Source organism: Mauremys mutica, chromosome 1 (genome assembly GCF_020497125.1).
Source record: "Mauremys mutica isolate MM-2020 ecotype Southern chromosome 1, ASM2049712v1, whole genome shotgun sequence".
NCBI classification, from domain to species: Eukaryota; Metazoa; Chordata; order Testudines; family Geoemydidae; genus Mauremys; species Mauremys mutica.
This window is the reverse complement of record NC_059072.1, coordinates 161933072-162507380: the sequence shown is the minus strand read 5'-3', so window position 1 is coordinate 162507380 and position 574309 is coordinate 161933072. Positions and strand designations below refer to the sequence as shown.

At 45.6% G+C, this 574309-nt stretch overlaps 14 protein-coding genes and 3 long non-coding RNA genes across 37 annotated transcripts in view; 11 read left to right on the top strand and 6 right to left on the bottom strand.

The window, feature by feature from the left end:
* Positions 1-84085, top strand: part of BOC (BOC cell adhesion associated, oncogene regulated) — a 93772-nt gene extending 9687 nt beyond the window's left edge. For 4 of the 7 annotated variants that reach the window (XM_045001597.1, XM_045001571.1, XM_045001589.1 and 1 more), the window contains 18 exons: positions 47214-47370; positions 48641-48919; positions 63068-63214; positions 63927-64070; positions 64569-64862; positions 65690-65962; positions 66576-66865; positions 71779-71947; positions 73072-73182; positions 74524-74730; positions 75217-75398; positions 76629-76734; positions 77081-77203; positions 78739-78960; positions 79348-79556; positions 80128-80201; positions 81456-81649; positions 83346-84084. In XM_045001597.1, coding sequence (XP_044857532.1) covers positions 47286-47370; positions 48641-48919; positions 63068-63214; positions 63927-64070; positions 64569-64862; positions 65690-65962; positions 66576-66865; positions 71779-71947; positions 73072-73182; positions 74524-74730; positions 75217-75398; positions 76629-76734; positions 77081-77203; positions 78739-78960; positions 79348-79556; positions 80128-80201; positions 81456-81649; positions 83346-83527 — 3291 coding nt within the window. In that variant the 5' untranslated portion in view covers positions 47214-47285 and the 3' untranslated portion in view covers positions 83528-84084. Of the gene's footprint in view, positions 1-47213; positions 47371-48640; positions 48920-63067; positions 63215-63926; positions 64071-64568; positions 64863-65689; positions 65963-66575; positions 66866-71778; positions 71948-73071; positions 73183-74523; positions 74731-75216; positions 75399-76628; positions 76735-77080; positions 77204-78738; positions 78961-79347; positions 79557-80127; positions 80202-81455; positions 81650-83345 lie in introns of all 7 variants that reach the window. The other 3 variants (XM_045001606.1, XM_045001622.1, XM_045001613.1) reach the window with 3 other exon arrangements.
* Positions 84086-86385: 2300 nt separating this feature from the next.
* CFAP44 (cilia and flagella associated protein 44) lies at positions 86386-158054 on the bottom strand. Of its 2 annotated transcripts, none has more exons than XM_045001560.1 (38): positions 157986-158054; positions 156320-156433; positions 153870-154022; positions 150644-150799; positions 149160-149273; positions 147691-147816; positions 146511-146685; positions 145020-145182; positions 141205-141307; positions 140719-140935; positions 138720-138834; positions 138213-138377; positions 136601-136756; positions 136166-136213; positions 135510-135609; positions 134133-134227; positions 125388-125597; positions 124794-124904; positions 119978-120130; positions 116761-116982; positions 116033-116178; positions 114607-114877; positions 112186-112241; positions 111256-111418; positions 110444-110574; positions 109046-109239; positions 108385-108565; positions 106905-107055; positions 103858-104361; positions 102958-103161; positions 101472-101667; positions 98239-98349; positions 94640-94770; positions 91022-91138; positions 90110-90311; positions 89152-89312; positions 87909-88043; positions 86386-87424 (listed from the first exon to the last, which is right to left on the bottom strand). In XM_045001560.1, exons 1-38 carry the CDS (start codon positions 158017-158019, stop codon positions 87242-87244), a joined length of 5967 nt encoding a protein of 1988 aa, XP_044857495.1. In that variant the 5' UTR covers positions 158020-158054; the 3' UTR covers positions 86386-87241. The 2 variants fall into 2 exon arrangements, with proteins under 2 accessions (XP_044857495.1, XP_044857486.1); XM_045001551.1 differs by having other exon boundaries at positions 86387-87424; positions 106878-107055.
* Positions 158055-160667: 2613 nt separating this feature from the next.
* Positions 160668-180341, top strand: ILDR1 (immunoglobulin like domain containing receptor 1). 2 transcript variants are annotated; one of them, XM_045001511.1, is made up of 8 exons: positions 160668-160698; positions 167301-167471; positions 168909-169058; positions 169978-170097; positions 170236-170382; positions 174216-174347; positions 177522-178351; positions 179370-180341. In XM_045001511.1, the coding sequence occupies exons 1-8, from the start codon at positions 160683-160685 to the stop codon at positions 179409-179411; spliced, it is 1608 nt and encodes a 535-aa protein (XP_044857446.1). In that variant the 5' UTR covers positions 160668-160682; the 3' UTR covers positions 179412-180341. The 2 variants fall into 2 exon arrangements, with proteins under 2 accessions (XP_044857446.1, XP_044857437.1); XM_045001502.1 differs by lacking the exon at positions 160668-160698 and adding an exon at positions 162750-162834.
* Positions 180342-185599: 5258 nt separating this feature from the next.
* LOC123361548 (apovitellenin-1-like) lies at positions 185600-191200 on the top strand. Of its 3 annotated transcripts, none has more exons than XM_045001538.1 (4): positions 185600-185738; positions 187499-187627; positions 188806-188965; positions 190775-191200. In XM_045001538.1, the coding sequence occupies exons 2-4, from the start codon at positions 187567-187569 to the stop codon at positions 190881-190883; spliced, it is 330 nt and encodes a 109-aa protein (XP_044857473.1). In that variant the 5' UTR covers positions 185600-185738; positions 187499-187566; the 3' UTR covers positions 190884-191200. The 3 variants fall into 3 exon arrangements, with proteins under 3 accessions (XP_044857473.1, XP_044857459.1, XP_044857466.1); XM_045001524.1 differs by having other exon boundaries at positions 185603-185738; positions 188803-188965; XM_045001531.1 differs by lacking the exon at positions 185600-185738 and adding an exon at positions 185772-185885 and having other exon boundaries at positions 188803-188965.
* A 25422-nt stretch (positions 191201-216622) lies between these two features.
* GPR15 (G protein-coupled receptor 15) lies at positions 216623-217720 on the bottom strand. Its single transcript, XM_044991865.1, has one exon. It carries the CDS (start codon positions 217718-217720, stop codon positions 216623-216625), a length of 1098 nt encoding a protein of 365 aa, XP_044847800.1.
* A 6032-nt stretch (positions 217721-223752) lies between these two features.
* CLDND1 (claudin domain containing 1) lies at positions 223753-233584 on the top strand. Its single transcript, XM_045001430.1, has 5 exons — positions 223753-223899; positions 228583-228875; positions 230753-230860; positions 231317-231454; positions 231571-233584. The coding sequence occupies exons 2-5, from the start codon at positions 228593-228595 to the stop codon at positions 231789-231791; spliced, it is 750 nt and encodes a 249-aa protein (XP_044857365.1). The 5' UTR covers positions 223753-223899; positions 228583-228592; the 3' UTR covers positions 231792-233584.
* Positions 233585-251050: 17466 nt separating this feature from the next.
* On the top strand, positions 251051-279955 carry LOC123361464 (phospholipase A2-like). Its single transcript, XM_045001433.1, has 4 exons — positions 251051-251466; positions 255129-255294; positions 276216-276322; positions 279723-279955. Exons 1-4 carry the CDS (start codon positions 251427-251429, stop codon positions 279869-279871), a joined length of 462 nt encoding a protein of 153 aa, XP_044857368.1. The 5' UTR covers positions 251051-251426; the 3' UTR covers positions 279872-279955.
* Positions 251773-273973, bottom strand: LOC123361475. Of its 2 annotated transcripts, XR_006576168.1 has the most exons (4): positions 273740-273973; positions 265906-265979; positions 259198-259342; positions 251773-252044 (listed from the first exon to the last, which is right to left on the bottom strand). It is a non-coding gene; the product is annotated as an uncharacterized LOC123361475 (long non-coding RNA). The 2 variants fall into 2 exon arrangements; XR_006576167.1 differs by lacking the exon at positions 259198-259342.
* A 1742-nt stretch (positions 279956-281697) lies between the features above and the next one.
* On the top strand, positions 281698-297339 carry LOC123347192. Of its 2 annotated transcripts, XR_006573072.1 has the most exons (6): positions 281698-281763; positions 282518-282620; positions 284265-284356; positions 285045-285124; positions 291359-291442; positions 291540-291671. It is a non-coding gene; the product is annotated as an uncharacterized LOC123347192 (long non-coding RNA). The 2 variants fall into 2 exon arrangements; XR_006573073.1 differs by lacking the exons at positions 291359-291442; positions 291540-291671 and adding an exon at positions 297173-297339.
* On the bottom strand, positions 282488-294738 carry LOC123347187. The gene is made up of 4 exons (XM_044984565.1): positions 294629-294738; positions 286844-287308; positions 284450-284590; positions 282488-282596 (listed from the first exon to the last, which is right to left on the bottom strand). Exons 1-4 carry the CDS (start codon positions 294693-294695, stop codon positions 282592-282594), a joined length of 678 nt encoding a protein of 225 aa, XP_044840500.1. The 5' UTR covers positions 294696-294738; the 3' UTR covers positions 282488-282591.
* A 5628-nt stretch (positions 297340-302967) lies between the features above and the next one.
* On the top strand, positions 302968-388732 carry GRAMD1C (GRAM domain containing 1C). 2 transcript variants are annotated; one of them, XM_045003975.1, is made up of 18 exons: positions 302968-303074; positions 306949-307077; positions 342934-343018; positions 348562-348665; positions 350695-350790; positions 352462-352542; positions 362512-362630; positions 363878-364001; positions 367649-367823; positions 373151-373294; positions 375210-375328; positions 376008-376150; positions 378090-378193; positions 378823-379002; positions 380739-380796; positions 381757-381867; positions 382944-383049; positions 388508-388732. In XM_045003975.1, the coding sequence occupies exons 1-18, from the start codon at positions 303072-303074 to the stop codon at positions 388583-388585; spliced, it is 1959 nt and encodes a 652-aa protein (XP_044859910.1). In that variant the 5' UTR covers positions 302968-303071; the 3' UTR covers positions 388586-388732. The 2 variants fall into 2 exon arrangements, with proteins under 2 accessions (XP_044859910.1, XP_044859920.1); XM_045003985.1 differs by lacking the exon at positions 306949-307077 and having other exon boundaries at positions 303017-303074.
* Positions 388733-399488: 10756 nt separating this feature from the next.
* On the top strand, positions 399489-410074 carry ZDHHC23 (zinc finger DHHC-type palmitoyltransferase 23). Its single transcript, XM_045001396.1, is given in 5 exon segments — positions 399489-399742; positions 399744-399865; positions 400791-401501; positions 402300-402467; positions 405124-410074. Coding segments are annotated over 5 exon segments (1344 nt in total). The 5' UTR covers positions 399489-399667; the 3' UTR covers positions 405392-410074.
* A 4050-nt stretch (positions 410075-414124) lies between these two features.
* On the bottom strand, positions 414125-450343 carry CCDC191 (coiled-coil domain containing 191). Of its 3 annotated transcripts, XM_045001373.1 has the most exons (17): positions 450227-450343; positions 449756-449794; positions 447809-447950; positions 445182-445328; positions 444484-444662; positions 438750-438973; positions 437819-437969; positions 435265-435455; positions 434042-434291; positions 432046-432521; positions 431323-431417; positions 421402-421484; positions 419283-419384; positions 418042-418185; positions 417048-417200; positions 416421-416575; positions 414125-414832 (listed from the first exon to the last, which is right to left on the bottom strand). In XM_045001373.1, exons 1-17 carry the CDS (start codon positions 450293-450295, stop codon positions 414700-414702), a joined length of 2733 nt encoding a protein of 910 aa, XP_044857308.1. In that variant the 5' UTR covers positions 450296-450343; the 3' UTR covers positions 414125-414699. The 3 variants fall into 3 exon arrangements, with proteins under 3 accessions (XP_044857308.1, XP_044857320.1, XP_044857313.1); XM_045001385.1 differs by lacking the exons at positions 435265-435455; positions 437819-437969; XM_045001378.1 differs by lacking the exons at positions 447809-447950; positions 450227-450343 and having other exon boundaries at positions 449756-449956.
* LOC123361437 lies at positions 426532-447943 on the top strand. Its single transcript, XR_006576166.1, has 3 exons — positions 426532-426854; positions 445204-445333; positions 447708-447943. It is a non-coding gene; the product is annotated as an uncharacterized LOC123361437 (long non-coding RNA).
* Positions 450344-450373: 30 nt separating the features above from the next.
* On the top strand, positions 450374-472496 carry QTRT2 (queuine tRNA-ribosyltransferase accessory subunit 2). 6 transcript variants are annotated; one of them, XM_045001408.1, is made up of 9 exons: positions 450374-450599; positions 454028-454257; positions 455182-455237; positions 457683-457759; positions 461546-461755; positions 462853-463052; positions 466180-466331; positions 469483-469600; positions 471006-472495. In XM_045001408.1, the coding sequence occupies exons 2-9, from the start codon at positions 454058-454060 to the stop codon at positions 471235-471237; spliced, it is 1245 nt and encodes a 414-aa protein (XP_044857343.1). In that variant the 5' UTR covers positions 450374-450599; positions 454028-454057; the 3' UTR covers positions 471238-472495. The 6 variants fall into 6 exon arrangements, with proteins under 6 accessions (XP_044857343.1, XP_044857349.1, XP_044857356.1 ...); XM_045001414.1 differs by lacking the exon at positions 450374-450599 and adding an exon at positions 450631-450817 and having other exon boundaries at positions 471006-472496; XM_045001427.1 differs by lacking the exons at positions 450374-450599; positions 454028-454257 and adding exons at positions 454311-454427; positions 457255-457331 and having other exon boundaries at positions 471006-472488.
* Positions 472497-483536: 11040 nt separating this feature from the next.
* Positions 483537-560930, top strand: TIGIT (T cell immunoreceptor with Ig and ITIM domains). The gene is made up of 5 exons (XM_044991744.1): positions 483537-483650; positions 554019-554342; positions 558208-558317; positions 559609-559827; positions 560856-560930. Exons 2-5 carry the CDS (start codon positions 554153-554155, stop codon positions 560928-560930), a joined length of 594 nt encoding a protein of 197 aa, XP_044847679.1. The 5' UTR covers positions 483537-483650; positions 554019-554152.
* On the bottom strand, positions 491176-509891 carry DRD3 (dopamine receptor D3). Its single transcript, XM_044981481.1, has 7 exons — positions 509582-509891; positions 505192-505491; positions 496467-496579; positions 495056-495198; positions 494018-494208; positions 492648-492987; positions 491176-491372 (listed from the first exon to the last, which is right to left on the bottom strand). Exons 1-7 carry the CDS (start codon positions 509783-509785, stop codon positions 491176-491178), a joined length of 1488 nt encoding a protein of 495 aa, XP_044837416.1. The 5' UTR covers positions 509786-509891.
* Positions 560931-574309: the final 13379 nt, after the last annotated feature.

Sequence of the window (574309 nt, the reverse complement as noted above, 5' to 3'; positions counted from 1 at the left end):
GTGGAGCTACACGAATGCTGCACCCCATTATTAGGCAGAGTGCCAGTGCCAAGAAGGAGACAGACTTGGACCCTGCCCTCTCCTCAACTGGTTCAGAGCAGCTTTCACCTGGTAGGATGTGGGGGGAGATCAATCCCTGAGCTCCTCTCAGATGTGAGGATTGTGATTGTGCCTGGTCGTTGTGTAGCGACCATAGGCTTCTTGGGCTTAATCCAAACCTCACAGAAGTCAGGCACTAGGAGGATACAGCGGAGTCAAGGCAATATGGGCTGCAGTGGGTATACGCAGACTGTTGTAAAAGTTCAGTCAGGGATTGAAAGTAAATCACTTTCATCCCACTTGGTCTGTCTTCCCTCCAGGAGTTCAGCTATTTGCCGATAACAACCAGTAAGTCTGTCAACCAAACCTCACTGGTGGGAATTCCATTTTGGCAACCAAAGGTCCCATCCAGCAAAGGGATCAGTAGAGTCAGGGTCTTGGTGTGTGTGGATCCCTTTGCCGGGCACTGAAATACATTTATTGGATTCAGTGCCAAGGATTCTAACTGATTTTAGGCATGGGCCTGCATGTCAGACAGTCCTCTGTCGCTATAATGATACAAATGTGGGGCAGTGAGAGGGTTATCCCTTTAAGAACTCTAGCATTAACTTTCTAACATCAGACCAGAAGCCTTTAGGTTATTTTTATTTTCTCCAAACCACTTCAAATTGCCTGAAATTAGAGGCTTTCCGCAATGGAGGGTTGGTGCCATCTGAAAGCTGGCAGGCCGAGCTGGCTGGTTAGATAGAGCCCTCTGAGCCATTGCATAATGGTAAACAAGGCCCCGTCTACATTAAGGAAATTTACACAGGTGTAACTCCAGCAATGCGGTCACACTGGTATGACCCCCTGACCTAGATGCATTGCACTGGCCCAAAGCAGCGCTTACCCTGGTACAGCTTAATCTAGTGAGGCACAAAAATAAACTGCACCAGCATAGCCCCTGCTTTTCGCTGCTGCAGTGTGTCTAATTATGGGTCCACACTGATGTAGCTACCTTGATGCTTATTTCCTTAATGGAGACAGGGTCTAAAGCTGTTTCAAAACAATGCAGATACTGCCCACCTGCCCTGCGCTGAGGAGTGCTGAGATGAAGGATGGCTCAGGGGAGACCCACGTTCAATCCCCTGTTCTACCAGACATCTGGTGTGCCTTGGGCATGTCAGTTAGCCCTCTGTGCCTCAGTTCCCCATCTGTAAGAACGCACTTGCCTACCTCACAGGGGCATGGTGAGGATAAATTCAGTAAAGATTGTGAGGTGCTGTGATTCTGGAGGCCATAGATAGGAACTGCGATTGGTTTAGGATGGAAATGTAGCATGCCTCTTCAAGCATGGCAGTGTGGTGAAAGGCTTGTACTGGATGGATGGGAAGCTTTCTGGGGGCTCTGTGCAGTGCTTTGAGATTCAGAGAACAAGCTGGTGACCTGCTATAGAAGACCTGTTAGCTGAGTGTGACCATCAGGGAGTCTAGTGTTGGTAGCAGAATTGAAAATTTGGCCTTATCTTCAAAGAAGCCCTTTGATGCCACACTTTGAAAGTTGAGAAAGAGGAGGCAAGAGAGAGATCATCACATCCAGTAGGAGCCCAGTTGCCAGAGAAAATGTCTGAGAACAGTCTGAGCTGTTCCTGTTTAAAATCCAAAGCCTAGATTAAGTCCATGCAGAGGCCTTCTCCCCAGAGAGCACATTGGCAATACTCCATGCAGCAAGGGTTTTCTCTCGCAAACAAGTGGACAGTTATTTGGAAGCCAGTAGTATTTTGAATTATGACTAATATTTTTACGTTCATCTGGGGCCTTTCATCCCGGAAAGCTCCAAACTATAGATAATGCATTGAGGGTTCTCTTCACTCCACCCCTTCCAATCAAAGGCACTCAGCTCTGGGGTGAGAGGATGGCACTCAATCAGTGCATAGCATGGCTGTGGGTGGTATGGGCACATTTTGGCCAGCTGCTCTCTGAGCCTGCCATCGCCAGCAAGCACTTCCTTTGGGTCCCAGGACCCCAGACAACTGGCACAGGAGTTAAAGGAAAGCTGTTAGGTCAACAAGTCTGAGCTGTGTCAGGCTGAGAGGGTGGGACTGAGATCCAAAGCTGAAGCATTCTCTTGGAACTCGCTCTGGGTGGGATTTTCCAAAGCACCGAAGTGATGCAACGCAAGACACATTGAAAGTCAGTGGGCCATGTGCTCCTAAGTCACTAAGGTGCTTTTCAAAATCCAAATGATTCTCCTTCCTTTTAAAATCAGGGCCTTGTTTTCTAGAGTGCCCTCACTGATCCTCTGTTGTGGTGTCACCCAGGGAGCAGGGAGCTGGGTTTCCACCCTGTTAAGGTTCAAACAGTCTAGCTCCAAACCACCACCTTAAGCCCTACCTGGAAACTACTTGGAAACGGACTATGAAGCATCAATGTGATGTGATCTCTGTGCGAGGCCCGGGTTACAAAGTAGGGTGTGCCAATTCACGTGATCCCACGGTGTCGTTCCAAGTAGAGAGTGTCGCATTAGTTTAATCTCGAGAGGGAAAAGGCCTGGATTTCTGTGGTAAAGACGACCTCTGAGAAGAAAGGTTGCACCCTTCTCAACAAGCACAGATGAAAGAAAGCAATCTTGGCCATCTGTGTGTACTTATGTGGCCCACATCACCTTAATAACTAAGTTCCTCACAAACATTGAGCTATGATGTCTTGCATTTCTAAGGATCTCTCCATCTAAGGATCATACTGTGCTTGACTAACTAATTAATTTAGCCTCACAACTTCCCTTTCTACCTTATCTTGTAGGGACTGGGGACTACTCATGTGCATGCCAAACTGAGGCCAGAAGTCCTCTATAGACAGTAAATTGCACTTACACAACATACTACAGATTGTGTTGGCTCTGGCTTCCACTTAACTGGGAGTTTTGACATCAATTTATTTCATTAGGAGCAAGTACAAGCCTTAAGTATACAACAGCGAGTAGTAATGAAAATGCGCTGGTCTCACCTAAATTGGCAGTTGAGCTGCATTTAAGGAAGGCTATGCTGCTTGCTGGAGGGGTGGGGGATGGCTGGAGAGGAAATAGGATGGCATTTATACACATACCATGTTTGAGATTGCAGAACCAAGTGGTAAGTCCTATTTATTATGCACCTCTGGTCACCTCACCTGCACTCTGCCCATCAATCCATTTCGGCTGGGACTGCTTTCGATATCCCAAACTCCAGAGCTATTTCAAAGAGCCACTGTTTAAAAAATACTAACCAAACAAGCGCACACACATTTTACCAGACCAAAAAAATGTGAGCATAACCCGTTTCATAGTAGAAGAGTTAAGCTAAGAGGAGGTTTGTTAATATGACTCTTCAGGTGAGAGCCTGAGAAGAGCTTCTTGCTCCCCTTTTACTCTACATTTTAAATTATTATTTGTATTACTGTAGCACCTAGAGGAATCAGCCACGTTCTGGGCCCCATTGTGCTAGGTGCTGTACATACACATAGTGAGAGAGTCCCTGCTTCAAAGAGCTTGCTTTCTAAATGGAGAAGACAGGCAAAGGATGGGAGGGAAAACCAAGCGAAGTGACTGGCCCAAAGTCACCCAGCAGATCAGTATCAAAACGCAGAGTGGAACCCACATCTCCTGACTCCCAGCCCAGTGCTCTATCCATTGGCCCACACTAACTTTCTGAGGAGGATATCACAGCTGAACATTTTGCTTTTATTTTAGCTACAGAGGTAAAGAGGAAAAAGGGGTGTTGTGAGGCTAAATTCAGAAGGTGCCGGCATACCTACACTAGCTTGGATTGAGCAACTCGCTAAAAATGGCAGTGTAGCCATGGTGGGATGGACTAACTACCGCATGTGTACCTTTGGACCCAGACGGGATTCTACTTAGGCAGCCCACAGCTACACTGCTATTTTTAGCCAGCTAGTTTGATCGAAGCTAGCTTGGGTACGTCTACATGAGCTGCACTTGCACTGCCCGATTTGCTATGTAGATTCAGTTATCTATGGTGCCTACCACTGCAGTGTCGAAGCGCCTGTCAGCCTGAAGAAAGTTGAAGGGAGCTCCGCTGTGATCCTGGGGAAAGGGCAGGTGAAAGGAAAAGTGCAAGGCCGGCCTAGGGGAAGGGAAAGAACCAGTTCCATATAAGGGAACCAACTAACAGGAGAGAATTAGCTGAGGTATGGTGACTTGCAAGCTGGAGAGTAGTTGCCAGAGAGTAAGGGAACTAGTGTGACTAATTTGTGTGCTGCGGACAAGGCACAGTTACTATATAAATCTCACTCCCATTCTCTCTTGGGGTAAGGAGGCTGGGACTAGGCTTCTGATCCTTCTGCTCCAAAACCACAAGCCTCTACTACATGAGCCAAAGGCAAACGGTTATAGCTGCTGCCAGTCGGGGGCCCCTTCGCTGTGCTGTGGACTCAGTCAGTAGAGGGCAGCATCACTTGCATGTATCCATATAGTCAGTACAGGAATATTCTGTGTTGCAGGGAAGTGAGGGAGAGGTCAGGAAGGTGGTGGTTTGAGGTGCATCATGGGAGGAGTGGAGTGATAAAGGGCTACTCCTCATTCTAAGTGCTCTGAGGGATAATTAGACTTGTGGTGGGAGGGGAAAAGAGTTATGAAGGGACCTCACAAAACTGGGGGAGTGAACAACAAAATGGCAGATGAAATTCAATGCTGATAAATGCAAAGTAATGCACACTGGAAAACATAGTCCCAATTGCATATAAAATGATGGGGTCTAATTTAGCTGTTACTGCTCAAGCAAAGGATCTTGGAGTCATTGTGGATAGTTCTCTGAAAACATCTGCTCAATGCAGAGTGGCAGTCAAAAAGGTGAACAGACTGTTAGGAAGCATTAAGAAAGGGATAGATAATAAGGCAGAAAATATTATAAAGCTGCCATATAAATCCATGATAAGCCTATACCTTGAATACTGCATGCAGTTCTGGTTCCTCTATTGCAAAAAAGATATATTAGAATTGGAAAAAGTACAGAGAAGGGCAACAAAAACGATGAGGGTTATGGAACAGCTTCCATATGAGGAGAGATTTTAAAAAGACTGCAACTGATCAGCTTAGAAAAGAGACAACTAGGGGGGGATATGATAGACATCAATAAAATCATGAATGGTGAGGAGAAAGTGAATAGGAAGGTGTTCTTTACCTCTTCGCATAACACAAGAACCAGGGGGCATCCTATAAAATTAATAGGCAGTAGATTTAAAACAAGCATAAGGAAATAAGTACTTCTTCACCCAAAGCAGTTAGCTTATGGACTTGTTGCCAGGGGACATTGTGAAGGCCAAAAATATAACTGGGATAAAAAAAGAAGTAGATACGTTCATGGAGGATAGGCCCATCAATGGCTATTAGCGAGGAGGGCCAGGGATGCAACCTCATGATCTGGTTGTCCCTAGTCCTCTGACTGCCAGAAACTGGGACTGGATGATGGGATGGATCACTTGGTGATTGCCTGTTCTGTTTATGCCCTCTGAAGCATCTGGCAACAGCCATTGTCAGAGACAGGATACTGGGGTAGATGGGCCATTGGTCTGACCCGATATGGCCATTCTTACTTACCGTAGCGCCATCCCGTATGCCATTCTACTTTTCCACTTTCCAAACCCAGGTTGCATTCAGTCTACCAAACAGATTGCTGAAACACCAACCTAGCTGGACCAAAACAAAGTGGAAATGTTGACTCAGTTGCTGGGGTGGGATGTAAGGAGAGGTCCTATAAGGAGATGTTTGGAAAATTGGGTCCCCCTTATGAATCGAGAAAATAACTTACCTCTCTCCCAACACAGGTGTGTGTGCATGCGCACACACGGACACCCCTACCACTCTCAATTTACCAGTAAAACTTGTCTCAGGATCTGTGATGAAAAAGATTGTGGAGGGTGGAGAACTGGATTAGAGACAGATCACAGTTAAGATATTATACTCAGGGAGTGTGTGTGTGCTTTCTCTCTGAGGGGATTGTGATCAGAACCCGTTGGGTTTTGTCCCTGCCCAATGTTTTTATCTGAACTCCCCACGTTAGGGCCCCCATGCCCTAGTTACTGTTACCAGAGCTGAGAGGGACTCGTTGTGGCTCATTCCTTGTGCTCCTGTTAACAGAGCTCCTGAATAGTCTGAGGGAGTCAGTCAAGAACAACCCAAGGTGTTTCCTCCCAGGTCTAAACATGCTCCCTCAACAGTGCCCCCAGCCATGCTTGACCTGGGGACAAGAGACCAATCCCGACGTGCAAAGGCTGGTTCCGTTGTACAGTAGGTGATGGGGGATTGCCTTTATTCCCTGGAATTGAAAGCAGAGAGTAATTCTGGTGAATGGTTATTCTTAGGAGATTTTGGCCCCATCCAGACATGAAGATAAGCCCCTTCCAGATTTGATTCGAAGGTGTGTGGAGGGGGTGAGGAGGTGTCAATTTGAATCTTGGGATTTGAATCCAAGCCTTTGGTTATGGTTTTTGACCCATCTCTAAACAGAGAAATGACTCGCCAGGAGGCAAATTCACATGTGGCATAAGCAAATACAGCTCTGCTGAAGTCAGCGTGTGCACATGGTCTGGGTTTGGCCCAAATTTATCTGTCAGTCTAATCAGTTGGCTGCTACATGTCAATGCTGCCATTGCTTTATTGAAGAAGTTGGTGTAATAGCACCGGAAGGGGCGAGAGGATCCCAGGTAACATGACAAGGACTGTATCGGTCCAAGAAGGGACTAGGGACTGTGTCCACAGCATGGTAAATCTACTGAAACTCTTGGATCAGCCCTATAGCTTTTGGAGGCTCCCATGAAAAATAAGTGATAGTGAGAAGCGGGGAAGGGAAGATGACGGAGTATGTGTGGAAACCTTATGCTCTGGACGCTATAGAAAAAAGAGACAGACCGTGCCTGGGCAGGAGGAGGGGAGGGAGGGAAATTATTATGGTTTCATTATTGGATTTGTTGCAGAAATGTTGTAATCTGTGTTTTGCACCTCTGTCATGCCTTATATTTGTATAGCTTGTCTTTTTCATTATTGGGCACTAAAGCACTTTAAAAATCATGATTTATAGGAAGAGTTCACTGCAGCTGTTTAACTACCCAGAGCAACACCGGAATGCCATTTCCTCCCATTTTAATATTGCATTTACTTACCTTGTAAGCTCTTTTGGGCAGGGACTGTCATTTTGTTCTGTGTTGGTCCAGTGCCTGGCATAATGGGGTCTTGGTCCATGACTGGGCTACTAGGTGCTATGGTAATACAAATAATGCATAATAATTTTGTTGCAAAGATCTATAGCACTTTACAAACTATTAGATAGGCGAGAGTGAGTGAGTGAGACTGGATTTGCTTCCCTCCCTGCTTAAAATCCTCAAAACGTGCCTTTCCTTTCTGCTTCAAATTTTGCAGGGATGGTCTGTGACAAGTGGACACTGTTTGGTGTAGATTGGAGGTGATGTGATTCTAAGTCTTGGGTTGAAACCTGACTGGAAGAGGGTCTGAGATAGTGGCAGTCACTAAGTAGGTGGAGTGGGGGCAAGTTTGGGGTTAGCTGGCATAGAAATAAGAGGGTAGAACTGGATGGGAGTTTGCATAGATTGTTTGCATACACTGATAGTTTCTTCTTCTAATGGTAATTGAGTCTACTGAATATGTGGCAGATGTCCCTCCTCCAAAGAAGTTATTGACATCCTCTGTAAGTATTTAAATTGTAAGCTCCTTGGAGCAGGGACTCTGTTATTGTATGTTGGTACAGTACCTAACACTATCAGGCCTTGGCCCTTGTTGGGGTCTCTGTACTACTCTAGTAGTAATATAAGAGGAGTACCAGGTGCTCTTGACTCTCCTTCATTAGCCAGACAGAGTAAGAAGAGCTCTGTGTAAGCTTGAAAGCTTATCTCTTTTACTGACAGAAGTTGGTACAATAAAAGATATTACCTTACTCACCTTGTACCTCAGAGAGCATAAGGATCAGTCGGATAGGTGGAGGTTTCCTGTAGTATTCCTCGTATGCGAGTGAGATAATATCTGAGAGGGATCCTATTTTCTCAGGCGTCTGCTTGGCAAGTGGTTCTAGAGATGCCATCCTGGATGGGGACCAGGGCCGGCTCCAGACCCCAGCGCGCCAAGCGCGCGCTTGGGGCGGCATTTTGCCGGGACGGTGGCAGGCGGCTCCGGCGGACCTCCCACAGGCATGCCTGCGGGAGGTCCGCGGGACCAGCGGACCCTCCGCAGGCACGTCTGCAAGAGGTCCCCCGGAGCCGCGGGACCGGTGACCGCCAGAGCGCCCCGCACGGCGCGCCGCCCTGCTTGGGGTGGCGGAATTCCTAGAGCCGCCCCTGATGGGGACGCACTTATCCATCAAGTAGGCCTGATGGTGTCATGCAGTATGAGGTGCTCTGTGGCATCATAGGAAAGCATTTTATGTTGAGAAAAGAATGCATGATCCTAAAGGGTTCACACTCCTTCTATGATGTAGGAGAAGTAGAACCTCTGTGCATATTCTATGGCCAGGGCATAGGCTTGTAAGAATTTCTTGTGTCAGAGAATATGTCTTTTTTCCTGGCTAGACACTGGTATTTTATTCTTTCCTGCTTCACTGTTGCAGGTCATCCAAGAACCAGTGATCAATGATTGATAGTATGCCACTGAGGGCTTGTCTTCACATACAGCGTTGCAGGTTAAATGAAGATGCTACTACACCAATAGGTGAGCTTCTCCTGTCGGCATAGATAATCCACCTCCCCAAGAGGCGGTAGCTATGTCGAGGGGAGAAGCTCTCCCACTGACATAGCGTTATCTACATGTGAGGATAAGTCAATATAAATACGTCACTCAGGGGATGTGGATTTTTCACACCCCTGAGTAACATAGTTATACCGATATAGGTCTGTAGTAAAGACCTGGTCTGAGTCTTCTGTTCCTTGGCCTCTTGGTTGGGGACAGTTTTCTTTAAGGATTTCTTACTATTTAATTGCTTAGTAACTTTCCACCCAGGCACTAGAGCTGGACACCTTTTGTATTTGCATTTGTCCAAAGTGGCAAAACAATCACCTCCCAGTATCCTGAAAACGAATTCCTATGAATGAATTTACAAGACAAGAGAGGCATGCTTCCTGAGAATTGGGGTCCAGCTGATGAATTTGGGGATAGGTGAGATTACTTTTATCTGAAGTAACTTGGTCATGAGTTTTGTTCCCTATTTGGTTGATTTGTGGAGGATGGGTGAGCATGAGGGAGAGGGAAGCCCAAAGTTATTAGTGATGGCCTCTAAGGTGTGGGTGAGGTAAAAAGAGAAGGCCTTATGGAAGCAGGCACTGACTGTTGCTCTATGGTTTTGCAGTGGGGCCCTGTTCTCAACAGACCCTGAGGCACTACTGTAATATAAATTATAAAAAAGCTAGGTAGCAACACCTTGCTGAATGGATTTCCTTCTTATCCGCCACTGGGCAAAGAGCAGGCCAGATGAGCTGTGGGACCACCTTCCATATTAGACTCTGACATGAGGCAGATGCTGTCCTTGCAGCATTGACATCTGAAATATTACATTTTAAAAAGTGGAGGGTTGGTGGGAGGCACTGAGTTGTAAACCCTTTCCTGCTGCCCTGGAAACTAGTCATTAAAATCTATAGGGGACCTTGTGGTGGGTGAGGGGCTGCCTGTGAGGAGAGGGGGAAGATCATGGGATTAGGAAGGGGAGAGGTGTTTTGGAGATGGGATTGATTTTGGGGTAGGGAAGGAAGGCCTGGGTCAGCTTTGGATCATGGAGGAAGGTATAGTCTGTATTGGAGAGGGAGAAGGGAAGGTCGTTGGGTGGAGACCAGGATGGCTCTGGAACTGTTGTAAGGGTCTCGGGAGAGGCGGAGCTGTTGACCATGTCTGAGGCTGCCCAAGCAACACTGGCACTAGATTCTCTTCCTTGCTCAGCTGGTCCCATTCTTCTGGAAGAGAGAGAATTAGGTGCCTATATACTGGAGAGATGTGATGGGTGCCTTTAAAAATACCTCAGATAGAGAGAGTGACAGAATGTGGGATGGTCTTCCCTCTGTCCAAGTACACCAGAGTGAGGGGAATGCTGGTGTATGAGGAGAAAAATCAAGTTCCTGTGATGGAGGGAACAAAAGAACACCATTCCTGCACCCCTGCTCAGATTTCTCTGGATTCAGCATTGACAGGCATTCTTAATTAGACTGTTTTTGTTCTTTGAGAGTTTTCTGTGTCTCCTCTGGAAGATGGAAGAGCCAGTCTGTATACTGACTGGCACATGCAGCTTCTCCACAGGCTGTGTATATTCCTCCTGTCTCAGGGTGTATCTGCACCGGGACTCTTTGCACCATTGCTCTAGCACTGATGCAGTTCCTCTATTGGTAGCAATGGCAGAAGCACTAGTGTAGGCAGGGCACTTGTGTTTTTATCAGTATGTCATCCAAGCCTGTGTAGACAAGGACTTGGAGAGCAGCCATTAGTTTGGTGCCACAGCAGTGAGAGGGACTGTAGTATCCCAGGATATTGAGGTTGTGGCATCCTAGGACACTGGGATTAAATGAGTGGATCTGGTATAAGGGCTAAACCAAGGGGGGGGGTGTCCATCATTAGGACGCACACAGATGGGGGCTGCACACCTCCATATCACAGATTCCTAAAGCCTTGCAAGACGATGACACAGACTCTGAATTGAGTGTGATAGAAAGGAATCTGGAAAATGGTTGCTCCAGCTGGCTGGCCAAGAGTTAGCCATGCCTGTGAACTGCATGCTTTGCCAGTGCATCACTGCAATGCCACAAATTGTTTTTGCTAGTGGTAGTGGAAAAGGCCAGGGGAGGGAAGCACGGGGAGAGTTGGCTTCTTCTGAATACTCCTGACTCGTGCTTGGTCTGTATGGAAACTAAACCATCTTATTTTCAGCCTCAGGAATGATAAGCAGAGACAGTGGTCTGTGTTCCTAGGAATGGGGGTTGGGGGGAGTCAGCACAAAGCGGGGGTGCTGATGTGGTCATCCTCCTGCACTATAGAATCTAGAAATGTCATGTAAACAGAGAAAGAGGTGGAACTCAAATTAATAAGATGTTGCTGCTGTTGGTGGGGTGACCCAGCACGGACCTGGGAGTGAAAGCAGCTGGGTTCTGGCTGTGGGAAGAGGAGGATCGTGTGGATAATGTACAGTCTCTTGTGGCCCATTTGATCCAGGCTTCAAGATAACATGAGATACTCAGAAAATCTCCTCTCCCCACCATTTCCTCCCATAGCTAGTGGATAATCAAGACACAGTTTTAATACCCATCTTCTCCCCCTGCCCCACACATACATGTATTGTCTTGGCAGGAGTTAAAAAACACAAGAGGAGTTTGGACCAAGATGAAACCAGTGGAGGAATACATTGGGCAGCAAGAGGCTTTGCTCTGAGCCCTGAAAAGAATGGGGGAGGGTGGATGTCACTTCCCCGATGGGGACCTTGCCAAAGTTGTTCTTGCTTGGAAAGGCAATGTATAGTTTTGAGGTTGTCTCGGAGTTAACACTTGGTCGTCCAAAGTAAGAGTCACTTCCTTTGGGACTGGGAGACTCAAAGCATGGCCCTCAGAGTCCTAAATGTGGCTGCCTTGTGTTTCATGCTATATTGGTACAGAAATGTGGCCTATTGGTATTGGTACAGGTCAGAGGCAAAGCTGGCTATTCCCCTTGGATAACAACTGTGCAATGTTTTAGAGTCTTCCTTAACCAACAAACAGTCTAGGTTTGCCTGTCAATGAAGATACAAGTATGATGGTTGCCATTAAAAGGTCAACATTTACCTAGTGGGAGTCAGGACTTCTGGGTTCCATTCCCAACTCTGCCACAAACATCAAGTCACTTCGCCTCTATTTTCCTCAGCTTCTCCATCTCTACAAATGGCAATAATGCTACCTCCCTACAGTTTTATAAAATGCCTGTAAAAAAAAACCCTTCTATATCCCCTGTAATCCAAGCATCTGAAATAATCAGGGCCACCCAGAGGATTCAGGGGGCCTGGGGTCTTTGGCAGCAGGGGGTCCCCGCTTCGGCGGTAATTCGGTGGCAGGGAGTCCTTCCATTCCGGGACCCACCGCCGAAGTGCCCCGAAGACCCGCAGCGGGGGTTCCCGCCGCTGAATTGCTGCCGAAGACCTGGCACTTCGGCGGCGGGTCCCGGAGCGGAAGGACCCCCCAACGCCAAATTGCCGACGAAGACCCGGAGCGGAAGAAGTTCCAGGGGCCCAGTCCCCGCGAGAGTTTTCCGAGGCCCCCGGAGCGAGTGAAGGACCCCGCTCCAGGGGCCCCGAAAAACTCTCGTGGGGGTCCCTGTGGGGCCCGGGGCCTGGGGCAAATTGCTCCACTTGCCTCCCCTCCCCCCCCCCTCCCGGACAGCCCTGGAAATAATAATATTTAGAATAACTAGACAGAGACATGGCGCAGTCCCCAGCTGATTAGGACAGCAGTTCCCATACTGTGGTCAGCAGAGTGCTTCCTGGTAGCCTGGGGAGAGCTGGCTGGTCACATGGTGCTGACGACTCCTCCCTATTTTCAGCTGCTGCTATGAGCACCCAGGATCTTCATTGCAACACACTGTCAAAACAAAGGCAAAACGCTTAGGGAAGTTTGGCTATATTGTTAACTGTCTCGAGTCAGATGTACCACCTGGCACATAAGTCACTGCTGTAGCTGCCACAGGGATGTTGCACGACCATGGGCTTTAGGGGGGAGTTGTCCATGAGGCGCTCTCTCTATTAAGATGTGTTCCATGCCATGAAGAGTTGGAGTATCCTCCCTGTGTTAGGAAGTCATAGCAGCTCATGCACTTCCTAATTAAAAAAAGTTGGTGTTGGGCTATTTGTTTATATGGGGAACCCCCTCCTTGATCTGGCTGGGATTCTTCCTAGGAAAACCACCCCGTCTCCCTTAGAACTCAGATATTTGAGGGACCCATGTTTCATACATAAAATGCGTTAAAGTCCTTTTGTGTTAACTCAGGCAGAGTCTCCATTCACTGTGACAAACCTGGAAAGCCCCCCTTACAGAGACCAGCAGCTTCTCAGACTGCAGAGCCTGCCAGCTCTCAAAACTCCCACAATCCCTTTGTTCCCTTACAGGGAAAACAGCTTCCTTAATCCCCCTTATGTACATCCAGAACATAAACACAACCCCCAGCCCCAAAGAAGGTGTCACTGACCTCAAGCTGGAGACTGTAAAACTCCTTCCCCTCCCCTCTGATTTCTACTGCAGCGTGTGAAATTTAACCTCTTGTGCTGAAGGAAACCTGCCACACACAAGTCAAGGCAATGACCTGTGGCTGCTGCAGCGTGATGGACATATGGATTGGCCAGTGACTAATATAGGAATGTCTCCTTGAACACGGGTATTGACATGCACGTTGTGTTTTGAATGCATCTTTCTAATCAGCTGGAGGTAGGATGTACTAAACTTGGCTCCAGGTGGATTAAAAATGCAGCGCTCCAAAACTCATTCTTTGGGGAAGGTAGAGGCATGGTCCAGTGGGCAAGGCACTGAACTGGGAGTCAGATCTGGGCTTCTTGTCCTGCCTCTGCCACTCGCCTGCTGTGTGACCTTGGGCAAATCACTTCATCTGTTAGTATCTGATTCCTCTCCTGTCCTTTGCTGCTTACTTAGATTGAAAGCTTATTGGAGCAGGGACTGTCTCTCACTGTGTTTGTATAATGCTAGTACAATGGGGCCCTGATCTCATTTGGGACCTTTGGGCACTACTGGACTGCAACTAATTAACAGCTAACACCCACAGTTAAAGATGGTGTGTTGCAAAAGCTATTTATTGTGGAGGAGTCTCAGCGGAGCATTTCAAGCATGAAGCCTAGATCGGATTATTCATTCCACCTCCTTAGGGCAGTAGTTTTAGAGCACACTGGCTGTGGGGAAATTCCCACCGCACCCACAGGTGGACAGACACCCCCTTTCCTGTCTGAGCTGTTTATATGTTTGATTGTAGAGATTCTGTACTTGCTGAAAAGACCTTGCAGGCACGGGTCGCCACCTGGGCAGCTAGTTATGGTTGCGTGACCCATTCCTTAGTGTATAAGCACAGATGTGATACGACTGGATGGGGGGAGCTGATCACATGACATTTGCGAGTGGTACTATGTTGCCGTTTACAGCTCCACTGTTTGCTTCACTCTTGGCAGCTGGAAGTCTCTCTGTTTGTTTGACAAACACTTTGTGCAGAGTCTGTGATTATCAGTGGTTTAGTCTGACAAACCCTTGTTAAATTGTCGTCTCCTTTGTTGTCTATAATTCTCCCCCCCCTTCTGTCCCCATTAACCAAAATATTTTGTGTGCTCTGAAAAATGATTTCTCTCCACTGTAATCAGCCTGCCCCTCCTCGCTTGATTCATTCAGTGAGGCTGCAACCCCAGAATGCTGACAGTTGGGATTCTTCAGATTTGCTAATCCAGAAATCCTGAGGCTTCAGGGAAGCAGTAAATACAATAAGGCTGAGAATCTCAAAGCGCTTGACTGACGTTCAGCCTCGCAGAACCAATTAGGTTGTTCTGTATTATTGTCCCCATTTTACAGAAGTGGAAACTGAGGCAGAGGAAGGAAAAGTAACTTGTATAAAATCACACAAGAAAACTGAGAGAACCAGGAATAAAAATCTAGCCATCCTGACTCCCAGTCTCCTGCTCTGACCACTAGGAAACTTTCCCTCCTTGTCTTGAGAGCGAAATAAAATACCTTAGAAAGAAGGGGTGCCAGATGCAGTTTTTAAAATGCCACCTCATTAGTCATTTTAATGGCATTTTGGCAATACTGTAAACTCAGTACTGAAAACTAGGGTTGTGGCATTACTCCAAGGTCACTGCATTCCCCAGTCATGATCCAGTGTTCATAACATGATTCGCAGGAAAGATGATAGTTAAGTGACCTCTTGTTTTCAGCCCCGCAGTATTTTGCTGCAGTGCTGCAGGAGAAGAGCCCGAGAGGAAAAAGCACATGGCACATGTCATGGGTATTAACTAGCAAGGAACAAAATTCTCTCCTGGGGTCCGGATCTGCTCACCCTTTACGAGGGTGGTGGGAACATTTTGTACCAAGACCAAATAGAACATCTCTGGCTTTGCTACCATTCCCAAACACAGCTGAGAACTTTTTGAGGTATCTTGGGGCCGAGTTATGGTTTGGGGTGGAAACCACATGGAATTTAGCCATTTCACCTGGTTTCTACTCCAAACTAGGCAAACTACAAGGGGTTCAGTTCAGTTTCACTGCAAGATTATTTGCGGGGAGAGGTGGAGATATAGAAGGGAGACCATGCAAATCCTTTGTGGAGCCAAAGCTGATGCAAAGTGACTTGAAACTGCCACAGCTCTGCTCTCTATACATACTCACAGTTCCTTAACACAGATGGGCACATGTAGGGACGCCAGAATATCAGAGCTAAAATCCACAGTGGGCTTAGGTTGCTACTATCTACAGTTTAGGATACAAGGAGCGAGAGGTCCTGCAGCTGTTACAAGCGGGACAGTATAAAAGTGGGGGCTGGGTGGGGACATGTCCCCCAGTATCTCCCTCCACCGGTGGTTCTCTCTACAACAGCGGGGGTCTGCGAGAGGGGAATTTTGTCTTACAGCTGGGGCATGAACCACAAAGTTGAGGATTACTCTGAACTGGGAGTGCGGAGGTGAGCATAGGCTAGAGCAGGGGTTCTCAGATTTCCTTGCATCTTGACCCCCTTCTGACAACAAAAATTACTACACGACTGCAGGAGAGGGGACCGAAGCCTAAGCCCGCCTGAGCCCCGCCACCCGGGGGTGGGAAGGGCAAAGCCAAAGCCTGAGCTCCACCACCCCAGGCAGGGGGAGGAGGTGGGGACAAAGCCAAAGCCCAAGGGCTTCGGCCCCAGGCGGGGGGGGAGGCTGTGACCTGAGTCCCGCCACCCAGGCCTGAAGCCATCAGGCTTTGACCCCGGGTGGTCGAGCTTGGGCTTTGGCCCTGGACCCCAGCAAGGCATGGGGACCCACAGTTTGAGAACTGCTGGGCTAGGATTACCACCTTCGAAATGCAAAAAAAACGGCAGCCAACCCCCAACCACAAAGCAACCCAGTAACCCACTCCCCCTTTAACAGCCACTAGAGAGAGAACACATCTAGATAACGTTGATAACATCCCCTATCTCCTCACTCTGCGTGACTCAAACCCTCTCTCACACAGGTGCGTGGCGCACTTGTGTGTTGGTGGGCAGACAGCTGCTGCATTTTCAACAGTTTTGATCTGCTATTATTTAAACTGCAGAAGTGGGAACACTGCAGCATCTTTAGCTGGACACAGAAACTTTTAACATTAGATGTTCACGTGATACTGCAAATCTTTAGACCCATGTAAAAAAAAACCCTGGCAAATTAAATAATTTTTCTGGCAACTGGCAAATCCAGACTGGAACGCCCGGTCGAAAAGGGACCCTGGTGGCTCCGGTCAGCACTGCTGACCAGGCTGTTAAAAGTCCGATCAGTGGCGCAGCAGGGCTCAGGCTAGGTTCAGACTAGGTGGCACCTAGATTCAGGTGCGATCAGGGACACTCTGTGCGCTGGCTCCGCAGCTCCCATTGGCCGGGAACCCTGGCCAATGGGAGCTGCAGGGCTGGCGCCTGCGGGCTCAGGCAGCATGCACCACGGAGAGCCACCTGGCCGCCCCTGTGCCTAGGAGGCGGAATGCTGGCTGCTTCCAGGAGCCACGTGGAGCCAGGGTAGGCAGGGAGCTTGCCTTAGCCCCGCTGTGTTGCTGACTGGGAGCTGCCTGAGGTAAGCACTGCCCGTCTGGAGCATGAATCCCCACCCCGGCCCCAGGTCGGAACCCCTTTCTGCACCCTAACTCCCTTCCAGAGCCCGCACCCCAACTCCCTGCCCCAGCCCCGAGCCCCCTTCCACACCCAAACTCTCTCCTGGGGCCTGTACCCTAACCCCGTACCCCATCCCTGAGTCCGCTCCCACACTCCAAACCCCTCATCCCCAGCCCAGAACCCGCACCCCCAGATACAGCCTGTCCCCGCTCCTGCACCCCAGCCCCTGCCCCAGCCCAGAGCCCCTTCCCACACCCTGAACCCCTCATTTCTGGCCCCACGCCAGAGCCTGGACTCCCAGCTGGAGCCTTCCCCCCCTCCCACACCCCAACCTCCCAGCCCAGTGAAAATGCGTGAGGGTGGGGAAAAGCGAGCCAGGGAGGGAGGGAGGATGGAGTGAGTGGGGGCTGGGCCTCGGGGAACGGGCGGGGCTAGTGTGTTTGGTTTTGTGTAATTAGAAAGTTGGCAGCCCCTAGTCAAATATTAGCCAAGTTGTAACCCTAGCATAGGCCCATCTCTGCTGGAGGCATAGATCTAGCAATTTGTGTCCATATGTACATGTCCCTGCGTGCGCTGGGGATCTAGAATGCAGTAAAATCCTTCCAAGCCCCCCCTTCCTCTTCTCCTCTCCCACTTGCTTCATTCCTTTTGTAAATAGCTCTGCCAAACCACGTGTTTGTTTTCTGTGCACGTGCTGCTCTTGCCAGCTCCATTGCACTGGGGAGGGGGTTAAAGCAGGGGCTGGTGGAGAGAGAAATTGAGAGCAGGCTGCTGCTTTCCAAACTCTTATTTGTTTAAAGCTTAAGATTGTTTGAGAGAGCTTTTGGAGTGAGGGGGAAGTGGCAGGGGCGGCAGGGAATGAAGAAAGTAAACTGGCTGTCAAGGAAAGCAAACTTTCCAGCTGGAACTGTTGCCTGATGCTTATTGTGTGAAGAGCAGGGGGGAAAGCAGCGCATTTACAGTCTCGCTCCTTGGGTCTGTCGAGACAGCACACAAGTGTAAAGAGAGAGGAGGGGGAAAGCAAGGAGCCAGGGACTGAGTCATGTGGGACATCCTGTTACTGTCATTCTCTGTAAGCTGTCTGAGGCAGGAACTCTCTCTCTCTCTCTCTCTCTCTCTCTCTCTCTCTCTCTCTCTCTCTCTCTCGGTGGGTGGGGCTGGCCGGCCCTTGGCATCCTGTTGCTGGTCAGAAACCCTGGGTGCTACAGTAATGGTGAATATTAAAGAATAGTGTCGTCCAGAGGTGCTTTTTATGACCAATAATGTTTAGTAGCTGTGATTGCTAAGGCAAGGGCAAATCTCACGTTCTCCTAGTCAGTCTGTTGACCCGCCCTTCCAGTGTGACCATCACTAAGATTCTCACCCTGCCCTTGTTTCAGCTGCTATCCCGAGTGGGTGATTGTCTTCAGGGGAGCCTGAGCTGAGCTATGAATGGCTCTGCGAGTAAGGAAAAGGCTGCCCGCATTTGTGTCCTGAAAGAATCAAGAGTCAGTCTCCACCTGATCGTTGGTGAGAGGGAAATCTATCACCCTCTTGTGAGAACTCCCTGTCACCTCCAGCCCCTGGAGCTTCACCTCGGGACCATCTCTCACAGTGCTCTTGAGGAGCAGGATGCCATGGCAGGTCATGAAGTCATCGATTTTTAAGGCCAGAAGTGTCTATTATACCACCAGGACTGACCTCCTGCATAAGACAGGCTATAGACCTTTCTCCAGTTACTCCCGTATTAAGCCTCGTAGTCTATGGGTTAGCTTGGTCTGAGCCCATTCAGGGGTTAGAGCACAGGGATAGCACCCTGTAGGTAAGCCAGAATTGGATCAGGAGCCAGTGAAGAGGCCAAAGCACTGTCTTCAGGCAATAATTTTTCTCTTCTCGGTTTCTCTCTGGCACTGACAGAGCTACATCCCATAGGGCTCTTTCCTTTAAATGTTACTGGCGTACCATTTCAGTGGGAAACTGACCATAGAGAGTCAGACGAGCTCAGTTTCAGCCCACAATTTTTTCAGATTTTCTCAGTTTAAAAAAAAAGCTGTGATTTAATGCTGGACAAAAGCATTTGCCTGACAGCCTTTGGAGACCGAAATCCTCTATTTATTCCCAAACAAAAACCGTCACTAAAAGTGATCTGCAAAGGAAAACAAATTTCTGGGTTATGCTCTTTTTTGCTTCTTTATGATATATACAGAAGGGTTTATTTTTCTCCCCACAAAAAGTTGTGCTTCATATTCAAAATTCTTGCCTTACCTTAGTTTTTCCCTGGAAGACTCAGTACACAATGATTAGGTTTATGACTAGAGCTGTGTGAATAACCAATTTTTTTTCAGTTTGGTGGTTAAACCAAAAAAATAAAATTTCACTTTGGCTCAGCCGAAAATGAAAAATGTTCATTTTTTGGTGGGGGGCAAAATGAGATGGTGAAAATTTTTCATTTCATTTTCAAGGGTTTTTTTAAAATGTTTTTAAATAAAATTAGTCAAATTCCAAAACAAAAAAAAAGTTCTAAAACAAAAAGTCAAAATGTTTAGATATTTCCAAATGTTTTTCTAACAGAAACAGTTTGCCAAAATTGACCTGAATTTGCAAGTTGCCGATTTTGTGTAGACCAAAACATTTTTTTGGTGAAAAAGGTTTTGCACAGGTCTATTTATGACATCACAAATACTAAGAAAATGAAAGCTAAGCAACTAAACAGGGAGGGATTTCTAGTCAGAATGTTCATATTTTGACAATATCTATTTAACTCAAATGCCTGATAAACCGCTGTGAGGAAAGATTTCATTGTTAAAGATTCAATATTGCTGCACCTTCCAGTAAGGGCAGAGAAAGTTCCTAGTCCACATCTCTGGTCCCCCAGGAGAAAACAGGGAAGACTAGAAATATCAGGAATGTCAGATCTCATGTTTTTAAAAAACAAAACAAACAAAGAAAAACCCATCACCCAAACCAAACCCCATGCGTGTCTCTGTGAGAGCATGTGCATGCATGCTTGCATTCACACACATAGTTTATTTGGAACAAAGCTTCCAGGTTTCCTCTGATACATCATAAAGAAGCAAAAAAGACACTTTTTTTCCCTTTGCCTTTCACCTTTAAAACTCAACAGCAGACCACTTTTGGGACTGACCTCGCTCTGCACTAGTTGAATAAAATAGCATCCGAGCTACATGTCAGTAATGAAGAGAGTGCAAACCCACTGGCAGTTTTCCCTGTACAGTGTGTGATGGGGGATGCCTCCAAAGTCAGTCAGCTGGAAATTAAACTTTGTATTGATTGTACTAGCAAGTCCTTTGTCCTGTCTGCACTGTACACCATTTTGGATTTGATGTTAACTGGGTTAAACTAGCCTCAGGATATGTCTACACTACGAAATTAGGTTGAATTTATAGAAGTTGTTTTTTTAGAAATTGTTTTTATACAGTCGATTGTGTGTGTCCCCACACAAAATGTCCTAAGTGCATTAAGTCGGCGGACTGTGTCCACAGTACTGAGGCTAGCGTCGACTTCTGGAGCGTTGCACTGTGGGTAGTTGTGGGTAGCTATCCCACAGTTTCCCCCAGTCTCCGCTGCCCACTGGAATTCTGGGTTGAGATCCCAATGCCTGATGGGGCAAAAACAGTGTCACAGGTGGCTCTGGGTACATGTCGTCAGGCCCCCCTCTCCCTCCCTCCGTGAAAGCAACGGCAGACAACCGTTTCATGCCTTTTTTCCTGGGTTACCTGTGCATACGACATACCACAGCAAGCATGGAGCCCGCACAGCTGACCGTCACCGTATGTCTCCTGGGTGCTGGCAAACGTGGGATTGCATTGCTACGCAGCAGCAGCTCATTGTCCTTTGGCAGCAGATGGTGCATTAGGACTGAAAGCTATTGTCATCATCCAGAGATGGGAGTGACTCAGCCAGGTCATTTCCCATCTTCGGCCGAGCACCCAGGAGATGATGATGGCTAGCAGTCTAATGCAGTATCTTCTGCCAAGCACCCAGGAGATGATGATGGCCAGCAGTCGTACTGCACCGTCTGCTGCCAGCCTAAGATGTAAAAGATAGATGGAGTGCATCAAAACAAGAAATAGACCAGATTTGTTTTGTATTCATGTGCTCTCCCCCTCCCTCCAAGAAATCAACAGCCTGCTAAACCCAGGCTTTTGAGTTCAGTCCTTGAGGAGGCCATTCTGTGTGACAGTTGTTTGTGTTTCTCCTTGTTGCAAAGCCTCCGCCTTTGTGGATTTTAATTCCCTGTAAGCCATGTCGTCAATCCTTCATCAGAGCAACGTCAGACAATTGTTTCGCACCTTTTTTCAGTACAGATGCCATACCATGGCAAGCATGGAGCCCGCTCAGCTCAACACAGCAGTCATGAACATTGTAAACACCTCGCGCATTATCATGCAGTTTATGCTGAACCAGAACCTGGAAAACCAGGCGAGGACGAGGCGACGGCAGCACGGCGACGAGAGTGATGAGGACATGGACACAGAATTCTCTCAAAGCACGGGCCCTCGCACTTTGGAGATCATGGTGTTAAGGGGGCAGGTTCATGCCGTGGAACGCCGATTCTGGGCCCGGGAAACAAGCACAGACTGGTGGGACCGCATAGTGCTGCAGGTGTGGACGATTCCAGTGGCTGCGAAACTTTTGCATGCATAAGGGCACTTTCATGGAACTTTGTGACTTGGTTTCCCCTGCCCTGAAGTGCCAGAATACCAAGATGAGAGCAGCCCTCACAGTTGAGAAGCGAGTGGTGATAGCCCTGTGGAAGCTTGCAATGCCAGACAGCTACCGGTCAGTCGGGAATCAATTTGGAGTGGGCAAATCTACTGTGGGGGCTGCTGTGATCCAAGTAGCCAAAGCATCACTGAGCTGCTGCTACCAAAGGTAGTGACTCTGGGAAATGTGCAGGTCATAGTAGATGGCTTTGCTGCAATGGGATTCCCTAACTGTGGTGGGGTGATAGACGGAACCCATATCCCTGTCTTGGCACCGGACCACCAGGGCAGCCAGTACATAAACCACAAGTGGTACTTTTCAATGCTGCTGCAAGCACTGGTGGATCACAAGGGACATTTCACCAACATCAACGTGGGATGGCTGGAAAGGGCTCATGAAGCTCGCGTCTTAAGGAACATTAGTCTGTTTAAATGGCTGCAGCAAGGGATTTACTTCCCAGACCAGAAAATAACCGTTGGGGATGTTGATATGCCTATAGTTATCCTTGGGGACCCAGCCTACCCCTTGATGCCATGGCTCATGAAGCCATACGCAGGCAGCCTGGACAGTAGTCAGGAGCTTTTCAACTATAGGCTGAGCAAGTGCAGAATGGTGGTAAAATGTGTATTTGGACGTTTAAAGGGACGCTGGCGCACTTTACTTACTCGCTCAGACCTCAGCCAAACCAGTATTCCCATTGTTATTGCTGCTTGCTGTGTGCTCCACAATATCTGTGAGAGTAAGGGCGAGACATTTATGGCGGGGTGGGAGGTTGAGGCAAATCGCCTGGCTACTGATTACGCACAGCCAGACACCAGGGCGATTGGAAGAGCACACCAGGAAGCGCTGCGCATCAGAGAAGCTTTGAAAACCAGTTTCATGACTGGCCAGGCTACGGTGTGACAGTTCTGTTTGTTTCTCCTTGATGAAAACCCACCCCCTTGATTGACTCATTCCCTGTAAGCCACCCACCCTCCCCTCTTCGATCACAGCTTGCTTGCAAAGGAAATAAAGTCATTATAATTTAAAAAACATGTATTCTTTATTAATTGATTATAAAAAATAAGGAGAGAACTAACAAGGTAGCCTGGGTGGAGTGTGGGAGGAGGGGAGGAGGGAAGGAAAAAGCCACTTCAAAACTTGTTGAATGACAGCCTTCTGTTGCTTGGGCTGTCCACTGGGGTGGAGTGGCAGGGTGCGCGGAGCCTCCCCCCAACCACATTCTTGGGTGTCTGGGTGATGAGGCTATGGAACTTGGGGAGGCAGGAGGGCGGTTAAACAGGGGCTGCAGCGGCACTCTGTGATCCTGCTGCCGTTCCTGAAGCTCCACCAGACGCCGGAGCATGTCCGTTTGATCCCGCAGTAGCCCCAGCGTTGCATCCTGCCGCCTCTGATCTTCCTGCCGCCACCTCTCATCTCGATCGTCCCTCCTGTCCTCACGTTTATCCCTCCTCTCCTCATGTTCATTGGCCACTTTCCTGTACTGTGATACTGTGTCCTTCCACTCATTCAGATGAGCTCTTTCATTGCAGGTTGACTGCATGATCTCAGAGAACATTTCGTTGCACGTGCGTTTTTTTTCGCCGCCTTATCTGAGATAGCCTTCGGGACGGAGGAGGGAGGCTTGAAAAATTTGCAGCTGCAGGAGGGAAAAACGGGAGAGAAGTATTTAAAAAGATGCATTTTACAGAACAATGGGTATACTATTTCACGGTGAACAACACTATTCACATTACATAGCACATGTGATTTGAGTAGAAGGTCGCATTTTGCATCTTAATATTGAGTGACTGCAGCTTTGGTGTTAGAGATCACAGACGCAGAGCCGGGCAACAGAATTCAGCTTGCATGTGGCCATGGTAAGCCGTAGTCTTTCGGCTTCTACAACCTTCATAAAAGCAGCGCTCTCCTTTCCCATACCAAGCAAAGCCTGTTGAGTGCTGCGGTTTTTATGTTAACGTGCAGCAGCAGAAACCAATCTAATCCCTCCCCCCATCCAATTCTCTGGGATGATAGCTTTACCCCTCCTCCCACCGCGTGGCTGGTATCAGGGAAGATCCCTGTTAGCCAAACGCGAACAACTCAGTGCAAATTCCCTCCCCCCCGCCCCCCCCCCCCCGCTTGGCTAACTGCGGGGAGGATTTCTTTTCAGCCACAGGCAAACAGCCCAGTAGGAACGGCCACCTCTGAATGTCTCCTTAATTAAATTCCCGTATTTCAACCAGGTTACCATGAACGATATCACTCTCCTGAGGATAACACAGTGAGATAAAGAACGGATGTTGCTTGAATGCCAGCAAACACTGGGACCCATACGCTGCCAGGCTTTGTCATGCCATGGTATCAGATTACTTGCTACTAGCATGGCGTGGTCAAGTGTCCTACCATGGAGGACGGAATAAGGCTGCACTGCCCAGAACCTTCTGCAAAGGCTTTTGGAGTACCTCCAGGAGAGCTTCATGGAGATGTCCCTGGAGGATTTCCACTCCATCCCCAGACACGTTAACAGACTTTTCCAGTAGCTGTACTGGCCGCGAATGCATCCCAAGTCGTCAGGGCAAATTAATCATTAAAAAACACTTGCTTTTAAACCATGTTTTATATTTACAAAGGTACACTCACCAGATGTCCCGCTCCGGCTTCATGGTCTGGGGTACCGCCTTGAGAGGGTTGGGAGGCTATTTCAGTCAGGGTGAGAAAAAGATCCTGGCTGTTGGGGAGAACGGTGTGCTGTGTGCTCTCCTTAAGCTCGTCGTCCTCCTCCTCATCATCATCTTCCCTGTCCGCAAAATCCTCAGGCATGGCTGAGAGTACCCCCTCCTCAGAATCCACGGTCAGGAGTGGGGTAGTGGTGGCGCCCCCCTCCCCCGCCCCCGAATTGCATGCAGCTCAGCATAGAAACGGCATGTCTGCGGCTCTGCCCCGGAGCGTCCGTTTGCTTCTTTGGTTTTCTGGTACTCTTGTCTGAGCTCCTTAACTTTCACGCGGCACTGTATTGAGTCCCTATTGTGGCCTCTCTCCATTGTGCCCTTGGAGATTTTTTTCAAATGTTTTGGCATTTCGTCTTTTGGAACATAGTTCTCCTAGCACGGAATCCTCTCCCCATACAACGATCAGATCCAGTACCTTCCGTACGGTCCACGCTGGAGCTCTTTTTCGATTCTTGTACTGCATGGTCACCTGTGCTGATCAGCTCTCCACGCTGGGCAAACAGGAAATGAAATTCAAAAGTTCATGGGGCTTTTCCTGTCTACCTGGCCAGTGCATCCGAGTTTAGATTGCTGTCCAGGGCGGTCACAATGGTGCACTGTGAGATAGCTCCCGGAGGCCAATACCGTCGAATTGCGTCCACACTAACTCTAATTCAAACCAGCAATGTCTATTTCAGCGCTACTCCCCTCATCAGGGAGGAGTACAGAAATCGATTTTAAGAGCCCTTTACTTCAAAGTAAATGGCTTCGTTGTGTAGACGGGTGCAGGGTTAATTTGATTTCACGCTGCTAAATTCGACCTAAACTCGTAGTGTAGACCAGGCCTATAAAGCAGTCAGCGGCCCATTCCATGACTATTTAATCCAGACCAGGTTTTAGGGAAGCCTGGTGCGGTAACACTAGGTATCTGTCAGTCTGGGACAGCGTCAAAAAAGAATCACCTTTTCAGTCAGCACAATGAGGTCCTGCCTCTTTATTGCCTCCCACCCTAGTGACTGGTGTGAGGCTTTGCTGGGCAGGAGGGTTTTCTTGGGGCTCTTTTGGGGATATGCATCAGTTGGGGAAGGCAATGATTAAACAGGACTGTCTGATTATTGCTGATTGAATCTCTCTAGCAGTCAGGGCAAAACACGGCATAGTGGGACCTACCAAACACCAGCTCCAACATTCAGCCATCTCCCTTTCCCTCCTCAAACCCTTCTTCTCTCTTTTTCTCCCTTTCTGCCTCCCCTGCTCCCACCACCTCTGACACCCTTGGTCTTTTGCCCAACATTGTTTCCTTTGCGTCTGCCTAGCCTGTCTCCTTTCAGACCTTCCTCCTGCCCAACAGGCAATTACAGCCCCGGCCCCAGACTTCAAGTGTTTTTTTGTTGGGAAAGGATGAGAATGAAAAACAAACTTAGCGCCCGGAGTAACGTATCCAAGCCACAGGCACATCTGTGTCTCAGGGACAGCGACTCCCGGCAGAGGATATCGGCTCTCCCTCTGCTCCTCTCTCTGGCTGATACTCTGGCCCTTGGTTTGGCTCAGTAAGGAAACCCTGGGGTTCAGGGCTGGGTTAAACTTAATTGGGGCTTAGACTCAAACAAGCCAAAGCTCCTTCCACCCCCTCCTCCCGACCAATCGTGGCACTGTTGGCTCCTAGCTTGCCAATGCTAGAGACTTCCCCAGTCCTCCTGATGAATTCCAGCATGCTGCCAGTACCCTTCTGTGCAGTGTATCTTTTGGTTCAAATTGTGTGGATCCATAGGTCCCCCTTCCAGGCCAGGGCCCAGATCCTGCCATATTCCACGCTGCTTGTCTGGGGTACAATTCTTTTTGACGCATTCTCTTTTAAACCAGTTGAGGGTTGTTGCTTTTTTGCGTATGGTTTGGTTACTTCTTGGTTGGATTTTTTTTTTTGTTTAGTTCTTCCTACTACAGTAGAAGGCTGTGATTGTGTGCTACTGCTCCAGGAGGTGCCGTACACCCAGCCACAGCCCAAAGGGATACGGGACAAAGGTGGCTTTAAAATTACCTTTGCCCTCTTCTGATTCTGGGCTGGTTGGGGACCAAAATGGCCACTGGCATAACTTTGATAGCCCAGGAAGCTTCTCTGAATTACAACAGCCCTACTTAAGTTGTTTGTGAGTAGCTGAGCCACCCAGAATCTCCATTGTGCTACACGTTCTGGGCCTGCCCCGCTGTGCCCCCTCCCCCAGCATGCTTGAGGCTGGTGAGCAGCTTGTGCAGGCCGGCCTTGGACTGACCATGCGGTACCTACACTGAGGAAGTCCTCCTTTAGCTGGCTAGGAGGCCAGAGCAGGAGGAAAAATCCCCCCTGAAATTGTTTACCACTATTGCAGTCTGTCACTCTCCTTTGCATCCCCTCTCTCCAAGTGTGTCTGCCTCACCTGCCCACGCTCCCCGTCTCATCCCTCACTCTCCCTCCCGCCCCGCTTTGACTGCCACATCCCCCTGTGGAGGCAGAGCAGGAGAGCTGAATAGTGGAGAGAGAATGAGAGACATGGAATGTAGTGAATTGAGCGTGTTTAAGTTAAATAAAAACACAGACACATCACTGATTAGTTGTGGCCTGTCATCTAGAAGTAGGGTGCCACTTGTTTGCCTGCAGGTCAGAATACTGCAGCTGGATTTGAAAGGAGGAGGTGGATGGGTAACTTCATGAGTCCAATAATGTATCGCATCCTAAAGTGAGAATAATCCCTGTAAATTACACTATAAACACTTTGGAGGCAGGATTGTCTTTTACTATGTGTTTGTACAGCACCTAGCACAACCGGACCCTGACCCTGACTGTGGCCTCTGAGTAATACTATAATGCAAATAGCAGATAAGCTAGTATTCTGGGGTGGCAGAAGGTAGGATGCTGGACTAGATTAATAGATTCTAGGACTGGAAGGGACCTCGAGAGGTCATCGAGTCCAGTCCCCTGCCCTCATGGCAGGACCAAATACTGTCTAGACCATCCCTGATAGACATTTATCTAACCTACTCTTAAATATCTCCAGAGATGGAGATTCCACAACCTCCCCAGGCGATTTATTCCAGTGTTTAACCACCCTGACAGTTAGGAACTTTTTCCTAATGTGCAACCTAAACCTCCCTTGCTTCAGTTTAAGCCCATTGCTGCTTCTTCTATCCTTAGAGGCTAAGATGAACATGTTTTCTCCCTTCTCCTTATGACACCCTTTTAGATACCTGAAAACTGCTATCATGTCCCCTCTCAGTCTTCTCTTTTCCAAACTAAACAAACTCAGTTATTTCAGCCTTCCTTCATAGGTCATGTTCTCTAGACCTTTAATCATTCTTGTTGCTCTTCTCTGGACCCTCTCCAATTTCTCCATATCTTTCTTGAAATGTGGTGCCCAGAACTGGACACAATATTCCAGTTGAAGCCTAACCAGCGCAGAGTAGAGCGGAAGAATGACTTCTCGTGTCTTGCTCACAACACACCTGTTAATGCATCCCAGAATCATGTTTGCTTTTTTTGCAACAGTATCACACTTTTGACTCATATTTAGTTTGTGGTCCACTATAAGCCCTAGATCCCTTTCTGCCATACTCCTTCCTAGACAGTCTCTTCCCATTCTGTATGTGTGAAACTGATTGTTCCTTCTTAAGTGGAGCACTTTGCATTTGTCTTTGTTAAACTTCATCCTGTTTACCTCAGACCATTTCTCCAATTTGTCCAGATCATTTTGAATTATGACCCTATCCTCCAAAGCAGTTGCAATCCCTCCCAGTTTGGTATCATCTGCAAATTTAATAAGCATGCTTTCTATTCCAATATCTAAGTTGTTGATGAAGATATTGAACAGAGCCGGTCCCAAAACAGACCCCTGCGGAACCCCACTTGTTATACCTTTCCAGCAGGATTGGGAACCATTAATAACTGCTCTCTGAGTATGGTTATCCAGCCAGTTATGCACCCACCTTATAGTGGCCCCATCTAAGTTGTATTTGCCTAGTTTATCGATAAGAATATCATGCGAGACCATATCAAATGCCTGACTAAAATCTAAGTATACCACATCCACCCAGGGCCGTCTCCAGACCCCAGCGCGCCAAGCGCGTGCTTGGGGCGGCATGCCGTGGGGGGCGCTCTGCCTGTCGTCGGGAGGGCGGCAGGCGGCTCTGGCGGACCTCCCGCAGGCGTGCCTGCGGAGGGTCCGCTGGTCCCGCGGCTCCGGCGGACCTCCCGCAGGCGTGCCTGCGGAGGGTCCGCTGGTCCCGCGGCTCCGGCGGACCTCCCACAGGCGTGCCTGCGGAGGGTCCGCCAGCGGACCCTCCGCAGGCACGTCTGCAGGAGGTTCACCGGAGCCGCGGGACCGGCGACCGCCAGAGCGCCCCCCGCGGCGTGCCGCCGTGCTTGGGGCAGCAAAATTCCTAGAGCCGCCCCTGCATCCACCGCTTCTCTCTTATCCACAAGACTCGTTATCCTATCAAAGAAAGCTATCAAATTGGTTTAACATGATTTGTTCTTTACAAATCCATGCTGGCTATTCCCTATCACCTTACCACCTTCCAAGTGTTTGCAGATGATTTCCTTAATTACTTGCTCCATTATCTTCCCTGGCACAGAAGTTAAACTAATTGGTCTGTAGTTTCCTGGGTTGTTTTTATTTCCCTTTTTATAGATGTGCACTATATTTGCCCTTTTCCAGTCTTCTGGAATCTCTCCTGTCTCCCATGATTTTCCAAAGATAATAGCTAGAGGCTCAGATACCTCTTCTATTAGCTCCTTGAGTATTCTAGGATGCATTTCATCAGGCCCTGATGACTTGCAGGCATCTAACTTTTCTGAGTGATTTTTAACTTGTTCTTTTTTTATTTTATCTTCTAAACCTATCCCCTTCCCATTAGCATTCACTATGTTAGGCATTCCTTCAGACTTCTCGGTGAAGACTGAAAGAAAGAAGTCATTAAGCATCTCTGCCATTTCCAAGTTTCCTGTTACTGTTTCTCCCTCCTCACTGAGCAGTGGGCCTACACTGTCCTTGGTCTTCCTCTTGCTTCTAATGTATTGATAAAAAGTCGTCTTGTTTCCCTTTATTCCTGTAGCTAGTTTGAGCTCATTTTGTGCCTTTGCCTTTCTAATCTTGCCCCCGCATTCCTGTGTTCTTTGCCTATATTCATCCTTTGTAATTTGTCCTAGTTTCCATTTTTTATATGACTCCTAGATGGGCAAATGGTCTGATCCAATACAGTAAATCCCTTGCTTCTAAAATCAATGTGGTATTAACCCATTTGGACACTGTTTTTTTTTCATCTCCACATCACACTGTTGTCTATGTGAGACCCTGTCCCCTGCATTTCTCACATCTCAATACTCTGTGCAGATGCAACGTTTTGTTGCAGAGCCCAAAATAAGTTGAATCATGTAACTGTTCAGTGAGCTGAGTTTGCATGGGACAAACTCACAAAAAAGAAGTTGGGGGGGAAGAGGATATCCGGTGGTCTGTCACATAGGTAGCAAACCTCCATGAGGAGAGCAGTGACATTGCTGTTGGTTTTACAGGCTGATCCTTCCCTGTTCTCCAAAAGCTTGTTTGGGGTGCAGGGCAGGTTGAGTTGCAAAGCTGTGGACTGCTACTTGGAATCTCACAGGATGATACTATTAAGAGGTGTGAAAGGTTCATTGGCTCATTGAGACTTTCCCTTATGCAACTGCTGGAGATGTCCTGTCTCTCTGGGGACTGTCAGGTATTAAAGTGACACTAGAGTGGCTGTTAGCCAAAAGGCTGGAATTTCTGCAGCTAGATCAAGGAGGAAAGGGGTAGAGAAGATGGTAAGAGAAGTAATCTAAAGCCTGTTGGCCGCTTTCCCTGGTGGGAGTTGAATTTAGGGGGGTTGTTTGGTTAGGTGTATCCACCCCTGCCTATGTGGCTCAGAGAAGGAGCAGGAAGAGGGCAGCAGCTCTGAGCTTGACCACGGCACAGCTTCCGCTTTCTTGGGGCATTTTATTTCTGAAGAGGTTTCATAGCACAGTCTGCCTGGGCCTTTTCAGCAATCAAGGCTGCGCTCAACAGACAAGGGCTGAGTCACTTGGGGAAAGATGGCTCCACCAGAAGGACCCCAAAGCCACCTCCACGTCAACTTGGGCTGGGCGTTTGCCTGAAGAGCAGGCTTGGGAACAACTTGACAGCTGGCCCACTGCATGCTTATTCGTTGCTTCCTTCTTCGTCTTCAACCATCTCTTTTCTCCCCCGCCCCAACCCAAAATTCCAGCCCTTCTCCGAGCCCCCAGCCTCTCCAGATTAGAGCTCTCCAGGGACTTCGGCCTTTTGAAAGGAAGAAAGAAAGGAAAAAAGGGAGGGGGGGAAGGAAGAAAGAGGGGGAACAGAAGAATGAAAACCGACCCAAGGGGCAATAGTCCCTCGAGCCATCTCACTGCATTACAATGAATGTGGACTCTATTAAGCTCCGTTCTGCCTGTTAGTGTTTCCCAGGGCAACACAGCTCCCATATGGCAAGCATGCAGCAGATTAGGGTAGGCCTCTAGGCCTCATTGAAGGCCTGAGGCTTGACTGGCAGTTGAACCCCCTCCCTGCTTCTCCTCACACTTGACACTGCCTGTGTTTATCTAAAGCAAAAGGGGTGGCGGGGGTGGTGGGGGGGAAGGGGCATTTGGAAGGTTATTGTCCTGGGCAATGAGAGATAGGAGAGGAGAAGAGCTGAGGCAGACAGGGATGGAGAAAGAGATGAGGGGGGGGAAGGAGATGAGGTGTAGTAGAAACGGGTTAGGAAAGCGAGAAGGTGGGTGGGGGGAGAAGGAAGGCCTCATAAATATTCAGGAGGGATGTTGAATGGGGAGAGGAGAAATAAAGCAGATGGAATTCGTGTTAAAGAACAGCCACAGTCGCCCTCCAAAAACAAGAAAAGAAAAGCGCACGGCCTTAAAGGAGCGTAGGGAGCGGCGTTTATCCAATTAGCAGGGTTGTCAAATTGAATTTATACAGAATGGAAGGGGGAGTTGGGGGGAAAATTAAGTGTGTGGGATGCGGGGAGAGGGGTGAGATATCGAAGAAAAGATGTGTTTTCTCTTTTTTCTTTACACTTTTTGGCAAGGAGGTTTTATCCTTTAAAGGGCTGAAGCCATTGTCAGGGTGGGTAGAGGGTAGAGAAACTCTGATGATTACTGTTTCATGCAAGACTCCTTTTTGGGGAAGGGCGATAGAATAAGGAAGGTTACAGAACGAGGCACAAGTCTGGGATGTTACAGGAAAATGCAGACATCCCTTTTGCTTGCCTTGTATATTTGTAATGAATTTAGGACTGGTTAAAGGTGTTGGGTTTTGGCAGCACAGGGAACCAAAGTCCTCTATGCACAGGACAGGTACACCACAGGGCAAGCTTCCCTCACATAGTGCCCCCTATCCATCCATCCCAACTCAGAAGGACCACTTCTCAGTTGAGAGGGGAGTCCAGATTCCATAGCCAATTCAGCCCTTGCTCTGCTGCTGAAACTGCCTAGGAGGGGGCTTACTGGCATTGCTGACAGCTGCTCACTAGAAAACGATACTCATAGGCCACCAAAGAGCTGTCAGATACGACTGATATTCTCTCACTAGTGACCTGAGCCAAACTAGTATTTGGTTTGGTTCTGTTTGTGTGAACAGTTCTGCTCCAAGTGTGTGGGTTATTTTCCATTGTGGGCCTACTTAATTATTTCTGGTGGGTACTTCTGCCTCTATACTCAAAGCCACTTTAAGCAAATTTCTGATCCGTCTCTGCAAAGTCCTGTGATACACCCCCTCCCAAGTATGATCTACCATTTACAAGGCAGACTTGCTGCTTTGCAAAACAGTGATGCTGTGCTCACCCCAAATTATGTTCAGGATGCTTTAACCATCTCAACACCAAGGATGAGTTTAGTCTGATATTTCTGACAGGTTTCAGAGTAGTGGCCGTGTTAGTCTGTATCTGCAAAAAGAACAGGAGTACTTGTGGCACCTTAGAGACTAACAAATTTATTCGAGCATAAGCTTTCGTGGGCTACAGCCCACTTCATCAGATGCATAGAATGGAATGTATAGTAAGAAATATATATACAGACAGAGAACATGAAAAGGTGGGAGTTGCCATACCAACTGTAAGAAGCTAATTAATTAAGATGAGGTATTATCAGCAGGAGAAAAAAAACTTTGTATTGATAATCAAGATGACCCATTTTAGACAGTTGACAAGAAGGTGTGAGGATACTTAACATGGGGAAATAGATTCAGTATGTGTAATGACACAGCCACTCCCAGTCTCTATTCAAACCCAAGTTAATGGTATCTAGTTTGCATATTAATTCAAGCTCAGCAGTTTCTCGTTGGAGTCTGTTTTTGAAGCTTTTCTGTTGCAAAATTGCCACCTTTAAGTCTGTTACTGAGTGACCAGAGAGGCTGAAGTGTTCCCCCACTGGTTTATGAACGTTATGATTCCTGATGTCAGATTTGTGTCTATTTATTCTTTTGCATAGAGACTGTCCGGTTTGGCCAATGTACATGGCAGAGGGGCATTGCTGCTGGGCCAGATTCTGATCTCAGGAACAGCTAGCAAGAGACATAAAGTTTTAGAGACTGAGTGTCCCTCTTTTCATTTTTTCCTTCCTGCCCTCCCTCCAAAAAAATCATTTAAAAATTTTTAGGAGAAAGAAAAAACAAAACAAAACTTCGATATTCAGTACAAAAAATGGCATTAATTGAAGGTCACGGAGTTAAGCATTCCAAAGTCAGAGAATGTGCTTTCTTCTTAACTTTGGCAATCTTAATTATTTCTCTATATGCATATACATTGTGATGCAGTATTTGAGAATTAGTAAGGACTGTAATACAGATATCACAAATATTTGTCTACAACTTTAGATACACCAGTCAGTTTTCCCTCCTGACCCAGGTTCTCTCTAAATAGTCCACTGAGTGTGCAGCTACTGTTAAATCTTTTCTCACCACTACAGCTATCCCACGCTTGAAACTTCTCCAGGAGAGTGAGTATAATGAACATTGTGACTTTCCCAACAATGTCAAGCTCTAAAATTAAACCTGTTTAGACTCTCTGCTGTGGGGGCGAGTGGTAACTTGCCTTCTAATGCCACTTAATATTTCAGTTTCAAACTAGCATGGCCTAGTATAGAGTGGTTTGAGATCTACAGAAGAAAAGTACTATGTAAGTGCTACATGTTTGTTTATTACATGTGTAATAGTAGTGACTAGTGGGGTCCCAACTGTGTTAGGCACTATACAACGTAAGAGACAATCCCTGCCCAATAGAGCTTACATTTTAAATAGACAAAAGATGAGAGAAAATATTATCCCTATTTTATAGATGGGGAACAGAGGCAGAGAGAGATTCAGTGACTTGCCCAAGGCCCAGAAGGTTTCTGTGGGAATGCCTGTAATTGAACCAGATCTCTGGAGGTGCCTAGTTCAGTGCCTTAGCCACAAAACAATCCTTCTCTTCCAGATATACTTATTTTTCCCCTCCCCTGCATCCAAGCAGGAACCCCCCATCTAGCAGACTGGAACAACCGAAAATGTAGTCCTTAGCATAGCAGCTGTGCCGCTGTCGCATTTTAAGTGTAGACAAGCCCTAAGTTTGTATCTGGATCTAGAGCCAAATGTCCCCGCTGTTTGAAGCCTGGGTATTCAGTAGGGATGGTCTCTCAGAAATCCAGTGCGCACAGACTGGTGCGTCTGACCTGATGCTGACAATGCAAACTGGCCTCCTGCCTCAGCTTCCTTATAAATGTCACCAAATAACAGAAGAGATGGATGGTTTACTCTCTCGGACTGTGAGTGTTGTTAACTCCTCTGGCTTTTCTCAGTCAGTGGTGGCCCTTACTATCTGGGACAAGAGCACATGGCTAATTTATGGGTGCGTCCCTGCTAAAGTGTGGTCTGTGGCACAGCTGTTCTGAGGTGGCGGATATGAGGATACTGGGGCAGGAGTCCTGGTTTTCATATTCAGCTTCAGCTCTGATGTGCTGGGCAGTCAGTGCAGCTAGGATTTTTAAAGGCAGCTCGGCTCAGCAGCTTGTCACCAAGGGGAGACAATTGGGATCTTACACACACACACGCACACACTTTTTTTTTTAAAGATGCTTCAATCTGGCTACCAATCACAGTGGGACATCCATGTTTTCTTATTTGACAGCTGCCCTGAGATCCAGATTGTCCTTAGAGAAGGCCCCTTAATACTCTTTCCTTGGCCTGCCCGTACCTCCCTCAGTTTTAGTATATCTGGTGCTCATACCACTGTAGGCCAATGGGAGATGGCTTAGCATTGTGCTAGTCCTGTTCTCAGCTCAGGTTGTGCTGAGGGATATAGGGAGAGCAGGAAATAATTTAAAAAACAACAGTAATACTTGGCACTGCTGTTGTTGTTCTTCTCCTCAGAACTAAAAGCACTTTAAGAAGGTGGTGGTATCCCTATTTTACAGATGTGGAAACTGAGGGACAGACAGGCACAGTCCCTTGACTAAGGTCACTGAATGAGGCAATGGCAGGGGAACAGAACCAAAGCATCTTCACTCCCAGTCCTATGCTCTAGTCACTGAATCAAAAGGCCAGCCCATGCTAATCCAGTCCATAGCCCAAGAGATGTGGGGGAAAGAGGGTTGTCCAGAGACAGGGTACGCTCTCCTGGGCTTCAGCATTCTTCCTCCCGGTCTGTTCTGGCTTTTCATTTTTCCTTCCTCACAGGCCATTCCCACTCCCCTGGGGCTGTAAAGGGCATGTTGATGCCCAAGGGTAGAAAGGGGCTGTTTTCCATTTGGGACCCTCATAAATTACAGGCAGTGTGGTAGTAACAGGAATTGTTTGGCTGGCCCTCGTTAAGCAGGAGGGGGCCTAGGTCTGTGGGCAGCATTTCCTCAGTAAAACCTTCAGCTTCTAATCAGCAAACACTTCTGTTGCTGCCTGCGTTTAATGCAAAGCGTCCTTGCTCTCGCTCCATCTCCTCCTCACATCTCTCTTCTGTCTCCTACTCTCTTCCCTCCCCTCTCGACCTCATTCTCTCTTGCCCCCCTGCCTCCATCCACTCCACCCCCTAGTGCAGTGTGTGTGGCAGGGAACTAGGCTGACAGCTTTTTCACCCCACACATCTGATGCAGCCCTTGTTAATCTCACTATGCTAATGGCCCAGTTCTTTGATTTACTGTCTGAAAGGGACTTGGTACCTTCACTGCACTGACAGGAAATGGTTATTTTAACCTGACAGGAAATAATTAAAAAAGAAAGAAAGAAAATAGTCTTTTTTTTTTTTTGCTGTCAAAGGCCCCCCCCCATGACTTTAACCCTTTCTGTCCCAGAACAGTTGGCGGGTGTGAGGTTTTGATGGTGTAGGGCCCACTTCTTGATGCAAGGAAAAGGGGTGCTTCTCGGTGTAGCTGCCTTCAGGGGAGAAGAAGAGGAAGTTAGGGACGTTTTGAGTAAGGTCCCACTGCACATTTGGGTAGAAGGATGGAAATTGTTCTCATGGGACTGCAGTCCTACCAGCGCCTAATGCCGGGGGAAGCATGTACTGGGCATGCAACCGAAATCTGGCTGGGAGACATGGACATTTCACAAATCGGGGATTGAGCCAGGTTGGTTACAGGAATGCTATTGAGACAGAAATCAGTCTACTTACTTAAAATTCTTGCCTGCGTTACTGCCACCACCTTAGGACCAGAATTTTCATTTGATATGTTGGGAGCTGAGCGCTTTCGACAATCTGGCTCTGACTGTGGGTGCGACTGAACATATGAAAATCTGGCACTGGATATCAGCTATTCTTTCCATTTTAATTATTTCTTTCATTTTCCCCCATTTATGCTGGCTGTTTACTTTCTGCACTTGGCTCCCAGCTATGAAAGGAAAGGTCATTATGTAGTGCCAGGACTCTGACTGGGGGCTTGGGGAAGTACCACACCCTTACTGTGTTAAATGTCCTGCTCTTCTCATTCCACCTACAGCACCGTTTAATTGATCAAGTACCAAATGAATGGACCAGTCTCCATTTTCTGCCATCTGTTGCCCTTCACCTTTCTGCCAATGTTGGCAATCAGTTTTGTAATTGTGTGCACATGGATGGTCCTAGCTGGGAAAGGTGCATTGCACATCTCTGCTTGTTGCCTCAGTGCAAAGCCTCTGGCAAGGGGTTTATGGAGGCCTGCAGGGAGGTCCTTCCCCCCCAGCACATACTCCAAGAAGCACCCCTGTTTTCCTTCCAGTATTCGTTCCTCTCTCTGCCAAAGCCATCCACATGGACAGTGAAACTGAGCTAGTCCGTTTCACTCGCTGTAGGCTTCCAGCACTGCGGGGGAAAATGTAAATCTGACCCCCCCCAAAATTGTATTGATTGTTTTGCTTTAATTTCCTGAAAACATTTCTGTTCTTGTTAGAGTTTATAAAACAACAACCTGCGTTTTAGGCCTAAGCTACCTGATAGATCTTGTCTACACTAGTATAATTAGTACCTGTACTTTAGCAACTGCCAGCAATAGCACAGCTGCATCATTGGTGACAGAGGCATAAGCACTTGCCTAGAAGGAGCTCAGGCATCTTTATTGCTGTGCTCTGAGCAGGTTTGGAGATAGCACCCCCTTAGTCCTGGCTACACTAGGGGTTTGGTGTCAGTACAGCAGCAATGTTGTTTGCATTTATTGACATAAGGATATTAATTTTGCTAGTGTAGACACACCTTAAGGCAATAATTAAAGGTTTACAGTGCAACAGTTGCGTGGGTGAGTAGGTGATCCACTGGGCGAGTTGTTACTCCTTGGCTGTGGGGGCATGGGAGGATAAGGAGGATGGGAAATAAAGTCAGTATCATTTTATAACCAGTATCCTATGGAGCTTCCCATATGTAATGGTATTAGGTCTTCTATCCTCTGAATGATGCAGTCACTAAAGAGTGACTTTACCTCATCTCTCTGTGGTATCTGCAAAGCACCTATCACTGTGGTATCATATTGTACATATCAATTTATTATGCAGGTCTTAATTAGATCCTTTTGGTGTCTCTCCCCAATCTGAGGCTGGCTTTTGCTTTTTCCCTACCTTCTCTCATTCCTCTTCCCATTTTCATCTGCCTCAATGACTTATTCTGTGTAGGTTCTTATATGGCCCTCACTGCTGTAGTAGCTGAACATCTCAGTCTGTATTGCGTTTATCTTCACAACACCCCTCTGAGGTAGGGAGTGCCATTACTTCCATTGTACAGATGGTGAAATGGGGCTGAGAGAAACTAAAAGTGACTTGCCCAAGGTCATTCAGGAAATCTGTGACAGAACAGGGAACTGAACCTGTGGGCTACTAGCTACTGGATGCCCTTGCTACTGTATCATCCTTCCTTTCTCAGCTTCATTGTATGCTGACCATGGTATAGAAATGGGATTTACATCTCGGTGTAAATATGTTCCGGCTTGTCTCTGTCTGCACTCCTCTGGGAAGGGGCTGCACAGCTGGCATGGAGAATCCATAGCCCATGGAGAATTCCCATACTGCTAGGGACTGAACCTGGCCTCTTTTCCTGCATTGTCCCGTGGAGTGCAGCTGTCTTGGAGAGTCACAGCTATAGTGAGGTAGTCCCTGAGGCAGGCCCTAGCTCATGTATGGCTTTGTAGATTAGGACCAAGGCTTTCAGTTCAACCTGGAAGTGCCAGCAGAGCGAGTGGAACACTGAAGTGAAGTGCTCATAATGACCGTGCTAAATGGGTGGTAGCTTCTGCGTGACGCTCATGCTCACACCCGGGTAAAGAAAGATGTAGTTGTCTTTCCTGGAGGTAACAAAGGCCTGGATCACAGCGGTATGGTCCTTGTTGGACAGAGAAGGGCACAATCTCCTGACCGGCCTGGCATATCCTCCCCACCACTGCAATCTGCGGGTGATCACACAAGTTCAATAGATCTCAGAACTGTAGCTGGCATATTCCTGAGGTTTCAGATAATGAAGCCCTTTGATAAAATAAAAGCGAGTGGGGAATTTTGTGTAATAGTTGAAGGGCTTAAATCTGCCATGAGCAACTTGAGGGCAATGTGAACACACCCACTTGGGCTGGGCTGGCAGTGTGTCCTGGGTACAGCAGTGCTTCTCAACCTTTTTGATACCAGGGACTGGTTTGCTGCCTTCCTAAAGTGTGTCAGGGAGATCTGAGGAACTGGTGCTGGACCACAGACAGGTCGTTGAGAAACACTGCTGTAGAGGACATTGTGGGACAGACAAAGTGAGCATGTTATTATATAGATACTGATAAGTAAGGGGGCTGATTCTAATTTATGCTACGCCTTCTTCACACAAATCTGGTAGTGTAAACAAACCTGAAAGTGGGTGTAAATTATTTTCAATAGAAATGTATAATATTTACATCTATTTTGAGGACTCTTTATATTGCGGGAGTGACAAAAAGGAACCGTAGCGAAAATGAGAATCTGGCCTGATATATTTATACACCAAATTAACTCAGAGTGATCCCATAACACTATCACTACACCCACTTCGGAAAAGCGGCAACTCTTGAGGTGGATTGTGGCAGCTGTTTAACAACACACCTCAACACTGCACAATAGTTTAAGATAGGAATTGAAAAAGAATGTCATCTACCCATGGAACTCATCCAGTTGGAAGGCATCCATATATTCCATTTGCTGTGTATTTATTTATGATGTGTGAACTGGAAGGAGGAAGCCTGGATTGGCTTGTAGAGGTTGAATTCATCAATGGCAAGATCTGCAGAAAAGCTCTTTCTTTTGAATTCCCTGAAGGATACCTTCTACCTCAGCCCTTACCCACTTCTCAACCCCCTCCCACCAAAGCATGGCATACACAAATACATAACCAGCATTTCTTGGTCTGTAACCACCCTGGAGTTTGAAATCCCTGGTCCTAGCTCAGGAACCTCCTCAGTTAGAGATCTGATGTTGTCAGGCCTCAAGCATTCGTGGTATAATTTTCTTTTCTTTTCCCTTTAATTGAATGGACATGGATAGGGACTATGCCGCATGTGTATGCTAAGCTCAGCATAGGCTGCAGGAATGATGACTGTGGTGTAAAAGCCTAGGGAGGTAGCACAGCTTTGCAGAATCCAGACCCCAGGAGAATGCCAGTAGCAATTCGCCAGCTGATAATGCGGCTCTTCCGATGGTAAAAAACTGTGGATTTCTTTGGTAGTAATCGTCTCCCTTGTTTGTCTCCATGTTCTTGTCCGTCTTTGGCTTCTCCTCTGACACTACAAACAAGGGGACCAACCAGCCCGCTAGTGCCAGTAATTAATGCTTCTAAGCGGCGCAGTCCAGCTGGCAATTTCCTGTGCTAAGAAGTGCTACAATTAGTACTCAAACCCCTTGCACATATTCCCCACATAATATAGGAGGAATGTCTCCTTTCCTTAAATCCTTTGCCTTTGGTTGCAGGTGATCCTGATTTGACATGCAAGGTTTCCCTGAGCAGAGCTGGGTGAAATGCTGTTGGCAACAAAACCCTGGAGCCACCCTACACTGCTTGTTTATTGGGGGCTCATTCCAAATTCGGATTAGGTTGATCACAAGAGTGTCTGAAATTTGTGACGTTCTGAATCCAAATCGCGTGAAGTTTGCTGGGATGCAAACCTAGTTGGCACGCCGAGCTGTTTGGCCCAACTTTTCTCCTTTTCAGCGTTGGATTCCTTCAAACCTGAAATGTGCATCAAGTGGGGAAATCTCTATGAATTGGAGCTGGAGACACAGATCCAGGGATGACATAACCATTTCTCCACGTAGCCTGTGATAAATGCCTTTTCCAAGGAGCGTGTGTGGGCCCCTTCGCTGATTTTCCCAGCATTTAAACCAAAATGCCGTCTTATAACCACAGCCACGGAGGGAGGCAACAGCATTTGGCAAACAAACTTTTTAAGCGGCACTTAGCTGGCAATGTTTGCTTTGCTCCTGAAAGAGGTAGCTTGTCCACTGATAACACTGTGCTAGGCTCAGTGAGTATAATTTGACCTGGGGTGTATGTAGTGTGTAGACTTATACAGGGAGCTGAGGATGTGTCCTCCTTTGAGAGATTGTGTATATACCTGAGACTTGATGCAATGACTGACCAGCTGTGTGACTTTGGACCGGTCACTTAGGGTCAGGCTTATGGAAGTGCTGAACATGCAGTATTGCAGCTGAAGTCAATGGGAGCTGCTGATTAGTATACCCCTGAAAATTATACCCTTAACCTCCCTGTGCCGGAGTGTGTGTGTGTGTGTCTGTCTGTCTGTCTCTCTCTCTCTCTCTAGGAAACGAGGGTGATAATACCCAGGGCTTTTGTGAAGCTTCATTAACGTTTGTATAGTGCTTTGAGTGACTCCTCTGGTGGAAAGTGCTAGAGAAATATGGTTGTTCATCTGCCCCTTATGCCACTACTGCTCCCGTAAGGATGTTAGCCAAAAGGGCTCGTTTCCCCCTGGAGCTTACCTAATTACACCAAGGAGGCACGGAGACAGGAAGACAAGTACCACACCCTTTATTGATCGGTCAGCTGAGCGGGTGCTCTGATCGGCTAGTGCCAGAAGAGAGACACACCTTCCATGGCCAGATGGGCTTACCTTTATACCCCGAAACAAACAACTTAGCCTACGTTTGTCTACGTCATTTGGTTGACCTGTAGAACCTGTACATGCATCTGTTAGGGGATAATTGGATATGCAGGATACATATATCATTTTGTGGGGGCTACAAGATACATCTGTTGAGGATACATTTGTCATTCTGAAGGGGACACAAGATACATCCGTTGACCCTTTGTACTAGATACTTTGGATGCATACATGTGAACACAGCTGCATACACTTGGGGAGCCAACATATACTTGGGGAGCCAAACAAAACTGATAAGCGAAATAGCTGACTTAGGTAGATACACGGCCTTCAGTCTAATGAGTTCTGTAAGCTTTCCAACACAGTTTGGACAAGCATAACATAACTTTGGTTTACTCAGGCCTAATACGGAAAGGCTTCATTAGCACTATGATTTTTCCAACAACTCCCCCCTTTGAGAATACTCACCAAACCTTTTGGCTGAGTTTTCTCACACCTTGAGGCCAAAAAGCAATGAAGCCCTGCAGAAATATTTACAACTGCTCTTTTAAGCTTAGTCACCCCCAACCCAGGAATGAATGCATGGACAAAAGAGTGGAACCTTGTTCATTTAACAACTAAGGGATCGGGGCACTGACTATAACTCAGGTAGGTATACCCAGTGGTTTAATTTCCCAGATGTCTCGGTGAATAATTTAATCCCATATGCATCCTCCCCATGGACCCGGCAGGATTCGGTATGTGGGAGCCACACCCACCCCAACCGGTCCATATGCTTGGAAGGAGCACTGTAAATGTACACACTTCCACCCAGAAAGTGTCCAAGTATGTCTTCATGACCACAGATCAGATGGTACTCCTGATATGTCTGTAAGGGCAGTGGGTCAAGTCTGGTGCTCAAGATCACTTCAAATGGCCATCAGCTGGTCATCGAGGAAATCCTGAAATTTTAAACATACTAGATCCCACTGCAATGCCTTCCCAGCCTCAGTGATATTCAATACCATCTCTGTCAGTAACTTCTGGGTTATAGAACTAAGGGTGGAAATGACATGTAACTTACCAACTCCAGCCTATACTTAAGATAGCTGAGCTTCAAAAATAAGGCTAGTGGCCTTTTCTAGTTGGCCCAATTTCTTAGCATATTCTTGGCTTTGAAAAATAATTCAGATGACTGCAACACTATTGGCCCCAGCCCACAGGGATCTGGTCAATTCCCCTTTCTCCAGAGGAAATAACCCAGGCTCTTTGTTGTGCTAAGCTAATGGCAGCCCCTTGTGAGCAATCTGGGTATGTAAAAGTGATCTGAAAACTGGATAAAGACAATGTCATTTAAAATCCAATTAGGAAGGGCAATACATACTAAAGGATTTATCCAAAACACAGGGCGCAGCCTGTAGAATAAACCCCAAAATCCAATTAATTCCACATTCCCAAACATGGGTCCCACAAGTTTTTTTCTGCCAGTGTATAATTCCTCGGGTTTCTTCACCAGGGTCAGTTCTCAATGTCCTTTTTAGTCAGGAATTCCTGGACTTTGGCAGTGTCAGTGAAGTGAGTGTTTCTTCTAGAAAAGTTCAAAGGCACAGTTGGTCTGTCAGTGGACAAGGGAGAGGTTAGCTAACACGTCACCTTGTCCTTTTTCCCTGCTGTCCAGAAGCACAGTTGAACTAGAAGAAAGAATAGGCTAATCATATAGGAGAGTTCTCCTGATGTGGACGGGTCTTTTTGCAGTGAGAATCATGGGTCCAAGCAATCAGTCTTTGGCACATCACAGCGGTGTTGGTAATCAGCAGGACTCAATAAGGGCCTTTCCAGTGTGGAGCCAAAGCAGTCTTCGTTGGTGGACCTGTACATTGATCCGGTCTCCAGGTTCCATGGAGTGGCAGGGCTGCTAGGGTCTTCGGGTAGTGCGTCTTTACCTGTGTAAAAAGGAAACCTAACACATTGCATTAGTGTCTTTGCAGATTGTACAGCCCCCCTTTTCTGGTTGTTAGCCAAGTGTCCTTGAACGAAGTCAGTGTATCTCATTTTTTTTTTTTTTTTTTTTTTTTTTTTTTTTTTGACTGAGCTTGCTAGTTAAAGTTTTTCTCATTTAACTCGTTCTTTTTCCTTTTCCCCTTTTTGGCTTCCTTTTTTTTAACCTACAAAGGAAACTTTTACGTTTTACTTATACACCTTTTGACTTTTACTTTTTACTTATACACCTTTTGTTAACAATGAACACATACACATTGCTGTTATACAGTACATTAGTCTTATTATTTAATATATGCCACATATACCCTTCTACTAAAATAACATTATTACAGAGCTTTGGAACAACAAGCCAGGACAAGCACACCCACTTTGATGAGTTCATTTAATACAAGCTCTAGTTCAATAGCTTCCCACCATCCCCAGCCCTCTGGCTAGAAATTTGAGGTAGCCAGAAGGATGCCATGCACAATATGGGGAGTGGGTTAACTTTTCATGTCCTCGCTTCCAAAGACTGTTAGTATGCAAATTTTAACAACAATTTTCAATTAAAAGATTTGGCCAATGTAGTTTCTTTCTCTTACTTAAGAAAATATATTAGACTTTAATAGATCACATTTTTCTGATGTATCCAAACACTTTGTATTTTAAGTTGAACAAAACAAATATCTGCATTTCAATTCAAGCCTTCTGCTTTATTTCAAACCAGACCATCCCATGAAAATATTTTTATCTGCCAGTAAATCACGATACGTTGAATGCTGTTCAGCTGGCATTAGTTTTCTTTGATTATCTGAAAGACCAAAACAGAGGTCTACCCCTTCTGGGCAGTCAATTATTGCTTAAAATATACAAATACCCTTGTTGATTTCAGGCAAAACAAGGGAATTACCCCATATTGTCTTATATGTGTTTCATAGACAGCCCAGATTTCAGTGGCCTCTACCTTATCAGTTAGATAATTTGCATTAATACAGATGCTTTCTGGCTTGCTTTTTACTTTTAACTCCTGCTTTTAAACACTGAAAGAAAACATCACCACTTATAGTGCCTTAGAGCCTAATAAATTTTCATTTACATAGCACTGTATACATTCTTCAGCTAATTCAACAAAATTGTTCATAGCCAAATGATTGCAATCTAATAATTTCTTTGCCTGAATTTATTTACAAACATTTAAAAAAAAAAAAAAACACCAAGAACTTTTCTCTTTAGCATTTTTACAAAGTTCAACTACTATTCCCTCCAGCAACTACAGAGTTAACTTTTCACTCTCCTTCAGATCACTTGCTCTTTCCTTATATCACTTGCTTGGCTCCCAACAGCCACTTACCAATTCAAATCGCCATTCCAAATATCCTTCTGAGTATTTGAAATCCCCATGCTTATACTCACTTACTTCTTCCTTCCACGAGACCCTCAAAAGTTTCCAACCTGTTCTCCAAGCTCTCTGTCTGTTGCCTGCCTGCCTGGGCCCGATCCTTTTTTTTTTTTTTTTTGCTGAACCGTTTCTTTCATGGGCTTCTGCCCCCACCCTTCTGGTCTTTTGCCTAAAACATTTTATTCACAAGACTACCCGAGTCCTCCCGTGTGAGGCTCGCCACCTGGGCAAAATGCATGGCCCACTGGCGTTTAACTATTTAATTGCCTCTTGTAGCAAACACACTGCTGTTACGGCGTATGCTGAGCACAAATGAGTAAATTTTAACAAGTCCCTAAAGGACTGGTACTTGCTTAGCCAGGGCTTCCTTTTCTAACTGGAAGTCCTGTCTCAAGGCCTGCAACTTACCCTGGGCGCAGGTTTGAGTTGCTGCCTGGTTCATGATCTATGCTCTTAATTGCTCAATTCTAGTTATCAAATACACACATTTTTTTTTCTCCAACTACTCTATTGCCCAGTCCTGCTACGACTGGGGGTAGATCCTTTCACCTGCCACCCTTCCTGGTCAACCAGGGTGGAGAGAGGAATGCTAAACCCTTCTCCAGTTCTCAGACTTACTGCAGCTGAGAGTGGGCACACCTTTAATTATGCAATCCTCAACATATAACACCAACAGAACCAAATAAAACAAACATAAAACAACAAGGGTAAAACAAATAGATGGTGTAAATTCTACAGGGTTCCCCCATTCTCTATTGCTCACCAAACTGTGACAAATTTCTGTTACCAATTTATGCCTCATGTCAGGTGATCAGGCTGACATTGCAGGACATTGCAGGAGGATAGAGAAAATACACCATATAACCAAATTTTAAAGCTTCATTAAAATGATAAAACAACAATGGAGAGTGTTGGGAACGCTTCCACATCACTCATAAAAAATATGAATGCCCCATACTTACACATATCCAGACTGGCCACGTCTGTATATAACATTCAAAAAAGGGGAATAGGTGGACGGGAGATTATCCTGTATACAGCTTGTTCAGAATTTCCAACATGCTTCTGCTCTTGGGAAGGCTGTTCTTTTACACCCTGGAATCTCCTGCGGTGTCTCTTTCAGAGATTCTAGTCCAGGTCAGCTACCTCTGGCTTCTCCAGTGTCACCAAGCCACACCAGCACCGGCATCCGTCACAAAGTCAGACTGTTGGATCTCACCAAACAGTTAAGCTTTGCAAATGTAATCTCAGTTCTGTAACTTGTACTGCCTTTGGTTTGCTTGACCTTGAGCATAAAACAACTTTCTCTTTTTATCTCTGGGCGAAGCTGAGTTTTAAATTAACCCGTTTCTAGACAAATTGCTCACACTGTGTCAGAGGCTTTTCTTTGGTGATTAAAAGCTCCTCTGAGATATATGATCTTATCTAGATTAAAGATCCCTTTTAATGGGCATTGTTTAGATGGATCTTCACGCGTATAAAGATTCCAATTCTCTAAATACCTGCAGGTTTTAGAACCATAATGTACGTACATATAATATGCTGGGGTACCCTTAGGGGGTGAGGTGGAATGTTTAGACTGTCCCTTACCCACACGGAAAAGAAGGGGGGGAGAGAAGATGGGTTCACACGCTCCTAGACCCGGTTACAGTTTTGGCTTCCAGCATACCAATAGAACAAGAAACAAAAGTACCCCTACCAAAAAGAAAAGCCAGCCCTGGGGCTGCTCTAAGTCCCAGTAATTGTTCAGCACGGCCCACGGACTCGTGGAGTTAATGGAATTATTCATTAGCCGTGTCTGAACCTAGGTACCTTAACCAGAAAGCTTTTACCCACACACACCTTCCTATTTGTGGGTTTCTTTACCATTAGGGGCCCAATGTCCCAACCCTCACTCTTCGGGGGCGTTAATCCTCAAACCCAGGAGGTAACGCACTTACCACGCCCGGAGTGGCCACGTCTGGCAGGTGGACTCCCCTCTTCTGGTACTGTCTTGCCTCCGTGTCAGCTGGAGTTCTCTGTGGAGGGGGCGTAGCCGTCCCGGCCGATTGCGGCGACCCGGAGCTTGAGCAAACCAATAGCTCAAGGTGGCCACTCTCCTGAGCCGTCCTCGGCCGCCGGTCAGCGCCCCCAACAGGGAGAGAAGTCCCGGCGTGGAGTCGCCATTTTGTTAGCCAAAAGGGCTCGTTTCCCCCTGGAGCTTACCTAATTACACCAAGGAGGCACGGAGACAGGAAGACAAGTACCACACCCTTTATTGATCGGTCAGCTGAGCGGGTGCTCTGATCGGCTAGTGCCAGAAGAGAGACACACCTTCCATGGCCAGATGGGCTTACCTTTATACCCCGAAACAAACAACTTAGCCTACGTTTGTCTACGTCATTTGGTTGACCTGTAGAACCTGTACATGCATCTGTTAGGGGATAATTGGATATGCAGGATACATATATCATTTTGTGGGGGCTACAAGATACATCTGTTGAGGATACATTTGTCATTCTGAAGGGGACACAAGATACATCCGTTGACCCTTTGTACTAGATACTTTGGATGCATACATGTGAACACAGCTGCATACACTTGGGGAGCCAACATATACTTGGGGAGCCAAACAAAACTGATAAGCGAAATAGCTGACTTAGGTAGATACACGGCCTTCAGTCTAATGAGTTCTGTAAGCTTTCCAACACAGTTTGGACAAGCATAACATAACTTTGGTTTACTCAGGCCTAATACGGAAAGGCTTCATTAGCACTATGATTTTTCCAACAAGGAGGTTAGGTGGTACTGGAGCAGCGCAGGGCATTGGCTTGCACCCTTCATCCTGTAAAGAGTCCCTGTAGGGAGGCAGTGAAACCAGAGGTGCCTACAGTATCCTCCACTTCCCAGGGTGGCGAGTTGGAGAAGGAGGCACCACACATATACCTACCTCTGTCCACCCTCTCGGGCCTTCAGTCTCAGCCATCACTGGGGCTTGTGGGCGCCTCTCTTTAGAGACTGGGGAGGGCTGGTTGAGGAAAAAGCATCTGAGAATCGTGTTTGATCATCTCCCTCCTGTCATCCCCAGGAAGCCACAGGCCCTGAGGCGGCTTATGGGAGCCCCGCCTAGGTCCTTCTGCCCCAGGCTGCGCTGCATGGGATGACAATGACCCCGGGAAGGAAGAGACCGGTGGCTGCTGTCGTCTGCCTGATCCTAGCAGCTGCTGGCTGCTTTGCTAATTTGGGTGAGTTTTACTCCTTACCCATTTTTATACTCTGCCTTGAAATAACCGCAGGCCCTTAAGGTCTCCAAGGAATGGACCCTGCTTCCATCTCAAAGGGATCAGCCCCACCCTGTCCTAATGGGACATTCTCCCCCCCACCCCCCCCACCCCACACACGGGCTGCAAGAGGCGTTATTGACCCCACTGCTTCATTAACCCGAAGGACAATGCCCACCCCTGAAGGGGATCCCCCTTCTGATCACCTGGTCCAACAATCCATCCCCCTTTCGGGGTGATTATAGTATCCACAATCTAGAGAGCCACTCCCACACAACTTGCTCCTTCTTGCCATTTCTTGACCGTCATTGGCAGTGGAGAAGCATGTCACAGGGGCTGGGGAGGGTCTCCAGCACTCAAGAAGTTTGTGTGACAAGTGAGAGCTCCAGGCTGCCTTTCCTTCTGGAAACCTGCCCCAGTGCAGGGGAGGGTTCAGAAAGGACCCTTGAGATCAGAGGCCTCCAGTTCAGCACTTGCTGAATGCGCAGTGCACAGCAGATTCCTGCTGCCTGACCACTTACTGCCAGCATAGGATCCAGCAAAAAGGAGGTTAAACCATGCGGTTCAGTGTACTGCCCACAGCTCAAGCCACATCAAAATGAGCCCAGGAGAGGAATCAGGAGTTGCATGTCTGTAGCTGAGCCAGGGTGAGTGGCTGTCCACAGGGGACAGCATGTTTTGTGAGCAGGCAAAATTTTGGTGTCTCTGGCCCCAGTGTAGTCTTTAATCTACCTTTGCTCCAATGCCTGGACAAGCCTAGGCTGCCTCCTGCACGCTTTGAACACCCAGTTCCTCTGTGTCCTTCTCCTGGAAGCTAAGCAGCTCTCTAGGAGCTCAGGTTTTTCAGGTGGTCTGTTATCCCTAAGCAGAAGAGCTTCTCCGTCTCATTCTTAGCCACTGCAGCAGCCTCAGTAGTGACTAGAGACAGGGGGTCTGAACCAGAACTCTGAATAACCCAGAGGCTTTGAGAGCAGAATTATGGCCCCAGCTTTATGATGGACCAAACCAAACCCAACCCCTGGATCCAAACACACACTTAAGCTTTGGGGTGTTCAAAATCCAGAGCTGGACTTTCCAGCTTGGACCTCTCTCTACTTGAGACCTAGTCAGCGCAGAGTTCCAAGACTTGCTCTGCGTGAGGAGAGTGGCACAGGGTGTGTAGTGTGACAGTGGAGGAGATCTCCCTCTGCGCTGATGCTCATGTGGATATCTTGTCCTCGCCCCCACCATGCAGGTGAATCTCTTCAGGTCACCGTCCAACCTGCTTCCACCGTCCAAAAGTATGGTGGCGTGGTGAGCCTGGGGTGTGTGGTAGAGCCCCCGAAAGTCAACGTTACCTGGAGGCTGAATGGGAAGGAGCTGGTGGGGTCGGATGAGGCGCTGGGAATCCGCATTGAGCTGGGGAAGCTTATCATCATGGCTCTCAACAACCACACCGTGGGCCGGTACCAGTGCATCGCCCGCATGCCGGAGGGAGTTGTTGCCAGCGTCCCAGCCACAGTGACTTTAGCCAGTGAGTAGCTTTTGTCTTCTCCCGTCCCTTACTCTGCATTTGATCCCTCTCATTAGTTGGGCCTCCATTTGGGGGACTGGCTGCCTCTGAGACACAGTGGGGCAGGCTGATCCCATGGTGCCACCAGGCACCCCTGCTCATGCTGGAATCCCCAGTCTGATCCCAAGCTTCTGGAGTAGTCCCTTGGCCTGGCCTGTTTTGTAGCATCTTTGGCACACAGGCCTGCCGTGTTCTACCTTAGCAATAGGCAAAGCAATCCTTGTACGTGATAGACTGCAAGCTCGTATCATACCACCTTCTAAGGGTAACTACATAAACCAATGAATAACGTAATATTTACCTGTACCTATGTCTGCATTTGAGATAGATCAAGTGATTTATATTTCTCCATCTGCCTGGTTCTCTTCCTGTGTCTCACGGTATCACTCTTAGGCTTTTCTAAGGCACCTAGGTATCATCCTGACATCTGACTTCAACAAAAAAACTCCTGGAATCTCTCTCCACCCTGCAGTCGCAGGGTGAGTTTAGCTATGGGATGTATTATAGGACACTGCAAGCCACATCACCTCCTGGACTCTGTAACTTACTGGTCAGTATGTGTTACCTGTCCCCACCTGTACCTGATCCACAGAGGAGGAGTCTGTTAAAGTTCTCACCTAAGGAGCTGTGCTCTTTCGCTCAAGCTGCGGTAGCCCTGCTTTTCCAACAGGAGGTTCCCGGTTCAATTCCTAGCGTATTCCCAGCTGCACCACAGATCAGTGCTTTGGCTGGTCACATAGGAGGGCTTAAGAGAAACCTTCCATTATGAAGCTCTGAAAAGTTGTCCCTTCTGGTGTCCTATGGAAGAGTTAAGATCACCCACAGAAGGAAGGGTAAAGGAGGAGAGCAAGGAAGGGGTGAGGTAAATAACCAATACAACCCCAACAAATGCTCAGGAGAACTGAAGAGAGGCCTTGGGATTGCCTCCTTCAGATTAAAAGGAAGCTCTGCTATTCCAGGCAGGGGAGAGGAAGGTCTCAGAGGGTTGCTATTGTATTGTTTAAGAGAGGTGATGCTTGCATACAGCCAGCAGGGGTGCGGGTCTGGGCTCTTCTTTGAGCTCCACTCATGTTGTGGGGGAAGTAGATTCATTTATTGGGTGTGTGTGGGGGCCAGGGGGGACATGATCATACTCGGATGCATTTTGCATCAAGGCTTGCCTCTCTAAGGGAGGCTTCGAGGTGCCCTTGTTCACACCAGAGTGTCTAATATTATGTTGGGGTGTGCTTTCCTTTCCAGGGGGCATTTCTGACTCACATTGCTGCGTTATTTGTATGGAGGGTCGGGTCTTGTATCAGGGATGCTTGGGTTGGGGAGACCTGAGATCAAGGAGCCACGTTAATTTTGGTCCATGTGTCACGCTGTGGGGCTGCGCTAGTACCTCAGGGTATGTCTCCTCTCCGGGGGCTACCGTCATATTTGAGTGTGCCTTGTAGGAAGAAGATTCATAGACTCCAAGGCCAGAAAGACCATTGTGATCATTTAGTTCAACCTCCTGCATAACACAGGTTAGAGAACTTCCCCTACATAATTCCCACAGCGGATCTTTGAAGCTTGATTTAAAAATTGGTCAGTAATGGAAATTCCCCAAAACGAACCCTGGTAAATGTGATGGCGGACACATCTCCGACGGGCGTTCTTGTTTCAGGCTGGGATCCACGCTCAGGTCAGACAGTGTGTTGAGTTAGGGGTGCGTCTCAACTGGGGCAGCACACTCAGTTTGGGGTACATCCTTGGCAGGGGAGGCACTCATATTGAAGCCATATCTTGAAGCCACCCCTACCCCCGAGTGCACCTTGTATTGAGGCTAGGGGTGCCAGGTGTCCGGTTTACGACTGGAACGCCCAGTTGAAAAGTGACCCTGGCGCTTCTGGTCAGCACCGCCGACTGGGCTGTTAAAAGTCCAGTTGGTGGCGCTGCAGGGCTAAAGCAGGCTAGTTCCTACCTGTCCTGGCACTGCAATGTGCCCTGGAAGCGGCCAGCAGATCCGGCTTCTAGGCGGGGGGGCCATGTGGCTCAGCGTGGCTCGCAGAGCCTCCTCCCCCCCTCCCCTCCCAGCCTAGGAGCCGGACCTGCTGACCGTTTCCGGGGCACAGTGTGGTGCCAGGACAGGTAGCAAGCCTGTCTTAGCCCCCCCCCCCCCCCCGTGTCACTGACTGGCAGCTACCCAAGGTAAGCCTGCGCCCCAAACCCGGAGCCCCCTCCTGCATCTTAAACCCCTCATCCCTGGCCCCAGCCCAGAGCCCGTATCCCCTCCTGAACCCCAACCACCTGCCTCAACCTGCAGCCCCGTCCTGCATGCCGAATCCCTCGTCCCCAGCCCGGAGCCTCCTACTGCATCCCAAACGCCTGAACCCCCAGCCCAGAGCCCGTACCCCCTCCTGAACCCCAACCCTGTGCCTCAACCCGTAGCCCCCTCCCACACTCCAAATCCCTCGGCCCCACGCCCCAGCCTGGAGCCCTTTCCTGCACCCCAACCCCCTCATCCCTGGCCCCACTTCAGAGCCCTCACCCGCTCCCACACCTCAACCCCCTGCCTCAACCTGCAGCCCCCTCCTGCTCTCCAAATCCCTCAACCCCACCCCCTACCCTGGAGCCCCCTCCCGCACCCCAGTTCCCTGCCCCAGCCCAGTGAAAGTGAGTGAGGGAAGGGGAGAGCAAGCCACTGACGAAGGGGTAATGTAGTGAGCGAGGTGTGGGGCTAGGGTGTTTGGTTTTGTGCGATTAGAAAGTTGGCAACCCTAACTGAGGTGGGGTCATGGTGGTCTTGAGATGCTGATGCTGGAGGGAGGGGCGTTCAGAGTTAACACTTGTGACAGGGCATGTCTATCCGTAATACCCAATGGACAGAGATCCTTCGTAAACTCCCTCAGTTGGTCCTGGGAGGAGGCAGGGAGGTTGCTGGGGAAGGGGGTATGTCTAAGAAATTGAAGGAGAGAAGATGTTTGTGCAAAACGGGGGCCGGCTTTGTGTTAAAGCCAAGAACTATTGGCTTGTCATCAAGACATTAATCAGAAGTGAAATGTTTAGGCCGGGCTGGGTAGGAGGAGAAGGCGCGGGAGAGTGGAGTGGAACAGCAGCTCTTGCTCTTGGAGGCTGGGTGGGAGGGGGCTGTCATTGGGTTGAAGCCATCGGGGGATTTGGTCTGGGCTTTGCACTTAGATTAAGTTTCGGAGAGTGCATTCCAGAGCAGAATGGGGGCTGTGTTTTGCTGGTGGACTGGCCCAGGAGGGGAGCGGAGAAGTGGATGGGATTACCAAGGGCATGGTTTGCATTTAGGAAGGATAAGGAGACCAGTGCACGCACGCTCCTTAGTACGGTTGTTTGCTTTCAGGCCTCTCTTAAATGTCGTTGCTTGGACAAGGCCGTGGTTGTTCCGTTTACCTGGGTGCTACCTTCGCCCTCTGGCTCTGGTGACTGAGGGGAGACAGGCATCCTTTGCAGAGGCTGTGATCAAGCTGCTAGTGTGCAGGAAGTCCCCCACCATCCTCCCTGAGACAGACTCCAGCTATAATCACGTCCAGTGCTGTAGTGAGGCCCCAGAAGTTGGTCTGGTGTTGATTCAGGCCCGCCCTCACCCCCACCAAGCCAGAGAGAACTGAATTTTAACAACAGCATTTACAAGGCCTGACACAAGGTGTAGAGATCAGGTAGATAAGTGGCCCTTGGCCTGAGCCATTGAGCTGGAATCAGGGAAGGGGGAAGATGAGTGAGACCTCCTCATCGCCACAAGTGTATTGCCACTGAGAGGAGCTAGGAGGATCAGATGGGTTGCAGAAGGAGAGTGAGGGCTTAATGGGCTTTGTTCCCACCAATAGGGGGATGGTTATTAATGCCATTGAATAGGTCTTGTGAACGGATGGAGAAGGTGGGTTAAATAAGTGAGAGACAGTAACCCATTGTGGAGCCATCTGTGCTACATGGCTTGTCCCCTGAGAACTTGTGTCTTCTTCCTACACCATCGAGTTTCAGCGCCGTGCAGGGAAGCTGCTGGGTCTCACTGGATCATTCTCTGGGGCACCTGGCATTGGCCACTGTCGGAAGGCAGGATACTGGGCTATGTGGACCTTTGGTCTGGCCCAGTACGGCCGTTCTTATGTTCCTATCATCTTGGCACATGGCTAAGTGGGCCGCTCCCACCATGATCCCTGCTGTCTTTGGGCAGAGGGAGCCATGAGAGTGGACAGAGTGAATCCCACTGGGGAGTAGAGAGAAGTGGGGAGCCCTGGAACAGATCCCACCTTGTGAAGAGCCCGGATGGAAGGGGGAGAAGATGGAACTGAGGGTGGGACATGAGAGAGACAAGCAAGGAGCAGAACTTTTTGGGGTATGTGGCTGATTGGCATGTCTGAGCCAATCTCTGATCATGCTAACTCAGAAGACTGATTGAGACTAGCAGTTAATTCCGGCAGTAGAGGTAAACCTGGCTATAGTTTTATAGCCCCCGGGAAGGGAGAGATTTGTGAAGGGGATGGAGGTGGAGTTCTTAAAGCAACAGAACAAGGATCACTTTGCCAGTGTTCAGTTCAAGTCTTCAGACATGGTACAGATGCTTTCTGGGTGTATGTGACTGGGGTACTAGAAGGTAACTTATTGGAACTGGAGTGACCCCCCCCCTTCTCTCTCTCTCCCCCCCTTGCAAACACCAGCCCAGTGCATAGAACAGATGGTAATGACATTGATCACTACCAGCCTAAGCTGCATTGGAACAGGACATCTAGAGAGGCTTCATATCTGATTCCCAGTCGCTTGGGATGTTCCAGGTCCTAGCCCTTACGTTGAGAGTGATTGGAATCCAGGGTAGCCTAAATGGGGCAGTGCATGGTCACAGGTCCTGAAGGATGGAATGAGACTCTGTAAGGCTGCCTGACTTTAAAATATATAGCCCAGCGCTGGGCATAGGAATATAGTCTGTTGCTTCCCTCTGCCATCGCACCCAGCCCCCCTTCCAAGCCCCTTTTTCTTGCAGTCTCCTAAGAGTGAAGTGCGCTTTGCACTAAGTGGGTGTGACTCCCCTGGAACGCTTTGGGAGGGACGACAACAGTGGTAAAAGTCACATGTTGCTGAAGATTAGTCATCAGGGCCCCTATCCAGCAAAAGACTGTAAGCACAGGTTGAACTTTAAGCATGCAAGTAGCCCTGTGGAAGCCAATGGGATTGCTTGCACGCTTTAACTGAAACGTGCTTTGCTGGATGAGAGTGAGTGGATGGAAGTGGCAAAGTAATGGACCGTGCACTAGTCACACAAAATGAGCGCAGCTTACACAAAAAGACTGATGAGAGGGATGTAGCAGGAAAAGCCACTAACACAAAGATCAAAGACAGTACTGGTGTAAGCTGGAGCAGCTCGTGGAGACTTCAGCTGGAGTTGCACCTATTCATGCCAGGGCTGAATTTGATCCCACTGAATACCAAATGGAGACAAGTGGCAATTACATGCCTGTTGAATGCCCACTTAGTGCATGCTGAGCTACTTTGCTACTTACATCCCTTTTCTTACATCTTAGGATCTCCCGCCGCCCCACCCCGGGACAAGCCCTTGTGGGAAGTGAGGAATATACTAAACTGGGTTTTCTCCTTGTCAAATTCTTGGTTGCAATGGAAGAGGAGATAAAGGAGTGCTTTTGGGGGGGGGGGGGGGAGAAAATGGGGGGGATGGGCATGCATATTGGAAACACTCTAGGGCCAGAGAGGGTCATTCCTTCATGCCCTTTTAGCTTCTAGAAACAAAAGTAGCAGAGCAGCCCTCAGCGTTGGCTAAGCACATGGGAGCAAGCCTGGTGTTGTTGCAAAGTGCCAGTGGGCAGTGACCCCTGCTCTGGGGCATGTTTGGGGTCCCTTAGGAATTTGCAGCTGTCTTCTAAAGGAAAACCCATTCATTTTCCTTCTGCCTGGGCCTCTCCGCTGATGACTCCCCTGACGCAATGGAGGGGGAACTTCATCTCCATCTTGAAAAAGCATTTGCTTACTTGACTCGCCTCCACCAAAGGCCTCTGGCTACAAGGCCTGGGGTGGCGTGAGGGGTGGGGAGGAAATGAAAACACAGGTGGCGCTTCCTGAGTCAGTTACCAGAGGGGAGGGATGTCTGCTGCGGAGACATGGCACGTTGGTCGTGATGTGGCATGGAACCAAGCTTGGGATGTGGTGTGGGGGCTGGGGGGGGGGGGGATGTGGGGATGTGATGGGATGCTAGCATATGAGGGGTGCGCGCATGAGGAGCTGTTTGAAGGGGATCTGACCACTGCTGCTGGGGGGCAGGGGGTGACTCTGAGAGGACAGAAATGCATGAAGGAGGTGGGAGAATGGGATTGTGCGCGTCTTGCCGTGGCACTCAGAGAGGGCTGCGTCCGTTACTCCTCATGGGGAGGAGGCCGACAACTGAGACATTGCTTAGGCAAGAGGAGAGCTCTAACCCCATGGGGCTCTGGCAGCCAAAATGGGGATTAGTAAGGAATAACTCTCCCCCCCCACCCCACCCCCCGCTTTGTGCTGGAGGAGCCTCAGTCCTTGCCATTTCCTGTTCTCAGAGGCCCTTCTCCACTCCTATAGGGAAGGCTCAAGCCCTTGGAGCCTGTACTTTTTAGTTCCACATGGTCTCCCACTTGTGTCTGATCCGATCTTATCTGTCTAGTCCATTACTTACCTGGCCCCCTAGCTGTAGTACCCGAGGGCCTTAGTTCCTCCAAACCAGGGCTTTCCTACTAGTCCTAGGATGATTCTTCACCCTGCCCATCGCCGTGCCGGCAGGGGCATGAGCACACACGCACAGACAGAGGCTGGCTTTCTCTCTCTGTCCACAGCCCATCCTAAAGAGAACAAGAGCTGCCCCCATTTTTCTTAAAACAGTGGCTTCAGCACAGCTGGAGCTCAGCCATCCCCAGTGCCCTCCATCCGATGGTCTCAAAGCACTTCACGGACAGTGATGAATTGGGCTATCACAGCTCCCCAGTGATTTTTAATGGGCAACGACAGTGAGTAGGGGAATAGAGCAGTGGTAGGGTCTAGCATGGGATTTGGGGATAGGAAAGCTGGCAAGGCAGGTAGGAGCTGGCCGGATGTGGGGAGCAGAGCCAAATACAGTCAGTGAGTGTTGAGGAGAAGCTGTCACCCGCAGCTTCTGCTGGTTTCAAAATTCCCCATCTCACCTACCTGCAGAAAGGAGTCCGTGGGGTCCCTCTGGCTCACGTGACACCCCCACTGGGCCAGGCCGGGTACGTGCAGTATTACTGGCACTATCTTTGCAGCAGCACCTCAGCCCAGATGTGACCACACTGCCCCTCTGTTTGCCAGACCTGTTTGTATGTAGGTTGTGAGTGCGCACGGGCAAACACACGCCCCAGGGGAGGCAGAGGCCTGGGTAGAAGCCATTTACAAATACAACTAAACATTATTTGTGGGGGATGGACATTTACGGGAACAATCTGGCATTAAACTTGTGAATAACCGATGGTGAAAATAATCTGTTCTGTGTCCTGTGCTTTAAGTTCCTTATCTTTCCCTTCTCGTCCTCTCTTGGTGCCTCTCTCCTTTCTCTGCTTGCCATGGCTCCCCACAGCCTCCTCTATCGCTGCTCTTGGCTCTCTCCACTCCCACCAATTTCCTCCCCCTGAGCTCCCCTGGAGACCAGGCTGGTGGGCTGAGAGATGCCGGGAGGAAGGGGTGGTGTTCCTCCTCTTCCCTGGACTGGCAGACTAGCTGCTGTGATATCAAAGGGTGGTACTCCTGGAGGTCTGGGGGTGGAAGGCCCCACTGACATTTGCCCGTCTCACCGGCTTTTGGCTCTGCACCCTCCCGTGCGGCAGGGAGATATTCTCCCCGCTTTACAGATGAGGGCAAATGAAGCACAGAAAAGCAAAGTGACTCATTGAAGGCCGCACGCCGAGAGAGTAACACAAGTAACCATAAACCCCAGGAGCCCCATGAGATCTGTGTGTTAACCTCAAGACCATCCTGTGACGGGTTCCCCCCTGGGGTGCCACCTGGAACTGGGGTACCACTGAGCCCTCTGACCCACCAGCCTGGGCTCCCTCTCTCACTGTGCTGCTGTAACAAGCTGCAGACCCACTCCCGGTCCTACACTTCCACAGCATTCACCAGGTAGGGACACACCCAGCTGCAGTTACATGCAGGCTCTCTAACCAGCCACTGCATGAATCAATAATAGAAGGGCTACAGCCAAGGTAACTCTCAGCTCCCCAGGCATGCACCTCCCCTGGAGTATAAACCCAGAATTATACTGTCTGGCACTGCACAGGGATTTGTACAGTGTACGCTCATAGAGTTTGTGCCCTCCCCCACCCCGTGTGGACAGGAAAATGCAACAGCCTTTGCCCCTTGAGCTACGATTTCCCATGCATTTCACTCAAACTCACTGGTTTAGATAAAGCAAAAGCAAGTTTATTAACTACAAAAGATAGATTTTAAGTGATAGCAAACAGATCAAAGCAAATAAACAAAAATGCAAACTAAGCTTAACATACTAGATAGACTACATATGAATTAGCAGTTACTCACTATGAGAGATGTTACCAGGTCTTTCATACACAGGCTAGAAAATCCCTTTAGCCTGGATCCAGCACTTCCACCAGTCCAGTCTTTGTTTCTCAGGTGTTTTCAGGAGTCCTCTTTTGTGGGGAGTGCAGAACCACAGATGATGTCACTCCCTGCCTTATATAGCTTTAGCATACGGCGGGAACCTTTTTGTCCCAAAATCAGTTTGTGGAAAAACACTGACATCCCAAGATGGAGTCCAGAGACATGTGGCCTGATCACATGCCCTTGCATACCTTGCTGTGTCATAGCAGCCATTACTTACAGGCTGTGTGGAGTGTTCTCAGGAAGGTTAAGTTCTTCCAGGGTGCATTGTCTTTGCTGATGGGCCATCAGCACTGTCTGGCTTCTTCATTGTTGTACTAGAAAGGCTAGTTGTGGGTGTCACCCAGAGTAAGCACATTTGAAATACAGATACATAGTCAATATTCCTAACTTTAGATACAAAAATGATACATGCATACAAATTGGATAATCATATTCAGCAACTCATAACTTTTCCAATGATACCTCACATGAGATATTATCCCCGCTTTAAAGATGAGGGAAAATGAAGCACAGAAAAGCAAAGCGATTCATTGAAGGCCGCACACCGAGTGGGTGGCACAAGCAACCATAAACCCCAGGAGCCCTGACTCCGAGATCTATGTGTTAACCTAAGGACGATCCTTCCCCTCTATACACCCAGTGTCTGAAACTGTCTCTAATTGCAGAAATCTCGTCGTTATTTTCCATGTCCTAAAGAACTACGTTCACTGGTGAGCTGCTCTGCATTTGAGGTGTTGGTCTGTTCTTTCTCCAAGCTCACTGGCTCCTAGGCCTCTCTCCTCTTCTGGGTCCCTCTGTGTTCATATAAACCCCTGCCAGCACTGCTGGAGCCTGGGCCTTGGCTCTGAGATCATAATTTGGCTGTGATTAATTCAGACCACCAGGGTGCACATTAATTTTCTTGATGCTCGTTTATATTTTGATGATCAGAGAAGTATGTGTGATATGGGCAGGCAGACTTCTGCTTCTCTCCTTTTCTCCGCCCCCTTCTGTTTGTGTCTCTTCCTGTTTAATCCCTTGATCAAATGTCAGAGGAGAAAACACCCAGCACCCTTCCCCTCCCCAAGGGTAACAGAATGTGTTGCATGTTAAGAGTTAACCTTCATCTGGCTTTAATACTCAGTGGAAACATGGCTCCCCTTCTCTGCTTGTCTTAAAGGATTAATCACATTTCTGAAGTTCACTCTTATTCCTGCTTTTTTTTATTATTATTTTTAATTGAATGAAGACAGGAAATTCTTGAAGTCTTGAACACGTTCGCTGCAAATCATTTTTATGACATTGCTAAACCTCTCCTTCTCTTTTCAACCGTCTCCCTCCTTTCTCCCTCCCCACCCCCTGCTTCTCGAATCAGGGCACTAGAACCATCTCCAAACAATGTGCCTGACAACTAATACGTTTTACATTTGGAGAGGTTTTTCAGCACATTGCCAAGGGAGCTGGTTTTTATTTAAAATTAAAAAGAATCTTGCTTTAATCAGAAAGTCTGTTTTGAGACATTTCATGTCACTTTTCCAGGACTGTGGGTGGGAGAACCTTGGAACCAGAGTTGTCTTTGCTGTTGGAGAGCTGGTATAAATCCCAGAGAATGAAAACACATTTTTCCACTCTCCCGGTCTGCCAAGGGAAGGTCATGTGTAGTCTGCGATCCACGAGCTCTTCTGATCCCTGCTCTCTGAGCTGCCTGAGGCTGTGCAGGCCTTGGATTTGTATTGGTTCCAAGGAACAAAATAGTTGTGTTTGTGATAATGGCACACTCCTGCGCAAAGTCGTGGTGGTGTAGGTCATACTGCGTTGCTGTTGCATTATGCTTTGAAGAGGCAATATGGTCTCGTTTCAATGCAGGGTCATGCCACCCTGAAGAAGTGTGTCAATGCTAGGTCATGCTATGAAAGATGCAACTTTAAGTATTGTTGCAATGTCATAGCATATTGCTGCAAGGTGCTGAAGATGCAGGGTCCTCAAAACATAGCACCATTACCTGCTTGACCTAGTGTGCCAATGCAAAGACATAGCATCACCCCATAGCAGGTGCTGCAACCAAATTCCTGAAATAAATGTTCATCTCTTTAACATTCCTGTGAGCTGGGCTTGCAGGACTCAGGAAACACTTGCAAACATTTGCTAGAAGAGCCACGTTCTAGTTTACTTGCAGTTGGTCGGAGCATGCTTTCTAAACATGGGTTGACTTCATCCACACTGGCTGGTCAAACTGTTACCAGGAACCAGGCTAGCTAGAACTTTGTTTAAAGCACTTTCAAACAGGTTGGTTTCCGAACTTGGTTTAAGGGCTATAGTAGATGCATCTCCCTGTCCTATAAATGAGTTGAGATGAACCGGCTCCCAATGCTACTATGTTATAGTGCACATATAGGCTACAGGAGCATCTTCACCAGGAATGGGTTTGGAAATAGGTCTCCTGGGTTTATTTTGGTTTATCTTCTTGTCTTTGATGATGTGGGTTTGGCAATCCTGCCACTACCAGTCTGGGACTGGAATGGTCTTAAACTCAGCAGCATTTCTACTCTCAGCTTCTGAGTGGCTGGCATAGACCCGAAGCGCTACCTGACTCAGGCCATTTCACCTTGGTATCTGCTCCAAGTCTTCTGAGTAGTATTAAAAAATAGAGAGAGATACTTTGCTTCCATTAGGGGTGGGGATGGAGAGCAAGAAAGTGTAGGGGGTTCATACTGAGTTCATCTGAGTCCTAAAGTCTCATTACAGAGACATTTCCATGGTGAGGCAATGACCCAGCTGGTGTGTCTCTGAGGTCACTGAACTTTTGCAGGAAGGGTCAGCTGTGCAGGGTGGTGGAGGAGCAGGTTCTGATGAGAAGGGGTCAGTCAGCTCATAAAGACTAGCAGAGAGTCCTTGCAATGTTTCCATTATGGCCTCTAACTCTTTGCCTCATGTGGAGTTGGTTGAGAAGTGCAGCTGGAAGAATGTAGACAGCAGGGGAGAAGGAAGGTGGAGGACTGGGCTGGCGGGTGGGGGTGGGGGTGGGGGTGGGGGCGGTGAACAGCTCTGTCAAAACATTCTCTCCTAATGGATTTCTCAAATGTACCAGCAGGCAGGTGTCACGTCAAATGCCTTCCCTTATGAAACCTGATCTGTTCCTCTTTGTCTGGTACTCTCATTCTCTCTCAAAGGCACCCTCTGTTGGGTTTTTTTTAGCCCCCAGGAACATGGTGTGTGTTCAGGGCATGGTGTGGGTAACTGGGTCAGTGGACAAAGGAACTTGGCCAAAGTTTGGTTCGTAGCCAGTCATTAGAGCCTTTCTCCCTCTCTGGTATCTTTCAAACTCATTTTAATTTTTATGTGCATAGTTGCATGTAGAGACCAATAATTCCCTTCTGTTTTTTCTGTGACCCCCCCCCCATTCCCTCCAACATCTCCCCAAACAAACTAGGGGTGGGGGAACCTTAGGACACAATAACAATCTAGTGGTAAACCAGCCTGTGGCTGTCGAGTGTTTGACTCGAGCAAGAATTCCCTGTACGGAGATGCTTAGAATTCAGGCAATGGAAGAGTTTGAAGTGGTGGTTGTGGTCACAAAAGTGGACTCTGAAAATGACTTTTTACTTCCTGTTCCATATTTATTAATTCTCCATTTGCTTCCAGATCAAATCTTTCAAGTCTGCGAGTTGAAGTGTGATCTTTTTTTTTTTCCTCTATGCCCAAAGTTTGCCTTCTAAATCTCTTGAATCTATCTACTCCTCTGCTCTCATCTGTCTAAACCAGTGGTTCTCAATCAGGTCTTTCAGGGGGTACATCAACTCATCCAGATATTTGCCTAGTTTTATGATAAGCTACATAAAAAGCTCTAGCAAAGTCAGTATAAACTAAAATTTCATACAGACAATGATTTGTTTATACTGTTCTATATACTAGACACTGAAATGTGAGTACAGTATTTATATTCCAATTGATTTATAACTATATGGTAAAAGTGAGAACATAAGCAATTTCTCAGTAACAGTGCGCTGTGATGCTTTTGTATTTTTATGTCTGATTTTGTAAGCAAGTAGTTTTTAAGTGAGGTGAAGCTTGGGGGTACGCAAGTCAAATCAGACTCCTGAAAGGGACACAGTAATCTGGAAAAGTTGAGAGCCGCTGGTCTAATCTATCTGTTTGGGATGTATAGCATGGGAGGATGCATAGCATTCATCACCATATTATCCAGGGGCTGAACAGTTAGTTTAGATCCAGAAAGCATTGTCCATAGTAGCCTTCACACTTGATCCTGCTCTTTGTCTTTCCCTGGTATCAGCTAAGCAAGCTCTGCCCCACTCGTACACCAGCTGTCCGGAGATGGCACTGAGGACATGTGAAGTGAGAGAGAACCCAGAACCCAGTTTGAGTCTTTCACAGTTGTACAATTCTTCCTTCAGATGCACTCCAGCAAGTTCCTAGTGAAGTCAGTAGGAGCAGTGAATGCATAATTAGGGGTAGAACTGAATCCACAGGAGGAAGATCTGGGCAGCAAATATTTTTATCCATTTCCTGCACCTTCCATCCAAGGATCTCAGAACACCTCACAGACATTAATGAATGGGGATTGGTCCTGCTTCAAGCAGGGGGTTGGACTAGATAATCTCCTGAGGTCCCTTCCAACCCTGATATTCTATGATTCTATGAATTAATCCTCACTGCCCCCACATTTTCTAGTTCAAGACCATCCTCCCCACTTATCAGAAGGGGATGTCATTTTGTAACCATATTTCGGGTGTTCAGGTGAAGTCAAAGGATCATGATTTAATCCTCTCTTCTGTATTACCCAGCCTTTGAACCCTCTCCACACAGGCTCAGTTCATGTTTGTGGTAGCTTCTGGGCAGCCCGGCTACAGTTATGTTTGAAATGGCACTTACCTTTAGAATCTCAATTTTCAGTTGCTCAGTAAGTTACCTTTTAGGGCTGGGATTTCTCATGTTCATACACATCCCAGGAGCAGTTTATTCGCACAGTTTCTTGATGAGCCCTTTTTGGAGCTATTAGGTGATAGAAAGGAGCAGCGTTCTGGCACCAGCCCAGTCCCACTCATCGCTGAGGGCACCCCTTCAGTACCATCCGTTGCCAAGAGGCACTAAACTGGGCCCTGACTCCAAACCTGAGGTGGTAAAGGTCAGACAACAGGAAGAGGATACTCTTTGCACCAAAACCAAGACCCAGAGTGTGACTAGCTTTATGCACTGAGCCAGCCTAATTTGTATGGACACGGAAGACCTGCTCCAGGGGGTGTCAGGAAGCCAAATCAATATTTGTAAAGCTCTTTGAAGTCCTAGGATAGAAGGGCCCAGTGTTAACTATATGCATTGTCTTGTTCCCCATTGTGTGCTTTAGTCCAGCTTTGGAATCTAGCTGAATTACAAGTTTACGTTAGGAATATACCTCAGGTTGTTGGGGTGGTTTTTTTGTTTTTTTGTTTTGTTTTTTGTTTTTTTACTCCTTTCCATTAACTCCTGAATTTCCCACCCCAGTGCTAAGACTTACTGTTACTGTCCTCTTAACAGAGATCAAAGACTTCAAATTTGATGGCCAGCATGTGATTGAAGTGGATGAAGGGAACACAGCTGTGATTGCATGTGACCTGCCCGAAAGCCACCCCAAAGCCCAGGTGCGCTACAGTGTGAAACAGGAGTGGCTGGAGGCCTCCAGAGGTGAGCTGCGTTCAGGGAGGGGAGGGTCCCTCTACTCTCTTTGCTACTCCGTGCTTCTGTCCCAGCGAGCTCTGTCACGTCTCCATATCCGCTGGCTCTGCCTTTCCCTTTCCCTCTAGCTCTCTAGTCTTGCAGAGAATAAGCCCTCTCTGCCCACTGCCTGATGTACGTCTCCCCCACAGCTGCTCCTTTCTGAGCCGCTGCCTGGCCTCTGTGTTGTCCCCAGGCAGCCGTGCCTGAGGGGGCCATGCTCAACAACAATTTGCAAACAGAAAAAAGAGGGGGCCTGAGTTGAATAAATCCTAAGTTTAATTTTGTTAAAATGAATTATTCACCCACGTGACCAGAGATGGGTCAGAACCAAAGCCCCAGCTCTGAACCCCTATGAACCCTTGGGAAGTTTTAAAATCCAGATCTGAATGTTGCCACTTGTGTCACAAGTACAGATGGGCTCTTCAACTTCACCAGAAGGTTCGTTCATCTCCCTCCTCCCCAAATCAGTTCTCTCCTTATCCCGATTCTGAGACTGAATCAGCTTATTTCCAGGAGAACCGTTCTTGTGATGTTGATTTATCCAGTTCTCTTTCCCTCCTCTTTTCCCACCTTCTCCCTTCCCTTTGCCCAGGCATGTTTGGAACCTACTGCTGAGATGTTATCTGGCTGGTAGAATAGCTCCTCACAGAGAAAGGTCCTCTCTTCTTTTCCCTTACAGACAACTACCTGATCATGCCGTCTGGGAACCTTCAGATAGTCAATGCCAGCCAGGAGGATGAAGGAACGTACAAATGTGCTGCCTACAACCCCGTGACCCAGGAAGTGAAAACCTCCGTCTCCAGTGACAGACTTCGCGTGCGACGTAAGATGCCTCCCTTTAAACATTTTGGGTTCCTGGCCTCCAACCCATCCCTCTTTGCGTGTGCGACATTATCTTTGGCATCTCTTGACTGTTGAGTGTTTACTTGGGCAGCCTCCGTGTTCTATTATTGTAGCTTTATGTATGGACTTCATGTATTTGCTCCTGGAAAACTTCCTTTGCAGCAGATGGTGGAGGGCTGTAGTTTTCACAGTAGAAGGTCGAGAGGTCTGTTCTCTGTGCTGCATGCGCATGCGGCTACCCCGCGGAATTGTTATACCCTCTGAGGAGCATTTAGACCTGGGAGCAAGGGTCTGAACTCCACTGCTTGACTGGGTCCTCTGCACATTGGTCGCATAAGAACTACCAAGTTTCTCAGCCTGCATGGTGCATCCGTCTGTCCTATTGTCCAGAGGAAGCAAGCGTTCTTGGGGTGCCGCTGCCCCAGCCTATTTGTAGGAGCTGCAGTGTCTTATTCTTTTTCTTCTCCCACCTCACCAGGCTCCACAGCAGAGGCGGCGCGGATAATCTATCCCCCGGAGGCTCAGACCATCATCGTCATCAAAGGTCAAAGCCTCATCCTGGAATGTGTGGCTAGCGGGATCCCGCCTCCCCGGGTCACCTGGGCCAAGAACGGCTCCAGTATTTCTGGCTACAACAAGACCCGCTTCCTGCTCAGCAACCTGCTGATCGACGCCACCAGCGAGGAAGACTCCGGCACATACAGCTGCATGGCTGACAATGGGGTGGGCGAGGCTGGAGCTGTGTTCATATTCTATAACGTTCAGGTGTTTGGTGAGTAGTACTGCAGCTTTCCTCCCGTCTCCCCAGACAGAGCCCGGGCTTTCTCCTAGCACCTGTTTCAGGGACAAATATCCACCCCACCTCCATTATAATGTGAAGTGAACCTACCCTCCTTGCTGGCATCTTTAGCGCCAGTTTTAGTATGAGGTGATGGAATTGCCCCTGCGGACCCCATCACCTGCCCCTTTCACCCACAGGTTCCACTGTGAGTCTAAGATGGGGGACTCCCCTTGGGGAATCCCATCTCCCATTATTTATATTTCTGCTTTGGGTACTCTATAGCACCCATTAGCGTAGTATCTAGCGCTTTCCAGGTACATTGAAATCTGCATGGGAAGGGACCATAGCGGACTTCAGAGTCTGAGCCTCCTTTTTCCAGAATTTGAGGCAAGAATGTTTAGGAAGATAAGTCCCAGATAATTCTGCAGAGCATTTCCCCCTTCCGACAGGCATTAGCTGGGACTTGAATGGATTTGGTTTGAGCCAGCTGTATTTCATCCAGGCGCTGGTCTCCTGTAGGCATCGGGACACCTTTGTAGTGGCACTGGGGAAAAATGGGATACACAGCTGTGTGTCATTGACATACTGTGGACACTGGACGTGTGGCATCTCACCACCTTGCTGAGTGGTCTCCTGTGGAGACAGGAGGGGCGACAGGGTGGATCCCTGGGTGACCCCATCAAGGAGGAGGACTTTTCTTGGTTGAGGCTCAGTTTTCCAACCCCTCTCTCCGCTAGAAGCGAATGACCAATCATGGTAGTGCTGTGCACTTTGCTAGAGCTAAAGCAAGTTGTTGTTTCATGGCTTTTGCCCTACAGAACCTCCCGAGGTCACCATGGAGCTGTCCCAGCAGATCATTCCCTGGGGTCAGAGTGCAAAGTTCACCTGCAAGGTGCGAGGGAACCCCCAGCCCTCGGTCATGTGGCTGCGCAATGCCGTGCCTCTCTCCTCCAACCCCCGGTTTCGGCTGTCTCGTAAGGCTCTGCGGGTGATGAGTGTGGGGCCTGAGGATGACGGGATCTATCAGTGCGTGGCAGAGAATGAAGTTGGCAGTGCACAAGCCATGGTGCACCTTAGGACCGCCCAGCCTGGTGAGTCTTCAGTAGAGTTCACAAGTTACCTTCCTGCAGTGCTTTAATTCAAGGGGCTAATGTACAAATAAGTCACTGGAGTACGAAAGGGCTGATACCTCCTTTCTGTCCTGCTTGTGTTTCAGCTGTCCTGCTCTTCTAGCAGCTTAACTCCAAATTGCTAGGGCACCCCCAGCTGGCTCCTCACACTAGGATCTCCATGTCTCCTGGTAGGAGCTGGCTATGTTACAACAAGTGCCACTTGTCTCCTTCGAGTTTTATCATGACAGGAAGGGGTGTGGCCCCACTGGGCCTGTCTGTGGTAAGAGGTGCTACAGAGCGATTGGAAGCTGCCCTCTCTGCAGTCAGCCCCAGTGTCCATGTGCCCCATAGTTATTGTGGGAGAGATGGAGGGGTGTGTTATAGTTATATGTGATGGAGAATGTCGTTCAGACAGAGTGAAATGGATGCAGCAGCCTCTTGAGAAGCTTGGCTATGGTTCCTCTAAGGTTCATGGCACCAGGGCTAGCAGGAGAATTGAGGTTGCTTCCTACTATCTCTGCATTTATTAGTGATTTAAAATGGCATTTGTTCTGTCTGCCCCCTCTCCCTTCACCCCCAACTTGTATTTCAGGAACAACTATGAAGCCATGGCGAGACTCCAGGTCGGGCTCAGCTCAGTCCCCCACGCCACTGTTCAGCGACAAGGCTCTGAAGGAAAAAGCCATGTTGCAAAGGCCTAAGCCTACTGTGCTGGAAGCATCTCTCCAGTGCATGACTAACAGAGGGCAGGTGTCTCCGGCCGAGGCGCCCATCATCCTCAGTTCTCCCAGGACGTCCAAGACGGACTACTACGAGCTGGTGTGGAGACCGCGACACGATGGCAGGGCCCCCATCCTTTACTACACTGTGAAGCATCGCAAGGTACCACCATGCTGCTTCCATGTTTCCATCACTGATGCTCTGTAGGTGAATTTGTGACTGGGCTAAGCAGTTATCTAACAGTGCATTCCAAGTGCAGCCACTCACCTCATGGGGGCAGTCACTCACCCTTGCAATCAGATGCGCCTTACCTGTGACATTTGGTTTCCTCCTGCGTTTGTTGCTGGGATGTCCTAAATTTCTGAAACTAAGTCTCTAGGGAAGAGCGCACATTGACTCGCTCTGTAACATTCTGTGTCTGAGCCAAATCACCCAATGACAACACCCAAAGCCAGAGAACACTCCTCTGCAGCTCCTTGGTGCTACCGTAATATAAACATTAAATAATAATTTAAAGGTACAGAATGCAGGCAACAAAATTACAGTTCCTTTTCATTTGGAAAACCCAACAATGTGAAATGCATCCACCCCACTAACTAAATGGTGCTGTCCAACAAATAGCAAGGCTAGGACATGATGTGCAGGATTGCTATGCTGACAGGTACGGTAGCTGTCCTAATAATCCTAAATCTTCAGGGAATGTCCCAAACTACCTGTTTTTCTAGGCTTTCTCCTGGAAGCCAATACGTGACAAGATGGTGAGCACACAACCTACCTGGTGGTGTGGAGTGAACTGTTATTGCTCTGGTAACTATCCTTGCCTTGTTTCAGGGATTAACCCCTTGTAACATCATAAAATGTCTTTGACCAACCTAATCACTCATGATGCTGCTCCTCCTGGTGTGAATCATTGCTGGGACTTTCAGACTGATAGGCCAGATTAAAATTTCCACCACTTGCACCCTGGAATGTTATTTTAACACACCAGGTTATAAGTGTTAATTAACATTCAGAATGATGAACCTCAAATTTTCATCCTGAAACACAACTCCTGGTCGAAATGCAAATATACACGTTCCTTATGTTTGTGCAAGTTCAACTCTGGGCCATACATTTTTGATAGGGGCCGCTGGGCTAAGGTGCTTCATTTTGGGGTGGAGGTGTCAAAAACTACAGTGCCCAAAATCCGGCCGCCACTTGAAAATGTTGAGACACTGTCAAGATAAAAATTCTATTTTTTTTTTTAATTAAAAAATTCCGTCCTAGTTTTAATAAGTTAATGTTGGAGGTATTGTTGGAGGTTAACGTTGGAGGTAATGTTGGAGGTATTTTTTTGTAATTTACTGCTGCTGTTCATTTACTTGTTGCATTTCCTTCATCACGGACAGAAAACCGATATAGATTTCCAGTTCTCACACACTCCAATTCTGTTGTATTTGGAGGATTTCAAATTTCAATTACATATATATGAAAAATGTGCCGATTTTCTCAGAAATGATTAAGTTCATGAAACCATTTCTAGTTTAAGGCTTTATAACCCTTGAGAACATCCTTGGTTTTTTTTTTCCCTCAATAAAACTGAAATCTGGGGCATAAACTAACCATGTCTCTTTAAACAGCCATTTACAATAAAGATGTGAGATGTCAACACAAGATCTAACAGAGAAAGGGGATAAAACCATTGGCTCATTGAGTCTTTCCATCTGTAAGGACAAGATGCAGCCCCCGAATAGCATTGGAATGAAACCAATTCTGCGGGTGATCTTAGCTTATGGGCTGCAGTTTGTTCTTGTTTTGTTTGTTTTTTCAGTGTTTCACCTGGAAGGTCCTTAGGGCAGAGAAGGTTGCCAAGGGTCACTGCTGTCTGCACTAACACATTTTCAGTGTAGTCCAAATTCTCAGTTGGAGACTCTTCCTTGTGCCTCTTAGGTCCCTACATATGGGGTTTAGCCCCATTAACCCTTAATTTGCTGTCCTTTCTGTGACTGCCAACCCAAGGGATGTTTAGAATTAGGTTTTATAAAGATCCAGATTTAATGAAAACTAATATGAATAGAAATATTTGTGTGTATGTGGTGGGGGGAGAGGAGTTATTTCAATTTTAAAAATGTATGTGTAAGAGAGAGAGAGCGCTCACACAAGATCTGCTCTGTTGGAAATCCATATATGTCAGAGCAGTGCTAACCTAGGATCTGATTCTCAGCCATGCTGAATACCTGCGGTTCCTATTGACTTCAGCTGGCATTGTGTGTGCTGAATGCCTTTGAAATCAGGCCCCTTAGAGTATGAGAGTGAAACTGACCAGTCAGCGGAAGGAAGTGCAAAAAAGTAAATAAACAGCACAAATAGTGAAAAGCAAATAAGATTGTAAAGATTCTTTCTGTTGTGCTAACTTCAGCGGCTATTAATGATTTAGAGACTTTTACAAATTTATATCCACCCACATTTACCCACTCTATAGACACGGGAGCAACTACTCTAATGTTCTACAGCCTAAGGGAAGTCGGTTCCTACCCAGCCATTCTCTGTTTTTAATATTCTTCTTTACACACACCCCAGCTCCTGCTTTCTTGAATGTAACAGTCCTGAGGGACCTCTCCCTGGCCTCGCAATCCCACAGACTCTGTAATAAACATAAAACAGGGTAGACGTTAATCCGTCAGTGTCAAACACTCAGAGAAGATAAATTACAGTGCAGAGGCTTGGCATTTCCGTTTCATCACATTGCCTGCACTGCCACTGCTCCTCTCCATGCAGGGTCATTGAGGTGTCCTGCCTGCTTGCCTGCACAATATTATCCTTGCACTTGCAGGTTCCCCTCTTTTGGTTGGGAGGAAGAAAAAGAGAAAGGCCCCATACCTGTTCAATTACACTGAAAGATAAAGCTGTGTTAAAAAACCCTTTGGAGGCCATGGCCATATGCTGCATATTCCATGAAGAAAGCTATGTTGAACGAACACTAAGGTTGCATGGTGAAGTTCTCAAAAGTCAGGAAATACCAGACATCAGGTCACAAGCTTAACTCTGCCCCCTTGTTCCTACGCGTCTCCGTTCAGTGTTAAACTAGAGCAGGGGTCGGCAACCTTTCAGAAGTGGTGTGCTGAGTCTTCATTTATTCCCTCTAATTTAAGGTTTCGCGTGCCAGTAATACATGTTAACGTTTTTAGAAGGTCTCTTTCTATAATATATAACTAAACTATTGTTGTATGTAAAGTAAATAAGGTTTTTAAAATGTGTAAGAAGCTTCATTTAAAATTAAATTAAAATGCAGAGCCCCCCGGACCGGTGCCCAGGACCCGGGCAGTGTGAGTGCCGCTGAAAATCAGCTCGCGTGCCGCCTTCGGCACCGTGCTATAGGTTGCCTACCCCTGAACTAGAGGGTCACATAAACTCATATAATGTAATATAGCTTTAAATAACACTGACTCTCTTTGCCCCGTTCTAGGCAGCATGAGAACATCTCTCCTCAGCCATTGGCTGGGTCTTTCCAAGAAGCCTAAGGGAGTTAGGCACCCAATTCCCATTGAATTTCATTTGACAAAGCCCAGCCTTAAAATCCCCTTGTGCAGACAGTTTTGTTTTGTATCACTGGAGCTGACCCCGCTCTCTGATGTTCTCTTCCTTGTTGGTGCATCAGTGAGGCCCTCAGCTAGAGTGTATGCGGCATTGGGAGGTGGATTTAAAATCACCCCTCCTGGGGGTATTGCATTGAATAACACTGCTACTCTGAAACTTGTTAATGGGCACTCCCTTCCCGCACTAGCAGGACAAGTGATTTTAGGGGTCCAAGGACTGTAATTGTTACTCGTTATGTACCGAGCCAGCAGGGGGTGCTCAGCATCTCACACACTATAAGGGGAAATTATTGCATGGTATTTGATTTCCCCTGAATTTCTTGATGACTGAATAACAGATGTAAAGAGCTACACCCTGATATTTGGTATCTGAAGGCTGATGGCCATGGGGTAATGGCTTGTCGACACTAAACAGAATGGATTGTGACCTGCAAGCAGGTAACTATGCGCTCTAGCATGCAGGGGGTGATCAGCTAAAAAAAAAAAAAAAAAAATCTAGGCAACTCGCACAACAGGAAATAGATGAGCCTAAATCTCACAAAGTAAATGGGACCTAGGTTCCTAAGTCACTTAGGCACTTTTGGAAATTGTACCCTTTGTGTTTCGGTGGGAGCCTTCCCACAGCAAATATAAATGGCACGGGTTACGTTTGTCCAGACACATAGAGCAACCAGACACTTTAAGTCAGAATGACCGTTGTTTTATCATAGGTGAAACATCAAAAGGAGAAAGAACAAAAGTGAAGTCACCATGAGAGAGCACACTGTGTGTGCGTGCACGCAGGCGCAGTCTGACAGTCTGCTGAATTGAACACAAAATGGTAGACAGAAGAGTCCTTGGAGATTTAAATATGCATTACCATTATACAGCTAAATACCCTGCAGTATCTATTAAGGTGGGGTGAGACTAGAGCAGTGGCTCTCAACCAGAGGGATGTGTACCCCTGGGCGTATGCAGAGGTCTTCCAGGTGTACATCAACTCCTCTAGATATTTGCCTAGTTTTACAACAGGCTACCTAAAAAGCACTAGTGAAGTCAGTACAAACTAAAATTTCATACAGACACAATGAGGAAGTAAGCAATTTCTCAGTAACAGTGTTGTGACACTTTTAAGCAAGTAGTTTTTGAGTGAGGTGAAGGTTGGGGGGTACACAAGACAAATCAGACTCCTGAAAGGGGTACAGCAGTCTGGAAAGGTTGAGAGCCACTGGACTTGAGGGTGGATAAGCTGTCCTAAGGTCAGAAGAGCATCCCCAACACTTGGAGGCTTATCCTAGACATATCTGACCGGTGAGCTTTGCAAAACTGGGATGGAAAATCGCACTCCTTTGCAGAAAGCCAATGGCTGGGAGAGACAAGTGAGACAAACTTTTTCAAACTTTCCAGGCTTTATTTCAAGTTTTAGGCAAAAGTTCAAGTTCAGCCTAAAAGTAAATGAAAGCCAGCCCCCCTTTCCCCTGGCCAGGCCAGTGATTCCTGTGCTTGTTACTTGTTCTTCAGCAGATTATGAACTCTTCAGCCAACTGGACCGTCAGGGACATCCCTGCGACTCAGCACCACCTGACCCTGACCAGACTGGATCCTGGGAGCTTGTATGAGGTGGAGATGGCAGCTTATAACTGTGCAGGGGAGGGACAGACGGCCATGGTGACCTTCAGGACTGGTAAAGATCAAATCTTTCCCTAGATGCTTTGGTTTAACTCCCTGAGGTCCCATCTCCCAGCCCTTGATAGCAGGCACCGTTCTGGAGTTAGCCTCTCCACCTTGTACCCTGCCGATGACTTTTAGCCACGTACTGTGTTTTGGTTCAGTGCCTGTCAGGTGGAAAGGCAGCTGCCCCCCACGTTCAGTGTCGCCGCCCATTACAGGAGAAAATGAGCAGGGTGGTAGGCAGTGTGTTGACAGCACTGGATGTGGGGAATCAGGATTCCTGGGTTCCATTCCTGCTGCTGCCAATCACTGGCTAGGTGACCTCAGCCAAGTCCGTTCCCCTCTCTGTGACCCAAGTAGAGGTCTCTCTACCAATGGTTATCAACTTCTCAGGTTCAGCTAGTGGGAGAAATGGTGATGGATTTTTCAGGAAGAATTTAGAAATGTTTTTAAATGGCAAAAAATGTAGCTGAACGTTTCTAAAGAGTCACTTGATCTTCACAACACCTCTGAGCCTAGAGCCTGTTCATCATTGCTGAAGGCCCTACTTCATTTGCGATATTGTGGAAATTGCGGGTCCCACAATATTAGGCTTCCACTGCAATTTTGATTGTAATTAGCTTACTTTGCCCAGTCCACAATTTTGCATACATTTTGAGGTTTGCAACACACACTTGTTTCCCCGTTAGTACAGTAGAATCCCATTTATTCGAGCTGATAGTGGCTGGAGCTCGGGCTCTCAGCCACACGCATTAATGTCTGTAATATAGTTGCAGCAAAATGTCTAGTTATGGAAAAAAATTAGCAGGTATAACATAATACTTGAGTGTTTATATTGTTCCAGCAAATTTATCTTAAACAAATAGGTCTTTTCTAGCTTTTCCAAGTTACCGCAATTAATAAAGGTCCATTATCACTTTTCCGCGATTTTCCACACCTTGCCTGCAGCTCAGCTGCAATTATTTGACAATCATCCTGCAATACAAGTAGGACCTTATCAATGCTGTGAAATCCTTGGGTTCTGTAAGTGCAAAGTGCTACTATTCCCATGTAGTGGCTGCGAATTTCCAATGGGAAATAAACACCAGTGGATAACTGTCCATCATGCCTCATCTTCTCTGATGTCATTTCTCTCTTGGCCAGGCCGACGACCAAAACCCGACATTGTCGCCAGTAAAGAGCAGCAGATCCAAAGGGACGACCCAGGCACTAGCACTCAGAGCAGCAACCAGCTGGACAACAGCCGCCTCTCCCGTAAGGCCTTGCCTGAGTGGGGAGGGGTGAAATGCCGTGTGTTGTGGGGATCCAAGGCCAGGCTGTGTCGGGATCAGAGTCAGTCCCTGGGTAACATTAAGCTTAGTTTATGGGGGTTTTTTGCTCATGACTAGTCGAGCACAGAGCATTTGTGTCACCTGCAGAACAGCACACCTGCTTCCTTTCTCCATCCCCAAGGAAACCATCGGACATCTACCCTGCTCTTTAATTGAATTTCATGCTGGTGAAGGGTGCAGTATTCCCAGCCAGGGAGACTGCAAGCCACAGAACCAGTGCAACATGGCGAAGGGACCATATACATTTCTCACACCCCATGCTGCTCTGGAGGGACCCCTTCCAAGGACGAGCGGGGAGTCCCGGCTTTGTAGCCCGTGAGGTTCTTGGCCTCTCAACTGAGCTTGCTAGCAGGAGGATGTTTAGTGCTAACTCTAGGGATGGTTTTGTGCAGGGCTGGGCCTTGGCATTTCGTTGCAGATGGGGAACGTCAGTATGAACCCAGCCCAGCTTGTGCTGTTCGTCATGTCCCATCCCATGGGTATTGTTTACTGGGGCCATTACCCTTCCTATGAAGTTCTCTCTTAATTGTCTGTTTCCCCTTTGTATTCATTCTTCCTTCTCATTCCCCTTCTTTCACTCCTGCATATCTTTTCCTCCCACTATTTTGATGGTTTTCCTTCAAACTTTTTTCCCATCATGTATAATTTTTCCATGTTTCTCTGTTGTCTCATTTCACTCTCTCCTCCTCCTCTCTCTCTCTCTCAGCTGCTGTATCAGTCTCTACCATCTTCCTTATCATTCACTGCCTCTGCATACCCCATCAATCAAACTCTCTTCTCTACCTCGATCCTGCCACATGCACACATCCTTCTCCCCGACACACAGCCCTTTTCCCTCTCCAGACACACACATGTACAAGACCCCTGCCCCACCTGGCCTGCACACATTTGCTTGAGGCTGAGATGGTCCTTCTCCTGGGTGGGAGCCATGGGCTGAAAGGTGCTCTTTCCTGACATGAAAGAGGGGAGTTCTTAGCTGCATCCCCAGGTTGAGCGTGCTCAGAGCCAGCTGGGCCCCTCTCAGCAAGGGGTTTGCTGGAAGTGGTGGAACGGGATATGAGGAAGTTGCAAAAAGAAGGTAGAAGGAGCTGAGTTTTCAGGGAGCAGCAGGGGCAGTAAAGAGAAGTGGGAGGAATTGGTGGCACAAGGATGAGGGAGAATGAGGGGGGTCAATCAAATTGGTACCTCTGATCCACCCTAAATTTGCTTTAGAGAAGGAGAGGCAGAGAGAGAGGTGTTTCATGTTCTACCCTGCTCCTCACAGCTCCCGAGGCACCAGACCGCCCTACCATCTCCACAGCATCGGAGACATCTGTCTTTGTGACCTGGATCCCCCGCGGGAATGGAGGGTTCCCCATCCAATCTTTCCGAGTGGAGTACAAGAAACTGAAGAAGTTAGGAGACTGGGTGCTGGCCACCAGTGACATCCCCCCCTCTCGGCTCTCAGTGGAAATCACAGGCCTGGAGAAAGGTAGGAGATGTGCTCCTCCCCCCGTCTTTCTGGGGGACGTGACAAATAGTCCTGCTTCTGTATGGTGGTTCCCTTCTATTATGCCATGCTCAACGCTGTGGCGTTTGAGCATCTTCAGTAAGCTGGAGGTGGGTTGGTCTTCTCCCAGCTGTTTCCTGTCAGGATGGTGGAATTTCACAACTGTGGCCTATGGACCATCCAGACAGCCTTTCGGGGAGAAAAAGTGGCCTTGGTCTGGGACACAACTGAACTCAGGCCATTAGTTTCTTTGATGTCAAGGGCTGGGATGCCCTTCTTTGCAACATTTCTCTGTGCCATCCAGTAGGGTGGGGTGTGGCTGAGCTCTCTCACTCACACACACACACACACACACACACACACACTCACACCCCTTTCCTCTTTTAGGTGCCATGCTGGCTATTGGGCTTGCAGGAGGCACCAACTCTCTCTTAATGCCATTGTTTCCAACCCATTCCTTCCACCTAGGCACTTCCTATAAGTTCCGCGTCCGGGCACTGAACATACTGGGAGAGAGTGACCCCAGCGCCGCATCTAAGCCATACGTTGTATCAGGATACAGTAACCGAGTGTACGAGCGCCCTGTTGCCGGGCCTTACATCACCTTCACCGATGCCATCAATGAGACCACCATCATGCTGAAGTGGATGGTGAGGGAGGGAATCCGTGTCTGCAGGAGGGAGGGATGGGCACTGGTTGGGTGGCTTAGAAGATAGCCACCAGATATGTTATCAGATCTCATCAGCTACAGCAGGCTAGGCTTCCTCAGTACTTGGGTGGGGAAACTCCAATTATCTAGGAAGTCCTGCTGTCGATGCATTAGGTACTCCCCTTCCTCGGTGTCAGTAGTGACTCAGTGACCTGCATGGTGCTGGGGGATGTGCAGCTGGACATGCGGTCTTCCGGGGGGCTGTGACCATTTTGCTCAACGAAGATTCACGAAAGGGGGGTTGGTAAGCTTGCTGCCCTAGCCTAATTCCTGTTTGATTAATTAGTGACTCCTTACATTTTCCTGCAGTTTCAACGGGATACAGTGTTCATCGTCACTTCCTGTGCTCATCTGTTGGGTGGTGTTGCTGGGTGCTGCTAAACAGCCTCTACGCTCCGCCCCAGAGTTGGCTTCTTTTCAGTTGTGGGTGGGCTCCTTCAGGCTCATGGAGGCTGTCGAAAGGGCCGTTATTTATTAATCGATACACATGAATTAACAAGGATCGAGGGTGGCAGCCTCTTTTCCGACCTGCACAGATCTAAGGGTTTCCACTAGCCCAGGGTGAGCCATAGAGTTGCTTTACCCGCTTTCCCAGCCCACATCTTCTGGCCACAAATCCCCATGGGGGCTTCATGGCAGAGTGTCCACTGTTGGCTGCTTTTCTTTTAAACACAGAGATTGTATATGAAGGGGGCTGGGGGAGGGCAAGGAAGGTGAGGTCTCACCCGAAATATCTTGGGGGAAGCCCGAAGGAGCTGATGGCTAGTGGCTGTGCTGTCACCCAGTGGGGTGAGGGGGAGAGGTCGGTCCGTCTGTCTCTCTCTCTCCTGTATGTGGCATGTGACCACTGGATCATTACACGATGCGGCTTGTACAGGACACCTGAGCCTTAGTAGCGTAAAAACAAAAGGTCATCAGCTCTCATGCATGGCCAGGTGCATCACTGTTGGGACCGGGGGAGGGGAGCCTGCTGTTCATGGCAAATCTGATGGCATCCCAGCTGTTACCCGGGTCTCCACGGAAGGGCAGGAGGTTGGGATATGATAGTGAGCTCTCGCAGGTCCAAGGGCAGCATGGGGAGAGGGGAACATCCCTGTGGCTCCTCCCTGGGGAGAGGCGGTTTGACCAGCATGGACACCTCTAAACGTTGCCTTCCCCCTTGTCTCTGCAGTACGTCCCATCCAGTAACAATAATACCCCCATCCATGGCTTTTACATCTACTACCGCCCCACCGACAGCGACAACGACAGTGACTACAAGAAGGACGTGGTGGAAGGTAAGAGGCGCAGCGCGACTGGCTCCAGCTGCCGCGTGCTGGGTGGTTTCTCCATTGAGGACGTCTGTTGGCAAGAAGGAGCGGCTCTTGGGGGGCACCAGGCTATGGCGATGCCTAGGGGCCATGTCTGCCCAGGCACAGCCCCGCTGAGGCTCTGTCCAACACGACAAGGCGAGGTGGCGATGGGAAGCCTGTCTCCGGGGCACCCGTTGCCCTCGCTGGGGTGCATTGACAGGATTAGCGAGTCCGCATTTGCCGGTGGCCTTTGGGCAAAGGCAGTGAGGCTTGGCCTGCGTGCTGGGGCAGGGAGCTAACGGAGCCGTGTGTTGGTTCCCCCACCCCTCAGGGGACCGGTACTGGCACTCCATCAGCCACCTGCAGCCAGAGACCTCCTACGACATCAAGATGCAGTGCTTCAACGAGGGCGGCGAGAGCGAGTTCAGCAACGTGATGATCTGCGAAACCAAAGGTATCCGGCTCCTCTGGGCGGGTCGGCAGCCGCCCCCCTTTCTCCTTTCCCAACGCATGGGGGTGATTCGGGGCCTGGCCCAGCGGAGCTAACAGTCTGGATTAGAGCTGAGGGAGGGAGGAAGGGCAGGGTTTGCAGTGATGCTGCCGCGCTGATATTAGGTCTGTGCACAGCTCAGTGGGTGCAGCCCCATTGGGCTGGGCACTGTACACACGTGCCGGGAAGAGACAGTCCCCACCCCTAGTCTGGGTTAAAGGCGAGATATTAGAGGTGAATGAAACAAACAAGCAGGGGTGTAGGGGGTCTAGGAAGCGGTCAGGAGAATAACAGCATGGCTTCCAGTCAGAGCAAACTCACTCACTCGGCATGGGCCCTGCGGAGGATGCCTGCAGCTTTCAGGATTTTCACTGAGGGGAGGGTAGAGGCTCAGGAGAGCAGAGTAGCGAGAGGGGGCAGCATGCACAGAGACCCTTTTGAGAAAGCTGATCAGTCAGGGAGCCAGGCTGGTGTCAGTGCTGGGGCTGGCACACGGTGAGAGGAAAGCCTGGCCAAACAGAGGAGTTGTGTCGGGTGTGCAATGTGAGGACAAGCGGGTTGCACCCGGGTGCATTGGAGAAGGCAGGGTCAATGGAGACAGTCCAAGAGGTGACTCTTGTGTGCCGTGTTGAGGAGACAATTTGGTGGGCTCGTTTTGGAGGGGACGGGGAGGGGCAATGTGGGTGCCAGGGAGGAGGCTGCAGTGATGAAGCCAGAAGGTGATCAAGGCCTGGAAGAGATTTTGCTGTCAGGTTAGAGAAAAGGGGCTGGCCTTTCGAACGGTTGGTGTGCAGAAAATGGCCAGATTTGAACACAGCTTGGATGTGAGAAGGGAGGAGCCAGAGATAACGCCCCGATTTGTGGAACCGAGTGCAGGGAGGCTGGTGGTGGTGTGAGTGACACAGAACATGGGGAGTGGAGAGGCTTCAGGGGGAAAGTCCAGCTTAACGGTTGGCTATATTAGCTTTGAGTTGTTGGTGAGACATCCAGGAGGAATTGTCAGAAGAGGCAGGATTGGATGGAGGGAAGCAGCTCAGGAGTGGAAAGGTAGATATGTGACTCACCTGCACACTTAACAGTTGAAGCCGCGTAAGCGGATTATGTTGCTGAGGGAAAGGGTGTAGCGGGAGAAGAGAAGGAGACCAACGACCAAGCCCCGTGGGACCCTTCTGTAGAGCAGGAGAGTGATAATTATCTCTGCCTCCCTTAAAATTCCCCTGCAGCTCTTACTGGACACAGGAGTCCCCTTCGCTTCCTGTCCTGAGATGCTGGGTCGTGTTTTGGGGTGATAAGAAATGGCTGCCCTGTTCTAGCCCAGCGGCGGCTACATTCCCCTGTAATATGATTATTATAACAATCAGCAAGGAAGGGCTCTACCCACCAAGCCACAGGAACCTAGAGAGCCGGTGGTTCTGTGAACCATACACTGTGCGCAGACCCCTTTTAGCTGTTGTCTTGAGTGACATGTCTGCTTCTAACTCCCTGTCTTCCTGTTGCAGCTCGGAAGTCTCTTGGGCTGCCTGGGCGCCTTCCGCCCTCAACGGTGCCCCCGCAGCAGCATCCACCACTCAGTGGTGGGCACGGCGGGCTGGGGACTGGTGCCATGGTGGCCCGCTCCAGTGATCTCCCCTACCTGATTGTAGGGGTAGTGCTGGGCTCTATCGTCCTCATCATTGTGGCCTTCATCCCCGTCTGTCTGTGGAGAGCCTGGTCCAAGCAGAGTAAGTGGCTTCGCTCTGAAGAGGAGGGAGGGTGCTTGTTAGGGGCTGGCGTCCCAGTTAGAATAGTTGGGTGGGAAGATCCTGGCTATATTGGGGAGCAAAGTCCCAGTGAAAGCTTATGCAGACAGAGGCCCAAGCTTTCTCCCCTGTCCAGTTTCTCAAGCCAATAAAGAGTCCTGAATTTTGGAAAGGAAGAAAGAAGGGACCTTTTTCCCCTCTCCTGTCTCCATCAGGCAGAGTCCCCCATCCAGTAGGGGGCGGTGGATCATTGTCCCACCTGGCAGGCGTGTTAGCATGTGGTACAGCCCAGTGTGCCGCAGGATCCTTGCAAACAACCAGCGGTGTTTCGTCTTCTCTCTCAGCTGCCTTCTTCTTCTCCCTCTTCAGAACAAACCATAGACCTAGGCTTCTCTGGAACGGGGCTGCTGGTGTCCTCCTGCCAGTACACCATGGTGCCCCTGCGAGGGGTCCCCACTCCTCGAGCCAATGGGCAGCCCTATGCCAACGGTGTGCACCTGAATGGCGGCTGCCCCTCAGGTGGGACAGGCTACCCGAGCACAAAGTCCCGAGACTACAGTCCGGATGAAGTTCACCAGGTACCTTCTCCCCCTGTGTTAACAACCAGCATGTTGGGGGCTGGATGAGGGGGGTGTTTCAGTCAAGCCGGGTCTGACCCATTGGCTACTTGAGTTAGAACTCGCTCTGAGATTTTTGTCTCCAGTCACTCCCACTCCAGAGCTGGGGTCAGGTGGAGGGAGCAGCTTGCCAGGCACAGTGCCCAGTTAAAGGAGGCAACATGGGCAGGTTGGGAAGGGAAGCCCAGTTCTAGTTAACTTTGGATGGAAACACTAGGCCCCTGTGCCGTGGATCCTGAGTCATGGGCAGAAGGGGTATAGGGAAGATCTTCATAGTTCCAGTGATTAGACAAAGGGGTCCCTTGAGAGGCCGGCTGGAGAAGTTAGCAAGAGATCCTGACTTCCTATCAATAAGAGCTGGCCCAAACCTTGGCAGGGCATGCTGGGATTGTACAGGGGCTAAGACATAGGAGAACTCAGCCCACCAGTTCTCTTACAGAAACGTTGTTCTCATCTGATGGACCTCTTAAATCTGGCTTGGATTCTTGCTCTTCTAAGATGCTCTTTTTCCTCTTTCTCCTTTCAACCACAGGGTGAGACCAACACCTTACTGCAGGGGAGGGTGCTGCAAAATGGGACTGTCCAAGAACACTATCCAACCTCCCGGTAAGCTCTGGGCCATGGGACTCTGATGAGGGTTGTGCAGACAGGATACACAGGCATGGAATGTCTTAGCAATGGAAAAGAGCTAGTTAGGTCATGTTCTCTGACGTGCAGGATCGTTGCCACAGCCTGTCCTCCAGGGATCTCTCCAGTCTAGTTTTAAAGTCCCACCCTTCTCCCCCAACTCTTCCCTTGGGAGACTAGCCCACACTCGAAAACATCTCACTGCCTAGGATTTTTTCCAGTCTAAAAGTTTTCTCTCTCTGAACTCTATCTCATCCCTCCTAGAATGTCAGGGTGGAGTTGGCCGGGCCTCATTTTAGAGATGGCCAAGATCCATTTCTCCCCCTTTTTTATGTCCTGAATAGGGATGGAGACTCAGACAGGTTAACAGGATTAATGCTCACATCCACCGTGTTGATGAAATCCCTCAAAAGATGCCTTCGGTCCAGTTCTAGGCTTGCTGTAGCAATGCGATTCACTGCTCAGATTTCAGATCATGGTTTCTATCATCCGTGACGCTCCCTGTTCCTGCCATCTCCTCTCTACGCTCTTGTTGACCAGGCTGTGACCAGAGCAGCTTTGAAGACTCCAGGTTTTACATTAAAGCTAGAGCTGGTTGGGAATGATTTTCTGCTGGAAAGTTCCATGTCTGTAAAAATCAAAAATTTCCCCTTGTTTCTGGAAAATTTTGATTTTGCATTAGAATTTTTTTGTCTCAATTTGTGAAATATTTTTCAAAAATTTGATTTTTTTTTTGTGGGAGGGAAATTCAGCTTTTCCATCCAGCTCTAATTAAACCCATCTCCCCCCACCCGCCCAAACACTCCCTGAAGTAGAAGGACAGACTGCACTTAACGTATCTGAAACCAGACCTGGGGCCTGCCAGCCCTTGAGCTCACTCTGTTTTGTGTTGTGTCTTTAGCCAGATGTTGGTTTATCAGATAAGGGTGTGTATCTATGTCCAGTCTTCCTGATGTTCCATGGACATCTCAATTCCCGCTCCCCAACACACACATTCTTCCCCCATTTGGGAGTACTCACTTTGTTGTTGTATGAGACCGATATTGTATTTGAACACAGCACCATGGAAGGTGATATCCAATACAGGTCCGTTGTCCACCCAAAGGGAATCCTCTTGTAGCTCCTTCAGTTGGCTGGAATGCAACAATCAACATGTCCCTCTAGCAGACTTCTGGGAAGGAGTATTTAGAGATGGGTACAGACAGTACCAACCCTTATCTGTCTTTCTATCAGGCTCTCTGATGCTAGACCAGAAGACAGTTCCTTCCTCTATAGCCTCCCAGATGACTCCACCAACCAGCTGCTCCAGCCACATGATGACTGCTGTCATCTTCAAGAACAACTCGTTGGCCTACATCACCCAGTGACAGGATGCAAGATGGGAGGCCCTAGCCTGGAAGCCCTGCGAGATCCCATGTTCCACAGAGGTCAGTGGACGTGAGAGCTCAGTGCTTGCTGCTACTATACTTGTTTAGGTTGAACTTGAAAGGAAAGTATCAGTCTGGGAAGACTTTTCCAAGGCTCTTGGAGGGCAGGGTTGAAGGCAAGCTGTCATTTTTAACGCTCAGCACTGCTGTGCTAGAGCAGTATTTGAATATCACAAAGGGCATAAGAATGGCCATAGTGAGTCAGGCCAGTGGTCCATCTAGCCCAGGACCATGTCTTACGACAGTGGCCAATGCCAGGTGCTTCGGAGGGAATGAACAGAACAAGGCAATTATCGAGTCATCCATCCTGTCATCCACTCCCAGGTTCTGGCAGCCAGAAGCTTAGGGACACCCACTGATGGACATAACCTTCACAAACTTATCTAATTCTTTTTTAAACTCATTTATGGTTTTGGCCTTCTCAGCATCCACTGGCAACAAGTTCCCCAGGTTGACTGTGCATTGTGTGACGAAGTACCCCCTTTTGTTTGTTTTTTAACCTGATGCCTATTAATTTCATTGGGTGACCCAATTTTGTGAGATCCCTCTGTAACTATTTGCAAGTCTACTTTGGACTTAACTATCTTGAGTAGTTTTGTATCATCTACAAATTTTGCCACCTCACTGGTTACCCCTTTCTCCAGATAATTTATGAATATGTTGAACAACACTAGTCCCAGTACAGACTCCTGGCCTGGGAGGCATCACTATTTACTGCTCACCATTCTGAAAACTGACCATTTATTCCTACCCTTTGTTTCCTATCTTTTAACCAGTTACTGGTCCATGAGAGGACCTTTCCTCTTATCCCATGACAACTTACTTTGCTTAAAAGCCTTTAGTGAGGGACCTTGTCAAAGGCTTTCTGAAAATCCAAATACACTGTAACAACTGGATCACCCTCGTCCACATGTTTGTCGACCCTCTCAGAGAATTCTAGTAGATTGGTGAGGCAAATTCGTGAGCCGTGTTGACTCTTTCCCCAACAAATCATGTTCATCTATGTGTCTGATAACTCTGTTCTTTACTATAGTTTCAACCAATTTGCCTAGTACTGAAGTTAGGATTACTGGCCTGTAATTTCCAGGATCACACAGCAACATGAGGGGGCCAGAATAGTAGGTGGAGTCCACAAAACTGGCCCAGCATATTGGAGGATGGGGCATTTATTTGGCAGAAGAGGGGTTCCTAGCACACGCTGATTCTCATTGCTCTGAGACCTTACACCCAGAACTAACTGGTCTGCACCATGGCAGGTACCTAACCTGGCTGGAGATGTACCTGAGACATGTACTCAGCCGCTGCAGTACCTTAACCCTTCCAGTGCTTGCACTTTCCAGTCAAACAAGTGCATGGGAAGACACACTTAAGTTCACAGTTCATGAAAGGTTAGAGTGATCCATTCAGCAGGGGCCTGATCCACCAAAACAATTCTTCCTGGTGGGGAAAACAGGTCAGTCAGCGTCGCATACCCTAGGACACTGTTACTTTGGTACCTGCTGCCATGTCTCTGTAGGACACAGCTACCCGCATAGCAGCCGTGTTGAGAACCAAGCACCACATCACTTTCTCTTTGCCAAAGGATCCATTGTTAGAAGGTGGTTTGGAGGTAGCAGTTCTACCTGGCACGTTCATGCACTGGTCACAGCTTTGGTTTTTTTGGTTATAATTGGTTCTTGCTCCCCTTCCTTCTCAGGTATCCCTTGCTGCCTCGGCCTGGTGCCAGTCGAAGAAGTAGAGAGGCTAGATTGTTGCGAGCTCAGAGAACGGTGTCCCCAGAACCCAGCCATCACCTGTTTGGGGCAGGACCCAACGAGGCATCTGAGCAGCAGCCCTCCACGGCACATGCCCTTTGAGACTCCTCCTCCTACCAGTTAGGGACAAAGCTGCCTTTGCAAAAGACTATTATTCTAAAGAGAGAGAGAGACTGGGTATTTATTTTTGTATAACATCCCTATTTATATATTTATGCACTTGTAAATAGATGTACATGTGCTTTTTATAATGCTATTGAGACAGAGAGGAGCCTGTGCAAGGTGACAGGAGGAGACAAGAAACTGGGGCATCTGCCAGCGATGGCATTGGGCTGTTTATCACAACACAGCCCGGGAACGACAGCCTTCTGCTCGGCACAAGCACAAGAGCCATCGTAGGACATTGGGCCAAGCACAGCTGCGAAGAGGAGACTGATCTAAGGTATTTGTTTGCAGCAGGGACTACGTGAAAGATGAAAGTGCAGAAAGGAGGGTCCCTTTTCCTCTCTCAGCTGGAAGGGATCTCCTGGCAACATGCCCCTCAGCATGGAATGAAATCATGTACAATACATATTGGCATTAACAACCCTTCACATACACGCTGTCTGTAGTAGCGTATCTGCAAAGACAAACCCCTGCTTGAACAGCTAAAATAAAGGCTTTTGTCTTCTCTGTGGTCTGCTGTTTGCTGAATACTCCTATGCTGAGCCCAGTCTCCTTCCCTGGCAGAAGCAGGGGTGGGGGGATGTTTTCCATGAGTTACTGCTTTACACAGGGCCCCCAGCTGGTTCCTCTAACTCTAGGAGTCAACAGACAAGGTGAGGCCCAGTCTGGCTCCAGGTGAAGTCCAGACTGAATGCCCATTGGGGGAACAAGGTCGGACCTTTGAACTAACTGGAGATGGGGGAGGGTACTACTTCCATCTTTGTGAACAGAGCTGCACAGAAAAAATGTCTCTTTTGTGTAGACTCTCCTGGTTTTCTTTTTCATTTTCCTTATTCCAGAAGCCTTTAGCATCTGTGTCTGTAGGTAAAGGTGCCCCTTTGAATGGTAGCTGAGGGTGCTTATAGGCCACAAGCAGACAGTACAAGAAACACTAGCTGTATTGTGATGGGTGCAACTGCATTGCATCTGCCTAGTTGGGATCTCCGCTGTTCTTCATTTCCGCTCGCTGGCTCCGACTGCTTTATGTTATTTAGGACTGAATCTTCCCTGGATGAGGAAGCTTCCCACGCTCTGTTCTGTCCTGCTGTTGCTTTGCTTCCCCTCCAATCTGAGAGCAGTTCACACATTTGATCCTGGTTCAATTTACACAAAACACCTCACAAAGAATAACCTGAAAAGGGGCAGAGAGCCCGAGAGGGTTGGTTGGTTTGGTTTACTTGGTTCAAAAAGGTCTCTGGACCATTAACGTCTAGGACGCCTGCCTCAGAATGAAATCCCACCACTTGATGACTGAGGCAGTGAGACAGCAGCAGTGCTGTAGACCACAGTTAAAGAACCACCAGATTCCAGGAGAAGGGAAAGGAAGAAGAAAACACGAAAACAATGAAATATCCAGCCTAATTCTCTTCTAACAAGTTGGCCAAGTCCATAGTTACCCCAACGTCAAACCAGTGTAAGAACAGACTGAGGCCCACCACTGCTACAAACACACCGGGCACACTTTCCCCTAACACTGACTTCAATACCCCAATTCATTGCAGTGTCTTATTTCTACTGAGCTGAGGCAAGCAGCAAAGTCTTCTTTGGGCAAAGTTTAACCCTTCAGACCCTGAAGGAGTTCATCCACAGCGTACATCATACTTGTCTTGGGCTCCTCCAAACAACTTGTTCCTCCCTCTCCTCCCGCCTTTCACCCCAGTGGAGTGGGCAGAGAGCATCTGTGGTATTGGGCTAGCCTGTTCTTCAGCAGACAGCTGGTGGAAGATGCTTCTCTTGGAATACGTGCCCAGTTGTTCTTTGTCAGGACATGCTACATCACAAGATGCAACCTTAAGAAACCCATTAACTACACTTTAGGCACCTAAATAGCAAAGCTAGAGCTGAGGAGTGCAATTTCCAGTGGGTAAATCTCATATAAAAAATTACTCCCTCTTGAACAAGGGCTAAGAGCACATCCAGCATTCGTCCAATGCAAATCACTGTAGCACATCACTAACAGTGTTCTATGATGGTCTCTAGAGCACTACCTAGCCGAGGGGTTCTCAAACTGGGGGCCAGGACCCCTCAGGGGATCACAAGGTTATTACATAGGGGGTTGCGAGCTGTCAATCTCCACCCCACACCCTGCTTTGCCTCCAGCATTTATAATTGTGTAAAATATATAAAAAAGTATTTTTAATTTATATGGGGGCGGTTTACACTCAGAGGCTTGGTGTGTGAAAGGGGTCACTAGTACAAAAGTTTGAGAACCACTGACCTAGCCTCGTTTATTGTCTAGCCAAGACTATGATAAAGGTTTAAAACAAGATGAGTGAATGTGTGTTGGGACTCCATTTTTATCCCTCTTTCTTACCCTCTTACCTGTATGTATTACTAGTTAAAATTTGCACCCACCCACGAGTGGTCTGACTGTCCAAGCTCACCAGCCTCCAGTGCATTCTTAATGTATTTCTTTGCAGATTTACGAGTGTTACCCTTTGTAATTAGTGTGTGCTCTGACAGCTAGGACTATCAAAACAAAACTTTAAGGAAATCATTCTAGCCTTGGTTTGTAAGCTAGGATACTAATATAGGATAGTCTACCATGCTAAGGCCTAACAAGATCCAATGGCTGACAGCTGACGTCAGGAGAATTCTCCATCACTTTAACTCCAGATTGGATGGTTTTCTAAATGCTGTGTGTCAGTTCACCCACAAGTGCTTGAGTCTGATGCAAGGATCAGCGGGTGACATTTTATGGCCTGTGTTATGCAGGAGGTCAGACTAACAGTAACAATTTCAAAACCACCTTAGTGACTTAAGCACTTAGACACCTAAGTCACTTTTGAATATTTTACCCCACATAATCATAATGATCCCTTTTGGCCTTAAAAATCAAAGTGTATACTAGCCTCAAAACACTCCAATCTGCTTACAAACTTTTATTATCTACAGTAGGATGCCAGCTTCAAAACTGACTTTACATATTTAAAATCCATGCAATCCCTTCCCATTCTTTATGCATATTATCCTGTAAGGGTGTGTTGGGTAATTCTTAATTGTATTAATTAGCCATGACACTCAGCAGAAGACGACACAAAATGGATCATGTTTCAAGAGGCATTGAAGGGAAGATCTACCCTGCTGGCTGGAAGACAAGGAAGTGAATAGGTGACAGACAGATACTGGGCCTTGGACTAGTCTGGGGCAAATGAGCTGTTCACAAGTGTATCCCAAGGCAGGTCTGACTGCCATGAAGAACAGCTTGTAAAAGCCATGGGCGCATAGGATGAGCCCTTATTGCAGGAGTGCAGACTTTGCTTAAAGGGTCCATAAAGACTGCACCTAATCAGCAGTAAGCCAAGCCAAGCCATTTGCTGCAGCTCACCCCAATGCAGCCTGTGAACCCAGATTCCAGCCTGCAATGCTCTAGCTGGCTCTGAATGGAAGTTCAAAAGGGAGCATTGCAGACTGGCATCTGTAGTGTTTACAGCCCCTCTGTATTAAAGATGCCCTATGGATGACTGGCGATATGAAACTCCAGGGGGAGATTGCAAACAGGACAAAACCTTTGGCCCAAACTTTGACACCGTGTGTTATTGGAACCGGTGCTGGCTGCAGACAGGGCCTCTCACTGACATATGCCCGTCACCAGGGAAATGTCTAATGAATAAGGCTAGTGACAAAGAGAACTTTAGTTTAGTATCTTGGTATCGGGTGGAGGCTGAGGTGGTGGGAAGATGCGCCCATCTTTTCTGCTTAAGAGAGTAATTTCCTCCTTGAGTACTTCTGCCTCCTGGGCCTGGAGTTGGACCAGTGTAATCAGCCTCTCTCTCTCCTGGATCTCAGCTTTCCGGGGGCCTTGGAATTCTGCTCCCTGTAGGAGGAAGGAAACAGAGCTCCCTTTAAGCACTGGGGAAGGCATGGCTTCATTTCAGCTGAGCCTTTCCCTCACCAACCCAGGCACAGGACAAGTTGACACCTTCTTCACTCGCATCTGATGCCCACTCGGTAAGTGATAGTTAATTCAATGCTGGGCCTCAGAGCAGGCACCACGGATAGCACGGGGGAAAGAACACACGTCATTTCACTCAGATCACTCTGGACAATGGAGTGGTGTGGACTTGCTGCGAGGGAAGTCCCATCCAGTCTCCTTTGGTCAGAAATATGGAGGTTGCATTGCAGTGGTAAAAGGAAAGCAAGGCCTTAACAAAGGGAAATCTGGGCATTGCCTGTTCCAATTTCAGGAGTTGCTGCTCACTTTTACCATGAGCATCATTAAAGGAATTATAAAGGTCTCCTAGTGGGAACAGACTAAACTGTCACAATAAAGTGTTAGGCAGGGCAGCAGGAAAGTTTACCAGGTTATTCTGCAGTGCGTCCAGCTTCATTTCGAGTCCCTGCTTTTCAATACAGAAGCTGTTCAGCTGCTGCAACTTGCTGGTGTTTTCTTTCATCAGCATCATCAGCCGTTGCCGCAGCTCAAAAATCTTCTCCTAGGATGGAGGAAAGTTGAAGGAAACTTTCTTTTCTTTAAGTGGCAAATACCATAATATTGCAGGGAGTAGATGTTTCATAATGAACCTGCTCCTGCTCCCAATGAAGTCAATGGCAAAACTCTGTGGGCCAGATCCAGATCTGAGTTACACCAATGTAAACTCAAAGAAACTCCACTGAAGTGTAGTGAATTACCCCCAGCAGACCTGGGCCCAAAATCTTGCCCAAAGACAGTTTTGCAATTGATTTCTTGAGAAGGAGGTGAAAAGAAGGTACAATGTATCAAAAATATCTATGTAGGCTTGGATGTTTTATTGTACACTTCTGGGAGAAACAACATTTTGGTCAAATGCCTTAAAATTAAAAGCAGGCAAGAGTGTATGTTTATATGGGAGGTTTTCCATGTCTCTTGACTGTTGCAATCACTCTTAAATTTGTTGCACATGTTCCCTATGGTTTTCATATTTTTAAAATGACATAAATAACGCCTGGGTATTCTAACAATAACTGGAAGACAGTTCCAGTTTACAAAGTACTAGCTGGGTCTCGGGCTGAATAAGTACTTAGGTCTAGAGAGCAAGCTCTTAAACTCCTCAGCCTACTTAGTACTATTAGTCTAGGAGATGGTTGTGGAGTTATCAGGAAGTATTTGTTTAATTATTTGTATTCCTGTGGCACTCAGGAACCCCAGGCGTACACCAGAACACAAAGACTGTACCTATCCTAAAGCACTTACGAGCTAAATTCAATATTACAGCTGAGATTTTCAAAGGAAATTTAGGGTTTTGGGTGCTGAACATCAATTGAAAGCAATGGGAAGAACACCCTAGAAATATCTTAGAAAGACAGGAACTGAACTCAGGAAAATAGTGACTATGTCCTGATTCTCCAGTACAAAACTGCAAGTGTAACAGCAGTTTGGGGCTGAAGCAGAAAGAATTTGGGGATATGGGAGGAAAAAGGGTGTGGTTCAAGAATGGTGGGTGAAAAGAAGTTGAGAACTCCCACTGAAGAGATTTTTATGCAGCTATTTGGTTTCTAGGCAAGTGAATTCCTTGTAATTGCAGCTGTATCACTGGCCTAGGGGCCTCTGTCCCTGCTCCTTACCTCCCACTTTTTGAGTTCCTGGGCTTGTATGTGCTCTTTCTCCATCATTTTCATCTTTAGCTCTTCCAGGTTTGTGTTAACAGAGAGTGTCTGCAGGGCTTCCAAGTCCACCACCCGGCCAAACTTCATCAACATCAGCTGATTACAGTTCTCTTCCAGTCCTAGCAGAACAGGCATCACATTTAAGATGTGTATTTGGAAACATTTTTCATAGGTGAATAATGGCTAGCATAGCTATGGGGATACAGTTGCCTAGTGGCTAGAGCCAGAGTGGACTGGAACTCGGGAGACCTGGGTTCAGTTCACAGCTTTGCTAGTAGATGATCTTGAGCAAGTCACATCAATGATACAGATACAGATTCCTTTCCTTTGTAAAGCGCTTTGAGATCTACTGATGAAAAGCGCTATATAAGAGCTAGATATTATTAGTATGGTGCTTTTCATCTGAGGACCTCAAAGCATTTAAAATACATTAATTCATGTAAAGCCTCAAAAAAACCCAACCCTAAATGATAAGTATTTTTTTTTAAACAGAGGAGGAAACTGGCATAAAGAGGTTAAAGTGCTTTCCTGAGGGCCCCAGGATTCAGAGTGAGAGGCTGGAATAGTAGGCAGGAGTCCTGATGCTCTAACCAGCACTTCTTTGTATCATTCATTATCAATGTATATCATTGAAAAGCCACTGATGCCTATGAAAAACAGTTCTACTGCTGTGCTCCTGCTTATTTCTCCTGTGTGGTCATAATGTCATCAGCACCATCTCCACAGTAGCCCACTGGGATATCTGTGTCAGTGCAGGGAGCAGAGGTGATAAAGGCAGCTAGTGAATTAATTCTCACCCAGCAATGAGTATACATTAAGCACAGATGCATGCGAGATGCCTATCCCTATAATGTGGAAAGAGACCTAGAATGCCAGATACATAGCAGAGAAAACCAAACTGTGCTTAGGAACTCACGCTCAATCCTTATCTCTATCTCCCTCCTGTCCCGGATGAGCTGCTTATGCTGCTGCCGGGCCTGCTTGTAGAGCTCCCTCTGATCCACCTTCTCATGCTGCAGGACCATGATCCTTTGCTGCAGATACTCCAAGGACTGGTTGGTAAATACCAATGTTTGGGACAGGTCGGCGGGTAACTCCCCATTTACCACGTACTCCACCTGCCAGAAATAGTCACAGACAAGGCTGATGACTGCATGTTACTGGCGTTGGGAACTCAAGTCGGTGGTCTGGTTGGCAGACAACCGATTCTGGCCCAGCCATTGTGTGAGGACAGCATGCTGTTTTAAACACGACTGGCAGAGTACAGCCTAGGGAAAGCCCATTCCCAACAAAGCAGACCCCAGCATGATCAGAGCCTGCTTATAGCCCTGCATGGACTCCAACGCAGATGCTGGCTCAGGTTTCCACCTTTGGCAATTGGAATGGAGTGGGGAGGCAATTCTTTACCCAACTGCCTGCGCACTCCAGCAGCCTGGGGTCTGCAGAGCTATAAGGCCAGTTCTGACACGTTTCTGTCCTTAATTTCTGACCAAAGATCTATTTCAACGAAGGAAGAGAAAGCAGGCAGGAGGAGCAGGGCCTGCCCCAGAGGCAGCTGAGCCAGAGCGGTCCTATTTTTTCAGTGGCCTCTGCATAAACCTCCAAGCATGACACAAAATAAAGTAACAGCAAAAAAGCACTGAACCCAGAGGAAAAATATTCCAAGTCAGTCCAGGGTCCCATAACACGGAGAAGAAAACTGCAAGCAATGAACTGTGGGCCCATGAGAACACTACTGCTACTGTCACAACCTGGCCTATTTTCCATCTGCTTGGCATCATCTTGCTGCTGCTAAACCAGAGGCAGCGCACACACACTCTCGCATCACCTGATGTAGCTTCAAAGGCACTACTACATGGAGCTCATTCAGTCTCTGCTGCTTCTCCCGTTGAAAGGCCTCCAGCTCCCCCTCAGCTGTGTCCAAGCTGGCTTCCACCACTTTCACCTGCAGAGATGCAAGCCACATACTGATGTGAGGCCTTCATAATTTGGCCCTAAACCAGCCACCATGGCAATGGTGACTGAGGGCTGCTCTGGGACTGGCTTAGAAGTAGGGTCCCCATCCATCAGATTTGTACTGTTGGGTTCTATGTTAAAGTTAAGGCAACTTTTGTCTAGTTTAAAGGGAATGTGATATGGAAGGGCCACACTATTTTCTTCTGTCTTGTTATCTGTAGTGACCAGGGGGCAGCTCTATGTATTTTGCCACCCCAAGCATGGCAGTCATGCGGGTTTCGAATTGCTGCAGAAACCGCGGGACTGGCGGACCTCCCGCAGCCATGCTGCCTAAGGCAGCCTGACTGACGCCCTCACGGCGACCAGCAGGCCGCCCCCCGGGGCTTGCCGCCCCAGGCACACACTTGGTGCACTGGTGCCTGGAGCCGCCCCTGGTAGTGACCTTCCCTGCCCAATAATAGGATCATCTCCTTTCTAAAGTGAGATTCTATGCTGACTGTATTGGTGCAAAAGTGTCCTCCTTACTCAGTAAACCCCCCCTCACTGTGCATATCAGAATGACATAAGAATGGCCATACTGGGTCAGACCAAAGGTCCATCTAGCCCAGTATCCTGTCTTCCAATAGTGGCCAGTGCCAGGTGCCCCAGAGGGAATGAACAGAACAAGTAATCCTCAAGTGATCGATTCCTTGTCGCCCATTCCCAGCCTTTGGCAAACAGAGGCTAGGGACACCATACCTGCCCATCCTGGCTATTAGCCATTGATGGACCTAGACTCCATGAATTTATCTAGTTCTTTTTTGAACCTTGTTATAGTCTTGGTCTTCACAACATCCTCTGGCCTGGAGTTCTTCAGGTTGACTGTATGTTGTGTGAAAAAATACTTCCTTTTGTTTGTTTTGAACATGCTGCCTATTAATTTCATTTGGTGACTCCTAGTTCTTGTGTTATTTTATAGACCTCAATCATATCCCCCCTTAGTCGTCTCTTTTCCAAGCTGAAAAGTCCCAGTTTTATTATTCTCTCCTCATATGGCAGCCGTTCCATACACCTAATCATCTTTGTTACCCTTTTCTGAACCTTTTTCAATTCCAATACATCTTTTTTGAGATGGGGCGACCAAATCTGCATGCAGTATTCAAGATGTGGGTATACCATGGAGTTATATAGAGGCAATATGAGATTTTCTGTCTTATTATCTATCCCTTTCTTAATGATTCCCAACATTCTGTTTACTTTTTTGACTGCCACTGAGCATTGAATGGATGTTTTTATGGAGCTATCCACAATGACGCCAAGATCTCTTTCTTGAATGGTAACAGCTAATTTAGACCCCATCATTTTATATGTAGAGTTGGGATTATGTTTTCCAATGTGCATTACTTTGCACTTATCAACACTGAATTTCATCTGCCATTTTGTTGCCCAGTCACCCAGTTTTGAGAGATCCTTTTGTAGCTCTTCGCAGTCTGCCTGAGACTTAACTATCTTGAGTAGTTTTGTATCATCTGCAAATTTTGCCACCTCACTGATTACCCCTTTTTCCAGATCATTTATGAATATGTTGAATAGGACTGGGCCCAGTAGAGACCCTTGAGGGACACCACTATTTCTCTCTCTCTCTATTTTGAAAACTGACCATTTATTCCTACTCTTTTTCTCCTATCTTTTAACTAGTTACCAATTCATGAGAGGACCTTCCCTCCTATCCCATGACAGCTTACTTTGCTTAAGAGCCTTTGGTGAGGGACCTTGTCAAAGGCTTTCTGAAAATCTAAGTACACTATATCCACTGGATCCCCCTGGTCCACATGCTTGTGGAGCCCCTCAAAGAATTCTAGCAGATTGGTGAGGCATGATTTCCCTTTACAAAAACCATATTGACTCTTCCCCAACAAATTATGTTCACCTATGTGTCTGACAATTTTGTTCTTTAGTATAGTTTCAACCAGTTTGCCCACTATTGAAGTCAGGCTTACCTGCCTGTAATTGCCAGGGTTAACTCTAGAGCCCTTTTTAAAAATTGGCGTCACATTAGCCATCCTCCAGTCATTGTGTACAGAAGCTGATTTAAATGACAGGTTACAGACCTACTGTTAGTAGTTCTGTAATTTCACATTTGAGTTCCTTAGGACCATCTACCCAATTTAGTGACTAAAATAATAAGCTTTTACTTTAATTAGCCCTGCAGAGTCCACAAGCTATGGAAAGGGGGGCTGGATTCTATTCTGGCTTATGCATCATCAACAGCATTGTTTTAGTAAATTCTGCTTGAAGGATGTTGATGCAGTGTGAGAAGAAAAGAACCCAGCTTGACTCTCAGATCCCAGGGTGAATGTGTGGTATTGAGATTAGAAAAATCTTTAAACAAACAAACATACAAACTTGTAAACTGGGCACATTGGATTGGGTATCCTTGAAAGACAGTAAAAATGGACCCTTACACAATGCTGGTTTTGTTTTTTGGGTTTTTTTTGTTTGTTTGTTTGTTTTTGCAGAGTAGTTTTTCAAAACAGAATCTCACTTTAAATTAAAAAAAATGTTTTTGAGTTAGTAAAAAATTAAACTTCCAGATGAAAAAAAAGAGCCCAAGAGCTCAATAACTTAATGTTAAAAGATTACATAAAAAGATTGCAGATTACACTTAAATAAATTTAAGGGTGTGGGTTTTTTAAAATAATAATATTTCAACAAAGCTGAGGTTTATTTGTTAGTTATTATTGTGATGGGTGTTTTAGAAATACCCAAGATAGGGAAAAAAAATTTTTAACTTTATTTGCTATTATTTCAGACATTTGTGTTAAGACAAGAGCTCTCTCTCTCTCACTCACTCACACTCACTCTCTTTCTCTCATTCTAGCAAAATCCTTTTTGTGACATGGCCGTAACATGAGGTGAATGATGGAGCAAAATGATTCAGATCCTCAGCTGCTATAAATCAGTGTAGCTCTACTGACTTCAATAGAGCTTTGCTGATTTTTACACTCTGAGAATCTGGCCTGGTATCTTTACATTGGGACCAAACACTAAGGGAAGATGCATAAAATTACATAGTTTCAGATGTATCATGCAGTCAAGCTATAAAATAAAGACAACAAATAACTGCTGCAAGAACTTTCATTTCTCAACAGTGATTCTTTGCAGCCTCAAGTGCATTACATGTCACATCACCCACCACTAAAGCAGTGGAATACCACAGCTGTGTAGCACAGCAACACTGCATACCACTTTAGGACAGGATGTGAAGATCAGTGTATCAAATTGCTATTAAAAGGGGAATTTATGTGGGCAGAATGTGATCACCCTCACTGCAATTTTGCCAAGTCTTTGCCCACAAATCCTGCCAAAATTGCAAATGGATCCTCAATGACTTTGAGAGGTTAGGCCCTTGGTTTTAAGTCTCAATGAAAAGATGACAACTCGAGTACCACGCCATTCCCATCCATACAGAACAAATGAGGCTTACTGGGAAGTTGACAGCCTATTGTACCTTTTTAGCCAAAGCATCATATTCCTTTTTGAGATTATCAATAACTTTCTTCTCCTCCACTAAGGCTTCCTCAATGTCTAGCCGCTTCTCCCGGAGCTGAAGAGTGTTTTCGAAGAGTGCCTCATCACAGTCTGAGAAGGAAGGTAGGTTGGAATTAAACTAGAGGGGTAGCAGCTTTGGGTTAGTTTTTACTTTACTATATTTATAGATGGGACTGGTAGCCCCACCTAAGATTGCCTGACACTTCCCATTACAAGCCCCTGTTTTCAGTTGCTTATAACATTGCCAAACTTTAACTCTCTTGGGCTGAAATTTTTCATCCCAGGAGCCTGCCTCAGGCTGACTCATTTTGGAAAAGTTCAGATGCAATGCTTCAGTCGTTTCCATGAACAAGACTAGGGAAAAAACCTTGTTTTGCCATGTTAAATTCTGGAAGTCTTTTTTTTTTTAGATTATCTAGCACCCTCTTGTGTTGAGCAAGAATGTGGAATTTGGTATGGGGTGACCTTTGTGTCAGGGATCTAAATTCCCCAAAGATTCCATTTGTACTGAGCATGCAGCAGCCCTGGGCTAAAAGCAGGGCCTTCCCTGCAATTGCATCTCTGGGCTGCTGTGAGCCATTCCAGGTCTAAGCACCAGAACTAAGAGCAAGAAGCCTGTCTCTCTTGTGTTTTCAATGATCTCCTGCACCAGGTTGAGGCAGCATGAGGGAGGAAGCTGTCTAATTTGAACAGAGGGGACAAGAGCTGGATCTGCAGGGAGGGATGGGGGGTACATTGGGACAAGCAACCTGGGAGGGGGAAACGGACTGGCTGGGCTAAGAGATGGATCTTGGAGCCAGGAGGGAAGTGGAGTGGGGACTAAGATTAAATGATGGGGGGGGGGATATTGGTACTGGACGGGCAAGGAGACTAGAACAGAGAACCAGTGGGGTGGAGAAGGAAGGGTGGGAGGGAAAAGATATCTGACAAGGTGCCAGGGGGCATAGGGAGAACTGGGATTGGCTGGGCAAAGAGATGTGGACAAGGAATTGATGGGAAGAGGGGGATCACCAGAGGTGAAAGTAAGCCAGTCCGGTCTGGTCCGGCGTACCGGCAAGAGCAGCCCAGAGCAGCCAGTCCGGTCTGGTCTGCGGGCAGCCCAGAGCCCTTTGAATCCCGGCCGTAGCTCCGGTGGCCGGGCTGGGACCGGGATTTAAAGGGCTCAAAGCGCCCCGCCGCTGCAGGCAGCCCAGAGCCCTTTGAATCCCGGCCGCGGCTCTGGCGGCCAGGCTGGGGCCAGGATTTAAAGGGCTCGGGGCTCCCCTCAGCGGCAGGAGCTCTGGGCCCTTTAAATCCCTGCCCCAGCCCCGCAAAGCTCGGGGTTGCCCCCGGCGGCCGGAGCCCCGGGCCCTTTAATTTGCCCCTGAGCCCCGGGGAGCTCCCAGCCACCTCTTCAGCTGGGATCCCCTGGTTGATTTAAAGGCCCTGGGGCTCCCAGCCACAGCTGGTGCCCCAGGGCCTTTAAATCTTGAGAGGCCCCACCTCTTCCAGATGAGGCCACGCCCCCCTCAGGACTCCAGCAGTACCGGTAAATCCTGTAAATTACTTTCACCCCTGGGGATCACCCAATATTGGACAAGGAACACAGGAAGGGAGATTGGGACCTGGAATCAGTGGGAATGGGGAATATGGATGGATCAGGGAGAGAGACAAATCAGAAGGGGAGCCAAGAGGTTGGGAACTGGAACTGGCTGGGCAAGAAAACTGGGGACAAAGAGATGACTGTTGGGGGGAGGGTACAGGGAATGGCTGGGAAAGGAGACTGGGACTGAGAGAGGGGACTGTAGGATAGGGAGCCCATACTGTCAGCTCAGTGTGTCAATTAAAACACTAAGTATGTGTGAAAGACAGCAGACATCACTCGCAAGTCAGGTAAATGAACAAGACAAACCCCATTAAGAACACAAGCATGTAAAGATAAAAACACAAATTCAATTCTCTGCCTTCTCCTTGCATCAATAATTTGTACTTTGCAGAAGATTTTAACTGTTTATCAGGATTCTCCTCCCACCACAGTATAAAAGGAAAGAATATGGATAACAATACCATTAGCAAACTGACAAAAAATCAGTTATAAAAATATGGCAAGGCAATTTGCTAATCAATTCTAATAAATCAGAAATAAAGCAGCCTTGTTAAATGGTCATAAAAATACACCAGGCCAACCTCAAACATTTACTAAACTAATGGTTTTACTCACTCAACAAAATAAGTTACTTGCCCTTGCTGACTGGGTAGGATTTTACAAAGGTGCTGAACAGACAAGTTTAGAAATAAATAAAACCTTTAGTCTTTACTGGTAAATCAAAGAAAATATGCCTGCCAATGAGCAATTATGGCCTATGTCCACTAGATGGCAACAAAGAACTTAATTTACACTCCAAATTAGAACAACAAGAAGTCCGGTGATACCTTAAAGACTAACAGATTTATTTGGGCAGAAGCTTTTGTGGGTAAAAAACCCATCATACATCTGAAGAAGTGGGGTTTTTTTACCCACGAAAGCTTATGCCCAAATAAATCTGTTAGTCTCTAAGGTGCCACTGGACTCCTTGTTGTTTTTTGTGGCTACAGACTAACACGGCTACCCCGTGATACTCCAAATTCGGGACCATTCAGGATTTCCATGGGATGAAGGAAAACAATCTTAGCAAAAATAGTTTATTCTTCATGTTTCCATGGTAAGAGCATATATTATAGGCTCCAATTCCACTCCTCAGAGAGAAAACAGTCAGGAAATGGGAAACAGTCCTTCACTCATAACAATTAATTCACTGCACTTTCTGTTGTACATTTACCTGACTTGTGAGTGATGATGATCCCCACACTCCTGTGCAATAAGTATTATACTACTTCCATTTTACAGAGGGGAAAAGACTCCCACACTCACTGTCTACTGCCTAGGGTCTCTGACTGAATCGGTGGCAGAGATGGGAAGAGAACCCGGACCTCCTGGTAATTTGTCCCCCGTCCATAAGTATTTCGGGGTTGGCTACAGGTATGTAATGTTTTGAAAAAGAAACCTGTTGGGTTTTTTGTTCCTTTTTTCACAAATAAAAAGTTGGAAGCAAATCCCAAAGCAGCCCCACTGGCTCGCACCAGAACTCGGTTAAAGTTAGTTCCCTTTTTGATTCTTAAGAATTAGACTTTTCCTTCACTTACCTTCTCCCCAGAGACGGTAATTGAGGTCCCCCAGGCTGTATGTCATTGTATTGCAGTTATTATAGGTTGATGAAGCAAGGGAATACTGAAACATTTATCTATGTTTATCTATTGCAAATGGTTGCTACTCCTCTTTACAAATAACCAACTGCTATTTAACACACAGGCCAGATTCTTTCATCCTTACTCAGACTGAGTAGTACTCTTCTCCACAGTGGTCCCATCTGCATCACTGAGATTACTTAAGGAGCAAGGTGCTACTCAACATGGGAGGGGAAGAGTCTGGGCCATAATTAATATTATTAAAGAAAAAAATCCTGATTTTGAATTTAAATTCACAGTGTTACCCATAAAGCTAAACAAGCAGAGAGCACCGGAAAGTAATGGCTCACTTACTCTTTGGGCAAACAGAGTCATCAAAGACTTCATCGTCAGATCCTGAATCTTCTTCATCGCTCTCCAAGCTAGACTCCTCGTCACTCTCTTCATCGCTATCCTCCTCTTCATCTGGGAGAGGAAAGCAGTATTGTTAGCACTCAGAAAACCCTGGTTCTAATCTGTGACAGGCTGGCTGGCTGTACAGCACACCAGTGGAGCCCTGTAGCAGGGTGGACCTCTGCTCCTGCCCTGAAGGGGTTAAAAACAGCCCTGGGAAGGGGCTGTGGCTGGAGAAAGCAGCCTTTAGGCTGGGGCAAGAAGCCTGGGCTGATTGGGGAAAGTAGGCTCAGCTGTGGCCATGCTCCAATCAGGCCCAGCTGGCCCCTATAAGAGGCTGTGAGCCAGAAGCCCAAGCAGACAATCTCTCTCTGTTCAGAGGGAGATGGGCCTGGCTGCAGGGAACTAGACTAGGTACCTGAGTGGAGCAGGGCTGGGGAAACGCAGAGGAGCTGGGGAGCTCCAGCCTGGAAAGCCCCAGGCTGCCACCTAGCATTGGGCTAACAGGTACTGGGGGTTGCAGAGGGCAGCCCAGGGGTAGGCCAAAGCAGCAGGTCCAAATCCTCCTTGCCAGTGATGAATAGGCTGATACTGCAGTCTGCCGAGGACGTGGGGCTAGACAATGACTGGCAGTAGCCATACACTGAGGCAAGGTGGGGATAGAGGGTTGGGGTTCCCTGGGGAGGGGAGACCCTGAGAGAAAAGGGGTTACTGCCAGGGGGCAGAACACGATGTAAAAGGGCACCGGGGTCCAGGGAGGGACTTGGGGCCAGGGAACAGGTGGATCACTGGCCTGCAGAGGGCGCTCCGGGCTGGAAACCGAGCTAATTCCCCGGAGTCACCAGCAGGAGGCGCTGCAGGGGTGAGTCCGACCTGTTACACGCCCCAATGAGCAATACCATACTACTGGCTTTCAAAAGCCAATTAAATAATTTAAAGAGCACCACCGAGAGAAACAGTGCTTTACAAACTACTGAGACCACAGTCCTGCAACTGACAGCATGTAGCCAAACTGCTGCACCTGCACAAAAGTCCTGTTGAAGTCACAAAGGCTCAGCAGTCCACCCAGACACTGTCAGTTTCAGGATCAGGGCTTCAGATCTATTCCAGGCCTAGAAGAGTTTGCAGTCTAAGAATGACACAGCAAATTAACCCTTTAGAGTAACTGGAAAGAGCTAGTTTCCCAGAAAGGTGGTGATTATATATTTTGAACAAGACAAAATGGTGACTGGCTCCTGCTCAAGGATTCTAGTTTCCCTGTTAGATACACTGATCCCACTAGCATAAGCCCAAACTGGTACAATACCTCTCACTTATATACAGTATCTTACCTGTACAAAAAGTTGTCCTGTTAAAAAAATGTATACTGAGCTGAAAGGACTCAGCAGAAGTTAATTCATGCTGGCATTTACACACAGCAGGTATCAGGCAAGGGAAAAGGTGACAGTATCTTGTATTATAGGATTACAGCAGAGACCCTAGAATTATAGATGAAGATGGGTCTTCATTCTTATAAACTATTTAAGGCTGCTTAAAAACTTTTGTAAAATGACTCTTTGGACTGAATTTTCTGATACTTGTACACAACCCATGGGTGAATTTTTGGGGAAACTGGTAAAATGTCATTTGGCTGGCCATTTCTGAGCTACCAGAAGACAGAAAGAAAAATATATTCTGTTGTAAGAAATGTCAGTTTGGTTTCTTTGCACTCGGATCAGTGACTCAAATAGTTTTATTTTTAAAAGTTCCTACCTGGCATGGAAAGGTCACTTACAGCAATAGGTGTTCTCCTGGTATGTTATTTTTGCAGATCCCTACTTATGAGATGGGAGAACAGTGCCCACTGAGTCTGAGTGAACACATCCCCCAACAATTCAAATGTTCTGAAAGAGGTTAGCAAAGAGACATGTAGGCCCAACCACCTTCAGTCCCTTCCACTAATTCAGTGAATCCACATGACAAAGAAGTGGGGAAAGGGATTAACAGATATTGGTACATGCACAGTTAAATAAAAGGTACCTTCTTTCTTTCTTTTTTGCATTTCTTAATGTATATATCCTTTTTTACTGTACTGTAGTTATTCTGAATTGAAACCTTGGGGTTCAGTCATCTTGTGTGTTACCATTCGGCTGAGGAAATTAACTAACTAAAAAGGTGAGCTGTGTATTATTGCCTACATTTGCTGCCAGTTCATACTGTACACGATCACCTCCTAGAAACCAAATGCCAAATCAAAGATAAAGAAGAAATATTTCAGATCAATAGTACTGTCTAGTATTAAACAGTTCAGAACCTATCTGCTGAGGAAAATCCAATAGATTGAGTATCAGAGGGGTAGCCGTGTTAGTCTGGTTCTGTAGAAGCAGCAAAGAATCCTGTGGCACCTTATAGACTAACAGACGTTTTGCAGCATGAGCTTTTGTGGGTGAATACCCACTTCTTCGGATGCAAGTGAAGAAGAAGTGGGTATTCACTTCTTGCATCCGAAGTGGGTATTCACTTCTTGCATCCGAAGAAGTGGGTATTCACCCACGAAAGCTCATGCTGCAAAACGTCTGTTAGTCTATAAGGTGCCACAGGATTCTTTGCTGCTTCCAATAGATTGAGTTCTTTGAATTGATCTATTAATTGGCTAATGGACGATTACAGATTGGGTCTATGATTACTAGGGTTGCCAACTCTCTCAAGGAATTAAAGATTAATCTTTAATTAAAGATTATGTCATATGATGAAACCTCCAGGAATACATCCAACCAGAATTGGTAACCCTAATGATTAGTCCTTAGTCAATGGATAGATTGAAAGGGAAATATAGTGTACACAGACGCCAGACTGACAGCTGTCCACAGATCAGGTACAGCATAGGTGGCAGCTGTGTAAAACTTTGCTCCCTTTTTCCACTCAACACCTACATGCCTCAACACTGATTTTAAGGTCTTTTGACACTAATTGTGCAAGGGATGTGATTACAACACTATTATCACTCATGAGGGTTACAAAACAGTTTGGTCTTATAGTATAGATTGGACATAAACAAAAATCATATGTTTTGTTTATGGCCTAGAACCAGGTTAAAGCTTCGTATCTGTTCAGGATTTCAGCCAAGTTTTGGGACACAGTTCAGTGCCATCGCTACATGACAAGGCTGAATTGTGTAAATGAATACATAAAACTAGAGAAACAACGTATCCAACCTCTGTCTCCTTCCACATCTTTCTTCTTAACACGCTTGATCTTCTTCTTCAAGACCTTAGTGAGGAAGCTGGCAAATTTGTTGTTCTCTCCAAGGGATGCTTGGAAAGTGGCATAAAGTGCCTTCTCGCGTTCCTGAAGCTTTGCAATCTCATATTTTTTATCCTCCATCTGTGAGAGGTAGTTGTCTAATTTCCACTAAAAAAACAAAAACACCCCCCCCACACACACACAATGTAAAACAACTCAGTACATTAAACTGATAGAGAGCTGTTGAAGCATTAGTCTTTTAGGCTGTTGTCAGCACCTGTTAGATCTTTTTAGAATACATGTAAAGGCAGCAATTCCTAGTTCTGAGCAAGGGATTGGAGGTCGGGCTCTCTGCTTTCTAGTCACAGTTCTCTGCCAATCACTTGCTGTGTGATGCTGGACAAGTCACTTCCGTTCTCTGTGCTTCAGTTTCACCATCAGTAAAATGAGGATAATGATACTGACCCACTTTTGCAAAGTGCTTTGAGATCCTCAGATGAAATCCACTAAATAAATGCTAATTATTATAATTTATACATTTCAGTTGTTGAATTAAGAGCAATTTATCCATCTAGAGAGAGAGAGGCAGACTTGTCGAAATTGGTAGGCTTGAAATTTGATTCACTTTTTTTTTCCTTCTTCCCTAATATGGGCCCCAATCTAGCAAAGCACATAAGCGTCTGTTTAACTTAAAGAACATGGTTCCACTGCTTCAGTTCTTCACTGTTAACCAAGTTCCAATTGCAGAGGCAAATTCTCTCTGAAGTTACACTTGTGTTACCCATTTGAAAAAGGAAAGGGTGACACAGATGTCACCCTGAGCAGAATTTGGCTGGAAGAGTCTGCTACTGAAGATGCATGCGCCAGAAAGATCCCAGCTTGAATCTCAGATCTCAGGATGAGTTAGTAGGCCTTGGAGTTTGAAAATTCACCTTTATATTTGTAAAGAAAGCAAATCTGATCTGACAACACTGAGATGAATCATAGAATATCGGGGTTGGAAGGGACCTTAGAAGGTCATCTAGTCCAACCCCCTGCTCAAAGCAGGACTAATCCCCAGATTTTTGCCCCAGATCACTAAATGGCCCCCTCAAGGATTGAACTCACCACCCTCGGTTTGACCAGGCCAATGCTCAAACCACTGGAGCCCCATGATGCTATTTTTACAGTCACCTTCCAAAGGAGAACTGCGTATTTTAAGATAGGATATAGATTTTAATTTCACACTTCCAATGGTTTATAAAAATACAAGCATGAAGGGAAAGAAGACCCCATATTTAAGTTTAAAAGGACTGCCCTTCTATTATCACTGAATGTTTCTTGTTTCTTAGAATTCAGCACAAAGGAATTGGCTGGTGCATAAGGGCAGCAGAGGGACATTCCCGCCTCTTTTTGGGATGTTTGTTTCCAGGCCTACCAGTTGCAGTAGTAACAAATCAGATAGCGTAGCCTACATACTTGCATCTCTTCCACCTCATTGCTGAGGTTGTTGACACGCTCCTGGAGAGTGTCCTCATGTTTCTCAAAGTGCTTAAGGAGAAGCAGCTCCTCAAACCACGTGATGTGACGTAGGTCAGCACACTTCATCTGCGTGTCCAGCTTCAGCTTCTGGTGCCGCAGGAGGTGGAGTTCAGCATCAAAGGTGACCACCAGTTCATTGATCTGGAATGTGGGAAGGGGGAGAAGTGGAGTGGTGGGGGGGAAAACAATCAAGAAATGAGTCTAAATATGCAAGGCAAGAGACAGGAGCAAAAAAGAAAATTTTCCTGCCTGTTAAACCAACAATTTGCCAGCAACATTTATTATGAGCTACTTTGGTATTCAAGATAACAACATTAATCCCTGGGAATGTTTTTGATATCCATGGTGCAAATATAAGAATCACCAGAAATTCCACAGATGTTTCAATGCCTCCCATCATCCCCAACTAATCTCCAAAGAACTACCTGACTTTTCTATGCTGGCCTGCACTTTCGTGTAATCTCCTGCCTGCTGCAGCGGTAGACCCATGTTACTGACCTCCACCTCATCCACCCTCTTGCAGAATATCTGCCAACTTCTTCCTTAGGCAGGTACAACAGTTTCAGCACCAGCATCTGCCAAAACTAGGTTAACCACAGGTTTTGTTTCAGAGACAAGGTAATACCCACAATGGTGTTCTAGTGCGCTCTCTGAAGTTTAATACATCAACTCCACAGTTTGTTCTAGTGGACTCTCCTGGACTTCCAGAAGGCAATGCAAAAGCCAAAAGCTGCCACAGCATTAGTGGGACAAATTTAAAGAGAGCTCCGTGAATTGGTTTTGTTTTTGGCATCGTAGGAGCAATCACCCTTGAAAAGTTCCCTTTTATTTTCCTACCCTCTTGATCAAGGTCTCCTGAAGGTAAATGTTTCTGATCTTCTCCCGTTTTAAAATTTCCAGTTCCATCTCTGTTGGCTCTGCCTTTTCAATCTCAAAAACCTTTGGTTGCACTGGGGTGACTGAGGATACCATTCTCATTGATCTCACACTTGAGGCTCTTGATGTGGTATCTATTTCTTTTAGAGAAGGTGCATGAAGGAACTTTCCCCCAAAGACTGCAAATGATGCATTATCTTCCACCTGCTCAGAGAGCCTTTGCTTGTTCTCCTGCTCTTGTTTGAACTTCAAAAGAATATTATTGTCATACTGGAATTTTTTTTCTGGAGTCTCCTCCGGGTGTAACTGAGGGATCGAGGGAATAGGGAGTTGTTCAGATGCATCCAAGGCTGATTGTATGGATTTCAGTTCTTGGACGAGGCAGACGATCTCTTCAATAATAGCCACCTTGAGGTCCCTAAGTGAGATGATCCATTTGTTCATGGTCAATTTCTTTTCATGGACCTGCAAAGAGGAGGAATTTTAGTGCGACTTGCCAAGGACACTTCTACAGCATAAAATCTTCTCCGACACAGGACATTGATCAGTGGTTTGTCTAACTTAAACAATCCTGAAGGGTTTAAACGCTTAACACAACAGATAGAGAGGTTACTTATCAGTAACTGTTGTTCTTCAAGTGTGTCACCTCTGCATAGTCACACTTATGGGATTAGTACCTCCTGGCATTGAGCTGTGGAATCTTTCTAGTGAACAGGATCTGCTGGGGCCACTCACACTCTTTCCCTTGCAGAAGATTCCATAGGTATCAAAGGAGGAGTGGGGCCCCAACCACACTTCAGTTCCTTCCAGAGGTGGCAGAAGTTCACTTTGAATGGGAGCGAGATGTGGGCAAAGTGTGGGGGCAGCAAAACAGAATGAGGAAATTGGGGTCTCTCTCTCACAAGGAATAACTGCTCCTGGGCCTGGTCCTATCACCCCATTTCTACCTGCTTCCAGGCCTGATCCCAGGTGCCACAACAGCTGTTCCAGTCTCTCTTGGTCCTGGTCTCACCTCTGCCCCCAGCAGTTGCAGAGCCCCACCCAGCCTGAGCAGCGGCAGTTTACGAAATGCAGAGGCAGAAACATAGATCAGCTCCCACAATATTTCTACTGCAGGGGAACTAGCCCACACCACTGTCCTGGTGCTGCTGCTCTTGGTTTCTTCCCTAATTTCAGAGTTCTTGATCTGAGAAGAGGGTTAGGTGGACAGGGAATGGAAACATACAGAGGCAACACTCTCAAAGAACAAAGTTACAGGTAAGCAACCTCCTTTCTTCTTTGAGAGGTCTCTGTATATTCCCACTCATCAAAGATCAGTGAGATTAACAAATTAAGTTTTCCCACGGACATCCTCACTACATGAGCACTCAGGTTCAGGTACATTTAGAACAATTTTAGGCATCTGTGCCTGAAACAAAGTTGCCTGCTACATCCTACAGAGGATGAAAATCCAAAATCTTCCTAACACTGAAGCATAATAGGTTCCAGGACTAAAACACAGGACTACAATCTGATTATAACCAAGATCTTTGGTGCCAAGGCAGGGTGATCCCAGGACTGGCTGCCAAAATTTCTCTCTCTCTCTCTATCTGTATTGCTTCCCTGAAGCTTGGAGGATGTTCATGTGCAGCTGAGGCAGTAACAGCCTTGGACATTTTCAAAGTCAGAGCATCAACACCAAATTAGAAGTCTTAGTTATTTTCAGAGACAATAGTGGTGTAGCACTAAATGAGACTCGGTAGGAACTAGAGCTATCTCAGTCTGGGCTGGGGAAGGCATTTCCAAGGTTTCTCTACGACATCTCTGTTAGGGAACCCAGAAGAAGGGGTCAGGACCCAATAAAGGGAGTTTGAGGCCCTACTAGGAACCCCAGCCTGGAAACATGGACTGTTCTACTGATTTTGTCTGGAGGAATTCCCACACAAAGAATGCCAGAGTCTCAGCTGATTATCCTGGAGATCTGCGTATTGCTGACCTGGGTACTAATCTACTTTGACAAGCGGCTTACCCCAGGAAATGGTGCTCAATCCTTGCCACCAAGCTATATTGACTCAGTTGGATCCATGTATCCTAAGCCATTTGAGTTGGGTACAAAATCACTTCAACACGCCAAGTACATTGTACACCAAGCCACTTAAAGCAAGTGGCTCACCAGTGTCAATTGTGCTGTATCCTCAGCACTAGACCTGGTCAACCCAGAAGGATCCAGAGATCTAACACCTCTTATACTGGTGCTTGACCACTTCAGGCATGCGGTACACCAGCTAACAGGCTGAGATCTTAGCACCAGACTCAGATGACCCAGATGGCAGAACATAAATGCCATGTACAGTGTAGCGGACTACATCGTCAAGTGGATACTGTATGTGCTCCATGCTCGCTGCACCTTCAGCAGTTAAAAGGAACTGAAGGGCAGGTGGGGCCACTCCCCCTTTTATACCCTCAGAATTTTCCACGTGGATGGGAGGGGTGAACAGCCCTAATGGACAGTGCTTACTAGAAAGATTCCACAGCTCCACGCCAGGAGGCACTAATCCCACAAATGTCAATATGTAGATGCCACATAAAGAAGACCTGTTAAGTCTCTGTTTTTATAATGGTGCAACATGGTGCGGGGGGGGGGGGGTTAGGTCACTGAGTTTCTGGAGAAAGTTTATTAACCTCTGCATGGTAGTGTTTTTGGAAGTATGCAAAAGATTGATGTTTCTATTAAAGGATGGGAAAAAATCAATTCCCCTGCTTAATATATCTGCTTGGTCAAGGAGGGCCATCTGAGGATTATTATAATAGGTATGGATTGATGTGACCTTGGGCTAGGTGAAATACAAAAGCTTGGCAAAATGAACACCAATGTGCAGTTAAAACTGACCACACATGGTCTGTCCTTAGCAGCCCTCCACCATGTCACTTCCAAAACATTTTGCAATGGCTCATTTTCCAAAAAAGGAGCAGCCCCACTGTCAGTGAATCCATTTACATACCGCCACCTCTAACGACCTAAGCTGCACCTTCTTCTTCTCTGCGTTCATACGCATGTGCTCTGGGATCTTGTAGTTTGTGGCTGTCTTCAGTTTGAAATCCCCCATGTTTTCCTGAGCCTCTTTGATGTCCTGAACATCCTTGGGGTTCTCATAGTTGTCACTGGGTTTGCTCTTGTATCTGCCAAGCACCAAAACCAAGCTGAAATTCTAAGACTGCCCAAATCTCCCACCTCTGTGCTTACCTTACATGTTGATAACTCCTGCTTTGTGCAAGAAGGCTTGGTAGGAGAGGTAGGTGTCAGTGGAAGACTAAGCACTACTTAGAAGGAAATATCAGTTTCTAAACTTGAAAGAGTTTATCTATGAGTGTAGCAGGAATGTCAGAAAGTGATCCATATCTGGGGATGAATGTCTCCTTCAGTTTTGAAGAGAAAAACAAACATGCATCAGAAGATGTGATTTTTAAAAAACAAAACAAATACATGATGTAGCTCTGCCATTGACAGATCTGGATAAGACCCTTGAATGAGGCTCTGGGCTCAGAAAAGACCCTTCTACAGCAGTGAGCAGCAGATAGCATGCTATAAAGCTGATTTCAGCTGACAAAACACCCAACAAAGAGGAGATGGCACCAACCATCTGTAGCGCCTCCCCTGATTCAATACCTCAAGCCATGTTAAGACCCAAGGAAAGGGCAGGGGCAGGAGAAGGGATAGGAGTTACATGACTAATTCAACTAATGTGCATAGCACATGCTGCTGACTTTCCCAGAGAGATGGTTGGCAAAGTTCTGCTTGGCTACAGCATAGAGTACAGGGCCTAATCGTACAGTTCTTATCCAGTCAAATTCTCATTGACTTCAAGAATTTGCAACTCACTGCACTATCTTTCTGCCTTCTTTGCTGGCTTCATTCATATCAGTAAGCTATACATTAAGTTTGAAGAGATTCCTGTTTTCCATGCATTTTGAGAGACTTTCTTGGCATTTTCCATTTTAAGAGTGGAGCCAGCAGGGAAAGGGAAGGGACAGTGTGACAGGTACGTACACACATGCTAACAATGTTTATGATGTTAGTGCAAGTGGCTCACCCGCACTATCGCTGCTCAAGGGGTTAATCAAGGGCAGACCCTAGAAGTCTTGGTGGCCCCAAGCCAAGATGGAATTAGACACCTCCAACAAGTACTCCCTTCTTCCTTTTCCCTCACCTCCCCACCTGATTGAGCAACCTATCTGGTTACTGATTGTGTCATTTAGCCTCCACATTGGCATTGCTTTAAAAGAGGAGCCGTGGCAGCCAGCACAAAAAATTCTAAGGTTCACCTGAGATTCAAGGGCATCTGCTGTTCATAACTGACATTTGGAGCTAACTCGTTTTTAAATTGCCCCCTTAGAATAATAGGGAATTATACAAAAATGTAACAGTGGCATATAAGAGCGAAGTACAATTATTTGACCACAGACAAAGGCAGGCCAATGGAAAGATGCAGTTTGTGATTCAGGACTTACAGTTCATCCCACTCCTTCCTTCTTTGCATAATCTTAGCTTTGGCCCTGTCAGCTTTCTCCATAATTTTTCTAATTTGTTCAAGTCGGTTTCCACCAAAACGTCCTATAGCACCTTGCAGCTGGGGCCTTTTTTTCAGCTTGTCAACTTCCATCTCCTCTTCACTAACCCGAGCAGCCTGACCTAAAAAGAATGAAGTGGATGTGTAAGTATTAGGTATTCTGATATGACCTAAAAGCAAGTCACAGCTACTGTAAGCCATACTGGGACAGCTCCTCAGCTGCTATAAATCAGCATAGCTGCAATCAATGGTCCTTTGCTCATGCCACATTATCAATCTGTGAAAAAAACTATAATGCTGTGCAATTTTGTCTCCACTGTGGGTTGATGGGGTTTTGCCAACATTGACTAGAATGTGGAAAACATCTGGTTCTAAATGGCACAGAGGAACTGTTGACTGAGAATGCAGAGTGGTGACTGAAACAGAACATGAAGATAACTCTGTGACCACCTTCTGTTGCCAAGTTTCTTTGCTTAAAGGTGATGTGATGTACTGCAGTCTCTTCCACTCAAGCTCAGGAAAATAAACAAGGTGAGATAAAGAATGGAAAGCACATTATGGTAAACAGAATGGCAGCATTTAGGCCTTTGCATATGTCTTACTTGTCTCTTTCTGGCTTTCTCGCCTTTGCTCTGCTTCTTTTCCTAATTTGCTTGTCCTCCTTTTTCCTGTTTGACTTAGTTTTCTGGCTTTGTAGTACTTCTCAGAGATTGCCAGGAGCCTATATGTGGAGATTTGATGATTGCTTCCTATAGCATGAACGACCACTGTGTCAAATTCCAGTGTGTCCCGAAACCTAAGGAAATAAAATAGAGATAACATTCATTATTGTCTGATTTCTGCAGTAGCAGTCTATGACGTATTTTCCTTCTAGCCCATATTGCTGCCCCAAAAGGCTTAAACAATGTATTATACTAATTAAACATATTATACAACCATAGTATTTGCAAACATAAAACAACAGGTATCAGTGCCATGATAGAAGTACCTTCCACTGACCTCATGAAGTCTAGAAATAGAGCCACTCAAGCGTGGGCATGTCAACAATACCTCATCAACCAAAATGGTGTCTAAGGCATCTGACAGATCTAGGTGAACTAGCATAGATAGTTGATCTTTGTCTATCACCAGAAAAATCACCTAGCAGAGCAATCTCTATATCAAACTCAGGCCTAAAACTGGACTTGACAGGGTCAAGGAGATCTGAGGAGTCCAGGAATCAACAGAACTGCATCACTACAGCATTCCTCCCCACAAAGGGGAGGTGAGGGAAGGGATAGTTCGGTGGTTTGAGCGTTGGCCTGCTAAACCGAGGGTTGTGAGCTCAATCCTTGAGGGGGCCATTTAGGGATCTGGGGGAGGGAAACAAAAAAACTCAGGGGACAGTATTTGGTCCTGCTAGTGCAGGCAGGGGACTGGACTCAATGGCCTTTCAAGGTCCCTTCCAGCTCTATGAGAGAGGTATATCTCCATATTTTATTATAAAGGGAGATTCCCAATAGGGTTTTAATTGGTGAGATTCTCCACATCAGGAGATGGTTTGACCACTACTCAGTAAACCATCTGTTCTTAAGGAATGCTGGTACACTGCCTTCCCAAAGTGAAACAAGGACCATCTCTTCCATAGCAAGCTCAGTTTGTCCCCAGCTGCACTTCACCACACATGAAGGACACATGTGGGCACAGCTTATTCCTCAGAGTTCCACCAGCACTTCTAGAACCCCAGCAAATGTCACTGGCTGAAACTCAAGCAGAGCTGTTCCCCCAAAGCCTGGCTCTGATGCCATGGAGGTGGATAGCACAGTGCTGATTCAGTAATAGCCTGATTTGCATATCAGTGCTTGCCTAACTTGTGTATGGTTCAGACCAAACAAGAATATAGTCACAAACAGGACATATATACACTTTAGTTCTATGAAGAAAATGTTCCTTAAAGCAGATGGATCTTAGTTAATGAAACATCTCAAGATGGAGGAGGGTGAAAGAAAGCTAGTCCTCACCGACTCTGCAATTTCTGCAGCCCAATGCGGTGCTTCTCCTGATCCCAAGCCAACTCCTTCTGCACAAGTTGGATTCTCTGTGCTGTCTGCCTATCCATCTCCTCACGGATTCTGTGGTCCATCTCGAATTCCTGCAGATAGATGGGAAACTGTGTCATAGCATGCTGAATGTTAGGCTATGATAGTAGCAGTGGTTAGGTTTAAGACATATTTTTGTTCAGACATAGGAATTGATGTGCATCGACCCAACTGCTCACTCCAGCAGCTGTTCACCGCAGTGGAAAGAGCCACATTCTTCCAAAACTCTTCTCTAGTGTCACCCAGCACTAGGTGTGGGTTGGAGCTCCTGGCATATTAAAATATATACACACACACACCCCTTCTTCCAATCCATCTAAAATTGAAAATCAATGAACTCCAACGCCTCTCCATAGCAGGAATGAAATACAGTGGGCAAGGGCGAACCAAGGCAAATCAGTACTTCCGCCCCTTGCTAGCTTTACCACTTTCACTCACTTCAGTGTGCTTCTCGATCATATTTCCATTCCCTTCACTGTAGCCTTTAAAGAGTGACTGGAAATCAGCAGCATTGCTGCTTGGTCTATAGGTCTTACAGGTACTTCTGAGGCACTAACTTCTGCAGCACACTCAGAAATGCCTGTGCCATGGGGAAGCAGTTTATTTAAGGAGCTGGAGTGGGAAGAGGGGGAAAATGGGTTGGTCATATTTTGATTCTAACACACTGGACACAGCTCGTTTTAAAGTGGCAGCCTAATCCAAGGATAAAGGACTTATACACCAATTTGATGTACCTCTCTGTGTAGCTGCATGTGCTTTGGCAGCTCCATGTTCCTTTGAAGCAGGTGATGAAACTCATGCCTAAGGATGATCAGCTCTTGCCTCTTTTTGTTTTTTTTGTCCTCTGCTTCCTTCATTATCTGGTCATATTCCTTTTTTTGCTTGGCATTCTCAATACTGGAAATGCAAGAAAAAGGAAGCAGCATTATCTGGATGGTGGAGGGGTAGAGAGAGAGGAGACAATAGTGTAGCCTTCTAGCCAGGAACAAACACGGGTCAAAATTCTGCCCTCACTGACACTTGTGCAGCTCCCCTGCAGGGGCGGCTCTAGGATTTTGGCCGCTCCAAGCAGAGCGGCATGCCGCGGGGGGCGCGCTGCCGGGCACCGGTCCCGCAGCTCCGGGGGACCTCTTGCAGACGTGCCTGCGGGAGGTCCGCTGGTCCCGGGGCTCCAGTGGACCTCCCGCAGGCATGACTGCAGAAGGTCCGCCGGAGCCGCCTGCCACCCTCCCGGCAAAATGCCACCCCACGCGCGCGCTTGGCACGCTGGGGTCTGGAGCCAGCCCTGCTCCCCTGGAATCAATGGGGCTGAAGAAAAGTAGAATGAAACAGACTAAGCTTTTGGGTGAAGGGATTATAATTTATTACATGTTTGTACAGTGCCTAGCAGCAGGGATCTCTGGTTTAGTAGGCCTCTATGGACTATCAGAACATATATGTTAAATAATAATGTCAGAACATCATGTTACAAAAACAGGTGGATGAGATGGATGTTTGCATAAAGGCTGCACAGACATCCAAGGCCCCATGTGTCTTGAGACAATGGCCCAACTTTGGAGTGAGCTACTGCCTTCTTTTAGAAGGCAAAACAGCTGGGCCACATGAACTGGAGGCAGGGCTCCCAGCAAGTGCAGCCGTTCTCGCTTTCATCAAGCACGCCTTACCTGTAGGCACTGGGATCCTCAATATCTTCTGCAGTTTTTTCCTTTTCAAGATCTCTCTGTGAAGCAAAAACATAGCTTTTGCATAAACGAGGAATGACACTCAATGGCTCATGAGGCTGTTCCACAAGTTAAGGAAGAACCTCACACTGCTCCTCACAAGTCAAGTGATGTTTGTAAAGCCAGATGAAACCTTCATGATGAATGACACCACAGGGTCACTAAATATCAGGTTCTAATGGTTCCCCCGGGCAAAAAAGAGGCGAATGCAATACTTACCAATGAATACAGGGGCCAAACTGATCCATGATGTAACTCAGTTAACTTCAGTGGATTTGAGTTTGGCCCACTATGAATCCCATTTATGTTTAAAGGTAGCGACATAATTTGAAAACTCTTCCATGGGACTAAAACTAGAATAGACACTCCCTGAAGAGTTACTTTGATAAGAAATAGCACTTTTAAGATGGACATAAAGCAATGCTGTCAACCTAGGCTATGGAAATGATGTTATAAAGATCATTAGAGCCCTGCAAATCCACGGGTATCTGCTTTATATCCGTGGACCATTTCTGCGGACAGCAGTGCGGATGCGGATACAAATTTTGTATCTGCGCAGGGATCTGGCGGTAAGAGCCAGGCGGGCAGCTGTGAGGAACCACAGCATGGATCCTCCACCTGCCCTGGGCGGGAAGGCCTGGGGGGAAGGGACACTGGATGTCCAGGGCAGGTGGAGGATCCGCCACGGCTCCCCACAGCTGCCCGTCCGGCTCTTATCATGGCCAGGCTGCAGCTCCAAGCTGGGCTGGGGAGAGCCGTGTTGGCAGCTGTGGGGCACCTAGGTCCCTCCACCTGCCTAGGCTGAGGGACTTGGGGGCAGGGACATTGGGCAGGAGAAACTGGAGGGCAGGGACACTGAGCAGAGAGGCTGGGATATTTGGCAGGGGGGCTGGGGGGCAGGGACACGGGCCAGGATTTGCTCGGACTCCCCGCCCAGGGCAGGTGGATGGTCTGCCACAGCTCAGCACTGCTGCCCACCTGGCTCTTATCATGGCCGGCCTGCGGCTCCAAGCCACCCCCTTGCCTAGAGTCGGGTCAGGGAGAGCCACACTGGCAGCTGTGGGGAACCTGGGTCCCTCCATCTTCCCTGGGCAGGGTACTGGAACACTGGGTGGGAGGCTGCCCTGGATGCCACGGTGCAGCAGTGGGCCGAGGGCAGGGGAGGGTCTGCGACTCTGTGCGGGCTCCCCACAGCTGCCCACGCAGCTCTCCTGACAGGGCTCCAGGAGTGGGATGCCTCAGAACCTCAGCCTGGCCCCCAGTGTAGAGCCCTACAAATCCACAGATATCTGCAGCTATCAGAAGATAATTTTTGCAGATAGCGGATCGGATGAAGATACACATTTGTGTATCTGCACAGGGCTCTAGAGATCATCAGATTTTTACGAAAATATTTTAAAGTGCAATCTACTCAAAAAAATGATTCTGTCAAGATAGCACTTTTGTATTGAACAGAGCTCTCTTTCTTTTGGAGTCAGATCTGGTTACTTCAGTGACTCATTAAGCTTTTACTGAGTTTTACTCCTGTTACCCCTGTAAAACCAATACAGTTAAGAGTGTTAGCAGAAGTGTATTCCTTCTAGTTCATCATCAATAGAATTGTTTCCTAAATTCCAATCAGTTTAATCTGTGAAAACTCAATAAAGGTAATGGGGCAGCACGGGGGTTTTAGAGTCCCTAATTTGGCTTGCAGAATCTTTAATACTAGTGTTGATGTATGAGAACGAAAGAGCCCAGCTTAACTCTCAGTTCTCATGGGATGTTTGCAGGTTAGGTAAATTTAAAAAAAAAATTCCTTCTTTACTTACAAGTTGAGCAACTGTGGTACAGAAGCCACTGATAAAAAATAAACATAGTGCCTTTATGCTGCCATATTTTAAGTCTCTATTCAGAGTAGAACTGCACTTTAATAAAAAGAAGCACAGAATAGAGAGAAAACCTGCCAGATCTTTGTTGTTCTCAACATACAAACATATGAAGTGATGATTAGCTAAGGGAGGCCATGTACATCAACAGAATAAACAGACCTTACACTTTTAGAGGGAAGAAAAAAAGCACTGAGAGGAGAAAGAGAAGGAGAATTACAGACATAAAGACTATTATTACATTAGCAGACATTTTGCATGGGCTCATATTCACAAATTGCTTTGAAAATTCTCAGTTTTTGCCACGAATGACCCACAATGCAAAAGGACTGAGTGTTTTTTGCACAGAAGTAGTAACAGGCCCGCATTGCTTAGCACTAGAGGGTACTCTGGTATTCATAGATTTGGACATGTCCTAGAGAATGAACTGTAATGCTTTTACCTATGCACCAGAACACAATACAGAAGAATTAGGGAATGTGTTCATTCAGTAACTCACTCTTGGAGAGGGCACTTTGGCTTTTAGCTCTCTTTGAATGTCCTCTGGAGATAGGATATTGAAGGTAAAGATGTTGCTATCTGCTCCACAGGTAACCAGGAATCGGTCATCATAACTAGAGTATATCGCCTGGATTTGGCCATAATCGTTGTCATGCATGTTGAAGGACCAGTATCCGTTCATCATGTCTGCTGACAGGTCTTTGTCCTGGAGAGGATAAACTCGCACTGCTCCATCCTTCATCCCACAGAACATCAACAGCTTGCTGGTGCTGTAAAGTGAACAAAAGCTAAACAATTCCAGGTACTGATCTAGAACAGTTAATGTTGCAACAGCAAAGTGCCAGTGACACTTGTGAACAAAAGCTAAATTAACACAATGGGTGAAATTCACCCAAGTATGAAGGGCTGGAGCAAGGTTCTCTCACCCATACCACTTATGCCCTGCACAAGAAATGAAGGCTGTTGGCAAACTAAGTGACTGTACAAGGGTATCCATGCACCTCCTATACATCATGGAACTGGCTTCAGAATTGTCATGGGGTAGCAGAAAAAAATCAACATGGAGTGGACAAGGTATGGGCTGTGGAGGGTTTTGGATCTGGATTTGCATGGCTCCAATGGGCTCCAACAACAGGTGCAGATTGGCTGTGACCCACAGACTGGATTAGCAGCTAAAGAGGGGTTGCACGGCTGCCACACAGCCTGGTTCGGGATTGGGAGGTGACTTTCACCTCCCCATACTCCACCCAATAGAAGGAGAGAAGAAGACAGGTGTAAATTACAGTTTTTGTAACCTAAAATGGCTTCCTTGGGGTCAGATCAGGCCTGGTCTCATGGGTTGGGGAGACACAAGGAGCTCTCCACTCCACCTGTGCAGTCCACATAATGTCCAGTTCAAGCTGCTGGCCTGGCACAATGAAAGTGTGGGGATTGCTCCCTCCATATTCTCCTGGGGAGCAAAGAGCACCCTAAAGAGGGTGAGGGATGGAAGGAGGTAAGGCCATGACTCCATCCCCCTACCCACTGGCCAAGCAAGCACCGAGGTAGTGGACTGCACCCCCCCGCCCCCGAAGGAAGTAGCAGCATCCCAGGGCTTCCGCTGAGGAGAACTTCCCAATCCATGGTTGTGTCTTAAAGGCACAATTGAGCTTTGAGTGCTCAAAAAAGTAGGCATTTTCAACATGAACATTTTTTAAAAGAAAAAATAATGTATTTTACACAGCTGTACTGACAAATCCTACCAATCAGGAATCCTAAAGCTGGTAACCAATTAACTCTAGGTGCCAGGGAATAGAGCAGAACTCTTCTTGAACTCTTGCACATGGATACTCATCCACACAAGGAAAGAAACAGAGGAATATACCATGATATCTCCTGATTCCAGTTCATCAGTTTAGTAAGTCATAGTGCATAAGCTCTTTTACCAGAAAGAGATCCTTTGGATTGGGTTGTCATCTGTGTTCTCCATAGGAATCACCTCAAAGGGCTCATCTTGCCTGCTTTCAGGGGATATTTGGTGCTGAATGGGGGAGAATGCACAGTGGTAGAGGTACCCAGAGTCATAGCCACTCTAAAGAAGAGAAGGGCCACAAAGAAGACATGAGGAAAGGATGCTGATGCAGGTGCCCAGGAAAATACAGTTTCATGAATAATTGCTCTTTTCTTAAATTTCTTTTTAAAAATGAATTCATTGCAAGTGAAAGAAGCCATACTAAAAACTCCTGGAAATGCTGTTTATCCGCAGAATAAGTCCACCATTATCAGAGGAGTTACAAGCATTTGCCATCCCTCTCTGTCCCACCAATGTGCCTCAGTCATGACCACAAGGGACCACCATCTACTAGTGGGGAAAGGACTACCTTGGCCTCTCTGGGGAGACCACCAAAAAGAGTGCCATTTGTTGTGAACTGGAATGACACTGTAAAACCATTTCACAAAGACCACTTAGAATTCACATCAAGCACTTGGTCTTCTCTGAGAATTTGGATATCTTCAAGCATGGGGCACATATGAGCTTGTGTCCTGGAGGCAAAAGGTTTTTATTCCAAATACCAGTTCTCTACGCCACCTAATCCCCAAGTCCATGAATCTTATTGTCTCTACATTTAACAATCCTTTTCTCAAATTAAAAATGAAAGAATATTTAATTTACCAAAGAGACCCAGAATTTCCCTGGTGCTGAATAAAACCCGCAGACGATGGGGCTGGGCTCCTGTGGGACGTAGATGGGTGGCAGTGGCTCCTCTTTCTTAGGCTCTGCCTCTGGCTCTTCTTCTATCTCAAGTCCCATATCCTGCTGTTTCTTTATCCACTCCAACCTTGCCTTCTCCTCCTCCTGTTTCTTTTTCTCTCTGCGCTCAATCTCCTCTTCCCTCTGTTACAGAAAGCAGTGAAAAATGAGTCATGAAACCAATGCACCATTGACTGAAAGGCTCTCATGATAAAAAATGCTAGAAATTAGGGAAGTATTCCTCACAATTAAACAGAGGTCAGGCCTGTCTACACAACCCTACAGTGCAGACTATAGGTGTACGAAATGCAGCACACACTAAAATGTTGTGCTACAATTGCCCATATATGCCCTGCTAGCAGAAACTAAAAGGTACATGTTTCTAGTTAACAGAGTCCTATTTGAAACGGGACTGCATTAACACAAACTAGGTACCTTTTAGTTCAATCTAGCAGGGACTACATGGAGTAGTTACAGCACAATGCTTCGATGCACTCAGCAATTCAGACTCCTGTAGTCCGCACTGCAGGGCCTGTGTAGACAAGCCCCATCATACCTCATTTGAAGCTGCAGTGGGAATCCTCTCATTCCCGCCTCCTCTTATATTCTGCCTCCAAGGACTAATGAAACAGCAAGCACCCTCCACCAGAGACATGCTAAATGCAGCTTTTCCCAAGCCAATCAAGCCTTATGTTAGCCAGACGGTTTGTTTGACAGCAACGGGAGGTTCTCTATCAACTCATGGACTGGATGCACTACTTCTGCAGTGTTCCCGAACTCTGTCCTTTACTTGCCCAAAAGTAAAAGGGACCATGCTGGAGACCTGAATTCAGATTCCCATGTGGCATTGTTTGTGCTCAAACATAAGTTTAAAGTGAAAAACAAAATGTTTGTAATGACCTTCCTTCTGAACACTGAATTGAAGAGTAATGTTCATGGTCAATTTATACAATCTTTAAAATCTTCATTTTATTAAAACATATCTTAGCATAAATAAGTGTCAAATATCACGCTATCTTTTCCCAGGGAAATATTAGCTTTGTAAGGTAGCCAAAGACATCTCTTTTTCCTGAGTACTGAATTCCTCTTGGTCACTGTGGATGCTGGGGCTTTGCCAGATCTTTAACAAAACATCAAAATAGTACTTATAAATCTTTGAAAAGATGGTTGAAAGTGGAAGTGCCATCACTCAAGAGAGGCAGCTGTGATGTGGTAGATTGAGTACTGACGCTGAGAGTCAGGTAATCAGTGTTCTAATCCTCACCCTGCCACTGAGCTGCTTTTTCAGTTTCCTAAAATACCCACTGGTGAAACAGTGTGTAACTCCAGTGCTATCTAAGGTGTTGCCCATGTTTATACCAGCAGTGAATTTGGCCTCACATGTCTTCAAAGGAGCAAGTCCTCATTGAGGAATGCATAATGTAATCCTGACTGTGACAGGTTGGATCACAGAACCCCCCCTGGGAACTGCCAACTGCTGTGCCAAGACTACTTCTGCCCTTGCTTTATCGGCCAGTCTGGGACTCCAGCACCCTCTGTCCTGTTGAGCCAGACATGCCAGTCTGCTCCAACACAGACCCAAGGTCTGAACTATGTGCCCCAAAGCTGCAGACTTAACTGAAAGCAGCTAACAGAGGTGTTCCTGTCTTTAACACTCAGATGCCCAACTCCCAATGGGATCTAAACCCCAAATAAATCTGTTTTACCCTGTATAAAGCTTATACAGGGCAAACTCATAAATTGTTTGCCCTCTATAACACTGATAGAGCGATATGCACAGCTGTTTGCCCCTCCCCACCCCCGGTATTAATACATAGTCTGGGTTAATTAATAAGTAAAAAGTGATTTTATTAAATACAGAAAGTAGGATTTAAGTGGTTCCAGGTAATAGCAGACAGAACAAAGTGAATTACCAAGTAAAATAAAATAAAACACGCAAATCTAAACCTAATACAGTAATAAAACTGAATACCGATAAAATCTCACCCTCAGAGATGTTTCAGTAAGTTTCTTTCACAGACACCTCCCTAGTCTGGGCACAATCCTTTCCCCTGGCACAGCCCTTGTTCCAGCTCAGGTGGTAGCTAGGGGATTTCTCATGATGGCCCCATCCTTTGTTCTCTTCCACCCACTTATATATCTTTTGTATAAGGCGGGAATCCTTTGTCCCTCTCTGGGTTCCCACTCCCTCCTTCTCAATGGAAAAGCACCAGGTTTAAGATGGATTCCAGTTCAGTTGACATGATCACATGTCGCTGTAAGACTTCATTACCCACTTGCCAGCACACATGTATACAGGAAGACTTACAAGTAAACAGAGCCATTTACAGTCAATTGTCCTGGTTAATGGGAGTCATCCAGATTCCAAACCACCATTAATGGCCCACACTTTGCATAATTACAATAGGCCCTCAGAGTTATATTTCATATTTCTAGTTTCTGATACAAGAGTGATACATTTATACAAATAGGATGACCATACTCAGTAGATTATAAGCTTTGTAATGATACCTTACAAGAGACCTTTTGCATGAAGCATTATGTTCACACTCATAAGTATACTTTCATAAAATCATATAGAGTGCAATGTCACACTGACTTTTTTTTGTATAAGAGTCCATTTACAGTTATCACAGCACTCAAAAAGTATCAGAAAAATTTTACTGGCGAAAAACCACCATTTTTCATGTTTGATTAATTCAAAAGTGGCCAAATCCATGTTTATGAAACTGTTCAAAAGAATTTCCTTTGAGGCTGGGCTCGAGCATGAGAAATTACAGCTGTGAGGATAATTTTTCTGAAAATTAAAAACTAAAAATATATTTTAGAATGGAAGTGACATATTAACTTTATCTCTACTACCACTAGTGTAATCCTATAATATACATGCATTATAAGCTATATGTTATTCCTCAGTTCCACTTTTTATTTCCATGAATTAGTGTTGACAACATATATTTTCCAATAGATGAAGCAAAGCCAGGAGTGGTCTGTGCCTGGCCCTTCCTTATGAATGGCTCAGCTGGAACCCTGCGTTCAGCACCTCACAGATTAGCAACTTGAGTGGAGTAGTTTTGCACTCTAGGGATACTGGTAACTGAGGGCTGAGAATTTAATTCCCCACAGGACAGTTCTTTACCTTGATCCGGGATTTAATGCTGCAGAAATGGAAATACTGTGTAGGCAGGTCATGGATCTCATAGGTGGATACTGTGTCCTGTTCTCCAAGGATGGGTGCAGGAACCTGAAGGGCAAAGCCATTCTCACAGAGCACAAGCAGCATGCTCTCTGCCTGTAGAATAGCACATAAAACACAAGCATTAGACAGAAATACGGAAGTGGGAAAGAGGAAGAGTAAAGCTAAAGATTAGAAGTTGTCAAGCCACAAAGTCAAAGGCACGCCAGTCAACATTCACTTTATGTGATTATTTAAATGGATGAATCACCACCAGAAATCAGAGAATATCATCTTAGACTGAGAGAGCATGCTGATGTTTAGTGTCACAAGGTGATTCGCCCCTTTAAATGAAGCAGGTCCAGTTCCTCTGTGCAAGTACAGGTGCTCCCAGTTGGCCAATTAAAAAGGCAGAGCAGCACCTGGTGCTATAAAGGATCAGGGAGAATTAGAGAGAGAGGAGGCTTGTAGGGACGGCTAGAGGAGGGTTTGCTAGCTTACCTCCCAAAGGCTGAGAGGCAGGACCAGAAAGTTAAAGGCAGAAGAGCAGCAGAGGGCATTGCATGCTGACTTCCAAGCCAGAGAGCTGGAGCTGAGGACCAGAAAGGGCTGAAGTTGGGAACAGTGGAAGTACCTACCTGCTTGCCTGTCTGAGATGAGAGGTTAACAGAACAGGGGAAGCAATGGATACTCCACTGGTGAGGATGAACTCCCAGCAAAAGGTTTGGGGGATGAGGGTGTAATTCTGCTAGGAAGAGTGGAGATGCACTTGACCTGTAAGGGCTTGGGTGGCTGTCCTGGCAGAAAGCCAGGAGAGGACAGAAGTAGAGCCCAAAGGTGGTGGAGGATGCCAGAGTATGGTATGTGCTATGCTGATGGACTAGCTGTTGTGGGGTTATAAGGATTGCATGCACTGGGGTTGATAAATGGACTATGTTTTGGGACTTCTGTTATGGATTATTTGCACTATGTTATTGTAATAAGCCAGCCCCAAGGATGGGTATTACTGAGGCAAGAGAGACTGTTGTGGGGAGGGGGAGTTCCTAGGAGCCTGAGAGAGGAAGTGGGACTGTAAACCGGGTGTTAGGGTGCCCTGCTGCAAGGAGGTGCTCAGGGAAGATGGGGAATCATTTACACCTTGTGAACCTGGCTTCTTTGAAAGAAGATGTGACGCATGACCAGAAAGGGTTAAGCATCCTACAGGGTAAATGACTAAACCCTCTTAAAGACATATGGGGAGATAATGTTTGTGTATTTACATATATATTGGTAGTGGTCAACAATATAATCAAACAGTCTCTGTCTATACAGTATTCTGTTAATTCAGAGCTCAAAAGAACATCTTAAAATTTAAATGAACTGTACACATAGGATGTCGTGGTATTCATCTCTCTTTGAAACGTATAGCAAATCATCTGCGAATGGTGGAAAAACAGACAATTGCCTTATGTTAATCTGTGGGAATAATTACCAGGCGATGCTTAGGAAATGAGGGTCTATTGGTCGCTGAGGGACTCCAACCTGTCAAAGAAGGCATGAAATGTATAAAAGATGTTTGGGTCCTAATCCTTTTTATCTCAGGTCTCCTTAAGCTTCACCAGGGAAAGTTTGAGTCACAAAATTGACATCCTAGTCCTAAACTGGAACACCCTAAATATATATTGGACATTGGACTATAACCTATGGACTAAATTCTAAAAGAACTCTTTGCAACTACAAAGCTCACCATCTTTGCTATGAATCTGAACCTCAAGAATTGAACTCATGTCTGTATGTATATTGATCTTTTAATCATACTCTCTCTCTTTTCCTTTAACAAATTTTCATTTAGTTAATAAGAATTGGCTGTAGTATGTATTTGGGTAAGATCTGGAATATTCACTAACCTGGGAGGTAATGTGTCCGATCCTTTGGGATTGGTAGAACTTTTTTACATGATGAATAAGATTTTCGTTAATCCTCTTCATATCTGACTTGGGTGTCTAGGTGGAGGCCTGAGGCTGGGTTACTTTAAGGGAACTGTGTTGTTGGTTTCTGGGCAACCGGTGAGGTAATAAAAATGCTGTTTTGTGCTGGCTTGGTAAATCTACGTATTGGAATATCCACCAGCTCTGGGGATTGTCTGCCCCATTCTTTGCAGTTCACCCTAACTGAGTGATCTCAGGACTCCAGTCACGGATGGGTCTGAACCAAACGCTTGGGTCAGAGGTTTTGTCTGAATAAGCATCTGAAAGTTTAGATGCTTTATCTGTACTATCCATATCTCTTATGTCTTTAAGACTGGCCTGGAAATCTTGGGGAAACTCCCCCAGCTATCTTACAGGATTTCTGGTCCCTGCTAGATCCCTGAAATGCCAATGTCAGAGGAATAACTGAGGTAGGAGGAAGAATTATCCAAACTTTTAAAATTGCACTAAAAGTCAAGTTTGCATATAGGTGTTTTTTCCCCAAAGGGGGCCTCGGGCATGGGGCAGGGCTCTTTATTTTATCTGAAGTAATTCACCCAGCCCTAATGTGTGCAAAAGGAGCTAGTTGCAGTTGCTGTAGGAATCGGAACGAATTAGATTGCTTTTGTAAACGTAAAATCTACACCATTAATTAAATGTTTATCTTTTAATCTTCTTCTTTGCTTATATTAAAGTAAGAAAAATTAAGATACATTTGACAGTTATATGAATGTATAACCTAAAAATTATACATGCAAATAAATACATTATGTTAGGAGGGTTTCTGCACCTATCAGAAAGGTTGGGATAGATACTTGTCACTTGTGGGCAGGAGGACAATCAGAAGAGCCTGACAAGCCAGAGGGAGAAGACATACTGGTGCTTGACAGGTAAGCAGGTAGCAGGTTGCCATCATAGAATAAATCCAAGATAGCAGCTATGATCTAATTCCCATGGTTACTTAGGCCAGGTCTAGTCTAGATAGGGTTTGCCAGTACAGCTATACTAGTATGTACAACTATAGTGGCAAACCCCCTGGCAGAGACACAACTTATACCGGCAAAAAAATCCTTTTGCCTATATAGCTTATATCAGTTTCCCAAACAAAACAAGCCATACTGGCTAAAGGACTTTTTTGGCCGGTATAACTGCATCTACGCTTATGCTAACAGAGATCAAAGGAGATGTTGATTATATTGTTTTCATCTGCCTATCTCCTGTAGTTTGCTAAGACATTACTTCTACATTATGATACCCTGTAATTAAATAACCCTAGATTAAAGTTATGTTAATGTGAGATGGTAGTCACATGTTAAAACTTCATAAAAACTAATGGAATGTTACTTGTATAGTTTTCGCTTATCTATTTCTATTATAACGTGATGGCAGGCAATTACCTTTATGTATATTCTTGTAACTAAATAACCCCTTAAACGCAGATGAAGCCTTGGGGAAATGCAAACGAAGAAGAGTGCTAACTTCAAAGCAAGGGCATTGTGTTCAACAATGGAAAATCACAGACTCAGTCCGTATTTCTTACTCATCAAAACCCATGTGGGTGAAGACACTGTTCAGGTTATTTTCTGGAGAAGATTAAAAATGGATTTCACGGAAAGATCTTGTATTTCTGAACGGTTTGGACACTTACAGGGAAGCATTCCAGATGCAAGGCAGAGATCCCCAGTGTTATTCTGGGTGACCCTGAGAGACTTTTGGAAAGCTAGCAGATTACTACATTTGGATTTACAAACTCTGACTCACCTGTTAATGTATTTTACCTGCTTTAACCTCTCAATAACTCTCATTTCTTTTCTTAGCTTATAAATCTTTAGTTAGTTTACCAGAGATTTGGCTACCAGTGTGATTTTTGGGGTAAGGTCCAGAGTTCCAATTGATTTGGGGTAAGAAGTGACTGATCCTTTGGGACTGGGAGTAACCCAATGTGATTTGGGGTTTATATAAACTTTTATCAGAAACTCCAGTTTGTCTGGATGGCAATATGGGCTGGAGAGCATAAGGAGACTCCCTGTGACTCCATGGTAATACTGGTATAATGATCCAGGAGTGCACATCTATTACTGGCTTGGTGAAATCTAATTATAGAATATACCACCAGTTTGGGATGTCTGCCCTATTTTCTGACAGTCTGACCTGAGATTGGCTCTCACAGTTGTGAGTCACTCCAGACAGCATGACAATCTACGCTAGGGCTTTTCGCTAGTTTATAAATGTCATAAAGAATCATACACCCCCAACCAACATTATTACCCTGGCAGAAGTTTCTAGGGTGGACCTGGCCTTATTAAACTTTTGAAATCTTGGTTTTTAATAACAAAATTCTATTTGAATTAGTCATGGACAAACATCAAAGGCACTGGAGCTTGAGTTCAGAGAAACACCCAAGGGTTTGCTTTTGATGCTTTGAAAGCTTTGTTTACAATTGCATATGCCTATTTGAATATGGGCAACAGGCACAGTCCATGTTCAAATCCGTGCTTTTTAAATGAAAACTAAGCCTTAAAAGTTTCACTAGTGGATGCAAAGGTTTGTTTCTCACACAGGTGGTCGGCCAAGTTTCTAATGGCTTCCAGGTGATCCTGCACTCTGTTGCTCGGGTCCAAAACGCTTAAGTGATTGCACTGAAGGACAATTCTGTTTAGTAATAGCTCTCATCCTGAAAGGGCATAAAGAGTATGGCAGAAAAGTGTCTGTAATACATTGCTTAGATGAGGATTCTTCATCCTTAAGATAACAATGTAGGATATAACATCAGTGTTGAAACAGCTTCTTTTAAAAATAAGATTCAAGCGCCAGGAAAAACATTCACTACTCACGTGAGAAGGTGGAGACCACTGTAATGCCTGCACAGGCCCAGGGACACAAATGTATCCAATTGGCTCATATTTGTCTTCAACAGCAAAGAAGAAGACTGTTTTGTCTTTACTCTGAGAAAGAAAAGAAGGAAGATAACAAAAAGCATGCATTTCAAGGCTCTCTAACCATTTCACATACTTCAAATAAGGGCCGCATACACCCCTCACCTCAGTGCTGTGCATTCCCAATATTTGTCAGCCAATACAACTCCCTATTAACTGGATAGATAATCTACTTAGACCCATCACAGATACAGAAAATCAGGTAATTCTAGGCACTAAGTTATCCTCCCCCAAGTGCTTTGGGATCTTTTCTCCCTGAGCCTCTCCTGATTTTGCAGGGGTCTTACCCTGTAGTCCATACAACCCTTAATCTCTATGGTCCATGTGACAGCAGATGCTATTTCCTGCAATGGCTAAGAGGAGATCACAAGAAAAGCCTCCTTGAGGCAGGTATCATTCAATAAATCAATAAATAAGCACAATCATGTCACCTTAAAATAGTTTTATATTTTTTGCTTAATAAAAACAATTCAGTGAATAAGTCAGACATACCCCTGTGGCAAGTACTTCCCCATTTCGTTCGTATGCCAAGGCTGTAACTGCAGCAGTGTGGGGTTTAAAAGCTTGTTTCAGACGCATCTCTGCATTCCCTACATTGGTCCGTCCTGCAACAACGGCGAGCCCCCTGGGATCATAAACTTCAATAATGCGAACAACGCCATCTTCAAACCCAATAGCAACTAGACCTCCTTTGGGATTTACCTGTGCATAATGAAATTAAAAACACTTGCATCTTCAGGCAAAAGATAAAATTTGTAGACTCCAAAGCCAGGCGAGACCACTGTGATCACCTAGTTTAACATACATAACACAGACCATATCTTCCTCACAATAATTCTTGTTTGAACTAAAGCATATCTTTTAGAAAAACATCCAACCTTGATTTTAGCCACCACAAACCTTGGTAAGTTGTTCCAATGGTTAATTACTCTCATGGTTAAAAATGTAGACCTTATTTCCACTCTGAATTTGTCTAGCTTCGACCTCCAGCCATTGAATCTTGTTATACCTTTGTCTGCTAGATTGAAGAGCCCACTATCAAATATTCCTGTAGCAGTTGCACCAGTGCCAAATACAGAAGTAATATAACCTCTGCGCTCCTACTCAATATTCCTATTTATGTATCCAGGGACTGCGTTAGCTCTTGTTATCACATCATCACACTGTGAGCCCAGGTTCAGCTGACTATACACCCTGACCCCCCACATCTTTTTCAGAATCACTGCTTCTCAGGATAGAGTGCCTCATCCTCTAAGTACGGCCTAAATTCTTTGTTCCTAGATGTATAACCTTACATTGGCCATATTAAAACACATTGTTCTAATGGTAAACTGGTTGAAGCGAACAACGTAAGAACGGCCATACAGAGTCAGACCAATGATCCATCTAGCCCAGTATACTGTCTTACAACAGTGGCCAATGTCAGATGCTTCACAGGTAATAAAGAGAACAGGGCAATTATTGAGGGATCCATCTACCTGCCTGTCCTCCACTCCCAGCTTCTGGCAGTCAGAGGTTTTAGGCCATCCAGAGCATGAAGTTGCATCCCTGACCATATTGGCTAATAGCCATTGATGGACCTATCTTCCATGGACTTACCCAATTCTTTTTTTAACCTAGTTATGGTTTTGGCCTTAACATCCCATGGCAACAAGTTCCACAGGTTGCTTGTTTAGTTCCTTATGTTAGTTTTTAACCTGATGCCTATTAATTTCATTGGGTGACCCTGGGTTCTTGTGTTATGTGAAGAGGTAACACCTCCCTATTCACTTTCTCCTCACCATTCATGATTTTATAGATCTCTATCATATCCCACCTCAGCCATCTCCTTTCTAAGATGAATAATACAAAATATTTTTAATCTTTCTTCATATGGAAGCTGTTCCATACCCCTGATAACTTTTGTTGCCCTTCTTGTATCTTTTCCAATTCTTATATATCTTTTTTGAGATGGGGCAACTAAAAGTGGAGGTAGTATTCCAGGTGTGGGTGCACCATGGATTTATATAGTGGCATTATAATATTTCCTGTCTTACCTGTTCCTTTCCTAATGGTTCCTAACATTGCTAGTGTTTTTGACAGCCACTGCAGATTGAGCACATGTTTTCAGAGAAAACTGTCCACAATGACGCCAAAATCCCTTTCTTGAGTGGCAACAGCTAATTTAGACCCCATTATTTTATATGTAAAGTTGGGATTATGTTTTCCAAAGTGCATTACTTTTCATTTATAAACAATGAATTTCATCTGCCAATTTGTTATGCAGTCACTCAGTTTTGTGAGATTCCTTCATAATTCTTTGCAGTCCGCTTTAGACTTAACTATTTTGAGTCATTTTGTATTGTCTGCAAATTTTGCAACCTCATTGTTTACCCCTTTTTCCACATCATTTATGAACATGTTAAACAGAAGTGGTCCCAGTACACTCCATTCCGAAAACTCACCATTTATTCCTACCCTTTATTTCCTGAGTTGTAACCATTTAGTGCTCCATGAGCGGACCTTTCCTCTTATGACATAACTACTTACTTTGCTTAAGAGCCTTCGGGTACGGACCTTGTTGAAAGCTTTCTGAAAATCCAAGTACACTGTATCCACTGGATCACCTTTATCCACATATTTGTTGACCACCTCAAAGAATTTTAATAGATTGGTGAGGCATGATTTCCCTTTACAAAAGTTGTGTTGACTCTTCCCCAACATATCATGTTCATCTACAGGTCTGATATTTCTGTTCTTCTCTATAGCTTCAACCAATTTCCTGGTATGGAAGTTAAGCTTACTGGCCTGTAATTACCAGTATCACCTTTGGAGATTCTTAAAAATCAGTGCTAGATTATCTTTCCTCCAGTCATCTGAACAAAGGTTGCCTTAAGCAACAGGTTACATATACCACCGTTAGTAGTTCTGCAATTTCATAATTGAGTTCCTTCAGAACTCTTAGGTGAATACCATCTGGTTCTGATGACTTACTACCATTTAATTTATCAGTTTGTTCCAAAACCATCTCTACTGACACCTCAACCTGGGACAGCTCTTCAGATCTGCCACCAGAAAGAATGGCTCCAGTGTAGGAATCTCCCTCACATCCTCTGCAGTGAAGACCAATGCAAAGGCTTCATTTAGTTTTTCTGCAACAGCTTTGTCTTCTTTGAGAGTTCCTTTAGCATCTTGATCATCCAGTGGTCCCACTGATTATATGGCAGGCTTCCTGCTTTTCGTGCTTCTGACATACTTTTAAAAAAATTGCTGATATATTTTGTCTTTTGTTAGTTGCTCTTCAAATTCTTTTTTGGCCTGCCTAATTATACTTTTACCCTTGACTTGCCAGAATTTATGCTCCTTTCTGTCTTCCTCAGTAGGATTTGACTTCCAATTCTACCAAGCGATCCAGATCGCTCTGAATCAGTGACTTGTATTCTTCATTATTTACTACTCCCCTAATCGGTGTGTCATCTGCAAACTTTCTCAGTGATGATTTTGTTTCCTTCCAGGTCATTAATAATAATGTTAAATAGCGCAGGGCAAAAACTAATCACTGTGGGGCCCCACTAGAAACGCACCTGCTCAATGATGAGTCCCCAAATATCATTACATTATGAGACCTGTCAGTCCACTGTTAATCCATTTAATGTGTCCCCTGTTCATTTTGTATTGTTCTAATTTTTAAATCAAAACATAGTGCAGTGCTACATCAAATGCCTTTATCAACCAAATATGCATTTTCATTTAAAAAATTAAGTTAGTTTGACAGGGTCAATTTTCCATAAATCTATGCTGATTGGCATTAATAAAGTATTACAGGATAATTTAATTTAATCAAGTTCCACATCAGCTACTCCATTACTTTACCTGGGATCAACATCAGGCTGATATTGAGAAACTTTATAACACACAGCTCTAGAGTGAACATATACCCCATCTCATAAATCATTCTATATGGAGTTTCTATTGTTCACATACATGAAGGAAAGAGTCACATGCAGGGAACATGGTTTAATTTTAAAAGCCTAGTAGTCTTTAGCAATGCTACATTCCACCATGGAAAATGAGCTTTGATTTTGATAGGTTTCAGAGTAGCAGCCGTGTTAGTCTGCATCTGCAAAAAGAACAGGAGTACTTGTGGCACCTTAAAGACTAACAAATTTATTTTAGCATGAGCTTTCGTGAGCTGCAGCTCACTTCTTCGGATGCATAGAATGGAACACACAGACAGGAGATATTTATACATACAGAGAACATGAAAAGGTGGAAGTATGCATACCAACAGGAAGAGTCTAATCAATTGAGATGAGCTATCATCAGCAGGAGGAAAAAAAACTTTTTGAAGTGATAATTAAGATGGCCCATAGAAGGTGTGAGAACTTAACATAGGGAAATAGATTCAATTAGTGTAATGACCCAACCATTCCCAGTCTCTGTTTAGGCCACAGTTAATTGTATCTAGTTTGCATATTAATTCGAGTTCAGCAGTTTCTCTTTGGAGTCTGTTTTTGAAGTTTTTTTGTTGCAAAATTGCCACCTTCAAGTCTGTCACTGAGTGGTTAGAGAGGTTGAAGTGTTCTCCCACTGGTTTTTGAATGTTATGATTCCTGATGTCAGATTTGTGTCCATTTATTCTTTTGCGTAGAGACTGTCCGGTTTGGCCAATGTACATGGCAGAAGGGCACATGATGGCATATATCACATTGGTAGATGTGCAGGTGTACGAGCCCCTGATGGCGTGTCTGATGTGATTAGGTCCTATGATGGTGTCACTTGAATGGATATGTGGACAGAGCTGGCATCGGGCTTTGTTGCAAGGATAGGTTCCTGGGTTAGTGTTTATGTTGTATGGTGTGCGGTTGCTGGTGAGTATTTGCTTCAGGTTGGGAGGCTGTCTATAAGCGAGGACTGGCCTGTCTCCCAAGATCTGTGAGAGTGAGGGATCATCTTTAAGGATAGGTTGTAAATCTTTGATGATGCGCTGGAGAGGTTTTAGTTGGGGGCTGTAGGTGATGGCTAGTGGCGTTCTGTTATTTTCTTTTTTAGGCCTGTCCTGTAGTAGGTGGCTTCTGGGTACTCTTCTGGCTCTGTCAATATGTTTTTTCACTTCAGCAGGTGGGTATTGTAGTTTTAAGAATGCTTGATAGAGATCTTGTAGGTGTTTATCTCTGTCTGAGGGATTGGAGCAAATACAGACAGAGATAAACACCTACAAGATCTCTATCAAGCATTCTTAAAACTACAATACCCACCTGCTGAAGTGAAAAAACAGATTGACAGAGCCAGAAGAGTACCCAGAAGCCACCTACTACAGGACAGGCCTAAAAAAGAAAATACTGGCCATACTGGGTCAGACCAAAGGTCCATCTAGCTGAGTATCCTGTCTTCTGACAGTAGCCAATGCCAGGTGCCCCAGAGAGAATGAACAGAACAGGGCAATCATCGAGTGATCCATCGCCTGCCGCCCATTCCCAGCTTCTGGCAAACAGAGGCTAGGGACACTATCTGAACCAACAGCAGCTTCTAATATTCTTTTTAGGGAAGAGATATTTAAATGATCCTAGACAAATAAATGGCTCATAGCCTATGATATAAATTGACTTACTTTCATTGACTAGCTACTTGCAGTAGGAACTTACATACCGGGCTCAGTCCTTTTATCCATCTGGCCAAGTATTCTCCCTCAGGCAGTGTTCAGATACCAATACTTCAAAGGAAACTGAATGAAAATGTTCTAGGATGCACTATGGACCAGATTTACAAAGGCATTTTAGCACTTAAAGATGCAGAGAGGCATCTAGTGGGATTTACAAAAGCATACGCAGGTAAGGTACCTACTTCCCACTGACTTTCAATGAGAGTTAGGTACCTAGCTGCATCTTTAAAAGTATCTGTTTACCCTTGTAAATCTGGCCCTGAGTATAGTGCTGTATATTTGTAGGGCCCAATCAGCTTACTTCATAAGCACACAGTTGGTCACCTATAATATAGTCATAAGATTGCATAGCACAAATGCTCTTGAAAGCATAGTCATAAAGCCACCCTACCCTTTAAAAATCAAGGTACAGTATTCCCCTCTCTGCCTGCCTGTATAAGTGACCTCTGCAGACTTACTATAAATGTTTGCTCAAAAACATGTCTACAAAACAGTTTAACTCAAGTGAATTGATTGCCAATTAACTCAAGTTAGCTAATATGTTTTTAAAAGATAGTATAGACACTCCACAAATGTTCCGTCCTGGTCACAACCATTTGTGGAGTGTCTAAACCTGTTAGCTAACTCAAGTTAATTGGAAATTGTGATGGGGTGGACTAGGCCCTGAGACCCCCTGTTGGAGGCCTCACAGCTCTGCCACACCCTGCCCCAGGAAAGGGCAGTGGAGAGAGTCCTCCAAGCTGCCTAGAGAGGCTGCACGGGACACAGCCAATCAGGAAAGAGGCTGCAGGGAGCACCCAATCAGAGCCCAGTAGGCTAGTATAAAAGAGCTGGAGAGCCAGAGGAGGGAATTTGGTGCTCCTGGCTTGCTGAAGGACCTTGGACAAAGCAGTTGCTGGCAGGGACCAGGGAGCAAAGAGGGGCTCCTGGCTGGCTGCTGGGACTCAATCAGGAGAAAGCCCTGAGGTAAGGGTGAATAATGTGCTGTGGCCATGGGGAGGTGGCCCAGGGAATTGTAGCAGCAACACAATTTAGTTAAAAGGGATGGTGGATGGCTGCTATCTGTAGGATCCCTGGGTTGTGACCCAGAGTAGTGGGCAGGCCCAGATTCCCCCCCACACACACACCCTTTAGCCACTGGGGAAGTGGCTGGACTTTAATACACCCCAGAAAGGGGAACTGAACTGTATAGTGGCCCAGCTAGAAACCTGGGGCCAGAAAGGCTCAGAGAAGGCAAAGATATTGCCTCCATGGAGGGAGCCCTGGGGGGTATGGCTTGATATTCTGGGCCAAGACTATTTAAAGACTGCTGGACTAAATAAGGACCTGAGCCCACAGATAGCTACAGAAGGACACTGACCAACCGAGGAGTACTGGGATAGGCCCCCTGTTGGACTTATACCACGAAAGGGGTTGTTTCACATACAGACTGTGTGAGACTTGGCCAGAGGGCTGAGTTGCTGAAGACTCATCGCAAGGCAGAGAGAAAGTGCAGGCACACGCTCTCTGCCAAGGGGGCTGTGACACAGGGCCAGAAAGGGTTAAGCAACCCAGCTGGCTAAATGACCCAAATTCAACCCTTTGAGCAGGGCCGCCCAGAGGGGGGGGCAAGAGGGGCAATTTGCCCCAGGCCCCGAACCCCACAGGGGCCCCCACCAGAGTTTTTCGGGGCCCCTGGAGTGGGGTCCTTCACTCGCTCCGGGGGGCCCGGAAAACTCTTGCGGGGCCGGGCGCAGGAGCTTCTTCTGCTCCCGGTCTTCGCCGGCGGCGGGTCCTTCCGCTCCGGGGCGGAAGGACCCCCCGCTGGCGAATTACCGCCGAAGACGGAGCGGGACCCGCCGCTGACTTCAGCCCAGTCTTCGGCGGTAATTTGGCGGCGGGGGGCCCTTCCCTTCCGGGACCCGCTGCCGAAGTGCCCCGAAGAGCCGCGGCGGGGGCCCCCCTCCGCCAAATTACCGCCAAAGACCGGGCTGAACTCGGCAGCGGGTCCCGCTTCGGCGGTAATTCGGCGGCGGGGGCGGGGAGGGGGGCCCGCCGCGGGTCCCGGAACGGAAGGGCCCCCCGCTGCCGAAGACCCCGGGCCCCCGGAATCCTCTGGGCGGCCCTGCCTTTGAGACCTGTTAGAAAAGTATATAAATGGTAATTAGGACCATTTCATGCTCAATAGACTAGAGCTTTGAAATGCAAACCTGTATTGTTGGAGAATTAGAGGTAATACTAACTGTATGTGTTTACTTATATCTTGTTAGATGTAAACAGACAGTTCCTGTCTATTTCTACACCCATTAATTCTGAGATCTAAAGGGAATATTAACATTTAGATGAAACTTGGGTATAATGTCAGTCTATATTTCTCTTTGAAGTTTGTAGTAAACTGTCTATGAACTGATTAATGGATAATTACCTTATGCTGATGAATGCAACTAGTTACTTGTGTATACATAGGAAATAGGTAGTTTTACTACAAAGCAGCTATTCTTCACCCAAGGAATACCTGCTGTCAAGAGGCTATCATAGCCTGACAGTGATCTATATAAAGAAAACTTGGGTGCTGATCCTTTTACCTCAGATCTGCTTAAGCTTCATCAGGGGACATTTGAGTCACAAGACTGAGGTATCCAGTCCCCTCTGGATCACCCTGATATTGGACATCGGACTGTAACCTCTGGACTAATTCTGAAAGGACTTTTTGCAGCTCTAAAGCTCATCTCTACTATGAAACTGACCTAAGAACTTTATTCATATCTGTATGTATAAAGATCTTTTAACCAATACACTCTTTTCTTTTTAATAAATCTTAGTTTAGTTTAAAAGAATTGGCTGTGTGTATTTGGGTAAGATCTAAGATATTCATTAACCTGGTGGGTAATGTGTCTGATCCTTTGGGATTGGTAGAACCTTTTATATGGTGAACAAGATTTTTTCAGTAATCCTCATCATATTTGACTTGGCTGTCTGGCTGGGAGCTCACAGCTGGGTTGCTTTAAGGGAACTGTATTTCTACCTTCTGGGTAACCAGTAAGGTATTGTGGAAGCTGTGTTGTTGCTCCCTTGGTGAATCTAAGTATTAGAATAACCACCAATTTTGGGGATTATCTGCCCTATTCTTTGCAGTTTGCCCTAATTGAGCAATCTCAGTGTGGCCTCTCTGGGGCCCTGGTCACAGGGGCGCTTGCAAGAGGTGAGTGCCACCCCATTTCAGCAATTAATACTCTTGAGTTAAAGAGCATAGACTCAGAGTATTATCTGGGAGTGTCCACATTGCTCACCTTTACAAATCTGTACAACAGGCCATGTAGAATGCTTGGCAAGCCAAGACAAATGGGGAAACACCCATACAATAAATCCAAGCTCCAGTGCTCTGGGATAATCCTCTATAGTGCAAAAAGCTTGCTCATATCACATATCCCAGTGAAGGAAGAAAAAATTTCCCAGACCTTTATCTTACCACTGTGAAATAACCTCACCAACAGTGATTCATAAAGGCCAAGCTGGCCAATAATTTCATTAAAACCCTGTGTCATGAACATGTGTGATTGCAATGAAATAGCCACATTATGAATCCATGTTAATGCACTGCAGTAGGGTAAACTTACCACTCGGGGAGCCCAAGTCAGTGCCGTTCCTCCCTGTTTAAACTTAATCTCAGTCAACTGACAATTGCCAATGAAATCATAGATACGCACTGAGTCTGTGTAAGACAGATGGGAGTGGAAAGGAGATAGGTTATTGCAGACAATTTTTTCTTGAAAAACTACTTAAGATTTCAGGACAAATTTCTGATACATCTTAATGAAAGGTTGAATGGAAAGTTAGTAATCTTTCATTTCACATCAAAACTCACATCTGCAAGTACCTTGCTGATGGTTATGTAGTACTGTAGCTTTCTGTACTATCACGAAGGAAACACTAGCTTTATTAATTCTGACCTAAACACTCACATCCAAGGGCAATAGGGGCTGAGACTGTTGCAGAAATAACATTTGGCTCTGAACAAGGAGGAATGAGTCTCATTGGCCAGCTGGGGTCATTATCAAGTAGTCACAGGTGCAACACTGACATGTACTACAGGAAGTCCTGTGCTGACAGCATAAGGAAAAAAGTATATAATGATACTTGGATTTGCCTTTGAGGAAAGTGATTAAATAGGTTAAAATGGAGAAGAATCCAGATAAGAGCCAGTTTCACTTTAGCTGGAATTAATGGGATGTGGAAACCTCTGTTAGTGCATACAGTTCAATAACAACCAGCAACCCTCATAGGTGTCAGTTTGGCTCAATTGGTAGGAATTTTGCCTTCAGGCCACAATGCATGGATTCTAGTAGTACACCATATATAATTAATAGCTGACAAGATCAAGTTTAAGACTCTGTGGCACTTTCTGAAAAGCATGAAGGATAATGTCAATGAACTGGCCAATATTCCTTCCCTCTCTAACAAGTGCTAAAATGAAGTGCTAAAGGCTTGCTCAGGCACACCTTCATAAATTAAATAAATGTCCATAGTCCAAGAAACTATTAATGAGGACATGATAGCAGTTGCAGCTGCCAAGAAAGGCACAATTATTAATACTCAGAATTGTTTATACAGTGCCATAAACGTAGTGCAGAATAAAACACTGTTATTATCCACTGAGTCTGGAATATGAAAGCTGTTATTTAAACAATTCTCCCCTTTTCTGTTCTTTCACAGTGAACAGAGTTTATAAAGCTTCACATTGAGACTCTTTAATTGAAAACCTAGTTCTTGAGATCAGACACTCCTTGCACTTTGTCTGTTCTAATTATTTTTTTTTAAAAAAACTGTTCCCATGAATAATGACCAGCTGGTAGGTATCATTACAAAGTAAAGAGACACTTCCACTACAACTGTGAACTAAACACATTAGTTTAAAACAGAATAATTCCACAACGAGCCCGACAGCTGCAACCCTGCTCTTACAAGTTAACCGTTTAGGGAAGAGTTGTACTTACGGTCAAGTGCAGTAGTGGCCATGAGATATGTGACAGGAGAGACACCCATGGCTTCAATCTTTCCCGAGTGAAAGGTAAACAGGCACTCTGGATCATGGGTCTACAGAGAAATCAGAACAGAGTTCTCCTACATTCAGAGACTGAAAACATGGCTTGCAATGCCTCATCAACATAAAATGGACACCTAAAATAAACATTCAAATTCTACCCTACATCTACTGCATGCAAAAGTGTGGTGTTTGTACGTGCAACAAGATACGCACAAGTACAGTTCCCTTTTTGTACCTGCAAATGCCCATTTTGATTGTACAACAGGTGCATGAGCAAATTTTTACAGGCATATTAAGCACCTGGATTTAAAATATGGCATCAGATATGTAAAAATAAAGGTGAATAACATATTATATTGGGAGGTACAATGCCTGGAGATCAAATTTATAATAGAAAACTCTTGCTTTGAAGGCTGAGAAAATGACCTTAAGCCAAGGGCTTTATATTTCACTGGAAGTCTTTTTCCAACCCAAGTTGAAAAATAGGTTTCCATATATACTCCTGTATTTATTATACACTTTCTACAAAGCTTTTTGCCATAATTGTACTGCAGCTTCATTTATCTTAAATAACAGGGTGGGTGGAGAGGTGGGAATAAAACTTACAACATTTGAAAAACTCAGATCAAGCTTCCAGATGGCTCCATTGGAATCCTAAAGAAATAAACATTTAACACCTGAATGTTCTTTCAAATTAAGCTTGAAAATAGCATCAGTCCTTGTAATTCCTTACAAATACTGTAGGTAAGAATCTCAAAATCATCTGGAAGAAACAGGATTTAAACCCCATAGTCTGATGTCAATTTCACCTGGTGCTCAGCAGTAGAACAGGGCAATGAAGCCTGGGAATGACACTTCCAAATTCTCCCATACCCAAAGCCGGAAGAGAGACTCAAATGTTATTCTATTCTAAAAATAATCCAGGAGAAGACAGAGTACTAGTTCTACAAGAAAAAACAGATTGCCTCCTCTAGCAATGCATCACCACATGCCTCTCCAATATTGCTCCACAGAGCTGATAAGAATGCAAATATGTCTTACCTGAGCATACCAAATGGGCTGTCCAAGATCATGAATTTTCATGATGGAGCTCAGGTTGACATTCTTGCCAACAAGAAGTTCATTCATATGCTCCATCTCTAGTAGACCTGTGTCATCCACAGAATCAGCTGCATCTATCGTCTCAAAGTCCCACACCTTCAAGCAGTTGGAAGTGAACAGCACAACATTCATTAGTCCAAATGCCAACACATCTCACATTAACACGTACAATGGCAATATAAAATCAAACGATAAGAATCCAAGGGAATGGGTGGCTCAGGATATAGAATAGGGAGCCTGTCGTGTCCACGTCACCGTGACTGCTCCAGGTCATGTTCAAGCCAATCAGAGGCTGTTACCATCTAATATCTGTTCAGTGGCCCATGTAAAATGTGTTTATAGGTCTCTGTCCTCTAGGAATTGGATTATTACCCATATCCCAAAAATCATTAACTACAATTGGCACTACTTAGTACCCATGTTGGCAGTGTCACAACTATGGAGAGTAAAACTGCCTCCTAGAGGTTGTCCCTAGTGAGGCAGTATGGAAGGACAGAGTGAGAAAGCTTGCACCTCCAATGCCTGCTCTGTGGATAAAGAGCAGATTTCGGTTTCCAGATCTGCCAGTCCAGCACCCTTTCGTCAGGACGACATTTACATAAAGAATACCATCAATGTAAAAAAACCAAAAAATCAAACCAAAATCCTTATCTGAAACTTTTTCCCTACAGCTGTAACCACTGCCTCTAATTACTACAACTAAAAGATTAGATGGGAAAAGACACACTTTTTTCCACTTTGTTTATTTTGAGCATTTAACAGTAATTTGTCTTCTGTCAGTTTCCCTCTTTCCCTGAACACTCAGTTTTCCATTGTTTGGGCCTTTCATGCAGCAATAGGGGAGGAAACTAAACTAAACAAGCAAACACAAAACAGGACAATATGACTGTAAAACCCACAAATTGGCAAGTAGAATCAGAAGCAGATGAAGAACTTGAGACTACTTTTAACTCATTTTTAAAAATTGGTTTGATCTTAAGTTGAGGATATCCCATTATTTATTTTTTCTTTAACAGGGGTTTGTTGCTCAGTTGAAATGGATACATCTTTGAAATAAAATGACAGAGGTACTAGCTATTTACACAAATGCCTTGAGTGTTCACATGATCAGAAATTAATTTCAAACACCACTGTGATTATCCTTTGAATAGTATGTGACATATTAACAAGGCCTGAAAATGACTAACATAAACCTAAGCTACACACACACAAAACATCCCCAAAGTTGTTAAAGACAAAACTAAAAAATAAAACTTGTTAAAGACATCATTGAAATTGATTCTGATTTATTAGTGCACAGAAGGGATTTCTCTAGCATTAGTAGGCACTTTATTTAAATGTCATCTGATCCAAACATCTACACTGTGGAAAGAGATCTGCTCCTATCCAGTTCCTTGTCAAAATTCATTCTTAGACAGTGATTACAGAAAGAAACTCCGTCAATAGGCTACTCCCAATACAACATATAGGCTAAGTTACTTCCCTTTCCCACTATTAACAAGACTCTGTATACCAAATATGTGTCCAGACTATTAGAGGAAAAAATACTCACCCTAATGTAGCCATCTCCTCCAACAGTGACCAACTCTCCCTCATCCAGAATTAACTGATTAACAGGGCCATTGTGACAGGGTTTATGTCCAGTTTGACAGAGCTCTACTTTGATGAGGCCCCCTTCCCAAAGCAGCAAGTTGCCCCATTCAGATCCAGAGATAACCTTTCATGCAAGTGAAGAATAATACATGAGTGTTATTACATATCAATGTGCAGATATTGGTGAGAGACTGGTGAATATCTTAGCTCACTATAGCCTTTACTTTAAATTAAGAAAGCTCATTTGTCTGAGAATCACAATAATAATGGATACTTTTAAACTGTTAAAAAATAAGCCAGTTTATTGCCAGTTAATGTCAATATTAGATTCACGGCTGTATATTTGATTGTGCATTGAAGGCCTAATCCAAAGCATTCTGAAGTGAATGGGAAGACTCCCTTTGACTTCAATGGACCTTTGTTCAGTCCCTGAGAAGGAGAAAGAAAACAATTGTACTCTACTCACCTTCCCATCAGGCAGCTCCACATACCCTACAATGTCAGTCACAGCTGTTTTACCAAACCTGCCCAATGCTCCTTGTAGCTTGAGTCCAGTGAATGTATGGGCCATCTTCCAGAACCTGAGCACAGAAAACAGTCTTTGGGGTTACACTTGAGATTGTATCTCAGGCTCTGATGTCATCATATCATAAGTATCTCCAATGTGTGGACTACTCAATTATTTTTAAATATGAGGGTTTGTAGTTTTTTAAAATTAGATAAAACTTTATATGTGCTGAATGAGGCTATCCAGGGTTGTTGTTTTTTGTTTTCGTTGTTACTGAGTGGGACTGAAATGCCCCACACACCTGGGTACCCACAAGATGAGTAGGTCACCAAACCCACCCTGATCCCAGTCAGGCGTTTATTACACACCACGGCCACTCACCTCCCTTAAAAAAAAAAAAAACACAAAAACACTTTCCCTTCATCTACTTCCATGAAAAACCTAGAAAAACATGGGCAGGAGAAAACAGAGAGACTAATATTTAAATAGGTGCTAAATCAATTTATATATCCATCTTGCAATACTTCCCATATTTACTTGAAGAAGCCTACTTTTCTCTCTGGTTGTTCTCCAACGTAGGATGCTCAGCTATTGAAATCCTATGGATAACTTCTCCACTGAATTCCATTCTGTGTAACCCCGTGGACTTCAGTGGAGTTGCATTAATCTAAATGAGCCAGAATTTGGGCCTGTATCTCCAAAGTTACTTCTAACAAAGCATGCAGAAATGTTACACAGATATAGAAGTACAAGAGAATGAATTCATTGTAGACAAACTCTCATCTCCTATTTCAATTAGAGATAGTCCAAGTTCATGTAGATCAGGATCCAGATTGTATTTAGGCTGTCTTGGGACCATGCTAAAATTGAGACCAAATCAGGGTTAGGGATCAAGTGTGGATTTTATGGCACTGAAATATTTCAAGCTGTTTTTAATGACACTTGAGCTCAAAATGGAAAAAAATCTCACCAGACATCTTATTTTGTGAGATTTCAACTATCAATAAATTCTCATCAGTTTAGACCTTGAAAATAAACCCCTTCTCGGTTTAGATCCAAATTGGAATCAAATTGCAAGTATGTAGGGATTTTTATTTGATTCCTCTGTAAAATGCACAGGTATTTGGATTCATCATTGTTAGTATTTATTATTTGTATTGAAGTACCACCCCCATCATCTATCAGGATCCCATTGTGCTTGGTACTGTACAAATAGGACAAAAAGATGGTCCCTGCCCCCAAAAAGCATAATGCTTTCGTCCATTTTTTAATTACAATAGGAACCAAAATTTACCTATAAAACAGACTGTATCTTCCTTTTTGGTGCTCTCATAGCCTGTTTTGGCCATGCTTTGTTATTAGTTCTTAAAACTGACCGAACAGCATGTGTCAGCCCATTTCACAAAGCCAAAGAGACACCAACAGGTAAGAATCCCAGAATGCAGAGAAGAGCCATGTGCTGACCCAACAGCTAGAACAGAGGTTGATAGAAATATATCTTTTAAATAGTTCTCCCCACTCCCAGTGCACTTTTGAAGATCAACAGTGGAGCAGTTTATTGGGCATTCCAGTACACCATTACCAAACAACAAAAAATTCTTCACTATTAGGGTAGTTAAGCACTGGAACAAATTGCCTAGGGAGGTTGTGGAATCTCCATCACTGGAGGTTTTAAAGAACGGGTTAGAAAAACACAGGTCAGGGATGGTTTAGATAATACTTAGTCCTGCCTTGGGGCAGAGGACTGGACTAAATGACTTATCGAGATCCCTTCCAAACCTACGTTTCTATCATTTCTATTATCTCTTTTGGAAAGCAGAGGTTTCAACATTTGTATTGCTAAGCAGAACACTATTCCCCATTGTTGTGCACCTGTTAATCATATTAGTCAATCACCTTGTAAGTTTCATGATTTTTTAGTTACTTCCCATCAATTGATGTTAGTGAACCAACCTACTTAATGTGTCCTGCTCCAGAAGTGGTGAGTTGCTCTTCATTTTCAGGAGAGAATGTGACCTTATAAACATCCTGTGAAAACGCCTTTGACCTCAGCACAATCTTTTCCTGCTTCCAGTCCCAGATTGTCAACATGTAATCAGGGCTGCTCCCAACACTGGCCAGTAGTGTTCCATAATGGTTAAAATCAGCAAATGCATAGGCTTCCTCAGTCCCACCTGAAGGACAGATGTCCACAAAGAAAGGTTGCTTAAAAAGAGCTCAGTTCTCATTATTTGGCTAGTGCTGAAGCAGAGTCAGCCAACAGTTGGCTATTTTCCACACACCCAAGAGTGCAAGGACAACCACTTACAATCAGTTTTCTGTATCTGATTTTCAAAAGATTATATAATTAGTAAAAAATCTAAAATGTAACGTTATTCCACTTGCTAGAGTCTATAAACTTTGCTGTATCCATGTAATACCGAAATAGTCCTATTTAACCTACCTCGGAGTATTCTGTATGGCTTTAGTGAAGGATACTCATAGATGATGATATTTGGCTTCCATCCTTTTTCTCCTACTGCAAAATACTGTTTACTAGGATGTACCTAGAAAAAGCAAAGACTGAGTTACATACTCTGATATCCCGTTTGGCTGTCCTCAACTAAATATCAAGTTGTACACCACCATATACATTGTGGAACTATGCAATAATTTGTATTTATCCTGCATCTTTGATCATCTCACCTGCATTCAGCCCACCAATCCATCTCCCCCTGGAGAGCATTTAGGGCACTGCTCTATCCTACTATTGGAGCAAACTTAAGCCTGGTCTACACTATCATTTCCTGCTTCCCCAGCGTGGAGATCTCATCAGCACAGGTGACCACGCACAGCTCATCAGCACAGTTAACAATGCAGGAGAATCGTAAAAGAGGCATGGACTGCACAGCCTTTTTTAATGATTGATTTGCCCTGAGGACTTGGGATGCATTCGCAGACAGTATAGTTACTTAGAAAAGTTTGTTAACATGTCCGGGGATTGAGAGGAAATCCTCCAGGGACATCTCGATGAAGCGCTCCTGTAGGTACTCCAGAAGCCTTTGCAGAAGGTTTCTGGGCAAGGCAGCCTTGTTCCGCCCACCGTGGTAGGACACTTTACCACGCCATGCATGTAGCAAGTAATCAGGTATCATTGCGTGGCAAAGCATAGCAGCGTATGGTCCCGGTGACTGCTGGCATTCAAGAAGCATCCGTTCTTTATCTTGTTCTGTTATCCTCAGCAAAGTGATATCGTTCAGGATAACCTGGTTAAAAATCAGGAATTTAAGTAAGGGGGGTGGCCATTTTTCTACTGGGTTCGTGGACTGCATCAGCTTAAAAAAAAAAACTTTCCTGCACGTAGCGAAGCGGGGGGAGGGGAGGAGTGAAATGCCGATGATCTTTTCTGTGTTTGGTCACCGGCGAGGCGATCTTCCCCAAGCTACCGGACAAGCAGTGGGTGGGGGGTGGGAAGGTTGTTGATTAGCAGGGAGCTAGCGTGGTATTAGCCATGCGTTGGGGGGAGGGGTAAATCACTACAGAAGCCGAAAGACAGTGGCTTACCATGGCCGCATGCAAGCTGAATTCTGATGCCTGGACCTGTGTCTGTGAGATCTGTAATCCCAGAGCTGCAGGCACTCACTATTAAGATGAAAAATGCGACCTTGTAGGGAAATCACATGTGCTAGGTGAATACTGCTTTTCACTGTGAAAGAGTATAACCATTGTTCTGTAAAATGTATCTTTCTAAATATTTATCTCCCTCATGCAGCTGCAAATTTTTCAACCATCCCTCCTCCATCCCAAAGGCTAGCACAGATAAGGCGGAGGAAAAAGAAGACGCGAGATGAGATGTTCTCGGATATTATGGAAGTTACACGCAATGATGGCCTTCTCCATCCCTCCTATCCTCCTCCCAAACCACACCCTTACTTCTCTCCCTCTTTTTATAATGAATCAATAAAGAATTCATGCTTTTTAAATGAGAGTGACTTTATTTGCATAAGTAAGCTGTACTCGAAGGGGGTGACTGAGTCAATCAAGGGTTCATCAACAAACACAGCAGTCACACTGTACCCTGGCCATTGATGAAGCTCGTTTTCAAAGCTTCTCTGATGCGCACCGCTTCCTGGTGTGCTCTTCTAATCTCCCTGGTGTCTGGCTGCACGTAATCAGCGGCCAGGTGATTTGCCTCAGCCTCCCACCCCGCCATAAAGGTCTCCCCCTTACTCTCACAGAGATTGTGGAGAATACAGCAAGCAGTAATAACATAGGGGACATTGGTTTGGCTGAGGTCTGAGCGAGTCAGTAATGTCCGCCAGCGCGCCTTTAAACGGCCAAATGCACATTCCACCACCATTCTGCACTTGCTCAGCCTGTAATTGAACAGATCCTGACCACTGTCCAGGCTGCCTGTGTATGGCTTCATGAGCCATGGCATCAAGGGGTAGGCTGGGTCCCCCAGGATAACGACAGGCATTTCAACATCCCCAACTGTTATTTTCTGGTCTGGGAAGTAATTCCCTTGCTGCAGCCGTTTAAACAGAGTAGTGCTTCTGAAGACGCGAGCGTCATGAACCCTCCCTGGCCATCCCACGTGGATGTTTGTGAAACGTCCCTTGTGATCTACCAGTGCTTGCAGCACCATTGAAAAGTACCCCTTGCGGTTTACGTACTGGGTGCCCTGGCGCTGCGGTGCCAAGATAGGGATATGGGTTCCATCTATCGCCCCCCCCACAGTTAGGGAATCCCATTGCAGCAAAGCCATCCACTATGGCCTGCACGTTTCCCAGAGTCACAACCTTTCGTAGCAGCAGCTTAGTGATTGCTTTGGCTACTTGCATCACAGCAGCCCCCACAGTAGATTTTCCAACTCCAAATTGATTCCCGACTGACCGGTACCTGTCTGGCGTTGCAAGCTTCCACAGGGCTATCGCCACTCGCTTCTCTACTGTGAGGGCTGCTCTCATCTTGGTATTATGGCGTGTCAGGGCAGGGGCAAGCAAGTCACAAAGTTCCATGAAAGTGCCCTTACGCATGCGAAAGTTTCGCAGCCACTGGGAATCGTCCCACACCTGCAACACAATGCGGTCCCACCAGTCAGTGCTTGTTTCCCGGGCCCAAAATCGGCGTTCAATGGATAGAATCTGCCCCACTTAGCAACGGCACATTCAGGGGCTGTTCTACAGTAGTGGAGTTGAGAAAATAATTGATTTTTTTTTTCCACTTATGTGGCCAAAAAAAACCAGGAAAAAATTGTTTGGGATTGAACAAAACGTTTCATTTGACCCAAAATATTTTTATATTTTATTACTTTTTGGGTGCTTATACCCTTTTAAAGTTTTTTTTAAACAAATTTAGCTAAACTTCAAAGCAAACTGTAATTTTGAAACAAAGTCTACATATTTCATTTTAAAAATGTCAAAACTGTTTCAACTCTTATTTTTCCATTATTTTATTCAGCCAAAATTATATGCCAAATTTGACCCATATTTGCAAATAGTTTTGCTTGATAGAAAAATGCATTGTAGCTCAAATAATTAATTTGCCTGTAAAAAAACATCACCCAGCTCTGTGCTGGAGATGTGAGGACGTGATTCTCCAAGAAGTGTTGCTTACAATGTAACAAAACAGCATAGTGCCAGATTTTGATAGCCTTACTTTCTTAGAATAGTATCAATTATCCAACAGGACTATTCATGGAATAAGATGGTGATAAACCAGAGTAAGTGTTTCATAATCTGGCCCACAGAGAGGCGCTTGCTACAGTGAAATTGGACAGCATTTCACTTCATTTACCTATGTACTTGAAATTCCAAATTTCAGGACAGGTGAACATTTAGCCAATATTAACTGTAATCAGGATAGATGATGTATTGAACAAAAACAGTTAAACTGTATCCAGAGCATTTTAATAAATAAATTTTTAAAACAACAAAAAGTGAAACCCAGTTGACTCTTGTCAATTCTTGTAAGTACCTTATTAATATGGCCTGGAACCTGGACCTATTTAAGATATGCAGCTGTTTGTTCTCTGACTATTAATCAACTAGGTCCATGTAGTACACCTTGATGGATTGCTACTGGTCAACACATCTGAGATTACTGACTTTTCTTTTCCACTCTTTAATCAATGCTGCTCTTTCATCCAAGCCCAAATATGCAGGCAACTGTGGTAATCTTCCGTGAAACAACTGAGACACCCAGACTGTTTCACTACTATAAGTTTTAAACTCTAGAAAGGGATCTTCTTCCTAAAGAGGCAAATAAAAGCCATACCGTGATAACACCAATTCCGCCACCACTGCTGCTCCGGAGATAAGTCTGATATTTAGTTTTCAGGTCCAAGAGCACCAGCTGGTTGCCTGCTACATAGAGGAGTGTTTGATTATCCAGCAATTGCAGGTTTGCACTTTTGGTGCAGTCATAACCAAAAGAGTGTCTGCGAACAGCTCACTAAGGAAAAGCATTGACCTTAGACCTTAAGGTTTATTTTTTCCAAGTAATAGCAATAAAGGTATTAATACTAAAAACTAGAACAAACCCAGGTGGGAACACTGAGTTGGGTGGTTGTTACTCTGTTGGTCTGGCTTTGGTTTGTTTTATGACTGGTGCCATGATGAAGCTAAAACCCAACCCATCAAGGTATTACAAATAACTGGGGAAAATATAAATGAAATATTTAAAAGATTTATGTACCATCCCTCCAACTCCATGTCAGACTCCATTTTTCATGTCCTATCCTGATCTCTGGAGCTCTCCTAAGAATTCATATCTATTGTCTTAATGTACAATTTCTTTTATATTTTATTTGAAAAGAGATCAGATTACAAAGCGCACTGTCAAGAGACAGAACCAAAGCAATGTCTCAGGGCTTGTCTACATGGAGAAGTAATGTGTACTGTGGAAGGAGGGGTGATTTCTAAAGTGCACTAGTGTGTTTCACATTAATTGGTCATGTAGACCCTGCTGGTGTACACCAAAAGTTCTCTCATGCACTTTAACATAGTGCACACCAGCATGGTCTATGTTAAGTGCACTAGGGAACATTTGGTGCACACCAGCAGGGTCTACACAACCAATTAACGTGCAACACATTAGTGGGCTTTAGAAATCAGACTCCCAGCAGTACACATTAGTGCTCCATGTAGACAAGCCCTCAAGCTCTCTCCCTCTGCCAGTCTGAGGCCTGGTCCACACTATAGTTAGGTCAACGTAAGGCAGATTACGTCAACCTAACTCTGTAACTGTCTACACTAAAATGTAGCTCCCACCAATGTATCTTGCCCACTACACCGACTTAATAACTCTACCTCTTCGAGAGGCGTAGTGCTTAAGTCGATATTGTTAGGTCGATGTAGTGTCAGTATAGACACTGTGTTGCTTACATCGACTGTTGCTGCCTTTCAGAAACCACCCCCCAATGCCCCACATTGGCAGTTAAATCAGTGCAAGCACTCCTGGTGAGGATGTGCACTGCCACCACAAGGAGCATAGTGTGGATGAGCAAAACCAATTCAATTACTGCAGTGGCTGTACATCAACGTAATTTAGGTCAACTTAACTTTGTAGTTGCCCTGATGCAGAAAAGAGACAAAGAGGGGTTTCCTCACAGCAACTTCAGCGTCCCAATGGAAAACCACCTGCGCATCTGAAAGATCACACATTCTTCCCTGTTCCTCCCTTACACCTGGAGGAAATAATATACTGCAGCTTTTAGATAAGAAAACCCTAGATCTAAGTCTATACAATACAGCATGAGGAGGATACATGAGAGTGAGGAGGTTAATTGGTATCCCAGAGTCTGACGTCACAAAGGGTTGCGAGCACAAATCTTCATAGTTATAGAAGAAGGTCTCTGAGATTTTCCTTTCTAGCTTCTCAGGCTTTTTTTCTGGCTCTGGGGATTTCTCAGTATCCTCCTCCTCCTCCTCCTCATTTTCCTCTGTGTTTCAGAAATAGTGACACAAAAAAGAGCTTTAGTCAGATAGGTATAAATGTCAATATCCTAACTGCCAAAGTGGATTATTCATTAATTCTTTCCTTCCTCCAAAGAAATGATACGCACTCTAGTGTCTAAAAATAGATCTGCTATCTTTGTACTATGAAACCTATCCTGTGAATAGCCTCGAATGAATAGCATGTGTTTTTTCTAAGATTAGAAAAATCTGGATTCTTAATAACCAAGGTAAGAATGTTTTGAAAATTCACTGCCCCATACACATAGCAGACAACTTCTGTCAATATTTGTAAGATATGTCATCTTTACTGACTTTAAACCTTGAGACCTTAAAACTACTGGGAGAGTTTTATTCAAACTTTGTTTGATGTTTAGGCCTCAATTAGATTTAGGAAAACAAGCCAAGTTTGAGGCTTCTTTCTTCAGTAGATATTGAATGCATAATTTTATGCTGACTAATCAGTACAAACGTGTAGCACTTCGCTCCTTCACATAAAGCAGGTTGCCATGGAGACATTGTGCTAACAAAGGCTTTCTACCAGTGTGCTGCTCTAGATAGTTCCTCACTGGAGCTCGATGCATTGAACAGGATATTGTCAGCAGGAATTGTAGTCAGCTATAAACATGAGTTTCAGGTTCTATTCCTCAATCTGAGTCATTTCTGTCAATTCTTATTGTTTTACAGTCAGATTATCTTTTTCGTTAACATGTTTGTCTCTCCCTATTATCATGTGATGCACCAATACAAACAACCAAGGGGGCAGAGACTGTCCATGGGAAAGCAAAATGGACTAATGCTTATTAAGTGCTGTGAAGTGCACAAAGTGAACAAGCTGAAAAAGTAGAAAAAAATAATTGTTTATCTAATCTTTGTCAGTTACAGGGGCCTTATGTTACTTGTAACAACAGCAGGCAAACAAAAGCAATTTCAGGATGCAGTGGGATTTTTAAGTTGATGTCTATGACTCTTAGGGAGAGGGCAATACTCACCGTCACTGCTAATATCTGACTCAGCACCTTCCACCGGCTTTTCTACTCTTTCTGTCTGTCCCTCTGGAATTGGTGGTACCTCTCCTTCACCTGATGGTTTCTTTGAGGGACTACTTTTGCTTTCCTCTGCAAAGGAAAATTGGGATAATTTTCACTTCTTCAGCATTCCAAACAGGGTATATTTCTGTGTTTTGCTCTCACACTCCATATTTGGATAATGCAGCATCCACAGTCTTGGAGCTTTACAATTCCTTCTATCCTACAATGGATTTCCTGACCATGCAGAGTGGATTGCATTGTTTAAAACTGATTTAGGACATAAGAGAAGGAGAGGAGCACCTCCTGGAAAGGAGAAGTGCATTAACAGAGAGAATGAATTGAAGGGCCAAGACACAGCATGCCAAAGTTCCAACAAAATATCCTGCAAAGAACCACAATAGACACCGTGCCCTGAATGGTGGGTGCCAATATTGTTATAACATACTCCAGCACTAAAATGGAAGCTGGACCCAAAACATCCAGAGAACAAGCCTATCATAATGAAAGTAGCAATCTATGCAATGACTGAAACGGGTTGAATGAGTTGACATTCTCAGGACTAAGGCACCAGAGGCAAAAAACTAAAGGGATTTATTACAGTTCTGACTGAAGAAGCTGGTCTAACAAGCATGGATTGTCGAAGGCCAGACAGTGGGTCAGGAGAGAATTAGAGCAACAACCACTGAGGACAGCACATTGGTTCTTCAGGAAGAACCATCACCGACCATGGTCAAGAAGGAACTGGCTGGAAAGTTTTTTGAGGAGATTCACATTAACCACTAAGATGGGTGTCTCGCATACTGCCCACCACTACTTTGCCTAAAAGGGTCAAAATCTTCAGAGCTAGGAGAGTTCTACCCCATGTCATTTTGGGAGCATGGGGCCTAAGATTGAGTCCAATGTGTATATATTACGCCTGATTCCTCTACCTTGTGTAATCAGACTAATGCAAAGTAGGTGTAAAATGCTACCAGATCAGAATTATGCAATAATGTAAATTTCTAAACAAGGTGCCGAGCAATAGAGAATCAGGCCTAGTATTTTTAGAAAATATTACTTCCTGTCTTTTCAATCCTGATCAGTGAACCCAGAATACACAGAACACTCTTTTTGGGCCGGCTTCTCATCAACACACAAGAACCAGATGCACTGGTCCACCATGGACATCTTTGAGTTGTACAGTACACATCAATCAAAGGCTGACAGCTTACCTTGGTTCATCATGAAATCAACCCTAGCCCCGGGAGGTCCACAACAAACACTGGTGTGAACTGGAACCATAGACCCCTTCCTCCTCCCCACCCATCCCTTTACCCCACCCCCACCCCACCCCAAAAAAACCAAACAACCAGGGAACTGCCCAGTATGCAGACTTAAGACTATCCTAGGGTCAGTACTGAAATCTCTGTGTAATGGCAGGTAATACTCACGGACACTACTGGTATCTGGCTCTGCACTTTCCACTGCCTTCTCTACACCTTCCTCTGGAGTGGGTGATACTAGTTCGCCAGGTGGTTCTTTATGGGCACTACTTTTGACTTCCTCTGCAAAAGAAAACAGGGATAATGTTCACTTCTTCTCAATACCCTCTTAAGTATATTTGGAGTCCCAAAGGGTGGACCTGTGTTACTGGTTTGTATGCTACATATCAGAATAATGCAACATTGAAGTTCTTCCTATCCTGCAAGGGATTTTCTACTGTGCAAAATGAAATCCGTTGAATAATACACTTCATTCCTTCAAAAAATAAAAGCAAAAGACACTTCCTTTCTGCAGGTCAGGCTGAATATTCAGATGGACTTTACACACATTTCTAGACAACAATCTCAACGACTTTCTTTTAAACATAACTTGACCTGCAAAGGAATTTGATTTGCGCCCTTTATTGCTTCTTTATGATAGCTTTTTAGTTGTTGTTTTTTTAAAAAGGAGGCAGGGGAATGGTTTTGTTTTTTACCTTAGAAATATGAGGTATGTCAAACTGGTCTTCCCTTCTCTTGCTGCAGGACTTTTTGAGAGTCTCAGGAGATGTGCATTATGAGATCTCACACAATAACTTAAGGACAACAAATCAAAGTGTTCAACAGGCATTGCAGTTAAGTAGGTATAATAAAAATGAACAACAAAAAAGGATTTTAAACAGCCTGACTCTCTATCCTTCCCCTAACTGTTCTTCAGCTTTTAATCTTTTGCTTCTCATGTTGTCATAATTGCACTAGTTCTCCAGTTGCCACAGCCTTTCCAGGGGAGAAGACCTGAATTTCTAACGTAAAAAACAAGCAGAAATGTTTGTCTTTTAATTTAAAAAGTTTCTTGACCTCCTAACTACCTCACAAAGATGAAAATAAATAATTAAATAAGCATAAAGCCTTTTTCCCCCTTCGTCTCCTTCGAAAGTTACCTTTACCTTAGTCTCAATCTTAACTTGCTCTGTCTCTTGCTTTTTTTATTTCACGTAAGCATCTATTCCCAAACAAGACACTTTAAGATGGAGTTAAGATTGAAAGTATATATGAGCAATTTAAAGATTAAAAACAACTTTCAAGAATATTGTCGTTTAATAAAAAAAAAAGTATTAGAAATCCAGAGTTAAGGTTCAACTTAAAAGAAACTTGAATATTTGAAAGCATGGAAATGCACAGTTAACGTCTAACTGGATCCCCTTTGTTTTCTGGAACCAGAGCTTTCAAACCAAGAAATAAAAAGTCCCTATGGAATACATCCCTAGTTTCACATTGGATAAGAATCTATGCTAGGATAGATCACTTCAGGGGTTCCAGTTTCAGGAGAGTGGAAATATCCAATGAAATGCAGAGTGCTGACAAACATTGTATCATGGGATACTGGAGGATGGAGAAGTTATTGTATGATTGGAATGTATTCGACCTGCAAACACTGGAAAAAATCCACCCACCTTCTCCTGATGGTTCAAGGATCTTCTCAGCGTCCTGCTCTCCTGCATAATCCTTTGAAGAGTCAAACTTTTCCACATCTGCCTGATCCTCCTGATTCGAACCTTTCTTAGGTTTGTTCTCATCAGAACTCTCATTCTCTGGGACTTCCATTTCTCCTTTATAAACAAGAGCATGCCTTATAGACCAGTAATAAGAATCTGTCTACATTTATGTATTGTTTGGTTACATCCCTCATGATAAACAATTAATTAAATCTATTAGTCTGTCCACCTATACTTTTCAGGGGGCCTCCTAGTTCCATTATAACAGCAGTGTTGCCGACTCTGGGAATTATATTGCCAGTTCTGTGATATCTGTTGTCTCTCTTAACGTGCCAGTTCCTGGAGTCATGAATCTCAGCTTTAATTTAAAATAAAAAATACATTTCTAGCCCTCATGATTGCTGAAAAAAAGCTTGAAAACAAATTCTGAAGGCTCAAAACCCAGAAGATGAAAAGAACCCAATTTTTTTTTTAACAACAACTCATCGTGATTTTAGATTCCTGACTCTTGATTTTGTACACTTGCAAAGAACCACAGTAGACTTGGGGCTGGTAATACTTGAACAGAGGTTCTTCTATCAGCACTATAGTTAGTCACAGATATAGCTGCAGGCAGGCAAGTTGAATGAATACATGGTAGGGTGTCCAGAGACCAGAGTTCTTCCAATCCCAAATCTGCCATTGTCACCTCATGTAAATTTGTGCCAGCCACTCAACCTCTCTATGCCTCACTTATCCCTGTGTTAAATGAAAATAACAACTCTTATCCATCTTAGTAAAGTGTTTTGATATCTATGGCAAAAAGTCTTATGAAAGTTCAAATTATTGTAATTAATTATTAATCAGTCATTTATTATTAAACTTAAGGATGTGTCATTATAAATCTACTCAGCTCTGAAAAATGCTTCAGGCTGAAAGATGAGTATGAAGATTTCATTCTGAGAGCCATCAAGGGTCTAGTGGCAGCATGTTGTTGCAGTGCTCAATGTTTGTAATACAGGAGGTGTTTGTGTACTATGCCACAGACATTGAAAGTGCTGAGGAAGTTCAGAGATCAGAATTTGTGTCTTTGATCCCATTACCAGGCTTTCATGTTGACTAGTCCAGGAAGCATTTGTACTGGTTCACGACCTAGGTGTATTTGCAACAGTTGTTTCTCATATGAATTTTTAACAGCATTTCCTAAACTGCTAGAATTAAGGAGTACATATTATTACTGTATTTGAAAACTAAGGTCTCAAGCTTTCAGATGATATAATGCAAGGAGTTTACTTCCTATTACTTCTGGACATAGTGACCACTAAAATTATGTCAGAATTCAAATGGAAAAAGGACAAAATGTTAACCAGAACATTATTTTTAGATCCAATGTTTCACAATTTGCCAGAGCTGGAAACTAATGCTGTTCCTTTCAGTACTGGTTCACAAGTTATCGGTCTATAAAACTACATCAGGCCTATACTGGTCCCTCAGCATTGCTTTATTGGCACACATCCAGGATTAAAACCAAGTTTTCTTTCACTTTCAGCCACCAGTGCTTTAGGCTGCCTTCTTCCTGGCCATGCTGCTCATAAGCCACAACAGGTCTCAAGAGAGGGAAATGCGTGCAGTCATGCCTCTCAGTCTTATACAAAATAAGTTGTTAATCAGCAATTTTGCTGGCACAAAGGAATCCCACAAGTTGTCAGTAAAGTTGTAAGAACACAGAGAGCTTTGAAGATGCAGAGAATGGTGGTGTGGCTTTAGGAGAATGAATAGAATCTCCAGGGTATGGGAGCTGACAGCTAGAGGAGGCAGTTTGGTATTAGGTTAGACTGATGGACTGACCTGAGATCAGATGCTCTGTATATATGTTAATTATGTATCCAACAAAGACTGCTGTTAAATTACTAGCAACGAGTTATTATTAAGACTACTGGATTACCTAAATATAAAACAACATACAGAGCTGCCATCAGGATCAAATTATGCCTTTATTTGAATATGGGATAGATAAACCATACATTCAGAAGTGTGACAATGAATAACTCAATGCTGAGATAGCATCTTTCTATGTTGTTTGCAATTTGTCCTCCAGTCTTTCCCCTTTTCTTTATCAAAACAAAATGGTATTTCAATGCACAAGGCTACATAAATGCAGTGCGGTGGTTGATATTTTAAATGTATAAATGTCACAAAATTAAATGATGACTGGAAAATATTTCACTGTTTTATATATTGGAAACCTTAGAAAGGGGCATATCTAATTGTTAGGCAGGAGACTGGGAGTCAGGAGAACTGAGTTCTATTCCTGGCTTCGCCACAGACTCCCTTTGTGACCTTGGATGACACACTGCAACTTTTTGTGCCTGTGCTTCCACATCTACACAACAATAATACCAAGTTTTGTTCAGCACCGTGAGAGACTCAGGAAAAAAAGAAGCAATCGCTGCAAAATGTAATTCTATTGTAATAACTGGTGATGAGCTAGAGGTGGGGTAGAGCAACAAAACTCTAAATCATGCCCAACTGGCTGATTTCATTTCCACATTTACACACAAAAAATCAGCCAACTTTTGTAGGAAACTTTTAGGCCCCATACGCCTTTCAGCAAAATTGAAACTTGTGCTATCTCTGGATAGGTGTGAAGTGTTTGAGGCTGAATTTTGTGCTTTGATAACAAAAGTTTGTAACATTGGTCTGATTATATGACAACTGGATCCTTGAACACCCTCTTCCCTGTCCCTTATTCCATGCATGAGGCTAAATGAAATATAGCTGGTATTGTTCTGAGTTCCCCTTTGAAAATGGCAAGTCACACCCAGCTCTAGTTAAAACCTTTCAGTTTAGAACTTCCTGCCAATTACTGCACTTTTCTACAGCTTTGGTTTTGAATTTAAAGGCACTTCTCTGGAAAAGTGAGTTTCACCTCACTCGTTCTCTTCTCCAAGATCAACTGCCTTATATCCTATTCCTTTACACTGTTTGACTTCTTTCCACTTGGGAGAATTTGCTCTTTTCCACAACTGTCCTATCTTTTCTTGATTCCTTCTCCATTTCTATCTAACACAGTAACCATGAACAATAAGAACATAAACATATCATATTCTGCCCACCCCTGACTTTTTAGACTGAGTTAATGGAGACCTTACATGATGATTGAAACATTAGACTACCATTAAACTCTGATAAAACCTCTACTCACCTTCTGTTGTGGACACATTTGGCTTCTCTGTGTCCAGCTCTGTTTCAGGATCTTTGGAAATGTCAAACTTCTCTCCATCTGCCAAGCCTGGCTGACTTAAGTTGTCACCAAGTATAGTCCCCTCAGTACTCTCTTTCTCCGATTCTTCCTTTCCTTTATAAACAAGAATATGCCATTGAGACAAATCTGTTTCTCTTAGCCTGCATCTTTTATCATAATACTATTGCAATACTTGCTTAAAATACTCTCGAGAGGGACAGCAGGTGCAAGCATATGCAACAACAGTTCGGAATTAAAATTTTCTTTTTAAAAAAACCAATCTTCTTGTCATTATGATGACAAAGAATCTTACAAATGTGAATCAAATATAATTCAATGCAGCACTGTCTACAGTTCTAGTACCTCTGCTGTTGCTCACAGCTTTGCCAAGCTGCATCAGGGTAAAATTAACATGATTGGTCAATTTCATCACTGCTATTCAGAATCCCGGGGATGGCTTTATTATTTACTATTTCTATCACAGTTTAGTTATGAAGTTGTTGATTTCCTCCTGCTGCTGCTATTTGACAAAGCATAAATAATAATCAGAGGTACTGGAAGTTTTTTGTATTTTGTTCTACTGTCTCTTCCTCTTTTCTTTAGAAAAAAACAAAAAAATAATTTGTGTAACATTACATAAATGCAGTGCTGTGGCTGATATTTTAAATGTATAAAAGTCAAGAAACTAAATAATGGCAGGAATACATTCTATTGTTATATTTGGAAATCTTGGGAAGGAGCATATCTAGTGGTTAAGGTAGGTGACTGAGTGTCAGAAGATCTTTGTTCTAGTCCTGGCCCTGCCACAGATTCTTTGGGTAACATATTTTGTCTTGTTGTGCCTCAGTTTCTACATCTGTAAAATGGGAATAATACTACCAAGGAAAAAGGAGCTATAAATGCAAAATGTAATTATACTGTAATGACTAGTGATGAGCTATGAAACCCTAAGCCATGTCAAACTTGGCTGATTTCATTTTATGTTCATACTCACAATCAGCCAACATTTGTAGGAAAAATTTTGACCCCACAAGCCTTTCAGCAAAACTGTGGAGCATTTGAGGCTGAATTTTGTGTTTTCATAACAAAGTTTATAGATGTATAGAATGTAAGGCCAGAAGGGACCCCTATTATCCAGATAACAAGCCACAGGACTTCCCTAAATTAACTGCTGCTTGAATTAGAGCATATGTTTTTGAAAAACATCCACGCTGGATTTAAAAATTGCCTGTGACGGAAAATCCTCTACAACCCTGGGGAAATTGTTGCACTGGTTAATTACCTTTACTGTTAAAAATTTACACCTTTTATTTCCAGTCTGAATTTGTTTAGCTTCAACCTCATACCACTGGATTTGTTATACCTTTCTCTGCAACATTGTAGAGCACATTATCAAATCAAGTCACCCCTTCAATTTCTCTTGTTGAGCTAAATAGATTGAGCTCCTTGAGTCTATCACTACAAGGTGTTTTCCAACCCTTTAAGACACTCTCATGCCTCTGTTCTGAACCCTCCCCAGTTTACCGACATCCTTCTAGAACTGTGAGCACCAGCATTGGACACATTATTCCAGTAGCTGTTGCACCAGTGCCAAATACAGAGGTAATATTAACCTCCCTATTCCTAATCCATATTCATCTGTTTATACATCCAAGAACTGCATTAGCCTTTTGGTCTTAGCATCAGACTCAGAACACATGTTCAGCTGATTACCCACCAGGACCCGCAAGTCTTTCTGAGTCACTGCTTCCCAGGATAGAGTCTCCCATCCTGTAATTATGGCTTGCATTCTTTGTGCCTAGATGTATAACTTCACATTTGGCTATATGAAAACAAATATTGTTTGCTTGCACCCAGCTCACCGAACAATCCAGATTTCTCTGTACCAGTGCATTAACAATTGATCTGATTATATGACAACGGGATTGTTGAACACTCTCTCCCCTGTCCCTTATCCAATGCATGAAGCTAAATGAAATATTGCTGGTTATGTTTTGAGTTCCCCATTGAAAACGGCATGTCACACCCAGCTCTAGTTACCTTGCAGTTCTGAACTTCCTGCCAATTATTACACTTTTCTACAACTTTGATTTTTAATTTAAAGGCACTTTGCTGGAAAGTGAGTTTCACCCCACACATTCTTTTCTCCAGGGTCAGCTGCGTTATATCTTGTTTCCCTTTACAGTGTTTGACTTCTTTCCACTTGGGAGAACTTATTCTTTTCCACACCTTTCCTCTCCTTTCTTGATTCCTTCTCCATTCCTGTCCAGCAGAGTAACTATGAGCAGTAAGAACATCACTACATCATATTCTGCCCACCACTGTCTTTTTAGACTACTGAGTTAATGAGGATCTTACACAATGACTGAAATATTAAACTCTCATCAGACTTGGAGAAAACCTCCACTCACCTTCTGTTGAGAACTCATTTGGCTTCTCTGTTTCAGGATCTTTGGAAATGTCAGACTTCTCTCCATCTTCTAAATCCTGCTGTCTTGACTCCTCTGAGTCTTCCTCTTCCTTTTCTTTATGAACAAGAACATAGCATTGAGACAAATCTCCATGTTTCTGTTAGCCTGCGTCTTTTATCATAGAACTACATGATAGTAGCTCTCAGTTCTCATGAGGGGGACAACAGCAGTTCTGCAGAATTTAATTTTTTAAAAGTTAATCTTCTTGTACTTATGATTATTACAAAGAAAATCTTCCCAATGTGAATTAAGTGTAATTCAAGGAATGTTGCCTTTTGTTCTAATAGTCTTCTGTTGCTCATTGTTTTGCCAAGCTGCAGCAATGTGAAATTAACATGACTCATTAGTTTAATGGTTCTTATTCAGAACTTTAGAAGTATTATTATGTATTTATTTGAATTGCAGATTAGTTGTGAAGCTGTTCGTGTCCTGCTGATGTTGCTGGTGCAATGGAAAATTATTAGTAACAGAGATGGGCACTGGAGCTATTCACAGGGGAAGAGAACCCAAATTATGGACTCCAAGGGAGAGGTATAATAGCAGAGAACTCCTTCCTCTCTTCTTTCTCTCCCCAGCAACAGCCAGGATTCTGAGACCCTCTTTCTTATAGTAGTTATATGGTTCTAGTGGGAGAAGAGATAGAAAACACTCTGCCTCCAGCAGGTTGGGGTGAAGCTTAGTCAGAGACTGCTATTCAAAAGATAGGGCTATCAAACAGGGTCCAGGCACAACCAGAGCTGTCTCTTGGGTAGGGTGAATTGGGGCAACCATTCCAGACCCTGCACTACAGGGGACCCCTGCAGGCTGGCGCGATTGGCTAGTGCGGTCAGTCCCAGAAAAGAGGAAACCGTCACTTCCGCCCTGGGTGTGATTGTCTGGTGCGGTCAGTCCCAGAAGAGACAAATCCGTCACTTCCACCCTGTGCCGCACTGGGGATTGCCCTAGGCTCAGCACCCTCTCCCTTCCCAGCATGATTTCAGGGTTTCAGACAGAGGTCGGGGTCTATTACAGGAGCGGGTGGGGGAGGTTCTGTGGCCTGCAGAGTGCAGGAGGTCAGACTAGATAATCATGATGATCCCTTCTGGCTTTAAAGTCTATGAGAGGAGAAAATAGGTGGTCTGGATTCACCAGTAAGGTGCTGCCCTTGAACCTTGCTGATATGGGGCCTTTGGAGTTTAGTGCATGAGCCTCCACCCCATGAGCTAAAAGCCAAGTGGCTCTTGGCTAGGGCTGTAGAGCAGCAGACTCTCTGGAAGTGGTCTCAGTGCCACTGGATGGGACAGAGCACCGCACCCAGGCGGTGTGTGTGGGGGGGGCTACATACCTACAAGACATTTGCATTTTAACCAGAACTGTCACTGACTCAAACGTCTGACATCTGTGTCTAGCACTGTCCAGCCTCCGCACGGCCCAGACGCGCTAATCCGGTCTCACGCCAGCTACGCGTTTTACCTTCCATTCAACGCGGCTTCTATCGGTAAAGGGTCGTGCTGGGCCCAGCGCTCAGAGAACGCGCAGAACAGGCCCCCCTCCCCCGACACGGCAGCTGCTCAGTCACGTCCCTACAATTGTTTGTTAAAAAGGGAACTCGCCCCGCGCTCGGTACCTGGCGCGTCCCGGCGCGGCCCCTCCGCCTCCATCGCCGGTTTACCTGGTTGCTAGGCAGCCGCTTCCGGGGCCCGGCGCCTCCTGGGAATTGTAGTTCGAACGGCCGCGCCGCGGGCTGGGGCTCATGCTCCGAACGAGGCCCCGGCGAGGTGACTTGAGCGGGCAAGTAGGCGCACGCGCAGAGCAGCCCAGAAGAATGTGCCGTAGTGTGCATGGGGTGGGGGCCGGAGGCGTCTTGATTCTGTACGGGGCCAGATTTGTGCCATAAACCGTCATAGTGGTTGCTATTTACACAGGCACTGACCGACACACCGCTTCTTTGAGGATTTTCTGGGGGGAGACTTGATTGGCCACGTTAGGGGGGGGTTGTTTTTAAACTAACAAAAAGCTGTTTAAAGGATTGTAACATTTCAGCCCCTCGATTGTTTTTTTTACTTTTTTTACTTTAAATTTCTTTTTTACATTTAAAATAAATATTTGTGCTTATCTGGGTTCTTTTTATTATTATTGGTAAACAAAGTGGGGTGATAACACTTCTTCCCTGTCTTTAGCGTCTATGATCCTAGGTAGTAATGAAATAATTACTGTCCTACAGCCCCACTAGTAGATAGGGGTATAATCTTAACTATTCCCTTTAAACTGGAGTTGGGCTGAAACTGCAAAATGTAGATTTAGATGTGGGTTCAGACAGTGTGCACTCCTATGTTTGCCCTTTTTACAAGAGTATGATACATTTTGTACAAAGTATACCTTGTGAGACATCATTTGAAAATTCATAATTTGCTGATCATTATTGTCCTGGTAAAATATGTTGCAACATATCTAAAGTTATAAGATTCTACTGTATGATACTACTAAGGCTATGTCTACAGTGCCCAGTTTACAGCGGCACAGGTGTAAGTTAGGCAGTGTAGCGCTCTTGCTGACAAAATGAAATCATCTCCAATGAGGGGCGGTAGCTTTGTCAGTGGGAGAACATCTCCCGCTGACAAAACACAGGCAATGGCAGCACTTTTGTCGGTTGGGTGTGTTTTTTGACACCTCTGAGCGACAAAGGTTTTACTGATGAAAGTGCAGTGTAGACATAGCCTATGACATGTTCCAAGTCTGGAGAGCAGTCATAAACCAGTTCCCAAAAGACAAAAGGCTAGCCGATGCCTTAGCCATCAAACAGGCCATCACCTGGTTAAGTAGCCATTCTTTGGCAGGAAAAAGGGTGTGAGCAAAAAATCTACATCTTGACAAAGAAACAGATTGATGTTCCCATCCACACAGACTTTCTGCTTCCTGAATCTCAGCTGGAGATGATTCTCAAAGAAGGGAAAGAACTAAGAAGAGAAAACAGATGCCCCAAATTATCTCTCATTTTCTCTCTACTCATGGTATCAGCAACACCTGAAGAACAGAGAAACAGCATTGGATGGGGGGAGGTAACCTGACTGAAAGAAATTCAGCCAGTAAAACTGCTGAAAAGTGGTAAGAGAGATTTGAATTCACATAGCTTGTTAAGTTAGGCTTTAGTTGCATTTTACCTTTATTTTCTTGTAACTAATTCTGATTTTTATGCCTCATTATTTTTAATCACTTAAATTCTATCTTTCTGTAGTTAATACATTTGTTTTGTTTTATCTAAACTAGTGTTTGGATTTAAGTCTTTGAGGTACTCCATTTGGGATAACAGGATTTATGCATATTATTTTCTATTGATAAAATGACAGCCTTTATATGAGCTTGTACAGCCCTGCTCTCTCCTGGAGAATACAAGATGTTTATTTGTGGGGAAAGTCTGGACTAGGAATTTGCTAGTGTTGCTCTATGGTGTAATTTAAGAATGGCTAGCTATAGCATTCATATACTATTACTGGGAGTGACTTACATGCTGGAGTCTGTATCTGAGCAGACCAGAAGTGGTAGCCCTCACAGCAAAGCAGTGTAAAAGGCACCCCAGGTTGGAGAACTGAGGGGATACAGCTGTTCATCAGTCCAGATTGTACCTTGGGTAATGTTACATCCATCTCTGCTTTAATGTTAAAAGGGAAGACATTCAACAACTCTATATGCTCTCAAGTTATCACAGAGCAATGTCAGCATGAAGCATTTTGTATTATCTACCCTCTACTCTGGGGCATGAGCAGCATTATATTCCTAGAAGTTACCATGATGTGCAGCTCCTGAAACTGCAGGTTTGGCAGCAGTACCTGAGTCAGCCCCAAGCAAATCTGGCACTGGAATGTGCAATATCCATTGCAGGCTCAAAAATCATTCTTGTGGTCCAGTCAGATTACCATAATAGCTAAGATGATAAAATAGTTTTCTATAATATCTTGCTGTCTTCATATGGTCATAACTTTCCAGAACATTCATCTTTGGGACTGAAATTTTCCATGCCTGGTCTCTACTGGTGAATTATTGTGGAAGGTTTGAGCAAAATCGTTCCAATCACTTTTATATTATGGGTTCCTGGAAAAAATATTATTGTGGTTTGGGTTAAACCTCTTTTAAACTGTTGGGTGTGGCCACCACCCCTCACTTAAGGTAGCAGTAAGAGACATTTAAAACATATGTGAGTCTGCCCAAGAATTAGAAGTGTGTGAGTGCAGGGCTTTGATTAGTATTGGGTATTTTTTTGCTGGCAACAGGGAGAGACAGGCAACACACAAACAGAAGGAGCAAAAAGGTCCAGGCACTGCATGGAATGAGTGAGGTTTTGGGTAGGAGTATTGGTTTGGTTGAATGGTTTGGACCTATGAGTAAAGAAACTATCTCCCACTGTTTGATTTTTACTGTGTTCAGGAAAACGGGACTTTAAGTATAAAGTCTATGGATAAACAAGATTGCAATAAAAAAAACCTCTTACTATCTAATCAATTTATCTTCCTAACTGGAACAACCCACAACACTCCTAATTTAGCTAACTACTGTGGACAAACATTTTTCTCAATATAAACAAATTATAACCACACTGTTTTGAACAGGACTATACCAGGAATGGTTGAGCTTTGAATTGAACTGGGTATATTTTTAACTAAAGACTAGAGAGTCTTTGCTTGGCTTAGATTTACCAATGGTATATGGACATTTGAAAACTGTACACTGAAAATGTACTTTAAATTCCTTCATTAAATCCACAGGTGTTCAGCTAAATCCTGATCTTGCAGGCAGGCTGCTATGCCTGTAAAGGTACCCTTTGAAGTCAGTCAATTTGGTTCCTATGCAGGGAGGGTAATGACTTTCTTTTTGTGCAAGAGACAAGTTAGGTGAGGTAATATATTTTATTGGAGCAACTTCTATTGGTGGAAAAAAGACAAGCTTTTGATCTTCCACAGAGCTTTTCTTCTTGTTGTTCAACACAGTGTATTGTGTTTATGAGAGCAGGAATATAGGGTAGTATATGCCAGTAGTTTGCAATTATAGAAAAAAGTTGCTGGAGTTGTAGAAAAAGGACTCTGCATCTTGGAGTAAGAAGTACATGGAGGATTTTTTCCCCTGCTTGTTCTCTTTTCCTCCATGCATCAGAGAAAGCAAAGTGATTTGTCTCCAGAAGGAAGGAATGCAAGCACAAGGACCTTACTTTTCATGGGGAGGGAACTGCACTAGCTCTAGGATTTGTTTGTTGTTGAGTTGGAATTGGAGAAGGCAGCTATAGCGAAAGATGAGCCAGGCAGGGGAGGAACAACTCTAAGGTTTGGCTGTCAGGCATAGTTAGGGAGAAAGGAGGAAGTTTCACAGAGGAAGGAGAAACAATCGCTTTAGATCTAGTAGATGCAGTACTACTTTGCCAGTTGCCACCCTACTACTGAAATTTTGAAAACAGGTCCTCTACAGAGGACATTTCTCTATGCCTGAGTCCTGTGAAATAGGAATAGTAATATTTCCTTACATCATAGAGTTGTTGTGAGGAGACACAATATTTATGATGCACTCGGATACTATGGTGGTAAAGAACATGCAAGTACACAGATAGCTAGGATAGATGTTCAGCCCCCACAAAAGTGTCTACATTTGTCTGCTGTGTGATGTTGCCTGCCTCCTCGTTCATAGTTTTGAGAAAACATGGGAAGACAAATTCATGGTTCAAGATTCCCTCAGCTTACCTGTTTCTAAGTAAATGAAGCCAGGGGAAGTGGGGTTCATCACCTTAAAAGGGGGAAATTTGGAGGGAGCCCCTAGTTAAAAGATTAGCACCTTTTTAAAAAAAAATCCCAAGCACTATTGTGATCAGCTGTGTTTTTGTGCTGGGATTTGAGATGATTGTACTAACTTTAACAGAGGCTGGGTTGTGAGTGTCAAAAGGCTGCGACCCAGGAGCACATGCCAAGAGACGGGGGTTTATTTCCAGTAGCTCCTGCGCCCCGCTGTATTGTAACTCAGCCCTGCGAGGAGACTGGATGGGCAGCATTTGCCTGCTGGACTTTTTAAGGGAACTGTGAGGGGGGCTGAGGGAGGAGTCTCCCCTGGCTGTCAGGCAGGGGGAGTGACTCTGGTTTGTTTGTGAGGGAAGGCAGGTGGCAATGAGAGAGGGAGAAGAGGAGGGGTTTGAGCAGTGAGCGGGGAGGGACCGGCACCTGTAGGGCTAGTGGATGGCAGCGGTTAGAGGAAGGGAAAGGAACCGGAGCAGCAGGTGGAGGAGGAGGAGGAAGGCAGTGGGGGAAGGGCGGTCAGTTCCCTGGGGGAGGGAACCGCAGAGGGCAGTGGGGCGGAGGAGGAAGGAGGCACAGGTGGGAGTGGGGGAGCGAGGCGGAGCGCTGGGGTGACCCTCGGGGGAAGGCTCCAGGCAGAGGGCGGCGGCGCCATGGCCCGGAGCTGGCGGTGGCTGCAGGGGCTGGTCCTCACCTGGCTCCCCATAGGTGAGTGGGGCGGGGGGAGCGGGCTGCAGCCGGGTCTGGCTCAGCGGGAGCCGCGGCCACGCAGGGGCCCGCCCCAGTCCTCTGGGCCCCTTGGAAAGGGGCTGCGCCATGTCCAAGAAGGGCCCCAGGAGGGGGGTGGCGGATCGTCAGCGGAGCCCTCCCCGGCCGCTGGGTTTGTGATTCCTCCCCTCCCCCCCCAAGTACTTGGACTCTTGCTCCCCCCTTTCCTGGAGCAGTTCTGGGGCGGGGGGATCTCCTCCCTGGGGGCCCTGCTCCCCTCCGGGCTGGGGTTCATGCATCCCTGGAGAAGGAAGAGCTGGGCTCTTCCCCAGCTGAGCTGGGCAACCACATGGGGGAGAGGGGAAGATGCTGGGGCTCAGTGGCTAGCCTGAGTGCTTTGCCTTGTCCCTAAAAACCCCTCGTGGTGGGAGGGGGGTGAGTTCCCCGGGAGAAGGGGTGAATGAGGCTGGGCTGCTTTGCAGCCTCCCTTGTGGTTTCACAAAGGGTGACAGTGTAAAGATGGCCAGACATCCAGGAAAAAGAGGCTTCAACAGACAGGGCTCCTCTCTTGAGGAAATCACTGCTCCCAGCCTTGACCCGTTCCCTGCTGGCTGGATGTATTGACTGTAGCATTCCTGGTGGGTTGCTGGACAGTCACTGGGTGATTCAAAGATGGCCTCATGATCTTAACAAAGATCCTGTATTCAGAGGGAGCCAGTGTACAGAGCAAACTACGGAGTTGTGTGCACTCATTGATTGTCTTGTCTGAGAGCGACACTGCTATATGATTGAGAGGTCCCCCGGTGTTATCTGGACCAGTGATCTGCTCCTTGGATTGTGCAATCGAATGACACTAGCCAATGTCTCCGGCCCCAGACTCAACCCTAGGAACCTTCGTCTTGCAGTGTCCAGTTATGCCCGCTGGATGCTGCAAGTTTATATGAGTTTGTCAATTTAACAAAGAAATGGATATGTACCAGGCTTGTTATCCCAAGGGGAGCCTCTGACATGCTTCAAACCAAATGCACTGCTTCAGGTACAATAAACAGATTTATTACTGTGAAGATAGATTTTAAGTGACAGGCAAAAAGGCAGAGTGGTTACCAAAAGACAACAGAAGAAGAGATGAGATCAGGCCTTTGGGAAGAAAGGGTGTTCATTGTGACCATCTCCAACCTATTTGAAAGGAGTGAATGAAGCCTTCTTAGGGCTTGTACACACTAGCACTTACTATGATACAACTTAAGTTGCTCAGGGGTGTGGAAAAGCCACCCCCCTCCCCAAAGCAATGTAAGGTTCGCTGACTTAAGCACCAGTGTGGACAGTGCTACGTCAGTGGGAGAAGCTCTTGCCAACATAGGTACCACTCGGGGAGGTGGAGTAATTATGCTGATGGGAGAGCTATCTCCCATTGGCATAGAGCATCTACGCTAACAGTACTGCTGTAGCAATTCTAGTGTAGACTAGCCCATCAACCCCTGGTAGTTCTTATGGGTGAACTAGTAGTATCCTGTGGCTAACTCTGCTGAAATCAGCAGGTACTTCTATCCGTATCCGCATGGACGTTTGGCCTGGGTATATGGCTGTAAGGAGATGGAATAACCAGTGCAATCATTGCTGTCTCCCTGCCATATACAGCTCTGAAGCCTGACTGGGGCTGATATAGAATTTTCATAGAGGTCAGATGCTGCTGGAAGAGATGTGGCAATAACTTTCCAGTAACTTTAGCTAGGATGAAAACTTACAGACAGGGAGTTAGTCTGCAAGTTCATAATGGCTTCTTGAGAATGACCTAAACCCAGGGATAGGCAACCTATGGCCGAAGGTGGCACGCGAGCTGATTTTTTTTTTTTTCAGTGGCACTCACGCTGCCCGGGTCCTGGCCACCGGTCTGGGGGGCTCTGCATTTTAATTTAATTTTAAATGAAGCTTCTTAAACATTTAAAAAACCTTATTTACTTTACATACAACAATAGTTTAGTTATATATTATAGACTTGTAGAAAGAGACCTTCTAAAAACATTAAAATGAATTACTGGCACACAAAACCTCAAATTAGACGGAATAAATGAAGACTTGGCACACCGCTTCTGAAAGGTTGCCAACCCCTGACCTAAACTATCACGTGTTTTAGGGTAACAGTTTCCCCTCTTGGAGGCAGATGCTGATTAACTTGGTCAGAAGTAGGACCAAGTGGTCTTCATTTGATTTCACCGGTCATCAAGGGCAATGCCATTTCTCCAATGAATATGAAATCTGAGGCTTCAGTAACTAAAAATCTAGCAAGTGTTCAGTCTGATGCTCTCTTCCAGGCAGGGAGAGAGACAGCAACTCCAGTACCCTATTCACTGGCCTATAAAGTCAAAGGATTCTTTATCTAGCTCTGCAACTGACTGTGTAACCTTCGGTGAGTTGGTTAGCTCAATGTTTCAGAAGTGCAGAGCAGCTGCAAGTCCTATTTATTTCCATGGGAACTTCTTGCGTCTTTGAAAACCATCCTTGAAAACTTACCTTTGTGCTTCAGTATCCCCCTCTGTAAAATGGAGGTAATGATATTGACCTATCTTTGTAAAGAGCTTTGAGGTCCACAGATAAAATGCACTATATGAATTCTAGGTACTATTTTATTCCTGCCTGAGAGACACGGTTAGAAATAGTTTATGGGAATGGGATGCTGTGTTCTTTGATTTGAACCTTAAAGGAGATATGCCCCTGAGCCTCTAAGGGTCTAATCAGCTCAAGATTTTGCCAGGTGTAGCAATGTCTTTGCTGCCAAAAAGACTGGGGATGTGAGTTAGAATGAGAACACCAGCAGTATGGGATTATGGAGGAGCTCTTCAGAGATGCAATGGAAGTTAGATGGCTAGCTCACAATGACTTTCTCCTGGAGTTAGGGCAAATAGGTACCCTTTGCCTTTGAAAATCTCTCTCTAAACCCATTTCATCCCACCCTTGCCATATCCTGTCCTGTGTGGGCTACTCTCCCCTTCAGCAGTGTTCGTATTAGGTTATCTAAGGGTGCTGGTGATATCTTTGTTATTATTAATTAAAAGCACACCCTTTTGTGTTTATCTTATTTACCCTTGATAAGGGAATGCTGGGGTGTGACTGAGCTAATGTACTGTTTATTGAAACCTTTAAAAATGTACTCAGTAGATGTAGTTGTTTGGGATGTAAAATGCCACAGACTAGTAAGGATTAGCTATATGGATTAAATGAATTAGGTGAAGAGAGTCAAAATTATACCCTATTAAAAAGAAGTGATGTGAATTGTTCTAAACCGATAAGTGGGCTGCCTGTATTAACTTTCCTGTTGCAGTGAAGTATGGCAGTGTCATCCTTTTCTATCACAGTTAGTGCCAGATATTATTGTGGCAAATAGCTTAGAATGATTTTAAAAATTGATGTTTATATGAATGTGTTGAACCACAGATGTTATGCTCATTAGGCTAACAAGTCTAAGGCCATGCTAATTTACATCTGCAGGTAGCAACCATGGTAATTACATTGCTTGTGCCTATCTACACTTTGCTCCTTGTGTCGGTGGTGCATGTCCTCATCAGGAGCACTTGCATCGATTGTACTGTCAGCGTGGGGCATTGTGGGACAGCTCCTGAAAGCCAGTAAAATGCAGACTCTACACTGACATTGCATTGACCTAACTACATTGACCTTAACTCTACGCCTCTCATGGACATGGAGTTATTAAGTTGGCATAGTGGGGGCAGTTATGTTGGCAGGAGCCTGATGTCAGTGTAGATTTCAGTGTTAGGTCAACATAGGTTGATGCAAGGTAGCTTAAATATAGTGTAGACCAGGCCTAAGAGCTCCTACTTGTGCTTCAGGTCACCGTATGGAGACAGGACTAGATGACTCCTGAGGGTTCGCTGGTCCCGCGGCTCGGGTGGACCTCCCGCAGACATGCCTGCGGAAGCTCCACCGGAGCCGCGGGACCAGCGGAACCTCCGCAGGCACGTCTGCCAGAGGTCCCCCGGAGCCGCGGGACCGGCACCGCCAGAGCGCACCCCGCGGCGCGCCGCCCTGCTTGGGGCGGTAGGATTCATAGAGCCGCCCCTGATGATGCATAGAAATACTTTTATAGGATGCATATTGCATTCTTTGTAGCAATTGGTCCTGGCCATTGTCTGACAGAAAACCAGACTAGATGGACTAATGTGTATGTTATGGGTCAGAGATGGGGACTGGGAATTGGAACCTCTGAGTTCTTAACCTGGCTTTGCTACTGACTCCCTGTGTGACCCTGGGCAAGTTTCCTTATCTGTAAAATAGCTATGATGATACTTCACGTGAAGGGTTTTGAGCCTTCCCTTAGTGTAGCACTTGTGAAAGGCTAGGAGTGAAAGTTGCTATAGAAGGGCAAGGTGGCAGTGCTGCTATTGCTGAATGGCAGCTCTTATGCAACGTCCATTCCCATTGGCTGGTGCCTCTTGTGTTCTCTCCTGCAGGCTGCCTCTCCCTGCTTGTGATAGTGCAGGATATTGAGCGGTACACCACTTTATTTGCTTCTGTGATCCTCAAGTGTGACTACAGCACTTCAGCACAACTGCAGGATGTAGTGGTGACATGGCGCTTCAAATCCTTCTGCAAGGATCCCATCTTTGACTACTACTCTGCCTGTGAGTGCTCTACTCCTCCTCCCTGGGATGCCTCTACAATGGGGAGGAAGGAGGGAGACTCATTGCGGGGGGGGCAAGCCTTTGACACTCTGCCCACAAACCAAACAGTATGGTGGCATTTCCTGCAGGCTCTGGGCTGAGGGAACTTGTGGCAGGGATTGTCACTGAGGGGACTGAAGGCTTTAAGATTCCACCTCTGTAGAAGTTCTGGCCAATAGCAGCCCATCCTCCTCATCGCATCATCACTGGTGTGCGTGGAACCCAGAGCTCTGCCTTTGTGTGGTCAGAAACGAAGGCCCTGCGGGCAGTGACAGTGGGCAGCAAACAGACTTTATAGCTGAGATCTCCTGCCTCCATGGGGTCAGGAATGAAGGTCCACATGGTCACAGCTGGCCAGCAGGGACCAGGCATTATAATTTAAGGGGACTGGAGGAAATGGAGTAAATGCCTACTCTTTGGGGGCATGAGCCATAGCATACTAGAGCCAGTGATGGCCTCTCTTGATTAAGTATCTTGTCAGTCCAAAGGATCACACACTTTACGGAAGTGCAGAACAGTGAACCTTTATCATCCACTCTCCTTCTCCTCCCCTCGATGTGATTACAAGGGAATACCTGTTGGGGCTTAAAGAGGGTTAAGGTTGGTGATTGTATGTACATATATGATTTATCTCCCTTCCATATGCCTCCCCAAGTTTCAGCTCACCAGACACCTGGAAATTGAGGATTATGCTGCTAGCTTGCTCTCGGGAATAAATCCTATTCTCTCTCATCCTCTAATAATTCCACTGGATCCACTGTCCATCTCCGGATTCTATATTCCATAAGTGCCTATAACATGCTAGACTCTGTCCACATACACAGAAAGACACAGTCCTTTCCCCATTCTCAAGAAAAGCAACATGAAAAAGTTGGGGGGAAAAGGGAGACAATCCATACAACTCTGTTCACCTCAAAACTCTATTTAAGAAACTAATATTTTTTTGAAATGGTTGAGATTTGTTCCACTTGTCCCATCTCTCTACTGCATATCTCTGGTCACCTCGTGGTTCCCTCTACACATTGAGAACTGGCCTCCTTTCTGCTTCTCTCTGCTATCATAATCACTGTAGGAGCAAGAACCTTCTCCTCTACAGCTTCTGCATTCTTAAAGTCTCTCCACATCACTGACTTTCCATCTCCATTCACTTTCTAACTCCGTAAAAGATTTTGTCCTCCCTGTTTTGCAGTATGCTTTGCATTAAAGACTCAACACACTTTACTCTGTATAATCACATATTCACTCACACCCAGATACAAGGGATATGACACAGATACACACAATATGTCAGTAAGGGACTCCCTGCTCTTTCTGAGGTGATAGCATTTGGGGTTTCAGATCAGGGCTTGACTCAAATCCTTGTTGTCATCTAAGTTGTGTTTAATGGCTTATTTGTAGCCTACCAGGCTGGGTTAGCTCTTGGCCAGGACCCATCCAATGACTGTAATGACAACCAGCGGTCGGTGCGCATCGTCATTCAGAGACGTGGACAGAGCGAGCCTGTGCTAGGCATAGAGTACAGACAGCGCAAGATCACCATCCAGAATCGTAAGTGACCACTGGGGAGGAAAAAGGACATGAATCCAGTAACAACCCAACATTCTGCCCACCATCACTTCACAAAACATGAATCTGGTCAACTCTATCTGTGACTTACAGACACTATGAGCAAGGCCTGCAGCCAGATTCCTGTTGAATGTCACCACTGGAGGATGTTTGCAGTTCCACAAGCTAAAACTGAGATAAGGGCACTTGGATTTCATGCTCTCTCATAAGCTGAGCACCACAGGGGTTAGGAAGGAATTCTGCACCATATGTGGCAAGTGACCAGGTGCATTATATGGAGTTCACTTTCCTCTGAAGCAAGGTAGTCGCTACAGCCAGACTTGGGTTACTAGACTTGATGGAATGATATGGTGTGATCAGGAGGTGGGATACCAGACTTAATGCATCAGTGATGTGACCTGATGTGGACAGGAGGTGTGATATTGGATTCAATCTGATATGATAAACCCTAGGGATATCTTTCTTATTGTGCAATAACATGGTTTGATGTGGCTGACTGATTCATGCTCTGGAAAAATAATAGGATGACTCCTTATTAGGAGGAGAGAAAAGTGAAAGATAGAGGGGTGTGTACAGTGTAAAGGTTTCATTGTATTTTGCAGAGAACAGGGTGATGTAGTGTACTATTCATAGGTAAGGCTACCCTCCAGTGGCTGAGTCCACAAAAGGGATAAGGGACCTGCTGCTGCAACTGACAGAGGGAGCTCTTGGTTAGCTCGAGAGGCAGTCCTGTATACCGGTAATTTGCTGATGAAGAACCAGGGTTCTAGCTTCCCAATAAAGGGATGGTGGTGCAGCACCTCTCTGTAATCAGTAGCACAGGAATTTTGTTACACTGGGACTGGCACTGCTCTCAGACCCTAAAGTGCCCTCTGCTCACTGTGTGGTTTTTCTTCCCTAGGGGCAGACCTTGTGATCAATGAGGTGATGTGGTGGGACCATGGAGTCTACTACTGTGCTGTTGAGTCTCCAGGAGACACTGCAGGCGACCCAGACAAAGAGGTTAAGCTTGTTGTTCTGCGTAAGTGCCAGCACTCTGTTTTTTCCCACCCATCTGTAAATCTCACCTGCCATTCTCTTTTCTCTCTCACCTCAAAGTCTCTGGGAGATGCTCAGTATTTACCTGCAGCAACTTAATTCCTCTTCTCCTCCTCCTCAGATTGGCTTACGGTGATCTTCATCGTTCTTGGTGCTCTCCTCCTCCTCATACTGATCGGGGTGTGCTGGTGCCAGTGCTGCCCCCAACACTGCTGCTGCCATGTCCGCTGTGCCTGCTGTCCAACCCGGTGCTGCTGCAATGAGGAAGGTGAGGCAAAAATTGGCATGTATATCCCACGTACTACGGCACCCACAGATACAGAACATGTCTTATATCACTCAATGTATGGGGAAAGCTACCCGGTGACATTTCTCTGGCTAATGTTACCCTCAGAACAACATTTCTAAAATGAGAGGTGGTAGTCTAGACAACATAGTCCCCATCCCTTTCCTCCCTCTTTGTCCCATGTCCAAAGGAAGCAACCCCCACCTCATCTCTCTCTCTCTCTCTCTCTCCTCCCCCCTTCCACCATTTTCCTCACATGGCTAGCTCAGTGTCATTTCTTCCCTATCCCACTGCAGTTCTTCTACCCCAGCAGCTGAGGTAGGCAGGGACTGCCTTGTCCCAGGAATCATGGTAGAGACCCTGCCCTTAGGTTCATTGACAGAGCTACAATCCTAAGTGCAGTTCTGCTCCAAAAAGTAGCTTTATAAAAGCTGAATTTTTGTGTCACTATGGCTAGCTCTAAACTGCTATAGTTTACAACTAAGGCCAGATTACCCCATCTCTGGGCCTTCAGACAAACAGCCACTTCTGCTTGAGTGTGGAGGGGAGGCCCTGGGGTGGGAGGGGTTGTGTGTTTGGAGAGCAAGCCCTCGTGTTGTAGTGTGGGAGGTCAGTGGCTCCTGAAGCAGTGGCTCCTGTCCCACAGGGCAGGGCCTGGATCCCTGCAGTGGGCATTGCAACCTGGCACAGGGGGTTACAGCACCACATAGGTTTGGTCCAGGTTGGGCTGCAGAGGGTGGCCATAGGCAGAGGTCAACTTTTTTGTTTGCTCCTCCTCCTTCTTCCTCTGGTTCCTTGACTGTAATTTGTGCTCTTCTCCAGTCCTCTCCGTTCTTCCGCACTTTTCCCTTGACTGCATGCTGGGATTTATGCGTGTAGAAACCCTCCAAGCAATTCTTCCTTTTCTGCCTCTTTTCAGAGGTCCTTATAGCTGTTGCTCTGCTCCATTGCTCTGTGACCCAATTCCTTTTGGTCTTTATTATTACTATTTATTGAGCATCCAGAAAGTTACTTGTCTCCTTCCAAAATAAACAAAGAATGGGATGCTAGAGGCATCTCAAAATAAGTTCCTGGGATAGCAGAACGTTATATGGAAAAACTGGGTATGTCCCAGTACATCCAGAAGAACACAGCTCTTTAGACACACATCCCCACACATACAGTATCTTTGTTTGCTTGGGCCACTAGAGGGCGGCCCACACCATCTGAAGCAAGAAAAGCTGCTGATGATGTCCAGGTAAAGGTTAAGGACCTGGTTTTTTTGAATCTCTTAGGGTATGTCTAAAATGCACACCAGTGGCGTGTGGGGTACCTGTAGCTGCACACCACAGTGTAAACAGGTTGCATCCACACTGTGGTGTGTAGCCACATGTCAGTGAAAAGCTATGGCAAAGGGGAGCTGCCAGAGCTTTTTCCCACTGACTCCTCACTGCCGCAGCCTTTCCCTGTGGTGAGAAAAGACTCCTGCATCTTGATGCTACACTGTTAAAAGTCCCAGTGTAGACATGGGAGGTACTGCTTGGGCATGTAGAGAGTCATATAGAGTGCATAGTCACAGGATTCAGGCATGTCTTACTCTACTCACCTAAGCAGTACCTCACAAATTACACTGTTATTTATACACGTGTTAGGGGGGCATGCATCATACGTACTCTACACATCTCCATAAGGAGTGTGTAGTGCAGACATGCCCTTACTGACACTGATTTTGATTTTGGTAACAAAACAGGTGGGTTTATCTTGGATTGGGGTTTGCATTATGTATATAAACACAATGCTCAGTGCACCAAAATCATCCCTAGCGTAAGCAGGTGTCAGTCCAGTGGAAAGTTCTAGGATAAACTCATTGGTCTAGACTGGGGGAAACTGTGTGTGACCCTTCTATCAGCAGCTTTTCCTACTACAAGCCCCTGCCACTCCATTGGTCTGTAAAATAGACATTCAGCAGGTGTGCAGAAAAGTGTAATCAGCCTAAGAGTTAGGCTATTTTACCACTGTGACAGGTTGCCCCTCCCCACACTTTTCGGGGGTGCCACTGGATGCACTGGGGTACCACTGAGCTTCCCAGACCCACCAGCCTGGGTTCCCTTACACTCTGCTGGTGTGACAACTCTCAAGCTCCCTTCCAGCACACATACAGGCAGGGCCACACCCACCTGCAGGAACACACACACATGCTGAGATCAGCTCTGTATGGGAAAGCTCAACTTGGGGACTACCCAGCACTCAAGTGCACACCCCCTCTGGGGTGCAAACCCAAAATGGTATTGTCTTGCACTGCACAGAGAACTGTACAGCATAAGCTCATGAGAGAAATGACTTCCCTGAGTTCACCCAGCAGGTCATTAGCAGAGCAGGGAAAAGAATCTAGGTCTCTGAGTTCCTAAGGCAGTGCTCTATTAGGCTGCACTGCTCTGAAAAGAAACCAATCAGGATTAGAGCACTGTAGTTATTGACTTCCTAGCCTGTTACTCAGACCACATGACACTGGTCTGAGCTGGGGTGGGTGGATGGGTGAGGTGAGGGTTGTGTGAGATATGTGTATTGGGGGATCCCCAAACCACATAAGAACAAACAGGTGTTTTCACTCTAGGTGGCTTGTTAGATTAAGGCAAAATGAAGAAATTCCCTGCCCCAGAGAGCTTACTCTGCCCTACGCTGGTGAGGACAGAAAAGACACAATTTGTTGTTGTGTGTGGACTCACTACTTATGGGTGTCCATAGAAGAAGTGAGTCTTCAGGAGGGACTTGCATGGGGAGTGTGTGGTAGTTGGCAAACAGATATGGGGGGTGGGAGCATTCCACATATCGGAGGCAGTATAGAATGGGAGAAGGTGAAAAGGATTTTGAGACTGGCATCTTTGGTGGCGCACAGGAGTTGGAGTGGCAGGGGGAATACAATGAGAGGAAAGATCAGTGGAGTAGACCAGAGCCAAGTTTGTAGCACTTTCACGGTTAGAACAAGAAGTTTAAACTTGGAAGGGGAGAAATTCAAAGTTGGGGATGACATGGTCAAACTGGTGAGCAAGAAAGATAATTTTAGCAGCGATACTGTGCATCGATTGGAAGGGTACAATACTGTACAGGTGTTGGATCAGCCAGAGAGAAAGAGGTTGGCGTAATCCAGACAGGAGCTGGACAGAGCATGACAGAGTGCCTTAGCTCTGAGGACAGAGGAAGGGATGGCGTTGGAGATACATTGTGGAAGACGAAAAGGAAGGATTTGGACAGTCTGCATGGATGGGGCAAAAGAGAGCAAGGAGTTTACTGTGACTCCTCCATCATCAAACCAGCTATAATTCTGGGCAAAAAGAAGGTTGGAAGTGTTGTCAGCAATGATGGGGGAATGGAGGGATTAAAGAGGGATTAAGAGGAAGAAGGAAGTGTAAAGTGCCTCTCTCACTATGTGTAAATCTCCATCTTGAACTGCTTCACAGCCCTCCCCCTAGTGAAAAAGCAGATGGACCTTTTACATTAAAAGGTGCAGTACATAACAGAACCATTCCTCACAAGGGAACTCTTTCCCAGGTGCCTTAGATAGTTTTGCACCCCAGCAGAATTCCTCTGTTTCCATTTCTAGCAACTACTCTACACCTTCTCTTCTTTCCTGGGTCATGCTCGTTATGCTGGATCCTCCCTGCCTCTGTTTCAACTTTGCCCCAAGCCAAAGAGAGCCCTTCATGTGGTTGATCTCCAGTAATTCTCTATTGCTCACACCCACATGCTGCCATATGCCAAGCAAAGTTTGTATCAAGAGCGCTGGGCAGGTAGCGTCCCTGAGCAGAAACGCTGTAACTGTGTCTCTTCTCGCCTAGCCCTGGAACGACATCGGTTCATGAAGCAGACTCGGACACTCATGCCATGGATGACACACCACCCGTTCTACGTGGGAGCTGACAGGAACTCCCAACTCTCTTCTTACCAACTGAACCCATTGCTGCAAAAAGGTGAGCCCTTGGGTATCCGTGCAGGGAGAGTGAGGCTGGCACTTGAGTCTGGTAACTCCTTGGGGTCTAGTAACTTGGCTGTGCTTCCTCAGCCACAGTGGTGATGAGATGTTTCTACCATGACTCAGTTATATTCAGTGGTGAGCTGGAGCCGGTTCCCACCAGTTCTGAAGAACCGGTTGCTAAAATTAGACTTCCGTGGAGAACCGGTTGTAAAAGGGCCAAGGGGTGGGCAAAGAACTCCGGTCCACGGGCCGGACCATCCTGTTGCTCCCAGGATTCCCAGCTGGGGAGACTGAGGCTCCCCCGGCCCCTCCCCCGCTTTCCCCCAGCTGCAGGTGGCCAGCCGCGAGCACCAGCTGGGCAGCTCAGCTGAGCTCCGGAGGAGTCCTTGCTGGGCTGCTCAAAAAGCGGCAGCAGGTGGGGGGGGGGGGGCGCGCTGCTGCAAGCTCCAGGGCTGGCTGGAGGGGAGGGGGCAAGTGGGGCAATTGGCCTGGGCCGTGCAGGGGCCCCTGGCCCCACAAGGATGTCTCCCCTGGGCCCTCCCCCACTTCCCCCACCCCGCAGAGCCGCAGCATGGCCAGCAGCTGGGCAGCTCAGCTGAGCTCTGAGCTGCCGGCAAGGTAAGGGGGAGGAGGGCTGCTGGGGGGGGGGAATGGGGCAATTTGCCCTGGGCCCCCGGCCCCATGAGGATGTCTCCCACAGCCCCCCCTTCCCTCGCAGAGCTGCAGCGTCCCCAGCAGCTGGGCAGCTCAGCTGAGCTCCTGAGTTGTCCTGCTGCTTTGAGCTGCCAGCAAGGGAAGGGGGGGCTGCGAGCTCCAGGGCTGTGCGGGGGGGGTGCAAGTGGGGCAATTTGCCCCAGGCCCTGCAGGGCCCCTCGAGGTATGTCTCCCCCAACCCCTGCTTCTCCCCCCCCCCCCAATCAGAACTTTTTATAGGGAACCGGTTGTTAAGATTTTGGCAGCTCATCACTGGTTATATTGTACCATGGGGTAAGAGGGGATCCAGTCTCTCTGCCCTGGAGAGGGAGCTACAGGGGTTATGCTGTTCATAGTCAACTCCTTATAGCCAAAACTGACACACAATGAGTAGAAGGCAATTCATTTATGCTGCTACCAGTCTGTATAAATGACAGAGGACAAATGGTCCTCAATACCTCTATTACAGGGGTCCCCAACCTTTTCAGGACCAGGGACCGGTCATGCCTGCGGAGGGAGCGCTCGTCCCGCGGCTCGGGTAGACCTCCCGCAGGCGTGCCTGCGGGAGGTCCACCGGCTCCGGTTGAGCTGCCGCAGGCATGACTGCGGACAGTTCGCTGGTCGCGCGGCTCAGCTGGACCGCCCGCAGGCATGCCTGCGGCAGCTCAACCGGAGCCGGTGGACCTCCCGCAGGCGTGCCTGCGGGCGGTCCAGCTGAGCCGCGCGACCAGCGAACCATCCGCAGTCATGCCTGCGGGAGGTCCACCGGAGCCCCGGGAGCAGCGGACCTCCCGCAGGCATGACTGCGGAGGGAGCGCTCGTCCCGCGGCTTGGGTAGACCTCCCGCAGGCGTCCACTGGGTCGGTTCGCGGCCCGGTTTGTAAGAGCCCGCGGTCCGGTACCGGGCCGCGGACCGGGGGTTGGGGACCCCTGCTCTATTACATCTAACAAAGAAACAAGGGAGGATTCATATTGAGCTTAATTCTTGCCTGTTATTGGTTCCTTATGTACATTTTCAGCCCTCCCCCCACCTCAAAAAAGTAGTCAGAGTTGTAAATGAGTGTCAATAATTTAAGGAAAAGGTTAAAAGACTGTTGTACAGAGACGAAGATTAGCAAATCAGAGTAGGATTTCTTATAGAAAAACTGTAAAAAAGCAAACCCTGGAAAATAAGGAAATGCAGCATGCTGTTGTCCCAAACAACTTGAACTTTGCCCTTGTTCACCATCAACTTGAAACAAGTTTTGTAATACTGTCCTGACAGCCATACAGCTGCACAGCGTGCATCTTCAGATTTAGCTCTTGCAATTTCAGGACATATTACAAACTGCTTTATATGCTTATTGCTGGAAGACCTCCTAATCAGTGATCTCTTACAACTAACTGATATTGTCCACCATGCTTCTGTGCATGTTGTCTTTGTACAGCCAGTCAGTTAGCTCCTATAGCTGCTCATCCTTTAAGCTCCATTTTCCTGGCCCAACTGTACATCTTGGCCTTGTCTACACGACTGGAGGAGATCGATCTAAGTTACACAACTTCAGCTATGTGAATAACGTAGCTGAAGTTGACGTACTTAGATCTACTTACCATGGGGTACACACTTCGCGATGTCGACTGGAGATGCTCTCCTGTCAACTCCCCTTGCACTTCTACTTCAGGTAGAGTACAGGAGTCGATGGGAGAGCGATCTGCCATCAATTTGGCAGGTCTTCACTAGACCTCCTAAATCAACCGCTGATGCATCAATCACCGCACGTCAATCCCCCAGTAAGTGTAGACCAGGCCTTATACTCATTCTATGTGTAACTAAATGAATTTGAGACTGAGCCACCAAGGCTGGCATGGTTTAAGATGTGGTACTCTGACACTTATCTATAACACATGTCTGTTAGGAGAGTTCATGCTGGCGGAGGACAGGGGCAGAATTAAGATTGTTTGGAATACCATAAGTCTGTGTTCATTACAGTTCATTAGTTTGCTACTCTTTATGCTAATCTTCATAGTACTTAGTTTTCTTCATAGTATTACAGTCACAAATATGAATCAACTCTAGCTTCACAAAGTTTTGCATGTGAATTTACATTTTGGCTTTTGACGAAGTTGGCAGGGAAATGAACTGGTGTCCCCGCCATACAGAACAATTTGTTCTTTTTCAAGCAGCTAAATTAGAAGAATGCCTCCTGAACTGACATTCCTGGTTTGCTGGATGACCCTGTGACTTATCACCTCTAAGTTCCCCAGAACACTCCAGCCCCACTACTAGCTTGGCTTTGGTCCTTGCTGCATGTGGTGTGGGAGCTAGATGGCTTTGCAGGGGCCTCTTTGCCTAACAGACAGAGAGGGGAGAAAGTATCCGATAGCTTAGTTGGGCTCCTTTTTTACTCAGGAGAGACAATTTGCTCATTAGCAGGGAGGGGGGTGTCTCCTTATTGCCTCCCCCTGACTGCTGCTCTCCCTTGTCCCCTATCCTTAGATGTCTCTCTGCAGAGCAGCCTCCCACTGGTGCATTCACAGAGCCAGCTGCCCCCCAAAAACAACATCCTGGACTATCTGGAGTCTGAGATCCAAAACCTCAACCTATCCCAGCCCCTGCTACCCTCCCACCACTTTGGGGCCAACCAGCATCCCAGCGTGCTCTCCTCCCTGAGCTCGGAGGTTGTGGAACGCAGGGTAATCCAGCTGCCTCCCATCACTGAGCTCATCCCATCCTCGCAGAGGAGCAGTAACTTGTCTCACCTGCAGCGAGCTGGCCATGCTGCAGGACCCTGGGGCTCCACAATAGAGGATGAGAGGGAGGACTGGAGAAGACGCCAGCCCTTGGATGGAGATTCTCACTCCAGCTTCGATCGGGAATCCTGGGACAAGGGACGAGACCAGCCGCCTCAGAGGCAGGGGGAGGGCAGCTATGAGGGCAGGCACCGGAGTTCGAGGCAGGATGTTTCACCCATGCGCCGACCAGACCGTGGTAGGTATGGTGGCATCTTCTACCCTGAGGAGGCCAGGGAGCGCTCGGGCCGCCGCTTTGACCCCAGGCAGCAGCCTGTGGAGAGGCAAAAGTATCAACACTCCAACAGAAAGGGCAGCAGTTCAGAGCAGCGGGGGCGCCAGCATCGCAGCTACTCTCCTCCAGTGCGGCGAGAGTCGTGGAGCTCAGCAGAAGAGCACAATCGCTTCCAGGGGAACAATAGGCAACGCCACCGTCGCTCCCCAGGTTGGCCAGAAGACAAGCCACCCAGTTACCGCTCACTGGAAATCATCCCAGCCAAGGACAGCAGACACAGAAGCAGCGTGGGACAGCAGTCGGTGAGTCAGAGTCCCTGACTGTTCTCTGTTGAGAACGGTTAGCCTCTCTGTGTGTGGGAGAATGGGTGTCAAATGCGTGCTGGAGTCTGTATGTCAAGGTTGGGGTTAGGTGCAAAATGTCCCACACAGCTTGGTTGAGGGAGGTGCTGAATTCTTCCCCATTGCGTGCACACACAGTGTAGTTACGGTGTGTCAGGGTAGGAGGGGTACCAAATTGTTCCCCTCATGCACAGCCTTGGGAAGGGGTATCTGTCATCCCAAGGCACAGGGGGTGGGGTTTTTGTTAAACTTTGATTAGTTCCATTTTTTTAAATACTTCAATTGGTGTGTTACTTCTATAAGTCTCTGCTATTTAAGAAAATTAACATTAATAATTTTGTAAGGAGCAAAATATACCTTTATAAATACCTGTATCTAATATGGCCAAAACATTCAGACTTGAGCACCTAAAGTTAGGCACCTAAGTCCATATTTAGGTTCCTAAACTAGTGGCCTGATTTTCAGAGGTATTGAGCAGTTAGTGCCAATTCTACTGCAGATACCTGGACTGAGAACTGAACTTGCTTCACACTGAACAGGGATTAGCTGAGAACAATTTTTGGGAGCTATCAACCTGGGGCAATATTTGAACTGGCAATGCAGGGGCAAAAGGCTTCATATCCAATTCCCAACCTCTGAGTTATCCAGCCCACTCCCTACATCCCCTGACTTTTTTTTAATACATCCCAATTTTTAGGAGGTGTGGGGAAACAAGTGACCTCCAAGTCCCTCAGATGTAGGATCTTAAAACAGAGGGCTCTTGTCAAATGGGTCATGCCCCACAGTAATGTGGTATTCCCCTCCTCTCTCCCCTCTCCTGTCAGAGCTACAAAGATAGGTTTCCCTTAGAGAAACCTAGATCCAGTTCTAACTCTGTGCTGGTACAAAGGTCCTTGCTGCTTTGCTACAGAGTGGGGTAGGGAGACATGCTTTCTATGTTATCCCCACACTTGTGATTCTCTTTTATTTTCTCCTGCAGGAAAAAGGAAGTTCCCGCAGTGGGAAAAGCATGGTCATTTAACACCATGGTGGAAGGACTGAAACTCCCAATGGTTCTGCTTTGGGGCTCCCTTTTGCCCTCCCAGTGTGTAATTTGGGATGGCTACTTCTGACTGAAAAGGAGACCTGAAACAACTGGATAAAATAAAATGTAGTGGAGACCAAGGAGGAATCTGTGCGAAGGGTGCCAGGAGTTCAGTGGCTTTATAACACCTGAAAACCTTCTTATTCCTTCCTTACTCTAGAGACTTTGGTTTCAAACAGACCCTGGTTGTGGAACATGGTCCCTTTGAGAGTAGAGCTTCTGGTGGCACTGAACAAATAGCATGTCCTCCCTCTCGGACTTCAAATATCACCAAATGTTGTGCATGTGGCCCTGAGATTCAGCACCAAACATTAGAATGTTCGCTGTGACTAACAAGTGGTTGTTTCCTTTTGCCTCAGTGAGTTTCTGTGGTACAGCCCTTGATGAAACTGCCAAGCAAACAATTTACTGTGTGGTAAAGGAAGCGTCAGAATACTATGCGCACATGCGGATCGAAGTGCACTCTCTACAAGAGCGCACAGCAACTTCTGTGCTCGGAAAAATGCCTGAAAATTGCCAATGCTTCCAATTTATATTGACACATACCTTAATAAGGACATGGAGAGGCTCTGCCTGGCCATTTGACCCAGACTCTAGTGTATTCATGAGTTCAAAGTACTAATCTACAAGGTTCTGTTATCATAGGCTGATGCTGTTTTCGGGGGCTGAGCTATGGGTAACTGCCATCCTGGCAACAGTGGCCTGATTTTCAAAGTTACCAAGCTCATGCTTGTTTTAAGTCAATGGGAGCTTGATGATACCCTGTCACCTCCAAAAATGATGACCTCTGTGGGTATTTTTTTTGAGGAGTCCACCCTTTCCTGAGCATCTCACGTGCTCTGCTTTCCTTCTTGGCCTCTGTCCTCCTGAGGTTTGTATGGGGAAAATGGGCTCTAGAAGACAAATCTTGTCCCCTGCTTTGCTATTGCCTTTCTAACATGCTATTAGCTGATCTTTACCCTGAACATAGCATTTTTCCTAAACCTGTTGCTCAACAGAACTGTGGTTGGGTTACTCTTGGATTAAGGTGCCTGCCTATAAATTACCCTGTAACTAAAAGCAAAGAGAGAATGTCCTTTGGAAACCAATTGCAACAGGCAGAATAGCAGGTCAGTCTGTGGTGGGGTTTTTTTTTGTTCTTGGCTGAGTTGCGAAAGACGAGACAAAAGAATCCTTTTCTCTGGATGTTGAGATAAGAGGCTTCCGATCACCATGGTAAAGCTGCTTTGTAAAGGCACTTTGTGAACTGCTGACAGTAGGGTTCAGCTCTTTGTGTGGAGCTTTGGGAATGGCTTGTATATTATTTTGTAATTCGCAACACCTAAAGGTTGGTCAAGACCTATTCTTACTTCATCCAGTCCATTTCCCAGCTGGCACAGGATTGCTCTCTACAAGACACTTTAAAACTAAAACTATCAGTGGAGTGCCTGCCACTTCCTTTGGGAAACTAGCTTACAGGAGTGATTTTGAAAATGACCCTTTTTTTGCACTCTTGTGGGGAACCTCACTCTGGAATTCATATAAAGTGCTTTTTCTCCCTCCCTGGGGCCATGTGTACACCAAATAAATGAACTCATGGATAGCACTGGTGCAAGTATCAATGGAGTGGTGTTACCACACTAAGTGTGTTCTTTGTGTTTGTGGTTTTTCCCTTTGCTCACACTTGGGCAGTACTGCAACATGGTAGCAGTGCTTTCTCTGGGTATACTGTCCCACAGTTCCCAGCACTGCTGCCTGAAGCAGTGGCTGCGAGTGGATTCTGAAAGGCCGTCTGGTAACCTAGGGCCACTGTGAAAGGAGTCAAATTCCCACAATTCCCTGGGAACTAGTGACATTTCTTAGTTCTTCCCTCAAACTGAGGGCAAAGGATGAACATCCAGCGCCTTCTTATTGTTCTATTAAGAGGGTTTTTTTCTGGATTATCCTGAAAGAGTTGGAGACCAAGGCCAACAGCTGATGGAACATCTTACGTAATGATCACCATCTTGGCCAGCACAGCAGGGATTGAAACAGGGACCATTGGAGCTAAAAGCTTGAGATCAAGATCCAGGCTGTACTGCAGGAGACTAACAAACTCACCTCTTCTCTGAACTGGGGGATGTATAACTTGCATGGACTACTAAGTCACACATGCCTCACACATGAAATAGCTGGCTCCATACAGAACTTGAGGATGATGCTCCCAGGTCTAGTGTTGCTTCTGGGTCTGTTCCACGGCTGCACATCTGTGCAATCAAGTTCATCTTGAGAGCTGTGATGGACACAGCAGGGACTGCCTAATTTTATGTTAGAGAAGACTTTTCTGTATTTCCATTGTGAGCTAGTCCTAACATGGCAGCAACCAGAATGTAAGGATGAGGGCTCCATTCCCCATTGAAAAAAGAGACAATTGCTCTGTGGAATCTGGCTATCTTGGATGGATCTGTGAAAATTATTTAAAGATGAGATTTTAATGATATGTTGATGGTAGTGGTACTTATGTAATTCTGATGGTTTTAATACATTTTTCTCTGTGTGGTTGGCTAATGATTTTGTATTAGTTATGAAGAGTTGGTGGACAACTGAATCGATATTAAAGAACGGCATTTTTGCCCTTTCTTCCCACATCAGTATCTCATTCTGAGGGTATGTCTACACTTAAACCATTACAGTGGCCCAGCTGGAACACTGCAGCGTTGCTGCTGTCTGCACTGTGTCAGGAGGATTCTCTCGTTGGCATAGGTAATCCACTTCCCCAAGAAGTCTTTTTGTCAACCTGGGGGTAGTCAGCACAGCTCTCTCTCTCTCAGGGGTATGGATTTTTCACACCCCTGAAAGCTGTAGCTATGCCTTTGTAAGTTCCCCATATAGACCAGCCCTGGCACTCAGCATTGTCCCTCTGCTGAGCAGAAGCTGATGTCTGGGGCTGAGCAAGTTGACTTTCCAGGGAGGAAAAATCAATAATATGGATTCTGGATATATTCAGTGTAACTCGCTTTATCTACATGCACCCTAGTTCTGAAATGAGATGATCAAACAGCATGCAGCACACTCCCTTCTCTTCTTCCTACTATCTCAGCCCAGAGCAGTGCCCAGCTCCCAAGGAGCAACTTCACCCCATGAACTGATTCTTATAAGAGCCCAAGGCAGATAGTAAACTGCTTTTTGCACAGCTTCTTCTTTCCCTCAAAGCCGCCTCTACACAAAATCTTCCATAACTCCAACCTAACACAGCATGTCTTCCCAAGAGGCAAAACTTGTTTGCATGCTAAGGGCTGTCCTAAACGGAAAAGTTGCATCAGCATAACTACATCTCTCAGGAGTGTGAAAAAGCCACACTCCTGAGAGACATAGTTAAGATGACCTAAACCTTGCTGTAGACAGCTAGGTCAGCAGAAGAATTTTGCTGTCTACAGCAAGGTTTAGGTCATCTTAACTGTGTCTCTCAGGAGTGTGGATTTTTCACACTCCTACCTACCTCTCCCAGAGGGAGTAGCTTACCTAGACTTGAGCAATAGGAGAACCCCTTCTATTGTTGTAGTAAGTGTAGTGCTTCAGTGTGGACAGTCAGGGGCGGCTCTAGCTCTTTTGCTGCCCCAAGCACGGCAGTCAGGCTGCCTTCAGCGGCGTGCCTGCAGGAGGTCCCCGGTTCTGCAGCTTCAGCGTACCCACCGCCAAATCTGCAGGACCAGCGGACCTCCTGCAGGCAAGCCACCAAGGGCAGCCTGACTGCCGCCCTCACAGCGACTGGCAGGGTGCCCAGGCACGTGCTTGGAGCACTAGAGCCTGGAGCCGCTGCTGACTACAGTCATGCAGCTGTGTTGCAGTAGCATTTTTAAGTGTAGGCATAGTCTGTGGAAAAAGAACATGAAGGTTACATGTAACAGTGCTCTTTGGTGATGACTGTCAGAACGGTACGATTGTATTAATGACACAGCTTGGGGCTTTTGGCCTAACACAGAGGAAGTGAACTCTCTTCTGCCCATTCCCCACCAGCTCTGTAGTAGAGCTGAAGAAATTATTTGTGAATAATTCATTAATTCTGGTTTTGACCATGTTTGGGCCCCTATTTTTGACAACATTCACATGAGCTAAATTCTGCTTCTATGAATGTTTTTGGGAAAACTAATTTCAAACCTGTAGCTGAAACATTTAATTTTGTGATTAAATGATGGACACTAGTAGTTTAGATTATCCAGTCGGGGACTGGAAACAATACTGTGTGGTTTAGATAACAAAACATGCAGCTCAAATAATAAATACTCATACTTGCACAAAATGGAGTCAAATTCACAGACTGCAGTTTGTTTGCACAAAAGTTTCCAATAATTACAAAGAGCAAATAAATTCATAAGTCAATGAGCTTGTGTATAGGTGTATAAATTCATTTCCAGTTGCGGATTCAGTTCTAGTCTTTGTGGATCCTGTTGCACAGTCAAAGGAATATCCCTTGCATACAAGAAAATTCCTATATCAATAGAGATGAAGTGGGTGCAAAGTGATTCTGCTATAACTAGACCCTTTCTTGTGGGTAGTGAGTATGTGTGAACATCCCAGTGCAAGCTCTCCTGGCCTGCAGGGCAGGCAGATATTGATCCTGGCAACTGCTTTCCACTCATTGCTATAGAGCTATGAGTGGTATAAAATCTTCCATTCTCACTGAACAAGAATGGACCCATGGCTATCTTATGTATTTGCAGAGCTCCTATCACTGCAGTAGGTAGGTACCATTCCAGGACTGGAGGCCGAGAGGCTGCTTTTTGTGTAACTGCAGAGTTATTCAAGCAAAGTAAACAGTCACATAGACTATTGGCAATTGCGCAACCCATAACTGAGTGTTCCTGGGCCTTTTTGTAATCTTAGAGCTTGTCTTCACTGCAGAGCTCACTCAGCTCCAGTGAGAGGGCCACATAGCAAAATAACCCTCAAACAGCACAGAGTGTTTGTGTTAGCAGCACAGTGTAGCTATGTCTCCATTGCATTATTAGACCCAGCAGCACTTGAGCTTCTACCACACCCCCGATGGGCCAGCTAACTTGAGTTTAAAGCACCAGTTAACCTGAGCTGGAGATTTTTTACACATGCGTGGGAGTCAAGTTAGGGGCAACATTCAAATTATCTTGAGCTAATGCTGCAGTGAAGACAAGCCCTTTTGTAGTTCTGCATCTTGTTTAATCTCTACAATGTGCCTTGTACTATTTTTCTACAATGTCATTCCACTGTGCCAGCTGTACAATGAAAAGCCAGATGGTAACTGATGTTTGTATGTTTTGGTGTTTGAGTGATTGTCAAATGTATAATTAAAAGAAATGAGAACTTCTAGCCATTTGTATCTGTGATCTGTCCTTCCTACTTAGACCAAGAAATCAAGTGCTTAAAGCAGAAGAATGGGGATCAGAAAATCTCAGTTCTAGAGTCACTCTTAGAACAAACCTTAGAGCTGCTTGGACCATGTTCTCTCCTTCCCCCTGGAAAATTTTGACTTTTTGTCAAAATGAGAAAAATCAGGGGGTTGGTCAGAATTTTTCAGTTTTCAAATGGAAAAATTGAAATTTTTCAAGGAAAGCAGACACTGAGACCCAGATCCCCAAATATGTCCCCATTACTCGTATTGAGGTGCCAAATTCCCAATGAAATCAATACTTTTGAGGACTTGGGCCTTGCTTTTGTTTAAAATGCAGTCTCCATCAAGAAATAATTTTGACAGAGAATTACAGGACCTTAATCAAGTCACTTTACAAATCCCTCTGTCTCAGTTTCCCTCACTGTCTGTCAAATGAGATAATGATACTTATCCTGTGGTTGTAAACTGCTTTGAGCTTATAAGTGACAACAGAGGTAAATAGTACTATGATGTGCTTATTAATTGGGTCTTGTTTTAAAATGAACTCTTTGCTTTTTCCATATGTGAGAGAACATACTAAATGACTGACTGACTTTTCATTAGAAATACAAAAATACATAGTGTAAGAAGAGGAGAATATAGTTGCTGTTTGCATAGGTGCTCAGTGGGAATGGGGGGTAGGGTATGAAGCAAACACTAGCTAAAGGCTCAGGATCTAGTCTCAGCTAGACTGACCCTCCATTACCCAATCCCACTCCGCCCAAGACTTGGGACTCTGTACCTCCTGCCCATCCCACTCATCTGACCCTTGTTGTGAAAGAGCCAATGTGGAGCCAAGCATGACCTCTGACCCGCTTGCTGTCTCTATATTAACTTTGTGTAAGTGCTTGTGTTTCCGGCACACGTCTACCCCTGCCTCTGCCAGTGGGAGAGAGAGCGAGGTAAGAGCAACATTCCATCTGCCATTTCCAGCTGTGCGAACCTTGTAACTGATTGGTGTCTATACAGAATGTGTGCAGGAGGGAGTAGAACGGGGAGGCTGTTTCTACCTAATTTCTTCTTACAGACTGAGGGCTGGATTCACCCAGGTTGGTAGCCCACCACCCCAAGGCAGTAATGCTCCCTGGAATGGGGGTGCATTGACAAAAACTATCTGCAATCCCTGCTCCCACTAGGGACCTGGAGTCAGCTGGCACATTTCCAAAAGCGGGGTAGGGCCAGTGCAGGAAGAGGTGTGCTGATCCAGTGCTTTTTCCCAAGCAGCCTCCCCCAGCAGAGCTCCAGGCTTTAAAGAGGAGAGATTCCCTACCCCTTCATGACCACATGGATGCATATTATACCTTCGGTCCATAGAGGTGAATGTGGCTCCAGGACTAACAGAGAAGAAGCTACCTAAGCAATAGCTGTCACTTTGACAGCTAGTAACCAGCAGCTGTCTGGTTGCCATCTGCAGCATAGCTTCTAATATGGACTAGGAAGGTGCTGTGGAGAGAAGCAGCCTTAAGTATGTAGGCTAACGGTGAGAATCCCCTGGTAGCCACCTGGTGTTAGTTTAGCAAAACCCTCAGACTTGGCAGCCCAGCAGCCTTCCCTGCCATGGGGAGTCTTAGCACTGAAATGATTTGATTTGACTAGAGGTGTTGTAACTTAACTCGAAAGTTAACATGCTTCGATTTAAATTATCTTCCAGCATGTGCCCTTTGAAATCCACTGTGTTTTAAAAGCTTATTTAATTTTACCCCCATGGCTTGGCCTCGTATTAGCTTTTCACTTGACCAAGCAGAAAATAATGTCCAGAGAGAGAAGCTTGGATGAGAACAAAGCAGGATTTGTGCTTAGAGTGTTAACTGCATAAACAATGTTTTTGCTCTTAATTATCCCCAACATGAACATGCCAAGAGAAACTCTCTTGGACTCCCAGGCAGGTCATTTCTCAACCATAGAAATACAAACAAGAGATCAGTTCAGGCCATCTGATTCAGTATCCTATGGCCGACAGTAGTTTTAGAGGAAGGTGCAACAATATAGTGTACAATTTAAGAAACTACCTGCCCCTGGGGGAAGTGTCTTTCTGACCCCTGTGTGAGGTTAGTGCAAGGGTCGGCAACCTCTGGCACGCAGCTCACCAGGGTAAGCACCCTGGCGGGCCAGGCCAGTTTGTTTACCTGCTGCGTCTGCAGGTTTGGCCAATCGCGGCTCCCACTGGCTGTGGTTCGCCACTCCAGGCCAATGGGGACAGCAGGAAGCCGCGGCCAGCACATCCCTCGGCCCACGCTGCTTCCCGCAGCCCCCATTGGCCTGGAGCGGTGAACCGCAGCCAGTGGGAGCCGCAATCGGCCGAACCTGCGAACGCAGCAGGTAAACAAACTGGCCCGGCCCACCAGGGTGCTTACCCTGGCGAGCCGTGTGCCAGAGGTTGCTGACCCCTGGGTTAGTGGTTGGCTTTACCCTGAAGCACGTAAATGTAACTCTTATTTAGGATAAACCATTTTTGCTTTAACATATCTAATGTATGCTTGGATGTTCTTGCTAATTATGCATATTCATGGTACCAGATAGGGGAAATAACACTATTAGCTTTTTGCAGTGAATGTCCTCATCTTTTAAGGAGGTAAAGGATATAATGCAAGAATGATCTTGATGTCTCTCTTTGACTTGTTGCCTGTTGTTAATTCGGGGTATACTGTTTTTCTCTATTCAGTATCAAAGGGTTTAATTGTGCCTCCAGCTGGTTTCTGAGGGTACTGCATTGAGCTTGTGCTGCAAACCATGCTTCTGTCCAAGGCTTTGGCGGTGACTCTGATTCTGCTCCTCAGCACCAGTCTCTCTGGTAAGTCTTAAAACCCTTCAGGCTGGTGGGGATATTCCTCAGCTTGATATGCACTTAAACTGCTTTGCACAAGTCTATCCCAGCCATGAACTAGGATTAACGCCTGGTGGTAGAGGGTAGAGTGCATGAATTTTCATTGTGACTGGGAGTGTGAAGCCAGTTACTAGTGCATCCTCCCACACACATGGCTTAGCGGGGAGTATCTTAGCACTGTGTTCTGCTGTCTAATCCCCACTGCATGCACAGGTATGAGAACACTGGCTGTGCTGTTCAAGTTTCTGCTACATGTAGAGAATGAAGGTTTGTAGGCTAGAACCAGTGTTCTAGAGCAGGGGCGGGCAAACTTTTTGGCCTGAGGGCTGCATCAGGTTTCAGAAATTGTATGGAGGGCTGGTTAGGGGAGGGGGTCCTGGCCAAGCCTCCACCTCCTATCTGCCCCCCTCGGGACCCCTGCCCCATCCAACCCCCCCGCCATTCCCTGATGGCCCCTCTGGGACCCCTGCCCCATCCAACCACCCCTTCTCCCTGTCCCCTGACTGCCCTCGGAACCCCTGCCCCTGACTGCCCCCTGCCGTCCCATCCAACCCCCCTTCCTTCCTGACTGCCCCCCGGGTCCCCTGCCCCATTCAGCCTCCTGTTCCCCCCAACCCCTATTCACACTCCCATCCCCTGCCCACCACCCTGAACTCCCCTGATCTCTATCCAACCCACCCTGCTCTGTGCCCCCTTACCGTGCTGCCTGGAGCACCGGTGGCTGGTGGCACTACCGCCACGCCACCCAGCTGGGGATGGGCCACGCTGCCATCTCAGAGCACTGGGTCAGGCTGGGCTCTGCAGCTGTGCTGCCCCAGGAGCTCACAGCCCTGCTGCCCATAGCATTGCGCCTGCGGCAGAACCAGCAAGTTGAGGCTGCAGGGGAGGGGGAACAGCAGAGGAGGGGCCAGGGGCTAGTCTCCTGGACCAAGAGCTCAGGGGCCGGGCAGGGCATAGTTTGTGTACCTCTGTTCTAGTGTGTGGATCCTACACTTGGACACTGGCCTTTGAATTCTGGGGAGACTTTGAATCCTACTACAGTCTTCCAGCTGATCTCTTTCCACTGCACTTCTTGGGAGAGCTCAGTGCTAGCATGGAAAATGGTTGTTAAAGATGGTTAATATTCTCTTCCTCCTCCCCAGAAGTGGGTGCTAAGGCAATCTCAAAGAGACACGTCCGTCGTGACTGGCTGATCATACCGGATTCAATTGCATTTTACATGTATGAATCTGTGAACAAAGTGTCCCCAAAAGCTGGTCAGTTCTTGGCAGAAGCTGTTCAGACTCCAGTAATCCTTGAGATCAGGTATGAAAAGGTTTCCTCTATTCCTGAGGTGGCTTGTGAGGGAATGGGGAGGATTAACTACATTTCCATACAGAGAGATCTTTGGGACAACAAAAAGAACCATCCATCATAGAGTAAACATTATGAAACCCGTATACCAAAGCATATTTCTCCTCATCCTCCACTCCCCCCTCACCCTGTTGCATACATATGTTTGTTGATTGATCAGCTTCATTGGATATGTCTGGATGCAGATGACCTTGTACTGTCTATTTATGATGGTCTGAGAACTGTGATGCTGGAAGGAAATCCCAGAGTGTAAATCAGGCTAGAGATTTTTGCACGTGTGTGGGAGTCAAGTTAGGGGCAACATTCAAATTATCTTGAGCTAATGCTGCTATGAAGACAAGCCCTTTTGTAGTTCTGCATTTTATTTAATCTCTACAATGTGCCTTGTACTATTTTTCTACAATGTCATTCCACTGTGCCAGCTGTACAATGAAAAGCCAGATGGTAACTGATGTTCGTATGGTTTTGTTTTTTGAGTGATTGTCAAATGTATAATTAAAATAAATGAGAACTTCTAGCCATTTGTATCTGTGATCTGTCCTTCCTACTTAAGCACTTGATTACATTTCTTGGTCTAAAGCAGAAGAATGGGGATCAGAAAATCTCTGTTCTAAGAGTGACTCTAGAACTAACCTTAGAGCTGCTTGGACCATGTTCTCTCCTTCCCCCGGCCCCTGAGCTCCTAGCCCGGGAGGCTAGCCTCCGGCCCCTCCCCTGCTGTCCCCCTTCCCCCACAGCTTCAGCTCGCTTGCTCCGCCGCCGGCGCAGTGCTCTGGGCAGCAGGGCTGTGAGCTCCTGGGGCAGCGCAGCTGCAGAGCCCAGCCTGACCCAGTGCTCTGAGATGGCAGCGTGGCCCATCCCCAGCTGGGTGGCGTGGCGGTAGTGCCACCAGCCACCGGTGCTCCAGGCAGCATGGTAAGGGGGCACAGAGCAGGGTGGGTTGGATAGAGATCAGGGGAGTTCAGGGTGGTGGGCAGGGGATGGGGGTGTGAATAGGGGTTGGGGGGAACATGAGGCTGAATGGGGCAGGGGACCCGGGGGGCAGTCAGGAAGGAAGGGGGGTTGGATGGGACGGCAGGGGGCAGTCAGGGGCAGGGGTTCCGAGGGCAGTCAGGGGACAGGGAGAAGGGGTGGTTGGATGGGGCAGGGGTCCCAGAGGGGCCATCAGGGAATGGCGGGGGGGTTGGATGGGGCAGGAGTCCCGAGGGGGGCAGATAGGAGGTGGAGGCTTGGCCAGGACCCCCTCCCCTAACCAGCCCTCCATACAATTTCCAAAACCCAATGCAGCCCTCAGGCCAAAAAGTTTGCCTGCCCCTGCTCTAGAACTAACCTTATCAATAGAGCTGTTTGGACCATGTTATCTCTCCTGTCAAAATTAGAAGAATCGGGGGGGTTGGGCAGAATTTTTCAGTTTTCAAATGAAAAAATAAAAAAAAAATTTCAAGGAAAGCAGGTGTGTTTCAGGAGGTAAATATCTATTCCCCAGGTAACAGATGATGGCAGGCAGAAACAAGAAGTGTGCCCACCTGGGGGATACACAGTTCCATATTGCTACTCACAGCCACACACCTATTTTGCTTCCTGAGTTGAATCCCTACAGGGCAGTTCAAGAGTCCCACAGCCATATTCATGGACTAATTTGCCAGGACTAATTTGTCCCACAGGCAAATATGAGAGAGTGGCAGCCCTCTGAATATAGAAACAGCGGGTACCCCACCCACACATGTACCTTACTGATGTGTTAGTTACTGTCTCCTACAGGAACTTCCTGATGAAGGAGACCTCTAAAATCAGTGTGCTGGCCGAACAGCTGATGGAAAAATTAACAGGTCTGTGGAAGAAGAAAGAGGAAGCCTCAGCCCAGCAGTAGAACTGAGACAAGGCCACTTGACATGAGTAATTAGAATGTGCAGCGTCCCTTCTCCTCATGAAGTGAGATCAGCTACTACCATAGAATTGTTGTCCCTGATGATGTCACTAGAAGGGGTGAGAATACCAGCTTCAAAGAGCAGAGAACCTGTCTCTGGGTGGGGGAGGGGGAGGGATGCACTATCAAAGTAGCTGCTGGATGTGGGAAAGGGAATAGAAGGAAGACCAATTCTGTAGTTGAATCTTGAAACCTAATTTCTCCTTCAACAATTTGTTGACCTTCCACCTCACCCCAATAAAGTTTTGGATGTGTTTATAGTTCAGTTGTTTCCTCCTTTGCATTAAATGTTTAAGTGGATGGTGGTTTTATAACATCTTTTTCTGCTGCTGTGAGAGCTGATATGATGTAAGGGAAGTGATAAGGCTCAACTGATATCAGTGATAGTAAGCATCATCCAGACCAGTGTAACCAAAATCAGACACTTCCCCTCACCACCTTCCTCGTAGGGGGTCACCTGACCTGTGGTGTAGTCTTTTTGGGGCACTTGGTAGCAAGCCAGCTGTAACAGTCCAAAGACAGTCCTGTAGTGCTTCAAACCCTGTCAGATAGGTTCCAGCACCAGAAACTACTCGCACACACATCAATGGATAAATACTACAGTTTAGCACACTAAAGTACCTTCTATCTACAAATACCAAATCACTTTGAAAACAGTAATTTATCTCAGCCTCAACACATGCCCTCATGTGGGTGGGGAAACATATCTCCAATTTACAGGTCGGTAAACTGATGTCAGAGAGGGTAAGTGACTTGTCCAAGGCAGTTTGTGACAGAAATTGGAATAGAACACAGGTAGTCTGGTTTTTAATTCTCTTATCATTCCAGCAGGCAGGCAGGATGGCCTAGTGGTTAGGAACTCCTTACTAAGATGGACAAAAAGCTTTTATTAAAAATTAGATGTTAACCTTCCAAATATGAAGCAGGTGTAAATCAATGGAATGATGTCTTCCCAAGTCCGTTAGCAGCACTGAGTCTGGGATGTGTTATTGGGGACCGGGGCATTCACTTCATTGGGGTGTTAAATGTAAAGCCCAATGTTACTTTAATGTCAGTATTAACTATGTCATTGTTGATCATTTTAGCAGATGGAATGGGGAAGGGGATGGAAGCCTACGGGGAGGAATTGGGAGTTGCTACATGGAATGGAGTGAAAAGGGAAGGAAAAAAGGAGATGGAAAATGGGGAGAAACAAAAAAGAGAATGGAGAAGGAAGAGAAGCAAAGGGCAAAAAATACAGTGGTCCTACAAGTTGAGTGGTTTCCCTTTTGAGTGATGCTAACAGTGATAATGAACAAATGACAACAAACAAGTTTAGCTACCTACCAAAGGACATATTCTACCCTTGATATCTGTGCAAACCTCTGATTCATGTCAGCATGAGAAGTGCTGTGGATCAATGGTAGTACAATAACTCCTTGCTTAATGTTGCATTTTTCAGGAACATAACATCGTTTTGCTTAAAGTAGTAAAGTGAATCCAATTTCCCCATAAGAATTAATGTAAAGAGGGAAGGTTAGGTTCCAGGGAATTTTTTTTCACCAGACAAGACTATATCTAGATATAGATATACACACAAAGTTTTAAACAAACAATTTAATACTGTACACAGCAATGATGATTGTGAAGCTTGGTTGGGGTGGTGAAGTAAGAGGGTGGGATATTTCCCAGGGAATGCTTTACTGCTAAATAATGAACTAGCACTCGGCTGAGCCCTCAAGGGTTAACACGTTGTTAATGTAGCCTCACACTCTACAAGGCAGCACAAATGGAGGGAGGGGAGACAGCATGGCAGAGAGAGACAGACACACACCTTGTGTGAGAGATGTGCATTGCCCTTCTAAGGTTGCTGACCGCATTCTAAGTACACTGCCTTTTTAAGTAAATCAGCAAGTTGAGATAGCAGCTGCTGCCAGCAAGCTCCCTCTGTCCTGAGCCTTGTGTGCCTCCCCACCCCCATTCAGTGGAGATGAAGTAAAGGAGTGGGGAGGAAGGGGACACCCTGACATTAGCACTCCTCTTGCCCCCCCTCCCTTGCACAGCTCCCAGGAGCAGCTCCAAGGCAGAGGGCAGGAGCAGCACATGGCAGTGAGAGGAGGGACAGCTGAACTGCCCGGCAACTGATAGCCTGCTGGGCAGCTCCCACACAGGTAACTTAGGGGAGCTGACAGGGGCCCGGCTGCCAGTCCACCCTGGTTCCAAGCCCCCACCAGCTAGCTCCAATGGGCTGCTCTTCCTGCAAGCAGTGGACAAAGCTGGCTGCTGCCAAACAACATTATAAGGGAGCATTGCACATCTTTAAACGAGCACGTTCTCTAATAGATCAACAACGAACCAACATTAACCGGGATGACTTTGTGAGGAGTTACTCTATATAGTCCTAAAACTTGTAGCCTGACCCATAGACAATAATTAATAATGGTATTTGGCCCTCTCAACAGAATGAGTTTGACACCCTTGATCTGTGGTATCTCTATCACCTTAGAAGCATTAAAAAAAAAGTGTCCTGCTCTAACAGAATGATACTAACTCTTGATATTCCTCTGTGTATCCAGGAGCCTGAAAGAGTCTGTGATCCTTTTCTCCTCTTTCTTCTTCTTCCCTTTCTCAATGTTGTGTTTAAGAACCACAGGCCAGAGGGGCTTCCCTGAAACAGTGTCTGATACTTCCAACCCTCCCTCAGTGGCCTCTCACAAGATCTCTGCCCCTGAAAATGGGCTCCCTCCAGCGGCTTTGTTCTCACAGAGCAACTTGGAGGGTTGCAGAGGGTATTGTGGGTGCTCTCTGGGGAAATAACACCCCCAGTCCATTCAGAACTGTAATTTTTGAAGTAGCAAAAGGACAACCTACCAAAACTAGCCCCTTATTCAGCTGATCATTTGTCTGGGGTAATAAAACTCACTCCACCTTCCCCAGATTACAGCACGCTGATAAAGGCTATGGACAGCGGCTTGGAACCAATTTTGCAGATCCTTAAACAGTACCTCTGGATCCATTCTCTCTACAGCTCAGCCATAAACTGTGCTGTGCACTTCGCTGCCTTAGTTCTGATTTCACTGCTGCTCTTTTGAAGACCTGTTTTGTGGATTTCTTTGTGGCTGTCATTTAGATTGAGGCTTGCTTGGACAAGCAGGAATGTGCACAAACACGTACGTATATGAAAATATGCTGGTACGTACGGGAAGATGTAACAGTGTTCAGTTTTTACCACAGGGTTCAGTTTTTGTTGGCGTTTACCACATGAAAAAGTCAGAAACTTCATCTACTTTCATTATGAAAACACACACCCTACTTTTGTGTGACACCTCACCCTGTTTTTAATCCTTCTCCCTCGCTCCGCTTTCACTAGTTTTTATTCAGTGGTCTAAAACCATTCCTGGCCCACTGGGTCTTTAAAGGACCAGGGGATTTTTCTCTGGGTTGTGCTTACCTGTTGTCCTGCATAAAAGAGGAAGTAGCTCTTTCTTCTAGGGCTAGGAATCCAGGGTCTGCAGGAAAGAGCCTGAATCCACCAGTACAGCTTCGTGTCCAACAATGCTGGCTGCACTATGTTTCAAATATGTATCTTGTTTTGTTTAGCAAATTGTTCAGGAATGAATCCTGATTTCTTCTGAATATATTTTTGCATATTTGACAAATGAGTAGACAAACAGTTTTTGGACTAAAAGTTATTCATCCATTTCAGCTAGACACTATTTGTTGTCATGAGATTTAAGATACCTACGCATCGTAGTATTATTTTTCCTCTCTTTCACTGGATAAGAACATAAGAATGGCCATACTGGGTCAGACCAAAGGTCCATCTAGCCCAGTATCCTGCCTTCCGACAGTGGCCAGTGCCAGCTGCCCCAGAGGGAATGAACAGAACAGATAATTATCAAGTGATCCATCCCCTGTCCCCCATTCCCAACTTCTGGCAAACAGAGGCTAGGGACACCATTCCTGCCCATCCTGGCTAATAGCCATTGATGGATCTATCCTCCATGAACTTATCTAGTTCTTTTTTGAACCCTGTTATAATCTTGGCCTTCACAACATCCTCTGGCAAGGAGTTCCACAGGTTGACTGTGCATTGTGTGAAGAAACGCTGGATGACTGAAGCAGGCAAATCACATGCTTCCAGTATGAATTTTCAGGTGAATAATCTGTGAAGTTTCACAAACATCCTTAGTGGCAGCCCTCCAATTCCTCTCAAGTAATAAGTGCCCCCTGCCCACACACATACACAGAAATCTTATGGCTAGGCCATGTCTACACTAGAGATCTTACAGCTGTACCGCTGCAGCTGCACTGCTGTAAGGTCTCCTGTGTAGCCATTCTGTTAAACCACCCACAATGACCAGAAGAAGCTATGTTGGCGGGAGAGCATCTCCCACAGACATAGCACCAGAGTAGACAGCGCTTAGGTCGCTGTAACTTGCACCGCTCGGGAGGTTGCTTTTTTACACCCCTGAATGACGTAAGTTATATCAACATAAGCGGTAGCATAGACCTGCCCAAAGTGAGTAAATGTTCATCAGCTATTTCTGCTATTTAACTGATTCTAGTATATGGGTAAATCTGAATAAGCTCAAAGATCTGTGTGTTTGTATTTGAGTTACTTGGTCATTCTTCCATTTGTGTGCACGTGTGTGTGTGTAAAAAGCAGTGGCTTGCAGCTCCATTAGCCTGCTAATCTTGAATGGTCTGCAAGAAGCAAGGCTGTGGATGCCTCTTGCCTCCATGCTTCTGGCCAGCCCCACTTGCTCAGATCATCTGTTGATACAGTTAAAAAGCTGAAGAGATGGATAAGAGAGCAGTCAGTCAGGGAGAGGGGAAGGAGAAAATTCTGCTCCCGAGCTGAAACAGTAATTCATGCTCTATTAGTAAAAACACCGAACTGGAATCCTATATTTTATTTCCACCAACTCATCACACAACTCTGAGCAAGTCACTTGATGTCTTTGTGACTCAATTTCTGTCTGTAAAATGGAGATGAAAACACTTTCCTGACTCAACTACTAATTTCCATTAAAGTTCATGAAGTTCTTTGAGATCCTTGGATAGAAAGTGCTGTAAAAACAAGGCATTATTACCTCTCATTTAGCAGCTTTGGGAAAGTTTGAGGTAGAGTTGGTTCAACAGTGTTCGTGAAACTCAAATTTCAACACATTTGCATGGGGGAAAGGGAGTGGTGGGTTGGATGGATGAATTGTTCCTGATTTCTGCCAATACACCTTTTATTTCAAAGTATCCACCCAAAATAACGATGAATAATTTTCAGAATAATTTGTTCGTGAACTGTTCATGAGCTGCTGAATTTGGACTATTATGGCATATGCTTGTTCACAGAGTATACTTCTTGGGCTCTGATTGTATAACTGAAATCTTGGAGAGGATGAAGATTGACTGACTAATAATGAATTAATTTCCAGTCTGCATGAGTTGGGGTTGCTGAGCATTTTTGTGACTAATGGTAGCTATGCATGTTCACAGATAATGGCTGACACCGTGAATACCAGCAAATTGAAAGTAATTTATTTGCAAAAAAGATGTCCAAATTATGGAAAAACACTATTGTGAAAAATTGCAACGTTTTGAAGTTATTTTTGGTTCATTGTGTTAGAAGCAGACCTATTTGGCTGAGTTTTGGGTGACACTTTTAATAGAAAATATTAACATTTGTGTTAAAATCATTATCAAAAGTTTTCACATACTGAAAACCCAGTTTCTGGTAAATGAAAATGGTCTATAATGAGTTCAATACCATTTTTAATTAAAAACGTTTACCAAAATAATCGCAGGAGCATTAAAAATGTTTTTGAAAACAAAGCCACTTGCAATCAAAGCTTTTCATATGAAAAATGTCAAGCAGATCTATTTAGAACCATGGCATGCAGCTGTTTTTATTCTTCGGCTAGCTGTCTAAGTGCCCTGCAGACTGATTTCTAGGAGACGTCTGTGCCCCACTCCTGGGCCCAACTGGGGGCGGGGGAGTAAAAAGTTTGGGGTGGGGCCCTCTGGCTTTCAGCGCCCCCACCGTACAAAATGTTTCAGTCAGCCTGCAGTCAGCTCTCACTGGATTCCTGCTGCCCCTCAAACAAACACCGACCCAGCGGGAGTTGTGGATTCGCGGTACCTGGCTCACAGGGCCGGTTGTTGAGAGGGGAAATGCTGCAGGTGTTTAGATTTACTTCAAAGCTAGAGATCAAATACATTGCTCATGCCCACTCGATCTGATTCTTGTCTTCCAGCTTTTAACTCTCTCTCTCTCTCTCTTTTTCTTCTTGCCGTCACGTTGCTTTATCGTTTTATTTTTTATCTCCCTGCCTCGCCCCGGCCTTCCCCCACTCCCCTCCTTGCACGCTTTTCCTTCATCTCTCTCGCGATCTCGCTGCAGCGGTTAGCTGTCTTTCATATTTGCATTTCTCTTTCTTTGCCTTGCTGCTCTCACTTCCCAACTGCTCTGCTGCAGCCTACCTGGCCAGCTAGGAATCTGCACTGAAACGGAGAGAGACTCTCCTTGGTTTCTTCCTTGCGCACAGAACCTTTGCGTGCAAAGGCGCGGGGAGAGAGATCAGTCAGCATCGGCCCCTTTCGGCTCAGATTTCACCGATTCTCTCTCAGGGGGTGAGAATTGACTCACCTCCAGCACGACAGGCCTTATGGCTCTTCAAAGTTTGCACGCGATGCTAACCCATTGAGCAGCGAGCCACGGGGGAAACCCATCAGTCTTTCCTTTTGTGTGTCCTAAGCACGCAATTTCTCTCTTCTCCCCCCATCCCTTAATCTCTGCCTAACCATAGACTATTTCATTGTGTCATTAAGCACTGCAGGAGATGGCTGTTCTGTACCTTCACCCTTCAGGTAGGATTTGAGACTAGCCAGAGTTTTTGCAATGGGGGGCTGAGGTGTTGGTTGGTTTTCACAGGCACCTTTCCTTGATTGCTTCTCTCCAGGTGGTTGTGTTTTACAGGTGCGGATGCAAGTTGTAACACTTTAAAAAACAACCTCTAGTTCAATTCCTCTATTCATCTCTCGGGTCCGAGATGCATGGGGGAAGCACAGCACCCTCTATGATTTTGGTTGCTATTTTCAATTCATCCATTTTCTGAAGCTTTCACCTGTGGGGCTGAAATTCTCCAGGCCTAGCCTTTGCTTGGTGTTGTGTTCTGGAAAGTTTGAATAAATGGAGGTGGGAGAGACAGGAGTAGCAACTTTTCCATGTTATTAAAAAAAAAAAAAAAAAAGCTGTGAATTTCTATTTACACACCTCCAGCACCAAAACAGCTGTAGATAGTACCAGAGCGGAAGAGTCTTTCTACTGAACCCACTCTGCTAGCAGATATTGAAATTCTGCTGGGAGGCCTAGGGGGTCCCAGCTGACTCAAGTGTGGTTTGTTAATTCCAACCTGGCTATAAGGAACATGGAAAGGGAAAGTAGAAGTGGCTTTCTGGGTAGAGGAATTTAAGATCTGGTGCAGAGAAGGATCAGAAGTAAAGTTACTCCAAAAAAATAACTCCATGTGTGGACACTTTTATTCTGAAAGAGGAGTATCTTGTTCCTGTTCAGCTTAATCCACTTTGTACATGGATTAAGCTAAATAGGAACAAGGCACTCCTTACAGAATCAGAAGCATCTTCACATGGAGTGATTTAGGAATAGTTATTCATTAAATTCACACCCTACTTCAATCCAAATATTTGCACCAGCCACTCCAGCAAAGAAAGGTTGGGCAGGAGGTAGATATGTTCTTATTAGTTTGTTAATAAAGGCAAACCCTAGGAAGGAATACAATTGACCCCATACAGTGTACACAGAATTTGTTTGTAGCAGAATAGGTAAATTACAGTTGTAATAGTCTACTCCAGGGAGATGTCCCTTTCCAGGCTCTGGGGGAAATTGCTTTTGGATTTGACTGAGTTACAATAGTTTGAAAATCAGAACTGGTGCAGTAAAGTCCTTGGGACTGAAGTTTATTGGTAGCATAAGCAAGAAAAGGTTGCCTTGCACGGATGTAGGTGTCTAACCTAGCTGCATAGTTGCTAAGGTATGGCTTGAATGATGAAGGGTATCCTATAATGTAGGTGCATAGTGAATATGGCGGTGCTCTACATAACTGAGTGAAGATGCACATTGCAATGAACAGGGCATTCCAGGGATGTCAAGCTGAGTGGCCCCAGGGTATGGAATTCTTCTTTCTCCATTCTTTTGGGGGGAGGGAAGACTCCTAGGAAATTCCATTAGAAAAAGTTACCTCAGTAGGATATTAAGCTTTCACCACTGTAAGCTTCCAAAAGTGAGGGAATGCTGAAGTTTAAGGTTGCACGTGCAAATTTAAACCCATCCCCATGAAGGTATGCCTTATGCAGTCTTTAATTATGTGATCACATGCTATTTCCCAGATGACCTAGTATGCAATGTTTCCCGTGACATTAGTTATCTATGCATAGCATCTAGTAGTAGAAAGCAATAATCTGGACATCCCAGGCAAAGAGTGTCTATGAAAATCGTTTATACCAGAAGTACCCAGCAAACTGTACTTACACCATCTACTAAAGATTTTAACGATGCAAAGGCGCAATGCAAGTGTGCTATGGGAACCAGAGAGCAAGTGTGAAAAATTGGGATGGGGGTGGTGGGTAATAGGTGGCTGTATAAGAAAAAGCCCCATAAACTGGGACCATCCCTATAAAATCAGGACATCTGGTTACCCTAAAGTGTGCTGACATATATAGGTCACCTAAAAAGGCAGAGAAAAAAGTGGGTTGAGACCCTGTTTTAATGGAGTTGCCAGGGCTGTCTTAGACTTGCTGGGGCCTAAGGCCAAAGCCCAAGCTGCAGGACTCAGGTTACAGGCCCCCGGCCTGGGGCTGAAGCCCTTGGGCTTTGGCCCCTAGGCCTGGGGCAGTGGGGCTTTGGCTTTGCGCGCCCCCCCCCCCGATAGTGGGGCTTAGGTGGGCTCAGGCTTCGGTCCCCCCTCCTGGGGTCCTGTAGTAAGTTTTGGTGTCATGTGCAATGAAGTTTGGGAAGCCCTAAATTAGATTAATAGTGAACTGCTTCATTCACAGAGCTGCACCTAAAGAGAGCGGTTGGTTGAAAAGAAAATGTGTAAGACATGGATGTTAAGAAAACTTTTGAAACAAATGCCTGGAGAGGAGAGAAAAGAAATGATCATATTTAAATCAAAACAAAACAAGAAAAAATTCAAGGCTAGGTCATCCCTGGCACTCAGGGCCGGCTCCAGAGCCCAGCGGGGCAAGCACCCGCCTGGGGCGGCCCTTTCCCGGGGGGCGGCAGGCTGGGCCGGCGGACCTGCCGCAGTCATGCCTGCGGGAGGTCCACCGGAGCCCTGGGAGCAGCGGACCTGCCGCAGGCATGACTGCAGAGGGGACGCTCGGCCGGCGGCTCCAGTGGACCTCCCGCAGGCATGACTGCGGATGGTTCGCTGGTCCCGCGGCTCGGCTGGACCTCCTGCAGGCATGCCTGCGGCAGCTCAACCGGAGCCGCCGGACCAGCGAACCGCCCGCAGCTGCGGGAGGTCCAGCCGAGCCGCGCGACCAGCGGACCCTCCGCAGTCATGCCTGCGGGAGGTCCGCTGCTCCCGCGGGTCGGGGGCGCCTCCCGGGCATGACTGCTTGGGGCGGCCAAATTTGTAGAGCCGCCCCTGCTGGCACTTGTGCAATGTGAGAATTAATCAATTTCCTACTAATGGTGACATATGTTTCCTATTTTAGTATTGCATGAACTAGATCTTCCCAAACAACCCAGACCACAGGGACAAGAGTTCAAAATTTTGAGTGTTGTTCCTTCTCTTTTGAAGTTTAACGCCTTCTGATGATGCCAAGCGCTATGGTATACTTAACACGGAGCATAAGAACAGTCATCTATCTGCTCTACCTAGAGCCAGGAATAATCTGTTCTGCATTCAGCATAACTCTGAAGAGGGCTGGTGCTGGGGGTAGCAAGCAGGGCAGTTGCCAGGGAGCCCCACAAAGCTGTTACATCATATCTACAGAGTCCCTGTGGTAAATGTAATGTGGGTATTACAATAATTTAATCTCTAAAAGTGGAAATAAATCACACTAAAGCAGAGGTTTTCAAACTGTGGGGTGTGCCCCCCAGGGGGTCTGGAGGAACATTTGGGGGAGTAAGCAGCTCAGGCTTCAGCCTCAGGCGGCAGGGTGGGCCCATTCCTTCATTTCTGCCCTGGGCCCCAGCGAGTCTAACACTAGCCCTGACTCTGAAGTATATTCTTAAAAAACAAAAATCCTTTTAATAATATTGAACCAAATCCTGAGGTTCCTTCTCAATTGTACTCATTCTTTTGTCAGGCAAACTGCCACTGGAGTCACTGAGTACATTATCTTTCTTAGGACAGGTCTATACTACAGACTTTTGCTGGCACAACGATGTCAGTTACGAGTGTGAAGAGTTGCGATCTCTGACAGACATAGCTGTGTCAGCAGAAGCCTCTACTATAGATGCAACTATAAGGGCAAAACTGTTTCGTTATTTTTTTTAACCACTATAAATTGTTTTCCTTAATGGGGTTTTGTTTTACTGTATTAATACAAAGTGTAGCTTTGCTGCCATAGCTCTGTGTCCACACTAGAAGTGCTCTACTGGTATCGTATGTCTGTGTTCCTATACTGCTAGAGTACTCCTTGTGTAGACATGGCCTTAAGGGTAGGTACTGCCACCTATCACCATAGTATCTGAGCATCTTTTACATAAAACAATAGAAATAGTGAAGTCCTTAGTGGACTTCATGGAGCCTCTGTAGTGTGACCAGACAGCAAATGTGAAAAATTGGGATGGGGGGTATATAAGAAAAAAACCCAAAAATCGGGACTGTCCCTATAAAATTGGGACATCTGGTCAGCCTAAGCCTCTGGCATTTCTCCTTTTTGGGGTCAAAACTCTGTTTGGAGGCAGAGATTTTGGTTTTGATTTTTTTTCTTTTTAAAAAGATTTTATTAATTACCTTTGTTGTTATTGTTGGTAGGGGTTTAGGGTTAGAAGGGGTGTCAGAGTTGTGCTAATGAGTAAGGATATTGGTCCAGTAAAAGGCAAAATCTAATTTTACAAGATACAATTAGCAGATCTTCTTGAATAATGAGATCAATCATTCTATCATCAGGTTATTCTTTTTCAAACTGAAAGAATTTTTAAGATACCACAAAAAGCCAGTGCCCTAATTATCTAGCTAGCTAGCTAGCTAATCTAATCCAGTATCTAATGCATTTTGCATGAAGAGTTGTTTCTAAAATATGTGGTACAGTGACCGACTGTGCCTTCAAACAATCACAAATAGCTTGACTCTTCAATAATTATTATAAGTCTAATGGGACGTCAGAATATACTCGTGCTTTGCTTTTAGCTACTGTGCCAGATTTTCTGCTAGGAAAAAGCCAGTGTTGTAAAGAGAATATAAAAGGTCAGCTTCTAACTGTGGGAAGGGATCTGGGGGTCAGAGTGGATCACAAGCTAAATAGGAGTCAACAGTGTAACACTATTGCCAGAAAAAAAAAAAGCAATCATCTTTCTGGACTCTGTTAGCAGGAGTGTTGTAAGCAAGACACGAGAAGTAATTCTTCTGCTCTACTCCATGCTGATTAGGCCTCAACTGGAGTATTGTGTCCAGTTCTGGGCACCATATTTCAGGAAAGATGTGGACAAATTGGAGATAGTCCAGAGAAGAGCAACAAAAATAATTAAAAGACTATAAAACATGATCTGCGAGGGAAGATTGAAAAAACTGGGTTTGTTTAGTTTGGAGAAGAGAAGTCTAAGGGGAGACATGATAACAGTTTTCAAGTACATAAAGGTTGTTACAAGGAGGAGGGAGAAAAAAAAATGTTCTCTTTAACCTCTGAGGATAGGGCTTAAATTGCAGAAAAGCCAATTTAGGTTGGACATTAGGAAAAACTTTAGGGTGGTTTTGAACATCAGCATGGTTAAGCACTGGAATAAATTGCCTAGGGAGGTTGTGAAATCTCCATCATTGGGGATTTTTAAGAGCTGGTTAGACAAACACCTGTCAGAGATGGTCTAGATCAGGGATCAGCAACCTTTGGCACGCGGCCCGTTAGGGAAAGCCACTGGCAGGCCAGGACGATTTGTTTACCTGCAGCGTCCGCAGGTTCGGCCAATCGCCATCCCAGGCCAATGGGGGCTGCGGGAAGCAGCAGCCAGCACATCCCTCAGCCCATGCCACTTACTGCAGCCCCTATTGGCCTGGAGCGGTGAACCATGGCCAGTGGGAGCTGCAATCGGCTGAACCTGCGGACGCTGCAGATAAACAAACTGGCCTGGCCCACCAGTAGCTTTCCCTGATGGGCCGTGTGCAAAAGGTTGCCAATCCCTGGTCTAGGTAATACTTAGTCCTGCCTTGAGTGCAAGGGACTGGAGTAGAAGACCTCTTGAGGTCCCTTCCAGTCCTACGAGTCTTTGATTCTTTATTCATAAAAAGATCTTCTTTTTCCTGCTTAAATTCTATGTTTTTCTTTTCATGATTTATGGTAAGTGGGCAGATTTAAAATCTCTACTTCAGCCCTCAACTCCTTTAGCACTTTCAGTTAATCATTTATTATTGCTTAAGAGTAAGTTTAGACTAGAGGGGGCTTTTCTCCTGTTTTAACTTGTTTATTGATATTGGTATTTACTAATGCAAGTTAATTGGCCGTTGGTTAACTCAAGTTAGCTAACGCTCCACAAACACTTATTACAGGACATACAGATTTGTGGTTTGGTGGTTGTATGTCCTGGCTCTAGCCCAGCTTTTAGAAACCTCAGCTAATTTGAGTTAATTGACCATGTGTTGCCAATTATCATGATTTTATTGTTATTCTCCCAGTATTTGGTGTTTTCCTTAAAGCCCAGCTCCTGGAGGCAAGTGATTGCAGGAGAATCTCATTTTACTTTTTTTAAATTATTATTATTAAAGTTTCTAGCCTTCATGGTTGCAGAGCAAAGCTTAAAAATGTGACCCAATCATAACTTAATGGCCCAAAGGTCAGAAAGCAAATAAAAAGACCTCCCCACCTTTTTTTTAATCTCATGATTATTTTGTGGCTGGCACTATTTTTGAATGATTGGCCCGACAATCTGTGAGTTAAACAAGAACAAACACTCTAGTCTTGATGTAATAAGATGTAACGGAAAAACATAATAAATGTCATACTTTGTCTCCTTTTACCTTGGATAAGGTTCTGTCAACACTGGTGACTTCCAGTACCTTTAGCTTCAAGCAGCACACCGTACCACCAGCGTGTTTACCAGGTGCATTCAGCGAAGTGCATCACCCTCTTATTTTTCTCCTCCACCCTTTCCGCATTTCACACAATAACCGATACTATATTAACCTTGCGAGAGAATCCTTGTTGTAGTGCTCTTAACCATAGCAGCATGGCCACTTCCTGCTATGTTTGAGTCCAGCTCACAACAAATGACATCTGCTTTTAGTTTAGCAATAAGACGGAAAGCATCGACTCTAGCGTGTGCTCTGTAGAGGAGATCCTGTTTCCATTCTAATCTCCCCTTTTCAGTGTCTCGGAACCTAATCAGAGAACTTGATTTGGGTCTGAGATTTTCAGGCCAGGCTCTCAGCCCAAAGATGGGTTTTTATTTTTGAAAGTCTGAGCAAAATTTGTCTCTTTCAGCTACGTCAACAGGAACAAATAGGTTGTCCTCACAGACAGTTTCTGCCTGATTGTTCTGTGAGGCAGAGGAAGGGAGGGTTGATCCCTGTTCCCCATAATTGGTAAGGGCTCTGACCTTCCAAACCTGTGGAATTCCTGTGATTCACAAGACTGTTTTGCCATGAGGAAGGCCCTGTTCTTTGAGCATATCAGCTTCAAGGAGAATACTGTGGTATCATGGGCTGCCTTACTGACCAATTCCTGTATTTGTTTTTTAAAGTAATGGTGGGAGGGAATATTAATAGACCCATTAAATCTCCCCTTTCCCCGATTGAGCATGCTCTTCTCAAGAGGAAAAGTTATAGTGCTGCAGGGCATGCCACGCCAGAGGTGGTTGCAGGACCGGTGCAAGGATGTTTCACACCCTAGGAGAAACTTCCACCTTGTGCCCTCCCCCGTCCCGAGCCCCCGCCCTGAGGTGCCCCCCAGCGGCAGCTCCCCCCTTCTGCCCTGAGGTGCCCCCCTGTGGCAGCTCCCTACCCCCCACCCTGAGGCAACCCCCCCCCACCCCAGCTCACCCCTGCCCCGCCTCCTCCCCGAGCATGCTGTCGCTGCTTCACTTCTCCTGCCTCCCAGGCTTTCAGAGTCAATCAGTTTAGGCGCCGCAAGCCTGGGAGGCGGGAGAAGTGAAGCAGTGATGGCGTGCTCAGGGAGGAGGCGGGGCACGGGTGAGCTAGGGCGGGGAGTTCCCCTGCGTGCCCCACCCCTTACTTGCTGCAGGCGGCCCTCCCTGCGCTCCCCTGCCCCAGCTTCCTCCGCCTAAATGCCGGCGGCGACCGCGGCTGCCAAAGATGCAGCCGCCACGGTTGCTGCCAAAGATAATGGCACCCCCCAAATCCTAGTGCCCTAGGCAACTGCCTAGGTCGCCTAAATGGTTGCACCGGTCCTGCTGGTTGCATTTCAGTGATAGGGGAAGTGATCCAGATTCTGACCGTTATGCATTTTGGGGATCTTTTTGAATTAAGGGCAATACCCAAATGTTAGAGTAAGGTTGTTGCTATATTTCCCCTCCTGCTGCAATCTGCAGCAAGAATCTCTGCTGGAATTTTCAGCCTAATGCTGAGTGTCCTGGTTCGTGGTTCCCTCAGATCCTGAAAATTGATTTCTCATAGATGTTTTCGATACTTTGAGTACAGTATCTGTGGTGTGATGTTCGAATGTGTTGGTGAGTCATTCCTTTACCACGGCAATATCTTAGTAGAGAGAAAAGAGACTATGAACCAAGCAACCACAAGTCACCAAAAAGAGAACAAATCAGGGACCCGATTCAGCACTTGTCAGAAGAGGCCAAAGCTCTCTGAGCGCTCCTCAGTGAGGATGAAAGGGACTTCCAAAGCAGGAAGGTACCAAGAGAGAACGTCAGTAACTTTCAGTCGTTACACGAGGTGTTGTGTGTGTTTCCCGTGCCCCTCTTTTATGTGAAGGCAGCATTCAGCTAGCTAACAACAGCCAAGTAAACTGTGGGAGCCAAATCCTCAGGTCTGGAGTGTAGGCTGGGATCCACATATTAAGGGGGCCCTCCTAATGTGGATTTCCCCTTGCTGGTGCTGAAGGCACCCCATGACACTATCTCACCTTCCTAGCAATCATCAGAAGGCACCTTACCCCCTTCTCATGAGTGCTGCATGCAGGAAGGGCTCTGCAAAAAACTGGAGACAGAGGGAGGAGCTGTCACGCTCCGTTCCCACTAATCCCATGGATGTGGGAGTCAATGCTCACTGAGCACCATGAAGTCCCCTGACTCCTGCCCTACAGTTGCCATTGCCAGCAAGGATCCTGATGCAGTGGAGCCAGGAGCAGTCAGCAGTCCATGTGAATGGCTCCTCTCTTTACAGATAAGGGGGGGGCATGCAGGTGTGCAAATTTCACGAGGCCCCAATTCCCTCCTCATTGAGAGGAATGGTTAGTAGGAAGCTCTGCATGGGGGCTCCATGGACTTTTCGATCTCTTCGTGCCTGACCTATAGGTTTCTCTACCAGAGGGTGAATGATCTGGGGCTTAGATTTTCAGTCCTTACTTCAGCCCAACTGCCATTAATCCTGTTAAAATTAATAGTATAAAACTTCCATTGATTTCAATGGGACCAGGATTTTGCCTGTTGACTTCAATTGGTGTTTGCCAAAGCAAAAACAGGGGTAAGGAGATGAGAGTGTCATTTATCATTCTTACTCTAATTATATGAGTATAGCAGCATGAGCAGCATGGTGGCTTTCTACAGCTTCTTTTGCATGCATCCAGGTATGCTAGAGGAGTCACGCAGGAACAAAATGGATATGGACTGCATAGTGACTCAGCAAATGAGGCAGCCACCCTGTGCTTGGTAATTACTCTCACAAAACTGGGCATTAGAAGCTATTTTATGGTGAGAGAAAGGTTTGTCTAGGACAGGGGTTGGCAACCTTTGAGAAGTGGTGTGCCAAGTCTTCATTAATTGAAGGTTTCATGTGCCAGCAAAAGGTTTCGCGTGCCAGACCAGCAGCGCGGGCGGCAGATGGAACCCCAGACCAGCAGTGGGCTGAGCCACTCATCCCGCTGCCAGTCTGGGGTTCCGTAATCCAGGCCAGCAGCGGGCTGAGCGGGGCTGGCGGCTGGGACCCTGGCTGGCAACAGCGTGCCACTAAAAATCAGCCCGCGTGCTGCCTTTTTCCCTGATCTAGGACACTGCTCATCCCGCACTGGTGTCAGAAAGATCCAGGCTAGGCCTGTCCATCTCTCTTCTTAGTGGCTGTGCCCTGTTACATTTCACACGCACACCCCCAGTGCCAGTTGAATTCACTGTTAGATGTTAGATGTTAATATTCTGAGTCTGTCTTTCAAAACCTGTTCCACTGTCTGCATGAAAAAGCTGCATCTCCAAAACTCCCTCCTTGTTTTGTTGGCTCGTTTACTTATTGAACGTTTTTGCTTCTCAGTTCTTCTGTCATGATGTTCCCTAGGGATACCAAATTATTTAGCTCTTAGATTCTAGAGGTAGTGAGAAGCAGTGTTGGCCAGTGGACTGGGAGTCCAGGAAATTTGGGTTTTGTTCTTGGCTTTGCCACTGGTTTGCTATGTGACCTTGGGCAAATCATTTCACCTCTCTGTGCCTTTGTTTCTCCCCTCTCCCTTTGTCTTTCTTTCTGTGAACTCTTTGGGGCAGGAACTGTATCTTATGCTGCATGTGTACAGTACCTAGCATAATGAGGCCATGCGCTAAGATGAACAATATTACGCACAAACAACTATGTTAACCATTATTCAGGTTTCAAAATCAAGCACTCAATCTAGGAAGTGCCAGAGTTAAGGTTACTTGTGCCAATTGCTGTGCTTGGCCAGTCAGTCCTCACCTCCACATCTGGGCTCATGGCCCAAGTCCCAGTCTCTCTATCTCCCCACACCAGTCCATTTCCTTGTGTAGCGAGCCCAAGTCTTCTCCATCCTCTCACCTTCTCATCCTATTTCAGTATTCCCCCGCCAAGCCAAGTGACACCCAATCCCCACCCCAGTTTCCCTCACTGGCTCCTAGTCTCCTTGCTCAACCAGTCCCAGTCTTCCCTCTCCCACAGCTCCAAGTCCCAAATAATAGTTTCTATCCGCTCCCACCCAGTCCCAATCTCACCAGACCCCTTATTCCAGTCTACTCCTTTCCCTTCCTCCTGGTCCAGCTTTTGTCCCCTCTGCATTCAGATAAGATGGGTTCCTGCTCCACACAGCCAAGCATGGGCGGGGGGGTCACTGGCAGCACAAGCTGCCTGCTCTCCAGTCCAGTGTCCACCCCAGTCCAGACCAGCCTTTACAAGGAAAGTCCCTCTGAGCCCTCCTGTAGCCCTGGGAGGCTTGTGGCTGTGTGGGGAAGGCACTTGCATAGTCCTGTCACATGTGGGAGCTGTGATGTGATGGAGGCTTTGGAGCTGGCTCAGGGAGGATGGAATCTTCAGAGATGTTGGCTGCTAAATTCTAGCAACTCTCTATTGTTATGTGCAAAATGTGATTTTTTTTTTCCAAAAAATTATTGCTGATCAAATTTGGGTGGATTTTTACAGGGATGGCAAAAGGCAAATCACTGACACAAAGGCCAACCCCTGGCCATATTTGAAGTCCCTGCCCCAAAGCATGGGGGTGCGAGAGCATCTCAAAGAAAAGGTTCTCAGAATTTTGTAACATGGACAAAACAATGTCTTTTTCCTTAGGCTCATTCTCAGAAATGGCTGCACCATTTTGGATGAAATTTTCTTTTTTAAAAAATATCAGTCTGAGGCAGACACCTGGCAGGGAAAATTTCAATCCCAGAGGTCAAAGTTTTGCAAAGGTTTAAGCAATTGAAAACAGGGTCTGATAATGGGAAGTGTCGAGCATGCTTAATGTGTCACCCTTAAGTGAGGTCTGTCCTTAATATCCCATTTTCTATAATTGGTTATAATTATGAAGAAAGGTTAGACAAATACGTTTATGCTAGGACTCTCAGTCCTCTGTGCTCTCGTCTCCAACCCTCTTTTTTCTCACACACATTATTTTTGTCCTTACTTCTACCTGCAAAGTTCTCAAACCATATTGCCCAGAGTACACATATATATTTTCCCCATTATTTGAGATTTTTTCTTTGTTTGTAAGGGTGTGGGTAGATGTTTGTGTGGTTCTGTCAGGGAGGGGTGGTGTGGGTGAGAGGAAGTAGGTATTGATGGATGAGCTTGTGGTTGTTGTGCAGCTGTTTAGTCAGTGCCGCCGGGGGCGGGGGCAGGGGAGAGAGATGTGTGTGAGAGGGTCAAGCAGGTGTGTATGCTAATATATAGGGCAAATGTGCATTGTGTGTATTTGTAGACAGTGTCCTCATTAGAAATATTGCTCTTGCTTTTCAAGACCCGCTTTCCAGACCAAATGATCTCGTTTGGGGGCAAACTCAAGGTTTGAATTGAGTTTGAAACCACTGACCGAGTTTCATTCTCTAACTCACAAATGTGCCACACAGGTTCACAGTTTGGTTTTCCTCTGCCTCAGATAGTGGGTAAAAGAAAGGCCATGCCTCATGTAATCTCAGATCTTATATTGTTAATATGAACGAACTAGCTACCAGGTTTCAAAGATTCAGCAACAAAAGAATTCCATTTTCAAATGTAGTGGTTGCTCAGCACTTTCTTAAAATCAGTCCTCTCTGAGGCCTTGGCTACACTGGTGGGGGGTCAAGAGTAGCGTAGCTGAAGTCAATGTATCTTAGATCGAACTAAAATTACTTCACGTCCTCGCGGCGCGCCGCAGCTCCCCCATCGACTTTGCTTCCGCCTTTCGCCGAGCTGGAGTTCAGCAGTCGACGGGACAGCGATCGGGGATTGATTTATCGCATCTACACTACATGCAATAAATCGATCCCCGATAGATTGATCGCTACCCGCCGATCCGGCATCACAAGTTGGGCACTTAGAAATTGAGACATCCCAAATCACTAGTCATTTTTGAAAATCTTAGCTTAGGACCCCACATATAAAAGCAGCAATTCTAGTTTTAAATGAGAGAAACGTTCTCCACTAGTTGTTGGCTTGCCTGTCACACAATCCCACATGCTTTAGGAAATGTGTTAACAATAAAAAATCTTGTCTAATAACTTGTACTATCAGGAGTAGTGATGGGAGCTGTTGATTCAGATTCTTCTCTGTAAGTCAGAGAGAAAGTTTTTGGAATTTGAAGAAGTTGAGGGTATAATTGTTCTGTGCTATTATGTTACTGTAGGGCCTACAATAAGCTGTGTGCTCTTTAAATATATAAGGAGGTGCAGTCACTGCCCCCAGAGCACTTGCAATTGAAGACAAGTGGCATATGAAAGGTGAGGGAGAAGGATAAAATCTACAGTCAATATTTTAAAAATAAATATCAGCTCTCCCCACTGGCTCTCTGCCTGGCCATTGCTAGCTGGCAGTTTCTTGTAGGCATCACAGGAGAAGTGGATCCTCTTTTAGGTAATTTCCTCTAGCAATCAATACTTCTTGAAGTTCTGGGTTTCTCACACCCCTTGCTTTTTTGTGCCCTTCTACAATCTTATTTCTTGTTCCTCTTTATTGTAAATCCCTACTCTATACCTGGGATTTTCAAAGGAGCCTGAGTTTGGTGCCCAGATCCCATTGACTTTCACTAGGAGTTGGACAGCTAATTCCCTTAGGGCTGTCTGAAAATTGAGGTGTGCATGCTGATCTGAGCATCTAGCACTGGATTATGGCTGTCCTGTTGAGGTGCCCACATTTGAAAATTGGACAGTTAGTTGCTGTTGAACCTTAAATGGCAATTATGATGCAGTAACTGGAGACTTGTATGGTAATGATTATATTATTACTGGGGATAATAAAGGATAGATCCTGGTTTTTTTTCAAGTTAGATTCCAGATAACATGGTAATTACTTTTGGATCCGCTGAGGGAAATTTCAAGAGTTAGCAGTTTTTAATTGCGTTTAATATGCATTGTGAATTTAGCCCTTTTTTTCTGTTCACAAACCAATCCCAGTTTCTTTGAATGGCTGTGTTACTCCTAGGTATTCAGTAAATAGTTTATGTGAATGAATTTCACATTGTAGGCAAGCTGTTTATTTGGACTATTTGCTCTGCGATATTTGCAATGTCACATGGAGTTGTTCCCTGCTGGATGACAGAAACATTTTGCATAGGAGAGTAACAAACTCATTTTCCTATAGGAATTTTTGGATGTGTAATAATTTGTGCTTAAATTCCTGATTAACTTTCAAGATTTGCAAACATTTCAATGGATATCTGCTGGGCTTCTGAATACTCATGAATAACACGATCCTACAAATTATTATTTATTATTTGTATTATGATGGAGCAGGGGTGGGCAAACTTTTTGGCCCACGGGCCACATCTGGCTATGGAAATTGTATGGTGGGCCATGAATGATCACAAAATTGGGGACTGGGGTGCGGGGGGGTGAGGGCTCCGGCTGGGGTGCGGGCTCTGGGGTAGGGCTGGGGATGAGGGATTGGGGTACAGGAGGGTGCTCTGGGCTAGGACCGAGGGGTTCAGATGGCGAGAGGGGGATCAGGGCTAGGGCAGGGGGTTGGGGCGCAGGAGGAGGTCATGGGTACAGGCTCCCAGCGGCGCTTGCCTCAAGCAGCTCCTAGAAGCAGTGGCATGTCTCTACTACAGCTCCTATGCAGAGGTGCGGCCAGGTGGCTCTACGCGCTACCCCGTCTTCAGGCGCTGTCCCTGCAGCTCCCATTGGCCATTGTTCCCAGCCAATGGGAGCTGCAGGGGTGGCGCTTGGGGGGGACAGCATGCGGAGCCCCTGGCTGCTCCTATGCATAGGAGCCTGAGGTGGGGGACATGCCGTTGCTTCCAGGAGCCGTGTAGAGCGAGGCAAGCCCCAGACCCTGCTCCCTGACTGGAGCGCTGGAGCAGGGCAAGCTCTGGACCCCACTCTCTGGTAGGAGCTTGAGGGCTGGATTAAAACTTCTGGAAGGCTGGATGCGGCTCCCAGGCCGCAGTTTTCCCACCCCTGTGATAGAGCCTACTGGTATGTCTACATTGCAATAAAAAAACTCATGGCTGCACAGACACACGGAGTGGCTTGCTGCCCAGTGAGTTTGTTACAGAGTGGGACTAGAAGCGTGGGGTGAGATCCTGACCCTATTAAAGCCAACAGAAGTTTTGCTGTAGACTTCAGTGGAGTCAGTATTTCACCTCCAGTCTCATGAGTGCCAGCCAGTATCTTAACCACCAGATCTTCCTTCCTTTACTCAAATAGTAGCAAACTAACTTCCCCACTTCTACTTCTGAAAACAATCTTCAATCACCATTCGTATTTTTCAACCAGTGCTATAATCGGCTGGAAACTTAATTACTATTCAGTTGCTGCATATTTTCCAAAATTAAGTTGCCCTAAAATGAAGCGGTAGTCGCACAAAATCTTTGGCCATGTAACTGAAAATACTTCCCATTTGTTTTGTTTAGTTTTAATTAAAAAGAAGAAAAAGTTAGGTTTAAAAAAAAATGCCCAGTCTTACCAGGTCCGCTTGCATGGTTTCCTTTTTCTTTATTTCAAAATTATACAAATGAAAAACAAACAATAAAAATTACTTTTAAAAGTTGTGGCTGGGGCTCACATCGCAATTACATCATTTCCAAACCACCCTGTAATCACTTCTCTCTCATAACAAAGATCAAATACATTACTCGTCATAGCTGGCTAAATGACATTTGAAATCACTATCATTTATACATCACTATAGGTTTACTTGGCTCTATGAAAACTAATAAGAAATCGACAGCTCCCTACCTACAGGTCCTTACACTCATGATTAGAAATAATGTGTAAGCAAAATTGCCATTGACATGACTTAAGGTAAATATTGTTTAAATGGAAAAAACATATAATCAACTTCACACACTGTCTGAGTGAAATAAGCATGCTCAAAATGTATTGTTATAACATGATGGCTTGTGCCCAATAAAAATACAAGTGTAAAGTGGCAAAGAATCTCTAGCTTGCTTCTTCCTTGCATATATAAACCTGCCCCTGGAAATTTCCACTACTTGCATCCGAAGAAGTGGGTATTCACCCACGAAAGCTCATGCTGCAAAACGTCTGTTAGTCTATAAGGTGCCACAGGATTCTTTGCTGCTTCTACAGAACCGGACTAACACGGCTACCCCTCTGATACTTGAAGTGTAAAGTGTTTTGTTTTGTTGGACTAGTTTTTTTTCCCTTTTCCCTTTTATATTCCTCTAAACTAAGCTTTCACTGTGGCTTTTGTGAAAGACCCTGCTCAACTTTTGTAATGTTTTGGGAGCTCATTCAGTTGTGTTAGAGACAAATGCTGCATTCACTGGGGAGACAGCCATGGTAAGATTTTGTAGGTAGACTTTTTTTAAAACTTTCAAGAGGAAAAAAAATAGTAACCTAAAGATTAAAACTATTAGAGTCGTTCTTAGTCTCATTTTATTCCAGAGAGATTGCTATGCTTCATGTAGGTAAAGAGGCTAAGGGAAATAATTGGTATTGTAGGGATCTGAGATGAAGAATTACCTGTATTGATTTTTTTAAGGCAATCCTCCTTTAAAACATCACCCACACTTCTTGTGGAATATAAATAATGAATAGACTTCCTGGTCTAGAGATTTCATCCCTCTTTTTTTAAATAACAAATTACATCATTTAATGAGTTGATAAAAGCAGGGGTATTGTTGAGAAATCTGGACTGGTCTGATGTTTTCATGTTTCTACATTTGTTCCTTGTCTTGGGAGGGTCATGCAGTGAGGTAGAAGGCTTGTTTAGATAAGAGATATGGTGCTCTCAAGGAATTTCTGATGTGCCAGGATTAGAATATGAAGGGAAGCTTTGCCTGATTTCAACCATTGTAGGTTTGAAAATAGAGAATAATAGGGTTCATACTCGTTCTGTGTGAGTCTGAAAAAGGGAGGAAGGGGGAAAAAATCAAATGCAAAGAATAGGATGCAAAATGAAGCAATTGTGGGGAGGGGAAGGACACAGAGAAAGGGAGAATGTATGTGGTAGGGAGGTCAGAAAGAGGGGAAGAAGAGAGAGACAAATTTTAATAGAAGTAGAAGTTAATTCAGTTGTTGATATTTTTCAAAGCTGTCTAGGGGTTTTAGCCACACATCCTTCTATTAAAATTAATAGAAGATATATGGCTTAATCCCCCAGGCAACTAGAGCACACTTTTGTACTGGCTTAATTTTTTGCATGCTTTTCCATCCCAGTACCTAGCATAAATTTCCCCTTTAGGGATGAGAAAACTATTTAAAAAAAAAAACCCAAAAAACTGAATGACTGCTACCGCATTAATTACAACCGCTTGCAGCATAGCAGAGGAATAGCATAGAAACTTTTGTTGTTTTTAAACATGTCATGTGCAGGGTGATTTCCTCTCGTAGCAGAGCTGCATCTCTTCACCTTAAATAGTTACAAATATCTGTAAGATCTCTTTACCTATATTGAAAATCATGAATTGCAACATGTTCATTTTAGCATATGGTGATGATTATCAAATGATTTCTGCCCTCTTAAACCCTATTGTGGGTTTTGCAATATCTAGTTTTGGATCTAGAAAGGCTAAATGCAAAAGAAAAAAAAAACAGGAATAAAGAAAGATAAAATTGTAAAAACTCAGGAAATTCAAAAAGGAAGTTTCTAATCTTTCAAATGGCAATCTCTAAACATTGCAAATCCTGGATGCTTTATGGTATAGATCTATTATTTTTATGACAAGCAATAGTAGATTAAGCTACATATTTAACAAGTAAAACAGGAGTATGGGACATGTTGCAACACAAGTGAGTTAACATTTCTGGTAGAACCTTAGTTCTCAGCGTTTTAACTGTATAAACCTAACATTGGGCTTGCTTTTAGGGGTGAGTATTTACATGACTGGGCTTTTAATATTGAAAAAGGGGGAGAAAATGAAAAAACATGAGTTGGCTTTACAGAATTTATAGTCCCAATCTGTGGAATTTACATGCTCCTCCAGTTTTGCCCATGGTGATAAAAACCATCCCATTTGCCGTCAGAGCTGGCACTATTTGGACAATTGGTGTGTTTGCTACAACATATCAAATGTACAGTTCTATGGCATAGGCATTTCTAAAAGATCACTGGTGGTTTAACCACCAGCAAAAATGAGAACCCTGCAACTGCTGCAAACCTGTTTTGTGTGAATATTCTCTCACCTTTTTAACAAACTAACACTTTCCCCGTTTTGTGTTCCCTTCTATGAACATTCATGTGACTGAATCTTGCTAGCATGAATGCTCACAGAAAACAAATTCCAAACTCAAGCATTCAAATACTTGGGGGGACACACATTTTAATTTTGCTTTCCACAAACATCTGCCCCAGAAACCTGACTGCAGCAGCTGCACTCCTTCGATGTGGGAACTGTAACAATACCAGGTGACTGAAATTATTAACTGCAGTAAGCAACACAAGCTGAATTTTGGATTTCGAACAATACAGCATTGACAACTCAAGCATTCAAAAATCATGAGTCAAGCCCCAAAATATCATGGTTGTCTTAACAATCAATATTTTATGAAAATAATAAATGTTGGGTTCTTTTTATTAGCTTTTTTAGCTTTTCTCTGCAACTGTGAGGGCTAGAAACTTATTTTAAATGAAATTTAGGATTCTCCCATAATTCCATGCTTCCAAAAGCTGAGGGTTTAAGAAAAACATCAAATATTGTGAGAATCATGATAAAACTGTGAGAGCTGACAACACTAGAATGAATAAACAAAATGCACAAAATCAAAAACCTCAACAAATTTTGAATAACAAATACATGTTGAGAAAATCATGACTGCTTGATGGATTTTCCACCAGCAAAAAAGAAGGTAAACTCAATAAACACATTATTCTTTCTGAATTATTTGCTTCACTCTAATGAGAACTTACCCATTTCCACTCACAGGCTTCCTGAGTGTGACAAGTTAGTTCTGAATCTGGTGAGTTGCTCTACAGTTTGTAGTTATTTGTGCAGAGCATTGGGATTTTGATTTTAAGCATTTGTGTGTATTTCTCTGTAGGCTAGTTTTAGATCTGCTCAATGTAATTACATAGTAATCTGCAGAACCCTGTAGTTACCCTATAGTTACAGTGTTATATTCCAATTATAACTATATAATTAAAAATAACAGGAGTACTTGTGGCACCTTAGAGACTAACAAATTTATTTCAGCATAAGCTTTCGTGAGCTACAGCCCACTTCATCAGATAATGTATCCGATGAAGTGGGGCTGTAGCCCACGAAAGCTTATGCTCAAATAAATTTGTTAGTCTCTAAGGTGCCACAAGTGCTCCTGTTCTTTTTATATAATTAAAGGAAATTAACATGATATTTTCCTCTGTAACTAGAAGTGCTACCATATTACACTCTCTAACTCATTCTCTCCCTTTCACTCTCACGCTCTTTTTCTTTTTTTGCCTTCATGTTTTTTTCTGTGGACCTTTCTTCCCCCATCATCTCTCCATTGGAAGAAATGTCTCCTTCCAAAGTCCCCGCTCCTCTCAGAATGACAGAGAGCGCCTCCGTTTCCTAATGGCATCCTCCCCATGAATAAAAGTGGACAAGGAGTAGCTGATGCTGCGAGTGTCCAAGGTGTCAGAACTGCTGCCAGTGCTCTGGCCCTTCACCCATGGACACAGGCGCTGCGAGATGTTCCTGCGGATATAGCCATCAAAGCAGTAGTAGATGAAAGGGTTGGCACAGCTGTTGGCAAATGCAAAGGGGCTGCTCACTTCCATGCCCACCTGGGCAAGGACGTAAGGAAGGCAGAAAGGTGGCTTCAGGTCCTGGAGCCCAGAGATGATAGCCAGAAGCTTGAAAACGTTGTAGGGAATCCAGGAGAAAACAAAGGCAGCCACTACAATGAAGACAATCTTGATAGATTTCCTCAGCTTTTTGTCATGTTTCCCAGATTTCTGGTAATGCATACAGAGCTTCTTGGTGATGGAGCAGTAGAAGGTCAAGATGCTCAGCAAGGGGAAAAAGAAGGCCAGAATTAACGTTACCAGTGACACAATCCGTTTAATGGGTGTGAGCTCCACATCTGTGCAGTAAGCCTGGCCGTTATATTGCCTGAGTTCTCTGGACAGAAGGGTGGGAAGCCCTAGGAGGCAGGAGAGAAGCCAGACACAGATGCAAAGTCCATTAGTGTAGAATCTTGTTCTGACTTTCCTGGCTACAGAGGGGTACATGATGGCCAGGTACCGGTCAGCACTCATGCAAGTGAGGAGGAAGATACTGCAATACATGTTGACTGAGATGATGTAGGAACTGCCCTTGCAGAGAAAGGAGCCTGACCTCCAGACCCCCTGCCAGATCTCCTTGTGTACCCAGAGTGGCAATGTGAGGAGGAAAACAAAGTCAGAGGCAGCTAAGTTGAGGATAAAGATGTCAATCAGCCTGCGGATTCCAAGTTTGAAGACCAGGGCTCCCATCAGGATGGAATTGCCGACGATTCCCACCAGGAACACAGTGGCATACAGAATAGGAAGGAAAATGCCCATATATGGCATGTCCAGAGCTTGGCAGTACTCTTCAGGATTCTCAGTGGGAAAGGAATATTCATAGCTATCATTATAGGGGAAAATTGTCTCAGACATCTTAACAAAAAAAATGATCAAACTCCGTTTCTGGATGAGCTGACACCACCCTTACTATTATCATCAGAGATAGCAGGGCTGATCTTTCTTCTTTTTTTCGAAAGATCTTAAGAAACGTCTTTTTAAAAAAACCACACCCCGACACACTTTGATATTCACAATTCTGCATCCCTCTCAGCCAATCATATAAAGACAAGCAAAAGGAGGGTCTGATTAGTCAAACCCACTCAAGTCAGATGTTCTGTAGGAGTTGATTGAGTTGAGTTGGATTTTTTTGTCTAAGTGATTTTTATCTGCATTTTGCATTTGACCATGATGGCTTTTAAGGTTGATTTTTTTTTAAGGTTTTGAACTGTTTGGGTAAGGTTTTTTTTCCTTCTTTCTCTTTAAGCAGGATATTATTATAGGTGAGAAGGTTTGAGGTGATGGAGAGAAACTAGGAAGTGGTTAATGCAGCATTATGTTATTTTTTTTCTCTCTCTCTTGACTAAATTGTTGTTAATCTGTTTATATATTTTTCTAAGACTTGGAGGTTTATACCTTGGCTTATTTTGTCAACTGATTTTCTGGTTACAGTGACTATAACCTATATAAATGTGACTAAGGAAAAGCAGTTTAAAATCCTGCCTTCTCCATTCTAACCTGTAGCAGCAAATCCTGCTATTCCAGTCCTTGGATCTGCACACAGAGGCTTGCCGATGCATATCAGCCTTGACTTGCAGCACTACCTACTATTCCATTTCTGGATTACTCTCTGTGTGGCTAAGAGTCAGAAAGGGTCCTTGTTTCCATTTTCTGCTGCAATTTCAAGTCTAAAATTGCTCTTCCTTCCCCATCGCCAGCTCTGCCTAACTACCTCACTCTTGACCTCCAAAATGCCTGTTTATTCCAGTCTTGCCTCCCCTTGGCACTACAAATTCCATGCAGTTCTGGTATGTAGCTCCTATGATATTCTCTCCTGCTGTTGTACTGAAAGCTTTGCTAATTCATTTAATCTCTGATCTGCAACATCTGCTGCTATTCCAATTCCAAGCTACCCCACGTACAGCCCTGTCAGCATTGCTTAGTCTGGATTTAAAAATCTCTGTTTTAAAGTCCTTGATTCCAGTACAGCTTTGCCAATGCCAATATTCCTAAACAGCAACACATCTGATTATTCTATAACTGGTCTTCACCCTTTCCAGCTAATAAATCTCAGTTCTGATTTCCAGCCGCTCTCCCCTGTCTTCTTCCAACATTCTCCTCCACTCAGCCCTGCAGCTTTAGATCTGCAAACTCCACAGCTTTTTCAGCCCTGCTCCACCACTCAACTCTGCCAATGCACCTCAGGCCTGATGAGCAGCATCCTCAAACCTGCAGCAGCCCCATGGATTCTGAAATCGTCTTTCAAGAGAAATGGGCTAAGCCTCATAGCTTAGAACATTTAAAATTATAGTGCACAAACTCCACAAAGTATAGTTACAGTGTAGTGCCTGTCCTTCCCAGGCACAAGGATAGACTAGATTTATGAATCATCAGCGATCCTGGGAACTTTCCCATTGGTCCACTGAATGAAAGATGTTGAGAACCAACTGGTTTGGTGTTTGGTGTTTTTTTGGATCTTCTGTGAAAAGATCCCTGTTATGAAGTGATCATAGAACAGAAAGGTCTGAGACCCCTTGGACTGAACAAGATAAAAGATCTTTCCCATCTCTTATTTCTGTGATTCTATGGCACAGTGATTAGAGATGACTGAAAAATAAGAATAATTTTCGCAAAACTTTGTCCCCATATTTCTTTTAAAAATGTTTACATTCAGAAGTTTTCGACCAGCTCTAATAGTGAGTTGAGAACTGGGTCAATTTCATTCATTTCTATTCAAAGGGACTTTTTCCTTCAAAAATCACTTGCAAAATTGTATACCCAGATGAGATAGTATGGGCATTCCTTTCCCTTCAGTCACTGTGTCAGGAAATATGCTAAATTAAAATTAGCTCCACAGTAATTCCAGCACACTAGCAAATACATATGTGCATTTAGAACTAGATTCAGGGGACGCTCATAAATGTATGCAGGGCTCTCTCCACATCTCTCATCATTAACCATTTAACAGCAGTTTCTCCTTAAGATTAACTTTTTCCACAATGCTCACAAGAAGTGAATCAGTCGTAAATATTTTAAAAGACCTTAACTGAGTCATCAAGATATGCATGAGCCCAAACTGAAAAACTACATAGTTGATAGTTTCACACTCCATCCCTTCCCTACGGTTTGTTAAGCTCATTTGTTTAGTTAAAAACTATAGTGTACGCTGTTTGCAACAGGGCTCATTTCTATTTGTTCTGTAGAGTATTTAGCATGCTTTCTGGGTGCTGTAGTGAGTTACCATATTACTAACAATTATTTTACAAATAATTCAGAACATTTACAAGTCCAATGTGAAGCATTATCATAAATAATTAAAAAGTGATCTATAATTGTCAAAAAGGCAGCAAAAAAGTATCTTGAATGTATTAGCCTTGCTTTTGTATTGTGTTGATTCAGTAAGGACTCTTATTCATGTAGGGCCAGATTTTCTGGCACCCACAGCTGCAACCAGGTTTTCAATAGAACTTAGTTCCCATTTATGCACCTAAATTACGACCAGACTTTTCAAATGTGCTCAGTACTTCTCAGCCACCATTGTGACCAGATCTGTGGCCAGATTTTCAAAACGCTCAGCTAAGATCGTTTGAAAATGCAGCCACGTGGGAGCTGAAGTCTTCTGAAATCTGGCCCTAAATTCAGTCATTTCTAAGCACTAGTTTGAATTAGCACCGTTCTCCTTTAATGGTTATATTTTTGCAGTGTTCAAAAAGGCATCTTGGGACAATTTTACATACGTTTGTCATGCTTAAAATGTACTAATTGCCTTAGATATAGAACATAAGAACATACATAAGAATGGCCGTATCGGGGCAGACCAAAGGTCCATCTAGCCCAGTATCCTGTCTACCGACAGTGGCCAATGCCAGGTGCCCCAGAGGGAGTGAACCTAACAGGCAATGATCAAGTGATCTCTCTCCTGCCATCCATCCCCACCCTCTGACAAACAGAGGCTAGGGACACCATTCCTTACCCATCCTGGCTAATAGCCATAGATATAGAACTAATATTACCTCAATATTTGCAGTATTCCCAGTCTTTCCTATGGGAAAAACCAAGGTAATTTAAGGCAAATTTAGGACGCTCTTAAGCATGATGGCTGTAAGTTGAAGTGTAATTGTGTTTCCCCTAAAGCTGCAGCAGCTTTGCAGAAAATAGCGCTCATACCAGATGATTTTCTTGTTCTCAGTTGTGAAAGGCTGATAGTACATTTGTGATACTAGCCTTCTGATTCTGTGATAAACTCAGAAATGAGATACATGTCCACACTATCTGCATAGGAAGTCTAAGGCAATATTGATTTTAATTTCTTGAATGTAAATAACATTTTCTGTAATCTTAGATTCATGATTCAGCATTTCCAGCATCAAGATTTTTAATCGGCTGATAGTCTCTCTATTTATATTTACTTATTAAATGTGCTCTTCTTGTAAATTTACATGTGCCTCAAGCTTTTTGGCCCAGGGTGTTTATATAAAATGAAATAATAAATACATCAAATAAAAAGTGACAGTAATAAACAGTGAGATAATATGAGGGGAACAGAAGTAAATTTGGATATAAAACAGAATGCAATAACTCATAACTGGATACAGTTCAGAAGCCTGCACTAAGGGGAAAAACAGCCCACCCATTAAAGAGGAAAGAATTTATAGTCTTGCCAACACTGACTATGGCAAGTTTGCAGGCACCCAGCTAATACAGATTCCAGCCTGAGGTCTCTTTAACACTTGCCATTGTAATAGCAAGAGGCATGCCAGCTGAGAGGGGTCATTTTCTCTGTTTGGTACCAGTTTAGGATACCTAAAATGCTGTTTATGCCAGATGTAGGACATGTTGTCCTCCGTAGGGTCTTGCAACACTGGGGAAGCTGTAACACTAGTTAGGGTAAGAACTGCAGGCACTGAGTCAATATATAGGCAAAGGGGGGTAGTTTTGTAGATAGAAGGTGGATGGAGGTGCCAACCGAAGCTATTCTTCAGGATGGTTGTGGCAGATGTAGGGCACGTTCTCCCCCATTGGGTTTCTCTCCTAGTGGAAATTACGGTTGGCAGCTAGGGTTTGGAAAAACAGAATCAATCTGTTGGTTGGCTGGATCCTGGGCCACTGATAAAAAAAAAAAAATGAAGAGGACAGAAGAAACCAACAGTGAGCAGTAAAAACCGAGACTATTGAAAAATTCTAATGGAGTCTACTGGCGTTTCTACTGCAGTTTAGGGGGATTTGAAATGATGGTCATTAGAGTGTGTTACAATTTTTTAACCAAATTTTTTTAATTAAAAATGCTCTTTTTACATAGATATTTTTTTAAAAAATCTATTTTTGCTATTTTTATAAAACTGTTGTATTAGCCTTCATTATCTTTCCATACAAGTATTAACAAATCTTATTCAGAACCTGTATTTATCTTTAAAAGACCAATTTATGCATAACTTTTAATCAATATTTATTATTAAAAAATATTTTTTTACTATTTTAAAATAGCAAATTTTCCAAAACAATTTTTTATTTTTAAATGTATTTAAAAAAATCTTGCTATGTGACTAAAATGACCAATTAAATATTATACAGAGGGTAAAGGGGAAAATAAGCAAAAATGAAAAACAGAGAAAAAAAATTTTTTTATCAGCATCCGTGTAATTTTTATGTCATCTTAATCACATGGTGGGATTTGAAAAAAAGTTTCAAAATTTAAAATAAATCCTTTTTAAAAATTTCCATTTCAAAAATGAACAATGCAAAATGAAAATGTTTGAAAATAAATGTTAAAATATTGAAACAAATGTGTGTGAAAACTTTTGTAAAAAATAAAATTCTGCTTCAAATATTATTTTGAAACCAATCTCGCTCTCTCTCTCTCCCTGCCCCCCAACAGCTTTCTGGGTCATGTGGACTGTGGAAGGCTTTCCAGCTGGTCAAGAGATGGAGTTGGATGGGACTCTCCTATGAAAAGCACTAGAGATGGGGAGAACCAGGATGAAGGGCAGGAAGGACATGCACTGTTGATTGGGCGGGGGGAAGAATTTAAAGATTCTGGTGATATTCAGTGGGGTTCGGGCAGGGCATATAAACCCTGACAGAAATCCTGGGGGCATCTGATCTCATGTGCCACCCCTCCTCCCTATCGCACACAGCATCTTTGATGGAGCTTCTGTTTTAGTTTTGCATGATTTTGTTGGTCAGCTTTTGGTTTTGTAAAACCACAGCAGGGAGTGGTTAGACTCTAGGTTTCTAATCAAAACACACTTAACATATGGATTCCTTTGCCCATTATAGGCCCCTCATTTAACCGCTGCAGGATGTGTAGGAGGGGTGGGGATTTTATTAAATGGGTCAGGGAGGTAATTGTTCTCAAAACTGGTGAATTATTACTGGTCTCACACACTTTGTTGTTTTCCTTGAAGCCCCAACTCATGCAGCCAGGGCAGTGTGTGAGAATCAGCTTCCATTTCAATGGGACAGGGAACATCTGGGAGACATGACATCATCTAAGGAATGTTTGTTAATAATTTTTTAATTATTATTTTTACCATGCGGGCCCCTGACTGGTGAGTTGCAGGTGCCCAGCCACACTCCGGGATTGCAGAGGATTTGCTCTCTTTCCTCAGAGGTGAGGAGAAGAGCCAACCAGATGCATGTGAGGAGGCCCTAACTCTGCTTTGCCCAGGCACAAATGTAGCTGTTGTGACCCTGGACCCAGAGCTGCTCCCTGCCTCATCAGCGCCTAGGGGGCGCACTGCCCAGGCAGTGACTGACTACAACTCCCAGGATGCCGAGCGCCGTGCAGACAACAACTCCCAGGATGCTGAGCGCCGTGCAGACTACAACTCCCAGGGTGCGTTGCGAACAAACCTCCCTGTGAACGACAAGGCCCAGGATGCGCCGCGCCCGCCGCGAGCGCCGAGGAGCCAACGGGGAACTACAAGTCCCAGGATGCCCGGCGGCGGCGGGGGGGCGGGTGAGCGTCTCTGGGCTGCCCCCACTCCCCGCGTGGTGCGGGGGTGGGAGACGGAAACGGCGCCGCGGAGTCGGAAGGGGGAATGAGGCGGTGGACGGTGAGTGCCCGGCCCGGCGGGGGGGTAACGGGGGAGTGCGCTAGGGGGGTACATTGGGGGCAGGGCACTGAGGTGGGGGCGGACAAAGGGAAGGTACCGAGTGGGGCTGGGGAGGGACGGGGGGAGGAGGACAGAGGGAGGGGGGCAGGGCACTGAGGTGGGGGCGGACAAAGGGAAGGTACCGAGTGGGGCTGGGGAGGGACGGGGGGAGGAGGACAGAGGGAGGGGGGCAGGGCACTGAGGTGGGGGCGGACAAAGGGAAGAGGGTGATGGGGGGGACAGAGGGAGTGGGGGCAGGGCACGGGGGGGGGAGGAGGACAGAGGGAGGGGGGGCAGGGCACTGAGGTGGGGGTGGACAAAGGGAAGGTACCGAGGGGAGCTGGGGGGGGGGCAGAGGGAGGTGGGGGCAGGGCACTGCGGGAGGGTAATGGGTTTTTTCCCTCATCTGATGATTTTGTGCCTTTTGATTTTTATTCCCTTTTATTTATTTATTTTTCACTTTGAGTCACACTCTTCAAATCCCCACAATCTCCTCCTCTCAGAGGCTGGTGCCTGTCATATCCCCCCCCGCCCCCTTCAGGACAATTAAATATAATGAAATATCCCTCAACACCACCATTGCCCTTGTTAGCCGCGCGTGTGAAATAAAGGACACTGTCAGGTTAAAAGTCGTATTCTCTCCTCTCGTTAACTTTCATAACATTCCTTACTAGCATCACTGATTATCTGTGAAATCATCACCCAGGACAGAATTTGAGGAGCTTAACTATTCACCTGCTCGTTGATGGTTCATGTATCTTGGTCAGTGAAACTGGACTGGCTCCTTTAACCTCCTGCTTCCTGGGTGTGAGCATGGTGGTGCAATATTAGGACTACACAAAGGAATTTTTGCATTCGAGCAAATGTTTTCATTGGCTTTTTTAAAATTAACAATTTTTTAAGGGTAGTTTATTTAAAATAGACGTTAAATGGTAAGCTTAAACTACCTCACTTATGTCCCTCTAAATAGATCATCATTTGTGAAATGATGGTGTATAAGAGAAAACTGAATGCATGGAGCCATTAGGGCAGATGAGAAATCTGCACTTCATTTTTCTGCTTGCTACAAAAAACAAACTAGATGCTTGGTACCTTCGATAAATAAGTTGCTCCACAGTAAACTCACCACCAGAGATCCCATGGTAGTTCAGGGACAGATTTTTAAGTTAGTTTTGAATAACTTCCCTTCCTCTCTGGGTCTTAAAAACAGTGCCCTGTTTTTATCCTTATACAGAGGGATGATCACCATACTGTAAGACTTCTGAGGAAAGTAAAAAAGGGTAAATAGGGTATTCTGGGATTTTCTGCCTTCGTTTCCAAAAAGAAGTACATTTTGTGCACTGTGAAAGAGGCATGCTGATTTAAGTGCAATAGAGGAAACAGGAGAAAGTTAATAATTGGAGGCTAGGGAAGAGGGGTTGATGCTAATTTGTGTTCTTTTATTATCTGCCTTGAGTTAAATTCCCTGAGTGCTTTTTTCCTGGATTTTGGTCCCATGAGATTCAGTGCAGTCTGTCACAAACTCACAGGTCATGTCCATTCTTGGCCTGTACGGTCCCTGGAGGGAACCCCCTTCAGTATGACAGCCCTTCTCGGGGGTCCACTCTCGGGGATTAGACCCCTCCGCCTTCTGGAACTTCACCTCTCTGAGCCTTAGAACGCCTATCTCTCGCCGCCATCCCCCCCTCCCCCCGGGAGTCTACTCGCTCTGGACCCACAGGGACTCCACTCCCAGAGAGAATAATGCAACCCTGTTCTCTAGACTGGAGTGACTCTCAGCCAGCGTAAAGCAGTGTAAAAAATTGAGTGTCTGAACACAGCATAGGAAACTCTCAGGGCCCTCAGGCGTGGCCTCCCTCAGCTCGGCACAGCACATCCAAGTCTCTTCTGCATCCAGGTGGGCTCTGCCTGCTCTCCCTCTCCAGTCCCGAGTCCCTGTGCTTTCCAGCTGGGCATCCAATATCGCCTCCCCCAAACCCCGCCTCTGTCCATTGTCTTCCATCCAGGTAAACAGGGTTGTCTGGACCTCCTCTCCTCTCTGCCATCCTTTGCACCCCTCTGGAACCACCTGGTCAGGTCCCCGGGGTGCTCTCTTTGCCAGCTTATTGTCTTCCCCCTGGCCAGAACCTGCTGTGACTCCTGAGCTGGGCCACCAGGTCACCGGTTGCTGGGGTCCCAAGTTCCATCGCCAGTCCTCTGTAACAACAAACTCCCTCTCCCATCACCTCATTAAACCAGTAGCACCCAGGGAAACTGAGTCCCACCCCCTCTGCATGCAAACCATTGAAAAAAACAAGAGACCCCCCCCCCCACACACACACTTTGTCACACAGTCACTTTCTGACTGTGTGTTTTGTTAACAGGTATAAAACTAAGGCCCTGATTAATACCCAAGATATTTTTCCCTAGTGTCCTGAGCAAATTTCATTTAGGGTGTTTACATTCTCCCTATTTCAGTTGGATACATTATTTACTCCTGGGGGAATTCTGCACCAAAAAATTAAAAACTCACACAATATTTTAAAATTCTGCATATTTTATTACAATAACACAATATAATCATGCCAGTTTCAGTTATTTTGGTAATTTATTTCAAAATACCCATCAGCAAGTATGTCTAACAATACAGCAACTCTTGGTGGGCAACAGGTGTAATTACAGCACCTCCCCAGCAGAAAGTATTTTCTGTGGGGTGTGGAGAATCCGCAGGGACATGAATTCTGCATAGCAGTGCAGAATTCCCCCAGGAGTGATTTCAGTTAGAACCCTGCTAGGCTGTGAGGCTGGTTTCACCTCCTCTTTGGCCTTGCATGCTCCCATCTTTCCTATCCTCCAGTCCTACTAAATGTTTTTGTAAAATTATCTTCTTTTCTTGTTACTCTGACTGTGACTTCCTCCTTTTTTCAGCTCTGTGATGACTTTCCCTTTTTTTTCTATATGAAATGTAAGCTGCTGCTTGCTGAAAGCTTTCACTCCATTCTTTACTTTCTCACCTCATCCCCAATTTCATCACTTGCTGCTGTGAAAATAGCTTTTTTTTCTTGTGTGCACTTTCTCCTTCCCTTACTCCATGCTTTGGGCATTCTCTCACTTCTCTTCTTCTTGTTGTAATCAATGTACATCAATCTCCCTCCCTTACCTACTTTAATAAAAACACATTAAAAACAAAAAAATATTTGACAGAGCATTCAGGGTCCGTATGCTACTGTGTTGTGCTTTGTGTCCATCATCCCTTTTTAGACTCTAAGCTCACTTATTATTTGTTTGCCGCTACACAAATTGAATAGAACCAAGAACACCGACAGACTTAGTGCTTCTAAATATACTTTCTGTAAAGCAATTTTAGATCCTTGTGGACAAAAGAGAAAAGTGAGAGACATCACTACCAAGCTTTATAAATCTTAATAATTCCCTCCACTCTCCCAGTCACTGAGGGTATGTCTACACTGCAGTTAGACACCCACAGCTGGCCCATGCCAGCTCCTTCGGGCTCACAGGGCTTGGGCTAAGGGGCTGTTTGATTGCAGTGTAGACATTTGGGCTTGGGCTGCAGCCCGAGCTCTGAGACCCTCCCACCTCACAGGGTTCTAGAGCCCAGACTCCAGTCCAAGCCTGAACAATTACACAGCTCCTTAGCCCAAGTCAGTTGGCATTGGCCAGCTATGGGTGTCTAATTGCAGTGTAGACATATCCTTAGTCCCTTCCCATCTTTAAATCTCAATGTAAAGCACTTCCTATTGCTTTGGCACATAACTGACAATTTGTATAGGATTTTATGGTATGACATAAATATTTAAAAGTATGCATTGTACTACTCCTCGTGTTCTCTCCCAAGCAGTTATTTTACTGTCTCTGCTTCCTACTCCTACTGAGTCTTGCCTGGGGCTAGAACAGGGGTAGGCAACCTATGGCATGGGTGCTGAAGGCAGCACGTGAGCTGATTTTCAGTGGCATTCACACTGCCCGGGTCCTGGCCACCGGTCCAGGGAGCTCTGCATTTTAATTTAATTTTATTTTATTTTAAATGAAGCTTCTTAAACATTTTAAAAACCTTATTTACTTTACATACAATAGTTTAGTTTTATATTATAGACGTATAGAAAGAGATTTCTAAAAACGTTAAAATGTATTACCGGCATGCAAAACCTTAAATTAGAGTGAATAAATGAAGACTCGGCACAGCACTTCTGAAAGGTTGCCGACCCCTGGGCTAGAAGCATGACAGTTTCTTTTCGGTAAATGAATACACCTGTGGTAATTGAGCATGAGTGGATGTCTGTTGCAAATGAAGTTGCAGTGGGTGTGGGCACTGTAATGGGCCTGACAGACAAGTGAAGTAGGATTACTGTGGTGGAAGGGACCTTGGTTAATATTTCATCTTAAATGTTCACTGAACACTTGAGCCATTTATAATCAACTGAGGGTTCAGGATTTGAACAGAAACATTGCACCTTCATTGCTACATGTTGAACAAGAAAAGGAAGAGGTGTTGTTATGCATCCAGGGAGGGATTGGTCAACAGATAAAGGGAGCAGTTTATCCCAGCAGGGTCAACCTTGTGCTTGGTCTCGGGGAGTTACCATTATTAATTTAACCTCTGTCTTTCTCACCTTTCTCTCCCTCCTCCTCCTCCTCCCCCTGCAGTTGGGACACCATGATGGATAACCGCTTTGCTACAGCTCTAGTAATTGCCTGCGTGCTCTGCCTCATTTCCACCATTTATATGGCAGCCTCAATCGGTACAGATTTCTGGTATGAGTACCATAGCCCAGTCGGAAATGCCAGCGAACTTGGCAGGAGTATTTTGGAGGAATTCGTCAGTATGGACGCAGATGAGAAGACTTATACAGATGCACTGTTCCGGTGCAATGGCACAGTTGGATTGTGGCGGAGATGTATCACTGTTCCCAAAAACTCTCACTGGTACAGCCCACCAGGTAAATTAGTCCATCCTCCAAATAGCATTTTCCTCCGCCTTCCCTGTTCCTTCCTGCCTTGATCTGCAATTTAAGGGTTGGATATCAAACAGTATTTCCTCAAAATGGATCTATGTCACCTCACTTTTCCAAAAAGCTTCTCTGGTTATTAAACAGTTAAGGCAAATATCAAGTTTTAAAGATGCAAAAGGAAAGCCTTATGCAGCTGCTAGTGAGTGTTTAGAGAGCCAGGATTTGATATGTTAAGATCTTGTCTACACTTACAATGCTACAGCGGCTCAGCTGCACCTATGCTGACAGGAGAGCTTCTCTCCATCAGTGCAGGTATTCCACCTCCCTGAGAGGTAGTAGCTATGTCAACGGGAGAATACCTCCTATCAGCATAGTGCTGTCTACACCAGGGGATGTGGATTTTCCTCACCCATGAGTGATGCAGTTATACCAACATAAGTGGTAGTGTAGACCAAGCCTCAGTTTTCTCTTAAAGTGAGTCCAGTGTAATTTGTTTTTTTTCTGCACTTTGTTTTCCAACTGAGAGAAATATCATTGTTACTTTTTCTCACTTAAAGTTTAAAAAGTGAGAATAAATATTACTCACAAAAGTGAGAATGTTATTGTTTCAGGTACTTTTTTTTTAAGTAACCTTTTTTATTGTTTTCCCCACTTTTTTAGAGGAAACAGTGTGGTTGAAAAGGTGGGCATTTTCTCAAAATTTCTAAATTAAAAATTTTGAATATGCTTACATTGTGTGCTCCTGAAATTTTTCATTTAGAGACTGTTTTTTTTTTAAATGAAAAATTGTTACAACATTTTCCCATGGAATCATTTTCTGTGAAACCCCATTTTTAATGAAGGATCTTTTTGATGAAAATTTCAACCAGCTCAACTCAAAAGCATCTTTTAGAACTTCAAAGTGGCAATGGACACATTTTCAGTGGGAACAAATACTATGAAATGTTCAAAAACTTGTTTTAAAAATAACAGCAGTAGAAGTGTTTAAAAAGTGTACTTGCCTTCCATGAAATGTTTCACAAGGCAGTGAGCTCTTCAAATGGAGCTAAACACAGCTGCTTTGTTTGGATGTCTAATTTAAAGAATGAAGAGCACTGACCATACAATATTTGGGTATATCGCATCACACTTATTTCAATCTGTTGTATCAATAAGCGCTGGTCTAGATTGCCTGGAGGTGCTGCATATTTAAATTTTATGTCACACATTGAAATAAATGCACGATACATTTATTTTAATGGAATGTCAGTATAAAGAAAAAGTTATGGTTGCATAGTTAAGCACTCATTTTAATAATTTGGTAAGCACTCCTGCATATTAGATACTTTACTTTCAGCTACCACAACAACCTTTCTGATGTGTCATGTAAGGGATGAGGCAGCTGGCTGTGAAGCTAGCTTGACACAAAACTTGAGTGACCTATATATGCCAGCACAATTTTTCAGTATTCCTCTCTGATGTAATACTTAATCTATAGTAAATGCAGTTTACTATTGTAACTCCTAGTAATGAGACTCATTAAAATGAGTCAGAGTATGACAGAGTTGCTTATCCCTCTGACAAGGGGACATAGTGCTCTTAAATCAGGAAAGAAATGAGAGTGGTGAACAGTGGAGGAGTTATGGTATGTATTGCTTTGGCTGTAAATGTGTGATGTGAATTGATCCAGGAAGCAGTGGGATAAGGGGGAGTGGCTAGTCTCTATAAAGATTAATTATTTTTAGGGTGAGAACAGTTCTCGGAAGTAAAGGGATTTCTCATGTAAAAAGAACAGCAGATACTGGATGGGAGCAGGAATAAAATGAAAATAAGGAATAAAACTAATGGTGGTTATTGCATTTCTTTCCCCCCCCCTTCCCCTCCAGAAACTGATATGGTCAGAAGCTGCATCAGTTTTTCCCTCTCTGATCAATTTGCGGAGAAGTACATGGAGCCTGGGAACCACAATAGTGGTAGTGACCTGAACCGGACCTGTAAGTTCCTTTCACCTCTGGCGGGTAGATGTGCGGGATAAAGGAGGTTGGGAAGGAAAAGAAAAGAGGACATTTTCACTTCCAGATTCAATCATTAGAGTTACTTCTCTCCTTATTCTCTCACTATTTTGATCTGCCCACCTCAGCTAATGCTTCATATAATAACCCTGGGTATTAGTTATGACTTGAAGGCAAGGGTAGGTGATTTGTTTGTTTGCTGTAGGAAAGGATTAATTCAGAGAACAGTGTTGTGGGAAAACTCAGTAAGTGAACACACATTCAAGTTCCTCCCTCTCTTTTCACAGGAGGCAGTGGTACTTCCTAGCTCAGGTTGAAGGTCCCTGATGGCATAGTGTATGGGAATGAACATAGATGGGCAGGGAGAATGTCCGACACTGACATGTTTTTAACATAACTGTGGATGTCTGTCTGTCTGTCTGTCTCACATATACACAGATCTTTGGCGTTTGCAGTTCCTCCTGCCATTCGTCAGCCTAGGGCTAATGTGCTTTGGGGCTTTGATTGGCCTTTGTGCTTGTGCCTGTCGAAGCCTCTACCCTGCCATTGCCATAGGAGTCCTACATTTCCTTGCAGGTGGGTCCTGTTATGTGCTCCAGTCCTCTCCTTCTCCTAGCAGTGTGACTTCCCTGACTGTGTCAGCCAGGGCATCTGTACTGTGAGCTGATTGTCCTTTACTGTTTATTCCCTAGGTCTGTGTACGCTGGGCTCAGTCAGCTGCTACGTAGCTGGAATTGAGCTGCTCCACAAGAAACTGCACCCACCTGATGATGTGCAGGGTGAATTTGGCTGGTCCTTCTGCCTGGCTTGTGTATCTGCTCCTTTACAGTTTATGGCAGCTGCTCTCTTCATCTGGGCAGCCCGCACCAACAGGAAGGAATTCACGCTCTTGAAAGCGTACCGTGTAGCATAAATAGGACACTTCATTCATGGCCAGTTGCTGCTTCACAGTATTTTGTTTCAATATTATAGGCCTTTTCCCATTTGTACCCCATCCTTCTTTTGGTCAGGTATCTGCTCTATGCACTGCATGCTTCTTGCCAGTTGAGTTTCAGTGGTCTGCAGGTTTTGAAAACAAAGGTCTCTGGGCCAAACTTGAACAGCTTTCTCTTGCCAGAAGTCTGCAGAATTTTAACAGACTTTTATTATATAATTAAAAAAAAAACAAAAAACTTGTTTGTGGAAATAGTCTTAAGAGCTCATCCCCCTTTTTAATTATATTACCCTAACTGGACACTTACATCTAAATCTGATCTGAAAAAACAGGAGAGGCATTGTGGGGCAGAGGAGGAATAGGGGAAGAAAAAAGGGAGACGCAGGAGAAGAATGAGAGAACTGCAGAGTGTGAATAATAGAGAATTGGGCACTACATGTTATGAGATCCCAGCAGGTGATGCACCCTAAGAACACCAAGCAGACATGGATGTGCAGAATTGTGTGTAGAAATGTTATAGCTACATCTATGTTGTTACCTAGTTTGTTTCTTTCTCTTACTCTCATTAGTTTCTCCTCTCAGCCTCTTTTGACCAGGCTGATGTAATTGGGGCAGTCAGCTGTAGCTTTTGTGCCTGCTGTAAAATAGGGCCCTTCCTTACTGTGTTGAAGAGACAGGCCTCATGCAAGGTTTGGATTTAATTTGGTTAACGTGTTTGTGTGTGTGTGTATATATATAAATAAATCTTAACTTTTTTTTTTTTAAGCTTGCTTATTTATCAGTGTAGCACACAACAGGTTTTTTTAAAATGTGCTGCTTGTTTCCCACCTTGCCCCACACCTGTTTAAAACACAAAATTGTTTGAGCTTTTTCTCTGGTTTATTTATCAGAGTTGTTGTGAATTTGATTGAAAAAGGAAATGGCCTGAGCCAGATTAATACAATCTTGTCTGGTCACTGTTGTTCATAGTGCTCAAGTATAGGAGAGAGATGACCAGTTTTTATACAAAGCCTTTTTCTCTTTGAGGAAAGAGAGGAGTTTGGTGGGGTTTTTTTTAAAATCACTTAATTTTAAGGGTGCATGTTCATCTTCACATCTTTGAGTAAGAGGTGGAAAAACCTTAGTTCCCAGTTAGCTCGTCCTGTATAGAAATCTGCCCTTCAGCTGCTCAGAGTCCGTCCAGCCTTTGTTGTACGGCTTGGAGGAAAACAAGCCCAACATTCAGAGAGCAAATAATTCTGTTCCCAGTTGGTTAACAAGTTTTAACCCCCCTTCCTTGCTTGCTGCTGGTTTGATAAAAGAAACATCTGATTGAATATAAATTGAGTTGTAACAACTTTCTGAACAAGAGTACCCATCAGGATTGCATTTGCCGATTCAGCAAACCACACCGAACCTGATTCTCCTCTCTCACCTGTGTAAATCTACAGTAATTCCATTTCAATAGAGTTGCTTTGGATTTACACTGGTGCATCTGATAACAGCAGAATTTAGCTCCTGTCCCTTTGTTGGGCAGACAGAATCTATTACTCTGATAGCAACTGTCAAATTATGAAGGGATGACGTTATTTTGTGTTCATTAGAAGAAAGCACTTCAGCAGAAGAAAGTGTAGTATTTAAACGTGCTTACACTGATACATCCTGCTGCTTAAAACTGGCATGTGCTGAGTAGCAGTGTGTGTCAGCTAAACATTGCAGTGCCTCTCCACCCTTTTGGAATTAATCATTTGAAAGATTTTACACAATTGTCTCTACTCAAACCAAATTACTGTGTAAAGGGATAAATTTAAAAAAATTAAAATGACAGTTGGAAGGATATACTAATCATATGCAATACCTTATTGTATTGTGATGCACCAATATCAAACCAACTGCTAAGGTGTGCCTGTATATAATTGTGCGTACTTCAGCATCCATACTTCTATCCAAGGATACCATACACCCAGCATGAGTGTTCACCATGGAGTTGAGAAATGGACAGAGCAGGCTTTGGAATTCTAAGCTAAGCATAATATCAATTTCCAAAGCCTTTTGCAGTAATAATGTTAACACACAGTACTCACAGTGCTTCATGGGTGCTAATAGAACAGCCATTATGGGATATTGAACTAAAAATCTTTGATATAGTCATTGTTAGTGCTGTGTTGTGAAGTTGGTGCTCTGATCCTTGTGCCTGTGGGGGTGATGATTTATCATCAGTGCAGGGATCTTTACAAAATGAAAGGAGGTAGATATGTCTGAGATACCAGAAAGCCACAATCAACCTGAAGCCAACAGCTGAAATGTCAGCTGCTGCATAAAAGAATTTAGCACCATGTTGTTTGGTAGTTCCTTTCCCTCTGTTCCTAAAAGGTCTAGAATGGTGATGCCTCCTTCCTTCCCCAAAATGTCCCAACAGAGCCAATATCTACCCCAAGAGAGTGATGCATTCTTCTGTGCAGAGCTAAGAGTAACCAGAGGGCTTCTAGTTGCTAGTTCATGATCTGATCTGTTCACACACGCTCCTGCCCCGTCCCACCCGACATGTTAGTTGCCTTGGTGGGAACTTTTCTCTGATTGTTTCCTTCCCCTTTCCTCGTAAGAGCTAAGGCATTTGAACCCTCACCAGGACATTTGTCTGCTTGGGTTGGAAGGAAGGAAGGAAGGAGGTGCTGCTATTCTCCCCCTTTGAAAAGGCAGAGGAGCTGCTGTTGCCTAGAAGTCTCTGCCAAGTTCTTTCTATGCTATTACTTAATAAATGGATGGTACTGTAGCTCTCAGCTTTCCTGCATCAGGTCCGGGGCAGTGCAGTTTACAGGCAAGCTAGCTTTTTTGTTTCAATCAGATGATTGTCAAGGTTCTAGATCCTTGATCCTTTTCAGCCTAAGCCATAGGAGCCCTCTCTCTCTTTGGAGCCAGACACCTTTTTCCCCCTGCTGAAGTGTAAATCTGTAGATGTTTCTCAAATGCTGAGGAATCCTTTTTTTTTTTGGACAATGTAATGGGGGGTGTCCACTCCACACAAGGCTTGAATGGGTAAATTAGGCCAATTAACCTATAAGCTGGACCTGGAGGAAAGCCAAGGAGTGCTAAGGCCTAATTGGCTGAGGAAGTCCAGCTGTGGGAGGAGCTGGGCCAGATTTATAAAGCCAGGAATCTGGCAATAGAAAAGAGCTGCAGGGAAGTAGTCTGCAGTCACTCCCTGGGAGAAGGGAAGTGTGGTTGGGGCGGCTACAGAGGGAGGTAACCTATGATTACTCTCTGGGAAGTGGGAGTTTGGGCTGCAAACCCAGAGGAGTGGGGTGAGCCAGAAGGTATAGAAGCAGCTCAGGTGAGGGCAGCAAGGTTCAGGAGGGAACAGATGACTGCTGACTAGTGCCCCTGACTTGGAACCCCGAGTAGAGGGCGGGCCTGGGTTCTGCACCAGCCACTGACGGAGTGGCACCTGGGGCAGTGAATGGTAAGGTTGCCTGAGACTGCTGGCAAGAAGAGACTTTGACTCACCCCCGGAAAGGGAAACAACATAGCAACCTGGCCAGAGGCCTGAATCACAAAGAGGAGGCTGCAGTTCCTGGGACTAGAGAGGAGAAGAGGTGGAGTGCCGGATGGGGTGCTGGCCTGGCAGAGCTAATCCCCAGAACCACCACAAGACAGTGCCATCCACCAGTCAGTAGAGCCCTCAGTCACACGCTCATTACTAGGGCCCTACCAAATGCATGGTCCGTTTCGCTCAATTTCAGTCATAGCATTTTAAAAATTGTAAATTTTGTTATTTCAGCTATTTAAATCTGAAATTTCAGTGTTGTAATTTTAGGGATCCTGACCCAAAAAGATGTTATGGCGGAGGGGGCGGGGTTGCAAGGTTATTGTTGGGGAGTTGCTGCTACCTTTACTTCTGCACTGCTGTTAGTGGTGGCGCTGCCTTCAGAGCTGAGCAGCTGGAAAGTGGCGGTTGCCAGCTGGGAGCCCAGCTCTGAAGGCAGAGCCAGCAGCACAGAAGTAAGGATGGCATGGGATGGTATTGCCACCCCTACTTCTGCGCTGCTGCCTGCAAAGCTGGGCCTTCAGTCAGCAGCCGCCACTGTCCGGCTGCTCAGTTCTGAAGGTAGCAGCGCAGAATTAAGGGTGGCATGGTATGATATTGCCACCCTTACATCTGCACTGCTGCTGGCAGGGCACTACCTTCAGAGCTGGGTGCCAGGCCAACAGCCACCGCACTCCAGCTGCCCTGCTCTAAAGTCAGCGCAGAAGTAAGGGTGGCAATGCCATGATCCCCGAAAATAACCTTGTGACGCCCCCCTCCTCCCTTGCAACTCCCTTTTGAGTCAGGACCCCTAATTTGAGAAACGCTGGTCTCCCCCGTGAAATCTATATAGCATAGGGTTAAAAGCACACAAGACCAGATTTCATGGTCCGTGATGTGTTTTTCATGGCTGTGAATTTGGTAGGGCCCTACTGATTACAGTATATAAAAAGATCCCTAAAAACCCCTGGTTTTTTATATCTACATAGAACTCGGTGCTTTAAAAAAACAAAAACAAAAACCCCAACCTCAATAATAAAATTAATAAATCCTGAAAAACAGAAGCTCTAATTCTGTTGCAGGCTCAGGGCCTAAATAAGTAACACAGACACTGAAAGGTGAAAATGAGATGATATAACTGGAGGAAAAGATAAGGTGGGTGAGTAAAAAGGCAGGCTCTAAAATATCTCTGGGCCTGATCACATGAGATGCTGAGCACCCTTGATTCCTGTTAACTTCACATTAGCACCTCACATGATAGAGCGGGGGTAGGCAACCTATGGCACGGGTGCTGAAGGCGGCACGCGAGCTGATTTTCAGTGGCACTCACACTGCCTGGGTCCTGGCCACCAGTCCGGGGGGCTCTGCATTTTAATTTAATTTTAAATGAAGCTTCTTAAAGTTTTTAAAATGTTTATTTACTTTACGTATGACAATAGTTTAGTTATATATTATAGACAGAGACCTTCTAAGAATGTTAAAATGTATTACCAGCACGTGAAACGTTAAATTAGAGTGAATGAATGAAGACTTGGCACACCACTTCTGAAAGGTTGCCGACCCCTGAGTTTAAACCATAGAGCTGCTAAACCCTCCCATTTCTAGAGAGAATCAAAAAGCCCTGGCTTAGGGAAGGAGAGAGTGGATGCCATGCTGGAGGGAGCTTCCTGTGCCTGCCCAGCTGCCGGTCCCCTGGAACCTGATGGTGTCTGAGCCTTAGGCTATATCTACACTGTAGCTGGAGCAGGTGTGATTTACCACGAGTGCTGGTGGCAGCTGGTGTCCATGAGGAGATGGATCCCTGTCTCTGATGGAAACAGCCTGCTGTGCACAGACCACAAGAGACTTGCTGCACCCGCTCCCCGTTGTGCTGACAGTAGGAGCGGTGAGTCTGGCGAGGCACTTCCATGGGATGTGGAGCAAAAGGAGAAGGGAAACAATCCAGTAGCCGGGCGGGGGGACCTCTGTCAGCTTCAGCCACATCCAGGGTAGCACAGGGGGAGGAGTGATGTCTCAGCTGCAGCCCAGCAGGGACCACTTCCCTCTAAAACAGCACATGGAGGGGTCTGTGTAGCTACAGGCCCCTACTAGTCAGCCAGCACAGACACAGTTTGCGGAGGGGTGGAGGTAATCCATGGCTTGTATAGCAGGGGAAGCTGTGGGTCAGGGCTGAGATGCCATGACAGAGCTGTGAGGGGAGCCAGGCCAGCTTCGCTAGCCTCCAACCCAAGAAGCTGGGTGTTCCCTCCCAGACCTAATGCTCTCCTTGCTATAATGAGCACCAAACGATAAATAAGACAGTCAAGTAGGGAGACTGTGTAGGCCTGGTCTATGCTACAGAATTTCCCCCCATTTGAAGCCAGTTGGGAACAGTCCCAATAGCTCACCAAGCAATGTAGACCAGGACCAATCACACTGAGCATTACATCAGCTAACCATAATTAAGGCCATATCAAATTGGATTCTTCATCTTGCAGCTGACCATGATTAAACTCCAGGTCGAAGCCCAGTTAGCAGATGTTGTGCTGGACACCGTTTTTCTTGGTCCACACAGATCACATAGTCGTGTTCAGACTTGTGCTAGCTAACTTGGTTTTTCCCATGCATGTTCAAACACAGTAATATTTAGTAGTGAAGACAAGCCCTGGGAGGGCATTTTCTACATTGACTGGATACAGGCGGCTGGCATTACAGGCTTGGAGGAACGTGTAGATAAGTTGCGGTGGGACCTTTCTGTACTGACTGGGTTTCCTTGTTAATCCTCCAAGAGTCATTTCCTGCTCCTAGAAGTTTACTTGTACAAATAAAAATGCAAGTTTACACTGACCTTGATTTAGTCATCGATTAAATCTGCAATGTAATCATTGAGAAGACTTTACATTTATTAGAGAGACCTGGCTGGATGATACGGGGAGGGGGGGGTGGGCGGGCTGGCTGGCTGGTAGGAGTGTGGACAGTGAGGCACAAGTTGCTCACCAGTGCTCAGCTGGTGCTGCATATCGGCTGTTTGCTGTTTAGTTTCAGGGAGGCATCATTTCAAGAGGCTGCAGAACCATCTCCTCAGCCCTTGAAATGGTGTTTTCTACCTCTTGGAGCTGAGCACTGCATGGTTCGTGGGCCGTACAGAGAACTCCCTTAAACCTACAGTTCCCTGGTTAATGGACTTCTTCTCTGGCCTGCTGTTGGAGTCACTGTCATTTATTACCCAGATTAATTTTAATGTTGATGTGGACAATGACTCTACCAGTGAGATGGTTTGGGCTGTGTTTCTATCAGTATCTGGGTAAAACTCAGCTCCATTATCCCAGAACTGGAGGGCAAAGTTTCTGCTTTCCACGTTGTGACGGGTTGGATCACAGAAACCACTTTGGGACTGCCATCTGATGTCCCCAGACTACCTCTCAGCCCGTTTGCCCTGCCAGCCTGGGACTTCAGAACCTTGCCTTGTTTGAGCCAGACACTCTTGTCTGCTGCAAACACAGATCCAAGTCAGACCCACATCCCCTACAAGCTGCAGGCTTAACTGAAAACAGGTTAAGAAGTGTTCCTGTCTCCAGCACTCAGATACTCAGCTCCCAATGGGGTTCAAACCTCAAATAAATCCATTTTACTCTGTATAAAGCTTATACAGGATAAACTCATAAATTGTTTGCCCTCTATAACACTGATAGAGAGAAATGCACAGCTGTTTGCTCCCCCAAGTATTAATACTTGCTCTAGGTTAATTAATAAGTAAAAGTGATTTTATTAAATATAAAAAGTAGGATTTAAGTGGTTCCAAGTAGTAACAGACAGAACAAAGGGAATTACCAAGCAAAATAAAATAAAACACGCAAGTCTAAGCCTAATACAGTAAGAAAACTGAATATAGATAAAATCTCACCCTCAGAGATGTTTCAATAAGCTTCTATCACAGACTGGACCCCTTCCTAGTCTGGGCACAATCCTTTCCCCTGGTACAGCCCTTGTTCCAGCTCAGGTGGTAGCTAGGGGATTTCTCATGACTGCAGCCCCCTTTGTTCTGTTCCACCCCCTTATATATCTTTTGCACAAGGCAGGAATCCTTTGTCCCTCTCTGGGTTCCCACCCACACTTCTAAATGGAAAAGAACCTGGTTAAAAATGGATTCCAGTTCAGGTGACATGATCACATGTCACTGTAAGACTTGGTTACCAACTTGCCAGCACACAGGTGTACAGGAAGCCTTACAAGTAAACAGAGCCATTTACAACCAATTGTCCTGGTTAATGGGAGCCATCAAGATTCCAAGCCACCTTTAATGGCCCACACTTTGCATAATTACAATAGGCCCTCAGAGTTATATTTCATATTTCTTGTTTCAGATACAAGAGTTACATTTATACAAATAGGATGATCACACTCAGTAGATTATAAACTTTGTAATGATACCTTACAAGAGATCTTTTGTATGAAGCATATTCCAGTTACACTATAGTCACACTCATTAGCATATTTTCATAACATCATATGTAGTGCACTGTCACACATGTATCTTTCCAAGTTTGTAGCACTAGCTTCTTTTTGCAAGCAATGAGCTTAGTTATATTTTGATGTTATTTTTTTAAAAATCCATATTTATGTGCACCATGGGGTTGTGATAGATGCACTGAAAAATAAATTCATCCAATAAATAAGTGTCTGGTTTGTGTAAAGGTTTTCAGTCCCTGGAATGTCACTCACAGGTCCATAAATGATCAGGACATCCCAGATGGTATCAGCTGCAGGATATGACTGGAAGTGTTGACCCAACTATGGGACACTAAGGTATAAATCCAGAGGTTGGGACCAGTGCTGTTCAATATATTAATAAATGATCCGGAAAAAGGGGTAAACAGTGAGGTGGCAAAGTTTGCAGACAATACAAAATTACTCAAGATGGTTAAGTCCAAAGCAGACTGCAAAGAGTTACAAAGGGACCTTACAAAACTGGATGACTGGGCAACAAAATGGCAGATGAAATTCAGTGTTGCAAAGTAATGCACATTGGAAAACATAATCCCAACTATGCCTATATAATGAAGGGGTCTAAATTAGCTGTTACCACTCCAGAAAGATCTTGGAGTCACTGTGGATAGTTCTTTGAAAACATCGGCTCAAGGTGCTGTGACAGTCGAAAAAGGCAACAGAATGTTAGGAACCATTAAGAAAGGGATAGATAATAAGACAGGAAATATCATAATGCCACTATATAAATCCATGGTATGCAAATACCTTGAATACTATGTGCAGTTCTGGTTGCCCCATCTCAAAAAAGATATATTAGAATTGGAAAAAGAACAGAGAAGGATAACAAAAATGATTAGGAGTATGGAACAGATTCCATATGAGGAGAGATTAAAAGGATTGAGACTGTTCAGGTTGCAGAAGAGATGACTAAGGGTGGGATATGATGGAGGTCTATAAAATCTTAAATGGTGTGGAGCAGGTGAATAAGGAAGTGTTATTTACCCCTTCACACTAACAGAAGAACTAGGGGTCACCCAATTAAATTAATAGGCAGCAGGTTTAAAACAAACAAAATGAAATTCTGCTTCACATAATGCAGTCAACCTGTGGAACTCATTGCCAGGGGATGTTGTGAAGGCCAAAAGTACAACTTGGATCAAAAAAGAAATAGATAAGTTCATGGAGAATAGGTCCATCAATGACTATTAGCCAAGATGGTCAGGGATGCAGCCCCATGCTCTGGGTGTCCCTAAGCTTCTGACTGCCAGAAGCTGGGACTGGATGACAGGGGATGGATCACTTGATAATTGTCCTATTCATTCCCTCCGAAGCATCTGGGACTGACCGCTATCAGAAGACAGAATACTGGGCTAGATGGACCATTGGTTAGATCCAGTATGACTGTTCTATTATTCTGATGTTCTTATTCTCCACCTGGTATATGACTGAGGTATGGAGAGGTGATGACGAGAACACAGACTGAAGCTCGAATAAGGCAATCTCCCACAAAATGATAGTGGCCACAAAGCAGGAGCTGAGCTTCCAGTCACAGGCTCTGCCAGAGCAGATGGGACAACCTAAAATAAATGTGGAGGAACAAGGTGAGGTAGGCCCTGGCCCAAGAGAGGAATGGAAGCGAAAAGGAAAAGCCTCCTCCCCCCCCTTCTCCCCCCACACTCCATTCTGGGACACTCAGGGAATTACTGAGATGACAGCATGTCCAGAATGAGCAGCAGCAGCAGCAGGGGAAAATAGCACAGCATCAGTGGCAGACCCAAAGAAGCCAAGCTGTACCAGCACTGGCATCCCCACCTGCCTGGGAAAACTAAAAGCTGATTACGATAACAACTGTGGGTGATAGGCCTATCCAGTGATGAGCTGCCAATTTTTTAACAACGGGTTCCCTCCTCCCTCCAAAATTTTAACAACGGGTTCCCTCCTTCCCCCCCCTCCATGGGGGGGGGTCGTGCCCCATCCAACCCCTCATGATCCTTAACACACACACTCCGAGACCCCTGACCCATCCCCCCCTTCCCTGTCCCCTGACTGCCCCTTGCCGCCCCACCCAACCCCTCCTCTCATTCTCAATGGCCCCCCAGAACCCCTACCCCATACAACTACCCCTTCTCTCTGTCCCTGAGTGCCCCCACCACCTCATCCAACCCTGCTCTTTCCTGACTGCTCCCTGGGACCCTTGCCCCCATTCAATCCCCCTGTTCCCTGCCCTCTGACTGCCCTGACCCCTATCCACCCCCCCACAACCCACCCCCTCCCTGCCCCCTTACCACACTGCCTGGGGACCGGGTCCACTCTGCCAGAACCACGACTGGTGCCGCTCGGCCCGACTCCCCGGGCCGGGCCGGCGCCTGGGCCCGGCCGCTCGGCCCAACTCCCCGGGCCGGGGCGGCCCCGGGGGCCGGCCGCTCGGCGGCAGCCGCGGGACCCGACTCCCCGGGCCGGCGCTGGGCTGGAGGGAGCCGCGGTCTGGGACCGGGAGCTGCTGAGCCAGCCACACCTCCCCTCCCCCTCCGCGCCCCAGCTTACCTGCTGGCTGCCTCCATGCTGCTTGTTCAGGCTTCCCGCGAACATCTGATTCGCGGGAAGCAGGGGAGGGGGAGGAGAAGGGGGCGGAGCAGGAGAGGAGTGGGCGGGAACTTTTGTTAAATTTAGCAGCCCTTAACAAGCGGTTCTAAAATGGCTGCTAAATTTAACAACGGGTTCCCGCGAACCCGTGCGAACCCGCTGCAGCTCACCCCTGGGCCTATCTCACCTTCTTCAAACGAGTGGCTGAAGCCTGCCACTGGCCTAGAGGACAATGGCCAGTCCCACTCGTGCCATAACTAAATGGAAAAGCCCAACAGGCCTATAGCAGCCAGAATGGCAGGGAGGCAGATTACTATGATAAGAGGAAGGAAGCTAATCCTCCAGTAGTACAGCATCAGCACAGAGACATATTGCTGGCACCATAGGCGATTCTGCTATCAGGAGGCCAAAGGACCCACAGAGGTTTACAGCTGACTCCAGGAACTTTCCCATCGGTGGCCGAAGGCAGAGATCCACACAAAGAAGCAGCGCCTCCTGGCCATTCTGCCTGAGCAAATGCAGATCTGGGTCCAGGAACAACATCCAGGGAACAGCAGCAAGGCAGTGGCCCTGGTGGAAGATTTTCAGCTAGTCCATCAAGAATCCAAGGGACACAGGCAACAGGTAAAAAACTATTAACCCTGATCGTTCAAATGAGGATGATGAGGAGGATTTGTGAGACAGGATCATACTCTGTGGAAATTGTGGGGAGATGAGGGTATAGTGCCCATTTTTGTGTTGTTTTATTGGTTAGCACATACTTTATAAACTGATAGGCTGCCATCTTCTGGCCAACTGAACTGTTTCTTCCCCTTGCAATCAGGCAGAGTGCCCTTCCCTTTCTCTGCCTCTCCATTTCCTTTCCTCAGCTGCTTTTCTCTGTCCTCTCCCTCACCCTCTATGCCCTAAAACCTATCTCTTCTTTCTGTTCTCCTGTGCTTTTTCTTTCCCTCTCACCCTTAGCTTCCACCTGTAAAACAAACCCACAAGTCTCTGGAAGCACCATGTGCGTTTGGAGCATTGGGAATACTATTCATGTGGCCCAGATAATGCTGTCTCTTTCCCTTGCCTCCCCAGCCTGTAATGAAGTGAGTGGCTCAACCCTGTAGCAGCAGTTACTAAGTTGGGGGATGCTTGTTGTTTCAGGGGGCGCTGACATTCGACAAGGTGGCTGGACATTTCTCAGAGGAAAAGGGGGCTCATCTGGATGAGTGGCCCAGGAACCTCTATGGTGACATCATGCAAGAAAATTTTGAGAGTCTGGTCTCTGTAGACAAAGATGATCCGCTCATTTTTAGCAGCAGGTGATGGTCTCTGAAATACCTGAGTGTATTCCGTTCAGCGTCCTTCCATTGTCTCCAATAATTCTAAGAAGATCAGCCAGTAGAATTCCCAGAACCTGCGTGGGAGGCCGTCACCCCCATACATCTTCCTACTTGAAAGGAGATTTTCAGCAGAGAGATGGTGGCTGAGGTTTTCAAAAACACCTAGAGAAGTTATGAAGAGCCCCGTGGCCCTTGTGGACTAACAGACGTATTGACTCTTTGTCACTTTTTATAGATCCAGACTAACACAGCTACCCCTCTGATAGAGAAGTTAGACCCCCAAACCAAATCTCATTGAAATTGTGTATGAATTGTCCCAACCCAATGCCCAAGTCTTTTTCACATAGGGAGAATGGTTGTGTTTAGGTGTCCATCTTACATGCACGCAGACATGGAATCATTTTCTTCCTACTTTCCCCACCCATGGCCCAGGGTCATAGTCCCTGGCAGTGGCTCTGGTCTCTCTGCATTTTAGAAATGGGTGAGTGACCTGAGCCAAACATTTTTCATACCCATGGAGTTTTAACAAACCTTTCCCCATCCATTTGAATTATACCTCTTCCAGCAAAAAGAAAGACATAATTTAAAAATACTCCTTGCAGCAAATATTCTATGAATTACTTAACCCATGATATCACCTACTTTCTTTCTTGTGAGCAGGATTTCTGACTCCTGAAACTAATGTTATCTCCTGGGTAGAGCAAGGGGAAGAATCACATATTGCTGATCCCCGGGGCCCCAAGGAAAGGAAGCTACTGAGAGGTACCTACAGTGGTGAGGAATAAGTTGAACCAGTTGAGACACCAACCCTGTGGATTTAAGAAGATAGATTTCCAACAAAGCTTAATGTTCTCCCTCAATTGACTATGGAGAAAGGCTAACCTCTTCACAGCAAAGGGCGTAGTTAGCTTTACATTAGAAGCCTGATTATCTCTCTCAAATCTTCACCAGAAGAAAACCCATCTATGCAACGTTTCACATGCTTCATCTCATCATGGGGTAGAATTTGTCAGGCAAGCCTATGGCAAATCAGACAATGTGCTTATGAGATACAAGTGTTAAAAAAAAGGGCAGGGGAAGACCTCAACTTGTGTAAGTCACCGTAGCTCTACTGATGTCAGTGAAGCTGCAACAATTTACACCAGCCAAGTATCTGGCCCAATGTGTGTTTTATTTATATAGACTTTCCTAATGTTTTTGGTTTATCATATCTCAACAGTTCGAGGTTTTGTTGTGTTGGCATCAGTGAGGCCTGGCAACCTTGACTACCTTTGAAATGGGAGTATTCTTGGTTAGTTTCTTGGGCCCAGATTCTCAAAGGTATTTATTTAGACTCCACTGAACTCCAATGGGAGTTAGATGCCTAAGTACCTTTGAGGACCTGGGCCTTTAGCACTCACCTGCTCCTACTGAAGTGAATGGCAAAAGTTTCATTGACTTCAACGGGTGCGGAACTAGGCCTTTCATTGTTAAAAGTTGTCTGTGGGGGAACACAAGGGGAGGATGCCATGTGGAGAAATGGAGTTGGCAGTCAGGATAAGAAGCAGCAGAGTTAATCCCTATGAAATGTAAAAATCTCTGCGCAGCTTGCAGACTCCAAAGGGACTCCTGTCACTGATCAATTCATCAACATTTTTTATAAATAGAAGGAAACTCCCAATGTGCTTTAAAGTGGAGTTAAGGTTGAAGATAAGTAACAGTAATTTAAGGAACAGTAGTAGCAGATTCACATAGCTATGATGTATCCAGGGTTGCATGTAGAATGGATCTCCATCTTGAACGGTCCCTGGCAAGTCTTCTTTCTTCAGCAAGAGTCAGTGGGGAGGATTTGGGCTTTTTAAATTCTTCAATATTGCATCTTCCAACATCTTTCATGGTCAGCCTCATGCCTTACTTCCTTCAACCTCAGCGCTATAAATCTTCTGTAAAAGCATACCTTCTCCTGTATGTTGGACGTGACCCCACCACTGCAGCTGTCTTGTTCTCAACTGGTGCAAGTTGCTGGGATCATCTAAGTATCTCCTTGTTGGTGACACAATCAAACTGACAGGTGTTAAGAATACACCATAACTTCTGACACAGAGTACTGTTTAGTTTCCTCTTCTCAGCTCTTTTTTTTAGCAGCCATGTTTCTGATCCATACAACAGGGTTGTCATCAATACCACACAGAATACTTTTATCTCAGTTGTCAGACAGACATCTTGCCACCCAAACAGGTCTTTGAAGATGCTGAAATGTCACTGATGCAAGACTGATCTGATGTGTGAGTTCTTTGGTTATTGAACCTCCTGCTGCAACTGACTTCCCAGATAGATAAAACTATTCACTCATTCAGTGTGATTGGCACCCACATGCAGCATCGGTAGGTCATTCATTGCCATCTATATTCAGCATCAGCGGGTCATTTGTTCCTGTTTTATAGGAAGCATGCACAGCTTTGGCTTTATCACCATTGATCTTAAATCCCATAGATTCTGCTTTTTTTCCCCACAGTTCTTCCAGTATTAGCTGTAGCTGGTCAGTAGTGTCTCCAAGTAAGGCATATTATCCATATACTTGACATCCTCTAAGGATGAATCTTTAAAGCTCACACCTCCTACTTTGGCCTCATCAGCTTTGTCATCCATTTGTCCATTAGTACATTAAATAACATAGATGAGAGAATGTGTCCCTGGTGAACCCCTGATTCTCTTGAAAACCAGTGTGTAATACAACCATTGACCCTCATACAGTTAAATATACCATGGCATGGTTCCTCCACTAGGCACACTAAGTCCTCAGGCACCCCAGACTAGCATCACAGTATCCAAAGTGCCGATCCATGCACTGAGTTAAAAGCAGCTTCAAATTCTATAAATGCACTGTTAACTTTCTATTCTCTAGGAGTTTTTCGATAACATTCCGCAGACCAAATATAGAATGGATTGCAGAATGAACAGTTTGGAAACCACATTGGTTGTCTCTCATTTTTGGGTTGAGACAGTATTTTAGTTAGTTCAGTAATAACTTTTGTAAACACCTTCCCTGGAACCGACAGCACCATTATTCACCTATAATTTGAGCAAGTAATACAAGTATGTGTTGTGAGGTGAGTGTGAAAGAGACAGTGTGTGTGTGTGAGAGAGAGAGAGAGACACACACACGTGTGTGTGTGACATAGAGACAGTGTGTGTGCTGGCTTCTGGGGAAGTTTCTGAGAGACGCTGTGTGCTGTCTCTTTAAGGCACTCACTGAAAGCTCTCCTGCTTTGTCCTGAACCCTGTCTTCCCTGCCCCCGCTTTGCGAAGATGGGGTATGAGGGCAGGGGGAGAGAGAGAGAGTGAGCGTGTGTGTGTGTGTGCACATGTGTGTGTGTGAGAGAGAGAGACTGCGTGAGCTGGCTGCTGGGGAAGTCTCAGAGACAGTGCACTGTCTCTTTAAGAAAGGCACTCACTCACTGCCCAGAGGCTGGAGTCTTCAGACCTCAGAGCACAGCAGCTCCAAGTCCTGAGTCAGTCTATCTCTTCTGCCCTATTCTGCAGAGATGGGGGGCAGGGGTGGGGAAAGGGAGACACCCTGACATCATCATACTTCCACATCAGTGGGGGGCTCTGCACAGCCAGCAGGAGGGTCCCGGGAGTAGCTGCAGGAGCAACGTGGCTGCAAAGCAGCCTGGGGAGGGGTACCTGAACACACACTGCTGGATGTGCACGCTCTGCTAATCAGCTGCATGGCACTTGAATCTTTCCTGGGTGGCTCCCTAACCATGCAGCTTACAGGGAACACAGAAGTATATCTCTGATGGGGTGGACTACATCTGGAGGCCCCCTGCTGGAGGCCTCATGGCCCTGCCTCCCCCTACTCCAAAAAAGAGCAGAGGAGAAGTCCTCCAGGCAGCTCAGAGTGACTGCTGGGGAAGCAGCCAATCAGAGGGGCTGCTGGAGTGGCCAGTCAGGGATCAGGAGGGCCATAATAAAAGGAGCAACAGGAACAGAGCAGTCGGTTGCTGCCTGGAGCTGAAAGTGGAAATACCGGCTTCGTGGCTGAGTGGAAGAGCAGCAGGACTATGGACAGTTCAGTGTGGGCAAGACTAAGTCCAGGGAGGCTGTCAAAGACTGGGGGAGCTAAGAAGGAGCACCTTGCTGGCTGCGGGGATCGAGCAAGGACTGAACCCAGAGCCTAGTCAGACCAAACGAAGGTCCTGTGATGGGCCCTGCTGATCTAGTTAAAGACTGAGCCCAGGAAGGGCTGCCAAAAGGAACACGCCAAATCAGGGTGCCATGGTGGGCATCTGTTGGACTGGTATAGAAGACAGTGTCTCCAGGGAGGAAGTCTTGGCAGTACAGCCCCATACCAGAGCTGTGGGGGGAAAAAAGACCATATACCCCAGAAGGTATAGACAGTGTGTGTGACTACAGACAGTGTGTGTGACTCAGCCAGAGGACTGAGTCACTGAAGACCTGCCAAAGAAACCATCTGCTATGGGTGCGCTCCTGAGAGGTGGGTACCACCCCATTCCAAAGCAGAGATTGTAGACACATCATTGGCCAAAGGGGGGGCCGCTCATGAGAGGTGAGTGCTCACCCCGTTACAAGATCTTAGAGAAAACATCATTTGTAGGAGGAAGAAAACATTATTTCTTAGAGGTAACATCATCATCATATGGTAGAGCATTAAACAAGTTGCCAGCCAGAAGTTCACTCATCTAGAGAAAAATATCATCACAGGTGAAAAAAACATAGTAAAATCTGTTGCCTTCTAAAATATTAGTTAAAACAGAAAGTTTTATTAAATGACAGAATAAAAGATTTCAGATCTTTAAAACCACCTGTGATTGCTCTGTGCTGCAGAGAGCGACATTCCCCAAACACTCAGTGGAAAACATCTCGGCTCATCCACACTTCAGCGATTGCTTGTTATTGACAAAGAGTGTTAGTGACTGGTGCAGCTGAACCCATGTTAAGCACGGTCAGTATAGATTAGGACAATGTGTTCAGCCCCATTTTAGTCACTGTGGTTTAAGGGCGCACATCACGTAGACCTCATCTCCATTAAGGCACTCAATCGATGGTGCTTCATTTGGGCGATTGCGCAAGCATGGCACTACTGATTGAATGCATCCAAGCTACTCACTTTAAACCAGTGCAAGGTTTGCACTTGTGTCCACATAAGGCTACCTTATATTGATGCAGTGATACCTTCTTCAGACACGCTACACATTGCTTAGAGCCCAATTTCTTGTCAGCACCCAGCGTTTTAGGGATCCAAACCAAACTGCAGTGGCACAGTCCTACCAAAATCCACAGTGGCTCTAATACACACAACCAGTTGGGTTCAATTTGTAGGGTTAAACATTAACTAGCAACTGCTAAAAGTAAGGTAAAAATTTATTTTTAAAATTTTAGGATGGAATTGCTGGGAGAGAAGTTATGGTTCTCCTGACCGACAGACTGCATTTGAGGACAGATGGAGTTTAGACTACAGAAAAGGGCCATTCAGACAATTTTTGGTTCTGCATAAAGGACATGTGCCCCACTGATTACTGCTTTTGAATGATGTTTCCCTGTGGTTACTGCTTTACAGAAAAACATAAGAACAGCCATGCTGGGTCACACCAGTGGTCCATCTAGCCCAGTATCCTGTCTTCTGAAAGTGGCTAATACCAGATGCTTCAGAGGGAATGAACAGAAAAAGACAATCATCAAGTGATCTATCACCTGTCGTCCAGTCCCACCTTCTGGCAGTGAGAGGCTAGGGACACCTACAGCATGGGGTTGCATCCCTGACCATCTTGGCCAATCACCATTGCTTGAGAGAGAGAGAGAGTGAGTAGTTACAACATCATGATTACACACACACACTCTCCCAAGAGTGTAGAATTTCAGCTGCCATTAATAAAATCCATTTTAACCAACTCTGTTGGCTGATTGCCCCCATAGCAATAAAAAAGCCTGTTACGTACAGTTCCACACAGACCTACGCGGCAAAAAATATTTATACTTCAGAGCAGCCTGTTCTCAGTTAAAGGCAGCACTCTGATGGCTCAGTGACCTTTGCTTTGACTACAGTTAGCAAGCAAATATTTTGAAACAATCAAACAGGGTGGTACTGGTTTACGTAAGAAACTTTTCTTAGGGTGCTGCTGAAATCTGCCTGCATTATGAAAACTAAGGACGATTCTAGTTGACCCATGCATGCGCATGCAAGGAGCCTTTTGATACTCCCTGCCCTCCAAATGTTTGCACCCCACACTGGGGCTAACCACAATTGTAGTGCCTGCGCTTCACTGCCTGGACCTTCACCTGAAAAGTAGGTGATGATCATACCACAATGGGGAGATGTTTACTATGCCCCTAGTGTCCTTTCAAAAGGCAAAGGTTAGGTCCAGGATGCATCTAGCTGTGTGAGACCACTTGGGATAATCCTCATGGTCACCAGGGTGGACAAGAGATCCTGAGCCAGCATGCTGGAAATGGCCTCCCTGCGGATACTGAAGTCCCCCAAGGCTATGGGTGCACGGTATCTGCTTACCCAATGTTGTGACAATTGGGCCTCTATTTTTTTGCCCGCTTGAGAATTAACTGTGAAAAGTAGGTCAAGTTATCTTCAGTAAAGAATGCTGTAAACAGTGCAGGCAAACCAGACAGAGAGAGTGAACTAGTCCCAACAAAAAGGCCTAGTGATATAACTCAAGGACTGGGTTAAGATCTTGGTCAACAAGAAGATGTGGATCTGGAACTTCGTGGTGGATATGAGGCTTAATTGGTGGACAAAATAATGAAGGAGTGAATTATGCTGCCCACTTTACCTTCCCCTGCTTTTGGGGGTTCTTAAGAGAAGACTTTGAAACAGCATCATGGCTTCATTTCTTAGCTTGGCTCATCTCAATCCAGCTCATCTCATCTTCCCAATCCCAAGACAGTAGGCGCAGACTTTCTTCCTGAGAAGCTATGTCTTGTTCTTGTGGATGAAGGACGAATATGGATAGCACTGAAGAAATGAACTAGCTAGTTAGAGCAGTTTAGAACAAATGGGCTGGGTATATATTTTGCTGCGGCATGGCCCAGAATAAACTCAGTTGGTTTATATTTAGACACTTGCCTTTAATGATATTTCAGTCAGATTTTATAGTTCTATCATTTTTTTACATGAAAAAATGTCCAGTGTTAAACAAAAAGGAATTATCTGCAAGGAAAAGCCCCCCCCCCCCCCCAAACACACACACCACAGCTATCAAAATCTGAAAGTCCAGGTCACAGCAGCCAGGACTCCGACTTCCCCCGTGAAGTAGCTAGGAGGTTAACTGGGGTCTGCAGGCAAACAGCTTAGAGAAGGAGCACAAGCTTAGAGACTTGTCTGTAAGAGACTGTGCCAGTCTAATTCCCTTCCAGCAGCCCCTCCCTACAGGAATGATATGCAAATAGAGGCACAGAGCCCTGCTGGCAGAAAAAGGGGAAAGGATTGTGCAGCAGGCTCAGCGCACAGGGCACTTGGGATTCCAGAGGGGAGTGTCTTACTTGTGTGTGTGTGTGTGCGTGCGTGCATGTGTGTGTGTGCGTGTGTGTGTATATAAAACTTTGGAGCAGATATGGGAGCAGCAGCCTAGGAAGAGTGTTATACACATCCATGCCTTGGTTCACCTGGTATACCAGCTGAGAGCAGCTCTGCAGGGAGACCCCAGCCACTCAGCCTGAGTGTACGAGAGAGTGTTAGAAAGGGAGAGGCATATTGAGCGCTGACAACCCTCTAACTTCTCAATGGGGCTCTGGCTGCTGGTGCTGCTGGTGCTTCAGGCAGGTGAGTACAAATTCTGTACAGCTGCGGTTGCTGGACCCCTGGGAGCAACTATATCTCTGCCACCCTCTTGCTTCTCCCACTCTGTGTGTAGGGCAGCTTCCCCCATCACTTTGGCAGCCCATGTACTGTATTAGCCTTGCCTAGTTCTACTTGCCCAAGGCAAATCATTGGCATTTGGACCAGTGACGTAGGGTGACCAGATGTCCCAATTTTATAGGGACAGTCCTGATTTGTGGGTCTTTTTCTTATATAGGCTCCTATTACCCCCCACCCCCGTCCCGATTTTTCACATTTGCTGTCTGGTCACCATACCAGTGAGTTAACTATCGTTCATTTTCTCATTATCACGGTAAAGGAAGTCTGAGTATATTTTGTGCCTGGGCTGATTCATTTCCATGGTAATTCTGTAAGACTGTAACTGTAGGAACATGTTTTATTTTCTCTTTTAATTTAGAAAGTTTCCAGTTTTATTCTGAAAAGCCTCGTCGTGTGTTGACTTTTCTTCTCTGAAATATTGTTTTCAGTTTCACCCCTTTTCTTTATACCAGTGACTCTTGAGCAAATTGCTTCCAATTCATCTAACATTCAAGAAAAAAAAGGAGTTAAAAACGCAAATCCCTTTATAAAAACACAGTTGAATTCTATAGCTCCTAAACACTGAGGTAGCATTAAGGTTTGTGATCATTAGTGCAGTACAATTCGATTAAATGCAAAATCCTGTATTAATGCATCATAAAGGCTGACAATTTAAACACCAGAAATAACAGGAAAGTTTAAGTTGTCAGATCCATCTTTACTCAGCCTGATTTCATATACAAAACAGATGAAAGTGCACAGTTAGTAGTTATTGAAAGTGCTCCAGATGTGCCATTTGGCTAAATTCAGATTGCTGTGGGGTTTCTCCAACTTTTCCAAGGATCTTACAGCAGTGTTGACTCATTGACACATAAAGAGTCAATTCAATTACTATTTAGGTTGCTAACTGTGTAACTGAATGTATAGTGTGCTTGCAAGGCAAGCAAGTTAGAGCTGACTTCAGAACCATAAAAGTATATTAATGTCAAATTGAAATCTAATCAGTTTTCCAAATAAATAAATAATAATAGTAATAAAAAAAGAAATAGTAACATCAGACACTATACTGGCCCCTGCTTTGTTTTAAACGCAGGGGGAGCGCAGATTCTAAAGCAGCTCATTCAGGCTCAGTTCACTGGGGTTCTTTTTGTCCCCCAGGAATAACTGTGATGTTGTTATAGTTCATAGTTTCTCAGGGATGTTCTTCTGGAACTGGATGCATATTTCTGAGAAAGAAACAGCCTCCCTCCCATACATGCTGGATATGATCTGGATATAGGTTATCTGGGTGCAAATCCAGATGAATGTTGCTAATTCCAGTGGAATTACTCTGGATATACCCCCAGGTAACTGAGAGAAGAATCTGTCTCTTACCCCCATTCACTTGGCACTTATAGCAGGGAAATAGGGTCTTCTCTATGGTTTCTAATAACGGAGCTGTTGTTTGCTTTTACCATTTTAAAAAAATTGAATACTCAGGGTAGTGTTTAGTAAAGGGAAGTTGTTACTTTTTCAGGAATGTGTATTTAATCCCAGAGGGAATGGCATGAGAAACAATAAGAAGCCTGTGTAAAACACTGTAACATCAGTGCACAGAATTCCTCCTGAAAAAGGCTGCTACAGTCACCTAAAATGCTGGAAAAGATTCAGTGTGTTGTCTTTTCCTTGATTGTGCTTATGCTGCTGTTTCACTTTTGTCAGAGGGTTCTTGATCATTTTAATGCTTAATATTCTGTTACTTCTGTTTTTTCCTCTGAAGAAATGAACCTCTGACTTTTCATGACTGGGGAAAGAGTCCCATTGACTTCAATGGGCTTTTTGAATCAAGCACTTAGAGAAAGCTACGGCATATGAGACACTCAGGGAAGAAGGATTAGAACAGCAGGTTTTAAAAGGAAAGCAATGGTCTTAATAATAGCATCTAGTCCCTACCTCACATGGATGGTTTAGGGGATTAGTCAATGTTTGCACAGCACTTTGAAGATGTCAAGTGTATTCAAACAGCAGGGAACAAGTGGCCAGGCAACTTCAGTCTGGGCTTCTTGGTTCTGAAATATGATCCCACTCTTGAGTCAAGAATGTTGAAAAATCCATCAGTTTATTTTAGCTTTTACTTTAGGGGTGGGTTGAGTGATTATGAATGGATGGAGAGAGAGAGGTGAAAACTGAAGAACAGAGGAGCTGGGTGGAAAATACAGGGAGGGGCTAATGCTGTTAGTCTGATGCACTCAGACCAATGGATAGGTGCACTGATGCATCACAATAAGTGAAAATAGTACTAATTGCTGCTACTGTTATCATCATGTTAGGCACCAAAATCCATATTTAATCATCCAAATAAGAGGCTTGATTTTCAGAGGTGAGTCCTCTGAGCTCCCACTGCAGTCTATGAGAGGCGCAACTTTGAATAGGAGGGATACAAGATAGAAATAAGTGTTTCAAATCAGGGTATTGTTTAAAGGCCTGCAACTGAAAAAATGGTTTAAGGAGATTGTTTCAGACTATGCAGGCACATTCTCCTTTGCCTTCAGAATAAATCTGAATTTTTTAAGGCCAAAATTAGTGGGGTGGCCCTAAAATAAGGCTTTATAATGGAAGGTGGATATAACCTTTAATATTATCTTAATGAAGCTGCCACCTCTTCAAAATAGGGAATGGAATGTTATTGTATGTACTCAGTGACTGTTACATGACACAGGCCTTCCATTGCTGATAAAGGTGTAACTTTACCATCTGTGTGGCTTGTAGATATTACTCTGATACAACAATAAGCTAAATATGAGTCAACAGTGTGATGCTGTTGCAAAAAAAGCAAATGTGATTCTGGGATGCATTAACAGGTGTGTTGTGAGCAAGACACAAGAAGTCATTCTTCCACTCTACTCTGCGCTGGTCAGGCCTCAGCTGTAGTAGTATTGTGTCCAGTTCTGGGCACCACATTTCAAGAAAGATGTGGAGAAATTGGAGAGGGTCCAGAGAAGAGCAACAAGAATGATTAAAGGTCTTGAGAACATGACCTACGAAGGAAGGCTGAAAGAATTGGGTTTGTTTAGTTTGGAAAAGAGAAGACTGAGAGGGGACATGATAGCAGTTTTCAGGTATCTAAAAGGGTGTCATAAGGAGGTGGGAGAAAACTTATTCATCTTAGCCTCTAAGGATAGAACAAGAAGCAATGGGCTTAAACTGCAGCAAGGGAGGTTTAGGTTGGACATTAGGAAAAAGTTCCTAACTGTCAGGGTGGTTAAACACTGGAATAAATTGCCTAGGGAAGTTGTAGAATCTCCATCTCTGGAGATATTTAAGAGTAGGTTAGATAAATGTCTATCAGGGATGGTCTAGACAGTATTTGGTCCTTCCATGAGGGCAGGGGACTGGACTCAATGACCTCTTGAGGTCCCTTCCAGTCCTAGAGTCTATGAATCTATGAATAATAAGGAATAATAAGGAAAGTGGCAGTGTGTTTGTGCACTGGGCCCAAATGCACAATAAGGCCTAAAATCTGAAGTGGGAATTTGAAAGAAATCAGCAATGAAAATCCTTAAAGGTATTGTGCAAACCCTGTGTGAAACAACATCTTCTCTTTGCAGTTTGGAAAGGCGCGCTGGGGAAAACCCATTCTTTGCATACAAGAGGACTCATTGAATTAGCAGGAGCCATATCCTGTGGCACAGGACGCAATGCTTTGGCGTATCTAGGTTACGGATGCTACTGTGGTCTGGGAGGACGAGGTTGGCCTAAAGATAAAGTAGACTGGTAAGAACATCATTTATATGCCCATGTATACTTCTGGTCTCTCCCCTTGCAGATGATAAATTCTTCCCTCAGTTACATGCATGTATAGGGCTGCCAGGTGTCCATTTTCAACCAGAAAACCTGGTCAAAAAGGGACCCAGGTGGCTCCAATCAGCACTGCTATCTGGGCCGTTAAAAGTCTGGTTGGTGGCACAGCGGGGCTGGCAGGCTTCTTACCTGGCTCTGCGCAGCTCCCAGAAGTGGAAACATGTCCCTTGGCTCCTAGGCGGAGGGACAGCCATGGGGCCTCCTTGTGTTGACCCTGCCCCACCCTGAGCACCAGCTGTGCAGCTCCCATTGGCCAGGAACCACGGCCAATGGGAACTCAGGGGCGGCACTTGTGGGTGGAGGCAGTGTACAGAGCCACCTGGCCGCACCTCTCCCTAGGGACATGTTGATGCTTGTGGGGAGCTGCCCGAGGTAAGCACTGCCCAGAGCCTGCACCCCAAAACCCCTCCCACACCTCAACTCCCTACCCCAGCCCTGAGCCCCCTCCCTCACCCAAACTGCCTCCCAGATCCCGCATCCCAAACCCAGTCCTGCATCCCAACCCCCTGCCTCGAGCCCCCTCCTGCACCCAATCTCCCTCCTAGAGCCTGCACCCTGAGCCTCCTCCTGTGCCTCAACCTCCTGCTCTAGCTCAGAACCCCCTACTGCACCCTAAACCCTTCAATTACAGCCCCACCCCAAAGGCCACACCCCCATCTGGAACCCTCACCCCCCTACACCCCAACCCCATTCCCCAGCCCAGATCCCCCTCCCACACCCTGAACCCCTAATTTCTGGCCCCACCCTGGAGCCCGCATCCCCAGACCAGAGCCCATACCCCCTCCCACACTCCAGCCCCCTGCCTCAGCCGGAGTGCCCCACACACACACTCCAAACCCTTCAGCCCCAGCCCAGAGCTCCCTCCTGCACCCCAAACTCCTCATCCCCAGACAATGCCCTCACCCTCTCCCGCACCCCAACCCCCTGCCCCAGCCCAGTGAAAATGAGCGAGTGAGTGAGGGTGGGGAAGAGCGAGCGACAGAGGGAAGGGGAATGGAGTAAGCAGGGGTGGAGCCTCAGAGAAGGGGAGGAGCCTTGGAGAAGGGGCAGGGCCTCAGGGAAGAGGGGGGAAGGGGTGGGACAAGGGTGTTTGGTTTTGTGCAATTAGAAAGTTGGCAACCCTATAAAACCCTATTGAACCCTTCGCCAAGTGCAAACCAAGGGAAAATTAGGCCTGGTTTGGGACCAGAAACTTAATTTAAAATGTGGTAACACTGTGGTGTTTAGATGTGCTTGTAATTATTAAAACTGGGAGCACTGGCTGTTGGGAGTCTGAAAGGACAGGAAACAGGAAGGAGGGGAGGAGTTGAGGAGGCTGAGTGAGAGTTACAGAGGGTGCAGCAGCAGCTTGGTACAGAGGTTTCCACTGTAAAAATAAAGTCCTGTCGAAGTTGTTAGTAACTTGCCTGGTTGATACAACATTTTGGCGATGAGGATGGATCTTCTGCCTCTGAACCCACCTGCACCCTTTCTGCAAAGCCCCGGTGAGCCTCCAATTGCTTTTACTTCCTGGATCCATATGTTTGAGACTTATCTGCTTGCAATCAGTGCTACAGAGATTTCTGAAGTAAAAAAGCATGCTCTGCTAATCCACTGCCTTTGAGCAGAAGGGCAGCGTATATTTTACACTTTTCCCCTTGCAGATGATAAATATGAGACTGCACTCACTGCATTAAAGAACTTTTTTGTGCAAAAAGTGAATGTAGTAGCTAATCGCTACAGATTTTGCCAGCGTGAGCAGAAACCAGGGGAGACTATAATGCAGTATATTGCTTCCCTGACGAGTCTGATTGTAACTTGTGACTTTGGGAACATGGCAGATGTGATGATTAGAGACCAGCTCATTGAGATAACAACCACGCTTTGTGTAAGAGAATGCTTACTTCTAGAACCACGACTTACACTAGAAAAAGCAATAACCATTGCTACTCAGATTGAGTCAGCTACAGCTGAAGCCAAAATAATGAGCAGGGATACAGGAGGCACAGTCCAGGCTGTGACTCCTTTGCAGAAAAGTTCACTATCGCTGCAGACAAACAATTGCAAGAGGAAAACTAATAAAAAGCCACTGAATCAGCAAATGCAAAATACAGTAAAAGCATGCTTTCGCTGTGGATCCCCACAACACCTTGCAAGCTACACAGGATGTCCAGCAAAAGTAGCTCAGTGCAGTCATTGCAAAAAGATTGGGCATTTTGCTAAAGTATGTCGCAGTAGCCAGTTCAATCAACAGGTTCATGCAGTTACAATACCAGATGTTACTGTGCTGAGTGTGGACAAAATCACTACTGCACATATTCCAGAACAGATAAAGTGCATTGTAAATGTTTCCGCCATACCCTCAGGCAAATCACACTCTATTCAGCTAATGTTGGACACTGGCTCAGCAGTATCTATACTACCTGATTCCATGTATTTGCATTACTTTAAAGATGTGCCTCGTACTGAACCCAAACTTCAGTTGGTGTGCTATTTGAAAAACCATATCCCAGTACATGGCTGCCTGCCAGCAATAGTTACTTTTGGTGATTGCTGTGTAACTGCAGAATTCTACATTGTCCACAAAGGCACTACTATCCTTGGCAGAGATTTATTGGCTGCTTTAAATCTCAGGGTAGTTAATGGATGAATTTATCTTCCTCAGCAAAGCACTCTTGCAGTACACACACCAGTTTCAGCTGGGACCCAACACCAGGTTGAGGAGAAACTTGGCTGTGCTTATGGGTTTCTGCATAAAGTTAAAATGCAGAATAATGTGATGCCTGTATGACAGAAATTACGGCGCTTACCATTTTCAGTCAGGGAAGCTGTTTCAGAGGAACTTAGAAAACTTGTTCAAAATGACATTATTGAAGAGATTAACTCCTCGGAATGGATTTCACCTATAGTGGTGACGCAGAAGAAGGGTGGAGGCATTCACCTTTGTGTGGACTTAAGGGAGCCAAATAAAGCTATTGTGATTGACAGCCATCCTCTTCCTCACATAGAAGAAGTATTTGCAGAACTCCGTGGAGCAAAGATGTTTTCTACTCTTGATTTGCAGAGCACATACCACCAGGTTATGTTGCATGAAGACAGCAGAGACCTCACAGCATTTATTACACATGAGGGACTATTTTGTTTTAAACGTGTTCCATACAGTCTCACATCAGCCCCAAGTGCCTTCCAAAAAATGTCATTGATTCTGAAGAATCAACATGGAGTTCAGTGCTATTTGGATGATATTATCATGTTTGGAAATACTACTGAGGAGCATGACAATAATCTGCAGTCTGTACTAAACTGCATCAGAAAGCAGGTCTCAAGCTCAATAGGTCCAAATGCAAATTTAGACAAACTGAACTCTCCTTTCTGGGGCATACAATTTCACAGGCTGGACTAAAACCTGATCCAGATCATATCCTGGCAATTTCAAATGCTCCTCCTCCAACAGATTTGCAAACCTTACGTTCCTTCTTGGGTCTTACCCCCTGGTATGCAAAATTCATTCCCAATTATGCTTCTGTCATTGAACTGTTACGAGAATTACTACGGAGAAGTTCAACCTTAGTGTGGACAACAGATGTACAAGCTAGTTTTGAAACGGTGAAAGACAGTCCAGTACTTGCACTATTCAGTCCCGCATTGTCCACAATTATAACTACTGATGCTTCTGATTATGGACTTTGTGTTGTCCTCATGAAGTTGTGTGAGGACAGCCCCGAGAGAACTGTTGCATTTGCTTCAAGGACACTGAGTAATGCTGAGAGAAAATATTCTGCAGTTGAAAAAGAAGCACTTGCTTGTGTCTGGGCTACTCAAAAATGGAGAACTTACCTGTGGGGCCACATGTTCAAGTTGCGCACAGACCACAGCCCTTTGACGACGTTGCTCACCATGAAAGGACTGGGAAGAGCAGGATATCGTATTGCTAGATGGTCTGCAAGACTATTCTCTTTCAATTATGACCTGGAATATAAGCCTGGAAACAAAAATGTGGTAGTTGATTGCCTTTCTCGCCTGCCTTTGCCTTCACCAGATGGTCCACCGGAGGATGAGGATGTAGTAGCTGCGCTTATTACAAGCACTCTTACTGCAGTTACAAGAGAACAATTTCAAGCTGCTTGTTCAGCATGTCCAATTCAACAAAAACTACGAGAATTTCTGACAAAGAGATGGCCCAGTAACCCTAAAAACCTTGACCCAGTTTTGCTGCCTTATTTTAGAGTTCGAGATGAACTTTCTTTGCTTGATGGCTGTGTGCTATGAGGTACACACTGGCTACTTGTGCCAGAAGAATTACAGTCAAAACTCATACACCAGGCACATGATACTCATCAAGGAATTGTCAGAACCAAACGATGACTACGGGATCTGAATTGGTGGCCAGGGATGGACTCTCAAACTGAAGCACTCCTAAAAACTCATGTCACTTGCCAAATGCATGATAAGACAGCAGTGACATGTACCTCTCCATTACAGCCTGTTCCTCTTCCTGAATCTGCATGGGAAGAAGTGGCGACTGACATTGTACGACCCTTTCATACTGCTCCAATTGACTGTCGTTATGCCATCACTTTAATAGACTATTTCAGTAAATGGCCTGAGGTAGTGTTTACATCGCAAATCTCTTCTGCTACAGTAATTAAGTTCCTCTCTTCAGTTTTTAGCAGGGAAGGTAACCCCAAAGAACTGGTTTCCGATAAAGGTAGTCAATTTACTTCCCTGGAGTTTGAAACCTTTCTAGCAGAGAGGAACATTTTACACAGAAGGTCATCCCTATATTACCCTCAAGCCAATGGGGAAATCGAACGGTTTAACAGAAGTGTGAAAGAGAGTTTGCAAACAGCTAAACTGGAAGGGCAATTGTGGATACCCTTCACTACTGATTTCTTGCAAGCATACCAGGCTACATGACATGCCACAATGCAAAGATCACCCGCAGAGTTTCTGCATGGGAAACAGATGAATACTAAACTGAACATTGTTGGATTGTTAAAGGCATGACCTGATGCCCCAAACAAGGATGATGTGTTGAACAGAACCAAGCAAAGTATAAGGCTTTCACAGACGAGCAGCGGGGTGCTAAGGAACCAAAGTTTGAGTGTGGTTCCTTCATTAGAATACGAAAACCTGGAATTTTACACAAAGGGGACCATAAATTCACAGCTCCTCTTAAAATCATAGAGAAGAAGGGACCATACACCTATCGACTTTCTGATGGGCGGGTATGGAATGCTTCTTATCTTGCTCCTCCCTATGCACCAAGAGGAGATTATGCCAACACCCAGTCTGCATTGGATGACTTCACCATAGAACCAACACAACAAAACATTGCACTGGAACCGGGGCTTGAGAGGTGGCCTGTCAGACCCACACGACCACCTGTCTGGACTAAAGACTATGTTATGTAGTATCTACAGTGTTTCCAGTGTAATATTTCTGCCAGTAGTATAGTGTCTTGTTTCCTATTTGTTCCTGTGGTTAGAACAACAATGTTTATTTTAATTGGGAGAGTTTCTTAAGAGAGGAGGGAAAGTGGTGTTTAGATGTGCTTGTGATGATTAGAACTGGGAGCACTGGCTGTTGGGAGTCTGAAAGGACAGGAAACAGGAAGGAGGGGGGGAGGAGTTGAGGAGGCTGAGTGAGAGTTACAGAGGGTGCAGCAGCAGCTTGGTACAGACAGGGCCGGCTCTAGACCCCAGCACGCCAAGCGCGTGCTCGGGGTGGCGTGCCGCGGGAGGGCGGCAGGCGGCTCCGGTGGACCTCCCGCAGACGTGCCGGTGGAGGGTCCGTTGGTCCCGCGGCTTCGGTGGAGCATCCCCAGGCACGTGTGCAGGAGGTCCACCGGAGCCGCGGGACCGGCGACCGCCAGAGCGCCCCCCGCGGCGTGCCACCCTGCTTGGGGCGGCGCAATTCCTAGAGCCACCCCTGGGTACAGAGGTTTCCACTGTAAAAATAAAGTCCTGTTGAAGTTGTTAGTAACTTGCCTGGTTGATACAACAAACACAGACACCATTGTAAGTGTATGTCACATGGACATTGACAGTGGTATTGCCCAGCATATTCATGAGGACTTTTAACCTCTGGTGAATGGTGGCAGAGTTCCCTGGAGACAGGGACTCCACTAGGGGACCAGGTTGTGGCCACCCAAAACTGATGCAACTTCACTTACTGGGGTAACCAGTATAGTGGGTGGTGCTGACGGAAAAGGGGTCACACCCAAGGTGAGTGGATGCTTGGCAACATAGGGAAGGGCAGTAGTGGAAACACTGCTTTTCCTCTCCTAGGAGAGAATCCCATATTGGTACAGGAGCGACTCAAGTTCCTTGCCTTCACCCCACGTCTGTTTACTATATTAAACCAACAGATGATTTTGGCGGAACAGTATATTGTAATGGGGTAATATTCTCTCCCTTCTCTGGCTTTTGTATTTGTTCAGAAGATGTTGAGCTATTTATTTTCAAAGCAGGATGCAATGCTCCTATTCCACTGCAATACTTTTACTTCTCTTACACACACTGACTGGCGTATATTTAATTATTTTGTCTGATAGGCTTTGATCCATCTGAATGACTGTGAGCTCTGATCCTTTTGCTATAGAAAACTTTTGCCCATGTTGCAGTCTATCGCTGCACTTTCAAGATAGCCACACACTTCCATCTGCTTATCTAAAATTAATAAGCAGGGTGGCTCTTACACTTACCTTTTCCTTTCTTTAGGAAAGAAGGCAGGTGATATCAGCCCATTTAGTAAATAGCTTACTGTGCTTTATCAACATATCCAGCTGTTGCAGGCACTTGCAATTTTTCTATACAGCCTGGCCACGTGGAAATCAATGGGAGTTTTGACATTGACTTCAGTGGGGCCAGAATTTCACCCTACGTGGCTCAAATCAAGGACCCAACAAGTGGAGGCACCCAAAATTAGTGGCCACTTTTGCAAATTTAAATTTAACCCTTTAACTACAGATATTAATACTCCTTGACTGCTTTGCTTGGTTACAGAAAATTATTTTTAGGCCTCCAGAAATTCTGGGTCAGTTCCTCAGCTGATATAAACCAGCTCCATAGTGCCACTAGATCTGGCCCTTGAAGGGTATGCTTATGGTCATTTAGGATAAAATGTGATTTGCAGGGTGCTTATCTATAGGGAAGCATGCTGTGGCTCACCAGCCCAGGAACATTCTGGAGAAGGCCAGGGGGAGGGGGTTGAGCTCAGCATGTGGAATGGAGAACTATGAGCATGTGACAAACAAACCCATATATGGAAAGGTTAACTCTGATTGGTTAGAGGTTCATGTTATGTAACTTGTTATGTAAGTGCCATGTGCTATAAAATAGCAAGGGGAGGGGCTCCTTGCTGGAGGGACTCTGCCTGATTTTTTGTACCAGGGGCTCTCCTTTTGTACATATTAAATAAAGCCTTGTTGAATCGCATCACATCGAATCGAAGTCCCTTGATTCTACCCAGCATCAGACTCACTGGGAACCACAAAATCCCAACACCCTAAACATTTTCCTTCTCATATTTGTTGGAGGAATCTTCTGGGTTCCTCTCCCTGATGAAATCAACACATCATGCTGTGTTAGTGACAATGAACACGGCTTTTGCAGTATTTCCCATTGTAAGTATAATGAACACCACGAGTACTGTGGTAAAGCCAACTTCCTTGAGCAGTAAATGTTTAAAATGACTCATCCTTTAAACATTTCTGCTTTTGCTACTGACACCATTTTAAAAGATGTAATTTTCTTTTCCTTAAATCAGTCATCTCTGTCTAAATATTAAAGTAGGTCTAAATATAGACTTTTTTATTCTATAAAAAGGCATATTTTGGGGCAATTCATTTAAAAATGTTCGTTTCAAACACTGGCGATGTGGTATTCTAGTCATTACATTTCCCCCCTCCTCCTTCCGTCCTCTCTGTTCTTACAATGAAATGAACAAATAGTGCTCATCTCCTGTCCCTAAAGGTCAATAGACTTTCTTCCCCTATCACACTCTGCTGGATGTTTTGTGAATTTCCCAGAACTTCAGATATCGCTGTTTAAGCTCAATGAGCATGCGGAGGACTCGAATCACAGTCACCTAACTCAGGGCCTGATTCTGTGAGATACTGATTGAAATCAATGGAAGTTAGGAGCCTAAACCCCTTTGAGGATCTGGGCCTATGTGAATGAGCCATCTAGCCTTCTGCAAGACACAAAGAATTAAACAAAAAGGACAGAATAGACGATGGTGTCTATTCCTCTAAAATTGCAAACAGAACCTATTGCCACAGTGACATTTGCTCATTGCACTGTTCTCCTAATCTCTGGTTGTCCTGGGCAAGGAGTTAGCCAGTCAGAGCTGCTTATATCCTTAAGTGCAGGTTTTCTAGCACATACTTTATGAATAAGCAGTATCCAACTAGTAGAGGTTTGTATTCATCTTTCTTTCCCCTTGCCCAGTACTCAGCCAGCCAGCCTGTAATCTCGCTGGCTGATGCTGATTGCATTTGGTACCATTAAGCATTAACAGGTGGAAAGGAAGGGCATTTCTTGACAGTAAGTGACCAGCTGAAGTTGTTAAGGGGAAGCCTGGGTGTTTATCCTCTTCTCTCCGAGGTGCTACTTCGGGGGCATCTGGAGGTGATTTTGCAAACTCTGAGCATCCTCTCACTTTACACTGGTGTAAATCAGGAGCAAGTTACTCCACTGAAGCTAATGGGTTATATCAGTGTAAGACTGGTGTCACTGAAAGCAGAATCAGGCCCAAAAGGTTGCAGCCCTCCTAGAGCAATGCAATCCTTCCATTTTTTACAAAGCCAGTTTAGGAGCAGCCACTCCCCAGAGCCAGCTGGTTCTTCTCATTAGCCCTTGCTTTGCTGTCTCTGTCTTTTTCTCCAGCTCAGCCTACTCTCCTCTTCCCTGTGCTCTGCTCCTTCCTCTCCCTCTGTGCCACTATTCTAGCTCCTTCCTTTTCTCTGGCTCCCCACTACTACTCCTTTTCTCTTGTCCTCTGGCTCCTTACTCCCCCTCCTCCTCCCTTTGCCTGCCTCTCTCCTGTCACTCAGGTCAGGCCCTCCACCAATGGGCTGCTCCTCCTATCCTCACAGCTCCTGAATTACCACTCCCCCTCTCACCTCCACCCACATGGCTGGCACCTCTCACCCACCTGCCAGCTGCTGCTAATTCTTCCTTCCCTCTGATCTTGGCCTCTGAACTTTCAGAAAGAAAACCAGGAACAAGGTGATCTGAAAGTAGGGAATAATTAACCTGTGACTCATCATCACTACTATAAACCCAATAGAACCTTCCTTCTCTGTGTGTTGCATGATGGGCAGCATAAATTGTTTTGCTTAGTCATTAGCAAGTGCTACATTATCCAATGGGAAAACAGGACCTCAGTCTGAATGTTCTGTTACATTTATAATGTAACAGGTGACTGGTCGCATTCTAATGTCCTTTAGGTGTTGGGTTGCTGCTTTTAAATTACGTTTCTAGAATTCTGAATGTAGCGAATAATCTTGTGGTCATCATTGCTGATGTCATACAGGCAAGCTCAGAATAAAACCTGACATTTATCTGGCAGACAAATCTGTGGAATGAAATTGCTGCTTTACTGCATTGGGAGTGCAGATGGAAGGAAAGCACGCTGGGCTAAATTCAGCCCTTGTATAGTCACAGGAGGTAAACGAAGGTTGAGTTTGACCCAATGGGCCTGATTCTCTTCTTGTTTTCACAAGATTTACCTGAGTCTAGCTCCACTGACTTCACTGACATTATTCCAGAGTTACCCCGGTGTGGGACCCAAATCAGACATGTTATCTTTGCTTCTGATCACTTATGAACATAGATGTGATGTGTGGCTAGGGCTAGAGGGGGCTCAGCCACCCCAAATCTATCTTGGCCTGACCAGCTCAGCAGGCAAAGGCATGTGGCTGGTGGCACCAGGGCCAGGAAGGGGACGAGACGTTGTAGAGGAGGAGCCCTACCTGTCCGGGGACACGTGCATCATGTGACGTGGTGAGTGCCTGCGAATTCTGCATGTGGCGAGAGCCAACAGATGGGCATGGAGAGCAAGGCCCAGCCCTTCGGGACAGGAGCTACCACTGCAGGGTGAGTGCAGAGTGAACTTGCCCTCCTACCCACCCTCTAGTCATCCCTTCCACACCAGGCTAGAATAGAGACTAGAACCTACATACAGACCAGAGAGCAGGGCTTGACACACACACACACACACATCCCACCCCCGGAGAGCACAGTAGTTATTAAGTTTTGCTCATCCCTCCAAATAACATTTTTACCAGCTGTCTGTGCTTATGGATTATCCCCATGTCAAGAAACCCAGCCTTCTGAGCGATCTCTTTTCAAATGACATGTTAGTACTCATGGCCATAAAGCAGTTTCCTCTATATAAAATATGATTAATTGTTTGTTTGCTTGGTAGATACGGAACTAGTTTTAAGAACCAAATAATGAAAGGGAGAGATCTTTTTTCTATCTTCAGAATATAGCTAGGTGTAAGGTCAGAACATGCATAACTTTTGTGACTACTTACCGGATCTCGTCCTGGAAATCTGGGCAGGAATTGAACTTCCCATCCCATTGCTCCGAGTCGGGATCACAGCAATTCTGAAATCCACCAGAGAAACCATATGAGCGGCAAAAAGGGTAGATTAGATCTAGTCTAGTCTAGAGGTTCTTATGCCACACTCATTACTGTAGTGTCTGAGCGCTTTCCAGTACTGCATTATGCAAAATGCGACTAACATCTGCCACGTGATGTTGTTCGGGCACCCTCTTGCTAGAGGGAAAATTGTGCGCTGTGGGGTGTTTTGATTTGATTTTTTTTTAAACGAGAGAGGGAGACAGATGTTGCTCTGTATTTATGTTACAGAGGGCAGAGTCAAAGAAATGCACCTTGCAGTTAGAGCAGAAGGTGGTGAGGTTTGTGATGGCCCTTAGTTCTTGGGCGAGTTCATTCCACAGTCTCAGACTGGCCCCTGAGAAAGTTCTGTCTCCTGCACAGGCTTTACTCTTATTACACAAGTTCCATTGTGCCAGAGGAGTGAAGCTATAAATCATGGTCTTCATCTCAGAACAATAATTGATCTTTTAGATGCCCTGGGCTCAAGCCATTGAGGACCTTGAAGATAAGGACCAAGACTTGAACTTGACTGAATGTTCTATGGGAAGCCAGTGTACAGAGCGGAGGATAGGTCTGATGTGCTCGCAGTAACCCATGTTGCTGAGTAGATGCGCTGGAGCATTCTGTATTAGCTGGTATTTCCTACATGCTGAAGGTTTCATGCCCTGGCATATTGCACTGGTGTAATCTAGTCAAGAAGTGACAAAGGCATGAAGTAGAAAATGTCTACCACATGTGAAGTGAGTGGGACAAGAGGGTCCTGACCGGTTACACTCTGAAATAGAGAGGTTCATCACCGAGATTGCGTCCAATTATTTTTTTTACCATTTTGTTGGGGGGGAACAACACCCCAGAGATAAAACCAGCATTAGTGGTCTCCCCTAGAAGTTGATATCCGTCCCCTAGATGACTCCCCAGTCAACTACAAAGTAAGAAGGTAACAACTCTAGATGAGGAAAGGGGAAGAAGGAGACATAAAGCTCTGTCAGATCCCTTACCCGTCTAAGCAGATAAATAATACGTAATACACACATTTTGTGTGAAATCTCTCTTCTGAAATGTCCGGATCTAAAAGTAATTACATGGCAGAGTGGAAAATGGCAGATGCACTTGAAATGTCATATAGGGATCTATACTGTTGCTTGGTGAGTACTTACTGTGACGGGTTGGATCACAGAGACCTCCTTGGGACTGCCACCTGATGTGCTGAGACTACCTCTGAACCGTTTTCCCTGCCAGCTTGAGACTTCAGTAATCTGTCTTGTTGAGCCAGACATGCTAGCCTGCTACAAACACAGACCCAGATCTGAACCACGTCTCCCAAAAGCTGCAGGCTTAATTGAAAATGGCTTAAGAAGTGCTCCTGTCACTCTCACCCAGATACCCAGTTCCCAATAGGGTCCAAACCTCAAATAAATCCATTTTACTCTGTATAAAGCTTATACAGGGTAAACTCATAAATTGTTCGCCCTCTATAACACTGATAGAGAGAGATGCGCAGCTGTTTGCTCCTCCAGGGATTAATTACTTGCTCTTGGTTAATTAATAAGCAAAAAGTGATTTTATTAAATATAAGAAGTAGGATTTAAGTGGCTCCAAGTAATAACAGACAGAACGAAGTAAGTTACCAAGCAAAATAAAATAAAACATGCAAGTCTAAGCCTAATAGAGTAGGAAAATAAATGCAAGTAAATCTCACCCTCAGAGATGTTCCAATAAGCTTATTTCAAATAGACTCCTTCCTAGTCTGGGTTCAGCAATCAGTCACACCCCCATAGTTACTGTCCTTTGTTCCAGTTTCTTTCAGACATCTCTTTGGGGTGGAAGACAAAATGGAGGTGTTTCCAGGGCCTTATATAGTCTTTTTCTGGTGGGTGGAAGCCACTTTGTTCTCCTGTGTAAAATTCCCTGAACAAGATGGAGTTTGCAGTCACCTGGGCAAGTCACATGTCTATGAATGATTCAGTTTTTGCAGGCCAACGCCATTGTTTACATGTTAGTTTGAACGTTCCCAGGAAAGCTCAGATGTGGATTGGTGTCTCCCAAAGTCCATTGTGAGTTAAGTGATCCTTGACTGGGCACTTACCAAGACTAGCCCTTTCTCAAGAAGTTGACGAAATGCTTCACGGAGGCTACTTAGAATCAAACAAGTACATAGCCAATATTCATAACTTCGAATACAAAAATGATACACCCATACAGACAGCATAATCATAACCAGCAAACTACAACCTTACCATAGACACACCACTTGGCCTCCTCTGTATAAGACCTGGTGCAACCATAGGACCCTGGTTGCAACAATGATCGGTACGGTCACAGTTTATGTCAATAACGTCACACTTACAGTTGGGTTCTTCTCAGAGTCCTGATCTAGTTCCACATTCTGAACAGCATTTGACAAAACGAGTGGAGGGAATTTCGTTCCTCTGTAAATATTTGTATTTATGACTCAGCAGCTGACAAAACAAGCGGAGGGAATCTATACCCATACGAGTGGAGTGGCTGACAACAAGTGATTTATTTATCCACAGCCCAAGTATGGCACAATGCAAACAGCTCCACTCTTAATGTTCTTTTCCATTGTTCAGCTAAACCTCTCCAGCATTTCCTGGCATTAAATCATCCCTTTTATTTGTATTGAGTCAGCCATAACACCTCCCTGGACCAGTAAGGACTGCTGTGCTCTAGGTTAGGGCAGATGACTTGCCCCAAGGAGAAGCCATGCAGTGTTTGCATCGCTAATCTCCATTGGGGGTTATGTGAGGGAGGCAGCTGTTAGCTGCTGCATTAGCGAAGGGCTAGTGGAGGCTGTCATGGCCTTGCCTTGGCTTACCATAGAGTTAGCTCAGTTCTGTTTAACTCACCCTCCAAACTCACTGCTCTTAGCCCTGCCCCTCCTTCCTAGCTCTGTAATGCCTGATCCTGCACTTGTAGGTGCAGGAAATCCCTGGGGGGGAGCATTTATTCTGGCTGCATCCAGCTCCTATGCTCCATGGATCTCTCAACACTGAGGGCTTTCCCCTGTGAATTTGCTGCAGTGACCCTTGGCTGGCCCCTTTGCTTTCCGAGTTGAGCAGTTCTGTGGTAAATAGCCCATTGGCTGGCCCACCCAGCCCCTTCCCCCCTCTATCCCTGTTTTACCCTTACGGGGTGACCTGGAGCTGAGCTGGGCTGGGCTGTGGTCTCACTGGGTCATCACGATGTCTGGGCCTATCCCTGTCCCTCTGACCCTGTATTTTCCCTTTCTCCTTCCCTGCCAGCACCTCAGGGTCTTGTGGACACATTCCCCTCTGCTAGCGCGGCAGCCTCTTGGAGGGGTTCACACAGAGGCCTTCACAGCGCCCCTCTGAAGCTGTTTTAAGGGTTGTGTGTCCCTCACTTCCCCATGATGTCAGCCTACATCAGCTCCACTCATTGATTAAAACAATTGCTCCTTTGTGCCTTTAGCTTCACCAGCTCCTTCTGGATGCAGCCATTGGACTGGCCAGTGCCATTTCATCTCTGGCTGCAGAGGCTGCAGCTCTACTCACTGTAGCAACGTCCCTGTGTCACCGGCAATGATGACTAAATATAAAAACACCTCATGCAACAAATTTTATTGCAAATTGTCAGCATAAAATCCCAAACCAAGCCAATTATCCTGCAAAATGTGGAGTCCTCAGGAGACTAAACTGTCCTTAGCCACAGCCAGAAAACTGTCAGGGCCAAGGTGCCACCAGAGCCTGAGGAACCTGTTGTGAGAGGAAGCTGGTGTTTGTGCGATAGACCCAGGTGATCCTAGCAGATGAACCCACTCGATGCTGAAAAGGGAAGTGAAAAACCTACAAGGTTTGTGAAAATCTGACCTGGAGGAAAAGTCCTTCAGACCCCAAATCTGGCCATCAGTTTAATGCTGAGCCTGTGAACAAAGATCACACAGCTAATCCACATCTGGGCTCAGAAGGTTTGTAGTTATTGTCTCAGACCATTGGTCCATTTGGGCTTGTGTCCTGCCTCCAGCTGTGACTAGGATCTGATGCTTCAGAGGAAAGAGGAAAAAACCCCAGATAGTTCATTCAGCCAGTTGTGAATTGGGAGGGGGGGGGAGGGAAATCCTTTCTGACCCCAGCAGAAAATCAGCTGAAGCTCTGAAGCATGAAACTGGATTCCCCTAATTATCTTACCAATGTGGATACAAATGTGAACACTGTGTGGAGAAAAATAAGGTGTGGACATGGGGGCTAGAGGAAGGAGAGGGATGGGGGAAGATTGTATTGTCTCTGGGGAATGTTTGTGGGTTTGTCCTATTTACTCTGCGCATTTGTAAGGGCAGAGAAGTAGGTTATCCATGTTCTGTGAACTGCAATGCCAGTAAAAATACTGTATCTAGCTCTGAAAATATGCATTGTATTTGTACTTTAGAGAACCCAGATAAATCAAGTCCCTGCCACAAAAAACTCACAATACCAAATAGCACAAGATAAACACTCTGACTTCCTGCTTCTCTGTGAGCTGTGGATGCCAGGCAGGCTTTTCAAACTGCTCTGAGAGGCTTTGGGACCTTTGCTAATGGTTTTTTGCAGCAGCACTCTGCCTTCCCTCCCCCTCTGTCTCTCTGTAGGTTAGCGACACTTGCGTGTTGCGAGACCTATGGACAGAAGTTGCATTATTACTGGAGCCCTGCTCTGTTCCCTGTGATTGTGCAACTACAACCTTGACTGTAGAATGTGACTGTGATGTGCTCCCCCTGGGGTGCTACCTGGAACTGGGGGTACCACTAAGCTCTCTGATCCGCCAGCCTGGGCTCCTTCTCATACTATGCTGCTGTGACAAGCTGCAAAGCCCTCCAAGCTTGCACTTTCACCAGCATTCACACAGGTAGGGGGACACCCAGCTGCAGTTACATGCTGGCTCTAACCACCAGCCTAGGACCCCAGAGCAGTACCACCCTGCCCTGGTCAAATCTGGCCAGTATATGGGTTTAACACCGGGTTCGCATCTCCCTCACTGTGAAGATGACCATGCACACTTGTGGTAACCAAGCTGAGATTTTCCCCAGACATGCTCACTGGTTTGGATTAAAACATAAAATAAATTTATTAACTACAAAAGGATAGATTAGGTGATTATAAGTGATAGCAAACAGATCAAGGCAGATTACTTAGTAAATAAACAAAACCGCAAACTGAGCCTAACATACTAGATAGGTAGGATATGAATTAGCAAATTCTCACCGTGAGTGCTAAATAGGCTGGCAGATTCTTAAGGCACAAGCTGCCTTGGCTTTTCAGCTTGGGTTTCCCAGGTTTTCATACACAGGCTAGAAATCCCTCTAGCCTGAGACCATCACTTCCCCCCGTTCAGTCTTTGTTCCTCTGGTGTTTCCAGGTATGTTGTTATAGGGAGAGTGAGGTCCTCCCATGATGTCATTTCCCTGCCTTTTATATACAGTTCCCATTGTGTAGTGCTATCTCTGAGAGGTTTCTATTGTACACAGTTCCTAGGGTAATCCTTGTGCTTGTGTGCATTTCCTTAGTAAGCCATTAACATTGTTTGGCCTTTTTACTGTTGTACCTGAAAGGCTGCTTGTGGGTGTTTTCAGCCTCACATGTTTCAGTAACACATATGTAGCCAAACTTCATAAACGAATAGCACATACAATCCAACGAGATTTTTCGCCTTCCTCTGAAGTGTGGGGCATGGGTCACTTGCTGATGGATTCTCTGCACCTTGAAGTCTTTAAACCATGATTTGAGGACTTCAATAGCTCAGACATAGGTGAGGAGTTTGATACAGAAGTGGGTGGATGAGATTCTATGGCCTGCGTTGTGCAGGAAGTCAAGACTACTTGATCATAATGGTCCCTTCTGACCTTAAAGTCTATGATTCTATGATTACTGTCTAGCAGATCAAGACTTTTAGAATGATACCTCACAAGGCATACTTTGTACAAAACATATCCTAATTACATGACAGTGGTGAATATTGGGGTGCCAGGGTGTCACAGTGACATTTGGCCTAAATTGCACCAAGTTTAGTAGTGCTACTGCGGAGGGCCTGTGTCACCTTTGTACAGTAGCCAGGGGTCCAACGTTGCATTTTCTGCCTGTGCCCTGTAGCTGGCCGTTGCTTTCCAGCTTTCCCCACAAGGGAGTTAGTGGGATTATGGTGCTTACTTCCTGCACTGTTCCAGGGAGCTAGGCAGCAGGAGGTAGGGGAGACACAGAGGGAGTCCAACTTGCAGCCAGGGAATGAGGAATGGGGGGTAGGCTGTGAAAGAAGAATGCCTGGACAACCGTGACACAGCCAAGACAAAGGGACCAGAGAGATAAGCCGCAGAATCCCTCTCCCTTTCTGAGCCAGGCCACTTGGAAACTATAGCAATAGCCGGATCCAGGACAAGTGGAATAGTGCCCCTGGAGAACATGGCAGGAGAGAGATGCAGGGATGGGGCTGGGCCCCTGGAGGTCATGGGGATCCTGTTCATTACTGAAGATATTCATGAATGAAGTTTACACCCAGGAGTATTTTTTGACCCTAACCCTGACCCTGACCCTGAAAATACTCATGGACCAAAGGTCCCTCAGTGTATATTTCTTGCAGTGATTATTTCTGACACTGGATTCCTTTGCTCTGTTCTCCTGGCCACCAAGCTCCTCTCCCTGACTTCACAGGCCTTGTCTGGTGCCTCCCTTGCTGGTTTATTCCAATTGTTCTCAGTATTAGTACATTTTCCCCATGTCTCAGCTAAGTGTTTGTCTCATTAGCTTCAAGACATTGCTCCTGATTCTGCCACCATGCAAGGCTGTGAGAAATCCCTGTTCTCAATTATACTGTTCCCTGAGAGACACTTACAAGCAACGTCCTGTCCCCTCACACCCTTAGGACCCAATTCAAAATGCACCAGAGTCAACAGAAACACTTCCATTGACCTCAGTGAGCTTTGGATCAGACCCTTAGTTCCCAAACCAGTCTCATTTTCTCCTAAGCAGCATCATTTCAGCCAGCATAGGCTGAAGGGGGCCTGGAACAAATTCCTGGATCTAACGACCCCCAAGCTCTGTGGAGGTTTGGAATCTGAGCCAGGATCTGGCTTGGAATATCAGAGCTCTTCCTCCCCACAACCCATCCCCTGTAACAGATCAAACCCAAACCTGAGATCCAGACACTGGGGCCTTTGAAATCTAGATCTGAATTTAGCATCTCAGCCCTGTCTCTATTTATTTTATTACAGATACGTCAGTCAGTGACAGCTCAGGGAGACCTGGGAGCCTCCTCTTTCTGCCTTACACAAACAGGCGGAAGGAGTGAGCACAGAACAGTTAATAGGCAGCAGGTTTAAAACAAATACAAGGAAGTTCTTCTTCACGCAGCGCACAGTCAACCTGTGGAACTCCTTGCCTGAGGAGGTTGTGAAGGCTAGGACTATAACAGCATTTAAAAGAGAACTGGATAAATTCATGGTGGTTAAATCCATTAATGGCTATTAGCCAGGATGGGTAAGGAATGGTGTCCCTAGCCTCTGTTTGTCAGAGGATGGAGATGGGTGGCAGGAGAGAGATCACTTGATCATTGCCTGTTAGGTCCACTCCCTCTGGGGCACCTGGCATTGGCCACTGTCGGTAGACAGTTACTGGGCTAGATGGACCTTTGGTCTGACCCGGTACGGCCGTTCTCATGTTCTTATGTTCTAACAGTTGGGAACGGGCAACCATCCCCATTAACCCATGCTAAGTACCGTCCTGAGACTCATTGCACTTACTTATTGGAAGATCAGGTTCTTTGATGACAGCCCGCACCACCTTGCTCTGTTGTTATCACTGTATCAACTAGAGATGGGCCTGAACCAAAACCTTGGAACCCAGCACCCCCATTCTTTGGGGTCAAAGTCTTGGTTGGGATCCAAATCTTTTTGCTCAGGCTCATCTCTGTCAGTGGTGGAGCCTGGCTGGGAACGCCCTGGTGGAATTGAGAGAACTGACACTGAGGGGCAAGGACTGGCTCTGACAGAACATAGTGGAGAGATGAAGTCATCAGTATTGTGACTCCCATAATGATCCACCCACTCTTATCTGCTGCTGACCAATGAGACCACTGTATGTCAACTGATCTCACAATCAGGATGTAGAGTTGTCAAGGTTCCGTCCCCACTCTGAACTTTAGGGTACAGATGTGGGGACCTGCATGAAAGACCCCCTAAGCTTATTTACCAGCTTAGGTTAACAGTAAGCTGCCACCACCAAGCGTGTTCCAAATCTTAGGGGAGAGCCACTTGGAACTCTGCCTTTCCCCAAATATTTCCCAAGTCTCTAAACCCCACCTTCCTGGGCAGATTTGAGACTAATTCCTCTCCCCCCAAGTCCTTACACCCCTTTTCCTGGGTAGGCTTGAGAGTATACCCTCACCAATTAGTCCTGGTGAACACAGATCCAAAACCCTTGGATCTTAAAACAATGAAAAATCAATCAGGTTCTTAAAAGAAAAATTTTAATAAAAGAAAAAGGTGAAAGGAATACCTCTGCAAGATTAGAATGGAAGATAATCTCACAGACAAACAGATTCAAAACACGGAGGGTTTCCCTCTGGGCAAAACTTCAAAGTTACACAAAGAGCCCAATTTTTTCCTCCTTCTATTTTGCAAAAGAAATCACAAATAGAAAATAAAAGTAATCTAATACATTCCTTCTCTAAATACTCACTACCCTACAGGAGTGGGATGGCTCCTTCTTTCTCTGTGTCCAGCAAAAAGCACACACCCGACACAGACAAAAGACTTTTTTCTCCTTCCAGATTTTAAAGTATCTTGTCCCCTTATTGGTCCTTCTGGTCAGGTGTCAGCTAGATTATGTGAGCTTCTTAACCCTTTACAGGTCAAAGAGGAATTAACCCTTAACGGTATGTTTATGACAAGAGTAGGAAGAGGAAATGAAGCAGTTCCCTTCCCTTCTTCTCTTCTCCCTCTCCCTCTCCCAGGCTTGAGAGGCCCAGCTCCTCCTCATTGCCAAGTGGTGAAGTGAGGACTCACCAGGCAGGGACATGGGAAGAGGGAGCAGCAGGAGGAGCTGGTGTCTGGCTAGGGAGATCCTGGGGCTCCCAGCATTTTCTGCCTGTGGGTGGAACAGGAACAGTGGCAGATGGGGTAGAAGAGATGCCCAGCTGGGAGTCCCCTGTTCACCTTCTCTCCTCACTCAGCTGGCTCCCCAAACCCTATTGGGAAGAGGGGAAAAGGGACAGACTCCTGACTGCCTTCCCTGCCCTGCAGGGGAGAGGGGATGAAGTAGAGCAGATCAATAATCTGTGACTGATAGAAACTCTGCTGAAATGTCCTGGTCTAAAATACAAGCACTGTAATGGAAGGTGTCACATTTCACCTGGTAGTATTCTGGCCCTGACTAATGGCCTGCTTGGCCGTTGCCGTAAGATAGAGCAGCTCTTGGACTGAGAATACTTGGTGCCTATAGTGTTCTGGCCCTACTCTGCTTTCCCATTTCCTGCAGTATGCCATCTAAACCAGGAGTGCAAAGGAGTTTGGCCTAGGGCCATTCCACCAGCTCTATACTGACTAGGAAAGCTTCTTACACTGGAGATGTTCCCCAAGCAGGGGCAGCTCTAGCTTTTTTGCCGCCCCAAGCATGGCAGTCAGGCAGCCTTTGGTGGCTTGCCTGCGGGAGGTCCGCCGGTCCCCTTCCGCAGGCAAGCTGCCAGATTGGTGGACCTCCCGCAGGCAAGCCGCCGAAGGCTGCCTGACTGCCGCCCTCACAGGGACCGGCAGGGCGTCCTCCACGGCTTGCTGCCCCAGGCACGCGCTTGGAGCACTGGTGCCTGGAGCCACCGCTGTCCCCAAGGTGGGAGATCCACTGCCCTTGAGCAAAAGAGAATCAGGCCCACGTCCTGGACTAAGCAGTCGCAGAAAGAAGTGTTGATGACACAGGTTCATAAGCACCTGCTGTAAGTGTACGCAAGAAAGGGTAGCACAGCTCAGTGTCACTCCTGTTTGCTCCATTAGCATCTGCAGAATATTAATAACAAACTCTGAAGGGTTGTTGTTTTTCACTGTAATGATCAAACACTTGTCTGAACAATAGAGAATTTCCCCTCCAGCCTAGGGAAATACCCGTAAGAATAGTCATAAATAGTTTTGTGTGGCCACATGGTTTCACATGCTGCATACTGGGAAATACCCTGAGAAAAGCCCACAGAAAGTAACAGCCAAAACTCAATCTCTTTGTTGCGGAAAGGTGCTGCCACAAGCATGACTGCTGCTATGACAAGGCAGAGCGGGAAGGCTGCAGCCCCAAGATGCAGAGATACGAATGGACTTGTGAACACAATGCTGTGGTGTGCGGTAAGGAAATGACTCCACTTTCCTTGTGTGTTTTAGATTTATTCCATTCCCTTTACATTAGGGGCCATTTCTATTTAAATTCGTTTGCTTGGGCCCTGCAAATGGAGCAGAAACATTTAAAAAAATCATGATTCTCTCTCCGTGACCTCGACTCCTTCCAAACTCCTTTAATCCCTTCCCTCCAGATCTTCACCTATGGAGGGACTATCTTGATGTAGCTAGTCAAGTTCAACCCCAAATGTGGGGGGTGGGGGTAGTAGCTACATGCAGATAAAACTACCTGTGCCTTGTCTCCACTTTGATTTGACTTTGGATTATCTATCTTGATGTAAAAACACACCTATTTTTTGCTGTGAAAGAATAGCCATAGTGTGGCTGTGAGGCACAGCTGGAAGTGCACTAAACACAGGTGTGAAGATGCACTGATTCATGGTCCCTACAGTCACACCACAAACATGAGTTAAACAGAACTGAGCTAACTCTATGGTAAACCAAGGCAAGGCTGTGACAGCCTCCACTAGCCCTTCTCTAATGCAGCAGCTAACAGCTGCCTCCCTCACATAACCCCCAATGGAGATTAGCGATGCAAACACTGTATGGCTTCTCCTTGGGGCAAGTCATCTGCCCTAACCTAGAGCACAGCAGCCCTTACTGGTCCAGGGAGGTGTTATGGCTGACTCAATACAAATAAAAGGGAAGAATGATTTAACGCCAGAAAATGCTGAAGCGATTGAGCTGAACACTGGAAATGGAAATTAAAACTAGAGCTGTTTGCAGTGCCATATATGGAGGGGCAGGGATAGCTCAGTGGTTTGAGCATTGGCCTGCTAAACCCAGGGTTGTGAGCTCAATCCTTGAGGGAGGCCTTTTAGGGATCTGGGGAAAAATCTGTCTGGGGATTGGTCCTGCTTTGAGCAGGGGGTTGGACTAGATGACCTCCTGAGGTCCCTTCCAACCCTGATATTCTATGATACTTGGGCTGTGGGTTAATAAATCACTTTTTGTCAGCCACTGAGTCATAAAAACAAATATTTACAGAGGAACAAAATGGAAACTCCTTTTACAGTGGGACTTATTTTTCCCCCTTTTGCTGCTACCATGCAATTTTGTTTGCTGAACAAAAAATGGAGATACCATTTTCTTCCATTCAAACATGCTTCAGAGTGTGCTTTGCTCTGTCTTCTGCCCATCTGCATGTGAGAATCACATTCCGTAAACACTCAAAATGTATGAAATACTGCAAGCTGCAAGGCAGGTTCAAAGGTATGAGTCCGCTCTCGCAGCAATAAGTGCCAAGCCAACCTGCTCTACTGAAACTGAAAATGCTGGGCATGCTACAGAGAGAACTTGAGAGGGGAGGGCAAGGCAAAAATAGAAAATTCTGAGGTGGGGCTCCCTCAGTGGCTCCTGTTGGTGTGGCACTCTGGATAACTGAAAGTCATTGGAACCCAAGAGTGAGAGAACCCAAGCATGAGAATGACTCTGTAGCCTGGTGGGCTGAGCATTCATGAAGGAGACCCAGGCTCCAGGCCTCCTACTCCAAGTACTCATTAAATATTTATCTACAGTGGAAAAGTTTCAGCAGCAGAGACTGAGGGAACACCCACCCCCAACACAATAGTGCAGTAGTTAGAGCATTCATGTGAGAGGTTTCAAATCCCTTCGCCTCATCAGATGAAAGGGGGACATAAACTGAGGGTCTCCCACATCCTAGGTGGGTGCCCTAACCAGAGGGTTAAAAGTTATGAGGAAGCTGTTCCCCATCCCCACTTCTTGCAAAAAATGCCTTATGTGTCCACCTTCAAAGAGGGTTCACAGTTGAGAGTGGCTAGCAGAAATAGGTGCCGATCTACACGAGATGGGCTTAGACGGCTTGTGGATCACATTTTAGGGCACCGATTTCTCTACATCCGTTGTATCGGGAGCCTAGGTGCCTAACTCAGTCTTTGGAGATTGCAATGTGTTCCTGCGATTTTCTAGGTGCCTAAAAGTTTGGTGATGTGAACTGGGTGTCCCAGCACCTACATACCTTTGTGATTCTAGGCCTAAAAGTTTTTACTGAGTTTTATTCTGTACTCTGCAAAGCCAGGAGAGCTCTGGAAGAGGAAGCAGGGTTCCACTCCTCCTTGAGCACCATTAGTGGAATTGCTTACTAAGTTCCAATCAATTATGCCTGTGCAAACCTGTCAACAACAAAGGGGCTGTACAGGGTGCCACTGAAAATCTAATTTGGCCTGCAGATCCTTTATGACAGAGGTGGGCAAACTATGGCCTGGGGGCCACATCCGGCCCTTCAGACATTTTAATTTGGTCCCCAAGCTCCCGCCAGGGAGCGGGGTTGAGGGCTTACCCCACCCCATGTAGGCTGTGGCTCCATGCAGCTCCCGGAAGCAGCGGCATGTCCCTGCTCCGGCTCCTATGCGTAGGGGCAGCCAGGGGTCTCCACACGTTGCCCCGCCCTAAGCGCCATGCCTGCAGCTCCCATTGGCCAGGAACTGTGGCCAATGGGAGCTGTAGGGGTGACACCTGCAGATAGGGCAGCGCGCAGAACTGCCTGGCCATGCCACCACATAGGAGCAGCTGGGGGACATGCTGCTGCTTCCGGGAGCTGCTTGAGGTAAGCGCCGCCAGGAGCCTGCACCTCCCGTGCCCCAACCCCCTGTCCCAGCCCTGATCCCCCTCCTGCACCCCCAGCCCCTCATCCCCAGCCCCATCCCAGAGCCCACTCCCCCAACCGGAGCCCTCACCCCCCCCCCACACACCAACCTCCAGCCCAGAGCCCGCTCCGGCACCCTGAACTCCTGGTTTCTGGCCCCATTCCACAGCCCGCACCCCCAGCCAGAGCTTGCACCCCAGCCCCCAATTTCATGAGCATTTATGGCCCACCATACAATTTCCATACCCAGATGTGGCCGTTGGGCCAAAAAGTTTGCCCACCCCTGCTTTATAAACACCACTTATGGTGTTTCTGAGAAGGAAAGCTCTCAACTTGATTCTCAAATGCATGTTGAATTGCCAGGGCTGAGAGCTGAGAAAAACACCTTCTTGTAAACGGAATCACCTTTCAGAACAGAAGCACAGTTTAATATATGCAGCTTTTTGAGCAGTGGTGGAAGAAGAGGAGTAACCCCATTACAGATGCTTATAATAAGTACAAAGTGAAAGGCTGGTTAAAAAATGATTTAGGTGCAAATTTTCAAAAAGGGTCACTGAATTTGGGTGAAAACTGAGGCACTCAACCCTCATGACCACTTAGGAAGATGAGTTGAACATGTATTCAGTGGGTATCATATGGCGGGCACCATTTTCTAGACACTGCCAATTTGCCACTAGCTATTATTGTCTGATGCTCGTGGTCCGATCTGAACTGTTCATCCTCTGTTGTCATTTTCTTTTTCAGATACACTGACAGATAGATGCCAAAAAATGGTGTGCCAATGCGACCAAGAAGCAGCCAAGTGTTGGGGCACAGCCTCTTATAACCCACATTATGTCCTCTGGCCAGATTTCTTATGTGGACAGACTACTCCCACGTGTCATGTTAGTTAAAAATTGGGGGACAAGACTAATCTTCCGGGGACATTTTTCTAATTTCTAAGATACTGTAATAAAATTGTTCATCTTTGATCAAGACTGATAGTGGTGTTAGAGAATTTCTGGCAGCCTGGGGATGGTGGGGAGGAGAAAAGGATTGGTTAGGCATCTCCTCGATATTTGGAATTAAGGATCAACCCCCCCATACACCTCCTTAGTTGAAGAGGGCCAAAGACATCTAATAGCGCACCACAGCAACTCCACACTGCAGTTATAGATAGAAAGAAAAAGTGTCAACAGCAGCCACTGGCATGCTGTCCTTTTACATTGCCTTACATTGAACCCCCATATGTTTTGGAAAGCACGGGGCCAGGGGTGCTCTATTTGGCTGTCTTTAATTAATTCCCACTGATGGCTACGCTGTCTATCAAAGCCCCAAAATAGTCCATTCTGGAAGTGCAGAAGTCATACTTTAAGTATGGGGGCTCCTGGAGATGGGTAGACAGGCGTCCTCATTTTCTCTATCATGGGGGACAAGCTGCCAAAGGGCATGGTCACTTGTTCACTTCTCTTTGTAAAGGAACCTGGACTCCTGGCAGGAGCCATGGTCAGGGCAAGAACTGAACATTTATCAGATTTTTGTCTCTCTAAAAGTCCTGACCAACAGTCTCTTCTTTTTGTCATCTCACTTCACACAGCTGGGAACACTTCTGAGAAGAACCTCAGAGGTGGGAAGAGAGTCACATTTTTCTTTTTCTGTTGTAGGGGCAGTAACCATTCATGGTTTCTACCCATAGGCTCATCAAATCCTGGACACACCTGAGTGTATAGTTCCACTGCTTCACATTTTAGGCCTTGATCTGCTTCTGTCCTGACAGATCTTAGCTTATCCCACTTTCTCTGCTGTATATGATTGCCTTCAGAAATATTAAATCATGCAGCTGAGATTGTAGACAGCATTATTAATGTTAAAGCAATCAATTCCACCTCATGTAAAAGTTTCTCATTCTACTTTTAGTTGAGTCCTTTATTTTTTGGGTCTCTATCCCACGTATGAGTTGTAGCACCAGGGAATGGCCATGATGTCAGCTTAATCTCATCATCCAACATGAGGCTGGGTGGAACTGCAATGTGGTAGGTGGCTAGTCATGAAGGTTTTAGCAGAGTGTGATAGCCTGCATACCACAAGAGAGACTCAATTGTGTGAATGGAGCCTGCCCAGAGATGAGGGCCTGGGAATTTGTGCTTGAGGTGAAAATGTGGTCTCTTTATATGAGAGACCTCTAGGAGCGTCAGGGTGCATGTATAAAGGGTGAGACTTTCAAAAGTGCTCCACATGGGCCTAACTCTGCTTCCATTGAAGTCAATGATGAAATGCCTCTTGACTTCAATAGGAGTGAAGTTAGGCCAATGCCCAGTGCTGTTGAAAATCCCACACAGAATCCCTACTGTGCTCCAGGGAACTCACTTGACCTCAGAGGACAGACCTTAACATGAGAGATCTCCTGGAGCCTCTGAAAAGCCCTTGGCTGAATTACTCCCACGCTTTGTTGAAGGTTCAAACTCTATCTGGAATGTTTCTGGACCACTGTAAGAGTGTTAATGTTGCCTTTAATTATTTTATTTTGTTAGAGGCTTGAAATCCCTTTGTTTTCTGCCTAATAAATCCTCTGGGTGTGTAAAATCAACCCTCAAGAGTACTTCAATTCCTTTGGCCAGGGTATTGCAAAATGGCTCTTCCTCTACCTCTACATTCCTTCATTATAAGAGCTCACCATGACAACCAAGTCAACAGAACAAGGTAAACTATACTGGGTGGTGCTGATAGGTTAGAACATTGACTTTCCTTGATCCCCTGGAAGGAATGCATTCAGGACAAATAATATGAGGGTACCAGTTAGCAATTGGTGAGATTGAGTATTTCACTCATCCATCAGTCTCTGTTGAAACAGGTGCCAGGTTTTATGCAAGAATTTTGTGGCTGAAAATGCTAGGGCACTACCTTTTAAAACAAGAAACAATGCAAGGAAAGATCCAGGGTGACGTATAAGAAATACACCTATTCTTCCAAGATACGTTGTCAAGTTAACCAGGACTGTAGCTAATAATAAGGTTAACCTCTTATAAAAGGCTGTTTTGGTCTACGCCAGTGGTTCTCAACCAGGGCCCCGGGGTCCCCTGGGGGGCCATGAGCAGGTTTCAGGGGGTCCGCCAAGCAGGGCAGCATTAGACTTGCTGGGGCCCAGGGCAGAAAGCTGAAGCCCCACTACAGGGGCTGAAGCCTGGGGCCCTGAGCCCAGTCACCTGGGACTGAAGCTGAAGCCTGAGCAGTGTAGCTTTGTGGGGGCCCTGTGGCGTGGCGCCTGAGGCAATTGCCCTGCTTGCTACCCCCTAATGCCAGCCCTGGCTTTTATATGCAGAAAACAGTTGCTGTGACACAGGTGGGCTGTGGAGTTTTTATAGCATGTCGGGGGGGAGGGGGAGTTGAGAACCCCTGGTGCATGCTATATGAGGAAGTTGACCATACTACTGTGTATGTAAAGGCAACAGTAAAGAGTCAGCATGTACTGAAAGCAGGAATTGTACTGAAGCAAACATTTTTATTACAGCTATAGACAGCACACATGGATAGCTCAAAAAACTGCCCCTTTTGGTTCACAGAATGTGACAAGTTATGACACACATGGAAGAAACTGTTTAGTCTTCTGGTATTTTCTGTAACCATGCCGCTCAAGTTATGCTGTGCAGGAAGGAAGAGAAACAAGTGAGTGATGCCGATATAATACAACACAACCAAGTATCCTACAATCACTAAACTGTCATAGGCGTTGTAGAAGCAAATGCGTTAGTGAAGTCTACCCATTCATGCGGTTTGGAATGCAAAGTCTTGAAGCAAAAGGGGCTACCACTTGGGGAGCTATTCCTAGAATCAGATAGCGGACTTAGGCCAGGGGTGGCCAGCCTGTGGTTCTGGAGCCACATGCGGCTCGTCAGAAGTTAATATGCGGCTCCTTGTATAGGCACCCACTCCAGGGCTGGAGCTACAGGCACCAACTTTCTAATGTGCGGGGGGCGGGGGAGCTCACTGCTCAACCTCTGGCTCTGCCACTGGCCCTGCCCCCACTCCACCCCTTCCCGCCCTTTCCCCTCAGCCTGGCTCGTCTCTCCCCCACCCCCAGCCTCCTGCACGCCAGGAAACAGCTGATCAGGAGGTGCGTGCTGATTGGTGGGGCTGCCGGTGGGAAGGAGGCACTGGGAGCGGGGTGGGGGAGCTGATGGGGGGCTGCTGACGTATTACTGTAGCTCTTTGGCAATGTACATTGGTAAATTCTGGCTCCTTCTCAGGCTCAGGTTGGCCACCCCTGACTTAGGCAGTCAAGGTGGTAATTAATGTTCAACAGAGTGGAATGAAACAGAGCAGTGTGCTGACTGCGAGCCCTTTCTAGGACTGACCATAAGGTGGCAGCACTGCTTTAGAGGAAGAGGTATGTATGTGTGTGCGTGCGTGCCTTAGAGGAAGAGGTATACAAGTGTGTGTGTGCACATCGCTTTGGAGGAAGGGGTGTGTGTGTGTGAGAGAGAGAGAGAGAGCATTGCTTTGAAGGCAGGTGTGTGTGAGTGGCCATGGCCAGATTTCTGAAGTGCTCAGAATCAACAACTGGCCAGATTTTCAAAAGAGCTCGGCTCCCATTTGGCCAAATAAATAAGGTTTTCAGAGGTGCTCAGCTCCCATTAGAACACTTAGGCCTGGTCTACACTGGGGGGGGGCGGGGGGGGGGGAGGGGTCAAACTAAGGTAAGCGTAGCTGAACTCGAAGTACCCTAGTTCGAACTACTCACCCGTCCAGATGCCGCGGGATCGAAGTCCGTGGCTCCCCCGTCAACTCCGCCACCGCCATTCGCGGTGGTGGAGTTCCGGAGTCGACGGGAGCGCGTTCGGAGTTCGATATATCGCGTCTAGACGAGACGCGATATATCGAACTCCGAGAAGTCGAACGCTAGCCGCCGACACGGGCGGGTAGTGTAGACGTAGCCTTAGCTAAGCACTTTTGAAAAATCTGGCCACTTCTTTTGTTGCCTAAACAGGAGTGAGCAGCTTTGAAAATTTGGCCCTCTGTACCACTGATATTTTGCAGCCACTGGGAGAAAATCCATGTAAGGTCTTAAAGGGTGAGGGTAAGAACGGTGGTTCAGACTGAAGAGGGCAGGGGAAGGGGTTGAAGACAACTCAGTATTTCTGAACGGTCTGTGTCTGTTCAGTGTGTACCTTTGTGTGGGAGTTTGTGGGCAAGGCAGTCCTTCCAAGTTTTTTGTAGGTGAATGATGTGCTGTGTCCACACAGCGCTGTTACATCCAGCGTAGGTTTGTCTGAAAAACAGACACAGACGTACATCTGTCTTTGTCACTAGATTTCACCAGGACTGTCCAGCTATCCTGTTCCTTGCATGATCCCTGCTCAGTCTGTGACTGCTAAGTGGCTAAATCTACAGGAGTTCTAAAGGTACTTTGGTCACATGGAAAGCGTTGTCTGTGTTTTATGAGAAGCTCATATTTTTATAGTAACTGATCCGAGAATTCACTGTCTCCTCCATACCTTGGTGAGGTGCTTGTTTTATGCACAGGAGACACTTCCTCAACCGAGGAGTTAGAACTATAATCAGAACCACCAAACCTCCTATACCGGCTGCCACAACCCCAATGATTGTTCCAATGGATTCTTCTATGCCAAACAACCCTGGGGAAAGAGGCACAGTGACACAAGACATATTACATGGAGCTATATGCCCATGTAGGATAGTACACAGGAGAAGTTCCTGATTTCTACAGTATCTTGCCGAGGATGTTGCCTATTGTGATACAGATTATATGGATTTCTTGATGGGCAAGAAACTGCAGGTCTCTACAGCAGAGAGAGAGAGTATAATCCACTGCAGATCATGTGGATTTATTTCAGCATAGGCAGGAAGCAGCAATACACAATGGGGACTGGAGACAGTGTATTGCACACTGATTAGTTTCAGTGCAGGGCTGTAGGCTGTACTATGCTGTGAGGTGATAGTGAATTATGAATCAGGCTGTATTTATAGGGGTCTCCCCTGCATTCTTCTTGTACTCGTAAGGTATGAGCAAACAGTAAAGAATACCTTGCAATATTCTGAGTATTGTAACTTTTCTGCAACTTTCCAGAGGAGACAGCACCAAAGAGGGGTAAGATCTGAAGACATTTGTTTCTCACTGGGACCTGGGGGCAATCACCACCACTTGACTGGTAGGTAGAGATGTGACACTTCCACATTCTTTGGGATCATTACATCCTGAGGTTCTGGTTCAGAATTCACTGGAACTGAGTATTGCTTGAGGGACATAGAAGGTCTCTGATCTGGGGAGGGTGGTAGAATGGAGAAACAGCAAGAGGAAGTGTGTCTTTAGGAAGAAGGAAGTGAATGGGAGAACAGGTCAGGGATCAGCAGGGTGTGGCCAGACCAGACTTAAAATGGCATTTTATCTTTACATCTGAAATGCAATAATTTCCCCAACGAAACTGCCAGATTGATGCACAATCAGACCTAGGTCACGTATTCATTACATCCCTGTTTGCTGATAAATTTACCATGGACTAGAAAATGTGGACAACATTGTTCACTGTGATGGCTGCAGGACAGATACTGAGGTCCTTAATCAGTTTTAAATAAGTCCTCAATTAGGAAAGCTCCCATTGACATCAATGGGAGTTATCTGCATAAAAAAACCTAGACCTCAGAATTTGGCCATGATTCATCATTTCTTAAGTTAATTCCATTGACCCACTCATCTGTTTAAAATTAAGCATCCTTTGCACAATAGTGCTAGGGTTGCTCCCCATGCTTTAAGATAAGCATCTGTTTGAATGCTTTGCTGAATCAGGGCCTACATGCAGCAGGTGTCACTAGTTTAAAGGCCTTTGCAATGGACCTCTTTTACAACCATGTAAAATGGGACAGAAGGAAAGCAAAGTGCTGGAAGAATTTGTCTGAAAGGACAGTCAGAAGGGAGTGGAATAGAGGGAAAGGAATTGCTTAAGAGAGATACAAGAATAAAGGAATTAAAGTGAGTTAAGGCAAACATTAGGCAGAGCTTCAGGAAAAATGTCTTAACATGAAATCTATTACAATATACAAAAACCTCCCATGAAAGGTGGGGAAATGCGAAAACTAGTGTGGGCATAGCCAAGAGAATATATTATGGGGAAATACCCTGTAGTTTGATACACAGTTTGGCCAAAAGATGGACTAGTCAACCTAATAGATCTTTTCCATCTCTAAAGCTCTGATTTATTTAGATCCGTTTTAGGAGGACCAAGTTTTGTGGTAAATAATGTCCATTGTGAGTTAGATTTCTCTCAGGGTATGTCTACATTTCGCACTGGATCGATGGGCAGTGATCGATCCAGTGGGGGGTTGATTTATCGCGTCTAGTCTAGATGCGATAAATCAACCACTGAGCACTCTCCCTGTCAACTTCGGTACTCCACCGGAGCGAGATGCGTAGGCGGAGTTGATGGGGGAGGGTCAGCCATCAACTTACCACAGTGAAGACACTGCAGTAAGTAGATCTAAGTACTTCGACTTCAGCTACATTATTCACAAAGCTGAAGTTGCGTAACTTAGATTGATTCCCTCCCCTGCAGTGTAGACCAGGCCTCATTCTCTGGTCTCTTTCATTCAAGCATATTGCTGAACTGATGCATTCCACTGCCCCAGAAAGATGGAAAGGCAGCTACATTGGTCATGAAGCACATGTTGTGGGGATGACGTGTTAATGAAGCTATTAGAACAAACAATGTGAGATTTCACCAGACAAAGGCCAATATCTTGTGAGAGGCATACTCTATACTGTCACAGTTATTTTACCAATTAGTATCAGCTCCAGGCCTCCTCTTCCGTCTACTAGTGCACAAACCAACTTCAAGGGGCGAAAAAGAAGAACTGAAATGAACACAAAATATTACCCAGTGCTCTCCTGATCCTGAGCTTTGTACCACTCCCCATCACCACCTTCCCACTGGACAGTGTCACTTGGCAGAAATAAATGCCGTGATCACTGGCTGTCACATTGAGGATAGTCAGGGAGGCATCTCCTTGCGATAAGTTCCCATGTATGAAAGCCCTGGAGTAGTTTGTCAAGACAGTCACATTGTTCTCCAGTAGGTCCATCTGCCCCTTTTCATCCACTTTGTACCACTTCACTGTCAGCTTGCTCAGGGATGGGCCCCAGGGACTGTGAAATTGACAATTCAGGGCCACAGTTTCACCCTCTTTGGTTTTCTCCTTGGCTGGGATCTGAGCCACAAATGGATGCCATGGCTCAGGGGTGGTCACCACTAGGGCCAGCACCGCTGTGTGAGCAGTAGCAGGAGAGTTGAGGGTGATGGTTGCGTTCTCTTTTGCTGCATCTTCAGCACAAATGAAGACAACTGCACAGAGAGAAAGATGAACAGTTTTGAGGTTAATAGTAGGGTTGCCAGGAACGCCCACTCGAAAAGGGACCCTGGCATCTCTGGTCCAGTCGGCAATGCAGTGGGGCTAAGGCAGGCTCCCTCCCTGCCCTGGCTCTGCACAGCTCCCAGAAGCAGACGACATGTCCCTGTAGCCCCTAGCTGCAGGGACAGCCAGGGAGGGTCCGTGTGCTGCCCCCGCCCCTAGTGCCAGCTCTACAGCTCCCATTGGCCGGGAACCGCAGCCAATGGGAGCTGCAGGGTTGGCGCCTGCAGTGCAGGCAGTGCGCACCATGCAGAGGCACCTGCCTGCCCCTGTGCCTAGGATCCAGACATGTCAGCTTTTTCCGAGAGCCGCGCAGAGCCAGGGCAGGCAGGGAGCCTGCCTTAGCCCCACTGCGCCACTGACCGGGAGCCGCCTGAGGTAAGCACCACCCAGCCGGAGCCTGCACCCCAAAAACCCTGCCCCAGGTTGTAATTCTCTCCTCCATACTAACTCCCTCCCAGAGCCCACACCCCAACCCCCTGCTCCAGCCCTGAACCCCCTCCTGGAACCCACACCCTGCACCCCAACCCCCTGTCCCAGCCTGAGCCCCCTCCTGCACCCAAACTCCCTCCTGGAGCCTGCACTTCTCCTGCACCCCAACCCAAGCCCTGAGCACCCTCCCACATCCAAACTCCCTCCCAGAGCTCACACCCCCTCTTGCATCCCAACCCCCTGCCCCAGCCCTGAGCCTGCTCCCGCAGTCCGAACCCCTCAGGTCCAGCTCAGAGTCCCCTTCTGCACCCTGAACCCCTCATTTCTGGCCATACCCTGGAACCTGCACCCCAAGCTGAATCCTTCACCCCTCCCACACCCCAACCCCCTGCCCAAGCCTGGAGCCTCTTCCCGCACCCTGAACCTCTCATTTCTGGCCCCATCCTGGACCCCGGACCCCCAGCTGGAGCCCTCATCCCCTCCTGCACCCAAGTGAGCAACAGAGGGGGAGGGGACTCGGGGAAGGGGCAAGGTAGAGGGCGGGGCAAGGGTGTTCGGTTTTGTGCGAGTAGGACGTTGGCAACCCTAGTTAATAGTGGAATAGTGGGAGCTGCTAGGTACTTAGCACAGCTGAAAAGCAGGTCACTTACTTAGGTGCCTAGATATAGACTTAGGAGCCTAAGTTTAGGCAACCATTTTTTAAAATCTTGGCCCAATTGTGTGTGAACTGATGGAACCTCCAGCCCAAGTGTCTGTTCAAATGAGTTTAAGGATGAATGTGAATATTTCCCACAGCTCTCGTATTTCCCTCTCATTAACTTTTAAATACATCATCTGCCCACTTTCTACCCGGGAGAACCTGATTTTTATCCACACTGCCCTCAACTCTAAGTGCACCAGGCAAAGTAGAGCACTGGTCAGAGGGGAGAGGCGACAAAATGACTGAAGATGAGAAATTAAAAGGGAGGGAAGAAGAGAGTTCAACCAGCCAAGAGAGCCCAACAAGGAAGGCTACTGAGCTGAATAATATTAGGTAGCTCCTTTATGGGTCATGGTATGGCAGGAAGGACAAGGATGGGTCTTGCTTTGATGTGTGCTCAACAGAAAGGTGATTGGTAATCAGCCCATTCACAGTCTCCCTCCTTCAACGGCATGAAGGTTGGAAGCCGACAGTATCCGAATGTCCCACACTGTTTTGACAGCTGGCATCTTGAAAGACAGAAGAGGTACTCAAGAACACTGCCAACAGACTTTTATCTGTTTATTAACAAGTCTGTTGACAGTACCCAGGGTTATGTTCAAAACCAGAGAAGAGGCAGCACTACCCTGCTGCTATTTATATGTATAAATAGTAGAGATGCTATGCAGGGATTTCAAACCGCATTTCCCCAGGCTGCTGCTAATCATAGTATCAAAAAGCCAGGAGCTCTGGGACAGCTGAGTGTGCCTCATTTCTGGAAACAAACCTCAGTGCACAAAACAAGAAGAATCTTTTCCCTCTGAAATTCCTAACTGGAACAACTGGATGGGGTGCCAAGCACGAAAACAAAACAGCAATAGAGGGTTTAGAATCTATATTTAAAATATTTTTTATTTTCTTAAAAAAACAGTTCCCGTTCCCCCAATAACCACCTACAGAATATCATGGAATACAAGACATTACATGGCGAGGGGCTGATTTTCCATTGCCTTGAGACTGCTGTTGCCATTTACAGAGTGCAGAGTGAGTTAAGAGGATGTCAAATGCTATCATTCTCCTTTGGTAGTATTTGACCCTCATGCTGCCCTCACTGGGCACAGTTGAACATGATGACCCAAGGTGCAAAGCAAAAGAGAATCAAATCTCTAGTCTCCAGGTTACAAGTGATCAATTAGAGTGGCTTCTCCATACACACACGCACAAAATCTCTTTTGTGTTTATGTGATGCTGTATGAGTGGATATGACCATGACCATTTATATCATTGATATTACCACTTTATACAGTTGCAACAAATCTTGAAGAAAGTATATCATGTAAGGTGTCAATGCAAAAGTTATGATTCGCTAAGTATGATTATTCTGTTTATATACGTGTATTATCTTTGCATCTGAAGTTATGAATATTGGCTATGCACTGGTAGCTTACGCGTGTGTGGTATTTGTGGGTAACACCCACCAGATAAGATTTACATCAAGGCCATATAAGCTATGTGTTGATGGCCCACTAAGGACACTTCACTCTAACAATGGGCCATAGAAGAAACTCATCCCACCCAGTAAGCCTGCCTGTGGATTCCTCAGCAAGAATATGGGCAATGGCTGCCGCTGTGAGTATCAAAGCATGCAAGGACATGTGATATGCTCATGTGACCCTGGACTCCATCTTGAGCCAGTAACTTTCCACAAACTGGGCTGTAAGCTTTTTTTTTTTTTTTTTGAGACAGTAAATTTCCAGGCACCTGGCAGAGGATCTAAAAGTCCCCTGAGATATCTCCATTTTTCCTCTTTCCTGTCCTGATTCTCCGGACTGTGGATTTACAACTAAAAGGAGGATTTTGAACTATGGACCTTCCAATCTTTGGACATTACCAGAGACTACAAGCTAGCAGTGTATATCATCATTGCTACAAACCTGATATAAGAACTTTGCAATTATTTGTATGTATATGATCTAGTAACTGTTACTAACTTTCTTCTTTTATTACCAAACTTTTGGTTTTTAGTTACTAAAGGATTGGCATCAGTGTGATTATTGGATAAGATCTGAGTTACATATTGACCTGGCTAAGTGGCTGGTCTCTTAGGATTAGACGAACCCTATGTTTGAGTAAATTGGCTTTCAATAACCACTCATCATAGAGTCCAGTGTCTGGGTGGTGAGACTAGGGCTGGAATGCCTAAGGAGACTGCATTTTTGACATCCTGTTAACCAGTGTGGTGAGACAGAAGTTTACTTTTGTTACTGGCTTGGTATAATCTAATGAAAGAATAACCACCAGTTTGGGCTGAGTCTGCCCAATTTCTCAGCAGTTTGTCCTGAATCTGGCATTCTCAGCTGTGACCCACTGATGCACAATGACAGTTTATAATTAGAATTATTAATTATTTGTGTTATGGTAGTGACTAGAGGGCCCAGTGATAGGGCCCCATTATGGTAGGTGCTGTACAACACAGAACAAAAAGACAATCCATGCCCTGCACCAAAAAACTTACAGCCTGTGTGTAAGACAAGAGGCAACAGATGGATACAAAGATGGGGAGAGTACAAGGTAGTTGTTTGTAAAATATCCTAATTGGCTACAAAACCAATGTTAAACAGTTACACGGTGCTTACATTCTGAAATGCTTTACAAAATGTGCTGTACAACAGCCAAAATGGTTGGCTGTGAGGTAGCAGTCCACATACTAGAGAACAGCATGATAGTAGCACAGCATACCAGTGGCTGTAGTGTCCCCTGGTGATATAGAAGAGGCGGGACTCAGTTGTAATGAATATAAAAGTGATTTTTTTTATTGAGACAACCAGATATATACAGTAGCTGTGATTCTCACAGGCTCTCTTGCTCCCAGATTGGCTAATACAGCCTGTGCTGCCTCATGTCACCATGCAAGATGGCTGCTGTGTCACACCCCAGAGGTGGCTGCATTTCTGTGGTGAGTGAGTAATCACTGTACATGCAGTCTATAAAGCTCTTTAGAATGAAAGCCATTTCAGTTAGTAACAATAGTCTTTACTTCCTATTCCTAACAGTGACAGTTCTCTGTCAAACAGCTGCCCCATTCCACTCCAGAGCTCCAGGTCAGTGCTGAGTTAGGCCATATTTTAAGGATTCCTATAAAGCATTTTGGAATTAGAGGCATTTCAGTGGGAAAGATATTCTCCTTCACTTCCTGCCCCAAACTGTTCTGCAATGTTGTTGCAGCGCTTTGGAGTTTCGAGTGTAGCCAAGCCCTCTGTATAAACACGAAAGCTTGTCTCTCTCACCAAAAGAAGTTGGCCCAGTAAAAGATATAATTGCATCCGCCTTGTCTCGCTAATGAACTGTTGCTTTAAGAGTGGTGAGCACCTCTGCATGCCGACTTTCAGGAGAAGTCCGAATTGTTTTGTCATTAAATAGCCATTCTTTCTTCCTATCTATTTTGAGTATCCTACTCTTAGGGCAAATCTACACGTAAACCGATGCAGCTGCACCACTGTAGCACTTTGATGAAGATGCTCTAAGCCAACAGGAGAGCTCTCCCGAGAGGTGGTAGCTATGTCAGCAGGAGAAGCTCTCCCACTGAAATAGCGCTGTCTACACAGGGGGCTAGGTCAATATAATTACGTCGCTCAGGAGTGTGGATTTTTCACACCCCTGAGTGACATTGTTATACTGATATGGGTCTGAAGTGCAGACCAGACCTTATTTCATATGTCCATCTGCAGTATGATTACTGTCTATTTTCCATTTACTGAGTAAGAAGGTACCATTTTTACATTGGCACTTTTCTAATCATAACTGCACATTAATTGTGTTTTCTAACATCATCACTGTTCACCATGAGTTTTACTTCCACTTTGATATAACTGACCTTGTCATCTGTTGTGATCCTGTATCTTTGTCTCAATATACATCACTGAGATTGCAATTAATCACTAAGAATCAGAACCCAAAAGAGTGGTCTGTGTCTTTTAGTGCCAGCTGTGTTTTGGATCTTCACTGTGAAGGTCACAGCACAGACTTTTTTTTTCCATGTTGCGCAACTGGGAAGTGACTAGTTCATTGATATTTAAATAGACAATGCCCTTATGTTGGCATCCAGGAATATTTCTTGCCAAATGCTTTGTTGACTCTGCCACTAAGCTCTTTTTATTCCATTCTTTTCATTAGTATAGAGATGGGTATCTCCACCTGTCATGTGGAAGTCAGGTCTGATTCCCCGATGGGGACAAGCTCTGTGTTTTTTTGCTTTTAAGATACTTAAAATTAGACTGACCAATGCACTGGGAAATATAGTGCAGGGGACAATCCTCTCGGGCCAGGAGGAATGCATTAGGGAACCTATAAGTAATTTTAATATAAAGCTGAGATTTTCATATCTAGGGCCGGGTCCTGAGGAGCACACAAGGCAGGTTAAAGGGGGTGGGGTGGCTCAAAGATGGACTAAAGTTTACTTTTGCGCTACCCCAAACTCTACTCCCTGGAGCAGTGGTCTCCAACCTTTTTGTGACCAGTAGCACATTCGTGTTTTCAGAAGAGTGTGGCGGGCGCCAACAATTTTTCAAGGCTTATTTTGTATTTGTACATTAAATAATACGAAAAACATCACATTTAATATTCTGCCCATTCTGGGTTGAAATAATACGTACGTCGTCTCTTATTTGAGCCACTCATTTTGGGGCAAAATGTTAAAAAAATAATAAATTGCAAAGCACAAGAAAACAGCAGTATCAGTGCAGGAAGAATACTCACATACAGGGCTGGCTCCAGGCACCAGTGGAGCAAGCAGGTGCCTGTGTCAGCACATGCTACGGGGCAGCATTCGGTCCATTCTGCAGAGGCAGAGCGTTTTTGTTTGTTTGTTTGTTTTTTTGTTCTTTTTTGGCAGCAGTTCTGGGCAGTGCAGGGAGAAGCCTGAGAGAAGCTGCACAGCCTGCAACCATGGAGTACTCTGTCCCCAGCAGGCAGGGGGCCCTGGCATCTCTCCCCTGCTGGGCACTAGGCGGGCCCCGCACCTGCCGGGGACAGAGAACACCGGCGCCTGCAACCCTGGAGTTCTCTGTGCCCGGCAGGCGCGGGGCCGCGGCTTCTCTTCTTGAAGCCGGAAAGAAGCTGCAGCCCGGCACCTGCCGGAGACAGAGACCACTGGCACCCACAGCCCTGGAGTTTTCTGTCCCCGGCAGGCATGGGGCTGGAAGAAGCCGCAGTCCTGCGCCTGCCGGGGACAGAGAACACCAGCGCCTGCAGCCATGGAGTTCTCTGCCCCCAGCAACCGCAGGGCCGCGGCTTCTTTCCCCTGCTGAGCACTAGGTGGGCGCACATAAAAGCTCTGGCGGGTGCCATGGTGCCCGCGGGCACCACGTTGGGGACCACTGCCCTGGAGTAAATCCGAGCAGCCTATGGGTGTCTTTAACATACGCCAGACACAACCAACCTCAAGGAACTAAAATGGTAGCTGGAGATTGGCACAGGGCATAGATCTCCTGGTCATGCCCCCATTCCTTTGGCCATACCTACTAAGTGGACATTTGGGAAGGGAGTGGCAAAAAGTCATTATACCAGGTCTCCACCATCAGAGAATTCCCCTACACTACAGCAACTGGTTATGCTGGCTTTACAGCTGGTATCTGCCAGCAATCCAGTGCAATATGGTCACATCACATTCCAGGATCTGACCCCTAAATTCTATAATTAAGTGATAAATGACTGTATATACCTCTGCTTAATTTATAAGAATTTTTAGCTGAGGTTGGCTTTGGAAAATTAATATTTATAACTGTTCTGTGAACACACTGGGTAGCTAATATGTCAGAAAAACAAACAAGCCATAAAGCTTCTACTAATGAAGGTACATAGTCAGCCTTCTCGAGAACTAATGGAAATGGAAAGATACATTTCACCTTTGGGATGAAATGCAAAAAAACATGCCTATGAGGTAAATAGGAATGGATCTATAAACAAGAATGTGTTTTTTCAATGGAAAATCCAGTACTGAATTTGACCCACAAAGTTCCTTCTGTATCCTGAGAAGTCCTTAGGGGAGAATGGCTTAAAAAAAAAAAAGCCTCACAAACCAAATTTCAGAAATATGCCAAACTCCTCCAGATTAAGGAAGATGTTTAAACAGATCAGCACTTACCCATTTGCAAGGAGAACAGGAGAAGAGGCACTGCATAGACGTAGAAATTCCCAGCTTGCTGTTTCATAGCTGTTGAAGTATATAGTCAATTTGCCCTAGCCTGTCTCTCAGATCGTATGGGCAAAAAAATATCTCTGCTGTTGCAACAGGAGTTCGCATTCTGACCAATGAAAGTCACACTTTCTAAAGTTACCACAGCTTCAAGTTTGCAGCATGCTACCTGGATGACTGCCACATTTTAACTTGTTATAGTGGCTTCCATGCTGTCGAAATACGGGGGTGGGAAACACAACAATTATTCTCTTTATTGCTTTGGACTTGTGTGCACCAGAACCGGAACCTGGAGCTGATGAGTGCTTATTCAATAGAGGGTTCCTTGTCTGTTGAGCCCCTAAGGGATTTCTTGGCAGCTGGGCCTCCATAGTTCCTATTGATTTTATTGGGAGTTGTGGCTACTCAGTGCCTCTGAAAATCTGGCCATATGTGCTGTGCGTGTGATGAAAATATATCCCCCAAAGTATTTTTTTCAGTGTAGTAGAAATCCTGATTAACCAAAGGTTGGTTAGTGTTAACTGTTGGTTAACTGAAGCTTGGTTATGGGTTATATCCCCTGGGAATAGGGAAGGGGGTTGAAAATAGCAGACCTGTCTGCAAAGCTGACTAAGGTACTGTCTTGTTGTTTGTGGAAAGTAAAGCCAGGCCTTCACACAGGAACAGGTCCAACACTATTTTATGGGAAGAACTCCAGGTAGGGAGACCAGATGTCCCGATTTTATAGGGACAGTCCCAATTTTTGGGTCTTTTTCTTATATAGGCTCCTATTACCCCCCACCCCCATCCTGATTTTTCACATTTGCTGTCTGGTCACCCTAACTCCAGTAGCCAGCTCCACATTCTGCAACAACTCACTCAGTACTCACTGATCCTGCTGGCAGTGTTACAGCTGCATGGTGGACACACCATGCCAGCTGCCTGGCTGGCATCTCTTCCCTGAGCTCTGGGACTGCGGACCCAGTGAAGCTTTCTTGAAGCCCACTGGCTGTTTTTCCTATTTCTGCAATGATAGCTGAAGATTTTGGCTGTTCCTCAATGTCCTTCATATAAATGGGAATGTACTGTTATGGTCTGGTGAAGATTCTGTTCCACATCCATTTAAAAGTTTCCAGTAAGGGAGCCTGAGTACTTTTTTTTGTACTGGGGGGAGGGGAAGGTGCACAAAAAGATTGAGGAAGAAAGCTGTAGTGCTATTGAATTGTATTGCTATTATTATAGGCCTGTTTCTTAAACACCCCTGTTGACTATTCTAATGGTTTCATTTTTAAGACAATGACACCCAAACTCTCACATACTGATTCCCCTAACTCCACATCATATCCTAGTTCCTGACTTCCCAAATCTGGTGACCCGATACTATGTAGGAGGTTACAGGTTTAAGAGTGATAGTTTACTTGCTTTAATTTTGGGCTGTGCTCATAGGTGCTGGAACCAGGAGTGCTGAGGGTGCTACTGCACCCCCAGGTTTGAAGTGGTTCCCCTCATATACAGGGTTTACAGTTTGGTTCAATGGCTCTCAACACCCCCACTATAAAAATTGCTCCAGCACCCCTGGCTGTGCCCAGATACTATGCTGATATCTAGACAGATGGATGATGGCTCCAAAAGGTCCCCTGCAAGTGTTTTAAAAGAGCTGAAAAAGGCAACATTTTCTTTCATGATTTAAGCTTCTAAACATAATTGTGAAATCTTCATTTTGCAGCTTTGTTGTCAATGCAGGGTCCAGCCGGATATTTACTTTTATCTCAGTGTTTCTCCGGGGAAACCCAAGAGCTCTGCGGAGGAATTACAGCACTGGATTGTCTGGAGTCCTAGAACTAGAGAGGGCTGCAACTCTATAACACTGCCTATTGCTGTACAACGGGGCCCTTCGGTTTCCAAGCACTGGTGCAGCACGGAAGAGTTATCCCTTTTGACAAATAATCATTTGGAACTGGAAGGAGTGGAAGTCCACACTGACGTTTTAAAACTGGAGGCCTGTATTTCTGCAATGGGGGCTCTGAATGATGCTGTGTGATGAACAAAAGGAAATATTGTCAGGGATCCGAGAAATGCATTTGCCACGGAAAAATGCGGAATTTACCTTTTACAGAGAAGCTTTAATTTTTACATTTTGTGAAAAAATAAAAACATATACAATAGAACCCCCATTTATCCAAGCCTCCAATATCCAGCTCTCCATGTTAACTGAACCACCAGCCACCTGGGGCTGATAGCGGCAAGGGCTCGGGTGGTCAGCCCCCACACGGTGGAGGCTTGAGCAGTCAGCTGGAGCCCAGCTGCTGTCAGACCTTGACAGCTGGTGGTTCGGTTAATATGTATAATGAAGGCTTGGAAAAATGCGGTTCTATTGTATATCAATAAAACATTGTGTTCAACTGATACCTATATATATTGTGGTGAGGGAAAATAAAGTTCAGCATTTCATTTTAATCACAAAAAACCATGGATTTCTAGTTTTTCATCAGAGATTTTTTTTTCCCCCCACAGAAAACTAGGAATCCTGATGATCGTATAAAGGAGTTAAACGCCAAATTTGAGGAAGTGGTACTGAGACATAAAAACCTTGTGTGTGCCCTGAAGGAGTAGTCCATGCTGAATCATTATTGCAGTGTTGTTGTTTATGCTTACCTCATCCTGTATTCATATTTTGTTTGTGCATCTCCCAATAAATGTGTTACTCTTGAGAAAAAAGATGTACCGGCAATTTCTAAACCTGAGAATAAGGAATTGATCAGCTGTTGCTAAATCTCATGATTTTATTGTGAGTCTTGTGATATTTGGTGTTTTTTTCTTAAAGCACCAGCGCCTGGAGTCATAGGATTATGAGAGATTTCAGCTTTCACTTTAAAACATTTTTTTTTCCAGCCTGCTTGTTTGTGGAGAAAAGCTTGAAAACGTGAATGCTAGAGACTCAAAAGAATCCAGATGTTATTATTTTTAAACCAATCTCATGATTTTTGAATGTTTGATATTAGCAATACTGGCATTGGCTTGTCTGCTCCAGCAGTTGGGTGGGGACGCCAGTCACAGAGATCATTATCACCTTGAGTAATGTGACACTGGGTGACTGCCAGAGCACTGTAGTTTATGGCCCATAATGCTTCCCACAGCAAAGGCCTCAAATGGCCTCCCTGAAAAGCAGCAAGAGAAGCGGATTTCTCTGGCTGGAGCACATGTAGGCTTCACTGTCACAGGACAGGCAGCGCTGCCAGGTTGGGGAAGGAAAAGGATGAAGAAACACAAGTTTGGGGGAAGAGGGCTCTGCTGGAAGAGGAGTTCCCAGGCTATGAGAGTGGGATCTGATGGGGATCCCAGGGGGAGGGAACAGAAAGGGTCAGGTTGTGTCGGGGGAAGAGGTTCCTCGGACAGGGGCAAGAGGCTGTATTGGATGGCTGCACCCCTCCTGGGCTGTGCCTTGGGGGTTGGATGGGGAGAGGGGCTGTATTGGGAGGGTGAAGTCTGAGGGGGTTGTGCCCTGTGGGGGTGGGGTTAATTAAAGCAAGGCAAGTGCAAAGTACATGTGTAACCCTTTTGCCACCACTTGCTTACACAAATAATCAAGGAAACAAAATGGCTGCCGAGCGTGGCTGGGCGGGGGAGGGTGGAACCCGGAGTGGCTGCTAACAGCTGCTAGAGGGAGCCACGCAGGTGCACCAGGTGTTTGTGGGGAGTTGGCAGGAGCAGCCCTGCCCATTGTGGAGAGACGGCGCCTGCGCACGGGCTGTAAGCGGGAGACTTGTGTTCTGGCAGGAGAGGCCTTTGGGCCCAAGATTGAAGCTGGAGGGGATGGAACCTGCCAAGACTCCTCTGAGCCCCCAACAGGTAACAGGGCTATTGCCTTCCATAGGCCAGGATGGGGGTTGTGGACCCTGGGGCAGAGAAGTCGCAGAGGAGAAGACCCACAGCACTCGCCATGCATCTCCCTATCAAATCCCAGGCCCCCATGCCCATTGTATCCCATACTGCCCATAACCACACACCAGCCTCACTCTATGACCCATTGTATCCCACGCCTCCCTCGCCCACGGCATCTCAGTTCTTGACCCCTGGCCACTGCAACTGGACGGGCCTCTCTGACCTGAAACACGTAGGCCCCATGCATGGTCTGCTGTGTTTCAAGCCCCCCCGATTCACCAGGCCCAGTCCTCTGAATGACCACATGTCTGATACATTGCTCTTCACCGCCCACAATTTGAGGCATCTCTGCCCCCTGCAGCTTCTCATTGACCCATTGGTCACTGAGGTGGAATTTTTCCTCTTTGCCACACTGCTCAATTTGTGTTTATAATGTAGGGATTTAAAGGCATGTATTTTCAAATGTGCCCACTAATGTTGTGTCCCTCTATTTGTGGGCGTCCAACTTGAACCTCTCCTGGCCTGATTTTCAGAGATGCTGAACACTCACAGTTCCAATAGAAATCAGTTGGAATTGTCTCCAGAGGGGTCCCCAAAACTGACCGCCTGAAATTATGGAAATTTTGGTCTTTATTGATAAGGATACTGACTAGACACACCTATATTAAGAATATGCCTTACCTGAGTTAATACTAACACATTCAGCTGGAACTGAAAGTACTAAAAATCGAACCTACTTTTCATTATGCTGTTAGCGTTCTTTGTTTATTTTACTGACCTCAGATAGTGTAAAGAAGCTGGTTTTCTTTTTTTACTATGTATTTACATATTTTATTACTTAACAATGAGTGAAGCGAACAATTAACTACAGTTTGTATAGCACCTAGCACAGTGGGGTCTCGGCCCCATGACGGGGGGGGGTCCTAAGTGCTACTGCAATACACATAATAAATAAAGATAATAATCAAGAGAAACAGCCACCTGATTCTAGAGGATGTCTTCATGCATAAAGGAGAGAGAAGTGAGAGTGTTTCATAGTTTCATACTTTCATAGTTAAAGTGCATTCATGTCAAATGTATCTACTTAGGAGAAAAAATCTCTATTTTTACCGGAAATACAACAGGTATGATAGATGTGAATGGCTTTTTAAAGACATTTAAACAAGTCCATGCTGCTAAGGAATTTGCAACTTACAAGCAGCAAAGAATCCTGTGGCACCTTATAGACCATCCGACGAAGTGGGTATTCACCCACGAAAGCTCATGCTCCAAAACGTCTGTTAGTCTATAAGGTGCCACAAGATTCTTTGCTGCTTTTACAGATCCAGACTAACACGGTTACCCCTCTGACACTCAACTTACAAGCATAATTCTGCTCCCATTGAAGTCAGTAGCAAAATAATAATAATAATTAAAAACACCTAGCTCTTATATTGCATTTTTCATCAGTACATCTCAAAGTAGGTCAGTATTATTATCCCTGTTTTACAGATGGGGAAACTGAGGCACAGAGCGGCAAAGTGACTTGCTCAAGAAGATCCAGTGGCCAAGCTAGGAATAGAAACCAGGTGTCCTGAGTCCAGTCCAATACTCTTTCCACTTGCCCATATTGCCTCCCAAAAGTTGACGTGATCACAACCTGAGGTGGCATAATGCCAAAACTCCCATTGCTTTCAGTGGGAGCAGGGTTCGGCCCTAAATTAGACCATGGTAAGAGATGACAGACAAAGGCTGAGGGATATGAGAAGGATGGGGGTTATAAAACAGTAAAACAGTATGAGATACGCTTTGTTATGTACAAGTTTTGGTTGCTTTACTGTTTCATTTATTTATTTTGGATATGCTATTAATATACTTACAGCCTGAAGGGGTAAAATCCACCAGTCAGGCAGGAGTGGTGGAGAAGAAATTATTCAACCAATGAGCTCATGGCTTCAGGAGGTATTTAAAGAAGAATGTGATTGCATGGGGCCAGCTTTTCAAGTGAGCTCAGCAGCCATAGTCATTTTTTTCAAAAGAGCTCAGCAGGTTGGGTGCAAGGTGCATCCTGAGCTCTTTTGAAAATCTAACTGCAAGCATCACTCTGTGAGCTGCTGGGTGCTGAGCATGTCTGAACATTTGGCTCCAAATCTCACCCAAAATGCCTAAGATCAAGAGGAATATTCCAGGAATAAAGGGCAGTGTGAGAAAGGACACAGAGTTAGCCATGAGAGAAAGAAACCAGGGGAAGAAGATGCATTAATCTGGCAGAGTGTAGGGTGCAACCAAAATCTGTCATAGATGTAACCAAAAGCTGGAGAGCATGGATGGTATACAGGGCCGCCCAGAGGATTCAGGGGGCCTGGGGAAAAGCAATTTTGGGGGCCCCTTCCATTAAAAAAAGTTGCAATACTAGAGAATACTATATTCTCGTAGGGGCCCCTGTGGGGCCTGAGACCTGGGGCAAATTACCCCACTTGCTCCCCCCTCTGGGCAGCCCTGATGGTATATCAAAACACTTACGAAATAAAGTAATTCATGATGATTGCTCCCTCAGAGAACACATCTTCAGCAAGCTCTTGTGCGTGCTTGAATCTAAAAACCATTGTTTTTTATTTACTCTCATCCCCATCATAGGCAATGACTCTGTGGGTGCTCCAGGGCTGGAAACATGTTGGGGCTAGACTACTTTGAAACATTGTTCAGTTATATATCAAGTTTACTTTCTTCTCCTTGAAGGAAGGTTTTCACTCTTTCCCCTATAGGTGGCTCTGTGGAATAGCATTTAAAATTCATTTTACATTTAAATTAGGGTAATGCATTTGTGTAGGATCAGTCGACGCTACGCACGGCTCATGCGGCTCCTCATGGTCTCAGACACTATCCAATGGTCCACGGACATCTACACCGAACACATCACCAGCCACCAACAGTACCAGGAGGCGTGAGCCGGAGCGACATCGTGCATCGACTACGAGAAAGGGACCGAGAGACTTTTTCCATTGGACCATATGAACCAGAACCATAAGCTCACTGAACATTAAATCTCACCAAATGACATCCTCATCATCGTATCCACTCATTATACTCCACACCCAAACATAGCTATTTTAAGTACAACATACCCTCATATCTCAATGTCTGTACTTTGACCTATTAACCTTTTACCCCCAATCAGGGATTTTGCAGATTATGTATTCCTTACGCCATCTGATCTTAAATCGAACTTTGTACTCCTTGATAATCCGTGTGTTATTCCCTGATAACCGGAAACTCCTACGCTTAAACTCTGTACCGTTCACTTTTTTTTTTTTTTTGGTAAACATCATCCTAATAAATTTTTTAAATCAGATTCATGGACTACACGACATAAAATGCCTACTATCACTCCATATTTATACAGACCTTTCATTCAGAAGAAGGTCCTTTTTAAATGGCTAGGGATCAGTTCATCACATACCACTAAAACAACACTAATAATAAAATAAAATAAAATAAATAATAACAACACCTAGCTCTTAATCACTACAGAAGTTGGATTTCTGAATTATTTTTATTGATTTTACTTTATTCAGGTTTAAATCTAGTTACAGAGTTAACAGTAAAAGAAAACAGAAATGAAGGTGTGCTGGTAGAACTACAGCCCAGAACACATTCTTCCTGTGAAACTATTTGTGGGGCTGGAGAGTGGGAAAACCCAGTGAGGGTCCCCTCGTGGAGTTTTTCTTGAGTCGTCCTTTTGGGCACAAGGACCGTGGTAATAGGGTCCCCTCCAGATTCCCAGGAGAGTAGGGCCTTCTGTGCTGGAAGCTTTGTGACCCTGCACCAGCTCTGGGATACCGTCTCCCTTCTGAAATCTTTGGAGACAGGCTGTCATTGTCCAAGGGACACAGCTTTTAAGGGGTGTTTCCCCACTGCAGAGAGGGTAACAGAAGAGTTAAGGCATCCCCAGGCTGTATTAGTGCTCTTCTTGCTTCTCTTTGGGACTGGTGGGACATGCATCCCTCATGGTTCCCCCTCACAATACTTTCTTCCAGCTGCAGATCCCTCTCTCTGCAGAGTGGGCTTTGTGGAGTTAGGGGGCATGAGATGGGAAGAGTGCCAGGGAGGCAACCAACATCTTCCCTTTGTTGAGGAAGTGGGGACCATGCAAAGGAGCTCTCCACCAAACCACTCACTCATAGGATACAGGAGTCTGTAGGCAAAATGTGATTTATTTTTCAGGCTGTGAACAAAAATTTAGATGTCCCTGCATGCAATATTAAACATGCTAAGGAAGGTGCTAGCTGTAAGGGGAGCTCTATACCAGGCCCTGACCCTCAGGTGGCTAGCTTCATATCTCTTTTCATTAGCCAGCTTGTTCTCCATAGCACTTAGATATCAGCTAACTCTCTTAGTGTCAGGTTTACTCCTTTTATATATAGAAGCCTTTCTCCACATAGTCTTCTTATTGCCGCTGGCCCTTTAAATTGCAGATAAGGCAGCCGCTGCAGGCCTATGGTGCTCATTTTAGAGGCAATCAGCTTGCAGGTTGCATCTCTTTCTCCTCTCTATGGTAAGCATTTGATCCTTCTTTCTTAATGTTTGCTTTCTAGCTTTGCTAGGGGCCTGCTCCTTTTGGGGGGTGCTTTTTAAGCCACTTGGCTTTTGAACCAGAGCTTTAATAGTCTCCTCAAACTCTGTGTATGTGAGACCAACGGCTCAACCAGTTTGTTTGCTTCATCCTGAGTCCTGTAATGCCAGCTGCTGGGCTATTGTTCCCTTGCAAGCTAGCTACCCAATAACAGCTGTTAAAGCAACAAGCTGCATAGATAGGGACTACTACAGCGGTGGCCAAACTGTGGCTTACAAGCCACATGTGGCTTTTTTACTGGTAAAGTGTGGCTCGCAAACCCCCCATGTGCCCCCCATTCTCTGCCTACCAGACTGGTGGGGTAGCTCAGGACAGGACCTCTGCCTTGCAGTGGGGTGGTGGGGTAAGAGCTTCTGTCCAGCAGGGAGGGGGGTCTAGAGGCTTCAGCCCTGTGGGGTGCACCTGCCAAGGCTTGGGGTTTCAGCAGGAGTGGGGCTGAAGCCCTGAGCCCCGGCAGATGTGCCCCGGCTCTCAAACTTCTGAAGATTGTTGTGTGTGGCTTGGAGGGCCAGTAAGTTTGGCCACCCCTGGCCTACTGTGACTAAGAGGAGTGGTGTTGCTCGTAACCCCTCATCTCTACTATATGTGAGGGTTGATTGGTATGGGGCTGTCTGTCTTCACTCAGGGCTCTGCAGGGAAGGGCTCCTTTGCTTGCTCCCTCATCATTCCTGTATTTGTGAATGGGGACTGGGGATGGGGAGGGGTAGTAAGTCAGCTTGCTTTCTGCACTTCATCTCACATATACGGCCAGTGTCTTCAGGGGAATGGGCTGCCTGCTTGTCCCACTCTTTGGCAGCAACATTCAAAACTTGATTTTGCCTCGTAGGCTGGGGACTCACTCCCACAGCACTGTTCTGTTGGGATCCCTGGATCCTGGCGGTTATGATGTCTTTGCTTAAGCCTGTTAGCTGCTGTTTTCCTGAGGGTAGATTTTGTACAAATTTAGGACAGGAAATGGTGCATGAATTCAAAATGAATATTCCACATCCCTTTTGCAGGTATCTACTTTGAAAACACATATTCTATATTTTTAATGATAGCTGTGCTGGTGAAAGGTATCCGAGGGAATGAAGCCTTGGAAGCTGTAATAAGCTATCTACAGAGCATACAGCACGGGCAATGGTGATGCCTGCTTCCCCACACTAACCTGATGCTTGGCCTCTGTTCTGCAGGGACTGCTTTAGGAGATGGCTGTCCTGGCTTTGCTGAGTATGCCAGTTTTATGGTTTTCCTCCTGCCTACTAGAAACTGGCTGGCAACCTGCCTTCTCCTTTCTTATAGCCACCGAGCATCCATCAGATGGTAACCACTTTTGGTCACTAATGATCTGGGCTGGGTTCTAAACCATAGCCTAGTGTTGATCTGTCCTATGGCCTTTCTAAGCGTCAGACTTCCCAAAATGAGATTATTTTAGCTAGCAGTGTTGCAAGCTGTACTCTGAAAGACCCCACTATAATGAACACACACAAGGGAGCTGAGTTAAGATTGCTGTGACAATCTCTTAATTATAATTGTATAAATGGTCAGGAAATTCAGGCTCCTTGTGTTGCACTAACAAGTTTTTGGGGGTGATATGTAGACAATAGCCATGGTGAATCCCAGCTGTTTAGAATTAAGGTTGCACGCCCATGAGACATTTTGAGAAAACACACTTGTCTTCTCACCCACACGTGCCTCTCATTATATCCCATCAGGGAGGTGAGAGCATCTCATCTTTCTCTCTCCTGAGGTGGAAAAGGTTGGCATCTATTGCTCTGTGACAGGTGTTCCTATTAGTGGAGGAGACACAGTAGCTGCCCTGGTGGCTGAGTGTTTCCTCTATTCTGTCTCATTGCAAAGGGAGAGCTCCTGTGATTGTCACTTGGCCCTCTCTGCTTGAGCTCAAGAGCACTGAACATGAACAAAGCAGGCAGAGTAAGGAGTGCTCCTGTGATTGGTGCCATGCTCATCCTTAGGCAACCCCAGCAGAGAGTAGTATGGTGCTGATCAGTGGGCTTACCCCACCCTCGCCCCCCGAGTGAGCTGATGAGCAGATCAAGGTGCCTTACTCATGGTGGCTCCATTTGTTAAAAATGGTATAGTGCAGGGGTGACCAAACCGCGGCTCGTGAGCCACATGTGGCTCTTTTACAGTTAAAGTGCAGCTCACGAACCTTCCCCCCCATTCTCCACCTACCAGACTTGTGTGGTGGGAAAACTGTGGGAGGGTAGTGGAACTAGGGGCTTCTGTCAGAAACAACTGGTGCCTGCTGGGGAGGGGGCACAATTTAAAGATTCGCCCCCTCCCAACAGCTTGAGTCACGCTCCCTTAGGCATGCCCCCCCTCTTACCCTCAGTGGCCCCTCCCTGCAGCTCCCAGGTATTAGTTCTGTGTGGAGAGGCAGCAGCAAACAGCTGGGAGCTGCAGGGAGGGGCCGCTGCTGTAGCTCTGCAAGGAGAGGCAGCAACAAAAGCAGTTGTTGCTCCCTGCAGCTCCCAGCTGTTTGCTGCTGCCTCTCCCCATGGCCGCAGCTCCCAGCTTGCTGGCTCCAGCAGCTGCCGCACAGAGAGGGGGCCCAGCAGCTCTATGGGACTGAGTGGGGCCAACAAACCCTTGCTAATATCTGGGAGGGTATGTGACCCCATGTGGCCCCCACATGTCACCTCTGGCTTCTGCCCAGTGGGGAGGAGGTTTTCTGGGCTTCAGCTCCATGGAGCAAGCCTGCTGGGGCTCTGGGCTTGAGCAGGAGCAAGGCTGAAACCCTGAGCCCCAGCAGGCATGGCCCGGCCCTCGAATATCTGAAGACTGTCATATGCAGTTTGGAGGGTCAGTAAGTTTGGCCACCCTGTGATAGTTGTCTTGTCTTTTTTACAGGCATTATTGGATATTACAGGCAGTGTGGTTAAGTGGTTAGGGGCCTGGACTGGGACTCAAGAGACTTGGGTTTTATTCGGGGATTTGTAAAAGCAGCAAAGAATCCTGTGGCACCTTATAGACTAACCGACGTTTTGGAGCATGAGCTTTCGTGGGTGAATACCCCTGACGAAGTGGGTATTCACCCACGAAAGCCCATGACGAAGTGGGCATTCACCCACGAAAGCTCATGCTCCAAAACGTCGGTTAGTCTATAAGGTGCCACAGGATTCTTTGCTGCTTTTACAGATCCAGACTAACACGGCTACCCCTCTGATACTTGATTCCTGGCTTTGCCACTGGTCTTCTGGGCAAGTCACTTTGCCTCTTTGTCTCAGTTTTCCCATCTGCGAATAGTGCTAATGCTATGGATCACCTTTGTAAAATACTATGAGATCTACTGATGAAAAGCTCTATATATGAATAAAGTATTAATAATAATACAGTTTGACATTTCTGAACTGCTGTGTTTATGTACATGTGTATGGGCAGTGAGTAATTAAGATTGGAATCAGTAAAACCAGATCTTCTCCCTCTCTCTCTCTCTTTTTTAAAAGGATTCCTTTGTAGTTTATTTTTAATAATTTGCTTTGAGATTGTCAGTTTAATGGTGGTTAAAACAACATTTATGACTGCCTTTTGATTGTTTGCAAAACACTGATGTCCGGGTTGAGGGACATTTGGAAATAAAACTTCAATGTTTATAATATAATTGACATTGAAAAATGTCATTCATTAGTTAAGAATCAATAAATGGGAAACGTTTCCCCATCATTTATCCTGTTAAATGTAGCCCTTTAAGGTTTTATTTATAAAGCCTGCAAACTGGTTAACCACTTTTTATTCCAACACCTTTCCCCTCTATTATCAAACTACATGCTTTGCTTGCTTGCTTGATTCACAGGAAATCCATGAAGTGGATCATGGTCTTATCCGCCAGTTGCTTGCAGATTCAGAGGAGACTCTTGGTGCATGTACTGAGAAAATGCAGGCCCCCGCTCCATATAACTGGAGTGCTGACTGGAGCTTTTGGGTAACTTGATTGTTTTTTCTTTTAATTCATTGTTATAAATTCTAAGGCCCGAAGGGACCATTGTGATCATCTAGTCTGACCTCCTGTATAACGCAGGCCTTAAAACTTCCCCAAAGTAATTCCTAGAGCAGATCTTTTAGAAAAATATCCAGTCTTGATTTAAAAATGGTCAGTGATGGAGAATCCACCAAGACCCTTGGTAAATTGTTCCAATGGTGAATTACCCTCACTGTTAAAAATTTATGCCTCATTTATATATAAACTTTAAGTGCTTTTTATGCAAATTTATTCATAGCCTTTAATTAATAAAGCCTCCCAGCCCATTCTGGGAGGTAGGTAACTTATCGTTATCACTTTACTGCAGGGTAAATGGAGACACAAGGAGGTGAGGTTATTTACCCTATGCTGTGTATCAAGTCAGTGGCAGATCTGGATATAGAACCCAGGAGTCCTGACTCCTAGTTCCTTGATTGGGTCATTAGACCATATCTCCTCCCTGTTTTCTGCTTGTAGAAGTTTATGGCTGCTACTTTTTCCTCTGTAAAGGCAGAATTTCAATCGCTATGAGAATCAGGGCCGGCTCCAGACCCCAGCGCGCCGAGCATGCGCTTGGGGCGGCGTGCTGCGGAAGGCCGGCAGGCAGCTCCGGTGGACCTCCTGCAGACGTGCCTGCGGACGGTCCGCTGGTCCAGTGGCTCCGGTGGACCTCCTGCAGGCATGCCTGTGGATGCTCCACCGGAACCGCGGGACCAGCGGACCCTCCGCAGGCACGTCTGCAGGAGGTCCACCGGAGCCGCGGGACTGGTGACCGCCAGAGCGCCCCCCGCGGCGTGCCGCCCTGCTTGGGGCGGCACAATTCCTAGAGCCGCCCCTGATGAGAATATAGCATGATCTATTAATACTGTTCACATGGGTCCCAGGGTGGTGGTGGTGGTGGGGTCTCTGGGATGGTGAGGGGACAAGGAGCAGGATGGGTCAGGGAGTCTGAGGGGGGCGGGCAGTCGGGGGACAGGAAGTGGATGGGGGTCGGATAGGGGGCAGGGCCAGGCTGTTTGGGAGGCACAGCCTTCCCTACCCTAAAGCTCATTCAGCAGTTTGAGGCTTGCAGAAGAGCCAAGCTGTTAGCTTTTCCATTAGGGCTACCATCCCTTTCACTTCTCAAATGCCAAGTTATAGTCTATATGTAATTTCAGTGCCATAGGGTGATTCATGTCAGGGGAGGGTAGCTTCATTTAAAATTAGCCACTGGGGGGAGGGATCACATGAGAAGAGCAATATCCTTCCCAACCCTACCAAGGGAGACCCCCCCTCCCCTGCATTCCCTGAGGCTTCAGAGGGGTTAATTCAGTGGTTCTCAAACTTTTGTCCTGGTGACCCTTTCACATAGCAAACCTCTGAGTGCGACCCCCCACCCTTATAAATTGAAAACACTTTTTTATATATTTAACACTATTATAAATGCTGGAGGCAAAGCAGGGTTTGAGGTGGAGGCTGACAGCTCACGACCCCCAGTAATAACCTTGTGACCCCATGAGGGGTCCTGACCTCCAGTTTGAGAACCCCTGGATTAATTTAATTTTAGCACCCTGTGTCCATTCACATGCATGTGCTATTTTGAGCATTTCAGTTTTGACAACATAGGCTCATCCCAGATTCTGGAACAAGCTCAAATGTTCAGTTCATGAAACCCACAGTAACCGTCTCCAGTTTGTGAGGGACCACATGGAGCCAGTCTCTAGGAAACAGATAAATGTGTGGAGATTAAGTCCATTAATGGCTATTAGCCAGGGTGGATAAGGAATGGTGTCCCTAGCCTCTGTTTCTCAGAGAGTGGAGATGGATGGCAGGAGCGAGATCACTTGATCATTACCTGATAGGTTCACTCCCTCTGGGGCACTTGGCATTGGCCATTGTCAGTAGACAGGATACTGGGCAGAATGGCCTTTGGTTTGACCCAGTATGGCTGTTCTTATGTTCTAACCTAAATGAACCCAAAGTTATGGAGACAGATATGAGTCAAGGAAGCCAGCAGAGTATCAGAAACCTGGAAAAATCTCTGCTTGGATGGGCTCAGGTGTTTGGTTACAAGCTGAGATGGTTCAAAAGGTTTGGATTTTTTTTTAAGCAGAATTTTTTTATTGTTTCTTTAAACAATCAAACACAGCAAGCAGCAAATATTTGGCCACACACTTCTGAAACCTCAAACTATATTCAGGTTTTGGCAGACTAATTTCAGCTTTTCAATTAAAAAAACCACAACAAATTTTGAAGGAAAGCAGACATTGTCCGTGATTTTTTTCTGCTTTTTAAAAACCCCTAGTTTTCGATCCAGAAAAAGTTTTGATGGAAAATATTTGTCCAACCCTTTTAATGAGCTTTAGTGCCTTTTAGCACTAGCTGATGCTGAGAACCAGTGATACCTTGTAAAGTTTTCTCAAAACTGGGTTTGTGCCGAAATGCGGAAGGTTTATTTTTCCCAGGGGCGCCCGTGGGGGGGAGCAAGTGGGGCAATTTGCTGTGGGCCCCACAAGGGCCCCCAGGAGAATATAGTATTGCAATTTTTTTATAGAAGGGGCCCCCAAAATTTCTTTGCCCCAGGCTCCCTGAATTCTCTGGGCGGCCCTGGCCCAAGGCCCCCACAATGGCAGACAAATGATTAAGTGTGAGATACCTGGATAATCCTGGCAAGTGACCTGCACCCCCATGCTGCAGAGGAAGGTGAAAAAACCCAAAGGTCCCTGACCTGGGGGAAAATTCCTTCCTGACCTAACATGATGATCAGTTAGACCCTGAGCAGCTGAACAAGAACTAGCCAGCCAAGCCCCTGAGAGAGAGAATTCTCAGCACACCTCAGAGCGGGCAATAAGAATCATTCATTTAAATCCTTCTCCCATTACTTGCTGAAGATTTCTTTGAAATAGCACCAGAGAGGCCTAGGAAGGGCCACATTATATAATATGTCTAGAACTGGTGTTTTTGCTGTGGGCAATGTTGCTTGGATGGGGGGGTTCCTGTTAGACACACCAAGGTGTGGGGAACATGCACTGTGCCCATCCAGAGCTAGATTATGAGGAAAATATCCTGGCTAAGGGGATAAGGTTCTCACTCCAGAACTCAGTCATTGCAAAATAACTCATGCTCCACCCCATGTGGCATTGGAGCCTGAGTGGTAAATAATCACAATGCTGCAGCTATAGCTTTGGGAGCATTAACTGTAACAGCTCAGGGGGCAGTCATGTGAGGCGAGTAAAGAGTATTAATCACATTTTTCAGATGAGAAGACTGAGTCAGAGAAGTTAAGTGACTTGCCCAAGGTCACACAGTGAGTCAGTGAATCAGTGGAATAACCAGGAATGCAAGTCAGGAGTTTGATTCCCAGTCCCATGCTCATACCTCTAGCACATATCTTTCTTTTCCCACTCCCCACCTCACTCCTCAAGCTGGAATGGGATGTTTCAAATAATCAAAGCATTGACTTTGAAATAAAAACCTCCTGGAAATTTAAACCTATTAGGGTTGACTCCGCCCTTCCATCTGCTGAAGCAAATGGAACGTTATGATTTCTACTGTGTATCTGATGAAACGTTGCAAAGTCAAACTGCATCATAGAGTTCCATGTTTATCCTATCTATTACTCCAGATCAAATTTGTTCAATTTAAAAGTAAACCTGTTTTTCTGTCAGCCCTGCAAACATACACTAGGATCTGAGATTCACATTTCTTTATTTTCTTTTCACATGTTCTCACCTGTTGTGTATTTGGTTGTCATGGTTTTTGTTGCTATGGCAACTGAGTTAGATTATTATGGGTTAGCTCAGCCGGTTTCAACCGGCTGAGTGAGCTCTCTGTATATCTGTAAATAAAATGGAGGTTTTGGTTAGCTGCCTGCTCTCTGGCCTCAAGTGATTGCTTCTTACACCGGCTGCCCCAAGGATATAACACTGGCGACGAGGATGGGATTCGGTGCTGCTCCAGTAACAGAAGGAAGTAGAAGTTAAGGTAAAGAACAAACAAACAAAAAAAGCTGCTTGTTTGCACTGACTGTGAAAGTGAAACTAAAAATCATGGCTACTCTGACCAGGCCCCTGGAGCCTTTTGATGAGAATACAGAGCAGTGGCATGTGTATACTGAGCGTTTTGAGCTTTTTGGTATTGCAAATGACATTACAGAAGCGAAGAAGGTGCCAATATTCTTAACTGTTGTAGGGGCTAAAACCTACTCTCTGCTACGCAGCTTACTACACCCTGTTAAGCCTGAGACTAAATCTTACAGTGACATTGTGGAAATCCTGGGGTCTCATTTCTCCCCAAAACCACTGGTAATTGCTGAAAGATATAGGTTCCACAAAAGAGACCAAAAGGAAGATGAAACAGTTGTACAATTTGTAGCCATTTTAAAAAAGCTAGCAGAACACTGTGAATTTAAAGAGATGTTAAATGATGCCCTGCGTGACAGGTTAGTGTGTGGCCTCTGCAGTGAAGCTATATGGAAGCGCCTACTGACAGAGGCTCAGCTTACATTACAGAAGGCTGTTGATATCGCTGTCTCCATGGAACTGGCTACAAGGGAGGCACAATACATCGGTGCATCCCCTAGGGTGCAAGAAGTGTCACAAGAACTGACCCACAAAACGGTGCAGAGTCAAGAATGTTACCGCTGTGGTAAGCTGGGTCACCAGGCATCAGAATGCTGGTGTAAGGACCTGGTGTGTCGACACTGTGGCAAAAAGGGACACATTGAGTATGCCTGTAAACAAAAGAAAAAGAGTCCTGTGGTCTGGCCGACAAAAAGAGGAACCTTGCATACCCTAGAGCAGACCCAGGATGATCAAGGTGACACCTCCTCACAAGAGGAAGTGCCACTGCATGTTTTGTCTTTGGCAGCGGGCTCACATGAATACTGGGTAACCCCTTTATTGGAGGGCAAACCTATACGCATGGAACTAGACACCGGTGCAGCTGTCTCGCTGGTTCCTGAGACTGTGTATAAGGAAAAGCTACAGCATCTTCCGCTTAAGGCAACAAAAACTGTTCTGAAGACGTATACAGGTGAAGCTGTGCCCATGTTGGGCATTATTGATGTTAAGGTGGAGCTCAATGGACAGGCGGCTAAATTGCCACTGTTTGTGGTGAGAGGTGACTACCCAGCCTTAATGGGTAGGTCTTGGCTTGGGAAGATTCAACTGAACTGGGCAGAAGTGCACCGGATGACTAAAGAAGAAACCAGTCTAACCCCTATTCTAAGGAAACATGCTGCTGTTTTTGGAGATGATTTGGGAAGTATGAAGGGAATCACTGTGACATTGAACATTAAACCTGACAGTCCACCAAAATATCTGAAAGCCCGAACTGTGCCATATGCCATCAGGCCAAAAGTTGAAGCAGACCTGGAGCGCCTGGTCACCAATGGAGTCCTAATACCAGTTACCCATAGCTCATGGGCCACTCCTATCGTTCCAATCGTGAAGAAAGATGGCTCTCTCCGGATTTGCGGTGATTTTAAAGTCACTGTCAACCCAGTGTTGTGTGCAGAGCAATACCCGCTTCCCCGCATCGATGACCTCTTCGCAGGCCTGGCTGGGGGACAAAAGTTCAGTAAGATTGATCTGAGTCAAGCATATTTACAGATGCACATCGATGAAAAGTCCCAAGAGCTGTTGACTATTGTGACTCATAAGGGGCTTTATCGATACTGTCGCCTACCCTTCGGAATAACATCTGCTCCCGCCCTGTTCCAGAGGGCTATGGACTGGATCTTGTGTGGCTTGTCAGGAGTTCAGTGCTATCTGGATGATATCCTGGTCACTGGAAGAAATGAAGAGGATCACTTAAAGAATTTAGAGGCTACCCTACAAAGACTGGAAGAGTATGGCCTACGAGTTCGCAAAGACAAGTGTGAATTCTTCAAGCCCTCTGTTGAATATTTGGGACACATCATTGATTCTGCAGGTCTTCATAAGGCCCCTGCAAAAGTTAAAGCTATTGTGGAGGCTCCCCCACCTCGAAATGTAAGCCAGCTGCGCTCGTTTCTAGGACTCCTGAACTATTATGGAAAGTTCATCTCACAGTTAGCCACACTGCTAAAACCACTTCATGAGCTCCTTGGGCAGAACAAGGCCTGGAAGTGGACTGAAGCCTGTGATGTTGCGTTTAACAAAGCTAAGGATGCATTGCTAAATTCTGAAGTTCTAACGCACTTTGATCCATCCTTACCACTGCAATTGGCCTGCGATGCCTCCCCTTATGGAGTGGGAGCAGTCGTGTCACATATTATGCCTTCAGGAGAAGAGAGACCTATTGCTTTTGCTTCACGCACTCTAAGCAAAGCAGAAACTAACTACGCCCAAATCGAACGTGAGGCATTAGGAATTGTTTTTGGAATTCGGAAGTTTCATCAGTACCTGTTTGGGCGAAAATTTACTCTTCTCACAGACCATCGACCTCTGACATCAATTTTTGGACCCTACACAGGCATTCCCCCATTAGCTGCTAGTCGTATGCAACGTTGGGCATTGTTACTTTCAGCACACACATATGAAATCAAATATCGGAAATCCACTCTGCACGGCAATGCAGATGGCCTCTCAAGGTTGCCTTTGCCGGTCAAACACCAAGATAGTGCCCAAAAGGAAATCTTCTACTTTGAACAGGTAGAGAATACACCCATCACTGCTACTCAGATAAAGAAGGCAACTCGCGTTGACCCAGTATTGTCCCACGTTATGGACCTGGTGATGCATGGAAAATCTCGACAAACCTCTCCGGTCTCATCCGACCTTGTTTCCTACATGTCCAAGCGGACGGAGTTATCGGTCCAATCTGGTTGTTTGTTGTGGGGGAGACGTGTCATTATTCCACCACCACTGAGATCACAGATGTTAGAACAGCTACATTCCGGTCACTGTGGAATAGTGCGCATGAAGGAAATTGCACGAAGCTATTTTTGGTGGCCTGGACTGGACAGCGCTATTGAAGAGAAGGCAAAAGCTTGTATGTCATGTCGGGGTGTGAGGAATGCACCCCAGTGGGCACCCCTACACCCATGGGACTGGCCTGAAAACCCGTGGCAACGTATTCACGTTGACTTTGCTGGCCCCCTTGAAGGAAGCATGTTCTTGGTGGCAATAGATGCCCATTCTAAATGGCCAGAAGTCTCTATAATGCAGTCCACTTCTGCAGAGAGTACTATCCAAAAACTACGAGGACTCTTTAGTCGTTTTGGTCTGCCAGAACAACTTGTGAGCGACAACGGACCGCAGTTCGTTTCTCAGGAGTTTCAAAATTTTATGAAGGCAAATGGGATACACCACATCACGTCAGCACCATATCATCCGTCCACCAACGGATTAGCTGAAAGATTTGTGCAGACAATGAAAAACGCTTTGAAATCAGCAAGGGGACAACACTCCATTCAAAAGCGTCTGGATACCTTTTTACTTTCCTACAGAAACACACCTCATGCTACGACCCACGCATCTCCGGCCTTTCTAATGATGGGACGACAGCTGCGCACTTGCTTTGATCTGCTGAAACCTTCTGAACCCCGACAAATTGTGCAACATCAGCAGCAATATCAAGTCATCAGACGGGCACCCAGAGCAAAAGACCGAACCTTTAGCCCAGGACAGCCAGTTTTGGCTCGGAATTATACTTCCAGAGCTAAATGGGTTCCGGCCACAGCCATCACTCAAACAGGACCTGTTTCCTACACAGTCCGGACTGCAGAGAATCTTACCTGGCGGCGACATGTAGATCAGCTGTTGCCAGGTCATGCCAGTCCTCAGGACCCATCTGCAGTTGAGGGGTCTGACTTCACCTCTTCTGGTGAGGGACCGAATCACGAGTCACCTGTTTCTGACTGTTCTCCTCCATTACTGCCGGCGGCTGAGATACCCCTTTGCCCAGCACGAGCTGATACCACCTCCTCACCTGTTCGTGCTGCGGACTCTGAGCCCCTAGTGCTTTCGGGTGCAATAACACCAGAAGTTCGCCGTAATCCACCTAGAGACAGAAGGCCTCCTCATCGGCTGGATCTTTAGCTAGGGCGAACCCACGGTTATGGGGCAAAATAATCCCCAGGGTTTAGCCGGGAATGGAGGCAGTCTACCCTCCTTCTCTAGTCTAGTGTGTGTTTTATTTAGGGGATGTTCTTATTAGGGGGGGAGGAATATGTTGTGTATTTGGTTGTCATGGTTTTTGTTGCTATGGCAACTGAGTTAGATTATTATGGGTTAGCTCAGCCGGTTTCAACCGGCTGAGTGAGCTCTCTGTATATCTGTAAATAAAATTGAGGTTTTGGTTAGCTGCCTGCTCTCTGGCCTCAAGTGATTGCTTCCTACACCGGCTGCCCCAAGGATATAACATCACCCATGTTAAAGATCCTATGGGCAAATATTCTGCCTGCTCAGCTACATCTGTGTACCTGAATTAAGGGCTAATCGAGTTACGCAGATGTAGTAGCTATTAACTACGTTTTGTTTAAGGGGCTAAATAAGGTTGCACATGTGCCATTGTGTAATTCAGCCTACACAACTACTACTGTTGTTGCTAATTCACAGAAAGAAAAGAACCCAGTTTGACTCTCAGATCTCAGGGGCAGTTTGACAGTCTGGCACTTAAGAAAAAGACACATGAGTTTTACTTGTAAACTTGGCAAATCTGAGCTGAAGTCATTGAGTTACAAGTTTGTACAGTGCCTAACACAATGGGATCCTGGCCCTTGACTTCCAGGTGCCATGGTAATACAATTAAAAATAAATACAGCACCTCACCATGCCACTATCACAATCGCCTCTTCAGGCAGAATTGCACTTTTAGGATCCTGTGGCATTTTGCCTAAAGTAGAAGCTAGGCCCAAATTTTCCCTCCTGCCCATTTTTGTACAGCGTGTCATTCATCCATGGAGTGCTGCAGTCTGCCTCAGAAATGGTTACATTTCAGTGGTGCTGTCTGTGTGTAGTTTGTCATGTGTTTGGGATTCTTTGCTGTGATGAAGGATGCTATGTAGGTATTCTAATATATTATGTATCTCTGTATTATCTAGTGAAATAAAATAACACTTTTTTGTTATTGCTATTTCCTGAACTCCTGGATGTATTTAAGCCTGTAATTCACGTTTACCTGTTTATATAAGTATTTTCCTGTATTTAAAACAAGGGACTTGTATAATAGTTCCGTATACTTGGCCATTGAAAGGCACCACCGTGGTCTGTAAAGCAATACCTATGCTGCAGGAGCCAGATGCTGTCATAGATTATCTCAAAAAAGCCTCCCAATTATTTGCTTAAAAAAAAAAAGAAAAACCCATAATTTAAAAATGGGAAGTAAATCTTTCACCTGCTTGTTAGGGGCTGTGGTAATGAGACATTTATTTTCCAAGTTTAAAGGTGACAGCATAATTAGTGGGGATTGAATGAAGAAGCAGCAGGAGGAATAAAGAATGATGTCATGAGCCACATCAGACAACAGCATTCCAGTGCTAAAATGAAGTCATTAGACTCCCCTGCCATTAAAATGGTGTTATGTCATTTTCTGCCTCTATCCCAGGGAATGAAAATCACATGTTTCACTAATGTCTTGCCTGGTTGGCTATCAGCTGTTGGATATAAACTGGTTCTTATAGCTCCTGGGAATCATAATAGATGTGTAGGTGATAACACAGCAAACGATGTGTGCCATTACATAAAGCATATGTCAGTAACATTCAGTCAAAGATGATGTCACTTTCTATGACAGGTGTAGACTTTTAGTAGGCTCCTTCCCACTCGTTTAGCCGATAGAAAAGCTGGGAAATTGCAATAAATACAGGGCTACTCCATAAACATTAGCATACACAACACTGCACAGATGTCAGCTCTGCTAACTGGAATATTTGCTGCACAAAACTGTACTTTGCTGACTAGCCACTGACTTGTTCCAAAGGCTTTTCTACTTTTCTTCTCCAGGATGATGAAAACCAGGCACTTCTCTGTAAAATCCTGATTGGTCTGATTTTCAAATCTGCAACTTCCATTGACTTGAGTGGGGGTTGGGGATGCTCAGCACCTCTGAAAGTCAGGCCAGATGTGACTGCCATTTTACAGAGACACTGTGATCTAGTGGAATGAGCACAGGATTGGGAGTCAGGAACTCCTGGGTTCTGCTCCTTGCTCTGACACTGGGTGATTCTGGGAAGGTCACTTCATGCCTCTGTACTGATTTCCCCCACTCCTCCCCCAGTTTCTAAAATGAGGATAAATACTTACCAGCCCTACTTCACACTGGTGTGGTGAGAATTAATTGGTTACGGCCTGATCACCTTACTAATGTAAGTAGTTCTCATGTGCATAGACTTCTCACATGTATAAAGGTTTTCAGGACTGGGTCCTTAATGTCTGTCCTGCTCTTTGAATGTGTAAATCATTTCTTAAATGCCTAGTATTATTTTATTGCTACAGAATTTTAATTTAATTTTCAGTTTACTCAAATGTGTTTTTACTAGAGATGGGGGAAAAAGCAGGGGTGATTTAGAGGTTGTAAGAGTACCATTTTTATCAGAATTTCTAAAGCGGGGGTCAGCAACCTTTCAGAAGTGGTGTGCCGAGTCTTGGTTTATTCACTCTAATTTAAGGTTTCACATGCCAGTAATACATTTTAACATTTTTAGGTCTCTTTCTAAAAGTCTATAATATATAACTAAACTATCGTTGTATGTAAAGTAAATAAGGTTTTTAAAATGTTTAAGAAGCCTTCATTTAAAATTAAATTAAAATGCAGAGCCCCCCGGACCGGTGGCCAGGACCCGGGCAGCATGAGTGCCACTGAAAATCAGCTCGTGTTCCGCCTTTGACACGTGTGCCATAGGTTGCCTACCCCTGTTCTAAAGCTTGTGTGTGCTTCTGGATAACTGGTTCTGGTTAGGTATAATCTAATATTCAAATATAAATGGGCAAAAACAGAGGGGCATTGAACATAGCAGTTATATCTGGGAACTCTGTCCCAAGATTCTCTACTTTTTATCTTTTTTATCATCTTCCAACAATATAATTACATTCAATTTCCTGGGGAGAGGAAACTAGAAACCTAACACCTCACTTAATTAAGGGGATTTCAAAACAGTGAAAAAACTAGTCACAAGGACCTTCAAGTCAAAAAAGTAAGGAAGTTAAAATTTCTTAGACTCAGTATGGGGTTGTGTCCTAAGTAAAGCATCACAGAAAGGGTGTAGCCCTCTAAATTAAAAAGGTCAGCAAGAAAAAAATTCAGTATTGCTAAATGTCAAGGTTCAGGAAGTTATTTGAACCAAACCAGGTATCTTTCATCAAATGGAAATCCCGTCCTAATTAAGCCAATAGAAAAGAATATATGCTACGGCAGGGGTTCTCAAACTGGGGGTTGAGACCCCTCAGGGGGTCGCAAGGTTATTAGTTGGGGGGTCGTGAGCTGTCAGCCTCCACCCCAAACCCCACTTTGCCTCCAGCATTTATAATGGTGTCAAATATATTAAAAAGTGTTTTTAATGTATAAGGGGGTGGGGGGGTCGCACTCAAAGGCTTGCTGTATGAAAGGGGTCACCAGTATGAAAGCTCGAGACACTGTGCTATGGCAAGTAACATGTACATTGGAAATGAGGAGCACTAAGAGGGAATTTGAAGAGCCGGTAGCCAAAGCCATTAAAACAAATAATGCAAAATGTCAAGTATACGTATAGTTTAAAGAAGAGACAGAACAGAGATATACAGAATAATGAAAGACACAGTGAATGTAAACTGTGTGCTTCTATTTACCCTTTCTCATGATATAAAAACAAGGGGATGGTCAGTGAAATCGGAAGGGAATACATTTAAAGCTAATACATTAAAATGTATAATTATCCTGTGGAACTTATTGCCACAAGATATTAAGTAGACCAAGCGGAGAGAAGAAATTAAAGGATTTGATATTTTATATGGATAATGGGAGCACCCATAGTAACATTAGACAGGATTAACTTATTGAAGGGATATAGAATGTTGTGCTTTGGGGCATGAGCCAACCATTAACTGACAGAGGTTAGGAAAAAACTTCCCCATGGGCAGATTATTCTATAGTTGTCCACTGTGGTGTTTCTTGCACCTTCCTGATACTGTTCACTGAGAGACTGCACTCAATCTGACCTGGTATGTCAATTCCCATATAGAGAGCATGTAGCATTATAGCCTGTTAACAGTTGCTTCCTCTTGCATGTTATTTACCCAGTATTTTATATTTTCCTAAGCATTTGCGGAGAGTTGAAAGGTAGAGATTTGCTTGGACTGTGTTGCGGTACCTCCATTAATGGACTGATGGTTGTTTGTCATATTACAGCTAGTTATTTTAGCCTGATTTTTTTATTTTTAATTGTTTGTATGATATAATGTTTTAAAAAGGAAGTGGGGAGGGGTAGAGGACCACATGGATGGTATATGGATCCAGAGAGGTCAAATAAATATTGGCTGTGGTTCTTAATAAATAAATATTTATTATTTCCATGGGCATATTTTGTAACATAAAACCTCAGTATATGCTCTTGTTGCTTGTAGCATGTATTGTAATTGTAATTATTTGGAAGCAGTATTCAGTTATCTTGGAAACAAGAATAATAGTGCTTTAACTACTGACACCTCAAGGAGCTCTCTGGTAGCAGGAACTAAAAAAGGAGAAATTGACTATTCCCTAGTTGGCCTAGAACTTTCACCAAATGGGCTGTCTCTACATTACACTTTTCTGGGAAATCTGTCTGTTGTATTGCCCTGATGGTGCAGCTAGAATAGCTGTGGATCTGGCATATGTACTTCGTTGTTGAACTCTGTTCAGAACAGGCTGAACCAGGACTGTGATAAAAATGCTGGTGCCCCATCTATCACTATTAAACTGTGCCAGTGGTAATGCAGCAGTGGGAGATTTTTTTTTTTAATCTAGTATAGACAAGGCTGTTGCGGGTGAGCCTCGAATCAGATTATCTGGTTTTGGTTGGTAGAAATTTTTTTCTTCAATTTTAGGTTCAGAGCTTTGTTTTTCCTTTTCAGGTGTTGCCATAGGCAATAAAATTCCATTAAAAATACTTGAGTTATTGTGTAAGACCAACAGGAAGTTGTTTGATTGAACATATTTATACCTAAGGCCAGATGTACACTACAAATGTCTGCTGGTATAGCTATGTCGATCAGAGATTTGATGGGATATGATCCCTGACACACACAGTTGTGCTGACAAAAGCATTTAATATAGATGCAGTTGTACTGGGGGGAAAATGCACTTTGTTTAGTGTATCTTATTTCACTGAGGGGCTATAAGCTGCGTCCACACTATGAGCTCTTTGCAGGTAAGAACAGATTTAAAAATTTTATTAAGATGAAGTTTTTTTAAAAAAATGAGTGAACAGTACAGAGTTTAGGCGTAGAAGTTTCTGGTTATCAAGGAATAATGTACAGATTATCAAGGGGTGCGAAGTTCGGTTTAAAATTGGATGGCGTAAGGAATACATAATCTGCAATATCCCCGATTGGGGGTAAAAGGTTAATGGGTCAAAGTACAGACATTGAGATATGAGGGTATGTTGTTCATCATATAATGGCTATGTTCAGGTGAGGAGTATAATGAGTGGATACGATGATGAGGATGGATTGACCTTCATTTGGTGAGATTTAACGTTTAGTGATCTTAAGGTTCCAGTTCATATGGTCCAATGGAAAAAGTCTCTCGGTCCCTTTCTCATAGTCAGTGCACGATGTCGCTCCGGCTCACACCTCCTGGTACTGTCGGTGGCCAGTGATGTGTTCAGTGTAGATGTTCGTGGCCCATTGGATGGTGTCTGAGACCATGAGCCATGCGTAGCGTCGACCAATCCCATACTATACCAGCATAGCTATACTGGCAAAGCCTTCCAAGTGTAGACTTGGCCTTGGAGATAGGAGTCTCCAGAATGCACTTGAAGTAGAACTTTAAAAGAAGACTTTCATTTTTTCCCTCTATGTTAGCTTTTTACATTTGTGGCTTGATTGCAACTTAAAGGTTGTTACTGTAAACAAGCAGCCGCAAAATAGCTTCCCCTGTTTTTCTTTAAAAAAATAAAATAGTCTGTTCCAGGTGAGCTATTTATGTCCCTTTGGGAAAGCAGATAAGCAGAGAACTGAAGCAGATGTATTTGTTTAGAGTCACTTCTCATATTATTGATTAGTCATTAGAAATGAGTGGGAGCAGAAAATCCTAAAATAGCTTCAAGAAAATCCTGAGTGCTTTTTTTAACCTATATGTGTAGAAAATTTGGGGCATTTACATATTTTCTAAGAGTTTTCTGGAGAGACAGAGAAATGACTGGGGCTTTTTTTGTATACAAACTACTTTGTAACTTGTTTTACTGTGGCCAGAACTGTTTAGGATTTTCTTATATTCTCTACGTAGCTTTAGTATGTGATGATTTGCTTTGTCAAGAAGTAAAATATTACCTGATATTACTAAAAATATCATTGGCAATAAGTTAAGTAAATCCAGGAGTCCCAGCAATAAACAAAGTGCTTTTTTTTCTTATTGCAGTAAGACTCGCTGAGCTAGTGCAGTTCAAGACTGGGGGGATGTTCCTACACAAACTAAAAACTTAGGGCATGTCCTCTCGACAAAGTTACATCAACCTAAGTTACAGCCACTGCAGTAATTCATTAAATTGCTTTTGTGTGTCCACACTATGCTGCTTGTGTTGGCAGTGCGCGTCCTCACCCGGAGATCTTGTACTGATGGTACTGTCAATGTGGGGCATTGTGGGATAGCTTCTGAAAGCCAGTAGTGGTCAATATAAGCAACACCGTGTCTACTCTGACATTGCATCAACCGAACTACATCAACACTGACTCTATATTTTGTGGAGGTGGAGTTATTAAGTCGGTGTAACAGAGGAGTTACGTTGGCAGGACCAAAATTTTAGTGTAGACGCTTCTGTAGTTAGGTCAATGTAAAATGCCTGGAGTCGACATAACTCTGTAGTGTAGACCAGGCCTTAAAGTTAAGATTGCTAGACTGCCACATATCCCACCAATGCAAATCCTAAAAAAAAGAGAGAGAGCAAGAAAATAAAATTAGTAGTTAAATCATTCAATGCCACACTCATTCTGAACACAGACAGCCGACTTGGAACTCAGCCATGTTGTAGTTTTGTTTGATGCTTGATATCAGGTTTTTCCTTGGTGTGTGTAAGTAGGGTGGAAAACATGAAAACAGAAAAAATGTGAAGGCACGATCCATGTTGACAGTGAGTTCTAAATTTGGCAGCAATTTTTATGTAGAAACTACAGAGCAAAAATTTGTATTATCTAAATAGGTTAGAAGCATGGAGAAATGTCTAATGAGAGATAATATATTTAGAGATATTAGGAAATAAAACGGATGAAGGTCCTGATTCAGCAAGGTACGTAAGCACATGCCTAACTTTTAAACATGAGTTATCTCATTGACTTCTGTGGGACTACTTATGTGCGTAAATACCTTGCCCAACTGCAGCCTAAGTGAAAAGCATGGGGGATTATGGCTGATATAAATACAAAACCTTATTTAGCAAAATTCTTAAAGGAAAACTTCATTGATCCATTATGTCACCTGGGATTGCTAAATAAAAAATCACAAATTTTATATCTGTAAAATTTTAATTTTCAGCATGTCTCCATTTTCAAAGTATCTTCGTAACTGTGAATGTTTCTGGTGTCCCTCTCTAAGACGGTATTTCACTGATATTTCCCAGCAACCACTGGGGATTGGTGCTGAGTTCAAGCTGCAGGTGGGAGACTACCTGGTCCAATCCTGAGGTCAAGCTACAAATGGGAGTGTTGGGGACTCTAGTACTGAGGTCATCTTAATTGTATTAGTGTGTCCTTGTATCTATACATGTATTATGTTTAAAGCAAAATCCAGGATGATTTTGAGGGTCACAGCAGATGGGGAAAATTTAGGGAGGCAAGTTCACTTTAAACAGTTTTTCTTATTTACACAGCCTAAGTGGAAGAGCTGGTGAAGGGAAACTAATCTGAATGGGCAGATTAATTTACAAATAATATTGCCTAATATTTGCACACGTGTAGGATAGGAAGAAACATGAGTCAGCCAAAACAGATACTCAGAAAGGAATGTAGTTTTGTTCTGAAGTAAATTATCATCTTGGGCTGATCTGGAACATGATGCAATGTCAAGTCAGTAGATTTCAGACTGACGAAGCTTGAGAGTTATATCTACAGGGCTTACAGTTAAACTGCGGATACAGACGCGTTGAGATATGTCAGATGGACTGAGCCAGCATCAAGAAGCAGACATCTTGGGCTTTGAGGATAAAAAAGGTTCTTTTCTGCTATGCAATGTAGGTAATATTTCAATAATAATGGCATTCATCTATTCAAGTTAGTTTAGACTTTTGTTTCATGTTGTCGCTTTGTTCTAGATTTCTCTGTAATTGCCAATAAAAGGTTATCTTAACTGGGCCTTGGTGCTGTTAGTTCAGGCATTTACTGATTTCCCTGAGACACAAAATGCGATCTGATCTTGGTGGAAACAGTAGTAGGTAACAGCTTGAATACATGGTCGCAGGCACAGCAGAGAATAATGGTGAATAGTGCCACAGACAAGCTCGAGAAGGCCGGTGAGGACACAGGTAGAGCTGAATGACTTGAAAGGCGAGAGGTATATAATTTGTTTTTGTTTAATATAGTCACATAATAAATTTACATATTCTTTTTTTTATGAGAGTTTCTGTTAAACATGTTTGGAACAGTTATGTAATGAACATAGGACTAGAGCTAGTCAAAATTTGGAATTTCTAGTTTGCTGGAAATGTCAGTAATTTGAAATTTCTTCGTTCACAAATATTTTTGAAATTTCCTGTGAATCAGAAATTTGGGCAAATGTTGTTTCAGGTTTCCACATTTTTGTTTTGGAATTGTGTAATTTCAAAATTTGTTCCGGATTATTGTTTTGTACCCATGTTGGTCCCAAGATATGAGATACAAGGTAGGTGAGCTAATCTCTTTTATTGGGCCAACTTCTGCAGCTGTTACACTACATAGAGGAAGATGACAGAAATTGGTCCAGTGAAAGATATTAGCTCACTTAGCTTGTCTCTCACTTTATTGTATGATTTTTCATTTTTATATTTTATTGTGTGTCAGTAGTAACATAATACACAGTGCTTTGTGTCAGTATCAAATTGTTTCCTTAAAACAGAAATAGGAGACAATTTGATTTACAAGATAAGATTTTTAAATCAGTACAAAGTAGCAGCTGCCCTTAATGATTTAAAAATAAATAAAAACCAGACTGTTTCAACTATTCTGTCATATTATGACATGAGTAATAGTACATATTCTGCAGTACTACTACTGACACCATGAAATAATGTATAGTAATAAATGTAATACAAAAATGAAAAAACATAAAGTAAAATGCAAAACAAAATTAAAGTTTTCTGAAACTGAACATTTTTTGTTTCAAACATTTTTTTTCCATGGGCATTTTGGTCAAAGTTGACACGTTTTTCAAAAAGCTTCAATTTGAACAGAAATGGGATTTTCTATCAAGAATGTTTTGATGAAAACTTTCTGACCAGCTCTACATAGAACTTGATAGTTCTGATGTTCTTAATAAGAAAATCGAGCATTTACCCTCTCCCTCAGTGGTGTATATTTGATCCAGGATACCGCTGAGCGATAGTTGTTGCCCCATAATGGTTGGACAGTGGCCTCAGTCAGATTCCTGGGAGGCACTCAGATACCGCTGTGATGGATGCAGTAAAGACTCTGAATAGAGCTGTAAACACATGTCCGCAGGACTAGTCAGTTTTCTCTTTGTTCTCTGTGAATGAAAATCTTGGAATCTCTTCCCTGTCACTTCTCAATGATTCCCTTAATTCTTGTGACATTCTAGGAGGATGTATTTCGGAAGACCTTAACATACAGTTTTCTGTGGTTCAGGAAAAGTCTTCCCCCATCCTTTTTTGAATATACTAGACCTGCACCAACCTATAATTTCACTAGCCAGAGTTTCAAAATGGCTTTCAGGCTTAGCTAGAGCTTATTGCCATAGGGCATGGAGACTGTTAACAACTTTAATAGTCTTTGTGTTTGTGTGCGTGTGCATGCGGGGGTGGGGGAGTGGAAATCATGCATAGAAATGATCTCACATCCATTTATATGGAGCCCATCATTGAAGACACTGAACAGATTTTACATGGCTTGAATATGATCATCGTTCCAAAGAATAGCTGAAAAGTGGTTTGCTTCCCTATGGCCTACATCAGGGGTTGGCAGCCTTTCAGAAGTGATGTGCCGAGTCTTCATTTATTCACTCTAATTTAAGGTTTCGCGTGCCAGTAATACATTTTAACATTTTAGAAGGTCTCTTTCTATAAGTCTATAATATATAACTAAACTATTGTTGTATGTAAAGTAAATAAGGTTTTTAAAATGTTTAAGAAGCTTCATTTAAAATTAAATTAAAATGCAGAGCCCCCCGGACCAGTGGCCAGGACCTGGACAGTGTGAGTGCCACTGAAAATCAGCTCGTGTGCCACAGGTTGCCTACCGCTGGCCTACATCTTTAAGGCCGAGGATGGAGAGGGACCTTGTCAATCAGTTAAGAGCTTAGGATTTCACAGTTCGGTTATTTGAAACCTAGGCAAAGAGATGCATCTCACAGTTCTTAATACGTATGGTCAGACTTATGCTTGAATGTATTTCCATCGGTGAATTCCAGAGGAGCAGACCTGGAGTTGAGAATGCCCTCTACCTCTCTCAAGCTTCACTCTTCTCCAGTATTCTCAACTAGCAGAGGTCAGATGGTGTATGGGAGATGGCCTTTAAGGAAATCTGGGCCTAGGCCATTTACAAGCACTTGGAATTTCAACCAAAAATCATTTGGCAGTTAGCGTGGAGAGCTGAGCACAGGCGTAACATACCCTTGTTGGCCCACCCTGATCAGAAGACAGGAGGCTATAATATGCTCTAGCCAGGTTGGTTTCCATAGTTAGACAGAGAGAGAGCATGTCATAGGGCGGAGGTCCCCAAAATTTGGGGCATGCCCCCATAGGGGGTTGCGGAGGAACATTTTGGGAGGCACGGCTGGGGTCCCAGCCAGCCCCCATGGGGCGGGGGCATGTAGGGAGCACCACCCAGCTCCGCTCCTGGCCCTGGCACCGGCTACTGGCCCCAGCTGCCAGCCCTGTGCCCTGAGCCCACTACCCGTCCTGCATCCAGGGCCCTGGCTGCCAGCCTTGGCCCCCGGCTGAGACTCAGCTCCTGCCCCTAGCTGTGGCCCCAGCCTCGGCCACCTTCCTCCTGTCTGCATCCCCCCCTCCTCGAGCCACAGCTCTGCTCCTGGCTCGGGGCGGGGGGAGGGGGGTTGGTGGTGGCAGGCAGGCATAAGGGGGGAATGTGAGGTAAAAAGTTTAGGGTCCACTGTCATAGGGCATGGAGCCTGCACCCCTAACTTCCTTGTAAGTGGTCTCTATACTATAAGTCAAGGTTGTGACAGGTTGACAAAGCAGGATGGGGAAGCATGTACCACTGCTGTCTGGATAGAAACTGACTTCAGTGCTTTCAATCAGGCATGTTTACTGAGTACCAAACCATCTGTAAAAGCAAAGACCAGTATCTTGGGACACTTGACTAGTGGTGGCTTTGTGTTAGCAAGAGTGAGTAATTGTTCCTATAAATTCCAGAGAGGAGGAGTAAATGCTATTAACATATATTAATAGCACATGGTGTGAACAGGAAGTATTAGTTGCTTTTTATTATTGCACTTACCTCTATCCTTTTTCCATGTTAGGGTGACCAGATATCTCGATTTTATATGAACAGTCCTGATGTGAGAGATGCAGGTCTGAATCTCCACTTTGCAGGAGGGACTGGAACCAAGTGTGTCGTCCCCTCCCCCCCCCCAGCAAATGCCCTAACCACCTGGCTACTCTAGGGTAGGGGTCTCAATCTCTTCCCTTGAAACTGTTCCACTTTGTATAAATAAGTTGCCTTTGGTGCAGGGACTGGAACCTAGGTGTCCCCCCTCCCAGGTGAGTGCCCTAACTACTGGGATATAGAGTCAGTCTCACTCTTTCTCTGGTCCAGTGACTATTCAAGTATGCTATACAAGGTGATTATGTGGGGGTCACGAGCCCAGCCCTGTGCAGGCACTGTCAGCCCTGAGCCTCTGTTAAATTAAAATTACCCCCCCCACACACACATTTTTAAATTACAAGGCGGGGTCGCACTCAGAGGCTTGCTGTGAGAAAGGGGTTGCCAATACAAAAAGTTTGAGAACCACTGCAGTATAGCCTGGTGGTTTGGGCATTCCCTGGGAGGGGGGATACCTTGTCTCCAGTCTCTGGTCCAGATTAGGGATTTGAACCTGGGTCTCCCACATACCAGGTGAGTGCCATGATGACTGGGCTCTGATTGGGGACATGGGTACCCCCTCCTCCATGGTTTTTTGTTAATCTAGTCCTTCGTTTCCTGTGCTTTTACTAAAAATAGCCAAAGCGTTTCCGTTGAGCCAAAATTTTTTCCAACTTTTTTTTGTTTTGCTGAAAATTTTAAAAAATGTTGGTTTTTTGTTTGATCCAAACCAATTTTTTAATTTTATCAAACTGCCAGCAAACTGAAAAAATCAGTAATTCACACAGCTCTAATACCCAGGGTAATACTAATTTTCAACAGTAATCCTCTTAGTTTCAATCCAACTACTTGCTGTAGTTAGCACTACCTTTGATAGGTCCCAAAACCAGACCTAAAGTAGCCTTCAGGTAAGGGCAAAGGGCAAATGCCAGTATTTACTAGATATTGGTAAGCATGTGGTGACCTCATGGTTACTGATCAGCCAATGAGAGCTGTTTTGATGACCCAACTCTGTTTGTCTCTTGTGCCTGAGCAGTTCTTCAGTATCCTGTTGGCGCAGAGCTGTGGTGTTGATGTTTCTTCGAATTGCCCCCACATTCATTAATGCTATTACTCCAAGCAATTCAAACTTAGTCAGACATTTCCATTTCTGCACTCCTCCTTGCCTTTAAGGTAACAGAAATTGGCAGGGTTTCTAGTTCCTTATTAAAAGAGCCTGTGTAAAGAAGATTTGGGGTTAGCTGGGAATCCCAAAGGAATCTGGCTCATATCCTGTCTAACTGCCTGGGTATCCTTTCAAGAAGTGAGGGTATGCAGGGTAATACAGAAGTGGGTTTGCCTCAATCAACAAAGCACTGTATAGTTACTGATTCAGAGCTATGGAGATTCCTTTTCTTCCAGCAGTTTTGCAGCCCATTTGGGTCTTTTAATTTTGTTCTTTCATTTAAAATTTGAATATGAATCTAAAATGTTTGTATACTAACTTGAGGCTGCTTCCTGGTAACTCTGTTATTAACCAGCTTCTGGGCTAATAAAATCCTCAGACTTTTTTTGCTTTGGAGTTAATTCACTTTGAACATTTGAGTCTGGGAATTCAGCCAGCCCAGGAGGAGATGATGATGATGATGATCTCATGAACAGGAAGCACCCTCAAGTTGCAATTATAATACCTGTGCTCTTGGTGTGTAGCCTAGAGTCTCGTGGCGTACCTGAGTCGTGCTGGCATCCTGGTATTGCCAGTTCTGTTCGCTGAGATCATTTTCACATGCCTGATGTCTTCTAAAAAGGAAGACGCAACCAGTGAATATTCACTGTAGTGTTATTGTAGGTCTCCGTCTCCAACCCTAACCCTGTATGCTAGTAACACCCTATGACTCCATGTTATGTATGCACACTATGTATTCCAGGCAGGCAATGGTTACCTTGTTTATCTGGAAAAACGAGTTCCTGGGACTTATTTAGTATTTGACACATACATATTGGCCAACTATATTGTCACTACCCAGTTATATGTAAATAGGCATTTGGATAACAGTAAAATGAAATTATGGTCAATTGTCTGTAACTATGGCCCCTTCTTATACAACGTATCTGCTCCTTTCACACATTCAGAGTCACATCTATTGACTTCAGTGATTAAAATAAAATTTTCATACTATTCCTCTTTGTTAACCCTCCAGAACTATACAGCTCTGGGAGAGGGAGCTGTGTTCTTTTCTGCCTTGTGTCTTATTAGGATTTTAGGCTAAGTTCCAGAAAAGGGCTTGATCACCACCCTGGTGTGCCCAAATGCCCAGGTGAATGAAGTGGATGTAACATGCAGAGCTTAAAAATTCTGCATGCTTCTCCTCATGGCGATTAAAACCTTTGTATGTAGGTATGCATTTATTTGCTTATATATGTTGTGGTAGCACCTAGAGGCCATACTAATGAATCGGGGCCCAATTGTGCTAGTCAGCATACAAATGCATGAAAAAACAGGCCTTGCTCTGAAGAGTTTATAATCTAAAAATGAGAGAAGAGAATGGATGGGAGGGAGCATGAGACAACAATGAAGACAATATTTAAGATCTGCAGATGAGATCTGCTGGGGTTGGAACCTCCACATACTGTATTGGTGAGTGGGGGAAGAGTATTCATTTTCTCTTTACCTGCCTGGGAACTGACCTCTCCAGGCAAGACCAATGTCTCCCTAGTGGTGGTGGATCCTTTCTCCTACCTGGGATTGGACATCCTGGTTTGGATGGACTTGATTATAAACTAGCCCACTCTGCCACTAAAAATGGACTTGGTTTGGCTCCCAAAATCAGGAGTGTTTTGTATGAGGATGGGGAGGAAGCATGGCACATACTTGTATATACCCTCCTTAGACTGCACATTGAAAGAGATGTGTGTGCTCCCACCTGCACTGAAGCCTGAAGAGTACGCCAGCTTTGAAAACAGGCAAAAACTGGCATTGGCAGAATACTGCCAGGTCTGTTGGGTCTCATCAGAGCATTCAGAGCAAAAGGGGTTACAGAGGGGAACTGTAGGGACTACTTTTCATGGCGCAGGGATTTCCAAAGTGATCAGGCTTTGCCAGGGATCTGTGTGGATAACCGCAGATGTCTGCAAGAAAAGTAACACAGAGGGCATGTTCATTGTGTGGTTTTCACTGGCTTCTAAATTTGTGTGTCAACCAATTGTTTAACTGAACAAAGTGTTGCTGAGTTCAGAGTACATTCCAAGTTTGAAGTTCTACGTCCAAATTGGTTTTGAGTATTCAAAGCACAACAGTATCTGAACTTTTTTTTTGTAATGCCAGAGAACATTTTTCTGGGACTTTTTTTTTTAAATGAACTTACACTTCTGAGCTGAGAATAACAGTTTGCAGGGCAAGAGAGAGAATGCTCCTAAATCCAGGTTTGCATGAATGCCATCTCAGCTGTAACTGAAGCATCACTACCATGTTTCCAGCGGGGATAAGTACTTTTTTGGTTATAAAGTGCATTTCCTCCTACATCTGGAGGATGAGGTAGTTAATCAGGGTCTCTCCTGTATGGATAGGAAGGAGGTGAGGGAGGGCAATTAAATCCTGAACTACCATTCGTGTTAATGAATATAATTGTGTTCATAAATCCCACTTGCACTGAGTGGAGCATAAAACCCAGTGTGGTTTACTATATAGCTAGTTGGAGATACTTTAAAAACTTATTTCATGAGACTATGCAGTTCCATCAAAATCAAAACACTTTGCAAAATTGGGTTGATTTTGTTGGAATTTTGTTTGGTAGAAAATGGGGTGTGGGGGAGGGGGAGTTCAGACAATTTTGAAGCGTCCCACTTCTATGTTTTTGGAATGGAACATTGAAATTTTTCATTTTGAAACAACTTTGTTTCTACGTTTTAAAATTATAATACAAAATAAAAGAGGTTAAAATCAAAATGAAATGTTTTGATTTTGTGAAAATGAAATGTATTAAATGACCTGAAACATACATTATTTATATAATTTTGAATTTCTCTTTATGGAGAATTTTGAAATTTTTGGTTTTCATTCTAATTTGGAACAAGCCAAATTTGAAAATCCTTTGCAAATCAGAGGATCCGCCACGTAGCTCTAGTTAAATAACTTGTTTTACTCCTGCGGGAATTCTGCATCAAAAAACTAAAAATGCTGCATACAGTGTTTTAAAATTCTGCATATTTTATTTGTCGAAAGAACACAATATAATCATGACACTTTCAATCATTTGGCAATTTATTTCAAAATACCTGTCAGCAAAGTATGTCTGTAACAATACAGAAAACAAAAAAAAATTCAGGAAATGTTTTTAACAAAGAGATTCCTTAATAGGCATATTAATTCATTTAAACTTTGAGTAATAACTCATTTAAACTACAATGCAGAAACATATTTTCTGCACCTGTCAGAAGCAGTGCAGAGGCTTGCGGGGGGTGGGAGGGTCGGGGTAACAGAGGAGCTGAGGGAGAGGGAAGTAAATTGCTTGGAAGGAGCCTTGGCATGACCCTGGAGAGTTGTTGGGTGTGGGTGGGAGAAGTATGAAATGGGATTTTTTGAGGGAGGGGTGAGGGATTATTAAGGAGTTGGGGAGCCTTCCCCATGCAGACCCTGGCTGACTCCAGCCTCTCCCTTCAGTCAGGCACATCTGCCCCCATCCCCATGTGTCCCTGTATCCCTCACTTGGACACCACCACCCCCATGTGGCCCTGCCCCCCCCCCCGCCCCTGCCCCAATCTGTCCCCCCTCTAGCCCATCTGAATGCCAGTCTTTGTGACTTCCCTAGCAGCCCCATGTGCCCAGCTCTCTCTGCCCCCCGTCCCCTTATATCCTGTGCTTCATCAACTGGCCCTGCAGACAGGGCGCTGTGAGGAACACAGCCTCTCCTCCTCCCTATTGGCTGCTGGCTGCTATGGCTAGTGAGCTGGAGGCCCTCTGTTCTGGTGCCACAGCAGCCCCTGCTGGGCAAAAGGTGTAACTGCAGCACCTCTCTGACGTATTTTCTGTGGAGGAAAAAAAAGTCTGCAGGAGACATGAATTCTGTGCATGCGCAGTGGTGCAGAATTCCTGCAGGACTAACATTGTTTTTAACAACATGTTCCTAGTCTTTTAAGCAACAGAATTATATTACTCTGGTAATCTGCACTATAAATGTGACTGTTTCAAGAAATGTGCTTCAATATGATAGTGCCCTGACCTGGATATAACATAGTTTGATCTTGCCTATGTGGATGAAACCAACCTATGTTGTTGCAACCATATTAAGAAACTGTGGTCTAGGCTCTAGTAAAGATCAGGGAGTTGGTGAGATCTGTGTGGTGGAAGGAGCTGAGTGCGTGCAAAGAATTTACTTCTAAAGATCAGAGTTGCCAATCCAATGAAGTTAGAAGATTAAATAAGTTTGGTGATGTGCTGTGCCTGTTTGTGAACTGTTTGACTACAATATTCCAGTACCACCTTCAGCTTCTTTTCAGAACAGCATAATATGCTGCAGGTCAGGACTGAGGTGCCTTGGTCAAGGCCCGGGACTGGGATAGCTTGGGTTACTGTTGGTCAGGACTGAGACATGTGGGGAATCCAGGACTGGGCTACTACAAGGGTGCTATGCTCAACATGGAAGTGAGTTGGCAGGGCAGTGTCAGGGGCAGCTTGCATAGCATCTGATTGTACTACACCTAGCTTTTAAAACTAGAGTGACCAGATGTCCCAATTTTATAGGGACAGTTCCGATTTGGGGGGGGGGGGGCTTTTTCTTATATAGGCTCCTATTACCTCCACCCCCATCCTGATTTTTTTACCCTTGCTGTCTGGCCACCCTATTTAAAACTAATGTTAGAGGGACAATGTGTGGGTAAGGTAATATGTTCTATTGGACCAACATCTATTGGGGAGAGAGAGAAGCTCTTCCTGAAGAAGAGCTCTGTGTAGCTCAAAAGCTTGTCTCTTTCACCAATAGAATTTGGTCCAATAGAAGATATTACATCACCCACCTTGTCTCTCTAATATCCTGGCTACAACTACACTTCAAAAAAACAAATGTTGTCAGTGTCTCTTGAATGCCAAATTCACTCAATTTAACTGTTGTTGTTTTTTTTTTAAATGGACATCCAGTAGCTGAGAAATGGTACCAGAATATTTGATCTGAGAAAGTATTTTTATAAATGGACATTCACTTTTCAGACGTGGTTTGGATTTATACAGATACATGTTGGGCTGTGTTCCCCCCCAACGTGTGTGCCTGCGCGGCCGCACAGGAGCCCATCAAGGCTGCTCACTTAATTGGCAGAGCCATGCGGGCGTGCACACCGCACAGAGAGGTGCAGCCACAAGTGGACCTGGAAGATAGCAGTGGGGTGAGGTGCGGGGTGGTGATGGGGGAGCTTAGGGCATGCAGGGCTGCAGCAGGGAGAGATGCAGCAGTCCCGGGTTTGGGGGTACCCCTTCAAATCCCCAAACCTATCGCTGCCAAACCCCTGGCTTCAGGATTTGTGAGGATCCCGTAGAGGTCAATGTATTTCAAGCATAAAGAAAGTGTAACAATTATTTTATTTCATACATCAATATTAATGATGAAATATTTTGTTTCCTATGTCAAGAAAATGGATAATTTCCTTTTATGCCTCAAAGGAAAAGAGACATGTAAGATTCTAAAAGGCTACTGAAAATTTTGCAGTGTTAATTTTCTTTTTATTTGAGTTCATATTAAAGCAACATCTTAAGCAGTGCACCTTGTTAATTATCCCTTGTTTCAATATTCTTTCTTCTTCCATACCAATAACTTTTAAAATATATATATTATATTTAGTTTTTTTGTTTCTACTGGTGGTGCACATCCACACATTACCTCCATATTGGTGCTGCACGTAACAAAATTCATTCCGCCCATGGATGGAAAAAATTAGAGGGAACATTGGTAGTGTGTCTTCACAAAATCTTCTCTACAGATACTTGATATTTGGATTACTGTACTTATAGCATCTGTGGTAGCCATTAGTGCTTACACTTTCATTTGATGGCAGGGCCACCCAGAGGATTCAGGTGGCTTGGGGCAAAGCAATTTCGGGGGGCCCTTCCATAAAAAAAAGTTGCAATACTATAGAATACTATATTCTCGTGGGGGCCCCTGTGGGGCCTGGGGCAAATTGCTCCACTTCCACCCCACCCCCCCCGGGCAGCCCTGTTTGATGGTTTGGGACTCTTGGGGTGTGTCTGCACTCCATACTTATGACAGCATGTGGAGTACATGCACTAAACGCCTCCTAGCATGGGTATAAATAGCAGTGTAGATGGTGAGGCACTGCTTAGGTGAGTAACATGCCAGAACCTTAGGGTATGAACCCTACATGGCTCTCTACACACCCAGGCAATGCATCCCCCATCTACACTACTGTTTTTAGCAGTGTAGTGTTATGCTGTCTCCCCTCTACCAGAGCCTTTCTCCGCTGCAGGGAAAGGCTCCATTGGGGAAATGCTCCGGCAGCTTTCTGCAGCAGGGAAAGGCTCCAGCAGCGGCTAAGCAGTGAGACCTCATCTCTGTGTTTCAGCTGGAATATTTAGTACATGAGCATTCACCTTGCGTTTTGTATTTTAATGTCCCTTCTCTAGAGATTTTCTGTGTTGTGCTCCTAAAGCAGCAATGATGTAGCTGGAATGAAACCTTTTGTAATCCTACTGGAGAACATCTCACCTGACCCCAGGTCTGACTGAAGGAGTAAACTATTTCTCTCTCCATTCTGTCAGCACAGATAATCTGAAAACATTTTAAAATCTGTTTCTCCTTCAGCCTCTACAAATAGGAGGGGGGGGGCTGGGCCAGAGAAGGGGACATAATGACACTAGAACACAGACCTGTGCCTGCCAGTGGCCAGCTGGAAGAGTGTCCAGTGCTTAGGAGACTCTCCTCCCCAGAGCAGCTCAGGGTGAATGAAAAGGATCTGAAAATGAATGTAAGTAAGACCGAGTCCTGGCTCTTTAAACTTTTTCCTACAGTAGCTATGAATGTGCTTGCATTTCCTTCATTGCCTGCAAATTTCTGGTAAACAGACTTCTACAGATCTTACAGCAACTGGGATGCCTCTTCCAGCATTATATTTATTTTCCCTCTTCTTATTGGTTAAGAAGTGCCTCATGTGACCTGTTAAATGAAGCATGGTTGTTTGGAAAATCTAGTAATAGGTGACTAAAGATGCTCAGATGGCACCTTATTTTCAAACAACAAAATGGTTGACAGCATGCACACACACCCTGTCCAGGAGGGTTTAAACCACCCACTATACATGCTAGAGAAAAGAAAAACAGTCTGAACAGGACAGAATTCATCTACAAGTTACCTGTCTGAACATGTAGCCCATATTGACAGTGATTGAAAGTTGTTACCATCATGCAGCTTTTTGGCTTATGTGAAACAAGCCTGTGGCCTCCATCTACCTCCTCTTGGTTTACCAAAGTTAGACATTTTTAAATCGGCGGGGCCAAATAAACTCACATCCACAAGTTTTAAAAGAGATGGCCGAGGAGCCATCTCTGAATAGTTAATACTGATTTTTAATACTACTTGGAAAATTGAAGAAGTTCCAGAGGGCTGGAAGAAAGTTAATGTTCCACCAATATTTTTAAAAGGGTAAACAGGATGACCCAAATAATTATAGGCCTGTCAGCTTGACATCAATCCCAGGCAAAATAGTGGAATGGCTGATCTGGAACTGGATTACTAAAGAATTAAAGGAAGGTGATGTAATTAATGCCGATCAACATGGGTTTATGAAAAATAGATTTTGTTAAACTAACTTGATTATTTTTCGATGAAATTACAAATGTGATTGATAAAGGCAATGTTGATGTGATATACTTAGGTATACTTCTGTAAAGCCTTGTGCTGCATGACATGTTAAGGAATTAGAACAATACCAAATCAACAAGGCGCACATTAAATGAATTAAAAATTACTAAATGATAGATCTCAAAACGTAATTGTAAATGGGGAAACATCAGTGAGTGGGTGTGTTTCAATTGGGATCCTGCTAGGTTCTTAACCTTGCTTTGTTTTAACTATTTCTTTTTAATCCCTCTCCTGGAAGAAAACATAAAGTAATTACTAATAAAATGTGCGGATGACACAGAGTAGAGAAGTGGTAACAGATCACTGATATGGAGCGATTTGGATTGTTTGTTAAACTAGGCACAAACAAGTAACATGTTCCAATATAACAAAATGTAAGGTCGTACATCTAGGAACAAAGAATGCAGGCCATACTTACAGGATGAGGGGACTTTATCCTAGGAAGCAATGACTCTGAAAAAGACTTAGGGATAGATATCTGATCCTAAGGAGGCTGAAGTAAGAGAAGTTTGAACAGGAAGAAATTCATTACTGAAATCCATGGGGAAAACCACTGGGCTTCAAATGCTGATTTTAGGTAAGTTTCAATATATATATTTGAGGGTGGTGGTGGTGGTGAGATAAATGCAGTTTGATTGTAACCTAAGGGGTGTTTCTGAATTTTATTGCTAGACAATGTCCAGGAATTCCAGATGAAAACAGTTACCCTGCACTTCACGATCTCTGAGAAATGGTGCACATCTGGTCTCTATTCTTCTGTTTCTTCAGCCCAGTCTTCTTAAAATACACCACTTCAGGCCATATTTACTTCCAACATGCAGGCTGACTTCAGCACAATGTTCTGTCTGTCTTGAAGGATTTGCATTGTTGGCGGAGAGATGAGGTGGCTCAGCGCTGCTTGGCTGTAGACACTGGGAGCAGAAATGAAAAGACAGGCTTTGCTGATTGTAACTTGAGGGCTGAGTGAGGCTAATGGCTATAAGCAGTGAATGTCTAATGCTGATGGGCCTGAGGGCTTTACGTGGCACTGGGACGCAAAGTGCTGCCCTGAGTACTCAGCAGGAATTGGTGCTAAGGTCAGAAAGCACTGCTGGAGGGTGTGAGGGTCTGTGATTGAGATCAGGATATATGTGGGGGTATGTCACCACTAGTGAAGCCATAATTTTGTTCATAGCTATTTATATTTGTGTTCATGTCTGTAAAATAGAATCCAGAGAACACAAGATGTCAACTAGTGTGCGATGTGGTTTGGCCTTTCTGCTCTGGGATGCTGCAACCAACAAAAAAGGGCCAATGCAATAGACTGTGTAGCTCTTCTCCTTCAGGTCCTGATTCAGCAAGGTTCTTAAGCATGTGTGTCATCCCATTGACATGTACATGTTCGCAAGTAGCTTCCTTTCCTAGTGGTTGCCTGAGATGTGTTCAGATTTTTTGCATTTTCTAGGAAACATTACATCTTGGAGATAGAAGGACAAGGTGCAATTTAAAAGGTTCAGTTTCCCTATGGAGCTTCATTGGAAGAACAGCATAGAAAACTATAGTTCCTTATCTGCTGAATAATACATTATTACCTGAAGGTATCTTTTAGTAAGACTCTATTTTACTGCAAAGAGACAAAGAGAGTGTTGCTTTTGGAACCTTGATTCTGAATTTCCTGATTGCTGCAGTTTAATCTGGAACTATGGGTTGGCTGGGTGCTTCCTAAAGATACTGTGTACTGAAGTAACAGTCTCTTCTGTAATACTTTTTTAGTTCAGGAATGCTGGATAGGCTTTGCTTAACTCCGCTGATATTTTTTCACAAATTGCATGGCATACATAAGAGCATTTGTATAATGGGCAACAAAATTTCATAGATTAGTCTTCATTACCCACCCAACCTACAATGATTTATTTGTATTACTTACAAAAATTGATAAGACAGTTGGTGATCCGGTAGTGCATAGTTTTTCACAAGTTGTCTCCAAATCTCGCTATCTAGTTTCATTATAGTATTGTCCTCGTGTGGCGTTGTATGATGGCCTCATCTCATAAACTGTGAGAAATGCCCAGGCTCTATCGTGCTAAAATTGAGACATCTACTTCCCCTATAAAATGCTAGAGCTTTTGTCTATTCATTGCCTGTCCTCTGCATAACCTCTGTGGCATCTCATGTAGCCCAGAATGAAAGCCTTTTCTAAATTTCATTACACTTAAGCTTGTAGAACAAAAGACCAATACGGTAGCTTGAAAATACGAGATGTAGTTCTTGGAGAAGTTGAAATGTCTTAGGAGTTTTTTGTTTTCATTTTTTTTATATTATTCATTTATTTGTATTATCATAGCACCAATGAGCCCCAGCCATTTTGTGCCAGTAGTTTGGAAATTTGTCCCATTTGTCTTCCAGCACAACTTGCCCTGCTGGTTATGGCTGGCTGATTTAAAAGATTGGGGTGCTGGAAAGTCAACGCTTAATTCTAGCCCTAGGAATGCGAACCAGTTGCCATACAAAGCAAGGAAAGGAGAAGGTTAAGAAAGTTCAATGTCTAAATTCCTTCCAGTGGAACGGGGCTGATTAGATAAGCATTCAGAGCAGGTTTTTCCTAGCTGTCTGAAAAGCTTAGTGTGCAAATAAGCAGGATGATTTCTTCTTCTTGTCCTCTGTTCAAATGATTGGAAAAACAGACATGATTTCATATGCCAACAAAGGGCTCTCAGGTAAGGAACACAGAGAAAACAGGTTTAATGCCCTAGAGATTCAGGTTACTTAATGTTTAGATTCTGGAGACTCTCTAGAGTTTTGATTCTCAGTGCTGTTGCCTGGGTTGTGTCAAGCATTAGGCTTCTACAGACACATTCACACTTTCTCCACTGCCTGATCCCCTTTTCCTAATATCTAGATTTTGCATAGCTCTTTTCTCTCACACACATTGTTTGGTGACATTACATCTCCTTCCCCTTGGAGAGGTGGTTCCTTAAATTGGTGCTGAAGCCAGCATGAGAAAGCTCGTATATGATTATCTGCGTCACATTTACTGTACTGGACTGTAAATACATTTGTTTGTGTGTGTACTAATTCTCCATCATCACAAGCACAAATTGCAGTCATTAAGCATCAAGTTTGAAATCCCTGGATTCCCTGAAACCACAGGAATCTCAGCAGGCTTGACTCAGCCCTCCAAGATTCGTGGGTAGACAAATTGAGTTCCTTGAAATTTACTCTGAATCTTTTGGATAAGACCTTAAAAGGGCACTTTTCACAAAATGTAGCCTGTTTCAAACAGTGAGTTAAAAGCATGTGTGCTGTGGTACATGTGCCAAATTCTCAGGCAACAACCCCTGCACATTGTAACAGTGTTAATATTTACAATTTCCATGACATACCCAAATTATAAAGCCATTGACTTGTAGAATACACTGGCCCTGATTAAATGTAGTTGCCTGCCAATTCCTTTCCAAATGCTATCCAGCCTTTGAATTCCCCTGCCAATTCTTTTTCATTTTTAAAAATGTTTTTTTCTCCCTTGTTGCTGTATGAAAGCCACTCATCAACCAGGGGTGCTGGCTGTACCTAAAGTTCTGTTTCAGTAAACAAACTGAAAAAATAAAGAAAAATATTTTTAATCCCTTTTATTTGGAGTCATCTTAAGTGGTATTTGTAACATTCCTGACTTTAAAAAAAAATGCAGTTCGCTAAATGAAAAAAGAGCACTTGCTAACTTATGAGGACTATTCATTTCAACCCATCACCTCATAGTACCTATTTCCTTGTCATACTGACTAAAGAACTTGAGCCTTCAGCATAGGCAGACAACCAGTGTTTGATTTATACAGGGTCATCAGTTCTGGCAGTATGGAGCAGAAGTCCCAGATGGGAATGTTAAAATCATAGAACTGAGGTTACATGAGGCTTCCTTCACTTAGGAAGGAAAAATCAAACTGCACAACTACAAAATGGGGAATAACTGGCTAGGCAGTAGTACTGCTGAAAAGGATCCTAGGGGATATAGTGAATCACAAATTGAATATTAGTCAACAAGGTGGAGAGAGTCCAGAGAGCAACAAAAATTATAAAAGGTTTAGAAAACCTGACCTATAAGGAATTGTTAAAAAAACTGGGCATATTTAGTCATGAGAAAAGAAGACTGAGGTGGGACCTGATAACTGTGTGTTCAAATAATGTGAAGGACTTCCATAAAGAGTATAGTGATTGATTGTTCTCCATGTCCTTTGAAAGTAGGACAAGAAGTACTGGGCTTAATTTGCAGCAAGGGATATTTAGGTTAGATATTAGGAAAAAATTTGTGATTATAAGGGTAGTTAAGCTCTGGAACAGGCTTTCAAGGGAGGTTGTGGAATCCCCGCCACTGGAGTTTTTTAAGAACAGGTTGGACAAACACCTGTCAGGGATGGTCCAGGTAGGGTGACCAGACAGCAAGTGTGAAAAATCAGGACAGGACGTGGGGGGTAATAGGAACCTATATAAGGAAAAAAAACCCAAAATTGGGACTGTCCCTATAAAATTGGGACATCTGGTCACCCTAAGTCCAGGTTTACTTGGCCCTGCCTCAGCAAAGGGGGCTGGACTTGAGGACCTCTTGAGGACCCATCCAGCCCTACATTTCTATGATTCTATGCCTAGAGCTAATGCATTTGGGCCATCACTATCATTCCTTTACCAAAAATAACTCCTAACTAAAGACTAATTTACTCTGGGGCAGAATTACTTTGAAAACTTAAAATTCACAGCTACAACTGGCCGTTAACGGATGCAGAGCACATCATAATAGTGCATGGAAAATGGAGTAAGGGTTTATAAAGGAGTCTGGTCAAATGGCCAAAAGTGATTCATTGTATTTTACACTGAACTGCTTGATACGATGGTACAGAAATGTGTGTGTACGGGACATGTCAAACATCTGTTGACCACCTTTATTATTCAGAAAGAGCAAAGCCAATTGTTGTTTACATCTCTTAATAAAAGTTTCTCACACACTAGATCTAATGAGGCTTTTATGGTATGTTTATATCTCATTGTTAGGACACTGGGAGGTGAGTTCTTCCTCTTTCAGTTGTAATGTTGCTAAAACACGATGATTTGTACAGCAGCAATTTAGTTTATTGTAAATCACCTTACTATTAACAGGGAATAGATTAGAATTTGTTTTAACAATACCATTTTATACTGAAGGTATTCAAAAATTCTTTATATATTATTAAAGTTTAGATCCACATTGCAAAAATCACCACCATGGTTAGTACCAATTGGCCCCTTTGTTGGCAGCCTCAGCAGAGAGGCTAAGGCAGGGGTCAGCAACCTTTCAGAAGTGGTGTGCCAAATCTTCATTTATTCACTCTGATTTAAGGTTTTGCGTGCCAGTTATACATTTTAATGTTTTTAGAAGGTCTCTTTCTATAAGTCTATAATATATAACTAAACTATTGTTGTATGTAAAGTAAATAAAGTTTTTAAAATGTTTAAGAAGCTTCATTTAAAATTTAAATTAACATGCAGAGCCCCCCCGGACCGGTGGCCAGGACCCGGGCAGTGTGAGTGCCACTAAAAATCAGCTCACGTGCTGCCTTCAGCACGCATGCCATAGGTTGCCTACCCCTGGGCTAAGGCTTGGTCTTCACTACAGACTTATGTTGGCATAATTACATCGCTCAGGGAAACTCCACATGCCTGAGTGACGTAGTTATGCCAACCTAACCCCCTGTGTAGGCAGCGATATGTGGACAAGAAGGCTTCTCCCATCAGCGTAGCTAACATCTTTTGGGGGGTGGATTAACTCTTCCAATGGGAGAAGCTCCCCCTTCACTGTAGGTAGTGTCTTCATTAAGCACTACAGTGATACACACTGCAGTGCTGTAAGTGTAGACAAGCCCATAGTCTTAAAGGGACCCTGGAGACCAAACTACCCTGTTACCCCTAAAAGTGGTCTCTTTATTAAGGGGTGAATTATATAGGTAGAGCAGGATCAGGAATCTTGTGGTGCTGTGTCATAAATATAAAGGGAAGGGTAACAACCTTTCTGTATACAGTACTATAAAATCCCTCCTGGCCAGAGGCACAAAATCCTTTTACCTGTAAAGGGTTAAGAAGCTCAGGTAACCTAGCTGGCACCTGACCAAAAGGACCAATAATGGGACAAGATACTTTCAAATCTGTGTGTGTGGGGGCGGGGAGAGAAGGCTTTGTCTGTCTGTTCTGTGTGCTTGCCGGAGACAGATCAAGAAAACAAGCAATCCAGCTCCATTAGGATTAGTAAGTACTAGCAAGGGAATGCGTTAGCTTACTTTTATTTTGGCTTGGGGTTTTCTCTGTGCTGAGAGGGAGGTGTATTCCTGGTTTTCTTTGGGCAAAACTTTAAAGTTACAAAGAGGGAAATCCTCTGTGTTTTGAATCTGACTGCCCTGTGAAATTATCTTCCATTCTAATTTTACAGAGGTGCTTCTTTTAACTTTTTTCTTTCTAATAAAGTTCTGTTTTTTGTTTGTTTTGTTTTGTTTTTTTTAATCTGATTGGGGGTTTTTTAGTGGTCTAAAAAAGCCCAAGGTTGGTTTGTGCTCATCTTGTTTATTCTCAAGCCTTCCCAGGAAAGGGGGTGTAGGGCTTGGGGGAATATTAGGGGAAAGTAGGAACTCCAAGTGGTCCTTTCCCTGAGTTTTGTCACTTGGTGGTGGCAGCGTTACCTAATCCAAGGTACAAGGGAGAATTTGTGCCTTGGGGAGTTTTTAACCTAAGCTGGTAGAAATAAGCTTAGGGGGTCTTTCATGTGGGTCCCCACATCTGTGCCCTAGAGTTCAGAGTGGGGAGGGAACCCTGACATGCTGGTACCTGCCTTGTACCTGTTCTATGGACTTCGGTCTTTAGTGTCACCAGTCTACCAGTTTAATTACTGAAAGTGGCAAAAATCCTGTTGTGCAGCTGCATTTCTGAGACAATGCTGTATATAACAGATCTGATATTTCAATTTGGGATTGTAGTTTATACCGGCATAGCATTGTATAACAGAGCATAATGACAGTGGTAAATACATTTAGATATTGTCTATTCTTTTCCAGTCTTCTGGTGTTTATTTTCTTTGCACTTTATCCCTAGTTTCCTGCTAGTATGAAGATAGTCGGTAGCTGAAAATAAATCTGTTTACTTTAACCTCTCACCTTTCATTGTTGCAGATCTCAAGTTCCACTTATAAATATAGGAGTGAGGAGTTTAAGAGACAGTTTTCACATCTGCCAGATTTGGAGAGGCTCATAGTAGGTAAGATGCAAACAAACAAACAAAACTCTATTATTGTTGATAATGCCAAAGTTGCAGCAGCTGGTGTTTGTAAGACAAACAACTTTAGCGATAGCACGGGAACCTGTTTCACTCCTCCCTCCTATGTGGACTAGCAGCAAACTGCTTTTCAAAGAAGAGCTTCCCAGCTCTTCTCCCTGTAACCCTGACCTTCTTAAAAGTAGACTTCTATGCTGGAGGAATGCCTCCAGCCCCTCTGGATGGTGATCATGGGGTGTCTCTTAAGGTAACTTTTCCTACCCTTCCCATAGGTGGCAAAACACCTATTGGCCATGGTACGTATGTAAGGTAGCACCTGTCACAGGCAATCATGAGGGGAAAGGAGAGGCCAGGCCATCCTGAGACGGATGTGCTGGGACAGCATATTGAATGGACAGGCTCAGAAATGTTTGGATTATGACTGGCCTGGAGAGTGTGGGGAAAGAGCAGAGTTAGCATTATATCACTCTCTCACTCACTCATGCCCGTCACCCCAGTCGGGGTATGGGCCGCCAACCACAGATCTCCAGAGTCCTCTATACTGGGCCATTTGCTCTAGCTGGTTCCAGGTATAGCCCATTTTTTTGCTATCAGCCTGAAGGTCATGGTCCTCACGTTCCATGTGCCGATGGTAATCCTCCTGGTTGCAAGAAGGGTGATCGGCTTAGTGGCTTCCTTGCGGCTTTCACCACCCAGCGTCATGCGTCTTCGAGTTGAAGACCCTTCTTTTTCCAGGCTAAAAGTCTCTGTTATCTCTATTGTTGGCGTTTCTGTAGCAAGTTGATTTTTTACGGGGTGGAGTTGCTAGCCCCATGCCCAACCCTCCTCCTTTATCCTGACTTGGGACAGGCAGATGGCCCCAAAGGACCTCTCTGGTGGAGTTTAGCATTATATCCTAGACATTTTTATTTGTGCACTGGACACTCTTCTGGCATGGGCAATACATTTGGTGCATCTTCACATATTGCTGCTTCAGACACTTAACAGATGTTGAATGAGAGGGAGGTGAAGGGGGGCAATTTTTTAAAATGGTAACTAACAAAAGTTAACTAGGTTTAACAGAGGAGAGGGGGTTAATACAGAATCTAAACTCAAAGCTCTCTTGAAATGAGTCTCAACAAATGAAGCCTAAAAAAATAAAATAAATCATGTTTCTCATTAAGGTGACACTGGGTTTAAGTGAAGCATCTTTAAAAATGTGTCCAAGTGCAACCATTTCTCAGGCTGTCAGGGAGCTGAGCACTGTGTTAGTGATGCCTATCAGTTCATCTGTGTGGCTTCTGCAGCAGATAACGTCCCAGAAAGCATTGCTCACTGTTGTCATTGCATGAGTCCTGTTTCTGGCACTGCCAGTAGAGATTTTGCCACCCATGAAAAAGCAGCAATGGCATAGAGGATAGTAGATGTTACCTGGACAGACAGACAGACAAACATGTCCAGAGGGACTCCTGAAAGCTTTCTCCTTGCATAGGAGTCTGTTTTTTAAGAAGGTCAGGGTTGCAGGGAAAAGAATTGGGATGCTCTTCTTTCTGAAGCAATAGACAGCCCATGGCGGAGGGAGGAAACGGACTTGCAGCCCAGAACTGTCACTTCTTCCTGGTATGCTATAAGGACTGTATAAGGCAGAAATCTAATATGAAGGCATTTCTTCTGGAAGGTGATATACCATGGCACCTATGTTGGGTTTCTTATCAGGCAAATGGTTTGTGAAAAATTGATTTGTCAGGGGCGGCTCCTATGTCTCAATGGTGGTGGGTTTTTTGGGGGCGGGGGAAAGGGGGAGTAAAGGGAAAACTCCCTCTCCCCAAAGTCATGGCCTATGAATTGTGTTGCTAAACTCACCTCGCTTTGAGGCAAGGTAGTGAATGGGAATGAGAGAGAACTATACCATCTGGTTTAGCAAAGACTATACAAGAAATGAAGCACAACAAGCAGTGTCTTTCTGAGGGATTAATGTGCTTCCTAAGGGGCATTCTCAGGTAAAAATCTTACCTATTTCTTGGGGTCCTGTGATGCCAGCCTAGTGCTAAGCAGAAAAGGGAAAAGATGCACATTTTAAATTCACCATGATACAGGCAAATAAGTTTGGATTTTTTTGGTAAACATGTCAGAATATTTTTGGGTTATTAGACAGGTAGTAAGTATTTCTAAGGTGTCTCGAATAGCTATGTAAGTCACACTTACCATGAGCTCTGTCCCTGCTCCTTAATAATCAGCTCAGAACCTTAATGAGAGAGCAAGAACCTCACTAATACGTGGTCAGCAGAATTTAGGACCATTCCATGGAGTCTTTTCTTCAATCTAAAAAGAACTTTGAGTTTGTTGGGCTCAAAGAGAAAATACAATGATATCAGCTACCACCAGCCCATTTGCCTCAGATACTTATAAGAAATGCATAGTGAAAATCATTCCAGATCTCACCGTAGTTATGGAAATGAATTGGAAAATATGTAAACAACTCTACAATCTTAACTGGACGACTACTGCTAAAAAGGATAAAGCTTGCTGATCACCAGGGTGAACTGGAACCATGTATACTATCAAGAGGACATCAGTGGGACTGCAAGGACAGGATTACAGATCTGGAGAAAAATAATGGTTCGACGAGAAGAAAAACAAGAAGTTAGTGAGAAAAGAACATCAAGCTGTTGTATTTACCTGAAGGCCCTGAAATACCTATTTTGAGCCCTGCCTTTCCATTCTGCCAGTTGTTACCAAATGGAGAATTTAAAACCCAGCAGACCTACTATCATCTTGCCTCTGTACCTGATGCTGATGGCACACCTCACTACTTCTTAATAGGTCACTCAGCAAGCAAGCCTGACTGTACCACTGGAGACGCACTTAACAAATACACTGTATCAGAGATAAGTATTCTGATACCAAAATAACATCATGGTTTTTCAGGGTTTATCTCTTGCAATAAAAAGACAGCCTTTAATCCAGCAAGGAAGTCTTGCTAGATGCTTGGTGTTGTGGCTACAGCACTGTCTACCCAGAAACAGCAAAGTGCTTTTATAGAAGAGAAATTAGAACCTTCACCTACCTGGAAGAAGCAAATTCTATTTAGCATATTTGCCATGAACAGACTACCTAGGATTTGAAGAATACACTTGCTGATGGACTAATCCCAGCAATATAGCACCTCCTCAGTCAGAAGCAAACAAAGTCATTATTTTATGTAATTACTCTTTTACCGCAGGGGAGCAGCATTCATTTAAAAGGACCTTTTCTGACCTCCGGTCTTAAAACCATTCCTTTGTTTGGTATAGTGGATTTTTAACCCAAGCTGTATTAGTTATTATTCATCTACAAATATTTAACATAGTTATCACCTACTCGTTGTTAACAGAAATGTAACGACTGCTGTTCTTTGTTTTTTCTTTTTTTGTAGTTACTCTTGTACATTCTTATAATTATGAGAATTAGAGATAAAGATTATACAAAAATGACCCTGATTCCATACCTATCCTATAAACTAAGTGCCTTAGATTTTCATAGTGTAAACACTTAAAAAAATCTGATTGGAAGAGCACCAGTTCATTAAAAAGTTCATTTTTATCTTTAACATTGAATATCTTTTTTTTTACAATTCGGTTCGTAGATTGCTAGCACTGGGATTATTAACATTTAGTCTCAATTTTCGGTTTGCCTATTTTGTACATTTTTGACATCCCATTGTGTATAGTCAGTTCCACTGTTTTGTTGCTGATCACTTGCATCACGCTCATGCTCTACTCTGGGGGGATCCCATGTGCGTATTCTTCCCTGAGCTCTGCAAGGAAGCGTGTTTACTAGTAGCAGCAAAGCTGACACCAAAGAGGCAGCTGGTTGGTAGGTGTACAGAGAGAAGGGAGATAGGGTGGAGAAATGGCCCCAGTGTGTTTTGGTGATGACGTTCTTATACCTGCCCAAAAGACCCTTATAAACACAGAAGGGCATAAAAAAAAGAGTTAAAATGGAATTCTTTTAAAAGTCAGGAAACAGTATTTAAAGGTTTCTCTATCAGAAGACTGATTTGGACAGTGTCTCTTTTAATTTTTGCTATGCTGCCTGGTAACTTGAATTTCTTTCATCCTGTTCTAACTTGTTTCTTGTCAGTTCCGCTTTCAGTTTCTTATATATTGGGGTTGCAAATATTGCCGGATAATTTTAATGTTGTGATAACACTGTTTCCATTTGAATTTAGGGGGGAAAATTCAAGGAAATTTTTATTGGTCCTCAGTTTGTAAAAGTTGATGTGTACTAAAGCTAAATTTTGGCCCAAGTTTCACCTGACAATATCCCCGTAACAGTCATGGTTGTTTCAGCCTCATGCATGAAATACAAATGTGTAAAACAAATCAACATAGTATTTATATAGAATGTATATTCTTAGGGTGGGATTATCAAAAGGGCTTAATGTTGTCCTAACGTTGCTTTCAGTGTAGTTAATAGGAGTCTTACCCTTTACTTCAGTGGGAGCAATGAAGCCAGTACTACGCATTTACGAAAATCCTACACTTACTGCTTCAATGGTGAATCTTTCTGCTCTTTAAATTACAGTGACACCAGTAAAGAGATGAATTAGCTCCTTGCTGTTGTTAATAGAGATCCATTAATGCAAGGGTTCTCAAACTGGGGGTCGGGACCCCTCAGGAGGTTGCAAGGTTATTACATGGGGGGGTCGCGAGCTGTCATCCTCCACCCCAAACCCTGCTTTGCCTCCAGCATTTATAATGGTGTTGAATATATTTAAAAGTGTTTTTAATTTATAAGGGGGGAATCACACTCAAAGGCTTGTTATGTGAAAGGGGTCACCAGTGCAAAAGTTTGAGAACCCTGCATTAATGGACTGTTCAAAATACAGTCAGTTCCCAGCAGTGATATTTCAGACAGAGGCCATTTCATATAGGTAATAAAAGTAAAAAGAAACCTTGACTAAAAAGGGCCTCTGACTGAAGTGTCCTGGCCGGAATGTGGATATCTACTAAGTATGGATTTTTTAGCTCTTTATGAGTTTTGATATGCTAAGGAGTGTAAAATGATTCACCTTAGAAATGTCCAATACATTATATTGTGGTATGTGTGACTGGTTGACTATGTATTCTGAATTAGTAAACAAAATACTGCCTTTGTATTCTGCTACTTTATTCAAGTGGCCTGGAGCTTGGCTTGTAGAGTGCAATTTCTATATTGTGCTTGGTTTTCTTTGCAAAACAGAAGTTCATTGACTGCCATGCCTTGCTGGATACCTGAAACCACAGGGTAATACACAATGGCCAGAGTTCTGCGTTCCCTGCTCACACAAATAATTCCATTGACTTTCGTGATGTAGGACATCAACAGGATTACTTGTCATAAATAAAGTAAACTGGATTTGGCCCAATATGAGTTTAATTTTTATGGAGTTTTCCTGTGAGTAACGAAAGTTATTCCCCTAATTTTGAGTTCTAAATCAAAGAGAGTTGGGCTTACAGAAAAAATAAGGTTGGTCCTATTGGACTGTAATGAGTGAGTAAATTCATCTTGGTCTTTATGTATAGATTATGCCTGTGCCCTCCAGAAGGATATTCTGCTGCAGGGACGCCTGTACCTCTCTGAAAACTGGCTCTGTTTCCACAGCAACATCTTCCGATGGGAGACCACAGTAAGTTATTTTGTGTACTTGATTATTGGTTTGCTTAAAAGAAACCCCTTTTTGTTTTGGGGGATCATATCTGAAGCTTTCTGGTTGAGGGATCCTTCTTGGTGATGGTAATCATGGAAGACATCCCATTGGTGCTGGTCCTGCAAAAGGCAGCCGGCCATCATGACTGAAGTTACAAATCTGTATTATACAGTAAAATCAAAGAGCAGCCTGGAAGTCAATGGAACACTAAGATCAGTCTGTTCAAAATTGTCTCTCTCCCTATATTGGATAACTTGATAATTTTTTGCAGGTTTTCCCCCTATATATACTTGAGGCTTCCACCGAAGCCGCGGGACCAGCGGACCCTCCGCAGGCACGCCTGCGGGAGGTCCACCGGAGCCGCGGGACCAGTGACCGGCAGCGCGCCCCCCGCGGCATGCTGCCGTGCTTGGGGCGGTGAAATATCTAGAGCCGCCCCTGCTGCCATGGATTAACTGTCCATGTGGATTCCACTGACACAAATTAACAGTTTTAGAAATAAGACTAGCTTGGACCTACATCAGAACTGCTGCAGAATACAGATTCCCTGTAGGAGCAATGTTTTCTGTGAAATATCTTAGCTAAAGGTTCTGAAATTATGGTCAGTGTCTTTCCGGTGGTCTGAAGAAAGCTGGATGTCCACATGGTGCTGGCTCCTTCTTATTTTCAGCTCCTAACGTGCATTAAAAAGCAGCTAAAATTTTATTACTTTTTCATGAGAACAATTGCTGTAGTTGCCACAGGGATGTTATGCAGTTGAGAATAGGGAAGGGAAGGGTGGTCTGCCCAGTTGCCAGTGGAAGGGGATTGCGGCGTTAACAATTTCTGAATTAAAATGTAGTCCACACTGTGAAAAAGTTTGAGATCTTTTGGATTAGACAGTACCAGTGCTTTTTGAAGAATGCAGGACAGGTGATAAATAGCCTGTTTATGCACAAAATATAGAAGATCTGTTGCAATGTTTTATTCAAAATGATCTAGATTGTCTATACCAAGAAGTCAAATTCATTCATGAGGTTACTCCATTGACCTCAGTGGTGGAGTTACACTGGGGATGGATGTGAGGTGAAGTGTTTAAAAGGAAATGCCAAAAGACCATGATGGGATTTTTCTATTTGGATCTTCAGCCTTGTGTGTATAAGCTATGCAAAGATGGCTTCCAGCTGAAACAAGCATGCTATAACTCTTACTTACTGACTGACCAGCTGGAAGCTCTTTTTTGGATCACCTTGGGAAACTGTTTATTAACATTCTAGATGGTTGCAGTTCAAGTGTCACCTGTACTAATGTGCAGAGCACATGCCTGCACCCCACGTCATCTGGGAAGAGCCCGCAGCAGTGTTTATAGACTCAGACTTTAAGGCCAGAAGGGATCATCATGATCATCTAGTCTGACTTCCTGCACATTGCAGGCCGTGGAACCTCACCCACTCCTGTAATAGACCCCTAACCTCTGCTGAGTTACTGAAGTCCTCAAGTCATGGTTGAAAGACATCAAGATACAGAGACTCCACCATTTACACTAGTTTAAACCTGCAAGTGGCCCATGCCCTGGGCTGCACACCACTTGGCAAATGTACCTGCATGCACATCTGTCAGGCTGCTAGCAGAAATGAGACCTTACAGCAGAAAAAGGGAGTATAAATGTCTTCTCCAGTGTAGCAGCCAGGGTTGACATTCAGATTTGTGGGGCTCAGCTTGCTGTCAGGATAAGGGTTTGTGTCATGAATCTTCTAGTCTTGCTGTGGGAGTGGTAAGGGTGCAATGAGTTGTCTGTTCACTATTTGGTCCCGGTGCGCTCGGCTGGGCTGGGCAGGGCTGTGAATTACAAAGCTTTGGTATGCTTGTGTTTAAGGCTGGTCCTAGTGTCCTGCACCCTACATCTATGTTTTATTCAAGTAGCTTGGGTTAGTTTGATCTTGAGTTCCTTTTGCGTGTTTTGTGCCCTGTGGATTTCTGGGATTTAATAACTTTTCTATGTGTGTTTTTTGTATCTATTTCTGTTCAGATTTCTATTGCCTTGAAGGATATAACCTTCATGACAAAGGAGAAGACTGCGCGGCTCATCCCAAATGCCATCCAAATTGTAACAGAAGGGGAGAAGGTGAAAAGCTAGTATTTTCTTTTTGCATCATAATTCCTGGGGTGGAGCATTTGTTGATTCCTGTTGGCTAAGGCAACTGTCTCAATTGTATATTTAAACTGCAGTTATGATCAGAGAAGTGACTATTTCTTTTAAAAAAAAAAATCTTACTCCACACATCTGCTCCCTGCGTGTCACAATCAGATCTGATAACTTTGGTGACTACAACAAGTGTTTACTACTCTTGGGTTAGCACTGCAGGTCAGCACAGCTGTGGGAGAGGATGTCAAAGTCTATTCTGTAACATCAACAGAATTGTCAGCTAAGTTTCAGTTGCAAAATCTTTATTACTAGTGATGATGCCTGGGCCAGAAAGAACCCAGTGAGTCAGAGCTAGTAACTAGTAATATCATCTTTTTACTTGTTGTTTGAGCACAGTTGCTGTGGGATCAGTGAACACAATAAACAGAGGGCCCCATTATGCCATTTTTAGGGATTTCCTTTTCAGAGTGGGTTTGCATTGGAATTTGATGTTTTGCAACCTCTATAAATGAAACACATTCTTGGAAGACAGTTGCTATATGCTAATAGGGCTATTTTGTAATGGGTTTTGGTATAATTAGGAGCTTCTCCCTGCCTCCTGGGTGCTGTATTCTGCACTAGCTGTAGCTTCTGGGTGAATTTCAAAGGGATTCCAAAGAGAAAGTTGCAATAGGTTAGCCTGCCCAATCTGGATTGGGATGGGAGTTGGCCCATCACCAGTTTTTCAGTAACCTTTCCTCCCAGAAAAACAAAACTGTTAGGCCGGAAACAGGGTGACAGGTTCCTAGTATGAGTCTGTTGATGTTTTTGAGGAAGGGTCTGGTCAGCTGCTTATTCAATATAGCTGACACCGAAGGGAGACCCTTGCAGTTCCATAATGGGTCCCATGAGTCTTACTAGTTTTTACCTGCTGCGAAGGACATGATTCTATCCCTATGCTTAAGAGGTTACAAACTTTAAAAAATGGAATGAGTAACAGTGAATGGCAAGGCAAAACACAAGAGAGCAGATTAGGTAAAGCCGAGATTCTCAAACTTTTGTATTGGTGACCCGTTTCACACAGCAAGCCTCTGAGTGCGACACCGCCTTATAAATTAAAAACACAGTTATTTATATTAAACACTATTATACATGCTGGAGGCAAAGCGAGGCTTACGGGTAGAAGCTGACAGCTTGTGACCACCATGTAATAACTTCGTGACCCCTCTAAGGGGTCACAAGCCCCAGTTTGAGAATCCCTGAGGTAAAGGATGATGTGCCAGGCCTTGGTGAGAAGATTAGCGAGAAAAAAATTATGCGAACAGTGGGTGTGAAGGAGGAGGGTGAGGGTACTGATAAGTGGAGACTCTTGCAAGCATAGAGTGATACATGAAAGTGCGAGTGGGAGAAAGGTTAAGGGAGCAGATAAATGATATAGAGAACATTTTTTATACTGGAGTAAGTGCTTGCAAGTAGATGCCACAAAAAGCAACAAAAATGTTTTATATAATGTATAGACAGTGGGAACCTAGCCCTTTGTACAGGCTTCAGTAGGTGTCCAATAGCTGCATATCACACTGACTGCCTAGTTGTAGGTATTAATCCATTTCCCTGGGGCCATGATTTTGAGGGAATTCAATAAAGCACGCTATCATCTTACCTTCCGTACAGTTTTTCTTCACATCCTTCAGTGCTAGAGATAGAAGCTACCTCAGTATCTTCCGCTTATGGCAGAATGCACTACTGGACAAGGTAAGCGTTTTTGGTTTTTGTGGGCAGGGGGGAGTAATGTAGCTGATCAATACTATTAAAACAAACAAAAAAAGCTAAGGATCACTTTCTCTAGTGAGCACTAGACCTGCACTGGAGGCTAAATGATTTCAGAAACAGAGGTTTGGTTCTTCAAGTATTCCAGTCAATAGTCGAACTTGGGGTGGGGGCGGAATAAAGTATTGGTACTCTCCCAGGCTCCACTCACTTCAGATTCCAGAATGAGACTCCAATCAAAGAAGCTCTTCATAATATGATGATTCTTTTCTTTTCTTGCATTTACATTTAAAATGTCATTATCTGCGAAGTTAATAACTCCGTTGGGATGGCAGAGCAGCTCACATCTCTTTTGGAGCTATTGTTTCAGGCTATCTGTAAACTCAGGCAGATATTACTGGATTGATTAATATTTGGTTCACATTTTTAAGGTCATCTTTGTGACCATAAGAGAGAGAGACTTTTTTTTTTAATGAATAAACTTAGATTCTGGAAAACAAATTGGCATCATCTCAAGAAAAGTAAACTAGGTTGAACCCTCTGCCAACCAGCTCAATATGACCCCTGAGCTGAAAAGATACAACAAAGATGAAGGCTGAACTACATACAGGTGTGTTTTGGCAACTTCTGCTAGGTAGCTTGATTCATATGGCAACTTGTGTACACTTAATCTGATGCTTCTTCCTGAAAAATGCAATGACATGTTTGTTGCAAAGAGTCAATTCAAATAACATGCTTCTGTGGATCTCTTTCCTATAACTCTCAGTTCTCATTGTTTTAATATTTCAAAACAGAGGCAGCTAAGCACCAAGATACACAAATATAACATTGAAAGAGAATGTCCCCCCAGCGACTTAAATCTGATGCACTGTTTATATACATATCCTGCACATAATCTTAGCTAATTTAGAGTTAAGGTGGCTCAAATGTGTTTAAAAGAAATACAAACACTAAAATTCAAGGAAAACACCATTTAAGGTAACATTTAACATCCCGATCAGCCACAAATCCACATCCCTTACAAACCGAACACCCTGTCACACTCATAACTCCATGTCAAACTCTTTTTCAATTCCAGTATCCAGTATAGACAACTACAATGTATCCACCCAGTTCCTCGCTATCTCCTATTCAAATATGCAACCTTCATTCCAACCCCATATTTTTCTTGTACTGTACACATTTTCTTGTAAATGTTACCACTACAGGAATGGGTATGGTTACTGTATCTTAATCCAGCTCATTGTGGATTAAAAATTGATGTTAGTAATAATAAAAGGAGGCAGAGGCATGTGCAGGAATTTAAATTTCACTGTTTTTGGAGGGGCACATTCTGGGCCCCGCCCTGGGGCTGAAGGAGCTGTTAGCTCCCGCCCTGGGGCCGGAGGAGCTCTGTGCCTTGGCCAATTACTGGGGAGCCTGTGTCCCTCCTTGTCTCCCCTTGTGAATGCCCTGGGAGGGAGAAAAATAATTTTCACTTTGTCATGGTAGCTAGGGGAACTGAATGAGGGGGAAGCCTATGGCATTAGAGAGCTATTGTGGCAATATTTAAAAAAAATATCTGTGATTAGTCAAAAAGGGAGCATTTTGAAAAATTCCTCTTTAAGTTAGTCAATATTTTTAAAAGTGTATGCTGTCTTAATGTAGAGTCACTATTGACCTGTCCGTAATGTAATAAATTTCACAGACACTGAAATGTATATTAGTAGCTTCATCGGCACATAACTTCACGTCCTATAGTCCCTCAGTGTCATAAATGTCCATTTGCATTTTGTTGAGGGAGAATCAGCAAAGCAAAATCTAATTAGGCATGTCATTAAAACCCTGAACAAACATAACAAAAGTGCTCCTGATTTCTAAGAGAACAAGTATAACTTGTAATCAGGTTTCAATTCCTGCAAGTTTTTTTCCATAGCAGTTTTGGATTTATTTTCCACTCTGAATTTTAGTTTAGTCAATTAACTATTTTGAGCTTTCATAGAATCACAGGGTTGGAAGGGACCTTGGGAGGTCATCTAGTCCAACCCCCTGCTCAAAGCAGGGCCAATCCCCAGACAGATTTTTACTCCAGTTCCCTAAATGGCCCCCTCAAGGATTGAAGTCACAACCCTGGGTTTAGTTTTAGTAGGCCAATGCTCAAACCCCTGAGCCATCCCTTCCCCTTTACTGGGTACAGAATTGCTCCTGAGTGCAATTACATTGCAAGAGGCAGGAGAGAGCTTTAGGGGTGTGGGATCAAGTAGCTAGAATTCCTCTTGATGTTTCCGAGGCATACATACCAGAGCAATAGCTCTGCCACCGTTGCAGCCCGCCCATTCCTCAATGCTGATGGGGGTGTGTGGGGGGGAGTCTTTTCCCCGCTCCATTTTGAGCAGCTAGTGCTGTTGTAGAGAGCTAATTGGGAGCAGGGACTGTGTCCTCCCAGACTAATTCTAGCCATCTCTGTGCAGGGGCACAAGGGAGTATGGGAGGGAGGGGGAATTTGTTGTGCTTCTCCCTCCCTACTCCCCTGCACAACTGGCCAGAATCTATTAACTTTTATCTTGAAAGTCTGCAGAGATGCACAGAAAGAACTTCTGTTTAGTATCTCATCCAAACTCCTATAATTGTGAAAAACACATTCCATGCTCACTCTGAAGTATTGTAGGGCATTATCAAGAACTGCATGCTAGTGTTGGATTGTAACATGTGACCTCCTGGTCCCGAAGGAAGAACTATATTGTTTGAGCCATTCTTAAACATGTATTGTGTGACTATAAGAGAGTCATGAGCAAATTGCATGCATTTGTGTTCTCTTGACCCTTCCACTTGTACTTTGCCCACTAGTTCATCTGTACTTGAGATAACATCTAATGTTTCTGAGCTGCCCCAAACAGGTCCTAAAAAAACACAAAACTGCCTGCCCCAAAGATAATTTTCTCCCTCCCAAAACTGCACTATCCTGAATCCTAGGACAGGTAGGATTTTATATTGGACCAGTGACAGGTTTAACATCTGTTATGAATTATCCAAGCTAGAAACAGAAGAGTTAAGAATCTCTTCTTTCCAGTGGTGTAAGACTTTTGTTTCTAGATTTAGTAGATTGTGCAATATCAGCCCTTTAATACTGCAATGTTATGAATACAAAAACTATTTTATGGAGGCTTTTTAAAATGCATTAGATATTTTCTTCTCCCCCACCATGTGCAGTGGGACTTGTACTAAGGCAGTCTGATTTGTTAGGTAGAGGGATATGAAAAATAGTATGATTCATTCTTTTAAACTGTCTAACACATTTGCAAGTTGGTCTTCTAGTAAATTATGTCATAAAATAAATGATGATGTGGTATGATATAAAGTTTTTTAGCAGCAGAACTGGTTTCATCCCAGCTTTGAAATCTGTGGAAGAAAAATCCTGTATAGGATCAACATCTATATATAAAATGCAAGATGGTATTGTTACTATATACAGCACAAAAACTTGCCTGCTATTAAACTGTAATAGACAAGTTATATAATTCAGCACTGAAAAGCTAAAGGTAGCAAGGACACTTTTTCTTTCAGTGTGGTTGGGCATAGTATGTCCTGCTTTTCCATTTAAAACTCATGCTGTGGCACATGCGTGTACTGACAGCAGTGAAAAGGTTAAATGAAGAGGCCTGATAAGAGAGCTGTGCTAGCAATGCAGGAATGTCATTAAAAAAGAAGGTTCTCTCATTGCAGTAAACAGTGGCTTAACCTGCTTTCAATGGAGCTATTAGTGATAAAAGCTGCAGTTTCTGAAGCCACTCCCTTGACAAGCAGTGTGTTCGATTCAAGGCATTCTTCAATGTCTTTAGCTATTTAAAATACTGATTGAATGGGCACTGTAAAACTCCAAATGAGTTTAAATAAGTCAGTCTCCAGCTATGTCTTACTGTGGTGGAACTTTAAGTGCAGTTTAATGTGTCTGGAAGAGGAAAGGAAAACCAGACTGTGTCTTTAACAAACCCTGCTTACCTATGCTTCCTTAGTGGGAGCGGCCTAGGAACTTGTCCGGAATCTAGCACAACTTCCAGTTCTGCAGGCAGACCAACCCCCCTGTGAACAGGTCTGATACTGCCAAGCAGGAAGTTACAGAGAAACAGGTTTGAAAGAGCAGCACAGTCCATCTTCGACAAGGCAAAGATGCGTCTTAATAAACAACAATGTAAGCAGCCTGCTTACCCCAGGAGTTTTGCCACTGTGTAGTGGAGTCGTCTTCATGTTGACAGCTCAAGGCCCATTGGGTCTTGATTAGAGTCAAACTAGCGTGGCTGGGAATTGTTCTTCTGAGTTTTTGGACTTGCTTGTTAGCCATGCGGCCCACTGGGTTCATCTGCTTCACAGAAAACTCAGCCCTTTGGGGTGAAATTACGTGCTTCTGAATGCAGGAGAGTTCTACAGCCCCAGAAGCACAGGTTGCTGTCTTTTGGTGCGGTCCTGTTTCCTGAGCATCAATATGAAGTTGGCTAAGTAGGTGAGGAGTTTGAGAATTGAAAATGTAAAGTTCTCCCCACTTTCTGTTGAAAGGGACACAGAGCAAATGTGATTTAAGAACCATGCTTTCATAATCAGAAATCTGCAAGTAGTCTTAATAAAGCAAGAGTTGTTGAAGCCGAACATTTTAAATATAACTTCCAAATACATTCTGCATTTGTGGAAGCCTTAAGATATAATATTAATATAAGAAAAATCAAGTGTGTGTGTGTGTGTGTGTGTGTGTATGGATAGCTACATATTCGTGCTTCTGTGTTACCTTTTTTGTACCTTTAAATTGCTGTCACTCTTGCAAACCCCTGCAATTTGAGTAAGCAGGACAATGGTATCTTTTTAAAATGTCTTTAAATGCACAGATATTTAATGATTTTTCTTGTAAATTGTTCTTAAGTTGTTATTACTTCATTGCATAATGTTTGATTTCATTGATCTATATGGATCATGGCTGATACACAGTTTCCAGCTTCTTTAGAGACCATTAATGACACTCTTCTTTCACATCCATGAACTCCTTATGCCTTCTTTCCCACTTTTTTTGAGTTCTTTTCAGCAAGGAAAATGGGCTTTGAGACTGGTTGTTTATTTTATGGATCTGGGTTTAAGTGTCAGGATCCTTTCTCTTTTTCTTACCCCTCTTGAGAATACCTGAGAGTACTTGAATAGGTCAAAGTGTGAATTTTATTGGTGGATGGGGAAATCTGGCTCAATTTCTCAACAATGAAATGAAAAACCTAGCACTGGACTTCTATAAAGGAGGTATCTGAGCACATTTCTAAGATTCCCCTGAGACTAATAGCTTTGTGTATTCATAAGAATAACCATACTGTCTCATATCAGTGGTCCGCCTAATCCAGTCTCTGGCAGCAGTCTGTACAAGATAATAGTAACTTACAATCTAGGTAGTTCTGACCATCTGTAAATCTTAGTGTTTTACAAAAGTGTGTAAGCTTCATGGGGAAACTGAGGCACATATCTTTTACACAACTTACCCAAGGTCATGAGAGAGTCACTGGCACAGCTGTGAAAAGAACCCAGATCTCCTAAGTTTTAGTCTAGTTCCCTATCCTTTAGATCTTGAGAGGGAAGCAGATGGTTCTTCTGTTCTAAGAATGTCCAAGAAAACATTCATGACAAGTGAAGAAACACTGAAGTGTGGCCATTAATACATTAGTTGCATTTTAAACTGTTTAAATTACTTTTCAAAAGGTTGTGTGCATATGATTTATTTGTAGCTGAGGGCTAACGGTATATGGGGTCTTTACAGAGCATAGGGCAGATAGGGTACAATGTTTAAAAGTGCCTAAGTCACTTAAACCTAAATCAGACAATGAGACTTCAGCTCCTAAATCCCTTTTTGACAAATGTGATGAGGAGTTTGACTATACAGGCACACTGAGGAAAATTAGTCTGAGTTAACTGGAAGTGTGAATTAAAGTGGATTAATTCAATTACATTAAACCCCTGTTCAGACACTTTTATTCAGAATTAGTGACCTTCATTGAGTTCAATTTAAGTCACTTTGGAAGTGAATGAAGCTACACCGAATTAAGATCATGGTAATTCTGAATGTCACTTAAGCACTTTTGAAAAAATTTTACCCAAGGTGCCCGTCTTGATCTGTGTTTGTATTCTAGGTATTATTTATTTGTATTGAGTGTCACCTAGAGACTCACATCAGGCTCAGAGCCCTGTGGTGCTAGGTGCTATACGAACATATTAAAGGGACAGTTCCTGCCCTGAAGAGCTTGTGATGTTTGCACAAGTATTACTTTGTCTGTGACCGATTACCAGCACCAGATGATGGGGCTCAGTACCCAGTGCATTGTGGATGCTACCAGAAATAAATACTTATAAACAATAGAGACTGAGAATGCACAGTAAATTGGCTTTGACGAGCTATTTGAAAGAGGAGGGATGTGTTTTATTGCACTGGGATAAGGGAGCATTTCAGGCATATGAGGGCAACATGTTAGGAAGGCACAGGGATGAGTGGGAGTAAGGGAGTGGCTAGAGAGAGCCTTGGTCAGGGCTGGTGCAACCATTTAGGTGACTTAGGCGGTCGCCTAGGGCGCTGGCATTTGGGGGGCGCCATTTTCTTTGGCAGTGACCGCGGCGGCCGGATCTTCGGCCGCCCCAGTCGCCGCCAGCATTTAGTTGGAGGGAGCTGGGGCAGGGGAGCGCAGGGAGGGCCGCCTGCAGCAAGTAAGGGTGGGGGGCGGCATGCAGGAGAACTCCCTGCCCCGCCTCCTCCCCAAGCATGCCGTGGCCGCTTCACTTCTCCCGCCTCCCAGGCTTGTGGCGCCAATCAGCTTAGGCGCTGCAAGCCTGGGAGGCGGGAGAAGTGAAGCGGTCATAGCGTGTTCAGGGTGCTCGTTGGCGGAGCAGGGGTGAGCTGGTGTGTGTGGGGGGGTGCCTCAGGGCGGAGGGTGGGGGGTGGGGAGCTGCCCCAAGGGGGGCACCTCAGGGCGGAGGGGGGGAGCTGCCGTGGGGGGGGGCGCGCCTCAGGGCAGGGGCGCGGGGAGGGGGGAGGGCGCAAGGTAGAAGTTTCGCCTAGGGCGCGAAACATCCTTGCACCGGCCCTGGCCTTGGTATTTATGGTCAGACTTATGAAACCATTTTCTGCCACCACCTTTGTGTTTACAGTGATCACACCTCTATGCCCAGAAGCAGTTGAAGGATTTGGGGATTTTCAAATCACTACTTCAAACAAGCTTCTGGCTGTGCATCCTCAAAGCTATTACTAGAAAGAAATAGCAGTAGTATTATTTAGTACAGTGATAGTGTGCTGATCCAGCAAAGAGTCCTGTGGCACCTTATAGACTAACAGATGTATTGGAGCATGAGCTTTCGTGGGTGAATACCCACTTCGTCGGATGCATGTGACATGCTCCAATATGTCTGTTAGTCCATAAGGTGCCACAGGACTCTCTGCTGCTTTTACAGATCCAGACTAACACGGCTACCCCTCTGATACTTGTGCTGATCCATTGGATCTGCTACCCTAACCTGTGCTAATCTTTCATAAAATGACACTTGCCTGATTTTGTTGTTGGCAATTTCTATTAGATTAGACTGTAAACTCTTTGAAGGGACTGTCTCCTATGCTGTGTTTCCACAGTGCCTCATACAAGAAGGCTTAGATCAGGGGTCTCAAACATGCGGCCCGCGGAGCTCTTCCCTGCGGCCCGCGGAGCTCCCCAGGGGAGCTCCGCAGGGGCCCCCAAGAGAAAAGCGGAGGCTCCCGCCTCCGCCCCTCTCCTGGAGCCTCGGCGCATAGAGCGCCGAGTCTCCGTCCGAGCGCCTGAGCCCCGCCCCGATCCGAGCCGCGTGGGGAGGGGGCGGGGCTGGGAGCTCTGGGCTGAGCGCTGCGCTCGGCGTGGAGCTCCCAGCCCCGCCCCCTCACCACGCGGCTCTGAGCGGGACCGCCGGAGACGCGCTCGGGTAAGGGGGGGGGGAAAGCGGGACCCGCCGGGGCCGGGCTGGGGGAAGGGAAGCGGGACCCGCCGGGGCCGGGCTGTGGGGGGGGGAAGGGAAGCGCTCAGGGCTGGGGCAGAGGATTAGGGTGCGGGGGGATGAGGGGTTCATGATGTGGGGGCGCTCAGGGCTGGGGCAGAGGATTAGGGTGTGGGGGGATGAGGGCTCTGGCTGGGGCTGAGGATTAGAGTGCAGGGTCCTAGTGCCTGCCCTCCGCCAGTACTGGCAAGGCAGGCTTCCCTTACCCTGAGCCTCTCCAACCCCAAACCCTCAGCCCCAGCCAGAGCCCTCATTCCCCCTGCACCCTAATCCTCAGCCCCAGCCCTGAGCACCCCCACATCATGAACCCCTCATCCCCCTGCACCCTAATCCTCAGCCCCAGCCAGAGCCCTCATCCCCCCGCACCCTAATCCTCTGCCCCAGCCCTGAGCGCCCCCACATCATGAACCCCTCATCCACAGCCCTCACCCCACACTCCAAACCTCTTCCCTAGCCCTGAGCCCCCCCACATCATGAACCCCTCATCCACAGCCCTCACCCCACACTCCAAACCTCTTCCCTAGCCCTGAGCCCCCTCGCATCATGAACCCCTCATCCACAGCCCTCACCCCACAGCCCAACCCTCTTCCCTAGCCCTGAGCCCCCTCGCATCATGAACCCCTCATCCACAGCCCTCACCCCACAGCCCAACCCTCTTCCCTAGCCCTGAGCCCCCTCCTGCATCATGTACCCCTCGCCCTCAGCCCCACAGCCCTCACCCCTGCACTCCCTCCTATCCCCAAACTCCGTCCCAAAGCCTGCACCCCCACCCCCTGCCGCAGCCTGGAGCCTGCATCGAGCACAGAGCCTGCATCCAGACCCCCTCCCCCACCCAAACTCCCTCCCAGAGCCTTAGGCAGTAAATCTAAGTGCGTGTTTTGTCCTTTGAGTGAGGTGCATTACTGAGTGTATATATTTATTAAAACTGCGCGCGCTTAGGGGAGGAGGTGGAGAAGAGACAGGGCAGGGGCGGGGCCTCATGGAAGGGGTGGATTGGGGGTGGGGCCAGGGGCAGCAAGGGGGCGTGTCAGTGATGCGGCCCTCGGGCCAATGCACTAGTCCTCATGCGGCCCTCGGGGTCATTTGAGTTTGAGACCCCTGGCTTAGATCCTGATTGGGATCCTGAAAGGGATAGTTGTCCAAATAAGCTGTATGGTTTGTGTACTTTGGTGAATTCTAGTGTGTCATAGGCATTGACTGCTTACTCCTCGCATCTCCCCTGTGAGGTTGGTAAGTGTGATCATCCTCATTTTGCAGATGGGGAAATTGAGGCCTGGGGACAAGTGACTTGATAAAGGCCACCAAGGTAGTCTGTTTGGAGCTGGGATTTAAATGTAGCAGTCCATTGTCCTTAGTCACTGACTAGAACTAGACAACTCCATCTTTCAAGCGGCTGAACTGTCTTTCCTTGTGACCAAAGATCACACTTGTTATTCAGTGAAGAAGCCAGCTGAGCTGCAGGCAATTTGGCTTGGAGGGAATTTGAGATACCCCACTGTCATCAGTGGCAGCCTGAATGATGAGGCTCGAGTCAAGGGACTGTGACTTTATAGTTTTCACGAGCCCCAAAGGGCAGCTCTGGGCAGCTGTTTGGGGGTTGGGAAGGAGGGGTGGAATGGGAGTAACCTGTGATATTAAGGAAAAAACAGTCACGAGTTTTCAGATCTAGTGATCAGTTTATATTGGGTTATGTTATCAAACCTGTTTTGGCTAGAAGATTAGCTATTTAAAAATGGAAGCTGTGCATCTCCTTTGTATTTCTAAGGAGGGCTACCAAGTGCAGTGGGGTCTAAAATGGGTCCTGTTTGTTAGGCAAGACGCTTTCTTAGAAAATAACAGGGAAGGATCCAGATATATCTGGGGTCAAATAATCTGTTTGTGAACAGGTAGAAGAAGTAGCTCTTCACTGCATTTTTTGACCAACAATGTGCTTTCTCTTTTCAGAGACTGACCAAACAGGAGTTCTGGCAACTAGTACAACAGAGCTATGGCTCTGAGCTGGGCCTGAACAGTGAGGAGATGGAGAGCTTTTACTCCTCCTCTGAAGACAATGGACAATCTAGGTAAGAAGATACTACGGATACCTAACTTTTATGGAAGTAGAAAACTGTTTCCACAACTCTGTCTTAAAATCCTCCTTCAGAATTGCCTCCATTACTGGCACTAATCTGTACGCATTTTAGCAGCCTTAGCAAAGGGGCTAAAGTACTGACTAGACATAAAGACTCGATTGCCTTCACTCTATTGTAGGTTGAGCAGAACTGAGACCCCTTAGTGTGGAGAAGTATGAGGAAGCTCGTGTTTCCATAGCTTTTCCTGGTTCTGTTCAGGTAAAGGAATCTAGGAATTGTGTGTCATATTTTTTAAAAATCCCATACTTGTATTACTAATGCCACTTTTAGATTGGGGATTCTCAATCTTCCCCATGCTAGAACCTAGTCAGGCCCATCATCCTAGTAAGCAGTATGGATATTGCTGAGGGATTATGACCCTCTGCTACCTTGTCATGAATCCCAGGTTGAGACCCTCTGTCTTAGATTATTAAAATTGAAACCCTTAAAACTGCTGCTTTATTTTTCACCATTTTACAGTTTATTTATATATATATGTATTTTTTGGCCAATGAAAGTGGATTTATCAGTGTCTCTTTCTGGTTCTGATACAGTTTCTTTGACTCCTTCAAATGACCTTGAGCAAAATTGTTAATTTTCAGCTTTACTCTTTAAACAATGTGGTTTTAATTTTCTACATGTGCTTAGATGGGCACGTCTTATAAAAGTGAATAAAAATTAATGAATTCACTAACAGTTAGTGCTGTTGTGTTTTGAATGAAAATGCTGAGGAAATGTGTATATCCCCAAAAAGCCTCTGCCTGTTTTTTTAAATGTTTCATAGTATAATCTTCAAAATATTTTGACATAGGATGCTAGAAGGATGGGTGTAAGAAAAATGCCTATTATAATAATCATTAAAAGGACAAAACTTTTCAATTTGAGGCCTAAGATACTTTTATCTCTCTGCCATCCACAACATTAACTTTCTTCCTTGGTTCACCATAACCTTGATTTATTAACTTTCCAGACACACTGCTAAGCCAGGGTTTTCTCACAGGCACTTGGGGACAGGGTAGTTTGATGGGTTAATGAACTGGATGTGGGATGACTGAGCTGGCAGTCTTATGTGGCAATTCAATTAATGGTTTATAGTGCATGTTTTTAAATTCAATAAATCTCCAAAAGTATGACTTTGGTGCCATAAATGCTAAGAAATTAAATTAACACTGTCTTTATTATCTTTTTGCTTTGGACAGATCCAGCATTTGTGATGATTCTGGAGACAGAGATGAAAAATTACCCAAAGCAATCCGTGAAATTCATGAACCCATCATTCAGATAGTAGAGGCAGAGCCATTCCATGGAAACACACTGACCGGAGTAAGTATTTAGAAAGCCTCTCTTGCTGTACTTAACAAATACAAGTGTGTAAATCATACATCCTTGAGAGAGAGAGAGAGAGAGAGAGAGAGAGAGAGAGAGGATACTCCTTCTCCTACCTATGATGAGAACAGTTTAGAAGATTTTAGCATCTGGAGGTGAATGGGTTAAGGTCAGTTATTCATCTTTCAGTGTTTTAAGACTTTTTCCCTGCTGGCTGCTAGCATTCACATGAAATGGATGGTTTGTAGTTCTGATCACTTTTGAATTTTTTACTTAAATAATACATTATTATTATTGGCAGTGTGATCAAGTGGATAGGAAACTGGGTCGGGAGTGGGAAGCTCCTGGCCTCCCATTCCCTGTTCAGCCATTGACTCACCATGTAACTTCAGATAAGTCACTGCAACTCTTTGTGACTCCATTTCTCTATCTGTACAAAGAGGATAATTATATTTATCCACCTGTATAGAGCACTTTAAGATCTACAAATGAAAAGTGCTCCATAAAACCTCTTACTGTCTTTTTTTCCATTTCTATGTTCCACTCGCCTGATATTTTTGTTCTAGATTAGAATCTCCTCACACTTCCCTATAATTGTTATAGGCGTAAGGATTTGTTAAAAGAACTGAGTTTAGAGGGAGGATGGGACTACTGGGGGAACAGGCTGACCTAGAGATTGGAGCATGTGGGATAAGTTAGACCTACTTAGGCTTTAGGTAAGACGAGGTGTGTGTATAGGCTTTGTAGTTTTAGCCCTTTTCTCAGAATGCTGTTCCTATGGATAAATAATACTTTGAAAGAAACTATTGCGAGTCATTGCATTGTACTAGTCACAGCTCACAAAGGGAAGTCTCTTACACTGCTAAATGCATTTGGGCCTGCTGAGGAATCATGTATGGTGAACAGGTGCTATAGCCTAGGGTGGGAGAACCATGGGATTCCACCCTGAGAGGAGTGGAGGTGCAGGGCCTGTCATTTGAAAGCGTGTGTTCAATGGAGACCTAACAGGGGGAAAGTTACCGCTAACCCTGTAACAATGAAAGTGCCATTGAAAATCTCACCCAGTAGTGCCATTTTGATGAATATAGGCTCCAATCCTATGCACAGGCTCAATTTGTTGAAGTATATTTCTTAGCATCCGAGCTCATTGAAGTTTGAGAGAGATGAATCTGGGGTATTTGATTATTGCATATTGCATAACTTACAAAGTGTATGACCGTTACATTTAGGTATACATTTTGTGTGGTATTTGCTAGAGTAGTTGAGTGACAGAAAGCAGATATTTCAGGATTACAGAAGGAATAGAGAGTTTCAGTAGCTATTAAAGTATTGCTGCCATAAAATGTCTGAGTAAATCCATGAAAACTCATTATGTTGTTTAAATCTGCAAAAGGGGAAAATCTGACTCATTCCCTTTTTGCCGCTTTTTGATGTATAAAGAAGGACTGAACCTTTTTCCCAAAAGAAAATTTAAAAAAATAAAGGGCTGAAGAATTCTTCTTGTTTTTCATATGAGAAATTCAGCTCTTGTCTGCTCCTGAAGAACCTATGGAGAACTAGTAGGTTTTTGACATAATAGGAACTAATGTGATGTGATATATGTATGGTGTGTGTTTTAGCTCCCGTTACACATTTGAGTCATCCATGGAGATCTCAGAAAGACGAGACGCTGACAATCATGGTTGTTTTCATAGATGTTAAGAATAGAAGGGTCCTCTGTGATCATCAAGTCTGGCCTCTAGCATAACCCAGACTGAAGAATTTCTCCCAGTTACCCCAGTACTGAGCCCAGTAACTTCTGGGAGGAGGAAAAATATTTCATGCCTTATTTATTCTGCCTAAAGAAGAAAAACAAGGGAAAAGCACAGCGTTTCACCCCCCTTTGTAGGCCCCTTTAATGCTGTTTAAATACAGCAAATATTTGTCAGGTTGTGCTTTTGAATAGAGTGGTTTTGCTCCCATTATTCTTCAAAGTGGTATTTCCAGTTACATTCATAAATCCATCCAGTGCATGTCTTCTGAATCCTACATGCATCCTGCAGACAAGTCACAATGATGTGAGTTTACTCAATAATAAATATTTCAGTAGCCATAAGGAAATAGGACATCAGCATACAGCATGACAGCTCCTTGATCCTGAGAGTGAGAGTGGTGCGGAAAGTATAGCCTGGTTCTAGTAAGCCCTGTGGCAAAAGATTCAAGGAAGAATGAAGAGTATTGCAACTTCATCACCATTTATGACACATCCCACTTGAGTTTTTGGGGGGAAAGAGGGCGGGCGGGCAGTGTCAGACCCCTGCAAACAGGACTTGCCAGGGTCTTGAACAGCCATCTCTGCATTCAAGTCTGTCTTCAGTTTTACTATGATTAACCTTTAGTGATGCATTTTAATACTTTCATAGCTGATATAATGTAATCTCAAGAACATTTCAAGGGCTTTTGTATCCCACAGTTAATGTTTGTTCCTGCTTGACAAACTAGGAATTTGTTTTTATTAATTCTCTAATTTTTTAAAAAGAAAGTGTGCAGCTTTTGTGTGCACCATCAGTCATGGTTTTTCTTTTAAAGCACAGTGCATCTAACAATATACACCAGTCTGTTGCCTAATTTTCCCTGCCGCCAGAAATTGGTGCACAGCCATCAAGACACAGGGTGCTGTTCTCCTTGACAAAAATTGCATGTGCTGATCCCCATTCTTGGACTTTACTAGGCACTAGTAGCACCAAGAAAGTCTTAGGAGGAGGTTTGCCAAGCTTGGTGCCAAATTTGGGATTTCAAAGAGATGTATGACACCTCCTCCCTCACTGTACATTTTCAGCTCCTCTTGAGGACGCATGGAACCACTAGACTGTGTGTGCCTCCTACTGCTTTTTGATTTTAGTAGCAGTTTTATTTTTTTTTAGTTTAATATTTCTCTTTAGCCCGTGTCTTAGATGTGTTATGGCTGAAAGGTAAAAGAAATCTGGGTTTATAATGCCTATGTCATGCATGCATTAAAAAAAAACCTCTGATGGGCCAGTATGTCTTGGGAAGGGCTTTCTTCTCAGAAGTGTCATGCTTAACCCATTGCCTTTCCTGCAATACTACTGCTTAGTTAGTTATTCCCCATCTTGTAGCTGTGTATTTGATTCCCCCTCCCCTTTCTAAGTGTAGTACCTTGCATTTTTCTTTATTGAATTTCAGTAGGTGTGCAGTTGCTTGCCTGAATTTCTAGAATAGTCTGGCCCCACAAGTGTCATAGTTAGGGTTCAGAGTTAAGTCATTATAAGTCAGTCAGTCAATAGGATTGATGGGGATAATTCACACCTCTGAGTGTCTCAAATGGTGCTGCATCATTTCACTCTTGAAAGGTTACCTTCACAGCAATAGTGGCTAGGAACTGATTTCAGCTGAAAGCTTCCCTTTGGCAGAATCTGCCTTGGCGCTATATCAATAGATGAGGGAGGCTGGATCCACAGAAGGAATTTCACAGTCCAGTGTTAGAGGCAGTACTTGCCCTGGGTATGTGGTAAATAGAATTTGGACAGCTAGCTTGTTTACACTTGTTTCAACTGTAACTTTTTTTTTTAACTAAGGTTGTATATAAAGTGTTTATGAAGGTTATTACAGTCAATTATACCATTTGCTGATGGCTCTTCCCATAGGGGTCTGAGCAGGAGGAATCCCAAAATGAGAAGCAGAACAAGAGAAGCCCTCTGTTGCCTTCAGAAAAGAAACCAGTTAAGCTAGAGAGACGCAGGCTCCTAGCACAGTCCCTGGAGCCGATTGAGAACGAGAATCTTCTGGAGAAGAGCAGTGCCTCAGATAGCGAGGAAGAAGGTAAATAGCTGCTCATTTAGAAATCCAACTGAGAGCTGTAACATGACTGTAATCTGGATCTCAAAGTACGCTACAACCCCCCAGGAGGCCATTACATGCCAGAGCTGCTTGAACATTTTCTGACAAAACTTGGTTTCATCAGAAAACGTAGCGTTTGACAAAACCGTATCTTTTTACAGCAATTCATCTTCTAAAATGTTTTTCAAATGACAAATAGGGGTCGGGGAGATAGAATCACACAATTTTGAAAGTTTTAAAGTTTTGAAATTGTGGGGATTTCCCCACTTTTTGGCTTTTCCCAACAAGAAAGTGTGTGGGAGGGAAAGCGTTTCCCCACATTTTTGAAACTTTTCCAATGGGAACATTTTCACAAGGGGATTTTTCTCTCTGATTTTCACAGAGAACAATGCCTGTTTTCCATCTAATTCTAATAATTATCCTAATTGTACAGATGGGGGCCGGGAGGGAGGGGAGAGGAACTGAGTCAGAGAGCAGGGAGAGATTTGTCCAAGATCACACAATGCATCTGTGACAGTGTCAGGAACATAACCCAGATCACCTGAGTCCTAGTCCATTATTTTTACTATTAGACCATGTTTCCTGTTGAAGGCTTTTCATCTTCAAAGCACATAACTATTTAAGAAAGAGATGGGAACAAAGAGGAAAAACTTTACAAAATGTTTGACTGGGCTTTCTGTTTCAGAATAACAGATGAATGTTAAACTCCTCAAAAGATCATGTGCAGCACTATGAATTTACATTTGCATTACACGTGTACAAATCTTACATGGTGTTGTGTAATAACTTACCCCCTTTATAGTTTGTGTGCTGTATAAATAATTTACATGCATTTCTCCATCACAGACATATTGCCTATAGCAGTGGAAAGTTGCAGGTTCTATCATTTTAGAGTCCTTCTGCAGTTTTCCTGTTTGTCCTAGAGCTTTAGCTTTTTATAGTATCTCTCTCTTTTTTCTTTTCTTTTTTCCATTTTGAAAACCCTTATAATGTAATCAATTGACCCTTTGTCCTATTCACCCAGCTGGGCAGAAAATTTACCCAACATTAAAAGATAAGCAACAAAGATAGAGCCTATCTTAATGGTAACTTTAAAGACTAGTTGAGACTATTTGACTTCTAATGTTAAGCAAATAAAATCTGACAAACTCAAGTAGATTCAAGGCCTTTTGTTCAAGAAAGAAAAACTCCTATTCATGCTTCTTGTCCTCCTGCTTTTCTAGGGTGAGCTCTTTGTTTGTTCTTGAAAGCAGGACTTTCTGGTCCCACTGCATAAACTGGAAAGAGATTAAGGTTTACTCTATTCATGCTTGGAATTTTTCCTCTGTTTCCGTCTGTTATCTAGCACAGTGTTTCCCAAACTTTGAAAGCTGAGCCCTCCTCAGAAACCAATTGCAACCGCCCTTCAACACCACCATGTGACATTTTAGGCTTACTCATTTTGATTTAGACCTCATCTATACCCTCTGGCTAGTCCTTTGTGCCCACCCATTCTGCGTGAGTTGTGCTTCACCCTTTGGGAAATGCAGTTCTAGCAGGTGCCGTGGGGAATGATCACATGTCTGTCCTCCTCCAGCAGCTTCTGAATTTTACTTGTTACCACAGCATCAACTAAACCTGAGCTGCCAGAGTCTTGCCCACACTAGGGGTCCGTTTGTTTAGTATACAAATGTCAAATGCTTATAGCTTTGAAGTTTTAAAAACTATTTTAGTTATATAAAATTTTTAAAAAATTGAAGCTTTTTATTAGTGGGAAAACAAGGTTTTCCTTTCAATGTTGACTCAGAAATCTCACACACAATTTTAAATTAATACCACTTTTGAGATGAGATCAATCATGTGAGTTATCAGCCCAACCATGACTAATATAACTGGTGCAATCCTAAAATGTGGCATGTCTGGCCTGCATAATTGTGCTCATTCCTTCTGTCACGCTCCTGTCTGTGAAGAGGTTTCCATTATTTTGAGTCCAGTTGTTCCAAGGGCTCTGTTCTCTGTGCACAATGTTGGTGATATTTTTCCAGTGGAGTGGAAATCTGTTTGGTTCCTTATCTTTACCCCAGCTGTTTCTGGTTGCCAGGTCTCTCTGTGTATACAGTATGGCTGATAAGTTTTTTCCATTGGAGTGGAAATCAATTTCTCATTTGTTTGATGTGCCTTGTTCTTGTCAGTTTGGCTTCTTCGGAGTTCATTGCTCCGGCTTGTATTATTTTGAGGTTCTTGTTCTGCTGTTAGGAGTTAATGGGATTTGAGCTGAGGCATTGTTTGAAAGGAGAGCAATTAGATTTTGAATGTCTTCCCAATTGTCTAGCTTGTAGATGAGGGATTAGGGTATTTTTTTTAATTTATTTAATTTTGTGCAGCAAACCTTACAGAAAACCTTATAGTGTAATGGGTCTGATTCCGCATTGTCCGGCACAGTCTGTTGTCATTTACATTGGTGCAAAGTGTTGCAAATGCTACCAAGTCCAAGTGGTAGCATTTTATATTCACTTTGCACTGGTGTGAATGACCACATAAAGTACAGGGTACCAGAGAATCAGGCATGCTGTCTCCAACTTGAACCAGGACATTTGAGGTGATGGGTTTACGCTAGGTTTTGGTTATACAATAACTTTTTCATGTAATCTATTCAGGCCAAAATATGCATGCAATAGCACTCCACGTACTTGCCTTACAGGCTTAAAAACTGAGGAGCTAGAATGAGGCATTAGGCTAGCAAACTAACTTTTCACTTGTAGAATCTTTATTTCAAAGCCTGATCCAGCATGTTAGTAAAATGAGTTTGGTGTTCACATAGGGGGCATGTACCTATGACATATTATCACTACATGGTCCAGCACAGGACATGCCCAGGACTGGAAGAGCAGGGACTTCTACAAGTGAATACGGGCAGAACTGCCTGGAGGATGTTTGCACGCATCTGCTTCCACTGTGACTAACTTGTAGCAGTTTTAACAGTAGCTCATTTTCACAGGCATCAACTCCATATGAGCATTAACAAAAAATAAAGCTGTGGCAAAAAAGGGCTGTAGCTGTGTTGAAGAGAAATGTGGTTTGAATCCTAACACAGAAAGTGACAGCTGCTTCATGTTCTATCAAGCCCTCAAATTAATAATGACACTTAATTTTTCAACACAGTAGCATTACTTGTAACACCAAGTGTTCCAAAGAGCTCAGAGAGACTGGAAGTAAAAATATTTCTCTCTGTTTTTATAGCTGTTTACTTTGTCCCTTTGACTTGACTTTGTGTCTTCATCAGTTTCATGTTTCCCGATACAGTCAATAAGTCTTCCAGGGTTTGTATGGGTCTATTCACACAGCAGTGGGGGAGAAACACTTTTACATGTGATTATACAAACCCAGTAAATTTATCAGAGATTTGGGGGCAGAAACAGTACCTACAACTACGTCTTACTCTTTATATGTATATATATGTGTGTGTATGTGTGTGTGTATGTATATGACTACATTTATTAAAGGCACACTGTCAAAGTAAAATGCTGGTTAGTGGTGATTAATTAAGGATGATATAGACCATTTGAGGATGAGGATTCCTAACCAGCATAAGTAATATGAGTTCGTAATGCACCAACAAATTTTAGGTACTTTATTTTAACGTCTCCCAGAAAAAAAACCCTATCTGACTCCCTGTAGATCGGCTGGCACCCGGTTGTTTATACCAAACTGTGTAAAGCTTGCTCTCTCTCTATGAGGACGGTAAATCGGCAGTTCAAAAGGCTAGAAGCGTGTTAGGGTTAGATGTTAAAGCTGTCAGAGCTAACATGATAAATGTAAAGCTCACCCAGAGCCTGGGCTCTGATGGCATTTACGTGGAACTCTACCCAGAGTAAACACTGAAAATGTCACTGTGTAGGCTGTAAACACTCCCCGACGTCCTGGCTCCTTATAATGTATTCCAGTGCAGAAAAATTCTTACCATAGTGAGTAATCACTTTACAGAATTGGTTGGCTAAATAGGCATCTCTGTGAACATGATCTTGATCTTCTGGTCCACCCTGTAATTACAACCGGAAAAGCATATTTTGTAATCAGAACATATCACAGGAAGAGAGGTGCATGTGTTTATGTAAACCTTATTTTAGTCTCCTGGTTGGGGTGTAACTAGGGCATTCAACTTTGAATTTGGGACCCCAGAAGTGCAAATGGGATGGTATCATAGAGGTGATTTTTGTTTTGGGTCACTTGTCTGCGTATCACAACTGGAAGTTTTGAATGGGATAGATACAGGACTAGACTACTAGCTGGCTGAAAGCATTCTCAGGGGGAGGGCATGGGGGAGGGGAGGTAGAGAATAGATTATGAGCTGCCAAGGGCACCAGCCTCCCTTAAAAGGAACAACCCCCCTCCTCTGCTATCACATCTGAAACCTCAAAAGCTCATTCCTGCCTGGTAGCAGAGGGTGAAGGCAAAAGCAAGTAGCCCAGCAGCTAAAGAATGAAACTCTGCAGTGGAGCAGCACTGGGGCTCCATAGAGACAACAGGACAGTGGATCCGGGAGCAGGAGAAAGCATCTCCTCACAGCTCTGTGTTAATGGGGGATGAGGGTAGGGCAGGTACCAGTGCCCGACCCAGGATTACAGGGTGGGAGCATATCCCCTTCATACAGAGACACATGGTAGGCAAGGAAGGTATTTTTTGTTAGGGGCAATATATATATTTTTTCAAATTAAAAAAAAAGCCAATGAAATATGTTTTTACAAGTAGTCTCCTGCAGCCCTTACACAGCAAACATTGTAGCATCCTGCAAGAGTACGGCCAGCTGAGAACCAACTGGACTAGAAAACCACCATGACTACATTGTCCAGATTGAGTGATGTATACAATGCAAACAGCTGGCGTAGAGTAAATAGTGACAAGTAAAGCAATAACATAGTATTCCTTCTATTCTAATCCCCTCAGATGGGTCTTGGAGGGCTGGTAATGCATTTAAGAGAGATTTTTTAACCTGACAGGGACCATGTTATTGAAGGAGTAAGTGATGCTATTGAATGGGGCTGATTGTCACCAACGGAGGCTTTCTACCTGGAAAAGCACTGATGAAAGTACAGTGGATTGGACTGGTTGAAAGACCAGCTCTGGGCTGTCTCATAATGGTAAATACTGTGCTGTTAGGTTTGTGGGAGTGGAAGAGAAGTGTGGATTAATGTTTGGTTATTGGTTGAGCCACAACAGAGGATCAAGCATTAGAATGTCTTTTTTTTTTTTTTTTTTTTTTTTTTTTTACTGTGGGCAGATGATGGGGCCCATCCATTTCCTTAACCTGTTCCTCTCCATTTCCTTATCAGCCAAGGAGACTGTCCCTGAGAATGACCTGCACGGGAGACTCTTTATTAACAGAGTTTTCAATATCAGCGCAGACAAGATGTTTGAAATGCTTTTCACCAATTCCCATTTCATGCAGAGATTTCTCAACACCAGGAATATAGTAGGTAATATAGTTTCCCCTTTCAGTTCATGTAAAGATTTATGCTAGAAAAAATTACATTCTCATTCTTGGTGAGAGAAGTGTTAATGTAGTCAGAGATGAATAACCAAAACTCAACAGATTCTGCCCACAAAGGGGAAATTAAACCTGCTTTTAAAGATAAGGTTCTGCTTTGAAAATGACTACGTAAACCTGGCCCTTTCCTTCTCCCTGTGTGTGTTAAGACTCAAAGCTCTGACTGAGGTAATAAGTGTTTACACTTTTACGTTCTTTTTGCCAAGTCCAGCTCTAGGACAATGAGCTGGAGTCTATTCTACCTAGTACATCAGCATCAGAATTGCTAGCTATGCCCCAGTGACAGGACTAATCAGTTACATCTATACTGCCTCACTGACGACAACAGCTAGCACAAGCGGAACTGAGGGAGGAATGTGAAGGTAATAAGGTTGGCAGGAGTAATAATGGCAGGATCTTTTTTACAAAATCTTTCTTATTCAAAATGAAAAGAAATGTAACTGAACTACCAAGGTGCGTACAAGATTAGATTGATTAACCTCATGGATTTTATCGCTGTAACCTGTCTGTCCTCATCCCACACCCTCTTTATTGTTTTAACCCCACTCATTACGTCCTAGATAATATGAAATCTTAATTTCTTCAGAGCAAGGACTATATCTTTCTATCTGTGCTGCACTTTGTCTAGTGCATTTTTGGTGCTGTAAAATAATAATGCTTTTACAAGAGTCAGAAAGAAATGAGCTTGACTTTTAGATAGGGTGAGTGTGCAGGACTGTCAGAAAAACAATTTTTATTTATAAAATGAATGTACTTGTTCTGGTGTTATTGAGACAATGAACACAGAAACAATACCCTCTTTGCATTCACTTTTCAGAGTAGAACCTTCACATTACACATTAATGTTACAACATTAAATAATTTAATATGTGATTGATTTTAAAGTCTCTGCTTTATTGATTAGGGTATTGGCTCAATAGTTTTTTTGTTTTGTTTTGTTTTAAATCATGTTATATTCAAGTAATAGTAAAGCCCATGCAATTTGCACATAGAATAAATCATTACACCCTCCTAAATAACACTCACAGGCTTTAATTTTCTGGGCAAGTAAATTTTATTTATTGAGATCATAGAAACAGAAGATAAAGTCCAAAAGAGAGTAATATTTGTTCAGTGTCAGATTTTAAGGCAAATCAGCAAGACCTATCTCTTTCACTAATGCTAATGAACCTTATAACTTCCATCCTAGGCAGATGGAACACAGTGTAGCTTTTCATTTAGAGCCTTTCTTTAATTTTTCCCATGATCTATTCTGCTCTTCTAGCATTTAGCAGATATAAGAGTCCAATACTGGCCAGTGCTTCTCTCACTTTTCCCTATTCTTGTAAATTACCAACCATCTGGATTGGTTCCAGGCTGGCCTTTCCACTGGAAAACTCCTATGTCCAAAAGCAAGAAGGGAGTTACAAGGAGAAAGTGACAAGACCGTGTGTGTGGAGGTATTCCCTTCTCCTCCTGCAACACACTTCTGAATTCTGACCTCTAAACACTCAGGCCTCATTCTCCATTTCCTCACCTCTGTGTCCTTGTTTACACCTATTCAGAGTTGGTGTGAAATGGTCTCTAATCAGAGTGATGGTGTTTTGCAGTCACTGACATTTCACAGCTGTGAATGATGACACAAGGTGTGCAAGGCAAGGGAGAAGAATCAAGCTCTCTGGCATCCCTCAGTGAGTAACATGAGCTGATTCTACAGTGTGTTAAATAGCAAACGTACAGGAACTCATGAAGGAGAGGAGCAGACCTTTAACCTGTTCACTGTGAAACCACTTTCAACCAAATTAAGGATTGAAACCACTCCCTGTAAATTGTTGGACATTAATAATTATACATTTTGTGACTAGATGCTGTATCGACCCCTTGGAATATGGACGGCAGTGGCAATCAGTTGAGGACCCTCACCTACACTATAATGATTAACAATCCGCTCATTGGGAAGTACACAACTGCAACAGAAAAGCAGGTACTGTGTGCATTCACAATGTGTGCCAAAATAAGAGAAACCCTCACCTCAGTATCTGCTTCAGTGATGACCACACTGCAGAGTTTAGGAGTTTGAATGTGGCTCAGCAGTTAAATGTGCCCTTTGTGATGATGGCCAGCTGCCCTCCTCATCTTTAATAAATACTTACGTAGTGCCTTTCATCTTCACAGAGGTTCGTAAACCTCACTTCTTCCCCACAGTCCTTGCAGGAGTAAGTGTGAGCCTTATTTTATAGACAAGGAAACTAAGACGCAGTAAAGTGAAACGACTATTCAAAGGTCACACAGTGAGTTAGAGGCAGAGCCAGGACTAGAACTCAGGAGTTCCTGGTCCCCAGTCCCATGCTGAGAGTTCTAGACCAGTGGTTCTCCTCCTCTTTCATACCAAAACCATCCTGTCCTGCTGGGAGCTAACTAGGAGCCTTCTCCCATTTGGCAATGTGGGAAGGACAGTGGTTGCCAACCCCCGACCCCCATCTGTGACCACCATGAGTTCTCCACCTGTCTCATTTTCTCAAACTATTTCAGATTCTTTCCCTACTGCCAGTAGCTTTTAGGTGGTAGTTTAGCTGGCATGATGAACCCAAAGACTGAAGGAAAGAGAACTGAGACTGTGTATTTAAAATGTCTTTTTTCCCCTTCTGTTTTTTTACGGGTAGATCCTGAATAAACTGAGCCAGAAAGGTCAGTCTTATCGGGTAGATGCAGAGGTGCTGACACATGATGTCCCGTACCATGATTACTTCTACACTGTGAACAGATACTCCATCACCCGCACATCCAATCAGAAATGCAGATTACGGTGAGCCAGAGTGGTGTGCAGCAGGTGGGGTGGGAGAGCCATGTTGTATGCACTGAGGTATGTTTACTAAAAGAGGTGCCTACAGCATGGGAAAGTTGAATTTCTTTGCACAAATTTCTTCCCTTGAAGTGTGGTTTCATTGTGAAAAATATGTAAAAATGGCCCCTTCTTATTCATTGTATGTGTTTCCTGCAAGTATTAGTCAGCTCTGGTGGCTTTTAATGACAAAAATAAGGTTTTACTCTTGTGCCCTGCACAGCCAACATAACTTTAAGAGAATGAGCTGGGTTGTACTCCTCCTGGGGAACTCTACATGAAATGGTTTACCAAGTACCAACAAATTACACCTGTGCATACTCCTGCACAGTTGTCATTGCTAAAGGCATAACTTGAAGCTATTAAATTACCCAAGTGAAAGTGGAATTTGGCCTGCACCACCTCTACTAGTGGTGCTGGTGCTCAAGAGAAAGAGAACCCAGCTTGAATCTCAGATCCCAAGCTGACTTTGCAGACTTGGGAGTCATGAAAATCATCTTTTAAACTGAGCACATTTGATGTGAAAATCACTGAGCGATAATGAACATGAACCCTTCTAGTACCATTTTTACAGTCACTTTTTGGAGCAGAAGCACACTGTGTAAGAGAATAGGTCTAGTAGCAGTTAATGCTCAACACTGCTGGGTGGGAAACCTTTGTTTGATTTTAGGCTGGGATCTCTGGCACTGTGAGTACGAAGGGAAAGGGGTGAACTCTGTGCCTGGGGAAAACCGAATGCCTTGAGCAACCCTTCTAGCTGATGTAAGGGCTTGTCGTCATGTACAGCACTACAGCAGCGCAACTGCACCACTTTAGTGAAGACACTAGTACACCAACAGGAGAACTTCTTCTGTTAGCATAGTTAATTCACCACCCTGAGAGGCAGTAGCTATGTCTGGGAGAAGCTCTCCCTTCAACATATGCTGTCTATACAAGCGGTTAGGTCAGTATAACTACATCACTCAGAGGAGTGGATTTTTCCCACTCCTGAGCAATGCAATTATATTGATATAGGTCTGTAGTGTAAACCTGACCTATGAAGCAGCATTGACTGGCTCTGAAGGGAGACTCCCCTGGTCCTTTTTATACAGATATATGGTCATCATAACATCTCAAGGGAGAGGGATATACAAGCAATGCATGTAGAGTGTAGGTGTTGGACGATAGCAAATACAGCATGTAACACCATTTGTAACACTGAGCTATAATTAGAGCTGGTAGAAAAATTTCTGATAAAGTTTCTTCTGTTGGAAAATTCTGTTTCATCAAACCAGAAACTTCCCAAGGGAAAACGTTAATTTCAACAAAAGTCTGTTTAAAACAGTTGGGAGAGAAAAAAGGATTTTGATAAGGTCAAAACCATTCCATTTTGACATTTTCAGAAAGGAACATTTTAACTTTTTTTGTTTTGAAATTTATTTTAAATTATATAAAAAAAAGTCAAAGTTGAAATGAAACATTACAAATTACCTAAAAAGATTTTTTTTTCAAAATTTATTTTGTAGGATATAGACATTCTTTTTCATTCCGATTGGGAACTAAAGCAAATTTTGAAATTGTGGAATGTCCTGTGAAATGGAAATTCCCACAGAGCTCTAGCTGAAAGGCAGTTTATAGTTTTTCTTTACCCATGTCTAATCCTTATCTTTTCAGTGTGAGTGCTGCCAACTGACAATGCCTTGCCTATTTATAATATCAGAGGGGTAGCCGTGTTAGTCTGGATCTGTAAAAGCAGCAAAGAATCCTGTGGCACCTTATAGACTAACAGTTGTTTTGGAGCATGAGCTTTCGTGGGTGAATACCCACTTCGTCGGATGCATAATAGTGACTGTTTTGGATTATGGACAGCCACTAACTTTATCATTTATCACTCACTTTACCATTCCATTCTGTGCTGTTGCAGGCTTTCCACAGATGTGAAATACAAAAAGCAGCCATGGGGCCTCATCAAGTCTCTAATTGAGAAGAACACCTGGAGTGGGATAGAGGAGAATTTCAAACAACTTGGTGAGGATTTGCTTTTTGTAGTAACAGGGTGAAATCTTTTTTGTGGATGGATCTGGTAAATTTTAGTGGTCATGAAACTGAATCTGCTAGAAATAAATGTACAAAGTATGAGATTCTCTTTGTGTCTCCTTCAAGCCAGAGGATCCCCTAGGTCAATATACTGCTTAACTCTGGGGTGCCACTGTATTGTGCTTCCAGTATGTTATCAAAGGGCTCCTACAAACATTTTCCTCTTAGGAATCAATAGTCTTGTGTCCAGGGGATGGTGGTCAGCTCCCAAGAAGGTGTGAAGATACAAAAAAAATCCATTAATTTGATTTCCCATTTAAACCAAGGTGCTTCCTTGGTTGTAGCTATGAGAGAAAGCAACAGTGCTGAGCAAATACATTAAGCTGTACTGTGCTGGAAAAGTATATATTTCATACCTGTAAAGTATTGAGTGTAATGATGTTAGTACAAGTCGCTGGTACAGTTTAAGGAATCTCTGATGTATCATATATATTTTCTAGAAGACAACAGCCTCTATTGATTTGTATGCCTCGCCTAGTATTGTCTCTATCATAGCCAGATAATGTGAACTTTCCATTTGAAAAGCGAAGGGAAAAATAAATACTTATTTTCAACTGTAGAATCAGATCTGCTAATGGAAGAATATGCAATAAACCAATCTATAGAAGATCCTGGGAAACTTATTGCCCTAAGAAGACGACGACGGAATTTACACCGGAATGTGGCAGAGCTGCTTCCTAAGCGTTCTTCACAGCACTCTTCTGGGGACATTGGATTGGAGTCCCAGGGCAACATAGTAGGTGGGTATAGTAGCATCTTTTCTATTTCAGCTGCTTGTCCAAACGTGTGTGTTGGAGAGGGTGTTTGATTAGTAAGACAGAACAAATGTGATGCCGCTATGTGTATTTGTTAGACCCAGTTGGGTAAAGACAGCTGGATTATTAGTTAATGTTTATTTTATATTACTAAAGCTTGGATATACAGGATCTGGAGCATGTCTGATCCTCTTTGCAGTGACAAACATCTGCTGAACTCAAGTGCAATCTATAATCTATTCTGCTCCAAAGTAACTGTAAACCCAGCACAAAGCTTGCACAGGAAAAGCAATGCAACCTGATTTTAAGAACTTGCACAAAATCCCAAAGCATTTAATTTTTGGACTTTAACTACACTAATGCAGTCCTTGAAACTGTTACAATTTTACAGTTGTGCCCTGGACTCATCTTCCTAAATCTTCTTGTTGTTTTGTATTTTTAATTAAACTGACGTCTTTTTCAATCTCCTGGCTGCTTCAGTCGTTTCTGGGGCACCAAAGCTGATCTAGCACTGTTGCCCCTTCTGCCACTAGACGTGACAGATTGACTTGTAATCAGTCATGGCGTACAGTAACTACTTTGAAAGAGAAGAGGAACATTTGTGCACTAATGAGTGCCAGAGAACTCTGACTTATATGAAACAACTTAAATTGTAACCACTGAACTGAGAACACAGACTTCAAACCAGGAAAAAAGCCCTTGAGAATACCAGAGTAAACTTGGGTTAGTAGCATATGTAACTGTGTTAATTCCCACATTCCTAATCTGCCACCACTGCTCCAGTTTTCCAGACGAGTGCTTTTGTCTCTGTGCATGTTGCAGCCTTAATGTATGTCCCTTTGCCAGGCCAGGAAATCTCAGTGTTAGGAACTATTGTAGGAGATCAGATAACTTACACAATTCTAGGTTAACCAAGCGGTGGTGGTGGGTGACATTCTTTCAGTTTGAGAGGAAATGTACACTTCGTCCTGCCCTATGCCAATATCAGATTCGCAAAGGTATCCAACAGGGAGCGGTTTTGCACTCAGTTGCATTTAAAGTGTTTTCTATAGGATGATAATTACTGAAACCAGGTTGATTTTTGGTACGATAGACAAGAAAAGAAACTGGAATGGTTACTGGTATGCAGGATTGGCAATGTGATCAGGTAGGCATGTGGAAGTGAGTACCCACTGGGAGCTGCTGTGTCTAAGGCTATATCTACACAGCAGAGCTGCAGCTGTGCTGCTGTAGAGTAGACCCTTGCTACAGTTATAGGAGGGGGTTTTCTGTCGTTCTAGTAATCCACCCACTCAAGAGGCAGTAGCTAGGTCGATGGAAAAATTCTTGTGCCGACCTAGCAGTGTCTGCACCAAGGTTTAGTATAGTTTAACTATGTTTCCGAGAGGCATGAATTTTTCACACCCCTGAGCAACATAGCTAGGTCAATCTAAGTTCTAAGTGTAGAACAGGCCTAACTCAGGAACATACTTCACAGCACTGCTTTGCATTGGCAGAAGAGATGGACATATAAACTTGATTCTCCAGTTGATTCCTCCATTGGGATGGATAGAGAAATAGTTTCTGTTATGTGCATAAATGGGCATCCCAAACTGCACACAGCTCGTGTGTCTGTCAATTAGGGCTGCCATCCAATCCACCACTTGCTTGTGCATTGTAGACTCCTATTTAGGAGAATTAATGTTGAGCATTTCTAACCTGATCTTTTCCATGCCCAACAGGAAGGAAAAGGGATGTTGCAAGAAAGACCACAGCCATCATTGTGGTAATGAGCATCTTGTAAGTACTCACTGATGTTAAACCACAATTTGACTGATGTCTGAGAGCTAATCTTATCTACACCTATATGGAAGCAGGAAAAGACTATTCATGCAGTCCAGTGCTTCTCAAGCCTGTGGTATGTGGGCCACTAGTGGAGTCGTCTTTAGTGGTCTTCAGAGTAAAATCCTTTGTTGCTCATCATTCTTAGATTGTAAGGGGACTCTCTCCAGGGCCGCCCAGAGGATTCAGGGCGCCTGGGGCAAAGTGGGGGAGCTGCAGTGCTTGTACTCACCCGACGGTACTTACTCTGGGTCTTTGGCAGCATTTCGATGGCGGAGGGGCCTTTCAGTCACTCCGCACCTTTGGCAGCACTGAAGGGCCCCCTGCCGCCGAAATGCCGCAGAAGACCCGAACCGCTGCTGGGCCAGGGCTCGCGGGGCTCCGGGCCTGGGGCAAATTGCCACCCCACCCCGGGCTGCCCTGACTCTCTTTCTTTGTGTTTACATGGCACTAGCACAGCGGGGTCCTAATCAGGGCTGGCTTTAGGGGCAAGTGATCAGGGTGGTCACCCTGGCTGCATCCCAGCATCCAGGGGAATGGGAGGAAGACTCCAGGGGAGGAGCTCAATTACTGCATGGTAGGTAGAATGAAAAAGCTGAGTGGTTGAACTAGTCTGCTGCTGCTGCTAGTTCCTGATTGTTCATACGCTACATTTTCTAGTGTTCATCCAGTCTAGTTTAAAATATGTCAAAGGATGAGACTTCCACCACTTCCTTTGAAAGACTATTTCACAGCCTAATAGATCCCACTCAGATGCTCTTGTTACCTTAAATTCCCGCATGTTGCTTTCTCAGTTCCTTTCCTGAGGGTTTGTTCAGAGAGGATAGAACATTTGTCATTCTGGCCATCATGGCCCTAGTAATGCTGCAGAAGCAAAATGATAGCAATGATTAAACCAGTCTGATTTTCTTTATACAGTTTGCTGCTCTTGGTTTTGCTGAATGTGACTCTCTTCCTTAAACTATCAAAGATAGAGCGTGCAGCTCAGTCATTTTACCGGGTCCACCTTCAGGATGAGAAGTCTTTAAAGTGAGTGAATTTCTGACTGAATTCTTCCTCGTCTTCATCCAGATATAAGAACCTGATAACTTGGACTGGACTCATAACCAGCAAATTTCAGGAGGCAAATCTTTAAATACTTTTGTGACCTGTAGCCATTTTACAGTTGACACTGCTGTCCAGCAAATGGCTTCACATTGCACCACTGGCTTTTCTCCCTCTCCAAGACATTTTAGGATTAGCCTGCCCCTTTCTGCACAGTCTACTCTGCCGTATTTCTCCATCTTGTCTCATGGAGATCTACACAGAATTACAGCCTCCTCCTTTCTGCTGATCCCTGCAAGGTACAAATGTCTCAAGGTTCATGTCCTGCTCACTTTTTAAAAGGATGAAGTGACCAGTTTTGGAGTGTGATGTAATTGAACACTTAGCAGTTCTGCTGTGCTTTACATCTTCAAACACTGTTCACATGTTATCCAGTTAAATGCATTACAATGTTTGCAAACGGATGTGATATTCTCAAGAACCAGGTTTGTGTATCTGACTTGGAGGAGACAATTTGGGAACTGGTATCTGTATTTAAAGGATTTTATTGGGAGGGCCGGTATGTTCATGACTTTATGATGCCTTTGGCTACCCCTCTTTCATTTTTTTTTAATGCAGACCTTGACACCTGTCTTGCTTCACCTCTGTTGGACATAGCATTGACAGACAGTTTCAAACTCTAACCTAATCTTTAGCAGGGACAGAGAATGACAATCCTTCTAATTTTGTGCTAGGACAGACCTTTGCAATATAAGATTGGCAGAAGAACTAGATCACTTCAACTTTCCTTCAGAGGGAGGAATTTGCTCCTGTTTAGAAGCCTGAGGAATTCAGTTTAATTACATGCATGTTCCCTCTTAGTGTCCGGTGTATACAAATGCACTAAGGCAACATCTCTAAGAAAGTGGTAACATAGTTTCAAATGTAACTGTACACAGTCTTAATGCGGTCCTGGCTTGAAACGTGCTAATGAGTGCAGGTAGAGATCAGTGCTTGCTGGGTATGGATGTACAGATACTTATTCCATGGTATTGATTTTTCTCATCATGTTCCCTTTTCAGCTTAGCCCCTGACATGGTGTCCAGAGAGGATATCCCTCAGCATGACAAGGAACAGGTTCAGCAGGTGAAGGGAGTGCTGCAAGACTCTATTGCAATGCTTGAACAGGTAGGCTTCCTCCCCACACACGCTTTTCTTGCTTCTGAGGTAGCAGTGAGGAAACAAAACATAGAGGTCATTTTTCAAAAGTTTTAAAATCCTCTTTAAAAAGTGTCTTGCTCTGTGAAATAAATGAGCCGGTCTGTGGCCGCCTGTCTTCGGGAAGAATAAAGCTACAGCAGGGTGTGTAAAGAAAGTGGTAACGTTTTCAGACCTTGCCCCTTTTCTTTTGCCGGGCTTCATTTGTCTTTCTATACAAATTGCCTGTTTCCTGAGCACTCTGTATTTCTGTTTGTCCAGAGCACTGGCCAACTAGAAGAAGAAACAGGGAAAAAAATTGATTTGATATATTCATTGCACTTCGAAGAATCATAAAAATTAGAAGCAGATCACACCTATTAAATAATTTAGTCCCTCCTCCTGCCAGTGCTGGATTCTTCCCTAGAGAACATGCCCCATTGGTTTGCTTAGTTCAGCTTCCTATGACCGGGCTTCAACACTATTCTTAGGAGACTGTTCCACAGCCTGGTAGATCTAACAAATGGCAAATTTTCATTGTCTAAATTTTCCTTACAATTTTTTTCCTCCCATAATGTATAGTTCTGCTCCCTTGGATCACCCTGTGCTAAGGCAGAAATCATATCTGCCAGCATAGATAACTCTGGGAGTCCAGGAGCTTGAGGCATATCATACTAAAATGCTTAAAAAGGGAACGTAGGCAGGTAGATTTGAATTTGCTTCTATCCTAGTATGGCCTAGCGATAAAGTCCTGGCAGAAAGCATCATACAGCCACTGGATTTCAAGTTGTTTCCAAATGAAAGGTGTTTGTAAGAAGAATGGACTTGGATACACAGTGGAAAATTTCATGTTGTGAGGGGTCATCTGCCTACCTCAAGATAATTGGATTCAGATTGTATTGGCTGCCTTTCCGAGAGCAATCAATGCAGGAATGGAGACAAACAAGAAGTCTTCTCAGGCTGAAACTCAGCCTGTTTTGCTCAGTGAAGCAGGGCCACCCAGAGGATTCAGGGGGCCTGGGGCAAAGCGGGGTAGCTGCAGCGCTTGTACTCACCCGGCAGCGGTCCGGGTCTTCGGTGGCATTTCGGCGCCGGGGGGCCGTTCAGTCACTCCATGTCTTCAGCAGCACTGAAGGGCCCCCTGCCGCCAAAGACCACCACCGGGCCAGGGCTCATGGGGCCCCTGTGGGACCCAGGGCCTGGGGCAAATTGCCCCACTTGTCCCCCCCTCTGGGCGGCCCTGCAGTGAAGTTCTAGGATGCCCTGGGGCCTTTGAACTGCAAATCCTAGTGGAAGAATATTTGGTCCACTCGTTGGTGGGAGACCATCAGGCAGGAAAGGCACCAGCATCTTACAAACTGGTGATTTAGGCTGACACTTAAGAACCCTCCTCTTGATATCAATGACATCTGTGTTTCTAACTTTGCTCCCTTGTTTTGGTGAAAGTTGTGGTGAGGCAGGTCTGGTGTTATCTGGAGACCACAGACTTCCTTGACTGTTGTCAGTTTAATTTTAAGCTTGAATATAGTACAGAGACTGCATTGGTCTTGCTGGTAGATTATCAAAACGAGGCCGTTGGTTGTGAGCTTGTTTGGGAATGGTTTCAAACACTATTACAAGCCACAGTGTGGACAGGACCTCAGATACAGTTGTGAAAAAGGATACTATAATTCTGAGGTGTAGAAACAGAGTTGTGTGTAAGACACAGGAGGTAATTGTTCTGCTCTACGCAGCACTGGTGAGGCCTCAGCTGGAGTACTGTGTCCAGTTCTGGGTGCCACACTTTAAGAAAGATGTGGACAAATTGGAAAGAGTCCAGAGGAGAGCAACAAAAATGATAAAAAGTTTAGAACATGTGATCATCTAGGAAAGGTTAAATATGCTTAGTTTTTTTGTTTTGTTTTGTTTTAATCTTGAAAAAAGAAACCCAAAGGGGGGACCTTATAACAGTCTTCAAATATGCTATGGGCTGTTATACAGAGGACAGGAATCAATTGTTCTCCATATCCACTGAAGGTTGAGCAAGAAGTAATGCAGCAAGGGAAATTTTGGTTAGATATTGGGGCAAGCTTTCAAACTATAAAGGGTAGTTAAGCTCTATATTAGGCTTCCAAGGGAGGTTATGGAATCCCCATCATTGGAGGTTTTAAGAACAGGTTGGACAAATACCTGTCAGTGATGGTCTAGGTTTACCTGGTCCTACCTCAGAGCAGGGGGATAGACTTGATGACCTCTCAAGGTCCCTTCCAGTCCTACATTTCTACGATTCTATGATCTCCCCTTTGCGATGGACAAAGATCAAGTGTTCATACTGATCCTTTTACATCTATCAAATACTTTTGATGTTGGTTATGAAGTGGCTTTGGCGCATTTGCGAACCCAGGAAAGTTAAGATAGAATTGCTTTTGTATGGCTCCATTCTCTTATTTTTGAGAGCACTGGGCAATTGCTCAATTTGTCTGAGGATTTTTTTTGTGCAGGGTGCCACAGACTTTTACTTGGTCATCCCTCTTGCTCTATGTGTACGTAAGATGGCAACAGGTGAAGATGAGCTGGCTTCACCTGCAGTGGCATCAGTGTGCAGATATTGGGCTCTGTCTCCATTTCAATATTTATATTAAAAACTCCACATTTTTTAAATATCTGTTTTGTGGGATTCCTTTAGTCTTTCCTCCTTTCCAGGCTCCTCCAGTTGCTTAACACTGTGGTTTTCAAACTTTTCCATACCATGACCCTATATTATAACAGGAAAAAGTTTGGGGACCTGCCCCACTTCCATCTAGCCATAAAAACAAGGAGGGTGCAGACCGCTGGATTGAGAAGCCATGGCTTAGCAAATGAAAGATTGCAAAATTGACTGATTTTATTTTATTTTTTTACTTTTTAGCCAATTAACCTTTTAAATTTAATTATTTATAAATCATAGAAATGGGATAGAAGAGTTTGTTTGGGTAGAGAAACTGTGGAGGAGCTCCAAGTTACTCCTGCCTGTCAGCTGCTTAATCAACCTTGCCCCATACTCCCAAGGAAAATCATGAGACAATGTTAGTTTTTGGTCTTCCTTGTTCACAAGTATACCCTGCCCATAAATTGCTGCTGATCTGATATTAACCACTTCTCGCACAGTTACAAAAGTATCTCTATCAATGAGTGATGGAAATCTCAGAAAGTAGAAGCGGATTCCTCATATTTTTTTTCCTTATCTTTCTGACTCTGACTCTCCTCTTTCCCAACTTCCTACCATACTGACAGTAGTAAAGTCCAAATAGCTAAAATAGTATTTTTAAAGAACATAGAAAATTAAATATTAAAATATATTGAGTGAGAATTTAACCACATTTCCTATCTTAAAAAAAATAAATCACCCTCCACTTTTTTTCCTGTGCAAGTCATTGTACACTTTAAATTGCTATAATATTGTGCCCTTTCTGCATGCTGGCAGTTTTCTGCCTTCACCCTTGTGCCTCAAACCACACTGAAGGCGGCATGCCTCTATTACAGGGCACATCTTGTTATGGTGTTCCTTTCAGTATTTGCCATGTGCAGCAACTATGTTAAAAATGACAATGTGATGGTTTCTTTCTTGCAATGTAGCCAATGCTACTGCAGCATAGTCTAACAGGGTAACAGAACTTTAGGACAGCTCTGTAACTACGTAGAAATGACAATCTATACCAGGGGTCTCAAACATGCGGCCCTCGGGCCGCATGCGGCCCTCGGAGCTCTTCCCTGCAGCCCGCGGAGCTCCCCCAGTTACTTCCTGTCGCCGCCAAACTCCCCTCACCCCCGCCCCCCTCCCCAAGTTATTTTCTGTGCCTAAGCTCCCCGCGCGCTGCTCCCCAATGTTTGGGGCCGGGTCTCTCCCCTGGCCCCACCTGCCGCCCCCACGCGCCTCCCCCCAGTGTCTACCAGCCCCCACTTGCTGCCCCCTCACCGCCCGGGAGCTCAGGCTGACTCCACTCCTCCGCTATGCCGGCTTCCGGCATCACCTGCTGCCGCAGGGTCCTAGCGCCCCCCTGCACTAGGGCCAGGGCAGGCTGCCCTTCCCCTAGTCCTGAGACTCTCCAATGCCCCGAGCCTCTCCAATGCCTCAAACCCCTCACCCTCAGCCCCACAGCCCTCACCCCTGCACCCCCTCCTATCCCCAAACTCCGTCCCAAAGCCTGCACCCCCACCCCCTGCCGCAGCCTGGAGCCTGCACCGAGCACAGAGCCTGCACTCCAGACCCCCTCCCCCACCCAAACTCCCTCCCAGAGCCTTAGGCAGTAAATCTAAGTGCGTGTTTTGTCCTTTGAGTGAGGTGCATTACTGAGTGTATATATTTATTAAAACTGCTTGGAAATGACTTCGTCAAAAAAAAGAACACTCATGGAAGAAAAGAGAGTTTTCCAAGACAAATGGGAGAATTTATATTTTTTCACAGAGGTAAAAGATAAAATTCAATGCCTTATTTGTCAGCAAACGATTGCTGTTCCCAAGGAGTATAACGTGCGTCGGCACTATGACACGATGCACCGTGAAAAATATGATGCATTCACCGGAAAAATCCGAGAGGAAAAAGTTCAGCAACTTAAAGCAGCATTTGCCAAGCAAAGAAATTTATTTTCAGGGATTAACAAGTCTAGCGAAGATTCAGTAAGAGCAAGTTTTGTGATAAGCGAAATGATAGCTAAATCATCGCGACCTTTTACAGAAGGCTTATTCATAAAAGAATGTCTTATGAAGGCCAGTGAAATTTTATGTCCTGATAGGAAGAAAGTTTTTGAAGGCATAAGCTTGTCTGCAAATACAGTTGCCTGCAGGATAACGGATTTAGCTGATAATGTGCAAAAACAATTGATTCAAATGGCAAAAGACTTTGAAGTATTTTCAATTGCTCTTGATGAGAGTACAGATGTATCAGATACCGCACAGTGTGCAGTGTTCATTAGAGGTGTGGACTGCAATTTGAATATAACTGAAGAATTGCTAGACTTAATGCCACTGAAGGGTATCACAACGGGACGTGACCTATTTCAAGGGTTGGAAGAGTGCATTGAAAAAGCTGTTGGTGGCGCTTAGCACTTTCCAGGAGGGAGTGGGGAGGAGCGGGGAGCCACGCGCTTAGGGGAGGAGGTGGAGAAGAGACAGGGCAGGGGCGGGGCCTCATGGAAGGGGTGGATTGGGGGTGGGGCCAGGGGCAGCAAGGGGGCGTGTCAGTGATGCGGCCCTCGGGCCAATGCACTAGTCCTCATGCGGCCCTCGGGGTCATTTGAGTTTGAGACCCCTGATCTATACTGAGTATTGTGCTTGCCTAGCAGCTGTAATATAAATGATTTAGTGCAAACTACTGTTAATACGAAAGGGTGGGAGGGAATTATTCTGAATGTAAAAATAAAACATTTACATCTTATCCTTGCAGCAATGTAATTTATATTCTTTTGGGGGACTGGGGGTTGTATCTCCACAGCTGAAGAGCTCCCTTTCTATGCTTCAGAGAAGCTTTGATCACCTGAACAAGAGCAAGAGTGATGAGACTGAGAGTTAACATTACCAACACCCACAACTCAAGATGTCATGAGAATGAAGATGCTGCATGTCTGTTTGGGGGTGGGGGGTTTGATATACTGTTGTCTCAGGACTTTTTACTATTTTTTGCTCCGTAGCTGCTGGTGCAGCTAATAAAGACCTCTGGGCAGGTTCTGAGGTCCTGTAACTCTGAGAATCTCTCCCCACCACCCCCATACATGTGGTTTTCTTATGAACAAGCCAGAAGTGTAAATGAGCGAGAACATTGTACTGTACTCTGTAACTGTGATGTGCAAATTACAGAGAAGAGCCACCTCAGCAGAGCAATGATTGTATCTAATGAAATCTGAACTCTTTTATATTGATTTGAAGAATCATTGGCACTAAACTACAGCAGGGGCAGGACGGGGGATGTTCTGTGAAGAAATAACAGCAGGTAGTGGTTTCACATAGCAAGGGTATTCATATGCTCTTTCATAGATACACATACTCTGTAAAACAAGTCAGCAGTTTGAAATACCCATATTTATTTTTTTTAAGACTGTATTTTTTGTTTCACAGTGAAAGAGCTCCATGTTTAATCTCCTATTAAATTGTTCTGCACACTGATGGGCTGTGGTAATTCCTCCCACCCTACCCCAGCACATCTGTTCAGCTTGCCTAATGAAATTTCAGCACTCCAGAAGAAATTGTTCCTTCAGTCATTGGTGTGATGCCCAGCAGTGAGGAAGCTATCTTGTCTCTGCTATCTCTAGCCTTTCCAAATGGTCTGACATAGTACACATTGGGAAAGGACTAGATTAGAAACAAAAATTGAGGAGGCTCTTATATTAGTTGGGAAAGCTGTTAGCAACTTCCTAAAAAACCTAAACCAGGGTTAACCATGGCTGCTGCTACAACATTGCCAATTCTACACTACAGAAACTGACATGTTTAATCATGCTTGAAAAACATGTTTGTACCCCAGCTGTGTTATGGTTTTCATGTCTTTGTGGACAGCAAAACAACACATTAAATATTTATTTTAACCCTCAAAGATGGTTTCCTGATGTGACTGTGTCATGGGTTTGGTTTTATGTTCACACAAGCAAGAAGAAACAATATTATAACGTGGCTGGGTTACAAGTATGTGAAAGATGGCTGTTTTGTAGTGAAGGAAGGGCCACAAATTCCCTGATCAGTGTATGCAGGGCGTCACTGTGCTACAAACCCATTTACTGACCAGTGTATATTATATTTTGGAGTTCCTTTAAAACAGGACTATATCCTGTAAAAACTAGTATCCTGTTTACACTACAACTATGAACTGTGTCAGGGACCTGGTTATAATTGTCCCTGACCCAGTCTATTTTCCAGTATAGATGGGATGCTGAGTATTTTCTAAGCAGTCTAATACAGTTATGGTCTTGTCTGTGTTGCAAACTAGAGCTGTTCCAACCAAAGGACCACAGTTGTTACCCGGTCCCCGATGCAGTTGTAGTGTAGATGGTGCTGCAGATGTATAGCACCGTGTGGGAATGAAAGTGTGAGTTCAGTGCTTTGCTCTGTATCTACTCGCAGGAGACAATTATAGGGCATTATTTGCCACTCCTTATGTGTTGGCATGGGGCTAGCCTGCCTTTCCTTGTGTAAGCATGTGGGTAAAGGCAGCTAGTTTTTAGCGGTTAGGATGCAAGACTGGTGCTTGTCTACGGGCAGGTCTACACTACGGGGGAAAATCGATATAAGATACGCAACTTCAGCTACGTGAATAACGTAGCTGAAGTCGAAGTATCTTATATCGAATTACCTACCGTCCTCACGGCGCGGGATCGATGTCCGCGGCTCCCCATGTCGACTCCGCTACCGCCGTTCGGGTTGGTGGAGTTATGGAGTCGACAGGAGCGCGTTTGGGGATTGATATATTGCATCTAGATGAGACGCGATATATCGATCCCCGAGAAATCGATTGCTACCCGCCGATACGGCGGGTAGTGAAGACGTACCCTACTACTGATTGAACTACTTTGATTTGACTTTGGGGTCATAGGCTTTCCCCACCCCCACTATGCTGTCACTATGAACGTCTAATGGAACCAAGAACTTCCCAGGACTGGATACTGAGCAGGAAGGAGAGTTGTAGTTGCTCCTCCTGTTGCAGCTGCCGGTGAGCCGGATTCTCCGCTAGACTTTGTCTACACCAGTAGTTTCCCCAGGAATTGAAATTAGGGGGGGTGTTCGAATTTACAGGGGGGGTGTCAGGGCCAATGAGATATATAAAAGAGATATGAATAAAGTAAATGTTAGGATAATGCAAATTTAACATAAGGATAATGCAAGTTACACATAACAGGTCTAGATTTCTAAAAAATATATACAAATTTTTTAAAAAATGTATTTAATTTAAATTGACTTTTGAAAAGTAAGCCATCATGGGATAAGAGGGAAGTCCTCTCATGGATCAGTAACTGGTTAAAATATGGGAAACAAAGGGTAGGAATAAATTATCCGTTTTCAGAATGGAGAGAGATAAATAGTGGTATCCCAGAGGGATCGGTACTGGGACCAGTCCTATTCAACATACTAATAAAAAGATCTGAAAAAATGGGTAAACAGTGAGGTGACAAATTTTTCAGATGATACAAAACTACTCAAGATAGTTAAGTCCCAGGCAGACTGCGAAGAGCTACAAAGGGATCTCACAAAACTGGGTAACTGGGCAACAAAATGGCAGATGAAATTCAGTGTTGATAAATGCAAGTAATGCACATTGGAAAACAATCTCAACTATACATACAAAATGAAGGAGTCTGAATTAGCTGTTCTCTCTCAAGAAAGAGATCTTGGAGTCATGGATAGTTCTCTGAAAACATCCACTCAATGTACAGCGGCAGCCAAAAAAGCAAACAGAATGTTGGGAATCATTAAGAAAGGAATAGAGAATAAGACAGAAAATATCATATTGCCTCTATATAAATCCATGGTATGTGTACACCTTGAATACTGTGTGCAGATCTGGTCACTCCATCCCAAAAGAGATACATTGGAAATGGAAAAGGTACAGAGATGAGCAACTAAAATGATTAGGGGTATGAAACAGGAGGAGAAATTAAAATGACTGGGAATTTTCAGCTTAGAAAAGAGACGACTAAAACAATAGAGATCAATCAGCACAGGCTAAGTACAGTTCTACTGACCTTTACTCATACAATGAGAACAACATTTCATTTCCCACCCCCACCGCATTCAAGTGATTTGTTACCCAACCCCAGCCAAAATCGATCACTTGAAAAACACAGCTCTGTTTGCTGGATACCTAGGTAGATTAGGTGTGAATGTAAATACAATCTGGTCCTGAAGCCTTTCCCCCAGCCTCCAGCTCATCACTAGCTGTCAGGGAGAGCTCATTTAGACTTTGCTTTCAAATCATCATTTGAAATTATTAGGTTGGCCAACATCACCGAAATGAATGCACTGACATTGTCATAAAAACCAGCTGTATAAGGAAGCTAGTCTATGTTCATACTTTTGAAATCTATTATACTTTTTCAGATATATGTATTTTATCATACACTGTATATGCTTTTAAAGTGTGTATTAATGTTTCAATTTCAATTCAAATTTCCAAACAGTCACTAAATTGGCATGTTTCAGAGTAGCAGCCGTGTTAGGCCTGGTCTACACTAGGACTTTAAGTCGAATTTAGCAGCGTTAATTCGAACTAACCGCTCAACCGTCCACACCAGGAAGCCATTTAATTCAAACTAGAGGGCTCTTTAGTTCGAATTTGGTACTCCACCCCGACAGGTGGAGTAGCGCTAAATTCGACATGGCTAGCTCGAATTAGGCTAGGTGTGGATGCTAATCGAACTTAGTAGCTCCGGGAGCTATCCCACACTGCACCACTCTGTTGACGCTCTGGACAGCAGTCCGAGCTTGGATGCTCTGACCAGCCACACAGGAAACGACCCGGGAAAATTTGAATTCCTTTTCCTGTCTGGGCACTTTGAATCTGACGTCCTGGTTGGACATCGGGGCGAGCTCCGCAGCACCTGCAACGATGCAGAGCTCTCCAGCAGAGGAGTCTGGGCAATCCAAGAATAGAAAGAGGTCCCCAGCATGGACTGACCGGGAAGTCATGGATCTGATCGCTGTGTGGGGCGAGGAGTCTGTGCTCTCGGAGCTGCGCTCCAACAAGCGGAATGCAAAGACCTTCGAGAAGGTCTCCAAAGCCATGATAGACAAAGGATACAGCCGGGATGCGATGCAGTGCCGCGTGAAAGTCAAGGACCTGAGACAAGGTTACCAAAAAGTCAGAGCGGCAAACGGACGCTCCGGAGCACAGCCCCAGACATGCCGCTTCTACGAGGCACTGCATGCCATTCTCGGTGGGTCTGCCACCACTGCCCCACCAGTGACCGTGGACTCTGAGGATGGCATAGTGTACCTGGACAGTTCCTCGGCGATGTTCGCCGATGGGGAAGATGAGGAAGGGTTTGTGGAGGACGGCGCAGGCGACAGCGAACACAATATCGCTTGCCCTGACAGCCAGGATCTCTTCATCACCCTCACAGAGATCCCCTACCAACCGTCCCCGCCCGTTAACCCGGACTCAGAATCAGGGGAAGGATCAGGCGGTAAGTGCTATAAACATGGAAACATTTATTTTTTAAAAAACAGGTATAGAAAAAATAGAAATACTATATACAAAATTTTAAATGTCAAACTATATAAATAGTAGGTCCACACATATAGGGATTGAACAATAATCCTCTTGGGACAGTTCAACAAAGCTCTCAGAGAGCTGCTCGAAAAGCCTCCGTAGGAGGTTCCTGGGGAGAGGTGCCTTATTGGGTGCTCCGTGGAAGCACACTCTTCCGCGCCAGGACATCCTAATGTAGAGAGGAATCATCACCTCCACAAGCATTGCTGCATATGGTCCTGTTCTGTGCAGGGCTTCCATTAGCATCCGCTCTCTCTGACTCCGAGTGACCCGCCTCAGGGTGATGTCATTCTGGACAGGCTGCATCTAAGTAGGGCAATTAGTGTATTGTTACTATTGTTAATGGTTTAAAATTAGGTTGCATAACAACGACCCTCGCTTAACAGCCACGTGCTGGAGGCCACAGAGAACAAGCATACATTGATCTTTCCCGTGCACTGGCGGGAGGGGCTGGAAAAGGCTCAGCCTTTCTGCTTTCCAGATTGCCTTTAGCAGGAGAGCACAGCTATCCACTAACTGATAAGCATTATCTACTTTAAGGCTTACCAGGACTGTCTGCAAGACGGATTCAGCTGTCTCTCCCCGCTTGTCCACTCTCCTGTGCAATGGCACCGCCAATGAGAGCGTATTCCGAAATCTCGAACTTGTCCTGAGATCTCGTGGAACTTGGTGCCCTGTATGGTCTTGTTCAGAGAAACTGACTAGACTGTTCACTGTTCGCAAACATGTATCTGTTCAAGGAAATCACTTACCCATCACACAGCTTCTGCTCTTTCCCGGACTGCCCCGGCATCCCCCTCGCAGAGGCTGGCTCAGATTAGGCGGCGAAAGAAAAAGACTCGGGACGAGATGTTCGCGGAACTGATGGCCTGCTCCAGAGCCGAGGCGGCCCAGCAGAGCCAGTGGAGGGAGACCCTCTTTCAGCAGCAGCGCACACACAGCGAACGGGAGGACAGGTGGCGGCAGGAAGACCAGCAGGCGACTCAAACGCTGCTTGGGCTAATGAGGGAGCAAACGGACACGCTCCGGCGCCTTGTTGATGTTCTGCAGGACCACAGGCAGGAGGAGAGAGCCCCCCTGCACTGTATCTGCAACCACCCTCCAACGCCAAGAAGTCCTGTCCCCCCCGCACCGAAAATTACAAGACGGAGGGGCGGTAGGGGCCGTGAGAACTGTCACTGCACCACAGCTGAGCGCTAATGTACCACACACCTCTGACGCTATAACTGTGTAGAAGCGCTTCCCTTACAGGATCACCCAGTCCCAAATCCAAGTTTCATCACCCCACTATGTAGTAGATTAATAAAAGCTGTTTGCTGTTGTTCACTCTTTCCGTCACGTCTTTCGTGTCAGAAGACTGTGTATGTAAGGGGGGGGGGCAGGGGATTTATAATTGCACGGGATAGCCTACATTAGCAGGGTACAGAGTATCGGGGGCAGGATCAACTGCAGGGCACACACAGACTGCAGTCAGTAGTCACCAGGGTCACTCTGTGTGGTGTATGCTGCCCCGGGTCATTCTGTGATGTGTACGCTTGTCCACGGTCCTAGCGCCTGCCACCCCCTAATGTTAAGGCATGCTGCCCTTACCATGCACTTCCACCGTAGGCGCGATCCTCTCCGCTGCCCTGAGCCCCAACAAGAGCCCTCATCCACGGACAGATACTCACCCTTCCCCCACACCCCTCACCCCTTCCTACGCCCAAACCCACAGCCCAGAGCCTGCATCCAAATCCCTATCCAAAGACGGCACCACTCGCCCCTTCCTGCAAACCCACCCCTACATGCACAACCACTTGAAACCGTCCCCCACCCCAGAGACCTATGTAGGAGCAGGAGGCTGTCCGTCCTGTATTGTACAAGCGGTCTGTACATCAGTGCACACCGTACCCAGCACAGTATGCATCCATGTTTCAAACCCTGAACAGAAATGCAAAGTAAAAGAAAGATTTATTAACAATAACTGTTCCGTTTAATTTGTTTTAAAACGTGTTTTGGAAGTGGGGGAAACTTGGAGAACGGGGTATGTAACCGCAGATCTCACTCAACACATAGACACACAGGCCCAGGATCAGCTTCTCTTAAAATCAAGTGGAGAGTCATAGGTTACCCTGCTCTCCGAGGAAACTTGCTTTCAAAGCCTCCCGGATACACAGCGCTTCCTGCTGGGATATTCTTTCGGCACGGGTGTCTGGCTGAGCGTAAACAGCAGCCAGGCGATTTGCCTCAACCTCCCATCCAGCCAAAAAGGTCTCGCCCTTGCTCTCACAGACATTGTGGAGCACACAGCAAGCAGCAATAACTACGGGGATATTCTTTTCGCTGATGTCCGAGCGAGTCAGTAAGCTCCGCCACCTCCCTTTAAGACGTCCGAAAGCACACTCCACCACCATTCTGCACTTGCTCAGCCGGTAGTTGAAGAGTTCCTTCTCACTGTCCAAGGCGCCTGTATAGGGCTTCATGAGCCAGGGCATTAGCGGGTAGGCTGGGTCCCCGAGGATCACTGTAGGCATCTGCACATCCCCAACCGTTATTTTGTGGTCCGGGAAGAAAGTTCCTGCCTGGAGGCGTCTAAACAGACCAGAGTTCCTGAACACACGCGCGTCATGAACCTTGCCCGCCCACCCGACAAAGATGTTGGTAAAACGTCCCCTATGGTCCACCAGTGCTTGCAGCACCATTGAAAAGTAGCCCTTTCGGTTAATGTACTCGCGGGCCTGGTGGGCTGGTGCCAGGATAGGGATGAGAGTCCCATCTATAGCCCCACCGCAGTTTGGGAATCCCATCGCGGCGAAGCCATCTATGACGACCTGGACGTTTCCCAGAGTCACTACCTTTGAGAGCAGTTGCTCAACGATTGCGTGGGCTACTTGAATCACAGCAACCCCCACGGTAGATTTGCCCACGCCAAAGTGGTTCGCTACTGACCGGTAGCTGGCTGGCGTTGCAAGTTTCCAGAGGGCTATGGCCACTCGCTTCTGCACACTCAGGGCTGCTCGCATCCGTGTGTCCTGGTGCTTCAGGGCAGGGGCCAGCAAGTCACAGAGTTCAAGGAAAGTGCCCTTACGCATCCTGAAGTTTCGCAGCCACTGTGATTCATCCCAGACCTGCAGCACTATGCGGTCCCACCAGTCCGTGCTTGTTTCCCGGGCCTAGAATCGCCGTTCCACACCATGAACTTGACCCATTGCCACCATGATCTCCATTGCGCGGCGTACCCTGCTTTCTGAGAGGTCTGCGCCACTCTCCTCACCGCGCTGCCGGAGCCTCCTCGCCCGATTTCTCAGCAGCTGACTGTGGAAGAGGTGGACGATAAGGTGCGAGGAGTTGACAACGGCCATAAGTGCAGCGATGATCGCAGCGGGCTCCATGCTCGCAGTGCTGTGGCGTCCGCGCTGTAACCGACCAGAAAAGTGCGCGAACAGATTTCCCGCCGGCGCTTTCATGGAGGGAGGGCGTGATTGACGGTTCGATGACGACAGTTACCCAAAACCACCCTCGACACATTTTTTCCCCCAGCAGGCATTGGGAGCTCTACCCAGCATTCCAATGGGCAGCGGGGACTGCGGGAACTGTGGGATAGCTTCCCACAGTGCACCGCTTCGAAAGTCGATGCCGGCCCTGTTAATGTGGACTCGGAAATTCGAATTAGTGTATTTACTGTGGATACACAAATTCGACTTCATAAGGTCGAATCCACAAATTCGACTTAAGTAGATTCGAAATAGTCTTGTAGTGTAGACAAGCCCTTAGTCTGTATCCGCAAAAAGAACAGGAGTACTTGTGGCACCTTAGAGACTAACACATTTATTTGAGCATAAGCTTTTGTGGGCTACAGCCCACTTCATCGGATGCATAGAATGGAACATATAGTGAGGAGATATATATACATACAGAGAACATGAAAAGATGAGAGTTGCCCAACCAACTCTAAGAGGCTAATTAATTAAGATGAACTATTCTCAGCAGGAGAAAAAAAACTTTTGTAGTGATAATCAAGATGACCCATTTAAGATAGTTTGACAAGAAGGTGTGAGGATACTTAACATATGGAAATAGATTCAATGGGTGTAATGGCTCAGCCATTCCCAGTCTCTGTTTAAGCCTAAATTGATTGTATCTAGTTTGCATATTAATTCAAGTTCAGCAGTTTCTCTTTGGAGTCTGTTTTTGAAGCTTTTCTGTTGCAAAATTGCCACCTTTAAATCTGTTACTGAATGGCCAGAGAGGTTGAAGTGTTCTTCTACAGGTGTTTGAATGTTGTAATTCTTGACATCTGATTTGCATCCCATTTATTCTTTTTGCATAGAGACTGTCCGGTTTGGCCAATGTACATAGCAGAGGGGCAATGCTGGCACATGTTGGCATATATCACATTGGTAGATGTGCAGGTGAACGAGCCCCTGATGGCATGGCTGATGTGATTAGGTCCTATGATGGAGTCCCTTGAATAGATATGTGGACAGAGTTGGCATCGGGCTTTGTTGCAAGGATAGGTTCCTGGGTTAGTGTTTTTGTTCTGTGGTGTGTGGTTGCTGGTGAGTATTTGCTTCAGGTTGGGGGGGCTGTCTGTAAGCGAGGACAGGTCTGTCTCCCAAGATCTGTGAGAGTGAGGGGTCATCTTTAAGGATAGGATGTAGATCTTTGATGATGCGCTGGAGAGGTTTTAGTTGGGGGCTGAAGATAATGGCTAGTGGTGTTATGTTATTTTCTATGTTGGGCCTGTCTTGTAGTAAGTGACTTCTGGGTGCTCTTCTGGCTCTGTCAATCTGTTTTTTCACTTCAGCAGGTGGGTATTGTAGTTTTAAGAATGCTTGATAGAGATCTTGTAGGTGTTTGTCTCTGTCTGAGGGATTGGAGCAAATGCAGTAGTATCTTAGAGCTTGGCTGTAGACAATGGATCGTGTGGTGTGTCCTGGATGGAAGCTGGAGGCATGTAGGTAAGTATAGCGGTCAGTAGGTTTCCGGTATAGGGTGGTGTTTATGTGACCATCACTTATCAGCACAGTAGTGTCAAGGAAATGGATCGCTTGTGTGGATTGGTCTAGGCTGAGGTTGATGGTGGGATGGAAATTGTTGAAATCATGGTGGAATTCCTCAAGGGTTTCTTTTCCATGGGTCCAGATGAAAGAAGATGTCATCAGTGTAGAGTAGGGGCGTTAGGGGACGAGAGCTAAGGAAGTGTTGTTCTAAGTCAGCCATAAAAATGTTGGCATACTATGGGGCCATGCAGGTACCCATAGCAGTGCTGCTGACTTGAAGGTATATATTGTCCCCAAATGTGAAATAGTTGTGGGTGAGGACAAAGTCGCAAAGTTCAGCCATCAGGTTTGGCATGTAACTAGTTCACAGAACTGGGGGGGGGGTGTTGGGGAAATTCAGGGGGGGTGTACACCCCCCTTAGGGGGTGTGTAGGGAAATCACTGGTCTACACACTTCTGGTGAACACTTTTGATGGTGCAAGCTGCCCTGGCACGACGGTACCGGCGGGGACGTGCTCTGTCTTGCTTATCAGCTGCTGTTTTGTTAGACAGCTCCTTCCCCTTTGCGCCTTTCAAAAGTCACTAGCGGGGCCTGCAGCGGGGCGAGGACACAGCGACGCTAAACCGGAGCAAGCGGGCCTGGCGTTGCACCGGGGGCACGTACCCCGCTTAGTTAAACCGATGCAACGTCTAGGGCGGGTCCTTAGGGCCCGGGGAGGGGGCGGCTGCAGCGGCGCTGGCTCGCGGAGGAGCTCGCGGCTCCTCCCGCCCGACCCGGGCTCGCTGGGCCGGGCCGGGCAAAGCTACAGCGGCGCGCGCGGCCGGCTCTGTGACGTGGCGTCTGCACAGCGTTCTGTGCCAGGCGGCGCCCGCCACCTGTCGCCGCCCTCCTCGCCCTTTAAGCAGGCGGGCCTCTGCCGTGACGTCATGGCTGGCCCCGCCCCGCCCGCGTCGGCATTGGGCCGTCCCGGCTGACGTAGGCATGGGAGGCGAGGCTGTGCGGAAGCGGTAGGGCCCAGCGGGCGCGGCTGGCTGCCGGGGGGGGCGGCCGCGCGCGCCCTGCTCACGTGAGGTGAGCGAGGCGGGTGAGAGCCTGCAGGGGGCGTAGCCAATCACAGCTGCTCTCCCGAGGGCGGGGGAGCCGGGGTGTGCGGAGCGAATGGCGGGCGCGCGGGGCGGGGCCGAGCAGCTGGGACCCCGCGTTCTCCCCCCCCCCTGGCGGGCTGGCCCGAGCCCGAGCCGCGGGGCCCCGGGGCCGCTGGGCTGAGCCGGGGAGCAGGTGAGTTGCCCCCGAAGCCCCTTTTCAACTCACGTCTTGCGAGTGCGCCCTAGCTTCGGCCGGAGCCCGGCAGGCAGCGCTGGGCTGGCCGGGTCCCTGGGCCCTTCCCCGCTGCGCCCCCGCTGGAGTCCCCGTCTCATGCCGGCCGGAGCAAGCGGGAGCCGCGGTTGCCTGAGGAATCAGCAGCAGGAAACGTGGGAAAAGGAGGAAGCAGGTCGAAGGGGCTGCGATGGAGGAGCCGCTCTGCTGCTGCGAGTACATTGACCGGAGCGGGGAAAAGAACCATCTAGTGGCCTGTTGCTGTGACTGCGAGGACCTCGATGAGGGCTGTGAAAGGTAAAGAGCCGGGCCTTTAATCTGCCTTCACATAGGGGGGCCTCATACCACGCTCGTGACCATGGTATCTTGAGTGTCTCCGCCCCCCCCCTTTAGCCAGCTTCTTTAGAATGGGGGCACTGTGTGGTCAGGCTCAGCTTTGGAAACCCAGTCTACACATAGCTGCTCCATTTGGCACTTTTAAACATCTCCCTGTCAGGTAGGAGTGGTTGCCTGTGCCAGTTGACAAGTGCCTGGCCATTTTGGGAATGTCAAAAGCCTTCTGCCCAGTTAGGATAAAGGCTGGGGCAATAGAGCTAGCTGGGAATTTTGCAGCAAAACAGGGATTTCATCAGAAAATTCTCAGTTGTCAAACCCAAAATGTTTTGTGGAAACATACTGGGTTCAAAGAACTTTCTCTGAACCACAGGCAGGGTTGCTGCCTGCCTGGTTTCCTGCCAGCTCGCATGCAGGGCTGCTAGAGACCCAGGACTTCCAGGGTCTGCAGCATTAGGGTAAGCCCCACAGCGTGGACTGCCCCAGAGCCAGAGAGCTGTGGACACCCAGACCTGATTCTTGTCAGTTTCACAGCTGCTATTCAGCTGGTTTCTGAATCAGGGCTAGATTTTGTTTAAGTGGGTAGATGGAATCTCAGAAGTTAGAGAGCAAAAAGGCCTAATATTATTAATAGAATAACATTGCATGGGTCTTTAGAGATTTCTTTAAAAAGGCACAGCTCCTGTCCCAGAAAGATTACAGGCGATATCACGTGGCCATAGACCAGGAAGAGGCTAAAGAAATGGGAGTGAGTGTCAATGTGATTGATGTGAAGTGATTGAATTTTGTGGGTTCTGATAGATTGTAAGGAGAGAGTGAACGAAGAGGGGAGCAGACAGCACAGAAGTGTCTCATGTATGAGAGAAAAATCTGTGTTTTTCCCTAACAGGTGGCTGACGTGCAGATCTTTGCCCCCAGGGACTTTAGAGAGAATTGCAGACACCATCTTGGATCGCTTCCGCATCCCATGGCTTAAGGGGGCCATAAAGATCAATATCACCCTGCTCCCGCCACTCGTCCTGCTGCCAGTCTTCCTCCACGTAGCAGCTCTGCACTTCCTGTTGGCACTTGTTATCCTGACATCCCTTCCTGTGGTGGTGCTGTGGTACTACTACCTCACACACAGGAGGAAGGGACGGACTCTCTTCTTTTTGAGCCTGGGGCTGTTCTCTCTGGGATACATGTATTATGTGTTCCTCTGGGAAGTGGTTCCGCGAGGCCATGTGGGGTACATTCAGGTGGTTATTCTCACCTGTGGGCTAATTCTCATGCTTGTGGCCCTCTCTCAAGCCAAGAGAGACCCTGGCTACCTTGCCAGCCAAATGAGCAATGACAAATCACCATGCCAAGGCAGCAATGGCTTGCCAAACAGGAAAGTCCTGGGGAGCTCCAATGGGCTTCACGGAGCGGCTGTGTCTGGCATTGCCAGCTGTCATGCTAAGAACGATGATGCCAAGGGCTATTCCAGAATGTTGGCCGAGGGACTAGACAGAGCAAAGGAGGACTGGTGCACCAAATGTCAGCTGATTAGGCCACCCCGGGCTGGACATTGCCGGTTGTGTGGCATATGTGTAAGGAGACTGGACCATCACTGTGTCTGGTAGGTGCCACAGACTTCTGAGGTTGTTGTTTAAGGTTAAAGAAGTTGTTGCTCTTTGATCCAGATGCTACCAGTCAAATAGGGCTGCCACTTGGATTTGGTGCCTTTCCTCTTGGTACAGAGAGCTGTCATTTGTCCTAAGTAGGGTGACTTGATAACTAGAGCTATTTTTCAAGACCAGTTTTTGGTCTCTGGGCCCCTAGTCTGTCTGCAATGACAGTTTTAGGGAAATTTCCCGCTGTGATTCTAGAATCAGTACAGTTCTACTGAGGGGAGTGCTAGTGATGTAAGAAAGGGCTCAGGTTTTTACCACTGTGATGTTTAAACGTGCTCTAAGCAGGTATAAATGTTGTGATATGCTAGCACTCCTGCAATTGCTTCCACCACTGGAGCTGCACTGGTGCTACAGCAGCAGGGGGAGTCTCCCTAAAATTGCCAGTGTAAATGCAGCCCAAGATCCCAGGGATGGTGGTGTGCAGCCATGTCAAGCAAGGAGACATCACCTTTCTTAGTCTTTCCTAAAAGCCTAAGAGCCTTCCAGCAGACAATCGACAGGATGTGGGAGGCTCTCCCAGAGCTATATTAGTACTGGCAGCGTCTGAATATGCTGTTTTTACATTTCCTTCATTATTGACCTAAACTACTAGCCTGTGCCCTTGAGTGGATTTTTGTGCACTCTGATAAGTGTATTATACAGACACACCTTGGAGCCAAATTCTCTGCCAGTCAAGGGAGAGAGACTTTTTTTTTGTTTTTAAGTAAAGAAAAATGTTTTATAAAATGTTCTTTCCTTTGGAGGATTAACAGCTGCGTAGGGGAGCGGAACCACCGAGCCTTTATCCTTGCGCTGTCACTCTTCCTGCTCACCTCCGTTTATGGAATTACACTGACCCTGGACACCATCTGTAGGGGCCAAAATATGTTCATAGCGCTGTTCTACTGCCCAGGGACCTATGCAGACTACAGGTGAGAAATCTTCTCAGGGACAGGGCAAGGGGTGGGGACATGGGTCCTTCCTCAGAGGTCAGATCATGTAGCTCAGTTCCCACCTGTTACTTGCTTCCAGTTCCAGAGGCCCCAGTCCATCTCCTGTGGCCTGCGTCGTGCCTGACAGACAATGAATTTATTTTCACAACTCCTGGGGGACTGAGAAGTGCTCTCCTCATTCTACAGCAAGGGATGCTGAGGCACAGAGTTAGTTTCTCAAGGTCCCAGTCAGTGGCAGAGCCAGGACTGGAACCTAGTTCTCCTACGTCCCAGTCCTGTGCCTTAAACACAAGACCATCCTACCCCTCAGTGCTTGTCCCTCCTCCTCTGTCCTTTCACCTCATCCTCAGTGTATGAGTCTTCCAAACTGTTGCTTCTTCATTTGACTCCCTCCACCAATCCCTGCTGTCTGAGTCCTCAGACTTCCCTTCTTACTCTTTGGCTCCCGCTGAAAACCCTCACCTGTTCCCTTCCGCTGCCTCTCCGGTGCTCAGGAGCCCTCATGTTGCCTGGCTGCATCCCACCACCCCTCCAGCTCCACAGACCCTCCTTCCATCCATCTGCCTCTGTGTTGTCCTATAGTTCCAGTATTTATTTATTTATTTATTTATCCAGTAGCACCTAGAAACCCTCACTGGGATGGGCTCCCCTTTGGACTAGATCCTGTACGGCTTACACAGCAGCTGACAGCTATTGCTTTGAAGAGGTTACAGTCTAAATCAGGGGTGGGCAAACTATGGCCTATGGGCCGAATCCAGCACGTGGAATTGCCACCCCCGCGGCACCGCGGGACTAAGGCAGGCTCCCTGCCTGCCCTGGCCCCACACCACCCCCAGAAGCGGCTGGCCCCACGTCCCTGCAGCCCCTGGGAGAGTGGGGGGCGGAGGGCTCCATGCGCTGCCCTTGGCTGCAGGCACTGCCCCACACAGCTCCCATTGGCCGGAGGTACCCGCAGGTGAGAGTAGTGCATGGAGCCCTCTGCCTCCCCAGGCCGCAGGGATATGGTGCCGGCCGCTTCCGGGAGCGGTGCGGGGCCAGTGCAGGCAGGGAGTCTGCCTTAGCCCTGCTGCGTGCTGCTGCCACCCCGGAGCTGCTCAAGGTAAGCTGGGCCGGAGCCCAAACCCCTCCTGCACCCCTGCCCTGAGCCCCCTGCTGCACTCCTCCTGTGCCCCAGCCCCCTGCCCTGAGCCCCCTGCTGCACTCCTCCTGTGCCCCTGCCCTGAGCCCCCTTGTACACCTCACACCTCTCCTGCACCCCAACTCGTTGCCCTGAGCTCCTTCCTGCACACCGCACCCCCTCTCACACCCCACACTCCCTCATGGACCCCAACCCCCTGCCCCAGCCCTGCATGCAATTTCCCCACCCAGATGTGGCCCTCGGGCCAGAAAGTTTGCCCACCCCTGGTCTAAATAGACAAGATCGGGGTGGGGAGAAGGAATTCAGTATACAAGAAAGTGGTCAGGGAGGTTGGGAGATGAAATGCCAGGTCCAAGAGTTTGAGGGGGGGTTACTGGGTGGGGTGTAGCTGGGAAGTGGCAGTGATGTAGGGAAGGAAAGAGGTTGAGTTGTAGGAAAGGAGGTGGGAGGGCAATGGAGAGGTTGGGTTTGTGACTGCAGCAGAGACCTAACCAGTCCAAGTTACGTGTCAGGACATCAAGGGGTTGCCGCCATGCGGAGGTTGGCCTTTGTAGTCTAGCGCTTTTTATAAGCTGCCCTGAAAGCTCACCCCCTTCTGCTCCCATGCAACTGGTGTGGGAGAGTGGAGGCTGTTATTGTCCAGAGCATTTGAGTGGTCAGATCAGTGAACAGCCAGGGAATGAGGGCTGGTGGGTCCCCGACTGTAGCTGCTATCTCCTGTGACTATAAGTTGAGCTCCCCATAGAGTTTGATTGTAAACAGTGTGATCTAGTGGTTAGGGCAGAAGAATGTGAGTCAGGCCTCCTGGGTCCTTTATCCAGCTTCACAAAAGATTTGCTGGTGTGACTCTGAGCGTGTCACTTCACATTTCTATGCATGAGTTTGTCCGGCTATAAAAAGGTCTTAGTGATCGCCTCCTTCCCAGGCACAGTGACAAAAACATTAATGTTTATACAGTACTGACCTAGAGGTTAGAACACTGGACTGAGACTCAGGAGGCCTGGGTTCAAATCCTGGCTCTGGTGGTGACCTCAGTTTCCCCACCTGTACAATGGGGACATTGATACTGCCCTCCTGTGTAAAGCACTTTGAGATCTACTGATGAAAAGCACTAGATAAGAGCTTAGTTTTATTATGATGTTTATTAGTCCCCAATCTGGGCCTCATTTTCCTCACCTGTAAAAGGAGGATGATACTGACTTTTAAAAAACACATGGCATTCTACTGGTGAAAAGCTGGGTGGTACTATTATTGGAAATGCATATGGCTGTGTAAGTGCTAAGCATCATTATTAGGGATGTTGTGGGGCTTTAATGTCTGTAAAACCCTTTGGGATCATCTGATGAAAGGGGCTGTTGTAGCGGATGTGGAAAGGGACAGAAGGGAGATTTGTTACCAGGGGAAATCTCTCTCTCTCTCTCAAGCTCTGAAGCTACAGATTAAAGCAGCCGTGCCTACATTAAATGGCTTCCTTCCCATCTCTTTCCCCACTGCCAGCTCTGCTCTGTCATTCACGTGTGTGTGGTACTGTGCCATTGTCACGGCCGGGATGGGCTACATCCTTCTCATCCAGCTATTGAACATCAGCTACAACGTGACTGAGAGGGAAGCTCGGCTGGCTCTGCGGGAGGACGCCGGGCGCAGGCTGCTGGGCGGGATTGTGGTAGACACGGGCAAGTGTACAGGAAGCCCCGGTTATAACTGGGGCCAGTTCTTGACCCTGGGGTCACCCACTCCTCGGTGCTCTGCTGAAGACATTGTGTGAACCCCTTTTCCCACTGATCGCAGTGATGTTCTGTGGTAGTGAATGGCTCCTTCCACAGGGATCCCACTGCCATTCCCTACTGACTTGGAGGCTGGGCCCATCTCATCATTGGTGTCTTAAGAGGCATTAAAGTAGAGAGAGCTCTCGTACACCAGAGGTCAAAAGTAGGGTGCAGAATGAATTAAGCCATATGCACCAACCTGGAGGGACAAAATCACACTCCTCCCCCACCTGCCTCCACACAGAGAAATTTATGCATAATTCACCAAGATTAACAACAGCACAAGACTTTGAGAATGTGGGTACTCAACGTCTGGATTTCAGAGCCAAGGTAATCAAATGCCAGGCTTCAGGCCTCAGCTGGACACTGCAGGGGTCAGGACAGACTCCCTTCTCTTACCCACATGCGGCATTTCGCAAATGATGTGATGCCTTGTGCTGATGAGGCGAAGGATGTGTACCACGAGCAAGCCATTCCAAGAGACAGGATCGCAATCATAATGGACCAAGGGGAAGATATTTAAAAGGGGCTTTGTCTCATGGTGGCTTCAAGAACCAACTAAGACCTCTCTTCTGTCTTGTGGGCATATTTTTCAATCTTTCATTCCATCCCAGCCATAAAGCTGCATCAGCTGTTAGTGCTTCTCTTAAGTGCCTTTGTGAGCAGTACATCTATAGGGCTGTTTGAGGTCCTGTCCTTGCTTAGCTTAGCGCCCCCTCCCCTCCACGGGGCTATTCCATCTATGTGTGAGAGGGGAGGACTGGTCCCTTCTCTATGTGCCAGTGATTTCTTCCCTTTGCTTCTCTGAGTTGATCCAAGGGCTTGACTCCCTTGAAATATTTTTGTTCCATTAGCAATTGCTAGCACCACACAGCTGGTAAACATTTTCCAAGTAAGAAAGCTGTAAGTTCCCAAGTAGCTGTTACTCATTCTGGGGCAGTGGCCCAGGTGGGATGTAAATAGACCCTTGTCTGAGGCTGCTACTGGCTTGTGATTTCCCCCTCCCTGTGATGAGAGAGGAATAATAGTACTCCTGAAGTACAGCTGCCCAGATCCCCTTTTCCCCCAATCACTGAGAATGTGCTCTACCCCCAGTAGACATGTTTCTCAAAGGAACTGGAAAGGCAAGATTCAACTCAGAGGCCTGGGGATGAGGGGAGGGTTTGTTGGGCCTCACAGAAGACTGCTGAATGAAAATGTTGGTTCCAGTGTTGTATAGTCAGGATATTAGAGACAAGGTGAGTTAGGTAATATCTTGTATTGGATCATCTCTTTGGTGAGAGAGACAAGCTTTCAAGCTCATGTGACCTGAAGAAGAGCTCTGTAAACTCAAAAAACCCATGTCTTTCACCAACAGAAGTTGATCCAATGAAAAATATTACCTCCCCCACTGCATCTCGCAAATGAAACTGTTGGCGGGGGTTACAGTGGGGTTACTAGAAGCCTGTGAGGACTGAGTGCACCTGCCTCTCAACCGCACATACGTGGGCTCCACTTTTAGCTGAAATCACAAGTGATGTCATTTGGCAGATCGTATCCCAAGCCCTGGTTGTAAACACCACTGTAATTTGATATGCCTGGCTAGATAAGCCCTGGGCTCGGTCGGAGAGCGCTGGAGGATTGTAGATCCGGACTGAGATGCACAGGCAGAGCTGGGAGGAATCTCACTCTAATTATTGTGTGTCTACTCCACAAACACAACAGTCAGGGAGTAGCACCCTTGGTGGCAGACAGACCAAGGACTGATTGGAGACTTGAACTCCCCTCTCCTTGCTTAGAGGTCATCTCTTTAGGGCAGGCTTGATAAAGCGTATTACCAAAGGGGGTGTGTGGGGCGGGGAGGAGAGATAGCAGCAGGGCAAGCTTCCCCTCCCCATCTCTCTCTCTACATTCAGCCCCCAGTCTGCTGGTCTGGCATCTTTCACCATCACCGTACCCACTCATGATACAATGCCCAAGTTCACGTTGATATGCCCCTCTTTGCACTGTTCTGTTGCTTGCTAAAGTGGTATATGCAACTTCTGTGCCCCAGAGCATAATTAATGAGCCTTAAGAAAGGCTGTGCTTGGAGCCCAGTGCCATGGAAAGAGCTGCTGACTTGTGCAGTCCCCTCTTTGTGATCACTTTAAAAGGGAGAAACCTCAGTCTCCAGTCAGAGGGAAGGAAAGAAGAAAATCAAGAGATGTGGAGACCTCTAGCCCTTTATTATCCCCATTTCAATGAGAAAGCAGTCTCATGGATCACAATAATCATGCCAGTGGACGAGCTTGATGATCTGACTTCTCTTGGGACTGGAGTTATGCTCATGTCAAGAGCTTGCTCAATGCTACTTAACTGCAGATGTGTCTGTAGCAGAAAAACATTTAGAGGGGCTGTGGGAGCCTAGATGGAGGGGTTCTGCGTCATGCAGTGATCTCTCACAAACCTGTCCTGTTGGGAACTTGGAAAGGTTGAGCTAATGTTGCCTTCTGGGCAGAAAAAAGCCACCAGAGGTGTAGAGCCCAGAACTAGGAACCAGGACCTTGAGCAAGTCACCTAACCTCTCCATGCTTCAGTTAACCCCTCTGTGAAATGGGAATAAAACTCTGAACTTGTGTGTGTGTGTACCAGTGCCATCTAATGGGTGGAACTGGAGCTGCTCAACTGCAGGGGGCCCAACCAGAGCTTTAAGTGGTTAGAGGCTTGTGTTTTTGCAGCAGGAGGATCTGAATTCTAATCCTACTGCATGGGAAGTTCTAAGTGGCCATAGAATGCACTCCGGTGGCAAATGCACTGTCTTAAATGGCCACCTTCTTGTTTACAGTCCTAGTCTTCCTCAGAGAGGATTACCTCATGAACGTCTTTGGAGAGGGAAAGCACAACGTTCACTTTTTGCTCTGTGTTTGTACAGTGCCTAGCACAATGGGGTTCTGGTCTATGACTGGGGCTCCTAGGCACTATAGTAATAAAATACTAATAGCAGGAAGTATTACCATGAAAAGGACAGAACAGCATGAGCTTCAGATTTACTCTGGTTTGGGGTTTGGAGTTTCCTTTGAGTACCCACAGTGCAGCAGAAAGTCCAAGAAGGGCAATGCCCCCATTTTTCATTTCTATTGAGCATGGATTATCTCACATTCTTTGCTTTAACCATGTCTCACTGAACTAAGGGTGGGCAAACTTGCTGCAAAATGTTAAAATCCACCACACTAGTGGACATGAAGAGAGTGTCTTGGGGCTGTGAAAAAGGGACAGAGATGCAGTTTGTGCAATAAAGCAAGGCAGGCTGGTGAGGGGTAGTCATGTGAGTAATATGATAGGGGAGCACGCTGCATTTGACAGATGAGCTGCAGGGTGGGCACCCAGCTGGGTCCAACAGATGCTTAAATGTAAGCTCCTTGGGGCAGGGAGCAGCCACTTACTTGTCTGTAAATTGTCATGCATACACATAACAATGAAGAAATCATTACCATTCTGGCCCTTTAAAGGCTCTCCGGAGCTGCAGAGGAGGAGTGGCTAGAGCTGGTAAAAGAGTGGGGACTCTAGCAATTTTTTAAATGGTTTTTCCTGGTTTTCTGCCTCAACATTTTGAAATGTAAAAAGATGTATCCTGCTCTGGTAGCATCCTGCTTAGAGACTTTCAGTGCTATTCAGTGGGATTCACTTTACAGACCAGGCAGAATTTTAAAGGGGTAGGACTGTCCTAATACTACTAGAATTGCACAGATACCAGGGTGCTCTTTGGTGAATTTAGTGAAGGCTGTTGCACAGTTAGATGCATGGTATGCAGGAGCGGCTCCAGGCACCAGCGCTCCAAGCGTGTACCTGGGGCGGCAGGCCGCGGAGGGTGCTCTGCCGGTGCTGGGAGGGCGGCAGGCAGGGTGCCTTCGGTGGCTTGCCTGCCGAGGGTCCGCTCCTGCTTGGGGTGGCAAAATGTCTAGAGTCGCCCCTGATGGTCTGAGTGATAACTTGGCACTCTGCCGTAACTGCCTCTTGTCAATTTTGCATTCGTGCTCTGGTAGACGAGTGACTTTTTTTAAAGACCATTTCCTGTCTCTCACCTTTACCCAAATGACTCAAGTCACTGCTGCCCAAGAAATGCCAGAGATTCCAATTCTATTTCAGACTCCATGCAGTAATGGTGCTTTTCCCTTCAAAATAGACTGCTTTCAAGTGTCTTAAAAAAATCATGTGCTGTAAAGTTTCTTCTCTAGACAAATGAATTCTGCCTGCTGTCTTAATAATCACATGCTCTATGACCTTCTCTGTATAAATGCATATTGCCTCATTAGAGCAGTGTGTGTGTGTGTGAGTGAGAGAGAGAGAGAGATAGATTATGGATGTATTTTCCATATCTCTACTATGTTTTCAATGGAGGCATCTGCTCCCTAGGACTTTCTTCCACCGCAAGGATGTCTGTCAAGTGAAAACCCTGCAAGGGACAAGGTGAGATCCTTCCTGAAATCAGGAATCTGACTTCCCAAGAATTTACATAATTAGGGAAATGGTTTTAATAGTAAAATGTAGTAAAATGAAAAATACAGGGTCTGAAAGAAGAATTGTTTCTAACTTGGATGTGTTTTTCCTACATGACAGGAGGAACCCTAAATAAATGTGAAATGCTGTAGGTGTGAGCTTTATTAAAAGGATTGTGTTGAGTGGCCACTTTGTAACATGCCCAGTGTTTGCAGAGGGGTGTAGTTATGAGTTCAAATAAAAATTATCTATAGAGTGGTCTTGGTTAATTTATACTATGTTACAGTGGAGATGAACTGAATGCTTCCAGCCAACTGTACTGGGTTACAGAGACTGGCATTTCTATTCAAATCCAGCCAGTGAAAGCTACCACCATCTAGTAGCTGTTGGGGGGCTGGGGGGTCGGCCCACTTCCCAGTGAGTATGTAGCCATAGCACGACACCATCATCACATTGGGTATTGCCTGGTCCCATCACTCCTAGTCTCAGAGGGAAAAGGATTGAACTTCCCCAAGTGTTTCCTCATAATCTCAAGGACAAAGGTTTCTACCATTAAATTTTGCATCAATTCAAGCTTTAAAGCAGGAAGCAAACTCAAAAACAGTCACCAGCTGAGGCTGAATCTATTTTCTCATTATGCCACAATCTCCTACACCTCTCCCCCTTGGCAGGAAGTGTTTGATGGGATAAAGCTTAAATTTGGAAAACCTTAACATCCACTCAGTGTTTTACAGGTGTCCTGTACAACCTGCTAGTAGCCTTATCAGAAAGATCCTGGGCTCTGGCTGCTCTGTGTGAGATTATTTCAGCTAACTGGCTGAAATCAGCAGGGGGCAAGGTCTGATTCAAAAGAAAACTGGTGTTATGGTAAAGTTTCATCCCTGTGGACTTTAGTCCTGAGAGCTGCATTTCTAACCCATTTGCTAGCACTAAATTCAGGAGAAACTGCACCTATTTAAACTGTTAAATCCTGACTGTGAGGGACATAACTGCAGCAGTCCAGGCCTTCACAGGCATCTGAAAAAAAGCTAAGCAAATCCCAGTGACATGGCCTCTGGTGGAATCCTCCAAGGAAGTCTGCCAGGGTATGGGTGGGTCTGCTAAACTAGCAGGAAGAAAAGGGAGGATGAGGATGCTCAAGAGTACCTGGGGCCCATCTATCAGGCATGGCCACAGGTTTGAGGTGCCTCATGTTTTGTGTGCTGTACCAAAGATGTGCTGAACACTAACTGAAGTTAGTAAGAGCTGCGTGTGCCCAGTTCAAACCCAAGGTATCACAAATCTAAGCATCCAAAAATTGAACCCATCTGTTTCAAGCCATAAGAGGGGTTGGTTCAGGAGAACCTTCCCCCAGGGCAAGGTTATTCCAGAATCTTCCTTTGGCAGTGCCAGAGCCAGGGTATCGGTGGATGATGGCCTGCTCCAGTACGGCAATTCCTGTGTTCCCACAACTGTCCCTAGAAAACCCCTGAAGTGTCCCGGTACCAACTGCCTGCAGCTCTATCTTGATGAGAAACCCAGTGTGACCCTGCCTTTGTCATCTCACTAACTGCAATTTTACCTAAACCAAGAACCCAGCCTTAGAAGGGGGAGCAGGCGAACATACCGTTCCCACATGGCAACTTCCTGACTGGTGCACGAATACAGCCGGATGACACAGGATTAAAATGTTCGCTCTATAAAAAGGAGGCTGGTAACCTAAGAACGGAAGGGCCGGCTCTAATGCATCCTAGTATGTACAGACTGCACTGGCAAGATTTCAGTGGGGCCGGTGTGCACCAACAGGCAGACACTGCTGCTACTGTTTTATCATCACATTAGCTAGGAACGCACCAATGAGGGGAGTCTGTAAATTGCATTGAGGAACTGAAGCTGGCTAGATTGGTCCTGTGCTCTTCCCCTCTACCCATGTCCCCTATCTGCTGATCTTTCTCCAAAGGAGATCTTATCCCTTCTGCAGTGACCACCCTCTTCCCCCCTACACAAGTGATGCTCCAGCTGCTCTCTCACCACACAATCTGACCTTACAGCTGATCTCCCACCACAGTCACCTATCCTCCATCCACACACTTTCAACTCCTTTTCACTGCTAGATAAGTGCCCATGTGCCTTGACAGCAGTCAGGTCTGGAACAAAGATTTGGGCAACAGGCATGTCTTGCATTCCTTAGCATTTGGGAAGTAGGTGGTGGGAGGGAAAGTTAGGGAATGCTAGTCTTAACTTGTTAGGATAGAACTGAGAACCTGTCGGCCTGTCATGGTACAGGGTCTACTTTGTAACTCACCCTGCTCTCCATCCAATCCTTGCACCCAAGCAGGCAAAAGCCTGAGAAGAGAGGAGCCCTTGTTTCCAGCTCCACTAGTGAGAGGGAAGCAAATTCCAGTCTCCCAACTGCCTGTCTCCATTGCTCAGGTGTTCAGAGCAGAGGACTGTTAGCAAGAATGCCCCAGCAGATCTCAGCAGGCACAGCAATCACAACTATTTAATATAGACAGGCGATTTCTTTAAACAACTGTACTAACCAAATCCCCATGTGTAGGCTAGAGCAGTGGTTTTCAAACTTTGGGTTGCGACCCAGTACTGAGTCGCTCTACTCAGCACTACCGACCATGTTGTTAAAAGGCCTGTGGGCGGTGCTGCCCAGCTAAGGCAGGCTAGTGCCTACCTGCTCCGACACGGCGCTGTGCCACGGAAGTGGCCAGCAGTGGGTCAGGCTTTAAGCAGGGGGGCCACAGGGCTCCGGGCGCTGCTCTTGCCCCAAGCACCGGCTCTGCACTCCCACTGGCCGAGAACTAGCTGATGGAAACTGGGGGGGTGGGGAGGTGGCGGTGCCTGCGGGCGGGAGTTGCATGAAGCCGCTTGTGTGCCTCTGCCTAGGAGCCGGACCAGGCGGGAAGCCTGCTTTAGCACCCCTGCTGTGCCGCTGACCAGAAGTCGCCCGAGGTAAGCCCATGTCCAAACCCTGCACCCCAATCCCCAGCCCTGAGCCCCCCCCAACCCAGAGCCCCTTCCTGTGCCCTAAACCCCTCTTCCCTGGCCCCACCCCAGAGCCTATATCCCCAGCCCAGAGCCCTGACCCTCTCCTGCATCCCAACTCCCTGCTCCAGCCCTGAGCCCCCCACAAACCTGGAGTCCCTCCTGCACCCCAAACCCCTCATTCCCTACCCAACCCCAGAACTTGCACCCCCAGCCAAGAGCCCTGACCCCCTTCCACACCCCAACCCTCTACCCCAGCCCTGAGCCCCCCCAAACCCAGAGCCCCTCCTGCACCCCAAACCCCTCATTCCCGACCCCAGAGCCTACACCCCCAGCCCAGAGCCCTGACTCCCTCCCACACCTCAACTCCCTGGCCCAGCCCAGAGCCCCCTCCCACACCCTGAACCTCTCATTCCGGGCCCCACCCTGCAGCCCTCAACCCCAACCCTCTGCCCCAGCCCTGAGCCCCTCCCACACCCCAAACCCCTCATGCCCAACTCCATTGGGTTGCAGGCATCAACAATTTTATTCAACTGGGTCCCCAAAGTTTGAAAACCACTGGGCTACAGCACTATTTCTTAACTCAGTTGCAACACTGTAACATGTTAATGCCTAATCTTGACTAGGATATAAAGGGGTGATGGTAGCTCACGTTAGCTAGTGTCTAGCAAACGCTTTCTAAACCTCTAATCGAGACGAGAAGTTGTACTTCAGCACGTGCTAAACTGGTAGAATTAAATTAACCTGGGGGGAGCCCAGGCTTCAACACCACCAGTCTAGCTTATGCTAAAGTTCAGTTTGCCTTGTTCTGGACTAGAGTTTTAGAAGTTATCTGATCATGGTAACTAGCCTGATCTAACTAACAATACATCTTTAAATCCTAGCCTAGCCACGGCCTATGTGTGGAAACAAACAAAGGATCTGGCGGCACTAGGAACAGATTAGGAAAAATGGGGCTTTTTTAAAAATGGACCTAGTTGCCATGATTTGAAACACCACTCAGCACCACGCGTAGATAGTTTCATGCCTATACATTTGAGTTAGCTGGTTGTGCTATAATTTAGACTCGCTGCTAGGGTCAATCCTCAGCCAACTAAAGGTTTTAACGGTGTTCGAGTGTCTACACAAAGTGCTATGTTTGTGTTTCAAATCCTGTTAGCTAACTCAATGGCAAAACACCTGCTTCTAAAGTTTAGCCTCTCTCTCCTCCCCCAATACAATGGTTTAGTAACAGTTCCTCATGTGGGCAAGGCTTTGTGTAATGCTCAGCAGGACATGGATGGTTCAAGGATGCAGCTCTCTTTGAGGGTAAAAGGACTCAATTTATTCACAGATACAGCCACATTGTGTCAAACCACAAGAGGAGAGTACTGACAACAGAAAGGCATCCAGGGCTCTGCTCCAGCACAAAAAGGCACGTTTCGGTTCTGCGCTTCCTGTCCCTTGGGGGGGAAGTTCAGCGTCTCAATTCGATAGCCCTATGCTAAAGGCAGCAAAAATCCCTGGGGAGGTTTGGAAGCCAAGTTTGCATCTGGCCTGGAATTTATCCTGCCTTGATTCTCATGCTCTAGCCCCACTCACTGCCCATCTGACAAGGTGTTGCTCTGGCATGTTCCCACTGTGGGAAAGCAGCCTGGTGGCTAGAGAGTGACTCCAACAGTCCAGTTTCCACTGTCATCCTCAGGTTAGACTGAATGTTAAAAGTGGCACTTGAAACAAGTGGCCATAGGCCCTAGAATGCCCCCTTTGCCCCCACTGCACCAAACCAGGAAGGGCTCCTGTCATTCACAGGGGTGAGCTCACATCACTAGCTGAATCCTTCCACTTAGGTCCACTCTGCTCATCCAGGAGGGAGCATTGCCCAGAGTCCTTCCTGTCATCTTCGGAAGTCAGGGAGAATTTCGGCTACTCTCTTGCGTAGCTGCTCTCTCCTTGCCTCTTTCTCTCTTTCCTCCTTCATCAGTGCTGGGTACTGCCTCCAGGACCTGAACATGGTCAGTGCTATTCTCCTTTAAAAAAGGGAGAGGGAAAGAGATGAATGGACAGAGCCATCACACACGGCCATTCAAAGCCTCCGCTCTATTCTAGAGCGGCCAGAGACCCCCAGGATTCATCCCCTCTATTGCTACAGTCAGGGCAGTGACAGGTTAAAAGTCTCCAGTGCAAGCAGTTTAATTACAGATGTCAGCCAACCCAGAATACTAACACTTTGCCCTTCTCTCTTGCCTTCCCTCCAGATTTCACACCTCTCACTGGCAGGATTCATTAGTCAGTGTTTGCTGAGCGCTCTGAAGAGAAAGGTGTTATATAAAGGCTAAGGAGGGTCCTTGAGAAAGAGGAGGTGAAAGTGGCTTCTTCACGGGAGGCTCCCTCATGGAAGGAGTGAGAGAGAAGAGCAGCCTCATTCAGTGCAATTCAGTGGCTTGCAGGCCCAGTCACTTCACTTCTAGTCTCTCTGGATTCTCCTCAAGTTCACTGTGCCTGTCACTGATAACCAGGCACCATCCCGATCTTAGCCCTGTCAATCAGGTTCAGCATTAAACTATGCAGGAGTGTGAGCTAAACTTGCAAACTAAAACCAAAACCACATTGATTTCATTGACTCTTCCCATGAGCCAGTGACGGAGCTTGTCTGCAGGGATAGCTCAATGGTTTGAGCATTGGCCTACTAAACCCAGGGTTGTGAATTCAATCCTTGAGGGGGCCATTTAGGGATTTGGGGCAAAAAATCTGTCTGGAGATTGGTCCTGCTTTGAGCAGGGGGTTGGACTAGATGACCTCCTGAGTTCCCTTCCAACTCTGACATTCTATGATTCCACGTTTATTACACAGCTGAAATGCCATTATAGTCAGAAGGGGGAATGGGATTTGACTTCTCTGCTTCCTGCAATGACTTTGAGACTTAACTCTTCACTGTACTGACAATAATAAATGTCCTGTTAAACCTGCACTACAGCACAGCTATGGGAGAGTAAATTGGAATCTATTCAGCTTCATTCATCATCCACAAAACTGTCAGCTAAGTTCCCACTGCAGAATCGGGTAAGAGGTAGGAAGAACACCTGGGATTCTCAGATCCCAAGTGGCGTTTGCAGCTAATCAGTTTTGGATTCATAAACTGAGCCCATTCAATCTGCAAGGTCATCAAGAAGAAGAGCTCTGGAAACCCTGCAATGTTATTCCCATACACTCACTTGACTCAATATCACTGTACTTAAAAGTTTTTTCTAAGCTGGCTTTTTAACAGGAGCTGTGAGACCAGGTCCACTGACTGACTCTGAAAGTCTCAGCCGTTCATCAGCTTCTCCCTGCCCCTCCTCCAGGGAATTCAAAATTGCTGAAAAGATTAAGAACCAAAAACTTCCTTTTCCAATCTGCATGGAGCCATCTTACCTCAGATGTTCTGCACCCACTGTCAGCCCCGTGCATATCATGAGACCAGAACATCACAAGCAAGAGCTGCCTTACACCCATAAGTGACAGCAGGGTATTGTCTAAATATAGTGGGTTGAAGGGGAAAGGCCAGACATGCAAAAGTGTCCCACAGGGTAGGTACATGCCAAGTAAGAACAACTCCCACTAGGGGAATACGTTTACCTATCACTGTGCTCAGCTGCGATCTTCTGCTTTTCCCATAATGCACTCTTCTCCTCGTTGAGCAGGTCAAACCATGCCCACAACAACTTCTTCTTGAGGGAGGCTGCATAAAGCCTGCTAGCTCTCTCTTCCAGAGCAGAGAGATAATCCTTGTACTGGAGAATGGACAGAGGAAAAGAGGTAAGCATGTTCTCCTGGCCTCCCCAGTAAACAACCACCGAAGAGTATCAAGAAAACCTCTAGTGAAGGTAACGGGAATGAGAAAGGCAGGCAGGGAGGAGCAACAGACAGTGGAGTAAAGGGGTAATGACTGAGGGGAGCAAGAGGACGCTGTGATTGAACGGGTGAGAAGATGAGCAATAGGAAGGGGGAGTGATAAGGGGAGGAAGGGAGCAGAGTGGAGTAAGGGGTGATGCGGACAGGGGAGAAGGGAGAAAGGGGCTGAAGAGGCAAGTGACACATGTGAAAGGGAGGTCAGTGTGACATAGCAGGCAGCATGCAACGTCCATGTGATGCAAGGCTCACCTGGAGCCTGTGGGTGCATGTGGTAGGCCCTGAAGTTGGGTTTGGAGTGAGAGAGCAGTTGGTTGGGTTAGTAACATCCCCTCCCCTTTGGTCTGGGCTCACCTTCAACCAGCTCCTGAAGCCCCTTCTGAGTAACATGCAGGAAGAGAATTGCTCAGCCCGAGCCATCTTCTCAGCGAGGCTCTCCTGGACGTGCCGGAGCCAGGCCAGCAGGTACTTTCTTTGCAATCCCGAGCAGTGGTGCTTTTGTGCCACCTGAGCAGAGTTAGGCGGGAGAGAAGTTACCTAAATAAATATGTTGTAGGGCCGCAGCCATGGAAACCCCACTGCAAAACTACCTCAGCTTTAATGTAAAAGGTCCCATTACGCACCATGCCCAACTGTGCCACGCTCTACACTGGCTTGACTATGTCTTTCTGACCAAGTGGCTGATCAGTTCATGGCCTGACGAGTGAGGACTGAAAGCCCCTCATGACTGCGAGTCTTTTGTCTTTGTATAACTGCAGATACCCACCTTACTCAGAATGTCACGCTGATTCTTACCACACTATCAGCCTCAAATCATGGGAGCATCGCAGGTAACTGCATGCTAATCAGAAATTATTTGCTTTCATCAGCTTTGAATTTGCTGTCTTTATTTCACTGTGTGCCATTTTGTCTTGTACGCAGGGACATGGGAGCACCCAGCTGAAGTTTTCTTTGTCCTTCTTTATTTCATATACAACTACCATGTCTCCTCTTGCTCTTCTCCTTTCAAATTAAATAGTCCTAGAGTCAAATTTTCCAAAGCACTAAGGCCCAGACCCTCACAGGTATTTAGGTACTTGAAATTAATTGGTGTTAGATACCTAAATGCCTTTGAGGATCCACTGCTGTGTGAATTTAATACTGGAAACATCCTCTGTTAAGGAAGGGTGCAGTGCCCTGCTCTTGCAGGGGGAGGGACTCAGTCAGTCGATAGTTTTTTCCATCTCCTTCTGACTTCAGAGTCCATTACCCATTTCTCCCCCACAACCCATCTGGCTGCTGCTTCCTCCCTTTCTCTTCCCCTCTCAAGAACCCACTTCTTCGGTTTTGTCCTCCGTAGGCATTTTACCACCATGTTTTCCTTGGCTTGCTCCCTCAGCCTCTTCCAGGGCTCCAGCCCCCGCTTTCTCAGCAGGACCTTCTTGTAATGGTCTCTGGCTTTTGCCAGGAGCTGCTGCTCTTTCTCCAGCCTTCTCTGCTTCTCCAGGTCTTTCTGCAATTCAAAGAGCAGCAGCTTAACTAATCCGGGGTAAAATGGACGGTAAGGCACATAACCACAGACAGTGAGTAGATGGGGGTCCTGACCTGGCCAGAAATAGGAATCTGCAGCTGGTCTAGCTACTACCACAAGGTGGCCAAAACATCTCTCACACATACAAACGCATCTGCTGCCACTGGAATGAGCCAACCATGGCTGCGTGGAGCAAGGGGAACAGTCTCCCTCAAGAAATCATGAAGGCTTAAAACCATTATGGAAGAATGACCACAGTACTAGAGAAGGTCACCCCCAACTTGTATGCCAAAGGAATGGAGAATCTAGCACATGTATACATCGGTATGGCTCTGTCTCTCAGGGGTGTGGAAAAATTCACACCCCTGAGAGATGCACCTATACCGACCAAGCCCCCTATGTAGCTAGCGCTAGGTCAACAAAATAATTCTTCCATTGACTTAGCTACAGCCTCTCGGGGAGGTTAATTATCTACACTCCCGTCGGCGTAGGCAGTGCTACTGAAGTGCTACAGCAGGGTTTAGGTCACTGAATGGGAGAGCGAAAGCATATCTCTGGGATTTAAAAGTATCTTGCTACTTGGGCTATTGCCACAGCTCATGCCCAAGCAACAGCCTTAAGATGGCAGTTCCTGCCTGGCAGAAACTGCTGGTGTACCAAAGGAGATACTCCTATTCTTTGGAGGGGAAGCTACCACACTACAGAACTCTTTCTAGGACTTATTTAGTTTAGGCTACATATTTGTTTCTGGTGCAGCAGGGTATAGGGACATGAATGAAAGGAGCAACCCAGAACGAGGGGTGGATACAGCACAGCCAGCCACAGTGCAGGCTTCCCCGACACAGCCTCACTGATGCACCTCAAACCCGACAGAGCATCTGTAGGACCAACAACTGGACAGTAAGTGCAGCGTCCATGGTCTATTCAATCCTCAGCCAGTGTTGAAACTGCCAGTATGGGAGCATCCAACAGTGATAGTGGGTTTTATTCTGTTGACACCAGTACACTAACTGAGATCCCAACTCTTTTGCTGTCTACTGTCATGGTTGTGGGGCAGAGGCATGCAGTGTTCTGCGCACCAATTTCTGCTCTCTCCTCTCTTCCCGCCTCTTCTCCAGCTGGGCCTCTTTTTCAGCAGCCTCCTTCCTCTGACGCTCTTCCTCTTCAGCCTTCAGATGCACCTTGGAAAGAAGGGCATGGCTGCGATAAAACCATATTCATCACATTTGAATGTTCACAGGAACAAAGGACATTCAGACCAAAGACCAGCAAGGTGAGCGTCCTGCCTCTAGCAGTGACCAGCAACTGTTGTGCAATGATGTACATTAGGGTGGGGAAGAACATTGTTTCCTGCAAGTGATCGCTGTACAGCCTGAAGCATTGCGTTTGACAACCCTCCTCTGTGCCTGAATAACTTTACACATTATTGAAGGTTATCCAGCCCCCATTTCTCACTCAGCCCTGAGTGCCACAGGCTGCCTCTATGATCTGGGATGTTCTATTTTTACTCCCACACAAAACCATCATGAAGTTAGCGTTATGGTGGCTCAACTTGTATTTCCCCCGATGTACCACGGACACTAAAAATCAAGGAAGTTGTTTCACTGAGGCAACACACACCCAGCCCAGTACCATTCTCCAAGCATTCACCCTCTCCTGTCACAAACTTCCCACCTCTTAACACCTTCTGTAGCACAATCACTTCCAATTCAACAATGCTATCACCTTGAGCACACACATCAAAGAACCAAAAAACACACTGCCTAACCCCTCGAGGCGTGTGGGTCACAGATGGGCAAACCTGGGTACACAGTGAAACAATCTGGACCCTGGCCTGCCCACCAATTAAATCCTTCTCTACGGTTTGGGTAAGCCTCGTCTGCCCACTTCCCTCCCACAGGAGGCAAAATATTATTTTCTGGAGGATCCTTATTCTGAACTTCCGGATTTCAGTGCAGATAACATCACATCCTCAGTGTTATAGTAACAGTTGGTTGAATTTAAGAGGGCCCCTCTATCAAAGGAACATCTATGACAGTTTCCAGCAGAGACTATAACCCACGAGGACACCTGTGATAGAAGAACCATGGAGACTGGCTTGGCCTCCTTCCATTCCACCTAACTCAGGTCCTTGGTGAGATGCTGCTTTGTTTGAAAGCAGCTGGGCTCAGGATTTCATGTGGATTATCTGATCTTCTGACTTTCAGGATTTATTTCCCTATAATAAAGATAATTCACATCTAAACAACTCCCTTTCTGCCTCTAACCTTCCAGGCATTTGTTTGAAACTGCTGCCTGAGGATATACAGGTTGGAGATCCTGGAAAATACTTTCCACGGGGTAGAGTGGGGCTAACCACATTAATTACACAGACACACACATACATGGTAAATCATCCTTATTTGCTGGCAGACGTTTGCTACTAAATAAAGAACGATAGGATTTGTTGTATTGGGTCAGATAAAAGGTCCATCAAGATCTGTGTCCTCCTGATGTTATAGAGGAAGGTAGAAAAAAACCCCACATCCCTGGCCAGATGTGCAATGCTGCACATAAATGGGTGAAGCAGGGGGGAAAAAAAACCCTCTGAGCCCTGTCTATGATAACAAAAATCAGAAGCCCAACAATTTTCCTTAGGTTTGAGGACCTTGTGGAGGGAGAGACAGATTGACAGGTGAAGAGATGGTGACACTTAGGATGAGCCCAGGATTTTCAGGGACTCTCCCTGGATGCACAAGAGACTTCTTATTTCTAGGAGTGCTGAAGATGCAGCATGTTCATCCCAGGAGCAAGAGAAGCAGAGAGTCTAGTATTTCACATCACTCAACAGTGACCCATGTGGACCATTCAGTAATGGAACTGATGGGCTCTGAAGAGAATCCCACCCCAGCCTCCTTGGCTGGAAGGTTAGTAGGCATGATGGAGGGGCTTGGAAGAGGGGCAGAAGTGGGGAAAAATGAGTGCCTTCAGTGCTCCAGCAGGGAGGTCAATCACTCACCAGGTTGTGTGGGTGGGGACGTCCTGCTGTGATAGGGTTTTTTATCCATTTTTGGGGTGTCTATCAGACACTTACCAATGGGCTCAAGTTCATCATGTAAATGAAGGAGGTGCTTTTCCCAGCACTTGGCTGTTAGGGGCTTCCTTTCACAGCCATTCTCTCAGATGGGATGTCTCAGTTTAGCTCTCAGCTTTACTTACCAGTTTCTCCTCCTCTCTTTTTCTCTTGGCCTCTTCCAGTTCCCTCCTCCGTTCTGCTCGGTGAATTGCTCTCTCTTCCATGGCTAGAGAATTAGGACCAAGGGGACACAAGGATTAGTATATGTGAGCTACAAGGCCATGGTAGCAGTTTGGGAACAGGACGAATGTGCAGTTCTGTCTCCAAACTCATACTCAAGCTTGTCTTGGCATGGTCAGTGTTGAGGAGCTCGGGTCCTGCCAGCTCTTCAGTCTGGCAGTGCAGTGGAGGACTTGTGGGAAGAGTTGGGAGTGCCTGACATTGGTTATGACTGACCCCCTGTGGCCACCTCTCAGAGCAACACTGATGGGCTCTGGTAGGAGCCAAGTCCAGAGTTTCTGTAACACAGAACCTTTAAGAGAAGGAGGTAAATGCAGAGAATCTGTTCCTTTCCTCTTTCCATCCCTATGGGACACATGGTGGCCTCAGTAAGAAGCTATATATGTGGTCAGGGTATGCTAAGGCAGAGGTTCTCTAACTGTGGTCCAAACTCCATTCAGATGGTCCGCGGGTAGTTCCCTATAAGGTGTATACCTGGGTGGCCGCACGCAAGAGAATGAAGGGCCACCCACCACTGCAGGTGTGGCTCCACTAATTAGGTGCCTGGACGCTGGAGAAGATGCACATGTAAGGAGAGGTGGTGGCCTTAGGGGGAATAGGGGGTAGGTGGGAGGGGGCAGTGGGGTGAGAAGAGGGGGTGGGGGGAATTTGGAACGTGCAGGGCTGCAGTGGCCAGAGAAAGAGGCAACTTTCCCCAGCTCCAGGGCTGCGGCTGCCGGAGAGAGACACCCCCCACCCCAGCATCAGCTCGGGGGTTGCCACGGCGGGGGAGAGAAGGCACATCCATCGCATTAGAAAGGTAAGACTACGGATATTAAAATATAAGTTGTGTGCTTTTATTTGTAGAACAAAAAATCATTAATTATTATTAAGGTTTTTTTTAATAGAGCGCTTTTATCCAAAGCATTTTACAATACTTAGCAAATGGTACAAACAACATTTGGAAAGATCATTAAGTGGTCTGCCAAGACACTTGGCAATTTTCAAGTGGTCTGCGGGAAAAAAGTTTGAGAACCACTGTGCTAAGGATATTGAGCAGATAGTACAAAAGTGCAGGTTCAATATAATGGTACAGGACATTCTACAAGCAGCCCTTCTCCATCCCTGGAAATGGCCAGTTTAGGTGTAGCAGAGTGTTCACACTGATTTTGCTTGAGAAGATAAGCAATGCTTCCTTGCAGTGCTTGGGGAATCATTCAATGTGGTTATAAATTATTCCAGCATCCACAACAGTCTCATGTAGCTAGTCAGCAAAAATGACCCACACCTGAGGTAACTAATACAAAAAGAGACTCAATGCCCCAGAAGGCCTCATGTCTTTGCAATTTTGTTTTTACTGAATGGATATGCCTGTCCATTGAAGCCTCTGCCAGCAGAAGAGACATCTCACATTGGAAATAAACCATGCCTAGATGGTCAGCTTCCACCCATCAGATCCGGGATCACAAAGATCACAGAAAGCCCTGGGGGTTCACGTATCTGAGTGAACAATTGATTTGAGACCAGAGGTTAGTCCAGGGGTAGGCAACCTATGGCACACGTGCCAAAGGTGGCACGCGAGCTGATTTTCAGTGGCACTCACACTGCCCGGGTCCTGGCCACCGGTCCAGGGGGCTCTGCATTTTAATTTAATTTTAAATGAAGCTTCTTAAACATTTTTAAAACCGTATTTACTTTACATACAACAATAGTTTAGTTATATATCATAGACTTATAGAGAGAGACCTTCTAAAAATGTTAAAATGTATTACTGGCATGTGAAACCTTAAATTAGAGTGAATAAATGAAAACTCAGCACACCACTTCTGAAAGGTTGCCAACCCCTGGGTTAGTCCATGGCAGAGTGATTGGGCTGACTTTTGACCTCTACTGTTCAAAAAGTCACAGCTTACCACATAGTACTAGAGTTAAAACGGCGAGAACTAAGAGAGAGGGCATAAGCTAAAAAGGCCTCGCAGCAAATGTCAGCCTGATGCATGTATCATAGCAAAGCTCCTACCCAAGGCTATAAGATGGGCGTCTCTTATTGAGTGGAGAAAGCTGGGTAATGGGCATGATAGGAGAGGCCTTTGCTCTACACTCCTCAAAAGTGATGAGTTTTGTCCTAAGTACAAAAAGACAAAGTGTCCAAGGATGGGACTGAATAGATTCCCTCTCTCTGTGGTAACTGAAAACGGACTTACAAGGCAGGGAGCAGAGATAGAGTTGCCAGCATGACAATGAAGAGACAATCGGGCATGGTCCCTAGGTTTTACTCTTCTATTCTCAGGCCATCCACATAAAACATCCTTGTCACAGCGTGGCTGGCACTTTAAAGAAGATGGGTCTCAGGCAGGGGTGAGCTGGAGCCGGTTCGCACCGGTTCGCACGAACCCGTTGTTAAATTTAGAAGCGGTTTTAGAACCGCTTGTTAACTAGCTTCCCTGCGAGGGAAGCTTTGATGGGCTCTGCCTGGGAAGCCTGTAATTCCTCCTCCCGGCCGCCGGGGGGCGCTGCGCTGTGCTGTGCTGCGAGAGCCATGTGAGCTGCCTCCTGGCCCTGTTGCTGCTCCTGCTCTTTGGACCTCTGGCCCTGGGTCCCTGGCTGCGTCCTGCTGCCCCCAGCCAGCCCCTGCCCCCCTGCCCACAGCCACCCCCAGCCAGCCTCTGCTCCCCTGCCCACAGCCACCCGCAGCCACCCCCTGCCCCCAGCCACCCCCAGCCACCCCCTGCCCCCAGCCACCCCCAGCCAGCCCCTGCCCACAGCCACCCCCTGCCCCCAGCCACCCCCAGCCAGCCCCTGCCCACAGCCACCCCTTGCCCCCAGCCACCCACAGCCAGCCCCTGCCCACAGCCACCCACAGCCAGCCCCTGCCCACAGCCAGCCCCTGCCCGCAGCCAGCCCCTGCCACCCCTGCCCACAGCCACCCCCTGCCCACAGCTACCCCCTGCCCCTCCCGCCCCCAGCCACCCCCAGCCAGCCCCTGCCCACAGCCCCCCCCTGCCCCCCGCCACCCCCAGCCAGCCCCGGCCCCCAGCCACCCGCAGCCAGCCCCTGCCCACAGCCACCCTCTGCCCGCAGCTACCCCCTGCACCTCCCGCCCCCAGCCACCCCCAGCCAGCCCCTGCCCACAGCCCCCCCCCTGCCCCCAGCCACCCCCAGCCCACAGCCACCCCCAGCCAGCCCCTGCCCCCAGCCACCCGCAGCCAGCCCCTGCCCACAGCCACCCGCAGCCAGCCCCTGCCCACAGCCACCCTCTGCCCGCAGCCAGCCCTTGCCACAGCCAGCCTCTGCCCGCAGCCAGCCTCTGCCCGCAGCTCCTGCCACAGCCACCCCCTGCCTGCAGCCAGCCTCTGCCCACAGCCACCCGCAGCCACCCCCTGCCCACAGCCACCCGCAGCCCGCCCGTCTGCATCACCTGCCCACAGCCAGCCCGTGTCACTCCCTGCCTCCAGCTAGCCCTGCCCCACGCCCCTATCTGCAGCCAGCCCCACATCCACTGGTGCCCTGCAGTTCCCAGGGCAGTAACCCTGCACACCTGCTTTAATGAGGGGGGGGCAGGGAGCAGCTGGGACCCACACATGTGCACACCCTAGAGTGACCAGACAGCAAGTGTGAAAAATCGGGACGGGGGTGAGGGGTAATAGGAGCCTATATAAGAAAAAGACCCAAAAATTGAGACTGTCCCTGATCACCACCCACACATGTGAAACGGAGCTCATTTCTAGTTCAGCCCCATCTTTTTAAAAAAGAACTTTAGGTAGGGTTAAAATACATCTGTATTTTCCTGGACATGTCAGGCTTTTCAGTTCTTAATCACCTCCTGGGAAAATATGGACGTATGGTAACCCTATTGGTACAAAAAATACATGCTGTCGCACATCCCTTAAATCAGAACTTTTTATAGGGAACCCGTTGTTAAGATTTTGGCAGCTCATCACTGGTCTCAGGCAGTGCTTAATGTGTGCCAGGGCTAGCCAGGGCTGAGCCTCAGCACCTCTAGGCTTCCCAGTTCATAGCCCCAGCACCTCAGGGCTTGCTGCATCAGTTATAAATGTAAAAAAATTGCTTGAGCCCCAGTACTTCTTTCATTATAAATTAAGCACTGGTCTCAGCCCCACCTGTGACATGGCCAACTGCACTCCCCAGGTGGGGACATGTGATTCAATTAGGGCCTCTTGGATAAATGAGGGAGGGGTCTGGACAGAGAGTTGACCCAGAGGTAGCAGGGGAGAGAAACTTCATCAGTGGCCCAGCTGCTGAGAGCACCTAGGCTCTTGCAGGGACCCTGAGAAACCAGGAAAGCAGCAGCAGAGGGGTTTGCCTGATGACCTCCTGGAGCCAGAGAACTGGACAAGGCAGGCAGAGGCCTGGGTAGGAAAAGCCTGGGAGTGGTTGCTTCAATTATTTTTGAGACCTTAAAGATGGTTTGAATTATTCTGAACTTTCTGTTAATAAACCAGACCCCAAGAAGGGCTGTTCTTATTGGACATGTGACAAGACTCCAGGAGTGGAAACTGAGGCACGGTGCCACAGAGCTGCCACAAGGGGGTGCTTAGGAGGCAGCTCTTGTTGCAACCCTCAAGATCCAGCCTCTCCATCCTACAATGGCTGGGGCTGTTACCTCCCTTACCAATAAAAACTGGCATTACTCATCAGTCAGACTTTGAGAACAGTCCCATGGAGAATTTTTTTTTCCTGATCCTTCTGTTTGGGCGCAGAGGTGCAATTTAGCTGATTGAAGGGGAACTGCAATGGGATCTCCAAGAGACCTGGACAGATTGGCTGGTGAGAGAGGTAAAATCCAAGGGTTCAGTCCTGGAGATGTTACTCATGCAAGCAGCTTCCTTGGCTTATTCACAAGGACTTCAGGATGGAGCTGTTCATGTTATTCTGACTCTTGGGGTATGTGTACAGTTATTGAGATGCCACTGCTTCTCACATGGCTTTTGTGAGATCAGTTGAAATGCAGCACTCTCATTGGTCAGCAGAGAGGGTGAAATCATCATCAAGGTGTCATAGTGCTCATGACCTCATCTCTCCTGTATGTTCTGTCAGAACTAGTCTCTGCCCCTCAGTGTCAGAGTGAGGCAGTGACAGGTGCAGCCAACAACCAAAGGCAGTTCAGTCTTTTTAACACAGTAAAGAAATTGCTTCTCCAGTTCTGCCAGGGCATTCCCAGCCAGGCTGTTTTGCTGTTAGAGATGGGCCCAAGTCAAATGGATCTGGATTTTGATCCCCTCCTTCAAAAACTTGAGAGGAGAGTGGGGGGTGCTGGGATCTAGGGTTTTGGTTCAGCCGCATCTCTATTTGATACAGTGATAACAACAGAGCAGGGCAGTGGGAACCATCAGCAAAGCATCTCATCTTCCAATAGGTAAGTGCAATGAGTCACTGGGCTGTACTTAGCAGGAGTTAGTAGGGTCGGCTGCCCACTCCCCAGCTGTCCAGGCTTCACTCCCTCTGTGGGAGTGAGGGAGAGAAAGAAAAGGCTCACAGGTCTCCCCGAGATCTCACTAACTGATGTATCCATAATAAACACTAGAGATGGGACTGAGGTGCTAAATTTAGATCCAGATTTCAAACACCGCAGTGCCTGAATCCTGGGTTTGGTTGGATTCATTATAGGGATTGGGGGGTGAGGGTGAACAGCTCTGAAATTCTGGTCCAGATCCTGGTTCAGATTCCAAACCTCCCCAGAGTTTGGGAGTCCTTTGATCTGTGAATTTGGTTCAGGCCCCTCCCTAGTTAGTACAGCCCGATACTGGCTGAAATAAGGCAGCCTGAGAGAAAGTAAGAGACATGGGTAATGACCGAGGTGTTAAATCTATGCAACATAGCACAGAAAGGACCCATGGGCTGAGGGGACTTGATGAGTGTCGATACATTTCTGCCAGGAAACAGCATAAAGAGTGAAGAGGAATTATTCACGGCTTCATGTGGTAGTAGGAGCAGTAGCGCTGGCCAAAGCCAAAGAGGGGGAAACAGAGCTGAGACACTAGGGAAATCTATTAATAGAGAGAGGGATTGGTTATTGGAATAAACTAGCAGGGGCAGTTCCACCAGTGCAGAGATTCATGAACAGCTGAGAAAAGGCTTTAGCACAAATAGCATTTCGATGGGATTTGTAATAGTACCTAGGTGAGGTAGGAGCATAATCAAAATCAATGGGACTTGTTTCCCAGGGCACTTTTGCAGATCTCACCCATAGTCATTAAGCAGGCTTCAGACACGATGACCTATTGTCCATAACTCTTTATCAATGTTTTTCTCTCCTTTTCTCATGTATAGTTTTCTCTTTTTCATATAGTTCCTTTCCTATCTGTGTCTCCCTTCATGCCTGTCTTGAACTTTCTGGCTTAGTGGATCTTCTATTCTATATCCGTTTGCCTCTTTTTAATAATTGCAAAGCATCTTGGTTAAGATTGATTTTTTACTGACAAGTACTGGCCCAAGGGTGTTTCCTGGCCCTATTGTGCATGATTCTATGGACTCCGTTGCCTTGACTGGAACCAGAAAACTAGTTGTAAAAGGAAGAACAAGGATTCAATTCTGGTGGAAGTTGGGTGGTTGAAATAGTGGACTGGAGAGACGGAACAGTCAAAATGCAGCAACCCCATAGGGGAGCTGCAATTCAAAAGGGCTGTCTCAATGAGGATGGCACCGTATTTCTATCACTTAACCTGTTAACCTGACAGGCTGCACCCGGGGGACAGCCAGGACTGAAAGACTAATTGATGATGAAGCCCAGCTGGGCAGGGGCAGGCTGAGCTTGTATACCGCCAGCAAGCTGAGACCAGAAGGGGGCTGCAGGGAAACAGTCTGCAGTTGTTCTCTGGGAGAAGGGAGGTGTGTTTGGGGCTACACAGTCTGGTGAGAAGTCAGAGGGGGAAATAGCCTCTAGTTACTCCCTGCGAGGAAGGAGTAAGGGCTGGTAAACCCAGAGAAGGGGGGGCCAGAGACTAGAGCAGGGAAGTAGGAAGGAGTCTAGGAAAATAGCAGCAGTGTCTGGGAGCAAGCAGGCTGCAGTTACTAGACACGAGGTCCCTGGACTAGAACCTGGAGTAGTGGGTGGGCCTGGGTTCCCCACCAGCTGCTGGAAGAGTAGCACAGGACCTGCCCCTGGACTGGAAGACTGTCTGGAGCAGCACGAGAACAGCTGATCCAGTGATATTTTGATACTGTAGAAGGGGAGGACTGTACAGTGGCCTGGCCAGAAGGCTCAGCCATGAAGAGGAAGAGGGAGTTCTGGGAAGTGAGGAGGAGCACGGTGTGAGGAACTGTGGAAAGTGGGGGCATCAGACCAGAATAGAGCTAATCCAAAGACATGGCCACCGGATGTCCCCGTGGTGAGTAGCGAACCCTGTGACAGGTATCAAGTATCAGAGGGTGTAGTGAGGCGGCCTGGCTCCCGACGGCCCCAGAGGGAGAGGAACCGGAACAGCCACCTCAGTGGGCGGAGCCACCGCCACCTGTTCCCGCCCCCCGGAAGTCAAGGGGCGGGACAGGAAGTATAAAAGCCCGGCCCCAGCGCTCAGTTGGAGCCCAGCGGCCGGAGAGGACAGACGCTCCTGATCGGGCTCCTGCTGGACCGAGCCTGCCCCGAGCCAGGTACCCAGACGTGGACGGACCGAGCCTGCCCCGAGCCAGGTACCCTGACGTGGACGGACTGAGCCTCCCTCGAGCCAGGTACCCCGAGGTGGACTGGCCGAGCCTGCCCCGAACCCGGTACCCTGAGGAGCGGCCCGAGCGTCACCCTGACCCGAGTCCGGAGGAGCAGCCCGACCTAGACAGCCCTCAGCACGCCGAGGAGCCCATGGTGTGGGACCCCGCGGCCGAGCCCAGCGATGAGCAGGTACCCGAGGAGGGGGAGATGGAATGTAGCCCGGGGGTAGCTGACCCCTGTCCGGCTGAGGGCACCGACGCGCCCATGTCAGTGTGTTGCGGCCAGGATCCCCACTGACTGCAGCGGATCCACGCCGCTGCTAGGGCCCCGGGCTGGGACACAGTGGAGTGGGTGGGCCTGTGTCCCCCCTGCCACCCCACTCACGGGTGGCAGACTCCTCCCTCCTACCAGCGTTCAGGCAGAGAAGCCTGCACTTACCTGGGCTTCCTGAACTATTGCTGTAGCTCAGCTCCTGCTACAAGGACCTGAGCCTTGAACGATTGTTTATTGCCCCGCCCTGACTAAGGGCCTGGGCTTCCTGAACTATTGCTGTGGTTCAGCTCCTGCTACAAGGACCTGAGCTCTGAGACTGTTGCTACTGCTCGGCTCCTGAGGCAAGGACCGGAGCCCTAAACCTAGTACTGGGTGTTTGGTGCCCCGCCCTGACTGAGGGCCTGGGCTTGCTAGTGCCCCTGTGTGTTCAGCTCCTGCTGAGAGGATCTGAGCTCAGGACTGCGGTGTTACAGCCCCGCCCTGATTGAGGGCCTGGGCTTAGCTTGTTAACTTTATTACTGCTCAGCCTGCAGGAAGGCTCTGAGCCCCCTGGACTCTTGCGTGCTGTCCCGCCCTGAGCTAGGGCTTGGGGCTTACTGACTTTGTGATTGCTCAGCTCCGGCTGCAAGGACCGGAGCTTAGAACTGGTTTGCTGCCCCGCCCTGAATGAGGGCCGGGGCCTATTGACTTTATTGGTGCTCAGCCTGCAGGAAGGATCTGAGCCTAGACCTAGTGTTTGCTGCCCGCCCTGACTGAGGGCTGGGACTCATTACAGTGACCGTGTGCCTTCTGTTCAGCCCCTGCCTGAGGGGCAGAACCCCGAGACCTTCCAAACCCGAAGACTGATTTGGGCCGTGTAGTGAGGCGGCCTGGCTCCCGACGGCCCCTGAGAGGGCACGGCCCCAACTTCAGACTATTACAGAGGGGTAGCCCTGTTAGTCTGGATCTGTAAAAAGCGATAGAGTCCTGTGGCACCTTACAGACTAACAGACGTATTGGAGCATACGTCTGATGAAGTGGGTATTCACCCACAAAAGCTTATGCTCCACTATGTCTGTTAGTCACTGGGATGTCTGTAGAGAAACACCCATTAATGCAGGAGAAGTGCTTACCCGCCTAGAGCAGCAGAGAGTCTGAGTGAAGCAAACTGTGGGATATCTAGGCTCATGCACTAAAGATGCTGAAGACACGCTTGGGCGCTGAAAAGGCTGCAGCCAGGCAGGCACCACAGCCAAAAAACCATGTTACTGAATTTTTGTTATTCCTAGGTCTGTTTAAAATATTACTGTGGCCACCTTTTGGGAAACCTTTCAAGCAGGCTAAGGCCTTACGTAAGTTTATACAACGCTACAGGCCCTGGGAATGGTTAAAGGAACATGATATTGCTTTAATAAATGCAACCTCCTCATCTCTGATGACATTTACACATCACTCGATATAGACTGCGGGAAGGGGGAAGGGTGTGAAATCACATGGGATGGCAAATGGGAAGGGAAGCCAGACAGCTTTTGTCTCTACAGCTTTTAGCCTGCAGTGAAAGGGATAAAGCGTGAAGTGAACAAGATGCCAGCTCTATAATTTCTTGCAGAAAAATCAAGCCTGGTCTTTGGGGACAACGACGCACTTTGGTTTACTGACCACAAACCACAGAACTTGCAAGGACCCATATGCTCCAAATGCCTGACTTGGATATTAAAGGGCCAGACCCTGTAACAAGCTGCCAGTGCATGCTTAAAGCAACCCATCCTGTTGTTGTTTAGTAGCTTTGATCCTGCTGGGAGGGGATCGAGTGGGTTTTGCTCATGCCCTGTTGAACACCCATATGGAGGAGGGATGTGGACAGGAAAGAGACGCTATTCTCTGGGAAGAGGGCAGGAATGGCCTTTACTACCAAGCAGAACGATACCTTTCAGTATGGGATGAGCTGAGGTCAGTAGATTTGAGCTCCTCCTGCTTTGGGTCACTGTCTTTGTGCTCTCTGGCCCCAAAGGCACAGGTGAACTGTGAAGTGAAAGAGAAAAGAAACTAGTATCATCACCTTGTGTATAATAATCAAGGGTGAGAGTCGGGATTCATGGCTTCTATTCTCAGTTTTGCTGCAGTCTCATTCTGTGACCTTGGGGAAATCACTCAGCCTCTCTCGGTCCCAGTTTCCCCATATGTAAAACAGGGTTAATGACATATTCCTACATCACAAGCGGGTTGTGAGACTCAAGTAATTAGCGCCTGTGAAGTGTTTTAAGATCCTTGGCCGAAGGATGTTACAGAAGCACAAAGTACTGATAGTGTTGTTGTACTAAATAAATCCAGTTTGCTCCTATCTTTAACAACAACAGAGCATTTTGCATCCCAAGGTGCCTTACAAGTTTAACATGCCTTCGGGGCAATGCAAAGCAGTCAGAGCAGTATCAAGGATCTGGCCCAGCTAACACCAGGCTTGGCACTGGCTCAAAAGGAAGAGAGCAACATCTAGTGCACCATTAACACCACTTTCAGCTGCACAGAGGTATTATGTGGAGGTCTACCATGCAAGTGCTGACCCAAATGACCTTATTCGGTTTGTGAGCGGGAGTAAGGTGCTCTGGATAGTACAGTCCACCCGCACTATGGCTCGGTAAGGTGGCTGTACCTTAAAGATGAGACACTCTTGGAGCTTGATGGATCCCCTCTCTTGAGCATTTTTTCCTTAGTTTTTGGGACTGGATTGTTGAGTGCCATGGTGACAGCTGTGGCTTGCTCCGCCTCTTGCTTAGCCCTCCTCAGCCGTTGGTTTCCCTGCAGTTCGAGGATCACCTCCCGCTGTTCTTGAAGCTGCCTCCTCTGCTCCTCAATCAGCTGCTGCTGGAAGGCATGGCGGTGCTCAAAGTGGCCCCTGAAGGCAGGGGCCACTTTTTTGCCAGGTGCCTCAAACCATTGTATGGGACTAACAGTTTGATTACTGGATTTGGCGTGATCCTGTGAATTCACAGCAGCGTGTTGTAGGGTAACCTGCCAGGCATACTTGGGCTTCTTGCATGAACGAAGACTAGGGGTCTGACCAGCATCCCAACAACAGGATTCTACAGGATTGATGGGCTCCTCCTGAAGAAGGGGCGTTTCAGTCACCTGCAAGGGAAGAATTCTGCACTGACTGAAGTCAAGACCTCTGCTGCCATTGAAGAGCTAGGAGCATTTTTCTGAATGGAGCAACAGTGAAATCAGTCTGAGAGGCAGGGTAACCTCAGGTGTGTACTCGTGATACAATTCTTACCAATTGTAGTGCTGTCCCAGGGTGGGAGGAGGTACAGGAGCTACAAGGTTGCTCTACACAATCCAAGACTCCTGAACTGGCCAACTCCATCTGGTTTATGGCTGGTATGTACCCGTGGGGCATCAGACAGGATTCTTATGGGGAGGCCCTGTGGCTCAGAATTTTTGTAATGCAGTTGATGACACGGGGGATATTAATTCAGTGAGTGGGTCTAAACCCAAACAACGTTAATGCAAGCTTATTTGGACTGAGGTGTTCTGATTAGCCATTAAGGCTAAGATTAAAAGAAACGCAGCTGCGACAAGGTGGTCTACAGGACCAATCTGGCTAATTAAGGAAAACGTAAAAGGGACTGATTCACTATGATACTCCTCTAGCTTTACACCACAAAGCTGCACTGAAATTAAAGTAGTTACACGGTCATAAAACTAGAGCATGGTGACAAACCGGGCCCAAACTTTAAGACATGTGGCCTCCCCTCTTAGAATTGTATGATTAGTGAATACTTAAGTCTCAGATCTACTTCTTAGGCCAAATTCTGCCCTCAATTACAAATATGACGCTCCCATTAGAATGGTGTATCTCAGTGAAGAAACTGTCCCACTGGGGTTGCAAGATGGAACTGGGGAATTTTGCTTTCACTTATCCCCATGCAACCCCACTGAGCTCAGAGGTTACATTGGTATAAATGAAGGAAAAGTTTGGCCGGATGTGAATATATATTCATTTTTCATTATTTATCTATATTATGGTAGCACCTGAAGCCCCAATCAAGTATCAGGGCCCTGTTATGCTAGGAACGATACACACCTAAGGAAGATGGTCCTGCCTGACAGCTTACAATCCAATTGTGCGCATACTTATTCTTTTCTTTGATGTGCATTACCTGGATACTTCCTGGGCCAAATTCAGCTCTCTCAGTTTTTAAAGTCGAGAGGGTTACACTCTGTTTAATCAAGGGCAGAATTTAGCACTTTCTTCTAATACCCTGGTTTTAGTCAACATATATGGTTCTTTGGCATATGGAGTCATTTAAAAAAAAGAAAGTGACTTTAATCTTCCTTCAGAAGAGATCCCAAGGGCGCATGCCTCAATTTGGTAGATGATATATGGTGGGATTATACTTTGAAAGCACTAGAGGCGGATTTATTTTTGTAAAGTCTACTACCTTCCCATCCACCTCTGATCTTTAACGACTTGTTTCTAGAGTGCTTGAACTACTGCTGAAATGTGCACATGACATCGCAGGTACATGAAGCTGCACTAGGAGAGTGCCCATCCCTGTGTCATAAAACACCAGAGGTTAACTTTTAGAGCTATGATTAATCACTGTGGGAGGGACTGGGATGAGGAAACATATGGGAAAGAACTTTACCTCCTCTTGCCTCACAGGTTGATCCGGGGTCACCTGTCTCGTCCTGGTCCTGCCGACATCCCATGATCCATCTGTGCCAAGTTTCCCCACTGATGCTGCCTCCAGCAGCTGCGCCATCTTCTTCCTAGTTTCCTCCTGTCTCAGTTGTAGCTCTCTCTTTTCAGCCTCGGCTCGGCTCCAGAGCTGCCACTCTATAAAGCAGCACCGTAAAACCTGTTTCCGGTTATGCTCAATAGCCAACTGTTTTTTCCTGGAAAATAAAGCACTTCCATTAACAGACATTGAACAGGCCTCTCTTAGCCTGCTTAAAATTAATATACCCCACTCTTATCTAGCACTTCTCATCAGTGGATCTCCAAGGGCTTTACAAAGGAACTGAATGTCATTATCCCCATTTTAAAGATGGGGAAATGGAGACACCAAGATCTGAAGTGACTTGCCCAAGGACACGCAGCAGGCTAGTGGCAGAGCTGGGCCTAAAACCCAAGTCTCCTAAGTCCCATCCTAGTGCTCTATCCATTAGGCCACACTGTCTCTCCAGGTGGTGGCATTTACCAAATGGGTGGAGCAATCCAGAAGACGTCATAAGATTTCATATTTTTCTGAGTTCTGCTTGATATCACTTGATTCTGGAAGACTTTGAAAACTATCCACTATTTAAATATAGTTCTTTAAATATATTTTCCTGCTTGTTTTACAGTCCCCATCCATTCTTATCTTTGTGCTATAAGAGGAGTAAAAGGGATACACTGTTGCCCTCTCCAGCTGTCTGGAGATGAGGGATAGTCCCACTTGCAGAATATGCTGCTGTCTATGGGGAGTCCAACCAGCAAGCTCCTTCTTGAAGGCATCAGGCCTAACTAATCGCTAATGTAATTCCAATCAATGACTGGATTAATCAGGGTTGAATTTGGCTCTTCACGTGCTTGGGGCCTGGAGGAAAGAGTGAGCCAACGAGGGAGGTTCCATGAAGGACACCCAAACAGAGAAATTGGAGGTTGTTGGAAAGAGGTGTTCGAGTCCCTGCTCAGATCCAGCTTCGTTTCAGTCTATGCCATGGTGTCTCCAACTGCAGGTGACGTGTAGATTTACTAGAAACAAGACTTTCCACACACACATAACAGACCATACCATTACACAACCCTCCGCTTAGCACAAGACTCTGTTTGAAGGCTGCTAGCTTCTCTGTGAGAAGGAAGCTTCCATAGGCTAAGGGCCACTACCTGTTTTGATCCCTGAGATGAGTCTCCAACTGCTCAGTCTCTTGCTCCAGCTTCTGGACCCATGTATAGTCCCTCCAGGCTCGCAGGGCCTTCAGCTGGCACTTCCAGTCAGCAAGGGCCCTGGCTTTCCCCATTTTAATCCTATGATCCAGAATGAATTTGTACCAAGCGGAGAAATGCTGCTGTAGGCACTGCAGTGAAAAGTTATATAGAGCCAGTGAGCAAGAACATTTCATCACACAAGTGCTGATCCTCACAATCCTTCCCTTGGCCTTTCCTTTTGAACAACCTTATATCTTCAAATCCCCAACAAACACTTCCGGGGGGCAGAGAACTAATGTGAAGAGAACGATGCTTATTGTGCAGTTCTACTGTGAAAACTGACTGTAAAAATAGCATCACGGGACTCCATGTTTATTGTTTCATGGTGACTCCAAAGCAAAATGTGCTCAGTTTACAAGTAAAAAGGAATAAACCATGAGAGAGAAATATAAATTCTAGAATCAGGATTGTCCCTAAATCTAGAAAGCATAAGATTCTAGAGAAGACTGCCCTCTATGTAGAACTTTTTCAAACTACTCCATAAACTATAAGCTGCTCTTTAAAGACCAAGCACAAACAAGACAATTCCCAGTGCTAAACTTTACAATGTGACCTAGACTCACCCTCATTTCACTGGGAAGCTAAAGTTTTCTCCCAAGGAGTAATCATACTGGCTGCCTCTAGAAGTGATTTATCTTGGACAGAAGAGCGATTTGCTATCTAATCTACCTCTTAATTCTAGCCCTGTCACCGGAGATGCTGTTCATTTTGATCCTCCAAGTGGGTCAACTCATAATTCCTCAGCTGTTCCTCTTCTGTCATAATGTACTGTATTAATTGCATCAACATTCTCAGACATGGAAATCCAAACAGAGAATTATGAAGAGGACAAAATGTCAACACACTAGCTACTTAAGCAATAATGAATCCTTCATTATTAACTTATCTCTGCTCAGCTGCAGTTTCTGCCCTTGAAAATGTACAGCTCACATTCTACCAGTCATAAATCCCCCTATAGTTTCATTTGGACTCTTTGCACCCTGTCTTAAATTGTGGTGTAGTGTTGCTGTGCACATTCCCTCCAGCAGCAGTGGCATTTGAGTTATAGACAAAGTGATCCTTCAGGATAGCTGGCTTCTCAATTTGAGTGCTAGGATTCTTCTGTGTTAAATGTGCTACAGGTATATATCATGTAAGGGATGATTACTTATATATTAATTAAAAACATATTATAGTGTCATTCATGCTGCCACACAAGGAACCTTATTCCTTATAATGAGCTTACTCACTCTATAGGGTGTTCAATACAAAAGGGTCTTTTCATTTCCAGATGTTTAATAAACCTAAACTTTTAGCACTGACTTTGTCTTGCTGTTTGAGATTTTCCCTTCCATTCTGCAAACTCTGTCTTTGACAATGAGCAGAAACGGCATGGGAAACGTCTGGGGAAACATAGGAGTTTCTGTGCCTGCATCTGCATTTCATGAGACAAAGTGTAGCTGGTCTCGGCATGCGGGTCTGTAAGAGACTGTTTCCTATCGGCTGTTTTAACCAAGTTGCATCACCTAAAACTGTAACTTGACGTTAAGAAGCGAGGAGACAGGTCTAGGATGTGCCATTGCAGGAAACCTGCAACTTTGTGGCCAGTCAACATTCCTTTCCTGGGCTATTTTTCTGAATTATGAGGGGTGGGAGAAAGTACTTAGGGCATATGTCCAACAGCGAACCACGGCCACTGGGCGCTGCGGGGGACCGTAGCTACAGATGGTCAACGTCAGCAAAATGTCTCGCGGCCTGCAATCAGATTACCTGGCTGGGCCACATGCGGCTCGTGGGCTGCAGGTTGCCCACCACTGCTCTTGGGGCTTTCCCAAGGGGCCACAGTGCTTCGTGGAATCTGCACAGCCCCACCCCCTGGCCTGCTTCAGCCTACTCCCACCTTTTCCTATGCCAAGGAATGAGGGGGTCCTCACAGGGCAGCCTTATGGCAGGCTCCACAGTGCTTATAGCAGAAGTGGGTCTTTTAGGGCCTCTTTATACCACTCCAGACCTTTTACTTGGTGCTGAAGGGCTGGACTTGGGGTGAGGATCTCATCATGAGTTTTTCAAGGCACCCTCTGTGTGTCTGCTTGATCTATCACACTGGGCTGCTCTCTGCCCACAACTGCTCCAAAAGTGAAGTTTTACCCACAACTCCCTTTGATGCCCCACTGGAGAAACTGAGGCACAGAGACATTAAGTGACTTGCCCGTGGACACCCAGCAACAGAATAAGGATTAAGATTCAGGAGTCCCTTGCTCCCAGTTCCCTGTTCTAACCATTCGGAAACAGCTTCCCAAGCCATTCTCTACTTTCTCTCTCAATGGATCGTTTATCTTACTCTCCCTACACAGGACACTCAGGAGGAGGCAGAAGGCCTGGCAGCCGGGACTTTTGACTTCAGTGAGAGTTGCGTGAGCACATAGCTGAGGGCAGAATTTGGCTCAGAGTGCTACAGGAGGAGGATGCTCACTCTCTGGTTTTCACTGTAAATCTTGCTCAGCAGCTCTTGCAATCTCCTTTGTTTCTCCTCTTTCTCCTGCTTCAGGGGCTTTGATGTAGTGTGAGACAGGCCCACCGCTGCCAGTTTCTGAGCTTGTTCTAATTCTTGCCTCTTCCTCTCTCTGCAAGTAAGACAAAACACCAAGAACCAAAGGTAGAGAGTAAATAAAGGGAGTACTGCGGTATGGGTCTCACCCCCTTCTGAACCAATCCTGTGAGAATGACCTCTGTAGCTTTGACAGATGATAGCTACTGAAGCCCAGCCTTTATAGAGAACAGGGGTAGCTTTGGGATTTGGGCGCCTGGTGCCCATGAGCTACACAAATTCAACACAGTCAGGAAGGGGTTCCAGTACACAGCAGTAAGAGGGAATTGGGATGTCAAGAAAGCACATATGGAGAACTAGGATCTCATAGATACCTATGGAGATAAGTGGCCATCACAGGGCCCCTTGTGGGCCGCAGCCCTATGGAGCTCCTAAGCTCAGCAGAAGCAAAGACTCTGCCTCTGCAGAGCTTTGAGCTCCATCGGACAGGCACGTACTTTCCCCTCTCTAAAGAGAGGATGTCTCCAATTTTAAATGCCAGAGTTTTGATGTGTACAAGTTAATAGATGTCGGCATTTGATTCCTTCTTTCAATCTGTCAGCTTCTGTGATGTAACTAGAGACAGTAATGATGCTGCCTCCAGGATTAGTCATTTAAAAATATATACATTATGAGAGGTCAGGGCCCCAGGAGGCAGTTTTCCTTTGAGACTACCATGTCTTCTATTTTTAGACAGCTCACTGCAGCCAGAAGCTGATGACTGAAGAAATTCCCTATCATTTGAGGTTCATAGGCCCTGTAGCCCAAATGACTAGATGGAGCTCGAGTTCCACTCTCCCTCCCCACCCCATCTTACATTCTTCGTGCTTCTCCCATGATGTGCCTTTTCTCTGCCATCTCCTTCCGCAGCTTCACCATCTCCCGCTGGATCTCCTCCTCCTCCTTCCTGGCCTTCAGAGCCTGCCTTTTGTTCTCCTCCTGCACTCGCTGCTTGGCCTCAGCCAGGGCTAGTTTTTTCAGGGTCTTTTCTCGTCTCCGGAGCTCTAGCTCCTTCTGACGCCTTAAACAGTTTTCTTTAACCTGAGAAGGAAGAGCACAGCAATGAGTCAAGGCAGCGGTAGTGACAAGAGTTCTATCATCTGAAGAAAGGCTTCTGGGAGTCTCTCTGAACTGAGAGGGTGGGTTTCAATCAGGTTGCCAATACACAGATGGCCACACCACACAAAATCTCATTCTTTCCTTGTACTCCCCAATTGATCTGTCTGTTTCCCACCTGTTGTCTCTTGTCCTACACTTAGACTGTAAGGTCTGTGGGGCACGGACTGTCTTTTTGTTCATGTTTGTACAGTACCTAGCACATTGGGGTCCTGGTCCCTGGCTGGGGCTTCTGGGTGCAATGATGATGATAATAATTAATAAGAAGCTATCATCTCTATATTTGGCATTAACTGGATATAATTGTGTTCTTAGGCACACCAGTGGGGGGGGGTGGGATGGGGTATGTGAACCCCACACTGGCCAAGAAGGGGTTAACACAGGGGTGGGCAAACTTTTTGGCCTGAGGGCTGCATTGGGTTTCATAAATTGTATGGCGGGCCGGTTAGGGGAGGGGGTTGGTGGCCCGGCCCCAACCTCCTATCTGCCCCCCCCCACCCTCCCGACTCCTGCCCCATCCAACCTCCCCTGCTCCCTGACCCGACTGCCCCCAGACCCCTGCTGCCCCATCCAACCCCCCCCCCCACTGTTCCTGACTGCCCCCTGGAACCCCTGCCCCCATTCAACCCATTTCCCCCTGGACCACCATCCACACCCCTGCCCCCTGACCAGCACCCCAAACTCCCCTGCCCTCTATCCAACTTCCCCCTGCTCCCTGCCCCCTTACCGCACTGCCTGGAGCACAGTGCGCTACAGCCACGCCACCCGCTGGAGCTGGGCCACGCTGCTGCCACTACGCAGCTGAGAGCACCAGGCCAGGCCGGGCTCTGCAGCTGCGCTGCCCCAGGAGCTCACAGCCCCACCGCCCAGAGCATTGTGCCAGCGGCAGAGCAAGCGAGCTGAGGCTGCGGGGGACGGGGGTGAGCCTCCCGGGCCAGGAGCTCGGGGACCGGGCAGGACAGCCCCACGGGCCGGATGTGGTCCACGGGCCATAGTTTGCCCACCCCTGGGTTAACAAGCTGTAGTGTCTGCAATGAACCCCGCCCTGCTATACTTGTTTTTGAGTCAGGCCTGGAAAGAGGAGTTAAAGAGGGAAGCAGAATGGCAGCTTCTGTATTATGTGAGAAGCCTGGTTGTAGCCAGGAGCTGACTGGAGGCTATGGTCTTCTAGAGCCTCCCTGTGGGAAGGCAGGCCTGATGCTGACTGTGGTTTAATTTGTTACCAGGTACCCACTGGTGGGCATTAAAGCAAGCTGCTGCAGCTGGGGTCAGCCTGAAAGCAATGGGCGCTGATCTGCTTGATGCTTCATGCAGGGGAAACTTAGGCCATAAGACTGAGATCTCTAGTCCTAATCTGGTTCACCCTGAATATGAACATTAGACTATAACATGGGCTAAGTCTGAAAGAATTCTTTGCAACTACAAAGCTCACCATCTCTACTATGAATCTGATCTCAGAACTGTACTCATGCTGTATGTATATTGATCTTTTAACCAATACTCTCTTCTTTTTTAATAAATTTTAGTTTAGTTAATAAGAATTGGCTGTAGCATGTATTTGGGGTAAAATCTGGAATATTCATTAACCTGGGAGGTAATGTGTCCGATCTTTTGGGATTGGTAGAACCTTCTTATATGTTGAATAAGGTTTTCATTAATCCTCCTCATATCTGACTTGGGTGTCTGGATGGAGGCCTGAGGCTGGGTTGCTTTAAGGGAAGGGAGTTGCTTGCTTCTGGATAACCAGTAAGGTATTATAGAAGCCATTTTGTGCTGGTTTGGTAAATCTAAGTACACCTCTACCCGGATGTAACGCTGTCCTCGGAAGTCAAAAAATCTTGCCGCGTTATAGGTGAAACCGCGTTATATCGAACTTGCTTTGATCCACCGGAGTACGCAGCCCCACCCCCCCGGAGTGCTGCTTTACCGCATTATATCTGAATTCGTGTTATATTGGGTCGCGTTATATTGGGGTAGAGGTGTATTGGAATATCCACCCGCTTTGGGGATTGTCTGTCCCATTCTTTGCAGTTCATCCTAATTGAGTGACCTCAGCGTGGCTCCCCTGGGATTCCACACACACTTGGTTCTTTAATATGGCCAATTTCAGAAAGCTGAAAACAATTATGAAACAAGTCAGCCGGGAGGAAGAATCTAAACAGAAAACAGTGAATGATAACAGGAACTGCCTAAGAGCACTCTACTAGATGCCAAAAAGCCTCATTTAAGAGGAGGCTATGCTTGTTTTAAAAAACAGCCTGTCCTTTGAGGGAAAGTGAAAGCAGCAATAAAAAGATACTACATGCAACAAATGGAAAAAAAGAAGTTAACAGTAATGAATATAATACCTTGAAGGCTAAGAACTGTAGAAAATTGGTAAGGGAAGCAAAAGTATACACAGCTAACTCTATGGAAAGTTAACAGTTAAGGATAGTACAGAACATTTTTTAAGTATATCAGAAACATAAGGAATCCTACCAATGGTATTGGTCCATTATTAGATGGAAATGGTAGAACTGTCAATAATAATGAAGAAAAAGCAGAAGCATTCAATAAATATTTCTGTTCTGTACTTGGGAAAATCCAGATGATATGTTCATATCATATGATGATGAAATATGTTCTATTCCAATGGTAACTAAGGAGGATGTTAAACAGCAGTTTTTAAAGTTACACATTTTTAAAGCAGCAAGTTCAGATAACTTGCATCCAAGTTTGAGGAACTTTCTGGATCATTAATGTTGATTTTTAATAAGTCTTAGAAATCTGGAGTAGTTTAAGAGAACTGGAAGAAAGCTAATGTTGTGCCAATATTTAAAAAGGGTAAACAGAATGACCTGAGTAATTATAGGCCTGTCAGCCTGACATCTATCCCAGGCAAAGTAGTGGAATGGTTGATATGGGACTCAATTAATAAAGTGTTAACAGAGTAATATCATTCATGCCAATCAACATGGGTTTATGCAAAACAGGTCTTGTCAAATTAACTTGATCACCCTGGAGGGTTACAAGTTTGGTTGATAAAGGTAGTAGTGTTGACGGGCAGAGTTTGTGGGGCCATACACTCAACTTGCTTGAGAGAGACAAGGTGGGTGAGGTAATATTTTATTGAACCAACTTCTGTTGGTGAGAGAGGCAAGCTTTCGCGCTTACACAGAGCTGAGACCTGAAGAAGAGCTCTGTGTAAGCTCAAAAGCTTGTCTCTCTCACCAATAGAAGTTGGTTCAATAAATGATATTACCTCACCCACTTTGTGTCTCTAATATTCCAACACAGCTACAACACTGCACTCAACTTAGTGACATTTCTGTGTGTGCGTATATGTAATGCAATAATGATCAATTCCAAAATTTATGCAAGTGTTCTAGGCATCAAAGGGCAGAACCCTACTGCTTCTGAGGAAAATCAGGAAAACCAAAAAGCGGAAAATGGAAGACATATGGAGCCCCTACCATCTCTTTAGCACAGTCACAGCTTCAAGCACCTCTGCAACTGTCTATAGATCAAACAACAGCTACCCACATACCACCACCCCATCTCAACCCTGCCTGTCCTCCCAATAGAATTTAACATGCTGACATCTTGAGGAGAAATAATTATTTATTATACTCGTTCATAAGCCAATTTTTTTTAGTAAAAAAGGGAAGCACCAGAGAAGGGGGTCGGCTTATGAACAGGTATAGAGAGGGAGAGGTGGGACACAGTCCCTCCCACCAACAGAGGGAGCAAGGAAAGGCAGCACAGCCAGCAGAGCCAGAAGGGAAGAGGTGGGGCCAGAGTCTCTCCACTTCTGGCCACGCTGCTCTCCCCCAGCCTCCAAAGCAGCCGCAGCTCCAGGGCTGGCAGGCTGCAGCTGTGCCGCTCGGCTCGGCCCCAACCCCCAGAGCAGGCTGTGGCCATGCTGGAACATGCTGCAGCTGCGCCGCCTGGTCTGGCCTGCCAGAGCAGGCTGCAGCCGTGCTGCCCGGCCTGCCGGAGCAGCTCTAGCCAAGCCAGAGACATCCTCCCCTGGCCCTCCCCAGATAAGGTGGGATGGGGAGAGTGAGGGGGTCCCTGGCTAGGGGTGGGGTCATGTGGGGGGTGGTCACAGGGGTTACTTCCCTGACTCCCAGCTTCTCCCTCCTCCCCCCCAAAAAAATTTCCCCACCAGTTGCTGTCCTGGCCTATCAGGATAAGCAGCTGGCATGCCGGGACACTTTGTTTACTTAGGTTTACCTCTGTGCCTGAGGACGCTCGAGGTAAACAAACCATCTCAGACCACCAGCGGCTTACCCTGATGGCCCAGGAGCCAAAGTTTGTTGATCCCTTATAAAAATTTTCCATTTTTACTTATCCATCTTGAGGGGGGTGTCACCTTATAAATGAACCAGCTTATGATCGAGTATATACGGTAGTCTCCCTGCTGAGAGCTGTGGAATAGCTTTGGGATGGATGCTCAGCCTGAGGGAGAGGAAAGGAGACTTCCTTCCGGCCTCCTCAAAGCCTGCTCCATGGTGTGGGAAAGACACTAGCTGTGCACCCATCCCTTCCATTCCGGGAGGAAGAAAGGTACTCTGGGGAGGAGAAAAAGGAGAGACACGGGGTATATTTTCACTTCAATTAGACATCCAGGGCTGGCCTGTGCCAGCTGACTCGGGCTCGCAGGGCTCGGCCTAAGGAGCTGTTTAATTGCAGTGCAGATGTTTCAGCTAGGGCTGTAGCCCAGCATCTGGGACCCTGTGAGGGTGGGTGATGGATACTGTAGTATAGTGGATACTGTAGCTATCTGTGAATCTCTTGTACTAAGCCTACAGGACAACTGTATAAGTTCCATATGATCTCTAAGGCCCTGACCCTACATCAGTGCTCCACAGTGCAAATGGAGGGCTAGATTAGAGGTAGGGTGATGTGAAAGCAGCATCCCATATGTAGAACAGAGCTGCATTCTGTGCAGCCCTCTGTATGCATTGGCACAACAGGGCCTGGTAAATGGCAGCACAGAGGGACACTTCAGCAAATAGGCTAAAATTGCCTCAGTAGAACAGCTACATAGCCATTTTGCAGCTTGGGTGAAGGATTCCTTCCCCCACCCATTTGCCCAGGTATGTGAGATGAGTACTAACAGAATGATTAGACTTTAATGCTTAAGAGGTTGGTTAACTGCATCTCCCTATTCAGTTAGCACTCTGCTTACTCCTGACTTGAGCAGGGAGGCTAGCAAAGAACAGTTGCTTGCTGCCGCTTCCTGGAGTGCGCAGATCCATGTTGGAGATGGATATTACAGCCCTGAGCTAGTGCAAATACTATCCTCATTCACAGAAATGCCTAATCCTTTTGAGAACTATCCTAATCTATTTGCGTCAATTATATCATGTGGCATTGAGTTCCATGGGTTAATACATGTTACATAAAGAGTGTTTCCTCATATCAGTTTCAATGTACTGCCTTTTCCTCACCTGCTTGTGTCTTAGCTCCATGGTAATTCGTGGGTCCCTTGTTTTTTTCTTTTCCTTGATTTCTTCAATCCTGAGGTCTTCCAATATCCCACCATCTACCACTTCATTTTGCAGAAGATTCTGCAGAAAATCCTGAACTGTGGTACTTTCCATTTCTTGTTCCAGATAACCACACAAATCTGTAACAGAAAATCCAGATCACCTCACACTAGTTTGTAATTAACAAACCTCAGAGCCTAATGCCATCAAGCATAAAGTGATTAAACAGAGAATTGCCCAGTTTGTGAATGTAATCCTGATGAAAGAAGCCATATTGATTGCACTCCATTTAACCTCAAGAATCTAAAGCAGTCTCAAATTCACTATGTTTAGATGATGATAATACTTTCCCAATCTTTACTGCCCTGCATCTGAGGATCTCAAACTGTTACACAAATCTTACAAACCTTATAGCCCTTCTCAGTTAGGGAAATATTATCTCCATGAAACACAAAGAGTTTTAGGCTTATTTCTGCAATGTCACACAGCAAGTTAATGTCCAAGCTGGGAAAAACCAAAAGCTCTACTGACCCTGGTTGTTCCTACGGAGACTATCATCTTGGTATGTACATAACTCCTGGCTTTCAAGCCTACAAACTAACCACTGTTATCCCCTTATCTTTAAAAATAAGTTAAGAAATGTTTTGTTGTGCTCTCACCATCAAACTTCTCGTACTTCAGAAAGCCAGCAGGGGTCTCTTCAGCAGGAGTAGAGTCAGCAGCAGCACCTCCAACATTCTCTTCTTGGTCACTTTCTAGCTCCAGTCTCAGTTTGGAATTCATCCAATCATTGAGCAGCTCCTGGGCTACGGTGAGAAAGGGATCAAGGGTTTTACTAGGATTAGAAACATCATAGTAAGAGTAAGATTGCGTAACAATCCTAAGAGGACAGAGTTTTGCCATGTGCTATGCAGTTTGTTTAAAAATGGCTGAAGGGTGATCTGTAAAGGAAAAACTCATTGGGTTGGTGTTTCCACACCTCTCCCATTCTTGATATGTGAATAGGCTTGAAAGTTGGAGGGGTTTTTATTTCTCTTTGTGTTATATGCATTAGAAATTGTCTAGTCTGTTTTTCCTGCAAGACTTTCTGGACAAGAAGAGAACTATTAAGATCATGACATCATAGATACCAATAAGGTGAAACCTGAGTGATAGATCAAGTGAATTTTTTTTTAACTGACTCCTTAAAACATTTGGATTTTCACTCAGGCCCTGATCCTGCAAATGCGTACATGTAGCCTCAACAGGACTACATATGGGCATAAAATTAAAACCATATGTAAGTCTGTTTCTAGGAATGAGACAATTTGTTTGTTTGTTTTGTTTTGTTGGCTAATACTTAGTTAACTCAAATGCCTGACAGTTGGAAGAAAGGCTTTTTAAAAAAAAAAATACAAAACCCTACTCCTTTAATTAAGCACTAAGAAAGCACTCACTCCAAGTCTCTCTGGTACTGCAACTAAGTTATACAATAAAAATGATGGAGGATATAACTTAGCATTCCAGATATTTGTAAGGAAAAATATAAGCAACCTTTTAAAAAAACAAAGACCACCACCAACAAAAATTTCCTTTTCAGGCTTCTTTAAAGAAGTGGTCTGTGATGGGATGTGATCTGAGTTACTACAGAGAATTCTTTCCTGGGTGCTGGCTGGTGAGTCTTGCCCACATGCTCAGGGTTTAACTGATTGCCATATTTGGGGTCGGGAAGGAATTTTCCTCCAGGACAGATTGGCAGAGGCCCTGGAGGTTTTTCGCCTTCCTCTGCAGCATGGGGCACGGGTCACTTGCTGGAGGATTCTCTGCAGCTTGAGGTCTTCAAACCACAATTTGAGGACTTCAATAACTCAGACATAGGTTAGGGGTTTGTTATTGAAGTGGATGGGTGAGATTCTGTGGCCTGCATTGTGCAGGAGGTCAGACTAGATGATCATAATGGTCCCTTCTGACCTTAAAGTCTATAAGTCTATTCTAAAAAAGTTCAAAAAACCCCAAACAGACACCTACTGAAGCTTTTAAATCCCTTTCACGTCCTTTTATTCCAACTTTCAGTCTATAATTAGCCCAATTTAACAACAATGTTTATTCAATGAGAAAAACAGAAGTCAGTTTGTCCTGTAGAGGCTGTGTCATTCTTGGACAAGAGAGTGCAGACTCCTCATATTTGGAGTAAATGAGCTTTAACACTTTCCTTATCAGTATGTCTCTTAACATGGTGGGGTGACTGCAGATAATCAATATTCTTATGTATTATAATTGTGGTGCAAAGATAAAAGGCTTATAGGCAGTTCTGGAACACTCAAACAGATTACTATATGTAAAAAGAAAAAAAACCCACAAAGGCAGGGGAGGAAAAAAAGAAGGCATCTTCCATATTTCAGACACTTGCAGAGAATTAGCTCCATCTGTGAGAGACATTTGACATTATAGACAGAAATCAGAGTGTACCCAGATTTATTCATCTGTGCTATTAATAGTGCCTCATATTATTGCAAGTGAAAGAACTGACTCTGAATTTGTTAGAATGAGAACTCAGAGACCTTGTCTTTCTATTTGTTCTGTACTGTGCCTAGCACATTTTTAGGTGCTGCAAAATAATAAATATTTATAAAAATCCAATTTGCTTCCAACTCTTTTTACTGTCAGTTTACCTTTTGCATTTCCTTCGCTTTGGACAGCAGAAATAATTTAAGTTAGTTTCCCTTTTGCCTATAGACATTTAAGTTTCAGATTTGTAGTTCTACAGGGTTTGGGCTTCAACATTGCACAAGGAACATTTATTTATTTTGGGGGGGGGGGGGGCGGAAGCGTACATGGGAATGAAAAAGATCAAATACAATTTATTCATAGATTTTAAGAGACCATTTAGGTCATCTAGTCCCACCTCCTGTATAACACAAAATTTCAGCCTGTTACTCGTATATGGCTCTCAATAGCATGTGTTTGACTAAAGCATATCTTCCAAAAAGGCATCTGGTCTTGATTTGAAGACTTCAGGGAGAATCCACCACTTCCCTTGGTAGTTTGTTTCAATGGTTAATCAGCCTCACTGTTAAAAATGTGTATTTCTAATTTGGAATTGTCTGACTTCAGCTTCCAGCCATTGATTTTCATTAGGACTTTCTGCTCTAGATTAACAAGATCAAATCTAACCCATATTATGAAATATTTCTATTTGGTCTCAGGTGTTGAAAAAAGATTGGTGATACACAAATCTACCTACTGGCCCAGTTGGATTTCATAGGGTCCCTTTAAGCAGCTCTGGGCCGGTGCTATTCAAACTCACCTTCTGCATAAGCCTCATCATGATCCTGCAGCTGCTCTACTGTTTCCAGATCCATCACAGGACCACGTGGCCTTTGAGGATAAGCTGACTTTTTAAGGGAAAAAGCTTCAGAAACAGCAAACCTGGAGGCTTGTTCCACTCGCTTTAAAATAAATAAGGGAAGAAATATATTTCTTGTAACTTGCGCATACTCAGTTTCAGACACTACAGATTCCAAGTCCTGATCCTGTAAGATACTCTGGAGGAGTGGACCTCTGCATGTGTGCAAAGCATCACTGACTTCAGAGGGAGCTGCATTAATTAAGGTTCATCCATATATATATATATAGGACTGGGGCCCAAAGCATGACTAGTCTCATGGGCATGATGCTATTGATAAGGCTGAGATAGCGCTTATGTGATCAGATCCTGTCCTTAGGTGCTTATAACGTTCCAAAAATGTTACCCCATGGGGTGGAAATTTCTGAGGTTTGTTTTCAGGCCAGAGGCTGTGGTGGATTTGTTTGGGACAGAGGACAGATTTAGGCACATCCCATTTGGTTGTTTTTAAGATAAATAATGGGGGGAAAAAAGGATTACATAAAAATCTTCTGATGCTTCTTTGTGTGTGCTCAGAGCACTGAAAATGAATAGTTAGTCTTGAATCAGTATAGCACCTTTCACCCTGAAAAAGGACAAAGGGCTTTACAGATTGTATCTAAGGAACATTTCACTCTCTGGGGTTTGAGCTGGCCAGAGGCCCCCACTGACCCCAGCCTGCAGGTGCTTCTGTGTTAGAAGAGCTAAAACTGTAGCAGAAAATTGCAGCTTTTGTTTTTTAAAATAATGCCTTTCTAGACCTCATGAAGATAGCACTGAAAACATAAATCAATCAATAGGATTGAGGAAACAAGCACAATGGGATTTCACTTCTATAGCAGAAGGACCTAAACACACTCACGCATGCTTTTTATAACAAAGCATGTCCTAAGCCATCATGAAATCCCTCCCCCAAATTCTCAGGCTGACTCTTAGCATAGCAAGGTGATCACCAGGGAACAGAGATGCTTTATAAGTAGGGCTGGGGCAGACAGATCTGTGTTTCATAAGCCCATGCCAAAATGTTAAGAGGAGCTCTTATCATGCAATTGCTGTCACCTGCATGCAACTGCTGTCACCTGGAATGTGGTAGCTGTTTGACAGCCCACATCGATACTTCACAACAGTCCAGGATAGGATGTACAGAATACTGTAAGCGGGCCTAACTAGCTGAGAAAATGCAGGAAGGCAGAATGTAATTACCAAACTGGAATTTGGCCAGGATACTTGAGTTTAACACCCAGTCTTGCAAACGGTTTCACAGGATTTTTTAACAATCACTAGTAGTCTGGACCTCAAATTTACATTTCACACAAAAGAAGGAACCACCAGTAGCATAGAGACCTTGTGCATCTTGCCAGGCATTGGCATAGTATGGACTCTAAATGAACAGTACCATCTACTGAATCATGAAAACCACATCCTGCAGTTAGCTAATTTTTCCTGGATGTATCTTATCCAAGTACTCACTGGTTCAACCAAGTACTAACAGGATCACAACAAAAGGGAATATGGACTGCCACAAAAATTTGCTTTCTTTTTAAACTTCACATTCCTCATGGACTTATTACATTTGACATGTCTGAAGATACTTGATTCATACATAATTAAGTCAGTCATTGGTATGTTGACAATTACCAGGTGTGGTGGTGGACAGCATGTTGTAGACATAGGGAAACCAGATACCCATCAATTTACTCCCTAGAATCCATCAAGCAATTATCAGATGGCACCAACTTTTTGTCAATCAACCTGAACTGGATGCAAACATGAGACTGAAAGGCTTTCTGTCCCACTTCCATCCCACTGAGCCTGCATGTTCCCGGACTCAATTACTTGTTTCACAAGTTCCTTTGCCAATGCCCTTACCTTGATCCAGTGCGCCACATTATCAGAGTCAAAATGTGGCTGGAAATAAGATGCAAAATGTTAACTTCAAAATGCTTTTTTGCTCACTGTTCACTCTCATTTTAACGTTTCCAGGCCTAGAGCCGGTCACCTGAGTTCAATGAAAACACCTGCGCCGCTCTTTCGCCAGAAATATCCCTCCCGCCCTCAAACAGCTCCCCGGGTTTCTCCTTCATTTCTGAGCAGCCCTGAGGCGGGGGCGGGGGGCGGAGCCCCCTGATTGGCCAGCGCTGGCCAGGGCGCCCCGCATGGGGCTGGCAGTGACCCAGGGAGCCCCCTGATTGGGCGCCGGTGACCCCGGGGCGGAACAGGATTGGGCGCCGGTGGCCGGGGGCGCCCCAGGGGTTTGCTGGTGACCCCCGGGCAGGCTCCGGGATTGGGCGCTGGGGACACCGGGGGGGGGCGGGGTGGTGATGCCGCCCCCTCCGTTACCTGGGGCCTGGCCGCGGCGGTGAGGCGCTGCCAGCGATAGAGCCGGGACCTGGGCGCCGGGAAGGCCATTGCCAAGGCCCGGACAGAAGCAGCCTCCCCACCCCCACCCCGCCTCAGCCACACGGAGGGAGAGGAGCCTTGTGGGAAACGGAGTTCCCCATTGGACGGGGCGCACGGACACTTGGACGAGCGCGAACTACAAGACCCGGAATGCAGCGCGCCGGGAGGGTCGCTTCTCCATGGCAACGGCGCAGCCGCCTTTACCCCCGACCACGCGACAAGGCTCTCCTACGTCCCTCGGTGATGACGTGTCGGATGCTGATTGGACCCGGGAAGAGACGCTCATGCGACGGAGGTGGCTGGCGCGAGCCAGGTAAAGGGGGGGAGGGAGCGGCTGGGTCGGTTCTTCCGCGCCTCGAGGGGCTGTTCGGGTCTCGGTGCCGCTCACGCGCACTTGGCCCGGCCGCTCTCGGTCACCACGACGGGGCCGTCGGGGCCAGTTAACCCGAGCGGGGCTGCGAGCCCGCCCCCGCCAGGTCCCAGCGCCCCGAGCCGGGAGCCGGGCCCGGCCCGCGCCACAGCCGCTGTGGGGTGAGCGCGGGACGGGCTCGCTCCGCAACTGCCCCCGCCCCCTCCAGCGCAGGGCCCGAGACCCGCCCGGCTCCCTCCCGCCCCCCCCCCCCCGGGGGTGAAATGAAGTAGCAGGAAAGTGGCGAAAGGCCGCGGGGACTCAGATCGTGGCGAGGCTGGGCCAGCCGGAAACTCTTTTTCTGGAGAGCTAGAAAGAGACTTCTTAAAATGAACGTTTTAAGGGGGGAGGGATCGCTCAGTGCTTTGAGCATTGGCCTGCTAAACCCAGGCTTGTGAGTTCAGAGCTTTTGATATGGTCTCCCACAGTATTCTTGCCAGCAAGTTAAAGACGTATGGCCTGGATGAATGGGCTATAAGGTGGACAGAAATCTGGCAGAGTGCCCTAAGGGTCGGTCCTGGCGCCGGTTTTGTTCAGTATCTTCATTAATGATCTGGAGGATGGCGTGGACTGCACCCTCGGCAAGTTTGCAGATGACACTAAACTGGGAGGAGTGGTAGATATGCTGGAGGGTAGGGATAGGATACAGAGGGACCTAGACAAATTAGAGGATTGGGCCAAAAGAAATCTGATGAGGTTCAACAAGGACACATGCAGAGTCCTGCACTTAGGGCAGAAGAATCCCATGTACAGCTACAGACTAGGGACCGAATGGCTGGGCAGCAGTTCTGCAGAAAAGGACCTAGGGGTTACAGTGGACGCAAAGCTGGATGAGAGTCAACAGTGTGCCCTTGTTGCCAAGAAGGCTAACGGCATTTTGGGCTATATAAGTAGGGACATTGCCAGCAGATTGAGGGATGTGATCATTCCCCTCTATTTGACATTGGTGAGGCCTCATCTGGAGTACTGTGTCCAGTTTTGGGCCCCACACTACAAGAAGGATGTGGAAAAATTGGAAAGAGTCCAGCGGAGGACAACAAAAATGATTAGGGGGCTGGAGCACATGATTTATGAGGAGAAGCTAAGGGAACTGGGATTGTTTAGTCTGCAGAAGAGAAGAATGAGGGGGGGATTTGATAGCTGCTTTCAATTACCTGAAAGGGGGTTCCAAAGAGGATGGATCTAGACTGTTCTCAGTGGTACCAGATGATAGAACAAGGAATAATGGTCTCAAGTGACAGTGGGGGAGGTTTAGGTTGGATATTAGGAAAAACTTTTTCTGTAGGAGGATGGGGAAGCACTGGAATGGGTTACCTAGGGAGGTGGTGGAATCTCCTTCCTTAGAGGTTTTTAAGGCCCAGCTTGACAGAGCTGTGGCTGGGATGATTTAGTTGGTGTTGGTCCTGCTTTGAGCAGGGGGTTGGACTGGATGGTCTCCTGAGGTCCCTTCCAACCCTGATATTCTAGGATTTAATACTTGAGGGGGCCATTTAGGGAACCGGGGTAAAAATCTGTCTGGGGATTGGTCCTACTTTGAACAGGGGGTTGGACTAGATGTCTTCCTGAGATCCCTTCCAACCCTGATATTCTATGAAAGTTGAGATTCTAAGGGATTTGCATAACTCCAGGTTTTTTTATGATCAATATTGAATATTGGGGTACACAGAGATTGTGATACCTAAATATCACAAGTCAGCAACTCTGCCCAAGTTATCCTATTCCTTTATCAGTCAGTTTATTTGCCTTTTTAAACCACAGCTATTCATTGAACAGAGGTTTTCCTTGAACTGCCCAGATCTTTTTTCCTGGGTGTTTACAGTTAATTTAGAATCCCCCTCCCCCCCCCCCGCCATGTTTGGGAGTAATAATCTGAACTATTCTCAATGTACATTACCTTGCATTTATGGACACTGAATTTTATCTGCCATTGTACTATCTTGATTTAAGTTCCTCATAATCTTCCTTAGTCTTGACTAATCTAAGTATTAATAATAATCATTTGTATTGGCACCTCGTAAAAACATGGATCTCATTGCCCTAACTGCTGTACAAATACGGTGAGGGACAGTTCTTGTCCAGAAGAGTTTACCATCTATATAGACAAGACAGGCAAAGGGTGGGAGAGGGGATGAAACCACTGGGAAATGAAGTGACTTACCCAAGGTCATACAGCGACAGAACTAGAAACAGATCAAGGTCTCCTGCAGGGTGGATTTGATTTAAATCATTATTTAAATCACTAGTCAGGAAGACTCGATTTAATCATGGATTTCTACATAAAAGTGCATTCTTGTTGGTTGTTATAACCTTAATACATATTCTTCACAACTGAGATAGATGAGACCCAAACTGGGTCTCTCTTATGCCTGCTGCCATTATTGGTTTTCCCTTCTAGTGAGAGAATGGTATGGTAGATCTCAAATGAATGAAGGCTACACTCAGAAAGACCTCAAGACTTCTGGAATATGCTGCTCAAACAGTTTTACTTTTGTTTCTACTGCCTGTCCCTCCCTTCTCACATTTATCTCCAGACTTCTTCTCCTTGTCCAGATCTATTCCGCCTCCAACTATCTTCTATTCATTGAACTTTTTGAAACTTTGCACCTTTTAGAGAGAGGTAAGGGATTGCCTCTGTGTACGCAGATTTGCAGAGGGATAATAGGGTTAAGGGCTGTTATTTCTCACCTCTCTATATTATTTATTTATTTATTTAAAACATTTTTTGCTGTTAACAAGCATGTTATCTCGAGACACACATCCTCAGTTTGAGAGTTGCAAAACTAAGCATCTCTGATGGTATCTTCTAGACTTAACACTAAGTCCCAGTGGATAGGTAGAAAGATTAACCTAAATCTATACAGAAGCCCCTGGAACCCCATAAGATTGGGTCCCTAATCCATGAACTATTGGAACTCATTTACAACACTTTTCTTAAACATTATATGAATATATTGTCTCATGCTATAGAATTAGAATTCATAATCCCTATTCCATGATGAGGTATCTTTGAGTTATAATATATCTTTATCTTTAGATAGGTTTTTTCCTCAAAAATAATTCTATAAAAAAAATCCGATTAAGAAAAAAATCATAGATTTTTATCCGCCCTTGTCTCCTGAGTGAAAGTTCATACCATGATAACTCTCTTGTGAGCTACCTCTTCCCCCACTGCTTCTAATGGATCCATTGCAGGTGTATTGGAATCCCAAGTAGCCTTAGAAACAAACAATTTACTTTTCCATTTCCGTCAATTACTAAGCTTTTACAGATACAAATATAAACCCAAAATCTTGATGGAGAAAGACCTACCTAAATAATCTTTTTCTTTAAAGGACCTGGACGCTGCCTGCCAGTTAACCAGGATGAAGCTGAGTCTCTCCAAAGTGGTCAGTGGGTGTCGTCTTGGGACACTGACAAACCTTGGCAAGAATGGGGTTCAAACCATGGAGCTTCCAGGCTGCCTACTGTATACCAAAACTGGATCCCCACCACACCTCGCCCATGACACACTGCAGGCAATTAAAGGGGTTCCTGCTGTTGTACAGCTCACGCTTTCAACTCTGTGAGTATCAAGCTTAGCTGGGACACCGCTTTTGTGTTCCCGGTTTCCCCATTGAAAACAAGAAACAATACTTCCTTGCTTCACCAGAAGGGTTTGAGACTTGCCTCCTTAAAATTCATCAGGACAACGAGATTATAGAGAAACAGCTATTCCACCTCAGACCACAAGAGGTGAGACTGTTACAGCCCCAGATAGAGTATTGGCATTTTAGCTCAAGATGTAGCTGCTCATGATTTTTACCAGTGTAAGTCCCTGATTCAGTCCCTGGTGTGTTGGCCAAGATGTTGACCATCACACTTTTCCCCTTATGGTTGGATTTCTTGGGGATGGATGGGTTGCTGCGCATTTATTGTAGGTGAGAGCTAAGAGCAGATATATGTAAGGGGAAGCCTTTTTTGAAAAGTGAACAGGATGGTGTAAATGGCCTTTCCCTGTTTCTTTATGACTTTTTGTGAAAGTCTCTAATGAGAAACCTCTAATCACCCTAATCTAATTCTAAAAGTTGTATTCTTAGGCTGCGTGTACCTTGACAAAAACGGGACCTGTAACTCCTCACTTGTGCAGATCCACTGTGGTACTAATGGTGGAAGTTGTAGTGTAGACAGGGTTTATGTTTCTTTTCCATTATCTAGTCTAATCCAGATTTGGACAACACTTTAGTGAAGAAGCCTGAGTCTTATCTATATGACAGCTCCATCTTGCAGGTTACAGGGGCAACAAGATCTTGTGAGATTTGGTGTAGTGACTATGTCATTCCTCCATCTCCATTCTGACTCCATTCTGTGGCTGAAACTTCAACGCTCTTTTTGCAAAGATTGGAGTGTGTCTTCTAACATACTGAGGAATTAGCTTATCCACAATCCTCTCTGCAGGCTCATTCTCATTTTTTTTCCCTAATGTGTATTCTTTTATGTTTGGACACAGGGTAGAACTTCACGAAGCCTTGGAGGAATATAAAGAAGGAATTGGGAAATTTATAGGTAAAATTGTGTGTGTGTGTTTAGATGCAGTCTGATCCCATCTAATACATCCTCTACACTTCCATGTTGCTTGGTGCAATGAATTAGGGGACAAGCTGTCCATCCCTAGAAACTTGAGAGCAAATCTATTGTGGATCCCAAGTGAGTTGTGTGAGAAGCTCTTTTTTTTTTTTTTTTCAAAGTGGATTTAATGCAGCTGTAAACTATTACACTCACTACAATAGAAACTGAAGTTCTCTTATTCACAGTTACAGCTTCCCCCACAACACCCCAGCAATGGGCTTCAGCACTCACTTGGAGGGACTCAACTCTGGGTTAAGAAGGGAGTTGAGTATCCCTGGACTTTTCAGTTCTTGACCTCTGTGCAGTGAGTGTTGTTAAGTGCCATTTGTGATGATTTTTTTAGCGATGTGAACACCTCTCCCACTAGAAACAATACAAAGAACAACTTTCTTCACACAGTCCCCAGAAGGTAACAGCTTTCAGGTCCCTGCTGATCTGGGATAGGTTATTTCCCCCACAAAACAAAATCAGTTTAGTTTGATACAAAGCCCTCATTCAGCCTCAGCAGTGCAGAGCAGCACAGAACAGTCAGTCTCACTTAGAAAAGTGGTGGGATCTCCTGACGGGTATTCCTGCCCCTAAAGCTGATCTGTTAAATGAAGGAACTGTTTTGGGTGGCTGTCTGGGGAAGGAACCATGTTACAGGCCCACAAAAGTCCCTGAAGGGCAAGCTTAAGGATGTGGACAGACTTATTTTGCCATCCTTTCGGACCAGTGGAGAGCTATCCCACCAAACTTCTACTTATTTTGCTCCCTTTGTTCTCCGTCTTTTTTTGCCTTGCTGCATGATGGCTGGTTGGCCACAGGAATGCTCCTTTTGTTTCAGGAAGAAACACACCCAGGAGTTAAGACCAGTTGTGCCCTTCACCCCCTAGTTAGCTAGGGAAAGAGAAGTAAGGGCTCCAGGGCCTTTCACCAAGGCACCACTTATCTCTCTTAGACAAACAGACACTTCCTGTCTTCCTCTTTCCCCACTGCATCACAGTCATCTAGCAGTACTGAACCAGTGTCATCCTCTGTGGTCCCCAGGACTCCTTAAAGGAGTTGTTTGCACATGACACCTTAATTGTGGCATTTCCTGGTTCTAGAATTCTTAACATTGCAACCTTGAGTTCTCCTGATGTAGTTTTTTTTTATGGTATATACACAAATTTGTCATGTGCCCTGTGTTGATGAGGAATATATTTATGTGAGTAAAGACCTGACTCTGCATTCCTTATGCACCCAAAACGCCTACTGGAGGGAGTTCTGAGTGCAGAGAATGCCCAGTTAGAGGATTTAGACAATTTTCATTAATTTTAGTGGAAGTTATGGTTGGAATTTTCAAAGGAGTTTAAGGACATTAGGTGAAATTCACTTCCCAGTGAATTTCAGTGGCATTTGGGTACCTAACTCCTTGGGCTCCTTTGGAAGTCTCAGCCTTTGCATCAAATCCCCTAGATAAGGGGTTCTCAACCTTTTTCTTTCTGAGGCCCCCCACAACATGCTGTAAAAACTCCATGGCCCATCTGTGCCACAATAAGTGGTTTTCTGCATATAAAAGTCAGGGCAGGCAGGGGAAGCAAGGAGGGCAATTGCTTGGGACCCCATGCCACAGGGGCCCCCGCAAGGCTACATTGCTCAGGCTTTGGCTTCAGCCCTGGGCAACGGGGCTCAGGGTCCTGGGCTTCACCCCTATACGGTGGGGCTTTCAGCTTTCTGAACCCCAGCAAGTCTAACCCTGACCATGCTTGGAGGACCACCTGAAACATTCTTGTGCCCCCCAGACCCCTGGTTGAGAACTACTGCCCTAGATGGCTTTGAAAAATCTCTACCTGTATCTATAAAACAGAGACCTTTATTGCATTCATTGCATCTAGCTTGTTCTGTTTCTTGTGAAATGATCATAAATCTCTCCTTGCTACAGCTCATTCTACTGTCTTGGTGTATATAGTGCCCTTCCTTTAAACTCCAGGTCTGAGACTGTTTATGTCACCCAGCCTAGACGATGTCAAGTGTCAGATGTCCCCAGAGCATTCATTCAGCGGACAAGTGAGTCAGCTGTCATTGCGTCTGGTTTACTTTTGGCAGCAGTAGCAGCATTAATCAAGTAAACAGTCCAAAGGCAACATATAGTTTGTGGCATTATATAATGCTACTCTTGTGGTTTTCTTCGCCCCTCCCTGTAACTAGTAGAGTGTGGGCAGAGCTGTCCAACTGAATGTGTTGTTGCTATGGAGATCAAACAAGCCATGTCTGTCTCTGACAAAGATGTCAGGTATGTGCATTTATTCCTGGGTTACCCTTTTTGTAAATTCATAGCCATCTCTTAGCAAGTTGCCAACATAGCCGTAATGGTCTACAAGATTACAGCTGACATTTATTTTTCTGTTGTGCCTCCAGGTATGCCAGAGTCAGTGCTGTACTGCTCTCTCCATGATCCAGGTACCCCCTGCCCACCTGGCTACAACAACAACAAGGTACGGTGAGTGTAAAAACTTATGAGAGTCCAACTTAAACCTCACAAAACTTATGTCTCCTAGATGCAATCTTGTGTGTCCTGCTTAGCAGCTACAGAATGCCCTCTTTGGGGTTATAGGAAAGTGAACTAGTGTATGCTAGGATAGAATGGCTAGATTTTTCCCACCATCTTCCGTTGGGATTTAGAGTGGAGGTATGGTCAGATAGAGGCACTTTTTTATGCACCAGACCTGGTCCTGGGTGCTCTTGTCCTGTCTGCTGACTTTGTAGGGCCACACAAATATGGATGAGCAGACTGGATTCATGTGCAGTTTATTATATGTCAGTTAAAAAAATCGTGGCTTGTAAATTGAGCAAATTTTCTCCAGTGTTATTGGCAATAAACATGGAGCCCTAGGAGACCATGTAATATTATGAGTCTGACTTGTACAGCCACACATTCAGGAGGACCACATGAAGGGAAACTTAGTGCTGATGGAAGGTGCTGACATGAGTGCCCAAGAGTAGGAAGTCTTGTGTATATTCACAGATTATGTACAGCAGCAGTTCAGGTTCCTTGTACACGCTTTGCTCTGCCCTTACAGTTTACTGTTGTGCCTCAACCATAGGGAAGCCACCTCTGAGGGGCTGCGGGAGGGAGTTTAATTTTCATGAACCATTCAGTCTTGGAAGTATCTGGTGAAGGTGTCAACAAAAGGGAGTAATTATTTTTTCCTTTGGTGGTGGTGATTTTTGTGAAGAGGACGCCTGGGAACTGGGCTGAATCCCACACTACTCATTTCACACAGGCTACAATGCTGTCAAATGGCAAAAACTTTTTGTCGCTACTCACTTAAGGTTTGATCCTGCTGTCATTGAAGTCAGTGGCAGTTTTAACTTCAAAGGGAATAAGATCAGGCCGTTGGGGCCTGATACTGTAACTGGATCTGCACTGGCAGGTGCCCATCCTGGTATGAAGTCTCTTTAAAGTTACTGCGACTGTAGTCATAAAGATCTGCTTTGCAGAATCAGTGTCCCGGGTTGGATTTGAACCTCTGGTGTGAGGCTCTATAGTCTTTCACCAGTCATCTGGGCCATCTCTTTCCCCATGGTTTAGTTTTATTAAATAAAATAGCCATTCTGGTAAAAAAACAAAACAGTGTTTACATTTTGCACATCAGCTTGAGAGGTGAAACAAATCTGATTAGTTTCACTTTGTGGGTCTTGTGCACTAACACAATGCTGATTATTAGCAGAAGAGTGAATTTTATATATAAATACAGAAAAGCTGTTCAGTGAACCAAAAAAGTAATAAAAAATCATGAAAACGTGTATTCATGTTAGCTTTTGTAAAATCCTCTTTTTTTAAATGTAGAGGCCTAAATTACTTGGATGTCTATTAAAAACCTAAGATCACAAGTGTAGCAAGAACAATAACAACTCAGTTGGAGCAATTACCAGGCAGCCCACACAACGTAATTACATTATCCACAGATAGAGATGAAACACATTATGCCCATGGTGGTGATGGCTTCAATAACTCTTCTTGAATTCTCGTTCAGGCCCGTGCATGACGCTAAAGAAGGCTGGCACTTGAAGAGCAACGTCTTTGTTTGCTCAGAAGCTTGCATGCAAGAATGACAATGTTGGGCCAGTGCTTTATCTTCCTAATATAAAAAGCCTATGTGATAGAAACCTCCCTGGGAGCTGACAACTGATGTGCCAAGGCTACCTCTGCTCCTGTTTTCCCTGCCAGCTTAGGACTTTAGCACCCTGTCTTACTGAGCCAAACACTCCCATCTGCTCCAACGAAGACCAAGGGTCTGAATTACTTGCCCCAAAGCTGCAGGTTTACCTGAAAACAGCTCATAGAAGTGTGCTTGTCTTTAGCACTCAGATGCCCAACTCCCAATGGGGTCTAAACCCAAATAAATCCGTTTCACCCTGTATAAAGCTTATGCAAGATAAACTCATAAATTTTTCACCCTCTATAACATTGATAGAGAGATATGCACAGTTGTTTCCTCCCCCAGGTATTAATACATACTCTGGGTTAATTAATAAGTAAAAAGTGATTTTATTAAATACAGAAAGTAGGATTTAAGTGGTTCCAAGTAGTAACAGACAGAACAAAGTCACCAAGCAAAATAAAATAAAATGCGCAAATCTATGTCTATTCAAACTGATTACAGATAAGATCCTCACCAGTTCCAGGATGCTCCCTTTTACAGACTAATTTCCTTTTACCCTGGGTCCAACAATCACTCACACCCCTTTGTTCCAGTATCCTGGGGGATGGAGAGGCTCCCTCTTTAGCCAGCTGAAGACCAAATGGAGGGGTCTCCCAAGGGTTTAAATAGACTTTCTCTTGTGGGTAGAGACCCCTTCCTCTTTCCTATGCAAAGTTCAGCTCCAAGATGGAGTTCTGGAGTAACCTGGGCAAGTCACATGTCCATGGATGACTCAGTCTTTACAGGCAGAAGCCATTGTCCACATGGTATCTTGTATGTCTTCAGGAAGACTTCTTATGTGGATTGGAGCATTTCAAAATGCATTGTTCCCCAAGTGCTTCCTGATCGGGTACTTAACCTTGCGAATTTCTTCCTAAAGAGGCTGACCAAACGCCTTACAAGCAAATACAGCCAATATTTTTAACCTCAAGTACAAAATGATATATGTATACAAATAGGATGAATAGATATAGTAGACCATTACTTTTACCAAGATATGTTACATGACACAGGTAGTACAAAGCATATTTTAGTTATGTCATATTCCCATAAAGCATTATGGGGTACAGCGTCACAGCCTACATGGGAGAATATGAGAATAATAAAAGTGGAAGATGAAGGCCTACACACACAGACATACTAGGAAGAATGGGAAAACATATGAGAGAACTTAATTTCAGGCCTCGCATCTGACCACTTGGGAAATGATGGAATTACCCTCAGGAGTGTGTGTATGTATAAGTTCACTGTTGTGTAGGCACTGCAAAATCACCTGCAATTCCTTTTGCCATAGTTGGCAACTATTCATGGGGTAGAGCACAGTCTGGGAGTCAGGAGATCTAGGTGTTTTCTTGCTCTGCTACTGATTTGTTGGATGGCGATGGGGAAGTCACTTCAGCTCTCAAGCCTGTTTCCCAACATCTCTGGGAGGTAGGTTAGTGTTGCCATCCCCATTGTAAAGATGGGGAAATTGAAGCATTAGATGATGTGACTTGCCAAAGGTCTCACAGGGAGTTAATGTTAGAATCAGGAAGAGAACCCAGCACTCCTGACTCCCAGTCCCCTGCTCAAACCACTGGACCTTCATGCCTGATGCTAGAGGCGGTTGGTTTTCTGAGCTGTGTCCCTTTGAGAGCTTGTCCAGGGAATGTTATTGCAGTGGCAGGCATTTTACCAGGACCAATTGCTGGATGGTGAGTCTTGCCCACATGCTCAGGGTTTAACTGATCGCCGAATCAGGGGTCAGGAAGGAATTTTCGTCCAGGGCAGATTGGCAGAGGCCCTGGAGGTTTTTCGCCTTCCTCTGCAGCGTGGGGCACGGGTCACTTGCTGGAGGATTCTCTGCACCTTGAGGTCTTTAAACCACGATTTGAGGACTTCAGTAACTCAGACATAGGTTAAGGGTTTGTTGCAGGAGTGGGTGGGTGAGATTCTGTGGCCTGCATTGTGCAGGAGGTCAGACTAGATGATCATAATGGTCCCTTCTGACCTTAAAGTCTCTGAGTTCCCCTGAAAGGTCTCTTAACCTCTTCAATTAACATCCATTCCTGTGTTCCTTTTGCTTGCATTTGACAGACAGTGTCCATATGGGGCTACGGAGGGCGAATGGAAATGACAGCTTCCAAGTTCATGAGCATGCAGCGTGCTTTCCAGCCAGATTGGCTTCAGTGCCTCTCTGACGGAGACACTATTTCTGGTGAAACCTCCAGAAAGCGGGCCAAGAAGTCTGTGGACCGGTCACTTTCCTTCCTGGATGAGTGCCTTAAGCTGCAGGAGAAATCACCGGTAAGGTCCAAATTTATCAGGGGCGGCAGCACTGCAGCTGCTTTTCTGTGTGTACTGAGCCTTGTGAAGGTCCCAGCGTGTGAGCAAAAGAACACCTAGTGTGCACGGAGGGGTTAGACCTGAGTGATTTTAGGGCTGGAGTGGAGATGGAAGTCTTTAGGCTATCCATAGATCAGGCATAACATGGGCAGCAGCCCAGAAAGCTTCCCTCGTGCTGCCCTTGTGCCTCACCCTTGACCCAGACGGACTAACCTCTAGGAGTGAGAAGGAGTTCAGCCCCCATGGCTTTTAATTCCTCTGTTTTTGTAGAACAGTGGTCTCTTATTCTTTAGAGTCACTTTGTATTCCTGGGTAGAGCAGGGGATAGCATTTTCTCCTTGTTCAGAAATCAGAGATCCCACCTACCCTGCCTTTCATTTTATTTTTTCCAGCTTTAACCCTGTCGAGCCCTGTGTTGCAAGCACAGTCCGTTTAGCTGTGGGGAACTGAATAGGACTCGTCAGTACTACTCCTTAGCCCTTCCAGTGAGTCTGAGAGACTTCCCCTGTTCCTAGTGTTGGGGGGCATGCCTGGACCTGACTAGCGAGGAGACCAAGGGCCCAGCATGGGGCTGCCAGGAACTGGTGCTAGAAATCCCTTGAAAGGCCATGAGACATGTAGTGGTGGGTGAGAGCCATGGTAGCAGCAAGCCATGGGGGCAGGATTTCCCTAATGTGTTCTGTATTGATGCATGACATTTCTGTAGTGCCTTTGCCTAAGAAACACAAGGCAGGTTGCCAAGGTGGATCAGTCTTCTTATCTCTCTATGGGAGATTGGACTAATGAGACCCAGAGATTAAATGAGTTGCTGGCAGAGTCAGAAACAGAACTTCACATTCCCCTGTTCTAAACGCTAGACTGCAGTATGTCCTAAGTGATACATCTGAGGAAGGTTCAACTACCATTGAACCCAACGGTGCCCAGGAAGCAAATGTAGAGTGCCAAGTGTCCAGACTCTGGGCCAACGCACCAGCTCTTGGGTGGTGGTGGGCTTTCCTGGAACAGCTTTGTTTGGGGAAGTGCGCTTCTCTTACATTTGCAACTTTCACCTGGGCCAGGAGCTGCAGGGCAGCATGATGGTTGGAGTGATCGAAGGTGGGGACGTGTTGGAGGAGAGACTCAGGTCGGCTAGAGAGACTGCCAAGCGACCTGTGGGTGGTTTCCTGCTGGATGGTTTTCAGGGACAAGCCATGGCCAAGGAGACCAAGCTGAAACTGATGGCTTCTGTCACAGCGGAGCTGCCGGAGGATAAACCAAGGTCAGATTTAAGGGGGGATAAATCAAAACCCACTTGTTCTACTGTAGGTAATTACCAGAGGGTGCTTCCTGCCAGTGTCCAGGAAATCCATTTATTCTCTCAAAGATTCTTGTGTGAGCCAAATGCTGCGTCCTTTGCTATTGAAATGCTGACTTTGGTGGCCCCAATTTTACTTTTAAGGCATAGTTGGCACAGGGCGAGAAATATGGAACAGCCCACAGTATGGATGTGATCTCTTCCTTTGGGGAAGATTCAGGGTTTGGGTTCAAACCTATTTCTAGACAGAATCATGGGTGGGATTGGTATGAGCCCTCCACCTTTTGGCCTCTATGGATCATAACTAACTTGGAACATAGCTAAAAACAATTTTCAGTCATTGCAATCTGGAGTGAATGGTTATCCACCTAGCAAAAACTCCTACCCAGTTTGCTACAACTGTCTCCTCTCAGAAGACTGGAATATCAGGGGGGCTGTAGGTCAAGAGCGAGGGGCATTGGCAGATGAGGATGGGGAACACTTGTACGTTGCCTACATGAATTGTGCCTGGCTTCAGCCATTCGCAGCAATATCCTGAATCTTATAAATGGTAGACACTCATTCACAATTCCCAGAAATGTTTATAAACATGCCAGAGGCTCCAGAAAACACAATTCAGTGCATGATAAGAGTCCCAAGATGGTACAGTTGGAGTCTTTTGGGAGGAAGTGGTAAAAACAGATGCCTCATTTATATCCTTCTGTGGCTCTTATGGAGCTCATGTATCAACTCAATGAATGCTGTCTTTTCTAGTGTTTCATGAGGAGAATGATTCACACTCTGCTACCTCCTGTAGCTGAGCTTCCCTCTCAGGACGACCCCCTTGTCCTGGCCACCTTCTAAGACTTGAACCCTCAGTTTATGATGATCAAAGGGAAGGGAAATCCAGCTGCATGGTTCTGGCCTTGCAGTATTCTCTTGCTCAGAGGTACCTGGAGTTTGGAGCTCTCCATAGCTCACGTTGCTGCCATCCAAGCTACCTTAAATAGGTTCCCCAATGAGCTGCAGAGTCTTGTCAGTCCGGCTAACCTGAGTGACTGTACAAGTGCATCCAACTCATCTATCAAATAGTTTACGTCTCTGTTTCAGACAAGTGATCATGACTGCTCTTTATAGCCCTGGAGCTTCTGTTTGAATTTCACTTGGTACTTACATCCCACTTTCTTACATTTAGTTGTAGAAGCTATTTTACACACACATGCATGTACGCATGCCCCTATTAAAACTGTGTTGTATAGTTGGTGAAGAACAGCTGTTGTGTCCCACTCCAAAGATGGCTGCTTTTCTATGGTGACGGATCTTTTCTAAAGCCCTTTGGGATCTTTTAGGATGAAAGATGCTGCCTAAACATATTGCTTAGGAGGTTTTGTCTTCTCATTTTAACCAGAGCATTCTTAGAAATCTCAGCATCTGCAAGAAAGGTTGTACCCTTGCCCTCTGTAAGAAACATTTCAGTCAGGAAGTTGATCACGTGTAATAAGTACTTATTGTTTAATTCTTAAATAGCATTTTCTTCCTATTTGGAGCAGGGAATGTAACAAAATCATCTTGTAAGCTTTTCCCATCCATATTCTGTGCTCATACAGGGTCTTATGTAATTATGGTCAGAAAAATGACTAAAAATGGCACCTTTTTACTGCACTTCTCCGTCTCTGTGTATTTTCCTAGTGATCTTGCTGCACATTAGCTTTTACTGTTGTCAGCACAGCCAGTGCACCTGGGGGAAAGCACGACTATTATATTCTCTTCTGCCTCACCCATTCTCGACAAAGCTGCCAGCTAAATTAGGACAGGAGCAGTATCTGTGTTACCACTGATGGCGTAAGAGGCAAGAAGAGCCCAGCTGGATTGCCAACCCCCCGGGGGAGTTGATAGTGCTAGCTGTTGTGGGGGAAATTGCCTCTTAGGAAAATCAGCTAAAAGGAAATCCCCTTGTGTGAACTCAGCACATTTGAGCTGGACATGGGGAGGAGAGGAATGGGGAGGAAAACTGAGCCCTCCAACAGTGACTTTTCACACTAGTGCCTCTTCACGCAGACAGATCCCAAACACTTTATAAAGTAAATATGTGCTTCCCAAAAGGGGAATGCCTCCCCACTGCTGAGATGTATCATCCCCTAATACCCTTTGCACCTGTTGGAATCTACTCCCATAGCCTTCCAAATACCTTCTACTGAGGATCAGCTGTCGATTATCTCCCATGCACCGTGATGGGACAGAAGGGTGAAATAAGTATGAATTCCTTTCTTTGCTCTGAGGACCCAATTCTGTAAACACGGGTAACATTATTTGCATGAATAGTCCCACTGCCTTAAGGAGGACTACACACAAGTAAAGTCACTCATGTTACCTATGTGTTTGTGGGTTCCGGTTTTGGGAATCCAACTCCACCCACCGTCCTGGGGGTGGATTTGTGACTTTGTTGCTGGATTTCAAAAGGACCCTCTAACACATGGAATGGTGCTTTGCTAGTTAGGAGTCCCATGTAGTAAATAAATCCCCATACCTGGTAATCATTTGCTACCCAGGGCGTAGAATGTGCAACAAAGTATCTGACCCAGAACGTAAGGTGTGAGAGGGATCGTGAGATAGAATCATTGTACATGGGTGTTGAGGGAGCCAAATCACTTTAAACACAATTTATAGTGTTTAACTTAAGAATAATGTCAAATGTGTGGCTGGTGTAACCTTCTAAACAAAGGCAGAACAGTGGGCACTGAGAGGTAAGGGGAATTCAACTGTGCTGCTGTATACCAGACAGATGGGATGTGGGAGAAGCATGGTCTCATGATTGGCGATAGACCATGTGTCAACTTTCACCTTGTTTAATAACTGCAGGGCTCACATGTTACTGTTTTCACTGGCTGAAACACATTCCAGTGTATTCCACTCTTGGGGTTTCTTATACCTTTCCTGTAGCATCCGGTGCTGGTCACTGTGAGAGGCAGCATGCTGGACTGGTTGGCTCTCAGGTCTGATCCATTAAGTCAATTCCTATGTACCTGTGTCCTCTCCTTGGAGAGAGACCACAGTGACCCAGTAAGTTCCATTCAGTACACTTTAGACCTATATTGTTTTATCTCTCTCTTAGACTCATTCATGGCATTGGCAAGCCGGATGAGGTACTCGAATGCATTGAAAGAGGAGTGGACGTGTTTGAGAGCTTTTTTCCCTACCAGGTGACAGAGCGGGGCTGTGCCCTATCCTTCAGCTACGATTACAATCCTGACCCTGAAGCTGCAGGTAGATTTTCATGATAACCTTGCTGTTGTGGTCGTAAGATGATGTAACAGTAGTATCATGCCCAACATAGTTCATGCTCCACAGTCATCTTCCATGTACCTCATTTGTATTGTAACCACTGAAGTCAGAGAAAAGCAGCTGAGTCCTGCTCGTTCCAGGGGAGAAATTACTTGGGATGAAGTTAAGCAAAGAGAACTTGAGACCTTAATTTAGGACCTGGGTTATCCAAATCCAGTTAACCAAAACATGGTTATACATCCTCTGAGGTTCATTGAACAGAAGCCTTTGTATGCCTGATCCTGTCATGTGCTGAGTCCCTGGTTCTCCCTTTGGGCCTGCGCCCACTGGAGTCTATGGCAGAATTGCCCTTACCTTCAGCAGGACAGGATTGGGCCTATACATTTCAGTGGGATTTGAATGCACCTACCAGTGTCAAATTCAGTGTGTAATGTAGCTCTTCTCTCCCTCTCCAGCTGGGCAGTGTTGGGGAAGCCAGTCTTCTTGGGCAGTTCTTTTTCCCTGCCTTCACCCAGTTTGCTCCCTTGATTAATTTAAATGCTGCCAAAATAATGTAGGTTAGTCAAATCCCCATGTCACAAGGTATCTGCTTAAATGAGTAAGTAAAGGCTTGGTATTGCAACATGGTCTCACCAAATGTCTGAGCAATGCAGAGAGACTGTCATCCTTCTTATACATACATGTTTTAATACAAAAAAGTATCTAACAGTTCTCTTAATGGCTGGAATCTAGTTTTGTTTTTCATGCCTTAGTAATTCAAACCAGCTGAATAGACTTTCAGCACATTTGTTGTCTCATTGTTTCCTTGTGCTCCCTCCTCCAGCCGTCTGCATCCTTGTGTCTCGTGTCTTATACTTGGGTTGTAAGTTCTTTGGGTGCAGGGGCGACCTCTTTTCTGTGTTTGTTCAGTGCCTAGCACAGTGGGGTCCTGGTCCATGACACGGCCTCGTTGGCACTATCCCAATACAAATAATACATCATAGTAATAATTTCCCAGAAACAGCCCCTCTGACTTGAGAGCAACCATGAGAAATTTCAGATGCCAAGGTAATGATTTGTGAAAGTTATGTGCTGCTGAAAATCCAGGTGTGGAACCGTCACCCATAACTGCATTATCGCTGCCACAACAGTCAATTGTTCAGCAAAAAAAAAAGAAAAAAATCAAACTCAGCTACTGCAAAAATGTGGTTTGGATGCACATGAATCCCTTGTCAACTCCAGCAGAATCTAAATCTAAACTGTGGTATGTAAATGTTTAAATCAGCCTCTGTATCAGAAGACTGGTGGATAGCTAATGTAATGATGATTTTTAAAAAAGGCTCCAGAGGTGATCTTGGCAATTAAGCCTAACTTCAGTTCCAGGCAAATTGATTGAAACTATAGTAGACAATGGTAAAGGACAGAGTTATCTTGCTCATCTGTGTGTCTGATATGTTGGGGAAGAATCAGCGCTGCATTTGTAAAGGGAAATCATGCCTCACCAATCTATTAGAATTCTTTGAGGGGGTCAACACACATGGACAAAGGTGATCTAGTTATATAGTATACTTGGACATTCTGAAAGCCTTTCACAAGGTTCTTCCCCAAAATTTCCTAAGCAAAGTAAGCTGTCATGGGGTAAGAAGGAAGGCGTCTTGTGGATCAATAATTGGTTAAAAAACAGGAAACAAAGGGCAGGAATAAATGGGCAACTTTCACAATGGAGAGCGATAAATAGCAGGATCTCCCAAGAATCTGTATTAATAAATTATCTGGAAAAGGGGGTAAATTTTGCAGACGATACAAAATTGCTCAAGATAGGTTAGTCAGAAGTGGACTGCAAAGACTTACAAAGTGATTTCACAAAACTGGGTGACTGGGCAGCAAAATGGCAGGTGAAATTAATTGTTGATAAGTGCAAAGTAATGCATGTTGGAAAACATAGTCCCAACTATACATACAAAATTACGGGATCTAAATTAGCTGCTTCAATTCAAGGAAGAGATCTTGGAATCATTGTGGATAGTTCTCTGAAAATATCAATTCAGTGTGCAGCGGCAGTCCAAAAAGCTAACCAAATTTTAGGAAACATTAGGAAAGGGACAGAAAAGATCATAATGCTGCTAAATAATTCCATTGTACACCCACACCTTGAATATTGGGATGACCAGAACGCAACACATCGCAAAAAAGATATATTAGAATTGTAGAAAGCACAGAAAAGGGCAACAAAATTGATGAGGGATATGCAACAGCTTCCATATGAGGAGAAATTAAAAAGCCTGGTACTGTTCAGCTTAGAAGAGAGACAACTGAGGGGGATATGATAGAGGTCTATCAAGTCATAAATGGTGTGGAGAAAGTGAATAAGGAAGTGTTATTTGCCACTTCACATAACACAATAACCAAGAGTCACCCAATGAAATTAATAGGCATCAGGTTTAAAACAAGAAAAAGGAAGTACTTCTTGATACTACACACAGTCAATCTGTGGAACTCATCACAATAGAATGTTGTGAAGGCCGAAAGTATAACTGGGTTCAAAAAAGAATTAAATAATTACCTGGCAGATGGGTCCATCAATGACTATTAGCCAAGATGGTCAGGGACACAACCTCATGTTCTCTAAACCTCTGACTGCCAAAAGCAGGGACTGGACAACAGGGGAGGGATAACTCAATAAATTGCCCTGTTTTGTTCATTCCCTCTGAAGCATTTGGCACCGGCCACTGTCGGAAGACAGGATACCAGGCTAGATTGGCCATTGGTCTGACCCAGTATGGCTGTTCTTATTTTATGTTAAATAGATCAGTAATCCAGGTGATCACACACTGTACAAAATGCAATTTAGACTGCAAGGATTTTTAATGACTTTAATAAAAGGAATTAAACTCAGATCAGCAAAAAACTGTGCAGCTATTTCAGTTCTGAATTTTTATCAGATTAGCTGAGTCCCTCCCACCTCACTTTTCTAGTCTGAGTTTGATCACTTACAATTTATTTGGCTTAACTGTTGTTTGATAATTAAAGGAAGATAATGGAGATGGACGTTCAAGCTGTAACAAGGGGCAGCTGAGATGCCTCTTGTCAGAATATTTTTCACCTTTACTTGTCTGCTTCTGCCTATTGATGAAGTGATATTGTTTTGTTACAGTCAGTAAACAAAATGGGATCCAGGATGCAGGAAAAAATGGCACTGAAAAAGACATAAATGAAACCTCAAAAGCTGACCCAGAAATAACTTTGTTCGAGATATTTTTGAAAGAGAAAAGGTAAGTGGGTTTGTGTGTGGTGGCTTTTAAATAGTGTCTGTAGCCTTCACACTTTGAGCTGTGATTTCATCCTCCATCCAGGGTCACACCTGGACAGTCACTGGACAGGGAATGTCCACTGAACAGTTACGGTGCTGCAGGAAATGTTGGTCACTAAATGGGTGGCCCTCTTCCCTCTGAGTTGGTATTGGACAAATGCCTCAGATTGATACTGGGGGGCAATGCACTGCTGAATCTGTCATCTTTCAAATGACTTACAACCAAGGTTCTGACCATTTAGTTACTAAAAATCCTATGGCAATTTTCACAGTATGTTTTGGCCAACTTGAGACTCACTGGAGGGTGCTGATTTTCAGCCAGTCCTGAGCCCCCTCCCATTGAAAATCAGGACCTTTTAATGTGTCTCAGGTTGGGCACCAAAAATGGAGGCACCCACACTTCTGAACATATTGGCCTATATTCCTTCTCTCCCTCCACCCGCCATAATATTACCACTACACAAATGGTGAACGTAGCGATGATCTAATCTACCATCCCAGAGAATCCTGCATTTCAGAGGTAGATATAAAGGTCCCCCATGTGGAAAATGATTAAAATATTATCGGTGTGGCACCCTCAGAACACAGTTGCAACCGCTATTCTGTTCAGCTAGCGCAGGGGTTCTCAAACTGGGGGTCGGGACCCCTCGGGATCGTGAGGTTATTACATAGGGGGAGGGGATCACAAGCTGTCAGCCTCCACCCCACTTTGCCTCCAGCATTTATAATGGTGTTAAATATATAAACAAGTGTTTTAATTTATAAGGGGGGGTCGTACTCAGAGGCTTGCTATGTGAAAGGGGTCACCAGTACAAAAGTTTGAGAACCACTGAGCTAGGGCCTGAATCAAAAGCCACTGAAGTCAATGGAAAGACTCCCACTGATGTCCGTGGGCTTTGGGTCAGGCCCTTAATGTTTGCTCTCGCATTATATCCATGAATGAAACTGTGTTTATTTCCCTTGTTCCCCCGGTCTGTCAGTTCATTTTAGTGTGTTGTGATGCAGTGGGGGTGTGACTTTAAAAGCAGTAATTTGTTGATTTGATAATACCATACAGTGATGCAGGCAAAGCTGTTATAACTTATTTCATGTGTGGCTATAATATCACCGCTCATATAGCCTGTCAACTGGCATTAAAACAATGCTTTACTGCACTCAGTTCATTAACCTGAATGTAGTGCTCTTTGCAATGCAGTTAGTGTCAGAGGGGACCACATCAGACTCCACACCCCAAAGAGCTGGACTGAAACCCACAAACCTTTTGACTCAGGCCACCAAACAGCTGCTACGTGGTAACTATGGGTGCTCCCTAATACTTGCGATTAATTTTTTTTTCCCATTGCCCTTTACCCCCTCTACCTTCTTAGGTACCGGGATGATTTTGGTCCCTTGGTGCACGGATGCACCTGTTACTGCTGTCAGAACCATAGTCGAGCCTACGTCCATCACCTCCTGGTGACCAATGAGCTGTTGGCTGGTGTCCTGCTCATGATGCATAACTTTCAGCACTACTTCAGCTTCTTCCACTCCATCCGAGATGCACTGAGAGATGACAGGCTGGATCAGCTGAAGGAGCTCATCTTCAGGCAGGCACTCTGAGACCCAGGAAATGCATAGCCAGGCCAGTGAGTGTGGGGGAGAAGAGGTGAGCGAGAACTAGTGAAGGGGGGAAGGCTCCAGGTTTTGTCACTTCCCAAGGGGATCATATTATCTGGAGTGCCTGCAGTGTATTCTGGATTTGTGAGGCTAGACGACAGGAAAGGAAGATTTTTCCCCTCACACCAGTTAAGTGGAGGAATTGGAAGGGAGACTAGCTGGAAAAGACCCTCTAGAGGCTTGCAGGACCAGTGCAACTACCTTTTGTATTCAGTGATCAAACAGCATTTCTGGGGGCAACAGAACTCTCAGGCTTGGGGTGGGGAGAAAAGGAGACAGATGCATTATGGGAGACTCCCAGCTGCCATTTTGGGCTGTTGCTTCAACCTCAGTGAATGAAACAGATGAATGTCAGTCTAATTAGGATTTGTATCTCTTTAAAGAAATCCTTGTGGGGGACAAGGGAAGGGATAGTCTTCACGTATTTGCTTGGAATGAGGTTCAGCCTCATCCTAACACCTCTCTTCTCAAGGCCACAGCTAACATTCCTCCTACTGATGTTGACTGCATGGGAGGCTTTCGAAGCTGTTCAATGCCAGCCCCTCTTCCTCCTCTTCTCCATGCTGCCTCACAGTTCCAGTCCAGGGAGAGAGGGATAGTATATAGCTTATAGCTATCTCCCATGTCGCAGTTCAGAGCATTGCCAATAAGCCAACACACCAATCCCCCTTGGTAGCTTGGGACCCTCCAACCTAGGTCTGGCCTTGCATGGTACTGCAGAGCATCAGCCACAGGGCTGGTCCCCATCCGTGGCTCTTTGGGCATTCGATCTGTAGTCTTTCTGGCTATATATTCTGCTACAGGGTTTTTTGACTCTGCCATTCTGCCTTCATGAGCTAGAATCTCACTCCCAGATTGGCATGTGGATAGCACTGAACATGCTACAGTCACGTTGGCTATATTTGGCTGCTGAGATCCTAGTGGATTACACAAACGCTGATGTGAGATGAAGCCACATAAATGATTGAAACCCCACAGAACAAGGCATTGTTTTAAAACCATATGATTCCTTTTTTAATATTATTTTTCTCTGTTATATTCCTCTTACTAGGTTTTTTATGTCCCTTATACTGGAATCATTGATGTATTTATCTCATTTTATGAAAACATCAATAAAACTATTTTTCACATTCTGAATTTCTTCCTAGTCTGACCAACCGACCATAGGCCATACGGTTTCCCTGTATTAATTCCTACTTCATTCTTACGGCCTTCAAATCTACATGGGAGCTGCAGCTGCACCTGTTTCTCGTTATGAAAAGCTGCTCAGTATCACAGGGAAGTTTTCAAGTCTGTCTTCTGTCAACCCCACAAATATTACTACCTTCCCATGTCCTGACTTTATTAGGGCACTATGGATTTACATTCTTTTATACACCATGTTATGTGCCAGTCTTTAATTTCCTGATTCTTTTGAGCTGTTGGCACATGCCATCATAGTGACAGGTTGTTTAGTTGCGGTTTTTTGATTTGGCAATAGAGATGGATTAATTGATTATTTTTTCTTTTTCACCAGTTGGGAACTAGGATCAAAACCAAAGCTAACATGAATGTTTACATACACCAGTTTAGTGCTAGATTCTGAATGCCCCTGCATGGATTTGCAAAGTGGAAGAGAGGTCACATGCTCCACACCTTGTGATCCAGAATTCTGGTGGTTGTGCTCCTTGAATACAATGTGCAGGTCAAAACAAACCCCAAAGGGGGTTGTGTGGGGTGGGGGCTATGGCACTGACTCTTCATACCCCTGGTGCTCCCAGAAAAGGGGTGTGCATGCAGCATCTCAAAAAACATGTGAGAATTGCACTGCCCACACCCATCAAAGGCATTCTCCTGCCTGAAAATTCCCTAAGCTGAATGTTTGTGGGAACCTCTTCTGCTGTGGAGCACCTCCACATCCATCCCCAATACCTGGCCTTAGATGTCTTGATTTGGTATGAATTGTCATACTGGATCAGAGCAATGGTCTAGCTTACATCCTGTAACAATGGCCAATCTCAAATGCCTCTCAGAAAACCCAGACCATAGACCAGGTTGTGCTATACATGGGGTTAGTTGAGGGTGTTCAGTGACTCTGAAAAGAGTAAGCCGCTCTTTTCTTGATAACCTACCAACTTCTCAGATCTGCTTCCAACCAGATACCTAGGCCTGGTCTACACTACGGGGGGGTGTCGAACTAAGGTACGCGACTTCAGCTACGCGAATAGCGTAGCTGAAGTCAAACTACCTTAGTTCGACTGACTTACCCGTCCTGACGCCGCGGGATCGAAGTCCGCGGCTCCAAGGTCGACTCCGCCACCGCCGTTCGCGGTGGTGGAGTTCCGGAGTCAACCGGAGTGCGTGGGGAGTTCGAACTATCGCGTCTTGATTAGACGCGATAGTTCGAACTCCGAGAAGTCAAACTCTCCGCGTCGACCCGCGCGATAAGTATAGACCTACCGCTAGTTTCATTTGTGGCCTATAATACCCTTCTCACTATAAGGCAATTTCCCCTCCCTATCTGTTTAGTTACTGAGATGCAAAAACTAGAAGGGATGGGAGTGGAGTGCTACCCTGTACAAAATGCCATCTCTGGAAGCTTTCTTGGGTGGCTCACTCCCCAAAATTACTGGAGGCAAGGGCTAGAAGTGAGCGGGTAAGGCACAGAAATGTAATGTTCTGCAATATCATTATCTCAGCTGCCCTGTTTAGCCCTGAGCAGCAGCTGTGGAATGTTGTTCTATTTACCACATGTGGTGGCGATAGTTCACAGGGCCCTGTGATAAATCATATTTACCATGCTTCTCTGACCCCTCTCCTTGCATTTTGCTCACTATTTCATTGCTCCCAGGGCTGCTTTAGCATTCCATCCTCTCAGCCGTTTCAAAGATCTGTTTATTTTATAAATTCATATCAGTCTGTCTCAAAAAATATTTCCTCCTTTCCCCCAGATGTGAGATTTCTCTTTCCCCTCCCATAAATTATCCAATCCTAATACCCATCACAGGCCATGTTCACTCCTGCACCAATGACAGGTTTAAGGGCAGATATCATGTGACCCTGCAGGATAACAGAAGTTGTATCCCACTAGAAATGGGGGGTTTCCAGCTTTCCAACTGAATGGACAATTTCCTTCTAAACCTGGCTGGTCCAGAGAGCTTTAAAATCATGACACTCTTCTGGATAGAAAATCAATGTTTGGTAAATTCTAGAGGTGCTTTAAATAGTAGCTATTTTCTTCTTCTTTTTTTTTTTTTTTTTAACTGAATCCTGCTCATTTTCAGTCATGACCTGGCCTTGCAGGCAGAGGGCTATAAAAACCATCTCCAATAAAAAAATTTAACCCCCCTCTAAATTGTGTCTGCAATAGTTTTTCTGTGGCTTTGTCTACACTACACAGCTTTTAGCGACATGGCTGTGTTGTCACAGCCGTGCTGCTAAAAGCCACGCAGTGCACCTGCTGTTTGTTGGCTCTCCTGTTGACAAAAAACTTCCACCCCCAACGAGCGGCATTTGCATTGCCGACAACACGCTGTTCACACTGGCACTTGTCACGGCAAAACATTTGTCTTTTGGGTGCGGAGTAACAACTCTGAAAGACAAAAGTTTTATTGTTCAGTTGCCAGTGTGGACAGCCTAAGACATGGACAAGATGCATAGAATTGATAGTGCAGAGCAGTCCCCAAAGGATTAACTGGTGCTGCTTTGAGGTGACTCGCATAATTCACTAGTAGATTCGTCTCTCATCAGTAATGCAGCTAACCTGTGCACATACTGGAGAAGGCTTTAGAGCGCATGTGCCATCCTGTCGTAGGCATGGTAACAGCAATCCGACAAAGAGGGAGTGGAGTTAAAACCCTCTGATAACTTGGTTATAGACAGACCTGGCTCTGGCATGAAAGGGGATAAAGAAGAGTTAACATCCTACCATAGCAAAAGGCTTCTGCTCTTTCTGCTTTGGAGCTGCCACTGTATGAAGGGCAGAAGGGTACAAGATCATCTACCTCCATCTTCCCATTAGGGCATATCAATGGGACATGCAGTGGCTTCTGTGCTGTGAGGTGAGAGATGAAAGCTGGCTGCCCTGTTATTTCTACATCCATTCAGTCTAATTAAACGGATAAGGAATGAGAGCTGTGAAGGCAAGAGACAGACTGACACTGTCTAAGGCTTCTGACAATTTCAATAGGTCTCTGTCTCACTACCTCTATCTCATTAAAAGTGCAGCAGAAAAACCCCTCCCCTCTTCCTTGCTCATGCCCTCACCCCTGCAGTTGTTTTTATGCCTGTATGCGTATGAATACTCCACAGAGCACTTTGTGACTGTAGTTTCGATGGAGGGGGCTCGCTGTGTTGTTGACCTGGCTTGTTTAAACTTCAAGGCTGAGATTTCCAAAGCTGCTTCTAAATGACTTGGATGCTCAGTTAGTTCACATTGAAATTAATGGGATTTGAGCATCTAGATCCATTAGACAGCTTTGAACATCTCAGCCTTAATATTTTCCACCATGTATAACACAGTCTAGCCAAAGAGATGGCATAGGGGTCTGAGTATCAAGTTTGAAGCATCCAAATGCTCTAATAGAACCTCAGATATGAAGGTCATCAGTTTTATCTTAGCCCTTCATCTTTCCAAGGTAGATACACAGCAGTTTTCATCACGTGGGTCCTTTAGAAAACAACTTAAATCCCAAGGTCCTATCTGCTGTGCTTAGACATTAGATCCCACTGATGTTTCATGTGGGAGGGGTTTGTTCCTAGATCCTTGGCCAGACTTTTCCCTGCTCCCTCTGTTCTGCTGTGCACCCGCTGACTGCTACCTTCCAACTCAGTGATGGCTGCATTTCAGTGGGGCTGTGTGTTGTGAAGCACTCCCTTGGGCTGAAGGATGCTGTGTAATAATGCTTTGTACGTATGTGGACTTGCAATGCCCCCACAGGATAGAGCTCAGACGTATCCCTATTTTAAAAATGAGGAAACTGAGGCATGGAAAAGTGAAGTGACTTCTCCAAGGTCTCTCAGCAAGTCAATGGCAGAGCTGGAATTCTTGATTCTTAACCATGTGCCTTAATATTGCCCTTTCTAGTTGTACTGCACTCTGCTGCACAGTACTGTACTTGACATTTTGCAATGTGTAAGAACACTTTTGTGTGCTGTATGTAAAAGGGGTGTCTTCCTTATGTCTTAGGAAAGTTAGATGCTAAAATAGAGGAGGAGCAGGTGGGTTGGAACAGAACAGGGATCGGGATGGAGTAGGTGTCATGGAAGAGTTACAGATGGCTTTCACAGAGTGGATGAGGGAATGGAGATGAGGTGTCTGGGGGGATGGAGCAGAAGTTGAGATGGTTTGGACTTGGCAAGGCCTGCACAGAATGGAGTGGGAGCTGTTCCAAGTGCCCGCAACAGGCATTGCCAAGACTGATGTAAAGGTGTTACTGGGAACTAAGTTTCTAATTTCTTTTGTCAGTTTCTCTTTTTTTTTTTTTTTTAAATAGTGGGGAGGAACTCTTTTGGTGTTGAGAAAGTTCTAAACTAGGACTGTCAAGCGATTAAAAAAATGAATTGCAATTAATCGTGCTGTTCAACAATAATAAATACCATTTATTTAAATATTTTTGGATGTTTTCTACATTTTCAAATATATTGATTTTGTGGAGGCCAAGAATTAATTAATAAAGGTTTGAAGGGATCTTAATGTATGTTAGCTAATTAGCAGAGGTTAAGCTGTTACCCTGTATCTGGTGCAGAGTGAATTGTGTGAAAAGTCGTTACGACCTTGTGAATTGCAGTCTTGTTTTCTGTTCTGGTATTGCAGACAAATAAGATAATGAATAGGCTTATGTATAAACAAATGCAAATGTTTACTTTTACTGTCTGCAAGTTTGCTAGCCACTGTCTGTTAAGAAGGTATAAAGATTGTTATGATTGTTTTACTAATTGAGAGAGATCTGTTCAGGACAAGGGGCAACCCAGTTCCTGACACTCTCTCCCTCTTGTGTTCACTAGAGTATTATAATAAAGTATTTGTTTTTGCTGCACCTAAACATAAGCGAGAACTGAGTTTTCTTCGACAATTTCAATTACAACACAGAATACAAAAAGAACAAGAGTACTTGTGGCAGCTTAGAGACTAACAAATTTATTTTAGCATAAGCTTTCGTGAGCTACAGCTCACTTCATCGGATGCATAGAATGGAACACACAGACAGGAGATATTTATACATTGTGACAGACCCAAACCAGTGGGGCACAGGAGTCTGGTCCTATTAGTATCCAGGAAGTGGACGGGCGAAGCCTGCCCACTGCTAAAGGGCCTCCCCCCAGCCTAAGGGGAGGATCCACAGGTCTGGGATACTAACTAAATACGTGGGACAATAAATGAAAAAACCAGGATCGGGAGTGAGGTCACAGGGCTAAACGAAGGGAACCTGATGGGGACACCGAGCAGAGAACCCCAGACAACACCCACTACTCCTCGAAGGCGTCAAGGGAGCCAGCAGACGCCGCCCAGAGGAACTCTGCCCGGATGCGTGAACGGACGGAGGAGCGGAAATAGGCCCCACAGTCGCAGGAAATCCTGTCAGCCAACCTCCTCTCCCTGGTTTTATAGATGGCCAGTTTGGCCAGGGCCAAGAGGAGGTTGACAAGGAGATCCCGCGACTTTGTGGGGCCACGGATGGGGAGTGCATAGATAAACAGGTGAGGGGAAAAATGCAACCAAAAATGCAATAGGAGATCCAAGAGGAGCCGGAACAGGGGCTGCAACCTGGCGCACTCTAAATAAACATGCGCCTGGGTCTCCTTCACGCCGCAAAAGGGGCAGGTGTTGGGGACGGGTAAACCGCGCCAAGTACACGCCCGTGCTCACGGCCCCGTGAAGGAGCCGCCAACTGACATCCTCGGCGGGCCTTGGGACCAGGGCAGAATACAAGCTGGCCCACCGGGGCTCCTCACCCTCGAGAGGTGGCAGGAGGTCCCGCCATTTTGTATCGGGGCGGGACGCGAGGGTGAGGTAGTGAAGAGTGTGGAGCACGAGCGTGTACAGATGTTTTCTTGGCGCGGTCTGGAACAGAACCAGCTGCAGATCGAGCAGCCGGCTCGCCGTGAAAGGGCAAGGGGGTCGATTGGGTCCACGGGGCAGGGGCCCGATAAAAAGGTCCACGGGGCCTGGGGTGGACACAGGAGTCTGGTAGAGGGCAAATATACTGGTCACTGGATGTGTAGTTTTCTGTTCCCTGAGTGACCAGAGCAGGGGCTGCACTAGAGTAATCAGGAACCTGCTAGAACCAATTAAGGCAGACAGGCTGATTAGATCACCTGCAGCCAATCAAGGCAGGCTAATCAGGGCACCTGGGTTTAAAAAGGAGCTCACTCCAGTCAGGCGAGGGGGAGCCGGAGGAGAGAAAGTGCGTTTGAGGAGCTGGGAGCAAGAGGCACAAGGAGCTGAGAGTGAGAGGGTGTGCTGCTGGAGGACTAAGGAGTACAAGCGTTATCAGACACCAGGAGGAAGATCCTGTGGTGAGGATAAAGAAGGTGTTTGGAGGAGGCCATGGGGAAATAGCCCAGGGAGTTGTAGCTGTCATGCAGCTGTTACAGGAGGTACTATAGACAGCTGCAATCCACAGGGCTCTGGGCTGGAACCTGGAGTAGAGGGCGGGCCCGGGTTCCCCCCAAACCTCCCAACTCCTGATCAGACACAGGAGGAGCTGACCCAGACTGTGGGGAAGATCACTGGGGTGAGCAAATCTGCCAATAAGCGCAGGGCCCACCAAGGTAGAGGAGGACCTTTGTCACAACATACATATATCTCCTGTCTGTGTGTTCCATTCTATGCATCTGATGAAGTGGGCTGTAGCTCATGAAAGCTTATGCTAAAATAAATTTGTTAGTCTCTAAGGTGCCACAAGTACTCCTGTTCTTTTTGCGGATACAGACTAACACGGCTGCTACTCTGAAACCTGACAGAATACAAAGTCTACAGTGCTCACTTTATATTTATTTTTTATTACAAATATTTGTACTGTAAAAAACAGAGTATTTTTCAATTCACCTAATACAAGTACTGCAGTGCAATCTCTTTATCATGAAAGTTAAATTTATAAATGTAGAATTATGTAAAAACAGCCACCCTGCATTCAAAAATAGAATAATGTAAAAGTTTAGGGCCTTCAAGCCATTCAGTCCTACTTCTTGTTCAGCCAGTCGCTCAGACAAACAAGTTTGTTTACATTTGCAGAAGTTAATGCTGCCTGCTTCTTGTTTAGAATATCACCTGAAAGTGAGAACAGGTGTTTACATGGCACTGTTGTAGCAAGATATTTACATGCCCGATGCGTTAAAGATTCATATGTCCCTTGATGCTTCAACCACCATTCTAGAAGCCAGGCGTCCATGCTGATGACGGGTTCTACTTGATAATGATTCAAAGCAATGTGGACTGGTGCATGTTCATTTTCATCATCTGAGTCAGATGCCACCAGCAGAAGGTTGATTTTCTTTTTTGGTGGTTTGTGTTCTATAGTTTCTGCATCAGCATCAGAGTGTTGCTCTTTTAAGACTTCTGAAAGCATGCTCCACACCTCATCCCTCTCAGATTTTGGAAGGCACTTCAGATTCTTAAACATTGGGTCGAATGCTTTAGCTGTCTTTAGAAATTTCACGTTGGTGCCTTCTTTGCATTTTATCAAATTTGCAGTGAAAGTGTTCTTAAAACGAACATGTGCTGGGTCATCATCCGAGACTGCTATAACACGAAATATATGAAAGGAGGCAGGTAAAACAGAGCAGGAGACATACAATTCTCCCCAAAGGAGTTCAGTCACAAATTTAATTAACACATTATTTTTTTAATGAGCATCATCAGCATGGAAGCATGTTCTCTGGAACAATGGCCAAAGCATGAAAAGGCATATGAATCTTTAGCACATCTGGCATGTAAATATCTTGCGACTCCAGCTATGAAAGTGCCATGCAAATGTCTGTTCTCACTTTGAGGTGACATTGTAATTAAGTGGGCAGCGTTATCTCACGTAAATACAAACAAACTTGTTTCTCTTAGCGATTGGCTGAACAAGAAGTAGGACTGAGTGGACTTGTAGGCTCTGAAGTTTTACTTTGTTTTGTTTTTGAGTGCAGTTATGTAACAAAAAAACTACATTTGTAAGTTGCACTTTCAGGATAAAGAGATTGCACTACAGTATTTGTATGAAATGATTTGTTTACAAATATTTGTACTGTAAAAACGATAAAAATGTAAAGTGATCACTGTACACTTTGTATTCTCTGTTGTAATTGAAATTGATATATTTGAAAATGTAGAAGAACATCCCAAAATATTTAATAAATTTCAATTGGTATTCTATTGTTTAACAGTGTGATTAATTGCAATTAATTTTTTTAATCGAGATTAATCACGTGAGTTAACTGCGATTAATGGACAACCCTATTCTAAACCAATGCTGCATGTCTGACTAGAAGGACAAAGGGCTAAAATGGAACTGATGAGTTTCAAGCCTGTGCTTCCAGAGAAGCTAGAAGCTGGATGCTCTTGCTTCACACCTGATACTCAGGCCCATTATGCCATCCCCTCCCAACCCACAGACATCTACAAGACAATCAGCCACCTGTATTTACCCAGCCGGTTCACACACCCCGGCTGGATAGAAAGGCTGTCATGTGACAGCTGATACAATGTGCCCGGTCACCCGAATCCACTTCCTCGTCATGTCCAGGCTCCTTCTTGCTGACACAGGCAGTGATGAGTTGCTGAGAAAACCGCAGGGTGAAATGGTGAGCTGTTCCTGCCTGATTAGAAACAGCCTTTGCTGTACTGTTCAATTAGTCTCATTTGTGGCTATGGGATAAAGCTTATTAAAACTGACAATGATCCCTGGAGCTGGGAGCCAGAAAGGTCAGCCCCACGTTGCTGATCAGACAGCAGCCTGGTTTTGCCTTTTAACGATATTTAAGTAATTATGCTGATATTAATTTTTAATTACATTAATTCTCTTGTTGGTTGTGAGGTTATTTTCCCTGCCTCATATTCCTGGGGGGTCGGGAAGGTGAGAGATACAGCTTCTGCCTGGTGCTTGGCAGCAAGAAGATACTTAACTATATGTGACCAAATTCATGAGACAGTCTCTCATTGGCCTTCCTCACTCGCCCCCAGCACTGTCATGTGATTAAACAGGGAGTGGAACTAGGAGTCAGAAATTGTAAGTTCTATTTGTGGCAGTCAGAGAGGTGCTGGGCCAAGGAAGGGCTGATATGGATGATGGCCAGAGGCTGAAAGGGCTTCTGCCCTGCAGGGGGCTGAGAATGGCTAGTTTGGGAGTAACAGAGCTGGACTGAGTCAGTAGCATCTGACCGTGCAAGGACTCATTGAACAAAAGCTAGAAGATACCATGCTTAGGATTTGTCCAACCTCAGCCAGCCATCGTGCGATTCTGTATGATTGAATACGATCATTTATTTAATTGATATTACCACTTTATACAGTTGCAACAAATCTTGAACAAAGTATGTCATGTAAGGTGTCAATGGAAAAGTTATGATTTGCTAAGTATGATTATTCTGTTTATATGCATGTACTATCTTTGCATCTGAAGTTATGAATATTGACTATGCACTGGTAGCTTACACATGTGCTATATTCCTGGGTAACACTCACCAGGTAAAATTTACATCAAGGCCATATAGCTATGTGTTGATGGCCCACTAAGGACTCCTCACTCTAACAGTGGTACACAGAAGAAACTCATCTCACCCAGTAAGCCTGCCTGTGGATGCCTCAGTAAGAATATGGGCAATGGCTGCCGCTGTGAGTATCAAAGCATGTAAGGACATGTGAAATGCTCATGTGACCCTGGACTTCATCTTGAGCCAGTAACTTTCCACAAACTGGGTGGTGAGCTTTGTTGTGAGACAGTAAATTTCCAGGCAGATGGCAGAGGATGTAAAAGTCCCCTGAGAGATCTCCATTTTGCCTCTTTCCTGCCCTGATTCTCTGGACTGTGGATTTACAACTAAAAGGAGCATTTTGAACTATGGACTGAGGACCTACCAACCTCTTGGAAATTACCAGAGACTTTACAAGCTAGCAGTCTGTAACATCACTGCTACAAACCTGACATAAGGACTTGCAGTTGTTTGTATGTATATTATCTAGTAACCATTATTAACTCTCTTCTTCTATTATTAAACCTTTAGCTCTTAGTTACTAAAGGATTGGCATCAGTGTGATTATTGGGTAAGATCTGAGCTACATATTGACTTGGCTAAGTGGCTCATCTCTTGGGATTAGAAGAACCCTATGTTTGATGGCATTGGTTTTCAGTAACCACTCATCATAGAGTCTAGTGTCTGGGTGGTGAGACTAGGGCTGGAATGCCTAAGGAAACTGCATTTTTGACTTCCTGTTGACCAGTGTGGTGAGACAGAAGTTTACTTTTGTTACTGGCTTGGTATAATCTAATGAGAGAATAACCACCAGTTTGGGATGAATCTGCCCAATTTCTCAGCAGTTTGTCCTGAATTTGGCATCCTCAGCTGTGACCCACTGAGGCACGATGACACAGAGACATGCAGTAACTCTATGGGAGTATCAGAACGAGCTGTTGGTAAGTGTCGAACCCCAACTACTTGCAATCATTTGAAACTATGATATTTTATCTTTCTTTGGTACAAGGGCAGAAGATCAGATGGGAAGCAATCAAAGAATGGCTAACTGCTCCCAAACTTATTCACTGTTACTCTTGAGAAGTAAAATGCTCAGTTAAAATGTCCACCCAGAGGGCAGTGTAGTTATCTAGACTGAGTGCCTGGATGATGTGTAAGATAAAATTGACATGACAGTTTTGTCTGAGAGAGAAAGTTACTCACAGTGTCAGCATTTGCAGCTCCCCTGGGGAAAAAGGCAAAGCTGAGCTAGGGGGGATTGTTATGCTAGCGTGTTAATGGCTGCTATCAGGGGCTTCTTCGCTCTATGAACAATTATAGAGGTGGTTTGAAGCCACTTGGTCTGCTAACCAGATGCCAGGGACTCCATGCGTCGCTCCTTTTCTCCTTCTGGTTTTCACCATCATCAACTGGGTTCTGCTCATTGATGCATAGAACATTCCCTGAAGTTTTGGAAGTGATCAGATGCCGTGTTCCAAAGTTATCACATCACATGAGATACAAACAGATAATTGAGTGTTGGGCCTCACTTTGCTTGGCTAATGGTCAAGAAATACTCTGATTTGTGTTTAAGGCTGGTCCCTACTGGAAGAGCTGATTGGCGCTGATAACCCCTTGGCCCTGCGTCCACACTAAATTGCAAGCAGAGAATGAGTTCCACTAGGCAAGATGGCAACTGTTCTTCCCTGAGCCTGTCCCAGGTAGGTTGTATATTCTTGTGGAGCTGCCTGTATGTAGTGATTGTCTAGCTGCAATTGTCTGAAGGGGCATTGCACACACCGAGTCTTATAACAGCATTCTACTGAAGTCAATCTGTTGGATCAGCTGATCAAAACCATAAGGATTTTTGAGGAGGGAATTGACTGCCTGGTATGGTATCTTTGTTTTGTGTCTTTTTTCCTGCTCCTGCTCCATATTCCAGCAAGTTGCTTCGTTTTAAGTCTGGATGCAACAGGGTTTGGTAAATACACAGAGCTGCATAATCATGTCAAACCAAAGATGTAATTGAGTCAATCAGCCAAACAGATTCAGCAGCAGAATGACAGGGCCCAGACTTGTTGAAGAAACATGTCTCCTGCTCTATTTCCGTACTCTGGCTGCAGGCAGCTTCCCCTTCCTAAAGCTTGTTTTACCTTCTTCACAATTAGGTTTAGTTCTCTTCCACCTAAAGAGACACCACAGCCTAGACGATGTGGTTCCTTCCTGCAAGCGTAACCCCCAGGTGTGATCATGTGTTATAGGTTCACTTCTGTGTCTGATCTGCAGACAATATGTCTGCAGCAAAGACCATTGCCACTACAGGGCCCTCTTGTTGGCAGAGGCCAAAGATTGAATGGCTCTGACCGTTGAGACTGAACTTCCCTCTCATCCCTAGAGACTGTCCTCCCAAGTCAGGGGTGAGATACACTGTGCTTGCATCTTATTTATGCAGCACAGGCAGATGGAGAGAGGATGTCAGTCTCCAGGACCTTCAAAATGGTGCGGTTCCCAGCCAATGGGAGCTGTGGGAGTGGTGCTTGGGGTGGGGGCAGCGTGCAGAGCCCCCTGGCTGCCCCATGCGTAGGAGCCAGAGAGAGTACATGCTGCTGCTTTCAGGAGCTGTGTGGAGTGGAGCAAGACCCCAACCCCAGCTGGAGCGGGCAAGCCCCAGACCCCACTTCCCGGCGGGAGGTTAAGGGCCAGATTAAAACGTCTGGAGGGCTGGATGTGGCCCCCTGGGCCGTAGTTTGCCCACCTCTGAGCTAGAGACTAAATTCCTGCCCCACCCCCGTAATGTTCCACTTATTGAAAACACTGTGTATGACAGTTTGTGTTGCCCTGAGACACGAGCCAGGTGAAAGGATGACACCATGGGCTTGTCTTGGCACAGATCAGAAACACGTCTGCCACATTTTTCAAAGTACAAATATTACTATATGATGTTTAGAGCACAGACTGATTTCCAACTATGTCACTGTTCTACTGTATGACACTGGGCAAATCTTTTCTTCTCTGTGCCTCATGTTCCCACTTTGTAAAAAGGGGGTAACGATGCCAATCTCACAGGGTGTTGGGAGGCCAATCATCACTTAATGTTTGTAAAGCATTATGGGTACGGTGGATGAAGGGTGTTATAGAAGTGCCAATACTACACCAAGCCACAACCAGTAGCTGCAAACTTGCTTTGCATCATTCTATTTGATTGATACAGTTTCCAGGGCACTTTCCCAAGCAAACAGTCCCAAGGACGCCAATTGCTAGCATCCAAAAGGATATTAATAGATCTCTTCTATATAGAAGCTAAGGAGAATGTTAGCCTTTAAACAAAGGAGCGGTGGTATAGGCAAGGGCGTGAATAGATCAACAGCTTCAGATGACAAGTGTGTGGGTAACAACATATCGAAGTCTGAGTTCAGGAGCAAGACAAGAGACTGAGTTGGAGCCACTGATGTATCAGGCTTAATATTGTACAGTGAGGGAATCTGAAAGAAATGTCGTGAGATCAGCTGGGGAAGGGCTTCTTGTGAAAGGAGACAAGCTTTAGATGCCTTGGCTCTTGAGATGGGGCCCATGCCGCACAGGACAGATGTGATCAACCTATTCAGGAATTACAAGGGATGAATATCCGCCAGTAAGGGATGGGATCATAAAGGGACAGTAGTTAACAACTCATTCCATGTTTGCTGACTCCAGGCTAGGACTTATGGAGACCCTGTGTGGTGACAAAAGGCAGCACAAGCTGTGTCAGTCTGGGAGTGAGAGAATCACAGAGTCCGCGTGCATCCAGCAGCCTCAGTAAAGAATCCTTACATAAGAACATAAGAACGGTCATACTGGGTCAGACCAAAGGTTCATCTAGCCCAGTATCCTGTCTACTGACAGTGGACAATGCCAGGTGCCCCAGAGGGAGTGAACCTAACAGGTAATGATCAAGTGATCTCCTTCCTGCCATCCATCTCCACCCTCTGACAAACAGAGGCTAGGGACACCATTCCTTACCCATCCTGGCTAATCGCCATTAATGGACTTAACCTCCATGAATTTATCCAGTTCTCTTTTAAACCCTCTTATACTCCTAGCCTTCACAACCTCCTCAGGCGAGGAGTTCCACAAGTTGACTGCGCAGTGTGAAGAAAAACGTCCTTTTATTTGTTTTAAACCTGCTGCCCATTAATTTCATTTGGTGGCCCCTAGTTCTTGTATTATGAGAATAAGTAAATAACTTTTCCTTATCTACTTTCTCCATCTCATTCATGATTTTATATACCTCTATCATATCCCCCCTTAGTCTCCTCTTTTCCAAGCTGAAAAGTCCTAGCCTCTTTAATCTCTCCTCATATGGGACCCATTCCAAACCCCTAATCATTTTAGTTGCCCTTCTCTGAACCTTTTCTAGTGCCAGTATGTCTTTTTTTGAGATGAGACCACATCTGTACGCAGTATTCAAGATGTGGGCGTACAATGGAGTTATATAAGGGCAATAATATATTCTCAGTCTTATTCTCTATCCCCTTTTTAATGATTCCTAACATTCTGTTTGCTTTTTTGACCGCTTCTGCACACTGCGTGGACGTCTTCAGAGAACTGTCCACGATGACTCCAAGATTTTTTTCCTGATTTGTTGTAGCTAAATTAGCCCCCATCATATTGTATGTATAGTTGGGGTTATTTTTTCCAATGTGCATTACTTTACCTTTATCCAGATTAAATTTCATTTGCCATTTTGTTGCTCAATCACTTAGTTTTGTGAGATCTTTTCGAAGTTCTTCACAGTTTGCTTTGGTCTTAACTATCTTGAGCAGTTTAGTATCATCTGCAAACTTTGTCACCTCACTTTTTACCACTTTCTCCAGGTCATTTATGAATAAGTTGAATAGGATTGATCCTGACCCTTGGGGAACACCTCTAGTTACCCCTCTCCATTCTGAGAATTTGCCATTTATTCCTACCCTTTTTCCCTGTCTTTTAACCAGTTCTCAATCCATGGAAAGGACCTTCCCTTTTATCCCATGACAACTTAATTTATGAAAGAGCCTTTGGGGAGGGACCTTGTCAAAGGCTTTCTGGAAATCTAAGTATACTATGTCCACATGTTTGTTGACCCCTTCAAAGAACTGTAATAGATTAGTAAGACATGATTTCCCTTTACAGAAACCATGTTGACTTTTGCCCAACAAGTTATGTTCTTCTATGTGTTTGACAATTTTATACTTTACTGTTGTTTCAGCTCATTTGCCCGGTACTGACGTTAGACTTACCGGTCTGTAATTGCCGGGATCACCTCTAGGGCCCTTTTTAAATATTGGTGTTACATTAGCTATCTTCCAGTCATTGGGTACAGAAGCCGATTTAAAGGACAGGTTACAAACCATAGTTAATAGTTCCGCAACTTCACATTTGAGTTCTTTCAGAACTCTTGGGTGAATGCCATCTGGTCTCGGTGACTTGTTAATGTTGAGTTTGTCAATTAATTCCAAAGCCTCCTCTAGTGACACTTCAATCTGTGACAGTTCCTCAGATTTGTCACCTACAAAAGCTGGCTTAGGTTTGGGAATCTCACTAACATCCTCAGCCATGAAGACTGAAGCAAAGAATCTATTTAGTTTCTCCGCAATGACTTTATCGTCTTTAAGCGCTCCTTTTGTATCTCGATCATCCAGGGGCACCACTGTTTTTTAGCAGGCTTCCTGCTTCTACTGTACTTAAAACATTTTTATTACCTTCTGAGTTTTTGGCTAGCCGTTCTTCAAACTCCTCTTTGGCTTTTCTTATTACATTTTTACACTTAATTTGGCAGTGTTTATGCTCCTTTCTATTTACCTCACTAGGATTTGACTTCCACTTGTTAAAAGATGCCTTTTTATCTCTCACTGCTTCTTTTACATGGTTGTTAAGCCACAGTGGCTCTTTTTTAGTTCTTTTACTGTGTTTCTTAATTTGGGGTATACATTGAAGTTGGGCCTCTATTATGGTGTCTTTAAAAAGCGTCCATGCAGCTTGCAGGGATTTCACTTTAGTCACTGTACTTTTTAATTTCTGTTTAACCCCCTCATTTTTGCATAGTTCCCCTTTTTAAAATTAAATGCCACAGTGTTGGGATGTTGAGATGCTCTTCCCACCAGAGGGATGTTAAATAATATTATAGTATGGTCATTATTTCCAAGCGGTCCTGTTATAGTTACCTCTTGGACCATCTCCGGCGCTCCACTCAGGACTAAATCGAGAGTTGCCTCTCCCCTTGTGGGTTCCTTCTATTCTAGTCTTTACAATTGAGTCCTCGCTCTTCCCTACCACGAGGGACACTATGGGGCAATTGCCATAGCTGTGTGTACTTGAATATTATAACATCAGTAAAAACAAAGCTAAGCCCTTACTCAAGCTGTGTTCTTGTGAGGGACAGCAATGTGAATAGAGCAGTCAAATGGGTCAGGGACTAGTAGAATAAACCCTTCAGCAGAAGTCTCCTCCCTCCACCTATGTCTCTTTCTAGCTATTGGTTCCTGTATAGTAACTAGGCAGCAAGAAGACCACTCATGGCAGAAGACAGAAATATGTGGCTGTCACCCATATTATAGTGGAATCCAAACCAATATCACTTGTTTAATGGCCCTAAGAGATGACAGCATATACAGTAGATCATTAGTTGCCAATTTATTGCTGATCCTTGGAAGGCAACATTATACATATGGCAACCTGGTGAGCTGCTGCTGACACAATCTAATTTACTAATACAAATCTCACCAAGGGAACAATAACCCCTCCTGCATTATCAAAACAACACAACAGATTCTGTATGCAAGCTAGACTATGCTGGCATCATCAAAACTGATTCTAAAATTACTTAATTTTAGGCACAGTCACATGAGTTTATATATAACAAACAACAAAAAGGTACCAGCAGCAAAGAGGCTATGTGAAGTGAATGACATCGCTGCTAGGAGTGAAAACAACCTAAGCTTTGAAACCTAGAGGCAGATCTTAGGACCAGATCCTCAGCTGATGTAGATGGGCATAGTGCTAGTGACTTCAGTGGAGCTATGCTGATTTACACCAGCAGAGGGTCTGGCCCCTGAACTGGTTTAATGGCTTATTCTATCCACTCTGTCTAGGTTTTCATACTACACTGCTCTGTAATGTCTGAGTGCTTGGATTGTGGTCTTTTAACTACTAAAACTGAACTGACTGTAGAGGTCAACCCCTCGATGGAGAGAACAGGGGAACACTGGTTCCTCTGTACATTATTTACTAGCTCACTTACTTAGTCTCATCAGTAGATTTGTGGGGAGCAATTTCTCTCTTGTTCTTATACACCCCAGTGGGCACATTCCTGACATCTCATCAAGAAGACAGTACAAACACACCCGCTGTTAGCAATGTGCTCTCCATAGTGAGAGAAACCAGCAATGAAAGGATGAGTAAGTTCTTAAAGCATATGCACAGAAGCTAAGGGTATGCCTACACTGCAGTCAGAGGTGTGAGTGCAGCACATGTAGACAGACCCAGATAAGCTTTAATCTAGTGTGATAGACCCAGGCCAGTTGGGAACAGCAGAGTAGCAGAAGGGAGATATACTGGCCACTGGATAAGCAGTTTTCTGTTCCCTGAGTGACCAGAGCAGTGGCTGCTCCAGGCTAATGAGAACACCTGACTCCAATTAACCTGCTAAGAGTCAGGTGAGGCTGTTAAGCACCTGACTCTAATTAAGGCCCCTCTGATGCTAGAAAAGGGCTCACTCCAGTCAGGCCAAAGGGAGCCAGGGGGAGAGGAAGTGCATGTGAGGAACTGGGAGCAAGAGGCGTGCAAGAAGCTGAGGGTGAGTAGGCATACTGCTGGAGGACTGAGAAGTACAAGTGTTATCAGACATCAGGAGGAAGGTCCAGGGATGAGGACAAAGAAGTTGTTGGGAGGAGGCCATGGGGAAGTAGCCCAGGGAGCTGGAGCTGTTGCGCAGTTGTACCAGGAGGCACTCTAGACAGCTGCAGTCCACAGGGCCCTGGGCTGGAACTTGGAGTAGAGGGCGGGCCTGGGTACCCCTCCAAACCTCCCAACTCCTGATCAGACACAGGAGGAATTGACCTGGACTGTGGCCCCTACCAGAGGGGAAGGTCTCTGGGCTGTTTCCTGACCCACGATGAATCTGTGAGGCGAGCAAATCCGCCAATAAGCGCAGGACCCACCAAGATAGAGGAGGAACTTTGTCACGCTGGCTAGCATCATACTAGCCACAGTAACACCAGATTCAGTGCAGGTTGTACAAGCCCACCCAGGACCCTAGGTATTTACTTGTGCAGCCAGTGCATACTTAGGTTCATATTGCCACAACTTCGCTGCTATTGGTACTCATGTTGGCTAGGGGATCATCTACACAAACATTTTGTTCATGGCAAGCTGGGCTGTGAATCTAGCTTGCGCTAGCCTGCTATGGACAAACCGACTGTGTGGGTCCTGCTGACATGTATTAATAGTTCATTAATATGCTTTGATCTAGTCCCGGCTCATCAGCAGGGTCCCCATGTATAGTTAACCCATGGCAGGCTTGTGTGGGATAGTTGCACCCCAGCTTTCCGCAAATGAAATGTGTGTGTAGATAAGCCCTAGATTAAAGCTAGTTTGGGTATGTTTACACATGCTGGAATCACACTTCCCATCACAGTGTAGACAGACCCTAAAGACTCCCATGTGGTTGCTATATTCCTAAAGGCTAGAGATGCCTGAGAACTCTTAATGAGGCTACACGGCTGCGATTAATGTTCCGGTGTGTGCTCGTGTTTGAATTAGAGAGCCACTGAGGTGTGTGCTGATTCTTTGGCTCTCCACCGCTCCAGAACCTTTAGCTTGCTTTTGCGGAAACCTTAAGCATTTAAGGGAATCCAAGTGGGAGCTTTGTGATTCAGTGAATGAAGCCAGCCAAACTTGGCCCGCTCCCATTTGTTTTGCACTGGGCAGTGTATGTGCTCTGCACTCCAGAGCGCCTGACCTGCTGAAGTGTGTGGGGTCAGGCTGCTCTCTATTGGCTACAGCTTGCAGGGGATAGAAACCCTGATACAGCAACAGCCAGTGGAGATTCTTCTTTAGCTGAAGCGTTTGGGACTTGTGGGACAGAAGATCCCAAGCTTTCTCTCCGTTGATTGCTGACAGCGTCTATCCATGTGGCCTCTCACTATGGCACTGTCTCAGTAGGCTCCTGCCTGCTACTCCCTCCTGGGTTTACTATTAAATCAAGCCGTTGTCCTTCCACGCCTGCTGTCAGCAGCACAAGATCTTGAGGAAAGCTTTGCGGAACTCAGTGTTAAAGGTTGTGTAGATGATGGGGTTGAGAGCGCTGTTTACATAACCAAGCCAGGTGGTGGCACTGTAGAGCTCTGGGGTTATGTGACAAGCCTGGCAGTGGGTGTTCAGGATGTGGGTCATGAAGAATGGCAGCCAGCAGACTACGAATGTCCCTAGGGTTTAAAGGAGAGATGAGAGAACATATTGATTTTGGATTAATGCTGTTGCTCAGGGCTAAACTCTGCCCTCACTTATACCCCATGCCAGACTGGCTTCTTCTGCCAGATGTGTGCCTGGGCAAGTCACTTCACCTCTCCGTGTCTCATTTTCCCCTTTTGTAAAGTGAGGTTCACAACACCCACCACAGTTATGTTCCCTGCATGCACATGTTCACCAACTCAGGCTGGTTCCTGCTCTTTAAGACACATGTAACTCACTAAACTACAGAAACCAATAGAGAGGCGTGGTCTTATTTACAGAGAGAGAGAGGCAGGAACCACGGCCAGTGGGAGCTGCAAGGGAGGTGCCTGCAGGTGGGGGCAGCGCGCGGAGACCCTCTGGCCTCCCTGCCTAGTAACCACTGCCAGAGGGATATGCCAGTCGCTTTCAGAAGCCACCCGAGATAAGCACTGCCTGGCCAGAGCCTGCACCCCGATCCCCGTCCCCAGCTCTGAGCCCCCTCCCACACTCAAACTCCCTTCCACAGCCTGCACCTCACCCTTCCTGCACCTCCTCCTGCATCGCTGCACCCAACCCCCCTGCCCCAGCCTGGTGAAAGTGAGTGAGGGTGGGGGAGAACAAGTTACCGGGGAGGGGGGAGATGGAGTGAGCAGGGTGTGGGGCCTGGAAGAAGGGGCAGGGCAGGGAAAGGGTGTTTGGGTTTGTGTAATTAGACTGTTGGCAACCCTACCCAGTACTCCAGCTCTCTGAGAGGAGTAAGAGACATCAACCAGAGAGTGTCTGCCGTCAACTCAGCACGGTGTAGACACTGCAGTAAGTTAACCTAAGTTACGTCGACTTCAGCTACGTTATTCACATAGCTGGAGTAGCGTAACTTAGGTCGCTTACCCCGAGTGAAGACAAGCCCCAAGGGACTTTTCTTATTGACCTACACCTGGGGTGGTGGTGGTCAAAAGTAAGTGATAGATCAAAACATTCACTGTCCAGAGAGGCACCCAAAAGTTGAGATGATTATCAGAAATTTTAAGTCTCTCTTCCTTGTCCCTTAATGTTTCCTTCTGCGGAAGAAGAGATCTTTCTGAATTCAGTGGCACTGTAACAATTCACACCAGCTGGGGCCCTGAGTTACAAAAGTCCCTTATTACTTTATGCTGGTAATTTGCATTTCAATTGCATCTTCCATGTGGAGATCTCAAAGCACTTTCCAAACACTTAGCCTCACAGAACCCTGCCCTGTGAGATGGTTAAGCAGAATGTTTCTCGCTTACCCAGAACGATAGCCAGCATCTGTGTGGCCTTCCTCTCTCTCAGCTGTACTGTCCGGGGCTGCTGGTGCACTAGCTTCAAAGAGGTCAAGATTTTGCCATCGCTGAGTGTATGCACCTCCAAGCCCTGTTCTCTGCGTCTCCTCTTCTCTTTTAGCTCCTTTCCATTGGTCCCGGCCCTGGGGAAGGAAGCTTGGTGGCAGAAGCTGCAGTACTGCTGCAGGTCAGAGGGGGTCAGCAGCTTCTTTTCAGGGGAGGGCTCTTGGATTGGGGATTTTAGCTGCAGATGGGATGAGAGCGGGTCTTGGTGCCCATGGTGCAGAGTTTTCCTCTCTTTGTGCTCCTGAAATGGAGGAACCCACAGAAATGTCAGGAACTATGGGTGAACAATGCAGTTTGCCAGGCCATGTGTAAAGCGGGACTCAGGGGAGCTCTTGTTCCCTTTTGGCAGCAAGGAGTAGGCCTGAATCAATGCCCAGGATGCAAATTCACCCAAACTTTGGGGAGGTTCCAGATCCATTCTTGGAGCTGGAGCTGAACTTTGCACCTGACCCCTATCTCACAGTGGGATGACCTAGAACCCTGCATCTCTACTTTGCACCAAGGCCCAGATCCTCAAAAGTGATCAGGCTCCTAACTTGTACTAATATTAGTGGAAGTTAGGAGCCTAAATTAGGACCTGTGCCCTAGCTCTATCTTTAATTGGATGAACAAGAGCCCTGGATATGAACCCTCCACTTCCCAGCCACCTGACTTCAGAGTATATTTGTGCTTAGTGGTATTCCCTGCCTCCCCTTATGCATATTTTTCAGTGTAGCATTATTGTGAGGAATCGTCACACATTAATGCAATATCGTGGAGCCACATACGGAGCAGAGCATGCAGAATTCTGTAGCTGTTTGAGCCTTTGAGTCTGCTAGGTGAGGAGAGCCGGAGGTTCTGATGATTAAAATATCCATTTAAAAAAAAAAAAGCGAGAATGCTGCAGGGTCGTTCTGCCACAGCTCTGAGGAAACACCTATTTAGGCCTTGCCCTTCTCTGCTGTGATGGTCTTAGAGAGTGGAGATATGGATACAAGCTCCAGAACAGTATCCCCTTGTTTGAGGACTGGGCAAGGCTTTGGTTGGAGTCCCTATTCCAGGGGTGTTTCTGCTGAGCAACAGGAGGTATTTTTCTTCCTTCACGCCTAGCACTGAATGCCTTGACTCCCAACCCCTCCCAGATTGGGCAGCAAGAGTCAAACCCAGGTTTCCTATGTCGTGATGGAAAGCACTAAGCAATAGGCTCCCCAGGCTCAGTTTAAAAGATGGGGGTGGAGGCAGAGAATGCTCTGACATCTGGTGAGTTCAGACTGCTTTCATTTGGGTCTTACTTTCTGTGTGTAACAGGCTTTGATGCTATGGCTGCCCTGCCTGGAGAGGCTTCGTTTCCTCTGTCTCTGCCTCAGCACAAAATAAATCCGGACATAAAGCAGCAAGGTGACCATGAAGGGAAGGTAGAAGGATACCACCGAGGAATAGATGACAAAATCAGGGTTGGATATGGAACAGACACTAGGATCTCCTGGAGAGAGAGAGAGAGAGAAAGCGGGGAGTGGTTAGGCTGCTATGGACTTCAGGAACTACAAGGATGTTTTGGTGCACATCAAGGTGAACCAAAGTGTGGCTCATGGGCCAAATGTGGCCCGTGTTTAATGCAGCCTAGGGACTATGTCACAGAGGTGCAGCTCCAGAGATATAGGTCAGCATGCCAAGTTACATCTCGGCCTGTCTGTCTGTGTGAGTGCCTCCACTTTCTGGGTAAAGTCTAGGCTGAGCTAATCAAGCACAGACCAATGCACTAGAATGGCAGCAAGTGCCACAGTCCAATGTCAGAATGGAGAGTGCTCTAAAATATAGGGCCTCTTTGTGAATTGAACCCCTTCCCCTCTTTAGATGAAGGATTTGTAGTTCTCAGCAGCCGCCTCTGACGGTCAGACTTTGTAGGCCCCGTTTGGCCTTTGGGCCAACTTTGGGGACCCCCATGCAGGGGCGGCTCTATGAATTCGGCCGCCCCAAGCAGGGAAGCACGCCGCAGGGGGCGCGCTGCCGGGCGCCGGTCCCGCGCCTCCGCGGGACCTCTTGCAGCTGGTCCGCGTCTCTGATGGAGCTGCCGCAGGCATGACTGCGGGAGGTCCACCTGAGCCGCGGGACCAACGGACCCTCCGCAGTTATGCCTGCGGGAGGTCCGCTGTCCCGCGGCTCTGGTGGACCTCACACAGGCATGACTGTGGAAGGTCCGCCGGACCCGCCTGCCGCCCTCCCGGGAAAATGCCGCCCCACGCGCGTGCTTGGCACGCTGGGGTCTAGAGCCGGCCCTGCCCCCATGTCTAATCCTGCTCAGGCACTCCTGCTCTGGAAATTGCTGTTACCTGTGGTATTGAAGCCAAACAGGAGGGGGCAGGATACAGCAAACGCCAACATCCAGACCATCACGATCATAATGGAAACCCTCCTGCAGGAGCTCTTCCCTGTGCCATACTGATACTGAACTGGCATCACCACTGCTGTGTACCTGCAAAGGAACCAGCCCCAAAGAGAGGGGGAGGGGGAAGAAAGGTGTGGAAAGGAGACCATGATCAAACCAGAGAGAGAGAGAGAGAGGCCCAGGTTTGACAGGGAGGAGTGAAGGCAGCATGAGAATGGGAGACAGGGAATATGGTAGTGAAAGTAGTGGATATAAGAGAGAGGGAGAGAACCAGGAAATTGAATAATCAGAGCAAGGATTTGCAATGGTGGCAAGCAGGGTGGGAAAGGGAGCAAGAGGAACAACAGAGAAGCAGATGGTCGCTTATCATCCCTATGGTTAAGATTTTGATGAACAGCTGATATTGCCCCAGTGGCGAGGCAGAAGGCTAGAATGGAGGCTACCAGCTCTGGATGCCGTGAGGTCTGGGGAAGATGACAGATAAGGCTGGAAACTCGGGGAATGAGCCAATTCATTGATCCTGTCATTGAAATCAGTGGAAAGGCTCCCACTAACTTCAGTGGGCTTTGGACCAGGCCCTCTGCAAGGTTTGCGTTGCACAGTTTCCTCTGAATCATGGCAGAAGGAGAATGGCAGGATGTGGTGTTCCCCCCCCCCCCGCAGTCTCCCAACCCCCAGGGACTTCAGCCCCCTAAAGCTGTGCCTTCTGAGGTCTGTGCTGAGTTTTGTGGCCATCCCCATCACCACCACCCACAGACATTCACTGGAAATGGATTTAAATACTAATCCCTTCAGTCCCACAATGTTACCAGTCATCTGCTCCACTTCAGGGTGTGTTAAAACTACGGCAAGGCTGGAGAGCACACCCAGATAGTTCTTCTCTCTCTTTTAAACAGTGTTTATTAAAACCCCACAGGCGAGACTTGCAAAGGGCAAATGGGAGTTAGATGCCTAATTCACTTTTGTACTTTTGAAAATCTTCCCCTCTATTATTGAGACATGGAAAACCACCCCATGAACACTTTCCTTGTATGATGTGCTGCTTTTCCCCACCGTCTGTTTCCCTGCCTTTTTATAGCATAAGGTCTTTCCATCAGGGACTGTGCCATCTTCCATGTTTGTACAGCAACTAGCACATGGGAGGCACGACTGTAGCAACAACAATACTCATCATGGTGATGGTGGCTGGAGACTTTCAAGAAAGACTGGGGTTCTCACAGATATCTGCTTTACCTTTGGCATTTAGACAAGGTATTTGCACCTAACCATTGTGCAAGCAGGTGCAGCCTGCTGTCCCTTCCATCCCCAGTCCCAAGACCTACTCCTAGCTTCATGCTAATCTCCTTGGCTCCTACCTGTCAATGCTGATAGCACAGAGGTTTAAAATGCTGGCTGTGCACATCATCACGTCCATAGTGACAAAGATGTCGCAGCAGACACGGCTGAAATTCCAGACTCCTCCAGTCACCTGAACATCAATTTCAAAATATTAGCCTTGCTTCATACTGGATACCAATGCATTGCACTTCTATTGGTCCTTCCATCTGAGGCTATCAAAAGGACTGTATGAACATTAATGATGCATTATTATGCCTTTTTTACAGAGGGGGGAAACTGAGGCATGTAGTGTTTAAGCAATTTGCCCAGAGTCTCTCAGTAGTAGCTCAAGAATAGAACCCAGGAGTCCTGATTCCCATTCCACTGCTTTGTGTGTGCTGCAAGGGGGTGAAGGTGAGAAAATTAGGAGAAAACAGCTCCTACCCCAGTGTGTTAGCATGAAGACTGCCACAGAAATTGAATTACAACTAATGGAATACACAGTTCCTCTGTTTAAGAAAAATCACAGACAAAACAAACAAAAAATGTGCAGCTAAGAATGTTTCCCAGCTTGGCTTCTGGAATTATTCCAGAGCCAATGAACTGGGAAAGTGACTCTGTTGCCCAGGGATTTTCCATATTCACTTGACACACAGATCCTTCTCCAGGATTTTGTCTGAAATCTTATTTTACTTGTTCTAAAGGTGGGCCTGAGCTGCCAACTGTGAATATTAGAGCTGGATCCAAACTTTCCCAAAATTCAGTGTCATGAAATTTGGGGGTTTGGTTTGCGCCCATTTTTAGTTTCCTTTCATTTACATTTAAAATATAATGTAAAATATATGGAATAATGTCATGGAGGTGGCTAGTGACAGATTAGTTACATGCTCAGCCCAACTGTCAGATTTTAGTGAGGACTTTTAAATTCTGCATACGCTCAGATCAACACTTTGGCATGTAAATGCCCATGTTACCTAGCTAAGCACCAGTGCGGAGGCCCAATTGCAGGACTGTAATGTCCTCATTAAGTGCTAGTGTTGGGAAGTTGAATCTTCAGGAGATGCTTTGGGAATTCTGAACACACCAAGGTCAGATGTGAACACCTCCTAGATTATTAGTTACTGAAGAACAGGCCATAGCTCCTTGGACCATTCATTTCCCCAAGATTTCTAATGAAGACTCATGTTGCTGACTCACCCCTGACACTGATGCCAGACTCAAATTCCACTGGCTAGGTTGTAAAGCACCAAGGATCATTAAGCTGTTCAGAGCACTTGATGAACTGTCCATTACAGGACCTCTAATAAATTTGTTCCTAGCGCTGGTGAAAAGTATTCGAGCGACAGCCATGGAGACAGAAGGCGTGTTTTTAATCCACAGAAAATCAAGGACAGCAGAAAGGAAGGCTGCCCCCAACCTTTCCACCCCACAGAAATAGTGGAAGAAAAAGCTGCTTCGAATGAGGGAATTTGCCCAAATTTTTACTCAGGATCACAGTTCATGGTTTCGATAGGCTCCTCACCTGCTTCAATGCAGTGGCAGCAGCAATGACCAAGAGCACTTGGTCAGGCTGTTGTGACCTTTCCTTTAGATGTGGGTCTCACCACAGTGACCCCTGCCTTTCTTCCCTCCAGACGGGATCTTTGCAATGTGCTGTACACCTGAAAACCATTTGGACACGTCAGCTAAGTGCAGAATGTGGCCGCCAGCTTGTTGAATTGGGGCTTCTCGTAGAGACCGTATTACCATGTGCTCTGTGATCGGCACTGGCTCCCAGTTCATTTCTGGGGGCAATTTGATGTGTTGGCTTTAAGCACTTAATCCCTAAATGGGATGGGTGCAGGTTATTGCAGCAGCTGGCTGCCTTCCTGGGTGATACCACGGCAGCTGTGATCAGCAGAGAGTTTGGGGTGCAGGAGGGGGCTCCAGGCTGGGGCAGAGGTTGGGGCAGTGGGTGAGAGGGCTCTGGCTGGAAGTGTGGACTCTGGGGTGGGGCTGGGGATGAGGCGTTTGGGGTGTAGGAAGGGGCTCAGGGCTGAGGTAGGATGTTGGGTGTGTGGCGTGCTGGCTCCCAGTTTGGGTGCAGGAGGGGACTCCGGCTTGGGGCAGGGGGTTGGGATGCAGGACAAGGTTTGGGATGTGGGGTCCTGGCAGTGCTTACCGCCGCTCCCAGAAGCAGCTGCCAAGTGCCTGAAGCCCCTAGGCTCAGGGCAGCCAGGGCAGTTCCGTGTGCTTCCCTCACACTCTCAGGTGCCACCCCCACATCTCCCATTGGTCGCAGTTCCTGGCCAATGGGAGCTGGCAGTAGGTGCAGGGGCAGCGCGCGGAGCATCCCTGGCCACCCATGTGTCTAGGGGCTTCAGGGACCTAGTGGCCACTTCTGGAAGTCACGTGGAGCTAGGGTAAGCAGGGAGCCTGCCTTAGCCCTGGGCCCCCACTGCGCTGCTGACCGGAGCCACCAGGGTCCCTTGTTCACTGAGTGTTCCAGTCGAAAACCGGACTCCTGGCAACCCTAACTAGTACCGGTCTCCTAGCACTAGCCTCCCTGTTCTGGATATCAGGCTCAGAGGGGCAGGATCTCTCTCTCATACACTCTCTTTCTCTCTCTCCCCTCCTCCCCCCAGTCTGCTAATTAATCTGGTCTCCTGATTGGTTGAAGACTCCTGCATGCACTTTCTTAACACCTGTAGCAGGGCTGGGTCTCTGGCTGCTCAGTACAGGTCCATGCTTGTAGCTGTGTTTCTGGTCTTGATCGTGCCTACTCCTTGCTCTTCGTAGTTGGTTCCTGTTCCTGCCCTGGCTGCTGCTCTAGTTCTGATTCTTGCCCCCTGCTTCCCGGCTCTGGCTTGTTCCCTGGACTTGGTAACTTGGCTCCTCATTTGGGTCCTGGTCACTAGGCCTGATCACCCCTGTCCTGGCCATTAGGTAAGGCTGCCCACAGCGTGCTTCTTAACACATATGCCTCTCTCCATGCTGGCAAAGGGAGGGGAACTTTCAAAAAATAAAACCAAATTCATTTTTTGAAATGAAAATGTTACCTCTGGGAGCATGTTATATCTGTAACAAACACCTCTGTTTCCCAGCTATTGGGATGGCATGAGGTCTTGCTCCCAGCTCCTGCTGCCATAGTGATATGTGTAGGAGGAGAGAAACCAGAAAGAAGCCTCCCTTCTATCAGCTAAGTATAATCAAAGGTGCAGAGTGAGTTAATGCCAGGGCCTGATTTTATCCTCCAGAGGGAAAACCTGTGGGGAGGAGTAAGGAGGAATCCAAATTCGTATTTCAGGAGGTTGGATTTGCCCTTCTTTTGCAGAAGAACTGGGGGTTCAGCTTCCAAACTCTGCAGATTTCCTGGGATCCAAGTGGATCCTGGATATCAACCAGACATTTGCACTGGCTCCTTGCCAACCTACCCCAGTTTCCTGAGAGGATGGCTTCAAGGACTCCTCAATAGACAGCTGCTTCCCCATAAGAGGATGCATCACAGCAGAGAGGCTCTGCAGGAAAACTAATGCAGTATGTGAGTGTAATAATTTTCCTCCTCATTTCCTGTGGGGTAAGTGTGGAATGATGCACTCCCCCTCTTATCCCCAGTCTGCATCCAGCCTTCCTGGACCTATGGAAAGTGATGCACGACATCTGGAGCAAAGGATGATGGTGTCATGAAGGTGGCTTCCTACCACACCATGGGCAATCAAAGGTGTACAGTTCCTCACCTCAGGAACACTCATGCAAGGTCAGTCAGTAAGTGGCACTGTTATTAATCTCAGCTTCTAAGGCAACAGGCAGAGTGGAAAGTGCAGAAAGCAAATGAGGAGGCAATTCTCTGAAATGAGACCACTCCGCTGCTTACTGATAGTTTTCAGTAATTAAAAACATGTGCTTGAATGAATGAAGCATTCAGCATCTGTTCAGCTCCCCTTTATGGTCCTATTGCCCAGTATTTGAAATGCTCGTTGTTATTCATTAGTTACTGTTTGTTTCATGCCAGCATTCACAGAGATGTGTAGGCAGGTTAGAAGCAGAGCTGTGCAAAATATGGTGATGTATTGTGCTATCTGGTGCTTTTCTTGAAAGCCAAGATTCTCACCTAATCATGTGTCTCCTGGAGGCATATGGTTAGGTGAGAATCTTACTTTTTTTTCTTTTTAATGAAAGCTAGGTTTCTAGCCCTCATGGCTATGGAGAAAAGCTTGAAAACCTGAACCATAAAGGCTATGACGCTAGAAAACAAAGACCCTACAAGTTATTTTTATAAATCTAAATTTGTAAGTCCATGTCATGATAGTTTGAGACCAAAGTCATGATTTTTTGAATGTGTGAAATTGACAGTACTAAAAACATTTGCAACAGAATCACAAAAAGGGGATCTGGCTTCATAGTTTGATGCAAACACAAAACTCATAAGTTCGTCATAAGTTCTCTGGAGGTTCAAGAACCTTTCACCAGAAGTTGGAGTCAGGGATTTGCATCAAAGCCAGGTGCACCTGACACAGCTCATTTATGTCAAATGTGGTAGCTTCCAAAGTTCTGGGCTCATTAGTACATGAAACTCTGGGCATATGAACCACTGGAAGTGAAACTGAAGAAAATCTTGGCAGAAAATGCTCTGAAGTGAAACCTCTCAGGGTTACACATTCAGACTAGACTGACTACATACTGAGTCTTAGCATATAGAAAAGGGATGTTTTGTCAGAACAAAATGATGGGTTGAAATCTGTTCTCATTTGCCCCAATCAGCACTTCTAAATGTGGAGTAACTCCATTGAAGTCAGTGGAATTACTTAATATTTGTCCAGGGATAGCTGAGATCAAAATTTGACGTAGATTATTACAACTGAATTTTTTATAGACCTAATTTGCTTTTTGCTATTTTTGATCTTAGCTTTGTTAACTAAACTAGGACTTGCCAGTTTGCCTTTCTGGTTCTTATATTCTAGTGGGATACTTATGTGACCTTCCTAGTGCCTTTCATCTGAGGATCTCAAAGCATTTCATAACTATTAATTAAATTAATCCTCACAACCACCCTTGTGAATTAAGTGGGTTTTAACTTGATTCCACACATGGTGAACCTGAGACACAGACAGATGAGGTGACAGGCTTCTGAGATCACGAGTCAGTGACATTGCTGGGAATAGAGCCCATGGGTGAAATCCTGTCAAAACTCCTATTGACTTCAGATTTCTTGACTGCTAGTCCTGTACTTTATCCACAAGACCAACGTTATTTTTAGCTTTTCCAACACTGTTGGAAATATTGCCAGTGAAAGGTATTGGATTGACAGCCATGGAGTCTCAAAAAAGGTAGAAATGATAAATGAAAAAAACATTAAAATGTGAATGTCTCAAACACATATTGAATAATGCGATTATAGTCTTCATTCCACTGAGCCCCTTTTAAAAATATACAAAACCAAATATGGCCATCTGCAGATTTTAAAAGTCATATCTGGGCACTGATGCCATACCTAGGAGTCCAGGAGCAATGATGAACCATGTAAAAACATGAGGTTTAGAATCACTTTGATATTAGGGGGCAAACATGCTCCCTTAATTGAAAGCTATTGTTGACTTGACGGTCTACTTTATTGGGCTGCTCGTTGTCAATTAGCATTGTCTCTCTTATTCAAATTTGGCTTCTGCCATCTGGTTTCCATTCAGATTTCAAACTCTGCCAGACACTAGTGATGGCTACCTTCTAGGTCTGATGAATAGGTGCTGGGTATCATTAGCCTTCTGATGTTGTAGCCCATGTTATGCATTGGCTTCACAGAGATGTAAGGAAAGAAAGGACTAACTGCTATAGGACTCCACAACAGAGAGGCCACCAGGGGGACAAGCAGTTGTCCACCTCCCTCCTCTGAGATGTCAGACAATTCCATCCACCCCTGTGGAGATGGAATTTGCATCCACTCATGTCAACAGCAGCTCATGATCAATGGTATCAAAGATTTTTTTTTTTTGAAAGGTCCATAGTAGCAGTAGCCATAAAGGGGACTGGGCTTCACTCACTTCCCTCAGCAAATCATCAATCTCTGTGATGAATGGGTGTTTTTATGCCAAGAAACCTGACTGGTTGGGCTCCAAGAGTTTGAAGCTATAAGATGATGCTATGGTTGGCCTACTAGCACCATCTCAGTGTTTCTCAGAAAGGGATGGCTATTGGCTGAATGACATTTGGCAAGGACATTAGGGTCCAGAGTTCATTTCTTGGGCAGGGTCCAGGCCAGATTGTGTTTTTTAAAAAAAAAAAATTGATAGGCAACCTTCACACAAAGTGCTTTGGGATAGCAAATGACTTGTAAATGTAAAACCTTCAACTGCCTTTGGTCGTACCATAAATTATGAGATGGATGGCAGCAGGCTTCAGATGTGTCTTGGCAAAAATGGACCCTGGAAATAACTATTTTACATGATTTTTGATATTGGAGTGAATTATTCCGTCTTCCCTGGGAATGGTTGGTCACTGCACTATTAGACAAAACACAACAGACTCACCATTGTACTAAAGAATGATGCTCACAGGTGAGAGACTGCAGCCAATAGGTGGGATCACCTATTCTACAAACAATGGGGAAAATCCACCTTCTCTACTCTGAGTTTCTCACCTTTGTATTACTAGATGATTAGGAAGTGCTGTGTAATAGTCAGAGTAGTGGGCTGGGAGTCAGGACTACTGGGTTCTCTTCCTGGCTGTCCTTCTGATTCTGTCTTCCTTTGGATAAGGCACTTCACTTCTCTGTGTTTCAGGGGTGAAAAGGTTTTTGCTGCTACAAAGTGGACCACCTTCCTATTCTTAGGCTGTGGCCTCAAAGCTGCATGGAGATGGAATTTGCACTACAGTGTGCCTCAGTTTCCTGGTCCATAAAATGTGGATAATAAGAGGATTGATAAACTCATTAATGCTTACAGAGCACTTTTCATCCTAGGATCTCAAGATACTGTAGATGCAAAGTGTTGTTGGTTTGAAATGAGGATAGTTTTCTAACAGCATTTCTCTTCCACTATTAAAATTTCATTCACTCCAGTCTCTCCTTCCTGAGTGTTTTTATTTTCTTTATTCCTTACCTTTTCTCATTGTGCCCCTCATTTTTTTGCCTCATTTCCATCTTTGTTTGCTTTCTCCTCTTGAGGTCATAGATCTAACACCTTAGTACTAGATATTCCTTACGTTAGCTGTGGGATAGTTCTATATAGATTTTTCTGTATTTTGCTACTGACTTAATTAGGAATGTGATGTGGTATGCAATATGGTATTCTTTCATTTCTGATCCACTAAGATGTCATAAATAATCATCAATGTCACCATTCATACCATCTGTGAATAGAGCAGGTCCTTCTTCAGGGTGATTCTGCAATGGATGTCAGTTGAGGAGAATGACCCAGACCACATAAAGGAAACATTAATGGAATAACAGTCCCCAAAGCCTTTGTAGGTTTAACCAGGCTTAATGACTATAACTGATGCACATTAGCTACAGTTGTTACATATCTCAGTGGGTTCCTCTGAACTTGTGCAAAAATAGCTTTAAAAAGCCTCATGTAATAAACCTTCATTGATTTCCATCAATAAAAATGACCGAGTCAGGAGTGGCCCTACAGTTGGTGTTCTACACTGCTGTGTGGGGAAACTTGAATTTTAGGGTCATATTCTCCATTGCTCTGTACCACCTGTAGTCATTTACACTACACCAGTGCAAAGTCAAAAGGTACAATTTTCTACCCACTTAGCACTGGTGTATTTGACGGCATTGAATGCAGGGCAATGGAGAGTCAGGCTCCCTGTCCTTCTCTCTGCCTGTGCCAACAGGCCTTGGAAATTATTGCCCAGGGCTGGCCTAACACTATCAGTGCTTTGGTACACTTTGTACTCCTGGGGGAATTCTGCACCAAAAATTTTGCACACTATTTTTAAATCTGCATATTTTATTTGTCAAAATAACACTATATAATCACACCAGTTTCAATTATTTTGGTAATTTATTTCAAAATACCTATCAGCAACTATGTCTGTAACAGTACAGACACACAAAAATTCCTCCAGGAGTAGAGAGTAAAGGAAACCCCTACAACAACCCAGTTCCTGTTTCTCATCCCTTTGTCCCCAGAGCCTACTGTGTGTGGGGGGGTGTCAGACACTTGCACCCCCATCCCCACATATCCCAGCTGCAGTGCTCCCCAGCCCACACAGTTGCACCCCCTCCCCTCCAGAGCCCAGGGATCCAGAGGGAGAAACAGCCTGATGCTGGTCCCGGGGTTGTGTGGAGTTTCCTGCATGCTGCCTCCTTCCTTCAGGGCATGCTGAGAACTGCAGCTGCTGGGAAGCCTCCACTCCCTCCCCCTCTTCCCAGCAGTGTCTTCTACTTGCCAGCTGTGCTCTGCTGGGTCCAGCAGCCCCTAGTGGCAGCCAACAGCTCTGCAGCCCATTTCTGTGGAGGAAAAGAATATTTTTTTGCACAGAATTTCAACTTCTTCACAAAGTCTGCATGTGGAGAGGTGCAGAATTCCCCCAGGAATAACTTTTTTTTAGGAGGCCTGGATTCAACTTCTTTCTCCTGGCCTTTTGCGTCTTAGATCAGCAGAAGGAGACACCAGTCTGGGCAGTAGGCTTAGCTTGTGGAAGTATAGCAATGGGGAATGCTCAACAGTGACACTGCTGGCTGATTCAGGAGTGGCCTTCATGTGCTCTGAATGTGTCTCACTCGTGTATAAATGCTACAAGGCACTGTTGCTATTTAAACATGGCCTAAGATGTACTCACCTCCAAGTATACCACCCACGGCATCACCAGTGTGGCCACCAGCAAGTCTGCCATGGCCAGACTCACCACCAGGTAATTTGTTGTGGTTTGCAAGGTGCGTTCTCTTAGCACTGCTAGGCAGACCAGCACGTTCCCAAAGACGATGGCCAAAATCAGGGTGCAGTAGCAGAGGGCGTAGTAGGCATGGGAGCGTGTCAGTCCAGGCTCTGTTGAATTCTCTTGCCCATGTGTGACAGAGCTAGTAGTGTTGAAATAGCTGTTGACTCTAGTGAAGAGTGCCATTGGGAGGCAGGCAGAGATCTGAAAATAGACAGAGCAACTCTAGTAACCAATTTCTTCAGCTATGATCTGCATCTTTCATCCAAATTATTGCACCACTCTCTACAGGCCATGAACCAGATCCTGAAGCCTTTACTTAAGCAGAGTTCTTAAAGCCAAAGTTTTTGCCTGAGTACAAAGAGAATAAAGGATTCAGGACTTTAATCTGTGTGTATCTAATGTACATTTTCTCTGCCAATGAAATGCAGCCATGTGGAGTTGAGCAGCTGTTTAGTAATGTACAACAACACTGCACAACTGTGTAAGAGTTAGTGGAAAAACACCATCCAACTGAGAGAGCAGAGGAAATCCAGGAGGACAGAATTGTAGTTACCTGAACTAGAATTTGGGCAGAACCCTGAGACTAGCCTCTCTTCTTTTGCAAAAACTGCTATGGACTCCTTAACTGCATGTGATCAAGATTTTGGTTGTATAGTTTGGCCGAACAATGGCACTTCCAATATCAGGAGCACCCTACAGTCATATTTGGCCTTAAGTTCAGTACTAACTCAGAAGGCAAGCTGAGAATTCAGCCCTCAACTCTGTTTCAGGTCTCAGTCTCTGAGCACTGTGTGTTTCTCTTGTTCTGTTGAGTACAGATCAAGCCTGCTGTAGTGAGTCACCATTATTGAATTGCCATTACCATTTTCTGCAGTACTTCTTCGCTGAAGAAGGTATCCCATCCAACTACTGATCAGGTCCAATTGTATTTTCGCTTGTAGGCTTATTACTTTTTATTGTGGCACTGATACTGTGCTTTGCCCTTTCTAAATGCAATAGAAGGCGCAATCCTTGCACTAAAGAGCTCAGCTGATAGACTCATCACTCCAGGTAGCAGGGTAGGAACCAAATTCAAGGGGCTTCAAATTGCTCTCTTATAAGGCAGCTGCAATCATCCTCAAGAAACATACTTTTCTCCATTTACTTAGATGACTTATTTTAATTTTTTTTCAGATGTATTAAGGCTACTGTCCCAGTGTCCCATTCTGTGACATTTAACTCATTTGTTTACTTTAATTATTTTGCTAATGCCCCCATCAATGAAGCATCTGGGCACATGTTTATTAAAAACAGGTATAGAACACTGCACAGGACTGTCCAGGAGGTGGTGCAAATGTTAGCCCTGTTCCACCCAACCTCCCCTGTAATAACTGAGACTTGTGCACATGCTTGACCAGAAACTCTGTCATGAACAATAAGTATAGTGGACAGATGGCCAGATTGCCAGTGGACAGAAATCCACATAATTAAAACCAGCATTATCTCATCAGAGAGGCCAAGGGCTAGATGGGCCATGGAAGCTGAAGTCTTCTCTCTTCCCTAAATGTGGGTCCCCCAGGCAGGGGACCAGACCTATTAGCTATGGAGTGTGAAGGAAGCTTAGCCTGCTACTGTCTTTGCCGCACCACCTTGGGGACACATAGAGGTGCTCAGATACTTTAGTGTGGGCCCTGGAATAAGAATCACTATGGAATAGAATCCAGTTTCCAGTGCTGATGAGTCAGCACTTTCCACCAGCAAGAAATTGATATATTTTAAAAAAACAAAGCAATAAAAGTTAATGGAGCTTTTCCACATCTTGCACATGGTTGTGTGTGAGTTTATGCTAGTCCCGATTTAAAGCAGACCAGCTAGAGCTATGCCCAGCCACGATCCGTTCTGTGATATCTCTTATGGCAGAGCACTTCTGGTACTATAAATACTGTGCTGAACTCATATCAATCAATCAGCTTTTATTCTCTTAAGCCAGTGTTTCTCAAACTGGGGTCGCCGCTTGTGTAGGGAAAACCCCTGGCAGGCCGGGCCAGTTTGTTTACTTGCCCTGTCCGTAGGTCCGTCTGATCACGGCTCCCACTGGCCGTGGTTCACCGCTGCAGGCCAATGGGAGCTGCTGGAAGTGGCGTGGGCCGAGGGACTTACTGGCCACTGCTTCCAGCAGCTCCCGTTGGCCTGCAGCGGCGAACCGTGGCCAGTGGGAGCTACGATCCCGGACCTGCGGATGGGGCAGGTAAACAAACCGGCCCAGCCCGCCAGGGGCTTTCCCTACACAAGCGGCGAACCCAGTTTGAGAAACACTGGCTTAAGCTATGTAATACTAACTCTTTCACCTAAAGAAGAGGCTGTGCTAAGGATCTGCACCTCTGATAAGCAAGCTCCATGTCTTAACTACATGGTTGGTGAACAAGCCAAAGGACCGATACAATTTTAATGAAAAGCTAAACAAAACTGTATTGGAAACTTGTTTTTCTCCTAGAGCTAAATTGCTATTCTAGTCTTGCTCCTTCCAGCTTTGCATGGCAATCCTGACTTGCTACCTCTGCTTGATATTTCAGCCCCAGGCCCCAGACAGCTTTGCCAGTGACCCTCAATCCTGTCCTGGAACTCCCCCTGCCCCTGCACTGCCCTGCTCTTCCTGGACTTCCCATGCACAGCTCTACCAATGCACCTCAGTCCTGACCTGTAACACTCCTCTGCTATTCTAGTCTTTGGCTCCCCTACTGCTCTGATAGCATACCTCACTCCTGATCTGCAGCTTCCCCTGCTAGTCCAGTCCTGTGCCCATCCCCCAGCTCTACTAAATGTGTCTCCATCCTGACCTGCTGCACCGCTTACTATTCCATCCCAGAGTTCATCTTGAGCACAGACTCCAGACTATAAATCATGCCAAATTATGGTATAGTCTGTAGTGCATAATATGGACAAATATCAACTAAGGACTCATTATAGAGGATTAGTCTTTCTCCATGCACATGCATACAACTGCTCTGTATGCTAATGGAAGCTCACAGAGTGTGCATGCAAAAAGGACAGCTGTGCTATTTCCTGTAGGAAGATAGCACAGCTGGAGAGTGGACAGACCTCTCATGTCCAAGATCCAAAGCTACAAGAATGTGGAGAGAATTACATCAAATCAAGAAAGTAGCAAACAGTCTTACAGAAACAGAACTCCTATGTACACAGGAAATAAGGGCAAGCTGAGAATTCAGCCCTCAATTCTGTTTCAGCTGTTGCAGGTCTCAGCCTCTGCGTGCTGTGTGCTTCTCTCATTCTGTTGAGTACAGATCATGCCTGCTGTAGTGAGAGTCTGGTTAAAGGGACAACTGATCAGAGCAGAGTTGATCCATTGCTAGTTTTGATCCTGTCCATTCTGTTCTCCATTGTGGTCTTTTGGGATACTTCAGTCTGGAGGAGCAGCAACAACTTTGTGAATCTCTTTCCCTGTCAGCTCCCCCTTTATCCCCATCTCTCTCCTTGCTCTCAGACCAGGTAGGCATTTCCCATGCACATTCAAGGACAGAAACACCAAGATGACCTGGAAGTGGCAGACTTTAGAAGCAGAGTCTTAAAAATCCATAGCCCATCACAGACACTGGTAATATCAGACTCCATGTGCTGCAGGTGCTGGGGTGTGTGTGTGTGTGTTTAAATCAAATGCACACAGTGGAAGTAAAGCCTAACTGCTGTGAAAATTAGGGCAATAAATAAAGTCAATATCCCACCTCATGCATGTTTTTTAAAATGCCATCAATAAAGACAATGCATAAAATTCCCATGTTGATTAGCATTTCTCTGCTGGAGAATAATCTTTCCTGAATGGAAACCTGTCTCCTTTGAAATATACGGTGCTGTAAAAAGGAAAGTCTTTCTCTGTCAGAGATTTCTGAGTTGGCTCACTGCAGCATTAAAACGAAGGAATTTAAAGTAAAAGAGCCTCAAAATTACAGGAACCTAGGAGGAAAAAAAATCAACCAACTTCTGACTCCAAGCTTCCTTTTTTCCAGTCCCTTTTTAATGCCTTGTCAGTGTGAAAGAGGTAAGTGAACCTCAGAAAATCCAAGTGAATTTATTTGGGAAAAGAAAAATAGGAAGAAAGAAAAGGTCAGTGCCCCCCAAACACTCAGACACAAAGGAGAGGATTTTTTGCAAACAAGATTGTAGGTTGAGAGCAATGTTTTTGGTGCAATAATTCATTTTTCTTTCGGATTGAGTGGATTCTTAGAGCCTCGCAGAAACCGTAAGCCAGATCTTCACAAACACAATTAAGAAACAACAGAGAGAAATAATGACTTACCCTCACAATTTGATTGTGTTCCTGAAGAATGTTAAGCTGAACACCTAATCCCCGCAGCTGCTTGGAGCTGACAAGACATGCCCGAGGAAGGCAAACTTTGCCCTTCTTAGGGCACAGAAACGGAGCAAACGAAGGGAGAAACAAATTGCCCGTGTTCAACTCCAGTGTGAAGTCTGTGCTGTGAATGTTCTTCAGGTGCCCCATCACATCTTACTTTGTGCTTTGGAGCTGATTTTGGAGCCATATGTTCCCTTGATGATTATGGGAGGGTCTCTGAGGGCTAACAAGGACCAGCTGCTCCAAGTCTTCATCCATGATGCTGATAAGATAAAAGGTGGAAGGTTTGCTCTGTTCTTCTGTCCTCTTTTCCCTTCTCTCTCTCTTCCCTCACTGTCTCTTCCCTTCAGTATAGACAGTGTCACAATTTTTCTGTCACACACATCCAATTCTACATATTCTCACTGGCTCTTTAATTTGATTTTATCATTTCTCTCTATTTCTCTCTTTCACTCACACCCTCCCCTCCCTCCCCCTCTCTCTTCCTCTCTCTCTCTGGTATTGCTATAGCAGCTGGTCCATCTTTGTCATCTTCTCCCCTTTTGTTGGGATGAGTTTTTGCAGTGCAAGTTGAGATGTGAGACAGGATTGGTGATTGCAAACCGTAAATATACAATAAGGCTTTCTAGAGAAAAAAAGCAGTTAAAAGGAGAGGGCTTTAATAGACTAAGCCTCAGCTCAGACTGCTTGGAAACATAGGTTAAAATTCTAGGCTCAGGCTCAAATCCGGTCAGGCTTAATGTTGAGCAGGGCCATATCCACTCTTCATCCTTCTGAGTATCACTCAGTTTACTTTGTGTGAGTTTTCCCACTGAGAACTCTCAAACTGAGGTCCTCTGCAGAAACTTTAAGGCCAACACTTTCAAACCCCCTGGGGGCCTAAAGCCAAGTTCCTAAATCCCTGTTCAAACACCTACATAGAAGTGGCCTAATTTTCAGAGGCGCTGAGTAAGTCTGGCTTCTGCCGAAGTCAAGGGGAGCATCAGGATATCATCTAATGCAAATCAGGCCACTTCCATGTAGGTGCCTGAAACTTTAGATTGCCACATTTGAACTAGGGTTGCCAGGTGTCCAGTTTTTGACTGGAATGCCCGGTCGAGAAGGGACTCTGGCGGCTCCATCAGTAGTGCTGACAGGGCCGTTAAAAGTCTGGTGGGCGGTGCAGCAGGGCTAAGGCAGGCTCCCTGCCTGCCATGGCTCCACGCCGCTCCTGGAAGCAGCAGTCTGACCCTTCTCCGGCTCCCAGGCATAGGGGCAGCCAGGGGGCTCCGCATGCTGCCCCAAGCACCAGCTCTGCGACTCCCATTGGCTGAGAGAGCTGCAGGGGTGGAGCCTGCGGACAGGGCAGTGCTCAGAGCTGCCTGGTTGCGCCTCCACATAGGAGTCGGAGGGAGGACATACTGCGGCTTCTGGGAGCTGCCTGAGGTAAGCGCCACCCAGAGCCTGCACCCCTGCCCTCCTCCTGTGCCCCAGCCCTGATTCCCCTCCTGCCTGCTGAACCCCTTGATCCCAGCCCAGAGCACCCTCCTGCACCCCTAACCCCTCATCCCCAGCCCCCACAGAGCCTGGACTCCCAGCCAGAGCCCTCACCCCCTCCACACCCCAGCCCCCTGCCTCCCACCTTCTGAGCCCCTCAGCCCCAGCGTGGAGCCCCCTCCTGCACCCCAAATCCCTCATTGATGGCCCCACACCAGAGCCCCCGCCCCCAGCCAGAGCCTTTACCCCCCTGCACCCAACCCCCCTGCCCCAGCCCAGAGCTGCCTCCTGAACCCCTCATTTCTGGTCCCACCACAGAACCCGCACCCCCAGCCCAGAGCCCGTACCCCCTCCCACACCCTAACCCCCTGCCTCAGCCAGAGCCCCCTCCCATCTCCAAACTCCTCGGCTCCACCCCCCAGCCCAGAGCCCACACCTCTAGCTGGAGCCCTCAACCCCTCCTGCATCCCAGTCCACTGTCTCAGCTTAGTGAAAATCAGCAAGTGAGTGAGGGTGAGGAGAGCGAGCGACAGAGGGAGGGGGGATGGAGTGAGTAGGGGCAGGGCCTCGGAGGAGGGGCGGGGCAGGGAAAGGGTGTTCGGTTTTGTGTGAGTAGAAAGTTGGCAAACCTAACTCGAGCATTTTGGCCTAAAGAATTCACATCACTCCGAGTACGAGTAGAGTTTTTCCTTTGGACACAATTTCTCTTCCCCCAAGCAATTGTGTTGTGTGCTGGTTGACTGCTACCCTATATCCCCCAGACAGCTTCACTTCATAGGTTGTGTGTGTAATATAGCTCAAGTTTAAAGGTAAAAAGTAATTAATATTTGAAAGAAACATATCAAAGGAGAGAAAATCTAAGTTGAGACACAAAAGGAAAAGGGAGAACGTTAAACACACCCATGAAAACTGAGGTGGAAAGCAAAAAAGTACTGGTCACTAGAGTGTATGACAGCAGGAAAAATTTAATCACAGCAGTTCTGTTGCCTACAAGATTGAGCAGTGCATGGAGTTCAATTCAATAATACTTCATTGGCTTGATAAGCTATGCAAGCGTGCCCAGCATGTGAAAGAATCATAGAAATGTAGGGCTGAAAGGGACCTCGAGAGGTCATCAAGTCCAGCCCCCTGCTCTGAGGCCCCAGACTTCTGTACAAATCTGCCCATGAGAGGGCTTCACGGTGCGTTTGGGATTTGATCCCCTTTATCCAGGTGCCATTACTGTCTAGTCCTGATTCTGTGGGGGGTGCTGTGTACTGTGATGCTATCTTACCTGGCTCTCTTATTTTTGGCAGGGTTAGGCACATTTGCTTCTCCCATTTTCAGCTCCAGTGTGCCTAAATGTCATGTAATATGTTTCCATGCAGGTGAATAGAGTTTAAACCCATCCTTGATTTCTGCCTTACTCAAGGTGCGTTTATTGACACAAACTCATGGGAAATCCAAGCCCTTGACTGACCAAAATGGAAAAGGACCTTGTGGCAGGGATCCCAGTATTTTGAGATCCAACAGGAAAGAGAGAAACAGGAAAGGTGGAAAGAACATGCCGCAGCCTGATTCAACAGTCCAGATCCATCCCTTCCATTGGGAAATGTCTGCCCCAATTGTGACAAGATCTGTGGATCCCAGATCGGTCTCATTAGCCACCTTTGGATCCACCAGCAATACCTGGCTATCGTTTTATGGAGGACAATCATCCTCAAACTCCGGGGGATCAACGACGACTCAAGGTGGGAGTGCTGCAGCAGGTGCCTGGTGGAACCAGCTTTCAGGAAGAAAGTGTTGTTCCCCCAACATACCAAAGTTAGTGACATCGGGCCAGCTGATAGATAGAAGAGAAGGAGAGGAAATGTAATAGGCCATTTGTAAGCTAAATGACCTATCTTGGCCAGGATACCTCGGGACTTTCACTGGCTGGGTTATGAAGCCACATTGGTAATGCCTAAGAGACCCTTGTCCTAGGCATTCAAATCCAGCCTAGCTTGGGAGTGACACTTGTTACCATCCGAAGGCTAGTCAATGGCCTGTAATAGATGAACTTGGTGGGTCTCCGTCCAGTTCTTAATAGACAGCTGTTCACATCCCATAAACTGATGCCCTAATTGGCCTCCTTGTTGGTGGACCCAGCAGACAGGCCAAAGTCTGAATGGTCCATGGAGACACAGCTAGCCTCTTACCCCCAGCGCTGCTCCTTCACTGTTGTGGCACATCAGTGGGTTGAGACACAGAGTAACAGACGTTTTATTGCCTATGCTGTAATTGTTCTGTTGATTAACAGAGAACCAGAGCTGTCAGTCCTATGTTGCTCACCCACAGGGAATTCACTTTGAAACGATAGAAGCAGTACTGGAAAAATATCTGAACAGAGGCGCTTTAATGCCTAACAGCAAATATGCTGAGCTGGGAAACAGCCTAGTACACCCACATCTGGGTGCCAAAATCAAGGGGAGAAATAATGATCATTTCTGCATATTCCTTCTGGGAGCAGATTCCAGGAGCACAGGAAAAACATTCTCAATCACCACTCAAATCAGTGATGTTTACCAAGGAGAAGTGCCACCTCATGAGCAGTGGGAAGCAGAGGGCTGGAGTTTTCAGGCAGACTGTTGTGGAGATGGATGTGAAATGCTGGAGCCTTTCACTGGTTATTTGAAGAAAGGATGGCCCCCGCCAACAGCAAATTTTTACTTGATAGAACAAGTTCACCTCTTACTATACCAGCGAAGTCAAGGCAAGAAAGTTAGGAAGGATGGTCCTATGGTTAAGGCAATGAACTGGGACTCAGGATACTGCCAGTAAGTTCCCAGCTCTGGAATGGATTTCTTTGGATAAGTCACTGAATCTCTCTATACCTCAGTTCCCCATCTGTAAATTGAGGGAAATTTCATCTCCACTCTTCATCTGTTGTGTCTATTACAGGTAGGGCTGTCTATAGTTCAGGTTGCTTAATCTTTTCCATGATAAGACCTTGGTTCCAGTTGCTTATAACTTTGACAAACTTTAACCACTTAAGTTGAAATTTTCCATGCTGGGTGTCTGGTTTAAGTGATTTTTGCTGAAATAAAAAAAAATCAATTCAGCCATTTCCCAAAACAAGGGAAAATATTTTGTTTTTTTCCCATGGTTAAAAAATTCTTACAACTGTTTTGTAGAGAAGCTTTTGTGCCTCCAGACTTTGGAGCAAGGACATGAAATTTGGTGGGGGATCAGAGCAACTGGCCATCCTCCATTCCCTCACAGCTCCTTGTGCTGTGCTGGCCAGACTGCCCATGAACTATCCTCACCCAGCAACTGAGCACGCTCCACTCAGCCTAGGACTTCAGGGTCTGAACAGGACTTTCCCTGCATTTACTCCTTCTATCTTCTGGGAGGATGCCAGATGCAGGAACTGAGAGTAGGGAGTTGTTGTGTATTTGGTTGTCATGGTTTTGTTGCTATGGCAACTGAGTTAGATTATTATGGGTTAGCTCAACCGGTTTCAACCGGCTGAGGAGCTCTCTGTATATATGTAAATAAAATGGAGGTTTTGGTTAGCTGCCTGCTCTCTGGCCTCAAGTGATTGCTTCCTACACCGGCTGCCCCAAGGATATAACACTGGCGACGAGGATGGGATTCCGGTGCTGCTCCAGTAACAGAAGGAAGTAGAAGTTAAGGTAAAGAACAAACAAACAAAAAAGCTGCTTGTTTGCACTGACTGTGAAAGTGAAACTAAAAATCATGGCTACTCTGACCAGGCCCCTGGAGCCTTTTGATGAGAATACAGAGCAGTGGCATGTGTATACTGAGCGTTTTGAGCTTTTTGGTATTGCAAATGACATTACAGAAGCGAAGAAGGTGCCAATATTCTTAACTGTTGTAGGGGCTAAAACCTACTCTCTGCTACGCAGCTTACTACACCCTGTTAAGCCTGAGACTAAATCTTACAGTGACATTGTGGAAATCCTGGGGTCTCATTTCTCCCCAAAACCACTGGTAATTGCTGAAAGATATAGGTTCCACAAAAGAGACCAAAAGGAAGATGAAACAGTTGTACAATTTGTAGCCATTTTAAAAAAGCTAGCAGAACACTGTGAATTTAAAGAAATGTTACATGATGCCCTGCGTGACAGGTTAGTGTGTGGCCTGTACAGTGAAGCTATACGGAAGCGCCTACTGACAGAGGCTCAGCTTACCTTACAGAAGGCTGTTGATATTGCTGTCTCCATGGAACTGGCTACAAGGGAGGCACAATACATCGGTGCACCCCCTAGGGTGCAAAAAGTGTCACAAGAACCGACCCACAAAACTGTGCAGAGTCAAGAATGTTACCGCTGTGGTAAGCCGGGTCACCAGGCATCAGAATGCTGGTGTAAGGACCTGGTGTGTCGACACTGTGGCAAAAAGGGACACATTGACTGTGCCTGTAAACAAAAGAAAAAGAGGCCTGTGGTCTGGCCGACAAAAAGAGGAACCCTGCATACCCTAGAGCAGACCCAGGATGATCAAGGTGACACCTCATCGCAAGAGGAAGTGCCACTGCATGTTTTGTCTTTGGCAATGGGCTCACATGAATACTGGGTAACCCCGTTATTGGATGGCAAACGTATACGCATGGAACTGGACACCGGTGCAGCCGTCTCACTGATCTCCGAGACTGTGTATAAAGAGAGGCTACAGCATCTTCCGCTTAAGGCAACAAAAACTGTTCTGAAGACGTATACGGGAGAAGCTGTGCCTATGCTGGGCACTATTGATGTTAAGGTGGAGCTCAATGGACAGGTGGCTAAATTGCCACTGTTTGTGGTGAGAGGTAACTACCCAGCCTTAATGGGTAGGTCTTGGCTTGGGAAGATTCAACTGAACTGGGCAGAAGTGCACCGGATGACTAAAGAAGAAACCAGTCTAACCCCTATACTAAGGAAACATGCTGCTGTTTTTGGAGATGATTTGGGAAGTATGAAGGGAATCACTGTGACATTGAACATTAAACCTGGCAGTCCACCAAAATATCTGAAAGCCCGAACTGTGCCATATGCCATCAGGCCAAAAGTTGAAGCAGACTTGGAGCGCCTGGTCACCAATGGAGTCCTAATACCAGTTACCCATAGCTCATGGGCCACTCCTATCGTTCCAATCGTGAAGAAAGATGGCTCTCTCCGGATTTGCGGTGATTTTAAAGTCACTGTCAACCCAGTGTTGTGTGCAGAGCAATACCCGCTTCCCCGCATCGATGACCTCTTCGCAGGCCTGGCTGGGGGACAAAAGTTCAGTAAGATTGATCTGAGTCAAGCATATTTACAGATGCACGTCGATGAAAAGTCCCAAGAGCTGTTGACTATTGTGACTCATAAGGGGCTTTATCGATACTGTCGTCTACCCTTCGGAATAACATCTGCTCCCGCCCTGTTCCAGAGGGCTATGGACCAGATCTTGTGTGGCTTGTCAGGAGTTCAGTGCTATCTGGATGATATCCTGGTCACTGGAAGAAATGAAGAGGATCACTTAAAGAATTTAGAGGCTACCCTACAAAGACTGGAAGAGTATGGCCTACGAGTTCGCAAAGACAAGTGTGAATTCTTCAAGCCCTCTGTTGAATATTTGGGACACATCATTGATTCTGCAGGTCTTCATAAGGCCCCTGCAAAAGTTAAAGCTATTGTGGAGGCTCCCCCACCTCGAAATGTAAGCCAGCTGCGCTCGTTTCTAGGACTCCTGAACTATTATGGAAAGTTCATCTCACAGTTAGCCACACTGCTAAAACCACTTCATGAGCTCCTTGGGCAGAACAAGGCCTGGAAGTGGACTGAAGCCTGTGATGTTGCGTTTAACAAAGCTAAGGATGCATTGCTAAATTCTGAAGTTCTAACGCACTTTGATCCATCCTTACCACTGCAATTGGCCTGTGATGCCTCCCCTTATGGAGTGGGAGAAGTCGTGTCACATATTATGCCTTCAGGAGAAGAGAGACCTATTGCTTTTGCTTCACGCACTCTAAGCAAAGCAGAAACTAACTACGCCCAAATCGAACGTGAGGCATTAGGAATTGTTTTTGGAATTCGGAAGTTTCATCAGTACCTGTTTGGGCGAAAATTTACTCTTCTCACAGACCATCGACCTCTGACATCAATTTTTGGACCTTACACAGGCATTCCCCCATTAGCTGCTAGTCGTATGCAACGTTGGGCATTGTTACTTTCAGCACACACATATGAAATCAAATATCGGAAATCCACTCTACACGGCAATGCAGATGGCCTCTCAAGGTTGCCTTTGCCGGTCAAACACCAAGATAGTGCCCACAAGGAAATCTTCTACTTTGAACAGGTAGAGAATACACCCATCACTGCTACTCAGATAAAGAAGGCAACTCGCGTTGACCCAGTATTGTCCCACATTATGGACCTGGTGATGCATGGAACATCTCGACAAACCTCTCCGGTCTCATCCGACCTTGTTCCCTACATGTCCAAGCGGACAGAGTTATCGGTCCAATCTGGTTGTTTGTTGTGGGGGAGACGTGTCATTATTCCACCACCACTAAGATCACAGATGTTAGAACAGCTACATTCCGGTCACTGTGGAATAGTGCGCATGAAGGAAATTGCACGAAGCTATTTTTGGTGGCCTGGATTGGACAGCGCTATTGAAGAGAAGGCAAAAGCTTGTATGTCATGTCAGGGTGTGAGTGCACCCCAGTGGGCACCCCTACACCCATGGGACTGGCCTGAAAACCCGTGGCAACGTATTCACGTTGACTTTGCTGGCCCCCTTGAAGGAAGCATGTTCTTGGTGGCAATAGATGCCCATTCTAAATGGCCAGAAGTCTCTATAATGCAGTCCACTTCTGCAGAGAGTACTATCCAAAAACTACGAGGACTCTTTAGTCGTTTTGGTCTGCCAGAACAACTTGTGAGCGACAACGGACCGCAGTTCGTTTCTCAGGAGTTTCAAAATTTTATGAAAGCAAATGGGATACACCACATCACGTCAGCACCATATCATCCGTCCACCAACGGATTAGCTGAAAGATTTGTGCAGACAATGAAAAACGCTTTGAAATCAGCAAGGGGACAACACTCCATTCAAAAGCGTCTGGATACCTTTTTACTTTCCTACAGAAAGACACCTCATGCTACGACCCACGCATCTCCGGCCTTTCTAATGATGGGACACGCTGCGCACTTGCTTTGATCTGCTGAAACCTTCTGAACCCCGACAAATTGTGCAACATCAGCAGCAATATCAAGTAATCAGACGGGCACCCAGAGCAAAAGACCGAACCTTTAGCCCGGGACAGCCAGTTTTGGCTCGGAATTATACTTCCAGAGCTAAATGGGTTCTGGCCACAGTCATCACTCAAACAGGACCTGTTTCCTACACAGTCCGGACTGCAGAGAATCTTACCTGGCGGCGACATGTAGATCAGCTGTTGCCAGGTCATGCCAGTCCTCAGGACCCATCTGCAGTTGAGGGGTCTGCCTTCACCTCTTCTGGTGAGGGATCGAATCACGAGTCACCTGTTTCTGACTGTTCTCCTCCATTACTGCCGGCGGCTGAGATACCCCTTTGCCCAGCACGAGCTGATACCACCTCCTCACCTGTTCGTGCTGCGGACCCTGAGCCCCTAGTGCTTTCGGGTGCAATAACACCAGTAGTTCGCCGTAATCCACCTAGAGACAGAAGGCCTCCTCATCGGCTGGATCTTTAGCTAGGGCGAACCCACGGTTATGGGGCAAAATAATCCCAGGGTTTAGCCGGGAATGGAGGCAGTCTACCCTCCTTCTCTAGTCTAGTGTGTGTTTTATTTAGGGGATGTTCTTATTAGGGGGGGAGGAATATGTTGTGTATTTGGTTGTCATGGTTTTGTTGCTATGGCAACTGAGTTAGATTATTATGGGTTAGCTCAACCGGTTTCAACCGGCTGAGGAGCTCTCTGTATATATGTAAATAAAATGGAGGTTTTGGTTAGCTGCCTGCTCTCTGGCCTCAAGTGATTGCTTCCTACACCGGCTGCCCCAAGGATATAACAGGAGTCTCTCCTGTGCTCTCAATGCTGCACCTGCTGGCACCCAGGCAGCATGGAGGGGAAGGAGGAAGCAAATGACTGTAATGCAGAATGGTGAGGAGCTGGGTCTGGGGTCAGGTGACCAGTGGGGAGACTGGGATAAGGAGCTCAGGGTAAGGGACTGGGATGTGGCTCTGAGGATGAGGAGGGAACTGAGATGAAAAACCAAAGGGAGGAGTCACTGGAAGGTGGAGCTGTGGAGAGTGGGACTGGGATGAGGTCCCAGGGAGGTGGAGGTGAACAACTGAGATATGGAGTTGAGTTGGGGATCTGGGACTGGGACTGGGATGTATTGCTGAGAGGGAATGGGGCTGGGACAAAGGCTGGGGGGGGGTGTGCACAAAGGTGCAGAGGTGGAGGAATTGGGACAAGGAGCCACGGGTGTGTGTGAACTGGAATGAGGAGCTCACAGGGATCTCTGGGGCCAAGGAGCTGAGGGTAATCAGGTAGGGAGACGGACAAGGAGCCAACGAGGTGCACTGAATGAGACAGGGTCTGGTGGATAAAATAATATGTGGTCATGTAATTAAAGACTGTATCATAATGGATATGCATAAGTTGCACAGGCAACCTGAATAATGGCATTTCCTAATTTTTGAGTGCTTGGCTTTGGCTTAATAATGTTCTTTTAATGCAGTTTTTTTGTATATAGTTTAGATGCAATGCGTGTGTTGGGGGCAAGGACTGTTTTCTAGCTTGCTGGAGCCACTAGGAGGTACCACTGTAGTATTTCTACTAATAATCCTATATATCTGATGTAGTGGAAAAGGGGGAATCAGTAGAAAGATGCAATGAGGAAGGTGACATGGACTGAGCTGAGGACAGAAAGGTTGTGATTTGCCGAATCTACTGCTTTTAACCATAAGAGCATCCTTCCTCTGGTTCAGGTCCATATCCTTCAGATGCTTCACAATTGAAATCTTCCCTATTTATTTGCTTTTGTATGTTGTTATATCAATTCCCTCATCCCCTCCTCTCTACCAGAAATGCCAACCTCCATCATTGCTCTGCTTCTGTTAGAACCCTTTTTACTTTATTCCCTTGTGCATGGAGTACCCTTCTTCTTCGAGTGCTTGCTCACGTCCATTCCACATTAGGTGTGTGTGTTCGCCACATGCACTGATGCTGGAAGTTTTTCCCTCCAGCAGTATCTGTAGGGGACTGGCTCTGGCGCACCCTGGAGTGGCGCTGACATGGCGCAGTATAAGGGGTGCTGCTGGCTCCTCCCCCCCCTTAGTTCCTTCTTGCCACCAGTGACTGTGCTGGAACTTCTGCTGCTTCAGCTAGCGTTGTTTCGTTCTCAGTTCTTGCGAACTTTGAAAACCTGTAATATAGTTGTATATATTTAGTATTGCTTAGTTACCCTTAGTAGTAGTTCTCAACTCTTCGTTAGTCCCGAACAGGACTCAGCCGGGGGATGGTGCATGCCCCAGGCTTTAAGCCCTGCGATCACTGCAAGTGGCCTATGCTCGTCAGTGATCCACAAACCAGCTGCGTAAGGTGCTTAGGTGAAGGGCACATAAGTGACAAGTGCCGTATATGCAAGTCCTTCAAACCTAGGATGAAGAAGAAGCGTGATATCCGTCTGAAAGCACTCCTGATGGAGTTGGCATTCACTCCAGGTGCGGAGCAGTGGCCCAACTCTGCACTGAGCACTATGGCCTCAGTACGCAGTGCTCCGTTGGCACCGTCCTCGAGCCAGCACCAGTCCCCCTCCACGGCTCTGGTGAAGAAGCTGAAAAGACTGTGAGGGGAAAGGAGAGGGCGGAGAGCGAGCCATGATGCGTGCCGGGCAGCTCAATGCACCCACTGGGAACTCGGGCCCCAGCTCAGGTTGAGCGGTGCAGCCCATCCCATACATCACCTGTGACCCCAGATAGCAGTGCAGGCCCCAGCCAGCTTCAGGTGCTGTCGATGCACGAAGCCCTTCAAGCGGCACAGGAGATCCTGATCCTCTCAATGCCGCCCACACCTGCTCCAGCGGTAGCCCAGTCTCAGGAAAAACCCAGGTTGGGACCTATACGTGTGTCCCCCACTCAGCGACACCATTCCCCATTGAGAGGGATGTCCTGCCATCGCTTGCCCACCCAAAGCTGTCACACCTCAGGACTAGAGAGGCAGGATCAGCTGAGCCCTCTATTGTCCCCGCCCCAGGGGCACTGATTGGGGATTCGAGGTGTACCTTGCTGGTGGATTGGCACAGACCCTCTGGGGCATGTGCCACCCGGCAAGAACTCCAGGACCAGCCCCAACCGTCTCCAAGGGCCTGGGACCGACCAGCGCCATGGTACCCGTGGAACCCCTGGGGGTTCACCCACCCTTTTCAGGTTGCCCAATTGGTGTTGGGAGCCTCGGAGAGGCCAGCGGCCTAGGCATCCCGTCCCGCTCCGGTGCTCGAGGCTTCAGGGGGTAAGACCCCGCAGGTCCAGGAGGACCCAGGGGAGCAAGCTGCTGGACCACCAATAGATGTGGAGGTTCCTGTGGCACCAGCATCAGGCTTGTCGTTGCCAGTTGAGGCTATCATGGGGCCCCCTCACCCAGTTCCTCAGGATGATGCCAAGGCACACCAGGAACTTTTGAAGAGGGTCGCTTCTAACCTGGGGCTTCAGGCAGATACATTGGAAGAGCCCTCAGACTCTCTGTTTGATATCCTTTGGTCCTTGGCTCCCACCAGGGTGGCTCTACTCCTTCATGGAGAGGTCTCCAAAATCACTAATGCCCTATGGCAGACCCCCTCTTCCCTGGCCCCTATCTCTAAAAGGGCTGAACGCAAGTACTTCATGCCAGCCAAAGGGCATGAGTACTTATACTCCCACCCAATCCCCAATTCCCTTGTGGTCAAGGCGGTTAACCACAAGGAGAGGCAGGGACAACCCAGGGCCACCCCCAAAAATAAAGACTTGAGGAGGCAGGATCTTTTTGGACGTAAAGTTTATTAGTCTTCCAGACTTCAGCTGAGAAGAGCCAACCACCAAGTCCTCCTTGGCCGATATGACTTCAGTATGTGGCAAGCCATGGCCAAGTTCGAAGAGTTGCTCCCTGAGGCTGCCAAGAAGGAGTTCTGAGCCATTCTCAATGAGGGCATGACTGCGGCCAGGGCGGCCCTCCAGGTGGCATCAGATGCTGCTGCCCGCACCACGGCTTCCGCTATCTCCGTGTGGCGAGTCTCTTGGCTGCTCCTCTCTGGATTGTCCACCAAGGCCTAGCAGTCATTGCAGAACCTGCCCTTTGCCAGCAGGGCCCTATTTGCAGAGCAAACAGACAGCAAGTTGCATGGTGTCAAGGACTCCTGCACCACCCTGAAACCCCTAGGTCTCTATGTCCCAGCCCTGGCGCATAAGCAGTTCAAACTGCAGCAGCCTCAGGGCCAGGGGAGCCAGCCTCGGCAGGACCAGCCCCAGAGGTAGCCTGAATGATCCTCCAAAGGTGGGGAACTCCCCAAGTGGACCTGTTCGCTACCAGACAGAACAAGAAATGCCACCGGTTTTGTTCTCGATAGGGTCTGAGCAAGGACTCCATCTCCGATGCCTTCCTCCTGTTGTGGTCAGGGAACCTGATGTACGTGTTCCCTCCGATTCCACTCATCAGCAGGGTCCTGGCAAAGATCAAGAGAGACCAGGCGCAGGTTATCATGATTGCCCCAATGTGGCCTTGCCAGCAGTGGTTCAGCACGCTCATGAGCCTGTCAGCAGTCCCTCCCTAGCCCCTGCCCAGCCGATCGGACCTGCTGTCGCAGGACCATGGTCAGCTCTTACACCCCAACCTTGTGTCCCTCTACCTCCCGGTGGGGCTGCTGCGTGACTGAACCTGGAGGAGCGGACCTGTTCAAAAGGAGTCCAACAGATCCTTCTGGGAAGTAGGAAGCCTTCAGCCAGACTGTGAATGGCTTGCCAACTACAGAACTAGTTTCTCCTCCCTTGGTTTTCACACCTCAGCTGTTAGAACAGGGCCTCATCCTCCCTGATTGATCTAACCTCGTTATCTCTAGCTTGCTTCTTGCTTGCTTATATTTACCTGCCCCTGGAAATTTCCACTCTTGCATCCGACGAAGTGGGCATTCACCCACGAAAGCTCATGCTGCAAAATGACTGTTAGTCTGTAAGGTGCTACAGGATTCTTTGCTGCTTTTACAGAACCAGACTAACATGGCTACCCCTCTGATACCCTTCAGCCAGACTGACTTACCTGGCCAAGTGGACAAGGTTTTCCCGCTGGGCATCCGACCACAGCATCTCTCCCTCGTGTTCCTCCATATAGGCTGTCCTGGACTACCTGCTCCATTTGAGGAGCCTGGACCTGACATACCCTTCCATTAGAGTACATCTTGCGGCCATCTCTGCACTTCACCTGCTGATCCAAGGACAGACGGTGTTCTCCCCTGACATGACAGATTCTTGAGAGGGCTGGAGAGACTCTCTTTTCACAGGTGTGGGCTCCCATCCTGCAGTGGAATCTTAATTTGGTCCGCTCTAGGCTCACTAGCTAGCCCTTTGAACTTTTGGGTTCCTGCTTCCTTTCCTATCTGTCATGTTAGGCTGCATTCCTGGTGGCAGTGACGTCAGCGAGACAGGTCTTGGAAATTAAAGCCTTGACCCCAGAATTGCTATACACTGTCTTCTACAAAGATAAGATTCGGTTGCGGCCCCACCTGGCCTTCCTGCCACAGGTGGTCTCCACCTTCCATATGAACCAGGACATCATCTTCACGGTGGTCTGTCCCAAACCGCACAAGACCAGTGAAAGAGGTGTCTTCTCTGGATGTCCATGCCGTGGGCCTTGGCTTTTTACTTAGAATGTACCAAGACTTTCCGTAAATCGATTCAGCTTTTCATTGCTACAGCGGATAGGATGAAAGGTCAGTTTAAAGGACAGTATAGGTCCTATGGGCCTGAACTCCAGTTCCATACAGCCCTGAAATTTGTGTTCTTTTTAACTTCCATCCCGTCTGGATTTACCCTAGCTGATTGCCTGTGTCACTGACATATAGACACTGGACAGCATTGGATTTTTCAGTGCTGTTTATGCTGCTTTGATTCATTTGGGCTATATATCATGTAGCTTCTTGCATGTTCATTTTCAGTAATTCTGCAAGTGCCTTTAATTACAAATCTCGTGACATCCTATTCTCCCACTCAAGCCTGGCAACTTGGCACCCACAGGTTCTCAGCTCAAATTTCATTTTCTGCCATCTCTGTTCTACTCTCAGTTAAAATGTTTATTTTTATCACACTCCTATCAAAAGACTTAAATTATCTGTCTAATTCCTCTCTTGCATGAGATAACGGTGTGTGTGTTTTCAGGGCTCGTGTGGCAAGGCATGTGTCATAAATAAACAGATCAGGGTTACCTGAGAAACACCTGACCAGAGGACCAATCAAGGGACAGGATAATTTCAAATCTCTGTGGAGGGAAGCCTTTGTCTGTGTTCCTTGTTGGCTCTGTGCTCTCTTTGGATCTAAGAGAGGCCAGTCATGTCTCCAAGTTCTCCTGGAGTAGTTCCTACTATCCAATAGTGAGTATTAATTAGAAAGGCGGATTAGTCTTATAATTTGATTTCTACATTTGCAATTGTGGTGCTGTTTGTTTGCTGGCTCACAAGAAACTAGAAAAACTGGTTTGGTAACTTGTCTCTTGCAAACTGCTAAGTACCCTCTCAGTAGGTGTCCCTTCTAACAAAAGCCTTGTTAGAAAACCCTACACCTCCTTTTCCTCAAGCTGCCTGTCCAGCAACCAGAAAGAAAAACTGCTTCCAGCAAAGCCTGCTGGAAAACTTAATTCCCTCCAGCCAACCTTGCTGAAGATTCCTTCTAATAATACCAGTTAGAAACTGAATACTTGTAACCCCCCCTCTTCTCTCAGGTTGCTTTCCTGCTCTAGAAGAAAAGAATAGCTCTCTTCAGCTTAGCCCAGCTGAAAAAAAACTCCCTCTAACAATACCAGTTAAAAAAACCTTATCTAATTGCCTTCGGGGTATCTCTCCCTCCTAACCTGCAGTCCTGCTTTAGGAGAAGAGAATAGCAATGGCTCTCTGGTTCAGAAAAATCCCATGTTTGGGGCCCTTTCTCCTGTTTGCGGTTAACTTGGGCTGAGCAACTAGCTGGAGGTGAGGCTATGGATTCTGATGAAAGTTGACTGTGAAAACCATCACTTTGGGTGAAATGCTGTTGCAACCTCTACGTTTTTTTACTAGGTAGCTAATTTGTGCATGTGTAGTGCAGCTTTCTCTCCCTTAGAAGGTTGGGAGGTAGTTCTTGAAGAATCTGTTTATAGGAAGTATGACTTTTCAGAAGCTTTACTTTCAAATCAAATTTTCCCAAATCCTCCAAAGCACTTCTTATATCTCCCTTCTAAATTTCAACTTTCTAGTCCCAGCCATACTGACTCTACTGCTGTGCAAAGAAAATGTCATTAGATACATTTTTATAAAGAGGAAAATATATTTTCTCCCATTCTCCTCATTCTCAAAAGTGCCCTAACCATTTTTGCTCATACTCTCTTTGATCATTGGGCTGATGGCAGAACTGTAGAATTACAGCCCCGAAGGTGACAGTGCCAGAAAATTATGAGGAAATGAAGAAAGGGAGGTTAGAAAGGAAATGCTCTGGTAACGTTAACTATAGCTTTCAGTGGAGCTTCAACTATAACACACACAGAGCACATAATAAAATAATCTCAAGTGAAAATTGCTTCTGTGAACCTAAGGTGTATGCACTAGACAGGTTGCTCCCTGGGTGTGAACTTGAAATCTGTCTGTGTGCCCTCATTTTTCCAACCAAGGCACCTCTGATTCCTTTACAACTCACATCTCAGTGACTGACTTGCTGACTCAAGACACCCCCGCCCCCCGTGACTCTTCTACCAAGCTCAGCACAATCTGCCTTGCTGCCTGTCTTGAAAATCTTTTAATACAAACTTTTGCCACGTTCTCTGTGGCTGGTGGGGAAAAAAATGATAAGACATATTGCTGCCTCTCTGTGTCCCTACTTTGTACAGTCCCTGAAGTGCATCTAGAAGAGAAGAGCAAACAGTTTAACTCTCTGTTCTTATCTGCATTTGCCTTTTTAGTTGCCATTTACACGCTGCTCAGGTTTTAAAATCTTGGTTTAAGAGCTGTTCCCGAGGGACCTAATAGCAGCTTAATCAGAATCCATCTGCACAGCACTTGCATTTGTGAAATCTTAATGCAGCTGGGGATTAATTAATTTATTTCCATAAAACCAGAGCTCTGTGAAAAGAACTGACTGGAATTCTGGGATATTAATGTACAGCCCTGCAATGATAATAGAGTTTGCTGGAGTTTCTTTTAGCGATGTATAGATTAGTCAGAGCAGAGTGTATGAGAAGGAGTAAGAACAATGGGGATGTCATGCTGTGAAGCTTTAATGGAGAAAGATGCACTTGATAAGTTCTATAGCAGCTCAAACTATTATTGTGACTGATGAAGTTGGAGCGGGGGGGGGAGGTTAAGAGCACTGGAGCAAAAACAAATCCAAGACTCCGTGGTCGAGGACAGTGTTGCCAGCCCCAAAGATCACGGGATTGGCTTAAATATAAGGAGACTTTTTAAAAAAATACTACATGTTGTTTTTTGTTTTGCCTTCTGGTTCCCTGGCCTTTAGGGTTTGTGTTTTCAAAGTTTTCTCAGTAATCGCAAAGGCTAGAAACTTTTTTCTTTTAAATGAAACCTGAAACTTCTCCCATAATCACGTTTCCAGGAGTTGGGGCTTTAAGAAAAACGCAAAATACGGTGAAACTCAAAAACATAACAACGGCCATACTGGGTCAGACCAAAGGTGCAACCAGCCCAGTATCCTGTCTACCGACAGTGACCAATGCCAGGTGCTCCAGAGGGAATGAACCTAACAGGTAATGATCAAGTGATCTCTCTCCTGCCATCCATCTTCACCCTCTGACAAACAGAGGCTAGGGACACCATTCCTTACCCATCCTGGCTAACAGCCATTAATGGACTTAACCTCCATGAATTTATCCAGTTCTCTTTTAAACCTCTTATACGCCTAGCCTTCACAACCACCTCAGGCAAGGAGTTTCACAAGTTGACTGTGCGCTGTGTGAAGAACTTCCTTTTATTTGTTTTAAACCTGCTGCCCATTAATTTCATTTGGTGGCCCCTAGTTCTTATATTATGGGAACAAGTAAATAACTTTTCTCCACACCACTCATGATTTTATATACGTCTATCATATCCCCTCTTAGTCTCCTCTTTTCCAAGCTGAAAAGTCCTAGCCTCTTTAATCTCTCCTCATATGGGACCCATTCCAAACCCCTAATCATTTTAGTTGCCCTTTTCTGAACTTTTTCTAATGCCAATATATCTTTTTTGAGATGAGGAGGCCACATCTGTACGTAGTATTTGAGATGTGGGCGTACCATGGATTTATATAAGGGCAATAAGATATTCTCTGTATTATTCTTTATCCCCTTATCGATGATTCCTAATGTCCTGTTTGCTTTTTTGACCGCCGCTGCACACTGCGTGGACATCTTCAGAGAACTATCCACGATGACTCCAAGATTTTTTTCCTGATTTGTTGTAGCTAAATTAGCCCCCATCATATTGTATGTATAGTTGGGGTTATTTTTTCCAATGTGCATTACTTTACATTTATCCACATTAAATTTCATTTGCTATTTCGTTACCCAGTTACTTAGTTTTGTGAGATCTTTTTGAAGTTCTTCACAGTCTGCTTTGGTCTTAACTATCTTGAGCAGTTTAGTATCGTCTGCAAACTTTGCCACCTCACTGTTTACCCCTTTCTCAAGATCATTTATGAATAAGTTGAATAGGATTGATCCTAGGACTGACCCTTGGGGAATACCACTAGTTACCCCTCTTCATTTTGAAAATTTACCATTTATTCCTACCCTTTGTTCCCTGTCTTTTAACCAGTTCTCAATCCATGAAAGGATCTTCCCTCTTATCCAATGACAACTTAATTTACATAGGAGCCTTTGGTAAGGGACCTTGTCAAAGGCTTTCTGGAAATCTAAGTATACTATGTCCACTGGATCCCCCTTGTCCACATGTTTGTTTGACCCCCTTCAAAGAACTCTAAGGCCTGGTCTACACTGGGGGGGAGGAGGTGTCGAACTAAGGTACGCAAGTTCAGCTACACGAATAGCGTAGCTGAACTCGAACTACCTTAGTTCGAACTACTCACCCGTCCAAACGCTGCGGGATCGAAGTCCGCGGCTCCCCCGTCGACTCCGCCACCGCCGTTTGCGGTGGTGGAGTTCCGGAGTCGACGGGAGCGCGTTCGGAGTTCGAACTATCGCGTCTAGATTAGACGCGATAGTTCGAACTCCGAGAAGTCGAACTCTACGTGTCGACCCGGCAGGTAAGTATAGACCTACCCTAATAGATTAGTAAGACACGATTTCCTTTTACAGAAACCATGCTGACTTTTGCCCAACAAGTTATGTTCTTCTATGTGTCTGACAGTTTTTTTCTTTACTATTGTTTCAATTAATTTGCCCGGTACTGACAGACTTACCGGTCTGTAATTGCCTGCCGGGATCACCTCTAGCGCCCTTTTTAAATATTGGCATTACATTAGCTATCCTCCAGTCATTGGGTACCGAGGCCGATTTAAAGGACATGTTACAAACCATAGTTAATAGTTCCGCAACTTCACATTTGAGTTCTTTCAGAACTCTTGGGTGAATGCCATCTGGTCCCCGTGAATTGTTACTGTTAAGTTGATCAATTAATTCCAAAACCTCCTCTAGTGACACTTCAATCTGTGACAATTCCTCAGATTTGTCACCTAGAAAGGATGGCTCAGGTTTGGGAATCTCCCTAACATCCTCAGCTGTGAAGACTGAAGCAAAAAATTCATTTAGTTTCTCTGCAATGACTTTATTGTCTTTAAGTGCTCCTTTTGTATCTCGATCACCTCACTGGTTGTTTAGCAGGCTTCCTGCTTCTGATGTACTTAAAAGACATTTTGTTATTATCTTCTGAGTTTTTGGCTAGCTGTTCTTCAAACTCCCTTTTTGGCTTTTCTTGTTACATTTTTACATTTAATTTGGCAGTGTTTGTGCTCCTTTCTATTTACCTCACTAGGATTTGACTTCCACTTTTTAGAAGATGCCTTTTTATCTCTCACTGCTTCTTTTTACATGGTTGTTAAGCCACATTGGCTCTTTTTTAGTTCTTTTACTGTTTTTCTTAATTTGGGGTATACATTTAAGTTTGTTACTTTATTATGGTGTCTTTAAAAAGCGTCCATGCAGCTTGCAGGGATTTCACTCTCATCGCTGTACCTTTTAATTTCTGTTTAACTAACCTTTTCAGTTTTGCATAGTTTGCCTTTTTTAAATTAAATGCCACAGTGTTGGGCTGTTGAGGTGTTCTTTCCACCAGAGAGATGTTAAATGTTGTTATATTATGGTCACTATTTCCAAGCGGTCCTGTTATTATTACCTCTTGGACCAGGTCCGGCGCTCCACTGAGGACTAAATCGAGAGTTGCCTCTCCCCTTGTGGGTTCCTGCACCAGCTGCTCCAAGAAGCAGTCATTTAAGTATTGAGAAATTTTGTCTGTGCATTTTGTCCTGAGGTGACATGTTCCCAGTCAATATGGGGATAATTGAAATCCCCCACTATTAGTGAGTTCTTAATTTTGATAGCCTCTCTAATTTCCCTTAGCATTTCATCATCACTATCAGTGTCCTGGTCAGGAGGTCGATAATAGATCCCTACTCTTATTAGAGCATGAAATTACTATCCATAAAGATTCTATGGAACATGTGGATTCATTTAAGATTTTTTACTTCATTTGATTCTACATTTTCTTTCACATATAGTGTCATTCCCCTTTCCCCGCACAACCTGTTCTGTCCTTCCAATATATTTTGTACCCCAAAATGATTGTGTCCCATTGATTGTCCCCACTCCACCAGGTTTCTTTGATACCTATTATATCAATATCCTCCTTTAACACGAGCCACTCTAGTTCACCCATCTTATTATTTAGGCTTCTAGCATTTGTATACAAACACTTTAAAAACTTGTCACTGTTTATTTGTCTGCCCTTTTCTGATGTCAGATTCTTTTTTATGTGAATGTTTCTCTTCTAATCTGGCCCATACTTTATCCTCTTCCATTCTGTCCTCCTGACTAGAACCTAGAGAATCTCTATCAATAGACTCTCCTCTAAGAGAAGTCTCTGTCCGATCCATGTGCTCCGCTGCAGCAATCGGCTTTCCCCCATCTCTTAGTTTAAAAACTGCTCTGTGACCTTATTAATGTTAAGTGCCAGCAGTCTGGATCCACTTTGGTTTAGGTGGAGCCCATCCTTCCTGTATAGGGTCCCCTATCCCAAAAGTTTCCCCAGTTCCTAATAAATCTAAACCCCTCCTCTCTATATACCATCGTCTCATCCACGCATTGAGACTCTGAAGCGCTGCCTGCCTACCTGGCCCTGCGCATGGAACTGGAAGCATTTCTGAGACTGCTACCATAGAGGTCCTGGATTCCAGTCTCTTTCCTAGCAGCCTAAATTAGGCATCCAGGATGTCTCTCCTACCCTTCCCTATGTCATTGGTACCTACATGTACCACGACCACCGGCTCCTCCCCAGCACTACACATAGGTCTATCTAGATGCCTCAAGAGATCCACAACCTTCACACCAGGCAGGCAAATCACTATACGGTTCTCCCGGTCATCACAAACCCAACTATCTATGTTTCTAATGATCGACTCTCCCATTACTAACACCTGCCTTTTCCTAGCAACTGGAGTTCCCTCCCCCAGAGAGGTAACCTCCGAGCGAGAGGCAACCCCAACATCATCTGGAAGGAGGGTCCCAATTATGGGAAGGTTTCCCTCTGCTCCCGTTGACTGGTCTCCTTCCTTGAGCCTTTCATCCTCCTTAACAGCACTGGGGCTGTCTGACCAGAGGTGGGACAAATCTACAGTGTCCCGGAAAGTGCCCTCATCAACATACCTCGCTGCCTCCCTTAGCTCCTCCAGTTCTGCCACCCTGGCCTCCAAAGCCCGTACGCAGTCTCTGAGGGCCAGCAGCTCTTTGCACCGAATGTACGCACATGCCACCTGCCCACAAGGCAGGTAATCATACATGCTGCACTCGGCACAATAAACTGGATAGCCTCCAGTCTGCTGATGGGGCTATCATGAGAGTTGGCAAGACTGAGTTGATTCCCCAGTTCCTTCCTTTCTTCTTTCTTTCTCTGAATGCTAAAGCTTAAGATGTAAGGTGGGGGGAAGTCATCACTTCAGTGACTGGCAAGATGTAAACTTGGGGGCAAATTTTCCACATGCTGATGATTGGCTTCCCTTTTTCACGGGAGAGACTCTGATCAATTGTACCTCCTAATTGTTTGATTTGCACCTGCAAAAGGGAAGGCCACCCTTTTGAACATACGGCCATTCAGCCTTGGTGATAGATGTCTAATTGACAGCTCTGGAGACTGACGTTCCCTGCTTATTCCACAGAACAGATAGTGGCACAAGCTTGTCCAAAACCTCGTGCCAGCATGCTTCCCACCCTGACCAAGGGGACCCACTCTAGCAGTGAAAAAAGGAGTTCAGTCGCCGCCTGTCATTCACTCCTTCACCTCTGTGCTGAGAAGGGGGCCAGTTGTGGCAATGTTTGTGGTGTGATTGCTTGATCACGGAGCACTTGACTCAGAAAAGAAAAATCACAGACTACTGAACAGCCATCGGCCGGTAACAGCTTTAAGTTGCTACTAATGTGGGCTGGACATGAATCAGTGACCTATTAGTGAAAGACACTATACGCCAGTACCAGTCACCAGCGCCATCCATTCCCCAAACTGGGGACTCTGTTATTCTCTCCAGGTTGTTTTGACTGAGCACTGTACTCAGATGGAATGAAGAGTTCCCATCAACAAATGTACTGATTGATAAGTGCAAAAATACACCACTCCAGTGGGGCACATATAGTGAGTGAAGAACACACATTTGGGGTACTTGTACGGTTTCTTTACTCTGGGCAGAATCCCTTTGAGAGTAGGAAGGAGTGGTTATATTGAAGAAAGGTTTTACTAGAAGCAGAGGTAGTGAGGGTAGTAAATTGGCAGTTGATTCAATATTATAGATAAGTAAGACACTTGTGCATCTGATTTCTATAATTCATTAAATAGATTGATAAGCTCCTTGGTGCAGGGACTATGTCTCCTTCAAAGTTCTATGCACTATGAAATACACTGGTGTTAAGCAAACTAGAATATTGGATTTGTCATATTGGATTGGACCAACAGCCCATCTACTTCAGTATCTGACAGTACCTTTGTTATAGGCAATGCAGGTAAAGTTGCTTTTAGTTACTTTCCATTATAAGACCTTGTTAGTTGCTTATAACTATGCCAAACTTTGCCCATTTGGGCTAAGATTTTCCATGCCAGATGCCTGCCTCAAGCTGATTTTTTTTTTAAAGTTTCAGCTAAAACAATTAAGCTCTTTCCATGCACAAGCTTAGGGAAAAATAAGTTGTTTTGCCCTTGTTAATAAAGCTTTGACAATCATTTTGTTGAGGAATGCTAGCTCTAGTGTCCAGGATGTGCATTTTCCTGGTCCTGTAAAAATTTGGCCAAGGTTTGACCCTCTGAAAAATCTGTTTGCACTTGCTCAGTAGAGACTTGTTACGAGATTGCAGCCAACTTCTCTGAAGTTTCCATTTGCACTGAGCATGCTCCAGCCCCACACAGGCCTTATGAGCCAACAGGACTGTGTATGCGCCATCTCCACAGAGTGACTGAGCATGCTGGGGAAAAAATATTATGTGATCATATAATTAAAGACTGTATCATAATGTGTACATGGGGGGGGGGGGAGGATGGGGCAAATCAAGGTTGTACAGGCAATCTTAATTCTGAAATTCCCAACTTTTGAGTGCTTGACTTTGCAACCTTCATGTTTTTTTAAGGTAGTTTTTTTTTTCAGGTGTAATTATCTATATTAAAGCAACCGTTCCAAAGCCCCAACTGAGATCATGATCCCATTGTGCTAGGTACTGTACATACAGTAAGAGATGGTTCTTTCTCCAAAGACCTTAAACATACAAGACATACTTCCTTTCAGATAACCTTTGTATTATCCTTCCAGTTTTACGAATGGTGGTAAAGCAATTAAGTAACATGTCCAAGGTTGCATAGAAAGTCGGGGGAGGGGGAAATTGAACGCCATTCTCCTGAGTCCCAGTCAGTACCTTAACCACAAGGCAATACTTCCTCTGAGTAGCAGGTGCTTTAGAGGAAGGAGTACAGCTGCTGTGATGGACAATTATGCAAGAACATTCCAATGTGGGATGTTTCTTCTGAATGTAGGCCAGTCAGTTTGGCTTGTGCCCTGAAGCATAAATCTTGATATAAATTATAAATGTTTATCCTAGCTAGGATAACTGGGGATGGTGCACTTGTTCTGCAGATAAATATCTAATTCTTGCTTGAATCCTACTAAGCAGTTTGTCTGAAAAATATCTGGCGGCTGTGAGTTCCGCATATCAATTACATGTTTGTAAGCAAAGTTTCACTTTGTTAAAATTGTTGCCTTTTGGTTTGATTGAGAGTTGTCTTGTTCTTGTAAGATTATAATATCAGTAATGAGAAACAACAGATTCGTACCCGGTGGGGAAGTGGGGCTGTTGATGGAATGAAGAGAAATCAAGTAGTTCAAGTTGCATTCACTGACAGGAAAGTTTTGCTAGGCCCACAATGTACTTATAACCCAAAAGTAAGTGTGTGTGTGTGTGTGTGTGTGTGTGTGTGTATATTTGTTTTACAGGTCCCAATCTAGGTCTGACCTGCAGAGGATATGTGTATATTACAGTTGGGTCTTTAGTTGTAGCAATTCATGGTTTTGTCTCTTGAGGTCCCTGGTTGAATCTCCGGTGTGGAACCATAGGGTATTGAAAAATCTATAATTCTTAGCAGATCAGAATTTTATCCAAAGATGCAACAGAGGGAAAAATGCAGAGAAGGGTGAAACAGGAGAGGTAGGTGAGGCTATTGTGTTGGTGAGAGGTGGCAGAGGGGCTATGGAGGAAGCTGCATGGGGCAGTGAGGAAGGTGGCAAGTGAAGTTGAGTGAGGCCGTATCAGGGCAGAGAAAGAATGAATTAACGTAAGTGTCATGCAGAGAGAGTGGCAATAAAACATATTCTTAGTCTGAGTTGATCTAAGAGTTACCTGGAAGCTTTGTTGGTAATTGATGGGCCTCAAACAATAAGTTGAACCAGTTTGTTGAAGTGAGAAGTCAGAGCCTCCTGGATAAGCGACTCCTGTCTGGAGTGAGAATGGGTGTAATCGGGCCTGGACATGTATTAGAAAGTGAGTTCTCACTTAATAGATTCATCATGGTAATTGACATTCCCTTGCTTCTCCTTCTCTCCCCTTAGGCCTTGTCTACACTACAGGACTATTTCGAATCTACTTAATTCGAATTTGTGGATTCGACCTTATGAAGTCGAATTTGTGTATCCATACTAAATACACTAATTCGAACTTCTGAGTCCACATTAACGGGGCTGGCGTCGACTTTCGAAGCGGTGCACTGTGGGAAGCTATCCCACAGTTCCCGCAGTCCCCGCTGCCCATTGGAATGCTGGGTAGAGCCCCCGATGCCTGCTGGGGGAAAAAATGTGTCGAGGGTGGTTTTGGGTAACTGTCGTCATTGAACCGTCAATCACGCCCTCACTCCCTCCCTCCCTGAAAGCGCCTGCGGGCAATCTGTTCGTGCACTTTTCTGGTCAGTGACAGCGTGGACGCCACAGCACTGCAAGCATGGAGCCCGCTGCGATCCTCGCCGTTTTCTCCTCCTCGCACTTTATCGTCCACCTCTTCCACATTCAGCTGCTGAGAAATTGGGCTACTTTTCAATGGTTCTGCAAGCACTGGGGGACCATAGGGGACGTTTTACCAACATGAACGTCGTATGGCCAGGCAAGGTTCCTGATGCGTGTGTTCTCAGGAACTGTGGGCTGCTCAGACGCCTGCTGGAAGGTAGTTTCTTCCCGTACCACGAAATAACTGTTGTGGATGTGCATTTGCCTATAGTGATCCTCGGTGACCCAGCCTGCCCGCTAATGCACTTGCTCATGAAGCCCTATACAGGCGCCTGGGACAGCGACAAGGAACTCTTTAAATAGCAGCGAGCAGCGTGACCTGTGACTGTTCAGTTTCTTTACAGAGAAGCTGAACCTGCCCCTGTTTCTTTACCCAGTTACTGTTGACTCTCCTCTTCGGTTAAATACCCCGTTCTCCCCGTTTCCTCCACTTCCAAGATACGTGTAAAAATAAAATAAATGTCACACTGTTACTGAGGAGAGGTTTCTTTATTCATGACTTTTCGTTAAAGGGTCGAAACTGGAACGCAGACTGCGGTGGGTAGGGTGTGCGCTGATGTAAAGACCGCCTCTAAACTCAAGGAATGACAGGCTCCTGCTCCTACAGCGGTCCGCATTGCCGGACTGCTTGTTTCAACAGAGCCTGCCATCCCTCCTTTTTGGGATTCTGTGTGCGGGGGGCTATGTGGCCTTGTGGCGGAGGAGGACGGATACAGATTCCTCTGCTACGTGACTCAGCGGTCCACGACAAGGGCCGCTGTATAAGATCTGTACCCGCCCTCCCCCGCTAAAAAGTCACATCCCCACCGCCCACACAGAACCTGGAAACCACCTCCCATACCGACCACAGTGCCTGCTGACTGCACTGTGTGTGTTACCCGCTGCTGATCCGGCCCCCGTGTCTGTACCCTGCGAAAGGTGCCTGTCCTATGCAATTAGCAACGCACTTCCCCACGCACCCCATTCAAACACAGTCTTCAGTGAAGAAACATGACGGAAACAGTACTTAACAGCAAAGTATTTTTATTACTTAAGTACACAGTTATGGGATGGGACTGGGATTGGGTCTTGTTTGAGTCCGGAAGGGAAGGACTTATGCAAACGTAGGGTATGAGAGCTTTTGGTTACTTGAGCACTCTGCTGGGGTGCAATGACAGTATTCACGGCCCAGGGCGGGCATCCTCCTGGTTATTTGGGGTGAGGGGGGTATGTGACTTTGTGGCGGGGGAGGGCGGTTGCAGAGATACTGCCGGGGGCTCTGTCCTGCAGTGGTCCTGCAGAACATACACAAGTCGCCGGAGCGTGTCCGTTTGCTCCCTCAGTAGTACAAGCATTGCTTGAGTCGCCTGCTTGTGTTCCTCACGCCACCTCTCCTCCCATTCGCTGTGTGAGCGCTGGTACAGAGAGACTTTCTCCCTCCACTGCCTCTGCTGGTCCGCCTCGGCTAGGTAGCAGCCCACACATTCATCGAAAATCGTGTCCCTTGTCTTTTTCTTTCGCCGCCTAATCTTCGCCAGCCTCTGCGAGGTGGATGCTGTGGAAGGTCTGGAGACAGTGGAAGCTGTGAGATGGGAAACAGTTAGTTAATTCCTTGCAATGATACTTTTTTGCGAACAATTAACTGAGTCTAGGCTGTCTCTGTGAATTTTTTGTTGAGACCCCTGTGCCTGCTGTTGCACAAATCATTTGCGCGGTGGATTCTGGGTAAATGTCACCAGTCATTCCTTCCTCCGGGAAAGCAACGGCAGACAATCATTTCGAGCACGTTTTCCATGAAATGCCCTGGCACACGCCATAGCGTGGCAACAATGGACCCTATTTTGCCTTTTGTGTATGTCACCGTATGTGTACTGGATGCCGCTGACAGAGGCGGACCAGCAGCGCTACACAGCAGCATGCTTATGCTTTTGCATGACAGCAGCGATGGTTACCAGGCATACTGCACCGTCTACCATACCATGAACTGGTAAGAAGACGGTAATAAGATGGTCATGGTTACCTGTCCTTTTGCACTGCACCATTTGGTGCTGTCATAAGTGCCCCTGGCCGAGCAGCCAGGGGCGCAAAAGCTAAATTTGGGAATGACTCCCCGAGTCAATCCCTCCTTTTTGGGTATCTAAAAATAGAATCAGTCCTGCCTAGATTATGGGCAAGTGTACTAGAGAACCACTGTATCATACAACCAGAGACCACAGCTGCTCTCTGTCCAATCCTGCATAAATTTTGAGCTGAACGCTATTCACAGGGTGTGCTCCTGAAACAACCCCAGCTGTTCATTCCGTTCTTCCCCCAGCCTTCCTGGGTTCCAATACCATTGTCCCCCCACTTGTGTGATGAAGTAATATAGAATGCATGAATAAGACACAGGTAGTCGTTTGTGAGAAATGAGTGGAAGGAAGCCTCCAGCTGCAATGATAGTCCAGAGATGACATTAAGGGGTGTGGAGGAGGGAGCCACTCATCCCTCTGCTAGTCCAGGGGCAATTGAATCTTTTCTTTACAATGAAGGGTGGGGGCTGATGGAGCTCAGCCCCCTGTTGCAATGATGAGGACGGTTACCAGCCATACTGCACCATCTACCATGAAAAATTAGCAACAGGCGGCCTTGACCGACCTGTCCCAAGCAAGTTGGTATGGTCGTTATGGTTACCAGTCCTTTTGCACTGCCCCATGTGCCAATAGGCTGATGATGAGGATGGATTTCCATCTTATTGTACCATCAGCCATCCATAGCGTGGGGGGAGCAAGGATGTTGGTGTTGAGTGCTGCACCATCGCGTCTATCTGCAGCATTCAGTACAGATACGGTGACATGTAAAACAGTCAACAGAGGATTGTTTTCCCTTTAACTTCTGGGGGTCGGGGGGGTGCGTAAATTGCCGAGCTATGCCCCGACCCACCGCGGACACTGTGTTTGACCCTAGAAGCATTTGGAGATCAGCCAAGAATGCAAATGCTTTTCGGAGACAGCAGGAACTGTGGGATACCTTGCGTCCTCGTTCCCCCCTCCCTCCATGAGCGTCCATTATATTCTTTGGCTTTCCGTTACGCTCGTCACGCAGCTGCGTGCTGAGTCTGTGCTATGCCGTCTGTCCGTTTATTTATTAAAAATACTTTGGACCAGGCGTAACGTAACATTTCTTCCCCTACTTAGATGCAGGAGTCTCCGACCGAGATCACCGTGAGGACGGGCACTGAAGGAGATAGAGAGTGCATGCTGCGTGAAATCTAGCACGAACCACGGACCTATGCAGCCATGCTCTGGGAGGCAGTGCTCCCTGAATACCGCATGAAAGCCTCGCGCGGAAAAGTGTGCTATCACGGAGCACCCAATAAGGCAGCTCTCCCCAGGAACCTCCTGCTGATGCTTATCGATTAACGGCAGGAGAGCTTCGTGGCGTTCTCCCAGGAGGATTTCTGTTCTATCACCATATATACAGAGACCTCCTTTTCACACACTTCAGATTCCTGTTATATTAAGAATAAAAGTTAACATGGTTAAAGCACTTACCGACTGCTCCTACCCCTGATTCAGGATCCGGGTTCATGGCCGGGGAGGGTTGGTAGGGGATCTCCGTGACGGTGATGAATAGATCCTGGCTGTCGGGGAAACCAGCGTTGTAAGCGCTCTCGCCTGCCTCGTCCTCCACAAACCCTTTCTCATCTTCCCCGTCCGTGAACATCGTCGAGGAACTGTCCGTCGACACTGTCCCATCATCAGAGTCCATGGTCACTGGTGGGGCAGTGGTGGCAGGCTCCGTAGCGTCCGTTGGCCGCTTTGATTTTTTGGTAGGCTTGTCTGGGGTCCTTGATTTTCACGCGGCGCTGCGTTGCATGACGGCTGTATCCTCTGTCTGTATCATGGCTTTGGAGACCTTCTCGTAGGTCTTTGCATTCCGTTCGTTGGAGCGCAGCTCCGAAAGCACAGACTCCTCGCCCCACACACCGATCAGATCCAAGAGTTCCCGGTCAGTCTACGCCGGGTCCCTCTTTCTATTCAGAGATTACATGAACTCCTCTGCTGGAGAGCTCTGCATTGCTGCCGGTGCTGCGGAGCTCGCCCTGATGTGCAACCAGAACGTCAGATTCAAACCGCCCAGACAGGAAAATGAATTCAAATTTTCGCGGGTCATTTCCTGTGTGGCTGGGCAGAGAATCCAAGCTCGGGCTGCTGTCCAGAGCGTCAACAGAGTGGTGCAGTGTGGGATAGCTCCCGGAGCTACTAAGTTCGATTTCCATCCACACCTAGCCTAATTCGAACTAGCCATGTCGAATTTAGCGTTACTCCACCTGCCGGGGTGGAGTACCAAATTCGAACTAAAGAGCCCTCTAGTTCGAATTAAATGGCTTCCTGATGTGGACGGTTGAGCGGTTAGTTCGAATTAACGCTGCTAAATTCGAATTAAAGTCCTAGTGTAGACCAGGCCTTAGTCTCATAGGTTTATTACTGCAGTGACAAATGCTGGATTTATCTCTGATAGTAGCTAAGGACATTTTAAAGATAAATTCTTGCTTTTTTGATGAGCTGCTTTCCTTTGAACAGCTTCTACCCACTGCTTCCTTGCACAGTGACACTGGGGACACCATGTGGCCATGGAAAGAACTGCAAAATGTGAAGTTCAGGTGCAGACAGCTAAATAGACGCACGATATGGGCATTCACGTATGCAGATGCGCGCACACACACAGAGAGGCCAGTCTGTTGCTCCCCCACCAGCAGTGTAATCCTAATCCATTTCACTCCCAGGCCGATTTACCACATGGTATGGTCATTAACACCAAGCTCTACAGCTGCCACTACCCACAGTAGAAGGAACTACATTGAAGTCAGTAGAGAAGTGCTTACTAACACAAGGGATGAATTGGGCCCACAGAGTGAAGCTGGGCCTATAGCAAGGGTGGCCAAATTTAGTGAGCCTGCAAGTCACATATGACAATTTTAAGAAGTTCGAGAGCGGGGTGCCCCTACTGGGGCTCGGGGATTCTGCCCCATGGGAGGCACCTACTGGAGCTCGGGGCTTCAGCTTCGCTCCTGCTTGAAACCCTGAGCCCCAGCAGGTGTGCCCCACGGGGCTGAAGCCTCAAGACCCTCCTCCCTGCTGGGCAGAAGCCCCCACCCTGCTGCAAGGCAGAGGTCCCAAGCTCCCCCCACCAAGTCTGGTAAGTGAAGAATGGGGCAGGGGCAGGCTCCGTGAGCAGGGCCGCCCAGAGGATTCCGGGGGCCCGGGGTCTTCGGCAGCGGGGGGCCCTTCTGTTCCGGGACCCACCGCCAAAGTGCCCCGAAGACCCGCGGCGGGAGCCCCCCGCCGCGGAATTACCACCGAAGCGGGACCCGCCGCCGAAGCGCAGCCCGGTCTTCGGCGGTAATTCGGTGGCGGGGGTGGGGTCCCCGCCGCGGGCCTTCGGGGCACTTCGGCGGCGGGTCCCGGAACAGAAGGGGCCCCCCGCCGCCGAAGACCGGGCTGCGCAGCGGCGGCGGCGGGTCCCGCTTCCTCCGCCCCGGCCCCAGCCTCAGCCTCTTACCCGAGCGCGTCTCCGGCGGGGCCTGAGCTCCGTCCTGCTCAGAGCCGCATGGTGAGGGGGCGGGGCTGGGAGCTCCACGCCGAGCGGAGGCAGCTGCCCCGCCCCCTCCCCACGCCGCTCTGAGCGGGGTGGAGCTCAGGCCCCGTTGGAGCTCCCAGCCCCGTCCCCTCACCACGCGGCTCGGATCGGGGCAGGGCTCAGGGGCTCGGCCGGAGACTCGGCGCTTGATGCGCTGAGGCTCCAGGAGAGGGGCGGAGGCAGGAGCCTCCGCTCTTCTCTTGGGGGGCCCCTGCGGAGCCCGGGGCCTGGGGCAAATTGCCCCCTTTGCCCCCCCCTCTGGGCGGCCCTGTCCATGAGCTGCACTTTAACTGTAAAAGAGCCACATGTGACTCGCGAGCCACAGTTTGGCCAGACCTGGCCTATAGAGTCACAGGCACAGCCTTTCTTCCCATCCCAGTCCCAGAGCACAGGTCTCTCAATGCAGAGAGGTTGAGCTGCGTGTTGAGCTTGGTGAGAAACAAAAAACTATGTTGCCCCAGGAATGCATTTAAATTCTACACAATAGCTCCCTGGAGTGAATTCCTGAGGAGGACAAGAAATACCTTAGTCTGTGACACTGCATCCGAGGGCTTAAAAGCAGCCTGGTTAAGGCTGGTGAAAATTGCTTCTCATTGCAAAACAATGAAACCTGGAGAACAGCACAGTTAAGGCTGAAGCTGGCTAACAGGTTTCAGCATTTTACCGTGTGTGTTTGTTTTTATGTGGCACCTTCACTTTGAACTTTCACTTTATTTAACAATTGAAACACTGTCTTAAGGCTTTTTCTCACTAAAAGTTGATGGTACCTCTACTCAGCATTAACTCCAGGTTAATGAAGGTTTTTTTGCCTGGCAATCTGGCACAAAGTTGGCTGCCTATGCTCAGCAGCAGACAAGGACTGGAGTGTACAAGGGTATGTCTGCACTACGAAATTAGGTCGATTTTATAGAAGTCGATTTTTAGAAATTGATTTTATACAGTCGACTGCATATGTCCACACTAAGCACATTAAGTCGACAGAGTGCGTCCTCACTACCATGGCTAGCATCGACTTACAGAGCGGTGTACTGTGGGTAGCTATCCCACAGTTCCCAGTCTCCGCTGTCCATTGTAATTCTGGGTTAAGCTCCCAGTGTCTGACAGGGCAAAAACATTGTCATGGGTGGATTTGGGTACATGTCATCAGTTGCCCCTCCATCCGTGAAAGCAATGGCAGACAATTGTTTTGCGCCTTTTTTCTGTGCAGACGCCATACTATGGCAACGGTGCAGCCCGCTCAGCTCAGCTCACCAACACCGCCACTGTTGTGTCCTGGGTGCTGCTGACAGCAGACGGTGCAATAGGACTGCTGACCGTCGTCATACGCTGCTTCCACTGCAACTCTGCTCTGCTGATATTGCTTGGACAGTGAATTTCTCCATGTCTGTCATGGGCTCCTGGGTACTCGGGAAATGTGTGCGGTGCTAACTGTTGTCCTCCACCGCTTCTGCTGCAACTCTGCTCTCCTGGTGCCATGAATCCATCTCACAGGTCCTCTCGTCATTCGGTATAAATATCTATTCTTGTGGCATCTGTCGTCATCCACTGTTTCTGCTGCAACTCTGCTTTCCTGCTCTCCTTCAGACGCCATACCACAGCAAGCATGGAGCCCGCTCAGCTCACCACTGCTGTTGTGAGCATTGTAAACATCTCACGCATTATCCTGCAGTATGTGCAGAACCAGAACCTTTAAAAGCAGGCGAGGAGGCGACGGCAGCGCGATCATGATAGTGATGAGGACATGGACACAGACTTCTCTCAAAGCATGGGCCCTGGCAATTTAGACATCATGGTGGTAATGGGGCCAGGTTCATGCTGTGGAATGCTGATTCTGGGCCCAGGAAACAAGCACAGACTGGTGGGACCACATAGTGTTTCAGGTCTGGGATGATTCCCAGTGGCTGCGAAACTGTCGCATGTGAAAGGGCACTTTCATGGAATTGTGTGACTTGCTTTCCCCTGCCCTGAAGTGCAAGAATACCAAGATGAGAGCAGCCTTCACAGTTCACAAGCAAGTGGCAATAGCTCTCTGGAAGCTTGCAATGCCAGACAGCTACCAGTCAATCGATAATCAATTTGGAGTGGGTAAATCTACTGTGGGGGCTGCTGTGATCCAAGTAGCCCACGCAATCACTGAGCTGCTGCTATCAAGAGTAGTGACTCTGGGAAATGTGCAGGTCATAGTGGATGGCTTTGCTGCAATGGGATTCCCTAACTGTGGTGGGGCAATAGACGGAACCCATATCCCTATCTTGGGACCGGAGCACCTTGGCAGCTAGTACATAAACCACAAGGGGTACTTTTCAATGGTGCTGCAAGCACTGGTGGATCACAAGGGATGTTTCACCGACATCAATGTGGGATGGCCGGGAAAGGTGCATGATGCTCACATCTTCAGGAACTCTGTTCTGTTTGAACAGCTGCAGGAAGGGACTTACTTCCCAGACCAGAAAATAACTGTTGGGGACATTGAAATGCCTATAGTTATCCTTGGGGACCCAGCCTACCCAAGAGGACTCAGGTGATGAGAGACTTGCAGCTGAAGTAGCACCTTCTGCAGTAGACAACCATAACGTTGCTCTGCAAGGACTCCCTTGCAAGTCCTGGTATAGGGGGCATGCTGGGGATGGGGCCACGGCGTACAGCATTGCAGAGATTGTAGGCAGTGCTGTGGCCCATAGGACAGCCTCAGGAAGGTTGCTATAATTTGGACGGGCCCCAAGCCAATATCCCCTCTCCCGGGGCTGCAAATTCTCTGTTCTGATGTTTTTTGGCTAGTCCATTCTGAAGGCAAGCAATGTGTTCTTAAGAAGTATGTTTATGACCCTCAAGGCATACATCCCATTCATAAATCTACCATAGCCTGTGCTTGTATAGCATCCGAGCCTATGACCCAGCCAACCATCACTTTGTCTGCACGTAGTGTGGAGCCCCAGGAAAAGCAATGCCCTGTGAATTTCCTCATAAACCGACGCTAAAGGCCAACACTGATCATGTTTTTTGTTAGCTTCTGCATTAGTTGGCTCTGCCAAGTTAACAAAAATAGGTTGCTTGGTTCAGCTACAAGTGGAAACATATTTTTCAGAAGTTACTACTTACAGTCTAAGTGGTCACCACAGGAAACCAGAACCCTGCTTGGTGGTTAGGTGATAAACCTATCTTTAAAGCTCTCATGACAACATGCAGAGACAGAAAATGAAGATTGAAGGTCACCAAATTCCTGAGCATATTTAGAAGTTGCAGTGCCTGTTTCTTCCCTCTGACTTCTCAGAAGCGTTCAGGACATCCAGCGATGGAAACAGATAAGTGTGTTTACACACTGAAGAGGTCTGGCACTATTGGGCTCAGACAAGTTTTTCACTCCAGATAGGTGAGACCATTTCAGAAAAGCTGTTTGGATCACACTAGTGGTCCAACTAGTCCAGTATTGTGTTTGACAAAAAAACAAAATGTAGTAATGCCTATGTTCATAAAAACTACCCTGCTAAAACAAAACACTACACTGCACACAGAATTCTCCTCCTGAGGGAAGAGAACAAATCACATGTAACAGATATTAGTCATGTCACTTAATGCACTTCTGGAAGATGCTCATGTACTGTGGTGAGCTACAGAGAATAGACCTGTGCCTGTGCCAGAGAGGCTTCAAGAGAAAGCGCAAGAAACTTTGTATTGCAGAATTGTAGAAGAATCTCCTCTTAGAGGAAGCTTCTTTCTAACCTGAGACAGTTAGTAGCTGGCTGGTGTCCTGATGCATGAGAGTTTTTAATATCCCTTATACATAGTTTTTCCAGACTAATGTAACCATGTATGTTCTCATTATCCATATAAATGTCTAATCTTTTTTGACTCCTGCTAAGCTCCTGGCTGCAATGATACCTGGTGCCAGTGAGTTACACAGGATAATTACGTGTTATTTAAAAGAATGTTTGTTCCCTTTTTTTCAGTGTTAACTTGGTCGCTTTTTATCATCAAATGTCTATATGAGAGAGGAGAAATAGGAGCGCACAACTTCTCTACACCAGTCATTATTTTATATACTTCTTATTTATCTCCTTTGTTAGCTATGGGACCTGTACTTGCACCAATTAAAAGCAGTATTTGGCCAAATAGTGAGAGGTATTTTTCTGCCTCCCTAATGGATACCTCTGCATTGTTTGTATAGTTATAAAAATGAGTTTGTGTAGCTTTGGTAACAATCAACACATCTGATGGGGTTTTCATAACTCACTAGGAAGAACATGATTGGCCCCACCCCATAAACAAATTTTCCTATCGGAGGCAGAGCAAAGTTTCCTATTGCTCTCTCTATTGCCCACCACCGGGGTGATAAACACCAAGGCCAACGTGGCAATTTTGGATTAGCAGAGTGGCTCAGACATCCAGAAATCTCTCATTGATTGTAAATTCATTTGGTGGGATGTGAGGTGGTGAAATGACCTTTCGCAGATCTGCGGAAAGCCCCTGCTATGTGTCTTCCCCCGTTTTCTGCTGCTCCCCAGGACAATACAAGAGATAGGAACAAGAGCCTCTGCATTTTAATTTAATTTTAAATGAAGCTTCTTAAACATTTAAAAATCTTATTTACTTTACATACAACAATAGTTTAGTTATATATTATAGACTTCTAGAAAGAGACCTTCTAAAAATGTTAAAATGTATGACTAGCACGCAAAACCTTAAATCAGAGTGAATAAATGAAGACTCGGCACACCACTTGTGTTGTAGTTCATGATTTATATTACAGTAGTTCCCAAGGCCCCAACCGGGAGCAGGTCCCCTTTGTGCTAGGCACTGTACAAACACAAAGTTGAAAAATAATCACTGCCTCAAAGAGTTTACAGTCTAAATAAGCAAGTCAAAGGATGGGAAGGGAAGACAAAATGTGACTGGCCTAATGTCCCAGATCAGTTCAGTGGCAGAACGAGGAATAAAATTACTGCTCAATGGCTTGTTGCTTCTCCTTTGGAGTCACACCCCGGAGTCACACCCCAGAATCACACCCACAAAAATTAGAGGCGTGGTTTGTTTTTTTTTTTTACTTAAAAAAAGATATTAAAATTCAGGCCCTAAATCAGTTCTACTGAATCTTAAAGCCCTTAGCAGTGTTGGTTGAGGTCATAAGTAGAGACCTCTTCAAGGGTGAATGTTTTACTATTGGCAGCAGGCAACACTCTAGAAGTGGGATATGTTCTCATTCAGTTTGTCAAACCCTGTGTTTTTGGAGATTTATGTGCCATAACATAGGAAAAGGAAGTTGTCTTAATCTTTGGAAGTCCCTGGCCAGTTTGTGCTGTCTTGGAATGTCAGGATTAAAATGCAGAGTCTGAGCTGTGCTAAGAGCTGGCTAGATCTGAGCTAGCTGCAGCGCTGCTCGTCAGCACTGAGGTGCGTTGACAACGTTTTGTTAGTGGCTGAGAACTGGAAGTGGAGGAGTGCTGTTGCTCATGCTGTGCAGGGAGCCCAAGATTGGAATGGCAGGGTGTGTGCTCTTGGTGAAGACTGAGGTGCATTGGCAGGGCTGCGTTTTATATGGTACTTTAGGATATAGGCCCAGATTTCCTCTTGCAATCTGGTCCTTGTACTCTGCTCTGACAGCAAAAGAGGCTGGAAATTGGCCCCATCTTCCCAGCTGATGATTCCCCCCAGTGTGGAGGAATCCTTAGCTTGCATGAGAGCAAGCATGGTTGGCGCTTACACTCCGCCACTCCTAGGCACAGTGTGGGGCTAAGAGCAGGAGGAAATAAGGCCAGTGCTGGTGCCTTCCAGCTATTCTCAGATAGCCCCTTGGGGTCTGTTACCAGCCCTGGGCTGGGGTTAGCCCGGAGCTGGCCTGAGAATCAGGAAGATGTAACTGGCTCCTTGGAGGCCCTCCTTTCCCCTGTGCATTTCACAGAAAGTGGGCACAGAACAGAGACAGGCCCATAGTGTCTCTGCATACAAATGATCAAGCCCACTGAATCAATATGGAAGACTTCACTTTGTGAGAAACCACCTCTCCCATAGATTTTGTTGGTGGCCCATTTGCTCAATTCTCTGTGGCTCTAATGGCTACTGGAAATCCAGGTGCTAGCAAGGAGACTACATGACTGTTCCTAAGGATGGCCCACCAACAGCCAGCCCTCCAAGCCCTGCACTGTCTTCTACACTAAGTCTAGCGCCTGAAAACCAAGTAAGCCAGCAAAACTGCTCCACACTCAATGGCTGCAGAAGCAAGTGTACGAAGAGCAGCAGCTCGATGATGAAATGTAAAGAAGGGCTCATCATAATGTGGTTGGAACATTTCCGATGTCAATAGCACATGCTTGTGCTGTCCTCTGAAGTGCAAAGAACATTCTGCTTCTACAGAATGACCAGCACACATGCTGCAAGAATATAAGTGTAGAGGGTTGTGGTTACGATACTAAATTTGAAATGATCTTTCCAGTGTACTCTCCAATTTTCAATTGCGTGCAACTTCCTCACCCACCCACGTCAAATTACTTTTTGGGCTAAAATTTCTCTCTCACAATCTCAATTCGTAGGGGAACCTTTGTGTAGAGAAGTCTCATATGTTAGTTCATCTCTTTTTGAGTTTTCCAAATGTGTGGAGGGGGATGGAGCAGGCGTTGTGGAATTCAGGAAGGTATCCAATGATGTAGTTATCAAATGATGGTTTTTCCTTACTGGGAAAGAATTGTTTTTGGCTAGAAATTTAACCAGAAGTCTCTGCCTCTAAGAACAGCCTGTCTGCTGCACTAAGGGAGAAGCTGGTTTTCCCTGTCAGCCATAGTTCTATTTGAGGTCTGTAAGCACAAATGTGATGTCTGACCAACTCCTTTTCCTTGAGAGGGTGATCAGTGCTTGGTACATTCCAGGTCCTTTGCTTTCCTGTGTGTCCATTCTGGGCCTCTCCAGCCACCTGGCAGCATTGGGGGAGGGAGGCCACTGTGCCGCTGACCTTTTGTGGCCTACTTATCACCCACTCCTGGTGCTGCTGCCTCCAGGGTAAGGTTCTCTCTCAAAGATACCAGCCAATAGATGTCTCCACTAATAGCTCCATTCAGGTAATTTTAAATAAAAAGAGGTTTTATTGGCAACTGTACAGAAATGGGGGGGGGGGAAGACGGGGAGCTAGATTATCTGCTTCCTTTGTGCTGTTATGGGGTAAAGTTGTAATACAGTGATGAATCAGGTCTAGGGTTGCCAACTGTCTAATCACACAAACCCAAACATCCTTGCCTTCTCTGAGGCCCTGCCCCCACTCACTCCATCCTCCCACCCTCACTCACTTTCACCGGGCTGGGGTAGGGGGTTGGGGTGGAGAGGTTCAGAGTGTGGGAGGAGGCTCCGGGCTGAGCCTGGGGCAGAGGGTTGGGCTGCAGGAGGGGTTGCCGGCTTTGTGAGGGGGCTCAGGTGCAGGAAGGGGCTCAGGGCTGGGTCAGGGGTCTTGGGGTTCAGGCTCCGGCCAGGCAGTGCTGCCGGACTTTTAGCAGCCTAAAATCTCCCAGATTAGCTTCAGTAGCCCCCAGGAGATTGAGCCTGATTCCAGAAGACTCCCAGCCAATCTGGGAGGGTGGTAATCAGGTCCTAAATCTCAGGGCATCGAAGCTGGTGTGATCTCCATGTCGAGGTGAGTCAGGTGTAAGGAGGTGTCAGTTACACCATCTTAAAGAAGATGTAAATTACACCAACTTAAATTCCCTCTGATTTCTTAGTTCACCGCTGAATTCAGCCTGTTAAGCATGCTTTTATGAGCATGAAGCCGGAGATGAGAAATGGTCCTCCCCCAGCAGTGAAGAGACTCACCTTCCTTTCTTTTCAGTCTGTGAATACAGAAAGCAGCAAAATGAGAGAAGAGTGGGAAAATCTTCAGTTAAGGCCTGTGGCCTGAAAGCTTTCAGGACAGAACAACAAATCAGTCCTGCCACTGTCCACTAACCCTGAGAAGTGCTGGAGACGGGGAAGATCTAGAACTACCTGAGACACTGTTGGAGCTCACTTGTAGTCTCTATCTCTCTGAAGCAGTAATAATTACCTGGCAAAGACATGAGATGCTTGAATGGCAAAAGCACATCTAGACAAGCGGCCTGCATGGCCATGTCATTCAGCCATTCTGCACTATAGTAGAATACAGCTGAATGACATGGGCACGCAGACCGCAGACTACAGTTGAAACTCCTTGGCTGTTTTGTTGGCATCTAGAGTTGGAATATACTGGTGATAAACTTCAGAGAATGATGATCTGTCAGACTCGGGAGCCTTTATTCTACCAGGACTTCTAGCAGCTAGAAAATTGGGTCTGCAGATTATTTTATTTCTTAAAAAGTGGCCTGCTCTTTCCCCCCCATGTATGGTGTCGAGGTGGAGTTGTCTTCCTCATTGCCACTGCTAAATTTGGCACTAAAATAGATCCCAAATAAAACTAACCAGGCACAGGTCAGCCACACGCTCTTTACAGTTATTTTAGAAAGAGACATGGCTGCTGCTATTCCATCCTTTTTTTTTGTTTGTTTGTTTTTTTATGGTGAGCTCTTTAAGGTGGACTGTTCAGTCTTTTATGCCAGGGGTTCTCAACCTTTTTCTTTCGGAGGCCCCCCCAACATGCTAGAAAGACTCCACGGCCCACCTGTGTCACAACTACTATTTTTCTGCATATAAAAGCCAGGGCCGGCATTAGGGGGTATCAAGCAGGGCAGTTGCCTAGGGCTCCACGCCACACGGGTCCCAACAAAGCTACATTGCTCAGACTTCAGCTTCAGTCCCAGGTGACTGGGCTCAGGGCCCCGGGCTTCAACGCCATGTGGTGGGGCTTCAGCTTTCTGCCCTGGGCCCCAGCGAGTCTAATGCTGCCCTGCTTGGCGGACCCCCTGAAACCTGCTTATGGCCCCTTAAGGGGCCCCTGGATCCCTGACTGAGAACCACTGTTCTGTGCAAAGCCCCAATCAGATACCAGTACATAACTGTACTGATAGCAATACTATTGCTTGTAGGAGCAAGGAAAGCCTTACAGAGTGTGTGGCCTCAAGCAGAGATGATGTCAGATGGCCACCTCAAAACACCAAGCCTCCATTCCCACTGTGCTATTTTCAGGGGGACATTGGATTGAGAGTTGCCTCCCCCCTCAGCCCAGCTGCAGCTGGGAAGAGGAAGAGGCTACATCTTCCTGAGGCTATGGGAGATGTTCCTGAAGGGCAGGGCAGTGACTTGCTGGCTTCAGTTTAAGACCAGCCTTTTGTGTGATAGGAATAACTGGAGCGAGGTAATAGCAATACAAATTATCTGTGTTAGCACTCAGTGCCTGAAGGAACTCACTGATTCCTTGTAAGGTGGAAACTGTTTGCTTGGTAGGTTAAGTTCCTGGTGACATGGAACTTCATGGTGATCTTTCAAAAGTAATTATTCATACAAGGGGATGAGGAAGGGGCTGTTGCTCAAATCGGTTATCACAGGATTCCCGTAAGCCACTTATCAGAGTTTGAGGTCAGGAAGCCTAAATAAGGGCACCTTTGTTAATGAGTAAAGTGGTGTTTGAGTCACCTGCAGTTACAAGTAACCACTGCCTGTTGTTGCTGTAAAGCGTTCTCTGTGCTGTCTTTTCTGAAACACGCTCTCCACGGCTCTGTGGTTTGTGTTGCATCAAGAATGAGTTGGCTCACCCCACCTGCCCCAAAGCTCTTTCCCTTTCCCCCCAATTCGAGCTGCGGTGTCTTCACAGCTGCAGTTCTGCAGCCCTGCCAATCTCCAGAGGAAGCAGATGCCTTTTTTGGGACTCTCTGGTAGCATGGGTTATCCTCTCCTTCTGGGACAGCTGCTGTGGCATATGGCTCCTCTCCTGCATGTTTCAGGTATAGTTCTAGGAGTTTGCTAGCTTATTATGATTTCTTATAAGTTACTGCAGAGACTTGTGAGTCAGGGATCCTGGGTTCTATTGCTAATTCTACCTTGCATTTGCTGGGTGACATTGGGCAAGTGAGTTTTGACCTCTCTGTGTGCTTCATTGGATGCTGGTGGCATCTGAAATTGAGTAAGGAAGACAGAATTAATCAGGAATAGCTATGCTGAAATAACTCCCATGTAGATAAATCCTGATTCACTTAGGTGCTTTGGAAAATTTTATCCACACTCCATAGATCTGCGTTATCTGTAGTTTTGTTGGCAGTCTTACCATTTTCTTGGATTTGGGTCCCTCTTCTTTTTTCCATCAGCAGCTTTCTTTTTAGTCATGTTGATTATCGGAATCACATTAAAACTGTACAGCTACCTTGCTAGCTCTGTCCCAGCCATCTGGTAATATAATTAATGCTAATCGACACGGGCTTATGGAAAATAGATCTTGTCAAACGAACTCAATATCTTTTTCTGATGAGATTACAAATGTGGTTGATAAAGCTAATAGTATTGATGTAATATACTTAGGACTGCTATAAGGCATTTGATTTGATACTGCACGACACTTTTTGATTAAAAAACTAGAATGATACAAAATCAACATGGCATACACTAAATGGATTAGAAAGTGGGTAACGGAGAGACCTTAACATGTAATTTTAGAAGGTGTGTGTTTTGTTGTTTTTTTGTGGGGTCCTGCAGATATAGGTTCTTGGCCCTCTGCTATTTAACATTTTTATCAAAGATCTGAAGTAAACATAAAATCATTACTGGTAAAGTTTGCAGATGACCGAGACCGGGGAAATGGACAGGTCATTGATACAGAGCAATCTAGATTGTTTGGTAAACTGAACTCAAGCAAACAATATGCATTTCAGTACAGCTAAATGCAGGTCATACTTAATTTTTCTGTTGTAGTTTATTACCTTTCACCCAAAGGTCTTAGAGCTGGATGAAAATTTTCACGCAAAACTTTTTTTGGGGTGGGGGGGGGGGAAGCAAAAATGTACATTTGGGCTGACCAATACAATTCATGAATTCAGGTCAGTTTTGGACGATTCTGTTGGTTTAAAAAAAAATCAGAAATGTTGAAATGGTTCACTTTGGCATTTCCAAAACAACATATCTTTCCAAAAGAAAAAGTCAAAATGTTTTTATTTTGGAATTTTGGAACACTTTTTTTTGTTTGTTTTGGGTTGACCCAAAGAGAATTTTTGTTTTTCAGACCTGCCCCTGAACTGAACATTCAGTTATTTGGACATCCCTAGTGTCAAAAGCACTTTACACATTGATGATTTAAACCTTGCAGTTACTCAGTTAGAGATGTATTACTATCCTTGGTTTACATATGGGGAAACTGAGGCATGAGGCAATTAAGTGATTTACCTGAAGCCACACCGGGAGTCAGTAGTAGAGCTAGGAACAGAGTCCAAGAGCCATCACTTGGTTCTTTTGCTCCGGCCACAATGCCTGCACCAATCTAAATGAATGAGTGACTGCACTACTAGATTTTGCATCTGTTTCCAGTTTTTAAGTCCAGTGAAATTGTGAGGACAGGAAGGGATTTTGGGTGTTGAGGGGAGAGTTAGTACTGGGAACATAAACTAGTGGTATGGATGAACTGTTGTGTTTTTTTTTTTATATTAAATCAAACTTACCTGTACACTCAAGAGACTTTCATCCCATAGAAGTTGCCGTAGCAGATCAAACTATGGGTCATCTAAGTCAGTATCATTTCACCAGCAGGATTCTGTACATAGTGCTTCAAAGATAAGAGTAAACTGGCCACAATTCCCCCCACCCCCTGCCAACCCAAACCAAACAGTCAACGTAATAAATAAACAAAAACCCAATTCTCCAAAAAACTGTTGTTGATATTTCCAAACCTTCTGAAACCAAATAATATTTCAAATCTGGCTTTTCCCAAATTCCAGGCCAAAGGAGGTTTGATAATTTAAATGAGTTTGAGATAAGTACCTGGACATTTGAGTGCTAATCTGAAATTTTTGGGATGCTTGTTTATGGCAGTTGCATACTGCTATATAAGCATATCTCCATCTTCCCTGAGTGGAAGAAAATCCTTCCTCAGCAATTTGGTCTTCTATTATCACTCAATCCTGGGCTTCCATATATTGGTCCACCAACAGATCTGAGCCCTCCTCTTCTGGGACCATCTTCCCTTAGGATAAGAGAAGACTGTGACGTTGCACTCCATATGTTTTATGGAAATATGCTTATGAGTGTAAATATGATGTAACTGGAATATGCTTTATGCAAAAGGTCTCTTGTAAGGTATCATAACAAAGGTTATAATCTACTGAACATATTCCTCCTATTTGTATGCATGTATCATTCTCGTATCTGAAGCTAGAAATATGAAGTATAACTTTGAGGTCTATTGTAATTATGCAAAGTGTGGGCCATTAATGGTGGTTTAAAATCTTGATGGCTCCCATTGACTAGGACAATTGGTTGTAAATGGTTTATTTACTTGCAAACCTTCTTGTGTGGGCCAACCACGGAAGAATGGAGACTAGGGGTCTTACAGTGACGTGACCATGTCACATGACACTGGAATCCATCTTAATCCTTGTACTTTTCCATTGATGAGGTGGGTGTGGGGACAAGCACAGACAAAAGATTCCCGCCTTGTGCCAGAGCTATAAAAGGGGGTGAAGCAGGACAAAGGGGGCTGCCAGACATGAGAAAACCCCTGCTTACCACCTGAGATGTCTGCTGGAACTAACAAGGACTGTACCGGGGAAAGGATTGGGCCCAGACTAGGAAGGTGTCTAGTTTGTGAAAGAAGCTTATTGGATATTACCTGTAATCAGTTTCTTACTGCATTAGGCTTAGACTTGCATGTTTTTGTTTTATTTTGCTTTGTGACTTACTTTGTTCTTGCTGTTATTACTTTAAACTACTTAAATCCTATTTTTATACTTAATAAATTCATTTTTGTTTATTAATAAACCCTGAGTAAGTGATTAATACCTGGGGGGAGCAAACAGCTGTGCATATCTCTCTATCAGTGATATAGAGGGCGAACAATTTATGAAGTTACCCTGTATAAGCTTTATACAGAGTAAAATGGATTTATTTGGGGTTCGGATCCCATTTGGAGCTGGGTGTCTGGGTGCTGGAGACAGGTAACCTGCTGAGCTGTTTTTAGTTAAAATCTGCAGCTTTGGGGACGTGGGCCAGACCCTGGGTCTATGTTGCAGCAGGCTAGTATGTCTGGCTCAACAAGGCAGGGTTCTGGAGTCCCAAGCTGGTAGGGAAAATGGGCTCAGAGGTAACTTCAGCACATCAGGTGACAATCCCAAGGGGATCTCTGTGACTGAACCCGTCACAAAGAATCTCTTCCTTCTCAGATATAGTTCTTTCCTGTTTGGTTATTGCTTTTTTTTTAAAATCTGATTTCAATGACTGCAGTGGAGTGGGAATTTAGGTAATCAAACGAACTTTCTCTCTCACAAGCTGTGGGGGAGCCTTATACTGCATCACTCTGATGACTATGCTTTGGTTTGCTATCTTCCAGGGGACACAACGGAGAAAATTTTAACAGCTGGGAATGTTTCTGCAGTTGAAAACAGCAACATCACCCTGCGGTGTTCTCTCTCTTTGACCAATGCCATTGTGTCGCAGGTGAACTGGAACAGGTGTAACAAGGTCATGCTTGCAGTTTACCTAAGCAAAGATAAAGCCATAGTCCAGCCGGCATTCACTGAGAAGGTATCGCTGGCAGCAGAATATGGGATAACAATCCACTTATTAGGAGTCAATGACACTGGGGATTACTGCTGTGAATTTCACACCTTCCCTTATGGGATATTTGAAGGGAGAATGTTCCTGGAACTGACAGGTGAGCCAACAAAACTACAGATAACTCAGATCTATGGAGTGCAGGTAAAATTTTCCAAAGCACCTAAGTGACTCAGGATTTGTCTACATGGGAGTTATTTCAGAATAGCTATTTCTGATTAACTCCATGTTAATCAAAGGGAATAAGGCACTTTTTGGAAGCGGATTAAGCTAATTCATAATAAAATACTCTTATTCCAGAATAAGGGCTTGTCTACACTGGCAATGTTAAAGCGCTGCCGTGGCAGTACTTTAACATGGCTTGTGTCGTCGTGGCACAGCGCTGGGAGAGAGATCTCCCAGTGCTCTAATAAACCACCTCCATGAGGAGCGTAGCTCCCACTGCTGGGAGAGTGGCTCCCAGCGCTGTAGCACTGTCTACACTGACACTTTGCAGCGCTGAAACTTGCAGCACTCAGGAGTGTTTTTTCACACCCCTGAGTGAGAAAGTTGCAGCGCTGTAAAGTGCTAGTGTAGACAAGCCCTAATAGTTACACACATGGAGTTAATCAGGAATAGCGAAACTGCTTTAAATTCACACCCTATCTTATTCTGGATTAAATTTGTGTGTGTAGACAAGCCTGTAGGAAAAGAGCTGCATGAATAACTGATTTTTTCAGTTTGTGGGCTGTAATGAACTCCCCCCCCCCCAAAAAAAAATCCGCTCCCCCCCCCAAAAAAATTTGATGAACCAAAAAGTCAAAAATTAATTCATTTCAGGTTGAATGAAACTTTTTGTTTGACTGAAAATGATTGTAAGGTTTGTTAACCTTTAAAAAAAAATTGAAGTAAATTTTGAAACCAAAAAAGCTTTGAATAAAAAATTGAAATGTTTTGTCTTGACATTGCAAAATGAATTTTTTGATTGATACAATTTTTTAACTTGACTTCTTGAAATATTTCAGTTGACTCAAATCTACATTTTTCGGTGAAAATAAGTTCTAGCTGAAAAATATCACCCTTTTCTATTTAGGAGCCTAAGAGTGGTGTTTTAGGCACTTTTGAAAATTTACCCCTTTAGGCACCTTTGACACGTTTATTTTGCAATTGAAGAATTAGCACCATCCAGAGCACCCTCTTCCTTTCCCTAGAGTAGATTCATTTTGTGGGTGACATGGCCAAAATTATTATTTTTAACATTTACCTTTTGCCTTTACTAGTAAATTATATTATTAAAGCTGAAAGATTTTAAGAGCTAATTTACTTTTCATCACTTCTGTGGATTGTGTACTGTTTGTTTACTTTTTGCACTTCTCACTTAGCTTGGACAATAAAGCTAGATTGGTCAATGTCACTTTCTGTTTATGGTCAATTTCACTTGCCATTTCTCCTTCCACTAGCCCAGTGCTCTGCCAGATCTGTTTACTTGAATTACAAAAGTAAGGATCGTCTAGTGGTTGGTAGAGATGACTGCATTTAGAGGGGCAGAGAGAGGAAGTGATCTGCCCTTGATTTGGTTTGGGGATTTGTCTCTAATAATACTCGCCTACCATACAGGAAGTGTGAAGGCTAATTGGAGCCAAATTCTGCCCTTAATACAAGGGTACAATTCTACCTGTAGGGGTCTGGTGCTGCTGGGGAGAGGGGAGAAAGCATACAGCAGCTGGTGGGGGTGTTACCCGGGGTTTTCAGAACCCCCAGCAGTGGCAACATAACTATTTCACTTTAGGTGGGTCAGGAATAAATCAGTAGGAACAGAGCCATAGGCGCTGACTCCGTGGGTGCTCGGGGGCTGGAGCACCCACGGAAAAATTTGGTGGGTGCTCAGCACCCACCGGCAGCTCCCCGTGGCCCCGCCCCCCTGCTCCACCTTGCCTCCACCTCCTCCGCGAGCCCCACCGTGTCCTGGTTCTCCCTCCTCCCTTCCAGCGCTTGTGCTGCGAAACAGCTGATTCACGGGGAGGGAGGGAGGGAGGATGAGGAGGGGGAAGGTGGTGCACTGGGGGAAGAGGCGGGGCCAATGCAGGGATTTGGGGAAGGGATCCAATAGGGGCAGGGAGGGGGCGGAGTTAGGGTGGGGACCTTGGGGATGGGGTTGGAATGGGGGTGAGGCCAGGGGTGGGGATAGGGTGGAGTCAGGGCGGGGCCTGGGGCGGGCAAAGGGGCGGGGGGCGTGGGCACCCAGTGCCGCCAGAGAAAGTGGGCGCCTATGAACAGAGCTATTCTGTCTGATCAAGGATTAAATGCAAGTAAGGGTGCTCTTGTCTGACACCGCAGTTTATTAGATGGAAGCACATGCAGACATAAGCAATAGGTTTAGAACATACCAGATGTTTACCTAACATCTGGTATGGAATGGTATTGAGTAATTAACAGCAGGTTCGCAGTGGCCAGTTGACACCCTTTCTCCCCGGCAGGTGAGCAGGAAAAACATCTCTCAAGATGGCTTCAGAGGACTGCTCCCAAGTACACTCTATTAGCTAATCTTTTATAACTAACATCTACAAAACATATAGGTCATAATGACCCTACTGGATCATCACTTTTTCTAATTTTCAATAAACTTTTAATAGCAACGGCATCTAGATTCAAGGTTTTCCAGCCACCAAGGTTTTCAGACTCGGGTGTTTACTTGTCTGTCCCCTCCTCCCATTCTGATTAGCAGAAACTGTAGCTAGTTTTGACCTTGCTTCTGAAAGTCTGTCTCCAAATTAACACTTAACGATGTGGTGAGGCTATTTTATTAATTCAGGGTGGCTAAATGCACATAATATGGTTGCATGTAGCTTGATCACATTGTATACACACCCCTCAAATCCAGGGCAACAGGGGCCAGATGGTGGGCCACTTTGAGACCAAGGAATACCACTTACAATTCCTTAGAGCTAGAAGTCAGAATTCCAGGGCGGTAACTGCCAGACTCACTCCTCTTTTCTTTTTAGCAGATTGGTACCATGTTTGCCTCCTTTTCCCATCCCGCTCTCCCCACCTGGTCCTTTGGTGTATCCTGTTCTCCAGGGCTTTCCAAAACCAATTGTCACTTGGTGGTAATAATCTAATGTTCAACAACTACCAACAATGACTTGGCCTTGCAGGTTCTATATCTCGGGATGCAGTTATTTATTACCTTGTCAATAGGAAGAACCCTCAGGGTATTAAAATATCAGCTTATGGCAGACAACCTACCAAAGTGAGATTTGAAAAAAGAATGGTTTTGGTGACAGTTGGACAGGTTGCTTTTGTGTTTTACTGAAGGTTGGTGTTAGAGCCCTGGTATATTTCCGGTAGTTCACTACGGGCTGACTGTGCAGTGGTATGAGCGCTTCTCCTAGGAGGTGCTGAGCACAGACAATGTAGGACGGGGCTCCCCATTGAAGTGTTGGTGCACATGTGAACCCGTGATCTCTGCTGGAGTAAGAAAGACTTGGTACAGTTGTCAGCAGTGCCTCTTCTCACGGAGATGCTTTGCTTACATAGAAACGGAAACTGACTTAGGCTGCAGGATTCAATGGCCTGAGCTGGATACAGCATATCTTTGTTGTATTATGCATGAAATAATTAAACAGGGTGGTCTCCATTGGGCATTTATCATCACTAGGTTTTACCCTCAGCATTGTTTAAGATGAAACCAGTTGGAGGAAGATCCAGACTGTCCTGAGGAAGAAGGAGATAGAGTGCCCTCCCATCAGGGTTTCTTTGCCAAACCTGGACACGTGGGGCCTGATTCTGTTTTCATTAAAACAACTGTAATTGAGGAGTAACTCTCCTGAAATCAATGGTGTTACACTAGTGTAAAATAAGTGTGAGATTAGCATCAGGCCTGAGGATCACAGCTGTAGCCTTGTACCCCCTTCTGCATGCCTTTGGTGAATGTGGCCAAGGGTGATTTTAATGCCAAACTCACATTTCTCTTCACTTAATTTCAGGAACATCAGAGGAGACGACCCTTTGGAAGAACCTTCCATACATAATCATCAGCCTGATATTGGGAGTTCTGCTCCTAGTGTGTTTCGTACTCTGGATCCTCAGGAGAAAGGTAACCGGAAGTTAGTCCCGGTAAGGTCACCAGCTCCCCTTCCACTCATCCCCTGTTACTTTTCTTAGCTATTGAATCTTTAATTACATTGATTGGATTAAACATAAAGATGCAGAGTAACTTCAATGGGAAACATGGTGTCTAAGTGGACAGATCTCTGCTGTCCCCAACTCCAGCATTCACTTAGTAGCTCATTGTGCTTCCTAGTGTATTGACCTCTGCTGCCCACAGCCTCAGGAACTCACTTGATTTGGCTGAATTTTGAGCATCTGCTCAAAAATCCTCACAGCATGGCCAAGAAATTATCTCAGATCCTGTGCCTTAGTAACTCAGCACCCAGCTCAGAGTGAGGGCTTTGCTATGGTCCCTAATTCCCTCCCCAGTGAGCTCTGCTGACCACCCTAATACACCTGGGCTGAGTGTGAGGGAATTGCTCATATCACCCATCCTGTGACTGATTATGATGGAATATCTGGGGTCCCTCCTCATTCCCCTAGCTGAGAGTGAAGGCACAGTTCATGTTTCCCCATCTGGGCTGAATGCATCTCAGCATTCCCTCTTAGATGAATGTGTGAGACCTTTTCAGAGTCAGCAGAGAACGGGGTGTATATTTGGGCCCTCTTTCTTTCAGACTGCTTGCTGAGAGCATATTTCAGGTTCTCCTGAAGTGTGACGGTGTGTCTCGGTAATCACCCCGCTTTCCTTTCACTAGCTACTATGTGGGCACCTCTCAACTCCTGCAGGAATGGTCTGAGTGTGAGGGGCCATTTCAGGCCCCATGCCCATCCCACTGGCTAAGATTGGGGTCCCCAGCTCGGTGTGAGGACATGTCAGATGGGGGCCCTAATCTGTCAGCTGTCAAATGTGTGGGCACATCTCATGGGCCTGTACGTGCTTCACTGGACAAGGGGGCTGGTCGATGATGGGAGGCATTTTATTCTATACTGGCTGAGGGCTGGATTCATGGAGGACCCTACTCCACACCAATCAAGGGTGAGGTTGCTTCTCAAGGGGGCCTCCACCAGTGTAAGGGCACATCTCAGGCCCCCTTCATACCCAACCTCCTCAACCCCTCCATAACCCACCCCTCTCTCTCTCCCCTCTTAAGAAAGAGGTGGAAGGATGGTAGGAATCTGAGCAGCTGTTTAAACGTAAGGATGCGCCTGATCTCACCCTGTAGACAGAAATCCTGCCCAGACTCTGGGAAAGTATGGATCTGAAGAATGGCCCTTGGGGCCGTCTCTGGTTTAAAATGATTGGAGGAAAAAAACCTTGTGGCTTTGTTTTGTAGAAACAAACTCAGAAGATCCTTGTGCCGCCCCATGTCCTGCAGAAGGCACCTTCCAGCAGCAGTGGGGAGAACTGCAGCTCACAAAACCCCACCAGAGGCAGCTCAGCAGAGGCCAGCGTGGCATCTGCCAGCAGCGTGGGAGCTCAGGAGGAGTCCGATGATGGTCACGACTATTTCAACGTCTTGCGATACAAAAGCCACAGCAGCAGGAGCACTGTGGTACAAATGGGGTAGCGGGGTGGGGAGGAGGGAGTTTTGGCTGTGGGGAAGCATAATGATCCTGCATCAGATCTTTTGTTGAAACCTTTCTGCTTCCTCCAGCAAGTCTCGTAAAACGGTCTGGAGGTTGGCTGGTCAAGAGAAAGGATATGTGTGGTGGTGATGGGAGGGAGAAGTACACAGCATTGTTGTAGACAGGCTCAGGGTGTTTGCACTGGATGAATCAAGAGATTGGAAAGGGCCTTTACCTTCTGGGTTTTGTTCAAAATCCCATCCAGGCTGGTAGCGACAAGACGTTGTTACTAACTGAAGGGCTGCGTGGAGGTCACAGGCCAGTTTCCTAGGGCTACCAGTGACCACATCACAACTTGGGGAAGAAAACTGGTTCAGGAGAGAAGCAAGGTAATGACTGAGCCATGGACATTGCCTTCTCCTCTCATCTCTGGGGATGGTCTCTCAAGAGCCGGGCTGAGGAACACCAACAGGGGGGCTATGTGTGGGAATGGTGCCAACCCATCTGCTGCTGCCTGGACTGTACCTGATCTGATGGACGGTGTCATAAACAGATAGTTAAGGGTTAATGCCTCTTTTACCTGTAAAGGGTTAAGAAGTTCACCTAGCCTAGCTGACACCTGACCAGAGGAACCAATGGGGGGAACAAGATGTTTCAAAAGGAAGGAGGGAAGTTTCCTTTGTTTAGAGTCAGTTTCAGTTTCAGCCGGAGTGGAAAAGATCAAGGAACCAGCCGCTTATCAGAGTAGTAAGTTTTAGAAAGGAATAAATAGGTTTATGTTTATTTTCTTTTGTAACTTGTCTTTGTGCAATTAGGGAAATAATCAAATTTGGGTATTCTTGTGTGTACTAAGGTTTTTGCGCAGGGGAACACCCTGTGTTTTAAATTTGTTGTCTGTGAGATCAGCTTGTATGCTGTCTCCCAGAGGTTTTTTTCTTTTACCTTTCTTTTCTTTAATTAAAAGCCTTCTTTTTAAGAACCTCATTGATTTTTTCCCCTGTTTTTTAAATCCAAGGGAATTGGATCTGGACACACCAGGGAACTGGTGGAGGAGTCTCTCAAGGGAGGGAAGACAGAGTTTTCCAGATGACTCAGACATCTGGATGGTGGCAGCAAAACCAGATCTAAGATGGTAATTAAGCTTAGAAGTGTTCATGCAGGTCCCCACATCTGTACCCTAAAGTTCAGAGTGGGGGTGAAACCTATGACAGATGGATAGGGGACTTTAGTCTCCAGAGCTGTCAATGGAGCACCATTCACAGAATTTAGGCATGAAAATGGCTGTAGGGCAGCCAGTTACCACTCACTTTGCATATGGGACCCGCTGGATAATGGGAAGCAGCCTTTTGATCCCACAGGACCCTGCTGGTTAACAACATGCCTTGTGGTTGCAATCCTCAGGCTGAGAACTACTGGAATATATCCTTGGATTGTTAATATGGCCTTGGGGTGCAGATTTGGTGAGTTTACCTTGTTTTGAGAAGAGTGCCTCCTAGCATGAGAGAAACTTTCTAGATTCCTGTTAAAATGCTCTTTCAACCCCTGCTATGGAAATGATTATCCAATGTGTTTCTATGTCCCTCATCTTTTAGCAATGATGTTGCTTTGCCAGGACTGTGGGGACGATTCTTATGCATCTCATTGGAGGAGGATCTCATTTTCAGGCTTATGACAAATGGAAGATATCTTGTCTTGAACTTTTAATCTTTTAGGGCAAAACCAACAGCCTTGAGGAAGGAGGGTGGGGGTGTAGGTGTGTTTCCTAACTTTCACAAGAGGACGCCTAAATTAGGATACCTTGTTTATGCATTTGGACTCAATCCACGGGCAGAACTGAGTGCCCTAAATTAAGCCTCCACATTTGAAAAGTGTGCTCCAGACATGAAACTGTGGTCCCATTGAGTCACTGAGCGTTTTGTTGTTAGTTTCCGTGGGACCAGGATTTGGCCAAGGATGTGAAAAAAAAATCAAAACTAGTAATTGAGTTTGGGGTGGAGGGGTAGGTTAGGATACGTAGGGCATCTGCTCTCTCAACTATTGCTTGGCCTTCCAGTGGCATCTCCAGCCTGGCAAGTCTTGTGCTCTGGCTTGAAATCCTGTAACTTCCAGTAGCCATTGCTGCCTTTTTACCAATGGAGTCTTGGGTTCAAGCTTGACTTAGGTCAGCAATGAGAGAGTTTGGTGACCTTTGCCTTATCTTAAGAGTAGGTTTATGCAAATCACTGAACCAAGATATTGCAGCTCAGGACTGAAATAGAGAAGCTGAATTGTACCGTGGGTGTCTGTAGTAAAGATATTGCAGGTTAAGAGTGAGCTGCACTAGCTGACCTGTAAGGGGTCCCAGGACAGGACTCGCAGGGGGACTGCAGATCAGGATGGAGGGGCACTGGCAGAGCTGTGTGTGAGGAGCCAAGGACTGGAATAGCAAGGGAGGGATGCACAGCAGGTTACTTACAGTCTGCTGTTGTCATGGATTTTTTAAATATTATTTGACCAAAAAGCTTCTATTTGTAAGAAGTCTTCTTTTTGCCATATTTTCTGATATTATGCTTCCATTCAGTTAGTTCTCTGTGTTACAGGGTCCTCTGGAGAAGTTTAGCCCCAGAGTCAAATGTTGCAATATAGTCATACAGTGAATGCACCAGTGTGGTTCTGTCCTATCAACTGCAGGATTGTGTCTTTACATGCAACCTTGTCTAGGAGGAAAATAAACCCACAAAGACACCTACCAAGTTTTTTACTTTTTTTTTTTAATTATTCCTTCATATTCAAACTTCACAAACAGTGTGAACTTGTACAATACCTCAGAAAGTGAAACTTACAAAAAAAGTGCTGGTAACATTAAAAAAAAAACCAAAAAACAAACAAACAAACAAAAAACAAAAACAAAAAAACAAACATCATTCTTAGCAACATCAATTACTCTTCCACACAAAACAGAAACCTTGTAAAATTTATTTCCGTATTTTTTAAGGCGTAATACTTCCGTATAAAGTATATGCAAGAGATAAAACTTCACAGTATTCCAAAATGTCACAATAATAATAATAATAATATAGTATAATGAAGCGCTAGTTAATTTTCTTTTTTTTTCTTTTTTTTTTTCTGTTTTAAATAACAAATACAAGTCACAGGTAAATATACGTGAGAAAAATACGAGGCTAATATTAAATGGCAGGTAAGGATACTCTCACTGTAAGAAAAAACTGGCAGGATGTGTGTATTTATTCTATATTTTAAAGCACTTGATAGAAAAGGCGTATGCAAGGGTTTTTTAAAACAATTTTCTGTTTGCTTGTTTAATAACTGACATACCATTTACAGAGTATAATAAGAGAAACAAAAGGAACTCATAACCCCTCTAAACTTTTGACCTGCTCTTCATATCTTCACAAACTGTATCTCTAGAGATATCTGTGTAGCAGTGTGAGTGAGTGTATAAAAACACACACAGCCACAACAACGCACATTGGTAGAGGCAAAGACCTGTCTCCTGAAAAGCAGCTTTGCCTGCTGGGGACCAAATCATGAAGTCTTTATTCTGGCATAACTGCCACTGAAAGCAGGGGGCGGGGAGGCTGCCTGCCCAAAGACTGCAGGATTTAGGCCTGAATGCAGTTTCCCATTCACTCAGCTTTGAATGATTGTTGGGAATTTCTTCGTTCCCAATAAGGAAATGTCCCCTCCCTCAGCCATTTATGAATCTTTAACTTTGTCCGCCAAAAAGGGCAGAGACAGGTTAAGAAATTTCCCTCTAAATTCAAACCAATCCCATGAGGAACGGGAACATAGATGGAGCATCTCACACACACACACACAAAGATATCACAGCGGGGTGTGCGTGCATGTGGGTGCACATGTAGCATTTCATAGAAAGGCCTGTGTGCACTAGGTGCACACACAGCCATCCCTTCGCCCCTGCATACGTGTGTACATGTTAACAGCCAGCCATTCAGCCAACAGGTAACAAAAAGACAGCAGATAGCATAACATATCAATAAGGTGCTCAAAGAAAAAAGGTGGCTACCACTCCTGGAATGGGAAGCCACATTAAGGTGCTTCAAAAAGTTTTTTTTTTCTATTTTTGTTTTGTTTCAGACATTAAAAAAGTACTGATTTTGCATGTGCTGATTGAGAGCAAGGCCAAAAGTTTTGAGATCTGACATCTTCCATAAAAAGGGCTTTTTCAGGACAGGGTTTGTTTTTGTGGGAGGATCATCTATTTTTGCAGATTTATGTTTTTAGTTAAAAAACCCCAAACAACCAAGCTGAGAATTGGTGTAGCACTTTAATTGCATTATTGGACCGAGTGGGTTTTTGCCCATTCATTCAGTTGCCTTCAGTTAGCACCGTTCCTTTTTATTCTGGTTACAACCAACACCTACTATAGTTATTGAACGTACAGAAAGAACCAAAGTCACTTGGCAAATAGCTGTTTTCATTTTTTGTGATGTGTTTCAAGAGCCCAACCGTAATTCCTCTGCTGCCTTTGTGTTTGTGTAGCATCCGGTTTTGTGAGCTTAACTATAGACAGACTCTCTACTTAAGCTTTGTGTGTCTTGGGGTGTGTATATGGATATGGGTGTGTGTATACACAAATGTCTATACATACACACATCACAGAGTATATTTTAACTGGAGATAAAGTGAACTGGGTTCAGACACTCATGCACTATCTTCCTCCTATGTATTTGAAACAGTCTGGAGCATTGATTTTTTTTTTAAAGTGCATTTAAAGCAAAATAAATGGCATTCACGTACCCCATGGAAAACACTTACAGTAGTGGAAAAAGCCTGACTCGTCTAAACCTCCTTGGACTTGACAATGCCAACAAATGGGGCCCTGCATGACAGGGCTCTGGTGGGGCAGCTATTCTTGGGCAAACTGGACTCCTGGCAGTAGAGCAGCACCATTGGCGGGGAGCGGGGAGGAGAGGTGGAAGAAATATTGCTCAAATTTGGAATGTTTGAAATTGTCCAGATTTCAAGGTGATTGTATCAGTCCCACCATGGCTTCAGTTATTTTTGCTAATGACCTCTACCCTTCCTGTGTGTGGCTCTGAGGTACACTTTGACTCTTCCCTCAGTCGGTGTTGTTTTTGAGGCTGAACTTGTGTGTGTATGGGCGGGGGGTTGTGTTTGAGTGCCAGCATCTCTTAGGAATAAGGCACTGTAGAAGTCACAACTTTCCAAAAGCTGGGGAGGGAGGGGAGACTACCCAGCCAGCCAGCCAGCCAACCAATGCATTTCCCACAATATTCTCCTCCCCTCAGCAAAATATTGCATGTGATACAGGTTATTGTTGTGTACATTAACTGTGTTAAATCCAGGTCTTGGAAAAGAGTTTTAACCCAGTCAGCACCAAAGACCTCTAGGAATGCACCCTTTGTATCCACACCCACCCACCCAATACATGCCATAATGTGGGGAATAAATTCCGTCCCCCCCAGAGCTTAACATTCAAGTAGAAATTTCAAGTCCTTGTCCAAGGTTAGCAACTATTTATATATATGGTGTTCCAAATCATTTCATGATGTTGAGATATTTTTCGTATCTTTCTTTGTGGTATCTGCTATTGATTAGAACCTTGTGGGAAATTTGGGTTTAAAATCCCTCCCCTTTCTTGCCAAATTCACATTCCAGGTGCAAACTTGTTTGTTAGAGGTTTGCTAGAGGAAGGGGATTCTAGCACTCATTCTTAAAAAAAAAACCTCCTTACAATGCATCCTGCCCACCCCCCGCCCCCATTAAAAATGACCCTGCCTAGATGCAACAAGATAATCTGTGGGGGAAAGTAAGTCAGCGTTTGGGGCTACTGCCTGACAGTTCCCTTTAAACAGTCTGTCTTTGAACAATAGCAGTTATCTGGTTGTAGCTCAGTTTTAATTAAGCCAAAGAGCCATTTTACTTTTCATCTTTGGCCTGGGGGACAGCACTACAATGATTTGATGGGGTTTGTTGACCCTAGGAATACTGCAGTCAGCCCATCAGAAGTTTCATTTGCTCTAGCAGCTATTATGCCCCTCTGTCTCTAAAAGATCCAGAACTGTATGAAATCCAAATCAGCCACCATGAACCTCCCGTTGGGTCATCATAATACTCAAGTTGACTAGTAAAGCAGAGAATGCAGTGGAAAGGATGTGAGTAAAGCAAGCAGACAGCAGGGCTCTGGACTGGATTGACTTACAGTAAGGGAAGCATAAAACTAGAATGTCCAAATTTAATTGCTAGTCAGCCAGCTTAGCCTCCATCATTACCATCACCCTCTGGAGGGACTGAGAGAAAAGGTCCTAAAGGCTGATTATAAAAATGGGCACAAATGGGTTGGCCATTTTTAGGGTTAAATCATGGGTTAAAATCATTTCCATAAGGCCACAAACATTTTTTCTTCTTGTCACTAACTTTTTAAGGGGCATGAACTCTAATCAAGAGAGAAATTGTTTCCCTGTGCTAGGATGGGAACAGGAGTAGACCCTCCCCCCCCAATTCCCATTAAGATTGGATTGTGGATAAGATGGGTGTGTGGGAAGGAGAGGAAGATGTTGCCCTGGGAAGATCTGTGTAAGTGTGTGAAGAGAAAAGATTAAATAAAATATTCCCCCTCATGTTGTTTTGCTGAATGCCAGTAGACAAGAAGCACTTTTGACAGCTTCCTCTGTCTCTTATGTGTGTGAGCTGTGAGGAGGGGAGAAGGTGGCTGAATTACAAAAGGGGGAAAAGAAGGCACATGATTTTTAGTCAATCTTGACCGAACCCCATGTTTTGAAAGCAAGGGCTGTTTAGATGGAGGGTGAAAAGTGCTTACTGGAACAGATGCCCACAAAGCAGTAGTTTCAGGGGAAAGAGAAAGAGGCAGAGAGGGAGATTAAAAGGCAGGAGAACTGAAGGCCACTGTTCAGCTTTCTGTCTGTTTGACAATCTCAAGATTTGGCTCTTATTGTCCAGAACAGAAAAGATTCTGGTTGGCTTAGAATGTAGCCCAGTTACATATCTCCAGTTGTTTATTACAGCTGTTGGTGTCTCCCCTTTCCCTTCCCTCCAACCTAATGAGTTTTTAGATCTCAGCTTCACTCTTACTTTAGCCCTCTTCTTTCTTTTCTTCAAACACGGAGAAGCTATGTGGCAGCCTACTGCCTTTATCCCTCCAATTTCATAGCTAGCCAGGGCTCCTCCTGATGGAAGGCAGGAACGCCAAGAAAGCTGGACTTGGTGGCCGAAACTACAACCCATCCCAGAGCTCTAGTTTACAGAAAGCAATTGGAAACAAAGGTACAGAGCCCAGAGGTCTCAGCTGGGTTGGTTGGTCACAAAGATCCAGGTGCTCTTACTTGGCGAGCTTGATGGGGCTTACAAGAGCAGGGGCATGGTTAGTGAGAAGCTGAGGTGTCATTTACAGACAGGGATATGAGCACCGCCATTCTCACTCAGACCCTTGTAAGCCTCTCTCCTCAGGCTGCTACAAGGAGGAGAAGTGAAGCTGGATGATCACATCGTAGGCAGGGTTCCACAATATAATTTTGCCTTTTGCTTTTTCCAGCCTCTGCATTGAAGACTCATTTGTTTCTGCCTCCCACCTCCATCAGGCTCTACCTTGTTACGCCTCTGCCCCTGAATTCACCTCATTCAGCAAGTCATAAGGCAGAGGAAGGGAAAATAGGGTCACCAACAGCTCTGTGAAGACACAAGGTGGTAAAATGCTTCCACACAAACTCACCGTCCAGTGTTTGTGACATTTCATAAATAACTTTCTTAAAAAAAAATAAGGACAATCCCTTTACTTACTCATCTGAAACAATATTTAACAGCAGTGGATATAAACTTCTTCTTGTAACAATTACAAAAAAACCCAACAATACAATCCCCCAACTTTAACACATCATGATTTTTTTAAAACCTCAGAACTGCAGCATATCCTTAAGGGCAAACTTTTCAATTCGTTTTTTCTTTCTTTTCTTTTTTTTTTTTTAAATAATGTCTTCACAAGAAAAAAAAATCCACAAAAGTCTTGTACCAAGAAAATGCATTCAAAAATAGAAAATATTACACAACAAAAATATGTACCCCTCCTTTCTAAATAAATCTTCAAAAAAATGTAGAGAAAACAAATCTGACATCTTTTTTTCCCTTTCCTAAACATTTATCTTTCAGCCTAGGGCACAATTATTTATTGATTTAAAATGTATGTTTTTGCATAAAACATGGAAGATACAAACCAACTATTAGGACTGTGAAGTGACAAACAATGGATCCTGCCTTCGTCCCACCCACATATCCTCCTTTGAAAACAAACCAGAAGCAAGCAAACATTTTAAACATGATTTCAAGCCAACAGGCTAGGAAATATTGTGAGCTGATGGAGGGAAAGCCAAAGACTATGGCATGAGGGGAAATCATCTGCCTTTTAAAATGTTGCATCTTTGTAGTTTATTTCAACAGGGATATCAGCTCTCCTGTATTCAAGTGACGGGAACCATACTGAAGGGATATTGTTCAGGGCTGAATGAGCTATTCAGAGACCAGGATCGTGAGAAGTTCTACTTATTTTACTTGCAAAGCAACTTTGTAGCCATTTTGAAAGACAGAGAGGACTTTCCCGTATGCCCTGAAAGTGCAAGCGAGTGGGGGACTTGTTTTGGATCAGACTATGGAAAAGTTTTACTGTTTTGAGTACTCAAAGTCAATTTTCCTGCAAGGGCAGGATCTCAGCACCGGTGTCTGATCATATCAGTTATTACCAATGGGGCGGATTACATTGGAAGGTTGACAGGCAAAACTTATGGTGCACCCTGAACCCATTTACTCAATAGGGAATGGGTTTTGCCTACTCCGAGCAACCTCCACTGGCTAGTATGCTAATAGAACACATCACCAAAAGACCATTCTGACATCAATTTAAAAAATGGCTGTAGGGACTAGGGTGCCACAGGGAAGTCTTGCTGGAGATTGAACACATATAGTCAAATCCATCCCTGGTGTAACTCACTTGACTTCATTGCAGTTATAGCTGCTTACAGCTGGGATGAATTTGGCCCATGTGGGGCTGGATTTTATAACTGTTGCCCCACCCTGAAAACCACCTGTGCCAAATACTCCCAGTTGCATTGCTGGGATCAACACTGCTGCTCTGGGCTGTTTGTTTGGGTTTGGTCTTTTTAGCTTCTATGTACAGGGACCTTTTTCTAGAGGACACCCCTGAACTATGGAAGGGGCGGGGGCTGGATCTTTCTTACTCTGTTCCGTTAGGTGGGTGTGTGATTTCCTTTTAAGCAGTCAAATGTTTTCAATTTTACTTCCAGTGCATTTTTTTCTCAAAAATTCAAAATAAAAATGAAATTTTTTCCTGTCCTTCAAAAAGAAACTAACAAACTGATAAAAAAATACAATACACTAAAAACCAGGCATTGTAAAAGACAACATTGTGTGCATCTGCATTAACAAACAAAAGGAATATATATATAAAGAGAGAGGATACAAGCATGAATGAGCAGAGAAACCTATCTGACCCCACTACTGCGTGACTAGTGAGCACTGGTTAAGAAATAGGTAAGGCTATTCTTAGATTTCTAACTTAACACGATTAACCATTGCTTCTCGCTCACCTTTTCTTTTGAATTGTCACCTTTCACTCACTGGTCTTATATGTCTATAAACTGATTTTTTTTGGTCTGCAGAAGACTGACACATTAATAACAGCAAAATAAAAACTGATGTATCTTGAGAGGTTGGTAACACAGCCACGGCGCAGAAGAGAGACGACATAATGGTTGGATTCCATTTTTAAAACATGGGTGCCAGCAGGGACTGAGCAAAACAATCTTGGCGAGGCAAGCAGCAGAGGCTATAGGCTTATATAACCTCCCAGCAAACTGAGCCTGGCCTCTAGATTTTGCTGCAGTCCTCAAGGACGTCAGCAAGCCAATCCCAACTCAGCATAGTAGCTTGTCATTTAGACCAAAAATGTATCTGTCATCCACTCATCACTAATCACACTGCTGCTTTGGTGGAAAAACCAAAAAGGGGGGAGGGGGGACGACACCAAGACATGTAGGCGGGGCCAAATGTTTTGGTCTTCTTGATAGCCTTTAAAACCCATCAGGCCAGTGCAGAACTTGGACTGTCTAACGAGAATGAGGCTACCCATAGAGGGAGAGACTGAAGTTCTGAATCCAAAGTAAGACTGCACCAGACAGTGTGAACATCTGAGATTTCTCAGCCTTCTCCTTAAAGTGGATGATTAATCTGGGGAAATGTGCACAGTCACCCTATGAGCATAATCTCTCATTTTTGCAGAGACAGGGATGCATAACCTTTCTACTGTTTTGAAAACAGCCTTTATGGTATTCAAGCATGACCAGCCACCAGAAACATGTTCTCTATGAGCTTAGCTATAGCACTGTTATTATGGCTCTGTAATATTTTCTGGGCCTTTTCTGTTCTTCTGATACTTCTGAAAAGTGTCAGTTTCATTCCCCCTTATCCCTCGCCACAGTTACGGGGTCACATTACTGCTCACAGAGTCATAGTGCAAACACCATCAGCATCTTATTGACCCCTAGCTATGCCGCACAGTTCTGAAGAGCGTGCATCCATAGTGTTTCTCAATGACTAGGAAGAGAAGATATATAAACAAGATGATGATTAACTAGTAAGGCGCAGTTCTGTTTTGGATCTAACCAACTGACCAATGCCATCTGGGCTTAAGAGAAAAGAAGCATGCTGAAAAGTGGAGGATTGTGGAAAAATAGTGTTTCTCCATCTGGAGATAACACGGGACATTAAATTATGTGGCATCGTTAGTTGACAGTACTTGTTTTGGATTCTTAATATAAAACTCAAGTTAGCCTTAGTTTCTCACTCAAGCATTGTCTAGAGTGAGCTTTGGAATCATGCTGGAAAATTTTGCTTTGTATTTAATCTCAGGTCTAGTTAAACTGGTTTCAAACGTGGCTTGGCTTAACATGTAACTGGGAACAACCTATTTTAAAAACATTACAAATAAACAACCATGCTTAAGCCCAAGGTGGGACCTGATGGAGCAGTGGCACTGTGAAAGAACCTAGGCTTGAATGTGGCTTTCAAAAGCAGTTTTAAACTAACCTGGCCCTCATTTACAAGCACTAGCCAAACTTCGGGTGAAACTGGTTTGGCTGGAATCAAGTTTAACCTGAATTCAAACCTACTTTTTGAGCATGGTTCAAAGGCCAGTGGGGACAGGGCCTTTAAGTCTCCAGTTTGCATTATTTGTTAGAATCTAGTGCAAAATGTCATCTTATCACAGCAGTGCAGGCACACAATGTTCTACCCCCTGCCAAAAGATGGCCAACATCCAGTCAAATCTCATGGAAGGAGTTTGCAGCAATCAGCCAGAAGAGCTCAAATTAAAGAAGTTTGTTATTTTACCACAGCAAAAAAGGCACTCTGGACACAGCAGGTTCAGTCAACCCTCAACTTCACTTTAGCCATAGGACTGCCACTGGCAACACATGCAGTTGGCTTCACTGCAGCAGAAGACATCCCTTATTATTCTCTCCCAAACTTTACTAGAAGGGGTGGGTTAAAGCTAACCAGTCATTGGCACTTCAGGGCCCCCTAGAGAGACACTCCCTTCAATCCAAACACTCCTCCCCAGCTAGAGTTGTTTCTGCCCAGCCTCTGCGACAGACCTCCCCAACACTCCTAAGTCTGAGATCTTTTTCTCGACTGAGCAGCAGCAATTAGCTGTGCACTCTGAGACACCCTTCTAAATAAGGGGTGACCCCCTTCTGAGTGTAGGGTTCAGCTCCAATCCTTCCTTAATTCACAGCAGGGTGCCCGTGAAGCCAGACGTTATTTCTCAACCTAAAATCTGCTGTTAAATTTGTTGGCTTGTGGAGAACCATGGGAAGAATTTCAAGGGCCCAGATGGACAGTTAGGCACAAAACTGGGTGCTCAACTCCCATTGTTCAGCGTTTGAAATCTTCACTCCCTGACCAGTTTGTGCCAAGAGTTGACTCCTGCACTGCAGAACTGGAGCAGATGAGCTCATGTGCTTGCTCTGCTCCGTGAAGCGCAGAGTTTCCATACCGGGCGTAATCTAATTAATCTCTACCCTTTTGGCAGAGGTTATGTCCACGCTTTAATTTTATGACATTTGATCGATTCAACACAATCTTTTGTGAGGTTGTGGCCCACGCGCAGTTACAGCAGGGGTGAATCTGGCTCCATATTACTAACCGTTCTTTTGTAGTATGCTTGTTAAAATCAAGGCATAGACCAACCTACACCAGGAGTACAAAGGTTCTGTTCAGCTCAGGGTTCTGTTTGGTTCCAGCCAGAAGACCCCCATTAAGGTTGGCTATTCACTTGAGGGCCCCAAGAAAGAATCTTAGAACATTGATCCCTTCAGCAATCTCAACAGGAACTTATAAATGACATTGAGGATGTTCTGCATAAGCAAGAATATTCTAATCTGGGGTCCATTCCATCTCTCCCCCTGCCCCACATCTCTCCCCAAAGGGTTGACCAGCACTTCTTAAAACACGTGTTCATATCTCTTGTTTATTGCACTGTTCCCTTAACAGCCCTCTAAAAGAAGTGCTTTTTCAATGATCTTCCACCCTTTGGTAGCCTTTTTCACCTTTTGGGCTGAGAGTTCATGCTTAGACTGAAGGAATACAAACTAGGGATACAGAGCAAAGAAGTGCTTTGCTAGGAGTTTATCTGACATTTGATGCTGTACTAGAGATTAGTGACTTTGTGCTGAAGCCTAGAACAGGGATTTCAATTTCATATTGAACAGTTCGCCCAGATCGCCCTCAGTCCACATACAAATCTTGTTTTTCAGCTGAGTTTTCGAACACTCGAAACCACTTGTCCTAGGAGGCCTGGTTGATTTCATTGGCAGCTCTGTCTCTTTCTCCCGTAACTGATGGACAGAAGACATTCAGTAGAGCTGTCTCAGTGTCTGATTAGTTGCCCGGAGTAAAGATAGCGCCAGCGTTATCCTGCCAGGTGAAGGTGGATCTGAAAAGATGTAGTGTTTTGCTGCTCCCTGTGCTCTGTCCCTCCCCCGTCTCTTCTCCCTCACTGGGGCCTTGCGTACCCTTCCAATCCCACCACATGGAAATACATTTCAGTAGTGCAATGCAGTGCAGTCATACTTAGTGCAAAAATAAAAAGTCTTATCCAGACCAAAAGCTCAAACCTCCCCCACCCCCAAATCAACTCTCATTAAAGTACACACATGCCCCCAAACAAAGTGGGATTTGCAGTCTCCCAGCCATACTTTCATATGCCTTGTCTTCTCTCCGCCCGCTCAATGCAGAGTTGTCATTAGCAGATGTAACCTTTATTACTTGAAACAAAAAGGAACAATAAAAGTCAAATGGCTGAAAAGCAGAGGAGGCAGGTCACTGTGAAGGGGCAATACGAGGAAGCGAGAATTGAATTGAATGGATACAGCAAAAGGTCAGTAGTGGTTTTTACACAAAGATGATCAGATGGCTCCATCGTAAAGGGCCTGTGTAAGTGTAGAAAAGATATAAAGCTTCCCTGTTCCCATAACACAGTCCTTACTTTAACAGTGCCCAGTTGAAGGTTCTGTAGTGCAATCAACTCTTTGAAGTGGCAACTCTCAGCAGCCACCCTAAAACAGACAGACAAATCCTTTCCCTCTCACACAGACACACACACACATATATTCTCAGGGCCCTTTTCGGGGGGAGGTGGGGGGTGGTAGAGGTGGAAATTATCAGCACAGCTATGAACTGTTCAGTATTTAAAAACAAAAATGCCCAAGGAAAACAAAATAAAGCACACTTATAACATGGACATGTGGGTTACTGAATCCCAATCAGTGCTCACCTTCCCTTGTTGTTTTTATTAAAACAATAACCATCCAGGGCTTGCCACTTAGTTAATGGTCATTAGAAGATTATCTTGGAAAGCACAGGAAGGACCTGGGAGTACTCAATAGTTTGAAGATTATTTACACATCTGAGAGTCTTCAAGAGTCCCCTTTTAAGCCTCACACAATCAGAAAGGAGTGCGAGGAAGCCATTGAGAGCATGGAAACAGAACAGGCCCCATCACAGAGCACTGAGCTAAAACATAAACACATGCAAAGCGCTATACGGGAGGATGATTTTTCCACTGCTATTCAGGAGGACACGGAGTCCAGACAAACACCCCCAGCCCGAATCCTTGACCGATAGTGGAGGGGGAAAAGGAAAAAGACCTACTTTCTCTCCCTTAGCCTCCTCAGGAAGACAGGAGCACTCATCACACGCTGTTCCACTTCAGTGCAGGAAAGATTTAACACGGTTTCAAATAATCAGAAGGACGAAAGGAAGGAATCAGAGATTCCAAGGCCAGAAGGGATCACTGTGATCAGCAGTGGAACACCACCCCTAGAACTTCCCAAAAATAATTCCTAGAGCAGATCTTTCAGAAAAATATCCAATCTTGATTTAAAAATGGCCAGTGATGGA

Coding starts and splice junctions, on each gene's coding strand:
- CLDND1 (XM_045001430.1), top strand. CDS start 228,593: ATGATGGATAACCGCTTTGCTACAGCTCTAGTAATTGCCTGCGTGCTC. Junction 228,876..230,752: donor TCACTGGTACAGCCCACCAG/GTAAATTAGTCC, acceptor CTTCCCCTCCAG/AAACTGATATGGTCAGAAGC. Junction 231,455..231,570: donor AGTCCTACATTTCCTTGCAG/GTGGGTCCTGTT, acceptor TTTATTCCCTAG/GTCTGTGTACGCTGGGCTCA.
- TIGIT (XM_044991744.1), top strand. CDS start 554,153: ATGCTTGCAGTTTACCTAAGCAAAGATAAAGCCATAGTCCAGCCGGCA. Junction 554,343..558,207: donor AATGTTCCTGGAACTGACAG/GTGAGCCAACAA, acceptor ACTTAATTTCAG/GAACATCAGAGGAGACGACC. Junction 559,828..560,855: donor ACAGCAGCAGGAGCACTGTG/GTACAAATGGGG, acceptor TTTAAATCCAAG/GGAATTGGATCTGGACACAC.
- LOC123361548 (XM_045001524.1), top strand. CDS start 187,567: ATGCTTCTGTCCAAGGCTTTGGCGGTGACTCTGATTCTGCTCCTCAGC. Junction 187,628..188,802: donor CCTCAGCACCAGTCTCTCTG/GTAAGTCTTAAA, acceptor CCTCCTCCCCAG/AAGTGGGTGCTAAGGCAATC. Junction 188,966..190,774: donor CCAGTAATCCTTGAGATCAG/GTATGAAAAGGT, acceptor TGTCTCCTACAG/GAACTTCCTGATGAAGGAGA.
- LOC123347187 (XM_044984565.1), bottom strand. CDS start 294,695: ATGAAACAGCAAGCTGGGAATTTCTACGTCTATGCAGTGCCTCTTCTC. Junction 287,309..294,628: donor CCTGTTCTCCTTGCAAATGG/GTAAGTGCTGAT, acceptor CTCTCTGTGCAG/TTGTCTTCATTTGTGCTGAA. Junction 284,591..286,843: donor CAGGATCAGGAGAGCACTGG/GTAATATTTTGT, acceptor CTCTTTCCCCAG/GGTTGTTTGGCATAGAAGAA.
- CCDC191 (XM_045001373.1), bottom strand. CDS start 450,295: ATGGCCTTCCCGGCGCCCAGGTCCCGGCTCTATCGCTGGCAGCGCCTC. Junction 419,385..421,401: donor AAAGAGAGGAGGAGAAACTG/GTAAGTAAAGCT, acceptor CTTCTTTCCAAG/GTGCATCTGAAGGCTGAAGA. Junction 418,186..419,282: donor AGAGGAGAGAGCAGAAATTG/GTGCGCAGAACA, acceptor TTTGAATTGCAG/AAAGACCTGGAGAAGCAGAG.
- ILDR1 (XM_045001502.1), top strand. CDS start 162,780: ATGGCCCGGAGCTGGCGGTGGCTGCAGGGGCTGGTCCTCACCTGGCTC. Junction 167,472..168,908: donor CTTTGACTACTACTCTGCCT/GTGAGTGCTCTA, acceptor GCTTATTTGTAG/CCTACCAGGCTGGGTTAGCT. Junction 174,348..177,521: donor GAACCCATTGCTGCAAAAAG/GTGAGCCCTTGG, acceptor CCCTATCCTTAG/ATGTCTCTCTGCAGAGCAGC.
- GPR15 (XM_044991865.1), bottom strand. CDS start 217,720: ATGTCTGAGACAATTTTCCCCTATAATGATAGCTATGAATATTCCTTT.
- GRAMD1C (XM_045003975.1), top strand. Junction 343,019..348,561: donor TTTGGAGAGGCTCATAGTAG/GTAAGATGCAAA, acceptor CTTTATGTATAG/ATTATGCCTGTGCCCTCCAG. Junction 383,050..388,507: donor CTATTGCAATGCTTGAACAG/GTAGGCTTCCTC, acceptor GTATCTCCACAG/CTGAAGAGCTCCCTTTCTAT.
- CFAP44 (XM_045001551.1), bottom strand. CDS start 158,019: ATGGAGGCGGAGGGGCCGCGCCGGGACGCGCCAG. Junction 111,419..112,185: donor GAGGATCCCAGTGCCTACAG/GTAAGGCGTGCT, acceptor TTGCATTTCCAG/TATTGAGAATGCCAAGCAAA. Junction 87,425..87,908: donor ACGCACTGCAGAATAACCTG/GTAAACTTTCCT, acceptor TTCCTCCTACAG/GGAGCAGAATTCCAAGGCCC.
- DRD3 (XM_044981481.1), bottom strand. CDS start 509,785: ATGGGGCACCTGAAGAACATTCACAGCACAGACTTCACACTGGAGTTG. Junction 505,492..509,581: donor AACACAATCAAATTGTGAGG/GTAAGTCATTAT, acceptor GTCTATTTTCAG/ATCTCTGCCTGCCTCCCAAT. Junction 495,199..496,466: donor TGTGCTATCAGCATTGACAG/GTAGGAGCCAAG, acceptor GTTCCTTTGCAG/GTACACAGCAGTGGTGATGC.
- QTRT2 (XM_045001414.1), top strand. CDS start 454,058: ATGAAGCTGAGTCTCTCCAAAGTGGTCAGTGGGTGTCGTCTTGGGACA. Junction 454,258..455,181: donor CAGCTCACGCTTTCAACTCT/GTGAGTATCAAG, acceptor GTTTGGACACAG/GGTAGAACTTCACGAAGCCT. Junction 461,756..462,852: donor AGCTGCAGGAGAAATCACCG/GTAAGGTCCAAA, acceptor CACCTGGGCCAG/GAGCTGCAGGGCAGCATGAT.
- LOC123361464 (XM_045001433.1), top strand. CDS start 251,427: ATGGGGCTCTGGCTGCTGGTGCTGCTGGTGCTTCAGGCAG. Junction 255,295..276,215: donor CCTAAAGATAAAGTAGACTG/GTAAGAACATCA, acceptor TGTTGCGGAAAG/GTGCTGCCACAAGCATGACT. Junction 276,323..279,722: donor ACACAATGCTGTGGTGTGCG/GTAAGGAAATGA, acceptor TTTCTTTTTCAG/ATACACTGACAGATAGATGC.